The 470302-nt window shown below is 41.9% G+C and overlaps 6 protein-coding genes and 1 long non-coding RNA gene across 23 annotated transcripts; 3 read left to right on the top strand and 4 right to left on the bottom strand.

The window, feature by feature from the left end:
- Positions 1-12152: 12152 nt before the first annotated feature.
- On the bottom strand, positions 12153-32357 carry LOC311520043 (toll-like receptor 6). 4 transcript variants are annotated; one of them, XM_084627260.1, is made up of 2 exons: positions 31211-32357; positions 12153-14688 (listed from the first exon to the last, which is right to left on the bottom strand). In XM_084627260.1, exon 2 carries the CDS (start codon positions 14619-14621, stop codon positions 12645-12647), a length of 1977 nt encoding a protein of 658 aa, XP_084483386.1. In that variant the 5' UTR covers positions 14622-14688; positions 31211-32357; the 3' UTR covers positions 12153-12644. The 4 variants fall into 4 exon arrangements, 3 of the variants coding, with proteins under 3 accessions (XP_084483386.1, XP_084483385.1, XP_084483387.1); XM_084627259.1 differs by lacking the exon at positions 31211-32357 and adding an exon at positions 18428-18474; XM_084627261.1 differs by lacking the exon at positions 31211-32357 and adding an exon at positions 15057-15075.
- On the top strand, positions 30601-106264 carry FAM114A1 (family with sequence similarity 114 member A1). Of its 3 annotated transcripts, none has more exons than XM_084627264.1 (15): positions 30601-30833; positions 32415-32587; positions 36892-37241; positions 41976-42060; positions 67327-67449; positions 67618-67724; positions 70041-70175; positions 72691-72843; positions 76861-76984; positions 86786-86868; positions 88382-88543; positions 95115-95254; positions 96554-96626; positions 99936-99989; positions 103414-106264. In XM_084627264.1, the coding sequence occupies exons 2-15, from the start codon at positions 32533-32535 to the stop codon at positions 103513-103515; spliced, it is 1746 nt and encodes a 581-aa protein (XP_084483390.1). In that variant the 5' UTR covers positions 30601-30833; positions 32415-32532; the 3' UTR covers positions 103516-106264. The 3 variants fall into 3 exon arrangements, with proteins under 3 accessions (XP_084483390.1, XP_084483389.1, XP_084483391.1); XM_084627263.1 differs by having other exon boundaries at positions 30602-30833; positions 86783-86868; XM_084627265.1 differs by lacking the exons at positions 30601-30833; positions 32415-32587 and having other exon boundaries at positions 37105-37241; positions 41976-42056; positions 86783-86868.
- A 14688-nt stretch (positions 106265-120952) lies between these two features.
- On the bottom strand, positions 120953-157543 carry TMEM156 (transmembrane protein 156). 2 transcript variants are annotated; one of them, XM_084627257.1, is made up of 7 exons: positions 157035-157543; positions 139116-139388; positions 136289-136552; positions 134234-134344; positions 130907-131005; positions 123032-123123; positions 120953-121035 (listed from the first exon to the last, which is right to left on the bottom strand). In XM_084627257.1, the coding sequence occupies exons 2-6, from the start codon at positions 139363-139365 to the stop codon at positions 123035-123037; spliced, it is 813 nt and encodes a 270-aa protein (XP_084483383.1). In that variant the 5' UTR covers positions 139366-139388; positions 157035-157543; the 3' UTR covers positions 120953-121035; positions 123032-123034. The 2 variants fall into 2 exon arrangements, with proteins under 2 accessions (XP_084483383.1, XP_084483384.1); XM_084627258.1 differs by having other exon boundaries at positions 157313-157543.
- Positions 157544-172148: 14605 nt separating this feature from the next.
- Positions 172149-266410, top strand: KLHL5 (kelch like family member 5). 7 transcript variants are annotated; one of them, XM_084626961.1, is made up of 12 exons: positions 172149-172336; positions 183052-183135; positions 226524-226706; positions 231771-231907; positions 232432-232628; positions 240150-240362; positions 250262-250448; positions 251472-251696; positions 252183-252345; positions 260092-260304; positions 263446-263617; positions 264823-266406. In XM_084626961.1, the coding sequence occupies exons 3-12, from the start codon at positions 226564-226566 to the stop codon at positions 264877-264879; spliced, it is 1707 nt and encodes a 568-aa protein (XP_084483087.1). In that variant the 5' UTR covers positions 172149-172336; positions 183052-183135; positions 226524-226563; the 3' UTR covers positions 264880-266406. The 7 variants fall into 7 exon arrangements, with proteins under 7 accessions (XP_084483087.1, XP_084483089.1, XP_084483088.1 ...); XM_084626963.1 differs by lacking the exon at positions 172149-172336 and adding an exon at positions 172774-172792; XM_084626962.1 differs by lacking the exon at positions 172149-172336 and adding an exon at positions 172875-172893.
- An 11109-nt stretch (positions 266411-277519) lies between these two features.
- On the bottom strand, positions 277520-281818 carry LOC311519545. 2 transcript variants are annotated; one of them, XR_014711300.1, is made up of 4 exons: positions 281704-281818; positions 278875-278985; positions 278568-278753; positions 277520-278279 (listed from the first exon to the last, which is right to left on the bottom strand). It is a non-coding gene; the product is annotated as an uncharacterized lncRNA (long non-coding RNA). The 2 variants fall into 2 exon arrangements; XR_014711301.1 differs by lacking the exon at positions 278875-278985 and having other exon boundaries at positions 281704-281802.
- Positions 281819-281840: 22 nt separating this feature from the next.
- WDR19 (WD repeat domain 19) lies at positions 281841-390295 on the top strand. Of its 2 annotated transcripts, XM_084626147.1 has the most exons (37): positions 281841-281950; positions 288978-289069; positions 291278-291343; positions 300543-300668; positions 302399-302514; positions 303293-303408; positions 308586-308666; positions 311401-311513; positions 319388-319561; positions 325893-325963; positions 328248-328420; positions 328511-328625; positions 329465-329571; positions 330057-330179; positions 337071-337220; positions 337942-338089; positions 349591-349795; positions 350402-350561; positions 355593-355703; positions 356097-356206; positions 358236-358293; positions 359290-359430; positions 359519-359601; positions 361592-361675; positions 366490-366636; positions 369512-369636; positions 370641-370753; positions 371927-371995; positions 372569-372646; positions 378807-378903; positions 380651-380775; positions 382696-382777; positions 384410-384560; positions 386000-386123; positions 387129-387205; positions 388479-388603; positions 389488-390295. In XM_084626147.1, the coding sequence occupies exons 1-36, from the start codon at positions 281945-281947 to the stop codon at positions 388591-388593; spliced, it is 4032 nt and encodes a 1343-aa protein (XP_084482273.1). In that variant the 5' UTR covers positions 281841-281944; the 3' UTR covers positions 388594-388603; positions 389488-390295. The 2 variants fall into 2 exon arrangements, with proteins under 2 accessions (XP_084482273.1, XP_084482274.1); XM_084626148.1 differs by lacking the exon at positions 300543-300668.
- A 646-nt stretch (positions 390296-390941) lies between these two features.
- RFC1 (replication factor C subunit 1) lies at positions 390942-463989 on the bottom strand. 3 transcript variants are annotated; one of them, XM_084626149.1, is made up of 25 exons: positions 463858-463989; positions 454333-454461; positions 452169-452244; positions 449830-449949; positions 416890-417122; positions 414033-414107; positions 411076-411153; positions 408868-408955; positions 408469-408746; positions 407015-407122; positions 406105-406284; positions 404252-404356; positions 402384-402780; positions 401262-401371; positions 399587-399701; positions 398965-399053; positions 398467-398604; positions 397903-397998; positions 397636-397734; positions 396822-396976; positions 396578-396695; positions 394156-394301; positions 393081-393294; positions 392445-392636; positions 390942-391530 (listed from the first exon to the last, which is right to left on the bottom strand). In XM_084626149.1, the coding sequence occupies exons 1-25, from the start codon at positions 463873-463875 to the stop codon at positions 391444-391446; spliced, it is 3444 nt and encodes a 1147-aa protein (XP_084482275.1). In that variant the 5' UTR covers positions 463876-463989; the 3' UTR covers positions 390942-391443. The 3 variants fall into 3 exon arrangements, with proteins under 3 accessions (XP_084482275.1, XP_084482276.1, XP_084482277.1); XM_084626150.1 differs by having other exon boundaries at positions 463873-463989; XM_084626151.1 differs by lacking the exon at positions 463858-463989 and adding an exon at positions 459671-459801.
- Positions 463990-470302: the final 6313 nt, after the last annotated feature.

Below are 470302 nucleotides of genomic sequence, written 5' to 3'. Positions count from 1 at the left end.
AGTATAGCTTCTGAAGGAGTCTTTCTGCCAGAGAACAGCATGGTGGAGCTGAGGAGCAACACAAGTGCTGTGAATTTTGTGGGGCTAGAGGCAGAGCTCCCCCACAGATCAATGGAGTCCATGGTTTTGAAAGCCCACACCTGTTTCCCTTGAAAACCGCCAACCTGTTTTTCTCTCTGAGGGCAGCCTGCAAAGTACAGGCTACTTCACTGAGGCCTTGTCTGTACTACAGCGTTTTGTCAACGCAACTTATGCCGACACACAGCCGCCACCACTTTAATTAAACCACTGTTGCACATCCACGCTATGCTCTTTGTGTTGGCAGAGCACAGCCACAATAGCAGCTCTTTCAGTGACAGAGAGAGCAGCGTGGGTAGCTATCCCACTGTGCAACTGGCTACAGGGTGCTTTGGGAAGGGTTTGCAATGCCTCATGGGGCAGGTACAGCATCACATGATGCAGGTTTCTCAATCCCATCGTTCCATGGGCATCCTACTAGAGCGCCAGCTGCTTTTCAACTGAAGTGGAGGAGAGAGAAGTGTGTGTTGGGGGAGAGTGAGTATGTCAGGCATGGCATCTTTTTAAGTTCACACAGAAGCTGGATGCAACCAGTCCTGAGGAAGGGGGAGGGGGGGTGCCCCCCCCCACACACACACATCAGCCCCTGCCTCCCTCCCTGGCTTTGCACAGCGGAGCATGAGTCTCTTATGCAGTCTCTTATGCAGCCCACAATGATAAATACATTGAGAACCACTGCTTTATGTAGACTTACTGTATAATCTGCAGATCTGGATTGTCAATAATTGCTGTGCACAGCAGTCAGCACAGAAGCATATGGACCAGTGGTGGGCAACCTGCAGCCCATGCGCCACACGCGGCCCTTCAGGGTAATCTGCTGACGGGCTGCCAGACAGTTTGTTTACATTTGCATGGCCGCCCACGGCTCCCAGTGGCTGCGGTTCACCGTTCCCGTCCAATAGAAGCTGCGGGAAGTGGCAGCCAGCATGTCCCTGTGGCCTACGCTGCTTCCCACAGCTCCCATTATCTGGGAACGGCGAACTGTGGCCACTGGGAGCTGTGGGCGGCTATGCAAATGTAAACAAATTGTCTGGCAGCCCGCCAGTGGATTACCCTGACGGCCCGTGTGTAGCCCGCGGGCCGCAGGTTGCCCACCACTGATATAGACCCTGTAGAAGCTTTCTGCTCAACTATAAAGCATCAGCATTACAGAAACTGAGGAAACAAAGTAATTCTTAAGTGATCACTCTCCTTACAGTGTATATGCTAACACCCATTGTTTCATGTTCTCTGTGTATATAAATCGCCCCACTGTATTTTCCACTGAATGCATCCGATGAAGTGAGCTGTAGCTCACGGAAGCTTATGCTCAAATAAATTTGTTAGTCTCTAAGGTGCCACAAGTACTCCTTTTCTTTTTGCAAATACAGACTAACACTGCTGCTACTCTGAAAAAAGTCATTCAGATTTCAGTGCTACACTATTTACCAAAGCCCTTTAATTCTGAAGAATGCAATTGTGCTACACAGAAGGATTATATAAGGCCACAAGGAGGGTGGAATAAGCATTTGGCCATTAAATCCAGAGATTTAAGTAATTTTAAGAAGTGGGTGTGGATTTTACTGTAGCCTCAGGTGGCTGTGACCTATATGTTGCTCAGTTATGCATGTCATGTGTCCATTTACTGTGCTTTACAGAAAGAAATACATAGTTACCACAGCAAGAGGCTGCTTCAGAGCGTCTTTCTTAGAGACAAAGGACTAGGAAATGTTTCCTGCTTGTGGCCTGATTAACCCTGTTTGTTATGTTCCAGCTGATGCACACTCAACACAGGATGTTCTGGGCAAGGTAGGGAAATGGTGGCTTTAAGCCCTCTTTGCGCTGATCCTGGAGATGGTCTGAGGTTGGTCTTTCTTACGCCCGGCTACCTGTGGCCCCAAATGGACAATCCAGCAACATTGCAACCTGATCCCATAGAGTGGAGGCAAGGGGAGTGGTGTCAGATTTGCTGTGTTGTGCCAATCTCACTTTGGGATGCCCCTACACTGGGGGTATCAGGAGGTAGCTGATTAAACTTGGTTTCTAGCAGTTTTGTGTCACTGGAGCAGTGTGAAGAAGCCAGAGCGAGTACCAGAAACTCATACAAAGGCTTTCATGCACGGCACTCTGAAACCAGAAACAGACTGTTTCTTGTTCTGAATCAATATTAACAGAGGCAATTAATGATTGACGTCATACACAAGTTACCTACTTTTTAAAATCCTTTATAAAATACTTTCAACTATCTCCTGGTTGGGAAAACTAAAAAACGTGAATTTAAAACCAGTAACTAGACCTGATTTTAACAAACACTGTGGGGCCTGAATCTTGCCCTGAAAGCAAGGCCCACTGAGAGTTTAAGTCAGTAAAAATCTAAGTTATTGTAACAAATCTGTGGCAAGCTAGGAGTTAGCCATCATCACTCTGCTGTAGAACAGGGCCATTTGATGTAGCAGAAGGGAGAGAACTCAGATGCACAGGTACCTATTGTTTGAGCTAAAGAAGAATCTCCTTTAGCTGTTATAAGTATTGGGCTTAAGATACACAGCTGAGCCATGATCTGCCCACACAACCAGTGGTTCTCAACCTACGGCCTGCGGGCCACTTGCAGCCCAATCAGCACCCAGATGTGGCCCATGTCACATCCTCAGGGTCATACAGGTAGTATATATATTGTGTGGATGTGGCCCACATAACACATAGAGAGCTGCACATATGGCCCATAATGGTAAATAGGTTGAGAACCGCTGCTAGACAGTTCATTTCAGTATCAGCTTCAAGCTACAGACTAGATGCTCACATTTCTGAGTTAATTATTTTTCGGGCACACTCGTATTTCATTTAGTGGGGATGACAAAAGTGAGTCTTCTAGGAAACATTTTGGCATTCACTGAGCTAATAAAACAGATTGGGTTTTTTTTATGCCAAGCTTAACAATCATGCCAAGTTGCTAGTCATCTAAGCTAAAAGCTGAGGAAAAAAATGAAAAAATTTTCTAGTCAAGCCCGACAGTGTAAACTGTGACATCCCCCAAGCAGGTCTGAGGCACCTTGTTGCAGTTGAAACAAGAGATAGGACAAAAACAGAGCACACTAATAAAAAGAAAAGGAGTACTTGTGGCACCTTAGAGACTAACAAATTTATTTGAGCATAAGCTTTCGTGAGCTACAGCTCACTTCATCGGATGCAATGAATCGGATCCGATGAAGTGAGCTGTAGCTCACGAAAGCTTATGCTCAAATAAATTGGTTAGTCTCTAAGGTGCCACAAGTACTCCTTTTCTTTTTGCGAATACAGACTAACACGGCTGCTACTCTGAAACAGAGCACACTAGTGTCACTTCATATGAAAAATATTGACATTTTATCTTCTTGGCCATACAGATGTGGATGAAGAAGCAGAATTCCAAGTGTTAATGCTTCAGGTCTCAACAATGCTGCAGGTAGCTAGCTGGTAGTGCCAGACAGATAAAATGTGGGAATGTAGCTGGCACTCAGGCTCTGGGCCTGTTTAGAAAATTGCACATGTTTTACAGAGTATTTACGATGGTGAGGCACATGCCAGCTGTTATGTACTTCTCAGGACTGTTAAAGCAATTGATTTAATTGCCAAACTCCTGTCTGACAATTTGTAGAAATGGGTCACTGCATTTGCCCTGTGAATTAGTGTCCAGAATGTCCTGCAAAGGCAGCTTTCCAGGACGCTGGGCAGATGCAGCTGAGAATATTGGTTGGCACTCACTTCATTGTTCTTGGGCTCTTCTTACAAATTACAGAATATTCGGTAAGGCAATCAGCTCACTCTGACAAAGACCCAGTATGAGCTACCAGGCAGTGGAGAAAAAGAGGAAAAAGAAAGCAAATATAAGTGGGAAAAAAGGAGAGTAATGAAAGGTGGAGATGGAAGAGCATGGATGAAGAGAAGGAAGTCTGCATTACCCTGAGAAAGTTACTCCTCGCCAATAAAGGATGTGAGCAACATTTACAACTGAACCTATGCTGAACATTGTTAAACTGCAAGTGTAGACAAAGACACAACCTTCATTTAGATACTCAGGCAATCTTGGAACTATGAAGGCACTCCATGAAACAGACTGTCAGGAAAGGCTGTGGAATAGCCATCTGATGAAGTGGGTTTTTTACCCACGAAAGCTAATGCCCAAATAAATCTGTTAGACTTTAAGGTGCCACCGGACTCCTCATTATTAGAGATGTCCAGGACTAGACTACACAACAGTCAGTGATGATTTGGGAAGACAGAGCCGCATTGGTGTCAGGTAAGTTCATTGCAGATCAGGGATTTTCTTAGTCTATTCAGACGTTCCCCTTTTCGAGCTGAATGGTTAGTCAAACTGTGAGGCCCTCTTCCAGTTGGAAGTAGAAATTGATGGAGTCTGGTGTTTTCATATATTCAGTGTAAATAATCAAGACTGCATCACAGTCCTGCTCCTCCAAACATAGGAGGAACCAAGAACAAAAAGGAGCAGATTCTTAACTTACAGCGCCAACCCTCTTTAGCCAACACCAGACCCAAAAGCTGCCTTGCTAGTTTTTTCCAGGGTCACACTGTGCTCACAATCTACTGCTCAGCTTTCGTGCTTTTTGCCTCTGCCTCTCCACCCTACCCTCTTTGTCTGTTCTGAGTTTCAGTGTGTTCTCCCTTCATACACATACACACACAAAATACTCAGCAGACTCCCTGAAGTAACTGGGAGAGGAGACAGGCCCAGCAAATCAAAATCATGAGCACTTACTTTATTTTCAAAAGTTGTCAAAAGTAATATGGTATTGGGTAACTATACAGAAGAAACAAATGCACTAAAATAAGTCCCTACAAACAACAATTAAAATATGAAATAAATGAGAATAAAAGCATCTGTTTCGCATCAGTTCCTAATGGTTCCCATGGAACCACCTGTTAGGGGATACATGTACTATTTAGTGCTTATACAATGCTGTGCATTGGCAGATCTCACAGCGCTTAGCAAAAATGAGTAGATATGTGCATTTTACAAAATGGGAAACTGAGGCACCAAGAGGTAATTGACTTTCCAAAAGGCAAGCCCCGAATCACTGGTAGATATAGCACTCAAATCTTTGCATCTTGAGTCCCAGGCTCTAAGCAGCATGTTATGTTGTTTGCTGTAAATGAACCTGCACTTGGGAGATGTTCCTGAATGTGTTGAACTGGATAAGCAATTCATTACCTTTCTGTTGTGACATTTTATTCAGAGGAAGAGTGTGCTTTATCTATTCAAACGCAAGCTATCCTTTAAGAGATACACAGGAAATACTCCACAACGATTAAACAACTGGCCACTGGATGTCGCCCTTACTCCATATGAATACAGATGAACACAGAAAATGACAAACTTATTAAGAAACAAGTGAATTAATTACAATTAAAAATGTCATCAGACATTTAAAAAATTAATCATCTAGTACATCTAGCTTTCCCCCAGAGAGTCTGATCATGCAGTCTTTGCACACCCAGATCTCCTACTGTTTTCAAGATTGTACTCCCAATCTTTGTTAAATATTTATTATTTGTTTATAAAATACACTTACCCTGTTCTCTGGTGTTGAAATTCACCCCCATGGAGAGGGCCAGAACAAAGGTGAGGCACCACTAAATTATCATGTACCACTTAAGATCTACGACCAGTGGTGTGCTGCCTATGTATGCATTGCATGCCCCATGACCAGCTGTGACAGCAGGGTAATTCCGTCCGGACTCCAGATGCACATGGAGGATACCATCTTGTAGAACAAAATAGTATCTGCCACACAGTGTGACCTCGCACACACAGTATGAGCAAGGTCACAGCATGGAGGATGCCATTTTGCATGCAAGTATAGAATTGTATGCCTGACTCAAAATGTCACAGTGCTCCAATGCCTATGACTTAGTGGGAGCTGGTTGGTGCTCAACACTTGAAAAAAATCAGGCCTCTAAAAACTTAAGGAGAGAATTTCAATGGTATGAAGGGCATTTAGACACCCAACTTCTATTGAAAAGTCAATGAGAGCTGGGTGCCTAAATCCCCCTTTGTGCCTTTGAAAGTCTCTCCCTAGGAGCTAATTTTAGGCAGCCATTTTTTAAAGCTTGTGGCCAGGGCACATTTCCTCACTTAACCTATAAGGAAAAGAAAATTCTTGTGGCATTTAGCCAAAGCCAAGAGGAACCAACATTTTGTGTATCCCCTGGCCAGAAGCACACTGTCCTGTTCAATTTCAGAAAGACAAACTACATTTACAAGTTACAAGAAACATTTCCAAAAACAAATTAAAAAAAAGTTTGCTCCTTGAGGGGGACTCTGCTCTGTATTGTAAATCCCAGTAGAGCAGGATATGATATGTAAACAATGAAATTAGCACTTTGCCTTTGAGTTGGACTTTTGTGGGAGGAAAGGAAAAGTATAGGAGAATGTTGCTGGTTAGTAATCATATTTGGAGAACATCAGGAATCAAATTATCTCTTTCCCAGCTACCTGCAAATTAGAAAGAAATAAAAAATCGTGTTTCCCAACAAACTAAGTTTGAGAGCTTCAACAAACCAGAATACCAGAAATTAGCTAACAGGAAGAAATGTCTTGTTGGTTTCACTGCTTTGCATAAGTAAGGAAATCTAAGTTAAGATGTTTTACTTCTTCTTTTTCACATCTTGTAAATAGGACAAAATAAGTGCTGGTAAATGTCACCTCAATATTTTCAATAAAACTAATGATAATCATTTGTTTAATTTTTTTCCACTTTGTTTTAGGTCTTTGGGAACAGGCAAATGTGTTTTAAGGTACAGAAGAATACGTATTTTTGACAGTTTGATAGTTTTCTTTGCTGTATAATTTAGTACTTGTAAAAGTCCTATGTAGGTAGAGGCAGATGGCTGGCCTATGTTATTAATAACTATTAATATATCTGTTTGCTGTGTTACTGTAGCTGCGTGGATCTGAGGATATGAGACACACAAGGTAGATGAGGTAATATCTTTTATTGGATGTCATCTTCGGTTTGTGGAAGGGACGAGCTTTCAAGCGTACATAGAGCTCTTCCAGTCCTGCCTTGTGTTTCATTAATATATCTGACAGTTATACAGCACCTTTCATGACACTGCAGCATGTAAAGTGATCATTATAGATGTCAGTCCATCCAGTGCTGAAATGCAGCCACCTCTGGAGTTTAGCCGGGCAGCTGTTTAACAGCATATAGCAATATTACACAGCACTTTAGGACAGTAAGTTAAGCATTCTGTATCCAAATTGACATTGTAGGGATGGGGGAGAAATTAGGTAGGTAACTATCCCAGCTGGAACTTGTCAGTCACACCAGAGGTAACATTGCTATTCTTGTGAAAAATTCCATCCAATCTTTAATAACTAGGAGTGATCAGAACATTAGTTTTATACATCTTCTCTAGTCACCTCCAGGGGCTACATTACATTCAGTAATGACTCAGAGAGGACTGTGCCACATATTGAAACACCAATATACTCACCATCAGCACTAAACTCCCTTCTGCCTATGAAAATCTCCCCCGAGTCCTAAGTGGCTTGAATTTCAAGTATTGAGCACTCAGCCCAATGAAGTATGCACTCATCTGGCCCCAGTGAAGTCTTAGGGTTGAATTGGTGTGTGATGCTTAAATAGTGCATCAGCTTGGTGCTGAACAGGAGTGAATTCTACCACAAGCCATTTCATGAACAGGTCCAAGACAAACATACAATATCCTCTTTCAGGCAAGACTTGATAAAATCTGTGACCAGCATTTTCAAACCTGGGTGCCTAAAACTAGGCATCTAAATTCATACTTATGCTCCTAATTAAATGGCCTCATTTACAAAGATGCTGTGTGCCACTGAAGTCAGTGAGTAGTGGGTTCTCAGAACCTCTGAAATCAGGCCACCTTGAATTGTCCATCCAAACCGGATGAAAGATAGGAGGCCATGGATTGGTTTAATTAGGCTACAGCTTTATTCACTTATAATATCTGGAAGTAACTAACAACAAATTGTACAACACAGGGAGGAGGGGGTTGGCCTCCCCACTGATCCCGACATAGGATCCCCATACACTCTTCCTCAGCTCCCTTAAAGGGGACCAGGGAAAGGAGGGGGATCAGCTCCCCACTAACAAGATGTAGGAGCCCCAAACCCTCCTACTCAGTTCCCATAAGGGATGCCTTCCTTCAAATTCTTCCGTACCAAGTACTGTACTGGACATCGGCCACATGGAGGCACCAGCAAAATGCTTGGTTGCCTCTCCCACTCTCACCAGCTACTCAGATATCCATAGATTCCATCCTCTTTTTTTTTTTTAAACTGAGGTGAACAATATTTGCATCTAGTGTCTGTTCCCTGGCTTTCAAAGAGTGTACAAGGTGCATCGGCTGGTCCCATAGCATGTCTCTTCTTCCATGCCGGCTCAGGGTTGCCTCACTCCCCAGGCCCAGATGTGAACTGCCCAATTACTTGGAGGCCCACCTATGCACCCAGGATGCAATACTATGCCTGCAAGTCCATACTACCACGTGCTTGGCCTATTTGCATGATGATCCTCAAAGTAAGAGAAGAGAATTAGCTCTGATTCTCTACCTTGGGTCTCATGTATGTCCTGTATGCACTTGTATGCTATTGCCCAATTGCCTGAATTGCTGTAGCCCCCAGATCTAGCTCGGCTGCAGTCATAGCAGTCCCTACCTGGAAAGCCTGGGAACCAGATTTCTGACTGATAACATGAACTTTGTAACTGTAACATATTGTATGTTGTATGGGGCTTTCCATCACCCTAAATAAAGAGGGTCTCCTCTCCAATGGGCACCATTACTGTATAAGTCCTTAGTGCCCTTACAGTGTAAATCCTTGCCTCACCTCCCTCCTGCCATCGGCAGCACATGATACTGGCAAATATAAGGCCCGAAGGGCAAATGGAGATGGTAGCTGCTGCAAGCCTCCAGGTTACCAGAGACACCATGTATTGAAGCATCTGGTCTGGAATCAGCAATACCAACGCCAGGCTTTCCCTCCTCTTCATATTGCACAAAATTGTTAAAATTCCTGTCATAGGCCCTAAAGTTTCATGGTGATACCTGCGGTGTGGGCGCCTATGGGTTTACCCCGCATCTTCTACCATATTGTTGCTTTCCCTTAAAGCTATAGCAGTTGTGGGCTGCATAGGCCCCAAAGCACAGCTTGTAGCCATGTTTAAAATTGGAGATGTTCCAAAAACACCCACCCTCATTAAAAGTCCAGCAAATGTTATTCAGAGCATCAAGTCTCTAGTGGACATGCTGAGTAGTAAACAGGCCATTATCAGTGTGAACACCTGGCTCCTGTGGTGTCATGCATCCCAACCACCGCATATTAATCAGGATGTCCCATCAAATCCTAGTCTGAGTTGCAGCTCTTAGTCTAAATCACTCATCATAGTTAAATCAAACCATGCCTCCAAATATATTATGTGCCCTCCTGATTATATCCAGGCTTCTTCCCAGCAATTGGTTTGAAATGACACCTGTGTGGATTAAAAAAGCTGCTTCCCAATTTTTCCAGGTTCTAGCCACCCTTGGATGCTTGGCTTGTCCTTGCTTTGCTTGTCCTGTCCTGTGTTACTGTCTGTCATAGCTTCCCAGTGGAGCAGTGCTAAGATGTCTATGTATTCACCTCTCAATATTGTATCTTCAGTGTTCCAGAACTCCCACTTGGTCTGACACGTCTGCATAATCATATTCTCAGCTAACCTCTATGAAACCCTTAAAGTCCTGACACACACACACCCCCCCCCCCCGGATCCCGGAAGAGCGATCCTATGTCATGAATCAACATTCCCAGTCTGAGCCGGGATCTGAATTTTTCTCTCCAACCCCCTGAATTAATGACTCTGTCACCCAGCCCAGCTTCTCCCTCTCCAACAAGGAGGTTTATTTTCTTAACAATCAGGAAAGCTTCACTGATAAGTAAGTAACTCATTACTTAGCCTCAGGCTTCAGGGCAATCCATGCCAGGCATCTCTGGCACCTCTACTCCTGGAAACTTCCCAGTTTCAGTCTGCTCCACTCCTTTCCTGAAGCAACAGCTCTAGGGTTGCTTCCATGAGCCCGAGCCCCTTGCTCCAGGGTCCCCGCCACAGGAGCTAGCTGCACTCCAGTATGGCTTTCTATCCTCAGGGCATAGCCTGTCTCCATTCCTCCCCTCCAAGTGCCCATTAGCAGCCCTTTTTAGGCCCAGGTGTAGCCCAGCCCTTTGGATTGGACTTGCCTGCTCTGGTCCAGGGGAGCTGCACTTGGTCTCTCCATGGGAACAGCTACCCTATGGCAGACTCCAATCCCAAAGTCTGTGGTCTGTGCCATCTGTTTTTCTCCCATATCTCAAACCTGAACGCATGTGGGGTGACTGGGACCACTTCTGCCAAACTCCCCTCTGAGCAAACCTCCAAACTCTGGCACAATTGTAAGATAGCATGCAACAAAAGTGAAAAGCTGTTGACCTCTAATGGAGCCACACTAACATCAGCAACCCCAGACCCTCCCCTCAATATTGTACCCCTTCCCTTCCAAGCCCTGTGGCTAAATCCATTGTGGGTTTCCCACACATGCAAAGAGAATAGGCTATTAGAGTTAAAATATACTGTCTGGAGCTGAAAGGAGAACTACCAAAAATGAGAAGTTTCTGCATCGAAATAGTAAACAGATTGGCTAATTCAGTATCAGTTCTGCTTATCCAAAAAATCCCGCTAACTAGAACACATGGGAATTCCCCTTTTTAATGCATATTTTGCTTTGTTATTGATGTTCTGTAAATAAAAAAGACTTTAATACAATGTATGTAATACATTTTCTAAATATGTGCAAAACTATGTGTAGTCTCTCTCTCTCTCAGCTAAAAATAATGAAGAGTAATGTAGATTGTTCATTAGTTGCTGAAGGAGATAATTGGCTATAATAAAATAAAATGTGTTTTATAAATGAACAGGCCATTTATGGTGTTTCCAAGTAAGGGCAATCTGGTCAATAAAGTGGTAAATTGAAAGAGTAAAGGACTCTTTTGTTCCTGTTATATCTTTGTCAATTCCTAATAGAAAACATGTTACTTTATCAAAATATATAGTAACTTCTTTTCATCAAAAATAAGATACAAAAAAGTGAGCTGTTATGGACTGATATGATCCTTGTAGATTGTAGCAATTTTGAGCATTACCATGTAAAACATTTTTCTTCATAACTTCAGGTATTAACTAATACACAGTAACTAATTAATAGAGATTTCTGAGAAATTTTGTACCTCCTTTGTAAGCAGATCTAGGCCAACCAGAATGCTTAAGTGCAGCAAAGCAAGAAGTATTAAAAGAGGAATATAGGGCTAAATCCTGTAGGCCTTACATAGGAAAGCTTCTTAATGGATGGAGGAAAGGCTCTGATTGACAAAAATGGGCTTTGAATCAGTCCCTTTAGTATGTGCTTAGCATTTAGCACATGAAGAGTTCCATTAAATGCAACTAGTCTGTGAATACATCATGCTGTTCATCTTAGAAAGGAGATAACTAAGGGGGGATATGATAGAGACTATAAAATCATGAATGGTGTGGAGAAACTGAATAGGGAAGTGTTATTTACCCCTTCACATGACACAAAAACCCGGGGTCATCCAATGAAAATAATAATAAAACAAACACAAGGACATACTTTTTCACACAACTCCCAGTCAACCTGTGGAACTTGTTGCCTGGAGAGGTTGTGAAGGCCAAAAGTATAAATGGGTTAAAAAAAGAATTACATAAGTTCATGGAGGATGGGTCCATTAATGGCTATTGACCAAGATGGTCAGGGATGAAACCCCAAACTTTGAGTGTTCCCAAACTGCCAGAAGCGGACACAGAATGGATCACTCAATAATTGCTCTATTCTGTTCATTCCTTCTGAAGCATCTGGTACTGGCCACTGTCAGAAGACAGGATACTGGGCAAGATGGACCATTGGTCTGACTCAGTATGGCCATTATGTTATGTTCTTACTACTTAGTACAGCTAAGATTTCCTCATAACTAAAAATCCAGTGATAGTCCTAAGAAAGAACTTTCTTTTATATTTTATTTAATACAAGCAAGAAATTCTGTAAGACCATAACTCCAGAACATGCCAGGCACAAAATTATTTGTAGACATATTTCAGCCTTAAAAAGCATGATGCTACAAAACTTCATTACATCCAACCCACTCATCATTTCCATTATTTTCAATTATGACTAGTATTAACGGGAACACAGCTCCAGAAAAAAATTCACCCTGAACATCTGAACAAGAAATAATTAGAACAGTAGAATTATTATGAATATTTTCTTCTCCTGCCCTTTCATAATAGGCAAACTATATAAGAACACTTTTTACACAATGATTTCACTAATAGAAGTGGAAATAATAATTTCTACATGTATTACATGTATTTGTGGGTACACAATCAAATACTATGAGCAAGATAGTGATTTGGTTAACACAGTGTCATTCCACAGTAAATCAGTTGAGTTTCTTACACATCTAGTTGCATTATAAGCAAAATTAACACAGATAAAATCCAAGAATTGGTAAATTATCTTGCGATCTACATCACAATCATTTCAGTGGACACTGGCAGGTTACTGTTAATAGTTGCCTTAAGGTTAGCCCAGAAAAGGCCATGCTTGCTTTTCTCCTTTGGCCACTCCAGGTATGTTCTCTTTGCCATGAGAGCTTTCAGCTTGTGATATCTGGCAGGAATGAGATACTGCGGGATTGGTTCCAGTAAAATGAGGATTAAGCTATTGGAACTTTCACTAAATAATTTGTGATGGGCAAAGTAAAGCTCATAGTGGCACCATTCACTCTGGACAAAATTGGGAGACAAAACAAAGATTGATTTGTGGCTTTTCTCAATGCAGTTGATAATGTTCTCAATGATGCTTTTGCCAGGAATGAAGTTCCTCTCATGCAGACAGATCTGTACAGACCCATCTTCCTTCTCCAGGTTTGGGATCAGATGATTCTTCACCCAGAGGGAATCCCGTTCGCTGTATGAAATAAAAGCATGAAACTGTAAAATGCTTTGCAGATCTTCAGGGTGACTGTTCCAAACCCGACGTTTTGTTTGTGTCCACTGCCACATCATCTTCAAATACCACATTATATCAAAATAAATACACAGAAAGGATGTCACAACCACTACCACCACTGTGACAACTAGAGCTATAACAAGCAAGAGAGTTGTATTGCAAGATAGTTCAGACAACTGAAAGTCCTTTAGCTGGGTTCCCTTTAAGCCATCCGGATATTCACACACATAAGACTCTGGCCAGCCAACCAACCTTCCGCCTGATTTTTTTTCCAAATTAACAAAGTCTCGTAGTTCACAAGAACATTGGAATGGATTGTGCCCTCCTCTGAGCGCTCTGATATTTTGACAGCTGTGGAAAAAGTCAGATGATGGGGTGAGAACTGAATTCTCTTCTATATTCAGTAATTCCAGACCCCTAAAATGACTACACCCAGGCAGCTCAGTTAACCTGTTAAATGCAATGTTTAGCTCTTTCAAAGCTTTCAGTTCAGTAATGTCTTTGGGGACAGTTCTGATTTGGTTATTTTGTAGATCGAGTATTTGGACACTGATTGGCAAACATCCAAAAACTGAGTCTGTCAATTTGTTTGAGGACAAATTCAGTTTAGCTAGCATTCCAACCCAGTGGCAGTGGTTCTCATTTTCATTCTCATCGTAATACAACAAGTTCCTACTTATGTCCAAGTGTTTCAGTGATTTCATTTTACTCGTCATGGAGCTCACCTTGGAAAGTTTTTTTAATTGATTCCTCTGTAGAATAAGTGTTTCCAGGAGATCTAATTTATTACAGCCTTGAAAAACCATATCTGTCAAATCATTGTTTGAAAAGCTTAAAAAGCGAAATTGACTTCGTTCGGAAGGGCAAAGCATATGTATTATCTTCGAATCAGATATCGTCAAGGCTGTAATGTTCATCTCTGAAAATATGCGGTATAGGTCATCCTGTGAAAAATAGAATACTTCAATAGAAACATTCGTTATTATCAGTGCTTTCATGAAAGTACCAGTGTAGTTGAAGGATTGCTTTTTAATATCTGACAACAGTTTCATCTCGAAGATATTGAAATATTCAATGGATGTATGCCACACGATCTGAAGAATTCTAATAAAGTTTTTCCAGGACGTTGTAATATTGTTCAGAGTAAGATTTTGTAATCCTGAGGTTTTGTTGAATTTTGACAATAATTGTATTAAATCACTGATTCCATTCTCTGGGATATTTGACAGTACTAAACTGTCCGAAGTATTGTGTACCACATCCCAACTGGAATGGTTTATTCTGTTATCTGCTGATGCAAACTGAAGCCTCTTTGTGCGTGAGAGCGGCAGGCTCTTGGTTTCATAATCAGAATGGTCTTCTAGTGAGCTGCTGGAATAGTTTGCAATAAATTCATTTTCATCAGATGGCTTGATATTGTTCCAGAGAGTTATTATAAAGACACAACTACAAAGGAGAAAGTTTGTAAGGGGTCTTCTGTTTTCTGCCATGTTGTTTTGTTATTCTTTATAGATGCTCGTTGCCCTTCTTCAGCATTTCTCCATACTGGTTCTAATCCTATAAAAGAATTCACATTAAATCACTATTAGTAATGACTAAGTGAGTGTCCAATATAAGTGTTAGGGTCTAATTCTGGAAGGTGCTGAGTGTCCTTCTCTCCAACTGATTTTAACAGCAATGGAGTGCACTCTGCCATTCAGTAGAGGGAACGCACATTGATGTTCATTCATGTCTGTTTAAGGGGGAAAACACACAATTACTACTTTTTAAACTCTTCTTTTTTAAAAAATTAATATCATTATTGTAAAATGTGTCCGACTGATAGTTTAGGAGACTGAAATCTACTGTTTATGCATGAGCAGGGACAATGCAAGTTTCCCCAGACCGTACAAAATGCACCTCACTGTTGAACTAAAGGGACTAACCCTAGGAATAAGAGTTTCCGTGGTCATCCAGTCCTTGGGTTCTTTCCTGAGGCTGCCAACAAGGAAATCAATTAATCTCAGTAGATAGAAGTTTTGTCACATAAACCTCTGTCCAGTAGGAACTGGATTGAGACCAACAACTAATTCATTTCACATAACCTGTCAAAGAGCTATCAGAAAGCAATACCTGTCTGTCACTGCCACCCTAGGCTGGAGGAAAAAGGCTAGCTGGAGGGGAAAGGTCTCAGAGGAGAATAGGCTCTATCCCATTCCCAGTCTCACAAACCCTCCTTGAAATTATAGTTTATTACAGGGGTTCTCAACCTTTTTCTTTCTGATCCCCACATGCTATAAAAACTCCATGGCCCACCTGTGCCACAATAATTATGCCAGCATTAGGGGGCAGCAAGCAGGGCAATTGCCCGGGGCCCCATGCCACAGTGGGCCCAGAGAAGATAAGTTGCTCAGGGTTCGGCTTCAGCCCCGGGTAGTGGGGCTTGGCGCCCCAGGCCCCAGCAAGTCTAATGCCAGCCCTGCTTGGCAGACCCCTGAAGCCTGCTCGAGGACCCCCAGAGGGCCCCGGACTCCGGGTTGAGAACCACTGCTTTATTAGACGTAACATACTGACATTCCTTGCCAAACCTTTACTTATGTTAACAATTTTTAGCAGGTCACTAAGTAACAGAGGATCAACTCATTGACTTACAACACCTTTTTAAAAAAGTATGTTGAACCAGAATGAGAAACAAATTAGAAATCTTGGGGCTAAGAGGTGCAGCATTTTTACCTCCAGAGACCTAGGTTCAGGGTTTGGCTTAGGTGTCAAGTTAAATTTAGTTTGCTTTTATCATGGTAGTCCCCAGTGGATACCTGGGCCTGGGCAGAGAATGGCAGTATAAATGCAATCCTCAGCATGGCATGAGACACTTAGCTATCTGTTCCCATATTAGGACTTACTCCAGCTACTAGGCATGAGTAACTTGGCTACTCTGTACTACAGCTCAACAGGACTGGGCAAAGCAGCATTCACTGCCCCAACCTTCTTACCTTGTGCTTGTATGGACAACACTCTTTCTGTGTTGTGCAGGATCAAACCTTAAGTGAAATGCCGCCCCATTCATGTAAGAGATGCTGCAGCTCAGCTGAATAAGGCCCTGAAATATACATTACCATCTTTCTTTCCCTGCCCTTATTGCCCACAACATAATTTCAGCCATGTTTTATAGGTAAGTACCAGCTGAAAGGAGGCTATACATTTTCCAGCTGCTTTATTAAAATAAATCCTCCTTTATTCCTGAATGTTGATCATTAGAGTCAAATTATTTACATATACATTCGTACATTCTTTGTCCACTTTCTCATGCCCAGAGTTTCTTTTCGAGTCAGAATGCTCTGTAGTACAATGAAATTGATAAGAGTTAAAACACGTCTGTGATCTTTAGGGTCTATAATTAATTGAGAACTAACATTTGACAGAGCCGTGGTCAAGGCAATTTTCATTCTGAATGATCCCAAAGCACTTAAACTTGATAAGCAGAGCATCAATAAAATGCAATCACCTCCTACCTGGTAGGTGCAGCCAGATAGGCAACCCATATGTGTGGTAGTGGTGAGGAATTTAAGCCAAGTTCACATGGGCAAATCCCTACTGTGTTTAAAGTTCCATAGGATCCTTATTATACACGGAGAACAGACAAAATCTTGATTTTTAAGGTCTCATCCAAAAGACCACTCACCACCCACGCAAAGTAAATTGAATAAAACCAATGTTAACTACAGATTGTTGTGGTTGAAGTCTTCTACAATGGAATTGCAGTCAGTGCCCTCCCAGACAGTCACGCTCGCCATATATATATATATATTACAGGTGTAAATTCAGCAAGGAACTTGCCAAGTGTGGTGGCAAAGAAAAGCCCTCCGCCTTCCCTCCACCAGAGACATGAGACAGGTTTTGGTAGAGTTCTTCCAGAAAGAGCCTGTGAGGCCAATAAAGCTTACCAGTTCTTGGCTTTGTTTAGTATTTTGGTTAGGGAAAGTGTGGTGTTCAAAATCAGAATATATTCAATTTTATTTGTGTTCTTAGGCAAAATTTCCAACTATTATTTAATCCAAAATTGTTGCACTTAGTATGAAATAAATGTTCATTTGACAAAGGGTCAAAATCTGAGCTACTAAGATCAAAACATAGATGTTGGGAGCTCACTTCTTGTCACGTGTTCATTTCTCACTCTGAGCTTAGGCAGCACCTGATCAGCCCCTCCCAGGATCAGACTCTAAAACAGGTATAAACCTGGCACAGCGGGTGAGTGGATCAGAGAAATATGATTGACAGGCTAAGAGAACTGCACAGCGAGGAAAACTGGTGACTGACACAGCTGACAGCAGGCAGGCAGCTAGCTAAACCCAGCGGAATGCAGGCAGAGAGAAACTAAAAGCAAACTTTGCTACTGTTTTCTGAAAGAGACAAGCTTTCAAGCTCCAAACCACAGAGCTCAAAAGCTTGTCTCTTTCACCAACAGAAGTTGGTCCCATAAAAGATATTACCTCATCCACCTTATCTTGCTCAACAACAACAAGGAGTCCAGTGGCACCTTAAAGACTAACAGATTTATTTGGGCATAAGCGTTCGTGGGTAAAAACCTCACTTCTTCAGATGCATGGAGAAGAAGTGGGTTTTTTACCCATGAAAGCTTATGCCCAAATAAATCTGTTAGTCTTTAAGGTGCCACCGGACTCCTCATTGTTTTTGTGGATACAGACTAACACAGCTACCCCTCTGATACTTGTCTTGCTCATATCCTGGGACCAACACGGGCACAACGCTGCAAACTGTTGTTTTCTCCACACTTGAACTCCAGGCACTCCTGAAATCATGGATTCTTGTCATAATTGAAATACATTTTAAATATTTAAGATTAGAACTCTCTATTAACACACAAAATATATGGAATATATTGAAAAGTCATTTAAGCATGGCCATATATTTTGTAAGATACCATTATAAGACACAAACCTGATGTAAAAATATATAATTGATACAGGTAAAATATATTGTTGCTTTGTCTCCAATCCTGAAAACACACACATGCACAAAAATGGATTTAGTTGAATCGGTGCAAAGCTCTCAGGTAGACACAGTGATACCAGTATAAAGGTGTTTATATTGCTATAATTTCTTTCACTGAATTTACTGAACTCAAATGAGGTTATGCTAGTCACTCACCCACAGACTAGAAAGCAAATAATAAACTTTAGTTCATAAACGATTTACAAAACACGTCTCATTTTCTGAATAAGATGCAGAGTACACAACACTTTAAGTTAATCAGAGGTCTATTTAAAACAAACATAAATTAATAGTCCTTTCTTACCAGGAAGTCTTGCTGCGCAAATAAGCAGAAAAATTATACAGGAAAAGACAAAAAGCAAACTTCCTGTAAAACAGCTCATTTGGATAACAACATTTAACAACACTCAAACCTTCCAAAAGTTGTTTGTGCCATCTACTGACTTCTCATGAAATTACACATTTTTTCCACAAATTTATATTTTTCCAGACATTATTGATATAACTTTTTGCTCATTTAATTATGTTATTGAACTGCATGGTTTCATGCTTTGCAATAGCCTAAATAGGATAAATTCCTTAATCCTCATTTCAGCTGATCCATCAATTGCTTTCCCTTTCTACTGAATTTGTTTTAAAATAAATTAAATATTTCTTCTGTTGAGCAAGTTTTACATTGACACCCAAATATCTTCTCCTGCAACTAAATAATAATCTAAGTCAAAAAGCATGATTCTAATTCTGGTTTTGAGCAGTTTGTCATTTTAGTTGAAATAGTTTAGTTGTAAGTTCCTGCCACTGAATGCATCCGATGAAGTGAGCTGTAGCTCACGAAAGCTCATGCTCAAATAAATTTGTTAGTCTCTAAGGTGCCACAAGTACTCCTTTTCTTTTTGCGAATACAGACTAACACGGTTGCTACTCTGAAACCTGTCATAAAATGGTTTCTAAAAGTATTTTTTGTAACTATGTCCCATTTAAATTGCATATTGGTCTGAAAGGGAGAATGATAGATCTCTTTTACTTTAAAGGCAACAGTGCTAGCTACATTGAAGTTAAGACAAAAATAGGCCTATTATTATATTGTCACCCCTCTGTCAAGTGGTAGCAGATGCTGAGGCCCCGCAAGTCAGCTTCTTATTGGAGGAATAATCAATGACATGGAGTCTGTGTAGATTCTAAGTATAACTAGTTTATTTACATGATACACAACAGTCCGTGAACAGAGGTGGTCACAAACAGCACACAAGAAAACCCATCTTTCTGAAACCTAAGCACAAGCTCACAAGCCCAGTTCCAGCGAAGCAACTCTACGCAAGAAATTGACTCTGTTGGAGAGATTAAGGCAAAGAACAAACTCTCATGCTGTTTTTCACAGCTCCCACGGAGAACCTATATGGCAAAACTAATTGTAACTCTGACAACCAGGATTTGTCAGCAAGCAGGATTGAACCTGGGATCTCTGGAGCTAAATGCATGATCCTTTGTCGTGTGAGGTAAAAGCCACCTGCCTTTTAATTAAGGCTGTAGCAGACTCATTAATTGTTAAGTGGTCTAGGTGCCACTGCAGGGGGACAGATCACCATTCCCATCAGGCATGGATTACATAATAACACAGCTTTTCTTCAAAGATTATACACTTCTTGCATGCTAAAACCAACAACAAAAACCTGTAAGACTATGACTTGTAAGACAGTGTCACTTGATGATTTGTGATATCTTAATTTTACAAAGTCCATAACACCATCAAAAACAGTCCCTGAGCACTTTACTTTCCTTGAGATCTAATTCAGAGACTAGATCTACCACCCTAACTCATATAGACTAGCACTTACTTAGTAAGTCATCCCACTGAAATCACTGAGATTTTTCCACATCCTTCTAGTTTAGGGTGCCACAAGACAATGACCTGACATAATGATGCAACATTGATATAGCCCAGGAAGTCAAAGAAACAACCTTAAAAGTGGCTGGTTTTGTCTTAAACATCATTAGTCATGTCATGTTTTATTTCTGAAATTTAAGTCAAGCCTGGTTTGATAAATGAAAGGAGAGAGCTACCTTTTATGGACACCCAGCCAGCCAGTTAGCTATAAAGTCCCTCTTGGTGGCTGCTTGCTTTACCTGTAAAGGGTGAAAAAGTCCCTCAGGTAAAGAAAATGGAGTGGACCCCTGACCAAAAGAACCAATAGGAAGGCTAGAACTTTTTAAAATGGGAAAAAGCTTTCCCTTTGTCTCTCTGTTGTTCTCTATGGGCTGAAGAGACGGGGCAGCTGGAAAGCTGTGTAACGTTTGGACCAGGTATGAAAATTCATCATCCATACCTAGAAGGATTCATTGGGACAGGGAATGTTTAGACAGACACGATTAGGTTTATTTCTTTTATTTTCTGTAAGGCTTGTGGACTCCTCTGTGCTAACCCCAGATGCTTTTGTTTGCTTGTAACCTTTAAGCTGAACCCCCAAAAAACTATTTTGGGTGCTTAATTTTTGGAATTGCTCTTTTAAAATCTAGCAAAAGCCCAAGTTCCCGATGTATGGTGTCAAGGTTCCTTCCCCACTCTGAACGCTAGGGTACAGGACCTACATGAAAAACCTCCTAAGCTTCTCTTTACCAGCTTAGGTCAAAACTTCCCCAAGGTACAAAATATTCCACCCTTTGTCCTTGGATTGGCCACTACCACCACCAAACAAATACTGGTTACTGGGGAAGAGCTGTTTGGACACCTCTTTCCCCCCAAAATACTTCCCAAAACCTTGCACCCCACTTTCTGGACAAGGTTTGGTAAAAAGCCTCACCAATTTGCCTAGGTGACTACAGACCCAGACCCTTGGATCTAAGAACAATGAAAAATCCTCCCAACACTTGCACCCCCCCTTTCCTGGGAAATGTTGGATAAAAAGCCTCACCAATTTGCATAGGTGACCACAGACCCAAACCCTTGGATCTGAGAACAATGAAAAAGCATTCAGTTTTCTTACAAGAAGACTTTTAATAGAAATAGAAGTAAATAGAAATAAAGAAATCCACCCTGTAAAATCAGGATGGTAGATACCTTACAGGGTAATTAAATGGAAAAAGGCTAATGTAGTGCCAATCTTTAAAAAAGGGAAGAAGGAGGATCCTGGGAACTACAGGCCAGTCAGCCTCACCTCAGTCCCTGGAAAAATCATGGAGCAGGTCCTCAAAGAATCAATCCTGAAGCACTTGCATGAGAGGAAAGTGATCAGGAACAGCCAGCATGGATTCACCAAGGGAAGGTCATGCCTGACTAATCTAATCGCCTTTTATGATGAGATTACTGGTTCTGTGGATGAAGGGAAAGCAGTGGATGTATTGTTTCTTGACTTTAGCAAAGCTTTTGACACGGTCTCCCACAGTATTCTTGTCAGCAAGTTAAGGAAGTATGGGCTGGATGAATGCACTATAAGGTGGGTAGAAAGCTGGCTAGATTGTCGGGCTCAACGGGTAGTGATCAATGGCTCCATGTCTAGTTGGCAGCCGGTATCAAGCGGAGTGCCCCAAGGGTTGGTCCTGGGGCCGGTTTTGTTCAATATCTTCATAAATGATCTGGAGGATGGTGTGGATTGCACTCTCAGCAAATTTGCGGATGATACTAAACTGGGAGGAGTGGTAGATACGCTGGAGGGGAGGGATAGGATACAGAAGGACCTAGACAAATTGGAGGATTGGGCCAAAAGAAATCTGATGAGGTTCAATAAGGATAAGTGCAGGGTCCTGTACTTAGGAGGGAAGAACCCAATGCACAGCTACAGACTAGGGACCGAATGGCTAGGCAGCAGTTCTGCGGAAAAAGACCTAGGGGTGACAGTGGATGAGAAGCTGGATATGAGTCAGCAGTGTGCCCTTGTTGCCAAGAAGGCCAATGGCATTTTGGGATGTATAAGTAGGGGCATAGCGAGCAGATCGAGGGACGTGATCGTTCCCCTCTATTCGACATTGGTGAGGCCTCATCTGGAGTACTGTGTCCAGTTTTGGGCTCCACACTACAAGAAGGATGTGGATAAATTGGAGAGAGTCCAGCGAAGGGCAACAAAAATGATTAGGGGTCTAGAACACATGACTTATGAGGAGAGGCTGAGGGAGCTGGGATTGTTTAGCCTGCAGAAAAGAAGAATGAGGAGGGATTTGATAGCTGCTTTCAACTACCTGAAAGGGGGTTCCAAAGAGGATGGCTCTAGACTGTTCTCAATGGTAGCAGATGACAGAACGAGGAGTAATGGTCTCAAGTTGCAGTGGGGGAGGTTTAGATTGGATATTAGGAAAAACTTTTTCACTAAGAGGGTGGTGAAACACTGGAATGCGTTACCTAGGGAGGTGGTAGAATCTCCTTCCTTAGAGATTTTTAAGGTCAGGCTTGACAAAGCCCTGGCTGGGATGATTTAACTGGGAATTGGTCCTGCTTCGAGCAGGGGGTTGGACTAGATGACCTTCAGGGGTCCCTTCCAACCCTGATATTCTATGATTCAAAACATAGAAAACCCCTCTAGGCAAAACCTTAAGTTACAAAAAAGATACACAGACAGAAATAGTTATTCTATTCAGCACAATTCTTTTCTCAGCCATTTAAAGAAATCATAAGCTAACACATACCTAGCTAGATTACTTACTAAAAGTTCTAAGACTCCATTCCTGGTCTATCCCCGGCAGAAACAGCATATAGACAGACCCACAGACCCTTTGTTTCTCTCCCTCCTCCCAGCTTTTGAAAGTATCTTGTCTCCTCATTGGTCATTTTGGTCAGGTGCCAGCGAGGTTACCTTTAGCTTCTTAACCCTTTACAGGTGAGAGGAGCTTTCCCCTGGCCAGGAGGGATTTCAAAGGGGTTTACCCTTCCCTTTATATTTATGACATATGGTATTTTTTTGTTTTTAATAAAATTTACCTTTTTTAAGAACCTAATTGGTTTTGTGTCTTAAAAGGTCTGTGCATATGTTTTTCAATTAGCTGGTGGCAACAGCTGGGTTTCCTTTTTGTTTGTTTTCTTTCTCGGCTTCCCCAAGGGAGGGGTGGCAAAGCCGAGGGGCCTCAGGGAAAACTTCCCAAGTGAGTTTTTCCAGGATTTGCAAGAGGCAGTTTTTCACTTGGGTGGTGGAAGCATTTACCAAGCCAAGGTCAGAGAAAAGCTGTAACCTTCAGGATTTAATACAAGCCCAAAGTGGCAAGTATTAATTTTTTTAAATCCTTGCGGGCCCCCCACCTTCTGCTCTCGAAGTGTCAGAGTAGGGAATCTGCCTTGACACCTGGTGTCAGGAAAAGGAGGAGAAAGATAATACAGGCGAAAACACAACATAATATGGACAAGCACTATGGTAACTCCCTGTCCTCCTCTGTTGTGCCAATGTACTTCAAAAAGCTCAGCAGTCAAAATATACAAAAATGAAAGAAGCAAAAATGTTCACATGCTTCCAAAAAAAATTCACAGTGTTGTGTATTGTCTGCGCAACTCTCAGCCTTGGTCTACACTAGGAGTTAAGGTTGAATTTAGCAGCATTAAATCAATTTAACCCTGCACCCGTCCACATGACGAAGCCCTTTTTTTCGACTTAAAGGGGTCTTAAAATCGATTTCCTTACTCCACACCTGACAAGGAGATTAGCACTGAAATTGGCCTTGCCGGGTAGAATTTGAGGTACTGTGGACACAATTAGACGGTATTGGCCTCCGGGAGCTATCCCAGAGTGCTCCATTGTGACCGCTCTGTACAGCACTCTCAACTCAGATGCACTGGCCAGGTAGACAGGAAAAGGCCTGCAAACTTTTGAATTTCAATTTCCTGTTTGATCAGTGTGGCGAGCTGCAGGTGACCATGCAGAGCTCATCAGCAGAGGTGACCATGATGGAGTCCCAGAATCACAAAAGAGCTCCAGCATGGATCAAACGGGAGGTACGGGATCTGATCGCTGTATGGGGAGAGGAATCCATGCTATCAGAACTCCGTTCCAGTTTTCAAAATGCCAAAACATTTGTCAAAATCTCCCAGGGCATGAAGGACAGAAGTCATAACAGGGACCCGAAGCAGTGCTGCGTGAAACTTAAGGAGCTGTGGCAAGCCTACCAGAAAACCAAAGAGGCAAACGGCCGCTCCGGATCAGAGCCCCAAACATGCTGCTTCTATGATGAGCTGCATGCCATTTTAGGGGGTTCAGCCACCACTACCCCAGCCGTGTTGTTTCTCTCCTTCAATGGAGATGGAGGCAACACGGAAGAAGGTTTTGGGGACTAGAAAGATGATGATGATGAGGTTGTAGATAGCTCACAACAAGCAAGCAGAGAAACCAGTTTTCCCGACAGCTGGGAACTGTTTCTCACCCTGGACCTGGAGCCAGTACCCCCCCCCCCCCGAACCCACCCAGGGCTGCCTCCCGGACCCGCCAGGTGGAGAAGGGACCTCTGGTGAGTGTACCTTTTAAAATACTATACATGGTTTAAAAGCAAGCGTGTTTAATGATTAATTTGCCCTGGCATTCATGGCTCTCCTGGATGTACGCCCAAAACCTTTGCAAAAGGTTTCTGGGGAGGGCAGCCTTATTCTGTCCACCATGGTTGGACACTTTACCACTCCAGGCTAGTAGCACGTACTCGGGAATCGTTGTAGAACAACGCATTGCAGTGTATGTTTGCTGGCGTTCAAACAACATCCGTTCTTCATCTCTCTGTGTTATCCTCAGGAGAGTGATATCATTCATGGTCACCTGGTTGAAATAGGGTGCTTTTCTTAAGGGGACATTCAGAGGTGCCCATTCCTGCTGGGCTGTTTGCCTGTAGCTGAACAGAAATGTTCCCCGCTGTTAGCCACTGGGAGGGATGAGGGGCTAGGCACGCAGTGGGGGGAGGTAAAATGTGACCTTGGAACGAAAGCACATGTGCTATGTATGTAATGTTAACAGCAAGGTTTACCATGAAAGACTGCACCCATTGTTCTATAAAATGTGTCTTTTTAAATACCACTGTCCCTTTTTTTTTCTCCACCAGCTGCATGTGTTTCAAGGATCACAGGATCTTCTCCTTCCCAGAGGCTAGCAAAGATTAGAAGGTGAAAAAAACGCACTCACGATGAAATGTTCTCTGAGCTCATGCTGTCCTCCCACGTTGATAGAGCACAAACGAATGCGTGGAGGCAGACAATGCCAGAGTGCAGGAAAGCACAAAATGACCGGAAGGAGAGGTGGCAGGCTAAAGAGAGTAAGTGGCGGGCTGAAGAGAGGGCTGAAGCTGAAAAGTGGCGGCAGCGTGATGAGAGGAGACAGGATTCAATGCTGAGGCTGCTGGAGGATCAAACTAATTTGCTCCAGCATATGGAGTTGCAAGCTTCCACAGGGCTATTGCCACTTGCTTCTCAACTGTGAGGGCTGCTCTCATCTTGGTATTCTTGTGCCTCAGGGCAGGGGAAAGCAAGTCACAATGTTCCATGAAAGTGCCCTTACATATGTGAAAGTTTCACAGCCACTGGGAATCGTCCCAGACCTGCAACACTATGTGGTCCCACCAGTCTGTGCTTGTTTCTCGAGCCCAGAATCGGCGTTCCACCACATGGACCTGCCCCATTAGCACCATGATGCCCACATTGCCAGGGCCCGTGCTTTGAGAGAAGTCTGTGTCCATGTCCTCATCACTCTCGTCATCGCGGTGACGTCGCCTACTCGCCCGGTTTCGCTTTGCCAGGTTATGTTGCTGCATATACTGCTGGATAATGCGTGTGGTGTTTAATGTGCTCCTAATTGCCTAAGTGATCTGAGCGGGCTCCATGCTTGCCGTGGTATGGCGTCTGCACAGAAAAAAGGCGCGGAACGATTGTCTGCCATTGCTCTGATGGAGGGAGGGGCGACTGACGACATGGCTTACAGGGAATTAAAATCAACAAAGGGGGTGGCTTTGTGAGAAACAGAATGGCTCCCTCAAGGATAGAACTCAAAACCTCAAGGATAGAACTCAAAACTGGGTTTAGCAGGCCATTGATTTCACAAAGGGAGGGAGGGAGGAGAAAATGAATACAAAATAAATCTGGTCTATTTCTTGTTTTGAGCCACTTCATCTATCTTTATCCATCTTGCTGGCAGCAGACTGTGCAGTACGACCGCTAGCCATCCTCATCTCCTGGGTGCTCGGCAGAAGACGGTGCAGTATGACTGCTGGCCATCGTCTTCTGCTGGCTGCAGATTAAAAGACACTGCCAGTAAGACTGAATCACCATGAAACGAAACTTAAAAGGGAAATGACCTGGCTGAGTCACTCCCATGTTTGCCCAGGTTCCCCTGACCTCATTGAGGTCAGTTAAAAGAGCACCCTGGACTACGTCGACGATGGCTACCAGTCATACTGCACTGTCTGCTGCCAAAAGGCAATAAACTGCTGCTGTGTAGCAATGCAGTACCGCGTCTGCCAGCACCCAGGAGATATACGGTGACGGTTAGCTGAGCAGGCTCCATGCTTGCCGCGGTATGGCGTCTGCACAGGTAACCGAAGAAAAAAGGCGCAAAATGATTGTCTGCCCTTGCTTTCACAGAGGGAGGGAGGGAAGGGGGGCCTGACGATATGTACCCAGAACCACCCGCGACAATGTGTTAGCTCCATCAGGCACTGGGATTTCTACCCAGAATTCAAATGGGCCGCGGAGACTGCGGGAACTGTGGGATAGCCACCCACAGTGCAATGCTCCGGAAGTCGATGCTTGCCTCGGTACTGTGGACACACTCTGCCGACTACATGCACTTAGAGCATTTGTGTGGGGACACACACGGTCGACTGTATAAGAACGCTTTCTACAGAACTGATTTCTATAAATTCGACCTAATTTCATAGTGTAGACAAGGCCTAAATGGCCTAGGAACCAGTTATATCCAAACCACATCAACATCTATCCTCTGTCATGGCAATTATGGCCATCTGTAAAGACTGTGCTCTCTGATAAACTTCAGGAGGCAGGCAACATCCAAAAGTCTTGTTATAAAATGTCTATTGCCCTAGTGAACATGGTGCATAATACACTTTATTTAATCTGAAGGGGACGGTCATATATCAGAGCAGTTATGGTGAAGTAGCCCTGTGATTATAAGGCCAAACTGGCTGGCCATTGACACTGTTTGAATTCAGTACTCATACCTATATATTATCTGATTAACATATTGTAAATAAAAGTATAAATTAGAAAAGTGAAACAAGCACATTCTCATGAGTGCTAATGCACTGTTAACCATTATACTTCACCATGCTCATTCATAGGTGCAACCATTTGCTGGAGCATGAGTAGGGAGGGTATGTCCTCCCAAACCAGAACTACCTTGTTATGTCCCACTGAGGGCAGGAGCAGCACTAATGCACCTCTTGCACCCAGTACCTTCTCAACATTTTTTTTTAAATTTTGCAGCACTGAATTCATTCATTTCTTAAAGAGCAAGTTCCATTCCTAGAAACCATAAAGTGCACATTAAAGAGACATCAGGTCAAATCTGGCCCCAAATTTAGATTTAGAACAAACTTTTATTAAACTGAGACCAAAAGAAATGTTTCCATGACTTTCTGTTTACAGTTAATTTTCTGTGTGAACTATTTTTGAAAGAACTAAATATTCCTATGCATTGTTTGCAACCCAGACATTTCAGCATTGCACTAATTCATAAGAAACAATAAGTGGAATTAACTACTGTATTTTTATCAACTAACGTGAGAAATGCAAAAACAAAATTTAAAACCATAACTACGGAAAAATAAATTCAGTTAAAGAAATCTCTATGCTTAAGAAAATAAATTGTTACACTTAACAGCAGGACATATATCATTGGCTTATTCATTTCCAATACACATTCATCCTAGCTAAAAACTTTATATGTTTGTTTGTACATTTCTGATCCACGCACAGGCTTCTACAGAGTTTGTAAAACTAGCACTCTAAGACTAGCTTCCTTGTCAGTCCGAAACTCCACCATCCATCAAGAGTAAAATAGATCTCCAGTTACTGAGCTTCACTTATCCTCTTCAGCTCAAGTCAAAAGAGTGTTTTTTTTTAAATTCCACCAAATCCACTACAAAGCAGAGGACAAGCCTCCGTATTTTTCAAGATTTAATTGTCAATATATACTATATGTCAAAAATCAATAAAAACATATAAAATATGTTGGTAATAATCATTGGTCTGCACTGATTTTTCTATCCTTATTAAAATGCCCTGGAAATATATTTACTCAATATTTATTCTGGTCTCACCTACCTTAAAATGGGAACTTCAGAGTATTTTCCTTAATAAATTTATTGAAAAGTTGTTTGGTTTTAATGGTGCTTCTATGAGCACCACAACGTATTTGGGGGTACTGAGATACTTTTCTGTTCGTAAAATTCCTTAATGAATCGTAACGTATTTCCTTATGCTCCTATAGCAACACTACACAAGAGTAACTATTTTTCCTTTTCTCCAGCAGAGGAAGAACAACAAAAGTGGCAAAAAGCTCTGATGAATCTACACACTAACTTTCCATAGAATGAAACTGAAGAGTCCTGCCCTACAATAAAATGAGGAAGAAAGTGGAGAAATAAGGAGACAAGAACCACAAGTTGTTTGGCAAGAGGCTGCAATCAACTTTCTCTTAGTCAAAAGATGATTCAGAACTTGTTTCACAACATTATTGGTACCCAAAGTGAACAGTAACTTCCTGGAAATTAGTATGAACAATTCTGAATTTTTTTTAACATCCTGGTTCACTCAATGCAGAGATTGAAAAAAAAAAACCTAGGGCTCCCGGCCTTGCAAATACTCATGTATTATACTGCAAATACTCCTGCAAGTACTCAACATACTTAACTTTATGCACATAGGTAGTCACATTTATTTCACTGAAGGATCAGAAAAAGCAGAAACAAAAAGCAAGAAATTGCAATCTACCAATTTTCTTTGCTACTGAAAGATGATGCATTTAGCTAATATTGTGTAATTTGTCCAGTGGTGTACAGCTGATACTGTATGAGGGTGTCATCACTGCCTCAGAAAAATATGAGAATTAATCACTAAACACAAGGGTCTGACAGAAGCTGTTTCCCAGCTCCTACTCTGTCATAACTCCATTGTGTCGCCAGCTCTACAAGGCTTCCACACATTTCTCCTCCTCAATTTGATTTCAATATTCTACAAGGAATTTAATAATTAACTGGGGCTTAGAGGTGCTACCACAAACAAAAATATAGATAAGAATAATTGAAAATATTGGCAAGTATACATTCGGCCCTGTTGGAGAGGGGCATCGATACACATTACATTTTTGGTGCCATACCATGACCTACACAGTCCTGTCATGTAACATCTGGTGCCAGCATAAATATTAAAACATAATGACAGGTATGAAAAACAGCTTGTTAAGGCTATTTATTTATTTTTACATTTTGGTACATTTCTCAAAGTAGAAGAAATATGCACTGTGATAAATCCATTTGTTTTAACAAGGAGAACTGTGTTAGCCTGAGTTCCACTCAGTTCAAGCCTTTGCTTTTTCCTCTGAGTTACAACAAGCCTATAACACTAGTTAAAATCAATAGAAACTGAATGCACATATCTGAGGGGAAATCTTTGGGCCTTAAATTTTATATTGTTATGTAACAAAACCCTGACATAAATTATCGTTACCTATACCTGCATTTCTGCTCATAATTCTCACCACTCTCCCTTGGACCACTTCTGCCAATGAATCCCAGCTAACCCTCTCCCCCTTCACCTTTCTCTCCATTTCATCTTCTCGCCTGCTGCTACACTGCCCTTATGTGCAGAGTTTAGGTTGTGACTCCTTCCTTTTAGATAAAAAGGCTCACTACAGCTATCCTTCCTCCTCAGAGGCTAATCGCTTTGAAATGACTACCTCAAAGGGGACAGTCCTCTCCTCATGAAAGGAATGAGTTCTGGTTTTTTAGGTGCCTAAAGTTATAGAAATAAACCTTACAAAAAAGAGAGCTGGTCAATCGTGAAAGTGATCAAATGAGATCACAGTAATTCCAATGCTTTGGGAATAGCAGGGCAATAGTTCCTCCAACGTTCCTCTATTTAAGTCGCAACAGGGCTTGTCTACACCACCCGCCAGAAGGGCAAGCAGCGATCGATCCAGGCTGAGATTTTCAAAGCTGCCTCCAGGATTTGGGTGCCCAATTCCCATTACAAGGAGCCTCTTGGAAAATCTCAGCATCCATCGCTTAATAATCTCCCTCAGTCTATGGGTCAGCATTAGAGGCGCAGAAGAAAGACCGGGGGAGGGGAGGGGAATCCCTGAGGCAACTGCACAAAAGGTATCAAGGCCAAACAAACAGAGGGTCGTGGCGGGTTGCTTCTTTTAAGGGCAGTTCGAATACAAAGGACTGATTTCAGCTCGGAGAAGCTTAAAGCCCGGGGGGGAGGGAGCACCCCGAGGGGCGCCCCGGGCTCCACCCGTCCCCACTCCGGCAGCTGCGAGCCACGCCGTCCTCTCCAGCCCGCCGGGCTGCGCTGGCCCGAGCCAAGCTTGGAAAGCTCGAGCGAGCCTTTTGCGCTAGGCAGCCGCGCCAGCGCGACGGCGAGGCGAGGCGAGGCAAGAGCCCTCCCCCCGCCGGCCAGCGGCTGCCCGGCTTCCTCCTCTTCCTCCTCCTCCGCCCTGTCCCGGTGCCTGCCGACGTGGCGCGGCGGGGACGCGGAAGGAGCGGGGGGCGCGTCGGCTCAGGCACAGCTCAGCTGCGAAGCGGTAAGGAACTAAGCGATTTCCCCTTCTTCCCCCGCTTCTGAGGCTGTCTTCCAGAGAGATTTCAAAGAAACTTTCCCTGCCCCGGGGGAAACTCGGTCCCACCGGCCTTCAGCGGCCCGGAGTTCTTGCCGCTCCTGCTTCGTGCCCTGAGAGCCGGGCGCGGGGTTAATAACAGCAGTCCTTCCAGCGGGCTGCTTTCCCGGCTTCGTGGCACTTCGCACTGAAATGGGAGCTGCCCCCGAATATCTTTCCACCACTTCTCCCCTGCAGCCGGTATTTCCCTGGGGTTCTCCAGAACCCCATCAGCGTCAAGCGTACAATTAATTAAGGACCCTAACCAAAGGGGAAACAGCTGCCGCTTAAAAACATGCCCTGACCTGACCATTTGCAGAATACCCGGCGTCAGTGCGCAGAGATTTATTTTGAAAGGCCGCTCTGCAGTTGTGCTTTCAGCTTTGCTTTTGAGGAAATCTGAACTATGCGCGTAAAACTGGAAACCAGCAGGGGGCAAGCTAATCCCAAAAGTGAACTTCTAAACTACTTGCTGCTGGCACTGCAGTGGTCTTTTCAAAGTCTGGTGTGGCCTTCAGGGTGACAGCAGCTGCAAGACAACAGGAGACCTAGCATTTGGAATGCACTCAAGTGCGGAACTATCTTTGTTTTCTTACAGCTTCGTGTCGCTTTTCCTAACTTTACACCGGATTTCAAACTGGTATAAGTGGATGCAGCTCCACTAACATCAACAGAAATGTCTGTTTGCAGCATGTGTAAACGTGGTCCTGAGTCTTCCTTGAAACCTACAGAAGAATATAGTTCCATGTACTTGGTTTAGATACAGAGGAGCTAACTGATTCAATTGCTTTTTAATGTGAATGTAGGCTACTTTTTTGTAAGATCATATGCATGACCACCTGAATTACACATTATGCTGGGTTGAAACAGGGATTTTCATTGCTCTTTTTGTTTCCTTTCTTTCTGCAAACTATTTTTAGCCCCTGTCTGGTAGAATGCTGTATACCTACCTAGCTCATTGGGGAAGGGGTTTAACTGACCAGCTGCACTTAGGATGAACTTGAGTGAGTTTCTAAATATAGGATCCAATCCTGTAAAGTCTTATGTATGCATGTATCAGTCAAATTTACAAGTGTATATAAATCTTTGCTAGATTAGGCTCATAATGAAGCTATTAGTGCTAAATTGTGCAATCAGGATATACATGCACATAATTCCACTGAATTCAATGGAAGTTGTGTGCAAATATCTCTGGATAGAATCTGTCCTTTTAACTAGAAACAAACTATTTCTCTTCATGTAATGCCACCAGAATCATCAGCCAGTGAGCACCATTAAAACCTAGACAGAATGTATCTGTACTTCAGTATTTGTGGTATTTGCCATACTCATAATGGCAAACATTGCTAACACTGTGATAAATCTGCAACAGTGTGAGTTGTAAATGTGTTTTCCAAAGATAAGTAAATTACAATATAAACAAATAATTAAAATGTCACCAAGTGCTTGTTATTTAACTGTGACTTTTATTGTTCATGTACTGTCAATGGTATCCATGGAACTGTACAGACACAGAGGAAGACTCAGTCCCTGCCTCAAGGATGCAACACTGAAAATTGGATAAACAATACAGTTCAAACTCCTAAATTTACTGAACAGGATTTGAATTCTCACCTCCAGTATTGCTATGGCTGCAGCTTTGAATACAAACTTTAAAGACCACACCATTTTCAAGAAACAAGGTGGGTGATGTATTATCTTTTATTGCACCAAGTTCTGCTGGTGAAAGTGCCAAGCTTTGAGCTACACAGAGCTCTTCTTCAGGTCTGGAAAAGGTTCTCAGAGTGTCACAGCTGAATATAAGGTGGAACAGATTGTGTAGCGTAAATAATTAATGCACATTCTAAGTGTATGTCTATATTGCAATTAAAAACTAATGGCTGGTCTGTGCCAGCTGACTTGGGCTCATGGGGCTTTGGCTCATGGGGCTGTTTAATTGCAGAATAGACATTAAGGTTCAGAGACCTTGCGATGGGGGAATGTCCCCCCAAATGTATACATCACAATTAAACAGCCCCTTAGCCTGAGTCCTGCAAGCCTGAATCAGCTGACACAGGCCAGCCAGGGGTGTTTAATTGCAGTATAGACATACCCTAAGCGACCATTCAAGGTGAAGACTAAAAGCTCCTGGGAACAGGGATTGTGTCTTCCATGTGCAGTGGCAGGCATACTGGTGGTGCTCAACCAATAGATAACTGTGATCCCTGTACAGTACACCCTTTAGACTCTGCCATTGCCACTCTTTCCTCAGCTGCAGTAATTGCTGAACAGTCACTCCTTTCCCCTTGTGGATTTTCATTATACAATCTACACAGCATTCATAGGACTTCTCTACATGGGATGGTTTGGTTTTTTTAAATTTCCATCCTAACTCTTGTGTAGTTCCTTTTCAGACCAGGAGTAGATGTCATGGCCATTAAAATGCTGCTAGTCACTCTGCCCCAGCACTCTCTATTGCTCCACCTGTGGAAGGAATAATGTGAAATTTTAAGAAGAGGTCTAATGTGTACACGGCCGTAATCTTTTCTGGATGAGTCAGAGAGACCAGATTCAGGAATTGATAACTTTCTCTGTTTACAAAGAACCATGGTCAGAAATGTTAATTGTCACCCATGTTACTCTCTTTTAAGTAAGAAGTGTGAGTTAAAAGCTGCATTACACAGCAAGTAAAGTGCTACTGAAAACAACTATACCAGTTGTTTTTTTCAGCACGAGCACAATTGGAGGAGGAAAGTAATTCAGTGAGGGGAAGTGGGAAAAATAAATACTATTTAAATGTATAACAAAAAATGACAATCCTGCCCTCAAACAAGCATACTGCACCCTCAATAAAAAACAACAAACCTGGGCTCTGCCCAACCATCTGGAGATGTGAATTACAGAACAGAGAGCTACTAAAACCACTTGGAATTCTAGGAGCAAACAAGGAGCCCCAAAACACCATTCAAATAGCAATGATCTTGAACAAATCATGGAGAAGTCATCTCAGTAATGAATGCCTGCTGAAACCATGCCCTGACCTTCCCTCCAGTTCTCTCCCAACCCAATGCACTAACATCACCGCTGTTTCATTCAGATTAAGCTTCTGACAGGACCCTCTGATCCAATTCTTAATTTGGTGGCCAGGCTCTGGAAACTATGTTATCTGGGACTGATGAAAATGAAACCCAGAGCCTGTATGTCCGCTGCATGCCAATGGCACTGCAGCCCAAATCCTCTCTCCCCCCAATGGCCTTACATTCACCTCTTTGGGACAAATGAAAATAAATCTCTGTGGTAGCTCTGACATGAGATCCTTCAGGACAAATGAACAATTCCCCCCAAAACACTCTCTGGGGCCTTTTGGAGAGAGAAGAATGGAACCACTTGTATGATGTCCTCTGTACTTCTCAGGATGTGATCTTTCAAGCTGCTTAGAGCTTAGGATCAGACTCCAATCTATCTACATTTTTTTTTTTGCATACATGCAATTTCATTAATTTACAATCATCACATGATTTTAACTTCAAATGTTGCTATTTCCTATTAGACTATAAAGGACTGAAAATGAGCTAACATTAACAAGAATTAACTGAAAAGTGAAGGAAAAAGTTTTAATTTCAGATATATAGGGAATAACTCTCCTCTCTCTTTTTCTACCAGTTTAACTCTTCAGTTAAGCTACTCCTGATTTACATGAGTGTAAGCAAGATCAGAATCCAGCCAGTTCTGTTTAAATCATATCAATCAGATTCTTTGTATAGTCTTAATCATTACAAATATATCTATATAGAACTCAAGTAGCCAAAACCCAAAGTGTGAATTACCAACAGTTAAAACGAATTACATTCCTAAATTATATAACCAACTTCATATACCAGAAAAAGCTTGAATGGGGGGCTCGCTTATTTATTGCATGTAAAATTTTCTATCAGTTTAATTACTGGTATTAGAAATGTCAAATGAAAAAACAATCATTAAAAACATGAGAGAGCACCATATTTGTCTGGGACAGAAGTACATTTGGGTCTAAAATGAGGAATGTACCTACTAAAACTGTACACTTGATAGGTATGTATTCATATATTCATATTCATAACTCACTGTTGTAAATCTGAAGTAACTCCATGGGAGTTAAAGATCCTACATTTGTGTAAAACTGGTATGAGAGAAGAATCAAGCCCAGTATATCTGAAAAGCAGTTCTCCTTCATTAGTCTTCCAAGACTTACATTCAGGTAAATTCTCTGCAGCAACTGATGGTATTACAAACTGCTACATTTCAATAGTGTTCAGTTATGTAGTAAAGAAGAACAGCTCCCTTCACTACCAAAATTACTGGGTGAAGTTTTCTGGACTGAGTTATACATACAGTCAGACTGGATGATCTGAATATTCCCATCTGTCCTTAAAATCTATTAATTATTTTCCAGTGCTCTCTCCCCTGTTGTGCTTTATATGGTTGTGTTCTCAGCAGCCTTGCATGTAAAACAGACTTCTGAACTGTCACGTCATGTCACCTGTGGCTGTAGGTAATTAATAAAGAGCTGAGTTTTAATAAATGCATCTATACTCTCTCTCATATATCCTGCTCTAAGTTCTGAATAGTTTCTCAGTTTTTCTTTAAACGCTTTCCCCTCAATTTTTCTGTGTGCATCAGATGCTTACGCTCATTATGCCTGATTCTGAGAGGCTCAATGAGATGGGATCAGGAGGTGTGGCAGAGAAGGTGCAGTCCAGGAAGAATATCACGCAAAGATGGCTTTATACCATCTTTTTGTCTCTTGGACTCCAGGCTACTTTGGGAACCAGAGCAGTCCCCAGTATAAGTTACAGAGCAGCCCCAGTGTCTGCTTTTACCCAGCATTACCCAGGTTAGCCAACCAGACCTGTCTGGGAAGTCTCTGGCCCAGGTCTGCCCACAGTATGCTCCTGTGGGGGGCTTTAGGGCTCAACTGATGACTTTTCAGAGAAATTCCCCCCAGGGCCCACTGCATGGTCCCTTCACACCATACAGTGTAAAGGGGCCACAAGAGCTGGAATCAGCCCATTGACTTCAGTAGAGTTACTCCTAGTTTTCATCAGTACAAGTGAAATCAGAATCAAACCCACTGTAAGTGGGATTTGCTAGAGCTGGAAGAGTCACAAAATACACTTTTAAGAATGGACTGCGTGCACCCCCACAGCTATTGAACAGCACAATTTTATACATCAGAATGCATGTTTTACAATAGTTTTCATACAAATAGTACTTGAAAATGCTTTACAGAGTTAAATAATGCAGTTCTGATTCAAAGTTTAAAAAATGGCTGTAGAAAAGAAAAATTCAGTTTTCACATGAGATTAGAGTATGAATGGCATGTAGGACAGATACTAGAAACATTGTTCCAGATGTCAAGGGTTACAGAGAGGCTGCTCTTCTTGCACTTGCATTGGTGAGATAATGGGCGGGACCTAGCGGAAGCCAATGCTAAACAAGCAAAGAGAATTTCAGTAACTCAGCCAGAGGCTATGGACCTACTACAGGAGTGTGGGTGAGGTTTTTTGGCTGGCAATGTGCAAGAGGTCAGACTAGATGATCATGATGGTCCATCTAGCCTTAGAGTCTATTAGTCTATAATGTGAAGAAAAGAAAAAGTCTGGGGCAAATCTATGTAGGGTTTTAAATCTGCAAGATTTCTTTAGATGAAGCAATCAGTGTTACTTACATGGATTCTAGGTCCTCTCCTTGGTCGCCACCTGAGTCTCTCATTGACATCAGTGGGAGTTCCTACAAGATCAAGGGCTATAACTAGCCTTCCCAAATGGACCCTGATGATTTCTGTAGATGAAACACTGCAAATTTACAACGCAAACTTCTGTAGTCTTCTGTATCATTATTAGCATGCTGTGGATGGCGAGGAAGGCTATATATTTCAGTGCCTTGTGTCATTTAAGAGTTTATGGGATTTGAAATTACTTTGATTAGCTAATATAAATATACTAATTTCTTTGCTTTTTTTAAGCAGAAATAAAAATGTCTGATGGCGCAAGTGATGCAATACCCGTTGAAGGAAAACCTGAAGTAATGGCAATGCTTAGCAGTGATGTGTTGTCTAATGATGCAGCAGAACACAGTGAAACAGCTGGGATCTTGCATGGGTCTTTCCAAGATGAACAGAGACAAGTTTCTCATAATACTAGTAATGAACAAGAAGGGGACATGGTTATCAATGAAAATCCTTTGACTGCAGAAGTAATTGCAAATCAGCCTTCCAGTGGAGAGGTGACTGAAAACATACCTACTGACTGCAGTGAGTCTGTGAGTCTTGATCCTGAACCTGGATCAGAAGTGACACCGAATGAACAAAGCAGTCCAGTAAGTAATCATAGAATAGAATCATAGAATATCAGAGTTGGAAGGGACCTCTGGAGGTCATCTAGTCCAACTCCCTGCCCAGAGCAGGACCAATTCCCAACTAAATCATCCCAGCCAGGGCTTTGTCAAGCCCGACCTTAAAAACTTCTAAGGAAGGGGATTCCACCACCTCCCTAGGTAACGCATTCCAGTGTTTCACCACCCTCCTAGTGAAAAAGTTTTTCCTAATATCCAACCTAAATCGCCCCCACTGCAACTTGAGACCATTACTCCTTGTTCTGTCATCTGCTATCACTGAGAATAGGCTAGATCCATCCTCTTTGGATCCACCTTTCAGGTAGTTAAAAGCAGCTATCAAATCCCCCCCTCATTCTTCTCTTCTGGAGACTAAACAATCCCAGTTCCCTCAGCCTCTCCTCATGTGTTCCAGACCCCTAATCATTTTTGTTGCCCTTCGCTGGACTCTCTCCAATTTCTCCACATCCTTCTTGTAGTGTGGGGCCCAAAACTGGACACAGTACTCCAGATGAGGCCTCACCAATGTCGAATAGAGGGGAACGATCACGTCCCTCACTCTGCTGGCAATGCCCCTACTTATATACCCCAAAATGCCATTGGCCTTCTTGGCAACAAGGGCACACTGCTGACTCATATCCAGCTTCTCGTCCACTGTCACCCCTAGGTCCTTCTCTGCAGAACTGCTCCCTAGTCTGTAGCGGTGCATTGGATTCTTCCGTCCTAAGTGCAGGACTCTGCACTTGTCCTTGTTGAACCTCATCAGATTTCTTTTGGCCCAATCCTCCAATTTGTCTAGGTCCCTCTGTATCCTATCCCTACCCTCCAGCATATCTACCACTCCTCCCAGTTTAGTGTCATCCGCAAACTTGCTTAGGGTGCAATCCACACCATCCTCCAGATCATTAAAGAAGATATTGAACAAAACCGGCCCCAGGACCGACCCTTGGGGCACTCCGCTAGATACTGGCTGCCAACTAGACATGGAGTCATTGATCCCTACCGGTTGAGCCTGACAATCTAGCCAACTTTCTACCCACCTTGTAGTGCATCCATCCAGCCCATACTTCTTTAACTTACTGACAAGAATACTGTGGGAGACCGTGTCAAAAGCTTTGCTAAATTCAAGGAATAACACGTCCACTGCCTTCCCCTCATCCACAGAGCCAGTTATCTCATCATAGAAGGCAATTAGATTAGTCAGGCATGACTTTCCCTTGGTGAATCCATGCTGACTGTTCCTGATCACTTTCCTCTCATCTAAGTGCTTCAGAATTGATTCCTTGAGGACATGCTCCATGATTTTTCCAGGGACTGAGGTGAGGCTGACTGGCCTGTAGTTCCCAGGATCCTCCTTCTTCCCTTTTTTAAAGATTGGCACTACATTAGCCTTTTTCCAGTCTTCCGGAACTTCCCCTGATCACCATAAGTTTTCAAAGAAAATGGCCAATGGCTCTGCAATCACATCCGCCAATTCCTTTAGCACTCTCGGATGCAACACATCCGGCCCCATGGACTTGTGCACGTCCAGCTTTTCTAAATAGTCCCGAACCACTTCTTTCTTCACAGAAGGCTGACCACCTCCTCCCCATGCTGTGCTGCCCAGTGCAGTAGTCTGGGAGCTGACCTTGTTCGTGAAGACAGAGGCAAAAAAAGCATTGAGTACATTAGCTTTTTCCACATCCTCCGTCACTAGGTTGCCTCCCTCATTCAGTAAGGGGCCCACACTTTCCTTGGCTTTCTTCTTGTTGCCAACATACCTGAAGAAACCCTTCTTGTTACTCTTAACATCTCTTGCTAGCTGCAACTCCAGGTGTGATTTGGCTTTCCTGATTTCACTCTTGCATGCCTGAGCAATATTTTTATACTCTTCCCTGGTCATTTGTCCAATCTTCTACTTCTTGTAAGCTTCTTTTTTGTGTTTAAGATCAGCAGAGATTTCACTGATAAGCCAAGCTGGTCGCCTGCCATATTTACTATTCTTTCTACACATCGGGATGGTTTGTCCCTGTAACCACAATAAGGATTCTTTAAAATACAGCCAGATCTCCTGAACTCCTTTCCCCCTCCTGTTTATTCTTCCACGGGATCCTGCCCATCAGTTCCCGGAGGGAGTCAAAGTCTGCTTCTCTGAAGTCCAGGGTCCGTATTCTGTTGCTTTCCTTTCTTCCTTGTGTCAGGATCCTGAACTCGACTATCTCATGGTCGCTGCCTCCCAGGTTCCCATCCACTTTTGCTTCCCCTACTGATTCTTCCCGGTTTGTGAGCAGCAGGTCAAGAAGAGCTCTGCCCCTAGTTAGTTCCTCCAGCACTTGCACCAGGAAATTGTCCCCTACAGTTTCCAAAAACTTCCTGGATTGTCTGTGCACCGCTGTATTGCTCTCCCAGCAGATATCAGGATGATTGAAGTTGCCCATGAGAACCAGGGCGTGCGATCTAGTAACTTATGCGAGTTGCCGGAAGAAAGCCTCGTCCACCTCATCCCCCTGGTCTGGTGGTCTATAGCAGACTCCCACCACGACATCACCCTTGTTGCTCACACTTCTAAACTTAATCCAGAGACTCTCAGGTTTTTCTGTAGTTTCATACTTGAGCTCTGAGCAGTCATACTGCTCCCTTACATACAGTGCAACTCCCCCACCTTTTCTGAACAGTTTATACCCATCCATGACAGTACTCCAGTCTTTCTTCCAAAACATCTTTCCTTGATGGTAATTAGCTTTCTGTATGACAGAATCATGAACATGTTTCCCCACTTTGTGCGAAGGACAGGATTCTGTAAAAATAATATATTCATTGCATTAGCATTTTGCTATGAAATAATCATGGTCAGTTTTCTACAAAAACCTAGGAAATAAAAAAAAAAAAAAGCTGTGTTTAAAATAATACTATTTAGGTTGCAGTGAAGCACTCCAAAGTTAGGAAGAGTCAGATTTGCCCATGTAACATAAATTTGACCCCCTTTTGCCTATGCACTATGATAGTCTTTAATTTCCCCCATACCCCGGTTCATTCAGTGCGCAGGATGGACCAAAAAGTGGGCAGAATTGGGTCACACATACAATCATAAATTGGTGCTTCCTTATTTCTGAGTTCTTGACTTTACAACCTATACAGTGTCCTAGGGATGTGTTTGTTTTCAAATTTACATTGTGATAGCACCTGGAGGCCTCAATCGGATTTGGGTCACATTGTAGAACTGTACAAACATAATAATGACAATCCCTGCCCCAAAGAGATGACAGTCTAAGGCCAAGCATTTAGGTATGTGCTTAATCCCTTTTGAGTTCAGTGAGACTTAAGCACAGTTTTAAATGCTTTGCTGAATAGGGCCCTTTAAAGATAAGACCTGACAGATGGACAAACACAGGAGCTCAAAAGCAAGAGGATGTTTTCCTAAACTAGCTGTATTTGTTGTTCTTAGCTAATTGGTAGTCATAGCCACAATTCACCATCTGTCTAACCATTATCAGATGGCATTTCTATTATATGTTCCATAGAGCTCATTTACAAAATCTTGAATTATTTCAGTTATTATTACTATTGTTTTATTTATATTATTACTCGCTACTTTGAAAATTATAGTTAATTAGCCATAATAAAACAGGTGAGACATCCCTGAAATTAAAGTGTACCTGGCTGTTGCGGGTTCCTTTCTACTTCAACTGAGTGCACAGAACTGCTTACGTTAGTAGCAATATTGCTATTGCTTGTGGATACAGTGTTTGTTACACCTGTAAAAGCAAAAGTTGTTTGTTTTTTCATGTCAGCAGAATAGAATCCATGTCCAGTCAGGACACACTCAGCAGGTTCTTCATGTTCTATTGTAAACTAAGAGGATGTCTGCTAAAATTACAAACAAGGAATTGTAGGTTAAGGACTGGAGGAAAGAGATTATTTACTCTGTCCCTTTGAAGATGCATGAAGAGGTTCAAGCACAAAAGCCATGTACGTTTTCTAATGCACCTGTTTTCCTGGCCGAAGGTCTAATACATATTGAAGCTAGGTTACAAAGAAGTAGTATAGAGGTTCTAACAAGGCTATTGGTTTCTTAGCCTTATTAAAAATGTGAATTACTGAAAATAGTCTAATACTATAATCTTAGCTGTTACAACTGATTTTCTTGAGAAAGGGAATGTAGGACTGTGCACCAGAACTATTCTCTTCTCCACACCTGCCACAGAAGCTTAAGCTTTCACCAGAAACCTCAATTTAAAGTGCCATTCAATGGGCAGTACATAAAATACTGCAGCACTGCAACATCACCATTGCAGAGAAGCCAGTATCTTCTCTTGGGTTTATCTTCCCACAGATTCCCTGATGGCATTACTGTTGAATCACAAACCTAATTATATTAAGAAAAGGAGTACTTGTGGCACCTTAGAGACTAACCAATTTATTTGAGCATAAGCTTTCGTGAGCTACAGCTCTCCGCATCGGATGCATCCACTGAATGCATCCGATGAAGTGAGCTGTAACTCACAAAAGCTTATGCTCAAATAAATTTGTTAGTCTCTAAGGTGCCACAAGTACTCCTTTTCTTTTTGCGAATACAGACTAACACGGCTACTACTCTGAAACCGATAATTATATTATTATATTTTCTGCCTGGTGTCATCATTTATTATATGCTGGATTCTGTTTTCTAGTGTTGATGGTTTTTCCTCCTGTCTTTGGGTAACAAATTTCTGACAGTGGACTGAATATTTTCTACTGTAGGATTTGGACTCTCCAAAAGGAAGTGGATGGGGAGCTTGGGGATCGTGGGGCAAATCTCTGCTGTCAACAGCATCTGCCACAGTTGGTAAGTGTTCAACCATTGAAGGTTGTGGCATCATTAGAAAGTACTTTTAAATCAGCGTTTTAAGGCAGGTTGGCATGGTTAAGTGCTCTTAAAGGCAACAATTAATGTCAAAGTGGTTGCTTACATTTTGTAAGATTTATAGGCAATCTTATCCTGATTTGAATGACAAAATTACTGGGCTATCATGACTTTTGTAATGTGGAAGAAAAACTGATTTTCTTCTTGTAAATCATTTTGGCTTTCCAAGGTACCCGATTGCGTTTCAGCGCGTAAGGAGATCCTGAATCTTTTTTTTTTTTTTTTTTTTTTAATTGTAAGCCTCTTTTAACTTCTAATGTATCTTCTAACTTCAAATCCAACCTAAGTCACCAGTGACCAAAATATGTTACATTATCAATTTCTTATGTGGCATAAGTTTGTGGTTTCAGGTAGCCATATTACAAAGACAGTCTAATTTTCATCCTTACTGGAAGTCTCAAAAGAGAGGCTAAGAACAGAGTGGGTTTGAAGACTGAATTAACTCTTCAAGATGGTATCCGAGTTGAAGCAAATTGAGAGGACCGTGTTGGAGAAGCTTTTACTGCTGTTGCCCATTCATATTCTTCATTTTCTTTGGGCTGTCTGGCCAGCATCTTTCACAACAGTGAAGGGTTAAAAGGTCACCTTTTACCCATGCTGACCATAGAGTCATAGTTGAGAAATCACGGTATTTTCATTGATTATGTTCACACAAATCACCATTTAAATCCTGGATTCTTCGGAGTGGGCTCTACTAACATCCAAATGTACTATCTTTCTTTGAATTAATGTTTGATAAAATGAATAAAATATAAGCTATGTAAAGTAATAGGCATTACACATAGAGAATTTTCTATGTAATAGTAAACTCATGGCACAAGCAGGGACTTTGTGTATGTTATGATTTAGATTATAACTAATAGGCATCTCAAGGAATTTAAGAAATGCATGCAGTGAGTTTAGTCATGTTAGATTAAAACAAAAATGTATATGCTTTGAACAGAGAGGAAACACAATATTCCTATGTTTATACTTTATACACACATAATAGCATTGCTGTTACAAATAACACATGAGCAAAGTCTTTCATATAAGTACTGTTGACCTATGATTGTAATCCTCTAATACCGTGATTCTCAAACTTTTGTACTGGTGACCCCTTTCACATAGCAAGCCTCTGAGTGCAACCTCCCTTATAAATTAAAAACACTTTTTTATACATTTAACACCATTATAAATGCTGGAGGCAAAGCGCGGTTTGGAATGGAGGCTGATAGCTCGCAACCCGCTACATAATAATCTCACAACCCCCTGAGGGCTCCCAACCCCCAGTTTGAGAACCCCTGCCCTAATAGGTAGTTTCTTGCATGGGGAAACAAATATGTAATAATCTTCAATCTAATAGAGAAAGGTATAAAATGATACCATTGCTGGAAGTTGCAGCTAGACAAATTCAGACATTTTTGACAGTAAGAGTAATTAAGCATTGGAACAATTTTTCAAGAGTCATTGTGGATTCTCCATCACTGACTGTTTCTAAGTAAAGATTGGATGTTTTTCTAAAAGATCTGCTCTAGGAATTATTTTGGGGAAGTTCTGTGTTAAACAGGAGGTCAGATTAGATGTTCCCAATGATCCCTTCTGTCTTGGAATCTATGAATCTCTTAATATAACCAAGGAATATGCAAGAGACCTGTGGGTACTGAAATACAAAACATGCTTTCAAGCAAGTAAGATGTGCCATGCAATAGTCTTATTTCAGTTACCCAATTTGCTTACTATTATTATATCAGTATTGTCACACAGTGTTCAGAAAGTTTCTGTATTTGATGACATAATGGCTAGCATGCATCTGTATCACTGTCTTTTTACTAAATGAAATACAGTAACTCCTCACTTAACATCCTCACAGTTAACGTTGTTTCGCTATTAGGTTGCTGACCTATTAGAGAACATACTCCTTTAAAGTCCTGCTATGTTCCCTTACAACGTTGTTTGGCTCCCCTTGCTCCGCTCACACAGTGCTCCTGCCGGGGAGCAGGGTTGCGGTGGGGGGGCTTGACCTGCTCCGCCTGCCCAGAATTCCAGCTGGGGAGTGGGCAAGCCCCCACACTGCTCCCTGGCAGGAGCCCTGGGCAAGTGGGTGGAATGGGACAAGCCCCCACACCCACTCCCCGGCAGGAGCCCTGGGCGGGCGGAACAGGGCAAGCTTCCACGCCCCGATCCCGCTATGTCCCTGCCTCAACCAAGCTTCACAATCCTCATTGGTGAGTACAGTATTAAATTGTTTGTTTAAAATTATTTATAAGTTATACTGTATAGGTATATAATGTCTTTTGTCTGGCGAAAAAAATTTCCCTGGAACCTAACCCCTCCTATTTACATTAATTCTTATGGGGAAATTGGATTAGCTTAACATCCTTTCACTTAAAGTTGCATTCTTCAAGAACATAACTAACACGTTAAGAGAGGAGTTACTGTATTTACTCCACTATGTGATCAGGTTATTGTCTAATGCAGAGGTGGGCAAACTACAGCCCACGGGCCACATCTGGCCAGCGGGACTGTCCTGCCTGGTCCCTGAGCTCCCAGCCCTCTTCCCTCCCCCGCTGTCCCCTGCAGCCACACCACTGCGCGGGTTGCGCTCTGGCCTACTGCTCCTGTCGGGCACGCAGCAGCATGGCTGGCTCCAGCATGGTAAGGGAGCAGGGGAGTTGGATAAGGGGCAGGGGATCCCGAGGGGCAGTCAGGGGACAGGGAGCAGGGGGTGTGGATAGGGGTCGTGGCAGTCAGGGGACAGGGAGCAGGGAGGGGGTTGGATGGGGGTGAGGTCCCAGGGGGCAGTTAGGGGCGGGGGTCCTGTGAGGGGGCAGTCGGGGTTAAGGAGCAGGGGGAGTTGGATGGGTCGGAGGTACTGAGGGGGGCGGGAAGTGGGAGGGGGTGGATGGGGGCAGAGGCCAGGCTGTTTGGGGAGGCATAGTCTTCCCTACCCGGCCCTCCATACAGTTGCGCATCCCCGATGTGGCCCTTGGACCAAAAAGTTCACTCACCCCGGTCTAATGTTTCTTTTACACTGGATATAAATCTTATCACTACTGCATCTCAGTTCAATTCCCTTGTGTGTATGCATTATGATACAGTCTTTAATTACAAGATCACATACTATTTTTGCACAGGACCCCTGCCTCATTCAGTGCACAGGATGGACCTACTCTAGGGATGAATCAGGGTTGTTAGTGAAGGAGGCTGCTGTCTGTAGGACCCCTCCTTCCTTTGTTTCTGAAGTTGAATGTGTGTAGTGAATGAGGCAGGGGATTGCAAGAAGAGAAAGGATAGTCTCATGCTTAAGGCAATTGAATGCTGCCCTGGAGAATCGGATTCTAATCCTACTTCTTCTGCCCCAGAGTTCCTGTGTAATGTTAAACCTAACAATTCACGTGTGGTCACTAATTGTATTTCCTAATTTTCTGGGTGCTTGATTTGAGACCCTGGGGCCTGATTTGCAAAAGTGCTGAGCACTCACCACTGCAGCTGAAGAACTGGAAACTGTGCTTTGAATATATAAAGTGCAATACAATGCTCCATATTCTGAATAATCAAGTGTTAGGCATCTCAGATTGGATACCCGAAACTAGTAGATACTTTTGACTTTAATCTCTCTGTGCAACAGTTCTCCATCTATAAAGTGGGGTTAATGCCACACCCTAATCTTACAGGATATTGTGAAAATAAATTAATTAATAATATTAATAAAGCACTCAGTTACTATAGTGAAGAGAACTAAAGAAAAGCCCATTAGGAAATTAATATGTCTTCAGAGCAGTGTATGAATAGTGTATAGTAACTAAGACATGGGGCCACACTTTGAAGAATGAGGAGAAAACAAAATATTGAATAACTGATCATTAAGAGAGCACCATCCATCCCATGCACTGAATGAAGCAGGGATCCCATGGAAAAAATAGCATGTAATAAAGACAGTATCATCATCCAATTTCCTAGGGTGCTGAAATAAGGTTACACAGGCAACCTGTATTCTGGTATTTCCTAATGTAAGTGTGCTTGACTTTGCAACTTTAATAATGTTCTTTTAACATAGGTTTTGTGTCTGTGTGTGATAAATATATCTAATTAAAAATGTCTCCCTCTTTGTATATGAAAGGCAGCTGGGACTGAATGACCTCTAGCCTTTCTTATTGTGTACTGCTGTCTCTGAATTGTATGCTGAAATTATCTAAGTAGGGCCAAATCCAATCCTTTGTTATATATTGGAAATAACTGAGGTTGCAGGCATGTAACTGAGAGCAGAATTTAACTTGCAAAACAGAATTCTGGCCTCAGTTGCACATGTACATTTCTCATTAAGGTAATTAAGAGAGACACCTTTATCTGATGGTAAAATGTGGCCCTTCAGGACTAAAAAAGAGACATGATGTATGGTATGAAGAGACATTAAAAAGAATGGCATTGTTTAGAGAGAAGATGGGTATGCGGGATATGGTAAAGTATATAAAATAATTAATGGTATAGAGAATATCATACTGTTAGGTTATTAGATTAGGTGGTTAGTCTATATGTCCCTTGCAGTCCCTTCTAATCCTATGATTTTATACTTACCCATATAGTTACATTTTCTCATAGTAGAAGAACAAGGGGACAGTCAATAAAATTGAAAGTAAGCACATTTAAAACTAGTAAAAGGAAATATTTTTTAAACACATAATTGACCTGTCTAACTCACTGCCACAAGATATCATTGGGTCCAAGAGCTTCGTACTGAAGGGTTTAGAAAAGGATTAGACATTTTTATGGATGAATACTCACAGTTACCTTAGATAAAATTGAAACATTGTTATATGAGATATAAGCCCCCATGCTTCCAGGCATAAGCCAGACTCTGCCTACTTGGGGTTAGAAAGAAATTCCCCCTACAGACAGGCTATTTCTTAATTGTCCATTATAGGAATTTTTGTTCCCAACTCTAAAGTATTTATTGTTGTCCACTGTCAGACAGGGTATTTATTGGACTAGATGGACCACAGGTCTGAGCAGTATTATAATTCCTGTATAGAGAGGAAATGGAGCAAAGCTTTTTCTACTGTCGGTAAGGAATCCTTGCAATGTAGCTTCCTTTTATTGAATATTTATTATTCTCCTTAAAAATATTCTATTGAGTAGCTGAGTAATTCATCCCATACTTCCTCTTTCATCTGTTCTAATATAACAGAAAACAGACATCACATGATTCAATCCACTTGAATGTTGCTCATTCCCTTAATGTAGCAAGTACTACAAACAAAGCCACTTTTCTCATACTAAAACTAGCAGCAACACCTTAGATTTGGACTTTATTTCTTAGTAATCTCATTTCTGTAACAGGCTTGCTTGTTCCCAGTCAAGCATGACAAATGTTTACTGTCCTATGCTTTTTGTTATAAATTGTTCTTTGCAAAAGTAGCTGAAATGGTTGCACAGTTGTGATTGACCAGTTAAAATTTTAAAGAGCTAACAGCTCTCTTCAAGGCTGACTGAAATGGATGTTCATCCCTGGCGGTTTCATTATCCTTCAAGCCCTGATTTAGCGCTTCCAAACGGATTAGCATTTTTACAGTATGGCAGTAATTTGCTTAGCGTTGGTGGTGGTGGTGTCTAGCAGCAGTTTCAGTGTGGATTCAATCTTCTTTCTCTACTTAATTATTTCTACATATTGTGACGGGGCAAGGCCAGATGGCTATAGAAAAGTAGTGGGAGATAGATATATTAGCTCCAGGCTAAACAAGTCCCTGGTACCAGGTTAAGTGAAATGGAAGCTGCTCCAGGTCAATTAAGACACCTGGGGCCAATTAAGAACTTTCCAGAAGGCAGGGAGAATGCTAGGTTGATTGGGACACCTGAAGCCAATCAGGGGCTGGCTGAAACTGGTTAAAAGCCTCCCAGTCAGTCAGGTGGGTGTGCATGTCAGGAGCTGTGGGAGGAAGTTGCGCTGTTGGAGAGACTGAGTAGTACACACCATATCAGGTACAAGGAAGGAGGCCCTGAGGTAAGGGTGAAGTGGAGCTTGAGGAAGTGAGGGCTGCTGTGGGGGAAGTAGCCCAGGGAATTGTACATGTCATGTTTCTAAAAGGTCAGCTACCATAGCTGATACTATTAGGGTCCCTGGGCTGGAGCCCGGAGTAGAAGGTGGGCCCGGGCTTTCCCCCCACCAGCTTTGCCCCCTGATTAATCACTGAGACTGGGAGACAACAGAGACTGTGCAAGGAAGGATAACTTCTCCTCACCTCCCTTGCTGGCTTATGAGGAAAATGGCTCAGTAGATTGTGACCCTTGTTTCTAGAGAGAGAAGAGTTATGTGGAGGGTCACAGTGAGCCTCTGAGGCTAGCAAAATTCTCCAGGAAACGCGGGACCCACGGAGGCAAGGACAGAATTTTGTCACAACTGGTGTCAGGAGTGGGACTTCATTCACAGCATGGCAGAAGAAAGAGGTTTAAAAAAAAAAGTGCACTGGGGTTTTGGATTTTTTTTTTTTGGTTTTTGTTTGTTTGCTTTGTACCACAATGGAGGAAGTGGTAAGAGCTCTGGTACAAGCCACATGAGCCCAGCAGGAGGCCACCCGGGTTCAGGCAATGGCACAACAGGAGACTATGCAGCTACAGCAGGAAACCAATCAATTATTGATGAGCCAGGCGACCCAAGATCATGCCCTCTTGAGAGAGAGGTGATGGACAAGCTGAAGATCCTCATCACCCAGGCCCAGGGGTCCGGTGGGACACGAACCCTGAGGGCCACTGGTTGTCTGCCAAAGATGACATCAGGAGATGACGTAGAGGCATATCTCCTCTCATTCGAAAGGACTGCTCAGCGTGAGGCATGGCCCCAGGAGCAGTGGGCCAGCATTCTCACCCCTTTTTTGTGTGGAGAGGCCCAGAAGGCCTACTTTGACTTGCCTGCCACGGATGCCACTGACTATACCCGTCTGAAGGCAGAGATCCCAGCACGATCAGGGGTAACGGCAGCGGTAAGGGCCCAGAGGTTCCATGAGCGGAAATACCAGGAGAACAAACCCCCGAGGTCCCAGCTATTCGACCTCATACACAAGTGGTTACAGCTCGAGGTGTGCAGGCCGGAGGAGATTTTGGAGTCACTGGTCATCGACCATTACATGCGGGGACTGCCACCAGATCTCCGCAAATGGGTAGGCCAGAACGATCCGTCCACGTACGACGAGATGATCACACTGGTAGAAAGACGGCTGACAGCCAGGGAACTGACCTGACTACCCAAGGAAGGTCCCTTTCGAAGCAAGCACCCGACCCCGACCCTGGAAGGTTGGGCAGCCAAACCCCTGGGGAGTCCTAGGTGGAAGAAGGGGGGGGGGCGAAAACCAGCGGGGACCCCAGAAGGAAGGGATTGGCCTGAGTGTGGGGAACCCCAGGACTAAACCCCCTAGCCCTCAGGATAGGGGAGTGATTAAAAGCAATTATAGATAGCACCACAGTGTCCCAGCACCGAGGAGCCTATGCATTGTAACTTGGGGGATTGGGAGGTCCCATGCTCCCTTATCCACCTCACGGGGATCGCATTAGCCCCACATAATTACACCAGGCCAGTGAGGATAAATGTAGCAGAGACTACAGTGCTTGTGGGCTCTGGGAGTGCTATCACCCTCATATCAGGTAAGCTGGTAAAAAAAATAATCAGCTGCTACAAGCCAAACGCGTAGCAGTGACATGTGTGCATGGGGCCGTGAGCCATTACCCCACCATCCCAGTGGAGATAGAGGTTCAGGGAAACCCCACTGAGGTGACCGTGGGCATAGTTCCTAAACTTCCATATCCTGTAGTCATTGGGAGGGACTATCCAGGGTTTGAAAATTTACTCCCCCCGGAGAGGCTGGAGGGAGGTGGGGACCCTGAGGACAGCAACTCATCACCGTGGGAATGTCAACCCCCAGTGTTCACTGAGATTTCTCAGGATCTGTTCTCAGCCCCCTGAAAGACCCAGAAGACAAAAAAAAGAGAGGAAGGCTGCGAAGGCCTTGGGAACCCGGATCCTGACCCAGGGGCAGATCTCCCTAGTAGGCAGATGGACGTGAGCAGCCAACAAAGAGAAACTTCCACCACAGAAAGTGAGCCAGAAGCTGCCCCCAGCCATGATGGCGGCGAGCCATTGGAAGAAGCAGAAGCCGGCCCCTGGGAGCTTGGGCAGGTTAGTCCAGGGAGAGAGACTTTTGGGTGGGACCAGGTGGAGGACCCCCGATATGATAATGCCAGGAAAGAGTGGCCGAGATCGATGGGATACCCGTGGATGGGAAGGTCCGGGGTCCCGGACCTTACTTTATAGTGAAGAAAGATCTCCTGTACCGCGTAGTGCAAATGCAAGAGCAAGAGATACAATAACTTCTGGTGCCACGAAAACATCAAAAAGCCATATTGAGTCTCGCCCACAGTCACCTGTTTGGAGGACAGCTAGGGGTAGAGAAAACCCAGGCACGGATCCTGCGGAGGTTCTTCTGGCCAGGAGTACATGAAGATGTCCGGCGATACTGCACCTCTTGTCCAGAGTGTCAGTTACATAGCCCTGGCCCACACTTGCAGGCTCCTTTGATACCTCTTCCAATAATAGAGGTTCCTTTCGAACGGATAGACATGGATCTGGTAGGGTCCCTAGAAAAGACAGCTCGGGGCCACCAACATGTGCTTGTTGTACTGGACTATGCAACCCGGTACCCGGAAGCTGTTCCCCTGAGCAACACAGCTTCCAAGACAATAGCTAAGGAGCTAGTACAGATCTTTGCCTGGGTTGGGCTACCCAAGGAGATACTGACTGATCAAGGGACACCTTTCATGTCCAAGTTGAACAAAGATCTTTCATCATTGCTCTATGTACAAGCCCTACAGACCTCTGTATACCACCTGCAAACAGATGGCCTTGTGGAAAGGTTCAATAGGACCCTCAAGGCCATGATCAGGAAAGTGGTGAGCTGGGATGGGAAAGATTGGGATACCCTATTGCCTTACCTCATGCTCACCATCCGGGAGGTTCCGCAAGCGTCCACGGGTTTCTCTTCATTTGAACTACTATATGAGCGCCACCCTCGGGGCATATTGGATATAGCCCAAGAAGCCTGGGAAGAAGAGCCAAATCCCAGAAGGAACATAGTTGAGCATGTACTGCAGATGAGAGATCGGATAGCCCGAGTTACGCCCATTGTACGGGAGCACTTGGAGAGAGCTCAGGAGACCCAACAAACCCATTATAACCACCAAGCGAAGCTTCAACGGTTCCAACCAGGGGATCGGGTGATGGTACTGGTGCCCACAGCAGAAAGTAAACTGTTGGCCCAGTGGCAGGGACCCTACGAAATAATCGAAGCCGTGGGAGAGGTGAGCTATAAGGTGCGGCAGCCAGGCCGCCGGAAATCGGAGCAAATTTACCACATCAATCTTCTTAAACCTTGGCACGATCGAGAGGCATGCTTAGTCATGCAGAAGACCCTTCCCCAGGAGGATAACTTACACAAGCAAATGAGGATATCATCCGACTTGACGCCGATCCAAAAGATCGAGGCAGCTGACATGATTAATCGCAACAGAGATGTGTTCCCTACAAAACCAGGGCGGACGACTGAGACCTATCACCATATCCGCACGATCCCCGGAGCCAAGGTAACACTGAGACCCTACCGAATCCCAGCAGCCAAAAGAGAAGAAATCAAGACTGAAGTAAAGAAAATGTTAGAATTAGGGGTTATTGAAGAATCTTACAGTCAGTGGTCCAGTCCAATTGTTCTAGTGCCTAAACCTGATGGTACCAAGAGATTCTGTAATGACTTTCACCGACTGAATGAAATATCCCAGTTTGATGCATTGACGAACTGGTTGACCGACTGGGTAGTGCCCGATTCTTGACTACACTGGATCTGACACTTCGCCACTAGGGCAAGTCCCCTAACAGACCTGGTGCAGGCCCGAGGTCCAGACATGGTAAAGTGGACCAACGCAGCAGAGGGGGCATTTACAGACCTTCGGATGGCCCTCTGTAATGACCCCGTACTCATAGCCCCGGACTTTGACAGGGAATTTATTTTACAAACAGACCCTTCCAAGGTGGGGTTGGGAGCAGTTCTGTTGCAAATGGTGGGAGAAGAGGAACACCCGATCCTCTACCTAAGCAGAAAGCTTCTCCCAAGAGAACAGAAATACGCAATAGTCGAGAGAGAATGCCTTGCTGTCCCATGGGCTATGGAGACACTGCGTTATTACCTCTTAGGCCGGCGATTTACTCTTGTGACGGACCATGCACCCCTCCAGTGGATGCAGCGGAATAAGGAAAAGAATCCAAGGGTCACCAGGTGGTTCTCATCCCTCCAACCATTCCAGTTCTGCATACGGCACAGGGCTGGATGCCACCATGGCAACGCTGATGGTCTGTCACGAGCATACTGCCTGGCGTCCCAAGTTGCCCAACTTTATGGTGTTGAGCATAGGGGGGGATATGTGATGGGGTAAGGCCAGATGGCTATAAAAAAGTAGTGGGAGATAGATATATTAGCTCCAGGCTAAACAAATCCCTGGTACCAGGTTAAGTGAAACGGAAGCTGCTCCAGGTCAATTAAGACACCTGGGGCCAATTAAGAACTTTCCTGAAGGCAGGGAGAATGCTAGATTGATTGGGACACCTGAAGCCAATCGGGGCTGGCTGAAACTAGTTAAAAGCCTCCCAGTTAGTCAGGTGGGTGTGCATATCAGGAGCTGTGGGAGGAAGTTGCGCTGTTGGAGAGGCTGAGTAGTACACACCATATCAGGCACAAGGAAGGAGGCCCTGAGGTAAGGGTGAAGTGGAGCTTGAGGAAGTGAGGGCTGCTGTGGGGGAAGTAGCCCAGGGAATTGTACATGTCATGTTTCTAAAAGGTCAGCTACCATAGCTGATTCTATTGGGGTCCATGGCCTGGAGCCCGGAGTAGAGGGTGGGCCTGGGCTCCCCCGCCCCACCTTGCCCCCGATTAATCACTGAGATTGGGAGACAACAGAGACTGTGCAAGGAAGGATAACTTCTCCTCACCTCCCTTGCTGGCTTATGATGAAAATGGCTCAGTAGACTGTGACCCTTGTCTCTAGAGAAAGAAGGTTTACGTGGAGGGTCACAGTGAGCCTCTGAGGCTAGCGAAATCCTCCAGGAAACGCGGGACCCACGGAGGCTAGGACAGAGCTTTGTCACAATATACAAACAATATATATATATATATTTTTTTTAAGAAAATGTCCATCTCCAAAGTAAGCTTGACATTTAACTGGTCTTGTTGGGCTTCCCCTCTTCTCAGCACCCCCACTAGCATTGTTGTCGGTGAAGGAACACTGTGACACAGTGCTAAACAAAAAGCTTTCGTAATGCCTTTTGATTGGTAACACATACAACCTGAATCATGGTCAGTATTTGACACTAGATGTCATACTAATTAAATGTTTGAGGCTATGGGAGAAAGAATGAAGTAGGTTGCCATTTAATGAGGTAAGAAGATTTTTGTTTAAAAGCGTGCTGGGTATTGAGAGTAGCTCTGTTGAAGTCACTGGAGTTGAACTGGTGTAAATGAGAAGAGAATCAGTCCCACTATGGTGTGAACAGCATAACTGCATTGTGTCACAAAAAGAACCATTTTCTTTGCCCTTTTCCCCTCCCTCTCTAAAATGGTCATGTTTTTAATGAATCCACAATAGTGTACCCAGATGTTTTATTGCTTTATATTAGTGCATTACATAAGTTACATATTTGCTTCACTTATGATGTTGGACTGGTTGCATATCCTACCAAAGCCTATTCCCTAATTTATGGCATATGTGCACAACACACCACATAAGTTGTAAAAATCAGATGCCCACGTTTAAACTTACATATCCGTTAATATGCCATAATACAGTGAAAAAATATTTGGGTTTCTATTCTGCCACTGTTTAATTTGAATTATCAATTAATTGATATTAGAGAGCTGCATAAGGTGTCTCTTTACACATTGCTCATATTCAGTATTCTGCTATCTTGATTATTTTGTGCATATCTGTATTCCTCTTCCAGTTCTTTATCCTGCAGTTCTTTATCCCCTTATCTTCCAGTTCTTTATCCAGTACACTGAAATATCAACCACCATAAACCTTTTCTTTGTGCTTCCTGATGTCTTTCTGTCATTTGGTATGACAAAATGAAATGTAGCTTGCTGATGTCACGGTATGCATGAGTGGTTTGTAGGTATGTGTAGTAATCAGTGTTACATAGCTTAAATTTCGTTATGTGTGGAACAGAAGTGGAAATGCCTGAGAAGATGTGAAACTGAGATGCTGTGAAAAGCTGTTCCTTTCCCTAAATACATTATTCCCTTTGTGCAGAAAAAGAAATAACATCAACTGCGAAGGCTGGATGTTATGCTCATACCTTGTGTGGTCATAAAAAAGACAACTTAATCTCTTCAGAAAATATCTCTTTCATTACGTACATTAGAGCTGATTGGGTATGAGATGTTTAAGACTGAAATAACATGGATGTTAAAAACTGCTTTGGAAATAACACACAGATGATTAAGCTGCTGTAAAAAGAACACATTTTTTACAGTTCTTACATTATAAAGACATTTAATAAAGTTCATGCTTTGCAACCTGGTAGTGCTGAACAGATTTCAGGGGCCTGCAGCCATCTTCCCTTTCTTTGTTGCTACATGGAGCATGAAATATTTTTTTCTTATAACATGGAGTCGTGACATGGAAAAGGTTGAGAATCACTGATACAGTTTACAGCCCTTCATGTCAGTTAAGAACATAAGAACGGCCTTACTGAGTCAGACCAATGGTCCATTTAGCCCAATATCCTGTCTGTTAGGGGGCTTATTCCTTCACCCACTTACTTCCCTGGTCTTTCTCGCATGAACAGAGAGCAACAATACCCGAAGTCCAAAGGTGCAAACAATTCGATGTTTATTGGGGTGAACTTCCAGCAAGCATGATTCCAGTTTCCTTCCTTAGTGTCCCCCTTCCCAGCTTTGACACCACAGAGCCTTACACCTGTGTCCCTGTTCCCATTCCTGCCCTTAGCCAAACTTGATTCCAATTTCCCCACCCCCATTCCCTGTTCCCATTTCCCCCCACACACTCCCACTCACTTCCTGATTGACTGCAGACTATATAGTAAAACTTGAGTTCTGCTTAGCTATACCTTAACCAATCATTTTCCTGAAATTTAACTAACCAATCCTAACATATTGTAACATGATTATGTAACCAATTATATCCCACCACCTTAATTAGTTTACACCCAGCAAAATTAATTATACAGCAGACAGAAACAATCACAGAACCAGACAGAGATTATACAGACAAACAATAGCAAAGTGGGAACTATAATGACAAAACAATACAGAAGTGAGGATTTCACATCCCAGCTATTGATAAGTGAGTTCTTGCCAGACAGGATGCTATCAAACTAAGTTTCCTTTTACATTTTCTAGGCACTTCCCTTTCTCTGGAGGTGATAGGCACTATCAGGACAGAATTGTATTCCTAACAGCCCAATAGCACCTTATTTCAATGTGACTAGTTTTGAATGTGAGGAGGTGACCGGTTGCTTCCCAGCTTATGGCTGCCTCTGGTGCTTAGCCAAAGGCCTTAGCCTAAGCACAGGGCCTCAGACTGTCACAGTAAGAGAAGGCCCTTACACCGGCAGACAGTGATTCTGATTCTTTCTTTTATATCTCTATAACTAGCCAAGTGATAACAATACATCTAAATTCTTAGAGTATAGGCCTTTACAGAGAGGCCTGAATATCTGAAAGCTTATGCTCTAATAAATTGGTTAGTCTCTAAGGTGCCACAAGTCCTCCTTTTCTTTTTGCGAATACAGACTAACACGGCTGCTACTCTGAAACCTATCTTAACACTGTCTTCCAACAGTGGCCAATACCAGGTGCTTCAGAGGGAATGAACAGAACAAATAATCATCAAGTGATCTATCCCCTGTCACCCATTCTGAACTTCTGGCAAACAGAGGCTAGCAGCACTTCAGAGCATGGTTTTGCATCCCTGCCCATCCTGGCTAAAAGCCAGTGATGGACCTATCCTCCATGAACTTGTCTAGTTCTTTTTTGAACCCTGTTATAGGCTTGGCCTTCATAACATCCTCTAGCAAAGAGTTCCACAGGTTAACTGTGCATTTTATAAAGAAATACTTCCTTTTGTTTGTTTTAAATCTGCTGTCTATTAATTTCATTTGGTGACCTGTAGTTCTTGTGTTATGAGAAGGAGGAAACAACACTTCCTTATTTACTTTCTCCACACCATTCATGATTTTATAGAGCTCTTTCATGTCCCCTCTTAGGCCCCATCTACACTGGCAAGTTTCTGCGCAGTAAAGCAGCTTTCTGCACTGTAACTCCTGAGGTGTACACACTGCCAAGCTGCTTAGTGCGCAGTTTCTGTGCAGTTGTAGCTCTGTAAAAAAACGACCCCCACGAGAGGCGTAGAGCTTTCTGCGCCGGGGCTACAGCGCTGCGATGCCAGTGTAGACACAGTGGTGATTACAGCGCTGCGATTGGCCTCCGGGAGGTGTCCCACAATGCTTGTTCTCGCCTCTCTGGTCATCGGTTTGAACTCTACTGCCCTGCCCTCAGGTGACCAACCGTCATCCCCACCTCATACACTCCTTTGCAAATTTGAAAGTCCCCTTCCTGTTTGCTCGGTGATGCGTACAGTGGTCTCAGCGCACCTTTCCAGGTGGCCATGCCTGCTCCACGCAGTAGGTGATCCCCCTCTTGAAGCAATGCCGAGCTGCTAGACCTCATCAGCATTTGGGGAAAGGAAGCTGTGCAGTCCCAGCTGCGCTCCAGCGATAGGAATTATGATACCTAAGGACAGATTTCACAATGCATGATAAAAAGGGACCAAGACCGGGACACCTTGTAGTGTAGGGTAAAAGTGAAGGAGCTGCGGAACGCCTACCACAAGGCGCAGGAGGCAGACCACTGCTCCGGTGCTGCGCCCACGAGCTGCTGGTTCTATGAAGAGCTGGACACAATACTCGGTGGCGAACCCACCTCCACTGCGAAGGCCCCTGTGGATACTTCTTTGGCTCATGTGCCAGTCGAGAGTGGACCAAGCCAGGAAGAGGAAATCTTGGATGAAGATGGGGAGGGGGACCCAGAGGCAGAGGATAGCTCGGAGACCAGAGATGCATGCAGACAGGAGCTCTTTTCTACCCTGGAGGAACCTAGCCAGTCATAGCAATCGGATCTTGCTGAAGCACATACAGGAGAGGAGGCCCTTGGTAAGTGGATCTGATTTTGGGAATTGCTGAAGTGATTTGTTGGGAGCAGGAGGGTTGCAGAAATCAGGCTTGTCTCCTACCGCATGCCTAATCTGAGTGGTGGAACAGGCTGTTGATAGACTCCCTCACTTCACGGGAATCTCCCTCACCGATCTCCAGGATACTCATGGAGATACTGGGCAATCTGCTGCCGCAGGTTCCTCGGCAGAGGTGCTTTGTTTCTTGCCCCATTAACGGTAACTCACAATTTTGGGGGGTCTTGTGGCTCACGTGTGTTTGCCTGGGGTCAGCCAGTTAGTGACAGGTATGTGAGGACTGTCTGTATTTTAAAGCACTGAATCAGTGTTGTCTGTGTTGCAAACAATACAGCTTCTGTAAAATGTTGCATTTAAACTTCACAGAGATGACCTTGGGAGGCCGGCCTCCCTTATTGGCAGGAGAGTGGCTGTGCAAAATTAGAAAGCGGCCACAAAGAACTAAGGTGAACTTTCTCTGTGAGGTTATGATGCACTCCGCCGCTGAGAAACAGGAATTGAAGGAGTGGCGGGACAGCGAGAAGAGGGACTGAAAGGAGAATGCGGCACACCAGAAAGAAGCCATCGAGTGGCTCTTAAATGTTATAGAGCGCCAAGTGGACACGCACCAGGCGATTCTAGTATACTAATAAAAAGTCACAAAACTCTTTCCCATGCCCCTCCCGCACACCGTCAACACACTGTAATCAACCTCCTGGCTCCACTCTCTACCCGCAGCGTTCCACTCCTCCCTCCTCACAGTCCAGCAGTGTGGGCTCCCACTATCCACTGCACTCAGCACCCATTCCTCTGGGTTTGGCCCTGCTGAAGTACAGCACCCACTGCATTGTACTCCAAGGAGAAAGTTGGGTATGATCCCTGGACATACACAAATCTGTAGCCATCTTGGGACCCCTCCTCCTCTTGATACCTTCCCTTCCCCCATCCCCCTCCCTGCTGATGAATTTTTTCGTTTGACTCTCTCCTCGGGTTGTTGTCTTTTAATAAAGAATTGTTTGTTTGAAAGCAATCTTTATTCTATTAAGTGAAAGCAAAAAGAGCACTGCAAAGCAACATACAATTATATTAAGGCCCCCTCTTGCAGCATGTGCACCAATCACCTCCTAGCATTACAAGCACTGCAGTCCCAAGCATAGTAACAAATATTAGGGGTTTTCAGCCTCAAATTGTTGCCTCAAGGCATCCCTGATCCTTATGTTCCCACACTGTACCCTTCTGATAGCCCTGGTCTCTGGCTGTTCAAACACAGCCTCCAGGTGCTGAGCCTCTGTGGTCCAGCCCTGAGTGAAGCTTTCGCCCTTCCCTTCACAAATATTATGGAGCATAGAGCACGCAGCTATAAACATAGGAATATTGTCATCAGCCATGTCCAGCTGAACATACAGGCATTGCCAGCGGGCTTTTAAACGGACAAATGCACACTCCACAGTCATTCTGCACTTGCTCAGCCTGTTGTTGAACCGCTTCTTGCTGCTGTCAAGTTGCCGCGTGTACGGTTTCATAAGCCACAGCATTAAGCGGTAGGCAGGGTCTCCAAGGATCACAATGGGCATTTCGACTTTTCCCTATGGTGATCTTCTGGTCTGGGAAGAAAGTCCCCTGCTTGCAGCTTCTTGAACAGGCCAGTGTTCCGAAACATGCATGCGTCATACACCTTTCTGGACCAGCCTGCGTTAATGTCCGTGAAACGTCTACGGTGATCCACAAATGCATGGAGAACCATTGAGAAATATCCCTTGCAATTAATGCAATTGGTGTTTAGGTGGTCTAGTGCCAGAATTGGAATGTACGTGCCATCTGTTGCCCCTCCATAGTTAGGGAAGCCCATTTGTGTAAAGCCATCCACAATATCACGCACGTTGCCCAGAGTCACGGTCTTTCGGAGCAGGATGCGATTAATGGCCCTGCACACTTCCATCAACACGAGTCCAACGGTTGACTTTCCCACTCCAAACTGGTTAGCGAGCGATCGGTAGCAGTCTGGAGTAGCCAGCTTCCACAGTGCAATCACCACGTGCTTCTCCAACGACAGGGCAGCTTTCATTCTCGTGTCCTTGCACCGCAGGGCTGGGGCAAGCTCATCACACAGTCCCATGAATGTTGCTTTCCTCATGCAATAGTTCTGCAGCCACTGCTCGTCATCCCAGATGTGCATCATGATGTGATCTCACCACTCAGTGCTTGTTTCCTGAGCCCAAAAGCAGCGTTCCACTGTGGTCAGCACCTCTGTGAAAGCCACAAGCAATCTTATGTCATAGCTACTACGTGTGGTGAGATCAACCTCACACTCCTCTTGACTTTGTAGTTTAAGGAATAACTCCCCTGCCACTCGTGACGTGTTGGTCAGAGTGAGCAGCATACTGGTCAGCAGTTCGGGATCCATTCCTACAGCTTGAAAGAAGTGGAGCATGCAGTACACAAACTGTTGAAAGGCGGCGCCAAATGCGAACAGAAGCACAGGGATTGCTGGAATGCGAAACAATGCATCACTGGGCATTGGGACTGGACCCAGGATGCCCCGCAACCCCTTCCACCTTCCCACAAGTCTTAGCGGCAAAAGAGAAAAAGGTGCTCTGTGGGATAGCTGCCCAGAGTGCACCACTCCAAATAGCGCTGCAAGTGCCACAAGTGTGAACACCCTATTGTGCAGGCAACTGTCAAAGTGACCACACAACAGTGGTTTTCCTTCTGCGCTCTCTGAGTGGCATTGTAACTGCCAGTGCTGTAACTTTGCCAGTGTAGACGTGCCCTAAGACTTCTCTTTTCCAAGCTGAAAAGTTCCAGTCTTATCAATCTGTCCTCATATGGAAGCTGTTCCAGACCTCAGTAATTTTTGTGGCCCTTTTCTTTACCTTTTCCAATGTCAGTGTGTCTTTTTTGAGATGGGACAACCAGATCTGCATGCAGTATTCAAGATGTGGGCCTACCATAGAGGCAATATAATATTTTCTGTTTTATTATCTGTCCCTTTCCTAATGATTCTCAGCATTCTGTTAGCTTTTTTGACTGCCGCTGCACATTGAGTGGGTGTTTTCAGAGAACTATCCCCAATGACTCCAAGACCTCTATCTTGAGTGGTAACAGCTAATTTAGACCCTATCATTTTATATGTATAGTTAGGATTATGTTTTCCAATGTGCATTACTTTGCATTTATCAACACTGAATTTCCTCTGCCATTTTGTTGCTGTGTTATAAAAACATATACATATAAATACCTTTTGGAATTTGAACATACATGGGGCCTGAATCTGATCTCACTTACTGTTTTAAATGGACTTACATAATGGTGATTTACATAATGGTGTAACTGTGATCAGAATCTAGCCCAGGTGTGTGTCCTTGGAGAACACAGAGGGCAGTTTTGACCTGCACCCTAAAATCCATGGGGAACTAGTAGCGTTGAGGGTGAGCATGCTGTGATGCCATGTATTTCTAGATATGAACCGGGGCAGCACTGTTCTGCATGTGCTGTCTTATTCTGTGATTGAGGTTGTTATGAGCACATCAGGCCATGCTCAACTCTCCCTCTGCTGGCTCCCAGCCAGTTTCAGATGCCAGTTTTAGGCCTTGGGCCTAATCTTTGACATATTAAATCATAAAGATCAGAATTCAACATATGAATCTCTGCGACAGTTGCACTCCTCTGCAAAGCTTAATTTGTAATGAAAGAGATGCTGGGGCTCAAGCAATTTTTTTATATTCATAATTGACACAGCAAGCCCAGAGGTGCCTGGGTTCTGAACTGCCAAGCCCAGAAGTGTCGGGGCTCAGCCCTGGCAAGCCCTGGCACAAATTAAGCACTACTCCTCTGGGACCATGAAGATCATAAAGCCCATGATGAAGAGTCAGAGTTGGGGACAAAGTGTTCCTGATTTAGGGGATCTGACTTTGGTACAAATTTCCAGAGGTGATCAGTCAAATGCGGAGCTGACTGTCTTTAGGATTTGTTGCAAAACCTTCCTCTTTGAAAAAGCCTTTCCACCGTAGCAAGAATGACAGTGACAACATTCTACACAAACACCTTCTCCCACTAATCAAAACTCTCTAACCTTGTAACAAACAAGTCAACCAACAAAAAAACAAAACAAGAAAAAGTACCCCAAGCAGAGTTTTTCTCCAAAATGACAGGGGTACTGAAAGATTCTCCTCTCACCCAAGAGAAGCTCCTTTGTCTTTGAGACAGTTAGGTGAAGGAAGTGGAGACAAAGCCACAAATTTAATTAGGAAAGAGATGGAGAGAGGGTGGACAGAAAAGAGTCACTAATTTTGTGAGAAGATACTGTATTTGTAATATCTGTGTAAATATGACACTACTTTGTAAAACAAAATCAGTAAGTCTTCATCTCTAAAACACAGAACCACTGAGAACCCTCCCATTTCCATGTTGTTAAAGTAACAAATAATTTTTCATTTTAATGTCTGTCACTCTCACATTCTAAAACAATTTGTATTTCCACAATGTTTGTGCATTTCCTCATTCATGTACATCCTCAACAATGATGACATGCCCCAGCTGCACTACTCTGAGCTAATCAGCTTCTTGTGTTATAATCAAAGGTGCTTAGCTCAGAGCTTAGTTCAGCAAAACCGCATCCAGTTTCCCTGAATTATTGGCTCACAGTTCTGTGGTGCATGAAAGCTAGATGTATAGTTCTGCAAATGCTGAATTCTCATATGTAAATATCAATACAGCAACAAAGATATGCATGCTCGTTCTCTTGAAGGTGTGAGCATAGCTGAAAAGCTACAAGCATATTTTTCAGGTCAGCATTTCAGAATGTAAGAATAACAAAACGTCATTTTTATGTAAGGAAACTGGAAAATAAACCTAAATAAAACCCGGCACACCTTTCCTATGTGCAGTTAAGATTTTTAAAAATTATGTATTGATTTGTCTGCAATATTTTGTCACAATCTCAAAAAAAGATTAATTCAATTTTATGACTCAGTAGAAAAAAAATAATTGAAATTTCTTTTGGATTTCCCTTTTGTAAAAATATAAATAATAGAAATGCTAACAAATGCAACATATAGATTATCTAGCTATATTAGTTTACAAGCACAAATTAACAATTACATAGACAAGTCCCAGAAAGTTGGTCAATAAAAATAATGAATCATGAATTTACTAATGCTAATAATATTTTCATTGAACCAATTAAAATGCACAGCAGGCTAGGGAAAGATAAAGTAGAACTCCACTCTGCAATAACTCTGTTCACTCACAGTTTTATTGCAGGTAGCCTAACTAACCATGCAGTTTGACATACAACTACAGTTTGTGAGATAGGAAAAAAGAGGCAAAGATTACTTCAACCATCTTGTTGTAACAAATGAAAATTCTAAGCTGTGAAGTCTCATTGTTTCGATGTAAAATGCAAGAGTCCCATGTAGACTAAACTATAAAATAGTAAATCATTTATTTCACATAGTCAGCACAATCTGCTGGTCTGTTCTGTAAGAGATTCTGTTCTATGGAAAAAGAACAGGAGTACTTGTGGCACCTTAGAGACTAACAAATTTATTTGAGCATAAGCTTTCATGAGCTACGATGAAGCGAGCTGTAGCTCATGAAAGCTCATGCTCAAATAAATTTGTTAGTCTCTAAGGTGCCACAAGTACTCCTGTTCTTTTTGCGGATACAGACTAACACGGCTGCTACGCTGAAACCTGTACTTTGGAACTTTGTGTTTTCCCCCAGATACTCTGCTGTTCTTGCATGTGATCTCTCAAATGTGCTGCTTCAGAATGTGGAGTTATTTTATGTAATTTTATGGTCCCCAGGCGATACTTATTGAATTCATAGAGCATCTCATGAGTAATCCGTCTGGTGATCACAGAATCATGCAGCAAAACTTCCCTCCTCTCCACCTTCAATCAAAATGGTTTGTTGCATCTCTCTCTAATTGGATACCCCAGATGCATATAAATACTGTACTGTACTCTAGCTAATGATGAACTGTTCTGCAGCAATCAAAATAACTCCGGGAAGACTCATTTTTTAATTTATAAAATGCATGCCGTTCCCAATCTTAGGGAGTATGGACAATATTTAATAAACACCTACAATTGTGTTTGTTTTAGATTTCTAGAAATGTCTTTGATTTGTTTTCTATATTGATTTTTCACATCACAACTTATTAACTCATGATAACTTAGCTGATGGCAGAGAAGCATAAGTGTGCAGAAGTATCATTAATACCTCCTTATACATACTTAGGCTCCAAATCTGCAGGGTATATGCAAAAGGATTTTCAGAAGCTCTCAGCATTGTCCTAACCCTGGTCCCGTTGACTCCAGTAGGAGCAGAGTTTGGCAAACACTGCATGCTTTTGAAAGAACAACCTTTACCTAAGCCTGCCTTGAGGTTGTAAATAGTCCCATTGACTTCAATGGAACCGCCTACCAAATACCTTCCTAAATGGTAGTGTAATGCTTGTTTTTCTGCCATCTAATCCAACCAGAGCTTCTCCTATCCAAAGGTCAAATGTCCAGGTAACATGCACATTGAAAGCTGGTTAGTATTGTTGGGGACACTGGGGCATGGCCACTAGGTAACTCGAGGGGATAAAAGACCACGAGTGTCAATGAAGCCCCCTCGCACTAGGCCCAAGTGTCCTTGGCCCCCCTCCCGCCTGGAGGCACTCGCAGCAGCTATGCATACTAGGCTCAAGTGTCCCTAGACCCCCCGCCTGGAGGCACTCACAGCAGTTATGCTGAGGATTTGCAACAATATGTTGCAGAGTCAGACTGCCTGAAACTAAACAAGGCCAAACAGGGCAAATATAAAAAAAACAATGCTAAATAAAGCAGCTTTATGTATAGTTTAACAAATAATACAAAAAACAAGGAAACTAGCTGGTAACTGGATTGGCTGGCTATATGGATACTTAGGGCAGCTTGCTATTAAATAAAAAGAAAAGGAGTACTTGTGGCACCTTAGAGACTAACCAATTTATTTGAGCATAAGCTTTCGTGAGCTACAGCTCACTTCATCGGATGCATACTGTGGAAACTGCAGAAGACATTATATACACAGAGACCATGAAACAATACCTCCTCCCACCCCACTCTCCTGCTGGTAATAGCTTATCTAAAGTGATCACTCTCCTTACAATGTGTATGATAATCAAGTTGGGCCATTTCCAGCACAAATCCAGATTTTCTCACCCTCCACCCCCCCACACACAAACTCACTCTCCTGCTGGTAATAGCCCATCCAAAGTGACCACTCTCCTTACAATGTGTATGAAAATCAAGGTGGGCCATTTCCAGCACAAATCCAGGTTTTCTCACCCCCCCGCTTTTTTTTTTCCCAAAAACCACACACACAAACTCACTCTCCTGCTGGTAATAGCTTATCCAAAGTGACCACTCTCCTTACAATGTGTATGAAAATCAAGGTGGGCCATTTCCAGCACAAATCCAGGTTTTCTCACCCCCCACCCCCATACACACACAAACTCACTCTCCTGCTGGTAATAGTTCATCCAAAGTGACCACTCTCCCTACAATGTGCATGATGTCTTCTGCAGTTTCCACAGTATGCATCCGATGAAGTGAGCTCTAGCTCACGAAAGCTTATGCTCAAATAAATTGGTTAGTTTCTAAGGTGCCACAAGTACTCCTTTTCTTTTTGCGAATACAGACTAACATGGCTGTTACTCTGAAACTTGCTATTAAATAAGTATGCTAAAAAGAAAATGTATAAAAGCCTGTGTAACTTCCTGCTCTGTGTGCAGGATTTGAGATTCTATTCTCCCTGTACCTTTTTGCAGCTGCAAATAAACATTTCTGCTTCTCCACCCCGTTGTGATTATTGGGTGACGCACACCAGGTAACGAACCCCGCTGTTGTTTTGCCTCTCAGCACTGGGTGCCGGCAACAGCATTATGGGGGAAGATGATTTGAAGGTTAAAATTAGAGCCACAAGATAACCCAGGAGAGTGGGATGATTGATTGTTTAGATAGCAAAGGTTCATAAGGGAAAGCCCTGCTGCATCTGTGTTCAGAGCCTTGTCCTGTAAGGTCCTGAGCATCCTCAACTCTCCTTTGTATCACCTCTCAGGGCTTTTAGGAAAAGTGTTCCTAAAATGCCAATCCAAGTAACACACTTGACAACAAATCCGATAGCCCCAAAAATGTTGGGGAAAAAAGATGAATTGCATTCTTTGAGGGTGTCAGAAGGCAGGTGGGCAAGGGAGACCCAGTGGATACAGTGTACTTGGACTTTCAGAAAGCCTTTGACAAGGTCCCACACCAAAAGCTCTTAAACAAAGTAAGCAATCAAGGGTTAAGAGGAAAGTATATGGTTAAAAGATTGGAAACAAAGGGTAGGAATAAATGGATAGTTTTCACAGTGGAGAGATGTAAATAGCAGGGTCCCCCCAGGATCTATACTGGCACCTGTGCCATTCAACATATTCATTAATGATCTGGAAAAGGGGGTAAACAGTGAGGTGGGAAAGTTTACAGACGATACTAAATTGCTCAAGATAGTTAAGTCCAAAATTGACTGCAAAGAGTTACAGAGGAATCTCCCAAAAGTAGGTGACTGGGCAACAAAATGGCAGATAAACTTCAATGTTGATAAGTGCAAAGTAATGCCCACTGGAAAAAATAATCCCAATGATACATACAAAACGATGGGGTATAAATTAAGTGTTTTCCCTCAAAAAGGAGATCTTTGAGTCACTGTGGATAGTTTGATGAAAACATCTGCTCAGAGTGCAGCAGCAGTCAAAAAAGCCAACAATGTTAGGAACCATAAAGAACAGGATAGATAATAAGACAGAAAATATCGTAATGCCACTGTGTAAATCTTTGATATGGTCACACCTTGAATACTGCATGCAGTTTTGGTCACCTCATCTCAGAAAGATAATTAGAATTGGAAAAGGTACAGAAAGGGCCAACAAAAATGATTGGGGTATGGTACAGCTTCCATACGAGGAGAGATTAAAAAGACGGGGACTTTTCAATGCAGAAAAGAGATGACTAAGGGGGGATATGATAGAGGTCTATAAAATCATGACTGGTGTGGAGAAAGTGAATAATGAAGTGTTATTTACCCCTTCACATAACTCAAGGGGGTCAACAAATGAAATTAATAGGCAGCAAGTTTAAAACAAGCACAAGGAAGTACTTATTCACACAACGAACAGTCAGTCTGTGGAACTCATTGCCAGGGGATATAGTAAAGGCCAAGACTATTAATAGAGTTCAAAAAAGAACTGGATAAGTTCCTGGCGGATGGGTCTGTCAATGGGTATTAGCCAAGATGGTTAGGGATACAACCCCATACACCAGGTGTCCCTAAACCTCTGATAGCCAGAAATTGGGACTGGATGACAGCGGATATATCACTCAATAACTGTCCTGTTCTGTTCATTCCACTTGCCACTGTCGGAAGACAGGATACTGGGCTAGGTGGACCATTGGTCTGACCCAGTATGGCCATCCATTCTTATGAAGCATCTGAATTCCACTTAAGCTCCAGCCCTGAGAGGCACAGAGCACCCTCAATTCCCATATCAATTTATCAGAGCTGAAGGCACTCCGTACTTTGAAAGATTAGGCACTACATTTACCTCTCTCTCTCTCACAGTAACAAGATTTACAATGATTTATATCCTGTATCATTTGTATTGTATTTCAGTTTCATCATTTCTGCTCAATTAACAAACAGGACACGAGTTTGAAATGTGTTAATATAACTAGTGAGTAAATGAAGGTCTAGCTGGCTTTTCTGACCTAGAAAATAAGTTAAGCAGATGTAGTAGGCTTCATATTTTGTGATTTTCACCTATTTTTTAATTAATGTATTTACTAAGCATTAAATATTATGCCTTGTTAGTAGTAATAAGAGTGTTTCCAAATCACAGACACATGCATAATTGCATCTAAACAGGTCATGGATTAACTGCAGTAAAGGAAAAAGCAGGGGCCACTCTAAGAATTCATAATGCGAGTTCAACATCTTCAGAAGGAGCACAACCTGCCACAATTGAGAGCGAAACACCAGGGATCATCAGTAAGTAGCTTATTAGTCCAAGTTGAATGGAACTTTCTGACAAATTGTCAAATGTATACAATTTAGGAAATACAAAGATTTTGGTGACAGAATCCAGTTCATTGTGATTTGTTGAAGATAACACAGTGTTGAAGATGCATTGTGCCTGGCTCTTTTTCATTTTATTAGATTCCAACGATGTCCCAGACCAGAGCTCTGTTGGGGCTTCACCCTCTTCTCCTTCATCTGGATCTCGTGGGATGCTGTCAACAATCACTAATGCTGTACAGAACACAGTGAGTAACTCAAATGTGTCTTGTCTTCTCAAGTTCTCCTTCATGCCCTCTAATTGCAAGTCATATTTGAAGACGAGGGTTTGGGAGTTGTGTGACTGAAAAACAGTGTTTGAACCACAGATCTACAATGACACTTTTATGCAAAAATAATTAGCTCAATATAAAATTTCAGGTATGTCAAAGAAAGTAACCAATTTAGGCTACACCTACACTGCGAGCTAGGGGTGTGATTCCCAGCTTGCCTGCACATACTCATGCTAGCTCGATGAGAGCTAGTGCACCTATAAACAATAGCGTAGCTGTAGTAGCATGGGCAGTAACAGCAGAGGCTCAGCTTAGCAATGCTGAGACATACCCATGAAGTTCAGGTGAGTTTGTATTCAGCCTGGTTTTGAACCATGCCACTGCATCTTACTGCCCATGTTACTATGGCTCCACTACTGTTTATACTCGCGCTGGCTCTCATTGAGCTAGCACGAGTATGTGTATGAGAGCTGGGAATCACATAGCTAGCTCAAAGTGTAGACATGGCCTTTGAGTGAACATTTGGGACTAGACTTAGTTTTAAAAAAATTCTGGCAGCTGCACTGTGTATGTCTATGCAAAGCCTTGGGAGTCATGTGGAGGTGTGGTGCTCTCATGTGATTTTTATTAAAATCAAGTCCTTCGTGATTAACTTTGAGAGGAGGGTTTCTGATATTTTCCTGGCAGATAAAACAAAACAATCCTACATTTGCTTGGTTCAAGACTTTTACTAAATGATTCCTTTTCTTCTCTACCCTGGCCTCTCCCTCTTTGCCTAGTCTCACATCTCAAACTGTCTCTTTGACACTGCTCTCTGGATATCTTGGTGCCATCTCAAACTCAACATGGCAAAATTTGAGCTATCTATTCATCTTTCCTCCCTTATCCATTATTACTATTGTCCTCTCCATATTCCTTGTCATCCAGGCTCAAAACCTAAGCATTGCGTTTCACTCTCTTCTTCCCCCTCCTCCCCTGTATCCCCGCTTTTGCCTAATCCTGTTGCTTCTTCCATTTTACCATCTCCAGTGTCCGTCCACATCTTGCCTTGTTCCTTTCAGTGTGTATACAATGTTACCACTACAGTCATTTTCCTTTGAACTCTTTTGCATGGTGCTCTAACATGGGGTTGCAGAAAATTGCAGGCAGCATCTAGGAAGCATAGGTGGCAGGGTTTCCCTTGTGAAAAACTGGTGAGGGTGATGTTCCATTACAATGACTGTCCAGCTCATTCGAAGCATAGCTTTGCTCTAATGTCAAGGATTCTGGGAACATGGGAAGACTGCCATTGACCACTCCTTGAGGGCTGCAATGAGAGTCACAGAGTCAGTGAGGTTGTAGCTACCCACGATTTGCTGGTGGTGGGTTTGGGTGAGACTGCCTGAGCTCTGTGGGGAGGCCAGTCTGGATGTGGGAGAATTAGGAGGGTGAGCTGGAAAGTGAGAGCTGTCCACGTGGGTGGTGAAGGCCATCATATCAAGATAACAAATGGTATCAAGAAGAAAAAGAGGAGTTCAGGTTCCTCATAGTAATGTAGTGACTCCTGCCTATTGTTGAAGAAAGTTTCCTTCAGTCTTCTAATCGGAGAACAAAGGCAGTCTTGACTGCTGAGATCTCTGTAAAGTTTTCCATGTTCAGCTCCTCATTTGAGAAGCTGCCAAACATAGAGTCTAGGCTAAAGACAGAACAGTTAGCTAGTGTAGGTTCTTCTTCCATGTAGCTGAACCAATGAGAGAGGTGAATAAAGCTGATGAGAGGACAGAGGATCAATGGTTTCATTTGAGAGAATCTCCCATGTAGCAGATCTTTGCAGCTGTCAAATGAAAAAAAAAAAATCAGTTCCATGAGTGAGGTGAGCTCCTCTCATAAGGGTCCTTAACTTCAAAGGAACCTTTTGTACCTCAGATTTGCACTTACCCACTGCATGCCGTTTACAGGAAAAGATGAGTCATCCATGTATACAAAGCAAATATGGCTTAATTATCTGATTAGTATTATTTAATTTATTAAGAGAATTGCTATTGGACATATTTCTTATTGACTTCAAGCTATGAAATGTCATTCAAAATAAGTTAATTATAAAGCCTTTGTATAGTACTTTTTCTCCAGGAACATGGATTCAAAGCAAAGTGAGATGATTGATGAAGTCATAAATCCTATTATTAGTACGGGTGGAGAAACTTTAGGAAATTAAAAATTCAAAGTCCACATCAGCAGTATCAATGTTTTTTACAATTTCTTATTAACTTAAAGTGTAAAGAAAATAACCACACTGCATTGTTTTATGTACAGGGAAAAAGTGTTTTGACTGGTGGTCTAGATGCTTTGGAATTTATCGGCAAGAAAACCATGAATGTCCTGGCAGAAAGTGATCCTGGATTTAAGAGAACCAAAATACTGATGGAAAGAACAGTTTCCTTATCTCAGGTTAGACTGCTTCAAATCTGTTTTGTTAGTGCAGTTGCAGATTACTGAGCCAGAATTTCATTCACATCAGTGGTAGGGTTAATTTAGGATAGTTAAATCTATGCAAATAAAAATTATGCATTGTATCAGCTCCGCTTTGTTCTCTGCAGGACTGCAAAGTAACGTATTTTGTAAAATCAGCACTTGCATATAAGCAAGGATGTGCAATTACCGATTTTCATAAGATACTGTGTCAGGTGATAAACACTGTACTCTGGATAAGTGATCAAATGTTTTCATGATAGTTATAAATCTTGCATTCACACCAATACATACATAGTTGTAGTGGTTTCCTGGGGAATGAGTAATAGTGAAATGTAACATTCATTTTATTGGAAAAAAAATTAAAGCAGTAAAAAATTATTACTTTTATTCTTTTAAATTAATGCTGTCATCTAGGGAAACAGGATACTCAACAGCAATGCACCATGCCCTCACTATATGAGTCAAAGACACATGATTTGTGTCTTCAAAGATTCAGAGACCTTGTAACAGTATAATCTGAATATAATCATTGCAAGTACCAGTTACTTTAGCTCTCCAGGTACAGATGTTCAGTAACTGCTTACTACTTTTGCTAGCTGCAATAGAATTTCATCAATAAACAGTGTTTGTTTGTGTGTGTGTGTATTAATAAACACAGATAGACCTAGGTAGCATAAAATCTCTAGTGTATGTAGTAAGGTTAAGGGAAATCCTATAGCAGTAGACATTAAAAGGAAGCCTTTATATTACCACAGTATTTTCCTTTTTGTAGAATGTAATATTGCAGTGAGATATTTTTATCTCAGTAAAATGTTTCATTTTTAACATCTACCACTTTAAGCAGAAACAGAATGATACTGTTAGATCAGATCAAAAGCAAACTAATTCGTACTAAGCAAATCACATAATTATACACTTTACCTATATCTACTTGAGCAGTGCTCCAAATGGTCATTACTGTTAAACAAGAAATATGTATAGCCATAAAATACTACAGCCCCAATACTGCAGTTGAAGTTTCTAAGTGGATCTGATTGCAAGATCACAGCTTAGTTTTGGGTAATGTGTTTCTTGTAAAGCATTCCAAGGCACTTCACAATCTAATATTGCAACTCTGGTAATAAAGGGGACTCTCTCAAGTAGTGTAGACTCAATATTTGATCTGACTGAAAATTTATGATCTGAAGAAAGTCATCTAAATTGTAAGAACCAGTTTTTCAAACACTGGACTACAGCTGCGTCTGCAAAAAATAAACATCTACATGAAACCAGCTAATTGCAATGAGCAGGTATATGTTAATACATTCGGTTAAGTGATGGCATGTCCATCCTATTCTGGACTGCACTTAAGGAGATACTTAAAGTTAAGCATGTGCTTAAGTGTGGTCCTGAACTGGGGCCTAAATAGGCAAGGGAGAAAGGAAGTGTTAAATGGAGGTTATAAGAGGTGGGAAAATGTGGCAGAGAAAGGTAAAGTGATTGCCTAGGTTCACACGGAAAGTTGTAGAATAACTGAACCCAGTTCTCCTGAGTCCCAGTCCACTGCTTCCTTTTAATGTAATTTGTGCATGCAAAATTTAGGTATGAAGAATTGTGTATGCAGTATTGAAAATGGGGCTCATTTGAAAATCCGACCCAATATACTTCGTACGTCTAATGAATACTTGAATGCCATGTCATACCAAATTGAAATAGGAAATAGTGCAAACATGGTAGAGCTAGACATTTCATTCTTGTGCAGAGGAACAGGAGAAGGCCAAAGTGCCACATAAGCGTTAAATGTCAAAATAGGCTTAAGTGGTGGATAGGCTTTGGATAGGTTGAAATTTAACTCATAAATACAGTGAAAAATGTGTTCAAGAGGCCATTTCTCCTTACGCAACCTTCTGTATTAAGAGAGTACTCCATAATATCTCCAAATGTATGGAGTACAGTTCTGATCCTCTTTTATTACAAAAGCCTACCTTCATTAAGCAAATGATTTTTGTGGGTCCAAAGGTCATTTACGGCAGGTTTCACTATATATTGAAAATACTTCATGTGGGTAGGAACCCTGGAAACAGCATTCTGCAGAGATTGTGTTCTATGTATACGTACCATAGGACCTTTATCAGATGACTCACTAGATGAAGTAAAGACTTTTTAATTTTTCTTCCCTTGCAAATGATAGCTAAATTTATAAGGTATTACCTGTAGCCGACACTGCATTTGAGGATATGAGCAATGTTATTTGTTGTTGGTTTTTAAAGACAGTTAATAATTACCATAGAGAAAACCACATATAGAACGCTACTTAAATATTTTATTAGAGAGGTTTATCAAAAAAAATGATGAGGGATATCCGAGGCTGACTAAAATTTCAGCTCTGCAGGTGTGATATCGTCCCAAATTTTATTATTATTGCCTAGAAGAGATGAGGCTGAGAGTAATAAAAACTGCCAAATCTGCAGTGCGGTCAGTAAATTACCAGGAATGATGTATATTTTTTCAGCTGTTGCGAGAAGCGAAAGAGAAAGAGAAGCAGAGATTGGCCCATCAAGTTACAGTTGAAAGGACAGTACATTATGGGCTGCTTTTTGATGAGTTTCAAGGTTTGTCCCATCTTGAAGCTCTGGAAATTCTGTCAAATGAAAGTGAAGCCAAGGTACAGTATACAAGCTGCATAAATAACAAACACAATGTTTAGTGAAATACTTTTTGTAAGCATTAATCTCCTCATACAAGTCCCATTAAAGTCAATAAGAGTTTTTTCATTGACTTCAGTGGGCTTTGATTTGGTCCCAAGGGTCAATCCCTTATATCATGAAGTCAATGAGCATTTTCCGAGTGACTTCAGGAGGACCAGGATTTAGCACAAAGAAAGCAAGGAAATCTGCTATTGAAAGTTCTAGTTGTTAAGACATTATGTGTTCTGCATTTTTAAACCTGTTACACGGTGGTAATGCCCTTTCAAGCTTTATCAGAAGACTCAAGTGTAATGTTTTTATTAAAGGTGTTACCATTTATATTCAGGAACCTTGCACCAACTACACCAAGAGATTAATAAAATATAATGCATTCTAGATTATTTATTTAACTTCTAAATATTCTTTATTGCATTGTGTTATTATCCTGTTGTTGACCAACCCAAGATATAAATAGAAATGTAAGCAGTCTCTGTGGCTAGGTTTACACAGCAATGTAACCTAGGGTAACTGGGACTTGAGTCAGCTGACCCACATCAGGGAAACCTGGGCTTGAGCATCTACATTGCATTTTAACCCTAGGTTAAGAATTTTCTGACCCGTGCTCAAACCTAGGACTCTAATATCCACACTGCAGTGCACTGACCCAAGTCAAAAGTAACCATATTCCAGAGTGCCTAATGCCCCCCACCAATGTCAACATTCTAGCCCTAGGAACACGGTGTACTATGGGAAAACTCTACTGCCCACTCTGTTTCCTAAGAGTGGTGGTGCTGTTGATGGGACTTGTGCCCATAGTTGGCCCTCCTCAAGGAGTACATGAGTGCATAAACTGCAAAGGGTATCACTCCATTGTTATGCAGGCACTAGTGGACCCCAGAGGCAGATTTATGAATGTCAGTGTGGGCTATAAGGGAGAAGTTAATGATGCCAGAGTTTTTTGCTACTCTGGAGTCTAGATTCATGGACAGGCTGGGACACTGTTCCTACCAAATGACATTGATATAAATGGTGTTACTGTCCCCACTGTTGTTATGGGGGAACCCGCGTACACTCTTTTGCCTTGGCTTATGAAACCATACCCTGATTTCAGAGGCCCAGGCAAAAAAAAGTTTAATTACACTCTAAGCAGGTGTAGAATGATTGTTGAATGTGCTTTTGGCAGATTAATATCCTGTTGGAGGTGTTTACAAACCCATTAGATGCCGGTGTAATTACTGCTGTCTGTGTTACTGTGGCTTGCTGTGCTCTTCACAACCTTTGTGAAGCCAGAGGTAGGCCATTTCCCTCTAAAAGGACCTATGACAGCAAGGGAACACTGGATTGGTATGCTCAGCCGGAAAGTGAAGCTAGCGTGGCGGGAGCTGATTGCACCCAAGCAGCAGAAGTAAGGGGTACTTTGTGTGCTCACATTACAGATTTGCATGGCCCAATGGGAGAGGGAGAATAGTACCTGTAGGAATGTGCTTTGAGGGGAGGGGAAAACTGGCTCATTTTTGGTGAGGGGGCAGTGTTTGGGAGGGGGTGGTCTTGATTGCCATGCAATGTAAGTCAAAAGGACATGATAAAAAATAAATTTGTTGTGGTTGATAGTGTGCTTGTGCAAACTGCAGATCACTCACCCTGCAGAAGGAACACTCCAAAGGGGTCATACACTGTACCTGAGTCACCACCCTGTCTAAAGTCTTCTAACCCTGACCCAGCTGAAGACTGGTGCAGAAGCAGCCTCCAACGTTCAGCAGCTGGCACTTTCTTACTCTCACTTTTTACTAACAAGTCTCGAGAAGCAGCCAACGCTGTGATCCACTGGTCTGCCCAATAATCAAGTTCTTCAGCTCTTGGCAATCCCCCCAGGGGATCAAGAACTAGCTGCTTCCTTCCCTGCTCCATTCCGACCAGGAATGTGTGGCCCCTGCCTGCATGACCCAGCTGGGGGATCGCTGCTGTCCTCCCGAAGATCCCATCTCTTAAAACACACACACACACCTGAGCATGGCTGCTGCAGGCTACAGACTGGTGAAGTGCATCCCAGGCTTGGGGTGCACTGTCCTCCAACACCCCCCAGGCCCTTATTCCTGTCCCTGCTGCATTCCAGGAGGCTGCAGGGAAGTTTGGGGACCAGCTCCCACTCACCACCCTGACAGTGCACACAGACAGGGCGTCCCTGCACACACAGCCCGAGGAAGGGCAGTGGGAGCCCAGGAGCAAGGGTCAGAAAACAGAGCGCCACCCTGCAGAGAGAGGGAGTGGGAGAGCTCCTGGCTCACCACGGCCAGGGGGGTAATGATCCCCAACAGCCAGGAGCCACATCCCACCTGGCAAATTTGCTCCCTGCTCTGGGCAAGCTCCACACGACAGCAAGGAGGCGCAGGAGCCAGAGCCACCAGTACTCCAGGAGGTTGCAGGCACTTCCGGACCACTGTCCTGGCTGCTTGCAGTACTGCTACTCTGCTGTCAGGAACTGTAGGATACGTCTGGAAGATTCTCAGGATCCCAAGTCAAACCAGGACCATGTGCACACAGGATAGCAATAGGGCTCCGACCCTAGGTCCAGGCTTAACTCTGGCTCAAACTCTACTACCCTATGGGGTCCTGGGATCTGAGCCCTAGGTTAGCACAATTGCAGTGTGGATGCAAGAGGGGGTTGACTTGAGTCCAGACTCAGACACGGGCTTATTGCTGTGTAGACAAACCCTGTAAGATTACTTTAAGACACATCCTTAGGTTAATAAGGTCTCTGTGACAGCTAGCTTTCAACTGTCAGTTTATTGGCTCTGCTGTTCATGCATTCAGGAAAGCTTTGTTGCGCACTCAGTGGTGTCATTTATACATTGTGACATTTTTCCAAATACATTTCTCAGGGTATCTTCCTCCACCTTTTTCTTTTTAAGTCCATCTCTCTCTGCCCTCCCAAAAAATTGAAGTGTAAGGAATAGTTTTTCTTAAACAGAATGGTCCTGCTTTTTTAAAAGGGTCTCACTTCAGCCTCCTGTTTTTCTTGCACAAATAACTGCAGGCCCGTTTCCATAGCACTTTTGACACCTAATGTCCCTGTATTGTAGCATTGCACCTATTTCTAGGTGTACAATTGTAAATACAAAATCACAGTCAGATCCTATAAAAACAAAGAAGTAAAAACACCTTCACATTCATCATAGCCAAAACTTAGCTTGAGTCCATTTAAATTCAAGTTAACCAGAGCTCAGACTTCTTTATAATGAAATGAGGTTCATCTCTTGTAAGCAAGAGTGTTCAGTGCTTGGGTATCAACTGCAGATCAAGCAGCCTACATGGGGAGGAAAACTGACAGCAGTTTGGGGACTCTGCAAGGGTATTCCTAGTTGAAGAAGAAAACAGACTGGTGAGTGTCCATCAAAGACAGCCTATGCGAATTTGGTGGGACTAAGGCGGCTTGTGAAGAGAGCAGACTACTAACAGTCATTCCCTAGGTTCATAGCCTTTATTTTCAAAACTCTCAGTGGGCTAGAACCAGACTTTCTCCAGCACAATGATCTGCCATGACCACTGCATTCTTCAGAACAGTTGGACTGTCAGTAATGTGGATAAACTCTGTGGGAGTAGGGAACAGGGCCACTACTCTGGAATTCCCTGCCACAGCTGTTCAGGCTGACAGGGAGTCTTCCCCTCTGCTCTTCCTACCCACTCTCTTCACCAGAGCCTTCCCAGAATAATTATAAGATGTTAAAATAAATTGGTTTTAATCCAAAAAATGTGCTCAAATATCTTGTAAGGCTTGTGTAATATTTGTAAGAAATTCGGATACCAAGTGGATGAACACATAATTAATCCCTAGATAAGGTAGGTTGATAGATTAGATAAAGGACCTGATCTTTTAATGGGAGTTCTTGTCTACTGCTCAACACACCTTGGGGTCAGGAACAAAATTTGTAATTTCAGAGGGGTGAAAGAGAGGGGTGATTTGGGTTAGTAGTGATCACTGTCATTTCCTTCTTCAGATTCAGTCATTTTTAACATCACTTAATGGAGAGGAATTAGAAACTGTGAAAAATGACTTAATTGCTATTAAAGAGATCTTCATTCCAAAGGACTCAAATAATGAAGAGGATCAAGAAAAAAAAGGTAATTAAAAAAATACTGGCATATCCCAGGTGAGACCTGTTAAATCTGTGTTTAATTAAAAAAAACTTTAATCCAAACTAGCAGGCTTTAATTAATTGAGAGTTGACAGCAGACAGAAAATTTGGAGTGCATTTCTCTATAATACCCTAACATTCTTCAAAAGAAGTAAATACAATGGAGACTAGGGAAGCTTGGATTGTTAGATGTTCATTTCAGACTCAATTGATTCACATTCTGGTTTATAGACTCTACTTATAAAATTGTGCATGCACCACAGGCTAAAAGTTTAGGGGAGTTCAGCAATGATTTTGTACCATAATGGCTGTATCCAGTACACAGTGGGTGAGATCCTTACCCCTGCTCCAGCAACTTTACACCAGATAAAAGGGCTTGTGTGACATAAAAGGGTCCTAAAAGCCCCAGTTCCTGCTGAGAGAGAATTCCCCTCACACAGGTACTGTTGAAGAAAGCCATAGGGCTGCCTCCAAGGCTTCTCTTTGCAAGTCCTGACTTAGGAGGTGTGCTGCGGGGCAGCCAGGGCATGTTACAGGCCGGGCTGCAGTATACAGCACTGAGGGGATTCCAGACCATGCTGTGGTTGAGAGGGCAGCCTAGGGAGGTTTCCATAGAGAGACCCTTAGGGCTGCCTATGTTATGCCAGGGGCCTCTGCAGCCTCTGAAACAGGACAGAATCAGAAGGTTGAATAGGTAGCTTAAAGCCACCGTAGTCCCCTCTCCTCCTGGGTTGTGCACTCTGAATTGATCTCTTGAAATCAATGGAAATGGACTCTATCCTCAGTAACTTAGAAGACCATGTTTTACATATAAGGGTCTTCTCCGAATCTCAGGGATGCAGGCCTATACGACCTTACATTTTGCAAAATATTGAGAAATGTGTGACCAAGAATCTGAAATTAAGAATCACTGAAATAAAACCTTATTTAAAAGAAGTGTCTAGAGATATTTCATTGTTGACACCACCTGGGGCAGCAGCAACTTCTATTCTGTTCTACTCTACATATTTCCCTCATCACCGTAGTCTCCTAGCACCTTCCAATAGTTTATTAAGCAAAAAGGGACTAACATCTGTCTCATGTGGTTTGTTCTTTCATCCTCTCCTCAAGGGAAAGCTGTGTGTGCAGTAAAGTGTTTTAGTTTGGTATGGTTGTTTTTTTAATGTAAACACTGCTTTGAGTTTGTACTAGAGAGAGCACATCAAAGAAACATGGCTTGCATTTGGAGTGGAAAGTGGTGAGGTCTGTGATGGTCCTTAATGCCTGAAGAATTCATTCCACAGCCTCTCAACGGCCCCCAAGAACGCTCTGTCTCCAGCACACATGAGCTTTACACTTAAGGTGGAAAGTTCCCTTGTGCCTGAGGAGGGGAGTTGTCAACCAATGTCTTCATTCTCAAGCTCTGAGCAATCTTTTAGATATGCTAAGCCTAAGCCATAGAGCTCCTTGAAGATAAAGACTGAAGCAAAAAACATTGCAGATTTTGCTTTGCAAAAGCAAATCAGTAGGAAGACCAAAATACATCCTCCCTTGTGACAGAGGAAATAATAACCACAGACAAGTTCAATGCAGCTTGGAGCGAGAGAATGGTCTTCAGAAAGTGCAACAGTTATTTTAGGCTGCAGTAGGATCAACTACTGTTCAAGGTGACTCATTTCCTTTAACCACAATAAGTGCACATTGGGCAACATTCACCACGGTGCAGAAAGCCAGGCAATTCCTATGCACCAAAGGCAGTATAATAGTGTGTTGTGTATCCCTTTGTGATCAGCCCTTTAGTGGTGGACAGGATTTGCCCTCTCCTTCTGCACAGAGGCATATGTCACCCACACTGCATAAGCAGCAATCCGACAAGGGAACTTTCATATCTTGTACACATCACATGATGTCTGTCCACAGATATTTACAAACAATTAAGGGGACCATGTCAACTTGCTTTTTTTTTTAATACGAGAGGATGAAGGAGACTATAAAAATATTAAATATTTAAATGTTTAATATCTGGCCGTACACAGAATTACTAAAGGAGATAGAAAGAGAAATCTGGCCTTTGAGAAATGGAGAGGAGACCCAGTTTCTTTTCAGATATTTGTAACATGCTTACAGGCAGCTGTGTTGAATCTCTTGAGGACAAAGTTGCCAGCTATTTGGTTTATATATCCCAGTGTTTTGCTGCTCAGCTAGCAAACTTTCATGTAGATGAACTAGATTTTTTGCTACAACTCAGTCTCCTGAGGGCTGAAATACTTTAGTCTAACCCTAGTTGTGCTCAATATGAGGGTAACTAAATGAAGTTAATGGCCTGTGATATACTGGACATAAGACTAATGATCCCTTCCGGCCTTAAACTCTGTGAAACGATGAACAAGATAAACCCTTATGGGAAAGTCCTATATAATTTAAGAGGGATGAAATCAATACGGTTCTGTAGAAATTACTCTAAAATCTAATAGAAATTCACAGAGCATCTAATCCTTTCTATGGGCCTGCTCCAGAGCCCACTGAGCTGAGAAGGAGTCTTTCCACAGACTTCAGTGAGCTTTGGAGCAGGCCTTAAAGACTTTTTTTTTTAACTATTGTGACAAAGCTCTGTCCTTGCCTCCATGGGTCCCGCGTTTCCTGGTGGATTTCGCTAGCCTCAGAGGCTCACTGTGACCTCCACGTAACCCTTCTCTCTCTAGAGACAAGGGTCAGTCTACTGAGCCATTTTCCTCATAAGCCAGCAAGGGAGGTGAGGAGAAGTTATCCTTCCTTGCACAATCTCTGTTGTCTCCCAGTCTCAGTGATTAATCAGGGGGCAGAGCGGGGGAGCCCAGGCCCACCCTCTACTCCGGGCTCCAGCCCAGGAACCCTAATAGTATCAGCTATGGTAGCTGACTTTTTAGAAACATGACATGTACAATTCCCTGGGCTACTTCCCCCACAGCAGCCCTCACTTCCTCAAGCTCCACTTCACCCTTACCTCAGGGCCTCCTTCCTTGTACCTGATATGGTGTGTACTACTCAGCCTCTCCAACAGCGCAACTTCCTCCCACAACTCCTGACATGCACACCCACCTGACTGACTGGGAGACTTTTAACTAGTTTCAGCCAGCCCCTGATTGGCTTCAGGTGTCCCAATCAACCTAGCGCTCTCCCTGCCTTCTGGAAAGTCTTAATTGGCCCCAGGTGTCTTAATTGACCTGGAGCAGCTGCCATTTCACTTATCCTGGTACCAGGGATTTGTTTAGCCTGGAGCTAATATAGCCATCTGGCCTTGCCCCGTCACACTATCCTATAGAATTATATACAGTAGTAAGGATATAATTTTGTATTACATTTTATAGGATGGTTTGAAAACTATGGAAAAATGATAATTTTCTATAGGACCTTTCCATGAGGGCTGGGCTGGCATCTCTGTGGTGAGGACACCCTCATGAGACACTTGAGTTTCAGTGCTTGCTGCTGCCTTTCCCTTGTGATTGGCCATGCACGGAGCATTGCAAAGACACTGTGCACATCTCCTTACATTGCCCTGCAATGTCCTCACTAGACAACATCTTTGAGGGTGCCTAAGAGAATCCTACTTATCTTTTCTCAGCCAGACTGAAATGTGGGATCTTCAGGAAGGGTGTAAAAACTAGGATAATGGGAGAAGGGGTTTCCTGTGACCCTTGGGAGGCCTGTGTGACAGGAACACCAAGCCATTCCCTGAATTTAACACATGCATTCCTAAGTGTCTTTATTGAGTGCAGCCAATGCATAAAGGCCCCATAAAACTTAAAGAATTCAGTTAATAGGCCCATAAAGGGCAATAATCTGTCATTTTAAAATAAATATGATATCCAGCATCTTTAAATTTAATTCTATTAATGATGTAAATGTTTGTTCCCCTGACAGAGCACAGTTTTATTAACTGTTGCAGGTTTCTAATTCAGACAGCCTTCGTTTGCCAACGGCTATATAATTTAAGCCACATTTCTATTCTCCACTTACTGTGGTTCATGTTTCTGATCCTATTTACAAAACCAAATGTAGCTTCCCAGGTTGCACTGAGGTGTGTCCTTCCCAGAGCAGATTCTTGGTCTTTTTTCTTTTTTAATTTGATTTATTTACCTAAAATGATTTGTTTAGGGCCCTTCGGCATATTGCCATGATATAGTCCTTATCTACATTGGGGAAAATGCGGTGTGCTTAGTACTATTTAACATGTTTTTCAAGCACACACAGAGCACCTCGTGTGAACAAGGACAGTGCTGTTTAATTATGAGTTAGCTGGTCATGGTGAAACCCACTGCAAATAAGAGGTGTGTTCTTAACTTGACTTAGATAACTCAGGTTAAAATCCCAGCAAAGACAAGGTAGTTGTAGTTTTATCGTTAGTAAGCAAGTAGAGTTAAACCACAATTCCCCTATTGTCTTTAATTCAACTCACTAACTTGTGTTAAAACAACAACTGCCTTGTCATCAGTGGGATTTTAATTAGAACCTTTTTTCCCCCCAGTGAAGACATGGTCCTAGACAAGATGTTCTTGACCATGTTAAGTTCTGTCTAGGTGCTCAGCAGTACCTAAAAACATGTTAAGTGACATCATGTTGGCTAACTGTCTTGCTAAAGACACCGTGTTTTCCCATTGTAGACAAGGTAATTTTGTAGACAACAGTATTTTATAGCGCTACGGTATCATTTGGCTGTGCTCTACGTATACAAAAGATAAGAGATTTAGCTGGAAGAAAAATACTTCCTTACCTTCAAATAAACTGTTTGGAGGGTTTGTTTCTTTGCTGTAACCTTGAGGATCCATCCTGGACCATTTCTCACCTTCTGCTGCTGCTCCAAGGATGTTACTAGAGCTTTTCAGCTGCAGTTATCTCTGTGGAGACGGCACAAGAGAAAGATATAGGAAGATCTCTGGAGGGCACTTTTGGGAAAGCTCGTTTGCATAAATCTCATTCTTGGCAACTTTGGGATTGGGTGTGTAGCCCGTTTCCATGCCATCTTTAGGATCAGTCAGACGGGTACAATCAGCATCCACAGGCGTAAGGGGAAAGGGCAGTTCTTGCTTCCAAAGGGCCAAATGTGTTTTTCAAGTAGTTTTCTGTTTCCTTTCAAACTGTGTTAATATTCGTGCCCAACGAAAGATGAGGATACCTGAAAAAGTGACTGTACTTAATTCTTAAGGCTACGTTAATATCAGTGACTTCACATGTCACCACCTGACATTAAGGGACAAGGTAACTGAACTGGGTATCAAATTTTATATTCCACAAGTTATCAGAAGTTCTGGTACTTGTACAATGTGTCAGTGAACAGCTTCTATAGTTTCAGTAGGCTGCAAATAATGACACAGTTCAACATAGACTTTTAAAAATAAATGAAGCGAACATTGAAATAATAACCCTGAATACAAGAAAACTTGCTCATCACTGTCAAAAGATCAGCCATATTGGGTCAGACCAACGATCCTTCCAGCCCAGCATCCTGTTTTCTGGTCATGCTCTCTGAAGCATCTGGCACTGGCCATTGTCAGAACAGGGCAATTTCAAGTGATTCATCTCCTGTCTTTCAGTCCCAGCTTCTGGCAGTTGGAGGTGTAGGGACGCCTGGAGCATAGGGTTGCATCCCTGACCATCTTGGTTAGTAGCGACTGATGGACCTATTCTCCATGAACTTGTCAAATTCTTTTTTGAACCCAGTTACACTTCTGGCCTTCACAACATCCTATGGCAACGAGTCCCACAGATTGACTGTGTGCTGTGAAGAAGTACTTTCCTGTGTTTGTTTTAAACCTGCTGCGTGTTAATTTCTTCAGGTGACCCCTAGTTCTTGTGTTTTGTGAAAGGGTAAATAAGACTTCCCTATTCACTTTCTCCACATCATTCATGGTTGTATTGACCTCTGTCATATCCTCTCTTTATTCATCTCTTTTCTAAGCTGAACATTCCCAGTCTTTGTAATCTCTTCTCTTATGGAAATGGTTCCATACCGTTAATCATTTTTGTTGCCCATATCTTTTCCATTTCTAATTTCATCTTTTATGAGATGGGGCAACCAGAACTGCACACCGTATTCAAGGTGTGGGCATACCATGGATTAATATAGGGCATTATGATATTTCTGTTTCATTGTTTATTCTTTTCCCAGTGGTTCTTAACATTGCTAGCTTTTCTGACTGCCGCTGCACATTGAGTGGATGGTGTCAGAGAATTATCCATGATGATTCCAAGATTTCTTTCTTGAGTGGTAACAGGTAATTTAGACCCCATCATTTTGTATGTCCATTACTTTTCATTTATCAACATTGAATTTTATCTGCCTTTTTGTTGCCCAGTCACCCAGTTTTGTAAAATCCCTTTGTAATTCTTTGCAGTCAGCTTTGGACTTAACTTTGAGTAATTTTGCATTGTCTACAAATTTTCCCACCTCCCTGTTCACCCCTTTTCCAGATCATTAATGAACATGTTGAGCAGCACTGGTCCCAGTTCAGATCTTTAGGGGGGATCCTGCCATTTACCTCTCTCCATTATGAAAACTGTCCATTTATTTCTATGCATTGTTTTCTAGCTTTTAATAAATTACTGATCCATAAGAGGATCTTCCCCTTCTTATTCCATGACTGCTTAGTGTGCTTAAGAGCCTTTGGTGAGGGACCTGGTCAAAGACTTTGTGAAAATCCAAGTCACTGTATTGTTTGGCTCACCCTTGTCCACATGTTTGTTGACACTCTCAAAGAATTGTAATAGATTGGTGAGACGTGATTTCCCTTTACAAAAGCTGTGTTGACTCCTCCACAAGATATTGTTTTTATGTGTCTGATAATTCTGTTCTTTACTATAGTTTCAACCAATTTGATAGATACTGAAGTGAGGTTTACCGGCCTGTAAAAGCCAAGGTCACCATTGGAGTCTTTTATAAAATCAGCATTATGTTAGCTATCCTCCAGTCATCTGGTACAGAGACTTATTTAAGCGATAGGTTACATACCATAGTAAGTAATTCTGAAATTTCATATTTGAATCTCTTCAAAAATTCTTAGGTGAATACCACCTTGTTCTGGTGATTTATTACTGTTAAATTTATCAGTTTATTCCAAAACCTCCTCAACCTGGACAGTTCCTCAGATTTGTCACCTAAAAAGAATGGCTCAGATGTGGGGATCTCCTCCACATCCTCTGCCATGAAGATCGATGCAAAGAATTTAGTTAGCATCTCCATGACAGCCTTGTCTTCCTTGAGTGCTCTTTTAGCAACTCACTCGCTTGGTGGCACAACTGATTGTTTGGCAGGATTCCTGCTTCTGATGTACTTAAAAACAATGTTGCTGTTTTTTTTTTCTCTCCTTAGCTAATGGCGCCTCAAAGTCTGTCTTGTCCTGCCTAATTATACTTTTACACTTGACTTACCAGAGTTTGTGCTCCTTTCTATTTTCCTCACTAAGATTTGACTTCCAATTTTTTAAGGATGCTTTTTCACCTCTAACAGCCTCTTTTACTCTGCTGTTTACCATTGGGGAATTTTTGTGGCTCTTCCTTTTTTTTTTTTGCATATACATTTTGTTTGAGCCTAAACTAGTTTCATTGTTGACCTGGTGGGATCACCTCTAAGTGAGACAGGATAGTTCAGTGTCTAGGCCAGGTCAGTTAAAGAGTTGGTGTTATCAATTATTCATATTTACTTATATGGCACTGAGTTGTGTGTGGTTCTTTACACGTAAGGAGATGGGTTCCTGCCTCAAACAGATTATAATGTCAGGTTCTGCCAGCTTTACTCATGCTGAGTAGTACCTTATTTTGTAAATCATCCTATCAAAATCAGTTAAACTAATTGCAGAGTATGGTACGGTACTTTTGAAATGGAGTGGGGTTGGAATCACCCTGTGCAGAGGGTTAGCATAGCAATGTCTTAGTCCCATTAAACCCTATTTTGAGGAGGTAAGGATGGAAAATGTATCCCTAGCTAATAAATGAATAGATAAAAATGGAGACAAAACAAATCTTGATGTGCTTATCCGTAGCATGATCAGGGCTAGAAAGCTGTTTAGTCATATTTCCCCAGAAGGGTGCTAATGTGGATTCCGACACATGGTAGATCCAACCAACCAAACTAAGATACTTTTAGGAGATTACATAGATAAAATGGTAGAATTGCTTGGCAGAAATTGTCATCATGGAAAGCATTATCTGTGAAGCCAAAGATAAACTAAAAGATAGTAAAATATATGCATCTTGGGAAGCCCCACAGAAAGAACACAATAGGCCCTGGGGAAACAATGATTGTAGTTTGAGCTGTCACAGGCAAACAAAAGGAATCTATATGACCAAGATGGAGTTCAAGCACAGAGAATCTGTGGTTTACTCACAAACATTCTACAGTGAGAGAAAGTCCTGCCCCTTAGACCAGTGGTTCTCAAACTTTTTTTCATGGACCACTTGAAATTGCCGAGGGTCTCAGCGGACCACTTAATAATCTTTCCAAATGTTGTTTGTACCGTTAGCTAACTATTGTAAAGCACTTTGGATAAAAGAGCTATGTTAAAAAAAAACTTAAAAATAATTAACTTTTTTTTGTTCTACAAATAAAAGCACACAACTCAAATTTTAATATCAGTTACCTTTCTAATGCAATGGATGTGTCCTCTCTCTTCCACCGTGGCAGCCCCCAAGCTGGGGCTGGTAAGGAGGGGTCTCTTTCTCTCTCCCCCACTGCAGCAGTCCTTGAGGTGGGACTGAGAAGGAGGGGGGTCTGTCCCTCTCTCCCCCGCCACAGAAGCCACAGAGCTCAACCTGGGAAGGAGGGCCATCTCTCCCCGGCAGCCGCAGCCCTGGAGCTGGAGAAAGTCACCTCTTTCTCTGGCCACCGCAGTCCTGCACATTCCAAATTCCCCCCACCTCCTCTTCTCACTCCACTGCCCCCTCCCACCTACCCTTATTTCCCCCCAAGGCCACCACCTCACCTTACATGTGTATCTTCTCCAGGGTCCAGGCAACCTAATTAGTGGAGCCACACCTGCGCAGCTCCACTGATTAGGTGGGTGGCCCTTCATTCTTTTGTGTGCGGCCGCCCAGGCGCACACCTTAGAGGGAACTATCCGTGGACCACCTGAATGGAGCTCACGGACCACAGTTTGAGAACCTCTGCCATAGACTAAATGAAAGTTTTGCTTAACCAGAGTTAAGGAAATTACCCTTTTTAGCTGTAGTCCCCACAGTGTGAAAGGAATTATTTTGGGGAAGTTTTGTGGTCTGTGTTATACAGGAGGTCAGACTAGATGATCACAGTGATCACGTCTGTCCTTGGAACCTATGAATAAGCAGGAAACACCCTTTACCTTATGTTTTCTGGTTATGCTGCTCTGTTGTGTATATATATTCTCATTTGAGAAAAGGGGCTTATTTATTGGGGGTTGTATGTGTTCTTCCCTGGTGATTCTGCTGACCCACTGCAATTCTGGGGAGGTAAGCCACGACCTGTGACTTATACAGAATCATAGAAATGAAGGGCTGGAAGGGACTTCAAGAGGTCATCTAGTCCATCCTTCTATGCTGAGGCAGAACCAAATATACCTAGACCATCCCTTACAGGTGATTGTCTAACCTGTTCTTAAAAATATACATCTAGTTCTTGCCTCTGTTGTCTCCCTGTTTTCTTTTGATGGAACAAAGAGTGGAGACATGCACATTTTGTTAGACTAACCAATGCTGGTTCTCTAGTGCTAGAAATATGTTGGGATATGATCTTTGATTTGATTTTTGGATGCTACAACAAAAACAACACTCTCAGAAATAATCTTATTTCCTTTTGCAGCAGACATGGAAGAAGAGTTTGTTAGCATGCTTACTGAGCTACTGTTTGAATTGCACATTGCTGCCACTCCTGACAAACTTAATAAGGTTGGTGCAAGTTACAGAACCTGCCTCCACTCCGTAGTATAAAGAAGAGCTAGTGGGCACTGCTCTGAAATTTGATGTAGAGCAGTATCTAGGGTGGCAGATCAGAGCGCAAATGGTGGATGGCACAGAGATGTTAAATAGAGAGAGCTGTGGTAGAAGAGATTAGGTGGGTCAGACCAGAACCAGGGGGCCAGACTAGCTAGCTACTCTCTCACTGACAAGCCAGAATGATGGGCCGCACAAAGAAATCTCAAAGTGGGGAAAGCTTTAGTAGATAGAATAGGGATCTTTACATGAGGGTTTGGTTTGGTCTACACAGACCGCAGCAGGTCTACAGACTCAGGGTAGCGGGGCTCGTGTTAGCACTGTCAAAATAGCTGTGTAGAGAGCGCATTGAAGTTGCAGCTTGGGCTCTGAAGCCCAACCCCCTCCAAAGGCTTCAGTGCCTGAACTCCAGCCTGGGATGCAACTTCATCCCCAGCACTGGCTACCCCACTGTTTTGAGAGCACTAGCACAAGTACCACTAGCCTCAGCCCATCAACCCAGGCTGGAAGGCTCGCTCCCATGGCCTGGGTAGATGTATCGTTAGGTACATCTACACCACAGTTAAAAACCCATGGTTGGCCCATGACAGTTGGCGTAGGCTTGGGCTAAGGGGCTGTTTAATTGCAATGTAGACATTCAGGCTCAGGCTGCACCCCGAGCTCTGAGAGCGTCCCACCTCACAGGATCCTAGAACCTGGGCTTCAGCCAAAACCTAAACATCTACATTGCAGTTAAACAGCACCTTAGCCTGAGTCAGCTGGTATGGGCCAGCCCTGAGTTTTTAAACTGTGGTGTAGGTGTATCCTTACTGGCCAGCGACACAGTTCAGCATCAGAATTAAATTTATCATTGGTCATGCTCATTTTTCTGGGGGAGTACTCCAAACATTCTAAGCTTGAAACAAAATGTTATCACTTCTAATTAGAATTGGCATTTTTAAAAAAAGTGATAAATGCCACATTAATTGTCTGGAAAGACATCATTGATGCTGTTTCTGCTTTGATCCACTTATCGGCTTGGTACTAAGCAGTTCAAAATTCAGTTGCTTTCTTTCTAATTTCCTTTCTGAACTTGGACTTGTTTTAGCTTATTCAAAGAATTTGCTTATTTTTTCTTTCTTTATAAAAATTCTGCTTCACTTTTCCACTCAGATCTTAGTTTTCTTCTTCTTTTATTTCTTAGATACATCCTGCATAAAACTGAGGTTTTGGTAACCTTAGTCTTAATGATAGCTCTATATGCAGATTAAGGGCAGTATAATATAGTTCAGTATATGGCCATAGGTGAGCAATGCTTCAGTGGACAAAAAGATTTTCTCCTATGTACATGCCTGATGAAAATAAGAATTTTGAGTGGAACAGTAAAACTAGGTAAAGAAAAATGTATTGTTAACTTGTGTTTCAGCAACATTATTTGATCTTCCACACTTGAGTAATAGGAGTTTTTTTTATGGGGTTTGTTTGGCAGGCTAGGAAAAAAGCTCATGACTGGCTGGAAGAAACCAACTTCTCCACATCACTAGACTTGGAAGAGAAGCCAGAGGAAAACAAACAGGAGGAACAAAAGACTGAACAAGGAGGAGGAGATGGTGGTGATAAAACAGAAGAAAAGAAAAATAAAACTGTGGAGGTAAAATAGTCCTAGAAGGAGAAATTTCATAAACAAAATCATAATCTCTTTGGCTGGATTCTCTAAACAACCAGCATTGGTGCTTCATCCTTATGTGTGGTACTGTTGTTTTTAATATCTCCAGGGGGAGAAGTTATTTAGTTTTATAAAGGAACTTAAAAGAGATGGTAATCAATAGCTATGAGCCCAATTCTGCAAACCTTACTTATATATGTATTTTTCACTATTAGATGATTCTTATGAGTAAATAATCAACAGGATCAGGCCCTCTGCCAATAGTAACTTTTTAAGCTTTAAAAAAATTAAAAGCCTCAAATATACCTTTTACACAAAAGATTAAATTCAGGGAGATGGGAAAATCCTATGGTGTTTTGTCTGTAGCAATGTACCATATTTAAAGTAATGTCTCGGAATTTGGTAGTGGCTCTTACTTCAGGTGTCAATAAATGAAAAAAAATATGATCAACTTATATTTAAAATTATGGATAAACAGATGTGTGAAGTAGCAATATTATTAACTAGTCAAACCAAAAGGTTATGATTTTTTTTATGAAAGGTCTTTCTTAATGCTAAATATACCCAGTGGTACTATTGCCTTCTGTGGATATAGAAGAGTACACAGAAGTCACCTACTACAGGAGAGGCCCAACAAAGAAAATAACAGAACGCCACTAGCTGTCACCTTCAGCCCCCAACTAAAACCTCTCCAAGATCTGCAACCTGTCGTGAAAAATAATCTCTCGCTCCCACAGATCTTGGGAGACAGACCAGTCCTCGCTTAGAGACAGCCCCCCAACCTGAAGCAAATACTCTCCAGCAACCACACAACAAAAACACTAACCCAGGAACCTATCCTTGCAATAAAGCCTGATGCCAACTCTGTCCACATATTTATTCAAGTGACACCATCATAGGACCTAATCACATTAGCCACTCCACTCGTGCACCTGCACATCAACCAATGTGATATATGCCATCATGTGCTAGCAAAGCCCCTCTGCCATGTACATTGGCCAAACCGCACAGTCTCTATGCAAAAGACTAAATGGACACAAATCTGACATCAGAAATCATAACATTCAAAAACCAGTAGGAGAACACTTCAACCTCTCTGGCTACTCAGTAAAAGACTTAAGGGTGGCAATTCTGCAAAAGAAAAGCTTCAAAAACAGACTCCAATGAGAAACTGCTGAGCTTGAATTAATGTGCAAAGTAGATACCATTAACTTGGGTTTGAATAGAGACTGGGAGTGGCTGGGTCATTACACATATTGAATCTATTTCCACATGTTAAGTATCCTCACACCTTCTGGTGTGATGTCAAGGAACTATGACGTGATCGGAATAACAGAGACTTGGTGGGATAACTCATATGACTGGAGTACTGTCATGGATGGTTATAAACTGTTCAGGAAGGACAGGCAGGGCAGAAAAGGTGGGGGAGTAGCACTGTATGTAAGGGAGCAGTATGACTGCTCAGAGCTCCGGTACGAAACTGCAGAAAAACCTGAGTGTCTCTGGATTAAGTTTAGAAGTGTGTGCAACAAGAGTGATGTAGTGGTGGGAGTCTGCTATAGACCACCGGACCAGGGGGATGAGGTGGATGAGGCTTTCTTCCGGCAGCTCACGGAAGCTACTAGATCGCATGCCCTGATTCTCATGGGTGACTTTAATTTTCCTGATATCTGCTGGGAGAGCAATACAGCGGTGCATAGACAATCCAGGAAGTTTTTGGAAAGCGTAGGGGACAATTTCCTGGCGCAAGTGCTAGAGGAGCCAACTAGGGGGGGTGCTTTTCTTGACCTGCTGCTCACAAACCGGGTAGAATTAGTGGGGGAAGCAAAAGTGGATGGGAATCTGGGAGGCAGTGACCATGAGTTGGTTGAGTTCAGGATCCTGACGCAGGGAACAAAGGTAAGCAGCAGGATACGGACCCTGGACTTCAGGAAAGCAGACTTCGACTCCCTCAGGGAACGGATGGCCAGGATCCCCTGGGGGACTAACTTGAAGGGGAAAGGAGTCCAGGAGAGCTGGCTGTATTTCAAGGAATCCCTGTTGAGGTTACAGGGACAAACCATCCCGATGAGTCGTAAGAATAGTAAATATGGCAGGCGACCAGCTTGGCTTAATGGTGAAATCCTAGCGGATCTTAAACATAAAAAAGAAGCTTACAAGAAGTGGAAGGTTGGACATATGACCAGGGAAGAGTATAAAAATATTGCTCGGGCATGTAGGAATGTTATCAGGAGGGCCAAATCGCACCTGGAGCTGCAGCTAGCCAGAGATGTCAAGAGTAACAAGAAGGGTTTCTTCAAGTATGTTGGCAACAAGAAGAAAGCCAAGGAATGTGTGGGCCCCTTACTGAATGAGGGAGGCAACCTAGTGACAGAGGATGTGGAAAAAGCTAATGTACTCAATGCTTTTTTTGCCTCTGTTTTCACTAACAAGGTCAGCTCCCAGACTGCTGCGCTGGGCATCACAAAATGCGGAAGAGATGGCCAGCCCTCTGTGGAGATAGAGGTGGTTAGGGACTATTTAGAAAAGCTGGACGTGCACAAGTCCATGGGGCCGGACGAGTTGCATCCGAGAGTGCTGAAGGAATTGGCGGCTGTGATTGCAGAGCCATTGGCCATTATCTTTGAAAACTCGTGGCGAACCGGGGAAGTCCCGGATGACTGGAAAAAGGCTAATGTAGTGCCAATCTTTAAAAAAGGGAAGAAGGAAGATCCTGGGAACTACAGGCCAGTCAGCCTCACCTCAGTCCCTGAAAAAATCATGGAGCAGGTCCTCAAAGAATCAATCCTGAAGCACTTGCATGAGAGGAAAGTGATCAGGAACAGCCAGCATGGATTCACCAAGGGAAGGTCATGCCTGACTAATCTAATCGCCTTTTATGATGAGATTACTGGTTCTGTGGATGAAGGGAAAGCAGTGGATGTATTGTTTCTTGACTTTAGCAAAGCTTTTGACACGGTCTCCCATAGTATTCTTGTCAGCAAGTTAAGGAAGTATGGGCTGGATAAATGCACTATAAGGTGGGTAGAAAGCTGGCTAAATTGTCGGGCTCAACGGGTAGTGATCAATGGCTCCATGTCTAGTTGGCAGCCGGTATCAAGTGGAGTGCCCCAAGGGTCGGTCCTGGGGCCGGTTTTATTCAATATTTCATAAATGATCTGGAGGATGGTGTGGATTGCACTCTCAGCAAATTTGCGGATGATACTAAACTGGGAGGAGTGGTAGATACGCTGCAGGGGAGGGATAGGATACAGAAGGACCTAGACCAATTGGAAGATTGGGCCAAAAGGAATCTGATGAGGTTCAATAAGGATAAGTGCAGGGTCCTGCACTTAGGACGGAAGAACCCAATGCACAGCTACAGACTAGGGACCGAATGGCTAGGCAGCAGTTCTGCAGAAAAGGACCTAGGGGTGACAGTGGACGAGAAGCTGGATATGAGTCAGCAGTGTGCCCTTGTTGCCAAGAAGGCCAATGGCATTTTGGGATGTATAAGTAGGGGCATAGCGAGCAGATCGAGGGACGTGATCGTCCCCCTCTATTCGACATTGGTGAGGCCTCATCTGGAGTACTGTGTCCAGTTTTGGGCCCCACACTTCAAGAAGGATGTGGATAAATTGGAGAGAGTCCAGCGAAGGGCAACAAAAATGATTAGGGGACTGGAACACATGAGTTATGAGGAGAGGCTGAGGGAGCTGGGATTGTTTAGCCTGCAGAAGAGAAGAATGAGGGGGGATTTGATAGCTGCTTTCAACTACCTGAAAGGGGGTTCCAAAGAGGATGGCTCTAGACTGTTCTCAATGGTAGCAGATGACAGAACGAGGAGTAATGGTCTCAAGTTGCAGTGGGGGAGGTTTAGATTGGATATTAGGAAAAACTTTTTCACTAAGAGGGTGGTGAAACACTGGAATGCGTTACCTAGGGAGGTGGTAGAATCTCCTTCCTTAGAGGTTTTTAAGGTCAGGCTTGACAAAGCCCTGGCTGGGATGATTTAACTGGGAATTGGTCCTGCTTTGAGCAGGGGGTTGGACTAGATGACCTTCTGGGGTCCCTTCCAACCCTGATATTCTATGATTCTATGATTCTATGATTCTTGTCACCTGTCTAAATGGGCCATCTTGATTATCACTACGAAAGTTTTTTTTCTCCTGCTGATAATAGCTCATCTTAATTAATTGGCCTCTTAGAGTTGTATGGCAAATTCCACCTTCTCTGTATGTATATATATATATCTTCTTACTATATGTTCCATTCAATGCATCCGATGAAGTGGGCTGTAGCCCACGAAAGGTTATGCTCTAATAAATTTGTTAGTCTCTAAGGTGCCACAAGTATTCCTGGTTTTTTTGTAGATACAGACTAACATGGCTGCTACTCTGAAACCTGTTAACTGTGGTTGAATTTCTTAATTTAAGTTATGACAGTGTTAAATTGTGTTGTTTTTAATGATCTCCAATAAAAAAAATCCATTATGTGCCCTTTAAAAAAAATCAAACACTTTAAAATGTAGGAAACTGAGTTGTACTATGTATATTATAGATTATGTTATTTCAGATTTTCAGATACAGGTGAGTCGCATCATACGTGCATTTAACTTACGTAAATTCAACTATACGCGCTCGGCAAAAAAAAAGAAAAATAACAAGATACCAGTAAGTAGTGCGGGCAGTTCCGCCCACCATTCCACTCAATGAGCATATGCCCCGGAGTGAGCATGAGATGGGAGACGTGAATCTGCTGATCCCTCAGTCGGTCTCAGTTCCCGCGTGCCTCTCACAGTGTGAGCATCTCGCCACGCTGAGTGTGATTCTAGTGTTTAAAGGTACTGTACGTATTTTTCGTACAACATGGCCCCTAAACGCAAGCCAACTATTTCATCTGGTGCTCAACTGAAGAAACAGCAATCTGTTCCAACGCTGAAGGAAAAACTGGCTGTGCTGGACTTATTGAGAGGCGGTATGTCAGTCTCCGACGTGGTGCATAAGTATGGCCGCAACAAATCTAGCATCCGTGCCATCAAGATTCGAGACAGAGAAATTCGTCAAGCCATGGCAGCAAGTGTTCCAATAACTGCTAAGGTGACGAGCCAGGTGCATGATAAGACTTTAGTGAAAACTGAAAAGGCATTAAACTTATGGCTGGAAGACATGAACCGTAAACTTGTGCCTACCAATGGCAACACATTGCAAGAAAAGGCTCTTAGCCTCTACGCGCTGTTCAAACCTCCTACCGAAGAGGGACAGCCTTCTGGTGAAAAGGAATTCAAAGCCAGCCAAGGTTGGCTTAACAGTTTTAGGAACCACTTCAACCTCAAAAACGTGCAGACTACTGGTGACGCTGCATCTGCCAATGAAGAGGCAGCAAAAGCCTACCCCGAACAATTAAAGGAAATCACAGAAGAAAAGGGCTATCTTCCGGAATCAGTTTTTAATGCTGGCGAGACTGGGCTCTTCTGGGAAAAAATGCCTAACCGCACTTACACTTCGAAATCAGAAAGATAAGCCCAATTTCCTGAAGTGTTCCAAGCAGCGAAACACTTGAATGATTTAATTTCTGTTTACGATCCCTCTATGGAATGAAGCCTCAAAATCACACATAGTATTATGGATGATTTGAGACCGTATCAAGAAACATTTGAGCAGCTCAAGAGACAACAGCGACAGTTGCCGATTACTATGTTTTTGAAGGAAAAACAACCAGCAGCAGATGAGCCTACGCAATCAACTTCTTGAGCTGAACCAGAGCCAACCACTTCATCTACGACTCGCTCTCCGTCACCCAAGCTCTCTGTCACCTCCGTCTCCTGGATCGACATCAAGCCCTGACGACCCCCCGTAATTACCTCCCTGTAATTAAAATACAGTAGTCTAAAATTATATTTTGCATATGTACTCTTTATTATATACTGTACACATGGTACATTTATACGTATTACTGTACAGGGTTGTATACACAAAACCATGTACAGTATACTGTACTTTATGGGAAATTTTCAAGGGTAATTTTGACTATACGCGATTTTAGCCTTACGCGCTGACTTTAGAAACTAACCCCCGCGTAAGATGCGACTCCACTGTACTGCCAAACCACTGAGAGTTGAGATTAGAAAGAGTTTTATGTATAGTCACTTTGTTGCTAGCAAAATGAATTTTTTATCCAGAGTATAATTCATTTTCACTATGGAATTGTGCTTTGGGAGTGGCATGATCCTCTCAACTCCCTGTGAAATCAGTGTAAATTCCATGAGCGTTAAGGGCTCAATTTTAGCATCTATCAGGACCAGAACCAAAAACTCCACCATAGAAATTCCTGAGGCTGGATACTGCTCCCATTGAAATGAATGGCAGTTTTGCTTTTTCACTTCTCAGAGATAAGCAAGCATGAGGTCCTTACATTGCCATCTGTAGAGATCCCCTTTCCCTCAGGGATAAGTAACAGCTGATATTCCTTGCCTTTGCATGCACTGATATCACCCAGTTTGTACTCTGCCCTAGTTTACAAAGCCTCTTTTTTAGTCTATAGAAATTATATTACTGTTTTTTTTGTTTTATTTAAGGAAGTCTACATGCTATCTATTGAAAGCCTTGCTGAGGTAACAGCTCGTTGTATCGAACAGCTTCATAAAATAGCAGAGTTAATTCTTCATGGGCAAGAAGTGGAAAAGACAGCCCAGGACCAAGCAAAAGTTATGACAAAGTGAATATAATTCTTTTTGTTTCTTATTTTTGTCACCAGTATGAGCTTGCTTAACATTTGCAGTTTTATTGAGTCCAGAGCTTTTGCAGACACATAACACACCATCGATCAACAAACAGGACTGACTTTAGAGTTCCTGCCACTCTGTTTTCAAAAGCAATCAAATCACAGACTGCCTGTGATTTGCTGACATGTACATCAGATACATTTTTACAAAAAACACAAGGGATGCACAAGCTGATGCCTTTTTGTTGCTATATTAGTGATGAAATGTGCGCACACATTTTAGGTGCACTTTTCACCAGCACTACCACAGATAGTATACCAACTTGCACAGAATTTGCTTCTGCACCCCACAATAGGGTCTCATCATTTGTACTCTGCCCAAAGGGCACAAAAATCTATTTCTAAGCAATTATGCCATATTCATCACCAACTCATTGCCAACCCACAGGTGTGGGCACCTAACTTCAGGAATCCCAGGTTCAAAACTGGGACCTAAGGATCCAATCCAAAGCCCACTGAAGACAGTACAAAAACTCCCACTGTCTTCAGTGGTCTTTGGATTAACCCCTAAACACATGACCCCAACAAGGTGATGAACATTCTGGTCCCGATCTAGCAAAGTACTTATGCACAGACTTAATTTTAAGCATCTGACTAATCCCATTAAAGTCAGTGGGGGCATTTTTGTTTAAAATTCAGTACTTACTTAAATTGTCTGCTGGATTAGAGCCAGAATGTTCTGCTCCTTGCAGAATTGAGCCCCAACTGCGTTACAGTTATGCAACAAGTCAGTGACAGAGCTGGGACTAGATCCAGATCTCCTCACTCACAACCTTGTGCTTTAACCACTAGACAATGCTTCTTCTATTAATACAATCCACTGCTTTGGAGAGAAAAAAAACTTCATTACATTCATTCTAGCTGGGGGCAGGAGTACTTATTTCCGGTGGCATTTTTAGTCATTAGTTTTGTATAACCTTAAGTAAAGCAATAATTAGACTAAAAGTCTAGTGTTTTTACCAAAAACAAAAACAAAATAAAACCCTGCCATATCAAAAGAGACCAGTGTTTGATCTACTCTGGTATCCTGTCTCCAGCTGTAGCCAGTGCTGGATTTTTCAAATCCAAAGCATAAAGCCTCCATCATGATTCTTCTTACCGGTTGAGCAAATCCCAGGACACTTTAAGATAAAATTTAATTGATTAGAAACAAGATTGTCAGCAGAACTTCGACTTCTGAGATGAAGCAGGAGTATATTTTTAATGTTTGTCTCTTTTCTTTTTTATAACCAGTTTAACAAGTGCCATGTGCAATGAAGTGTTGTCTTTATCTAAGAAGTTTTCTGATTCTTTAACTGCCACCGGGGTAAGATATGAGAGCATTTCCTTTTTATTGTTTGTTTTATTTTTATAAACATAATATCTTTAAGAGAGATTCTCATCCCCTGAGAAAACTGGCTTTATGTGCAAGACTAGAAATAGGGTGGGCTGGAGTCCTCTGCAACCCCAGCCAGATCCAGAACACAGAGCACCCTTTCAGCCGATCCACCACTGTTGCTAGATCCTGTGATATGCCCTGCCTCCGTAGGCTGGTTTTGTAGCAACTGGATCCACAGAGTTCCTGGACCTGCTAGATATCCCTCTGCCATTCCCCCAGCCCACTCCCCTTGAGTGGCCCACACACAACCAAGAACTGCAGCAGACCCTTACCCAGCTCCTTCTTTTATATGCATCTGTATTTTAAAAAAAATTAAAAACACCCACATACAACATTGGGAGCCTTATCATGGGCAGTATGTTAACAGAGGGGTTTCACATCATAAATTATCCCCATAGCGACTGATAAATCCCCTGGTATTTGTAGTGAGGAGATTGAAAGACTAGAGAATCTATTAATTTGTCTTTCTGTTTAAACAAAATCACACTCTTGCTATAGCAAGTTAACCTACTTAGAAAACATACTTCTATTTACTGCTCTGGCTGGAAACATTTATACTTTGTTCCTGAAAGATGTACAGAGGGTATTGGTAGTGTAACATAGCTTGTGTGACCGGAAATGGGGGAGGAGTGAAGACCTTTGTGGGAGTCAGGGGAGCAGAAGTGATAAACTCCACCACAAAATATTTGTGAACTTACTTGACAACCAAGTGATCTGTCACAGTCCAAAGGGAAAAAAGTTGCTCTTTAGAAATAGTTTTGTGAAGCCATCTTTGGCAGGGATTATTCAGGGAGCATGAATTCTTATCAAAGACACGAAAGTTTCCCCAGGCCTGTTGGAATTTTAAGAAGAGGCTCCTGCCTGCTACTTCAGGGCATCACTGGATATTTTTTTCTAAGTTATTTAAAAACTAACATAATTTATTGGATTGCTTTTATTTTGAATAATTTACATTGCTTCCAGTTATTTCAGATGAATCTGCCTGTTTCTGCATTTTCTAAGCATGTTTTAGCATACAAATGTATGCACACAGAAAAAATTAGCCATGAAATATTAACCAGACCCAACTCAGGATATTGAGAGCTAAGGATTGCACAGCAACTTTATTTCTGCCCCTTGGTGCATAGGCATTGAAGGGGGGTTTTACGTTACAGGAAAACAGAATTCAGGGCCAAATTATCACTGGCATTTGTGCAGGGTATGAGAAGTTGGGCACAAGGAGCTCTCCCACCCCCAGTATGCTCCACGCAGGGGACAGCCTCAGGCCCTGTGCTTGGTGCAGCAGAACTGCTGCCCCATCCATATGTGCCTTCAGGAGCAAACGTTGTGCCAGCAGGGAAAGAAATGATGTTGGCTCACCACCAGCACTAGGGAGAGCAGGAAGCCTCATCCAACAGGACTGTACAGGCTGTATGGATGGGAGCTCAGCAAAAAATGGTGTCACAGGGAGTCCAGTTCCTCCTTGAGCTGCTCACAGGGACAGTACATCTTTACACTGCTCCCGTCTCAGGATGTACTGAATGCAAATTACATGCATCTAACATGATAATTATAATGTGCACGGAGTTGAGCACCAACCCAATTTTCCACATATTTGGCTAACTCACATACCTAGCTGGATTGATTCTGGACAAAAGGTAACTGTCTGGGAATGCCACAGGCCTTTGCAGTAGTGGTTTAGAATGGAAGAGCTCTATCATCAGAATAGCAGCAGTGCTATATAATTCAGGCATATAGTCATTATAGTGTAATTGTGGCCTTGTTCCTAAAAGTCAGCAATTATTCAGAACTAGGAAGTATCCTTTATTTATTGCTCTAGATTTCTTTCTTCCTGCTTGCACTTACCATTGATTGTTACAATCAATAGTGTTTAATTGACACTACTTTCTCTGTGTTTAAGCGGTTTATTGATAATCAACTAAACAAGGGGATATGGAATAGCTTTTCTAGTTTCGGACAATAAAACTACTGTTCTGTTATTTCTCTGTCTACCCTCCTTCCCTTCCTCTTCCCCCACTTTCTTTTGTTCTTCCATTTCCCTCCAAACTCCCTCCACTTCTCTCCTTCCTGTTTTTTAAAGATACTATTTACAGTATATATTCATTCATAAGCTGAATATTTTTGGTAAAAAAGTGACGCATCAACGAGCAAGGGTAGGCTTATAAACAGGTCTACACCAAAATTTGATGATTTTAAACTCTATGAAATCATTGAATTGACTATCTAATACATTGTTGTTTTGTTTACCTGGAGCGTCTGCAGGCATGGAGTCCCTCAGTTCCCTGTGGTCATGGTTCACCGTTCTCAGCCAATGGCGCGCCACTTTCCATAGCTCCCATTGGCTGGGAATGCCAAACTGCGGCCACTGGGAGCTGCGGGGCTCTGTGCCTGTGAACGCTCCAGGTAAACAAAACGTCCCGACTCACCAGCAGCTTACCCTGATGGGCCGGGAGCCAAAGTTTGCCAGCCCCTGAAATATAGGGTCAGCTTATGAAAGGGTCATACAGTTTTTACTATTTTTACCTATCCATCTTGGGGGGTCAGCTTATAAACGAATGGGCTAATGAACGAGTATATATGGTACCTCTTCATAAACACACTTCAGTGCTTAAACTGCTTACAAGGTGTGACAATATTTGTCCTGTTTCTTTAACTCTGTTACAGAAACCAAGCAGAACGGGGGCCTGCGAAAGTTCTAAGCAGAAGCTCTACAGTGAATTGAAAAAATACTGTGTTTTATTTGTTCTAATAAAGTTCCCTATTCAGTGTTAGATGAAAGCAATTCTTTCTGCACGTGTCTGCCATCATTATGTGACGAGGCAAAGTGCAGAGAGAGAAGAGGATCTGACCACATCTACCATTTAAAAAAATGCTCTCCACTGACCAGTCCTAAATTCTTACAGATGGCCTCAAATTCTGTGGCATTTGACATAGCCAAAGAATCAGATAAAACAATGAGCCCATCTTGTACACTGTGATACCAGTACAAGGCAAATAGAGAAGTATAGGCAGATGAGTGTTAAATGATATCAAAAGTAGTATGCCATAGTATTAAAATTATCTTGAATATGTGTATTTCCTTGAAAACCTTATTTTCATCAAATAGAATCAAGCTGAGCCAAGGCCTTTACAAAATTCATACAGCCAAAACTGATCCATTACTGAGCAAATATATTACTGTTAAATATCTATGTTTAGCCCTGGCATTACATCTTGTCAATATTTGTCTTTCTACAGAGCAACAAAAAGGCAGAGCTCCTTAACCCAATGGTCAATAGTGTGCTATTAGAGGTAAGCTTTCAGTTTCTTCACAGTAGGAAAAACTTTGATAAACTCATTTTGAAGTGAAGCACACACATTTATGTCCCTATAAAGAACCATAAAAATGTAATGGTAATGGCATTGTAATTCTGTGCCATCTCATAAACAACTCCATTTTGTGTTCAGCAGTCATCCACAAATGCTGGACTAGAGCAGTAATACTAAATTTTGTCAGGATTCCTAAGAACACTGACAGAAGTGAAATGCTTTTTTTACTGTGTGTTGTAATGTATTGACTAAGCTGGATGAACAATTAACAATGTGCAATTTATTCAGTAAGTTTAGCCTTTTTTCCTGCTCAGATATTGCCTGTGAACAGACTATGGTTATTAATCTATTAATTATTTGTGATTGTTCACATAAAACATTTGTCAAACAAATAATTTCAGCTCATGGTTAGCTTGAACCAGTTTACTGTGATTATGCCTTTCAGGATTCAGTATTCACAGTTTGAGCTGCAAGGATACTCAAGTATAGTAGTTTTGCTCTTTCTTCATTGGTTGACCTAATCGTCAAACACTACAATGATCTAAAACAAGTTTTATTTTGTGATTAAATTAATCTTGCCCATGATTCCACACACGTACAACCATACTAAACTGCACTTGTACAAATGTTCACAAGTGCATAAAAATAAGAGCAATCTTGTTCAAACCAAAAGTCTGTTGAAGTCAAAATGTTTGGGAATATTTTTTCTCATTCTTCACCCAGTTCTAGTTTTGACCAAGAAAGGCTCAGTAAGTTTTAGAAAGTCCCTGCATTTTACTCAGTTTTACACTCAGGCTGAGACAGAAGGAGTTCAAGAGACCATAATATCAACAGACACTGATTGGCTCATATAGGATTAAAGTTTAATATATCTGTGGCACTCACTCTTTTGCTTTGCCAACTAGCCACATATTCTCTTTAAACATAAAAATCTATACAGTACAGAATGCATATTGTTACTATGTAGCTTTAACCTAACACTGGGGACCCATTTACAAAAAAGAGCTATTATCTGAATATTCAATAGCAAATAGACTATTTTGTATTAAATGAGCAATATATTTTAAAACACTGTTGTAAAGATTCCTAGCTTTAGAGTAAAGATTATTTTTATATTTCCTCTTACTGTAGTGTAAAGATTAAAGTTGCTGGTACCTAAGTTGGCTCATTTTACTGTACTATAACTCTTGGATAAATTCCTAACAAAGCTTGAGCCATAACATTTGGATCTGAAGTTGAGGCTCACTCCATACCACAAAGTTTGGGGTATCCAGGTCTTGTATACCCATACGAAGATTTGCCATTAGTCAGTCCAGAATTACAGCATACTAAAGAAACGTGAGCAGCTGATCTACATTGTATTAGAAATTCAGAAAATAATATACTTGTGTATTTATTCTGCAATATATGAATAATTTTAAACTCACTGATTTCAGCAGTGCTACATCCCCATGCAGTAGGTCTGAAATTAGCTCTGTGGGTGGAACGATTTTCATAGATATTAAGGTCAGAAGGGACCATTATGATCATCTAGTCCGACCTCCTGCACAACGCAGGCCACAGAATCTCACCCACCCACTCCTACGAGAAACCTGTCACCTATGTCTGAGCTATTGAAGTCCTCAAATCGTGGTTTAAAGACTTCAAGGAGCAGAGACTCCTCCAGCAAGTGACCCGTGCCCCATGCTACAGAGGAAGGCGAAAAACCTCCAGGGCCTCTTCCATCTGCCCTGGAGGAAAATTCCTTCCCGACCCCAAATATGGCGATCAGCTAAACCCTGAGCATATGGCAAGATTCACTCGTTTTTGATGCTTTTTGTTGAGGAAGTTGATTCTGCTCCTGACCACACAGAGGTGTATTCCACCTACATTACACACACAACTCTCTCTAGAAGTGATGCACAGTCAAACAGAGGGGATGGCATACCTCTGTATATAATTATGCTTGCTTGCTATAAACTATTTACAAACAAGAAAAGAGTTATTATCTAAATATGTACTTGAACTTTCAGAAAGCCTTGGATAAGGTTGTTCAGCTCTTAAACTCACTAAGCAGTCATGGGATAAGAGGGAAGGTCCTTTCATGGATTAGTAGTTGATTAAAAGCTAGGAAACAAAGCATAGGAATAAATGGTCTGTTTTCAAAATGGAGACAGGTAAATAGCAGGTTCCCCCAAGGATGTGTACTGAGACCTCAGTGGTTCAGCATATTCATTAATGATCTGGAAAGGGGAATGAACAGTGTGGTGGCAAAATTTGCAGACAATAACTATCTTAATTTTATAAGTCCAAAGATGACCGCAGAGAGTTACAAAGGGATCGCACAAAACTGGGTGACTTGCAGATGACAAGATGGCAGATGAAATTCAGTGTTGATAAGTACAAAGTAATACACATTGAAAAACAATCCCAACTGTATGTACAAAATGATGGGGTCTAAATGAGCTGTTACCACTCAAAGATTTTGGAATCATTATGGTTAGTTCTCGGAAAACATCCATTCAATGTGTAACAGCAGTCAGAAAAGCTAACAGAATGTTAGGAACCATTAGGAAAAGGATATATGATAGAACAGTAAATATCATAATGCTACTATATAAATCCATGGTATGCCCACACCTTGAATACTGCATGCAATTCTGGTCACCCCATCTCAAAAGAGATACAAGAATTCGAAAAGGTACAGAGAATGGTGACAAAAATGATTCGGAGTATGGAACATCTTCCATAGAAGGAGAGATTAAAAGGACTGAGACTGTTCATCTGAGAAAAGAGACAAGTAAGGGGGGACTGAAAGAGGTCTATAAAATCATGAATGTTATGCAGAAAACATAAAGTATTATTTAGCCCCTTTGCATATCACAAGAACTAGGGGTCACTCAATGAAATTAATAGGCATCAGGTTTAATACAAACGGAAGGAAGTACTTCTTCACACAATGCACAGTCAAACTGTGAAACTCATTACCAGAGGATGTTGTGAAAGCCAAAAGCATAACCAGCGTTCAAAAAGGAATTTGATAAATTCACAGAAGATAAATCCATCAATGGCTACTAGCCAAGATGGTCAAGGGTGCAACCCCATGCTCTGGGTGTCCCTAAACCTCCAGCTGCCAGAAGTTGGGACTGGAGGACAGGGGATAGATCACTTGTAATTGCCCTCTTCTGTTCATTCACTCTGAAGCATCTGGCATTCGCCCCTGTCGGAGACAGGATAATGGGCTAGATGGACCAATGGTCTGACTCTGTATGGCTGTTCTTGTTGTGATTTCCAGTGTAGTTGGATAGAGCTTTTAAAATCTCACATGAATTTGTATCCTGATGTAGCACCAACCAGACTGAGTATGAATAGAGTCACTGAGGTACATGAAAAATATGTTACTGAATCACATCTTTTCTCTCATTAGGGCTGCAACAGCACTACTTATATTCAGGATGCTTTCCAGCTATTGCTTCCGGTTCTTCAGATTTCACATATCCAGACCAATTGTTTGAAAGCACAAGAGTGACAGTTTCCCAGCAGTTGTCATCACTGTGTGTAAAAGAAACCACAAACCTAATCTCTTTAATGTATACAGTTTGAAGAGATGGCACAAAAGATGTCTGGCCACTGAGGGGCCTTTTGAGGACACTAAAAGCCGTTTTGCACATGCAGTACTGAAAAACGTTTGAGAAAAATCAAATAGAAGTTCTTTAACTAGATGTAGTTACTAGAATAGGTAATTTCTTTTCAAGTTAGTATATATTCTTCACATTAATTTAAACTGATGAAGTGTTTATTAAAGTTAGTATCGACTTCAATATGAAGGAGGTAATTAATGTTGACACTTTCAATTCTAAACAGTGATGTCTGAAGGAAATTTGAAAACAATGTTTTTTAAACATTTTGGACCTGATGCACCATTTCATTTTAATTCTCAGTTTAAAATGTTTACTTTTGAAAGTTAGTTTCTGTATTTAACCTTCATTAACTCTCAAGTTAACTTAAGCAAATGAACTCTGTTTTGAGCATTCCAGTATTATTTCTTCAGTGACAGTCTGATAGTAATCCTTAGCACTCATACCATGCTTTGGTGTTCAAAGAGCTGTACAACATTAAGCAAACTTAAGCTAATGAAAATTATGAAAAATATGCATATCAGACAATATAGTGAAGTGAAATTGTCTGAGCCAGTTAGAGCGTAGGCAAAACTGTACACGTGCTAACCCATAATTGTATACTTACTGTATTTATGCCAGTCCCTTCACTCTGGCCGAAAGACATTAAAGACCAGAGTAGAGGGATTTGTAGAGTAATCATATAGTTATTTCACAACTACACAGTAAATCAGAAAATACCTTCACTTTAGTTGACAGAACTCCCAATCTGTGTGCCCATAACAAACAAATTGCCTCATCTTCTCAGCCTTCTCCCCAATCTATCATTTCACCTAAATCTGGACTTTAAATACAGGTTTTTTTTAATAAAATGGATTACTGCTAGGGAGGGATTGGAACTAAGTTTTCCTATAAGGGTCAAAGAGGAGGAGAAGGAGTTATGAGAAGGTTGAGTTGGGTGGAGTGACAAGGTGGGGAGGTCACAAGTTGAAGCATGTTGTGGGAATATGGAAGAGGAATTCTGTGCACAGAGCCAACCTGAGAGGGTGGAAAGCACATTTCAGTATAACAGTAATTTAAGGGTTCTTGTGTTAAACTTGGTGATATCCATATTTGGGCTTAATAAATTTGCAGTCTTCAGCCTCAGGGTTTATTTTGCCCAGGTTAAAATTATCTCATGACAATACAAACCTTCAATTATTTAAGTAGCCGGTTCTCCTGAATTGTCCGTGTTTATTACATTTTTCTAATGTAATTAGAATTTAACTAATATAACTGTAATTCATATTGATATAGTGATGAGCTCTATTTAAATATTGTAAAATTGTAGCTAATATCTGAATGTATTTAATCGTTGAAGCAATGTGTTCACACATCATAAACATAATCCGAATAGAATACTAGGAAATGTTATAATTGTATTTGTTAGAAATGAGAAGTCATCTATCTGCGTAGGCATGGTAACTGTAGGGAGCCTAAATAAGAGATGACAGAAAGCAGGTCTGTGTCTCTGCCTTACATAATGAGGTCCATGTTCTGCTGTTATCTGTGTAGTGACTGTGTTTAATATTTCATCATTTAGATGGGAGATACTCATTATGTAGTTCTGTGGTTTGTTATGCACAATTTCTGTTCTGCCTGTGCAGCTGAACTTGGTAAGCTAAACCTGACATTCATTGTTACTTACACCATCTTGAAATAATAGCCCAATATGAAACAGAGGAGCACTTGGGAAAGTGTAGAAAAGCTACTGTAAACTGGTAGGCAAATTTACTGGCTGGGAAGGTAGAATAAAGCTCTCAACAGTAGCCCTCTTTACTCAAGGCTTGTTTTATTTCCAAATACTAGTCCCAAAACAAAAGCAAATAAATTCGAAATATTAGGTATTAACTGCCCAAATTTTTCCCAGCCTCAACCAGTTGGGAAGGGAGAGGACACATCCTTCCCCTTTGATAGCCCCACGTAGCTACTACAGAGAGACCCACACTAAGACTTCCTAGAACCTAGGTTTCTCCTTTTTGTTCCCCTGCCCTAGAGAGAAGAAGCTTTGTACTTCATTTCCATATACCAGGTCACATGTTTTCTTCTAGTCATGTGCCCTGCACCTGCAGCTCCCAGTTTTAAAGGGCACAAGTCCACAAGGGGTGCACTGGGATATGCGCATGCCTCCAAGGCCTAGTGCCTTGCTACAGGTACCTCGTTATTTAAAGTAATATTTTTGTTTAATCACAATGTTGTCAAACCAGTATACAGTGCATGATTAAAACCCTGTTTTCATTTTAAAGAGAGAGTATCACAAAAGGCAAAGTGCCTTTATTTATCAGTTATTACGTTTTAGATGTTATTGACTTTAAATTAGTTTAACCATTAATTATAGTTGAGAAAAGCCTTTCAGTCCAAACCAGACATATCAGAATTGTGCATTCGGTATGGGTAAGTGTGTTATTGCTGTCAAATGAATCGTTACTAAGGAATAGTTATGGCAGTTTCATATTACCCCTATGCAGAGGTTAATCTTTTTGAATTTAAAATTGGGCAAGTGTCTCAGGTTTTCTCTGGGGTCCAGAGCAAGATACATATAGTTGAACCTGACAAGGAAACACTGAAGGGGACAGCAAAAATCGGTTGTCTAATAATAATAAAAATGTTCTTTTAACTAAAGGTTGAACAGAATTGTATGGGAAACCCTAGGGGATACTGTAAGGAGCTGTTGAGGGAAATTATTTGAGACAGGGGATTTCTTATTTAAGGTGGTTTTTAGAACAGATTTCACTGTATTACTTAAATTATGCATGTAGTGTATCAGTGCTTTGACCTTAAGTGAAAATAATTTTTTTTAAAAAGAAAACTATATATGAAATTCCTTGTAAAATCTGCACAAGGAAAATCTCAAACTACTAAACCCTAAATACTTAATTTAAAAAAATCGTGTTTATGAAAGTCACTTATACTCATGGACAAACCAATTTTTCATATTGTGGAACATGATATTTGGTTGTTGAGTAATGATTCACTTTTACTATCCAGAGATGAAGGCTTCAGAATAAGCTAGGCTTTTACGTGCACTAGATTGAAATAGTGTTTGGGCTGGAATGTCTGCACATTTGCAAACCTGCAAATAATCCCAGCTATTTCAGGTGACTGCTTCTAGCTCATATTTTAGTTGGGTTTCAAACTATTTGACAGGGCATTTTTTATATGTCTGTATCAAAAGTATTTGCATTTTTTTTCCAAAATGGAAAAAAGAAAGGTATAATTTATTTGTTGCTGCTATTTGCTGTTCAATTATAAATGGCTTTTCTCAGTGATTGACTCCTGCATCCACTGCCTAATACAGTTGAACAAAGGAACTGCCACTTCCACTTTTTTGAAGTCCCTTAGATTAGCCACTGATTATCTTTTTCTAAATTGTAAAACGTACCTCTTTCTTTTTTACTTGTAATAGATGATTGCAGCCAGCAGCATTTCAGATGTTTTATTAATGATGCCAGTGTCATCAGCAGGTCAGGCTTCATAACCGCTTTAATGAGTCTGAAAGGTAGACGAGTCCTGTTTTGACACATTAGAGAACTTTTACCTTTGTCTGACTCACAGAAGCACTTTTTATCACATGAACAGTCACCCACTAGTAGTAGTATTTATGAGCCATTCTATTTTTAATTCAAAATGACAGCCCTGTCTCTTCCGTTGGTCTCAAAGGAATGGAAAGACTGGGTAAGGACTTTTCTGAGATCTTTTTAAAGCCATCTCAGAGCAAGGCTTAAAGTGACGCTGTCAACTAATTTGACCTACTTGGAAATGGTTGCGATCTGACTGGAAAGCCCTCTGGACTTTAAACAAGTATATTTCTTTTACCTAAAAATCAAATTCTGCTACTGAGAATATGATGACTAAAATAACCACTCTTATCATAGGCCCTATGTATTTGCATTATTTTGATACCTGACTCAGCATATCAACAATTTTGCTGTAACTGTCATGGTTGTTGATGATTGTGCATAAATGTGGAATTAAAATGCAAATAGTCATTATTTCAGCTGTATTCACAAGCCAGGCAGGGAGAAAAAAGGACATGATCTGTGGCAAAGGGGAGATTTATTTATTTTTTTAAGGTCTGATGACAGTACCAGAAGAGACTTTTTTTTTTAAGTGCTGAACATTGTTCAAAATAATGAAGAGATGATATTGAATTAGTTCCAGCAGGATCTGAGTCACAGTCTTTCTGAAGTAAAACAAAAATTAAGCATGAAGAAGATGAGGCAAAGATCAGAACATTCAAAGAAATAAAACACAAAGGAATGAGGGCAGTTACTTTGAAAGAACTGATCAAACTCGATCTGCAGTGCTCACTTCCCCCTATTGTATTTACCTCCAGCCCTTCACTCTGAAGTGCAGACCTGCTAAAAAATCAGCAATAGAGGAGTTTCCCCACTTTGATTGTGTCCCATTACCATCACTGGAGAAGATTCACTAATGGAGCTGAGGTCTATTCATTCCAGTTTTTAATTGTTTCCCCCCAGCCCAGAACTTAATGAGACTATTCCCTATGTAACATCATAGTAAAGTGCATAAACTGTAGAAAACAAAACAAACCCCCTAATAACGGCTAACTGTAACTCTATGAATGAAAGCTGCTGCTGCTGAAAAGGGGAAGCATGAGGACACTACGCCCAAGTAAATGACAGGTCGTTCTCTTGTGCATGACAGAGTGGAGGCACATTTGGCTCATAGGTTTCAGAGTAGCAGCCGTGTTAGTCTGTATTCACAAAAGGAAAAGGAGTACTTGTGGCACCTTAGAGACTAACCAATTTATTTGAGCATAAGCTTTCATGAGCTACAGCTCACTTCATCAGATGAAATTAAGTTCTCAATAGATTCCAAAGCCAGAAGGGACCACTGAGATCATCTAGCCTGACCTGTATAACACAGGCCATAGAACTTTCCCAAAATAATTCTTAAAGCAGATCTCCTGGAAAAACCATCCAATCTTGATTTTAACATTGCCTGTGATCGAGAATCCACCACAACCCTTGGTAAGTTGTTCAAGTGGTTAATTACCCTCACTGTTAAAAATTTACATCTTATTTCCAAGCTGAATGTGTCTAGTTTTGACTTCCCGCCATTGAAGTGTTCTGTACCTTTCTCTGCTAGACAGAAAAGCCCATTATCCCATATTTGTTTCCCATGTAGGTACTTAAGAGACTAAAGTTACCCCTTCACTGCCTCTTTGTTAAGGTAAATAGATTGAGCTCCCTGAGTCTGTCACTAGAAAACTGGTTTTCTAATCCTTTAATCAGTCTCATGGCTCTTCTCTGAACGCTGTCCAATTTATCAGCATCCTTCTTGAATTGTTGACACCAGAACTGGACACAGTATTCCAGCATCAGCCACACCAATGCCAAATACAGAGGTAATATGACCTCTCTACTGTTACTTGAGAATCCCCTGTTTATGACTGCAAGAACCTTTCAGTCACAGAGTCACACTGGAAGCTCATGTTCAGCTGATTATCCACCATGACCCCAAAATCTTTTTCAGAGTCTCTGCTTCCCAAGATACAGTCCCCCACCATGTAAGTGTTGTCTGCATTCTTTGTTCCTACATGTACACCTTTACACTTAGCCATATTAAAACACATATTGTTTGCTTGTGCCCAGTTTACCAAGTGATCCAGATGGCTCTGTATCAATTGCCTGTCCTCTTTGTTATTTAGCACTCCTCCAATTTGTTTGTCATCTGCAAACTTTTATCAGTGATGATTTTATGTTTTCTGCCAGGTCATTGATAAAATTGTTAAATGGCATCAGCCCAAAAACCCGTCCCTTTGGAACCCCACTAGAAACAAATCTGCTCAGTGATAATATATTTGTAAACGGAATTATGAGACCTATCGGTTAGCCAGATTTTTATCCATTTATTATGTGCCCATAACGTGGTGCATTCACCTCTCATGAGCACCTCGTATCAGCTGGGTATGATCCCATCCTCTCTCTGGTGTCCCCTGTAGTTTGTTACCCTCATCAGGCGGGTCTTCAGTGCTCTCCAGTTAAGTCACACATCATCTAAATGGATGACCCCCTTCCAGGATAACAAAGGTCCAAAAAAGGACTATCGCTGTGCCCTTGTTGGTATCTGCAGCCCTGTCTCTGGGCTCAGTTCTCAGCCCCTTCTGTACTAGCTTTAAGTCCATCTCTGCCCTGTTATAAAGCAGTGCCACCAGGGTTTTCTCCCTGGAGACTCTTTGTCCTCAGTGGTTCTCTGGTGTCCCAGCAATCCAGCCAGCTCACTCCTTAAATTCAGTCCTCTTCCCTCTGACTGTTCCCTGTTTGAGCAGGGTCTCACCCAAGCAACCTTGCCTGAAGAGACTCTGTCCTGTCTCTGTTTGAGCAACGTCTCTCCCATACGTCCTTGCCTTTAGAGTTCCTCTCTCCTATCCCTACTGGTCCCACCCATGAATTGACCTGTGTGACGAAGTGGGACTGTTCTTAATGTTTCCTCTGAATACTGTAGGGGTGCCTCAGTTTCCCCTATGCATTTCTTAAGTTTCTAGGTGGTGGGATAAGGGGGTGTAATTGTTGCAGAGCAAAGGGCCAGTGTACATAAATGGCCGACACTCTGTCTCCTGGCAACTGATGGCCTGGGCCCTTCCCCCCTGCAAGATGAGAGCTAAAGGGTTGGAGAACAAAGGAATCAGGTGACCTCCTGGCCCGGGAAAGGGACAAAGCCTAGAGGAGGAGGGGGTGGAGGATGAGTCAGTTTGGGCTGGCTTGGGACGTGGCGTGAAGTGCAGACGTGGTTGTCTGGCTCACTGCCCCCCAAAATGGACCCGGTTGAGAGGTCCTGTTCTCTGTACCTAAAGCTCTGTTTTAGACCATGTTCCTGTCATCTAATAAACCTCTGTTTTACTGGCTGGCTGAGAGTCACGTCTGACTGCGAAGTTGGGGTACAGGACCCTCTGGCTTCCCCAGGACCCTGCCTGGGTGGACTTGCTGTGGGAAGCGCACCGAGGGGCAGAGGATGTGAATGCTCAGAGGTCAGACCCAGGAAGGTGGAAGCTGTGACCTTTTTGCCTTAAAGACAATCTGCTCACAGAGAGGAGACTTCACCAGAGTCCTGACTGGCTTCATAAGGAGCAGTTCCAGAGCATCGCCCGGGGACTCCATGACAACCTGCTCAGGCCCTGCAATTCCTTTTAACTAAGCCTGCTGCACTCTGACTGGCTGCTTCCCTGCTGTTTTCCTGGGGTAGGGTGTGATAGGACCTCCAGCAGGGGTCCACAAAGGCCATAACCCCATCATAGTGCCATGTTAATTTTATATCATTCTAGTCTTTTTAATCAAAATGTGAGGTACAAAGTCAAACAACTTACAGAAGCCTTAGTCTTTTACATCAACACTGTTACATTTATCAACCAAACTTGTAATCATTAAAAAAAAATCATATTAATTTGATTGGATCTATTTTGCATAAACAGATGTTGATTGGCATTAATATTACCCTCCTTTATGTAGGATTCATACGGGGTTCATGCACTTGGCAACATTCAGGGCACACCCGGAGTGTTGTGTAGGAGCCGTGCACACACGGCTCCTCTCAAGGGCATGAACCTTGGAATCTCGCCCAGATGACATGAACCGTGGGAAGCCTCCCAGGACTGGGCTCAAGGCTCGAGAGCAAGGAATGCGGTAGATAGATATTGGTAAATAAGAATATTATACAAAGCCAGTGTATTCCTTTTATCTGTTGGAGTATGTAATGCGCGGGGGGAGAGAGAGAAATAAAAGAGAGGGTGGAAAAGCTGACAGGCGGACCAGCCCGTTGGCAGACCAGCCTGCTTGCTTGCTTAAAGCCTTGCTGTCTTGTATTTGGACCGCAACACTTTAATTCTTTATTAATTGAGTCCCGTATCAGCCACTCCATTATCTTGCCAGGGATTGATGTCAGACTGACAGGCCTATAATTACCAGGGTCATCCCATTTACCCCTTTTAAATATTGGCACACCATAAGCTTTCTTCCAGTCTTCTGGACCTTCCTCAGTGTTCCAAGATTTATTGAAAATCAGCATTAATGGTCCAGTAAGCTCCTCAGCCAGATTTTTGAAAACTCTTGCTTGCAAGCTTTCTAGGCCTTACGGTTTAAAAATGTCTGTCTACCTTTAGTAGCTGCTGTTTAACATCCTCCTGAAATACTAGTGGAATAGAAACAGTGTTATCATCTTATGATGAAACTACATCATTGTTTTTTTTTCCCAAATACAGAACAGAAATATTTATTGGACACTTCTGCCTTTTCTGCATTATTGATAATTCTATCATTCCCGTCTAGTAATGGATCAATACTTTAGTTAAGAAGTTTTTTGTTCCTAATATACTTTAAAAACTCCTTATTGTCCTTAACTCTGCTGGCCATAGATTTCTCCTTGTATCCCTTTGCATCTCTTATCAGTTTCCTACAGTTCTTCTTCGAGTGCTTGCTCATGTCCATTCAACTTAGGTGTGTGTGCCCGCCAGTGCCAGAAGTTTTTCCCTCAGCAGTATCTGTAGTGGACCAGCTCCAGTGCCCCCTGGAATAGCACACACTTGCTGCGGTATATAGGGCACCACCAGTTCCCCACACCCTCAGTTCCTTCTTGCCACCAGTGATGGTGCTGGAACTGTTGCTGCTTCAGCTAGTGTTGTTGCTGCTCGTTCATATGAACTAGTTATATCTTGTATTATAGTGTATATAATTTTCTGTAGTGTTTATAAATCCCTTAGCTATAGTTAGAGACTTGGTTCATCCCAAACGTGACTTTGCCTTGGGACGGGGCATACCCCAGTCCCCAGGCTTTAAGCCCTGTTATCGCTGCAAGAGGCCCATGCCCGTTAGTGATCCACGCAGCAGTTGTCTGCATTGCTTGGGCGAAGGACATGTTAGTGAAAAGTGCAAAATTTGCAAGTCCTTCAAGCCAAGGACTAAAAAAGAGTGCAATATTCATTTAAGAGCGCTCCTTATGGAGTCGGCCCTCACCCCGGCACCAGATTAATGCTCCAACTTGGCACCGAGTACCTGTACTCAGAGCCCCACCAGGAGCATCCAATGGCCAGCATCGGTCCCCATCCGTGGCTCCAACCAAGAAGCCCAAGAAGGTGGTGCGAGGCCAGTCTCCAACCTCCCGTAAAGGAAAGGATCACACTGGGTTTGAGCAAGGTCTCATGCCGGGCAACTCTTCACCCACGTCGGGATCTTGGACCCAAGCTCCCTTGGAGCGATGTAGCCCAACCCACTCCCCGCCAGCTACCCCGGATAACAGCAGAAGCCTCCATCAGCTCCTGGTGCCAGCCACGCCAGAGGCTCTGCAGGCAGCACAAGAGATCATGTCCTTCCCGGTGCCGCCCACACCAGCTCCTGCAGTTCTGTGGTCACAGGGTAAACCCACGTTCGGACTGCTTTGGTCCCCATCTCAGCAGCACCGTTCCCCGTCGCAGGGAATGTCCCACCAGCACTCGCCCTCCCGTAGCATCTGACTGTGAAAGGAAGATAAGGCACAGCCCCATTCAGTCCCCGGACCTTGGGCACAGGCAGAGAGGCTCGAGGCGCAGCTCACCGGCCACTGGTCGCAGACCTTTGGAGGCACACCCCCCCCAGCAGGAGTACCAGTCCCAGCACCTGGTATTTCCGAGATCTCAGTACCATTCCAGGGACCTGTCAAGGGATCAACGTCACCATTCCTCGGACCGTCGCCGATCCCCTATGTCAGCATACCGCATGCAGGCGCTTCCCCGCACTGGGCTCATTCTGACTCCCGATCATGCTCCTCATCCTGATACCATTCGTCAAGCACAAGACGTAGATCACCGGCTCCAAGCTGTCACAGATTCGTCGAGCACCACTGGTCCCTAAAACCCCACTCCAGATCGGACTCAAGGCGGAGTGACCAGCACCGGTTGGGACAGAGCCACCATTCTGCTCTGTCCTAGTCACCTGGGAGCGACCGTTCAGGATCCAGCCCTGGTTTGGAGTGAGGTTCCCTGACAGCAGGACAAGCTCCAATACCAGCGGTACCAGCTACATTGTCAGCACTGAAACCAGCCTCAGGCCCAGTGGCTGGCGCCGTGGTACCCATGGAACCCGTGGAGGTTCACCCAGCCCTCACAGGCTGCCCGCTCAGTGTCCGGAGCCTCAGAGAGACCAGCTGCCTCTCTCTCCCGCCCTCCTATGGTGCACAAAGCCTTGGGCGCAAGGACCCCACAGGTCCAAGAGGGAGCAGGGGAACAAGCCACCGGACCACCTATGTTTGTGGAGGACACTACGGCACCGGCATTTTCCTCATCATCATCAAACGAGGCTATAATGGGGCCCCCTCCCCCGGTTCCTCCAGATGATGCTAAAGCACACCAAGAACTACTGAAGTGTGTCACTGCCAACCTGGGTCTTCAGGCAGAGGAGCTAAAGGAGCCTTCAGACTCTCTCCTCAATGTCCTCTGCTCCACAGCACTGTCCAGGGTGGCTCTGCCGCTTCATGAAGGAGTCTCAAAGATTACCAATGCCCTGTGGCCAACTCCCTCCTCCCTGCCATCCATCTCCAAGAGGGCTGAGTGCAAGTACTTTGTGCCATCCAAAGGCCACAAGTACCTGTACACCCATCCTGCTCCCAACTCCCTAGTGGTAGAAGCGGTTAACCACAGGGAGTGACAAGGTTAACCCCGGAGCTACCCCTAGGAACAAAGACTCCAAGAGACTAGACTTGTTTGGGCATAAGGTTTATACATCCTCTAGTCTCCAGTTGACAATGGCCAACCATCAAGCCCTCCTGGGACGCTATGATTTTAACATGGCAAGCCATAGCCAAGTTTGAGGGGTCTCTTCCTGAGGCCTCTAGGAAAGAGTTCTGAGCTATTATGGAGAGAGGAGAGCACGACTGCAGCCAGGGTGACACTCCAAGCGGCGTCAGATGCAGTGGACACTGCCGCCCGAACCATGGCCTCAGCTGTCGCCATGTGCCGGGCTTCCTGGCTGCTTCTCTCTGGCTTCTCCATGGAGGCTCAGTAGTCAATGCAAGACGTCCCTTCTGTTTGCAGAACAGATGGACAATAATCTCCATGGCCTAAAGAACTCCTGCACAACCCTTAGAACACTGGGCCTGTATGTTCCCGGCCCTGCCCGCAAGTGGTTTGAGCCGCAGCAGCCTAAGGGCCAGGGGAGCCACCCTTGCCAGGAGCCTCCCCGTAAGAAATCCAGAGGCTACAAGAGGCATCCTAGCCAACAACCTTCGCAGGCCCTTCAGTCAAGCTCAACCAGCAATAAGCAGGCAGGCAAGTGCTCATTTTGAGGGTATGCCCAAGGGCGACCTTCCGGACTGTTCCCAGGATCCTCCCTCCCCTATTTTTGCCAACCACCTTTCTCCTTTCCTCCCTGCAAGGGTATCTATAACATCGGACCAATGGGTCCTCAGTATGGTGGCATGGGGTTACACCCTTCAGTTACTTTCTACCCCTCCTTCCCACCCATTCTCTCCATCTCTCTTCAGGGACCCTTCTCACAAGAGTCTCCTCACACAGGAGGTAGAGGGGTTACTGCATCTAGGTATGGTGAAGATCATTCCTCCAGAGTACAGAAACAAGGGGTTCTATTCTCACTACTTTTTAATCCCAAAGGCCAATGGCAGTCTGCGACCTATCCTGGACCTCTGAGACCTGAACCGCTTCCTAGCGAAGCTGAAGTTCTTCATGGTGCCCCTGGCCTCCATCATGCCCTTCCTGGATCCGGGAAACTTGTACACCACCCTCAATCAGAAAGATGTGTACTTTCACATCGCCATCGTTGAGGGACACAGACGCTTCTTCTGCTTTATGGTAGGTCCCAACCACTATCAGTTTGCGGTCCTCCTGTTTGGCCTAGTGACCCCACCACAGGTATTTACCAAGTGCATGTTGGTGGTGGCTGTATTTACTAAGTGCATGTCAGATGTCAAGGGCAGCTCCAGGTCCCAAGGCATGTCGCGATGCTGTTAGCCACCTATCATTGCCTCAGCCTGTTGGTAAACAACAAAAAAATCCATGTTAGTTCTGGTACAGAGGATAGAGTTCATCGGAGTGGTGTTCAACTCTATCTATCACTGGAGAGATTCTGGGCACTGAAAGACCTCATTGCGGAAGTCTCCACATTTCCCTCACCACGGCCAGGGTTTGCCTGCACCTACTAGGTCACATGGCAGTGCCAGGCTTTGGATGCGACCCCTGCAGCCATGGCTGGCAACTGTCTACTTCCCGTCCAGGGACCATCTGGAAAAGGTCGTTACCATCCCTGCAACTGTACTTACCTCGCTGCGATGGTGGACCAACCCCGAGAAAGTCCTGAAGGAGTCCCCTTCGACAGCAGTCCTCACTCGTTCGAGTTGGTTTCTGACACCTCGGACCTCAGCTAGGGGGCACACCTCGGCACCCTCCAGACCCAAGGTATGTGGTCCCCAGAGGAAATGACGCTACACATAAATGTCAAAGAGCTCAGGGCGGTGCGCAAAGCGTGCGCGGTCTTCCGACCTTACCTGTTGGGCAAAGTGATCAGAGTCCTGACAGGCAACACAGCCTCGATGTTCTGCATCAACAGACAAGTTGGAGTGCGATCCTCCGCCCTCTGCCAAGAGGCAATCTGTCCTTGGGACTTTTGCATTGACCATGGAATCCACCTAGAAGCATGTCACCTTCCGGGTGCCAAGAACACACTAGCAGATCACCTAAGCAGGGACTTCTCTCACCACGAGTGGGTGTTCCACCCGGAGGTAGCTGGCATGATTTTCCAGAGGTGGGAAACTCCCCAAGTGGATTTGTTCGCCACCAGGCAGAACAGGAAGTGCCACAGGTTTTGCTCCAGACGGGGTCTGGACAAGGGCTCCCTCTCCAACGCCTTCCTCCTGCCATAAGCAGAAAGTCTGATATATGCATTCCCTTCAATTCCGCTCATCAGCAAAGTCCTAGCGAAAATCAAAAGAGACAAGGCTCAGGTTATCATGATCGCCCCGGCGTGGCCTTGCCAGCACCGGTTTGGGATGCTATTAAGCCTGTTGACGATCCTTCTGTGGCCCCTGCCAAACCGACCAGATCTGCTGTCACAGGTTCACTGTCAACTAGTGCACCCCAACCTCGCATCCCTCCACCTCACGGCATGGATGTTGTGTGGCTGAACCCTGAGGAATGGGCCTGTTCGGAAGAGGTCCAGAAGGTCCTTCTCAACAGTAGAAAGCCCTCGACTAGACAGACTTACCTGGCAAAGTGAATGAGGTTCTCCCACTGAGCGGCCAAACGGGGCATCTCCCCTTCGCATTCTTCAGGGCAGTCAATCTTAGACTACCTGCTTCAGTTGAGGAACCAGGGCCTGACGCACTCCTCTATCAGAGTACATCTGGCTGCTATTTCTGCCTTTCATCCACCCATCTAGGGGCAGATGGTGTTCTCCCATGTCATGACAGTCAGGTTCCTCAGAGGTCTCGAGAGACTTTTTCCTCAAGTTCAGTCCCTTGTCCCTCAGTGGGATCTCAACTTGGTACTGTCTAGGCTCACAGGCCCGCCCTTTGAGCCTTTGGCCTCATGCTCTCTGTCTCACCTATCGTGGAAGGTAGCTTTCCTGGTGGCAGTGACATCGGTGAGGCAAGTCTCCGATCTGTGAGCCCTGACCTCAGAACCGCCATACATGGCCTTCTATAAGGACAAGGTCCAGCTCCGGCCCCACCCAGCTTCCTTCCCAAGGTGGTGTCTACTTTCCACATGAGCCAGTACATCTTCCTTCCGGTCTTCTGCCCTAAGCCCCATGAGACTAGTGAAGAGAGGTGCTTTCACGCTTTGGACGCAAGAAGGACCCTGACTTTCTACCTAGATTGGACAAAGCCATTCCATAGGTTGACTCAGCTTTTCATCTCTACAGTTGATAGGATGAAGGGCCTCCTGGTGTCCACGCAGAGGATTTCTAACTGTCCGAATGCAGAGGATTTCCTCTTCCATTCGGACCTGCTATGAGTTGGTGGGAGTCCCTCTGCCACCAATCGTCAGAGCCCACTTGACCAGAGCGCAGGCATCTTCGGCAGCCTTCCTGGCACACTTCCCGATACAGGACATCTGTCGAGCCGCGACATGGTCCTCGGTGCACATGTTCACAGCCCACCATGCCATCACTTAGCAGGCCAGGGGTGATGCTGGGTTCGGCAGAGCAGTGTTTCAATCTACATATCTGTGAACTTCTACCCACCTTCCAGGGGTACTGCTTGGGAGTCACCTAAGTTGAATGGACACATAACTGGTGTTCTTTGAGATGTGTTGCTCATGTCCATTCCACAACCTGCCCTCCTTCCCCACTATTGGAATTTCCGGCAAGAAGGAACTGTGGGTGGAGGAAATGGGTGGTGCCCTATTTACTGCAGCATATGTGCACCACTCCAGGGGGTGCGGGAGCCGGTCCCCTACAGATACTGCTGAGGGAAAAACTTACGGCACCAGTGCATGTGGTGAGCACACACACCTAAGTTGAATGGACATGAACAACACATCTTGAAGAACACCGGTTACGGAAAGGTAACTGTCTTTTCCTAGCTTCTGATTTGTTGTCATTACTATCGGCTTTCCCTTTATTCCATTTGTTTTATAGATAGACTTCTAAACCAGGTCATTTTTTTTAAAATTGATACAGCCTTCTTCCTCGATTGTGGCTTTTGGGGCATTTGGTAAAGTATTCTTTATCATTCACATTTTTCTAATTAAATTCTTTCTCCCAGCAGAGTTGGCTCATAATTGTTTTCAGCTTTTTGAAGTTAGCCCTTTTAAAGCAGAGAGAGAGAGAGTGTGAGTGTGTGTGTGACCATCACTAGTCTGGCATTTATTCTCTTTGCACATCATAAATGTGATAAAGTCACGATCATTTGTACCTAAGCTACCATTAATTTTTAGTTCTGTGATCAGTTCTTCTTTATCTGTCAAGATTAGGTCAACGAAAGGAATCTAACTATGGGGCTAAACTCAAGCACCCAAGAGTGGGGCACTGTGTAATTCAACAAGAATTTTTAAACATTTGTGGAGACATCTCAATCCCATTTTTGAGCATGTAACTTCACAACCCTACTCATGGTGCTTCTGATCACTTTGGACACTGTTCATCAACAGCTCAGATGCAAAGGGTTGCATAGGAAGCATTAGCACTCAGGAATTGGTTGATTACATTGAATAGAGCTGGGCAAAAAATTTTGAACACTTTTTTTCACCAAACCATTCAGGTTGACTGAAACATTCTGTCAAGTATCAGAGGGGTAGCCGTGTTAGTCTGGATCTGTAAAAGCGGCAAAGAGTCCTGTCGCACCTTAGACTAACAGACGTATTGGAGCATAAGCTTTCGTGGGTCCGACAAAGTGGGCATTCACCCACAAAGCTTATGCTCCAATACGTCTGTTAGTCTATAGGGTGCCACAGGACTCTTTGCCGCTGAAACATACTGAGAATTCATGTTGAACTAACTGAATTGTATTGGTCAAAACCAAAAAAGTTTGGAAAAAATTTAAATGTTTTGATTTTCAGTTGGAAATGACTATTCCTTTCAAAATTTACTTCTGTCTAATTTTTGTTTTAATTTTAAAAGGGTAAAAAAAGTCAAACAAAATAAAACATTTCATTTCAGTTTGAATGAAATGTTTCATTCACCTGAAACATTTTTCCCAACTTTTTCAGTTTGCTGAAATATTTTAAAAATTCCATTTCAAGTCAACCCAAAACATTTTTTTTATTTTTTCAGTTCATCTGGTGAACTGAAAAAATAAAATTGATGAGGAGGAAATCAAATAGCTACATAAGTTATAGTTTAGCCCAATGACATCTAAGGAGTGAGAAAGAGGAATTGTATCGGTTGGTATAATGGGGTCTGAGCAGAAGTAATGGAATTAAATTAAGGGAAAAATAGGCTTATGTGAAGAAAAAATTCCTGACAGTGAGATCTCTTTCGATTATTGAGTAATCTCTTATAGAAAGCAGTGAAAGTGCCACCCCTTGAAGCATTTAAACCTTCAGTAGAAAAGCACTAACAATCTGTCATTGATTTAAAATAACCTAAACATCACCCTTCCATCCGTAAGTTTCAATAAAGAAAACCAAACTAAATAGAGGCAAAAGTTTATTTTATATACTATATTTAAGAGGCCATTTCTGGAAGGTTTGAAGTTATTATTACAACTAACCATATCAGCCCCAAAGACACAACAAAATCAAGGTTTTTCCTGGATTTTTTTGTAATATGATGACACAAGCAGTAGAAATAAATATTTCAAGTTTATCCAACTAGATATAAAAGTTTCAAATAGGCTCAGCCATTCAAAAACTAATGTTCACAATTGTTCCTATTAAATCTGAACTGCTCGGTACAGTATAATGACTAGAGAAGCAATTTCAGAAAGCTTCTGGAGGGAAGAGCCATATAAATGTAAGAGATGGAGGTTATTCAGTATTAACATGATGCTAAATTACTGCATATCATATTTGCAATGGGCAGTTTACAATCTGTTCATCCTGATGGATTTAGCACAAGGGAGTTAGAAGCCCTGGCTCTGCAATTTCAGTCTCTTGCTGGTAATTTATGGCTAAATTGTACCCACAAATAATGTGTAAGCACAGAATGAGTTTGGGACCCTGATAAGCCCAAACAGCTCCACTACACTCAAAGGATCAGTAATAAATGGAAAATAAGGAAAAGTTGCAGGAGATAATGAGTCTGAATTCTAATGACCTAAGCTGGTGCAAAAATAGGATTGCAATTATCAAGTAGTACAAAATCCATTTGGTGCTGCTAATGAGTTGTTTAAAAAAATTGGTTTCATAGTTTGAAGCCAAATCTGCACTATTTATCCACATTTTCCCCTTAACCCATTAAGATCCTGCAGTCTTTGTACATACAAAACTCTCATTGACTTCACTGCAAAAGTTCCATTGTTTTCACATTGAACTTCAAGATTTAGCCCATGATATGTGACCCTTCTTGCTTCTTTAGCAGCAGCCAGCAACTACACCTTTAAGGATCATTGTCACCTATGACATTCACATTTCACAAACTAACATCCATGGTCCATCAAAATTTTCCATTTAAAACAGTCTCATTTTTTCACAGAGAATACAAATTGATTTCTTCTCAGCTGGAAAGAAAAATTATAGCAAGGATAATCTCTCAACTTTGTAAGTATAAATCCTGAATGATCCCAAAATAGATATGAAATCTATAGTCTTCCACTGAGGTTGATGCTACAGCACCATATCAGTTTATCCATTGTTCATATTTTAATAGAGTGGTTTTGACTAATACAAAATCATGTTAACTGAGGTTCCTGGCATTCTCAGGAATAAAAGGTGACTAAGGAAGGATGTTTTGGAAATGAAGATGACTTCTTTCATGGTGTATCGATTATGTTTCGTACTGGAATGCCTGAAACTGAAGAAGAAACTATTATCAGATAAAAGGAATGTGGGAGAAAAAAGAGAGCCATTTCTCATTTACTTTAAGTTTAGTGGATCCTCTCATAAAGTATTTAATAAATGTAGTTTTCTTATAACTTTCACTGTACTGAATTTTCCTTTTTATCACCAAGGGAAAAAAAGTCTAATGAAAAAACAGTCAAAATGAAGGATAAGATTATGCTCCAATACGTCTGTTAGTCGATAAGGTGCCACAGGACTCTTTGCCACTTTTACAGATGCAGACTAACACGGCTACCCCTCAAAATGAAGGACAGGAGCAAAATCAATAGCCAGGGAATTCTGAAGCCCTGATAACCCAGGAGACCTAATGTAAAGGGGATACAGTGGCCTTTACCCACCAAATAAAGGCCTGTGATACCCAGGCCTGTCCCTAACTGCTCTTTCCTGGCTCTCGAGATTCTGCACATTAAAATTTCCCCCACCCAAATAATGAAAAAAGATTTCTGTGTGTCTGCTCAGTTGTGGTTTTATGACTCAAGTGAACCCCAGAATCCTTTATGTTGACTGTCAAGATAGCTCTTCAATGCATCACTGCAGCTGGTGCGGAGGATGCTGGGGGCATTTTTGAGAAATAATAGGTGCCTACTGGAGGTGAGTGAGCACAACTGGGGACACCCTTTTGAAAGAGGAAATGATAGAAAAATGGGACCAAATCAACTAGTGAGAGGAAAGGAGCAGCAAACAAGTGAGAGATTGAAGCAAGATTTAAATCCCATTCTCGTCTAGGATGCCAGCATACCAAGGCACAGGCTTGTCAATAATTAAATGAGGGCAGCCATTTCCTCATTCGCAAATGAATGAAAGTCTAATATTCAATGAGTGAGATGTCACAGACAGACTTTGGGAAGCTGGGCTGTGGAAAATGATCCAGACCTGATAGCTCGTCCTTATCTCTAACGGGGCAAAGGAGAACCCCGTACCTGAGCAATACCAAACTCTGACAGTGTCCATATACATCCAAAACCAAATAGGCAAGCGGAACTCAAAGTACTATCTCAGGCAAAACTACATTGACCCTAATACTCCTAACACACCTGAACTACTGAAGTCAAACTGTATTTTAGCAAATACGATTTTTTTGGAAAATTTACGATTAAACCAAAAGTATATCCTTTCTGTAAGCCTGCAGACTTAATGTACGTAAATAATGAAGGATTTTCTTAAGCTTTTAACTTAAGTAATTTTTCATATACAATGACAATTCTGTGGAAGTATCTGTAGGCCCCTGTCTTCTATGTAGTTTTGTTTTGTGTGTTTCAAATATGATCTATTTCATTTTCAGACATTAAAACACCTTTCAGTATGTATGTCTTTTCAGACTTGTCTGTCTCCATGTCTGTTGAGATTAGAACTGACACCTATATCCAGATGCTTCTGAATTTTGAGGAAGTTTGAAAGTGAATCTGAACTCCACAGTTGGGCCCACCTCTGATTGAAACCCACATCTTCAGTCATATCTGCTGACTGCTGTAATGTGGTCAGAGTGGACTGATGGTGGAATTCTTTGCTGTTTGCATTTGGTCAGCAAATTATTTATTATTTCAAACGCATGGTTCTTTTCAGGACTCGTTAGCAAATTGTTTCCCCCGCTGCTTTCTCTGGTTCCCATAGCCTCACTCCTTGTCAGAAACAACTGTCAGCTTGCTTCTGAAATCCAGGACACACTACTCCACGTGCCAAGGTTTCTGCTAAAGTCTTCAGGGGCACACAATCTTTTAACAGACTAAAATATTAGTTTATTGATCAGTCTTGGTGCTAAAAGAAAAATTGATTTTGTTTTCCTGCCATCTAGCTCTTGTGAAACATATTTTCAAGTTCACCACCTTCTGCATCTTGGCCAGAAATACGATGTAATTTATTTAGAGTACATATTGCATGTGGTTAATCTGTTGATTTTAACAATAGATGGGAAAGCCGAATCATCTGAGAGGTTTAAGGTATTTGTTTACCTCCTACGCCTGCTGAAAATGCTCATGTTCAGGTATTGCAGGCAATATCTCTGCTGTTTGTGGGATAGCTGTGGGTCTTCGTTGGTTGGGCTCTGTGAAAAGAGAAAATAGTTTTAGTCCACATTAATAAGTAGCAAAAACATCTGAGGAATGTTACACTTCAGGCACCTAACTCCCATTTGATTTCAATGAAAGTTAGGCACCTAATCTGTTCAAGTACATTTTTAAAAAATCCCACTATCAGGAGTCTAAGTCCCATTGAAAGTCAGAGGGATTTAGGTGCCTAAGTCACTTAGAAACTTTTGAAAATTTTACTCAGTGAAAATACAGAAACATCTTTTGTAAGAGCAAATTCAGGGCTAAATCAAAATCATATAAAGCTGTAGATTTGCTAGCAGGAAGCAGAAAACTCAATCTGTGGACTTTCCAGAGCATCATCCATATGGAAGGGCTGAACAACCACCCCACAGAGGTTCAAAGGCTATTGTGGCTACAGGGGGAGCATGGAGTGCTCCCAGGAATCACACAGTTACCAACATACATCTGCAAGTGGTGGAGGCAGCGTAGGGGTACGAGGACACCCCAACAGGCTGGCATTGGAGCTGCCCTATAGACAAGACACCTTAGTGGGGCCCACGTAAGGAGTCTGAGTCATTAGGAAATGAAGGAATTGGAGCTTGCTAGAAGCTCTTCATAAGCTACCATTCAAGAAATCAGCATTATCTGATATGATACATTTTATGCAGATCTGAAATGGGATGATGTTGTAGATAGTATCTTAACTCCAGATCCATCTGCTCCCTGCACAGCCACAACCCCTCCAAACTTGCAAAGGAACTTCTATATGTTCCAAGGAGGAGGACAAATTATACTGCTTAGATTAAGACACACCCTGTCCAAACATGCATCTAATTTATGCCTCCCCTTTTTGTAAATATAATTCGAAAGTACAATTCAGCTCTCAACATTTAAGTAATTAAATTTGAAAAACAAGGTTAAAATAGAATTGTGAATGTATCCATTCTCCCGTCAGAATCTAAGTGTAACTCCCACTGTTATGCCTGCATATCAAATGGAGAAATGACCCAGACATATATTGGACCAGTGTTCTGGTCCTGTTGTCTGTGGCTATGACTGTGGACCTGGGCAGCTGAAATCATAGAATAGAATATCAGGGTTGGAAGGGACCCCAGAAGGTCATCTAGTCCAACCCCCTGCTCAAAGCAGGACCAATTCCCAGTTAAATCATCCCAGCCAGGGCTTTGTCAAGCCTGACCTTAAAAACCTCTAAGGAAGGAGATTCTACCACCTCCCTAGGTAACGCATTCCAGTGTTTCACCACCCTCTTAGTGAAAAAGTTTTTCCTAATATCCAATCTAAACCTCCCCCACTGCAACTTGAGACCATTACTCCTCGTTCTGTCATCTGCTACCATTGAGAACAGTCTAGAGCCATCCTCTTTGGAACCCCCTTTCAGGTAGTTGAAAGCAGCTATCAAATCCCCCCTCATTCTTCTCTTCTGCAGGCTAAACAATCCCAGCTCCCTCAGCCTCTCCTCATAACTCATGTGTTCCAGTCCCCTAATCATTTTTGTTGCCCTTCGCTGGACTCTCTCCAATTTATCCACATCCTTCTTGAAGTGTGGGGCCCAAAACTGGACACAGTACTCCAGATGAGGCCTCACCAATGTCGAATAGAGGGGAACGATCACGTCCCTCGATCTGCTCGCTATGTCCCTACTTATACATCCCAAAATGCCATTGGCCTTCTTGGCAACAAGGGCACGCTGCTGACTCATATCCAGCTTCTCGTCCACTGTCACCCCTAGGTCCTTTTCCACAGAACTGCTGCCTAGCCATTCGGTCCCTAGTCTGTAGCTGTGCATTGGGTTCTTCTGTCCTAAGTGCAGGACCCTGCACTTATCCATATTGAACCTCATCAGATTTCTTTTGGCCCAATCCTCCAATTTGTCTAGGTCCTTCTGTATCCTATCCCTCCCCTCCAGCGTATCTACCACTCCTTCCAGTTTAGTATCATCCGCAAATTTGCTGAGAGTGCAATCCACACCATCCTCCAGATCATTTATGAAGATATTGAACAAAACCGGCCCCAGGACCGACCCTTGGGGCACTCCACTTGATACCGGCTGCCAACTAGACATGGAGCCATTGATCACTACCCGTTGAGCCCGACAATCTAGCCAGCTTTCTACCCACCTTATAGTGCATTCATCCAGCCCATACTTCCTTAACTTAAATCACATACAGACTATGAGATAGTTGCTCTGAAACTGCCTTGGACCCATATATTTTTTTATCCTCCCTTGTAAAACACAGTAAAAAACCCAAATTAGTCACTAGATTTCATACTTTTCTGCCTAAATTTCATGCCTTTTGAAGCTGGGAGGTCTGTTTTAAATATCGTGGCAAGATTTGCTTTTTTCTCTGCATTACTCACCTAAGCTATAGAAGAAGAGACAACAGCTCACCTATGTCAAATATTAACTGAGGAGGAACAGAATCAAATATGTGATGCTCTACTTGGCCAAGATTAAAACAAGAAAATTCCTTCTTAACTAGTCTTCACATCTATTTAACATTGCTGAAGATGCATCCTGCCTGCCTTCTTCAACAAGAAGGAATGCTGCAGAATAGGTAGGAGAGGTGGGCCTGGGCTTAGAGTTCCCTGGAATGCCAACACTGTTCTATAAATTGAGCCTAATTCTGCTCTTATTTACACCACATTGACTTAAATGAGGTGACACAGGTATAGCTGAGGGAAGATTTGAACTATTTTCTCTTATGTCAGAGACAAGGGACTATCCTTTTAACAGGACAATAAGGGAAACAATGCAGTAATTTGAATGATTTGAGGTAATGTGTCTTGTTCACTTATTTACACACACTGTAGCCACTGAGCCCCTTTACTCTCTTTCATGAGCTACCCACATCTTCGAAGTCTACATGTTGTAAGAGCGCAACCACAGCCAGCTGCTACTTCTATTCCCACACAGATGGGCAGGGATGGACAGACACAGTGGGGACCGGGCAGGATCTGCTCCTCAACACATTGGCCAGTGCCTCAAAGCCAGCACAGAAGGGGAAGCACCAAGTTTTGATTCTCAGAGCCTTGGTTCCTGACCAGATTGTGCAGGGCAGTGACATCCTTCCCCTTATTCAGGCTAGATGGTAAAATTATAATCCAGCCCTTCATTATTAGAGGTCACTGTCAATATAAACCCCAGATACCAAACAAACCATTTCATTTACCATGTTACTAATGTCAGAGGTTGTTAAAATGGAAAGAGTTTTAAATATTCCAGTTTCCTTTCCATCATTTATATTGCTTGCTTGCTTTTGCAGTGTCCTCCTGCCTGAACAAAGAAAGTCAATTAAATCACTTTTACTTTTATCTTATATCAGGGGTGGCCAACCCGTGGCTCCGGAGCCACATGCGGCTCTTCAGAGGTTAATATGCGGCTCCTTGTCCAGGCACCGACTCCGGGGCTGGAGCTAAAGGCGCCAACTTTCCAGTGTGCCGGGGGGTGCTCACTGCTCAAACCCTGGCTCTGCCACAGGCCCTGCCCCCACTCCACCCCTTCCCACCCCCTCCCCTGAGCCTGCCATGCCCTGACTCCTCCCCCTCACTCCCAGAGCCTCCTGCACACCACAAACCAGCTGATCAGGAGGTGCCAGGAGGCACTGATCAACAGGGCTGCCGGTGGGTGGGAGGCACTGGGAGCGGGCAGGGGGGACCTGATGGGGGAGCTGCTGACGTATTACTGTGGCTCTTTGGCAATGTACATTGGTAAATTCTGTCTCCTTCTCAGGCTCAGGTTGGCCACCCCTGTCTTGTATAATCATTTTCAGTTTCAATTTCTTAATGTGGTACTGCTTGGCTTGCAAACACATCAGGTTAATGTTTATTTGTTTAAAATAACTGCTACCACTGGAATTTAAAAAACAAAATCACAGGGAAAATTTCTATTGGCCTTAGGTTTGCAGAATTTGGGATTTTGAATTAATAGTATCTCTATTGTTTCAATGTACAGTTCTATCTTTTATATTTTTAAGGGCTAGGATTTCATTGATTTGCCTGGTTACTGTGTGTACTTTCCTATTCCTGGGCTACATTCATTTTCATAAAAGAATTACATAGGTAGCCCTAAAACTTCAGCTGAGTGATATAGATGTGATGGTAAAATGAACCTAACAAAATAACGTATTGGAAAAATATACCTTGCAATTCACAAGTTATTGAATTTTCAGTTATATATTTGTTTCTACGTAATGATCTTTGTTATATTCAGTGACATTATGGAGATTTATTCATAGTCTGTCTTCAGCTCCTATGACGTGAATGCTAATTTAATAATGTTGAAAGGCAGAAGCATCATAACATCGTTTTAAAAAAAAAAACCCAAAATGTCCTAAGTTCATTAAAGTTAACTTTGCATTGTCATGAGCACGACAACTTAGTTGGAGAATGTATTCTAATATGTAATGAGTCAAAGTATGGCTCTCTGAAACAATGGAGGTAGTAGATATTTATAATCCATCTTGCAACGGCTGATCTTAAAACTAGTGCTTAGGAGAAACAGCATTTCTTTCCATGTGGTCTTGATTCTGCTTGCTGTATGGGTGTAAACCAGGAGTAATTTCACTCAAGTCAGTGGCGTTATGATGGTTTAAAACCAGCGAATGGCTCCATAATCAGCCCTATGGTGTTAGTAAAAGCAGTTCATAAGCAAGAAACTTTTCAGTCAAATGGGTAGCCTGGAGTGGAAGGAACATAACATTAAGACCAATTACATGTTCTTTCTTCAACATCATAAATTTACACTGGGATTTCAAAAGACACTCCATGGTCAAAAAACCCTTAGACATACAGTGCTAAACAATGCTATTGTGAACATAGTGACAAAACAAGAATGTTATTAGTGAGAGCTACTAAAGACAAAAGATTTCAGAGACAGATTCCTTTCCTGAGGGATGAAAATAATGAGCTCATAAATACATCTTCAGAAGTTAGCCAGCTCTCTAAAAGTTGGAAATATAAATTGTATTCCCAAGAGTGCTTAGGCAGACAGGAAGCTATCCGCTCGTTTCTAGGTAAGACTGAAATGCCACAAGTTACTGGATTATAGAGAGAAATTATTGAGACTCTTGAAACTGCTGAAGAAATTGGCAAGACAAGGATATTGCTAATATGTTGAATGATCAGCGAGGTGCCCAAGTCTAGACAGTTTAAAAACTATTTTCCCATTTGTTGACTTTGTAATTTTTTTTTGCCATTTACAGTTATTTCAGAGGACTCCTGGTTTGTGTTAATCAATAAAAAGATAAGGAAATCAAATTACATGGAATTTATTAAACAGTACGGCTCTTCTAGTAATATCAATAATACTCTGAGCCCAGGACAATTCTTTCCTTTCTTCCAGCAAAGATATTTTGACCAAGTTGAATAATCTCCTCAGTTTAGTATGTTGGTTACCAACTCAACCCTGCAGTGCGTTGAGCCATGCACCAGAGTCTCCCTGGGTTGCTAATAATGTACACTAAGAAGGTCAAATACTGATTCCTGCCCAAAGCCATATCAATGGGTTCTGCGCAGAGGGAAGGAATGGAATCCTCCCCCTTCACCAGGCTTTGGAAAACCAGCACAGCCATTTCAAGTTGCTACTATCGTTTTGAATCTATCCTTTAATGTGGGCTTTAGTCAAGAGGAGCTTGCAGAGTCATGGAGTCTCAGGCCACAATACCTTATCTGCCAAGGCCCTGATGTGGGATGGAATATGTGACAAGGGACCGAAAATGAGGAACACAACAAAATTATTGATGCAGGAAATTTAAAAGTCTTGGCAGCATACGTAAGTCCTTAGCATACGTAAGTCTTTCTATAACCTCAGTTTCACAGTTCTTTTTTTCTGATATAAATAATTTTCAACAATAAAAGTGAGTGAATGCCAACTTTGTGTTGGAAGGAGGTAACTTTGGAACTAAACTGTATGCCTTCATGTGACTTGAGGGACATTTTACAGGTATGCCCCGAACTCCAGTACAATGGCACAAAAGAAGAGTAAAGTCACCCTGTGTGGCCTTTCCATGCCTCGGATATGCCTCACAGTAAGTCACACCAATGTAAGGCCTTCTATGGTGCTTCAGAAGGCTGCAGGATTTGACCCAGAGTTATTTCCACATGACATGGGGATTCATTTGTTCGCTAGCCCATTTAATTTGTTCTGAGCTGAGAATAGAGTGCTTGTCAGTCAAGGGATGACACAAGTTCTGCTTTTATACAGATGACTTCCTCTCTTTGTAGAGAATCCACACTAGGCCTGCCATACAGTTGCTTTTTAATTTCTTGTAGCAAGGTTATATATCTGGCCTGCCCATTCACATTGATTTCTTTCTGCCGGATTTCATTACAAACACTAGAGGCTTGTGACTCTAGCTTTCAGTGCTAACATCACAGTCATAATACAGGTTTCAGAGTAACAGCCGTGTTAGTCTGTATTCGCAAAAAGAAAAGGAGTACTTGTGGCACCTTAGAGACTAACCAATTTATTTGAGCATAAGCTTTCGTGAGCTCTAAGGTGCCAGTCATAATACACAAACTCCTTAAACTGCTGTGACAGCACTATTGGTAACAAAGTGGTTATAGTGCCCCTTTCCCCACCCCTTTTGCCTCTTTGCAGGCCTGGGCATGTGAGGGCATTCTCCCAAACTGATTATGTCTTCTCATCTTCTCAATCTGCTTTCATGCAAGAACAAATTCCTGCATTGCTGTCCCTGAAATAGCTCCTGTACATTAGGTGAGTCAGGGCTGTGTTATTCCCTTCCCCCAAACCAACTCCCTGCATAGGAGGGAACGGTTACCCAACCTTAAGTCATCTCCTGCTTTTGACCAAACAGGCTTGCAATTCAATGCTAACAAATGCAAGGCAATACTGATAGCTATTATAATTATTTGTATTATCATAGCATCTAGGAACCCAGTCCTAGACCAGGATCCTATTGTGTTAGGCGCTGTACAAACACTGAACAATAATACAGGTATAGGAAATAAACAGCAAAAATACAAATTGGAGGCTGCTAATTAGAAAGCAGCAAATCCATGAAAGATCTGTGGGCAGAAGTAAGATACTCAGATACTCAGAAGTAAGGCCCAGATCCTCAAAGATATTTAGGTACCTAACTCTCATTGAAATCTGAGGATCTGGGCCTAAATAAGAGGACTCAGTGCAACACAGTTGTTAAACAAAGTTATGGTCTTTTTAGATTTATACATAGAATGATAACATGTAAAACAAATGTGTATTTCAGTTACCCATGGTTTCAGATACAAAATCTAGAAAAAATAAATGATGGGGCAACATACTAGGATTAGAATATATGAGGAACCTGAGCTAGCTAAATATTTATCATCTAAGAAAGAGGTGATTTAGGAGGGATATTATTAGAGTCTGTTAAACTGTACAAGTTAAACAAAATACATAAAGGGAGTTATTCACAGTCTCAGGAGATGTCAGAACAAGGAAAAAAGGTTTAAAACAAAGGAAAGAAGTGTTTAGACTACATATTAGGAAAACATGCTTAACTATGGCTATGTTCCTCCTGCTTTCTTTGAAGCCAACAGCAAAAATCCCATTGACTTCAATGAGCATAGCTGAGTAATGGAGAAGATTAACAATAGAGGTGTTCACAGTACCATCGTTGCTGAGGTCCTAGAGCAGGCCAGAAGAGACATTGTGAAAGATGTAGTGAGAATGCTACAAAATATAGGGATTAAGACAGGATGTCTTAGAAGGTCTTTCTTGGCCCCCTCTCTGTTTCAGAATTTGTTAGGTTTTTATTTTGCTTATATATTACTCACCTGAAAGGAGCTGAGTAATATTTGTAGGTGTAGATTCTTTTGACCATTTGCTGTCTCTTTGTTGGATAACAGAAGTTGCCGTTGCTCTATATTTGCTATCTGATTAAAACAAAAATAGTTTATCTTCAGCTGTATCGTTACATATATATTACTCGTCATCGGGGAGCTCATAGCAACCCCTATATTTAGGTTGCCTAACACTTTCCATTATAAAAGAGCCTTGTGACTTCTTTTAAGTTGCTTTAGCACCTCCATTGTTTACAGTAAGACTGGGAAATTGGGCCAAGAGAAAATCTTGGTGCCAGATTTTTCATTGTCCAATGAAATTCCATTCAAGTTAGGATTTTGAAAATGATTTTTTCCTTTCAGACACTTATGTACCTCAGGATAACTTTGGCAGCCTGCCAAAATATTAACTGAATGTTAACTGAAGGCCCAAATCACTGCTGAAGTAGAAGCATCACATACTGGTCACTGCAAGTTCTGGGGGCAGTCAGTCAGTCTGGGAGCAGAAGAGGAGGAGTCAGGCTGAGCTTCCTCCTAACATTCCCTCCTCATGGACCCAGCAACCTGTCCCCTTCTGTGAGAGCACCACATGGCGAAGGAACCACACACACCCTCCCGGGGGAAATGGAAAGAGAACTGGACAGAACTAGCCTTGACCACCTTTTGGATCCAACCCCTGATCTTAGCAATCATTCTCCCCTATATCTCATATCTCACCTTGAAGATAAATTCTGTTATATTTGTGACACTTAAATATTATGGTGAGGAACAACCAGGGTGCCTGGGACACTGCCTGGTGCAGCACAGTGGCAGACTGGGAGTGCACCTGGCTGCGGCAGCAGCAGGCTGCCCCCCACCCAGGCTCAGCTTCTGGGAACAGTGGCCAAATGTGTCGGAGGGCCCACCCTTTGCCCCCCGCTCCTGTCCCCAGAAGTCAAGCCTGGGCAGGGAACAGCTGCCGCTGCCACCCCTCCATGCCCAGGCTCAGCTTCTGAGGACAGGAGCCGACTGAGCATGCGGGGGGGGGGGGCGCCTCCGACCCTCTCAGATGCTGTCCAGCAAGCCAAGCCCAGGAGGGAGGCAACCAGGCACTCTCCCAGGCAACTGCTGTGCTGCACCAGCCAGCATCTGGGAGTGACTCTGGGGTCTGGCTGCGAGCAGCTGAACATGCCGGGGAGAGCCGGCGCAGCGGGAGTACAAAGCCCCTCCACCCCCAGATAACATGGGGTGGGAAGGTCACGTGTCTTGCGGGGGCACCAGTCATCTAGTACGTAATTAAAGACTGCATCACACTGCATATGCACAAAGGGGTGTAATTCAGATTGGAGAGGCAAACTTAATTCTGGCATTTTCTAACCTTTGTGTGGTTGACTTTGCAACCTTAACATTCTTTTAATGTGGGCTTTTATGAAATATAACATTCTACATTTAACTAATTAAAATAATTATCAATTAATGGAAATTATAATTCTGGAATCAAATCATTAATTGGAAGCTTAGAAGCTTGAAAATTTAAATAATATTTTTCCTCACTGATTATGTTCTTGAAAATTCTGAGAAACTCAATTAAAGATGGACTGAGTTGTTTAAAAATAAATACAAAAAATTGTTTAATTACCTTAGAAATGTATGCATTACAATCACAGGTTATGATCCAAAGGCTATAAAATCTTACTCTTAAATCCTTAAAATGCACAGGTAATCTTAAAATTTCTATTAAAATATTTTTAATATTAAACGACAAGATATAATAGTTTTAGTTTACCTGCTAGGACACGAGTTCAGGGCTATGTGTTGTTGGTTTTTGTTTTGTTTTGTTTGGGGGGGGTTGTTTTGTTTTGTTTTTTGTATTTTAAAAAAAGAAGGGAAAAAAACTCTGACTCAGGTTCCGGCAAGAAATAAAAAGATAAAATAATTTTCTAATGATATAGTTTAAAATATATTATTTTTTTTATTTGTAATCTATGTATTTTGCTTCAGATTTATGATCTTAGACAACTCTAGTGCTTATTCATTTAAATAATCTTTCAGTTCACCTTTAAATAGAAAAATTTTCCATGCATTTAGTTTTCTTCCTCTTGACCAATAATGATTAAAGCCAGAATCCTATAGTGTACCTTTATAACAGAAATGGCTCATTGTGCCCAGAGTTAGGATGACTAAAGGCACATATGTGATATCATTTTAGCCATATGAGTAATGAAAACTTCTGGCGTTGCTCAGTTCTGGAGCCCTGGGAGAGAACAAAGCTAAAACAACTGAGTGCTAGTGCTCGGAGGCACCCTGGCTGCTTTGGGCAGATGCCTGAGTGAGCACTGTGTGGTGGGAGCTAGCTTACTAACACTCCTTATATGCTGGTGAAAGGAGCAGTACGTTCGCCCTTCCGCACCTACTGGTCTCAGAGTTCTGGTAGTCACAAAGAAATCAGAGACCTGCTTGTACTAAAGGCCAGCTGGCCACACTCTTTCAGTACAGAAGAGTGTTGTTGGGTGCAGGCATTATGTCAGTTGCCCAGAAGTCTAGTTCTCAATGGAGTGCTGGGTTACTAGGCTGGAGGTAGTTCCCTGTGTAGCCTCTACCCTAACTGATCTCACCTGGAGCAGCCAGAATTTAGCCCATAGTGTTGAAGATACTGTTTAGAAAATTATTTTGGTCTTTGAACTCAAGACAAACTCTTCTATAGCACAGTAAATGCTTTTTAAAATACTCAAAATGCATACAAGGTGCTGAATTAACAGCACTGAAACCAAGTGCCATCTGGTCCAAATTCAGCTTCAGTGCAAGTGCAACACAGTTGACCTCTGGGTCACTGAACCAGGACTGAATTTGGATTATCAGTCTTCAGAACAGGCAGCTGCTGTGAATGCTTCATCACATCTACCTAATTTGTCTCAATCCTAACCTGCAGGGATCATCGTTAGGAGCAAGAGGATATTTCAGTTTCTGTGCCTATTCAGTCTTTGGCTCTTCTGTTGAGACACTCAACAAGGGCATTAATTGTGGTTTCCTATCTCCAAGAACTGGACTGAAACCATCAGCTCATTTTACATAGACCACCAGGCATTTCTCAGTTGTTAACATATTTCAGTCACTGCCAGCCTTTGCTGGATTTGAACCTATGATCCAGTTGGGAAAGATTACATTATCAATCTGCTAAATTTTCCAATCCCCCATCTGCAATTATTGTATCGTATATTGCAACTAAAACATAATTCTTTAAACTGCTTTAATAAATAAGGGTGTGGCCTATTGCAAAGCTGAATGTACTTTTTAAAAATTATAGGAATTTAAATTTACATAGCTTCACCCTTCATTACTTACTGATGTGTTTTTTATTTTCTTGGAATACTTTGTAGGCAACAATAATGACGGCAAGCACAAAAACAAATGGAATCAGAACAAGCCAAATGATCTTCGGCATACACATTGGATCTGTTTTAAAATAAAATGGAGAAGAGATAAAATAAAGCAATTTTCTGTCATCCATCATTTTATCTAGATAGCTATACCATGCCCATCACCAGGGTATCTCAGTGGCTTACAAATATAAAAGAAAAGACAAAACACCTTTGCCTCTCTCTTCCCTCCCCTTCTGTTCAGAAGCAGTAGGATTGTTTGGAATTAAGTTTCATCTTCATCTGGATGTACCACAGTGCATGTCTGAGATAGTTAAGTAAAATATGTGAATTAACAACTCATTGAAGTTGTGTAAATTATATGTGACCCTGCTAATGAGAAGATACTGCAAAAGTCAACATCTACATATAAGGAGGTGTTATATAAACAAAAAAGTGGTATATGTTTTGATGGGAAATAGAAGGAACATGCCCAGCGTACAACATACACCTGTTCTTGTGTCCACAACCAGATAGTTCGACTGCATATGCGTGAGAAGGAGGAACATGGTGCTTAAGGAAGTCTTCTTGCTTCTGCAAAAAGGGAGAGGAGTGCCACTTCCAAGACCACCTCCTGGGGAATCCCATCTATTAGCGTTCTATTGAGAGAAAGCATCTTGGAGACAGGGAAAGCATCGGCAGGAGGCTGTTCTCTGTGGAAATATCTGCTGCAGAAACCCACCGGAGTTCCATGTGGAAATCTGTTCAGTAGCTAATATAGTTTAGAGCTGTATTAACTCCTTCTGGGTCTCCTACTCAGCTACAGCTGAGAAACCACAGAGGAACCCAGTAAGTAACAAGATGGTTCCATTTGGTAGCTCCCAATTCTCATGGATAAGCTGCTCCTGAGAGGCAGCCTTATGCAGTTACCTATGCCTTCCCCTTCCACAGGCCAGATTTTATGGCTCTTCCCCACCTGGCTACCCTATATTTATTGATTTTTATTTCCTTGATGCTCTAAACACCTCCCAAACTTTAGAATTTGTCTTCCTAAGGGGAAAAAATGTTCTCAAGTTGAGTTAATTAACTTGAGGTAAAGTTCTACTTACGACCTAACAGATTGTAGCTTTAACACAAGTTAGTAGATCGAGTGAAAGACTATGAGGCAGCCTAGACTTCAACTCAACCTGCTTAATTGTGTGAAAACTGCAGACTGCCTTATCTTCACTAGGATTTTACCTCAACTTAGTTAATTTGAGTTAGTTAATTTAAGTGAAGAACACACCTCCTTTTCCCTAGTGAAGACACAGCCAACTTAAAAATCTAGAATTTTCAATACATTAATAAATAATAAACAATACTTGAGTTCACCAATTTCCCAATGGCAAATGTTCTCTGGCATTGAGTGTGACAGATAATCAGACAGAAAAGACTCTTAAAAGGCCTATGCAGCACAAGAAGAAATTTAAAGAGTTGACAGGCTATCCTCTAGGAAAAGATTGTCTTTGCAAGGAGACTGTCTTCACTAACTGGACTAAAACTTCTCCCTGAAGCATACTGGACTTAGAATATAAGCGAAACATTGCATCATGACACTGACATTGCAGCCTGACCTTTTTCCCATTGAAGTCAACAGGAATTTTGCCATTAACTTCAAAGGGAGCAGAACTGTGCCAAAAACTTTGGCAGAATAAACTAATAAAAATAAGAAAAATCAATTCTTGTTAAACACAAATTCAATCAATCTCTGAACTATAAGCCAAAAAAATGTTAATCAAAGGCACAGATGTTAGTGTTCTTGGTTTGTTTCCAAAAATATACAGCAAATCTACCTTAAGGTACTATCTAAAGACCATTCTGACCATGGCCTTTCAAGAAATCAAAATTGCACTCAATTTGGGGGTGGATACTTTCAAAGAGTTGCATATGGTTGCCTATTGGAAATGCTTAAGGTTGCCTATTGGAAGTTTTCCTTCCTTAGTGTAAGATTCATATTAGTTCCATGTTTGATTTGCCCTCTGATTCCCTTTTCATAACTTACTTTTCACATAAGTCTGTAGTTGCAGTGAAATATTTATACAGCCATTTTGGTCTTCCATCATTGCTGCTATACATGAGTGATTTATATTTTCTTCTGTAGTGTTTCCTCTTCTGGTTGTAGAATTTCTAATGTGGATTTCCAGTATATAGTAAGTGTTGTATTCCTCGCTTTCTTCATTCGCATAACCCACAGTGAAATTGAAATGTTTATGGAAAGAAATAAAATTTTTTGCTTTCATTTCTAATGATCCTGTCACTTCTGGAACTACAAATAAATAAAAAACATTAAGATCTGCTATGTAGCACATTGTACTTACAAAATAAAAGTACCATAACTCACTACTAAACCCCATTCCTATAAATAGATGGCAAGACTCATCATTACTGAATACTTAATAAAATGGACAATAATATATGTAATAAGCCTTCAGAATGAATCTAAGCTCTATTGATTTTGCTATACAAAATGTGTTTTCCTTGTAACTGTTAGTGACTTCATTTACCAGCTGCAAAAGTTTTTTTGGAATCTGTCATTGTCAGAGATAAGACAAACCAACGCTAAATTAAAAAAAAAGAACATGTGAAAATTATAGATGTTTGAGCTGGGCATGACCTATTAGGTCATCTAACCCATCTCTTTGCCATTTCAGAATATTTTCCAGAGCTTTGCCCAGTCCAATTTTAAGTGATTCAAGCTATGGGGCTTCCATCATGTCTATGTCAACAACATAGAACAAGTTGTCCCCTCAGTAACATCCACATAACTCTGTCAAAATCAATACGGTTGCACAAGCGAATATAAGAGCAGAATTTGTCCCATGTACTTCTTATTTGGTTATTCTCCAAATCTGTACAGGGAACTAATTTGTAAAAGCTAGAGGTTTCATTTTTATGAATGCAGTTTGAAAATAACAACAGCAACAACATCATAGACTTGGGCACTTGCTCATTCAGGATCCTGTTCTTGCTTTTGCAGGTGTCAAAGAGTCACAAAGTCTGGTCTATACTCCAGCCTGTAACTAATCTCCTGGGAGTGACCCCTTTAGTGGGCCAGGCCCCCAGGACCCACACAGTTCCACAGGGGAAGGCCCATGACTCCAAGACTGAGCCATCAGCACCAGAATCCCTGTCTCTCCATAGCTCCCTGTAATGAATCCAGCCAAGCCAGGGTCCTACAGGAGGCTTGTACAGTACCCTTTCAGGGTGCAGTGCTTTCAGTGAGTGTTTGCAGTGACACAGGCAGCCTTTTCAAAACAAGGTACCCATTTATTAGTCACCTGGTACACAAAATCTGAAAGTCCTTAGATCAGCACAGAAAGGCAGAAATTAAGCCATAGTCCAATCTTGGTCATAGGAGTGCCATGATGAGCCAGTGAAGCTGTGATGGACTCCATTTCTGGATCCCTCTCTTGTCCCCTCTAGTTTCTCCCAGTCTGGGCTCCTGAGTCCCTCCAAAAAGCCCCCTTCATCCAGTCACCTGCATCTTGTTCTCCAGCTCATTTCCCAAGTTCTGCCTGCTGGGGTTTCCTGCTGTTAGATGTTGACTGGGACATCTCTCTGTCTTGCTGGACCCTCAATTGATCTGGGTCAGTTTGAGCCTGTTCTTTAATGACTATATTCATTCCCTCCAGACAGCAAGGTGACACACACACACACACCTACTGCACTGTTCCAGGAGCAGTGTTATCACTTTTGCATCCACTGGATAGCAATGCAACATACTGAGGGAAACTGAGCCATGCCAAGGATTCATAAAAATATTACAGAACATTCCAACTTTGTCACAGTAGGCAGAGCCCATGCTGAGATGGCAAAATCCAGAATGTCTCCAGAAGCACTGAAGGAGTGAATGCCAGAGAGAGGATGAGACCCTCTCTGAAAAGGTGTAGATTCTGACTTCCCTGCTCTGCCCTGCATGGCTGGAAAGAGGCTAGGACCTTTTCAGTCTTGTCCTACTTGAATCATCCAATGCCACTCTGGAACTACGCACCCTCAATATTGCAAACATGGACACTGATTCTTTTAGCTGTCTGGTACCCATGCACTTGCATAGAACTAACCACAATCTACACTTGTTAATCATTATTTGTTTTATTATTTATTTATTACCTGTCTTCAAAGCCATTCTTCAGATATTTTCTCTCAATATTCCCTTCCACCACAGGAAAACTATAATCTATAGTTAATCTTTTGATTAATTATATTCCATAGTAGAGCTCCACATTGAAATCAATAAGGAGTTCTGCATGAAAACTGATGACAGGATGCCCTTTCGGGGCAAATTAAGGATTTAAGTAGAATGCACAAAGATGGGAAGGATGGACAGGTGCAAACTTTTAGAAACAAATCATGGTATAAGTTAAGGACATGTGGCTGTATTCTGGCTCGCTGCTGGAATAGGTAGAGGGAGGAAAAGTGGATCTCTATACTCTTTCTCATAACTTCACATTTCTGTACCAAGGGCCTGACACAGAGCCCATGGAAGTCAATGGAAAGACTCCTTTTGACTTCAATAGACTTTTGATGAGGCCACAACATAGAAGAAGGCAGCATTTAGCTCTAAATATAAATTCTGCACTCACGACACTGCCTATGTATCTGAGGGCAGAATTTGTCATTAATTATGCACTTTGTAGCAATGCAAAAATAAGCTGCCAAGGCCAAGAAGCTATATTCACAGAGTTTTCCAGGAGTTTATGATTAAGGAATCAGTATAAAGCTTATTACATTTTCATGATGGTTTAACTGACAAAAAATGAATAAATCATATGCAAGTAATTAACTACCTCTAAACTAAGCACTTCTTTTCCCTTGTTCGCTTTCTTTACCTTCTGATCTTGATTCCTGGTGAACAACATTCATATCATTCTTGGATTCACAGGCTGAGTTTAAAATACATGGTTGCAGTTCACTCCTGGAGACTTGGCAAATACTTGGAGTATTTTGAAAATCAGAGTAATGTATAAAGACCTTCAAAAAAATAGTCTGTTTTTTACTTCCTTGTTGCAGGAAGCTTTCAGAAGAATTGTTAAAAGCACAGAGTGGAAAGGTGATGTTATTAAATGAACAAGCATCCATGCATGATATAATTACAGTGCTTGCTGTAAAACAAAAAGAAAGATAGTTATATATTGTAAGAATGGTCATATTGGAAGCACATAGTAAAATATGTACATCTAAGCATAAAGATAGATATCCTTTCACCATATTACTGTGAAACATCTCCCACATTCTGGCAGCATATTGAACATATTGTATAATGGGAGAGCATGAAAGAAGAAAGCCTCTCACATTGTACAGGCTGGATTTTATTGCTCAATAATACTAAATCTCTTCTAATGGTAACCTGCACTCATAACTGTATCTGGACACATTCCTCTTCCAAAGCTCTTAGGATCTGATCCTGTTTGAAAAAAGATGAAGCCCTTAACACTTTCAGAGGAGAAGTTTGCTCAGAAACCTACATGGTTACAATAAAATAAATGGGGGCGGGATGGAGACAGCAGAAGGAGATGCCAGAACTGTGGAGTAAGAACAGGTCTGGGTCTCTTCAATTACTTCAGAGGGGCAGCCTGCAATAAGTTACATAAGTAATAAGCCTGGTTACAATAAGTCATTGTGATTATATTGAAGAACAGCTGTAGTCAAATTTAAACCTGTCTCCAAAGATAATGCTATCATAAAGCAGGATTATATAAGGTATACCTGAAACCTCCACACTACAGCTTTTGTGTACTCTAACACAAAAATCATCCACCAATTTTATCTCCTATTTCACTTCCTTCTTTTTGGTATTCTTTGGTTTTAGCTAATGTGCCTTGATTCAACTTGGACAAGTGATACAAGGATACTCTATTATTTATTATTAAGGAGGAGGATGAATCTCTTATTTTTTCCTACTCACAGTAAGTAACCATTAAGGCTTTTTTGTACAGCACTCTTTTATATTTGAACTTGTACTTGTCTTAAAATATTTTTTAAAATCTGAAAATAATTAAAGAGCAAAAAATGCTGGTACTTAACACCAACTTGTAAAACAAGCAAATAACACTCTGTTTCTGCTCATGATGTAGGAACCCACACTACAGTAACTCACCTTCCAATTTAGATATATACTTTCATCTTCATGAAATAGGGTTTTAAGTACCTAACTCCCACTAGCACTAATGGGAGTTATATGGTCATAAATTCTCATGTATAGAGATGAAAATACATCCCTTAACATGCCCAACATTCATTGTAGCCTGACAGTTGCAATAGGCCATCTGTGCTAGCATCCAGGGGGACTAGCCTCAGAATCAATTTAGTGAAAAATTTCAGACAGGATAAAGAAACGACATCCTACAGTAAATGCAAAGTCAATTACCTTCTCTTCTTTAGTGACAGTAGATTGGCGAGTAATAAATATTCCATAAAAACAAAAACTGCAGTGATTTCTAAAATACCATATTATGCACATAAAATATAAGACAATGATTTGTTTTAATACTATAAAGAACATTTAAAAATATAAAATTTAGGGCCTGATCCTTCCCTTAGGCAAGTTGAAGGTTTTCTTCTAAATGTCCATGATCTCTCCTCATTTGCACAGTTACTGAAGAATCCCATGCACCGCTACAGACTAGGGACCGAATGGCTCAGCAGCAGTTCTGCAGAAAAGGACTTAGGGGTTACAGTGGACGAGAAGCTGGATATGAGTCAGCAGTGTGCCCTTGTTGCCAAGAAGGCTAATGGCATTTTGGGATGTGTAAGTAGGGGTATTGCCATCAGATCGAGAGACGTGATCGTTCCCCTCTATTCGACATTGATGAGGCCTCATCTGGAGTACTGTGTCCAGTTTTGGGCCCCATACTACAAGAAGGATGTGGAAAAATTGGAAAGAGTCCAGCGGAGGGCAACAAAAATGATTAGGGGACTGGAACACATGACTTATGAGGAGAGGCTGAGGGAACTGGGATTGTTTAGTCTGTGGAAGAGAAGAATGAGGGAGGATTTGATAGCTGCTTTCAGCTACCTGAAAAGAGGTTCCAAAGAGGATGGATCTAGACTGTTCTCAGTGGTAGCAGATGACAGAACAAGGAGTAATGGTGTCAAGTTGCAGTGGGGGAGGTTTAGATTGGATATTAGGAAAAACTTTTTCACTAGGAGGGTGGTGAAACACTGGAATGCGTTACCTAGGGAGGTGGTGGAATCTCTTTCCTTAGAAGTTTTTAAGGTCAGGCTTGACAAAGCCCTGGCTGGGATGATTTAGTTGGGGATTGGTCCTGCTTTAAGCAGGGGGTTGGACTAGATGACCTCCTGAGGTCCCTTCCAACCCTGATATTCTATGATTCTATGATTCTGTGACCCTTGGAGACAAATTCTTATTATCTGCCCAAGTAAACTCCTAATAAATATTCTTTGTGCAGAATGTGTAGGGGGAGGAAATTAAATTTTCCTTCCCATCCTGGAGCTAGGATGCTGAGCACCTGTGCAGCCTCCTCAAACCTACTACTCCAGTTTTCAATCTATAAATGGCTACTTTCTGCTATACATCTTTTACATAGGTATTCCGTCCATGTAGTTTGTGGAGCTAGTGAGTGTGCTATATCAGAGTGAGATATGTCTGTATCACATTATGAAGTCCATTTTGTGCTATGTGCTGAACATATTACTAATCTTACCTGAAGGCAGCCTCTTATGTATTCCAGGCAGCTGCTCTACTGGGGGAAGAGGCTTGACACCTCACTGAAACCCTATCACTGAGAAGCCATCAAGACTAGAGCCATCATGTATGTTTCTCAACTACCAGCCCATCCCCCTGGAACAATTGACTTCCCTCAAAAGTGTCCGGGGTGGGCATAATTGGAGGGAAGTTGGTGGTCCCTAGTGGAGTACATGGCAGGGAGACAGAGGCCTACATAAGAGCAGGAGCTGCTGTGTGCCAGGGAGGGGGAGAAACCATCACCACATAAAAAGGACTGGCAGGCAAGTGAGAGCAGGAGAGACTCTCCCTAACTTAAATCACTGACAACCTTTTGATTCCCGAGAAGAGGTGAAGTCAAACCAAGAAAGGGTGTGTCTCAGGACTCTTGTTTTGTTCTCTAAGATCTGTAGCCCTCTTCTGCTTTGCGAGTAAAGTTTCTGTGGTTAAGAAGTTCCTTTGCTAAGACTGTGTTTAGAGTTGTTCAGGAATTTTCCATCAAAATGATTTTCTTCAGAAAAACTTTGATTTTGCTGAAAATTTTCAATTTTCCATCAAGAAACTCGAAAATAAATATATCATTTTGGGTTGGGTTTCATTTTGAATAAGTTCAACAAAACATTAAACTATTTTTATATTATGTAGCATTATCTTATTGGAGCTGTTGTTCTGGTCCCTATTCTCTACTATGGACTGGGCCCCCTAGAGGACCATCTCTCCCATAAGGCAACATGCTGATTTCACTCTGACTGAGTGGTGTGGTCACATGACTCTGGGTGCATTGTGGGAGATGTTTGGGACCTTGATGTCCCTATTCTCCCTTTGGGCCAGACTCCCTGCTGTGCTACACCTCTCATAATGCAATGTGCCACCATAAGAAAACACAGGTTAATGTTGAAATGAAGCATTTAGGATAATTTCAACAAATCAAAATGAAACATTTCAATTGTGGGAGTGTTGAAATATTTTGTTTTGATTTAAAATGTCAGAATGAAATGTTTATTCATTTGTTCATTTAAATTTTTTAGATTTTCCATTCCATGAAAAGTTTTTAAATTTCAACTTTTCATCCTCTTTAGGACAAAAACAAATGACTAGACTCTACCAAAATCCATTCAGCTTGGAAGCACATAGGACCCAGCAACGGGGTCCACTTGCAACAGACTGGTAACCATACAGTGGGGTATTGGGCAAGGTTGTAACATGTGCCCCCACCTGTCTCTGATGCCCCCCCCCACTCTCATGCACTGCCAGTCCACAACCTAACTGACCCCCTGCTTTGCAGCAGAACTGCACCAGTATTGCTGCTTTATTTATAGATCTTGCATTTCCACAAAAGGGTGGTGACAGGATATGCCTTTTAATTCATAATGCTTTCTTGAGATAGTGAAATATACTGTAGTTAAGGAAACAAGGCTCCACTGTATCAGACACACAACTACATTAAGGTGGAGTCAAGGTTGATAACACATACCAGTAAGTTAGGATAAATGTATTATGTGGATGTTGTGATTATCATCAAAACAAGCAATACAGATCCAGGAAATTCAGAGTTAATGTTAAACTAAAAGAAATCCAAATGTGTAAGATATGGAAACACACAATGAAGGCACTCAAACAGCCTTTATTCTGCCATGTAGTGATGTCATACAATAGCTTACAATTATGAATGATGGCTATTAGTCTTTGTGGTCATATTAGTCCTTGTTCCAGATTAGATTAAACTGATTTTAAAGACACAGACTTTTTTTTTCTTGTTTCCCCCCTTCTTCCTCAAGGGTATCACTATACAGCAAAGTTAAGGTTGTTTGAGTGCTTTAACTGAGTATTTCTGTACCTTAACACTTAATTTGAAATTACCAGAAGTTCAGCTGAACCCCAGCAAACATCTGCATGATTCAGGTTTGTAACAAAACTCAAAACAAGAGCCGTCTACTAAAGAAGATTTTTAACTAACAATGCCCATGCAGCTCTTAGGATACGCACAGGGCCAAATTCTAAGATGGTGTATTCCAGGCTCGTAATTCCAGTGTTTTTACACCCTCTTACATAAGTTCAAAATTTGTTACATAGTTTAGAAAGCATCCAGATAACATGGGGCAGCTAGTTTTAAAATTCCTAGATAGAGTGTTGCGGTGCATTCTGCTTCTCAGATACTTTGCTCTAAGTCCTCTGAAACCCTTAGTGCAGAACTTAAGGCAGACCCACGCTTTCGAATTTTACCGCACTGTAGTTAAAATTCAGCAGGTACAAAAAGTTTGAGGTTGCATCAGTTATACCATGCAGTGTTATCTAAACAGGAACTATATATGAAAAAATCAACTAGAAATAACATGGTACTGACAGTAATGTCAACATGTACTCTTGTGATAACATTTATGTCATCACTGTATATTCGTGCAATCTGTTAAACAATTTGATTACTATTTAGCACTTTCGCCACTTTTACATGGAGGTAAAACATTAGGTATGGCAATCTGCAAACGTTGTTTACACCTTCTACAATATCTGAAAACTTAAAGCATCCCACTGATCTTGTCATTTTTATTCCTGGGGAAATTCTGTGCCACTGTGTATGCGTAGAATTCATGTGTCCCGCAGATTTCTTTGCTTCCCTGCAGAAAAGTGACTTTCTGATGGGGCAAACAAAGCGAAGCCGCAAAACCGGTCATGCGCCACTACCCAGCAGTGCAGGAGCGTTGTTTCAGGCATCTGGAGCAGCCAGCAGAGAGGTAAATCACGGGTGGGAGGGGGGCTGGGGACTCCCCAGCTGGTGGCTCCTACCCTGTGCCAGGCTCAGCTGCTAGTCCCAACAGGGCTGGAAAGGATGGGACTTCCTCTTTCCCTTCAAGGAGCGGCCAGGGCTGGGTCAGACCCACCCCCAGAAACCTCCCTGGCTGCTGGAAGCTCCACACTCCCCCTCCTCCCTGCTCCCTCATTCCTCAGCTGTGGGGAGGAGGAGTCACTGTATGGGGAGCTGCTCCCCCATCTGCCCAACCCCCATGCATCTGGACCCACCTCATATCCAGATTGCCCCACCAAGCCTCTCCTCCTGCACCCAGAACCGCCCCACCACTGAGCCCTCTGAACCCAAACCCACACCCCTACCAAGCCTCACTCTCTGCATCTAGAGCACCCCTGAACCCAGAAACCCCTGCTGAGCCCCACCTCCCTGCATTTGTACTCCATCCCTGCATCCAGATTGCCCCTGCATACTTGAGCCTCCACCTACCCTACCCCTACCTGGACCTGGACCACCCAGACTAGCTCCCCACCCCACTAGACCTAGACCCCCACCAAGCCAGTACCCAGACCCCTACCCCCTGCTGAGCCCTCCATACCCAGAGCCCCTTCTGCTGAGCCCTAACCACCTTCACCTGGACCCCTTCTGCAGAGTCCCATTGCCTCTGCACCCAGAACCCTACCCCACAATAAGTCCATTCATCCAGATCCCGCCCTGTATGCAGACCACCACAACAAGCTGCCAACACCCAGACTGCCCCACACAGAGCCCTTATCACCCCACACCTGGATATCCCCACACTAAGCCCTTCCATACTTGGATCCTGCTGTGCTGAGCCTGCCTGTGTGCTTGGCATGGAGGGACAAGTCTGGGCCTTTTTCTGTGTCAGGGCTGGGTGCAGCCTCACCACTGAGTCCATGTCCCGGGGTGGGGGCTGCAGTGTGATCTCCCACCTCTGTGCAGTCAGTGGCCTGTGCTCCCCACTGCCATGCTGGAGCCTCCACATTTATTTATTGACCAATAAAATTGGCAGAATTTTGGAGAATTTTAAAATATTATGTGCAGAATTTTTAATTTTTTGGCACAGAATTCCCTCAGGAGCATCATTTTGTAAGCTATAGATTGTTATCCTTATGCCTGAGTTAGAATCAATTTAATTCTTGCTTGGTAAATAAAAATATAAATTCAAATTAAATTAACTTTCCTAACTTGTATACACTTTAAGCTTTCAGAGTTTTTACTGAATATCACTTTTCATTAAAAATTAACATAAAGCCTTTCAGGAAAATGAACCATCTTTATCAGATGGACACTTTTCTTGTTATGTTTTTCTCCTCAAGGTCCTACTTTGGAATACAGAAGAAAAAACCCCATAATTTAATGTTAGCCTATCTATGGATTTTTAAATGAAGATATAACAATGAATAAGTAAAAAGAAAAGGAGTACTTGTGGCACCTTAGAGAGTAACCAATTTATTTGAGCATAAGCTTTCGTGAGCTACAGCTCACTTCATCGGATGCATACTGTGGAAAATACAGAAGATGTTTGTTTTTATACACACAAATCATGAAAAAATGGGTGTTTATCACTACAAAAGGTTTTCTCTCCACCCACCCCACTCTTCTGCTGGAACCCTGACCTGGGATATTCTATCTACTACCCAAGATCCATAAACCTGGAAATCCTGGGCACCCCATTATCTCAGGCATTGGCACCCTGACAGCAGGATTGTCTGGCTATGTAGACTCCCTCCTCAGGCCCTATGCTACCAGCACTCCCAGCTACCTTCGAGACACCACTGACTTCCTGAGAAAACTACAATCCATTGGTGATCTTCCTGATAACACCATCCTGGCCACTATGGATGTAAAAGCCCTCTACAGCAACATCCACACAAAGATGGACTACAAGCCGTCAAGAACACTATCCCCGATAATGTCACGGCTAACCTGGTGGCTGAACTTTGTGACTTTGTCCTTACCCATAACTATTTTACATTTGGGGACAATGTATACATTCAAATCAGCGGCACTGCTATGGGTACCCGCATGACCCAACAGTATGCCAACATTTTTATGGCTGACTTAGAACAACACTTCCTCAGCTCTCATCCCCTAACGCCCCTACTCTACTTGAGCTATCTTGATGACATCTTCATCATCTGGACCCATGGAAAAGAAGCTCTTGAGGAATTCCACCATGATTTCAACAATTTCCATCCCACCATCAACCTCAGCCTGGTCCAGTCCACACAAGAGATCCACTTCCTGGACACTACAGTGCTAATAAACGATGGTCACATAAACACCATCCTATACCGGAAAGCTATGGACCGCTATTCCTACCTGCATGCCTCCAGCTTTCACCCTGACCACACCACACGATCCATTGTCTACAGCCAAGCTCTGCGATACAACCGCATTTGGTCCAACCCCTCAGACAGAGACAAACACCTACAAGATCTCTATCAAGCATTCTTACAACTACAATACCCACCTGCGGAAGTGAAGAAACAGATTGATAGAGCCAGAAGAGTTCCCAGAAGTCACCTACTACAGGACAGGCCTAACAAAGAAAATAACAGAACGCCACTAGCCGTCACCTTCAGCCCCCATCTAAAACCCCTCTAACGCATATCAAGGATCTACAACCTATCCTGAAGGATGACCCAACACTCTCACAAATCTTGGGAGACAGGCCAGTCCTTGCCTACAGACAGCCCGCCAACCTGAAGCGAATACTCACCAGCAACCACATACCACACAACAGAACCACTAACCCAGGAACCTATCCTTTCAACAAAGCCTGTTGCCAACTGTGCCCACATATCTATTCAGGGGACACCATCACAGGGCCTAATAACATCAGCCACACTATCAGAGGCTCGTTCACCTGCACATCTACCAATGTGATATATGCCATCATGTGCCAACAATGCCCCTCTGCCATGTACATTGGTCAAACTGGACAGTCTCTACGTAAAAGAATAAATGGACACAAATCCGATGTCAAGAATTATAACATTCATAAACCAGTCGGAGAACATTTCAATCTCTCTGGTCACGCGATTACAGACATTAAAGTTGTGATATTACAACAGAAAATCTTCAAATCCAGACTCCAGCGAGAGACTGCTGAATTGGAATTCATTTGCAAATTGGATACAATTAACTTAGGCTTGAATAGAGACTGGGAGTGGCTAAGTCATTATGCAAGGTAAGCTATTTCCCCTTGTTTTCCTAACCCCCCCCCCAGACGTTCTTGTTAAACCCTGCATTTGTGCTCGAAATGGCCCACCTTGATTATCATACACATTGTAAGGAGAGTCATCACTTTAGATAAGCTACTACCAACAGGAGAGTGGTTTGTTTGGTTTTTTTGGGGGGAGGGTGTTGGGGGAGGGTGTTGGGGGGGGAGAAAACCTGGATTTGTGCTGGAAATGGCCCACCTTGATTATCATACACATTGTAAGTAGAGTGATCACTTTACATAAGCTATTACCAGCAGGAGAGTGGGGTGGGGGGAGAGAAAACCTTTTGTAGTGGTAAACACCCATTTTTTCATGATTTGTGTGTATAAAAACAAACATCTTCCGTATTTTCCACAGTATGCATCTGATGAAGTGAGCTGTAGCTCACAAAAGCTTATGCTCAAATAAATTGGTTAGCCTCTGAGGTGCCACAAGTATTCCTTTTCTTTTTGCGAATACAGACTAACACGGCTGTTACTCTGAAACCAATGAATAAGTCTTATTCATACATTTTCTCCCAACTCTCAGTATTGACCTCTATGACCAAATTATATTTGGAATTCATATTAAGAGATTGATTTCACTCCATTCTACCCACTCTGCACTTCTTTGTTTCAGTTCACCATACATACATAATACTTTCATATCTTCAACAGGATTAACTATTTTTCATGTTCTTTGAATGAAAGTATAATACAATAATGTTACAAACATTTTTGTGCCTTTGGGTGCAAGAAGTTCAAAATAGTTATAATTCTAACAAGCAATTACCTTCTGTAGAAAAACCCTGCCAAAAGCAAGAAGTACAACATCAATTAAATGAAAACACCTACAACATTTTTGATTCTGGTATATGTAACTGTTTGACAAATATTCTTCATAATTAATATGTACAGTTAACTATAATTAACAAAAAGCTAATTAAAGTGACACATTTCATATACATTTTGTTAAGTTTACTATCAGTAAGAAAATTGTATCACAATCAGCTCCTCTGGGAAAGTACATGTGAATTCTTTAATTGCAATCTGACCTTAAAATAAAGAAGAGCCCTCATTCTTTAAAGCGGATCACTCACCTTCATGGGTTTTGAAAAATTCAGGCAAACTTACAAAGAACATGATAATTATTGCTATTAATAATTTCAGGAGATCTGCTTTTCTCATAGTCAAGCACATGTCACTGAGGAGCTCTCATCTAGCATACTGGTGGGAAGTTCCTTCCTGTTTTCGTGTTGGTCTTATGCAAAATACTTCTTATTCATTTCCTTTTTCTAGCAAGACTTGCCCCTTTTTTTTTAATGTTTTGTTAAATGAGTTTCAGAGAGCCAGTTTCTCTGGTTACTTACACTAGCATAAATGAGGAGTAAGGCCACTGAATACAATGAAAGTATACTAAATATTAAATGGTATCAGTGAGAGGAAAATCATGCCTAGAAACCAGGGCCGTCAAACTATTTAAAAAATTAATTGCGATTAATTGCAGTTTTAAATTGCACAGTTAAACAGCAATAGAATACCATTTATTTAAATATTTTTAGATGTTTTCTATATTTTCAAATATACTGATTTCAGTTATAACACAGAATACCAAGTGTAGAGTACACACTTTACATTATCATTTTTATTACAAACAGTGGAACTGTAAAAAAGATAAAATAAAGAGTATTTTTCAATTCACCTCATACAAATTCTGTAGTGCAATCTCTTTATCGTGAAAGTGCAGCTTACAAATGTAGAATTATTATTATTTGTTTACATAACTGCACTCAAAAAGAAAACAGTTGTGACAGGGTCAGGCCAGATGGCTACAGGAGAGTGATAGAAGGCAGATATATTAGCCCCAGGTTAAGTAGGTCCCTTTTCCCTGGGTAAGGTAACAGGGAAGGTTTTTTTTTTTTTTTTTTTTTTTGAAACAGAAAGGAAATTTATTTGTAACAGTTACAGAGAATACAAAAGGATAAAAAAAAGAACTTAGCAACAAAACAACGCAATCAAAAGGTATAACACAACAGCTTTCAGGAGGGAGAGGTGTTCAGGTTAGCCCAGGCCCAGAGCGGGGGGGCTTCCTCGACACTCGTGGTCTTCCACCCTCCTGAGTTACCTGGTGGCCTAGAGCGGGGGGGCTTCCTCGACACTCGTGGTCTTCCACCCTCTCGAGTTACCTAGTGCCGCGCCCAGGGTCACCGACCCTCCCTCTCCTGAGAGTGCCCGACAAGACGGGCACGGCTGCGGGGTGGGTGGTTGGGAGGGAGGGGGGTACACCCATATATTATAGGACCCCTCCTAGAAGACAGTAATGATGGTATTCACAGCAGCTAACGGCTGTGACTGGCGGCTCTCGCTCTTTCCCTCAATCAGAGGGTCAGACGGAGGGAACCGGACGGGGTCACCGAGCAGAGAACCCCGGACAGCGCCCACCGCTCCTCGAAGGTGTCAAGGGAGTCGGTGGACGCTGCCCAGAGGAACTCCGCCCGGATACGTGAATGTACTGAGAGTCGGAAAACGGCCTCACAATCGCAGGACGCCTCATGAGCCAACCTCCGCTCTCTGGTCTTATAAATGGCTGTTTTAGCCAAGGCTAGGAGGAGGCTAACCAGGAGATCCCGCGACTTGGTGGGGCCACGGATGGGGAGTGTATAGATAAAGAGGTGGGGGGAAAAATGAAGCCAAAAGCGCAAAAGAATATTTGTGAGGAGCCGAAAAAGAGGCTGCAATCTGGCACACTCTAAATAGACGTGCGCCAGGGTTTCCCTCACATTGCAAAAAGGGCAAGTCTCCGGAAGGGAGGTAAAACGTGTCAAAAACACGCCCGTGCTCACAGCCCCGTGAAGGAGCCGCCAACTGATGTCCCCGACGGGCCTCGGGACCAAGGTGGAGTACAGGCTGGCCCACCGAGGTTGCTCACCCTCCAAAGGTGGTAAGAGATCTCGCCACTTTGTATCGGGGCGGGACACCAGGGTGCGGGCATGAAGGGTATGGAGCGTGAGTGTATATAAATATTTCCGTGATGCAACTTGAAAACCGACCGGTTGCAGTTCATGCAGCCGGCTCGCAGTGAAAGGATGAGGGGTGTGTTGGGATCGGCAGGGTAGGGGCCCGATGGAAAGGTCTGGCGGGCCTGGGGTAAGGGATGGGCGGGGTGCGCCCTCGCACAAGGCTCGGCTAACATAAGCCCGAGCGGCGGGGGTCAGAGCGGCCTCCACCTCCTGAAGCACGCGCCGGGGGGTGCGAAGGCTGGAGAGCCCCATGCGTCGAGCGAGCGTCAGGGGATCCAGCCAGTCCCCCCGGTCGTAGTCCAGGAGGTCCCCGACCCTCGTAACTCCCGCCAGGACCAACCTCTGGCGCACCGTGCGGGACTCCGCCGCCTGCACACAAAGTTGGGGGTTGTGTAGCAGGGGCTCCGTGAGGAGATCTGCCCCACGATGGCCGCCACGGACCTGGTCGTTGAAAACAGTTTCCAGGCCCGGAGGAGGTCCTGGTAGAAATCCGGCAGCCCGGAGAGGTCTCGCGGAAAACCTCTCGAACAAAGATAAAAGAGCTGTCGGTCATATCGGAGCCCATGGAAGCGGCGTAAAAAGGCATGCGCCAATATGCTCCAAGTCGAACTACCTGCACTATAAAGGAGCCTCTGCAGGGCCTGGAGGCGGAAAACGCGGACCTGAGTGTACAGACACTTCAGGTCCTGCCCTCCTTCCTTCAGGGGCAAGTGGAGAACTCCAACAGGGGCCCAGTGCAATCCTGACCAAAAGAACTCCAGAATCAATCTCCGGAGGTGGGACAGGAAACCCGGGGCCGGGACTAGGGTGTTGAGCCGGTACCAGAGCGTGGACAGGACTAGTTGGTTAAGCACCAGTGCTCTCCCCCGAAGGGAGAGACATCGGAGTAGCCTCGTCCATTTCCTGATCCGCTCAATCACGCCGCCTTCCAAATTTTGCCAGTTCTCCGGCGGAGAAGGGTGCGTGGCAGAAAGGTAAACGCCGAGATAGAGCAGAGGGCCGGCACTCCACCGGATGGTCTGAAGCGCGGGTGGGAGGGAGCTTACCTGCCGCCAGCCCCCCACCGCCAAGCCAGAGCTCTTGACCCAGTTGACGCGGGCGGAGGAGGCTGCCGAAAAGATGGCTTGGCATGCCTCCACTCGCGTCAAGTCGCCCGGGTCCTGGACCACGAAGAGGACGTCATCGGCGTACGCCGACAGGACCAGCCGCAGCTCCGGCTCCCGCAGCACCAACCCCGTCAACCTCCTGCGGAGGAGACAGAGGAAAGGCTCGATCGCCAGAGCGTACAGCTGGCCTGAAAGGGGACACCCCTGCCGCACCCCGCGCCCGAAGCTGACCGGTTCGGTCAGGGTCCAGTTGAGCCTAACCAGACACTCCGCGGAGGCGTACAGCACCCGGAGAAAACTCACAAACTGAGGTCCGAATCCAAACGCTCGCAGGGTGCTCAGGAGGTACCCATGATCTACCCTATCGAACGCCTTCTCTTGATCGAGAGACAGGAGGGCGAACGACAGACCGTCTCTCCGCCCGAGTTCCAAAAGGTCTCGGACTAAAAAGAGGTTGTCAAAAATGCTGCGACCCGGGACAGTATAGGTCTGGTCTGGGTGAATCACGTCCGCCATCACGGACCCTAGCCGCAGCGAGATTGCTTTCGCTACGATTTTATAATCCGTGCTAAGGAGTGAGAGGGGACGCCAGTTTCGTAAGTCGCGGAGGTCCCCCTTCTTCGGCAGCAAGGCGAGCACCGCTCGTCTGCACGAGAGAGGGAGGACCCCGCCCTGCAAGGACTCAGCCCAGACAGTGACTAGGTCTGGGCCAAGGATGTCCCAGAACGCGCGGTAAAACTCCACGGTCAGCCCGTCCATGCCCAGAGATTTATTGGTGGGCATGCGACGGAGGGCTTCCGAGAACTCGGCCAGGGTGAGAGGCAGCTCTAGCCGGTCTCGGTCGCCCACGCTGACCGTGGGGAGTTCCTCCCAGAGCACCCCGCAAGCGCCAGGATCGGTCGGATCCGGGGAGAAAAGGTTTGCGTAGAAGTCACGGGCCCTCCCACACATCTCCTCCGGATCCGTGAGGGGGGTGCCGTCTTCCGCTAGAAGGCAGGTGACGTGTTTTTTGGCCCCCCTCGTTTTCTCCAGGGCGTAGAAGAAGCGGGAGCCGCGATCCATCTCCTGAAGGAGGCGGATGCGGGACCGGACAAAGGCACCTCGGGCCCGGTGGTCCTCGAGGGCTCGAAGTTCCTCCCGCTTCTCCCGGCACGCTCCGCAGAGGGACGGGTCCCCGGGGCTGGCGGCCAGGCGCCTCTCCAGCTCTAAGACCTCCCGTTCCAACTGCTCTATCGCCGCATTTCGCCGTCGGCTGGTGCCCCGAGTGTAGTCGCGGCAGAAGAGCTTGGCGCGCACCTTCCCTAAATCCCACCATCGCCGCACCAAGGGAAAGGCACGCCACTGCTCCCGCCAGGCCAGCCAAAACTCCCGGAAGGACATCACAAAGCTCTCGTCCTCCAACAGGCTGTTATTAAAGTGCCAGTAAGCCGGCCCCGGTCCCTCTGCACGGAGGGAGACCGTGACGGCAACCAAATGATGGTCGGAAAAAGGGGCCGGCCGAATGGTGGAGGAGTGGGCCTGTGAGAGATGGAGACGGGATAGATAAATACGGTCTAACCGAGAGCGGTGCGACCGACGGGCCTCCACCCGAACGAAGGTAAACGTGGAAGTATCATCTGGGTGATGGTCACGCCAGACGTCCACTAGGGAGTGATAGTCGACTATGTCTCGAAGAATGGTCGCGGCGGCCGGGCTCGGCTCGGCCCCCGAGCGGTCCCGTTCCTCGAGGGTGGTGTTAAAGTCCCCTCCCAGGATCAGGCACTCGTGTGAATCCAGGGTGTCGAGAAATTCGGACACCTGCTGGTAAAATTGCGGCCGCTGTGAGCTCACCTGCGGGGCATAAATATTAACAAAATTGACCACGAGCCCCTCCAAACGAACTCGGAGGTGCAACAAGTGGCCCGGCACGGCCTCAGTGACTCCTAGCACCTCGGGCCGTAGGGTGGGGGAGAACAGGGTCGCCACTCCAGCTCGCCAAGCCGTGCAGTGGCTGAAGTATACCCCGTCCCCCCATTCCAGCCGCCACCTATCCTCGGCGGTTGGGTCCGTGTGGGTCTCCTGCAGGAAAACCACAGAGTACCTCCCCTCCCGAAGGTAGGAGAGCACCTGGGACCTGCGGAGAGCCATCCTACAGCCCCTGGTGTTCAGGGTTACAATGATGAGAGGTGTCATGCGGAGGGCTGGGGGGGTGGGGAGTTCTCAGGGGTGGGGGTACTCATGGCCCCCGGCGGGTCGCGTAGCAACCCGTGTCCCATCCCGTGAGTAAGTAACTCTTTCCGGAAGCTGCGGGCCCGCTCGTAGGCCGCGGCACCGCCCTTCCCTTGCCCTCTACCCTCCCTCATAAGGGCTCTCGCGGCCCGAAGGAGTCGATCAAAGTCCCCCCATTGCTGGAGAGCCAGCTGTGCCCTATCGCGGGCACCACGGCATCGTTTCAAGAACTCCCGTAATGCATGCTGCAGCTCATGGGGGGGTAGGGTTACAACTCCCAGAGCAGTCCCTGGTGGGGCTTTTGATACAGCTTCGTGGTCCGCTAAGGCGGGTAGGCAGGGTGCGGACCGCCGACGGGGTGTCTGACAGGCTGGGGTTATTAACTCCATCTCGTGCCTTGGGGCGGACGGGGATGGCAGGGGGAAAGGTGCAACTCCTGGGGAGTCGCAACTAGAAAACATAAAGACTGCTCCCTGGGGGGAATCTGCAAAAGGCGGAAAAGAAATAACCCCAGGGGCGGCGGTAGCCTTGCAGGAGGAGGGAGACTGAACCGGAATAGGGGTGGGGGCAGGGGCAGAGGTAAGGCCCTGGGCTTCAGGAGGCGAACAGCAAAAAGAAGGTGCCTCCCGAGCAGGGTCGGGGGTGAAGGGGCAAGGGAGGGGGCTCCGAGGAATGCTAGGTACTGGCTCCGGGGTGGTCGTGGCAGCCATGGCCTCAGGCGGTAAACCACTTTCCGTGGGGTGCTCACCCGGAAAGGCAGTCAGGGGGAAAGGACATGGGGAGAGGGGGCCTGGGGTGAAATTGCCCAAATCGAGGCCGGCCGGCAGTAAATCATCCCCTCCCTGGGTGACCGGGGTCAAATCCAGGGCTTCAATCTCTGCGTACACAGAGGAGAGGCCAACTCCCACCACCCCAGGGGCCTCTCCGCTAGGGCCCGCCTCGGCGGTCACGTCGGGGTTCGTTGGGAGTTCAGGTGGTATCTGGTTAGAAGGGGCTTCCCCCGGGGCTTCGGAGGGGAGGGTCCCCCGCGGAGGGGGGATTCCACCCTCCAATGCTGGTCTATCTTCACCTCCCGACACCAGCGAATGGATCGCACTCGTGGCCGAGGCGGGAGGCTCAAGGCCGGTACCTCCCTTCCTGGTCTTCCGGGGGGCTTCCGCGTCAGATGAATGCAGCGGAGCTCGAGCCCTCCGCTTGCCTCGCTTCCCCTGGACTACAGTCCAGCCCTCCATGGCGTCGTCCGGGGGTTGAGTAGCAGGGGACGGAGCGGGGCGCGGAGGCAAAGGTTCAGGGGTTTGGGGGGGTAGCGGTAAGGCAGCATGAGGGGCGGGGGGTTCTCCTTGGGGCGAGCCCTCTCTTGCACCCGGTAAAAGCTTTGCCACACCCCCCTCCATAGGCTCTGCCGAGGCGGTTACGGCAAGAGTGGGACTCCCGTGGTCGCCCGGGCGTTGTTGGAGGGGTGCCTCTTGGGCCCGGACGGGGGCAGCGGTGGATCGGGTGGGAGGGGGGGTGGTGTCGGGTGCCAGGTGGCCAGGGGTGTCGGCAACAACAGGGCCGACATCCCGCCGGGTCTCGGGGGTCTCAGGTGCCCCTCTCCCCCGGGCCAAAGGGCAGTCCCTGCGGACATGCCCTGCCGAGCGGCAGAGGTAGCACCGGGCCTCTCCGGTGGAATAAAAGACCCTATAGCGGGCTCCCTGGTAGGGAACTAGGAAGGACCCCTCGAGCGCCTCTCCGTCACGCACCCCCGCCGGCAGTAAAATCTGCACTTGCCGGCGGAACGATAGGACGTGACGGAGGGCGGGGTCCTTGCAGCCTAACGGGAGAGGGCTAATAACAGAAACAAGCTTCCCCAGGGCAGAGAGAGCAGGTAACAGGGCAACATTAGGTAAAAAGGGAGGAACGGAGGTGAGGACGAAGCGAACGCCCAAATCTTCTAGCGGTTCTAGGGGGAGAAAACACCCCCCCCACCACTAGGCCCTTCTCCACCGCCTCCTGGGCGGCAGTCTCCGAGGCCAGAAAGAGAACGACCTTCCCATACATCTTGGAGGCCGCCACAATGGCCATGGGTCCTACCACTTTCGCCAACGCCTGCACGTATGCCTCCACGTGGGGCGAGGCGGGCACTAGGAGGCAACGGACACCGTGCTTCCTGGTCAGGGCGGGAAGAGGGTCCCGATTGCTAGTAATGGCAGCGGAGGCAGTGGGAGGGCGAGATGAGGAGGCGGCAGGTGAGGGGGGGCCTGTCGCCACCCGGGCATACGTCCTGGGGGCCGGGGGAGGGATGGTCGCAGAGCTGGTGGAGGGAACAGCTGGGAGGGGTGCCGCGATCGATGACGAGGCCACTGTGGTGGGGGCGGCCTCTGCCACGGAGGGTCCAGCGGCATTAGCGGGGCCCTTCCCTTTTGGCCCGCTTCGATTTTTCTTTCCAACTGGGGGGGGGTTCCTAGAATCTAGTGGGGCAGGAACCAGAGCAGCAGTAGTAATCGCCCCGGTGCCTCCCACTGCCGATGCCCCAGCGGGGGCGGTGGCAGGGGTTCTAACAATGGAGGCGGTGGGGAAATCTTGAGGGGTGGGCAGGAGGGTAGATGGGGAAGGGGCAACCAATTTCGGTGGAGGGGCCTTGCGTCCCTCCTTCTCTGCCATTGTAAGCAGGGAGAGACAGGGAGACACTGGGAGGGGGGGGGGCAAAAATCGGGGTCCGGTAGTAGGGGTAGGCTATGGGGTAAACAATCCGGGGGGGGGGGGGAGGACAACCCACCACAAGTGTCCAAAGAGTCTCGCTTGGTTGGTTGTTATGCCTGGTCCAAAAGGCAAAGTCCAAAGCAAACAGCTGGATCCGAAGGCAGATGGCAGATTGCCAGCAGGGACGAAGCAGCGGGGGCCGTGATAGTTGTAATAGTGGTGGGGGGGGTTGGGGGCACCGATGGATCTGGGGGTAGCTCCCTGCTACACCCCTGTGCCGCCGCAGGTGCAGCTGAAATGCAGTCAACTCCCCCCCCCGAGGGTAGAAATTCAAAAGAAATCCCTCAGTCTTACGGCCTCTCTCCACGATGATTCATAGCTGCCCGGGAGTTCTCCGGCCTCTGGCGTCTGCTACAGCTGTTGGCTCTGTCCCAAGGCTCTCGGAAAAAGTCCAGGCAAAAAACAAAACAGCTGGGTCTGGGGGGGTCCACTCCCCTCTCCGGACAGCAGGTTGGCAGTCCTCCCCCCCTCCTCCGGGGGTTTCAAGTAAGCAAGGAGCAAAGTCCAAAAGCAGGCATCGGGGGGGGGGGGGTGCTGGCGACCGGCCAGCACACTAACGCAGCTCAAAAAAACGGGAAAAAACAAAACCAAAAGAACAAAGCGTCCGGCCCAAACGCGGGGGGGGAAACTAAGCAAAAGGAAAAGTGTGAAAAATCCGGGCCGGGGGGCTTTAGGAAAGAAAGGAAAGCAAATAGCTCAGGAGCGAGTGAAGAACGATTCCGGCTCCTTAACAGGGAAGGGTCCAGAACAATCAGGAACTTTCTGGAAACAATTAAGGCAGACAAGCTGATTAGAACACCTGCAGCCAATCAAGAAGCTGCTAAAATCAATTAAGGCAGGCTAATCAGGGCACCTGAGTTTAAAAAGGAGCTCACTTCAGTTTGTGGTGTGCGTGCAAGGAGCTGGGAGCGAGAGGTGCAAGAAGCTGAGAGTGAGAAGGCGTATGACTGGAAGACTGAAAAGTACAAGCATTATCAGACATCAGGAGGAAGGTCCTGTGGTGAGAATAAAGAAGGTGTTAGGAGGAGGCCATGGGGAAGTAGCCCAGGGAGTTGTAGCTGTCATGCAGCTGTTACAGGAGCCACTCTAGACAGCTGCAATCCACAGGGCCCTGGGCTGGAACCTGGAGTAGAGGGTGGGCCCGGGTTCCCTCCATCCCCTCAACTCCCTACTTGATACCGGAGGAGTTGAACTGAACTGTTGGTTCCACCAGAGGGGAAGGTCTCTGGCCTGTTCCCTGATCCACTAGGAGGATCAGCAGAGACTGGGAGGATTGTTCTTCTTCCTTTCCCCATGCTGACCAGTGATGAGGCTAACTGAATGAATGGCAGATTTGAGCCACGAAAGTGGCCAAACTGAGGGCTGCCGTGAACCTCTGAGGTCAGAAAATCTGCCAATAAGCGCAGGACCTACCAAGGCAGAGGAGGAACTTGGAGGCCCCTTCATGCTTTAATGACCATCCCAGAGGACATGCTTCTATGCCAGGGGTGGGCAAACTTCTTGACCTGAGGGCCACATCTGGGTGGGGAAATTGCATGCAGGGCCATAAATGTAGGGCTGGGGCAGGGGGTTGATGTGTGGGAGGAAGTGCGAGGTGTGGGAGGGGGTGCGGTGTGCAGGAAGGGGCTCAGGGCAAGGGGTTGGGGCGGAGGAAGGGTGTGAGATGTATGAGGGGGCTCAGGGAAGAGGGTTGGGGTACAGGAGGGGGTGCAGGAGTGGGCTCAGGGCAGGGGGTTGGGGTGCAGGGTGGGTGCAGAGTGCGGCAGGGGGCTCTGGGCAGGGGATTGGGGCATGGCAGGGGGCTCAGGGCAGGGGTTGGGGTTAAGGAGGGGTGCAGGGTGCAGCAGGGGTTGGGGTGCAGGCAGGGTGTGGCAAGGGGCTCAGGGCAGGGGTGTGGGGTGCAGGAGGGGCTCGGGGTGAAGGTTCTGGCCTAGCGCCACTTACCTGGAGCGGCTCCAGGGTGGCAGTGGCAGTGGGGACACCTGGCCCCTCTCAGATTTTGGAGGACACGTCAGATTCTTAAACCTTGGGTTAAGTGCTGTAGCTGTCTTTAGAAATCTCCTATTGGTACCTTCTTTGGACTTTGTCAAATCTGCAATGAAAGCGTTCTTAAATCAGACAACATATGCTCTGTTGTCATCCAAGACTGCCCTAACACGAAATGTATGGCAGAATGTGGGTAAAACCATGGAGCACAAGCCATACAATTCTCCCCCAAGGAGTTCAGTCACAAATTTAATCAATGCATTATTTTTTTAACAAGTGTCATCAGCACGGAAGCACGTCCTCTTGAATGGTGGCGGAAGCATGAAGGATGGTGGCGGAAGCACCCCAAATGTTTAGCATATCTGGTATGTAAATACCTTGCAAATCCATCTACAAAACTGCCATGTGAACACCTGTTCTTATTTTAGGTGACATTGTAAATAAAAAGTGGGCAGCATTATCTCCCGTAAATGTAAACAAACTTGTCTGTCTTAGTGATTGGCTGAACAAGAAGTAGGATTGAGTGGACTTGTAGGCTCTAAAGCAGTGGTCATCAACTTGTCAATTGCGATTGACTGGTCAATCCTGGGGACTCTCCCAGTCGGTGTAGCAGGGCTGCCGCTAATCTCTTGTGGTGTAGCGGGGCTGCTGGCAGCCCCACACCTCTCCCGGAAGCAGCCAGCACGCCCCCACAATCCCGTGGGGCAACGGGAAGGCTGGGATCTCCGCATGCGGCTCCTGCCTGCAAGCACCACCTTCGCAGCTCCCACTGGCCAGGAACTGTGGCCAATGAGACCTTTGGGGGCAGTGCCTGCTGAGAGGGGCAGCGTGCAGAGCCACACGCAGAGCACGCAGAGCCCCACCTCCACTCCCAGGGGCCGCAGAGGTGCATTGGCCCCTTCCAGGCGTGGGACTGGGGCAGCCAGGGAGCCTGGCTTAGCCTCTCTGTGTTGCTGCCCGGGAGCCGCCCGAGGTAAATGTCACAGGGCAGGAGGCCACACCCTAATCCCCAGCCCTGAGCCCCTTCCCAGAGCCAGCACCCCAATCCCTTGCCCCAGCCCCAAACCCGCCCCAGAGCCTACACTCCATACTCCCTTCTGCACTCAGCCCTCTGCCCCAGCCCTGACCCCCCCTTCCAGAGCCAGCATTCTGCACCCCAACACTCTGTCCCAGGCTCAGCACAGAGCCTCCTCCCACACTGCGAACCCCTTACCCCCAGCTCAGAGCTCACACCCCCTCCCGAACCCCAACCCCCTACCCCAGCCTGGTGAAAGTGAGTGAGGGTGGGGCAGAGCGAGCGATGGAGGTGGCGGGTCGGAGTTGGGATGGAGTGAGCAGGGCAGATCCTGTGTTTCCCTTAAATTCAAAGTGATATTGGGCGTAAAAAGGTTGGAGATCATTGCTTTAAAGTATTACATTGTTTTGTTTTTGAGTGCAGTTATGTAACAACAACAAAAATCTACCTTTGTACGTTGCATTTTAATAATAAAGAGATTGCACTATAGTACTTGTATGAGGTGAATTGAAAAATACTATTTCTTTTGTTTATAATTTTTATAGTGCTAATATTTGTAATAAAAATAATAATATAAAGTGAGCACTATATATTTTGTATTCTGAGTTGTAATTGAAATCAATATATTTGAAAATGTCAAAAAATACAAAAATATTTATAATAAATTTCAATTGGTATTCTATTAATGTTTAACAATGTGATTAAAACTGTGATTAATCAAGATTAATTTTTTAATAGAGTTAATTTGTTTTGAGTTAATCGCTTGAGTTAACTGACAGCCCTACTAGAAACCTTTTCATTATTCAGGATAGTTTTCCATTAAGAACATCCAACTCTAATGGTCACTTCATATACCATCTAAACAAGTAATCTATTTGAATACTAGCTGTGAAGGGATCTTGTTCTCATTTGCCCAAAAAGATAAAAAGAAAATGAATCATACTCTTAGTGCAGAAGTTTTACTATGTTGTGTATTTACATACAGATTGTTGGGGAATGGGGGTGGGGAGAGAACTTTATATGAAACAAAATGTTGTTAGGATACTATGTTTTACAACTAACAAGTGATATAGTAAACCTAATTAAGGTATTAGCTGAGTGCAATATTAGCAATACTTTATCCTTAAAAGCTCAGAAGTATGTTAACAACAGATGCAGTGTTTTACATGTGCACTATCTTACTCTTGTGTGGCAAGAGAAATAGGACAAACTACCATTCTGTCTATACACTATAGTGATCATTTTACAGCCTAGACTTTCTGTTCCAGTTTAGATAAAGACCTTTCATTATGACAACCACAACGAGATTCCATAATTTCTTTTTAGAGTACAGATGAGACTGAGAAAAAAATTAAATGGATAGCCTATATAAAAGTACTCTGAAAATGCATATGTAAAAATGAACATTTTCACTTAAACATACAGTATATACTGTATGTAGAGCTTAATTAACTCAAAAAGCTCTCTTTTGATACAGATCTTCTCCCACAGCCAATTAAATATTGAACCCTGTCAAAATGAAGCAATTCCATTGAAGCTAGAATCAGAAAGAGATCTGAAATTTCCTTCTCGCTATCTAGTTTTCTCAGAAATTTAGCAAGGGAGGACGAAGTGAAGTGATATTCTTAGTATGGTAAGATTCTGTTAAGAGTGGTTTGTCAAACAGAACTTTTTTTGAGTAAAATGTGTTTATTGAGTTTATGCAGTAAGGTTACAAACCAAAGTACTGTGCTGTTGTTTATTAACAATGTTAACAAGGTAACAAGGACATAAACAGAATAGGCTTGATGTTTGTCACAGGTCCCAGTGAGCACTTCCTGTCAGTCACTCACTATACTGCTGTGAATGAACACAGCTGCTGGATAGAGGGGTTTTAAGCATCTGGAACCTGAACACAGCCCCAGTCTTTGGGGTGACCCCTAGGCACACTCTCAGGGCAGAGACTCTCTGTCCAGTATCTCCTCCTGAGAGCCAGAACCAGCTGTACAGAAGCCTAGCCCTTGGACTCAACACTGATCCTTCAGATTCCCATGTAGTTTAAACACTCCTTCTCAGAACTCCATGGAAAGGTATGAACTTTTTGGTTTACCATTTAACTCTCTCCAGTGGTAACATGGTAGCTGTGGTTTATAACACATAGAGACACTTTACTCAGAAGTCTAACACCATTTCTCTTTTACTTAGTCACATAAAGAACAAGAAAGTACAGATCATTTAGAAAATGATAACATACTAAATTCAATGGCCCCACTAGCTCCCCTTTCCCTTGTGAGTCCTTGGGTGACCATCTGTGCTCAGGAACGTAGGTAGGGTCCTCTGCCTCACTGGATTGCTTTCCCCTCATCTTCAGCTAGAGAAAAATGCCCAAGGACCCATAGATCAACTCCTCACCTTTTATAACCTTCCACTCTCCTCTGTCAGGTGACTAGAGACCCTTACCGGGTGACTTTATTGCCAATTGAGCTCTCCCCCTGTTAAACCGGTTTTCCTGGTTGGCAGCCAATCTGTTGTCTAGAGCAATTACATTACAATGGCCAAACACTTATATTAAACAAACCTCTGTTGCTATCTGGTGCCAGCACCCCTCTGTAATTCTAGTTAAAGATTAATGTTAAAAGACAGTAGAAGAGCTCTGTGTAAGTTCCAAAGCTTGACTCTCTCACCAACAGAAGTTTGTTCAATAAAAGATACTACCTCACCCACTTTGTCTCTCTAAAGAGAGTAGGAAAGTAAAGACCAGGCTTACAATCAAAATGGAGTTTTCAGTATAACACAGACATATACAGATTTCATAATCTCAAAGAGAATTCATAAATTATACAGACAGATTGCCCAAATCACAATGTTATACAGTAAATCATATTCAGGGTAAATGATGAGATGATGCATATTCATGTCAAGGATATTTACAATAGTTATCCAAAACATAACCATTTAATTACATCCCCCCAAAACAATAGATTCTAATTAATATAATTACCAGTATATCCCCTTAATTAGGGAATGGGAAGTATCTTATAGTAATGGAGTGCTGCCTGGGCAGCATGCAATTTGAGTCTGCCAAACAAATATTCATTGAAAGGATTGCATTTCATCTCATCAGACAGTAAACTGTACTTTACATGTTTGTCCTGCATTAGGAAGACAGCATGAGAAATACAGAAGCCCCATGTAAAATATTTTTTTTTCCATTTTGGTCCAGTGGTTTAAATTGCCAAACTGAACTTTTAATATACTGGTCAGAATCCCATTGAGAAGTATAGAGCCTACTTCTTGCTGAGGTCCCACAGGTGCTATTTGTCTGAAAGGGGAGTGAATCTAGGGCAGGGCCATGCTCTGGCCCTCATCAAGTCAATAAAGAGCATCATGTTGCATCTTCTCTCAGGGTGGTAGAAGAAGCATATCCTGGGAGATCCCAGTAGTCATTCTGATTGATTCAAGCTCTCCAATTCCTCCATCTTTCTGGACTCTTGCCCATCATATATTATGCAACTAAATTGTCTGGCATAATCAGTTTCTATTAATTATCAGAGAAATAATACAGAGACAGCCATATACTAGGACCCCAATTCAGCAAACTATTTAAGCACATGCTTAAGTCTGTCTCTATTCAGGAAATGCACTTAAACATACTTGAGCATAAGTGCTTTGCTTAATAAAGATGGACTTAAGTACATGCTTAAGTGCTTTGCTGAACTGGGCCCAAGTCATTCTATAACAACCATAATTGTAGAATTCATCTTGAATGGAAATCTGTAGTAAAGATCATCTCTGACATTATAATTACAGGAATCCAAATTACATTACAAAATATTAGGGAAAACTGTGATTCAAAGGAGTAAGTTTGAGGCAGAAATAATACATTATTTTTTTTTAAAGTTGCTTTTGTGTATGTTACTAAATTTACAGGTAAACATATATGCCATTTAAAATAAGTGTAAAAAACTGAGGTACCAACTCATTGACAGATACATGTGCAAACTTAAGAAATTAAAAGTAAACACATTATAAAGTTAACTGTAAGTCCATCTATATTCAGGGCATAGAGAATGTTCTTATTTTTCTGAAAAGCACCTGGCATACTTTGGCACTATACAAATAATGACCAACAAAATTAATAATAAATTCTGTGGTTTTCCTACAAAAGTAATAACATTCCTACATTCTAAAGTATTTCAGTTTTTCCATAGTTTACCTACCACTATAGGATAGGCATTAATTGAGAACTTTTCCATTTGATACTGGATCAGTACTGTGATTTAAAAAAAAAAGGAATATGAAACAGTGTACCACAGATATGGAACACTGTATCAGGAATATGAAATCAACTGAACTAAGAATCTCAAAGGATTTAAGAATGATAACTTGTTACAGTGTCTTCAGCAACTAGTGAGTATCTATATTTCTTCCATATAGCTTAAATTGTTTTAGATAGTGAACCATATTTAACAAAAATTGACTCTTCTGGACTATGAATTTCTATCATATCAATGATATTTGTATCCCACTAGCAAATTAACCCCCCCCCCCATGTGTGAGAACCCCTGCTAGACCCCTGAAAATCTTCTCCCACTATTACCTACTTTAGTTTTCCTAGCCTCGAAGCCCCAAGTAACATGAACATCCTTTTTGCAGAGGAGGACTGGAGAGAACTCTCGTAGGAGTAGTAGGTGGTCTTACAGGCAAGTAACACCACAGAGGCAGAAATGCTGAAGATATGAACATAGGCTATGCCATACTGGCTCATCTAATCCAGTATCCTGTCTTCAACAATGGCCAGCACCAGATGCTTACGAGAAAGGTGCATAAGAGACCCATATTATGCAAATGTAGGATAGCCTATTTTAGAGGGCTTATACTGCTGCACTTCACAGTAATATCTGAGTACATTAGGCCCACATATAATCTGCCCCCAACATCGGGACTCACCTTAATTTCTAATACTTAAACATTGGTTTAGGCCATGATAAGTGTGAGGTTTAATATCCATATAGAGATAAGAAGCTCCTGATCTGCCATTTCTGTCTTTATTTTTTTGTACTTTTTATCATGTATCATCTTATTTGTCTTCTTTCTAATGCAAACAATCCCAACCTTTTCAATTTTTCTTTGTATCAAAGTTTTTCCATGCTTCTAATTATTCATGTTGACTGATGATGATACTTTTTGATACCTTGGAAAATATAGGTGTCATTGACTTGGATTTACAGTAAATTCCAACAAAACAAAGTGGTTTTATCTTGGAAAAGGGACAATATATAAAGTCTTGATGTGCAGCAGGGATGAAATCACAGAAAAAGTAGACTCTTATGTGAACCTAGGAAGCTTGAGTAGTGCCTACTGTTGAAGGGAGATGTGTGCTTTAGCCACAAGTGCTGCATAGAAATTGATGAACTTATGGACTGATAACAACATTGTTGGGTACCAAAATGAAAATTTATCAAATCAGTTGTGACACTTTATGGAGTTACTGAGCTGTCCGTGGTGAATCACTACCACCTACTCACAGTGGGAGTGGGCCTTTGTGAAGCTGGCAACCAGATGCCAGTTCAAGCCCCTAGGCCTCAACTGAACACATAGCTGGAAACCAGTCTGGATCACCTGTATGTTAGCGTTAAAATAGATGTTAAGTTTATATGAATGTGTTTAGACTTTATGATATGCTCGTAGGATGCTGCATGTAGTAAACTCACTTATAAAAGCTGTACTCTGCACTATAAAGTTACGTTGAGTGTGTGCATTGTAAACCTCTGTAATTATGTAACTCACCGAACAGGAAAGAAGCATTAACTAATGTAAAATGCTGGCTTCTACAGAAGGTGTTAGGTCCTGCCCAAGAAGGCCCATATCAACCAAATGAGCCATTGTGAAACATCAAAGAACAAAGACTTTGTTGATTGCTCCTCCCCAACACCCACGAAGAAGAGACATGCAGGTGGACTTGTCCCACCAGCTTGAACTCTGGGGGAAGTGGATAAAAAATCCCTGTCAAGAAGGAATTGTATCACTAGGCTGCTTGGACTTAGAGAGGGCAAGATTTCTAGGCATAAGCAAGGGATCCCCAGTGCTTGGCCTAGGTTAACCCTAGAGGACTTAGAGCTTGCATATCACAGCAACTTCTATCACCTTTTGGAACCTAAGACTGTAACTCATTTGTGTGTGTGTGTGTTCCTTACTTTAACCTTGTAATTCACTTTCATTTCTTTTTCTTAGTTAGTAAATCTGTAGTTAATTATAGGATTAGCTACAAATGTTATCTCTGGTGTAAGATCTAAAGTGCAGCTGACCTGGGGTGAGTGACCAGTCCTTTGGGACTGGCTATAACTTGAATATTGTTGTGATTTTTGGTGTAAGGGACCATCTATGACAAAGGCAAGCTTACCTGGGTGGCAAAATAGATTGGAGTATTCAAGGGGACTGTCTGTGACTCCATCTTAAAACTGTTATAGTCTTGAGGAGTTCACACGTGATGCTCGGTTGGTGAAATCTAAATATAGAACTCACAACCAGTTTGGGGTTTGTGTCCTGGTTTGTAACAGTCTTCCCTGAGGTTGGTATTCACACACTTGAGCCACTCCAAACAGCTTGACAGCCTTGTCTGTCCCCACCAGGCTCAGCAACACAAGTGCTCTACTCCAGGCTCCACAAGCCCTGCTGTTTCCCAATGCAAGCTAGTAATTTACATACCCCACTTTGTTGTAGTCAAGTGCCCAGTGTCTTATCTTCTGGCACTTGCTATGGACACCTATCAGCTGCCTCTGTAGAAGCAATGCACCCCCAGTTCACTGGTTTCACCTCCATTCAACACACTCCTTAGCACAAAGCACATAGACCTAGTAAAACCACAGTAAAACCAAATTGAAGTTTATTTAACAAAGCTTGAGATAGAGATTCAATAAAATCAAGTACAAGGATTTGGAAACATAAGGTTACAAGTACAAGAAAATCGTAAAATGCAACCTATACCCTATACTTATTAACAAATTACTTTCCAATCTAATAAGGGATTTCTCACCCAATGGTCAGTCCTAACAGAAGTTGCCCATTCCAAAAAGCGGGGATCCACATGTCATGAGACATTCCCGCCTGCAAAATCTCTCCTCTGTAATGGATAACATCTTGTGCCCTTTCTTTTTCCATTATACAGTTACAGACTATTGTCTCTTACCCGAAGGGTCCCTTATTCAGAGACTTTTCTTGGGGTTCTTTTGTCTTTTTAAATGCTCAAGCCTGCATCTGGTCCAGACAGGAAACACAGGCCTGTCTCCATGGGTGCTGATTGTTCTTAATATTGATTGAGTTAGCTCTGAGACTCCCCTGCCCTAGGTGACAAGTTTCACTTCTAACAGTTTTGGAACATAATATCCTATTTGTTACATAACTCTAAAATTGTTTCCTCTACAAACATTTCACAATAACCATGACAATCAGCTAGTTCTTAGCTTTTAGCAGAGACCACACACAACACCTTTCATTGAACTAATATACTTGACTAGGCATGACTGGCTCGCACCAGTGTACGAATAGTATTACGCTCTATTGGCGGGCAGCAATCGATCCAGCGGGGATCTACTCCGGTACTCTACCAGAATGAGGAGTGCAAGCGGAGTCAACGAGAGAGCGTCAGCTGTCGACTTACCGCAGTGAAGACACTACGGTAAGTAGATCTAAGAACATCAACTTCAGCTACACTATTCACGTAGCTGAAGTTCCGTATCTTAGATAGACCCTGTGCGGTAGTGTAGACAAGCCCTGTGGTCTGGAAGCAGATGCATTAAATGAAATAGACATCAGAAGGCTAGAGGCAATAGAAGTGAGGGTTCTTTGAAAGATGGTAATCTGGTAGGTATAAAGTTGGATGATTTTAAGACAAACTAAGTTAGGAGGAAAGTAGGATGGGAAATCAGAGTACAGGGCAGTCTACAATAAAAATGATGATGGTACAGTGTCATGGGGTTCCTATTCGCTATTGGGGTACCCTTTGTGGCTGCATCTGGGAAATAGCTCCACCCAGTTTGATACCCTTTTTTGTCTCTTGTTCACGCTGTAGCCTCTCTTGTGTTCCAGGAGTTACAGTGTTTTCCCTTCATAACTTGGGGTGCTCCCTTTTCATGGTTTGGTGCTCCAACGAGGTCACTATGTGGCTTCCCCATTCCAGGATATCAAAAGTCTCTCTGACTGGTGGTCAGGTATCATTCCTGGCAGTCCTCCAGTTCAAGGCTATGCCATTTCTACAGTGGTGGGTAGAGGAACCTGGGCCTCCCCGCTAACCTGGGTTCCACTCAGGGACCCGACAATCAGCAAGCAAGGTCTGCTCCATCCCAAACCCTGCTGCTCTTTCCCTGGTCTACTTCCTACTTCACCTCTATCAGGTTTCCTTACCCACCATTCTTCCTTCGGGGCATAGGCGTCAACTCCGTGGGTGCTACGGGGCTGGAGCACCCTCGGGGAAAAATTGGTGCGTGCTCTGCATCCACTGGCAGCTCCCCGACTCATCCCCCTGCCCCAGCTCACCTCTGCCTCCTCCCCAGAGCGTGCCACCACGTCCTGCTTCTCCCCCCTCCCTCCCAGTGCTTGCACTGTGAAACAGCTGTTTTGCACAGCAAGCGCTGGGAGGGATGGGGGAGAAGGAGGAATGCGGTGCGCTCGGGGAAGAGGCAGGGCCGGGGTGGGGATTTGGGGAGAGGTCCAATGGGGCAGGGAGGGGGCAGAGTCCGGGCGGGGCCAAAGGTGTGGGGGGGCACGAGCACCCACCGACGCTAAGGAAAGTTGGCGCCTGTGCTTCGGGGCCAGGATCCCAGAACTTCTACTCTCTAAGTGCAGAGAGTGTCTGCAGGCTTCCCCTCTGGTGCCTCCTCCTTCTTCTTCAGTTCTGTAGCATAGTAGATTCACTTCCTGAGTCTAAAACTGCCATGCACTATGGTTCGTATTTTGTCCATGACTTAGAGTCTTGCACCTTTCCCATATTCTTAAAGAATTCAGTCCCTTTCTTTTTCTTCTTCTTCAGTTTTGTGATATAACAGACTTGTTTCCTGAGTCTCTGACTGCCATGCACTGTACTTTATATCTTTTTCATTACTGAGTCTTTCACCTTTCCTGATATTCTTAAAGAATTGCAGAAGAATGTTTTTTGATAGCAGCAGCAGCCTCCTTCTGCCCTCACTTCTTGGCTTTATACCAGCTCTGCTGGCTCCTGCCCAGCTGGGCTTCTTCCTCAGTCAGTGCTTGCTTATCATGCCTAATTCTCCCTCAGATGTGGCCTGTCAGGTTACTGGGCCCTTTCTGTGCTACTGTGGGTGGAACATCCCATCAATGAGTACACGGCAGAAGACAAACAGATGATAGGATGCCAGAGAAATCACTGTAAACACAACCAAGATTAGTCTGACCTAGAGGCTGACCACTGACTAGAAGGCAGGATGTTTGTACTCATGGATGTGACCAAACCAGGAAAGAATGGAACAAACCAGGAATGAATGGTGATGCTGTACTGCACCCTGTGTCTGCAAAGATACTTTGAGATAAAAGAGAGAGAATCATTTATGTCACTCTTCTCTGAACCCCATCTAAATCCCCAAATGGATTCACTATTCACCAGTAAAAAGAACAGGAGTACTTGTGGCACCTTAGAGAGTAAGAAATTTCCACAAGTACTCCTGTTCTTTTTGCAGATACAGACTAACACGGCTGCTACTCGGAAACCTGTCATTCACCAATAGCTACTGTTTCCCTATCTTCTCTCTCCAGCAGTGAACAGAGTTCATGGTATCTGCCACCAAGCAGAGCAGCATTTAAATACTGTTATATAATTTTACACCTCTGGGAATTGGTGCCAGGCCATTGCACCTGTACCTGGAGGGACAGCTAGATGACAGGTAGACCCTGATCCTGCAAATGGTTAAGCATGTGCATAAGTGTTTGCAGGATCAGGACTGTATCCTTCTGATCCCATTCCCTGGGAAGCATCTAGCTAATGAAGAATTGTACCTAAACTCCACTGTTTCACAGCTAATTAAAGGATCTAAACTGAATGGGGAAGGTTGACTAGAGCTCCTAAATTTTTGACCTAAACCTTTTTCTGTGAAAAATGCAGATTCAGGAAGACCTTAACATTTCATGAATTTGTACCAATTTTGCTGACTTGTTAATTTAAAAACACTTCCTTTAATTTTAAAAAATTAAAAAATGTTTAAAAATGCTCAAAATTTAAGTTAAACATTTCATTTTGGAGATTTTTTCAACTTTTTGATTAACTGAAACTAAATATAAATATATTTTTAATTACCATTGAACCAAAAAGTCTAATATTTGTCCAGGTGTAATGGTGACCAACCCATTTTGTAGTTCATTAAGGACTTGATCTTGAAAAGCAATGAGAATTCTGGTCCCAATCCAATTAAGCATTTAAGCTTATGATTTGAAGTCACATACTTAAAGTAAATTATTAATAACAAAAACTACATTTAGTTACAGCTAAGCTTATATCAGGACTTATCCCACCACACAAAACCTTAAAAGCATGCAAACAAGAAGGGGAAAATCTCTAGCCTTCCTTGCCACCTTCCTAGTGCCCCAATGCTACCAGTAACACTCCATAAAGGCTTTCACATCTATATCCAACACATACCTAAAAAGAATCCACACTCCAACAACATAAAACTTGTGCTGTGAGGCAAAACTTTAAAGGTGAACTCATATATTCTTATATCAATAGATAGCACATCTGACTGTCACAGAGTCCATTCATTTGGGAAGTTATTCTGCATTCGTGGGCCTGAGGACATTGATAAGGTTTTGCATGACTCAGCAGCAGGTGCTTTGTATCCTTCAGTGTATGCTGCAAAGCCCAGCTTTTCTCCTTTGCCTGTGAGGAGATAGATATTGGGCATGATGGTGTGTGACTCTAGTGAGGATTGTGCAGGGAGGTTGATTTTTGTTCTACTTATATTATTACTGGCTTATTTGATTTAATTTGGGGTAAATGATGGGTCTCTTTATACATTCATGTTTATATTCATAAAGACAGGTTTCAGAGTAACAGCCGTGTTAGTCTGTATTCGCAAAAAGAAAAGGAGTACTTGTGGCACCTTAGAGACTAACCAATTTATTTGAGCATGAGCTTTCGTGAGCTACAGCTCACTTCATCGGATGCTGTAGCTCACGAAAGCTTATGCTCAAATAAATTGGTTAGGCGCTAAGGTGCCACAAGTACTCCTGTTCTTTTTGTATTCATAAAGATTGCTTGCCAAGTGCAGCTGGAGAATTGGTGGGACCCTCTTGTAGGCTACCCCTACACTGTGAGCTAGGAGTATGACGAGTCACATACTTGCACTACCTCAATGAGTGTTACAAACATGCTCGAACCCCGTGGATACCTACTCAGCACAGCTAAGTCATGCCCTGCTGCTACTGCAGTAATGCTACAATTTTTACTAGTGCTAGCTCTCATGTCGCTAGCTGAGCATGCCTGCCCGGCTGGGAATCACACCCTCTACTCGCAGTGCAGACATGGCCTTCCGGTAGTTTATCACAGACCTGAACAAATAACTACCCTGAAAGAGCGGCAGCGCCCCACATCCCATCTGCCAGCCCCAGCGAATCCTCAGCTCTGGGGAGGAGAGCATGGCTCTGTCCGTGGTGCCCTGCATCCGATGAAGTGAGATGTACCTCAGGACAGCTTATGCTCAAATACATTTGTTAGTTGCTAAGGTGCCACAAGTCCTCCTGTTCTTTTTGCAAATACAGACTAACAGGGCTGCTACTCTGAAACCGATCCCACCGAATCCCTCCCTAACCCTGGCGGGAAAAAGGCCTAACGCGGCGCTCTCTCCTGAGGCGACGTGAGTCAACCCCGCCCGCTCCCTTGTGTGGGGGCGACACCGCCCCTAAATTTGCATATCTCCACCCCAGCGGCTGGCGACTCTAATTCCTTCCCCCTCAGGCGTGCGGAAGTGAACTGTCAGCCGGCGCGCGGGCGGCGGTCGGAGGAGCTGGTCTTCCCCTCCCTCCAGTGAGGAGGCGGAGTCGGCGGTTGGTCGGAGGGCGTGGCTGAGGGCCCCTCCCCTCGTTGTGGTCCCCTTCATCCGCTTGGGTGAAGCCGCCCTGAGGGGGGGTGGGCGGGAGGTGGAGAACCGGATCCCTGGGGGAATAGTTTGGGGCTCGGAGCCGGGAAGTCCTGCAGCAGAGGCGGCCGGGAGGGGGCTGTCCGGTGACTGCATTCTCCTTTGCCCTGGCATAGCGGGCACTACGAGACAGGGAGGGAAGGGGCCGGGCCCTCCCAGTGACACCCCCGACCCCCCCCTCCCCAGCCCTGAGAGGTGAGAAGGGGAGACGGGTTGATGGGTGGTGTGGCTCGGCAGCCAGGGGGCAGAGGCTGCAGGGAGGGGGCGCTTTGAGGGGGGGCAGCGATCCTGCCGCTCTGCTGGACTTAGGCGCTGTACAGAGGAGCCGGCGGCCCCTGTCCCAGGGAGCTCCTGGGGGCGGAGAGAGAACTGAGCTGAACTAAACTTGCGTCAGTGTCGCGTGGGGTTGAGACAAGTGCAAAAGGTGACCCAACTTTATGTGTGTGGGCAGCTGGTGGGGGAGTCCGACGAGAACAGCGGCGTGTCTCACTCCTGACAGGCAGTACCAGCCTGCTGCCTCACTGGTAGTCGAGACAGAAATCTGGTATGGGGAGCCTAATCTAGCGCACACCACTGAAGTCATTAATAGTGAATGATGATTGATGGGAGTTGAAGCCCATGCTGAAAGATTAAAGAAAACAGTGGTTTGAGGTAGGGGTTTTTGTCACATACCGCTCTCGAGCATTGCACACGTAATCCAGGGGACAAAAAATCAGATTAAGGAATGATTGCCTGTGTCCGTACTAATCCGGGTAGGTTATTTAATATTTAAATAAAATACTTAATAAAAATACAGAGAACATATGGATTAATATGAATTAATATGCAAACTAGATACCATTAACCTGGGTTTGAATAGAGACTGGGAGTGGCTGGGTCATTACACATATTGAATCTATTTTCCCATGTTAAGTAGTCTCACACCTTCTTGTCAACTGTCTAAATGTGCCATCTTGATTATCACTATAAAAGTTTTTTTTTCTCCTCCTGATAATCGCGCATCTTAATTAGCCTCTTACAGTTTGTATGGCAACTTCCACCTTCTCAGTATGCGTATGTGTGTGTGTGTATGTATGTGTGTGTGTGTGTGTGTGTGTATATATATATATATATATATATATACACACACATCTTCTTACTATATATACACACACATCTTCTTACTATATGTTCCATGCTACGCATCCGATGAAGTGGGCTGTAGCCCACAAAAGCTTATGCTCTAATAAATTTGTTAGTCTCTTAGGTGCCACAAGTACTCCTGTTCTTTTTGTGGATACAGACTAACATGGCTGTTACTCTGAAAAGAGAACATAATAGTTTTTCAAATATTATCCCTTTTTTCTAGCTCTTTTTTTTTAAATACACCCCCTGCAATATCCTAACAAACTGCATTAAGGGTAAAATTGGAATCTCTTGAAATATATGTAGAACAGAATAAGGCAACAACTGAGTTTCCAAAAAATGGAAAGAGATACCATTCTTTAATTATTACTTTTAAAAATAAAAGTTAGTATATGTCCTCATTCAAGACCTGCTCTGAATTTAAATTTTCTGCTTGCTTTAGATGTAGGCCCAGATCCTGCCAAACACTCATAAAAATAAGCTTGTGTCACTAATCCCATTGAAGTCGGTCTACTTGGTATTTAAGGGCTTGTCTACATGTGAAAGTTTTAACAAGTTATACTGTTATAACTCCCCCAGTGGACATGCTTATTATGGGATAAGAGTGGCTTTTTTTGGTTTAGTTAAAACCTCTTCCAAAATGACATAAATTAAACAACAAAAAAATCATCCTTATTCCAGAATAAGAGTGGCCACATAGGAATTATAGTGGTATCACTATATCAGTTTAAATTTCATCTTACTATATAATTGTATAATAACTTTCCTGTGTAGACATGTTCTAAGTGTTTGCAAGGATCAGGATTTAATTGTTCAAGAAAACAAAAGCTCTGTTATGGTGGGTAATTGCTTAATCTTGCTGGAAACAATACCTCCAGTTCCTTTTCTTGAAGATTCTTTCCATGAGTGTTCTTATTTTGGGTATGAGAAATAAGATCAGGAAAAATAGGTCTTCATACTATAATGTTCAATCTCACCTCTGATGACTTCTGGTATTCTCAGAATTTAAAGTCAACAAAAGTTGCCATTATGGTTCCATTATTCGCCTTTTCCTTTCCTACTCTGGGGAAATTCTATTGTTTTTTTTCCAGTGTCTACAGAAATTTGTGCCTTAAAATAAGTTTTTGTACAAAAGCAACCAAAACTGTCAGTATTTGGGCTTCTGATATGTTTAAAATCTTTATTGTACTGTTTTGTGGACTTCCCACATGTTCCACCACAAAATTGGATTATTACTAGCATTTGTATGAGAATTATATTCTCTTTGTCTTTAGCCTGTGTTGCCAGAGTATTTTCTTGAAGTTCATTGAAGTTGATTTCTGTTTCAGTATCTCTGTTCTCGTTGTTCAATATTTGTAATGTTGGCAGAGTGGTGGTGGTGGTTTAAAGTCCCCAAGGATGAATCTTGAAATGTGTAATTGAAAGGGATTTAATGGGGCACACATTGAACAAATTATGATGTCTTTATTTTATTTTTTACTTACTTTTTGTAATGACAGCAAGAGACATGAGCCATTTTTATTGACATGATGTTCGGTACCACCGCACTCTTTTAAAGAGAAACTTTAAAGAGAAACTGTATTGAGCCTGCTTTTTTATAGTAACACTGCTAGAAAATATGTGGATTACAATTCTTAATTTTTGTTCATTGGGCAGAGTGTTTGAACTAGGGTGAGGATGAGACATAACAGTAGCACAGGTGAGGGGAACATATTCATAGAAAATTCTTATCATTGCTAGATAAATGTAGTTTTGAAAGAGAAAGTGTAGCTCCAATCTTGCAAACACTTACAGTTGCTTAACTTTAGGCATTTAAGTAGTTAAATTGTAGTTCCGTTATTGATTATCTGCTATCCTATCATATAAGGGAGTGAATGTTTGCAGGATCAGATCCTGTGGCATGATGATATTGGAGTGGGAGTTCTGCTACTGACTCAGTGGGAACAGAATTGGGTTCTAAATAAAAACTATGCTTCAAGTTGATGACACTTTTATACCAGAAAATTATTTTTAAGAACTGTATCTTCAATTGTGGATTGCCAAAAAAACTTTAACCTAGTATTTAGGAGCACAAATTTTAAAATAGATTTTAGAACACCATCTGAAGTGACAAATAGGAACAATAACATTGTTTCAGTTTGGACATAATTCCAAATATATATATGTATATATGTGTGATTGGCTGTAAAACTATGGACACTTGTTTTTTCTAGGGAACTGCAGTGTCTACATCTTTAGAAAAGTCAGTTAATTTATCATTCTGTGTAATATCTTGTAAAACACATTTTAGTAATTCCATTATTCTAGTTCAGAAACTGTCCCATAAATAATATATATAACCGCAGTTCTGCATTTCAACTCTTGAATAGGATTTGGTTTCTTTGTCGTGCACATATAGGCCCTAATCCTGGAAGTGATTCTGCTTTGTGTACTCCCGTAGACTTCACTGGGTCTCTGCACAGATGAAGTGATCTATTGGCATGGAGTAGCACGTAGTAACATGGAGTAACGTAAGATCTGGGCTGTCATTTGTGTGATTATTGGTCTGAGAATAGACATCCACTTAACCATCATTGTCTCACAAACACTGACAGGCGAGATTGGAATATACCCTAAGAATATTCTATTTTAAAATAGCAAGGCACATTACCATCCATTGCAAAGAAGCTGTTAATTTCAAAGTAACTTTGAAGATTCATAATTAATATAGATGAGTGGTTTTCCTTCTCTTACCTCCTGTCACCCAAAATTACTGTGCTTTTCTTCTAACACCACATCCTACAATCCTTTCGATCAGTTTCTCTGCTTTTCACAGAGTTCCTTGTGTGGGTAGATGCTACTTCTCTTCCTCACTATAGGCAATTTGGACAGGGGAACAACAGACTCTTCTACCTCCTTGTAGTTGCTGCAAGAAATGCTTCTCTTTTTCTCTAAATCCCATCTGTTCCATGTGGTATATCAAACAAAATGCTGACCTTTGAGACCTGACTATGCTAACAGTGAATGGGAGGCAGTCTTTAAACTATATAAACCTTCTGTCAGTCCACCTTGAGGTCATACGATGGCGCTAAAATTAGTCGTGTAGACATTCCACCTCGTGCTCTTCGCAGCCCACTCCCAGCCCGAGTCAAAATGTCTGCATGGCTGTTTTTAGCTCCGTAGCAAAAGCAATACAAGCCCGAGTCTGTAGACCCAGGCTCTGAGATTTTCTGCTCTGATTTATTTTGTTTCTATGTTTTCGCAGTGTAGACATATCCTTGGTGGCCTGCTACTTAGTGGCATCCTCAGCCTAAATTAGGTGCCCAGGCTCCCTGTACAATGCATGGGGAGAATTGGCTGCCTAAGAAAGGGATCCTCCAAAGCCAGCAGCTCATTGGAGAGACCCCTAAGCTAGTTGGGAGTGAAACACTAAGGAGAGGAGCTTAGATGCCTAAATAGCTGACCTAGTGCACCTAGCTGATGGCCCCAAGAAGGTACCTCTGTCCTCTTGGAATCCTCATCCACAAACTTTCTCTTATAGTTAAATGGCTGACCTGTCTTAGATGCCTTGATAGGCCATGTCCTATCAGATGAAACTGTTTTTTTTCTCTCTTGCTCTTTCCTGCTCACAGTCAACACATCTCTCGCTCTCACCCTCTTTCCCTGTGTCCCCACCTGTCTTTTATACAGGTGCTGTGCTGCTCCCCTTTCATCTATTGTTGCTCTGTATCTGGCCCTCCTGCTGTGAGGTGTGTCAGGTCTTAAGTGTGCTCAGAGCATGCCTGCAGGATTGGGCCCCCACTAGCGAGACTGGTGTTCCCCCTAGCTAGCTTGAGAATTCTGCTCTGGGGCTTCAGCTTGAGATAGGGCTTAAAGCTGCTTGTTAGCTGTGGGGTAGCATCAAAGCATTGGTAGCTTTGCAAATGCTACCCTGCGAAAACTTGGGTGCCTAGCAGGGTAGGCAGCTGCTGAGTGATGATTTTCAAAATGTCATTGGTGCCTCAAGAGGTGGACGTGGTTTTCTAAAGAGGTAGATAGGCACCTAAATACCTTTGAGGATCTGGGCCCACATCTAAATACTGATAATTACAGTTTAGGTTGGTTTTTAAAATTCTGCTTGGTGTTTTATGGAAGTGGATAATGATGCGTGGATTACAGCAGGATCTTAACTACTTACTGAACCTCTGGTTAATCTTATGATTTACCTTGTGCGTTTACTTTTAAACTTAGGGAAAGCCTATGTTTTTTGGGGAGCAGCATTTTTGAGGAGCAGTATTTCCAGTTGTCAGCATATCATAATCAAATATATTTTAATCTTTTTTTCTTTGACATATAATTTACACATTGCTACAATTAACTTTCTTGTACATAAGATGGGAATGTAGTCTTGCTTACATATGTATGTTGTTGCAGTTTGATTCCTAAGCTTGCTTAAAGAAAACTAAAATAGGTTGTTTTGTTATGTTGAAGAGTTATATTTTTGTAACAAGTTAAAATCTTATGGCCTGCTTCATTAGAAAATTCATAGAATCAACTCAAATTAAGCTTCTTTGTCACACAGAGAACACTTTCAGGTAAGCTAGAGCCCAGGGCTTCAATGAATAGTCAATGAAATGTGACATTTACTAGCATATATAATTTAATTTTGCCCCTTTTGATTTAATTCGGAAAATTATATGCAAAGACTTGCAAGTTTGACTAGAAGATATATTATTAGACCATTGGATACCATGGTGATGGGTACAGTATGGGGACCAGAACAAATTAGAATCATATGTGCTTCATCGATCTCAAAGGATAAAGTTTAGTTAAATTTTTCATTTTATGAACATTAATATATTAAAGATACTGATTATCAAGCTAAAAAGCCGTCACAGTAGAACATCTGCAGAAACTGCAGACTCATGATGTTTCCATGAACACTTGTTCTCCCTTTGGCATATGAAGAAAATAATTCATCTCGGGGGGGCTTTAAAATGCATTTGTTAAGAATTAAATAATTTTTTTCTTCTCTTGCAATTTACTGGATAGTTTATCATCATTTAGTTCTGCATTCCCGCATGAGGTTTAAAAAACAACGTACAAACTGAAAGTCTATAGTTTTACTAGGGTCACATCAATTTTCTTTTTTAATATTGACGCTGAAGGGTAATAGACACATTTTTTCAGAGTTAGACACACATGAATAAGAATTGCACTGCCTAGGTTCAAAAGTTACAGATAATGTCAAGTAAAGACAATGGAACTACTCAAACACGTGAGTAACTTTACTCAATTGAACCTTGGCAAAACTAGTCCATAAGTCATTGTACAATGGGAAACTAGAGGTGAATACATGCAAAGTGCTGTCAAATGCACAAAGAAAATAAACTGTAAAAAATAGATTTATTTTGCTAGCTACTTTCACTTGTATTAATCTTGGGTGTTACTCAATAACTATAATAAGCACAAAATTTTCAAATAGGATTTTTAAATAATCACCGTTCTTTCAGTCAAGCACATCATTGCCAGAGGTAAGATACCAGACTAAATGAACCAGTGAGTTGTTCTTGGAATACAGAAGCTGCAAGGAGAGGAGAACCAGAACTTTTATTCATGGATAAAATTGTGGGATTGTTAGGTGTGCAGAACTGTCCTGTAATACGTGGACTGCAGTATTAAGCATCCTGCAGCCTGTCTTCCAAAATCTTCAATTTCACAGATCTGATGTTACATCTGTGAACTAAATTTAAACTAATTGCTGGTAATTGCCTTTCCCTGCCCCCCAAATCGTTGTCAGAGCTGGCAGGGAAAAGGCAATCACAATGAGAGTCACTCCATGAAGCTTTCATTGGAGTGGGAGGCAAGAGCCACACTATGAAGGATAAGGTACTGGAGTGGGAGGGAATGCTATCCTGAAAAAACAAACCCCAAAACAGACCTTTGAGAGGACAGGAGTGGCAACAGCAAGGGAAAGGACAGCGGACAGTCCTTGTCTACAGTGCACAGATCTGTCATCCTGGGGTGTGTGTAATATATTGTAGAATGGAAAACAAGCCCACTTTTAATTATGGAGCTATAATTCCATAGCCAGATTTGAGCTTCGCTCTCATGGTTTGATGTAACTCAGAGCTCCTTCATGGAATTATAGCTCTATCATTCAGTTACTTATTTCTTAACTGGTTTCAGAGTAGCAGCCGTGTTAGTCTGTATTCGCAAAAAGAAAAGGAGGACTTGTGGCACCTTAGAGACTAACCGATTTATTAGAGCATAAGCTTTCGTGAGCTAAGTGAGCTGTAGCTCACGAAAGCTTATGCTCTAATAAATCGGTTAGTCTCTAAGGTGCCACAAGTCCTCCTTTTCTTTTATTTCTTAACTGGTTTTGGAAAGTGTTCATATTGTATACAGATAATAGTTTAAGGGTAATCTCTTTAAAAGTGCTCGTCAGTGGTCTAACTCTGCTTCCTTTGACTTCAATAGGAGCTTTACTATTGACTCCAATGGTAGCAGAGTTAAATCAACACTGAGCATTTTAAAAAATCCCACCATAATTTAACATTAGATATATAGCAATTTGATAATAATATTTTATTATTAAACTAGGCAGCCCATATCAAACCCTGTGCATACACTCTTTTGGGCATGTCTGACTCATTTTCACTTTTGGGAGGAAGGATAGTCTTGTGGTGAAAACACCGAACTTGGACTCAGTAGACCTGAATTCAGGTCCTGGCTCAGTTACAGATTTCCTGTATGACTTTGGGCACGTCACTCAAGCTACCCCGTGCTTCAGATTTCCATCTGTAAAATTAGGATAATACATACCTACCTCACTACGATGTTGAAGATAAAATCTGTTAATCATTGTGAAGCACTCAGCTGCTATGGTGATGAGGGCTATATAAACACCTAAAATTCTGTGCAGGTAAATCCTAATTTGTGGTGTTGAATCGGGCAGTGTATGCACACAAGTCAGGCATGTGCAAAAATGTGTGTATTTTGTGTATGAGTTTGAAAATGAGTTCAAATGAGATTAAAACTTAATTATTAATGTACTTTTCCTCACACATGCAGCTCATTTAAAAGTAGGCACCAGTTCTGGGCGCTATATTTCGGCAAAGATGTGAACAAATTAGAGAAAGTCCAGAGGAGAGCAACAAAAATGATTCAAGATCTAGAAAACATGAAGCATGAGGAAAGATTGAAAAAAATGGGTTTGTTTAGTCTGGAGAAGAGATGATTAAGAGGGGAACATAATAGTTTTCAGGTACCTAAAAGTTTGTTGCAAGGAGGAGGATAAAAAATTGTTCTTAACTTCTGAGTATAGGACAGGAAGCAATGGACTTAAACTGCAGCAAGGGAGGTTTAGGTTGGACAGTAGGAAAAACTTCCTAACTGTCAGGGTGATTAAGCACTGGAATAAATTGCCTAGGGAAGTTGTAGAATCTCTGTCACTGCAGATTTTTAAGAACAGATTAGACAAATGCCTCTGAGGAATGGTCTTAGTTATTCCTTAGTCTTGCGTTGAGTGCAGGGGACTGAGTAGATGACCTATTGAGGCCCCTTCCAGTCCTACATTTCTATGATTCTGTGATTACAGGTATTGTGTATCCTACTGAATTGTCTTCATAGCAGGCCTCAGAAGAGTAAGAAAAATAGCTTCTCCAAATAAAGTAGTCTCTTATTTTCCACTCTTGGATCTTTTGCTTCAAGCACACAACTAGGCAAGAACTCTTTGATTTCAAAGATATGAGTCACTGGAGAACCTGAAGAGGGTGCTAGACTGTTCTATTGTATTCAGAGTTCAGTGCCTTACTTACTTTAATCTGATAAGGAAATTCTGGGGAACCATCAGGGCTTCTGACTGTTTTATCTTGAACCAATGTTTGTCAACATGGGAGCACCTCATTTATTTATCCATTTTTCTGTAAATTCCTTAGGGTATGTCTACATAGCAATTAAATGCCTGCAGCTAGCCTAGGTCAGATGACGGGTTTGCAGGCCTCAGGATATGGTGCTATCAAATTTCTGTGTAGATGTTTGGGCTCGGACTGGAGCCTGAGCTCTGGGTCCCCACAAGAGGGGAATGTCTTTTATTCCAGTGACCATGACTTTGAGGTCAGCATAGATAAGGAAAGCCATATTCAGCCCTATGTCAGTTTGTCATGGTTTTAAACCCTAGTGGGCTATTTAATCATATTTAAACACAATCAAATGTGTTTAATGTGTATGTGCACTGAGACTCAAAAAGGTCTTCACTGTACCTTTAGTACATCTATATCAAGGTGATTCTGAGCTTTCTCTAGTCCCCTTTCAGGTGTGTCTTATCTCTTGAGGAGTAACCGTGCTATGGATGTTGACCCAAATTGGATTCAGGCCCTGTTACTCCCCTCATTGTAATTTCCTCCTCCTGCTTTTTGCTCTGTATACCATCAATGCAATTTGTTACTACATATGTTGTTTTCTCCCCAGTGATTTAAAGGTATGCCTAGACTGTGGTCTTTTGATGGTCTTTACTCGTGCGTGGTTAGGGAAAGGGCAAAGATCAGGTTCACAATTGTTGCTTAGTGTTCTTGGGTCCTGCAGAACCACCTAAAACAATTTTGAATCCTCCAGTGTGTCTGACAGTTAGTTAGCCCAGAACTGAAGCATCATGCTCCTAGGCCAGGGGTTCTCAGGACAAATTATTTGGTGGCCTCAGAGTGTGGCCACCAACTTTTGCTGGTGGCCACTCTCACACTTTCCCCGAAAATCCTTAATTAGCTTTAGGAAAAACAAATAAATATGCACATACACACATCCAAATCATTGTAATTTATTTATTGCTAGTTAGTATGTCTGTGGTGAAAAGTGATATTAAGAAACACACAAGTACTACTTTTCACAGCAGATTTAAGCAGCCCTGCAAGCCTGGGGACAAATTAAGCCCTGGATGGGAGATCGGGGGAGGCAGTTAGGCCAGGGGCAATGGGGGTGGGTGGGGGAGGCTGGAGCCTGAAGCCCCATGTCCAGAGGATGGGGCCTGCTGCCATGCAGCTGGAGCCCAGTGGCATGAGCCTCACCGCACCTGGGAACGTGGGGAACTCACTGGCTGCCTGCTGTGCCCCAGGTGTCTCCAGAAGTGGGCAGGGCCCAGTCCCTGCTGGTGGCCCCAGCAACCAACACTAAGGCCGTGCATCCAGGAGCACCAGGGAGAGGGAGGGGCCACTGCTTTGCCCCCTCCCACCCAATCACAGGTCAGGAGGCTGTGGCCTCAAGAAAAGCTCTTGGTGGCCACATGCGGCCACAGTGGCAGCATTTGAGAAATGCTGTCATAGGCCATTTCAAGGCAAGTACCCAAGTACGTGACTTAATACATTATTTTAGCAGAGCCCTGCTTAAAGCCATGTATCATTTTCTAAGGTAGCCAAAGAACTTGTACCATAGGAGACCAGTGATAGCAATGGCTGAAGGCTTCGGTTGATGCTTCTTTGAACAGCATCAGCATGGGCATATGAGCCAGTGGATTCTAAAAGACAACAGGGGAGAACACTGGTGGTCCTGACGACCTTTTCTCTCTCTCTTTTAAGAGAAAGATTCCTTTGATAATGTAAATGCTAAAATTCTGACCTTGGCTCTTTTAAAACACTTTTCCAACACCAGCTGTCATGGGATGAAAACTAAGTACATTTCTCATTGAACTAAATTTATTCTATTTTGAGTATTTTGAGACTTGCCCACGGTACCTGTTAGTTTCACATGCTAGTTGTGGGTACAGTCCTATGTCCAGTTTTTTCAACCATTCACTTTTTTATTAATTATTTTAATGTGCGTTTTTCCTCCTTTAGGTTCTCTCATCTACCTGGAACATTTTGAAGGAGGAGAACAAATGGAACTACAGGGCTCTATGAACATCTAGAGAAACAGTATAGGTAATTATTATACATCTTTTTATTATAACATCAAACTGTGCTCAAATAACGTTGTGAAGGATTCCCCCGGGATGCAGCCTGGGACTGTGGGACCACTGTGCCCCTTTAACTCTCTCCAGCCTTGCTAGTGACCAGCAGCAACCCCCTCCAGGTGCTCTTATCACTCAGCACAACCGCATGTGGAGCCCCACACCCAGCTAGATTGCATGAATCCAGAGCCACTCATGAATCACATAGAGAAAGGCACCAGCCCAATCCCCCCCAGCTCCCAGCACTGCACCCCAGGAATACACTGTCTTGCACTGCTCAAGATGAGCAGTGCAAATTTATTAATTGGTTCACCACCTCATCAGTGGAAAGTGGATATACACCAGCCTTTGCAAACATGAGCACATTTGCTACACACTTCATACAAACTCACAGGTAAAGATAAACAGTAAAACAAATGTATTGACTATAAAAGGTGGATTTTAAGTGATATTAAGTGATAGGCAAAAAGTCAGAGTTAGTTACCAAAAGAAAAGAAAATATAAGCACGCAATCTAAACTCTCAACCCTATTAGACTGGGAAACATCTAGATTAAGCAATTTTTCTCACCCCCCGCCCTCTGGGGATATTGCAGTTCATAGTACACAGATTTCACCCTTGAAATCTGGGTCAGTCCGCTCAGTTGGAGTCTTCAGAGTGTCCTTGTTGCTTGCAGTGTAGGTGGGCGAAGGAGAACAACCCAGCACGTGGCCACGGTGTCTGTTTTATACCTTCAGTCCATGTGCTTGGAAAACACAAGTCCAAGCATGTCTGGGTGGGCATTGCTGAGTCTCCAGGCAAGGTTGAGCAAATTCCCCTGGTGTGGCCTCATGCAGGTGAGTCACGGCGTTGTAGCTTCCTTGCTGGACAATGATGGTTGATGGGTTGATTGACACCCTGCGTGGGTGTTGGTTACATACCTTGCTGTTGCCTCTGGGGAGCTAATATCTGGCTGATTCCCCAACTTACAGCATGTTTTAGTGACAACCATAAAACACAGTTCTCATAATTGCATATGCATTAATGGTATACATATATGGATAGAGAAATGACTTTTAACAGATCATAACCTTTCCCCTGATGCCTTACAAGGCATGCTTTATATGTAAGATCCCATTTTTTTATATATATATATATATAATATAATATAAATGAGGAATATGGGGGTTATAGGGTGCCCCCCCAAGGTACAGAATGTTACAAATGTTATGGAGTTGACTAGCTCACAAAAGAATAGTAGTTTCAAAGTTAGACTGAAATTCCATCCCTTCCTTTTTTGTTGTGCCACACATTGTCAGATCCCCTCAGTAAGTGAGGAACACTTGAACAGTTTGAACTGAATTTACTTTTATGGATTTCAGAGCCTTAATGTTATTTGGAACATAGTCTTGTATGGCTTTATCTCCTTTGCTCTCTCCTTCAAAACATGGTTCATATAAAAATACCTGTACTGCTATAAAGTGTTTTTATTCTTTTTAAAATACAGAAAAAGCTATTTTAATTTGTAAACAAGCATTAAATGAGAAGCTGTTTAATCAGGGGTGGGAAAAACAGAACAAAATATTTTAATACTGAATCAGTAAATGCAATTGTTGCACTGAGAGGAATGGTTATGTTGAAGAGGAACTAACAGCTCAGTTGAATCTCATTACTGAAGTAATACTGACAGGTTTTAGCTTACGAGTCTCTTCTTTTTTGTTTTGGATGAAAGCTAAAGTAACTTTCAAAAAGCATAGCTTTGACATCTGCACAAAGCAAGGTGGTAAAAGAATACTGAAAACATTAATATAAGCAGGAATCTAGTCTTGTTTGAAGTCACTGTAAAGTGAATTGTTGCAATAAAAACTGAGGGGTTATCTCCAATTAAATTAAGATTTCTTATTTGTATTAAAAATGGAAATTGATCAGCTGCTACTTGCTTGAACAATAGAACCATTTTCAATGTTGGTTCTTTGATAAAGAAATATTGAGGGGAAAATCAGTTTTCCAATATTGTCTAAAACTCATTCATGTTGTGATATTACTACAGAAACAGGTCCTTCTCTGTGTTTGTTTTAACTTCTGTCATGTTATCAATAGCAGTGCACATTTTATACAGTAAATGTAAATTGTTCCACTGTCTTTATTACTACTTATATAATTCTAGGAAAACATAATTTTGACTTTTTGGGGGCGGCGGGTGGTGGTGGAGCATATTACACTCAAACAATTTCAACATAGAAATTTGAGTGGTATGCCTTCTGAGCCACAGAATCATTCAAAGCAGTAAAACTATTGAGGCACATGTGTATTGATACATCTGAATATTTCAGATTATAATTGTCAGTCCCTCTCTTTGTCAGCTGGAATGGTCATAGAACCAACTCTTTCCTTGTTCATCCTCCTTCTCCTTTACCTCTTTTGTTTCTTGTGTCTCTCACACACCCCATAAGGTATGTCTGCACAGCAGCTGGGAGTGAGCTGCACAGCAGTTGGGAGTGAGCCTCTCAGCCCAGGAAGACAGACCTGTGCTAGCGTGCTAAAAATATGTTGGGGCTCAGGCTGCAGCTTGGGCTCTGAACTCGCCTGAGCCACAATGTTCACACTGCTCTTTTTAGCGAGAGTCTGTCTACCTAGGCTGGGAAGCTCACTCCCAGGTGCAGTGTAGACACCAATACCGGCAATGTAAAGAACTACTCTTCAAAGAGAGAGCATTACAAACATATGGATATGTTTGATCCCTCAATAATAAGGCAAGATTGAAACAAGGAAAGAGAGGTGTTAAGAAACAAGCTTTTAAATATTTTAGAATCTAGTGCCAAAGGCTACAGTGGACTGCCTAATAAAAAGAGGCCGACTGAAGCTTGCAGATTAACTTTGGATGAATCTAGCCATGGCTATATAATGTAACTCATTGTGTCATTGAAGATTTTGAATTTTTTTTTGCATATCTATTTAATGGTGTATGAAGTTGATGAAAAGGTTGAACACTCTGAGTTTCTGATACACTCCTCAGGATAAGGAATCTGATAAGATACAAGTTGAAGAGGAAATTCTGTGTTCATTGAGTCATTTACTCAGCGAATAGCTGATTATCACAAGGTGATGAATCAACTGCAGTGTCTTTTATGTGGCAAATGCAGCTTATCTGCATTTATTTTTCGAGATGGTAAAAGGCTAGAAATGCAGATGACCACCCAGAAAGGTCTAGATTTGACCAAGCTTACTTTGCGTATGTTTTGTGTCCATTGAAGAATTCATTGGCATCTGCAGTCACGCTTCACAAGAATTCTTAGAATCAGAGAAATGTAGGGCTGGAAGGGACCTTGAGAGGTCATCAGGTCCAGCCCCCTGCGCTGAGACAGGACCAAGTGAACCTAGATCATCCCTGACAAGTGTTTTCCAATCTGTTTTTAAAACCTCCAGTGATGTGGATGTGGATGTGGTGTGACACTGAGCCAGAAAGGGGTAAGCAACTTGACCCAATGACCCAAATTCTACCTTTTAAAGACAAATTAGGGCCATTCCTTATAAATAACTAACAAAGCCATGTTAGATAGACTAGAGCTTTGAAATGTAGACTTGTACTGTTAGAGAATTAGAAGAAAATAGTGATTGTATTTGTCTGTGTTTACCCATATCTTGTTAGAGGTGGTTAATGTAACCAGACGGTTCCTGTCTGTTACTATATTCTGTTGATTCAGAGATCAAAAGGGAATATTAACATTTAGATTAAACTTGGGTTTAATAACATCATTGACTGTATTTCTCTTTGAAGTTTAGTAAACTGTCTAGGAACTGATTAAAGGATATTATCTTATGCAGATGAATGCAGCTAAGTACCTGTGTATACATAGAAAATAGGTTTTACTTCAAAGCCACTATTCTTCACCCAAAGAATACCTGCTATCAAGAGGCTATCAATAGACTTCCACAGATCTATAAAAGAATGCTAGGGTCGCAGTCCTGTATCTTAGATCTGCTTAAGCTTGGTTAGGAGAAGCTTGAGTCTCAAAACTGAGGTCTCCAGCTCCAGTTTGGATTACCCTGCTGATTAGTCTGCAGAAGAGAAGAATGAGGGGGGATTTGATAGCTGCTTTCAACTACCTGAAAGGAGGTTCCAAAGAGGATGGCTCTAGACTGTTCTCAATGGTAGCAGATGACAGAACGAGGAGTAATGGTCTCAAGTTGCAGTGGGGGAGGTTTAGATTGGATATTAGGATTAGGATATTAGATTGGATATTAGGAAAAACTTTTTCACTTTGAGGGTGGTGAAACACTGGAATGCGTTACCTAGGGAGGTGGTAGAATCTCCTTCCTTAGAGGTTTTTAAGGTCAGGCTTGACAAAGCCCTGGCTGGGATGATTTAACTGGGAATTGGTCCTGCTTCGAGCAGGGGGTTGGACTAGATGACCTTCTGGGGTCCCTTCCAACCCTGATATTCTATGATTCTATGATTCTCATAGAAGAATTAGAACAAAGTCTATATATGGACTGCATATTTGGACTATAGCCTGATGAACTGATTCTGGAAAGAACTTTTGCTACTCAGTAGCTCACTATTGCTTGTATGAAGCTGACCTAAGACTTTATTCATATCTTTATGTATAATGATCTTTTAACCACAATACTTTCTCTTTTTTCTTTTTAAATAAATCTTAGTTTAGTTAATAAGAATTGGCTGAAAGCATATATTTGGGTAATATCTGAAATACTGAGTGACCTGGTGGGTAATGTGTCCAATCCCCTGGGGTTGGTAGAACTTTCTGATGAACAAGACTTTCAGTAATCCTCCTCATATTTGACTTAGCTTTCTGGGTGGGAGCACAAGGCTGGATTGCTTTAAGGGAACTGTTTTTGGCTTTGGGGTAACCAGTTTATTGCAGAAGCTGTTTTATTTCTGGATTGGTGAATCTAATTACTAGAATAACCACCAGTTTTGGGGATCATCTGCATCATTCTTTTCAGTTTGCCCTGATTGAGCAATCTCAGTGTGGTCCTCCCCAGGCAACAACAATCACAGGAGGGGATTCCACAACCTCCCTTGGAAGCCTATTCCAGAGCTTAATAGTTAGAAAGTTTTTCCTAAAATCTAACCCGAATCTCCCTTGTTGCAAATTAAGCAAATTACTTCTTGTCCTGCCTTCAGTGGACATGGAGAAAAATTGTTCACCGTCTTCTTTGTAACAGCCTTTAACAAACGTGAAGACTATTACTAGGTCTTTTCTCAAGACTAAATATGTCCAGTTTCTTTAACCTTCGCTCACACATCAGGTTTTCTTAACCTTTTATCATTTTTATTGTTCTCCTCTGGACTCTTTCCACTTTGTCCACATATTTCCTAAACTGTGGCGCCCAGAATTGAACATAGTACTCCAGATGAGGCTTCACTAGTGCTGAGTACAGTGAGACCATTATCTCTCGGGTCTTACATATGACACTCCTGTTAATACACCCCAGAATGATATTGGCCTTTTTTCCAACTTCATCACATTGTTGACTCATTCAGTTTGTGATCGACTATAACCCCCAAATTCTTTTAAGCAGGATTTTGTAGTTGTGCATTTGATTTTTTTCTTCATAAATGTAGTACTTTGCAATTGTCTTTACTGAACTTCTTCTTATTGATTTCAGATCAATTCTTTAATTTGTCAAGGTCATTTTGAATTTCAGTCCTGTCCTCCAGAGTGCTTGCAATCCCTCCCAGTTTGGTGTCATCTGCAAATTTTATAAGCTTACTGCACTTCATTATCCAAGTCATTAATGAAAATATTGAATAGTATCAGACTTGGGACTGACCCTTGCGGGACCCCACTAAATATGCTCTCCCAGTTTGACAACAAAGCACTTATAACTACTCTTTGAGTGCCGTCTTGCAACCAGTTGTGCACCCACCATACAGTAATTTAATCTAGACTGTTTTTTCCTGGTTTGCTTATGAGATTGTCATGTGAGACTGTATCAAAAGCCTTATTAAAATCAAGATACATCACATCTAATGGTTCCCCCCATCCATTGGGCCAATAACTCTGTCAAAGAAGGAAATTAGGTTGGTTTGGCATGATTTGTTTTTGACAAACCTATGCTGACTCTTCCTTATAACCCTAATATCCTCTGGATGCTTACAAATTTATTGTTTAATAATTTGTTCTAGTACCTTTCCAGATATCAAAGTTAGGCTGACTGGTCTATCATTCCCTGGATCCTCTTTGTTCCCCTTTTTAAAGATAGGCATTATGTTTGCCCTTCTCCGGTCCTCTGTGATTTTACCCATCCTCTCTGAATTCTCAAAAATAATTGCTACTGGTTCCGAGATTTCTTCAGCTGATTCCTTAAGTACCCTAGGATGCATTTCATCAGGGTGTGCTGACTTGAATACATCTCACTAATCTAAATATTCATTAAGCTGTTATTTCCCTATGTTGGCTTGCATTCCTTCCCTGTTGTGGTTAATATTGTGTTAAATGACTGGTCACGACTGACCTTTTTTGTGAAGTCTGAAGCAAAATAGGCATTACAACCTCAGTCTTCTTGTCATCAGTTATTAGCTCTCGTTCTCTGCTAAGTAGAGGACATACATTTCCCTTGGTCTTTCTGTTGGTCCTAATGTATTTAAAGAGCCTCCTCTTATTGTCCTTTGCTAGGTGTAGCTCATTTTGTGCTTCAGCCTTTCTGATTTTGTTGCTACATGCTTGTTCTATTCTTTTGTACCCCTTCTTAGCAATTCATCCAATTTTCCACTTTTTGTAGTGTGGAAGTATAACGTTGTATAAGTATAGCGTTGTATAAGGGGACATGCTGGATACATTGTATATGAGAGGGCATGCCAAAACATGTTACAAAGAATCTGAGGGAGCACTGGTAGGGACAGTTAGCTTTTGAATGAGAAGCAATTAAGATAGAGCCAGCACGTCTAAGAAGCAGGCATCAGAATGGAAGGTGTGAAGGGCAATTAGTTAAGTTAACTGGAAGCTGTTAAAGGAGATTAAGGGTGGCAGGTAATTGAAGATACGTGACTGGTCTCAGGGATCTCGAAGGGTGGTGACTAAAATCTTTTTTCTTCTTTTGTCTGTAACTTCTCTGTAACTTGTCCTCCAAAAACTGTATAAATTAAGAGACACAAGCCCCACTCGGGGGGCTCACTTCTAAATGTATTAGCAGAGCAGCTTTGCTAATAAAACAGAGTGGTCTGATAAATTGTGAGTCTGAGTCAAACTTTGACAGTAGGTTTTTTAAAATTTTCATATCATTAAAGAGCTCCTGAAGGAGCCTGTAGTGGTCCCTCTCTCTCAAGTGGGGAGGGTTGCCTCCACCTCGCTGTGTCAGGCAACGGCACTCTAGCTTGGGTCCCACTGGCAGGGCTGAGCAGTAAGACGTCTATAGTTCTATAGCCACTAGCAGAGGCAAACAAGCAGTAACAGTTTGATGCTCTAGCCCTCTTGGGTGGGGCCAAGCAGTGAGCAGTCTGTTAGCCCTGAGCCTCCTGGCTGGGGCTGGCAGTAATTAACAGTCTGTGGCTCTGCCCGTTTGGGCGGGATAGAACAGGGAGCATGCTTTAGCCTAAATCAGTGAGCACACACACAGTCTAGGACCCTGGCCCTTTTGGCAGGGCAGAGCAGGGCGAAGGCTTTAGTCTAAGCCTCCTGGCTAAGGCAGCCAGAACACACACACACACACACAGTCTAGGGCTCTTGCCCTTTGGGTAGAGTTGCCAACTTTCTAATTGCACAAAACCAAGCACTCTGGCCCCGCCCCTTCCCCAAGGCCCCGCCTGCTGCCCCACCCCTTCCCTGAGGCCCCGCCCCTTCTTACTACATTCCCCCTCCCTCAGTGGCTCACTCTCCCCCACCCTCAGTCACTTTCACTGGGCTGGGACAGGGAGTTGGTGTGTGGGAGTGGGTGAGGGCTCTAACTGGGGGTGCGGGCTCAGGGATGGGGCCAGAAATGAGGGGTTCAGGGTGCAGGAGGGTGCTCTGGGCTGGGCAGGGAGTTGGGGTGAGGGAGGTCTCCATCTGGGGGTGTAAGCTCTGGGGTGGGGCCTGGGATGAGGGGCTTGGGGTGAAGGAGGGGGCTCCAGGCTGCAGGGGAGGGATTGAGAAAGTGGGAGGGGGCTCTTTGGCTGGGACTGGGGTTTGGGGTGTGGGGGGGTGAGGGCTTGGGATGGGCGTGCGGGCTCTGGGCTGGGGGTGGAGATGAGGGGTTTGGGGTGCCAGAGGGGTCTCTGGGTTTGGGACATGAGCTTACCTTTGGCAGCTCCCAGTCAGCAGCGCAGTGGGGCTAAGGCAGGCTGCCTGCCTGTCCTGGCATCATGCTGCTCCCTGGAAGTGGCCAGCAGGTCTGACCCCTAGGCAGGGGGAGAGGAGGCTCCGTGCACTGCCCCCCCCCCCGCAGGCACTGCCCCCCAGCTCCCATTGGCTGTGCAGAGCTAGTGCTTGGGGCGGGGGCAGCGCACAGAGCCCCGTGGCTCCTTTGCCTAGGAGCTGGAACTGCTGGCCGCTTCTGGGGCGGAGCATGGTGCCAAGATAGGTAGGGACTAGCCTGCCTTAGCCCTGCAGCACCACCGACTGGACTTTTAACAGCCCGGTCGGTGGTGCTGACCGGAGTTGTAAGGGTCCCTTTTCGACTGTGTGTTCTGGTCAAAAACCAGACACCTGGTCACCCTACCTTTGGGCAGGGCAGAGCAGGGAGCTGGCTTTAGTCTAAGCCTCCCGGCTGAGGCAGCCAGCACACACACTAGGCTCACCATCTCCTGACTGGGGAGAGGTGGGAGCCACAAGCCAAGCACAGGCCTTCTGGCCTAGGGGTGCAATGGCCAGGGGTGGGGTTGATGGCACGGAAGGTAAGGGGACCTGGTTCCACCCAATTCCACTAGTTCCCAGCCCACGGCCCTAACAATGGCGGAGTGTTCTGCCGGGTCAGCAGGGATTCTAGTTGCAACACACTGACCCCTGTTCTTGCAACAAAACTGGACTAAAGTCTGTTTCCTCAGGCTACTTCCTACCACAGTTTGGAGAGGGGGCTCCGTGGTCCAAGGGTCCTCTGTCTCCTCAGGGTATACTGCTGACGGCAGTCCTGGCAACTCTTCTCCGGGGTCGGTCTCTTCCGGAGGCAGGGTGCTATGCAGTGTGGGCTCATTTGCAGCGGTTGGTAGCAGGCTGGAGAGGTCTGTCTCCTTCTGTGGTTCCCACTCAACTGAGCTGCAGGGCCTTCTCTTTATACTTCCTGTCCTGCTCTGGTATTTCTGGCAAGTAGGTGGAGCGGATCTGGCTCTGCCCACCGGGGGAGGGTAGTGGTTCCTTGCTCTGAAGTCTGGAGGGAGGCCACTCCACCTCACTACAGAGCCGTAATGCCCTCTTACTATTCTTCCTATATTTCCTTAGCATCGGAATAATTTGCAATTATGCCTTTTAATATTGTTTCCCTGAGAAACTACTTTTTCAAGTTTAGTCCTCTTGCAATATTTTTCTCAAATAGTATCCTCCCAATATCTGCAACTCTTATTCATGTTGGCATTATTTAGTGGGCAATGCAGTATTCCTAAATGCTACATTTTTGTTCTTTACTTCTATTGGACATCAAGGTCTGGTCTACACTAAAAAAATAGGTCAGTTTAATGTCAGTCAGGGGTGTGAAAAATCCAGAACCCTGAGTGGCGTTGTTAAGTCGACCTAAGTCCCCCTGTAGCCAGTGCTAGGTTGATGGAAAAATTCTTCTGTCAACCTAGCTGCTGCCTCTCTGGGAGGTGGATTATTTATGGCGAATGGAAAATCCCTCCTGTTTGGTGTAGGTAGTGTCTACACTGAGTGCTATGGCAGGGCCATTGCATGGTGCAGCAGTCCCACTGTAGTGTATTAAGTGTTTTAAGGGATGATAAGATGGGATAGCCTAATTTTGGCAATTAATTGATCTTCAATTATTAGCAATAGATGTGCCCAGTGGCCTGTGATGGTATGTTAGATGGGGTGGGATCTGAGTTACTACAGAGAATTCTTTCCTGGGTGGCTGGCTGGTGAGTCTTGCCCACATGCTCAGGCTTTAGCTGATCGCTATATTTGGGGTCAGAAAGGAATTTTCCTCCAGGGCAGACTGGCAGAGGCCCTGGGGGTTTTTCGTCTTCCTCTGCAGCATGGGGCCCAGGTCACTTGCTGGAGGATTCTCTGCACCTTGAAGTCTTTAAACTACAATTTGAGGACTTCAGTAGCTCAGACATAGGTTAGAGATTTGTTACAGGAGTGGGTGGGTGAGATTCTGTGGCCTGCGTTGTGCAGAAGTTTCAGACTAGACTATCATAATGGTCCCTTCTGACCTTAAAGTCTATGATTCTATGATTAAGTGTAGATAAGTCCTAAAAAGCCAATATTGTTTACTCACATAGCCAAGAAGATTGCACTGATCATCCCTAAATTAAATAAAAATAAATAGAGTCCAGGGAATTTGCCTTTTCAGTTAGATGCTAGCTTAGTCATCATGTGTGTGATCCCATTTGGGCTTCTTTATGCTTGTAAACAGCCCTCTGGTTGATTGCTAGGGCATCTTTTGTGGTATCCGCAAGTTTGTTGCCTAGTAAGTGCCTGTGTGGTAACACGCTTACTGCAGAGGCTGCTTTCATTTAATGGCAGATCCAAGGTATTTGGTAGAATATATGAAAACTTCCTCTTGCACAATCAGCTAAAACAGAATTTATAATAGAAGAGCAGCCCAACTTGGAAATATTGTATAGAAAGTGGAATATGTTACCTCTTCCCAGATTTTGAAGTCTTTACATGTAGTTACTACAGCTCGTAGTATTCTTATTCCATGTGGATATTTTCTCCTCAAGAACTCTTTGAGGCTCACTGCTCCTGTCAAACAGGATATATGTTGGAGAATTTCACCTGTCAGCTTATGACAGCATCACCTGAAAAATCATCAGCTCATCACAGTAGTACCAGAAAAAGGTAACATTGACTAAACTAAGAGTGACTGTGAATCAGCTTTAGTAGCACTAGGAAATTGCCATTGGAGTGGGTGGGGGGAAAGCTCTAGGGGAAAAGAAATCCATACAGAGGCTTACCAAAACTGAAAACTTCAAGTTGTAAAGTTCAAATTTTTGGTTTTCTGAGCAGCTTTTCAAACACTTGCATTTTCTCCTATTATTTTTAAATAATGCAGCATAAAATATTTTTTAATTAACTGTACTCCTGGTTGTTCATAAGTAAGAAAAGCGTGGCCTACTTAGCAACTCCTCATAAACAAAGCAAGCTTTAAACTGGAGGGAACCATTTTTCCTTCAGAAAGTTGGGTTTGGGTGTGGCAAAAATACTAACAATCATAGAACAAAACAGATGATGGGAATAGTCCTGCTCTGGCCTCTAAATGATGCCAAAACTTGCACAAGGAAACCTAAATTAATAGATTTACAAATGTATGTTTTATAGGTTCACTGCCAAGATTTATTGGCCAAAAAAATTGATTCTCTTTGTTCTATCTGTTCTACATAGGGTTTTCCATGTGTGTGTGGTTTATTATAATCCTCCTGTGGTTATGCACTTCCTTCATGCTCATGGTCTAGTATTGACAGTCACATTCCCATGTGTAAATAATTCTGCACTTGGAGCCTTGCTAAATATTGAAATCCAATATGAAGTTCTTCTTGCTGCCTGCTTTATGCATAACCTGTTTCACTTTTGATCATGCATTCTTCTTCTCTGAGTATAGATGGAAGAGAGTCCTTTCAGAGAAAGCGGGGAGAGAGCAATGAAGGGTAGGAGGAGAAAACAGAAGGATTTTGAATATTGCTTTCCATGACTTCCCTCCACTCCCTACTCCCTTCCCACCACTATCAAAAAACTAAAGGTTTTTTGTCTCTTGGCAGCCCACTAGACTCCTGTGCAATGGACAACTAATCTTTAAGTAAGAAGAGAGCTTGTCAAGGCTGAATCCCCACTCTGGCACTTTGAGTGCAGAAGGTGTTGGCCCGCTAGGATTTTAAAAATTAATGCTTGCCATTCCAGGCTTGTATTACACTCCCAAGGTTACATCTTTTCTCTGACTCTGGCTTAGTAAACGCTGCCACCACCCAAATGCAAAAAAGACCCTTGAACCCAGGAAGGAGCACTTGGGAGTTCTTCCCTGTGGGGTACCTTCCGGGGTAGAGCTGAGAAAGAAAACAAAGGAAATGATCTGTTGCCACCAGCTAATTAAACAACATATGTACAAACCTCTTAAGACACCAAAAATACAATTCTGTTCTTAAAAAAGGTAAATTTTATTAAAAACAAAAAGAAAGGAAATACATTTGGAACTTAGGCTTTTGCTAGATTTTAAAGGAGCAAAACCTAAGCACCCAAAATAGCTTTCTTGGGGGTACAGCTTGAAGGTTACAAGCAAACAAAAGTATCTGGGGTTAGCACAGAGGAGATCCACCAGTCAAAATAAAGAAATAAACCTGATCATGTCTATCTAAACATTCCCTGTCCCAATGATTCCTTCTAGGTATGGAATATAATTTTTCATACTGGGTTCAAACCTTACACCGCATTCCTGCTTATAGCATTGCTCCTCCGTGTTCCTGCAGCCCAGAGAAAACAAGGGAGAGACAAAGGGAAAGCATTTTTCCCATTTTAGAAAGTTCTAGCCTTTCCTTTGGTTCTTTTGGTCAGGTGCCCACTCCCTTTTCTTTACCTGGGGATTTTTTAACCCTTTACAGGTAAAGCAAGCAGCCACCAAGAGGGACTTTATAGCTAACTGGCTGGCTGGGTGCCCATAAAAGGGAGCTCCCCCCACTTGATTTATCACAGAGCTACCTTAAAATTAAAGCCTTTTTGAGATTGTCCTTGAAAGTTTTCCCTTTCCCTAATGTTCCATCCATCCCCATCTCTCCTTTCTCCCCACCCCGGCCTCTCCACAATACTACAGCACAATGCAAGTATAGCAGACCTGATGTGATTCAGTATGAAGTTGCAGGAGTTTGTCCCATTTGGCAGAGTGACAACACTTTAAACAAATTTATAGGACATGTTAGATATACACAGGTGTAACATTTAAAATGTGAACAATACTGAAATAAGAAATACTTCAAAATTCATAATGCTATGAATCTTGATTGTACTTTATGTATGTAGAAACTTAGTGGCATTGCCATTAAATTCTCAATATTTGCTGGCATTTTGATCAGCTTTTACAGGGAGAGAGGATATAGATGTATGGGATCATCAATAATACAGTAATCAGAAAGCAGATGAGAAAAGCATTATGTATGAGTTCTTGCAGTAGCAAGCAATCTCAAGATATGAGATGTATTCAGACTTCACTATCATTTGAAAGGTTGAAATAGCATATGCATTAATCAGTCTAGTTTTAAGTTTAAACTGTTAATTGTTCTTATTGGTAGTGGACAATAGCCCACATTATAAAAACCTGCACACCATTCTTATATTTGTTAGTAGCAGACAGATTGTGTAGTATAAGCAAAGTCTCTCGCTCCTCTTGTTCTTGAATGTTCTTGAATGTTAGGTTTTCTTCTTATCAAGACTAAAATTAACTATTACCTATAAAACAGTTTAGGAACATATTTATTCATTGTATCTGGCTTATATTATTTAATACTGTAGGTGTACATAACTGCATAGATGCAATAAGACATGATCCAAGTCCACGGAAGCTTAAAATCTAAACTGTACAGAACACAAAGATATCAGCAAGGTTGAGTGACAAAGCAAGAGTGTGCACATGCGTGTGCAGTGGTGGAGGGAAGTGGGAGGGAACTCACAAGAAAGCATTTTGTTGTTCATGGTCAAAGTTAGCATAGCCATTATTGGAGTCATCGTTTTATGCTAACTTTCATATAATTAAGCTACCTAGTATTATAGCTTTGTGTTGAATAATGCCTTCTACATTGTTTACATCTAATTTGATCTAAATAAATTTTGACTCAACTTAAAAACTAAAATATGTCTAAAAACAGCAAAAAAAAATCATAGGTGTTGAATGTCATTGTAGTAACAAACCTATGCAATCTCTGGTTATAATTACAATATGAAATCAGAAGTATTTTGTATATTAAATCTTTCTTCTTATTTCTATTAGCCTAAACCTGATAAGGCTCAGCAAGCTTTTCACTAAGAAGACGCATGGAATTTTAAGCCTTGAAGTATTCTTCTAGGAAAAAAAAAAAGAAAGAGAATCTATTAAGATTCCCAAGCAGATACAGTATAATAAAGCTTTGGTAATTATCATTTGATCTTCCCACACTGTCATAAATCCACAATTTAAATTTAGTTAATCAGTGGTTTATTTCCTTCAACTAGCTAATTTAAATTTCAGTTGCATTTTTGCATAAGTAGTTGACTGAATTTTGGCCAGAGAACTATAGTTGAAAATACAGTAAATGCATTTCAGTGAAAATCCAACTAGTTCTTCACTTCATAAGTATTCTCAATATATTATATACCTTTTAATAAAATTAGATGAAGCATTTTAAAGAGCGACCCTAGGATCTGTATGTGTGTGAAACAGGGTAGTGAATGGTGAGGGGAAGATAAATTAGTAAATAGTTATAAACCATTTTAAAATACTACACAAAAAGTTAGATTTAAGAAGGTTAAGATAGTAGTTAATCTTGTATTGGACTGTCAGACTTACCATCTGTGACAAAAGAGAAAATTGGATGTTAGACCTTTGTCCTATCGTTTCATCCTGATTCAGCTCTCACTTTCTTCTGGAGGCCGAGCCAGTCCGCTTTGAGGTTTATCTTGCTCTGCGTGTATGTTATCTTGGTAGACAGGCCTTGCTTCTCCAGGAATGCAAGAATTTTGGTGCTTGTGGTTTAGGTTTTTGTTCTTAGTTCCTATCTGGAAGTTCATGTATGCCACCATTATTCAGTTGTGACTCTGCACGTGTAATGGGAAAATGCTTTTGGGAGTCTTGTGAAACAGGGCCTCAATGGCATTGCTGTGTACTTTGAAAGAACTATCAGAAAATTAAATTGGTGCCAATTCTTCAGGAAAAGGAATTGTAGCATTTAGGGGTACTATATTTCTCACTAGATAATGCCAAAATGAATAAGAGCTGTGGATACTGGGAGGATACTTCTTGAGAAAAATACTGGAAGAGGGCTAAACTTGATTTTTAGACATTGGAACTGGAGAATTATTAGTTCAGATAATTCCCAAATGGATAGGACCTAGAGATAAAACCAAGGAAGTTTTTGGCTTGGTTTTTGTTACTTATGAATTGCTGCTGGTGCAGTTACTGAAAAATGTGGAGAGAAGTTTCTTTTTAAGTACACTTTTGATAGGACAACATCCAAGTAATGTCCTCTTTTCCTGTTGGGAAAATCACTTCGATCTGAACAACCCAAGAGGATAATTTATGTCAAAAGACGTGATGTGAGTTGCCAATATTTCTGTTTAATTAGAGGACGTGAGAACAAAGTTGGCCAGGTCTGATGGGAAAGAGAAGGCTAGATTCTTGAAATATGTGCAGTGTAGAAAGATCAAATGAGTCAATTTCTTGACTGAGTCATGTAGTGTCTTCTGATCTTTGTTTTGTGTCACACATATAGCTTGAAGGAGGATAGAATCCACTTTATAGGAATTACAAAAAACCTGAATTACGGGATAATTATCTAAGGTTCTATTGGAATTATGACCTCTGTGTCTGACTATGCTTATTATTTTATTTCACGGGCATAAAGGCTAAGAAGGAAAATGGGAAATCTCTCAATTATATTTTCTTTTTGTATAGTATTGAGAATGGTTTGTCTGAGGTGGAATTGGTCTACAGAGAGAGGAAAATGTTTAGTTTTCTCAAAGATTAATTCTTAAGGCATAAAATTTCCTAAAACAACAGATTTGACCATTTGAGTTTTTGGAAAAATATCTTCTGGTTCAAGGAGGACAAAATGGCTGGAAGGATTAGATTAGATTGAGGGATCATGTCCTTTTGATATCCAGATTTTTGTGTCACGCAGGAGAGCTGGTGAGAAAAAGCAGTATATCTCAATCCTTAAGCACTTTCTCTGAGGGATTGTCCAAGGAATTTGTCACATTTTTTTCCCGAAAATACGTTTGATCCGATATTGCTGTAAGAAAGTGGTGTGTGCCAGGAATTAATTTCTTCCTAAATGTTTGTCACTTTGAGATGTCTGCCAGTGGTAGACAACTTGGCCATAGAATCAAAGCTTCCTTAAAAATTTTTTGATAGTATTGTAAGTGAAAATTAATATTTTTTCAGAGACACTTGGACCAGGTGATTTATATGCTAACACTTAACATATTTTAGACTTCTAGTGTCTGAGAGTAAAAAATAGGGATCACTTTAGTGAACAGAGGAGAGTTTCTATCATCTGAAATAGTTTAGTCCAAGTAAAAATAACAAATAATGGTATTTGGTTTTCCAAAAGCTATTTTGGAAATGCAGCAATAAAAAGGGGTTGCAAACACTTTGGAGCACAGGATTAGAATTCAAAATGACCTTGATAAATTGGAGAATTGGTCTGAAATCAAAAAGATAAAATTCAGTAAAGACAAGCACAAGGTACTGCACTTAGGGAGGAAAAATCAAATGAACAAATACAAAATGAAGAATAACTGACTAAGCATACTAGTAATACTGCCTGGAAGGAACTGGGGGTTATAGTGATCATAAATGGAATGAGTCAACAATGTTAGGCAGTTGAGAAAAAGGCAAATATTTTGAGTGTACTAATAGGAGTATCATATGCAACTCAGGAGGTAATTGTTCTGATCTATTTGGCACTGATGTGGCCTTGGATGGAATACTGTGTTCAGTTTTGGGTGCCACACTTTAAAAAAGATATAGACAAATTGGAGAGTCCACAGGAGAGCAGCAAAAATAAGAGGTTTAGAAAACACGACATATGAGGAAAGGTTGAAAGAAATTGGGCGTATTTAGTTTGGAGAAAACTGAAGGAGTTCATAAGTCTTGAGAGGGGTAAAAAGTTGTCATAAAGAGGATAATGATCAAGTTCTCCATGTCCACTGAGGATAAGGAAAGAAGTAATTGGCTTAGTTTGCAGCAGGGGAGCTTTATGTTGGATATGAGGGAAAAACTTTCTGACTATAAGGAAAATTAAGCACTGGCACAGGTTACCTGAGAGGTTGTGGAATCCTAGTCACTAGAAGGTTTTTAAGAACAGGTTAGACAAACAGGGTTCATCATATGACATAATCTTTCATTAGAGATTAATCTTTGATTCCTGGAGACTCCAGGACAATCCTGGAGGGTTGGCCACTGTAGATCATGCAGATATACTTAATTCTGCCTCTGTGATGGCGGATGGACTAGAAATAGATGACCCCTTGAGGACCCTTCCAGCCCTACATTTCTATGATTAAAATAGAGGAGTGAATATTCAAAGCACAATGTGGGGATTTATCTGCATCAGTCCTATTGATAAGTGGAGTCGTGTCTCACACAACTTCAAAATGTATACTAAAGAGACATTTTTTTATAGGAGCACTAATTGTGATTTGCAACACCCAGAGGCTTGGTACTTGGCTTGATTCTAGATTTGAGGTACTTCTAAATAACCAGATAAAAAGATATTCTGTCCTCTGCTTCAATTAGTTATGATTTTAAACAAGATTGTTTCAGTGCAAGGTCTTTGCACCTCCTAGATTTGTGCAGATTTGGTCATGTGAGTGTCAAATCAATTGGAGTTGTGCAGCACTTTTAAAATGTATGGGTCTGTTTTCATGAGAAACATTTTCTCAATCTGCTTATGTAGTTTGTGTGAGCACTGAATATTATTGAAAGAGGAAGATGAATTATATTGAGTTGGTCTGTATTTTTTCTCTTCTGGTACAGCATGCATTGAGCAAACCTTGAGTATACAGTCAGAGTGCTGCTCTGATTTAATCGCTTTGATCTGATGACTTTGGGAAGCCCAGTGTAACATGAAAAGTGTCCATTGTTAGTATTTGTAACACATCAAATATGTAAACAAACAAGGTGTTATAAAACAGTTTTACAAAATTCATGATAATGTTTGATAATCTATAGTTATATGCACATACAGTAAGAATTGCACATCTCTTAACTGCTAATGTGCAGACTTAGTCATAACCAAATAGAATCCTTCACTAAATGTTTGATCTGATTCACAATATGTTGGTACCTAATCATAATACACACGTTTAAATACTTCTGAAGCAAATATGGCTTAACTATATAGATGTATCTTAAATTATTGGAAATGTGTATTTTGAGATGCATGATTTTAATATATCAATCTCAGAAAAAGATGGAGTTTCTGTTTGCTTTACTGCAGGTTTTCCTGTAGAAATTCCTGTATGGGAATTTCTTGATCTTTGAGTGCAGTAAATTCTATAGGGAGGAATCATAACTGACTGGCTGAAGTTTTAATTGAGAAATTGGGAAATTACTATTATTGATCCATAGTGCCATATTAAAATTATGACCTATTTTAAAGTTGGCAAAGTAGTATATTGTAGTTGGAAAAAGAATGAGTGATACATGTAGATACAGTATCACCTTTTTATCTGTGTAATGTCATAAAATGCTTGCAAACTTTTCAGAACTAAGGAATTTTAATCACTATTTTCAGATACATGTATAAAAAAGAATTTTTAACTGTGGTGTGGGTAGGGAACATTATCTGGTAACTATATCAGTCTTCAGAGGAGCAACACCACAACTAGATAACCCAGAACTAACACATTGTTCTCTTGTTTTTCTTGTAGTTACTCTGTAGACAATTGTTTACAGTACTATTCTGAAACACAACCAAAAATAAATATGTGACCAAAACAATTATATCCTCAACCATACATTTTAAGGCTCTAATATACAGGTGATGTCCATAAATACCAGGCTGTGTAGGATAGTGTGGTTAAAATGACTAACAGTGCACAGATAGGATTAGAATGCCTTGTTGGGGGAGTACATTATCCCTTTATAATACTTATGTGATAAAAATACATGAACATGGGTTGGCATTCGTTAGGGTTAGCCTACCTTCAGCACAGACACCATTCTACTCTGTGGAAGATGAATGTAGGGAAGGGAGCAGACTGAAGCAGGTGTGGGTCTGTGACATGGATAGAGGTGGGAAGGCAGCAGGAGAGCTAGTTGGCCTACAAAGATCAAAATTTCATCTGTCCTCAGCCGTGTCTACCTACTTCGGGCAGGTGCTAATTTTAAGTCTTGAGCGTTCAATCCACATGCTTAATGGGAGTTTGACAGGCATCAGAAAGCTAGGTAATATTATTTGGGGTAGGATATATAATCTCGTATGTTTACTTTTATAAAAATTTAATTGTGTGTAGAAGACTGGATAACATGTAATGATTTTTGGATTTTCATGTATATCTTTATATAACTGTAAATTCTTTATTGTGACTTTTGTGGGGAGAGGAGGGAGACTTTCTCCATCAATCAGGAGTTAATGCACAATAAAAGTCAAGTTGTTCCTAAAATTCCATAATTCTGTATCCTAGAAATTAGTGAAATGTTAACTCCATAAAACGGATATAAGTGCTTCATTACTATTCTTACCGTGGGCCAAAAAAGCAAACTCTGGAGAATCACAAAACTGTGGTTTCACCCTGATCAGAGTAAACCTTGTCATGGAACAAGTCTCAGCAAGGACACCACAGAAAGTAGACAAGTTTGAAAAGAAACAGGAAAGCACAATCAGTTATTTCAAAATAAATAGCATAAATTTATCCCTACCATTTGGTAGTGTTATGCTGGTAGATGGTGTTGGCTGATTTCAATCACAAGCCAGATTAAAGCTGATGGGTGTGCAAACTAACTTTCATTCAGGTTAAATTGAAGGAGCAATTAAGTACCCTTCTGTGTAGTGATAGGTAGAAACAGAACTGCTACCCAAGGCACTGGGTCATATGGCAAGGACTGAGAAAGAGGCAGATTACATCATATCTGACTACTGCTGGTTGCACCTTTTGCTACTTGCAAAACACTAGGGCTAGAGGATTGATTGGTTGTATCTCTGTGTGTGATGAGCAAAAAGCCAGTAGAAAGTGATAGAAACATTTGTGAGCATGCCCAAAAGGGGCAACAGATTTGAATCTAATTGACATTATATAGGTGTAGTGTCCCAATTGATTAGATTTATATTGTTGAAAACAGTTATGTACATGCAATATCTACAATAAAAAAAGGTTTAAAAAAAACAGTGATGCATAGATAATGGAGCAACTACTGTTTTGTACTGCTTTATAAGTTTTCTTCTTCATCATCATCATCACAAATCTCAAGGAGAGAGAAGCTTAGTCTATGCTAGAAAATTAGGTTGGAATAACGTTGCTCAAGGGTGTGAAAAATCCACACCCCTAAGTGACATTGTTAAGCTGACCTAAGTCCCTGTGTAGACAGCGCTAGGTTGATGAAAAAAATCTTCCATCGACCTAGCTACAGCCTCTTGGGGAGATGGGTTACCTATGCAAACGGGAGAATCTCTCCCATCCTCATAGGTACTGTTTCCACTGAGACACTGTAGTGGTACGGCTGCAGTGGCTCAGCTGTGCTGCTATAGCATTTTAAATGTAGAGAAGCCCATAGCCTCCTTGCAGATTGAGTGCCACCTGGATCAGTCTCTGGCAAGGTCCTTAAGGTGGTCTGGGTGGATATTCAGTTTATGTCCATCATTTGTGATCTTATTGTGCTACCAGAGCTTTTTGTAACTGTGATCACTGGCTATGTAATGGTGTCGTCCCTGTATTTCCCCCCCTCCCCCCGCTCTATGGAGATAGGGTAAGTAGATGGCAGGAGCACAGGGGGAAGGGGACACCCTGATATTAGCCCTTCCCCCCCCCCCCCGCACAGCAAGCAGGAGGCTCCCTGAAGCAGCTTCAAGGCAGAGGGCAGCTGCCGCACAGGGAACTTAGGGGAGCAGGTAGGGGGGCTGCCGGTCCGCCCTGGTTCCAAGCCCCACCAGCTAGCTGCAAAGGGCTGCTCTTTCTGCAAGCAGTGGACAAGGCAGGTGGCTGCCAAACAACGTTATAAGGGAGCATTGTGCAACTTTAAATGAGCATGTTCCCTAATTGTTTCATTTTTACCTTGCTGATCAATGTTAACCCAGAGGACTTTAAGTGAGGAGTTACTGTATCTGCACACCTTGCTCCCACTCATGCTGGCCATGCACCCTATAAGCAAGAGTTTAGAATGTTTTTAAGCAGCAGTGTCCACTGGGGCTGCGCAGACATCCTGTATGCCCTTGCATTCCCCTTTCAGAGGGCATAAAGGGCACAGCAACCCCAATTGCCATTCAGTTACTTCTTATTGCCCATGGCAGAGAGTCGGCAAAACCCAGTGTCCTCTTAGCTACTGTCCTATCTAGAGTGTACTCCTAGTTATTTTTGTCTGTTGATATTTTGTTCAGCCCAGTGGTGATGGGTGGGTGGGAAATTAGGATTACTGAGTCCTGATATCAGGGCTAATTAATTTATCACACTTGTGTTCGAACCCAAATCATAAGGTTTTAAAACCTGTCCATTTGATGATGCAGCAATGCCTTTAAATGTTAGGCATGTTAAGTGTCTGTTTGGGGGAAATCCATATTCCTGCAAAATGTATGGTTTCTAAATCCTTTTCAAAATGCATTCAAAAACCCAGAGAGGCATGGTTGAAACTATTTTTAATGGAGATGTTCATGAGAGGCACGTCAGACTCTGAAGTTCTTTTGAGAGAAGAAATTCCTGCTCCTTCTGCAGGTGAGCCATCTATAGGAGATTGCACTCCGGGGTCTGTTGAAATGAAGAGAGTTCATTTGTCCTCTAAGCCATCAAAGACTGTCTCAAATTCCACTGGAGCAGTCCATGAAAGAAAGGACCACAGTTCTAAGTCTGACTCTCAGTGCCATTCTTTGTCTCTGATACCAAGTAATAAGAAGCCTGAGAGTTGTCACTCCAGAGACCAGGCCTTATTTTCATCATATTCATATTGGCAACAGGAAATGGTATTAATGATGTTCTGTATAGTGCTGACATCAGCCTTCTATATTCTTGACCATGCAATTTTCCTAGTTTCATTACAGTACCATTCTAAACGGGTTCTGTTCTTTAAGAGGTTTGGGCAGTTGTTCAGCTGCTTGAGGGATCTCTTGTGGGATGGGGTTCCACAAAACTTATCCTTTTGGCTCAACACTGTGAGGCTTTTAGAGAAGATAGTGACATGATTTGGGTCGTTGTCTTACTGGAATGCAGATGACACATACATATAGGTCTAATGAAAGCAAGATAAGTTTGTTCAATAGCCTTAGGCTTTCCCAGTGCCAAGCTGGAACCGAGGCTTGTGCGACAGTGAACAAGCTGTGGCCTGACTTACATCTAAAACTTAGGTCAACCTAGCTACATCTCTCAGGGGTCTGAAAAATCTACACCCCTGAGTTAAGCCAACCCAAGCCCTGGTATAGGCACCCCTAGGTTGTCGGAAGAATTCTTCCATTAACCTAGTTACTGCCTCTCGAGGGAGTTGATTTACTACAGCAGCAGAAAAAAACCCATCTATTGCTGAAGCAAATGTCTGTGCTACAGCAGTGTAGCTGCAGTGCTGCTGCTGTAGCGCAGACATAGCCTCAGTCTCAGCAAGTCAGATGTTGGGGGAAAGAATTTAAAGGGAGTGCAGGAGTGGTTGCTTCCACCCTTAGTATAAGGGTGTTTTTTCCATCTTTTTTCAAGAGTTTTGCAATTTGGCGGTGTTCTTGGACATTTATCTACTCCGAGAATTTGTCAGTAGGTAGCACTTGCTGAGTTGTTTTTTTGGTTTGTTTTTTGTTTTTTTGAAAACTGTGCCTGTCTAGAAATGTGTGAAACATTTCAGAGGCAGACCTCACCACAGAAATATCCCTGCTTTTTTGATTTCTAGATTGGTATATTGCAGCACAACCTATGTTTGGCTAAAGCTGAAGATCACTTGAAAGCTAGAGATGATGGAGAATATGCCTGCTTACCTCTTAAGGGGTATTGGCTGCAGGGAACATCCCCTGTATTCAGGGGTGAAAGTAACACAAAAGATGGAAAGGGAGGGGCCTCGGGTGAAAGGGGTGGCTGGCCCGTGCTGCCTGGCCCGTGCTGCCCAGGGCTCCGTTGGCAATTTAAAAGGAGCCCTGGGCCTTAACGTCAGCTGCTGGTAGGCTGATACTGGGGGCCACTTCTTGTCGGTACACTGTACCGGCCCGTACCAGCCTACTTTCACCCCGACTATATTCCTGTTTATTTCTAGGTGCAGGTCAAGATGCTTGTACTTGGATACCACTGTGATATATAGATGAACTTAAATCCATATAGCCTTATATGCCTTAGACCCCGGCTGCCATTGCTTTTCTCTCCAGAAGCCGCGAAAGTTAGCTGAAATGCTAGATTTAAACATATGGGACTAGTAGCCTGGCTTTCTCTCATTAGAGATCCCTTAAATCTAAAATATGCTTTCTCCTTCCCTTTCCCCATTACTGGTTTGTCAGAGATGTAGTCTATCCTTTCTTTTCTTAAGCTTTTACTCATGAGGTTGGTTTGGATAACCCGTGGCATGTTTGATTTTAAGAAAGTACCCTTTCCTTTCTTGCATCTTCAGAGGCAGAAATGTTATGTCTCTGTTAAAATTTGTAGACATGTCCTGACATATGTTATAGGATTTATTTTTCTTATATGAATAAGATGGAGAGTAGAGCAAGGTCCAATTGCTGCTCTACGAAGGTCCCTTCATGGTGCCATAAATCTGAATGCTGTCTCTGCTCTAAACAAAGCTCCTTCTCTTTTTGAAGTCCCTCTCAGGCTGTTGCCATTATCCTCTGGGTGTAGCAAAAAGGAAGCAGAGAAAGGAGGACAGAGAGGGCTTTTTTTCTTTTACCGTAATCACTTGCCTTCAGACACAAGTAGGTTTTTTGTCTGTATATAACTACTTTCTTTGGATTTATATTTTAATCTGATTTTATATTTGTAAATGTCTACAAAAATAGTTTTGCAAGCCTGATAACGTTCCAGAGTGTGTATTTGATCAGTTACAAACATCTGAAGTATGCTGAGGCACTAATCTATGCCTCAGCATAGATGCCTAGTGTTCGTTTGCAAATACTGGCAGTTGAAAATATTTCTATCTTTTATCAATTTTTTTTAAAAGTTTAATTATGTTCTAAAGTTTGAATTACAATATCATACAGTAAAGAGCGATCTTTGGAATTAGGAGAAACTAATCATAGCAGTTAAAATAAGGACTAAAATAGGGACTTTAATTATATTTTGATATTTTCATTTAGTTGACAAGTAAATATTAAAATCTTCTAATGATCAGCTGAGTCTTTTGTCTCTCAAGCCTTGACTTGAAGGACAAAGGAGCTGGTCAGGATAAACAGATAATTGTATAATCCATTTGACAGAATAATCAGATTGAAAATATAGTATTTGATGTTGCATTGGTGTTGGATGATGATAATATAATTGTGTAAAGCCAAAGGGTAGCAGTAGCAGCAACAGGAAAAACACCTGAATAGAAGAGTGCTGGTTTTCAGATCTTGAAAATGCTTCAGTAGATTTTATATATTTCTGTTCATTTGGAGGTTTAATTTTAGGTACTAATTTCCTAATAGAAAATTAATCTAAGATAATAAATACCAAATAATAGAGACTTAGTTAGACTTACCTTTTTAATGGGTGTGTATATATATTTATTTAGCTGTATTAAGTCCGCTCTAGCACTGTGGGTACTTCGCATCCTTATGAAAATGCATAATCCATTTGAATTTTGTATACTATCTACAAAAGTCTAGCACAAATAAAATCTCTCCTACCTCTGCTCATATTCTAGCTATATTTCTTTAGATTGACTATTTGAGGTTAAATAGCATCCTGCTGACATTATGATCTCCTTAGCATAAATTTTGTGTCTACGTTGTAACTAATTATGTTGGATTATCACTCTTCAACACTTGGACAAGTGAAGCAGGCCATATATATTGTCTTAAGAATGTGAGTGACCTGAACTCCTTTTTAAATTTTTTTTTTAAAGGGCCAATATCTTTTCTTCTCCTTCATTCTGATAAATTATTCTTGAGACCTTTTTGTGGGAAGTAATTTATTAAAACTGTCTTGCTGAATTCTTTCAGTTATCAGTCTTGTCCTCTAGTGCAAGTTTAACTATAGTACTATTAGCGCCAATTTGAATTGTTCTGAATGCAGAATTTGGTAAATTAAGCTCCCAGTCATGCACATACTTAAATGTTTGCAGAACCTTGCTCACTTGAATAGTCCTGTTGAAGTTTATAGGACTAATCTTGTGACTAAAATTACGCATGCGCTTAAGTGTTTACAGGCTCAGAGCCTCATGCTTTCAAGAAAATCAGTATTCTATTATCAGTTGATTTGGTGCCTGTCAAATTCTAGGGAAGGGGTTCTCAGGACAAATTTTTTGGTGGCCTTAGAGTGTGGCCACCAACTCTTGCTGGTGACCGCTCTCAGACTTTTTTCCTAAAATCCTTGATGAGCTTTAGGAAAACCAAATAAATATGCACATATACACATTCAAATCATTGTAATTTATTTATTGCTAGCTAGTAAGTTTGTTGTGAAAAGTGATACTTGTATGTTTTGTTAATATCACTTTTCACAGCAGATTTACTCAGCCCTGGCAAGCCTGGGGACAAATTAAGCCCTGGATGGAGGGTTGGGGGAGGCAGTGGGGGCCAGAGGAGATGGGGGTTGGAGGGCTGGAGCCTGAAGCCCTGCGGCCGGAGCCTGAAGCCCCATGGCTGGAGGACGGGGTCCAGGGATGGACCCTGAAGCCATTGGCCGGAGCCTGGGGCCTGCCACTGCGCAGCCAGAGCCCAGGGCTGGAGCCTGAAGCCCCACAACCAGAGCCTGCTGCCCTGCCACCCCAGAGCTGAATCCCAAAGCCTGAGCCCCACCACGCCTGGGAAGGTGGGGAACTCACTGGCTGCCTGCTCCTCCAGCGTTGTGCCCCAGGTGTCTCCAGAGGGGGGCAGGGCCCAACCCCTGCTGCTGACCCCAGCATCCAGGAACAACAGAGAGGGGGAAGGGGGTTCTACTTTGCCCTCCGCCCCACCCCCCATCGCAGCGCAGGAGGTTGTGGCCTCCAGAAAAGCCCCTGGTGGCCGTATGTGGCCACGGTGGCTGCATTTGAGAAACTCTGTTCCAGGGTATCTCCACAGTAAATATTTAAAACTCCCACTAATTTCCACAGTATTATGTTAACAAAGAGAGGACAATGTGCCCTTAGGTAAATTCTATGCTTTTTTATGATTTGCTATAAAGTAGAAAATTATACCTTTTTGACTTTACTATGAAAAGACTTGTTTAGGCATAGATTCTTTGGTCTGCAAGTTAAAGGCCACAATCTTTCAAAGACTTATACACATGCTTAACTAAGCACTGCGAGTAGTCTCATTAAGTTAAGTACATGTGTATAGGCTTTGTGGGATCAGGCCCTCCAAGGGTATGTCTACACTACAGAGATTATACCAGCATAGCTACTCTGGCATAATCCCGTGGCATAAGTGCAGCTACACACACGGAAGGGTTTTTCCATTGGCGTATGAACACCAGATTCCTGAACAAAATTTTCTACATTAACAGAAGCAGTCTTCTGTTGACGTAACTGCATCTCCACTGGGATTAGGTCAAGGGTGGGCAAACTACAGCCTGCAGGCCAGATCCGGCCCCTCAGGGCTTTGGATCCGGCCCGTGGGATTGCCCCCCGTGGTGCTGCAGACCCCACGTCACTCTCAGAAGTGGCCGGCACCACGTTCCTGGGTCCCTGGGGAGGGCAGAGGGCTGTGTGTGTTGCCCTTTCCTCCAGGCACCGCCCCCTGCAGCTCCCATTGGCCGGAAACAGGGAACTGCGGCCAGTGGGAGCTTTGGGGGAGGTACCTGGAGGCGTGGCAAGGGCAGCATGTGGAACCCTGTGTGCCCCCGCCCCAGGGCCTTGCAGGGATGTGGTGCCGGCCGCCTCCCAGAGCGAAGCGGCGCAGCATGGGGCCAGGGCAGACACGCAGAGAGCCTGTCTGGCCCCGGTCCGTGCCACTGCCACCCCAGAGCAGCTTTAGGTAAGCGGCACCGGGCCGGAGCCTGAACCCCTTCTGCACCCCAACTCCCTGCCCTACACCCCCTGCTGCACCTCACATCTCTGTGTACCCCAACTCCCTTCCCTGAGCCCCCCATACACCCCGCACTCCTCCTCTGTCTCAATCCCTTGCCCTGAGCCTGCACACTGCACCCCCTCCCACACCCCACACTCCCTCCCGCACCCCAATCCCCGGCCCTGCATACAATTTGCCCACCCAGATGTGGCCCTCGGCCCAAAAAGTTTTCCCACCCTGGATTAGGTCATCATAGCTGTGTTGGTTGGGGGGTGCATGTTTTGTCATAGCTATGCCGACATAACTTTTTAAGCAAGTGTTAACCAAGCCTGCAAAGTTACTATACAAATGGCATTATGGCATCGTGTGTGTGTGTGTGTGTGTGTCTCTCTCTCTCATATCAAATATGCTCAGTTTCAAAGTTTAAAAAAAAGCTTTTCCCCGTAACTTCGAGTACTACAAATTCAACTAGGCTCTGAGAATTAAGGTAGATTCTTTTCTTTTTGTGTTTTCTCCGTAATAAAGTTTCTGCAAACTAAATGTAGGCCATTAGTTGCTTCTGTGCAATCCTGTTAATTTACATTGAAGATCCTGGTGAAGTTTATCTAATCCAAATGCATACATAACATCCTATTACAAAAAACGGTGGATTATGATTTAATATAATTTAGGCACAAACTGTTAAAACATATGCTTTATTATCATTTTGGGGGAAATTGTGTGGAAAATCTAAATTTGTATAATATCAATTTGAGGGAAGTCAAGAAAATTGAAAAAAGCTTTTGTGCTTTTGTTATTTCATAATACAACACAGTTTATTCTCTTATCTTTCTAAGTGACTAAGTCCACAACCTTGTGCCAGAAAAAGCAGTAAATTGGCAGGAATTCCCGGTAAGTCAGTAGAAAGGGCTAAAAAGCATTAGAGTTGGCAAGTCTGCCATTATCTTTACTTGATTTGCACAGGAGCGATTCGAATGTAAAGAAATTACTTTGTTGATATGAACAAAAGATAGAATCCAGGTCAGTCTCTTAGTTGTGTCGGCTTTGCCATGCTAACAGCAGCTGTAAACTTATTGCTGACATGTAAGTAGGTATGACTTTGGTAAGGCAACTTCCATCTTTTCATATGCTGTGTATTTATACCTCCCTACTGTATGTTCCACTCCATGCATATGATGAATTGGGTTTTAGCCCCCAAAAGCTTATGCCCAGATAAATTTGTTAGTCTCTAAGGTGCCACAAGGACTCCTCATTGTTTTTGCTGATACAGACTAACAAGGCTGACACTCTGAAAAGAGAAATAGTTGCTCTCCCTCCTGGGAGTCATGGGGAGGATACTCAGCCAGCATAGGTAGCCAGAGGGAGAGAAGAGGAGAGAGAGGACTTCATTCATTCCTACCTCCTAAAAGTCTGCTCCAGGTGAGGGAGAGAGGGCACCAGTTGTTCAGCCCTCCCTTTCAGTCTGGGGGGAAGAAAGATACTTTGTGGGAGTGGAGGAAGAGACGCATAGAGTTCCTTGCGGGGTTTGGGAGAACAGGGGACTCTGCTGTGGGGGAAAGGAATGGGGGCAAATAGAGCCCATTGTTTGGTGGGGTGAATGGGGGACTCTGCTGTCGGGGGGAGAGGGGGAAAGCTAGAGGAATAGAGCCCCTGGCATGATGTAGAGAATGGGGGAGGGGCGCACACAACTCCTGGCAGGGTAATTGGGGAATCCTGGTATGGAGGACATGGGGGTGCATAGAACACGTCATGGTGGTGGTGAGATAGGTGGACCCTGGCATGGGGGAAGGTTGGAGAGAGTACATGAAGCCCCTGCCAATGGGGAATGGGGAGAATAGAGAGAATTTGGGGGAAGAAGGAATGCAGGTGGACCCAGAGCCCCTGGCATGGGGGAGAGAATGGGGGACCCTGATGTGGAAGGAGGGAGGGAGCAAAGAACCTGTGCCAGGGGAAATTTGGGAGAAATTGAGAAATTCCCTGAAATAGAGGGTCGTGGGAGCATGACACACAGGGAGCTTGTGTGGGGGAATGGAGGGATGCATGGAGCCCCTGGTATTTGCAATAAGCTCAGCCTACAGAAGCAATAAATTGTGCACCCCCTTTATATATTGGTATTCACTGACACTGAAAACTGATATCAGGTATACATGTCCAATAGAGAAAGGGGAATGGGTTTGATCTATGTTTTGTAAAACCTCATGTGACTTCTGTGTATGATGTAAAATAATCATTATCAAAAAAATTCCATGATACTACTCTGATCAAATGAAGTCAGCCACCCAACAAAAGCAGCAACAATAATCTCATCATATTCACCCACTCAACCCTTTTGCTTCCCAACTGCCTAAAAAATAGTTATCTGGGCATGCTTCAAAGCCCAACAAATCTGGGGTCTGATGATACAAATTGAGCAAACTGAAGTACTTCCATTGATTGCGACTATGATAGCAAGTGAAAGTGTCATTCCCTCAAGTTGCCAGTCCCTAAATGATTTTGAGCATTATGGGTTAAAACCAGTGCTTTTATCAGTTCAGATTCCAGAGGATTGTTGACCAACTTAGTCCACGTGGACTGGAAGTCACACTCTGCCTTTTAAAAACCCTGAATATTTTTAAACGCGTTTTCCTGATTGCGCACCTTGGCGAGCTCACCTAGTAGCTCTCCTCTGTTGTGTGCAGCTGCCCAATTGACTATGCAAGCTCCATGCACTAGATGCACTCCTGCCTGGAGTAGACAGGAGGTATTGGATCTCCTGGGCCTGTAGGAAAGAGACTATGTAGGCACAACGATAGACCAGCTGTAGAAATGTGGACATTAAGAAAAGATTGCACATAGAATATATAATATACAAATAGTAAATGAAACCATGAATTCATACTTCTGTGGCTCTTTTGGGTAATGTTGATCGCTAATTTGGCTCCTTGAACCACTGAGGTCCGAGTATCACTGGTCTATTGAGTTCCACCAGCCAAGCACGGATAAGCCTGATGAAGGGGCAAGAACCTCAGGTAAGTATATGCATATATTTTTCCTTACAGTGCTTAAATGTAAAGATGGTGCCCAGCTCAGTCCCAAGTTAGCAGGGCAAAAGTATCAGCTTTTCACTGTTTTACTCATAGGAGAAGAGAGAGCAGTGTGACACTATATGGAATATGTGGAACACTGTGATATTATTAATATCAGTGTTATAAAATTGCAATGAATTGTGCCGAAGATTCCATGTAAGATGTCAGGGAAATGTTATAATTTGCCCAGTATGATGATCTTGTTTATATGTTTGTATCACATTTGTATTGTGATTTATAGATTTGTAGGGAATATCTGTATTTCAAACTTGTGCTGTGAATCTGGATGATACCCCAAACAGATTGGCACCAGCACTGCCTAGCCTGTTCGATGGCCCATCAAGGGTCATCAACTGTACAATGAATCCACTGAAAGGAACTAGGGGATACACCTTATGAGTCAGCAAGCCATGTGGTATGCTTCTGGACAGAACTCTAAGGCTTTCCATGCTATGTGCTGTACAATTTGTGTTTGGGACACAGGAAGTACAAGTCACATGACAAAAGAATATAAAAGGCATCTAGCTGCATCATCTCCATTTTGTTTTCAGTCCTGCTTCTTACCTCTGGAGTAACTTTTTTACAAACTGAAGCTCTGAATAAAGGACTGAATACTCATCCAAGCTGTGGGTATGTTCCAGAGGAACGTTCATGTCAGCAAACTCACCAATACTGCTAAGAACCTGATATATGGACTTTGAAGTCTCTGTATGTATTTGATGGCTTTACCATTTAACAACTCTCTTCTTGTTCTTTCTTTTTTTCTTTACAATAAACCTTTAGTTTTAGGTGCTAAAGAATTGGCTGCAGTGTGGTATTTTGGATAAGATCCAAACTAATATTGATCTGGTAACATGGCTGACATTTTGGAGTCAGAAGAACATTTTGTTTGTGACCAGAGTTTTAAATAACTTCTTGCTTACTGGAGCTATGTGCTAATTAGGAGCCAGAGAACTGGAATGCAATAAAGGGGCTGTGTGAGTTCTTGATAACCAGTGTGGGGGATCAGAAGTGCAGTTTGTGACTGGTTGGTGAGTTTAACTTCAGTGTTACTCCCAAAACTGGTGATTATCTGCTCTCCCTTTTGCAGTCTGCACTGCTCTTGGCATTTTCAGTGAGGACTGCCCCAGGCAGTACAAGCAGTACAGCGAAAGGCAGAACTATCTGGTTTTCATTCTTCTGTAGGACTAGGCAGGGGGGCCATGTGGAGCAGTTTGTTTATGTACATAGAGCTATCCCTTGTATTCTCCTGAGAGATCTTGATGAAACTTTCACAGAGATATTCAGTGATCCTCTCCTGAAGGTTTCTAGGGATGATAGCCTTATTTTTTCCTTCTTGGTAGGAAACTTTCCCACACAATTCCGCACTGATTTCAGCAAGCACCATTGGAGTAAACAGGCTAGTGGCACGCGGCCAGGGTGTCTTCAGGGCACCAGCAACAGCTGTGCTCTCTGCCTTTGTTACCTTCAGGAGTATCAGCTACAGTCACCACTGCCTGTTGAAAATAGTGCCAGTGTTCAGTGCCATTGCCTTATACTCGTATCTATGGTTATGGGAGCCAAAATTTTATCATTTAATGCAACCAGCAATTTCCCTCCTTCTTCCTCCCTGCTCTGGCAGGCTATGCTCACGATGGCTGGAGCTGGAGGGTGGTGCTATGTAGAGGTGTTCTGAAGCTCAAGTGACGATAAGGATGTCTTATTAAAAATGATTATGGGAATAAGGGAAGGGAGTTTTGAAACTTACCTCTTCCTTTCTGTTGTAACTGTAAATACAGTGTTTACATCTGTCTTTCATCTGCAACTGCTGTCATTTGAACCTTGAGGTACCCCTCCACACCTGTGGAACATCTAACCCTGATGAGGAGAAAGAAGAGGACTAGGGAGGATATGTTCAGCAAGATCCTGCAAGCAGTGCTGCATCAGACTATGAACAGAGGGCCTGGAGGGTGAATATTGCAGACAGTATGTAGAAGGAAAGAGCAGACAGGAGAAACTCCCAGCAGGAAAAGGAGTGGGAGATGCACCAGGACATAATAGGGCTTCTCGGATAGAAAGTGCAAGTGCTGCAGATGCTTGTTGACCTACAGGTCCAGAGTCATGGCTTGCCCACCGGTTGCAGTCACTGGAGAACTCCAGTTTAGCAGCTCTCTACATCCCCCCAACATTCCATGTGGCATCGCAGGTCACATCCCTACCCCTACCACTCCACTCCAAGGAACAGTAACTCCAACCAAAGTTCACATATGCCAACTGCAGATCTCACAGATCAATTTATGTGTAGCTGAAATGGGCAGGGATGTTTTCTACCTTTCTAATTTTCAAGTTGTGTTCTGTTAATTTATTTTGGTAGTTTGTATTGTGTTTTTTTTTAACTGCATGTTTTTTGCACCATTTTTGGCATGCAGAAAATTTGTATTTTTTAAATTCATTTTTATTACTTCACAATTTATGCTGCTAGTCAAAGCACCCACTACTTGTAACTCCCACCAGTTACTGCTCGTTTCTTGGGCCTGGACATGGTGCTCCACCGTCTGCTGTGTGAAAATTATGAGATGGATGGCATTATGGGATGGAGAAAGTTGCATGATGGGAACTTGACTCCTTGTTCACAGGCACCTTTTTGTTACTCATTTCTATCTCACAACACGTTGTGAAAATTTCTCAAAAGGCAGTGACCTGGCCAGTGGCGAGTGCCACACTGGAATACCTACCTGTGATGCACTGCAACCTACATAAACATAATCACTGCTGAGTACAAATAGTACCAATGCAAGCAGCCAAGTATGCATGTGGATGAGCAATATGCAAACTGCAGCAGCTGTATGCTGATGTAACTTACATCAACTGAAGTTTGTAGTGTAGCACAGCCTCACTGTCTTTAATCATGGTTCTGATAAAATCCTTGCTGCACATTCTAATTGCTTCTCCCAAGCCACCAGGACCATCTCCTTTTTTTTCTGGATTGAGAGTCTGCTAGCTAGTTTTCAACCAACCTCCAGTCTTACATAGTAGTACTCCTGGGGGAATTCTGCACCACTGCACATGCGCAGAATTCATGTCTCCCACAGATTTCTTCGCTTCCCTGCAGAAAAATCACTTTCTGATGGGGAAGCAAAGGAAAGCTGCAAAACCAGTCATGCACTGCTCCCCAGCAGTGCAGGTGCATTGTTTCAGGCATCCGGAGCAGCCAGGGAGAGGTAAATCAGTGGGGGGCGGGGGGCTGGGGACGCCCCAGCCAGTGGCTTCTACCCTGTGCCAGGCTTAGCTGCTGTTCCTGGCAGGGCTGGGGAGGATGGGACTTCCTCTTCCCCTGCAAGGAGCGGCCAGGGCTGGGTCAGACCCAGCCCCAGAAACCTCTCTAGGTGTAGGAAGCTCTGCATGCCCCCTCCTTCCTGCTCCCATTGCTCCTCAGCCATGGGAAGGGGGAGGGGTCACTGTATGGGGAGCTGCTCCCCCACCTGCCCAACTCCCGTGCATCTGGACCCACCTCATATCCAGATTGCCCCACTAAGCCTCACCACCTGCACCCAGACCCCCCACTGACTCCCCTAAACCTGAACCTACACCCCAGCCAAGCCCCACCTCCCTGCATCTGGAGACCCCTTGTACCCAAACACCCCAGCCAAGCCCCACCTCCCTGCATCCAGACCCCACTTACACCCAGACCGCACCCCCACACTTGAACCCCCATCCCAGCAAGCCCTACCGCACTTGGACTACCCTGACTAGCTCCCTGCATCTAGACCATCTCCCCACCAAGCAGCACTCGGACCTTCACCCCATCAAGCCAGCACCCAGAAACACCCCCCCGCTGAACCCTCCATACCCAGACCTCCCCTTGTTGAGCCCCACCCACTTTCACCTGGACCTCCCCTGCAGAGTCCCATTGCCTCTCCATCCAGAACCCCTACTACAATGAGCCCCTGTTCATCCAGATCCCCCCTGTACCCAGCCCACCCCTCCCAGCTGCCCACGGCCAGATTGCCCCACACAGAACCCTTATCTCCCCACACTAAGCCCCTCCACACTTGGATCCTGCTGGGCTGAGCCTGCCTGCCTACATCTAGTGTGCTTGGCACGGAGGGGCAGAGTCCCAGGGTGTTTCTGGGGCAGGTCTGGCCCTTGCGTTGTGTCAGGGTCGGGTGCAGCCTCACCACCGAGTCCATGTCCCTGGGCGAGGGCTGCAGGGTGATCTTCCACCTCTGTGCAGTCAGTGGCCTGTGCTCCCCACTGTCATGCTGGTGCCTCCACATTTATTTATTAACCATAACATTTGCAGAATTTTGCAGAATTTTAAAATATTGTTTGCAGGATTTTTATTTTTTTGGTGCGGAATTCCTTCAGGAGTAAATATCGGAACTCCTGTAGCAAACTGTGATTTAAAATATCCCTGTTGTTTGACCCTCTATTTTCCAAAAACAAATAGAGAATTCTGACATGGGATTTTAAAAGTTAAATTACTGCTTATAAAATACATGTCTGGATAGCACTAGAGACTGAACTCCTTTCTGCAGAGAGAGTGGAAAAATAAAACTGCATCTGACCAGTGCACTTTAAATTTTACCTGTAGGGTCCAGTTCTAGAGGTCAGAAGATAGTGTGATCTTGATGCCCCTTGAGTCTGTGGTGCCTCTGGCTCCTTGATGATGATCAATTAGTTGCAGCTGAGATTATGGTTTTCATGATGTGTAAATAGACTGAGACCATTAGTGCATTTCTCCTAGGCTACTAAGCAACCATCAGTAATAACTTTCAGTCACTACAGACCCAGATTTGATTCAAACCAGCATGTCAAGATGAAAGGCTCTGTAACCCTTTACCAGTCCCCGAGCCATCTAGTCTGTTTGAAAAACAATTTGATGCATGTCTTGGAATCCTTTCCAGTTCAGATTTTCCTGAAATAGAATCAGTATACTGGAATATTTTAGCCTGTTTTATTAGTGATTTCTAACAGTGCAAGGAAGTGTTTCATTTGCTTTTTAGAATCACAGATTTTTTTTCCTATTTGTATTAGCAAGAGTTAACACAGTAGAGCAGTAGAGATTCTGAAATGCAGCATAGGAATTACGTTCTGTCATTTGTGGTTTAAGAAAAGGGGTGGTATTCAGCATTTGAAAGAGCTTTAATGAATGCTGTTAGTGTTTGTTAAAGCTAATGGTCAGAGGATGTGGAGGAAAGCAATAGAAAGTGCACTGGCTGCTTCAGTGTGACCTGATTACCATTTTTCTTGATTGTGGTGACTGTTTCGCCTTGTATTTTCATCCCAGTATTTTTCATCATCTCTTGCCATTTGTTTATATTCAGATGACATATGATTTTAAAAAAGCGCTTTTATGTATGTGAATGCAGTCCCTCCCAAAATTTGCTTGCCATATGCAGGAAGAGCATGTGTTTCTCTAGTCTTGGTTGGATGCACAAATCTTCTTTTATGTGCATTGCTTCTTGCCCTGTTGCCTAGACGATCACTTGCTTTCATTGAGGATGTCTGGCTCTCGTAAAGAGTTTGACGTGAAGCAGATTTTAAAAATCAGATGGAGATGGTTTGGTCACCAGTCATCAATCCCTAATTCTGGAATGGACAGCCACCGGGAAGACTTCTGGAACAGAGGAGAAAATGCAACAACTGGTGGGACAAAGTTTTTAGATCCAGGTAACCTACCACTACCTTTGGCATCAATTGGTTACAGAAGGTCTAGCCAACAGGATTTCCAGAATTCACCTCGCTGGCCAATGGCATCCACATCTGAAGTCCCTACATTTGAGTTCACAACAGAAAACTGTGGAGATGCACGTTGTTTTGATAGATCAGAAGCAGATGATGGAGCGAGTGAAGAAGAAAATGAATCGGACAGCAGTTCATGCAGGTTAATTGTTGTTTTCCTATTGGGGGAAATTAGTTGTCATTTGATGTCTTGAATGTCATTTGATGTTTCATACCTACAAATGTCAGCTATGATTTATCCTAGATTAAAATGCTTCAGAATTTTCTGATAGTTGCATTGTATCAAAAGTATAAAAATACTAATAACTGGCAGAGCATATAGTTGAATATATTTTCTATGACCAACTTAATATTTAACTTTAATATAGCTAATGTATAGCAAAATTAATCTTTACAGCTGCTGAAAATAATACGCACACAACAGCTTTTCAGGGCTGTTTTTAAAATTACTTTAGAGTAACATTTGTTCTGTGCTTAGCTGTGTTAAGAATTAGTTTTACACTAAATTAGAAAGAAATAATGTAGAGGTAAAAGATTTCAGAGCTATAGAAATCTTAAGTATTTTTGAGAATAAAAGATTCAACTGGAAGAAAATTATTTTAGCTATGAATCTGTTATATTCTCATGTGCATTTTTGCAGTGTTCTTCAATTGTCAATCTGGGCATATAAATCTGTATTTTAATTTCCATATTCATATGTTGATTATGAAGCCGAACGTGAGTACAACCTAAAGAAAAAAAAATATTTACTTCATCCTTTGAAACTGATATATTGCCAACCAGCTTGTTCAGCAAACTAAAACATGAAAAGTGCCTTAAACTGATTATGGCTGTGCTAATCAAATATCTTAAATTGTAAACCTAATTATGTCCATAAAATTATGGTAATAGTTTTGTTTCTGTCTTGCATCTTGTTTCTGGTGCTAAAATAAATAATGTATTATATCACTATTATTTTTATCAAAAGGTGTATGTTAATTGGTGGAAAATAAGTAATATGTTATTTAATTAATCTTTTTTTCTTGGTTATTACCAAAATGTCAGTTTATTTCCATTACATCCTTTATTACTTTGCTCAACTGTACTACACAAAGTAACATGTCTTGCTGTGCTTTTTTTTGTTGTTGTAAATATTAGAAATGCTACAATAGCTAACTTGCCATCTCTCATTAATTTTCATGTTGTTTACTTTCTAGCTTTTAAAATTATTTTGCAGTGACTTGATATTCTAAAGAAGATCATTAATCTTTATTTAAAGGGAGCAGAGTTTTTATTAATAAGCCTATTAGAGATAGATCAATCTAGCTAATATAGTTTGTGTGTTGCATTCCCTTTGGAGAGTGTACCCATATATAGAAAATTTTGTTGGTGCAGGGGCAAACTGATGAGTAAACACTGCACAATTTATGGTTTATATCCTTAACAAAACAAAAATTCTCTCCGTTTAGGAGTCAACATAGCATTTGCTTTTGTTGCTGAATTGGAAACATTTATCAGAATTATAAGGGAATGAAACACTGCATGCTGAGGCTTTATAAAAAGCTATTTAATCTTGCTGTAATAAGTATATTTAGCCATCAACAAAATAAGTTTCAGAGAAAGTACCTAAGAATCTCCTATATGAGGTGATTTTCAGCATGTGTTTTTGTAAACAATTATATGAACAGGTTTCAGAGTAACAGCCGTGTTAGTCTGTCTTTGCAAAAAGAAAAGGAGTACTTGTGGCACCTTAGTGACTAACCAATTTATTTGAGCATGAGCTTTCGTGAGCTAGAGCTCACTTCATCGGATGCATAAAAGTGGACTTCTATGCATCCGATGAAGTGAGCTGTAGCTCACGAAAGCTTATGCTCAAATAAATTGGTTAGTCTCTAAGGTGCCACAAGTACTCCTTTTCATTTTAACTCAGTTTTTTTCATTGAATTCTTCTGTAAAAGAGAGAGAACTTGGCTGGACAGGCACGCATGTGCACACACATACCACCCACCCCCCTCTGTCATAAAGGAGAATGGGGTTCCAAGCCCACTGATCTGCAGAGATCTGTAGGAGAGAAATATCATGTGTGTGTGGAAAGTTCTTGCGTCTGCACTCCTCTCTAGCTGAGTGCCATGTTGTAGGCCCTGGAAGCACACCATGATAGAAGAAATAGTCTTATATTCTGCATGTCTCCTCCCACCATGCCATATGGGAATATGTGGGCCAAAGCAGAAGGAAGAAAGGGATTTACATTGTTTCTGGTGTTATGAAAGTTTAAAATCTTAACATGTATGTTGGGGCCTATACATGAGATCCTTTTTGCTATTGATCATCTCTTACACCTCTTGTAGTGCTGCTGAGTATTAACTCTTAAATACTGTAGGGTGTATCTTAGGGTTGCCAACTTTGTAATATTTAAAAATGGGACACTCCCCTGCCCTGCCTTTTCCTTCCCAAGGCCATGCCTCCCGTTTGTTCCTCTTTCCTCCTCCACTCCCCATTGCTCGCTGCTTTTCCCCCCTCTTCCCCCCCTTACTCTCCCCCTCTGCTCAGTTTGGGAGAGACTCGCCTGCAGAGCTGGGTCACAGAGCAGCAGCTACCCTAGGCAGGTAGGAGGTGGCCCCGGCTGAGTAGGGGGTGGTACGGGTGATGACCTGGTGCCTCCCTGCCCGCATGAACCAGACTTTTGGTGTCTGGTTAGTAGATCTGACCGGACACTGTCAGGTCCCCTATTAGACCGGACTTTCCGGTCAAAAACCAGACACCTCTAGTGTAGCCTAAGCATAGAGAGTTCATTTCACCTCGATATCTCTGGAAGATTGTTAGGGATAGCTTATTCAATGATTAAATAAATACAAATTAAAACATAAACAATACCATGGAACTAACCAGATCTGTGCCAGACATCACTGATCAGTTTGCTAGTATATTGTATCCTTCCCCGCACCCCTCACTCTATTGTCTTTTTAGATTGTAAATTCTTTGGAACAGGGAGCATGTCCTATGTGTTTGTACAGCGCTTTGTGCAAAGCAGATCCACCCTGAAATAATGGTTGTTTGTAGATTTCTCAGTTGTGGATTTGTTTGAACTAGGATGATTCTAAGACACTTAATACTAACTGAGGGACTTATAGAAGGAGTAAGTACTGGTTGTATTTCTCTGTCCTATGAAATAAACCAAAATCAGAATAGACACACTGATAATATGAAAACAAATTTTCCCTTGTAAAACCGAAATTGTCAGCATACATATAAATAAGACAGTTCTCAGTAATTAAGGCAGTTATAGAAAGTGTTAATGTCCTATTCCTCTCCAGAGAGGCCTCACATACATACAGGGGCTAAAAAAAAATCTTTTTTTCTGGATTTTTTTCCCACCTGAGTCAGAAAATTCATTTTAGCATTGTTCTATTGTGAAAGGTGTAGGTTGCTTTTTTAAAAGACCTTTTTACTCAACAGGGGTCTGTTCCTCGTGTATCTTGTGTCTTACTCTGACAGATTTTGAGTTTTGTTTTGTACTGCTTTTCACAATTGTCTGGTGCATCTCTGAGATCTAGATGTCAGTGTCATCTCAGTCTTTACAGAACTAAAGAACTTTTTTTAGTTCCTTCTAATCCCTTTCTATCAGCATTAAATCCTGGTCTCTAAATCTCAAACTCAATGTCATCTTTTATTCTTTTCCCCTGTTATCATGCCCCCTCTTCCCAAATATCCATTTTCCCACTAAAGGGTATTTGCTGCTTCTCCTGGGACCACTAAAATTTATTCTTTTCTTGGCATTCCCCTATTTAAAACTCTTGCCCATGCCTTTATCATTTGTCAGCTTGGGTACTGTAAAATTATGCTTTTTAGCCTTCCTGTTTCTCTTCTCTCCAAAACAGTACAATTAATGTCCTCTCCTTTTGCTCTGTCCATACCACCTCCCTTCAATATTTGAATCCTTTCGCTGGCTTCTTATTTCTTATCTTATCAGACTGAAAGTGGTTAGCCATGATCAAAGCAAGTCTCATCTGAAAAATGTTTAGCACACATGTATACTATTAGGAGCATTTTTGTATGTAGATGCTAGATCCGTGATCTGCCATTAGCACAATACCTTTCTATAGTGTAGACAAGGCCTTAGTCCTCAAGTTCAAGGGTGTATATACTCTCTCTTCCCTTACTGTCTCCTACAACCACCTCTATTCTCATTTCCTCCTAATTTCCCCTTCTCTTCCCCCCCCCCCCCGAGTCTCTTACTCCCTATGTTTCTCCTAGTCCTCGCTAACAATTCCAATATGGCTTCATGCCTGCATTCATGCTGAGCTCTAAAGTTGAAAAAATCTCCTACTTCCTGTTTGCCAAATGCCTTCTCCTTCATATCCGAAGAATCCTTCCGACCTCATTCTCCTTTTCAACAAACTTTCCACACACTCTGTTACTTGAATTGATGTCTTGTTGATTTTTGATTGTGAACTGTTCTGGGAAGGAACATCTTATTCCATGTTTGTGAAGTATCATATAAATATTTGTCAGTTTACATATACTAATAACTCAGAAAAAGCTGATACCTTAAAGTTCCAGTGGTGAGTTACATTCCTTGCCTCCGTCTACTGACCAAAATACATGAACAATGTATTTGACCTATTATGCACTAAAGATTTTTGCAAAAAAGTTTCCATTGGTAGCACCATTGCGAACCCTAGTCTAGAAAAGACTTCAGCAGCTTCCTGTATTTTTACCGCTGCTTGGTTTCACAGCAAAAATGGTATAGTGTGTGTGGAGTTTTTTGTGTTATAGAGGATAATTGTATTCCATTAGCTATTCCAACTGTAAAATCCTAGTAGAGACTAGGCACTGCAGGTAGTCTTTACTGCGAGGTAGCTAGGCAAGATCAGCCTTTATAATCCTGCCTGTGGTTGACCTCACCTAGTTTACCTCACAGTAAAACTACAGAAACTTGTCTCCACGAGAATTTTACAGCAGGATAACTAATGCATATTTGTTATGCCATGGTAAAAATGCAACTTTTTCTTGGCAGTGAAACAAAGCCTTAGTTTAAACCAACTAGACTAATGGTAGTATGGGTAGGCAACTTTTAAAAAATGGTATTTATTGAATAATTGTTTTTCAAGCCAAAGGTACTAGTCCTCAAGAGGAACAATGTCCATGCTAAGTTTAAAATCTCAGATGTTGGTCCTATATACTAATTCCAAAAAGGATGTTTAGAACTTTTTATAATGGGAAAAGGATAAAATATGGATTTTTTTTCCACTCTACCACAATGAAGTTTGCTCAGATTTAAAAATTTTATTTTATTGGCAAAGCCAAAGCATTGAGAAGCTCAGTCTAAGGCATGGTCTGCACTAAGAAGCTGCTTCACTCAAAGGTAGGAAAAATTCACATCCCTGAGTGGCATAGTAACGACGACCTAGTCTCCAGTGTAGACAGTGCTAGGTTGATGGAAGAATTCTTCCATCAATCTACCTACTTCCTCTTGGGGAAGTGGAATTACCTGTGCTGATGGGAGAACCCCTCCTATCAGTGTAGGTAGTGTCTGCACTGAAGTGCTGCTGCAGTTACACCGATGTAGTGAATCAAATGTAGACAAGCCATAAAAGGTGAATATTTTTGAAAATGGAATGTTTGAAAACAGCTGCTTGTAAAGAATGATGGATTTGTAACCTTAATTATGGTAGGCAGGGCTAGTATTCACTAGAATTCTTATGTAGTAATTAATATTTTTGGTTTGCTTTGTTACTATCTGAGATTATAAAATTCCACAGTTTACATGTTCCCTGACACTGTGCTCCCACCTCCTCCAGAATTTAGAAAAAATTGACATTTCTTTCTTCTGCTTTCAGAGATAGCTTTCACATTATAAACTGCTGCTCTGTGTCCTAGTTGAGCTGCAGCAGTGCAGCTTGAACAGCAAAAGGATAGGTGTGTATTCCACCCTCCCACTTTTTAATAGGCTGTTAATATTGAAGCCTAATTATGATTACTTCAGTGCCACCATGATTAATTGTTTCGGTACTGAACAGTGAACCACTTTCCCAGGCAAAAACACCTAATCAAAAATCTTGCTTGGAGAAACAAAATCCCTTAAACTGGTGGCGCTCAGACTGTGTTCAGTGGTCTTCAGTGTTAAATGTTTTAAGACCCAAGTAATGAGCTGACTTCCAAAGAACTACTCATGATGAAAATAAAGCAAGTGCTTAAATTCTATGCTGGATTGAAGTCCTAGGCCTTGACTATGCTACCGCTGAAGTTGACATAAGTTACGTCACTCGGGGTGTAAAAATACCACCCCTCTGAGTGAAGTAATTTACATCGATTTAAGCTTGAAAGAGTAAAAAGGGAAAGTGTTATTAACTGAAGTGTATTTTCACCAACTCACATTCCAAGATATTTGACAATAAAAATATTTCCACTGCATGCGTGTCATAACTATGTGTATGTAAATATTTATTTTCCTAAATTTATCCTCAAAGGAGTTGTATAGAAAGGACACTTTAAGACATTTATCTCTCAAAAGTACTGATATGGCCTCCATTACAACAGTATCCAAGAGCCTTACAACAACCTGTGAGGAAATTAAAATGTTATACCCATTTTACAGATGATCAAAGAGGCTAATGGTATGTGTATACTGCAGCTGGGAGCATGCTTCCCCGCCTAGGTAGACAGATGCACACTAGCTTGCTTGAGCTAGTATGTTAAAAATAATAGCGTGGAGATTGCAGCATGGGTAGCGGCAAAGGCTAGCTGCCCAAGTACAAGTCTACCCAACCCATTGGATCCAAACTTGTGTGGCTAGGCTATGCTGCAACATTCACACTGCTATTTTTAGTGTGCTAGCTTGAGCAGAGTTAATGCATGTCTGTCTCCCTGTGCTGAGACGTGGTCCCAGCTGCAATGTAGACATGTTGCCATAGCTATGCCAGCTATGCTATCCTGTAGTGTGGATGTAGTCTACATGGATGAAAGGGATTTTTCTGTCTATACAGGAACACGACTTCCCCAAATGATGCTAGCTAGATTGATAAAAACATTCTTCCATCAGTGTAACCTCCGGTGTAGATGTAGCTAAATCAGCATAGCTGCATTGGTCAGGGGTGCGGATTTTAAATATAGACCAGGCCTCATTGTCTTGCCTAAACCTACACAGGGAGTCTGTGGTAAAGCAAGTAATGGAACTCTGGTCTTCTGAGCTCCAGGCTAAATCCCTAATCACTAGATCAGGGGTTCTCAAACTGGAAAAACGTGGTTTTAATTTATAAGAGGGGCCGCGCTCAGAGGCTTGCTGTGTGAAAAGGGGCACCAATGCAAAAGATTGAGAACTACTGCACTAGATCATCTTTCCACTCTTCAATGGACTTTGGACCACACCCACAGAAAGAAGGGAAGATGTGAATAAAAGTAATTGCAAGAGACAAAGTGTTAACCTGAGTAGTATATATCACTTCTAAAATGCAGGCGTGACTTTCATTGTTTCAGCTGTGAACAAAATTGCTGTATTAAAATATTAGCCATACTAAGATTTTGTTATGTTCTTCAGGACTTCCAACAGCAGTCAGACTCTATCATCTTGCCAAACTATGGAGCCTTGTACATCAGATGAATTTTTTCAGGCACTCAACCATGCTGAACAAACCTTTAAAAAGATGGAAAACTACCTGAGACACAAACAGCTATGTGATGTGGTATTAGTTGCTGGTGATCGCAGAATTCCAGCTCATAGGTAAATATATAAAAGATTCTTGATTCTAAAATAAATTACATTGTCTTACTTACATTTGTGCATCTGTGGTGTGAGGGTTAACTATTTTGCTTTAAAATAAGATTCAAGAAAGAGGAGGTTTTGACCAAATAGACTTGGGAAACTAAAAATTTACTTCTGTCTCTTCCATGTGATACATGATCAAAAGTAATTCTAATGGGTACAATGTTAATTCCCACCTGTGACACTCAAAGATTTGACAAACAAAAACAATTAAATCCCTACCCAGAATCAATTTTGAAAATATTTCAAGGACTGTAGTATTTTTTACTGTTCATGAAGAAAAAAATTAAATTTAACATGTATTGGATGTTCCCTTGTGTCTTCAGAATTAATTCAGTGTTATAGTTTGCACAATTGTAAGTCCAGCCTATCCCATACAGTTTGCCACTCTGATGAAACTGCTGTACCGTCAGTTCTTGTTGGCTAGCCTTAACATATAGCAGCTTTTCTGAAGATATTTAAATATATATTTATGTTCTGGAGAATAGACTGGAAAGCAATAAACTGATATTTCACTTAGGACCTCAAAAGTCTGAACATGTAGGCAGGTAGTGTCAGTTTCCTAGATATTAAGATTCCAATGTCTTGGCATTTGTAGTTTTGCTAAATAATTGAAATAAATTGGATGGTATTTAAGTAGTATGTGTTTTTCATCTGGAAGAGTACTAATATGCCAGTAATCAAAAAGGTTAAGTGGGATGACCTGGATAATGATAAGCAAGTTAGCCTGACTTCAGTCTGAGACAAAATAATGGAAAAGCTGATATATGGGATTTAATTGACAGAGAATTAAAGGATAGGGATATATCTGTGCCAGCCAACATGGTTTTATGGAACATAGGTTTTAACTTGATTCATTCTTTGAGATTACAGGTTTGCTTGATAAACATAACAGCACAGATGTAATATACTTAGACTTTTGTAAGGCATTTGACTTAGTACTGCATAACATTCTGATTCAAAAATTAGTACTACTGTATTCAATATCAATAAAGAACTGGCCAACTGACAAATCTCAAAAAGTAGTGGTCAGTGAGGAATCATCAATTATGGGTATTTCTAGTGGGGTCCTGCAGGAATTGGTGATTGGCCTGATGCTGTTCAACAATTTAATCAGTGATCTGGAAATAAATATAAAATTATGCTGATTAAAATACAAATGAGGACAGGGCAGTGATACAGAGCAATCTGGGTTGTCTGATAAGCTGAGCTCATTCAAACAAAATTTCAAATGCAAAGTTATACATATAGAAACGAGAATTGCAGGCCACACCTGCAGAACGGGGGACTGTAGCCTGGAAAGCAGTGACTCAGAAAAGGCTTTAGGGATCATAGTGGTCAAACAACTAAACATTAGCTTCCAGTGCGATGGTGTGGCAAAAAGGGCTAATGTGATCCTGGGACATATAAATGGGGAACTTGTGAGTAAGAGCCGGACAGTGATTTTTACCTCCATTTGGATTTGGCAAGACTGAAATAATTCATCAAGTTCTGGAGTCCATGTATTAAAAAAGAAGTTGAAAAATTGGAAGGGATGCAGAAAGAACCACAAAAATTATTTGAGGCTGGGGAAAATGCCTTACAGAGAGACTTAAAATACTGGTTACTGAAGGGTTCTTTAATCTAGTGGAGAAAGGCATAGCAAGAACCAGTGGCCAGAAGCTGAAGCCAGACAAATTTAAATGACAAATTAGGCACAATTTTTTAAAAGTTAGGACAGTTAACCAAAGGAACAAAAGGAGATGTTGGATTGTCTATCTTCTTCTTCTGCCGGTAGAAAGAATATTTTCGTCTTTTGGACTAATTCATTCCAAATTGAGAAATCGTTTGGGACCTGAAAAAGCAGGAAAGCTTGTTTTTCCTTTCCAGATTATGAACAAACAGGAAAATGAAGGTGAAGATGACCAAGTTAGCTGCAGAAACCAATATTTTCAGTTTCTCATGTTGATCTGGCTGACCTAGTCGATTTAATTTTGTTTGTTCTTTAAATATTTCATTTAACTGTTTTAGTTAAAAACAATTTTAACAAAAAACAAACCTGATTTTAAAAAACTTGAATGTTTAAATAAATTCAAAAATTCATATGCTTGTTCTTTTAAAAAATTATATGTTTGCTGTTGAAGAAAAAAATCCAGAACACTTAACGTTGTTGTTTTAGTTAAATAAAACAATTTAAATGTCCGTCTGGTGATGTTCTCCTCCTAACAAAGCATGGCAAGAAAAGCCTCCAAATATTAATTATTAACCTGTTGAATTGGAGGTAGTTCACCTCCCAGTGACTTCATAAATGTCTGCTTCAATTACTTTTGGTAAATGAAATAACCAAACAATCATTCATTTTCTGATATAGCTATAAAACTAATCTGAAAAGTTTTCAAAATAAATCACTTAAATGTATAGCGTGTACCTTCTAAAAATGAAACCTACATCTATCTCTGAGTTGTGAAGAATATGTATTAAGGTTGTGACCAACAAGAATGCACTTTTATGTAGAAATCCATGATTAAATCAAGTCTTCCTGACTATTGATTTAAATCATGATTTTAATCAAATCAAATCCACCCTGATCACTTTTTTTAAAGTTCTGCGCGTGTGCACACTCAGAAGGAACAGACAAGAATAAGCCAACAGTTCTTCTTAAAATACAACAAAATCCAAGTAAACTACTTAATCATCGATACAGAAATTAAAAGCTACTTCCAATGCAGTACTTACCAAAAGAAGTTTCAAAAGCCTATCAGTTACTCTGAAATTGTTCTTAAATAGAAGTCCAAAAATTCCTGGTATCATCTGAACTGTGATGATGGTGATGTGTCTGAAAACCAGAGCACAGATAGCTTCTAGAAAGGAGGGGGAAAGCTGATATTTTATATCCAAGTTCCTCCGTACTGGAATTCCTTGGGGGGGGAGTGGGAGTCATTGCTGCAAAGCTGACCACCGAGCACCTTTTTTACAGCAGTTTCTGACCACCTTCTCCCCCCGCCCTCCCCACAATAAAGCAGAGCTATCCTTCCAGGGTAAGCCCAGACAAACTCTACTCCACCTTAGTTGTGGTGCAGTCATTTTGAGTGTAGAGCAAGCCTAAGGCCGTGTTTACACAAAAGTTGTACCGATTTAATTCTATATTTAGTTTAAGAGGTATAACTACCCCTAGAGTGGCTTAAATGTGCTTATACCAGTATAGCTTATTCCTGTACAGAAGGGGAATAAACTGTACAGTTATAAGGCATCTTTTCAGTAGTATAATTGTGTCTACCCTAGGACTTATAGAGAGATAACCGCATTGCAAAAATCACACCCCTTACTGAAATAGTTATACCAGTGATCTGTGTGTAGACTAGGTCTTAGCCTAGACCACTGTTGCAGCCACCACTTTTTCCCCCGTTACAGCCCTAAATATTATTACAATATTGTCAATGTTAAATATTTTTAAAGTGAGATATTTACTTTACATGTCTGGTTCTGAATTTTAATGGCAGAATATAATGAATTACAAGTTATTTTAAAATTTGTTTTCTTAATTCATTCAAATCTAGTTCATTCAAAGAACCTTTCACTTTCTAAACTTCCCCAAATGAAATATGACTACATGGTCCCAGGACAATCTAAGGCTTCTGACTGAACAGGAGCATATCAAAAAATCAATCTGACAAATCTCCCTCAATGACCAGATGAATTTATCTCATACCACACTCATGCTGTACAGAACCCTATTCTGAGAGGCAGTATTAGAAGCTGAGGTTTTATTTAAATGAAAAGCTAAAACACCTAGAACTGCCACATGGATAGCCATCCTGACAATTTATTCTAATTATCCTCTGGGACTGAATAACCTAGTTTATCAAGAGTGGGCCATAAAAGGAATTTTTTATTTCAGAGATTACAGAATACTCTTATGTCCTTTGAAATGCTTAAAATGCTTTTAAGCCATTTTCCTCATGGTCAAATTGTGTTTAATTCAAGTTCTACACATTCTCACCCATCTCCATTGCCTCCAAAAGGCTAGCAAAAAGTATTTACCTGATGCAGCCCTGGACAAAGATGATGCAATGGATAACAGATGGAAGATATGCAGACACAATTTAATGAAAAGTAATGGCTGCAACACAGTCATCAATTTATGACTTTGCAATTAATAAACTAAGGCATAATTTTATGTAGTTCATCTGTAAAATGCATGCAGTTAATCCAAATATCTGTTAAGAAATACTACCAAGCATTCCCCTTGCTTTTCCACTCTAATCACATCTTCAGCTACCTTAATTCTTGAAAATGTATTACTGTTATAATATGTATTCAGTGTTTTGCTCTGTCTCTGATGCAAATAACTGTTCATTGAACATTAACCTAGACATCCACTCATCCCAAACAGTTGACAAAAGTAATGCATCCGATGAAGTGAGCTGTAGCTCACGAAAGTTTATGATCACATAAATTTGTTAATCTCTAAGGTGCCACAAGTACTCCTGTTCCTTTTACACAAAAGAGATAACTCTACTATTGCCGTATTCCTGTGACTGACTTACTATACTCACATGTGGAATTTTATGATTTGTATGATCTCCAGTTCTATTGGTTAGGTAGGTTCTGTCATTGATGATTGTATCAATTAGCCTATGAGGAACATAAATAAAATATTTTAAAGTATTTTTAAAATTATTAAGAAATAATTCTTTTACCATTTAAAATTAGTAATTGATTGTTTTTTCCAGGTATTTTTCATACAGTATCGAATGCTATATATTTGCTTCTTTATATGTTATTTTTATATGGCAATTACAAAAAGTCACTGAGCACTAAAAGGGTAAATCATTTACATAAGCAGAAAATGTACTTTCAGTAACAGTACTTCATTATTCATGGGAAGGAACTGGGGCATGAAGTAGTTTGTCAAGTTTAAAATGCTTTCCTCAGTACAATGCACCTTCAAAGGGCAAAATAATGAAGCATTTATTAACAAACGTCAGCTTCACTAAGGTCTTTTTTTCTCCTCTTTCTCCCCTTTCTCCAATATGTTCTCAGATTAGTTCTCTCCTCTGTTTCGGACTATTTTGCAGCCATGTTTACTAATGATGTAAGAGAAGCAAGACAGGAAGAAATCAAGATGGAAGGTGTAGAGCCAAATGCACTGTGGGCTTTGGTTCAATATGCATATACAGGTAATAAGAATGAAGAAAAGGGTAGTAATGTTTCTCTGATGTTTTGTCTCTAAGTGAACATCATATTCCATTATTAGATTTCAGATATTTGATAGAAATGGTGCACCGTACAATTCAACTGCTTATTTATTAAAACTACTATTACTGCGATTACCTACGGCAACTCAGTGGGATGTAGTCTCTCTAGTTAGTTGGCAAATGTCAAAATATTTCAGATGAATTCTGATCGGTGAAAGGAGAATATTTTTCATAATTCTTTTGAACTATATTATGCAAGTTACTAATTTTGAATTTTTGGATTGTTTTGTAGGAATGTTATTGTCTTAATCCGATGTTTTGAAAATAATTCTATGTTTATGATTTTTTTCGGGTTTGATGAAAAATAAAAGCAGAGGAACCAGAATTACCATTTCAGCCACATTTTCTCTCTCTCTCTCTCTCACTTAGTCTGTCAAAATCTCTTGTTGGAATTACAGTCAATATTCTTTCATAAATAATGAGCACCCTTCTTTTAATATTGCTAGGTCGCCTTGAATTAAAAGAAGATAATATTGAGTGCCTGTTATCTACAGCTTGCCTTCTCCAGCTCTCTCAGGTTGTGGAAGCGTGCTGTAAGTTCTTAATGAAACAGCTTCACCCATCCAACTGCCTTGGAATCCGCTCTTTTGCTGATGCACAGGGTTGCACTGACTTGCACAAAGTGGCTCACAATTTCACCATGGTATGTCCTTATTTGTAGCATCATCTATTCATTGATTTTTCTGTAGCAAGGAAAATATAGAGCATCTGTCTTCATGAGGTAAATGTTGCTATCCCACCTCACCCCCTAAGAGCCATTGTTATTATCAGAGCTATTTATATACTGTGACATTAAGTACTGCTTTCTATCTTGGTAGTGTTCCATTTAGTCAGAAAAAAGGTAATGGGTAAAATCTTCAAAAATGCCTGTGACTATTTAGAGAAACAGCATGGGTAAGATAATATCTTTTATTGGCCCAACTTCTGTTGGTGAGCGAGACAAGCTTTCGAGCTTACACAGAGCCTTTGTTCTGGTCTGGGAAATGTACTCAGCCACCTTTTGTATAGCGACATAGGAACAAGGAACATATGTTCTTAGGTAGAATCATGAGTAGCCAAATGCAAAAGTATAGCTAGCAATTAAGTGAGGGTTTGGGGATTTATTTGGAGCACGTCTGATTCTCTGACATTCTTAAATTTCATTCCCTCACCAACATCTTTTGTTAATTTTTCTTCTTCTCTCTCAACGGTATCCTTTTATGGTACCCTCCTCCGATAGTAGAGTTAAGAGCCTCAGAGGCATATCTGTCTGCCAGCAGTTAGAACTGCTGCTGTTTGCTCATGGGAGTTCCTAGAGTTATGTGAGGTGCTTCTCTCCTCCTCCCATGACATGGCCTCTGCTGGTCTAGGCTCTTGGGAACTGAACTCAGGCATCTGGATACCACATCAGTGAACTTAGTATTAAAGTTTTTGATCCCCTGTGTGGTATCCCCAAGTCATCTGAAAGGTGTAATTTGTGTTTCTTAATTGGAATTGTGGTAATTGAATCAGAAATCCACTGATTTTCCTTTTACCTTCTGAATTTTTGCTGAATGGAACCCATTGTTTGGTTGTTTTACTTTTTATTATTTTTCCTCTGACTTAAAGTTTACTATTGTTTGCAGTGTTGTTATAGCCATGTTGGTCGCAGGATAGTAGAGACAAACTTTTGAGGTACACACAGAAACTGGGCTCTGTGTAGCTCAGAAGCTTGTCTCTTTCACCAACAGAAATGTTGGTCCAATAAAAGCTATTACCTCACCCACCTTGTCACTCCAAGTTTACTATGAGAAATTAGAATCAAATATCCCGGCATTCTTGTCATGTGTGATTCAGTTCCCTCTCAGATGGGTGGATCATTGATGCATTTAGTAATGCATACATACTAATGTTTATTAAAACATGTGAATGAATAGTGTGCAAATTACAGTATATAATAAAAAGAAAAGGAGTACTTGTGACACCTTAGAGACTAACAAATTTATTTGAGCATAAGCATGCATGCATGCGATGAAGTGAGCTGTAGCTCACGAAAGCTTATGCTCGGATAAATTTGTTAGTCTCTAAGGTGCCACAAGTACTCCTTTTCTTTTTGCAGACACAGACTAACACGACTGCTACTCTGAAGTCTGTCAGTATATAATAGGAAGAGGTTTCATTATTGATCAAGTATGGATTGAAGACAGAGCATCAATAAAACAATCAGATGAGACAGGAAGAACAGAGTAAAACGGATATGTATGATGATGAGAAATAGTATGCTTAATTGTGAGAGACTGAGAAATCATTGTACATAATGTTTGGAAAAAAATCACACAGAAATAGACTCCTTATTTCCTCCTTGCCCAAACAGTTTTTTCCTAAATAAATAATTGTCCTAGTTGTGGTACTGTCTAGTCATGTTCTTCTAACATTTACAAGTGTAATGCTAGAATAAGAAGGTTAACAAAATATTATTTGATGCATTTTAAAATATTAACCTTCAGAAGGTGTATCTCCATCTGGTCTTACTATTTTGACAGCAACTGTTGATTGTTGTCTCACTTCTCAAAGGTTAGTTTATTACTGACTCCACATCTTTCCTATAGTAAGAAGTTGTTCAATTCACAGGAAAATAGTTATGTACCTTTAGGCCATGGTTTACTTCAGTGGCACAATTACTGATTCTAAAGCTTTGGCATGAATCAAATTTAAATTAGCTGGATTTTAAAAAGCCATTTTCAAAACTAATTAGTTGTGCTAGATGGATTCTTCCCAAGGCCTTTTTAATGTTGTTTAGTTCCAATGGAGACATGAAATTGAATTTTAGTAATAATGAGTAATACTGAAGCAGTTCCTTTGGTTTGAAACTAATGTTGCTATGGAAACTGAATAGAAATGTATAGTTCAATTGAATCTTCAATTAAAATAAATCCCAAAGTAATTTTAATTTGTTTAAAAGCAATTTGAAAGAATAAAAATGTTCAACACTAATAAATACTAGTCACTTGATGCTCATTCCATTAAAAATATTAAAGCATAAGGGTTAAACATACCGATAGTTCTGTAAATTCTGTTTGTTAAAATCCATAATTATTCATATGCCACAAATGATCATGGGTTACACTGAAATGACTCTGACTGGAGAAATTTCTGTTGGTTTTGCCACATTGTTTTGGCTTTCTTAAAGGCACTTGAAATTTGAGGAAAATGAACAGTATAAAATATTTATATTTTAATTTCAGTATATTCATTTTCTTTCTTTTGCCGCTGCTTTTCTTTTCTAGTCTGATGGAAAGAGCAGTTCACCATGCAAACAATTTCACTGCAGTTAAAACAGATACTCAGTTTTAATGCTGTCATATTGAAAAGCTTTGTGTGCAACAATGAGTATTTTGATAAGCACCTAATTTAAACCATTGCTGTACTTAGAGACCAGCAGTTCACATGAAATGGGCTTTTTCTCAAAATAAAAGATCCATCAGTGAATAATCTCAGTGGGCCTAGCTCCGCTAATAGACTTTCTCTATCTGAACAACGTTCATTAGTGTCACTTGAAAGCATTGGCATGGTTTCAGTCAGTGCAGCAGTGTATTTGAAGTATAAATGTAAGTAGGATTTATTTGAATGCTGGACCACTTCAGATTGAAAGTATGTATGTTGCTGTTTTGCTAAAAGAACATGAGTGTTTCATTACTTTATTATTAACTATGTTGTCACTCAATTGATAGACTATTTACTCATTGTGACAAAGAATTAGAAAACTCTTCAGGGTTATTGTCAAACTAGATCAGTTTTTTTGGACTTCAAAATTTGACCGTGCCTGAAAAATCCTCAGGACATAGTAACAGTCTAAAGTGACTAGTGGTGGACATAATAGCATATAAACAGGCATTGTGTGCCTGATTCTGATAATGTAGGCATGTAAAATGCAATTACCAGGATCATGTGTGCAAATGCACCTAATTAACCTTTTACACATACAGTTATCTTATTATGTAAGTATAATTTATAAAAAGTAATGGGCCACAAATTTACAAATGTTGCTAGACTAGCCAAAAGATTAATTTAAGTATCTCTGTATCAGGGCATAAAGTACAGAGTTTTTGCACATTTGATCTTTTCCAAAGCAGCATCTAACATAGTGTTTTACTTCCAACATCTTCCTGTTATATCAGGTCTGGGGCCATCCTACATTTCCATCAAGGGTGACTACTGTGTTTTCTTTAGTTTATCCAGGAGATCAGAATAACATAATCTCCATTAACTTGATATCTCAAGTAACATCAAGATGCTATGTCATCTTGTCCCAAGATGAGCAGAGTATAATTCCTCTATTTTGAGGACAGGGAGGGAACTAAAATATAATTGATGCAAATTGGTAAGAGTTGATGAATGTTATTAATTATTTGTTTCAGAGTAACAGCTGTGTTAGTCTGTATTTGCAAAAAGAAAAGGAGTACTTGTGGCACCTTAGAGACTAACCAATTTATTTGAGCATAAGCTTTCGTGAGCTACAGCTCACTTCATCGGATGCATACTGTGGAAAATACAGAAGGTTTTTATACACACAAACCATGAAAAAATGGGTGATTATCACTACAAAAGGTTTTCTCTCCCCCCACCCCACTCTCCTACTGGTAATAGCTTATGTAAAGTGATCACTCTCCTTACAATGTGTATGATAATCAAGGTGGGCCATAATAGTTATGGGTAAGGACAAAGTCACAAAGTTCAGCTACCAGGTTAGCCGTGACATTATTGGGGATAGTGTTCTTGACGGCTTGTAGTCCATCTTTCTGTGGAATGTTGGTGTAGAGGACTTCTACATCCATAGTGGCCAGGAGGAGAGTGGGTTTGTGTGTGTTTGGGGGTGGGGGTGGAGAAAACCTGGATTTGTGCTGGAAATGGCCCACCTTGATTATCATACACATTGTAAGGAGAGTGATCACTTTACATAAGCTATTACCAGCAGGAGAGTGGGGTGGGGGGAGAGAAAACCTTTTGTAGTGATAATCACCCATTTTTTCATGGTTTGTGTGTATAAAAACGTCTTCTGTACTTTCCACAGTATGCATCCGATGAAGTGAGCTGTAGCTCACGAAAGCTTATGCTCAAATAAATTGGTTAGTCTCTAAGGTGCCACATTAATTATTTGAAGATCAACATTATTTTTTAACTTAAGAAAATCTTTCATTGTGTGGTGAATGCTTTGTAGTAACAATACTTAGTACTTATATAGTATCTTCATCTGTAGATCCTGAAGTGCTTTATAAAAGAGGGTCAGTGTAATTGTACCACAATTTTCCATCTGTAAAGTGGTGATAGAAAAGTTAAGGCAAGGGTCTTGTAGCTACTGAATGGCAAAGCTGGGAAGAGAATCCAGAACTCCAGACTTTCAGTCTTGTGACCTGTCCAGTGACCTATGTGGCCTCTAATTATCCTCAGTCCATCAAGGAAAAAAATCAATTTTTATTCTCTTCTAGCTCATTTGAGAACAGCTGATTGTGTGCAGTTGACAGTTATTCAGTGAAATATTTAGCTTTTTTTCCCTTTCAAAAAATGCAAACCAAAGGGAAATGCTGTTTTCAGACAAGAGGAAAATGGCTTGTACTTCTTTCAGGGCTTGAAAAATTCACTTGCCTATGGTGAATTGGAAACTTTCCCAGGCAGGTGCCATCAACTTCTGCAGCATCCAAGCTTTAATTTTGTTAATTTTTGTTTTAAGTTGCTACCCTTTGAAGTTACAAGGAAAACCTTCTGAACATGAAGTGATTATAAACCAGTGTTGTCCAAGTGTGCAAGAAGACAGCTCTAGAATTTCTGCTGCAGCTACTGCTCAGAGCTTTTTCAAGCTTTAAAGCAGAGTGAAAAGAGAACAGTCATGTCAGTTTTTATTGTTGGTCTTCAGAAGCACATGGAAAGTGCAAAAACATTACAAGAATTGGTTCAAGTTCAGCTTTCTGCTATTTGATAATTCATGAGTAGCAGCAGAGATCAATACTATTTATGAGTAGAAAAACTCAGAAACAGAGGCTTGGAGAGGGATGGAGAAGCAGACTCAGTGCATAAGTAGCAACCAGAAAGGTGTGCCGTAGCTGTGCCGCTGTAGTGTAGACATACCCTTAGTGTAAGATAAGAGACAACAGATGGATACAGACAAACAGGGGAGTACAAGGAAACAATGAGACAATATTGGTCAACGTGATAGGAAGTTGTCTCTACTCAGCATTAAGTTTTTTTTGGCATCATGGCAGAGTGGAGGGTTTTGAACATGGATAATGAGGCAGCTTTATGACATTTATGGGGAGCACCTCCCAAATGTGAGAGGCAACAAGGGAGAAAACATGAAGACGCTTGTTTAAAAATGTAACTAGATGTTTGTAGACTGTCATGTGCCTTGTCCTCTTTTTTTATATCTTTTAGTCACACTAATACATACTCGACTTGTTAAATCTTTCCTTATAAGTCAATCCCTCCAACCTTTGTAGGTTTTCTTCCTCTTCTCTCCCTTAATTTGTCAATATCTTCCTGGTAATGAGATGCACAGAATTGAATGCAATACTCAATGTATTGCCAGAGCCATTTGAAAAAAAAAGAATGTTATCTCCCTCCTCTGTGATGATATGGCCAGTGCTTATGCAATCCAAAACTGTAATGGACATTGTTATTGCCATTTTGTATTGCAAATTCATATCTGATTTGCAATGCCATTTTCATCAGTATTTCTCTCTACGGCTCCCAGATTTTTGTCTGTTATTAAGTCTGTGTTTTTGAGTTATTGAATTATTTTTCCTCTGAGATATTAACTTGCATTTTTCCAAGTTGAAGGTCTTTCCAATTTAGTATTTTCTTTGAATTTCACTAACATGCAGCTTACTTCTTTTAGATAATTAATGAAGATATTAAATAGGGCTGGTCTTAACACTTATCCCTGCACAGTCCCCTTATAGAACACACCCACCCCTATGGATATTTTGGCTTTTATTTTTACCCTTAAAAAAACAAAAAGTATTTCGGCCAGTTTTCAGTCTACATGTGTTTCGATATCCAAACCAATTTCAATTAATTTTGAGAGTAAGATTATTGTAGAGATTAATTCAAATGTTTTTCTAATATTCAGCTACATTATGTCTGCTAATTTTGGACTTGATCATGAAGTTACTACAATCTCCGAGCAAAAGGAAACATATAAATGTGCTGTTCCAGGAGCAGACCATATTGAGTACATCTACATTTCAATAAAAAACCTGCTGCACCAAGTCTGAGCCCATGTCAGCTGGCTTGGGCTGTGCGACTATAAAATTGCAGTGTAGACATTTGAGCTTGCCCTAGCTCCAGCCTGAGCCCTAGCCCAAACATCTTCACTGCAATTTTAAAGCCCCACAGCCAAAGCCCCACAAGTTCAAGTTAGCTGACCTGGGCAAGCCACGGCTGTGCCATGGTCTTCCATTGAAGTGTCGATGTACTTATTTTGACTCAGAGATTCTTTCCACCTTATGTCTTCTTTTTGTTCCCCTGCAAAGGAGCATGGAGTATCTGTGATCTTGCCCTTTTCAGTACTATTAGAAAAAGCATTCAAGTTTGGCAAAATATATTTGTTATAAGCTTCTTATTGCTCTTCTAGTTTTTTGGGTGTGGGGGTTGCCACTTGCACTTGAGTTTAATAAAGCTTCTACAAAATCTTCTAAAAATCCTGGTATTTTTAAATAATGTGCACTTATGGTCGGAAACATTTTATATTGTTTCTTCCTACCCTGAAATGAGGACAGGCTACTAGAAATGATAGGTTTCAATTCTCCACATCTTCCCTTCTATCAAAAAAGTAATTGTTGATTAAAAAAATAAATTTGTAGCCTGGTGCAGTACTGTGAATCCTTTACATCTTCATTCCACTATCTATATACCTTATTCAGCTCTGTTTGACTTACAAAACAATAAAAACAATTTAAAATAACCTACTGAAAGTTCGTTAGAACTGTTTTCCTGTTCCTTTAGTCATTGGAAATTTTATTTGTCACAAACCAATCTAACTATAATGAAGACCATTACAAACATGCCCAGTACTGGAATATGCTGTACTCTCTACTCAGCAAAATCTGCATTTCAATACATTGTGTTTCTACAGCTTTCAGTAGTGGATAACAATAGTGACCTATCCAAAGGTCTTCAGTGTTCATATTGAAAATACTTTTTTCTTTTTCAGGAGAATTTCATGGAGGTAATTAGAAATCAGGAGTTTTTATTATTGCCAGCTGCTGAAATTGCAAAGCTTTTGGCAAGTGACGATATGAATATTCCTAATGAAGAAACTATACTGAATGCACTGCTTACTTGGGTTCGACATGATTTGGAACAGAGAAGGAAAGAACTTAGTAAGCTGTTGGCTTACATTAGGCTGCCTCTGCTTGCTCCACAGGTAAATTATTACAAATATAAAACCATTTGCTCTTTCTTCCCATGGATAATATCGGTATTCTTTAGGGGACATACTTAATACTGTCTATGTGGAAGTTCCTCCAACTAGTAGTGATTTTGGTTTCTTAAAAATAGAGGTAAATAAATGAGGAATGTACAGAATATCTGTGCATGATACGGTCAGTGTCTTTTCTGCAGTTGAATTGCAGTGTGCCACAATGTGAATCGGATATCAGTCAGGATTCCATAGTGAGGGAATTGTTAAAGGCAAAAGGCTTTAAATAATAATACCTAGGTTTCTTATGTGGTAACTTGTGGGGCTTTTTGTCAGTAGATCTTAAAGCACTTTACAAGGGAGTATCATTAAATAATGATCAGTCAGTATCATTAAATATATTTTTACTTTAGTTTCAAATGCCTAATGAACTAGACAGCCAGCCTTTTACGTGCTTTTTTGCTAAACAGCATTACCTTCTGCACCCTTTTTACATGCAGTTGGGGAAGATCTATGGTCAGTTTTGTATTTGAATGGATGAGAGTGCCACCTGCACTAGGCTCATTAAAATAACTGCTCTTATTGATTTCATTAATAATATTTAGCACTTTATATAATGTCAAAGGGCTTTACAGACTGAACACTTGCAACATCCCTGTAAAGTAGAGTAAGAATTATCTCCATTTTATAGATGGGAAAACTAAGGCTTTTATGAGCCTTTGACATATACAGTACAAGTAAAATTCACTAATCTACAGCTAGGAACTATGACCTTCTTCAATCTCTTAATGATTATCTTTAAAGCACTCGATCTTTGACCCCGTTGTATTCACCCTGTGTCCTCTTTATGATCATTAGCTGGATTGGCTAGAAGGTATTTGCTGTTGATACTTACATTTGAGTACTCCATAACCAGTGGCAGAACTTGCTCAGCTGTGAGTCCCTGAACTTGTAATTCACTTTCTTTAGGAACATATTAAGGTCAGAGTCCATTGACCTTCAGGAAATAATTCAAGGCTTACTTATTTGTTCAGCATATGTTTAACTGTTTTTATATTGTTCTTGTCTTTTAATCCACTGTAATTGAAACATCTAGAGTCCTTGGAAATAGAACCTACAGAAATTAGTAAATAAATATAAAATCAAGAGAAATTACTAATTGGATAGTAAATGTTAAGGGAAAAACACCAAAACAATACTTGATTGCAACCACTATTGTGTCTCTCACTTTTCTTCCATCTTTTGCAGATGTATGCTGGCATTTATGATTCTACATTTCTATCACCTTTTTCATTTATTCCATTTTTTCAGATTCTTCAAAAAATAAAATTGATGTATTTTTAAAATGAATGTTAATCACACACAAATCAGGAAATTGAGTTAAGTTGCAACAACAGCCTTAACCCTGACCCATGAGGGTGTGTTATAGTATGGTGTTTTGTTACATGATCACACAGCAATGGGCAATGTGACATAGCAAACACAGTAAAATATAATGAAACTGTTTCCAATTTTATGGTAGAAGGTTCAAAGCTGTTTGGAAGAAAGGAGACAGAAAATTGGAGGGCTCACTAAAAGCCATAATGTTATAAGTAGAGATGTGAGGACTTAAACTCACAAACTTAAAAAAATTATAGGGCATCTGAAGTAGGGGATTGCTCGATGGAGCTATGCCATCAATGATGAAGGCTTGTCCGAAATATCGCCTTGGGCATTATGCAAGGTGGACAGATCCAACGTGAACCCTGAAAATGATGGCTAACACAGGCAGCAAAGATGCAGGACAGCAGCTGCACCTAGGTACCCGAGGCAAAGGAAGTCGCTGGGAAAGTCTCAATGGCTCAGGTCACACAGCGTGAAGCCAGTACTGGTAGACTAGGAATAGGGTTGCGTTACTGCACCTCTGACTCATCCCGGTGGGATGAGATGTTTCTCAGGATAATCGTTGGCTCTTGTTTTTTTGACCACGAATAACCTAGTACTCAGCATCAGGGTTAAGCCCCTGCCTTACTTTCAGCTGTAGATGCCTTCTCGGTGCCATCTCCCCTTGGTGCAAATATGACGGGTTTGTGACAAAGTCCCCCTGGGGACGTGCATCCACTGATGTTGGCAGGCACATCTGGAATACATTGACAATGCATCCAATTGTATCTGGGATCTCCAAGAGTCCACCAAAATTGCAACTTGGAATGTTGCAACTCTTCACAGGCATGGTCATCAGGTCGCTGTCTCACGCGAAATGGACCATCTTGGTATATCAATGCCAGGACTAACAGAAACAAGGCTGATAGATCACAGACATCATGGGTTGGAAGATTCTTTCCTTCTGTATTCTGGCAGCCCCAACCATTTATATGGTGTAGCAGTACTACTGCAACACGAAGCCAAGTCCTCCCTGACAACCTGGATGTCTGTCTCTCATCGTTTACTAACTGCACCTCTTAAACATCGACACTGTTACTTCACTGTCATAGTAGTAGAGGAATGTGTTGACTCAGTTAAAGATCATTTCTACGATCAATTGGAACATCTAGTATGCACAGTCCTTCCACATGATGATCTTGTGATCTTGAGTCACCTAAATGCAGTGACTGGCTGCCTGCGAACTGGGTTTGAACAGTTCATTGGTCTTTGTGGTTCAGGCACACCCAATGATAACTCTTGCCGCTTGCCTACATTCTGAGCCTCCCAGAATCTTTCCATTCTTGGGTAATGGTTCAAGTGGCAACACATACACCAGATGTCATGGATCTCTCATGGTGGCGTCACTCAAAAGGAGTTGGACCACGTTATTAGATGTGATAGACGTATCTTCACCTCCTGTAGAGTTTATTGTGGTGTGGAATGCACGGTGAACACAGATCATCATCTAATGGTCATCTGTATGATGTTGATGCTCCAGCGAGCAGGTAAGCCCTCTGTGATGATGATGAAGTTTGACATCGACGCACTCATTGTGCCAGGTTTAGCCAACAAGTTTTGTATTGATGTCAGCAACAGATTCTCGGCTCTAGCTAATCTGCCAGACGACATGGAGGTTGCCTGGTCCCTGTTCACTTCTACTGAGCAGACTATTGGCTATAGACATCCAGCAGGCCGACCATGGCTATCGAAGGAGGCCTTCCAGATAATTAAATTGAAGGCTACAGCGTGCCAGTGTGGTGATAAACACACTCATAATCAGCTGAAGCAAAAATTTTATACCCTGACACTCCATGATTGCAAGGCATATTATAACTAAGTGGTGGATGATGTCGAATTTGGCTTAGTCAGGAGCAACTTGAAGCCAGCATTCCATGCCATTTGCAACCTCAGCGGTCAAGAGGTAGTCACTACAAATGGTATCCTGAATGACAGCCACGGCCATCCATGTAAATCGAATGATGACATTCTCTCACGCTGGGTGGAACATTATCACAGTGTCCTGAACCATCTTCCAGCTGCCACTTGTTCAGAGCTGGATGATCTGGCAGTCACTGTGGTTTTGGATCCAGACATTTGTACTGATGCACCAACATTGAATGAAGTGAAGTGTGCCATCTCTAAACTGAAAAATGGACATGCAGCTGGTGCTGATGGCATCTCCTCAGAGCTGCTAAAATGTGCTATTGATCCTGTAGCAGAATCACTTCTGGCCATCTTCTGTCTGGTGTGGAGAACTGGAACCCTGCCAACCTCCTGGAAGGATGGTATTGTGATTTCACTCTATAAGGGCAAGGGACCGTGCAGTGAATGTAAGAGCTACAGGCTGATCAACTTGCTTTCCGTTCCAGGGAAGGTGTTAGTGCATGTTTGGCTGGAATGCCTGCTCCTTTGCCACATCGGAAGCGTCGTCCCCAACAGTCAGGCTTTGAGGAACAGGCCCACATTAGATGCCATTTTAGCCCTTCGCTTGTTGTCAGAGATACATTGTGAGTTCAGGAAGCCCCTGCACATAGCGTGTGTTGATGTTAAGGCTGCATTTGATTCAGTAGACTGTGTCTCGTTATGGAAGGCCTTAAAGGGCGTAGGTGTCTCTACTACTCTGCTGGACTTGATTAGAGAGCTGCATAATGGACCCATTGCCCGTGTTTGTCTGGGGAACTGGATGTCAGCTCCCCAGACAAAATCAGTATCTGGTGTTAGGCAGGGCTGAGTTCTGGCCCCTGCACTCTTTTGTTGGTCAGTGGATTTCATAATGTAGCATTCCATCAGATCCATAGGCATTAAGATCGGAGATCTCTCGCTCACAGACTTTGACTACACTGATGATGATGATCTTTTAGTACGGAGCCTCCACAGGTTCGTGAGGCTCTCGAGCATATGGAGGAGGAGTCAGCTAAGATTTGTCTTTGACTATGAAGCATGGAGACCAAACTGCAAAATCTAGGACCAGGTCTACCTGCGAGTCCAATCTCTTTGAACAACGAAACTGTTGAATCAGTTTCTGGGTTTTATACTTGCTAGCTTCTCCAGCTCTCACACGGAGGTTCTCCATCGGATTGGCATCACAGCATCTGCCATGGGCCATTTACAATGGATATGTATGACATATATCAACATCTTAGTATGACAACCAAGTTCAGGATTTATTCTAGCTGTATCCTTCCCATACTGTTGTACAACTGTGAAACATGGACACTATGCTGCGCAGACTGGACAAAGCTGGAGACTTCCCACACAAAATGTCAACTTCGTATACTGGGTATAAAGTGGCATGACTTCATCTGTAATGCAGATGTTTGTGGTTGTTTGGGTCTACAGGCTACTGGGGCTATTGTCTGCAGGAGGTGCCTTATGCTTTTCAGACATGTTGCAAGGATACCACAGGTCGTTCCAGTGTATGCCGTTCTCCGGGTGGCTTTTAACATCTGGGATAAAATTCTACCAATTGAGGAGTGGAGACCCCCTAGTACATGGGGTTATCAAGTCTGTTCTGATGGTGGACTCTCAAGCCATCAAGCCTTTGCGGTTGCACAGGAATGGACCAAATGGCTATCGCCGACTATCTGGCTAAGCATTGAAGATGAAGAATGTTCTAGGGCTGTAGAGCTAATGGCAGTAAAACTTGTAGTGGAACCTCTGTTTCATCAGTTTTATTTATAAAGATTTCTTTGAAGCTACCATTGTACATTCTGGCATCCCTGTTTATTGACAGAAGCAGCGTCCTAGACATCTGGAAAATCTTGTTGCTGTTGCAAAGGCTTGTGACATGGTGGTTTATTTTTATTTGTATTATGTATTTACCAGGTTCTGATCTTATCTGATCTTTGATCATATTCTGAAAAAGTTGATTAATCACATTCCTAACTGTGAGAGATTCAGCTTTCTTTTCTTCAGAAGCTCCTAGTACCTCAGAATTTTCTGTTTAAATTACTGCAAAAAAATTTGTTCCAAGTATGCAAACATTATACCTTTTACTGCATCTGATTTTCAGCTGTGCTTATGTTAAAGCACCATTTGTAACTGCTCAATTATAAATGTCTCTGAAATTTGATGCAAGGATCTACATAAATAACCAAACCCCTCAGAAAACTGTAATTTATAATTAGGGCTTTTGTTTTTTGGGGTTTATTAATTGCATTTTTCAGGGTTTATTTTTAGCAATTTTTGGTTTTTATGTAGATGTCAAAAATCAGGGTTTTTCAGGGCTTTCTCTTAGTATATACTGTAATGAGTAAGGTATATTATATTGTATAATATAATATATATGCTGTAATAAGTAATCTCTTTGTGATGTTCTCTAGAGCACTTTAACATAGTACTCTTTCAAACAGCACTACTTTAAAGCGCACTAGAGAACCTTTGGTGCACTCCAATAGGGTCTGCATGGACCAATTAATGAATAACTCATAAGTGTGCTTTCGAAGTCATGCTCCCATAATCCATATTACTGCTCCATTTAGACAAGCCCTTAGATACAAGTAACTATTTCCTGTGTTTTGCAGGTTTTTATTGGATACACACAGATTTCTTTTTCTTTAATTTTTGTGGTTTTATCAGTGTTGGTCGGTTAAAACCTAAAATCAGAATGCATTATAATTAAATTAGAATTATTATAATGCATTCTATTAAATTGTTAGCATTTGTAAAATATGTGAGTCAAGACAAAGGTTTCAGTGGGGAATATTTAATTTACAATGAATTGCAATACAGTGGACTTGGTCACAGAACAGAGTTTGGGTTTTTTTAGTCAAAAACAGCCTTAGACAGCTTATATTTTTAGTTATCATGGAATTATTTTCATAGGTCCAAGCCTTAGAATCATAGAATATTAGGGTTGGAAGAGACCTCAGTAGGTCATCTCGTCCAATCCCCTGCTCAAAGCAGGACCAACACCAACTAAATCATTCCAGCCAGGGCTTTGTCAAGCCAGGCCTTAAAAACCTCTAAGGATGGAGATTCCACCACCTCCGTAGGTAACCCATTCCAGTGCTTCACCACCTGCTAGTGAAATAGTGTTTCCTAATATCCAACCTAGACCTCCCCCACTGCAACTTGAGACCATTGCTTCTTGTTCTATCATCTGCCACCACTGAGAACAGCCTAGCTCCATCCTCTTTGAAACTCCCCTTCAGGTAGTTAAAAGCTGCTATCAAATTCCCCCTCATTCTTCTCTTCTGCAGACTAAATAACCCCAGTTCCTTCAGCCTCTCCTTGTAAGTCATGTACCCCAGCCCCCTAATAATTTTTGTTGCCCTCCGCTGGACTCTCTCCAATTTGTCCACCTCCTTTCTGTAGTGGAGGGACCAAAACTGGACGCAATACTCCAGGTGTGGCCTCACCAGTGCTGAATAGAGGGGAATAATCACTTCCCTTGATCTGCTGGCAATGCTCCTCCTAATACAGCCCAATATGCCATTGGCCTTCTTGGCAACAAGGGCACACTGCTGACTCATATCCAGCTTCTCATCCACTGTATTCCCCAGGTCCTTCTCTGCAGAACTGCTGCTTAGCCAGTCAGTCCCCAGCCTGTAGCGGTGCATGGGATTCTTCCTTCCTAAATGCAGGACTCTGCACATGTCCTTGTTGAACCTCATCAGATTTCTTTTGGCCCAATCCTCGAATTTGTCTAGGTCACTCTGGACCCTATCCCTACCCTGCAGTTCATCCCATCATCCAGATCATTAATAAAGATGTTGAACAAAACCAGCCCCTGGACCAACGCCTGGGGCACTCCATTTGAGTGGACTAGCTGCCAACTAGACATCAAGCCATTGATCACTACCCATTGAGCCCGACAGTCTAGCCAGCTTTCTATCCACTGTATAGTCCATTCATCCAATCCATACTACTTTAACTTGCTGGCAAGAATACTGAGGGAGACGGTATCAAAAGCTTTGCTAAAGTCAAGATATATCACATCCACCTCTTTTCCCCATATCCACAGAGCCAGTTATCTCATCATAGAAGGCAATCAGGTTGGTCAGGCATGACTTGCCCTTGGTGAATCCATGCTGACTGTTCCTGATCACCTTACACTTCTCCAAGTGCTTCAAAATGGATTCCTTGAGGACCTGCTCCATGATTTTGCTGGGGACTATAGTTCCCTGGGTTCTCTTTCTTCCCTTTTTTTAAATATGGGTGCTATATTTGCCTTTTTCCAATAGTCTGGGACCTCCCTGGATTGCCACGAATTTTCAAAGATAATGGCCAATGGCTCTGCAATCACATAAGCTAACTCCCTCAGCACCCTTGGATGTATTAGATCTGGACCCATAGACTTGCGCATGTCCAGCTTTTCTAAATAGTCCTTAACCTGTTCTTTCACCACTGAGGCCTGCTCACCTCGTCCCCATATTGTGTTGCCCAGTGCAGCAGTCTGGGAGCTGACTTTGGCTGTGAAGACTGAGGCAAAAAAAGCATTGAGTACTTCAGGTTTTTCCATATCATCTGTCACTATGTTGCCTTCCCCATTCAGTAAGGGTCCCACACTTTCCCTGACCACCTTCTTGTTGCTAACATACCTGTAGAAACCCTTCACATCCCTTGCTAGCTGCAACTCCAGTTGTGACTTAGCCTTCCTGATTACACCCCTGCATGCTATAGCAATATTTTTATACTCCTCCCTAGTTATCTGTCCAAATTTCCACTTCTTGTAAGCTTCCTTTTTGAGTTTAAGCTCACTGAAAATTTCACTGTTAAGCCAAGCTGGTCGCCAGCCATATTTGCTATTCTTTCTGCACATCGGGATGGTTTGTTCCTGCGCCCTCAATAAGGCTTCTTTAAAATACAGCCAGCTCTCCTGGACTCCTTGTCCCCACATATTAGCCTCCCAGGGGATCCTGCCTATTAGTTCCCTAAGGAAGTCAAAGTCTTCTTTTCTAAAGTCCAGGGTCCATATTTTGCCAATCTCCTTTCTTCCTTTTGTCAAGATCCTGAACTCAACTAAATCATGGTCACTGCTGCCTAGGTTGCCATCCACTTCTACTTCCCCTACCAATTCTTCCCCGTTTGTAAGCAGCAGGTCAAGAGGATCACAGCTCCTAGTTTCAGAGTAACAGCTGTGTTAGTCTGTATTCGCAAAAAGAAAAGGAGTACTTGTGGCACCGTAGAGACTAACCAATTTATTTGAGCATGAGCTTTCGTGAGCTACAGCTCACATCATCGGATGCATGCATTCCACGGTATGCATCCGATGAAGTGAGCTGTAGCTCACGAAAGCTCATGCTCAAATAAATTGGTTAGCTCCTAGTTGGTTCCTCCAGCACTTGTACCAGGAAGTAGTTCCCAACACTCTCCAAAAACTTCCTGGGTTGTCTGTGCATTGCTGTATTGCTCTCCCAACAGATGTCAGGGTGATTGAAGTCCCCCATTAGAACCAGGGCCTGTGATCTGGAAACTTCAGTTAGTTGTCTGAAGAAAGCCTCATCTACCTCATCCTTCTGATCTGGTGGTCTACAGCACACGCCCACCACAACGTCACCCTTGTTGCTCTCGCCTCTAAACTTAACCCAAAGACTCTCAACAGGCTTTTCTCCAGTTTCATACTGGAGCTCTGAGCAATCATACCGCTCTCTTACATACAATGCAACTCCTCCACCTTTCCTTCCTTCCTTCCTGAACAGTTTATACCCATCCATGACAGTGCTCCAGTCATGTGAACTGCCCTACCAAGTTTCTGTTGTTCAAATCACATCATAGTTCCTTGATTGTGCCAGGACTTCCAATTCTTCCTGCTTGTTTCCCAGGCTTCTTGCGTTCATGTATATGTACCTAAGATAACTAGCTCATTGCCCTACTTTCTCAGTCTGAATCAGGAGGCTTCCCGTCTTGTACCCTCCTCCTTGTCGTTTCTTCCAGTATCCCAGTTCCCCACTTACCTCTGGGCTTAGGTCACCGTCCCCCGGTGAACCTGGTTTAATAAGCACTTTAATAATATATAAAGATAATAATCACGAGTTAACTGTGATTAATCAACAGCCCTAGTATACATGTTGTATAGACCTCTGCCTCCTTCCCACTTTGCCATTTCAGCCTCTAAAGTACTGTATTGAGGTACAGAGAGGAAAAGTGAATTTTCCAAGATCACAGAATAGGTCGTTTGCAGAGTCGGGAATAGAATCTACTTTGAAGTGTCCAACTTTTGCTGCAATGACTTTGACACCCCCAGATTAGATATTTTGCTGTAATTATTGTGATTCTTGATACATATGGCCAGGGTTAAATCGAGTGGCAAATAGAATAAGTTGAACCTCATTCCTTCCCTTTTTCTATCTTTCTAAGTATATTTCAAAATATGAGTGTTCTGTAGATTGATTCATCTAATTTTACACTTATACTATTTGTGTGATCATTCTGATGAGTGTGTGTTGTAAACCAGACAGCAATATTTTTCAGACAAAATGTTCCATTATGATCTTTATTCTTTTAAACTTATTGCCGTTTGCTTAGCACTTTAACATGTTTAATTTTATTTTTGCCAGTTTCTGGCAGACATGGAAAATAATGCCCTCTTTAAGGATGACATTGAATGTCAAAAACTCATTATGGAAGCAATGAAATACCATCTGTTGCCAGAGAGACGACCCATGTTACAAAGTCCTCGCACAAAGCCTAGAAAGTCTACTGTAGGAGTGTTGTTTGCAGTTGGAGGAATGGATGCAACAAAAGGTATTGGTTTACAAATATTAATTGATGACAATGTGTATTGAAAATCAGTTGAGTAGATTTTTGTAAAGATATATTTATTAGATATGTATGTAGGATACAAATTAAAACATTCAAAGGCTATACATCATAAAGTACAAAATTCACAAATATTTACTGATGTTTTTTACTTCAGTAATAGACATATATAGCAATAAAAATAGTACATGTGTGCAGGAAGCTGAGTTATGGTTGTTGTTAACCTATAATGGGATCGCCTCAGTTCTGTTCATTTAAATGTTCAGTCAAATGAATGAAAAGCACCTCTGTTCACGTGAATGTTAAAAACGTAAGGAAATGATACATAAAAATGTTAATATTAATACAGATTTGAATACAAACAAAAATAAGTGAAAGCTGCTACAGAATATTTAACTCATACCCTTATTGACTATTAAAGCATTCTATGAAGGTGTCTCAGAATGGTATTTTTATGAGCTTTCATACTGTGTGGTGATAACTAGAAACATTTTAGTGAGTTATGAATACCACGGGAATTAGAACACATTTTCATTCATTCTTAGTTTGTGTATTAATTTTAATGTTATATTAATACAGATGAGGTTAGTTGTATATCTATAGACTGTGAATGCATATATGTATGTGAACCTGACATTTTTTCACAGAACTTCAGATTTTGTTATGCTATGAGGTTAATCTTAATACTGAAACATAGTTCCGTCAGGTTCACTTTATGTCACTTCCTGAAATTTTAATGGTCCTTCTAGGCTTAATCCAGCAAGGATGTTGAGCATTCTGGCTCTTGCCCTTCAAAGCATTTAATTTTTATGCATGCAGTTAATCCCAGATTAATTCAAGAATACTACTGGCATGTTTAACGTTAAGCATATGCTTAAGTGAATTTCAGGATCAAATCCAGAAGGCTCAGCACCTTGGAGGATCGACCCTTCTGCTAGTAATTTAAATAGAACACTTACTACAAATAACTGTTCTCTTTGACTATAACTTGTGTATATTACTATTAAGGAGCTACGAGCATTGAAAAATATGAACTCCGTACCAACATGTGGACTCCTGTAGCAAATATGAATGGGAGAAGGTTACAGTTTGGTGTTGCAGTATTAGATGATAAGTTGTATGTTGTTGGTGGTAGAGATGGACTGAAAACATTGAATACTGTGGAGTGCTACAACCCCAAAACAAAAACTTGGAGTGTAATGCCACCTATGTCCACACATCGGCATGGCCTTGGTATGTATAACTTCATAATTTTTCAAAAAAAAAAGGAGTACTTGTGGCACCTTAGAGACTAACCAATTTATTTGAGCTCACGAAAGCTTATGCTCAAATAAATTGGTTAGTCTCTAAGGTGCCACAAGTATTCCTTTTCTTTTTGCGAATACAGACTAACACGGCTGTTACTCTGAAACCGTTCATAATTTTTAAAATTCTAAACCTGTGATTGGTTAAGAGCAGTTAAAATCTCTCTTTAAAGCTCATTTGTTTTGATCTTGATACTAGTCTAAATCTGAACTCTAAAATCAGCTAAAATTAAAGTGACAAATTATTTTGATTGATTTGTACCTATTGAACCTATTTAATATTAGCAGCCAAAAGAGAATGTGATTTGTATTTATTTTAAAGGTGCATCTTTTTTGGTGGACATTTTGGTAGGGGTAATGGGAAAGTGATGCCCTTTGTTTTTCCAGGAAGCAGTTGTTTTTCTCTGTTTTTTAGGGGTAGCTGTACTGGAAGGTCCTATGTATGCTGTAGGAGGGCATGACGGTTGGAGCTACCTGAATACAGTAGAAAGATGGGATCCACAGGCTCGTCAATGGAACTTTGTAGCCAGTATGTCAACTCCAAGGAGCACTGTTGGTGTAGCAGTATTAAATGGAAAGTAAGCAAAGGCATTTTCTTGAGAAATAATTTGGTCCAATTTTTGTTTACATTAATTTTTTTAATGTAGCTTTAGAAATATTTTTAAGTGAATTTATTGCTCATGAAATATGTTAGTTGATAGTACTGGCAACTGAAGTCCTCTTCTTACAGGAAAAAGTACAGCATTGACTATGCAAGCTTTCCCACCACACCCCAATGTGCTTCAGTGCTATGAAGGGGGAGCCATCTCTAAGGCAAGCAAGCAATTCTGTCTCCTTATTAATGAAGTCCTTGGGACCTTTGCTGAGGGCACCAGTTGGAGTTCTAGTTTCTGTTAGTGTTGAACCTATGTATTGATGAAAATTAACTTTTTTTAACTCTGCAAGTGGCAAAATAATCAAATTTGCCAAAACCAAACCTTAATACATATAGGTAATAGTTTCTTCTTCTTTGGCTTCTGTAGTTTAGAACTACATTTTCAAAACCATGACTTAATTAAAGCAAAATACTTCAAGTCACAGCATTATTTTTTGAAAAACAAGTCATGTTCAAGTTCTAATGTTTTTAGAAGAATGAAAGCACAGAGTTTACTAAACCAACAAAGACTTGCACAAGTCCATATTTTTAGAAGTAGAAAAAGGCTTCTAAAATATATTGTGTTTTTATTTCTGCCACTTGTCCATGTCTGTAGTAAAGAATCCACATAACATCTATAGCTGTGCAGCACAGTTTTAGCCTATGCTATATACTATGTAGATATCAGTGTAGAATAATCTATTTTAAAGACTATTAACTCCACTAGCACTAAAGAGAAATGTACCTATAAGACATGGGCTGAAAATCTCCCTAACTTTTTGCAGGTGAAATTGGTAATGGAAGGTGATTTACTGAAGGTTATAATGAAAACTCTGCAAAAACATACACATTTTTCACAGGTAGAAACAGAATTTAAGAAAGTGGTTAGTTTGTCCAATCATAAAGTCACTGGGAAGTCAACCTTGGCTCCCACCCAGAACATCAAGTTCACTGGGGCCCTGTTAGATTCCAGTACGTCAAAAACGTTTCTGCCGAACAACTGTTTTCAGACAATTTGCGACCTTTGCCTCAGTCTGCAGTCTCAGCCTTGCACGACAGTTTGGACAGTCTGAGGCTCTTGGGCCACATGTGTGTAACAGACATGTGGCCCAGTTTGTGAAATTGCAGCTTCACCTCCTTCAAATCTGGTTCAGGACAGTTTACCGTCCCACTCTTCACACCCTAGGCAGACTGGTTCGTCTTCCTCCACTGGTTCTGAACTCTTTGCAGTGGTGGATGCGTCCAGAGAATGTTTGCTAAGGCATTCCCTTTGTCCAGCCTTTGCCATCCAGGTTGGTTGGGTTGGTGGGCGCACCTGGGGTCACTGAAAGTTCAGAGACTATATTCGGAGCAGGAGGCCTCACTCCATATCAATATGCTAGAGCTTCAGACCATCTAGAATGCATGTCATGCTTTTCGGGATCATATTAGAAACTCAGTGGTTCACATATTGACAATACCACCACAATGTACTATGTGAACAAAGACGGGGGAGCACACCTCTGGTTGCTCTACTTAGAGGTGATCAGTCTGGGGCAGTTCTGCATTGAGGAGAACATTATTCGAAAAGCCATTCACTTGCCCGGGATTCAGAATCATCTTGTGGACTCTCTCAATAGATATTTTTCTCTGAGTCATGAGTGGTCCCTGAAGACCAGTGTCCTCCAGGTCATCTTCACAGTTTTGGGCATCTCAGCGATTGACCTGTTTGCTAAAAGGGACAGTGCAAAATGTCATCTGTTCTGCTTTCAAGGGAGCTTCAGTCCAGGCTCCCTGTTGGATGTGCTCCACCTCAGCTGTCAGTTGGCTGTCTTGTTCGCCTTTCCCTTGATCTCGATCATCGCTCACATCATAAAGCTCAAGGCAGATTGAGCCAAGATCATTCTCATTGCACCAATGTGGCTGAGACAGTGCTGGATCTCCAACCTTCTCGTATTGTCAGTTCAGCCCCCCCCCCACCATACTGCTTCGTCCCCATCCCGTCTTACTCACTCAGAGCCAAGGCTGCACCTTGAATCCTGTGCTCAGCTCCCTGCATCTCATGGTGTGGCTGTTGCATGGCTGAATAAGGAGGAAAAGCAGTGTTTGGTGGCTGGCCAACAAGTCCTCCTTAAGAGTAGAAAACCTTCCACCAGGATGGCCTGTTCAGTGAAATGGAAGTGATTTTCAGTGTAGGCATTAGCCTGTGGAATCCAAACACCGCTGGTCTCTATCCAGGACATTTTGGAGTACTTGCACTTTCCATCATTGGGGCTTGCATTTAGTTCATTCAAAGTGCAGATGGCAGCCATATTGGCATGTCTTCCCCTGATTCAGGGAAGATAAGTCTTCTTCAATGCTGTGTAACCAAAACTATTTCATATTTAGTCTTGATGCAGGATGTTATCCATTTGGAGATTGTCTGCAAAGAGACCACTTGACCCTTCTTGAGATCCACATACGACACAAACAAGGTGAAGCACAAAATGATTTAGTGCTGTCCAGATAAAAGGCTAGACATTGCCTGACATCTAAAATATGGAAACACTGCTCCTCCAGAGATGAATGCAGCTTGGGAAAGAACACAGCTAAATATGTTGCCTACTTCAAACGAAAGTGAGAAACCACTGCAGACAAACATTTTGGATGCAGTCATAAAGTCATTTAGTTTTTGCAGAATTGTGTATAAGGAAGCTCTGCCATCAGAGCCTTCAACTCTCACACTCCTTGCAGATGTTATCACTATGAGGAATGCAGTTTTCTGGCACAACAGTGGAAAGGGCCAAGATGCCAGGGGCTTGAATGGAGGTCCCATTAAGGCCACTAAGACTGAGTTAGGGTCCCACAGAGGAATCAGCTCTTGGACAGGAGGATGGAGATGAAGGAGCCTTCTAAGAATCTTGTTACCATGGCTACTGCTTATGAGTCACTTGGCTGCATCTACTTGAAGAAGAAGAAACAACAATTACTTATTATAACTGTGCTGTAACTGTGGTTCTTTGAGCTGTGGTGCAGACATGCATCATGACCCACCTTCTGTCCCCTCTGTATCGGAATATTGTTTTCAGGGGGAGGGTCAGGGTAGCGTTGTCTCATGTAGCCAGGGAAGGGGCTATGGCCATGAAGTGCGAATGCCACCCCTCTGTGGGTACTGCTAGGCAAATTTCTCGAGCTCCAGTGCGCTGGATGCACAAATACCTAAATGGAATACATGTCTGCATCACATCTTGAAGAACCACAGTTATAGTAAGCATTTCTTCCACCACTTCATGTGGAGGACTTTTCGACAGTTTGATAATTATCACTATCCGGAAGCTTTTCTTGATATACAACTTAATTTTTTTTCTATATTAATTTTATCCAGTTACTCCTAGTTACAATCTGTGTGCTGCACTTAAAAAATGGTGCTTCCCTCCTTGGTGTTCACATCCTTCAAATAGTTGTAGATTGTTATCATAATACTCCTTAATCGTCTCTTGAGCCGTGTCTGTACTGGGGATATTTGTACCCAGGTAATTATACTGGTGCTGCATCAATACGTGTAATCCCCAGTATAGAGAGGCCCTTAACCAAGCTGCACATTTACTCTTTAAATTTTCCTTACAAATCAATCCCCACAGTATTTTTATTTATTTTATTTATTTATTTATATATATCTGAACTCTCTCCAATTTGTCTGTCTTTCTAGTAATGAGATTCCCGTACCTGAATGTGATATTTCAGATGCATACCTGTATAAAGAGAGAGTAGCTCCTTGCTCCAAATCCTAATGTGATGCTTCTGCATTAGCAGCCCAAAATTCCATTGACCTTTTTTCTTTGCAGTATCATATTGCAGATAAGTTTACATCTGATTCAGCAAGGTAATTAAACACATGCCTAACATAAGCATATCAATAATTCCGTTGATGTCAATAGAGGTACTCACGTGTTCAAAAGTTAAACACATGCTTAAGTAAATTGCTGAATCAGGGCCTAGGTACCTATTCCTATCTCAGTATTTTACCACTTACTGTAGCTATGATCCTTTAGGCAACTTTTTAGTCTCTGTGACTCTTCATATTTGTGGCAGTTTGATTTCATTCTGAGGGTAAAAATTAATTGGATATTATGTCAAATGGTTTACTAAAACCCCCAAAATATTACATATACCTCAAGTTTCTCTGTCAAGATTTATTCTTCATTAATCCACATTACTGACTGTTTAAAGTTTGTTATCCTACAGATGTTTTGTAATTTATTTAAATAAAGACACAGGTTAAAATTCCAGTATTTGGAATGTTTATTTTACACTATTTCTCAGAACATTTTCATTATGTTCTCCAGTTACTTGCTCATCAAGTTCTTTGAACAATCATCTCCATTTTTCATTGGGACATGACTTGCATAGTAGGCTACTATTTTATAGTGTATTCATTCTTAAGAGGAAATTAAAACAATGAGACTAGTGAGGACTATTTGATCTACAATGCTTTGAAAAGTGATATTAATTTGAAACATGAAAGTATATTGGTTCCTACTGAAAAACTGTTATTTGTCAAATGTTACTTCACGATGGTATCTGAGATATGTTATTTCCATGTTTAGTATAGGAAAAGATGTGCATGGTAATTTTTTGCAAATGCTGACAATATAATAGTTACTATTTATAGTACCTGCTGATTTGATTGTTCAAACTGTATCATTCTCTGCACCAAATGAAACCATTTTGAATAATGGCACTTCAGGATGCCTTTTGAATTGAGCAATATCACAGATTAAATTTACTAGCTTTTTTTACTGATGTGTTGACTTCTTCATTAGAATACTTCCTGGAGTGTTGGAGTTGTATCCTTCAACATAAGAGCATTGGGTATGTAGCATACCCACAATTCTGTTTGTGAATTGCTCATGGATATTATGAAAGTTGCCAATATCTGATCATCATTATTATTTTCTGAGTTTTTCTTCGTGTTCACCTGTCATGTAGTGCATCTAATACTGGATTTCTCCTTCCATTCTTAAAGTAGTGCCTTAATTGTTCATCAGTTTGAAAAGCTGTTACTAGAGTGAGCCAAAAACTTTTGTGTATTAGAAAAGGACAAACTACACCATCTAGTGGATGTGAGGACATTATCAAGAGCTAAAATTTGGAGGCAGAAGTTTTTTTTTAAACTGGTAAAACAAGGCTTTGATATGGCCCTGTCATTTTGAATTTCACTATACCATGTTTTAAACAGGCATATTAAACCTAAATACAAAGCACTTTCTTTCTTCAGTATGCCCATTCTACAAGGGGGAATAGCTAGCTTGGGATTTAGGCAAAAGTTTAAATACTGTACAATTTTTGGTATGTAGTTTCCTGGAGATAATGCTGGATGTTCGGATTTTATTATGAGATGCCCTTTTCTAGTTTAATTTTTTTGGAGCAGTACTGATTCTGGCTCTTCACCAAAATTATGTTATGCAGGTTCACCCTCTGCAAATCTATACTGATACTGAATAATATACCCAGTTGTGTTTATATTAAAATAGAGGGGACATGGAAGTTGGGGTTACTCACTGTGGAGGAGTTACATTTTCTTTCCCTTTTCAAGTGCAGCTCCATCAGCTTTATTCTTTGTCCTTCCTTCCCTCTTAAACCAGGGTAGCAACTTCATTTTCTTTTTCTTTCTTTCTCTTATAATCAGACTGAAATGCAGAGAGCTTCAGAGAGCATGCCACTGCTAAGGGAAGGGCTAGACAATTTTATCTCAGCCCGGAGTGGATGCTACCCTGCTATACTGGGGGAGCTGCACTAAAGACAGGAAATGGGGGCTTCCTCCATGGTGAATAATGTAATTTTTAAATTGTATTTGGGAGCTTTGTTTTGGAGCAATAGCCTATTGTGATAGCATGCTACCAGTGCTGAGGAAAACTAAAATGTATTAAATAGTTGCTAAATGATCTAACTGGTCCCTTTAGTGTTGCAGTATATATGATTGAACTACTGCTGATTTCATGAAGAAGATGTATTTAATTTTTTTTAAATCCATGACATTTATTGCATATGGGTAAAATTTTTCAAAAGCACATAAGTTACTTAGACTCTTAAGTTATGTCTACACTATGAAATTAGGTTGAATTTATAGAAGTCGGTTTTTTAGAAATCGGTTTTATATATTCGAGTGTGTGTGTCCCCACAGAAAATGCTCTAAGTGCATTAACTTGGCGGAGTGCTTCCACAGTACCGAGGCAAGCGTCGACTTCCGGAGTGTTGCACTGTGGGTAGCTATCCCACAGTTCCCGCAGTCTCCGGAAATGAGATTCAAAAGTTCGCGGTTCTCTTCCTGTCTACCTCGCCAGTGCATCTGAGTTAAGAGTGCTGTCCAGAGCGGTCACAATAGAGCACTCTGGGATAGCTCCTGGAGGCCAATACCGTCGAATTGTGTCCACAGTACCCCAAATTCGACCCGGCAAGGCCGATTTAAGTGCTAATCCACTTGTCAGGGGTGGAGTAAGGAAATCGATTTTAAGAGCCCTTTAAGTCGAAAAAAAGGGCTTCATCGTGTGGACGGGTGCAGGTTTACATCGATTTAACGCTGCTAAATTCGACCTAAAGTCCTAGTGTAGACCAGGGCTTAAACACTTTTGAAACCAAGACTTAAATTACTATTGAAAATGGGGCTTGGGCTCTTAAGTCATTTAGGTATAGAACTGGGTGAAATGTTTGGACTAATAGTTTATTCATTGAAAAACACAGTTTCAGTAGACTATTCAGTGAACTATTTGTGAATGTGACATGAATTCATTCAGTAGTTTTGGCCCAAAAAATATTTTTTGGGACTTCAACATGAAACGGTTATTGTTTTGATTCACCAAAATGTATCGCAATTTTTGCATTCAGTTCAGGTCAAACTAAAAAATTTTTGATTCCCTGACCCTACCCCCAGAACTGCCAGCAAACAAAAAAATCAGCTATTCACCCAACTTTGTTTAGGGTAAAAAATTCAAGAGCACCTATGTCAATAGGATGGATCATAAGTGCTTCGTTAAGGACATCACATGTGTTGACAGTATTTTAAATGCTTGACTATCGTTATTAGATGTTTATAATGACTGAAAGAAAAAGATTAAAACAAAACCTTAACTTCCATCTGAGTTCTAGTTGTAGAACCTTCCACTGAAATTTCAAGACATTCCTCTGAACTTTTGTTCTTAACAAATTTGAGAGAGTCCTCAGCCACAATCATCTGTCACATGAAGCTTACATCCTTTGCATTTGAAAAGTTTGAAAAAAACATTGTTATGCAATTCTTACTGAAATCATTATTCTGCTATTTGGAACAAAGGTAAACTTTTTTTTAGGTTAGGACTAGTTGAAATTGTTTTTTTCTATAAAGGTTTGAAAAAATAAATGTTGTTATGATCCTAAGATATTTTTATAACATGCAGGACAAAAGGCAAAATACAATCATGAAGATTAAACAGTGAAAAGTGGGTCAGATAAATTGAATATTATTAAAAATATCTAATAATCATTATTTCAAAGATTTTTATTTGAAAAAAAGCTATCTTCCCAATGCCCAGATCATTATCTAATTCTCTGTTATGTTTTTCTTCGCCCCTTCAAATTCATTCTAGCTACTTTTATTTTCCTCAATAACCATGTATAAAAATGTATCCTATCAATGAGGAAATACTATTACTGTAATATTTATTTTATGAGTTCAGTTGGTTTCTTTTCTTTACAGGCTTTATGCAGTTGGTGGTCGGGATGGAAGTTCTTGTCTCAAATCTGTGGAATGTTTTGATCCTCATACTAATAAATGGACTCTCTGTGCTCAAATGTCAAAGAGAAGAGGAGGTGTGGGAGTAACTACTTGGAATGGGTTCCTGTATGCTATTGGTGGGCATGATGCTCCAGCATCAAACTTGACATCCAGACTGTCAGACTGTGTGGAAAGGTAATACCTAGATGAGGATAGTGCTGGTGAAAGAGTGTGGCATGATTTTTCACAAAGAGCTGCAATGAGAACCTGTTAAAATGGTCATATAATTTTAATTCTAGTAAATATGTAAACACATACCATGTAATCAAAACACTATTTATAATATGGTTCATATCCAACAGAGTAAAAATACCATCTTATTGCACTTTATCCAGAAAAATTATTTTGTTTTCTAACAATCTCATTGAAGGATTCAGAATTCATTTTAAGAAAAACTTTTAATCAAGATGCTTACAAACACTAGTGTTTCACACAAACTGGCCTTTCACAAGAGATAGAACTTTCTCCATTTATAAGGTAACTTTTAAATGACTTACTATTCAATTTCTGTCCAATCCTTTAATGTCACCTCTTTCATGGTTCCCCTTGACCTTATGGAAAAATCAGGTATGTCCACCATTCACGAGTAATGCAATCATCCCAAAGATGAAATGGACTGATAGAAAATGGTTATTGGAACAAGTCTGGGATGACTGCATTACTCACAAAAGGCAAAACTAGATGTGAATTATACAGGTCTCATCAAACAAGTAACAATTATAGCAAAACTTTATACTGCACAGTCACATATTTTCTCTACACTGGTGTCCAGGTTTCCAGATCTCTGAAATATCCTGTTATGAGCATACTGAACCAGCTGAACTTTTTCCTGATACAACACACTCCCTTTTTATTAGGGAGGCAGATTTTCAAAATCACCTAAGAAACACAAGCCTCAGTGAAAATCAGTGGAACTTGTGCTAAATCCTGTAGGATTTTTTTTTTAATCTCCACCCTGAACTGTGTTTAGCACTAGCATTTCAGAAAAGAAAGGAATTTCAGGATGAGAGCTATCTTCTTCCCCTGGACTTGATCCCTTCAAACTGTCCTGCTCCCAAGAGGCTACCAGTCTCTCCTTTCCTGTGACTTCCCACAGCCTTTTCTGTGACTCTTGAGCCCACTTCTTTATTCACAAATTTCTTGTGTTTGAGGTTCCAGTTCAGAAACCTTTCCAGTTAAGCCCCAGAAATGTTGCTTTCAAGTTTTTAGTGCACTAAAGCTGTGCACCCAAAAATTAAATGTGGAAGTTGAAGTACCAAGCCTTGCAGAAAGGCTTGCAGATATGCAGCCCCATTGCACCACAAATTAGATTCTAGAAGTGGATGGGGAGTTCTAATGCTTGAAGAAAGGTCATGGGAAAGATGTGCATCAATTTTTGCCCAAATGTCACCTGATGAGGTTGACATTTCAGTTCTGAAACAGGATTATGAATAACATGATATTCATAAATAGCATCTAGAAAAATTTATGAAATACGTTAAAATGGATTACTAAATGATTTTTGTTACGCCAAATTTTAATTTGCAAGTTGGAATAGAATTGCTACAGTACATGTGTTTTGTTTATTTCTGATTTGCTCTCTCCTTCTAAATCAGTGGGATGGAGGTGTTGAAATGTCTACAAAACCAGCATAAAATAAATTTACTGCAAATATAGTAATCTAAAAATTAACTTCATAAAATTCACTGTGAAATTTGTGAATGCTTGTTTGCTACAGTACACTGATACTGTGGTAGGTTTTCAAGAGCATCACATTGTTATAAATCAATTATACAAATCAAATTGACAAACACTATGTAAAGTTCATAATTCACTGTCTTTCAGTACATAATGCACTTTGTCTGCTGCATAAGTTTCAGGCAACACTTCCACACTATGACTCTACATGAATAAGATGTGTGCTTCCAACAGACACCTACTGCACGAAAGAAAAAGGTGCCAGAAAGACACTCAAAAGTCATTATATCTTTGCATCTCATGCAAAGAAATTAACACCAATGTTTCATCCCCCCAAACTCACTTTCAGGGGTGTTGGATACCTTCTTAGCGAGGGATATATTTTCTTTTGATAATCCTGTGCCTTAAAGGCATTTTATTGATGTGATTCCCTCTAGAAATTTGTTTTCTTGGCATTGTCTTTTCTTGTAACTATGCTGGCTAATCTGAAAAGGAGACATTTGTAGATTGAGTCAAAAACAAGTTTTTAAAAGATGAGTTTGGACTCTCCAATTTTAATTCCTGACCTGTCTGTTAGACTGTTGATGTACTCTAGGCTCAAATTTAACTGAGGTGTTTTCAGTGTACCACTTGTCTATTATTGTTTTTGTGATCCTAATGACACCAGTTTATGCAAGAAAAGTTCTGGTAAATTGCTGTAGAAGAGTTTTTCCATGTACACAGAGTCAACGTTTTTTCTATATAGTTTTTGCAAAAAGCAATGATTAATTTATTTGTCCAATGAATCTCCTTAGCAACACTGCATTATTCTGTATGTAATTTGGGATTTAACATTTGTCTGTCTGTAAGATGAAGAGAGCACTAAACTCTTACAGAGTCTGGCAACAGAACTTGATTCTGGAGCAGAGCATGTTTGGTCATAAAAGAGGAAAAAATTGTTTTAAAAAAATTATCTATTATGTAAAAGCGAAAAAAGATAAACATAGTCCAGAGATTTCTTGGGCCCCGGTCACACAAGCTACTCCAAGTTACGTGGTCCAGCTTGCAGGATTGTGGAAAGGTGAACTGGTAAAGTTATCTCTTTAACATATCATTCATATATACTGCTAAATTAAGTTACGTACAGTATTGTTAGCAGTGCTACGTATCTTTTTCTGTTTCTGTATGTGACAAAGTGAGGCTTTTTTTATTAATAACTTGAATTTTTGTTCATGCTTTCAGAAATAATCAACTTTACATGTAATTTCCCATCTAGTAAATAAATTCATTTAACCTTGTCACTACACCTCTGGATGTGCTACAACTTAAAATATTTCAACTGAAATTATGGGACCTGTACAGTATGTTTGGCCATGCAGGAGGTGTGCATCTACTGAATGTACCTGATACTGACTGCACAGCCTCAGTGAAATGATTAACCAAATGCTGCTTTTAAGGGAAAGGTTTAAACAAGTAAGAAATCCTTTTAATTTCACACCCGAAGAGAGAATACTCCTTTACTGATTCCACTAGATAGTCTAGTACCTTGAGAGTCAATTTCAGTATTTTGAATGGAATTTTACGCAACAATATTAGACTTTTACAAAAATTATCTTTCAGATATGATCCAAAAACAGATGTGTGGACTGCAGTGGCCTCCATGAGCATTAGCAGAGATGCAGTGGGAGTGTGTCTTCTTGGTGACAAGTTGTATGCTGTTGGAGGATATGATGGGCAAACCTATCTTAATACAGTGGAGTCTTATGATCCCCAGACCAATGAGTGGACACAGGTACAGTTTCTAATTAAATTATATGGTATTATTTATTTTAGTGATGCCAAAAGTGTGCTTGGTGCCTCCCAGTGAAGAAAAAAGATAAAGTACATGCCCCAAGGAGCTTACCCGCAATGAGGAGATTACAAAACAGTAGATATAGCAGAAGGACCGAGACAAAGACAAAGATTTTCAAAAATAGAAGCTTAAAGTTAGGTGCCTAAATCAAAGATCTGATTCTCAAAAGTGCTGAGCACCCATCAGCTCCCATTTGCCTATATTTGAAAATCTTGGCCAGTGTCAAGACGATTGTGATTATTCAGCATGGATAGTGCAGTATGATGAAACAAAGATTTTTTTTAAAAAATAGATGAAAATAAGTACAAGAACTTGTCCTCTAGTTTTCTTTTTAAAACAAAATAAGATTTTTTAAAAAAAAATTTGTAGGGCCCCATTTAGTTCTCTCACTGCCTATTATCAGGTCCCTCTTATCAAGGCTGATCTGATTTGCCTGATTTGCTCATCTTGGCATCTATTTTATCTAGATACTATACTCATACCATGATCATCATCATGGTATATGAGCATCTAGTGAATAGACTACAAGGCTGCCCTACTTTCTCCTTCATGCACAAACCTCCAAGTGCTGCTTTTTTTCAGGTGATCAGGAGCTGTGTTAAAGCTGCATTAAAAGACTTGTACAACACAAGCCATTTGCAGTGTGCAAAAACATTTCTTGGTTCTACCAAATCTATGAGCAATGCTGCATACTGTTCAATGTCATCCACAGGATTAGGATTGTTGCATAGCAATGAAATGAAGGCCCAGTACCAAGTACTGTTATACCTAGAAGTACAGTGTTAGATGATGATCCCATTTTAAAATATAATATAATAATACTTGATTTTTTAAATATTCAAATAAATATTATTTTAATATGAAGAATACTGTTTATGAGGTTTGCCATTGACTTTAGAGAGCAGAATTTGGTCCTGCAGAAGAAAATATTGCTGTTTCTCTGAGCATTTTTATGCCAATCTTCAACCCATTTTGTTAATTTTTAAAGTCAGATTACAATACAAAGCACCTAAAAATATGACATTACAACCTTAATTACTGTGGTACATTATCAGTTCTGAAAATCTGTCTTTTTTTAATAAAGTTGATTATATTTATTTTAGAAACATACCACATGTCAGTCATTTTTTGTTTTTTTGTTATAGGTTGCACCATTGTGCCTAGGAAGAGCTGGAGCATGTGTTGTGACTGTAAAACTCTAATTATTTTGTATATGAAGATACTAGTCTCCTCCATAGACTCACTACTTTTTTCTCAAGTGAATTAATACATTACCAGTAAACAGAGGTACTGTGTATTTTCCTCAGAACTAAGTGTTTGGTCTTAAGATAATATACAGCTAAACAATTTTGAATGGACCAATCCTAAGCACTTTTTAAAAAAATTACTTTATGTTACCATATACATACAAGAATTGTATTTGTAAGCTATTGTACTGCGGCCAGTTGATTGCCAACAGATACTTTCTTCTTAGAAAATGCTGAGACTGAGTGAGTCTATTATAAAATAATTGAATGTTACAGATTAGGGACCCTGATCCTGCAAACATGGCGTGAGAGTGACTTTATTCACAGAAGTAGTCCCACTGATTTCAGTGGGCATAAGATGTTGGAGGATCAGGCCCTAGATATTTAATTTGCCTATACTGAAGGTGTTTTGCTGCAGCTATGTAGGATATTATTTTTCAGTGCAGACAGACAAACCAATTGTAAATGGCAGGCATATTTCTTGCCTTGGAGATGAAGGTATATATTTGGTGACTATATTGCACTTTTTTCACCATAACTGAGGTTTAGCAACCTTTTTATTTAACCAAAGCCTTATTTTAAATATTTTCTTTTTATTATGCTAAGAGAAATCTGCTACTTAATACTCTCTGCAGGAGTTATGCAGCATCTGGATATTTAAAGGTTTTAGGTAACATGCAGTATATTTCTTTACTTAATTCCATCTCATATTATTTATACTTGATTGAAACTACTCTTTGTGAGTTTTTCCTTTTAAAATAAATTAAGTGAGAGAGAGATCTGCAGTGTGATTAAAAGTGACCCAGCAGAAGTTAATATGAGTGCTTTGGAAACTCCTAAGCATTCCATTACATGAAGGTTAAAAAAGATCTATGATAATTGTTTTAAACTGCATTTAAATTGGGGATTTGCACTAATTTGAAGAGTACAGTTTTATAAGGTGAAATGAAACACTTGTGCTGTTTTTCCTATAACGTTACTTCAACAAATAAAGGTGTCGAGCCTACAAGATGTTAAGTGCCCTCAGTTGAGGATATTCAACATTTTGCATAAGAGTAATAGTACCTCACATGATCAGACCCAATTAGTTACATTATTTAATATTATAGTGAACTTCCTTTGAGATACTTTATAATTTGCCTTTTTGATTCGATTGTTGTAGTTCATTACACAGAACTGTGCAAACATTCCAAATGTTCTCTGAAAGTTTTGTGAGGGATTTTTTTGTTTGTTTGTTTGTTTGTTTTGAGGGGGGGGCATTTGCTTTTCTGTGCCTTGTTTCTTATGTTTTCAAACAGTATAATACATGATTGTTTCTTTGTAATGGAAAATTTGAAGATGTGGGCTCATTGAGAGTTTGTGAAAGTAAGTTCAAAGTGTCTGATACCCAAAGTCTTTGTACATTTGTAATGTTTAAATACAAATGTAAATGTTAATGCTCAATTAACTATTTATTGTTTTAAAAGAAATTGCTGAGCAGTAAAACTTTGATGAAATCTGTAATGTTTGATTCATTAATTTATCTTTCAGTGTACGCTGGTGATCATTGTTTAGTATAAATTGAATAGTGTTAAAATCTTTTAAAGTACAATTTCTATTTGGTGGTTTAGTGCCTCATTTTTGTACAATCTGTAATACAAACATTTTATGCTTGGATTAGCACATTTAAAACTGACTGACTTATTTCAGCTGCTTTACATATTTTTTTTAAAAACTCATAATGTTGACTTCTGTTTTTACAAAAACATCTCCTCTATCTCTATCAAACATTTATAGTTGTTCTTCATTGTAATATCTCATCACCACAAACGAAACTCTTAGGCATTCCAAGAGGACCATACTCTTCATACCTCCATCTTTTGCACACCACCTTTTAAAAAAAAAAAAAAAAAAAAAAAAAAGGAGTACTTGTGGCACCTTAGAGACTAACCAATTTATTAGAGCATAAGCTTTCGTGAGCTACAGCTCACTTCCTCAGATGCATATCGTGGAAACTGCAGCAGGCTTTATATATACACAGAGAATATGAAACAATACCTATTCCCACCCCACTGTCCTGCTGGTAATAGCTTATCTAAAGTGATTTCCAGCACAAATCCAGGTTTTCTCACCCTCCACCCCCCCACACAAATTCACTCTCCTGCTGGTGATAGCCCATCCAAAGTGACAACTCTTTACACAATGTGCATGACAATCAAGCTGGGCTATTTCCTGCATAAATCCAGGTTCTCACATCCCCCCCACCCCCATACACACACAAACTCACTCTCCTGCTGGTAATAGCTCATCCAAACTGACCACTCTTCAAGTTAAAATCCAAGTTAAACCAGAACATCTGGGGGGGGGGGGGGGTAGGAAAAAACAAGAGGAAACAGGCTACCTTGCATAATGACTTAGCCACTCCAAGTCTCTATTTAAGCCTAAATTAATAGTATCCAATTTGCAAATGAATTCCAATTCAGCAGTTTCTCGCTGGAGTCTGGATTTGAAGTTTTTTTGTTTTAAGATAGCGACCTTCATGTCTGTGATCGCGTGACCAGAGAGATTGAAGTGTTCTCCGACTGGTTTATGAATGTTACAATTCTTGACATCTGATTTGTGTCCATTTATTCTTTTACGTAGAGACTGTCCAGTTTGACCAATGTACATGGCAGAGGGGCATTGCTGGCACATGATGGCATATATCACATTGGTGGATGTGCAGGTGAACGAGCCTCTGATAGTGTGGCTGATGTTATTAGGCCCTGTGATGGTGTCCCCTGAATAGATATGTGGGCACAGTTGGCAACGGGCTTTGTTGCAAGGATAAGTTCCTGGGTTAGTGGTTCTGTTGTGTGGTATGTGGTTGTTGGTGAGTATTTGCTTCAGGTTGCGGGGCTGTCTGTAGGCAAGGACTGGCCTGTCTCCCAAGATTTGTGAGAGTGTTGGGTCATCCTTTAGGATAGGTTGTAGATCCTTAATAATGCGTTGGAGGGGTTTTAGTTGGGGGCTGAAGGTGACGGCTAGTGGCGTTCTGTTATTTTCTTTGTTAGGCCTGTCCTGTAGTAGGTAACTTCTGGGAACTCTTCTGGCTCTATCAATCTGTTTCTTTACTTCTGCAGGTGGGTATTGTAGTTGTAAGAAAGCTTGACAGAGATCTTGTAGGTGTTTGTCTCTGTCTGAGGGGTTGGAGCAAATGCGGTTGTATCGTAGAGCTTGGCTGTAGACGATGGATCGTGTGGTGTGGTCAGGGTGAAAGCTGGAGGCATGCAGGTAGGAATAGCGGTCAGTAGGTTTCCGGTATAGGGTGGTGTTTATGTGACCATTGTTTATTAGCACTGTAGTGTCCAGGAAGTGGATCTCTTGTGTGGACTGGACCAGGCTGAGGTTGGTGGTGGGATGGAAATTGTTGAAATCATGGTGGAATTCCTCAAGGGCTTCTTTTCCATGGGTCCAGATGATGAAGATGTCATCAATATAGCGCAAGTAGAGTAGGGGCTTTAGGGGACGAGAGCTGAGGAAGCGTTGTTCTAAATCAGCCATAAAAATGTTGGCATACTGTGGGGCCATGCGGGTACCCATAGCAGTGCTGCTGATCTGAAGGTATACATTGTCCCCAAATGTGAAGTAGTTATGGGTAAGGACAAAGTCACAAAGTTCAGCCACCAGGTTAGCCGTGACATTATCGGGGATAGTGTTCTTGACGGCTTGTAGTCCATCTTTGTGTGGAATGTTGGTGTAGAGGGCTTCTACATCCATAGTGGCCAGGATGGTGTTATCAGGAAGATCACCGATGGATTGTAGTTTCCTCAGGAAGTCAGTGGTGTCTCGAAGGTAGCTGGGAGTGCTGGTAGCGTAGGGCCTGAGGAGGGAGTCTACATAGCCAGACAATCCTGCTGTCAGGGTGCCAATGCCTGAGATGATGGGGCGCCCAGGATTTCCAGGTTTATGGATCTTGGGTAGTAGATAGAATATCCCAGGTCGGGGTTCCAGGGGTGTGTCTGTGCGGATTTGATCTTGTGCTTTTTCAGGAAGTTTCTTGAGCAAATGCTGTAGTTGCTTTTGGTAACTCTCAGTGGGATCAGAGGGTAATGGCTTGTAGAAACTCGTGTTGGAGAGCTGCCGAGCAGCCTCTTGTTCATATTCCGACCTATTCATGACGACAACAGCACCTCCTTTGTCAGCCTTTTTGATTATGATGTCAGAGTTGTTTCTGAGGCTGTGGATGGCATTGCGTTCCGCATGGCTGAGGTTATGGGGCAAGTGATGCTGCTTTTCCACAATTTCAGCCCGTGCACGTCGGCGGAAGCACTCTATGTAGAAGTCCAGTCTGCTGTTTCGACCTTCAGGAGGAGTCCACCTAGAATCCCTCTTTCTGTAGTGTTGGTAGGGAGACCTCTGTGGATTAGTATGCTGTTCAGAGGTATTTTGGAAATATTCCTTGAGTCGGAGACGTCGAAAATAGGATTCTAGGTCACCACAGAACTGTATCATGTTCGTGGGGGTGGAGGGGCAGAAGGAGAGGCCCCGAGATAGAACAGCTGCTTCTGCTGGGCTGAGAGTATAGTTGGATAGGTTAACAATATTGCTAGGTGGGTTGAGGGAACCATTGCTGTGGCCCCTTGTAGCATGTAGTAGTTTAGAAAGTTTAGTGTCCTTTTTCTTTTGTAGAGAAGCAAAGTGTGCGTTGTAAATGGCTTGTAGTGTAAAAGGACACTAAACTTTCTAAACTACTACATGCTACAAGGGGCCACAGCAATGGTTCCCTCAACCCACCTAGCAATATTGTTAACCTATCCAACTATACTCTCAGCCCAGCAGAAGCAGCTGTTCTATCTCGGGGCCTCTCCTTCTGCCCCTCCACCCCCACGAACATGATACAGTTCTGTGGTGACCTAGAATCCTATTTTCGACGTCTCCGACTCAAGGAATATTTCCAAAATACCTCTGAACAGCATACTAATCCACAGAGGTCTCCCTACCAACACTACAGAAAGAGGGATTCTAGGTGGACTCCTCCTGAAGGTCGAAACAGCAGACTGGACTTCTACATAGAGTGCTTCCGCCGACGTGCACGGGCTGAAATTGTGGAAAAGCAGCATCACTTGCCCCATAACCTCAGCCATGCGGAACGCAATGCCATCCACAGCCTCAGAAACAACTCTGACATCATAATCAAAAAGGCTGACAAAGGAGGTGCTGTTGTCGTCATGAATAGGTCGGAATATGAACAAGAGGCTGCTCGGCAGCTCTCCAACACGAGTTTCTACAAGCCATTACCCTCTGATCCCACTGAGAGTTACCAAAAGCAACTACAGCATTTGCTCAAGAAACTTCCTGAAAAAGCACAAGATCAAATCCGCACAGACACACCCCTGGAACCCCGACCTGGGATATTCTATCTACTACCCAAGATCCATAAACCTGGAAATCCTGGGCGCCCCATCATCTCAGGCATTGGCACCCTGACAGCAGGATTGTCTGGCTATGTAGACTCCCTCCTCAGGCCCTACGCTACCAGCACTCCCAGCTACCTTCGAGACACCACTGACTTCCTGAGGAAACTACAATCCATCGGTGATCTTCCTGATAACACCATCCTGGCCACTATGGATGTAGAAGCCCTCTACACCAACATTCCACACAAAGATGGACTACAAGCCGTCAAGAACACTATCCCCGATAATGTCACGGCTAACCTGGTGGCTGAACTTTGTGACTTTGTCCTTACCCATAACTACTTCACATTTGGGGACAATGTATACCTTCAGATCAGCGGCACTGCTATGGGTACCCGCATGGCCCCACAGTATGCCAACATTTTTATGGCTGATTTAGAACAACGCTTCCTCAGCTCTCGTCCCCTAAAGCCCCTACTCTACTTGCGCTATATTGATGACATCTTCATCATCTGGACCCATGGAAAAGAAGCCCTTGAGGAATTCCACCATGATTTCAACAATTTCCATCCCACCACCAACCTCAGCCTGGTCCAGTCCACACAAGAGATCCACTTCCTGGACACTACAGTGCTAATAAACAATGGTCACATAAACACCACCCTATACCGGAAACCTACTGACCGCTATTCCTACCTGCATGCCTCCAGCTTTCACCCTGACCACACCACACGATCCATCGTCTACAGCCAAGCTCTACGATACAACCGCATTTGCTCCAACCCCTCAGACAGAGACAAACACCTACAAGATCTCTGTCAAGCTTTCTTACAACTACAATACCCACCTGCAGAAGTAAAGAAACAGATTGATAGAGCCAGAAGAGTTCCCAGAAGTTACCTACTACAGGACAGGCCTAACAAAGAAAATAACAGAACGCCACTAGCCGTCACCTTCAGCCCCCAACTAAAACCCCTCCAACGCATTATTAAGGATCTACAACCTATCCTAAAGGATGACCCAACACTCTCACAAATCTTGGGAGACAGGCCAGTCCTTGCCTACAGACAGCCCCGCAACCTGAAGCAAATACTCACCAACAACCACATACCACACAACAGAACCACTAACCCAGGAACTTATCCTTGCAACAAAGCCCGTTGCCAACTGTGCCCACATATCTATTCAGGGGACACCATCACAGGGCCTAATAACATCAGCCACACTATCAGAGGCTCGTTCACCTGCACATCCACCAATGTGATATATGCCATCATGTGCCAGCAATGCCCCTCTGCCATGTACATTGGTCAAACTGGACAGTCTCTACGTAAAAGAATAAATGGACACAAATCAGATGTCAAGAATTGTAACATTCATAAACCAGTCGGAGAACACTTCAATCTCTCTGGTCACGCGATCACAGACATGAAGGTCGCTATCTTAAAACAAAAAAACTTCAAATCCAGACTCCAGCGAGAAACTGCTGAATTGGAATTCATTTGCAAATTGGATACTATTAATTTAGGCTTAAATAGAGACTTGGAGTGGCTAAGTCATTATGCAAGGTAGCCTGTTTCCTCTTGTTTTTTCCTACCCCCCCCCCCCAGATGTTCTGGTTTAACTTGGATTTTAACTTGAAGAGTGGTCAGTTTGGATGAGCTATTACCAGCAGGAGAGTGAGTTTGTGTGTGTATGGGGGTGGGGGGGATGTGAGAACCTGGATTTATGCAGGAAATAGCCCAGCTTGATTGTCATGCACATTGTGTAAAGAGTTGTCACTTTGGATGGGCTATCACCAGCAGGAGAGTGAATTTGTGTGGGGGGGTGGAGGGTGAGAAAACCTGGATTTGTGCTGGAAATCACTTTAGATAAGCTATTACCAGCAGGACAGTGGGGTGGGAATAGGTATTGTTTCATATTCTCTGTGTATATATAAAGCCTGCTGCAGTTTCCACGATATGCATCTGAGGAAGTGAGCTGTAGCTCACGAAAGCTTATGCTCTAATAAATTGGTTAGTCTCTAAGGTGCCACAAGTCCTCCTTTTCTTTTTGCGAATACAGACTAACACGGCTGCTACTCTGACACCTTTTTAAATGGGACTATCCTGTTAGCCACTTGAGTTTCTTTCATCAGAGATTTTGAAATGACAAACTGAGGGACTACATTCCTCTTTTTCACAATACAGATATAGCATAGGCAGCAACCATGCAAGTATCTTCACTACCTTGTCAATGCCTATGTGAACCACCTCGAGGGATGACAGGATAGTCTACTTTCCATGTCCATTCGATCTTTGGTGTCTTTGAGACACTAGACAAAGAGGCTAACTACAGCCAGTTGACATATGTGCTTGCGTTAGCCTATATCAATTAACAGACTAAAATTAAATTAAGGAAACCACTAACCACCTATACTCTTCCCTTATTCTGTATGGGCAAATTACTCCGTAATTGACTGCTCTGAAGTTTCTTGCACCTTTCCCTGAATCATCAGGTACCAGCTGTCATCAAGGATCAGGGAGACTGGGCCTGACAGATCAGTAGGTCAGTTCCTATGTTCTTATTTAACACTATATCTATGGAACTCATCAGCTGAGGGTAAGGGCCCAGGCATGGGCATGTGCTTCCTGGAGATGAATGCATGGCTTCAGAGATGGTGTTGACAGGAGGGCTTTCGTTTCCTCAACCATAGAATGGTGTTCCAGGAAGGAGGACTGCTGGGAAGAGATGATGTCCACCTAACCAAGAAGGGGAGAGCATCTTTGTGTACCAACTCACCAACCTAGTGAGCAGAGCTTTAAACTAGGTTCAAAGGGAGCAGGTGACAAAAGTCCACAGGTAGGTATAAAAAAAATGACCTTAACCGAAAGCTATAGGGGATGGGGGATGGAAAAGTACAACAGGGTCATAGGAGCAACAAATAAGAGATAACAATGTAGTAATCTGCTCAACATCTTAGATGTGTATTCACAAATGCAAGGAGTATGGGGAATAAGCAGGAAGAACTGGAAGTATTAGTCCATAAACTAAATTGTGACTCAGCAGGCATCAAAGAGACTTGGTGGGATAAAACTCATGACTGGAAAATTGGTAGGGGGTATAGCTTGTTCAGGAAGGACAGGCAGAGGAAAAAGAGAGGCGGTATTGTATTATAAATCAAGAATATATACACTTGGTCTGAGGTCCAAAAGACCAGCTGAAAGTCGAGATATGTTGAAAGTTGAAGATAAAAGGGGAAAAACAAGGGGTCTACTGTAGACCACCATATCAGGAAGAAGAGGTGATAAGATATTTCAAGAACAAATAGATACCCAAAACACAAGACCTGATAGTCATGAGGGACTTTACTACTCAGACAATGGATACAATGTCCAATAAGTTATTGGAATGTATTGGGGACCACTACCTGTTTCAGAAAGTAGGAAGTGTAACCAGGGGGACACACATTTTAGACTTGATTCTAATTAACAGGGAGGAATTGGTTGCAAATCTGAAGTTGGAAGGCAATTTGAAAGTGATCATGAAATGATAGGCTTCATGATTCTAAGAAAAGGAAGGAGTGAGAAAATCGGAATAAGGTCAGTGGATGTCAAAAAAGCAGACTTTAACAAACTCAGAACTGGTAAGTAAGGTCCTGTGGATGTAAGGGAGAAAATAGTTCAGTAGAGCTGGCAGTTTCTCAAGGAGACATATTGAAGGCACAACAGCAAACTATAGTGATTGTGGAGGATATAGGAAGACTAGTAAGAGATCAGTATGGCTGCATCAGGAGCTCTTTAAGGAAGAAATCCTACAAACAGTGCAAACATGGACAAATTGCTAAGGATGAATACAAAAGAATAAGGGGACAAAATCAGAAAGCTATGGCACAAAATGAGTTACATCTAGCAAGGGATATTAAAGGCAATAAGAGGTTCTATAAATACATAAGGAGCAGGAGAAAGACAAAGGAAAATATAGAGGATCTATTTAAAGTGATGGAGAGGTAATATTGGATGAGATCAAGAAGGCTGAGGTGTTTAATGCCTATTTGGCTTATCTTCACTAAAAAAAATTGTGATCAGACACTTAACATACTATTAACAACAACGGGGAAGAAACACAAGCCAAAATAGGGAAAGAACATGTTTAATATTTACATAAGTTAGATGTGTTCAAGTTGGCAGGGCCTGATGAAATGTGCCATAGGGTACTTAAGGAAGTAACTGAAACAATCTCTGAAGTGTTAAGAAGTATCTTTGATTACTCAGGGAGAATAGGTGAGGGGTCAGAGGACTAGAGAAGGGCAAACATAGTATCTATCTTTAAAAAAAGAGAACAAAGAGGACCTGGGGAATTATAGATCTGTCAGCCTAACTTTGATATCTGAAAAGTTACTGGAACAAACTGTTAATCGGTTTGTAAGCACCTGGGGGATAATAGGGTTAAAAGTAATAGTCTACACGGATTTCTTATGAACACATCGAGACAAACCATTTCCTCCTTTGACTACTGGCCTGGTGGATGGGGAGAAGCTGTAGACATGATGTATCTTGATTTTAATACAGATTTTGATACAGTCTTACATCACATTCTCATAATGCAACTAGGGAAATGTGGACTAAATGAAATGACTATAAAATGGTTGAAAGACCATACTCAGAATAGTTTTCAATGGTTTGCTATCAAACTCAGGGGAGGGAAAGGAGAGAGGGGATGTATGAAGTTGGGGTCCTGTAGGGGCCTGTCTTATGTCTAGTACTAGTCAATATTTTCATTAATGACTTGGATAATGGAGTAGAGAGTATGCTTACAAAATGTGTGGATGATGCCAAGATGGATGTTGTTGCAAGTACTTTGGAGGACAGGATTAGAATTCAAAACAGCCTTCACAAATTGGAGATTGGTCTGAAGTCAACAAGATGAAATTCAATAAAGACAAGTATACATCTACAAAATGTGGGATAATTAGCTAGGCAGTTGTACTGCTGGAAAGGATCTGGGGGTTCTAATGGATCACAAACTTGATATGAGCCAACAATGTGATGCAGTTGTTAAAAAGGCTAGTATGCTAGGGTATATTAGCAGAAGTATCCTATGTAAGACATGGAGGGTAACTGTCACGCTCTAATCCGCACTGGTGAGGCCTCAGCTGGAGTCCTAGCTGGGTTCTGGGTGCCACACTCTAAGAAAGATATGGACAAATTAGAGATAGTCCAAATAAAAGCAACAAAAAATGATAGATCATGTTTTCTAAACCCTTTATGAGGAAAGGTTAAAAAAAATTGAAATGTTTAGTCTTAAGAAGACTGAGGGGGCACCTGAAAAGTGTTCAGATATATTCAGGGCTGTTATAAAGAGGATGGTTATCAGTTGTTCTCCATATACACTCAGGTTATGCCTACATTATGAGCTAGGGTGTGATTCCCAGTTTGTGTACATACACTCCCACTGACTTCAGTAGGGCCAAGACTTCACTCTTAAGGATTGTGTACATGGTGGAGTAATATGTGCACTATGGCAGTGGTTTCCAAACTTTTTTTCTGGGGACCCAATTGAAGAAAATTGTTGATGCCAGTGACCCAACGGAGCTGGGGATGAGGGGTTTGGGAGGGGCTTAGGGCTGGGGCAGAGGGGGTGAGGGCTGCAGGGTGGGGCCAGGAATGAGGGGTTCAGGGTATGGGAGGGGGTCTGAGCTGGGGGTGCAGGTATGAGGGGTTTGGGGTACAGGAGGGGCTCGGGGTTTGGGGGGGCCTCCGGCCTGGGGCACAGGGTTGGGGTGCAGGAGGGGGTCAGGGCTCTGGGCTGGGGGTGATGGGTTTGGGGTGCAGGAAGGGGTTCTGGGTTTGTGGGGGCTCAGGGCTGGGGCAGGTGATTGGGGCATGGGGTTAGGGCATGTTTACCACCAGCAGCTCCCGATCAGCGGCACAGCCGGGGTGCAGAGGCAGACTTCCTGTCTGTCCTGGCACCGCGGACTGCACTGCGCCCCGGAAGTGGCCAGCAGCAGGTCCAGCTCCTAGGCAGAGATGTGCAAGCAGCTCCATGTGGCTCTCACCCGCAGGCACTGCCCCCCTTTCCTTCCCCCCCCCCCCAGCTTGGTGTGGAACCAGTGCTTGGGGCAGGGGCAGTGCGCAGAACCCCGTGACCCCTCTGCCTAGAAGCCGGACCCACTGCTGGCCCCTTCCAGGGTGCAGCGGAGTGTCGGAAAAAGTAGGCACTAGCCTGTCTTAGCTGGGCAGCACCACTGATGTCCCAATTTTAATGTCCCAGTTGGCGGTGCAGACCAGAGCCACTAAGGTCTCTGGGTGCTGAGCAAGGTGACCCAGTGCCTTACACGCTGTGACCCAGTACTGGGTTGTGACCCAAACTTTGGGTATGATTTCTGAAGCGCACTACGGAACATTAGGAGCATGCCAGCAGGAACTACATAGTCCAATTAAAATGCAACACACTAGTGTGTTTTAGAAATCACAACCCCACACAGTCTACATTACCCTGCCGTGTAGATAAGCCTCAGTGTGATATTATGAAACGTATCATGTTGAAGCCCCCATAACTTTAAAATAGTTGTGTGATTGTCTTCAATTTACCAACAACAAAAAAAATACCCTGAAAGAAATCACAAAAATACTTTTTCCTTTTTAAAGAGAGGGAATATAAGACTTATAATGGAACTCTTATCTCTGTAGTCCAGGATAATTTAGGTTTGGTAACCTGTAGTTAAATATCTGATGTGTAAAATTCTTAAATTAAATGGAGTTCCACAGAAAGTTGAAATGGTTCTCCAAGTATTGATAAGGTCTGTTTTCTCCTTTTATTTTATCTTACCTTCACTCTAATTACTTTTATTTTTTATTCTTAGAAGCAAAGTCAGAGGCTGGAAAGAATCATTGATCCACCTAATTTGTCTTCCTTTATGCTTACATATTTTAATTGTCTTTATCTCCCCTTTATTCATTATAAAAAACATAATGTTGGAACAGTCTATAATGGGTATGAAGAATTTCCTGATCCTGAAGTTTAGAAGCTTTCATTGTTAGTGTTCTTTTGAATGAAATTAGCACCCAACAATCAACTTGACTCAGTTCACTCACAAGTAACATTACAGACTTGTAATGCCAGTTCTTTCACAGAATATTGTAAGCCTAACTGAAAATTATAACCCTTACATTTGACTGTATATTCCTTTTTATTACATAAAAATAACATTTACTGAAATTGAACATCTGCTTGAGTGAAGGAACAACTAGCAGGCAACAACAAAAAGATGCCATACAGTTTCATTTTTTACATTATAAAAAAAGCCTAATTCTGTGCACTTTTAAGCAAGCCTACTTTTATCAAATAAGTCCTCCAGCAGAGAGAATTATTCTTTCCTGCTATGTAAGTAAACACTGTTCAACCCAGTATCTTTTTTGTTGAACTATAGCATATCTTTTACAGGGATATCCAGTCATGATAATGAATTTAGCACTTCCTTTTGTAAGCTGTTCCATTTATTAAGAAGTTTTTATATTTTAATTTAAACTTCACACCACTGGTTCTTGGGTCACATACACAAGTAATACTACCTCCTTACTCCTGCTCAGCATTCTCCCATTTATACATCCAAGAATGATGGTTTGTTTTGTCCCAGTATCACAATGGGACATCACATTCTATTACTTACCTATCCTGGCCCCAAAATCCTTTTCAGAGTTGCTGCTTTTCAGGGTACAGTCCCTGATCTTGGAACTGACCAACTTCTTTGTTCCTAAATGAATGATTGTGGGGATGTAGTTCTGCTTTGACGATAGGTAAGGGTTGTATGCCTTCAGATGCTGTGATTAGCCAAGGCAGTAATCTACCCTCCTGAAAGGTAAAATAGCTGATGTTCTGGAGAGTCTATCAAGGCCACTGATGATGGGCCAGTAGGGTTGTGTTTTTTCTTTGTGTGTGGGCAATCAGTCTCCTCCCAGTATCCTTTAGACAACACCCAGCATGATGTTCCTTCAACTGCAAGACAATTACACATCTTTCAGCTTGCATTATTGTGTGAAAGCTATAGTGCACTTAAGATAACTAATAATAAAAACCAAAGCCTCTATGCCCATCCATTAGTCTAGTGCTAGCATTGTGCACTACCCTCCTGAAAAGTTAGATTGGAATTAAAGTTTGGCCCTTTATTTACTAAGCATGCTCTGAAAACAGTATGCTCAACATTTATCTGCCTAATACAGGTGCAGCATTAAAATGCTTAGAGGAGAATCATGTCTAGTATTTTACAGATAAAAGAATGATTACCAAGGCACAATATCTTGAGGATTAGTGTAACTAATGTGGGTCAACATCTGTGTGAGTTATGAATGCTCAGAAGAACTCCGTCATCTCCAGCTATTGCTTTTCTCCATTCTGTGTCCTTGCTTCTTTCTAGAGCTGCTGAATTTCAGGTCCAGTGTAGATAGCTTTTCGACAGCAATGATTTCAAACCTGTTAGGACCAGATTCACAAGTCAGATTTAGCCCCTGTACTGCTCAGGCAATACAAATGGGCAGAATTTTAGCAGCAAGTGGCCCATAGGAAATTCCCTTTGTATAGGGGAAGTACTCACTGGTGTGAAGCTGGAGCTGGCCAGTTGCCTTCCCCATTAATGCTCCAGCACAGGTGCATAGAGGGGAGCATTGTCTATCTCTGCTATGCCTATCCTTTATTGATGTGAGCTCTGGATCCAAAAAAAAAAAAAGGGAGATGTGGAGGAGGGTACTCATGGGGGAATTCTGCACTACTGTGCATGCACAGAAGTTATGTCCCCTGCAGATTTCTTTGTTGCCCTGCAGAAAAATGACTTTTGACGGAAGCAAAGGGAAGCCACAAAAGCAGTCATGCGACCCTCCCCAGCACTATATTTTGCACGCCCAAGGCAGCTAGCAGAATGGTAAATCACTGTGGGGTGGGAGTGGGGACGACGCAGCTGGTGGCTCCTACCCTGTGCTGGGCTCAGCTGCTAGTCCTGGAGGACTGGACTTCCTCTTCACCTGCACAGCATCCAGGACTGGGTCAGATCCACCCCCAGATTTCTCCTCCAGCTGTAGGAAGCTCTGCGAACTCTTCTCTCTCCCCCACCCCAGTACTTTCAGTGCCCATCACTCCTCAGGGGGAGGGATCACTATACAGGGAGCTGCTCCCTCTTCCGTCCAACTCCTGTGCATCCAGACCCCCTCAAACCCAGACCCTTCCACTAAGCCTCACTCCCCCACACCCAGAACCCCCGGACACTCTACTCCCCCTGCACCTGGACCATCCCGATGAGCCACACACACATGGATCCCCCCTCTACTGAGCCCCAACCAGCTGCACTTGGATCCCAACCCCACTAAACCCCACTCCCCCAGCCTCTGGAGCCCCCCACACTCAGACCCCCCCTGCTGAGAACCAGCTACCTTCACTGGAGCACACTGCAGATTCCCAGTACTGTTGCACCCAGAACCCCAAAACAAACCCCTGTGCATCCAGATCCCTGCTGCACCCAGATCCCCCACTGGGTGGCCTGCACCCAGATTGCCCCACACAGAACCCTCTCAGCCCACACCTGGATCCCCTGACACTAGTCCCTCCACATGTGGATCCTTCTGGGCTGAGCCTGCCTGCCCACACCTGGTACAGAAGGGCAGGGCTCGGGGGTGTTTCTGGGGCAGGCCCAGGCCTTGTGCTGTATCAGGGCTGGGTGCAGCCTCACCGCTAAGTCCAGATGGTGATCACCCATCTCTGTGCAGCCAATGGCCTGTGCTCCCCAATGCCATGCTGGACCCTCCACACTTATTTGACCAATAGAATCTGAAGATTTTTAAATTATGCACAGAACTTTTAATTTTTTTGGGACAGAATGCCCTCAGGAGTAAGAAGGGAAAAGGATCAGGGCTGCACAGAGGTTTTAAGGGGTCTAGGCCAAAATCTGAAACTAAGACACCCCCCACCCAACAATTTAACACCAAAGGAAAACTGGGGTAGGTGGAGTGAGAGTGAGCTTGACCTGTAGTTTGACTTCTATATTTGGGTAGGCAGCTCCACTCAGGCCAGTAGGGCTACATGGGGAACAAATTCTGCACCTGCCTGATGTTTGCAGTTGGGGGGACATCTCCCTCCCCCGCAAACTACACCCATGCTGGGAGTGGACCTGGCTCCCCACTTGGGCTGTTGTGACTGGGCAAACAGAAAGTGGTGAGAGGATGCAGCACCACTCAGGTTTGGGGGGGGCCTCTCTTGCCCTCCCTGGCCCAGCAGGTGCCAAAGGTGGGTAAGTCACACTCACTAGGAGCAAAAACAGAGAGCCCTAGAACCAAATCATTTTTTCATTCTCTGCTCTTGCTTCAACCTGAAGAAATTGTATAAGGCTATGTCTACACTAGGGACCTTACAGCGGCACAGCCGTATCCTACTCTTGTGCTGCTGTAAGGTCTCCCATGTAGCCACTCTTTGCCTGCAGGAGAGCATGGAGGTCTAACGGGTGGCTGGGCTGCTGTTGTCAACACAAAACATGCTTGGCTTTCAAGCAAACATACCAAACCTGTGAAAAAAACACAGAAATTGAGTTTGTTTGCTTTTTTTTGGTTTAATTGGCTTGTGAATTGCTTGTTGGCTAGTTTTTGGCTTGTAGCTTGTTTGGCATGTAGCTTGTTGCTTTTTTTTTCTTTTTTGGGATCAGCTCCCAGCAAGGGGGAGCAAGCAGGGGTGAGACTCAGGGGTGCACAGCAGGCCCACCACAGTCCCAGACTGTACAGCAGGGGAGGGCAGGGAATCTAGTCACATAGATTATTGGGGTTCTTATGGATTGGCTTGTTTTGAAACGGGATTATCTTGATTTTTGGTTTATCGTGAAAGTAGGGTGTTTATTTACTACATGAGAGTTGGCAACTGTGCTTTCAAGCAAGCGCAGTCACACCCAGGAGGCAGCAGACAGCAAGAGCAGCAGCCCTAGACCTTGTGCTGCCTGTAACCCTTGTCTCCCATCGGCCACCCCCGTTGCGATCTGTCTGGTTTACACTGTAAGCGCCTCAGGGCCGTGACTTGCCCACGGCATTTGTAACGTGACCCGCACACCTAGGCCTGCAGGAACAAACGCTGGGGGAATGGTGGTGGGGAGCCCAGAGGGGCAGAGCATCCGCCCCACGCTGCTGAGGCCACTGGATTGCGGGGTGGCCCCGTTACCCGCGATGCCCCTGCGGCTCCAGGAACGCGTGACTGAGGCGGGGATCAGCTCCCACACCCAGGTCGGGGGGGCCCCCAAGCCCGACTCGGCCGCTCCCCCCGACAGCCAGAGAGAAGCCCCCGGAACGCGGCCCGGACAAGCCGCCGGTGCACGAGGGCACGGCCAGGGGCTCCGTCCTGAGTCCGGCCCCTCCCTCGGCTCTCCGCCTCCCCCGCCCGCCAGCGGCGCGCTCACTGTGCGGGTGAGGCTGGCTCCGGAGGCCGCCGGCAGCTACCGCGCTCAGATCGGATTCGGGCTGAGCCCCGCCTCCTCACGATGATTGGTCGCGGCGCCAGAGGCTCTTCCCTTGACCCCCGCCCCCAGATCTCCTGGGTGACTGGGACGCTGTTAGCGGTGGGGGCCGCGCTCCCCCTTGCCCTCGGAGCGGCAGCGCATGCGCACATGAAATAGTGACTCGGGAGCCCCGGGCGAGAAGATGAAGGTAAAGTTCAAAAATGCCGTTATTGGGACGGGCATGGGGCTCACCGGGGACTGCCCCCCCCCGGCTGCCTGAGCTCCTCCGGCGTGGGGGCCGTCGGCAGTTGTGGAGGCTGAGGGGCCTTGTGATTCGGCAGCCCGGCCCGGGGCCTGCAGCGCTTCGGCGCCCTACCCTGGCGGGGGCTGCCGCGCGTGGGGCGGGGTGACCCGGGGCGGCGGCCTCGGGGACACGCTGACGTGCCCTGCCCTGGAGGGCAGCGGCGACCCGAGGGGCGGGGGCTGCTTTAGAGCAGTGGGGGAGGGAGAGAAGCTGGGCGGGGTGAGTGGCAAGGGGGCGGATGGGGGCTCGCTGCTGCAGGGGGCCGCAGGGAATGGCGGCCCGCTCTGCTGTGTGGGATGTTGGGGGAACGGCCTGGGCGCGCAAGAGCGGCGTTTCGGAGCCGGCCCCGTGCCTCTCCCACAGGAAGGGGCGCTGCAGAGGAAGCTGCCAGAAACCCTGAAGTGGGCAGTGGGGGAATAACCAGCCCGGGGGGAGGGGGAATCTTCTTCCTGAACCCCAACTGTACAGGTCTAGCCCAGGGGTGGGCAAACTTTTTGACCCAAGGGCCACTGCAGAAGTCAGGGAAAGTCACAGAATTCTTGAGTTCTGTGACCTTCCTGACAACCAGTAAGTAAGGCTGCGTGTCTATCTTAGAACAGGTCTGGTCTATCTTATCTAGATACCTTAGGGCATGGCTACACTTGCAGATGTAGAGCGCTGTGAGTTAAACCCGCCTTCAGAGAGCACAGTAGGGAAAGCACTGCAGTCTGGCCACACTGACAGGAACAAGCGCACTGGCGTGGCTACATTTGCGGCACTTGCCGCGGCATTGGGAGTGGTGCATTACGGGCAGCTATCCCACAGAGCACCTCTTCCCATTCTGGCGCTGTGGCTTGTGGGAAGGGGGCGGGGGCATTCTGGCTCCTGTCCCAACGCCCCGTGATGCATCAGGTCGCATTCCAGCATTCCCTGTGCTTCTGTCCACATTTGGCGCCATCTTTCAGCGGTTTTTGTGCTGCGCGCTCTGTCTTCCCTTTCGGTCTGCGGGAATGGAGCCTGAACTGCTGAGGAGTATGCTGACGAGTCTTGCCAGCACGTCACGTTTGGCAGTCGAATTATTCCTTATGATCCAAAGTGACAGTGAGGGCTCCAATGATGATATCAGCTCTAGTAACGCATATGACACACATTTGCTTGCGGCGTTCACGGACATGCTCACCACCGTGGAATGCTGCTTTTGGGCTCGGGAAACAAGCACGGATTGGTGGGCTCACATTGTCATGGAAGCCTGGGATGATGGGCAATGGCTGCAGAACTTTCAGATGAGAAAAGCCACTTTGATGGGACTGTGTGAGGAGCTCACCCACACCCTGCAGCGCAAGGACACGAGATTGAGAGCTGTCCTGACGGTGGAGAAGCAGGTGGCTATTGCAGTCTGGAAGCTGGCAACTCCAGACAGCTACCGATCGGTCGCTAACCAGTTTTGAGTGGAGAAGTCGACTGTTGGAATCGTGTTGATACAAGTTTGCAGGGCCATTAATCTCATCCTGCTCAGAAGAACCATGACTCTGGGTAACGTGCATGAAGTTGTGGATGGCTTTGCACAAATGGGTTTCCCTAACTGCGATAGATGGCACATACATTCCAATTCTGGCACCAGCCCACCTAGCCTCCAAGTATGTTAATCGGAAGGGGTATTTTTCTATGGTTCTCCAGGCGCTTCTGGATCACGTGGGTGTTTCATTGACGTTAACGCAGACTGGCCCGGAAAGGTGCATAATGCACGCATCTTTCTGAACACTGGCCTGTTCAGGAAGCTGCAAGCTGGGACTTTTTTCCCAGACCAGAAGATCACCATAGGGAAAGTCGATATGACAATTGTGATCCTTGGAGACCCTGCTTACCCTTTAAAGCCATGGCTCATGAAACCCTACACAGGGAGCCTTGACAGCAGCAAGGAGCGGTTCAACAACAGGCTGAGCCAGTGCAGAATGACTGTGGAGTGTGCTTTTGGCTGTTTAAAGGGCCGCTGGCGCTCTCAGTATGGGAAGCTGGACCTGGCCAATAACAGCATTCCTGCGGTTATATCCATGTGCTTGTACCCTCCATAACATTTGTGAAGGGAAGGGTGAATGATTCACTCAGGCATGGAACTTAGAGGTTCAACACTTGGAGGCTGAATTTGAACAGCCAGAGAGCAGGGTTATTAGAGGTGCCCAGTGTGGGGCTGCAAGGATTAGGGATGCCTTGAGGGAGCAATTTGAGGCTGAAAGCCACCAATAATGTCTGGTGCCCTGCGCAGGAGTGAAGTGCAGTGGTTCCAATGTTAGTAGGAATCTTTGTTTGCTACACTGACTTGCAGTGACTGTTTCTTTCCTGGGCTAAGGTATCTTTTACTTTATGCAATTATAAAGAATGTTTTCAAAGCCAAAAAATCCATTTATTGGAAAGAAACACAACTGCTCGGGAAACAGAAAGGGCAAGGGGGTGAGGTGAGGTGGGGAATGGTACAATCACAGATTTGTGTATGTCCTGTTACCATACTCAGCCTTCCTGTCTGGAGTGATGTGCAATGAGTGCTGCACTTCAGGATGGCTATACTGCATGGTGATGGGGGTTGAGTGCAGTGGGTAAGGGTTCTAGTTTTCAGGGCTGGGTGGTAAAGCTACAGGTATTGGAGGCAGCTGGTAGTGGTAAGAACCCGGATGCTGGGGAAAGTGGGGAAATGCTGGAGGTAACATGGGGGCACAAGGGAAAGAGTTTTGGGACAAGGACTGCAGGGGGGGGTCGGGCACGGTAGTGCTCCACCTGCATGGCTACGAGTGCCTGGATCGAGTCCACTTAGTGCTCAATTATGCTTATCAGCCAATCCGTGCTTTGCTGCCGGAGCACCGCGCTTTTGTATCAGCGCTCCTCATTCTGCTGGCGGATCCTCCTTTCAGTGTCCCGCCACTCCTGCACTTTTCAATTTTCATTACTTGAATGCTGCATTACTTCATGCAACATGTCTTCCTTGCTTCTACGTGGCCTCTTTCTGATTCTTTGGAGATAACACGGGTGGCTGAGATCTCAAGGTTGCATCTGTAAAGGCAAAATGCAACACTTAACAGAGGCAGCATTGTTCACACCAGACAGAGCAGTGATTCTCCAGTCCTTAAGGGCAAGCACAATCTACACAATAGCATCATTTTCCCACCCCAAAGCAAGCACACACAACCCACAGGAGCCCCAAAATGGTGAGTCAGCACAGGGTCAAGCGTGACTGATTGTTTCATGGCTGTACTGTCCTCTGCGTTTCTGTGCCTTGGGGAGCGCCAACAGCGGCAGGGGGGCCCCTATGCTGAACACTGTCCCCACATTTTCTACAGGAGTTCATCCTGAAAAATATCTTGCTGCTGAGGGTGACCTAGGAAGCAAGGGAGGGTCTCCTACTGCAATGCGGCTTCTGCCCTGGCCCATATATAGCTTGTCTGTGTGCAGCAATAGTCCTCCTGCCCCTCACGGCACAGTGACGTGGAGAAGTTAGTCTTACTGGGACAAGGAATACAGTGGCTCTCCTGAGAAACCTGCGCAAGCACATTGCCCAAGTTCTGGATGAGACCTTTGAAGAGATCACTGAGGCCGATTACCACGATGTGAGAGAGCACATCAATGCCCTATTCCGCATCTAGGCACGCATGCAGCCCATACCCTCCTCACCCCAAGAGCCCGCAGTGAATAACTTTCTTCCCAAAATAAAAACCGCTTACCGAGAACCGCCTCTGATGTTTGTCCTTCCCCAAGCACCAGCCACCACAACTGGCTACCTTCCTCCTGGCTTGAGAACAGCTCCTGGCTGTATGCATCTGGGGATTCCGGTGTGTCTTCCTCTGCCTCAGCACCCTCACTCCTGCTTTGCTTCCATGTGGTAGTGTCCATGGTGGTACTCGGAGTGGAGATGGGGTCAGCCCCAAGTATCGCGTCCAGCTCTTCGTAGAAACAGCAGGTCACGGAGCAGCACCGGAGTGGCTGTTTGCCTCGCGGGCTTTGCAGTAGGTATTCCGCAGCTCTTTCACTTTAATCCTGCACTGCAGTGCGTCCGGTCATGGCCCCTTTCCATCATGTTCCTTGATATCTGCCCGAAGGAATCGTAATTCCTATGGCTGGAACCAGGCTGGGACTGGACAGCTTCCTTCTCCCAAACACTGATGAGGTCCAGCACCTCGCCATTGCTCAATACTGGGGATCGCCCGGGACGTGGAGGCATGGTCACCTGGAAAGATTCACTGAGAGCACTCCACGGCAGGCTGAGCAAACCGAAAGGGGATTTTCAAAATTCCTAGAGAATTTAAAGGGCAGGTCTAACGGTTGGTCACCTGAGGGCAGGGCAGTAGAGTTCAAAGTGGTGACTGGAGTGGCTAGTACAGGCATTGTGGGACGCTTCTGGGGGCCGATCAGAGAGCACTAACAGACCAGGGCGTCCACACTGGTGCCGCGGTGCTCAAGCAGGGGCGCACAAAATGTTATTCCACTCGCTGAGGTGGAGTACCAGGAGCGGACCAGCTGCGGAGTCAGCTCTACGTGCCTTGCCAGTGTAGATGGGTATTGAGCTAGTGCGTCTGGGGCTCCCTTAATGCACTGTAACTCGCACGTGTAGCCAAGCCCTTAGATACTTGGTCTACGATACTAGAGTATCTGAGCACCTCACAAGCTGTACTGTATTTTCTCAACAGCCCTGTGAAGTAGGTTATACTGTTTTCTTCATTTTACAGATGGAAAATTGAGGCACAGAGAGGCTAAGTGACTTGCCCAAGGTCACAGAGGAAGTCTGTGGTGGAGCAGGAAATTGAATCCAGGTTTCCAAGTCTTAGGCTAGTGCCTTAACCACTGGACCATACGTCCTCTGATCAAACCTGTTCCATTTTTTTAAAGAATGAACTTCAAATGGGAAACTTCCACAGGCCACACATAGTGTTGCCAGCCTCAAGTGTTCAAAGCTCATGAGATCTTCTAAAATGAATAATTTCTTTGCTTTTCGATTTCTAAATCTGTAGGGTGCACTTACTTCATAGTTTCAAGTTTCATAGCTTTTTCTTTCTTTCTTTCTTCCAAACATGAGGGCTACAAACCAGGGTGGATTGATGTAAATCAAGGTGATTTAAGCAGAAAGCCTCCATTTAAATCATAGATTTTAAACAACTTTCCCATTTGTACTTCAGTTATTTTCTAAAGAAAGGTACATTTTCATTGGTTGATATAACCATTAAAAAATGTTGATTTACAACTAAATAGAGCCTTTAAAGTAAGTTTGGTACATCTGTTTACTACTTAGGGGGGTATACTATAACTATACTATAAATTGTATAGCTTAATATTTTCAGATTCTTAATTGTACATTTTCAATATGTTAGAAAATGAAAGATATATTGTTTATTTACTAGATAATTAACTTTTTGCTCTTGATTTTTGTCAAGCTGCATTAGGATGGTAACAAACAAACATACCAAACAGCATATACAACATTTAAATTAAATGTTTTTGATACATAAACTTTTCATCAACACATATTTCATATTTACAACTAAAAGTGATTTATTAAATAGAGGGATTAACTGTATTCAGTGATTTAAACTGATTATTTCAGGTCAGCCTGCGAAAATTTTCAAATATGCCTAAGTGAAAGTGACTCACCTAAGTCTCTTGAAAATGAGACAGTCTCCTAAATTACTTATGCTGTCCTATTGTGCCATATTTGTGAAGCGTGATCTCAAAAGTTAGATATTTCCCCCCAATTCTGTCTTTATATCAGTGATATTCAAACCTCAGTGGTTCAAGAGCCAACATTACCGTAAAGAGCCGCAGTGCTATGAATTCATTGTTTTATTTAATATATATTATTCTCTCCGAAAAATGATTGACCAAGTATTATTTTATCAACTTCACTTGGTTACTAACATGGTAGAAACATCCTGATTGTTTAATAACTTAGATTAATAATTAAATCACACAGTGTTTTGATATCGTGCTGCAAAGAGCTGCAGGAGACACATTAAAAAGCCACTGCTTTTCCGTAGTCTTTAAAGTAAAGAAGTCTTTAACTCAGGGTTTTTGACAGAGGCTCATTGATTCAGTAGTTATTTTTATTTAAATATTTTAAGAGATTACAATTATTTTAGCCTTTAATATATTTTTGTATCAAATTAAGATTTCATTATAAATAGGTTTTATTTATAAAAAGAAAAACTTACAATTTTTCTAATTTAAATAAAATTAAAAATCCAGTTTAAAAAAAATTTCCAATTTAAATAAGAAAAGTCAATTTTTAAATTTTTTTTTGTGGAGAAAATCTTAGATTTTTATCCACCGTACTAGAAACTTACTTTTTTTTCCAATGAAAGCTGAGCTTCTTATGCAGTCTCTTAAGTCTAGCACCTGTGACTTTAAGAAAATTAGCAAATATTGTGAGACTTATGATAGAATCACAAGAGTTGGCAACACTATCAATATTGCTAAAGAATAAAGTTGTGTGGATTTATAAATAATCTTCAGATTTTAAAACATGCAAGGGGTGAAAAGAAAAGCTAATTTTATTTTACAGTTCAGTTACTTTGGTTAGTTTCGTACTTTTACTTTTCTTACCTAAGTAGCAACAATCAAAAGTACTCTCTTTGCAAAAGTCTGAATTCTCTAATTTAAATTTTTTTAAAAATTGCTAATACAAATTAAAGTATATTTGTACTATTTTCTTCTTAGGTTTTTAAGGTTGAACTTAAAAGGTTGAACACCAGCTCTGAAGTGTCTGTCATGAAAGTTCACTTTTCCATGTATAATGAAAGGCCTGCCACAGACTTCTGTCCCCTTTATACATTGTCTATCCTGTAACCTATCTTTCTTTATTTGTATATATTAGTTATAGAATGTTAGTTATATTTACTAATATGTACTAGGCAGGTTTAATGTTCTCCAGTGCTTACCGTTTTTAAGTTAGTAATTCCCCTCTTTCTTCCCTCAGCGAGTATTTACTCTATTAGAAAAGGCTTTGCTTGGTTCCCCTGTGCAGTTCACCTGGCAGAAAACTTCAGGAAACTTCCTTGCTGTGACAGGGTAAGATAAGAAGTATTTACATATTATTAATATGTATGTAGAGGTGTAATTGAGTAATATTCACCCTTTTGTTAATGTTGTATATTCACTGTCACAGTATATGTCACAGTTCCTGAGGTAACTTGCATCTCTGACCCCTTTTTGGCCTTCTTGAGGGCACCCCACTTACGTCTCAGGCTTCTCAGCCGTTACCATTCTCGGGGTAGAGTCCTGTGACTCCCCACCTCTAGACCGGGCAGTTAGGCTGCAATTCTTCCTGTAATTCACTGTGATTACTACAGTAGATCTGACTTCAGTTCAGCACCTATGGTCCAGTTTCCTCAAGGGCAATGACAGGATTAACTAGTGACCAACCAGGCAATGATAGGGTTAACCATTGACCAACAGCGCTTTTATAAAAAGAAAAGGAGTACTTGTGGCACTTTTATAGTTTTCATTTCTTTGTTTGTCAAGTTTTTTGAAGTGGGTCAAACTAGTATAGGTAGACTTGGCAGAATTCAATTTTTTTTTTTTGTAATTTAGGCAACTAATATATATTTTTATTTTTAAGATTTTTGTTTGATTTTTAACTATTTTAATTTTTACAATTGCTGGAAATTGAGGGGGAGGGGAGGGTTGGGTTAACATTAGGGTAGCACTAACTGTGGGGCTCCAAGGGGTTCCCAGGACTGGCAACATGGCTGCAGTGCACCCTACACAGCTGAGGGACCCAAGACACCTAGGTAAAAGATGCCAGATATGCTGTCATCCTCAGTTGGTGGAGTAGAGACCTCTGGCAAAGACTCCAAGGAGAAGGATGAGCCCCTGGACACAGAAGGAGGCCACCCTGCTGCTGAACAAGTCCATCCCAGGGACTAACTGCTCCTCTGTTTCGGGTGGGTGGGTGGGTGGGTGAGTGCAGCTCCTCTGTGTGGCCCCAGAGGGTTCCCTGCCTGTGACACTTGATCCCTGCAGGTGCAAGGTGCGGGGAAGGTTGTGGTCCTGGCAGGGCAGAGCAGAGACTCTACTCCAGAGCTATGAGGAAGAGGACAAGCCCCTAGCCTGAGGGGAGGCCACCCTACTGCCGAATGGCTCTTGCCTAGGGACAGAGCCCCCACAGTACATCATCCTTGCAGTAATGGCTCGGAGTCTCTGCTCTGCCTCTCCAGGACCTCAGTCTTCTCCACACCTTGCACCAGTAGGAATCAAGTATGTCAAGCCCTGTGGTAGCATAGTGAGCCCTCTGCCACCACAATATCATGGCCTCACTCTTGTGACAGAAGGGCTGCCCAGGGCTTCCTGTGCTGCTGCAGGGCCAGTGACATTGGATCCCTGTAGATGCAAGATGTGGGGAAGGTTGCAGTCCTGGTAGGGCATGTAGAGCAGAGCAGAGACCCTTTGCCTAAGACTGCGAGATGAGCCCTTGGCCACAGGGGAGGCCACCCCACTGCCGAATGGCTTCTGCCTGGGGATGGCTGCCACACTCCCAGCTGGTGAGTGAGAAAGCTATGACAGTGGGGTTGCCTGCCCTGCCTGAGGACTGGTGACACCTGATCCCTGCAGACACAAGGTGCGTGGGGGATTTTTTTTTTTTTTTTTTTGGTCAAATTTCCGTGTGTCAGCTGAAATTGATGTTTACTGTCCTCTATCAGATTAAATTGAATCCTGTCAAGGCGGTGTATATGCAGTTTCCTCCAGACTTGCTACCTGCCTAGGAATTTGCATTAATTACCACCCAGTGATTTAGTTCTTGTAGGAAACCCTGTAACTCTCCTGTGGAGCCAGAATGCAATCCCTTAGCCCATAAACATACATATAAGACTTATAAAGCTGATACAATAACTTTTTATTATTCCAAGTGTCCACAATATCTTTTCTTGGATTACCTTCTGCTGGTGAGAGAGGCAAGCTGTATATTTCCCATATCTAAAAAAGAGCTCTGTATAAGCTTGAAAGCTTACCTCTCTCACCAGCAGAAGTTGGTCCAATAAAAGATACTACCTCTCCGATCTTGTCTCGCTAATATCCTGGGACCCACATGGCTACAACAACCCTGCATATGTCCATAATATCTGTCACATTAAGTACCTATCCACTGGAAATATCAATAGATAAAACTCCTGAGCCATATCAATGGGGCATGAAAGATCAATGGAAAAAGTTTTTATGAAATCTCTAAGGATATTTGCAAATGTACAAAAATACTGAATTCATCTTCTGTGTTTTTAGAACTGATCACACTGTAAAAATCTTTGATCGTCATGGTCAGAAGAGAAATGAAATTAATTTACTAAGGTAAGAACTAACAAGGGTTTGGAACATGTTCTTAAACAAAAAAAAAAACACACACTTTTAATGGCACATACATACATATAAGTAATGTATGGAAGATGCATTTCTGAGGCAAAACTGAATTCATAATACAATAGCCATGAAAGATCAGGAAAAAATTATATATATCCTTATACGTAAAACATTCTTTAACTATACTTTTCATCAAAAGAAGGGTAGAGATAATTTTAGGTCCCCACATAAATAGCTCATCGCTAAAATATATAAATGTGTAATAAGTGACAGGCTAAAAAGATTTAAAATACAAAAAAAAATTATTTCAGGTCCAAACTTCATCTCAAAAACTGTATAAAAGTTCTTTCTTCACCTCAGTTCTATCTCTCACCATCTACTCATGTCAACAACCCCAAACTGTTACCTTATTTATTTTCTATTCCATTCTAGTCTGGTTCCATTTTAATTAAGGTGGTCTCCTGCCCTCTGTATAGCTTCTCCTTCCTCCAAATGTTCCCGAGTACCTACAAAACTTTATCTCTTCTTAGCACTGTCTTTTCATCCATGCATTGAGACCTTGACGTTCCCTCTGCCTAGCTGGACCTGTGTATGGAACTCAAAGCACTTCAGAAAAAGCTACCACTGATGCCCTGGACTTATGCCTTCTACCTAGTATTCTAAATTTAGCTTCCAGGACCTCTCCACTACATCTCTCTACATCGTTGGTACCGATACATACCACGACCACAGGCTCTTCCCCAGCGCTCGCCTGCAGTTTGGTTGGATATCTCATGATGTCTGCAACCTTTACACCTGGTAGTGAGGTCACCAAGCTGTTCTCATGGTCACCAACTATCTACATTTCTCATGATCAGTCTTCTGTCACCACAATCAGTCTTTGGGTATGTCTGCATTGCAAAATAAATTCTGTGGCAGCAGTCTAAGCCTGGGTCAGCTGACTCAGATTTGTGCTACAGGGCTAAAAACAGCAGTGTACGCATTCCTGCTCAGCCTGAAGCCCAGGCTCTGAGACCCTCTTCTCCCTTCCCTGGTTTCAGAGCCCAGGCCCAGGCCAAGTGGGAACATCTACACTGCAATTTTTAGCACCAGAGTGCAAGCCCAATTTGACCTGGGCTCTGAGACTTGTTGCTGTATTTTTTGTTGTTTGCGTTTTTTTGGCTGCAGTGTAGGGGTACGTTTGCTCTCCCCACTGTAATTCAGTCCCCTGAAATGACCTCCTCAGTACATGAAGAGCTGTCAGTCTCCACTATCTCAGTCGGAAGGAGACTCCCATCTAAGGGGGTAAGTGCCTCCATTCCACCTTGGTGCCCCTTCCACCATGAGTCTGGCTTCCTCAACTGGATGATTGGGGAAGTCAGTTCTGAGGTGAGCCTACTCCAGTGTCCCTATATGCAGAGTCTATAAACAATTCCATCTGTGTCTGCTCTTCCAGTTCAGCAGCTCTGTGCTCAGGATGCTGGCCATCAGAGCCCATGTACATGAGCTGCTTGTATTGGGTGTGTATGTATACCAGGTCAGTGTCATTATCCCCATTTAACAGGTGGAGAAACTGAGGTACAGAGAGAGAAGGTGACTTGTCCAAGGTCTCACAACAGGCCAGTGACAGAGCTGGCAATAGAATCCAGATCTCCTGAGTCCCAGTCAAGTGCTGTGTCCCCTTGGTTACACTGCCTCTAGTGGCTTCCCTTCCCATTTATTCCTCCTGCTCACCAGAATGCTGCATGCTGCTGTGGTTGGAGATTGAGACATCCATTGAAGTTTCTTGCAGGAGTCCACATTTACTATCATGCTAAATTCAGGCAAGTGGGAGAAAAGAAGATAAAAGGTTGAACTGGTGGGTTACTGATTTAGCCTGCAGCTTGGTATGCATAAAGTGCTTCCTATTAGGAGCTACTAAGTGAGCAGGATGGGAAAACTGCTAGCTTTTCAAGAAGCTACCCCCTGTTTTACTGGAAGCTATAAATGTACTTGCCTAGAATGCAGAGCAAAAGCACAATTCACATTGGATCTTAGGCTTCAAAACAAATTATTTTTATAAAATAAATTTTATTTTGACTTCTCAGGCAGTCAGACTTCTTGGTTTTTTCACTCAAAGCACTTGCAATAGCTTTAAATACTATTTTTGCATAGCGTACATTTTTAACCAAAGAACAAATGGTTGAGAGATAAGGTTTATGGCAGAAGAGTGTAAAAGACAATTTTTCAGACAATTAAAAACCAAAGCATGTTGAAGCATTCATGACAGCAAAAGCTATGTTCCGTGGGTTTTTGCAAAGATTAGACACTGCATTTTTTTTATATGCATTAGTTTTTACATATTTAATTGACACATGTCCCTCTGGCAGCCAAACAGTAAGTTATTTCCCATACTAGCAGATGGAGTCTAGAACGAGTAACCAGATGCCTGCTATTCATTATGAGTTGCTTGCCTTTTGATTAGACATGTGCAAATGGTTAATATAATACCCAGACTCCATCCAAAGTCAGGGTTGGTTCAGGTTCTGTTGTGTTCACACAAATCTACCTTGATACACATGCCAGGGCTGCTAACATTTATACAAACACTTGTGTGCCAGAATCCATCCTTTTGTTGTCTTTAGGGATGCAGCTGGTCTCCTGGAACTGAGTGGCTCACTCTGCCCTCCCTGGGACGGTAAGAGGCACTGAGGGTGTGTCTATATTGCAGCTAGATGCTGCAGTTAGGCCTGTGCCAGCTGACGTAAGCTCTCAGAGCTTGGGCTGTGGGGCTGTTTTATTGCAGTGTAGACATTTGGGCTTGGGCTGCAGCTTGAGCTCTGGGACCCTCCCACCTCACAGGGTCCTACAGGCCAAACTCCAGCCTGAGCACGAATGTCTACACCACAATTAAACAGCCCCTTAGCCTGAGTCGGCTGGCACAGGCCAGCTGTCAAGATTCCTTCCCCACTCTGAACTCTGCATGAAAATCTCCGAAGCTTACTTTTACCAGCTTATGTTAAAACTTCCCCAAGGTACAAACTATTTTACCTTTTGCCCTTGTACTTTATCGCTGCCACCACCAAAAGTCTAACAGGTATATAACTGGGAAAGAGCCCGTTGGGAAACATCTTTCCACCCCCTTTCCTGGGGAGGGTTTGATAAAAATCCTCACCAATTTGCATAGGTGAACACAGACCCAAACCCTTGGATCTTAAGAACAATGAAAAACAATCAGATTCTTAAAAGAAGAATTTTAAGAGAAGAAAAAATAAAAGAATCACCTCTGTCAAATCAGGATGGTAAATACCTTACAGGGTAATTAAATTCAAAACATAGAGAATCCCTTAAGTTACAAAAAGACACAAAAACAGGAATATCCATTCCATTCAGCACAGCTTATTTTCTCAGCCATTTAAAGAAAACAGAATCTAATGCATATCTAGCTAGATTACTTACCAAGTTCTAAGCCCTGGTCTACACTCGGACTTTAGGTAGAATTTAGCAGCATTAAATCGATGTAAACCTCTACCCGTCCACACGATGAAGCCCTTTATTTTGACTTAAAGGGCTCTTAAAATCGATTTCCTTACTCCACCCCTGACAAGTGTATTAGTGCTTAAATCGGCCTTGCCGGCTCGAATTTGGGGTACTGTGGACACAATTCGACGGTATTGGCCTCCGGGAGCTATCCCAGAGTGCTCCATTGTGACCGCTCTGGACAGCACTCTCAACTCAGATGCACTGGCCAGGTAGACAGGAAAAGAACCGCGAACTTTTGAATCTCATTTCCTGTTTGGCCAGCGTGGCAAGCTGCAGGTGACCATGCAGAGCTCATCAGCAGAGGTGACCATGATGGAGTCCCAGAATCGCAAAAGAGCTCCAGCATGGACCGAACGGGAGGTACAGGATCTGATCGCTGTTTGGGGAGAGGAATCCGTGCTATCAGAACTCCGTTCCAGTTTTCGAAATGCCAAAACCTTTGTCAGAATCTCCCAGGGCATGAAGGACAGAGGCCATAACAGGGACCCGAAGCAGTGCCGCGTGAAACTGAAGGAGCTGAGGCAAGCCTACCAGAAAACCAGAGAGGCGAACGGCCACTCCGGGTCAGAGCCCCAAACATGCCGTTTCTATGATGAGCTGCATGCCATTTTAGGGGGTTCAGCCACCACTACCCCAGCCGTGTTGTTTGACTCCTTCAATGGAGATGGAGGCAATACGGAAGCAGGTTTTGGGGATGAAGAAGATGATGATAGCTCACAGCAAGCAAGTGGAGAAACCGGTTTTCCCGACAGCCAGGAACTGTTTCTCACCTGGACCTGGAGCCAGTACCCCCCGAACCCACCCAAGGCTGCCTCCTGGACCCAGCAGGCGGAGAAGGGGCCTCCGGTGAGTGTACCTTTTAAAATACTATACATGGTTTAAAAGCAAGCATGTGAAAGGATTACTTTGCCCTGGCATTCGCGGTTCTCCTGGATGTACTCCCAAAGCCTTTGGAAAAGGTTTCTGGGGAGGGCAGCCTTATTGCGTCCTTCATGGTAGGACACTTTACCACTCCAGGCCAGTAACACATACTCGGGAATCATTGTAGAACAAAGCATTGCAGTGTATGTTTGCTGGCATTCAAACAACATCCGTTCTTTATCTCTCTGTGTTATCCTCAGGAGAGTGAGATATCATTCATGGTCACCTGGTTGAAATAGAGTGCTTTTCTTCAGGGGACACTCAGAGGAGCCCATTCCTGCTGGGCTGTTTGCCTGTGGCTAAACAGAAATGTTCCCCGCTGTTAGCCACAGGGAGGGGGGAAGGTTGAGGTGGTAGCCACGTGGTGGGGGGAGGCAAAATGTGACCTTGTAACGAAAGCACATGTGCTATGTATGTAATGTTAACAGCAAGGTTTACCCTGAAAGAGTGTAGCCACTGTTTTATAAAATGTCTTTTTAAATACCGCTGTCCCTTTTTTTTTCTCCACCAGCTGCATGTGTTTCAATGATCACAGGATCTTCTCCTTCCCAGAGGCTAGTGAAGAAAGAAAAAAAAAAACGCACTCGCGATGAAATGTTCTCCGAGCTCATGCTGTCCTCCCACACTGACAGAGAACAGACGAATGCGTGGAGGCAAATAATGTCAGAGTGCAGGAAAGCACAAAATGACCGGGAGAGAGGTGGCGGGCTGAAGAGAGTAAGTGGTGGGCTGAAGACAGGGCTGAAGCTCAAATGTGGCGGCAGCGTGATGAGAGGAGGCAGGATTCAATGCTGAGGCTGCTGGAGGACCAAACTAGTATGCTCCAGTGTATGGTTGAGCTGCAGCAAAGGCAGCTGGAGCACAGACTGCCACTACAGCCCCTGTGTAACCAACCGCCCTCCTCCCCAAGTTCCATAGCCTCCACACCCAGACGCCCAAGAACTCGGTGGGGGGGCCTCCGGCCAACAGAGGATTGCCCAAAAAAAAGAAGGCTGTCATTCAATAAATTTTAAACTTGTAAACTTTTAAAGTGCTGTGTGGCATTTTCCTTCCCTCCTCCACCACCCCTCCTGGGCTACCTTGGTAGTCATCCCCCTATTTGTGTGATGAATGAATAAAGAATGCATGAATGTGAAGCAACAATGACTTTATTGCCTCTGCAAGCGGTGATTGAAGGGAGGAGGGGCGGGTGGTTAGCTTACAGGGAAGTAGAGTGAACCAAGGGGCGGGGGGTTTCATCAAGGAGAAACAAACAGAACTTTCACACCGTAGTCTGGCCAGTCATGAAACTGGTTTTCAAAGCTTCTCTGATGTGTACCGTGCCCTCCTGTGCTCTTCTAACCGGCCTGGTGTCTGGCTGCACATAACCAGCAGCCAGGCGATTTGCCTCAACCTCCCACCCCGCCATAAACGTCTCCCCCTTACTCTTACAGATATTGTGGAGCACACAGCAAGCAGTAATAACAGTGGCAATATTGGTTTCGCTGAGGTCTAAGCGAGTCAGTAAACTGCGCCAGCGCGCCTTTAAACGTCCAAATGCACATTCTACCACCATTCTGCACTTGCTCAGCCTGTAGTTGAACAGCTCCTGACTACTGTCCAGGCTGCCTGTGTACGGCTTCATGAGCCATGGCATTAAGGGGTAGGCTGGGTCCCCAAGGATACATATAGGCATTTCAACATCCCCAACAGTTATTTTCTGGTCTGGGAATAAAGTCCCTTCCTGAAGCTTTTGAAACAGACCAGAGTTCCTGAAGATGCGAGCGTCATGTACCTTTCCTGGCCATCCCACGTTGATGTTGGTGAAATGTCCCTTGTGATCCACCAGAGCTTGCAGCACTATTGAAAAGTACCCCTTGCGGTTTATGTACTCAGCGGCTTGGTGCTCTGGTGCCAAAATAGGGATATGGGTTCCGTCTATGGCCCCACCACAGTTAGGGAATCCCATTGCAGCAAAGCCATCCGCTATGACCTGCACATTTCCCAGGGTCACTACCCTTGATATCAGCAGATCTTTGATTGCATGGGCTACTTGCATCACAGCAGCCCCCACAGTAGATTTGCCCACTCCAAATTGATTCCCAACTGACCGGTAGTTGTCTGGCATTGCAAGCTTCCACAGAGCTATCGCCACTCGCTTCTCAACTGTGAGGGCTGCTCTCATCTTGGTATTCATGCGCCTCAGGGCAGGGGAAAGCAAGTCACAAAGTTCCATGAAAGTGCCCTTACGCATGCGAAAGTTTCGCAGCCACTGGGAATCGTCCCAGACCTGCAACACTATGCGGTCCCACCAGTCTGTGCTTGTTTCCCGAGCCCAGAATCGGCGTTCCACAGCATGAACCTGCCCCATTAGCACCATGATGCATGCATTGGCAGGGCCCATGCTTTCAGAGAAATCTGTGTCCATGTCCTGATCACTCACGTGACCGCGCTGACGTCGCCTCCTCGCCCGGTATCGCTCTGCCAGGTTCTGGTGGCGCATATACTGCTGGATAATGCGTGTGGTGTTTAATGTGCCCCTAATTGCCAAAGTGAGCTGAGCGGCCTCCATGCTTGCCTTGGTATGGCGTCCGCACTGAAAAAAGGCGCGGAGCGATTGTCTGCCGTTGCTCTGACGGAGGGAGGGGCGACTGACGACACGGCTTACAGGGTTGGCTTCAGGGAGCTAAAATCAACAAAGGGGGTGCCTGTACATCAAGGAGTATTTCAGGCAGGACATCACGGAGGGTTCCAATAAGAAATGGTGCACCTAAGTTACCGTTCTTATTGGAACAAGGAGGTTAGCCTGGCCTCTGATTGATACATGGCTAGATTTACCTCGCTGCACCTTCTCTGTGAGTGACTGCAGTGTGACCTAGAGGAATGAGTCCCCTAGACAGGGGAGGAGGCAAATGAGTACAAAACAAATCTGGTCTGTTTCTTGTTTTGACCCACTCCATCTATCTTTTACATCTTTGGCTGGCAGCAGACGGTGCAGAAGGACTGCATGCCATCCACATCTCATGGCTGCTCGGCAGAAGATGGTACAGTACGACTGCTAGCCATTCTCAACTCTTGCCTGCCCGGAAGAAGATGGTACAATACGACTGCTAGCCATCCTCATCTCTTGCCTGCCCGGCAGAAGATGGTACAGTGCGACTGCTAGCAATCCATATCGCCTGCCTGCTCACCATAAGACGGTTCAATAGGACTGACTGCAGGACTAAAGAGAATGACCTGGTCAAGTCACTCCAAATTTAGTCCCTGCGCCCATGTCTGCCCAGACGCTCCCAGCCGACGTGGCCAGGAGCACTCGGACACGACGAGGACGGCTACCAGTCGTATTGCACCGTCTGCTGCCAAAAGGCAATGGGTTGCTGCTACTGTGTAGCAATGCCGTACCGTGTCTGCCAGCACCCAGGAGACATAGGGTGATGGTTACCTGAGTGGGCTCCATGCTTGCCGTGGTATGGCGTCTGCACAGGTAACTCAGGAAAAAAGGCGCGAAACAATTGTCTGCCCTTGCTTTCACGGAGGGAGGGAGGGAACGGGGGCCTGACGATATGTACCCAGAACCACCCGCGACAATGTTTTAGCCCCATCAGGCATTGGGATCTCAACCCAGAATTCCAATGGGCAGCGGAGACTGCGGGAACTGTGGGATAGCCACCCACAGTGCAATGCTCCAGAAGTCGACTCTAGCCTCAGTACTGTGGAAGCACTCCGCCGAGTTAATGCACTTAATGCACTTAGAGCATTTTCTGTGGGGACACACACACACTCGAATATATAAAACCGATTTCTAAAAAACCAACTTCTATAAATTCGACCTTATTCCGTAGTGTAGACATACCCTAAGACTCCATTCCTTTTCTGTTCCCAGCAAAAAGCATCACACAGACTGAGAGATCCTTTTTTTCTCCCCCCTCCTCCAGCTTTTGAAAGTATCTTGTCTCCTCATTTGTCATTTTGGTCAGGTGCCAACGAGGGTATCCTAGCTTCTTAATCCTTTACAGGTGAAAGGGATTTTCCTCTGGCCAGGAGGGATTTTAAAGATGTTTACCCTTCCCTTTATATTTATGACACCAGCCAAGGGTTTTTAATCGCAGAATTACTCCAAGAGGCCTCTTTCTTCTGTACAGTCTTTGAGGATTTTTTCATTATGATCCATTGTCTCTTCCAGTTCTAATAAGAGCCTTTGGTGCCCAACCCTTCTCTGCACTAGTGCAGCAGGAAAATATACCCAGTGCATAAGCAGAGGTGTTTATAATCCTTAATATATATGTCCCTTCCTTAGTCCTATGCTAGAGATTGTGGGGTATGTCGGTCTCTGTGCTCATTGTGAGAACAGCAACTAGAACATTTTCCTGCTTCCATGTGGACTTCTGTCCCAAACTTAATATGCTTCTGAGAACTAGGAGGGAGCTGGCCTCCAAAAAACCATAAGGTTGAGTGACAGCTTGGTGTCCCTTAAAGATCCAGAGTATGTTGGAAGTGGCCCTCTAGCCCTGGGGCCCAGCAAGGGGTCAGGGCTCTGGAGCCCCCTTTGGAGGCACAAGTGGTAGGAAGGAGTCATAGCCTTGGGTGAGATTAGAGCTGGGGTGCAACTTCTATCTGGAGATTCAGATTTACATAACATGACTGTCTCATCCTGTCTCAGGTTTGTTCGGAGGGGAGGAGCTGGGTCAGGGGCTTCATTTTGACTGTATAATTTTGTCTGGCTTGGACCCTCATAAACTTTTAAAATCCCTAGTAAAGTTTACTTTCTTCTTTCTCTCTGTTTCTTAAGCAACTGTGTTGCTATGGACTGGGATAAAGATGGGGACACCTTAGCCATAATTGCTGACAAATCTAGTACCGTTTATCTGTGGGATGCCAACACAAACAAAACAAGCCAGGTGGACAGTGGCATGAGGTAAGTAAAACTCTTCTTGTAAAATGCATGTCAAGAATCAGACTAGTACAGTATGCCCTTCTTGGTGCAACATCCTATACTCATTTGGAAGCTGAAACTAATGCAGAATGCAACAGCCTGCTTCTTAAGTGAGGTGTGTTGCCACAAGGACGTTACACTGGTGTTTTGTAGCCTTAATTGGCTATCTGCAGTTTCAAGGTAGAGCATTTCTGTAGGTTTTGGTCTATAATGGCCTTGACCAGTCTACTTGAGAAATTACCTCTCCCCATGACATGTGCTACTACCAAAATTGGGATCAATAGAAACACTTGATCTGGAATCCATTCAGTTAAAAGAGAGGCTGCTACTGGGAAGGTGCTTTCCCTAAGGGTTCCTCAACTTTGGAACTTGTTTCCCACACCAGGGTTCTAAAAAGGATGAATCTCTTGACCTTCAGGTGTATTGCAAAGATCTTTCAATACAGCTTTTGTGGATCAGGTGTTGCTGAAGGGCAATATCTAACCTTGTTGCTGTAAAGATTAGTTGGTCATTGTTGGTATATGATGGAGTTTGCAGCTGGATATTTTTTTACGGTATGATTTGTGTTTTTAAAGGAATGTCAAGAGTGCCTAAATCCTGAGAGAGTCTCCATCTATTATTAGTTACATAGCAGTAGCACCCACAATGTGCTCGGTACTTTTGAAGCACATACAATAATAAAGTCCCTGCCCCAAAGTCATTCATCAGCAACAGAAAAAATATTTCCCTCTTCACATGACTTATCAGAAACTTGATCCTGATTAACAGTCACAGACTCTGAATGCGTCTTATTTTGCTCGCTTTTACTTTATGTCCATCCAATCTACCTAGCTGGGATATGAGCAGCCCCTGTTACAGAAATATCTATTCCTTTAGTACTTTTGCTTCTATTACCATTTATTATGCTCTTCATGTTTATTACTTTTTAAACTAATAATAAAACAGACAAAATGTCCTTCAAGGGCATTTGCATACATCAATTCTAAAATCCAATTACATGAGGGAGACTGTATCCGTAAGGAAGCCACACCTAATTGCATACAACAATATAAATGCAACAGAAATATCAGGACTTGGGCTTGGCTGACAGATTAGGCTGCAGGGAGATTGAAATAATATTATCTTTTTACTAAATTAAGATATTAGCTTTTTGTATTAACTCTTTAAAAAATCACACAAAACACAGCCTTCCTCTGTCTGAAACTCAAAGCAAAAAAGCTTGTGCTAAGTTTCTTACTACGTTCCATAGTCTGTCAATCAAAGAACCATGATCTACCATGTGAATACAGTCATGATCAGTCCCAACTAAACCGTTAAAATACAAAAAAAATTCAGAAAAGCACCATCTTTGAAAGCATTTCTTAGAAATTTGTTGTCAACTTGATTATCTCTGATATATTTGAAAGTATATCAAGGATGCTTAGAGCTTATGCACAGATGCCCACTTTTAGCATTTGTATATGTCTAAATATTTAAACAAACCAGCTCCCCCACCCTGGTTCATCGCTATTTTGTGAATGCTTAAGCAAGTCTGAAAGTGGCAAACTCACCCTAAACAAATGAATTAAAAAGTTTAGCTCAGGTTTACACAACACTGTGCAAATACAAAACAAAAAATTGTAGTTAACAATGTGATTGTTTTTTAAATTTAAAAGAGAATCTCACTGATATGCCATATAAGATGATTTTATTGTTTTTTTTTAATATTTCAGAGACCCAATGTCTTTCTTGCTTTGGTCCAAAGTTGGAGCCTTGCTTGCTGTTGGAACAACTAAGGGAAACTTGCTTATTTATAACCGACAGACTTCTCGCAAGATTCCTGTCCTTGGTATGTACTATACTGAATTCATTGGGTTTGTATGTTTCTAACTGAGAGCAAAATTTTACTCATAGTGTTAAGATTCCTTTGTGTTGAGTGTAAAAATATAATAATCTATAACTGTAACTCCAAAATGTATCCTTGTTCAAATGGCTACTTCTGTTTTATTATTCTTACTAGAATGGTTTCTTATAGAATACTTTGTAAAACACCTCTGTGATGACCTAGTGGCAAAGTTCTGTGCTGTCATGTGGGAAACTTGGGTAAAAAAGTCTCCCTTGCTCCACAGGCCAGAAAATTGGCTGTGGAATTTTTTGTGTTGATACACTATCTTGCCCATGGTATATTTGAGGAGAAACATCAATAAACTTCAGAGTCCCATTTGGGCAGGAAAATGGAGGCTGCGGTAAACGGCTTGGGAGGTTTGATACAAATCAAGTGGGAAGATGAGAAGTTCCTTAAGGTTCCATAAAGATACAAAGGCTTCCCTCTCGGGGATTTTTTTTTTTAACAAGAAACAAACTTTGATAACAAATATTTTCCACGGGCTATCATGCCTTCTTGAATATTCACCATGTCAGTTTTTTGTTTCACACCCTAATTATTTTCTAAAAATGTACATACTTGAATTACATTAATCTTCCCTTTAATTTTTTAATGATTTTTAAAATGTGTATTGTAGGGCTCAAACCTGCATAGGCTGGGTTATGAATTAGAGGCCACATTTCCATCTCTAATTTTGCATGGATTTTTATACATATAAATTTGATATATATCTGTTTTTCAGGTAAACACACCAAGCGGATCACTTGTGGTTGCTGGAGTACTGAAAACCTGCTGGCACTAGGTAGTGAAGACAAAATGATAACTATTAGCAATCAGGAAGGAGATACTATAAGACAGGTAATAATAACAGCATCTTTATCTAACTGTTATACTTAGTTAATGATCCTGGGGCAAGATTCTGTGCTGATCTCTGAGAGTCAGAAAACTGGACTCTCAGCCCAGTTGGAGTGGATGCTAAAGTGGCTGTAAGTCATCTTTGTACTCTCCCAATCCTGGACTACTCCCAGGGCTGGAGCATGATGTCAGCATACTTTGGGGCCTGTCTAAGTTATAGCAGCCTCTTTGGGTTGCCCTATGGGCTGCAGACTCTGCAGTGCTGCATGTTATGGGCCTGTCCCTGAAATGCTGCTCACCACCACTGCCCTGGTTTATCCCCTATGCCAGGGCTTGCAAGGGGTCCTTGGAAAACAGTCTTATGGCTGTCTTCCACAGTGTCTGTACCAGGGGAATTCTTCCTTGGCCAGATACAGGGCTTTTAGGGCACCTTCAGGATGCTCCAGCCCTTTTACTCTTTGTAAAGTGCCTGGAGTAGGGATGAGGATCTTGCCCCTGAAGTGTAAGGTAGACCATTACACCTTTTGAGATGCTGATTCCTTTCTTCCCTCTGATCAGAGAGTTCTAAATGTTTTCTTATGTAAATTAGAATCCTTGTGGGCAAAGGCAGTTTTTGGATATGCACATCGTTTTATAGAATTCACTTAATTTCAAATAGTAGAAACAGTGGTTCACTGAATACTTTTTTTAAGAGCAGACTGAAATCTTATTTCTTCAAATGATTGCAGACATTTCTCCCAGGTGTGCACACACCCAGTGTAGTTAATCTGGAGAACTTTGCTTAGCACTCCCTTTTGGGGTGGCACTCCCTCCCTTTGGCCTTTCATAGCCCTTCCCATAGCTATTTAAGTGCAACGCTGCCTTGACCTCCCTCAGTTCCTTCTCACTGCCTGCAGCTTGAGTTGAAGAATTCTGTGTGATATCAAATATCATGTTTTCTATCACAGTGCTTTCCTATGATCTTGTGTATGTAGTTAATTATAGTAGTGCCCTTAGGATTTAGTTAATTAGTAGTAGTTAGTTAAGTAGGATTTAGCCTGGTGTGATGCCTTCACCAGGTTTTAAACACCGCCTGTCATGTGGGGTGGCTGTCTCTAATAGTGACCCCACACTCCATGTTTATTGTGCGTTGGGGAAGGGCACATTAAAGAAAAATGCTCCATCTGTAAGTTGCTCAAAAAGAGAACCTAGGTGGCTAGAGACTTGCACCTGAAACAACACCTTATGCCTGCTTCAGTGCTGGGAACCTCTGCAGATTGAATAGAGCTGGGCCATCTACCCCTCACTGGTACTGAGTCAAGATCAGTGGGACACCATACTGTCAACTCCAGTACCATCTGTGGGCATCCACTGAGTCTGGTATCAACAACATCAGTGTCGGCATCAACTGTTTTCATGCCCCGATGTGCCAGGTAGCACTGGACTTGCTAGGCTTTTCTAGTTCCTGATTCTCTCTCAATACAGGAGTATTCAGCTGCAATGGCTTCTTCTGTGCCCTTGCAGAATTGTCACCATTACTGGCACCATTTTCCACCATTCCTGAAAGTCTTTGATTCCTCTTGGGGATTACCATCTGTACAGGGATCCACATTGGTCCTTCAGTAAGGACAGAAGCTCTTGGCCCAGTACATACTGGCCACCAATGCTGTTTACTTATCCTAAATGGCTTCCTTGGGATCCTTAGGATGTTCCTCAATCTGCAAGGTCCTGACCTTGGCTCAGTCCAGGGCAAGGTCGCCAATCCCCTCGGTAGTGTCCCTTCTTGAGCTGCCTACACTGCAGACACAGACCAAGGTTGCTCCCTCTGAGCTGATTCAGCCTGAACCATTGTAACGGGTACATGTGTTGCTGCAGGAGATCCCCATTGGTTCTGCTCTCTTCCTCCTCACCTGATGATTCCACAGTGCTGGATTTCTCCTCTTTTGTGCCTGAGAATTTTAAATCCTTTGAAGATCTCCTGAGGCAAATGGCTTCAGGCTGAGTTTGCGCAAATACATCAAATTGGTGGGCATTCTCCAGTCCTCAGCTCCAGGAAGGGTAGCTCTCTCAATAAATGAAGCACTTTTGGAACTCACAAAGACTTTGTGTCATACCCCAGCTTCCTTACCAACTACAACAAAGCATACTGACAAAAGGTATTACGTACCCCTGTGGGTTTTTTGAGTGCTTCTTTTCACATCAAGCCCCAAATTCTATTGTTGTGATAGTGGCAAATGAGAGACTATGTTGGGAGAGAGATAAATCCATGCCTAAAGACTTTGGGCTTGTCTACACTGAAACGCTATCATGGCACTCTGCAGCTGCCCCGCTGTAGTGCTTCGCGCTGGGAGTGTGGGGGACCAGAGTGTTACCAGGCTGCTGAGAGGCAGGTGCCCAAGGGGGAGCACCTTGGGGAGCATCACACGGCAGCCAGGCTCCATGGGCAGCGGCCGGCTCCAGGATGTGTTGTCGGCCAGTGCCAGGCGCCTTCAGGGCAGAGGTGTATCAGGGGCACATCAGAGCTGTGCTGCCCACCCTGCCTGGGGAGTGCCCAGCTGTGCAGAGGTGGCTGGCTCGGGGAGCAGGGCAGGGAGGGCTGCCCGGTCGCCAACCAGCACCATGGCTCCCATAGCCTGGAGAGCCAGGGGCCTGGGCAGGCCAGGCAGCTCCCACCAGCTTCTGATCTGCAGGCTCCTGGCAGGAGGTGACAGTTTTCAAACTGTGGGGCACATTAGGAGGCAGAAATTTCGGGGGGCATGCGAATATGATTGCTCGCCCTAGGTGTTAAATTTTGCTCTCAAGCAGGTCTCTTTAATAGACACCTTCTATCTGAATTGGTGATTGGTGTTGAGGTATGTCTCCCCCCCACAATCCCACTCATTCCACATGTTGTTGTCAAACTGAAGTTGGATCAAGCCAAACTGATTCTCATTGCACCAGTGTGGCCAAGACCACATTGGTTCTCTGACCTTCTCAATCTACCTATTTGACCTTCCAGTTCTTTTCTCCTCTATCCTGACCTACTGATTCGACACCACAGTCAAATTTGGCATCCGGTGCTGAGCAGTCTGCACCTCGTGGTGTGGATGCTGCATGGTTAGATGAGGAGGAAGCACTTCAGCAACTTCTGCTTAGTAGTAAGCCCCATCCTCTAGGGCTGCCTATTTGGCCAAATGGAAAAGTTTTTTGGTTTGGTCACTAGCCCGGGGAATTCAGCCAAGGCAAGCCTATATTCAGGACGTTTTTGCATTACCTGTTACATTCTCTGGTGTCTCTCTCAGCTTCTTGAGGGTCCATTTAGCGGCAATCTTGGTGTTCCATCCTCTGATCCAAGGGAAGTCAATTTTCTCAAACTTCATGGTAGTGAGATTTCTAAGAGGAGATGTCAATTTCTTTCCACCTGTGAAAGAGGAGGTTTCTTTGTCGGACCTTAGTACTGTATTGGCTGCACTCATAGGATCTCCATTTGAGCCCATAGCAACCTGTTCTCTGTCGCTTCTTTGCCAAAAGATGGCCTTTCTTTTGCCGCAAGGAGAGCGAGTGAACTGCAGGTCCTGATGGCAGAGCCTCTATATACGCAATTTTTCAAAGACAAACTGACTCTGCAGCTGCATCCAAGATTTTTGTCTTAAGGTGGTTTACTGTTTTACCTTCATCAAACAATATACTTACCTGTATTCTTTCTGAGATGGACTCAAATACAGATGAACAGCACCTTTATACATTGGATGTGAGACCTAGCTTAGCATTTTATCTGTAAGGGATTAAAGAATTTTATCACCTCAGCTTTTTGTCTTCTGTGGGAATCAGATGAAGGAGATCAGTTGGTTTCCATATGGATGATTTCCAGAAGGATTACTTCCTGCATTACAGCAGCATATGAGGTAGCTCAGATGCACCTCCACAGACACTGGTAACTCATTCAACAAGGTCCCAAGCATCTTCTGTTGTTCTCAGTAATGGTTCTGTATGTTTTCAGTGCTGCTGTCTAGTCTTCTGTGCGTATTTTTATAAGACACTATGCTATTTTGACTGCATCTCAGTCTGATGCCACTTTGGAAAGGCAGTCGTCCAGTTGCTGTTTAACTACAGCCCAACCCCAAGCCCTACCTCCTTCAGTTACTGCTTGTGAATCACATGAGTGGAATATACATCTGCAGTCATTCGAAGATGAAAAACAGTTACCTATCTGTACTGTATCTGTTGTGCTTTGAGATGTTAGTGCAGACACGTATTCCACAACCCACTTTCTGTCCCCTCTGCATTGGAGTCTCAAATCTTGATACTCAGTGTAAAGGAACTAAGGAGGGGTCGGGGTGGTGGTGCCTTTAAATAGCTATGGGAGTGGCTAAGAGGGGCCCTATGGGCACTGCTAAGCAAAGTTCTCCAGCTTCAGTGCAATGGCTGTGTGCACACCTGAGTGGAATACATGTCTGCACCTGTGTCTCAAAGACCAGCGGATACAGTACAGATAAGTAGCTGTTTTTTCTTTAGCTGGACCCTAGTCTGGGGAGAGTTCAAATGAATCTATGTTTGGCTGTATTTTATATATAGTAAATGGCTTTGGAATTCATATGGGAACAACACTATATAAATACAACAGGAATCTCTTTTTGGGTGGGTAGACGGCTACTTGTTTCATCTCATCCACTTTTGTCTCTAAATGCTCTGTTGTTGGCCCTGTCTTCTTTTCTCACTATGTTCTTTTGCTGCATGACCTCATTTGGTCATGCCACTTCAGTTACTACCCTGTCTACAAAACAACATGAAGATCTACCTGTTCATCTCTATTTACACTTGCATCTCTAGCTGCCTTTTAGACATCTAAACCTGGATGTTCGCTGGCAATTCAAGCTCAGCATGATCAAAACAGAGCCTGCCTTTCTTTCTTTCTTTCTTTCTTTCTTTCTTTCTTTCTTTCTTTCTTTCTTTCTTTCTTTCTTTCTTTCTTTCTTTCTTTCTTTCTTTCTTTCTTTCTTTCTTTCTTTCTTTCTTTCTTTCTTTCTTATTAATGAAGAGAGAATGTTGGAGTTGTGAATAAAGGAGAATAGTGGAATTGTTTTAATATTTATGTATTTATATTGCACTAACACCCCAAATATTCTAGATAGGAAAAGTGTCCTCTTACCTTATCTGTACACTGCTTGGCACACTGTACTACATTAATAAATAATATCTGAATCTGGACTTCCTTCTTGCAGACTTCAGTGAGATCGGATCCCAGTGATATGCAGTTCTCAGTGATGAAGACTGATGAAAGAATATCAGCTAGGGAAAGCACAGTAAGCAGACCAATGCACAACACCATTCAGCGCATTTCAGTTGTTCTGAGTGTAAACAGAAAGCCTTACCTGTGTCTGCCACTTTAGCATACAGTATTACGTAAAAGGTTCAGACGGTGTTATCTGAAAAGGAAGAATTAATTTCATTAAAATAAACAAACTATACGACAAACTAAAGTTGCTGTGGTATCTTTAGAAGAAGAGCTTAAAGTAATAGTAATTCTTAAACATTTCAGACATTTAACTCCTACGATGATTAGTGGTACTCACATTTAAGAACCAAATGCTTTAAGTGGTTATGACCAGAGATGGGCTGAGGCCAAATCTTTGGATACACACACACACTCAGACTTTGGGGAAACTCAAATTTCTTGTTATCAGCTATTACAGGTTTTTTGGGTTTGCACTGGGGCTTGTTTTTTCCCCAAATATGTTGAGAGACAGGATTTTGTGGGGAGTAGGGATTTATTGGTATTTTAATACTCCTAAAATAGGCATTAGCATGAATAGTGCTTCACTTTTAGACTGGGGGCAAACAGAGAATGATCTAAATTAAGATAGAAAATAGCCTTTTTGTTTAATATTCTGGTCATTCCAAGCAAACACAAAGTATGAGACATAAAACAAGTTCTCCCTTGTTTTCCTGTTATAGGTATTCTAGTAATAAGCCTCTGCTTTATGATGATCTCCTCCCCTCCCTATTTTACCCTGCATTGAGCTAGCTGCTTCATAGAATCATAGAATATCAGGGTTGGAAGGGACCCCAGAAGGTCATCTAGTCCAACCCCCTGCTCAAAGCAGGACCAATTCCCAGTTAAATAATCCCAGCCAGGGCTTTGTCAAGCCTGACCTTAAAAACCTCTAAGGAAGGAGATTCTACCACCTCCCTAGGTAACGCATTCCAGTGTTTCACCACCCTCGTAGTGAAAAAGTTTTTCCTAATATCCAATCTAAACCTCCCCCACTGCAACTTGAGACCATTACTCCTCGTTCTGTCATCTGCTACCATTGAGAACAGTCTAGAGCCATCCTCTTTGGAACCCCCTTTCAGGTAGTTGAAAGCAGCTATCAAATCCCCCCTCATTCTTCTCTTCTGCAGGCTAAACAATCCCAGCTCCCTCAGCCTCTCCTCATAACTCATGTGTTCCAGTCCCCTAATCATTTTTGTTGCCCTTCGCTGGACTCTCTCCAATTTATCCACATCCTTCTTGAAGTGTGGGGCCCAAAACTGGACACAGTACTCCAGATGAGGCCTCACCAATGTCGAATAGAGGGGAACGATCACGTCCCTCGATCTGCTCGCTATGCCCCTACTTATACATCCCAAAATGCCATTGGCCTTCTTGGCAACAAGGGCACACTGCTGACTCATATCCAGCTTCTCGTCCACTGTTACCCCTAGCTCCTTTTCCGCAGAACTGCTGCCTAGCCATTCGGTCCCTAGTCTGTAGCTGTGCATTGGGTTCTTCCGTCCTAAGTGCAGGACCCTGCACTTATCCTTATTGAACCTCATCAGATTCCTTTTGGCCCAATCTTCCAATTGGTCTAGGTCCTTCTGTATCCTATCCCTCCCCTCCAGCGTATCTACCACTCCTCCCAGTTTAGTATCATCCGCAAATTTGCTGAGAGTGCAATCCACACCATCCTCCAGATCATTTATGAAGATATTGAATAAAACCGGCCCCAGGACCGACCCTTGGGGCACTCCACTTGATACCGGCTGCCAACTAGACATGGAGCCATTGATCACTACCCGTTGAGCCCGACAATCTAGCCAGCTTTCTACCCACCTTATAGTGCATTCATCCAGCCCATACTTCCTTAACTTGCTGACAAGAATACTATGGGAGACCGTGTCAAAAGCTTTGCTAAAGTCAAGAAACAATACATCCACTGCTTTCCCTTCATCCACAGAACCAGTAATCTCATCATAAAAGGCGATTAGATTAGTCAGGCATGACCTTCCCTTGGTGAATCCATGCTGGCTGTTCCTGATCACTTTCCTCTCATGCAAGTGCTTCAGGATTGATTCTTTGAGGACCTGCTCCATGATTTTTCCAGGGACTGAGGTGAGGCTGACTGGCCTGTAGTTCCCAGGATCTTCCTTCTTCCCTTTTTTAAAGATTGGCACTACATTAGCCTTTTTCCAGTCATCCGGGACTTCCCCGGTTCGCCACGAGTTTTCAAAGATAATGGCCAGTGGCTCTGCTTCTTTGTCTGATAGTAATGCTACTTACTTGGTCACCAGAGAATGCAAAAAGAGAGCATTGAAAACAGCCTTTCTTCCCCTAGCGACAAAATCTATCATCTCTGGGGATTTCCTCAAATAAGAAGCATTTATCTAGCTAGATATTAAATTGTATGTCTTCATAATTTTAAGGAAATCATTTTAAAATTACTTGAATAACTTTTAAGGAAATTTCATTACATTATTAAATATTTTTTATGTTTAGAAATGTTATCTGTTTAGAAGCTTCATTTATATAATTGCACTGTCAGTGATTAACATTAGACACTAGAGTTACAATACGGTTTCCTTGCACTCTATGGATGACAATTCTCTGCATCCCAAAAAACACAATATCCTTTGATTTTGTGTTATAACTTGACCAATGGAACTAGACCTTGAACTGAATTCTGAAGGATAAAAGCTTTTCTTTTAGTAAAAACAGTAGTGTTTTTATTTTAAAATGGTGTTCTCACTGGGTATGTTTTTCACTTTCTCAATTGGCAGGTAAGCGTGGTGGTTGGCAAGAAAACATTGTTTCTTTTTAATTTGAATGATCCTGATAACCCAATTGATCTAGAATTCCAGCAGCGCTATGGCAACATTGTAACCTATAGATGGTGAGTAAGCACTAACTTCTTAATATCGCAAGAAAAAGCTGAGGTTTTTATCTTTCTAATGTTGTTTATTTTAATTTCTGATATTTATCCCACTATCACATCAGGATTTTTTTGGCTATGCAGTAGTCCTTTTAATACAATATTCCTTTTAGACTAAAGCAGTGGTTCCCAAACTGTGGGGTGCGCCCCTCTAGGTGAATATGGAGGAATGTTCAGGGAGTGCATGGTGGGGCTCAAGTCAGTTCCCACAGGGAGCGGGGAGGGAGCACCACCCAACCCCGCTTTATCCCCAGCCAAGCTCTGGCTCCAGCTGCAGCTCCACCCCAATCCCAGTTCCAGCCGCAGGTCTGCTCTGGCCCCAGCCCCCGCTCCTCTATGTCCCCTACTCCACCCCCAGCCCAGCCACCGCTCCTCTATGTCCCCTACTCCACCCCCAGCCCAGCCACCGCTCCTCTATGTCCCCTACTCCACCCCCAGCCCAGCCACCGCTCCTCTATGTCCCCTACTCCACCCCCAGCCCAGCCCCCGCTCCTCTATGTCCCCTACTCCACCCCCAGCCCAGCCACCGCTCCTCTATGTCCCCTACTCCACCCCCAGCCCAGCCCCCGCTCCTCTATGTCCCCTACTCCACCCCCAGCCCAGCCCCCGCTCCTCTATGTCCCCTACTCCACCCCCAGCCCAGCCACCGCTCCTCTATGTCCCCTACTCCACCCCCAGCCCAGCCACCGCTCCTCTATGTCCCCTACTCCACCCCCAGCCCAGCCACCGCTCCTCTATGTCCCCTACTCCACCCCCAGCCCAGCCACCGCTCCTCTATGTCCCCTACTCCACCCCCAGCCCAGCCACCGCTCCTCTATGTCCCCTACTCCACCCCCAGCCCAGCCCCCGCTCCTCTATGTCCCCTACTCCACCCCCAGCCCAGCCACCGCTCCTCTATGTCCCCTACTCCACCCCCAGCCCAGCCACCGCTCCTCTATGTCCCCTACTCCACCCCCAGCCCAGCCACCGCTCCTCTATGTCCCCTACTCCACCCCCAGCCCAGCCACCGCTCCTCTATGTCCCCTACTCCACCCCCAGCCCAGCCCCCGCTCCTCTATGTCCCCTACTCCACCCCCAGCCCAGCCACCGCTCCTCTATGTCCCCTACTCCACCCCCAGCCCAGCCACCGCTCCTCTATGTCCCCTACTCCACCCCCAGCCCAGCCACCGCTCCTCTATGTCCCCTACTCCACCCCCAGCCCAGCCACCGCTCCTCTATGTCCCCTACTCCACCCCCAGCCCAGCCACCGCTCCTCTATGTCCCCTACTCCACCCCCAGCCCAGCCCCCGCTCCTCTATGTCCCCTACTCCACCCCCAGCCCAGCCACCGCTCCTCTATGTCCCCTACTCCACCCCCAGCCCAGCCACCGCTCCTCTATGTCCCCTACTCCACCCCCAGCCCAGCCACCGCTCCTCTATGTCCCCTACTCCACCCCCAGCCCAGCCACCGCTCCTCTATGTCCCCTACTCCACCCCCAGCCCAGCCCCCGCTCCTCTATGTCCCCTACTCCACCCCCAGCCCAGCCACCGCTCCTCTATGTCCCCTACTCCACCCCCAGCCCAGCCACCGCTCCTCTATGTCCCCTACTCCACCCCCAGCCCAGCCACCGCTCCTCTATGTCCCCTACTCCACCCCCAGCCCAGCCACCGCTCCTCTATGTCCCCTACTCCACCCCCAGCCCAGCCCCCGCTCCTCTATGTCCCCTACTCCACCCCCAGCCCAGCCCCCGCTCCTCTATGTCCCCTACTCCACCCCCAGCCCAGCCACCGCTCCTCTATGTCCCCTACTCCACCCCCAGCCCAGCCACCGCTCCTCTATGTCCCCTACTCCACCCCCAGCCCAGCCACCGCTCCTCTATGTCCCCTACTCCACCCCCAGCCCAGCCACCGCTCCTCTATGTCCCCTACTCCACCCCCAGCCCAGCCACCGCTCCTCTATGTCCCCTACTCCACCCCCAGCCCAGCCCCCGCTCCTCTATGTCCCCTACTCCACCCCCAGCCCAGCCACCGCTCCTCTATGTCCCCTACTCCACCCCCAGCCCAGCCACCGCTCCTCTATGTCCCCTACTCCACCCCCAGCCCAGCCACCGCTCCTCTATGTCCCCTACTCCACCCCCAGCCCAGCCACCGCTCCTCTATGTCCCCTACTCCACCCCCAGCCCAGCCACCGCTCCTCTATGTCCCCTACTCCACCCCCAGCCCAGCCCCCGCTCCTCTATGTCCCCTACTCCACCCCCAGCCCAGCCCCCGCTCCTCTATGTCCCCTACTCCACCCCCAGCCCAGCCACTGCTCCTCTATGTCCCCTACTCCACCCCCAGCCCAGCCACCGCTCCTCTATGTCCCCTACTCCACCCCCAGCCCAGCCACCGCTCCTCTATGTCCCCTACTCCACCCCCAGCCCAGCCACCGCTCCTCTATGTCCCCTACTCCACCCCCAGCCCAGCCACCGCTCCTCTATGTCCCCTACTCCACCCCCAGCCCAGCCACCGCTCCTCTATGTCCCCTACTCCACCCCCAGCCCAGCCACCGCTCCTCTATGTCCCCTACTCCACCCCCAGCCCAGCCACCGCTCCTCTATGTCCCCTACTCCACCCCCAGCCCAGCCACCGCTCCTCTATGTCCCCTACTCCACCCCCAGCCCAGCTCTGCCCTCATTCCCTCTCCACCCCCAGCCCGGCTCTGCCCTCATTCCCTCTCCACCCCCAGCCCAGCTCTGCCCTCATTCCCTCTCCACCCCCAGCCCGGCTCTGCCCTCATTCCCTCTCCACCCCCAGCCCGGCTCTGCCCTCATTCCCCCTCCACCCCCAGCCCGGCTCTGCCCTCATTCCCTCTCCACCCCCAGCCCGGCTCTGCCCTCATTCCCTCTCCACCCCCAGCCCGGCTCTGCCCTCATTCCCTCTCCACCCCCAGCCCGGCTCCCCCTCTAGCCTCAGCTCCTCCCTCATCCCCAGTTCTGCCCCCGACTCCACCTTCATCCCACGAGCCAACTGCAGTAATGGAGGGGGGGCACGGACAGGTTCCATTACTGATAAGGGGGGGCACGACAGGAAAAGTTTGGTCACCACTAGACTGAAGGAATCTGCAATTTACACTCCCCTTTACTGAAAATTCTGTTATTTAAAAAGCAGTGATGTCAAAATGAAACAGCAGAGATGTAGTTCCATACCTAGTAATGATATGGTTGCTGAAATTAGTGAGTGGTTTCTGTTTGGAGGAGAAGTTGGTGACACAGAGTCAGGGTACATTCTTGGTATAATCTGTTTTATTTACAAAAATATACACACCCGTGGCTGGCTTTGAGCTGACTTGAGCTCACAGGACTCGGACTGTAAAATTAGACATTCAGGCTCAGGCTGGAGCCCAGGGTCTGTGACTTCCCCCACAACTCAGCCCCAAGTCAGCTGATGCAGGCCAGCTGCAGGTGTTTGATTGCTGTTTAGACATACCAATAAAACCCCTTCAACAACTCTCTGGGTGAGTAACCAGCTTGTATGCAGCCTTTCAGTAAAGAGTTTCTCTTATCTTAATGACCATTTACGGTTTTCCATTTTTGATGAATTGGGGCTCTGTCTGTACAATTTATGAATTCTAGTTGATGTGAAGTTATATTATGAAAAATTGCTGTATGTATGTAAAAATGCCTGGATGTGTGTGGATCCACCATTGCTGACAGATATCAGGTACACACCAGACAGAGACAATGGGGTGATGGCTCAGGACTCAACGACCCTGTTCAGATGCAAACACCTGGGAATGATGAGTGATCTCAAGCTTTGGAAATCCAGTTTATTTTACCCCTCTGAAGGAGGGGGAAAGGTAGGAGCAGCAATAGAAACTTACCAGGAGTAGAACAAAGGCATCCAGGTGACCAGGAGGAGTTTAAATAAGGGAACATACAGTGACAGTGAGCTAGATAGGAAGAAGCAGCATGAGGCAGGAGAGAGCAAGATCACCTAGCAAGTAGCAGCCTCATAGGGCAGGAGGGTCCTGCTCACTTTTTAGAGCCCAGAAGTCCCCAAGCACTCTGGACAGCCCAAAGAATGCCCTGGAGTGGTGAGAAAACTGAGGCAGGGACATAGAATCATGGAAATGTGGGGCTGGAAGGGACCTCAGGAGGTCATCTTGTCCAGCCTCCTCTGCTGAGGCAGGACAAAGTAAACCTATACCATCCCTGACAAATGTTAATCTGTTCTTAAAAGCTTTGAATGATGGAGATTCACAGCCTCCCTTGGAAGCCTATAATCCTAATAGTTAGATAAAGTTTTTCCTAATATCTAACCTAAATCACCCTTGCTGCAGATTAAGCCCATTACTTCTTGTCCTACCTTCACTAGACATGGAGAACAATTGATCACCATCCTTTTATAACAGCCCTTGAGATAATTGAAGATTGTTATCAGATCTCCCCCTCAGTTTTGTTTTCTCAAGACTAAATATACCCAGTCTTTTTTAAAATCTTTCCTCATAGTCAGGTTTTCTAAACCTTTTATCATTTTTGTTCCTGTTCTCTGGACTATCTCCAGTTTGTCCACATCTTTTATTTAAGTTTATCACCTAAAACTGTACACAGTACTCCAGCTGAGACCTCACCAGAGTAGAGTGGGACAGTTTACCTCCAGTGTCTTACATACAACACTCCTGTTAATACACCCTGAATGATATTAGCCTTTTTTTGAAATTTTATCCCATTAAGAACATAACAATCATACTGGATCAGACCACTGGTCCATTTAGCCCCGTATCCTTTCTTCTGACAGTGGCCAATGCCAGATGCTTCAGAGGGAGTAAATAGAACAGGGCAATTTCAAGTGATCCAGTTCCAGCTTCCTGCAGTTGGAGGTTAAGGACACCCAGATCATGGAGTTGCGTCCCTGACCATCTTGGCTAATAGCCATTGTTGGACCTATCCTCCATGAACTTATCAAATTCTTTTTTCAACCAAGTTATACCTTCAAACATTCCATGCCAATAAGTTCCACAGGTTGACTATGCATTGTGTGAATCATAGAATCATAGAATATCAGGGTTGGAAGGGACCCCAGAAGGTCATCTAGTCCAACCCCCTGCTCGAAGCAGGACCAATTCCCAGTTAAATCATCCCAGCCAGGGCTTTGTCAAGCCTGACCTTAAAAACCTCTAAGGAAGGAGATTCTACCACCTCCCTAGGTAACGCATTCCAGTGTTTCACCACCCTCTTAGTGAAAAAGTTTTTCCTAATATCCAATCTAAACCTCCCCCACTGCAACTTGAAGAAGTGTTTTATTTTAAAATTGCTGCCTATTAATTTCATAGTGACCCCTAGTTCTTGTGTTATGTGAAGGGTTAAATTACATTTCCTTATTCATGATTTTATAGATCTCTATCATACTCCTCCTTTTTAATCTCTTTTTTAAGATGAAGAGTGTCATTCTTTCTAATCTCTTCTCATATGAAAAGCTGTTCCATACCCCTAATCATTTTTGGTGCCCTTCTCTGTTCCTTTTCCAATTCTGATATATCTTTCTTGAGATGTAGCGACCAGAACTGTGTGCAATATTCAAGGTGTGGGTGTACCAGCAATTTATGTAGTGGTATCTTGATATTTTCTGTTTTATTATCTATCCCTCTCCTAATAGTTCCTGACATTCTGTTAGCGTTTTTGACTGCTGCCGCATTATTGAGCGGCTGTTTTCAAGGAACTATCCACATTGACTCCAGGATCTCTTTCTTGAGTGGTAATAGCTAATGTAGATCCCATCATTTTGTATGTTTGGGTTATTTTTTCCACTGTGCATCAACATTAAATCTTCATCTGCCATTTTGTTGCCCAGTCACCCAGGTTAGTGAGATCCTTTTGTATCTCTTCACAATCAGCTTTGGACTTAACCATTTTGAATAATTTTGTATCATCTGCAAACTTTGCCACCTCACTGTTTACCCCCTTTTCCAGATCATTAATGAAAAAGTTGAACAGCACAGGTCCCTGTACCGACCCTTAGGGGACCCCTTCTTTTACATCTCTCTGTTGAGAAAACTGACCATTTATTCCTATTCTGCGTTTCCTATTTTTCAGCCAACTACTGATCCACAAGAGGACCGTCCTTCTTATTCCATGACACTTCGTTTGCTTAGAGCTTTTGATTTGGGACCTTGTCAAAAGCTTGTTGAAAGTCCAAGTACTCTATATCAAGGGTTCTCAAACTGGGGGTCGGGACCCCTCAGGGGTCACAAGATTCTTACATGGGGGTTTGCAAGCTGTCGGCCTCCACCCCAAACCCTGCTTTGCCTCCAGCATTTATAATGGTGTTAAATATATAAAGAGTGTTTTTAATTTATAAGGAGGGGTCAGACTCAGAGGCTTTCTATGTGAAAGGGGTCACTAGTACAAAAGTTTGAGAACCACTGCTCTATATCAACTGGATCACCCTTGTCCACGTGCTTGTTAACACCCTCAAAAAATTTTAGTAGATTGGTGAGACATGATTTCCCTTTACAAAAGCCATGTTGACACTTCATCAACATATTGTGTTTATCAGAGGAGTGAAGTTCTGGAATAGCCTTCCAAGGGAAGCAGTGGGGGCAAAAGACCTATCTGGCTTCAAGATTAAACTCCATAAGTTTATGTTGGAGATGGTATGATGGGATAACATGATTTTGGCAATTAATTGATCTTTAACTATTCATGGTAAATAGGCCCAGTGGCCTGTGATGGGATGTTAGATGTGGTGGGATCTGAATTACTACAGAGAATTCTTTCCTGGGTATCTGGCTGGTGAATCTTGCCCACATGCTCAGGGTTCAGCTGATCACCATATTTGGGGTCGGGAAGGAATTTTCCTCCAGGGCAGATTGGAAGAAGCCCTGGGGGTTTTTCGCCTTCCTCTGTAGCATGGGGCACGGGTCACTTGCTGGAGGATTCTCTGCACCTTGAAGTCTTTAAACCGTGATTTGAGGACTTCAATAGCTCAGACATAGGTGAGAGGTTTATTGCAGGAGTGGGTGGGTGAGATTTGGTGGCCTGCATTGTGCAGGAGGTCAGACTAGATGATCATAATGGTCCCTTCTGACCTTAATATCTATGACTCTATCTATGAATCTATGTGTTTGTTGATTCATATTCAATTTGTGATCCACTATAACCCCCAGATCCTTTCAGCACTACTACTGCCTGGCCAATTATCCCGTTTTGTAGTTGTCCATTTGATTTTCCTTCCTAAGTGCAGTACTTTGCACTTATCTTTGTACTGAATTTCATCTTGTTGATTTCAGACCAATTCTCCAATTTGTGAAGTTCATTTTCAATTCTAATCCTGTCCTCTTAAGTGCTAGCAACCCCTCCCTGGTTGGTGTCATCTGCAGATTTTGTAAGCATATTCTCCACTCCATTATCCAAGTCATTAATGAAAATATTGACTTGTACCAGACCCAGCAGGGCTGGCCTTAGGGTTGGGTGGACTGGGCAACAGCCCAGGGATGCCGTTTTAAGGGGGTGTCTCCGGAGCTGGGTGCCTTTCCTTCCCCCACAGTTCTGCTCTGCTGCTGTCTGCATCCACTGCTGCTCCTGCCCTACTCCCCTTCCCTGCTTTGGAGCTGCCCCTAGCCAAGCTGCTCCCAGGAGCCTTCTGTCTGCTGTTTTCCAACAGTGAGGACCTCAATGAGGCGAGGAGACCTAGACACAGGTCCCACCAACAAATATTTTTATATCTGCTGTAGGAAGACTCAGTGCATTTCTCTTTCTTTCTTCAGCAATCTGACTTTCATCCTGTTCAGGAGTTTTTTCTCATATTGTGTTACTGTCTATGCAGCCAGGCTGCCCAGCCATCTCTCTCTCTCTCTAAATGTTGATTTTGCTATAGGTATGGTGATGGCTACATCATGATTGGCTTCTCACGTGGGTGCTTTGTTGTTATTTCTACACACATTCGTGAGATTGGTCAAGAGATTTTTCAAGCTCGCAATCATAAGGATAACCTAACCAGCATTGCAATATCACAATCACTAAACAAAGCTGCATCATGTGGAGACAACTGGTAAGTTATCGTATTTGTTTATAAAATGTCTGAAATAGCAAGTGTCTTAAAGCAAACACTATTATTTATTTTCTTCATTGTTCTGACTTTTGATATCTTGTTTCTTTTTGCTTTTTTTTTTAATCTTTCTTTTTCTGGTTGGCTAATGTGATACTTGAATACAAAAGTTTTAGTGACATACTTTCATTACTGTGTGCTACAGATTAGATACAGAATTCCTGTTAGTAGTACTAGGAATTGTTCATCTAATCCACTTCATGTGCTATTGAGAAAATTTAACCCATTTATAGGATACTAAGGGTTGATCTGCACACCATTTTTGTAACAGTATAATGGTATATCTGTTTAGAAACCAACATAGCTAAAAGTGTGGATGCAATTATCCAGTATAAAGGTGTTTATAACAGTATACCTGAATTTACGGGAATAAGCTATATTGCTGTAGGACTGTTATATCAACTGTATAACTGGGCCCACACAAAGGGGGAGGTTGCACTATTTTTACTGTGTCTATTTTAAAACAAATATAGTGGTACAAACACTGTGTGTAGACAGTCCCTCCATTTGCTTGATGTCTAAACTTGACTCCTTTAGAACAAGGTAAAATGCATGCATCCTGCTCTGAAGCTAAGCAAACTTTGGCTTGGGCAAACCAGTACCTGGAACAGTTTCCAAAGGCTGGGTCCCTCCACTGAGAGACCATGCCACCATCCTTGAAGAGTTTTATCTCAGAAATAGACAAGAAGATAATCTCAATTTCTATGATGAGTATAATGTGAGAGTTGGATTTTCACACTGTGAACAACCAGACAGATTAATTGTTTGCATGTCTTTTATTATATATTTGTATAGCACCTAGCACAACGGAGTCCTGATTATTCATATTTATTATTTGTACTACAGTAGCACCTAAAGACCCTGACCCAGAGTTCTGGGTTGCATTATGTTTGGCATTGGACGGACGGACCCCAAAATGGTGGCCCCTTCTGGATGGAGTTTAGATTCTAACTAAGCTAATGATGGTTGGGGCCTCAGCAATGGCTACTGTAAAGCAAATAATAAACTAGTCCTGCCATCCAGGTGGCACAAGGATATCAGTCTTTGGCAGAGAGCGCTTCCTTGATCAATGTATTGAAACCAGAGTGGTAATGCATGCCATTTACATTATGCAAGAACTGAAGGGCACAGTAGTTGGAATCCAAAGAGACAGCACTATTGCATCAACCACCCGAGGGTATAAAGAGCTGAATACTAAGCTCTTAAGTCTTTCAACTTTAGATCACTAGTTTAAATCCATCCCACTTTCATATTCAGTTGTTTCCACATGGTGATTATTCAGTAGCTTAATGAAAATGAGTCCAGTCTCTAGTAGGTGAGGGTCTGACTCACCAAAACCACCACCACATTTGTTACTAATTGGAACCCTTACTGGCAATCTCAGCAGAAAGGCCAGGGTTTGAATGGATATGGAGACTGAATGTGATCCCCCTCATTCTTCTTTGAGTGCCTGTCTATATATATAAAAAGAAAAGGAGTACTTGTGGCACCTTAGAGACTAACCAATTTATTTGAGCATGAGCTTTCGTGAGCTACAGCTCACTTCATCGGATGCATACCGTGGAAACTGCAGCAGACATTATATACACACAGAGAATATGAAACAATACCTCCTCCCACCCCACTGTCCTGCTGGTAATAGCTTATCTAAAGTGATCATCAGGTTGGGCCATTTCCAGCACAAATCCAGGTTTTCTCACCCTCCACCCCCCCACACAAATTCACTCTCCTGCTGGTGATAGCCCATCCAAAGTGACAACTCTTTACACAATGTGCATGATAATCAAGTTGGGCCATTTCCTGCACAAATCCAGGTTCTCTCACCCCCTCACCCCCCTCCCAAAAACCACACACACAAACTCACTATCCTGTTGGTAATAGCTCATCCAAAGTGACCACTCTCCCTACAATGTGCATGATAATCAAGGTGGGCCATTTCCAGCACAAATCCAGGTTTTCTCACACACACCCCCACCCCCATACACACACAAACTCACTCTCCTGCTGGTAATAGCTCATCCAAACTGACCACTCTCCAAGTTTAAATCCAAGTTAAACCAGAACATCTGAGGGGGGGGTAGGAAAAAACAAGGGGAAATAGGCTACCTTGCATAATGACTTAGCCACTCCCAGTCTCTATTTAAGCCTAAATTAATAGTATCCAATTTGCAAATGAATTCCAATTCAGCAGTTTCTCGCTGGAGTCTGGAAGTGAGTTTGTGTGTGTGGGGGCGGAGGGTGAGAAAACCTGGATTTGTGCTGGAAATGGCCCAACTTGATGATCACTTTAGATAAGCTATTACCAGCAGGACAGTGGGGTGGGAGGAGGTATTGTTTCATGGTCTCTGTGTGTATATAATGTCTTCTGCAGTTTCCACAGTATGCATCCGATGAAATGAGCTGTAGCTCACGAAAGCTCATGCTCAAATAAATTGGTTAGTCTCTAAGGTGCCACAGGTACACCTTTTCTTTATACATCCCAGGCACTCAAGATTGGAGTGTTTTTGGCCAGCAGTGTCCATTGGGGCTGCACAGATGCTGTAAATGTCATTATGCTCACATACTAAAGGCATTACGGGTTTTGCAGGCCTCAGTGCCACTCAGTTCATCATTGCCCATATCTGTGAGATATAGCTCCCTAGTGTCTTACCACAATTTTCAACAACTTTTTGTGGATTGTTGTCTATATTAGTGTTAGTTAGGATAGTTTGCCTGTTGGCAAGGTTTGGTGGTTTACTTCCTTGTTTTCTTTTCATTTTCTCTTTTATCAGGAGCTTCTTCCTAATACTAAGGCTTAGGTCTTATCTGAAGTTGCCTGGCTTTATGTATTGCTCCTCTCTGTATTGTGAGGTGCCATTATAAGTTAATGATGGATATCCCAGATGCGTTTTTTGGATGGAGAGGGTCATATCCCTGATAAATGCAAGTCCTTTTTCTAAAAGGACTTGAAGGCAAGAGAGGCACTCCTTAAGCTGTTCGTATTTGACTGCTCTATGCAGCCTGCATCTGATCCAGGGTGAGGAGAGCCCCCTTTTCCCCAGGCAGGTTTGATTTCAGTCCAGCCCATATGAGTTCCAATTACACTAGTTTGTGGGCCCCAACTTCTAAGACTGTCCCAACTATGGAAGTGGGTAGGACTGGAAAGGTCTGAACCTTGGAGAAAAAGGAGCATTACTCCTTTGGGAAGAGCAGGGGCAGATCCCTGCCGGGAATTCCTAGTAAAAAGAGCTCCAAGTTCCCTTTCCAGTCCCAATCTAAAGAGACTCCTTTGTCTGAGTGGAGTACCTCTGGAACTCTGAGGGAGTAAGTTACCAAAACTCTGGCACGTCTCAGGAATCAAAACTAGCTGCCTCTGAGACCAGAGCATCAGGGGCTACTTCAAAACCAAGTGCTCTGCCATCAACTGTTGCAGCACCAACCCTTTTTGATACCGGTCTCTTTGGTACTGTTTCCTTCGACAATGAGTACTTCAGCACTGGACACATCAGCATAATCCACCTTGGTGCTATCCATCGCCACACTGAGATTACGGCACCACCTTTCTCCATAGTGAAGAAGCATGCTGTATCAAAGGATATTCATGTCCTCATGAGCCAGAATCTCCATTGCTCTACACAGAGCTAAATTTCCTCACCAGAATGACTGGTGGTCATTCAGTGCAGACTGGGTGGTCTGCTCAGTGCAGGTTAACATTGTAACCTAGCACACTAGCTTCAGCAGCCTCCCCCTTAGACGTAGAGTGCTCTTGCTTCTCATCAAATTCCCAGCACATCAGGGAGGGATCCCCTACATATTCACCAAGGACCCCCTCATTTGATCCTTATGCCTCTGAAAGAGAGTCAAGTGCTTCATTCATGGCTATATCATATAGGGGATATGTGAATAGACATATGCCCTGGTCCCCTTCTCCTGGCCCCCAGGACCTTTTCTATGTAACATTCCATTATGGCCCTGTTAGAACTCCTGACGTCTTCATCATATGAGGCACCACCCTTCTGCACCACCATCCAGAGGAAAACCTCCTTTCCTGCACCTCCCCAGGGACGTAGGATTTCTCAGTTTGCAGTCCATGATGTTTGTAGGACCTTTTTTGGAAAGGTCCAGATCTTTCAGAGTTTCTACAAGATAGTATTTGCTGATAGAATGAAGGGTCAAGTGATATAAGCTTGGAGTATCCAAATGGATGTTGGGCTATATCAGGGTCTGTAATGAGCTAGCTAGTTTATATCCTCCTGCTGAGATTAGGGCTCTTTCTACAGGGCCCAGGCAGCCTCTGCAGCTTCTTTGCAAACTATACCCATTCCAGACATCTTCAGGGCAGCTACTTGGGGTTCAGTTCATACTTATACAGTTCATACTTCCATTCCCTTGTGGAAGCATTGAAATCTGATGCTTCTTTTGGCAGAACAGTGCTGAAATCTTTAAGTATACTCCAAGCACCCACTTCCTTACATTAGGTTACTGCTTGTGAGCCACCAAAAGTGGAATATATGTAGACAAGCACTCGAAGAAAGAAAAGTTACTTACAGTAAATGGCGTTCTTTGACATATGTTGTCCATATATATTCTACAACCCTCCTTCCTTCCCTGCTACTGTGGAATCCTATAACACCTAGGTGGTGGCAAAGGAACTAAGTGGCAGTTGGGCACACACTGCCCATTATGCCCTCAGTCCTGGAGCATGTGGACACTTCAGGAACATGTGTGGCCCCAGAAGATAGAGCTGGCAAAAAGATCCAATCTCAACCACATGGGATACATGCTCACCAAGAGTAGAATATATATATGGACAGTACATCTTGAAGGATTCCAGTTACTGTAAAGTAATTTACTTAGGGATAATCCCTCCAGAATAGGGTTGTGGCAAGTGATGCAGCAGGGTAGGAAAGTTCCACAGTGCAGTAGCAGCACAAAGACTTCATGCTCCTGTGTTCTGAATCTAGCAACTTTTAACTGATGTTAGTGTTTGTGGTCCAGGGACCAGTTGCTTAGGTCCATGATTCAGTGTTAGCCCATCGGGTGCTTCTATGTGTGTGCATGAGTGTATCTTGACAGAGCCACATGAGAAAGGGTAGTGTTATTTTTCCCATCCTTAAAGTCCTGAATGGAAAACTCCTCTTCCGCTTCTCAATATTTTTGTCCCATGAGAGGATGGATCATTCTCCCAGTGTCCAGGAAGAGCGCTCTATGATCATAATCATGCATCCATATAAGTAACATGATGTCTGTGCAACCAGCCTCAGTATTCAGTGCAGAAACTAAAATGCATACAAGAAGTCAGACACATTTGATTTTGGGAAATGATTTCAGTTTAATATTTCTCTAAATTAATTTTTACTTGGCTTCCTATATATACTAAAGTATATAATGTCTAGGTCAGAGGTGGGCAAACTATGGCCTGCGGGCCACAGGGACCATCCTGCCCGGCCTCTGAGCTTCCGGCCGGGGAGGCTAGCCTCCAGCCCCTCCCCTGCTGTTCCCCCTCCCCCGCAGCCTCAGTGTGCTGCACTGCCAGCGCTCTGGCCCGCTGCTCCTGCCAGGCCATGGGGCAGCGTGGCTGGCTCCAGCATAGTAAGGGGGTGGGGAGCAGAGGGTGCCGGGGGGCACACAGGGGGCAGTTGGATGGGGCAGAGGTTCTGGGTGGAGGCGGTCGGGGAACGGGGGGGCTGCATAGGTGTGGGAGTCCCGGGAGGCCTGTCAGGGGGTGGGGGTGTGGATATGGGGTTGGGGCAGTCAGGGGACAGGGAGCAGGTGGGGTCGGATGGGTCAGGAATTCTGGGTGGGGGCAGTCAGGGGACAGGGAGTGGTTGGATTGGGCGGACGTTTGGGGGGGCGGTGGGGATGGGGAACAGGGGGGGTTGGATAAGGGTGGGGTCCGGGGGGGCGGTCAGGGGACAAGGAGCTGGGGGGTTGGATTGGTTTGGGGATTCTGAGGGGGGCAGTCAGGGTGCAGGAAGTGAGTGAGGGGGCGGATAGGGGGCGGGGGCCAGGCTGTTTGGGGAGGCACAGCCTTCCCTACCCGGCTCACCATATAGTTTTGCAATCCTGATGTGGCCCTCGGGCCAGAAAGTTTGCCCACCCCTGGTCTAGGTTGACAGTGTCTGTTTTTCAAAAACTACATATTTGGGGAACCTAAAGCACTTGGCATTCTCCCTTTAATATTTTTTTTTCTCCATAATGAACTTCTCTCTCTTCATTAACTACTTTCAGTTCATGATGGTTAGGATGGTAGTTCTAGTAAAGGTAGTGACTGTTTGTTTATATTTTGTTTTAGCATTAAGATTCATGACCTGTCAGAACTGAAAGAAATGTATGCTATAATAAACCTGGATGATGAAAATAAAGGTATGATAAAGTTTCCAAAGCTGATAGATATTTTGGCAAATCATGTAAAACAGAATTTTGTTTACATTAACATGTTTACAGGGGGGAATGTACAGAGAAGAATATTTATTGAAAAGCTGTCTAAATATAGACTATTGTTAACTCCCTCCTTTCCAATGTGTATGTATTATGAGATGGTCTGTTTGCCAAACTGGGTATTTAACGTAGCTTTTGGGGGCGGAGGTTTGGTGTTTTTTTTTTAACAAAACACATAGATCTTGTTTTCCAAAACAGTTGATTGTCCAGTATTTTTGAATCTGTAACATAGTATATTCAAATTACTAAAATAATAATGTGTTTATTTTTTCCCGTTTTGCTTTTCTGAGAGGCATGTTCTTGTGCTAAGAGTATGTATATCTCTGGAGCAGGAGTCCCTCCCACTGTTACCTCCTATTTCAATATTGGATTCATTTATTGTGAATTTTGATAAAATTCACTCTGAAACTAAGACCAAATTAGCGGGTTATGGTCTGTGATGATAAACTATTTCTGTTCCATTCTACATAGGTTTTTATACTTAAGTACAAAGGGTGTGAAAAAATTAGGGCTGTCAAGCAATTAAGAAATTAATCGCAATTAAAAAAATTAATTGTGCGATTAATCACACTGTTAAACAATAATAGAGTCCCATTTATTTAAATATTTTTGGATGTTTTCTACATTTTCAAATATATTGATTTCAATTACAACACAATACAAAGGGTACAGTACTCATATTATTTTTGATTACAAATATTTGCACTGTAAAAAAACAAAAGAGATAGTATATTTCAATTCACCTCATACAAATACTGTAGTGCAATCTCTTTTATCATGAAAGTTGAACTTACAAATGTAGAATTATGTACAAAAAAAAAACTGCATTCAAAAATAAAACAATGTAAAACTTTAGAACCTACAGGTCCACTCAGTCCTACTTCAGCCAATCGCTCAGACAAACAAGTTTGGTTATAATTTGCAGGAGATAATGCTGCTCATGTCTTGTTTACAGTGTCACCTGAAAGTGAGAACAGGCATTCGCATGGCATTGTTGTAGCCGGCATTGCAAGATATTTACGTTCCAGATGCGTCCATGCTGATGACTGGTTCTGCTCGATAATGATCCAAAGCAGAGCAGACTGACACATGTTCATTTTCATCATCTGAGTCAGATGCCACCAGCAGAAGGTTGATTTTCTTTTTTGGTGGTTTGGGTTCTGTAGTTTCTGCATCAGCGTGTTGGTCCTTTAAGACATCTGAAAGCATTCTACACACCCTGTCCCTCTCAGATTTTGGAAGGCACTTCAGATTCTTAATCCTTGGGTCGAGTGCTGTATCTGTCCTTACAAATCTCACATTGGTACCTTCGTTGCGTTTTGTCAAATCTGCTGTGAAAGTGTTCTTAAAATGAACATGTGCTGGGTCATCATCCAAGGCTGCTACAACATGAAATACGTGGCAGAATGTGGGTAAAACAGAACAGCAGACATACAATTCTCCCCCAAGGAGTTCAGTCACAAATTTAATTAAACACATTTTTTTAACGAGTGTCATGAGCCTGGAAGCATGTCCTCTGGAATGGTGGCCAAAGCATGAAGGGGCATATCTGGCATGTAAATACCTTGCAATGCTGGCTACAAAAGTGCCATGGAAATACCTGTTCTCACGTTGTGGTGACGTTGTAAATAAGAAGAGGGAAGCATTATCTCCTGTAAATGTAAACAGACTTGTTTGTCTTAGTGATTGGCTGAACAAGAAGTAGAATTGAGTGGACCTGTAGGCTCTGAAGTTTTACATTGTTTTGTTTTTGTGTGCAGTTATGTAACAACAACAAAAAAATCTACATTTGTAAGTTGCACTTTCATGACACTACTTTATATGAGGTGAATTGAAAAATACTATTTATTTTGCTTGTTTTTTACAGTGCAAATATTTGTAATCAAGAATAATATACACTTTGATTTCAGTTACAAGACAGAATACAATATATATGAAAATGTAGAAAAACATCCAAAATATTTAATAAATTTCAATTGGTATTCTATTGTTTAACAGTGTGATTAAAACTGCGATTAATTGCGATTAATTTTTTTGAGTTAATTGCATGAGTTAACTGCGATTAATCAACAGCCCTAGAAAAAATATTCTTAAGTAATGAAACTTCGACATGGTCACATTTTTTAAAAACAATAGAATTGTTTGTGGGTTTCACTGACAACCAAGTAGCTATTTTTGTTGTTGTAGTAAAAGCTTGTCAATATTTTAGGTCTAGATCACCTGGCTTGGACAGATGATGGACAGTTGTTGGCAGTGTCTACACAAAGAGGCTCACTTCACGTCTTCTTGACAAAGCTTCCAATCCTTGGAGATGCTTGCGGCACACGGATTGCGTACCTCACTTCTCTTCTTGAAGTTACTGTGGCCAATCATGTTGAAGGAGTATGCTAGCCTATTAATTTTTCACTTAATTTAGGTGTAACTTTTAAATAAGTAATAACAATGAGAAAATTTGGTATGATTTTCTCATAGGAGCTACCAATCACAGTTTCTGTTGAAGTGGAGCCAAACTTTGTTGCTGTAGGTCTTTATCATTTGGCTGTAGGAATGAATAATCGTGCTTGGTTTTATGTACTTGGAGAGAATAGTAAGTATGACTGTAGTTCTCTTATCTTAAAGTATCATATCAACCATTATCTGCAAAATATATGTCCATTTTATAAAATAGGTGTTTTGTTTAACTCTTCTAATATCCTACTTAGTGCAAGGTGTTGTTATTGTATAATCTCATGGGACACCAAAATTCAGGACTGCACATTGGATTCCCAGAATTTGGATTAGTACAAACAAGACATTGTGGAGGCAATTAGAACAAAAATTCAGGGTTCCCAGGATTGGATGAAGCCTTTTATTCTTTATGTCATCAGGTCAAACGCAGCTCATGCTGCCTGAAAGTCACTTCCAGATGAAGGTTGTTTGGCTTATGTAAAATTAGTTAATGGTCTCAGTTGATATTGGCAGTCCTAACAGAGAGGCCGAGGCTAAACTATTCTCAAATTCCTAGCGGTGTTCCCTCCAGAGTTTAGATGGATTGGTGGGCAGAGTGGAAAAGTTTGTGCTATACCTGTTTTTTTAGGCAACAGACTTAAGTCTCGGTACTTGTCAATCCAACATCTTTTATGAATAAAAAGATTACTCTAAAGGGAAAAAGGTCCAGCATAGATGGACTAACTGTAGGTTAGTGAGGTTTTGTTGGGGAAAGAAGGTCCCTTTTAACCCTTAGTAACATAAGGATGCAACTGCTGTCTCATAGTCTCCCATGTTTCTGTCAAGAGTTCCTCCTACTTCTCCACATTTTACTCCCCTGCCTATAATAATTAGATTATTATGAATTACTCAGGTAGGTAGGAAGAACACAAAATGGACCATGCACAATTTCTTTTTTATTTTTTTTTTTGCCCCTTCCCTTCCCCTTAAATTCTGTAGGTGTAAAAAAGCTTAAAGACATGGAGTATCTGGGGACAGTAACCAGTATATGTCTTAATTCTGACTATGCTGCTGCACTCTTTGAGGGTAAAGTCCAGTTGCATATGGTAAGTATACATAAGATTTTGAACTCTGAAAGGCCAGCTGAACTGAGGTGGCAATAGACTGAGGAAGAAATTGTGAGTCCTAATGATAGCAAAATTGGTCTGAGTGGAAGTTAGGTGCTGAGTGGGTGAGGAGATGTAACTAACTGAGGTAGAGTTTAAAACCTTCCAAAAAAGTATTTTAGTAGCAAACATGAGAACAACAACTGAGTTACAGGTGGCTTGCAGAAGTGTACATTCTGTCTTGAAGTGGCAGTGGATGAGAAGAAAGTTCTAGCTTATGAGGTGTTTAACAAGCTTTCTTTGGAAGCTCTGTATGAGGTCTTAGGGGAGCAGCTAGTGGTTTATAAGTGGTACATATGAAAGGGCAAATCTGAGCTAGTTATAACAACTAAGGTAATGCCTTAGTGTCAGTTTCATACAGACAAAATTCATTAATATCTCACTAGTGGTGGTGATTTTAGTTTTGCTTATTCCTTATACTTTAGATAGAAGGTGAAAGTTTGGATGCTCTGGAAGAACGAGAGACTCGACTTTTCCCAGCGGTGGATGATAAATGTCGAATCTTGTGCCATGCTCTTACTGGTGATTTCCTCATCTATGGTACAGATGTAAGTATATTACTTGTTTCAAATTCTTCTTAGATTCAATAAGTTTCTGGTTTTGATTACTTGGACTATTTCTCTTCATACAATAGGCATAAAGTGTATGGTTCTGCTATGCAATGTACCAAGACTTACTTTGTATGCAAGCTATATTTTAGGCAAACAGAGACAAAATTTTAGCCAGCTTCCTGAATTATTTAGGTCTGTGTGTGATGCAGTTGCACTGGCACATTACAATGGTTCAGTTGGTTTTGGTTGATGCTCAGCTTCGTAACTTAAGGCCAAGTCCTGCTTTCATTGAAGTCATTGTCAAAACTGCTATTGAATTTATTATTACACTGGTGCCCAGGGGTATCTATCAAGGATTAGGTCTCCATTGTGCTAGGAGCCTTACAACTTGCAGGAAGAAGATAACCTAGATTATGAGGAACTATTATGTGACAACTGCATAGGAGTATCATCCACCACATGCTGTCTCCTTTACAAACATAAAGGCACAGTTTCTGCCTCCAACAGCTCACAGTCTAAAAAGATACACAGAGTGGAGGGATTAACAGGTGCCCTCTGGGGCACCTGGCATTGGCCACTGTCAGAAGACAGGATACTGGGCTAAATAGACCTTTGTTATGTTCTTATGTTACCACGGTAATGATTAGCCACATCCTAACCTATAAAATTATTTTTAGTTTGTTTGGCTTTGTTTATAAATTGTCTGTATATCTAGAGTTGCCCCTCAACCTTGCATTATTAATGAGAGAGTTTCTTGTAGACATTGCTTTAGAAGTGTGTCTTCACGATGTGTTACCCCCCAAAATCAGACTCCCTGCAGTGGCTTGCCTATATCAGTAAATCAGGTTCTCAATTTGTCTGGTTTTGGTAGGTGAAAGGAGGTGAGCCACCCTAAAGGAATTGCCAAGATTTTACCAGAGGTTTTTCCCCTCTGACCTTTGGAAAACTCCCCAGAACAGGCTAACTCTGTTGACCTTTGGGAGTACACAGATACAGCTATCCACTCAAAGGATTGACACTCGGGCGTAAGTTTTGAAAACAAAAATATTCTTTATTTAATGTATCAATGTTCTCTGATACAATAAATCTTAAAAGCATATATAAACAAAACAAAACACAAATTCTGTTAGCAAAAGTATACACATCAAAGTATCCAATACTGTACTACCATCCAACTGGAAATATATTTAAGTGGTTACATTCTACATGCAGTGATCAGTCACATGTAGGATGCTGAAAGCAAGTTCTTACTTAAATATTAAAACTGTATACATAGTAACAAACATACATACACAAACATCCAACTTTATTATCTCAGGCATTCAGATTCATATATCCTATTTTCTCCTTATACCATGGTCGTCATGCTTACTTTTCCGCAGTCTTCTTCCCCTCAGATCCATCAAATGGTCCTTCTGTTCTGTCATAGCTACTTCTTAGCTGCTGCTGCTGTCTTTGCTTCTCTGCTACTGACTCTGTAACCCACACACCTCCTGGGTGTGGTGTTTTGTCCCATCTAGTGGCACCAAGGTCTCTTAGAGAGAGAGATAAAATGAGTCTGCTCTACAGCCTTAGCTAACAGCTAGTTCGCTTTTAGCTCATTCAGTAGAGGCTCATGCACTAAGCTCTAGAGGTCCCAGGTTCTATCCCTTCTGTCTACTTTACACCTCTGCATGATTGCTTGGTCTGCCACAACAGCTCCCTAGCCCTGTTCTTCCCTTCTTTAGTGATTTCAGCTCTCTTCCTGCTTCTTCTGACTTCTCCTGCTGACAAACTCTCTTCCTTCTGCTCTCTCATTCCAATGTCTCTGACAATGACCAACACACACACTCAAGCATCTCAGCTTTCTGCCTTATACACGCTTTTTGGCCTATTCTGATTGGTTACTTCCTCAGTCCTTCTTGTTAGCATACCTATCCTCCATTCATCTTTAAGCCTACTCTGATTGGTCTGTTCTTATAACCCAATCACAGCTGCTAAATGCATCTATCAATCAACGCTGGATGTGGTTGAAAACCTGTGCCATGCTCAACTGACCCCTCCCTTCAAGTTTTGTAGTGACCTTTATCTCACCGCAGCCTGCCAGTTTGCTATAGGCCAAATTGGTCCAAGACCACCATTTACTCTGGCTGTGATTACCTGTTACCACCATCTTGTTGTCCCTGGCTGTAACCACTTAAAACTGCCTTTCTTAGTTATTAAACCCTTATAACTATGAACACTTATACATTTATATGCATCTTAACATTAGGATTCACTGTTACCACTCCAATTTTTACTAATTTAAATAAGTTTAATTTTGATTCCTCCCTTGCTTCAGCTAGTGATGGCAGGGCAATGTTCTTAATGCTGTATTCCTTACTGTAGTACGGTAGGCACTCACCGCCATGGCGTCTCCTGCTGTTGTCTGGGAATTAGCTCAGTTCCAGCCTCGGAGTGCCTCCTGCAGGCTGGTGTCTTTCTACCAGTGCCTGCTTCATCCTGCTCTCCACCACTTATCGCACTTCAGCCCCCGCGTTCCTCCCGGACTCCGGTGCCCCGTACCTTGGGGTGCTGCCTCTCAGCAGTGCCCCCACACTCTGGGTCTCCCCTACCTAGGGAATCCCAATCCCCTCATCCCACCTTGCCTCAGTGACCCACTGCCAGTCCTCATCTAGCCCCTTTCCTCAGGGCAAACTGCAGTCTGAAGTGGCCACTCATCAGCAAGGGGGTTTACCTGCTGCCTTTCCAGCCCCAGCTGCCTCCCTGCAGCCCTAGTACCTCCCCTGCCCTTTAGCAAGGCCTCATCCTGGGGACTCACCAGACCAGAGCTCCTCAGCTCTGCCTGCCTTTCCCCAGCCCTGCTCTGCCTCAGGTACCCTGCTTGATCTCCCAGGCAACCTGGTCCTCTCTGCTCCTCAGCTGGAGCAAGAGTGTCCTCTCACTCCCTCAGTCTGCCCTTTTATCAGGGTCAGCTGGACCCTAATTGGGTGTGGCCACCCAACCAGCCTCCCTTGGCTGCTTTTAACCCCTTCTTAACTGGAGTGGAGTGACTGCCCCACTACACTTACACAGAATAGAGCAGCTGAAAAATCTCTTTTATCAGAGGGATTTGAATTAAGAGAGGGTGGTGGTTTTGAGGACAAGCTCATGAAATGCATTTAATATGTTGGGAGTGATGGGAAATGGAGTTTTGAGAAAGTTCTGAGTGGACATACAGTGTGTGAAGGCTGACATCATTGGTGGACGGTAAGAAATGGAAGAAGCACCTTTGAAAAATGAATGAAGTGATAAACAGCCACACATCATTATCTGGGCTGGCATCAGGTATATGAAAACCAAAGGATGTGTTGGCACAACCCACAACTTCCTCACAATTTTTAATGTAAGTTTTTGAACAGAAGTCTAGAAACTAGAATAACCAAGATGATCAGGCAGAGAGATGAGAGAAATTACAAGCAGTAGAAAGAAAAATTGTCTGGCAGTTGTATGAATTGTTTTCTTTAGAAGATTATTCTGGACTCATCAAGAATGAGTAGATTTGGATTTTTATCCACTGGTATTTTTTAATGTATGTGCTATACTCTTGCTGTGTGGCTGTAGCTCATCATCATAATAGCAGATGTTGTGCATCTGGGGTTAAACTTCATTTCAGACTAGCAGCCAGCACAGAGATGATATACTTGTCTTCCAAGAAGAAGTCTTAACCATATAACTAACTAGAACTCATATGGAACGGGTCCCATATGAGGAGAGATTAAAGAGGCTAGGACTTTTCAGCTTGGAAAAGAGGAGACTAAGGGGGGGGATATGATAGAGGTATATAAAATCATGAGTGGTGTAGAGAAAGTAAATAAGGAAAAGTTTATTTACTTGTTCCCATAATATAAGAACTGGGGGCCACCAAATAGAATTAATGGGCAGCAGGTTTAAAACAATTTAAAGGAAGTTCTTCTTCACACAGCGCACAGTCAACCTGTGAAACTCCTTGCCTGAGGAGGCTGTGAAGGCTAGGACTATAACAGGGTTTAAAAGAGAACTGGATAAATTCATGGAGGTTCAGTCCATTAATGGCTATTAGCCAGGATGGGTAAGGAATGGTATCCCTACCCTCTGTTTGTCAGAGGATGGAGATGGATGACAGGAGAGAGATGACTTGATCATTACCTGTTAGAAAGAAAAGGAGTACTTGTGGCACCTTAGAGACTAACCAATTTATTTGAGCATGAGCTTTCGTGAGCTACAACTCACTTCATCGGATGCATACCGTGGAAACTGCAGCAGACATTATATACACACAGGGATCATGAAACAATACCTCCTCCCACCCCACTGTCCTGCTGGTAATAGCTTATCTAAAGTGATCATCAAGTTGGGCCATTTCCAGCACAAATCCAGGTTTTCTCACCCTCCACCCCCCCACACACAAACTCACTCTCCTGCTGGTAATAGCCCATCCAAAGTGACAACTCTCTTCACAATGTGTATGATAATCAAGGTGGGCCATTTCCTGCACAAATCCAGGTTTTCTCACCCCCCTCCAAAAACCACACACACAAACTCACTCTCCTGCTGGTAATAGCTCATCCAAAGTGACCACTCTCCCTACAATGTACATGATAATCAAGGTGGGCCATTTCCAGCACAAATCCAGGTTTTCTCACCCCCCCCCCCACTAACACGGCTGTTACTCTATTACCTGTTAGGTTCGCTCCCTCTGGGACACCTGGTATTGGCCACTGTCGTTAGACAGGATACTGGGCTGGATGGACCGTTGGTCTGACCCAGTAGGGCCATTCTTATGTTCTCATGTAGAATATGCACTCTTTCAGAAACCTCTTTTTTTTCTTTCCTCAAATCTTACCTGCTGGTTCAAAAACCCTGGTGTCAACCACAGTTGGAATTTTTGCAAGACTGTAGACAAGGTTTAAGACAGTAAAACTACAACATGTCTCTCTGAGTCAAGTTGTTTCTGACATTTATATAACTTCCCTTTAAAACATCATGTGCAGTTGTTAGTACATTTTAAAACTGTCAGAAGAGCTTCTGTTCCTTTATTTTATAGTAGTGATATTATTTCCACTGTAAACCATAAAGTAAATAATTTTCTTGTTCAATTTATCAAAGAAAAAGTTTTGAAAATGTACAACCTTTTGGCCAGTTAATGGTTCAGTAGAACATTCTGTTGTGCTGTAAAAGACCTTTGGGTGAGATGTTAGAGCTTCAGTATCCCATGGGCTCAAACCTTCGATATGATGATCACTTTCTGTGGGGTTTTGAATACCTTCCACTGCTACTGATTTCAATGGAAGTTCAGGGTACAAAGTACTTCAAAGGATTGAGCCCTTAATTACTCTACATAAGATGCTATGCGGGATTTCCAAAGGAAAGGTAGCATTTCAGTCTCCAACACCATCATTGGCTTAGTAACATAGTTAAAAAGCTCATTAGTGATTTTTGCAATTAATTATTGGGCTTTTTGGTTATTTCATTTTTTTAAATTATTTTTTCTAAGATGTTACTGATTTAATATAAGATACTGAATTCACAGCTGAACAATGGGGTGTGTAAGAGTTTTACAATTGGCTATTTTGTGTGATTTTTAAAATATCTTCTGTACATATAAGAGGAAAATGGAAAGAATCCCTAAAAGATTTCTCCATATTAAAATATAGCATTAATTAAATAACTAATTCACTTTTTTTCTAAGGTAGGTACACAGATTTTAAGAGCATCACACTTGCTATATGGAGACAGAGACAAATTTGATAGCTCTGGATACTACATGCTAAGCCCTTCTCTCTAGAGCAGCTTTTCTCAAACTGTGGGTTGGGACCCCAGGGTGGGTCAGGACCCTGTTTTAAAAGGGTTGCATGGGCTGGCGTTAGACTTGCTGGGGCTGAAGGCAAAATCTGAGCTCCACCCACGAGGGCTGAAGTCCTCAAGCTTCGGCACCCGCTAGGATGGCAGGGCTTGGGCTTTGGCCCCCCAGCCTGGGGTGCTGGGGCTCGGGCTTCGATCCCCTTTCCTGGGATCGTGTAGTAATTTTTGTTGTCAGAGGGGGGTCATGGTGCAATGAAGTTTGAGAAACCCTGCTCTAGAGAGCCATCCAATTCTCTCTGCTTCCAGAACGGTATAGAATGTAGCAGACCTTCGTCTGCAGACCATGGGCACAGGGAAATCTCTCATTTTTTCTCCAGCACTTTTCTAAACTCATATTCCACTTCTAGATGGTTTTTGATCCATTTGGCTCAGAATTCTAAATATTTGAGAGGGGGATAAATTTCTTTGAGCTGATTTTGCAGCTTTCCCTTGCTACAGCGCTGCGTCGGGGGGGGGGGGGGGGGAATGCTCAGCCAAGGGACTAGAGATAAAGTGTTTTTTCTGCTCCTCTGTTCTACCAGAGTATATTGAAGAGTACTTTTGCCTCTTTGGCAACCAGGAGAACACATTCACACAGGAATCAAGGTTGCCTCAAAAAATGCCCTAGATTCTCCTGTCATCTCCCCCAGAGCAGCTTCCAATGGGGAAAAGAAGGCCAAAGACACTGCAATTGCTCTTCCTTAAATACTCCTTACGCTTAGCACTCCAAGATAGGACAAACCAAAATGGAGTAACATTAGAGTGACTCCATCAAAAAGAATTACCTCAACATTGTTTATATTATACACTGGACCCTTGCTAGAACACGTGTCTATATAGCGCAGATTCGCATATAACGTGGTTGCGGCCATGGATCCCAAATTTAATTACTTTAATTGCAATTCATTTTAACGTAGTCCCGCTATAATGCGGTCCCTGCGTTAACGCTGTACCGCGCATGGATCCCAAATCCCATGTTCTAGCGAGGGTCCAGTGTAGTTACTTGTGTAGTACCAGTATTCTGATTGTTCTATTATTTATTATTAGACAGGTGTTATTCACTATTTCTACATTGAAGACTGGCAATACGTGAATGAATATCGGCATCCTGTCAGTGTGAGAAAAATCTTTCCAGACCCCAATGGAACCAGATTGGTTTTCATTGATGACAAAAGTGATGGCTTTGTGTATTACCCAGTAAGTCAATTCAGGACATTCATTCCACTTTACTTACAAGCAGAGTTCTCTGTAAGTTATTTCTACTCATGGTGTGTTTTATCACAGCATAAAGAAACATGTGCCAATTGGACTGATTTGCCACCCAAAAAAAAAAGTGAGGTGGCAGAGGGAATAGCCTAGTGATAATATAGGGACATAGAATCTCCACACCAGATCAGACCAAGCTTGCCCGTGGAAAAAATTTCTTCTTAACCCCAGGCAGTTGGTTTACGTACTGTTTATAATTACTTTATCTTATCTAATGTTACTGTGTATTTTCTCATTATCCATATTAATGTCTCATTTTTAAGCCTGTTATGCTCTTGGACTCAACATCTGAAGCAGAGAGTTCCATAGACAAATGTGTGTTGTGTAGTAATAAAATTTGTATTAGTTATAAATGTACTTCACTGTGCCCCCTTGTTCTTGTCTTATAAGAAAGGCAAATGAGGAGAACGCAGTTTACCTTCTTAATAACATTCATTATTCATCTTCTCTCTAAACTAAATAATTCTACTATTCCCAGTTTCTACCCATATAAAAGTCTTCTAATGTCCTCAGTAATTTTCATTGCCCAGTTCTGGACCACTTATTCCTTTTACATCTTTTTTGAGATGGGTGACCAGAACTGATCACACTATTCAATGTGTCTCATTTGCTTTCTGCTTAGTAAATAATTTTACATTACTATTTTTTGTAGGTAAATGATGGTGTTCATGAGATCCCAAATTTTCCACCAACCATTAAAGGCATTCTGTGGGAAAATTGGCCAATAGATAAAGGTGTATTTGCTGCTTACGATGATGATAAAATATATACTTATGTCTTCCATAAGGATACCATACAAGGTACTGTAAATACTTTAGTTAATCTTATTAGCTGTCTGACATTTCATGGCAATTAAAGTTAGAACATGTTAGACAATAATATTAAATATTGCCTTTTAATTTGTATTTTCATGTGAATTTGCTGCATGTCAATAATAGTACTGCTACTGGTAAGTATTGGCCACCACAGAGCAGGCAGATACTGTGCAAGTTTCTCCACACAGCTCCCACAAGGCATTTCAGTCCTAACCTGCAGATTTCCTACTACTCTAGTCCATGGCCTTTAGCCTGCAAGTTATGTTGAATATTTGTGAGAAATGTCTGCTGGGAACAGGATCACAAAACTCATTTCAGTTTTAAGCAGAATTTTAATCGAGGTCATCTAGTGTAGTGGTTCTCAACTAAGCGTATGTCTACACTACGAAATTAGGTTAAATTTATAGAAGTTGATTTTTTAGAAAGTGATTTTATACAGTCGATTGTGTGTCCCCACACTAATGCACTAAGCACATTAAGTTGGCAGAGTGCGTCCACAGTACCGAGGCTAGCGTCGACCTTCGGAGCATTGCACTGTGGTTAGCTATCCCACAGTTCCTGCAGTCTCCACCGCCCATTGGAATTCTGGGTTAAGCTCCCAATGCCTGATGGGACAAAAACATTGTCGCAGGTGGTTTTGGGTACATGTCGTCAGTCGCCCTTCCCTCCGTGAAAACAACAGCAGACAATCGTTTCACGCCTTTTTTCCGTGCGGGCACCATACTGCTTTCAGCAGACAGTGCAGTAAGTCTGCAAACCATAGTTGTCACTGAACGACCACTTCCGCTGGCACTCTGCTCTCCTGGTGGTCTCGCAGGGCCGCTTCCGCTGCAACTCTGCTCGGCTTCTCTTGGCTCGCCATACCCCGGCAAGCGTGCAGCCTGCTCAGCTGTTGTGTCCTGGCAGCAGACAGTGCAGTAGGTCTGCAAAACTGGTCATCGAATCACCGCTTCCCCTGCAACTCTGCTCTCCTGTAGACGCCATACCACAGCAAGCATGGAGCCCGCTCAGATAACTGTGGCAGTTATGAGCATTGTAAACAGCATGGTGACGAGAGCAATGAGGACATGGACACAGACTTCTCTCAAAGCATGGGCCCCGGCAGTTTGGCCATCCTGGTGGCAATGGGGCAGGTTCATGCCATGGAACGCCGATTCTGGGCCGTGAAACAAGCACAGACTGGTGGGACCGCATAGTGTTGCAGGTCTGGGATGATTCCCAGTGGCTGTGAAACTTTCGCACGCGTAAGGGCACTTCCATGAAACTTTGTGACTTGCTTTCCCCTGCCCTGAAGCGCAAGCATACCAAAATGAGAGCAGTCATCACAGTTCACAAGCGAGTGGCAATAGCCCTCTGGAAGCTTGCCACACCAGGCAGTTACCGGTCAGTTGGGAATCAATTTGGAGTGGGCAAATCTACTGTGGGAGTTGCTGTGATCCAAGTAGCCAATGCAATCACTGAGCTGATGCTATCCAGGGTAGTGACTCTGGGAAATGTGCAGGTCATAGTGGATGGCTTTGCTGCAGTGGGATTCCCTAACTGTGGTGGGGCGATAGACGGAACACATATCCCTATCTTGGGACCGGACCACCAAGGCAGCCAGTACATAAACTGAAAGGGGTACTTTTCAGTGGTGCTGCAAGCACTGGTAGATCACAAGGAACGTTTCACCAACATCAATGTGGGATGGCCGGGAAAGGTACATGACGCTCACATCTTCAGGAACTCTGGTCTGTATGAACAGCTCCAGCAAGGGACTTACTTTCCAGACCAGAAAATAACCATTGGGGATGTTGAAATGCCTATCATTATCCTTGGGGACCCAGCCTACCCCTTAATGCCATGGCTCATGAAGCCATACACAGGCACCCTGGACAGTAGTCAGGAGCTGTTCAACTACAGGCTGAGCAAGTGCAGAATGGTGGTAGAATGTACAGTCTAAACGCTTAAAAGCGCGTTGGCACAGTTTACTGACTCAGTTAGACCTCAGCGAAACCAATATTCCCATTGTTATTACTGCTTGCTGTGTACTCCACAATATCTGTGAGAGTAAGGGGGAGACATTTATGACAGGGTTGGAAGTTAAGGCAAATCGCCTGGCCGCTGATTACACACAGCCAGACACCAGGATGGTTAGAAGAGCACAGCCAGGCACGCTGCGCATCAGAGAAGCTTTGAAAACCGGTTTCATGGCTGACCAGGCTACAGTGTGATAGTTCTGTTTGTTTCTCCTTGATGAAAACCTGCCCCCTTGGTTCACTCTACTTTTCTGTAAGCCAACTGCCCTCCCCTCCCCACTTCGATCACTGCTTGCAGAGGCAATAAAGTTATTGTTGTTTCAAATTCATGCATTCTTTATTAATTCATCACACAAATAGGGGGATAACTGCCAAGGTAGCCCGAGAGGGGTGGGGGAGGAGGGCAGCACCGGGTGGGGTGGGGGAAGAGGGAAGGACAAGGCCACACTGCACTTCAAAACGTTTTGAATGCCAGCCTTCTGTTGCTTGGGCAGTCCTCTGGGGTGGAGTGGTTGGGAGCCCGGAGGGCCGGCCCCCCGCCCTCCCGCATTCTTGGGTATCTGGGTGAGGAGGCTATGGAACTTGCGGAGGAGGACGGTTGGTTACACAGGGGCTGCAGTGGCAGTCTGTGCCTTTCCTGCACCTCAACCATACAACGGAGCATATCAGTTTAATCCTCCAGTAGCTTCAGCATTGCATCCTGCCTCCTCTCATCATGCTGCCGCCACCTTTCCTCTTGATCCTGCCATCTCTCCTGTTGCTCCCACTTTCTGTCATTGCGTTCATTTTGTGCTTTCCTGGACTCTGCCATTGTCTGCCTCCACACGTTCTGCTGGGCTCTTTCAGTTTGGGTGGACTGCATGAGCTCAGAGAACATTTAATTGCAAGTGTGGTTTTTTTGCCTCCTTATCTGCGCTAGCCTCTGGGACGGAGATGCTAGTGGCAGCGTTTAAACATTTGCAGCTGCAGGAGGAAAAAAAGGGAGAGTAAAATTGAAAAAGACACATTGGCCATTTAAAAGGAGGGGCTGATGTTTTCGGGTTAACATGCAGCACAAACCCAGCTAAACCCCGCCCCCACCAAATTCTCTGGGATGATTGCTTCACGCCTCACCCCACCGCGTGGCTAACAGCGGGGATGATTTCTTTTCAGCCACAGGCAAACAGCGCAGCAGGAACGGCCACCTCTGAATGTTCCCTTAATAAAATTCCCCTATTTCAACCAGGTGACCATGAATGATATCACTCTCCTGAGGATAACACAGAGAGATAAAGAACGGATGTTGCTTGAATGCCAGCAAACACTGGGACCACACGCTGCCACGCTTTCTTATGCAATGATTCCAGACTATGTACTACTGGCCTGCCGTGGTAAAGTGTCCTACCATGGAGGATGCAATAAGGCTGCCCTCCCCAGAAACCTTTTGCAAAGGCTTTGGGAGTACCTCCAACAGCTTCATGGAGATGTCCTTGGAGGATTTCCGCTCCATCCCCAGACACGTTAACAGACTTTTCCAGTAGCTGTACTGGCTGCGAATGCATCCCAAGTCTTCAGGGCAAATTAATCATTAAACGCGCTTGCTTTTAAACCGTGGATTATATTTACAAAGGTACACTCACCAGAGGTGTCTTCTCCGCCTTCAAGGTCCGGGAGTCCGGGTTGGGAGGGTACTGTCTCCAGGGTGATAAACAGTTCCTAGCTGTCGGGGAGAACAGTTTTTCCTCTTGCCTGGTGTGCACTATCTTCAACCTCCCCCTCCTCATCATCTTCCTCATCCTCAAAATCCTCATCCCTGTTGCGTGAAACTTCCTTGCAGGACTCCACGTACAGGTGTGGGGTAGTTGTAGGGGCACCCCCTAGAATTGCATGCAGCTCATCATACAAGCGGCATGTCTGGGGCTCTGACCCCGAGCGGGCGTTTGCATCTTGGGTTTTTTGGTAGGCTTGCCTGAGCTCCTTAAGTTTCACATGGCACTACTGCGGGTCCCTGTGATAGCCTCTGTCCTTCGTGCCCTTGGAGATTTTTTCAAATATTTTGGCATTTCATCTTTTGGAATGGCGTTCTGATAGCACGGATTCATCTCCCCATACAGCGATCAGATCTAGTACCTCCTGTTCTGTCCATGCTGGAGCTCTTTTGTGATTCTGGGACTCCATGATCACCTCTGCTGATGAGATCTGCATGGTCACTTGTGCTGATCAGCTGGCCCAACAGGAAATGAAATTCAAAAGTTCGCGGGGCTTTTCCTGTCTATCTGGCCAGTGCATCCGAGTTGAGAGCGCTGTCCAGAGCGGTCACAATGGAGCACTGTGGGATAGCTCCTGGAGGCCAACTGTTATCATGTCCCTTCTCAGTCTTCCCTTCTACAGACCAAACAACCCAATTTTTTCAATCTTCCCTCATATGTCATGTTTTCTAGACCTTTAATCATTTTTGTTGCTCTTCTGTGGACTTTCACCAATTTGTCCACATCTGTCCTGAAATGTGGTGCCCAGAACTGGACACAGTACTCTAGTTGAGATCTAATCAGTGCTGAGTAGAGCAGAATAATTACTTTTTGTCTGTCTTACCACACTCCTGCTAATACACCCTGGAATGATGTTTACTTTTTTTGCAACAGTGTGATGTTGTTGACTAATATTTAGCTTGTGATCCACTATGACCCCCAGATTACTTTCTGCAATACTTCTTCCTAGGCAGTCATTTCTCATTTTATGTTCGCGCAACTGATTGTTCCTTTCTAAGTGGAGTACTTTGCATTTGTCTTTATTGATTTTCATCTTATTTACTTCAGACCATTTTTCCAGTTTGTCCAGATCATTTTGAATTTTAATCCTATCCTCCAAAGCACTTGCAAACTCTCCCAGCTTGGTATCATCTGCAAATTTTATAAGTGTACTCTCTATGCCATTATCTAAATCATTGATGAAAATACTGAACAGAACCAGACCCAGAACTGATCCCCACAGGACCGCACTCGTTATGCCCTTCCAGCTTGACACTGAACCACTGATTACTGTCTGGGAACGGTTTTCCAAACAGTTATGCACCCACCTTATAGTAACTCCATTGAGGTAGTATTTCCCTAGTTTGTTTAAGAGAAGGTCATGTGAGACCGTATCAAAAGCCTCACTAAAGTGAAGAAATATCACATCTACCACTTCCCCCGTATCCTCAAGGCTTGTTACCCTGTCAAAGACATCTGTTAGGTTGGTTTGACACAATTTGTTCTTGACAAATTCATGCTGATGGTTACTTATCACCTTATTATCTTCTAGGTGTTTCCAAATTGATTGCTCCGTTATTTGCTCCATTGTCTTTCCAGGTACTGAAGTTAAGATGACTGGTCTGTAATTCCCCAGGTTGTCGTTATTTCTCTGTTTATAGATTGGCACTATATTTGCCCTTTTTCCAGTCCTCTGAAATCTCTCCCATCTTTCATGACTTTTCGAAAATAATTGCTAATGGCTCAGATATCTGCTCGATCAGCTCCTTGAGTATTCTAGAATATATTTCATCAGGCCCTGGTGACCTGAAGACATCAAACTTGTCTAACTAATTTTTACCTTTTTCTTTCCCTATTTTAACCTCTGATCCTACTTCATTTACACTGGCATTCACTATGTTAGATGTCCAGTTGCTACTAAATTTCTTTGGTGAAAACTGAAACACAAATGTAATTTAGCACTTCTGCCATTTCCACATTTTCTGTTGTAGTTTTTCCTCCCTCACTGAGTAATGGGCCTACCCTTGATCTTGTTCTTTCTCTTGCTTCTAATATATCTGTATAATGTTTTTTGTTACCGTTTATGTCTCTAGCTAGTTTAATCTCATTTTTTGCCTTGGCCTTTCTAATTTTGTCCCTGTTTATTTGTTTATATTCATGCTTTGTAATTTGACCTAGTTTCCACTTTTTGTAGGCTTTTTTTCAGTTTTAGATCATTGAAGATTTCCTGGTTAAGAGAGGGTTGTCTCTTGCCATACTTCCGGTCTTTCCTACGCAATGGGATAGATTGAGCTTGTGCCCGTAATGTCACTTTAAAAAATAACAACTCTGTTGAACTGTTTTCCCCCTTAGACTTGCTTCCCATGGGCTCTTACCTGCCACTCCCTGAGTTTGCTAAAGTCGTCCTTCTTGAAATCCATTATCTTTATTGTGCTGTTTTCCCTCCTACCATTCCTTAGAATCATGAACTCTACCATTTCATGATCGCTTTCACCTAAGCAGCCTTCCACTTTCAAATTCTCAACCAGTTCCTCCCTATTTGTCAAAATCAAATCTAGAACAACCTCTCCCCTAGTAGTTTTCTCCACCTTCTGAAATAAAAAATTGCCTCCAGTACATTCCAAGAACTTGTTGGATAATCTATGCCCTGCCATATTATTTTTCCCAACAAATGTCTGGGTCATTAAAGTCCCCCAATACCAGCACTTCCTGTGCTTTGGATGATTTTGTTAGTTGTTTAAAAAAAGCCTCATCCACGTCATCTTCTTGATAACATGGTCTGTAGTAGACTCCTACATGACATCGCCCTTGTTTTTTACCCCTTTTGTCCTTATCCAGAGACTTTCAACAAGTCTGTCTCCTATTTCCAGCTCAACCTCAGTCCAAGTGTATACATTTTTAATATATAAGGCAACACGACCTCCCTTTTTTCCCTGCCTGTTCTTTCTGAGCAAGCTGTACCCTTCTGTACCAATATTCCAGTCATGCGTATTATCCCATCAGGTCTCTGTGGTGCTAACTATGTCATAGTTGTGTTTATTAACTAGCATTTCAAGTTCTTCCTGCTTATACCTCATACTACTTACTTTAGTGTACAGACATGCAAGACACTGATTTGATTTCCACCCATGTTTTCTCTCATCTCTTCCTTGTCGCTGCTATAACAGCCCATGCTCCCCCCAGATTTTTATAGAAACATGTTAGCTGCTGGTCAAAGCCTCAGTGACTTTTCATTTCCTATTGGCTTAGAAATCACATATTAAAGGTCCAGAGACTGTTAGCCTGGCAGAGTACAGGATATGGGCTACAGTCTCTAGGACATATGGAGCGTGGGGAGGGGGAAGACTGAGCTTTCAATACTTTCTGGTAAGTACAGTTTTTGTTTTTTCTTTCTTTTGATACTCCTTATGGATGTGCAAATGTACATTCTGTAGTATCTCTATCTACCTTACTGAGTTGGGGTGTTTGTGACTGTGCTAAATGTATTAATAAACTGTGTGGATTTACCTCAGCTCCTAGAGTTTTCACCAAGGTTTTCTCCATTGTAGCAACCCAAATCAGGAGTTATGGGATCCTCGTATTCCCATATCTCAATGACTGGCTCAGCAAAACGGTCCAGACATGAAGCCCAGGTTTTAACATCCATGTTGCTTATCCCCCTTTGTTCTCCCTTGGTCAATATCAATGCCAAAAATCAACCTTAAATCTCATGTAATACCTAGACTTTATAGGGGCCACTATCAACTCAGTCTCTGCATAAACCTACCTACCATGGGACAGGTTCCAGACCCTGAAAGAACTCATAACTCGTGTAGTCAACAGTCCTTCAGTCATAGCCAGGACTTTCCTATCCTTCCTGGGACACATGGCCTCATGCATATAAATCTCCATCTTCACTGCCTCCGGATGTGGCTGCAGTTGGTTTACTCACCCAACCATCATGCTGTGGACCTCGTGCTCACAGGCCTCCCCCCCACACAAACGCGTGGTAATCTCGTCCCTCCACTGGTAGAGGGAACACGTAGGGGTTCCCTTCCCACCCTCGCTCCCCACACAAGACAGTTATCACTAACATATCCCTCCTAGGCTGGGGAGCGCACATGGGTGAATACATGACACAGGAAACATGGACTCTTTGGGTGTCCAGAATGCACACCAACATTCTGGAGCTCTGAGCTGTAAGGATGGCATGTCAGGCCTTTCTCCTGCTCATCCATTCCCATCAGATTCTCATAATGTTGGACAACACTACGACTCTTTGCAACAAACAGGGACACGAGGTTGATGACTCTGTGCTCCGAAGCAGTCACCCTTTGGAACTGGTGCATCACCCACCAGATCATCTTATCTGCAGCCTATCTCCCAGGGGCACACAACATGATTGCAGACTTGCTCAGTACACAGTTCATGATTGACCACGATTGGAAACTTCATGACACCATGGTATAGGACATCTTCAACAAGTGGGGAACTCTGACCAGAGACCTTTTCGCATCCCCAGTGAATAGAAAATGCAGCACATATTGCTCCAGAGGAGGTCCGAGGCACCACTTCAGAGCAATGCTCTCATCCTCTCCTGGTCAGACCAACTCAATTACGTCTTCCCTCCTCTCTAACTCCTACCATGAGTACTACACAAGATCAGACAAGACAGAGCAACAGTCATCCTGATCATCCCCTCCTGGCCCAGACAGTTTTGGTTTCCCAACCTCCTTTGTATGTCTACCTGTCCCCCAATTCCCATCCCTGCTTTCCCCGATCTCCTGACGCAGCACAACAGCGACATCAACCATCCCAATCCACATGCATTTCACCTCAGAGCAGGGTATTGGATGGGCATATTCTCTGGAAGGGGTGTGTTCATAAGAAATGCAAAACATCCTCTCCAGCAGCAGGAAGGAATCCCCTAGGAGTTGTTACCGAGCCAAGCGGAAATGCTTCTCCTCCGGGGCAGAGTACAAGGGACTTTCCCCAGAAGGAGTGGGGATTCCCCACCTCCGGGACTACCTACTGTCCTTGAAGGCATCAGGGCTTGGCCTCCGCTCTCTTAAGGTCCACCTAGCAGCAATTAGCATCTTTCAGCCCCATGTGGAGGAACATTCTATCTTTACTCACCATTGACTGCTAGGTTTTGGAAAGGCCTCATCAGAACCTTCCCACCTGTACAACCCATCACTCCCCAGTGGGACCTCAACCGCCCTTTCAACTGCTGGCATCATGTTCTATGTCCCTCTCCATGAAGATTGCCTTCCTCATTGCTGTCACTTCAGCAAGAAGGGTCAGTGAACTTGGGGCCATGATGGCAAACCCTCCTTTCATGATTTTCTATAAAGATAAAGTCTCCTTACACCTGCATTCCAAATTTTTGCCAATGGTCATTTCCCAGTTTCACGAAAATCAATCCATTCACTTACCTGCTTTCTTCCTGAAACCACACGACTCTGAAGAGAAACTGCAACTCCACTACCTCCATGTCCGTGGGGCCTTGGCCTTCTACCTACAGAGGCCATGACCAATCAGGAAAACCCCCAGATTGATTGTTGCAATAGCTGAAACTGTTAAGAGGCAGGCAATCTCTACACAGCTAATCTCCAAGTGGATTTTGGGGTGCATTACACTATATCAATTATCTGGCCTCCCACTATCCTCAGGGGTGTAGGCCATTCTGTGAGAGCCCAGGTTTCAACCATGGCCTGCCTCCACAATGTACTGCTTTGGGATATATGTAGAGCAGCCACATGGAATTCGGTACACATCTTTACTGCACATTACGTCTTGGTGAATGTCTCAGTAACGGATGCCTCCTCCAGGCATGGCTGTCCTCCACTTATCTCTTTCATCTGCTTCTTCGCATCCTCCTTCAACTTAGGTACCACTTGTTAATCACCCTCAATGGAATACAATAGGGCCCATCTCTCGAAGAAGGAGAGGAGGAGTTTGCTGACCTATAACTGGAGGTTCTTCGAAATGCGTGGCCCATATCTGTATTCCGCTTCCTGCCCTCCTTCCCCTCTGCTGCAGATCTGCTGGATTTGCAGTGGAGAAGGAACTGGAGTTGCAGTCAGCCTGCCCCGCCTTTTATCTCTTCAGATGAAACCATGAGGCAAGTCAGGGTGGATGTGCAGACCGATGGACGCTACTTTCTAATTCTCCACTTCAGACCCATGGTGTGCATATGATCCCTATTTGTATTCCACTGAGGGTTTACACATATCTCAAAGAGCCTCTGCTTACAGGTACCTCCTCTTTTCTGTCTTACTATCTATCCCTTTCCTAATGGTTCCTAACATTCGGTTAGCTTTTTTGACTGCCACTGCGCCATTGAGCGGACATTTTCAGAGAACTATCCACTATGACACCAAGACCTCTTTCTTGACTGGTAACAGCTAATTTAGACCCCATCATTTTGTGTGTAGAATTGAGTGTTTTCCAATGTGCACTACTTCGCACTTATCAACATTGAATTTCATATGCCATTTTCCAGTCACCCGGATTGATGAGATCGCTTTTTAACTCTTCACAATCAGCTTTGGACTTAACTATGTTGAGAAATTTTGTATTGTCTGCAAATTGTGCCACATCACTGTTTACCCACTTTTCCAGATCATTTATGAATATGTTGAACAGCACAGGTCCCCATACAGTTCTTTCAGGTACCCCACTATTTACCCCACTCCACTGTGAAAATAGACCATTCGTACATTTTGTTTTCTGTATCTAACCAGTTACTGATTCATGAGAGGACCTTACCTCTTATCCCATGACCGATTATTTTGCTTAAGAGCCTTTAGGAGCTTAAGAGCTTAAGGTTTGGGACCTAGATAAAGGCTTTCTGAAAGTCCAAGTATACTATATCTACTGGAGCACCCTTATCAGCACGCTTGTTGACACCCTCAAAGAATTCTAATAGATTGGTGAGGCATGGTTTTCCTTTACAAAAGCTATGATGACTCTTCTGCAAAATATTGTGTTAATCTATGTATCTGATAATTCTGTTCTTTACTATAGTTTCAACCAATTTGCCTGGTACTGAAGTTAGGCTTACCAGCCTGTAATTGCTAGGAGCCTTTTTTAAAAATTGGCATTGCGTTAGCTATCCTCCAGTCATCTGTTACAGAGGCTGATTTAAACGGTACGTTACATACCATAGTTAGTAGTTCTGCAATTTCATATTTTTTAGTTCCTTCATAACTTTTGGGTGAATACTGGCTGATCCTAGTGACTTATTACTGTTTAATTTATCAGTTTGTTCCAAAACCTCCTCTATTGACATTTCAGTCTGGGACAGTTCCTCCTCAGGTGTGGGAATCTCCCTCACATCCTCTGCAGTGAAGACTTGTCATTTTGCTTTTTGTCTTTCTTGAGTGCTCCTTTGGCACCTCTGTCATCCACTGATTGTTTGGCAGGCTTCCTGTTTCTGATGTACTTAAAAAAAAAATTGCTCTTACTTTTTGTGTCTTTTGCTAGTTGCTCTTCAAATTCTTTTTTGGTATATACTTTTACACTTGGTACATACAGTAAATGATGAATGCCAAACAGGAGACCTTGAATTAGTCTGATTGGTCCAGGTGTAGTGCTGCTGCTATGCCAAAGGGTAAAAGAACAAAGCTGTTGGGATTTTCAAAATAAGATTCCTTCACTCTTACGTTTTTTAACTGTTCACAACTGCAACTGGTTGCTAAACATGTCATAATGAAGGAGCATTTTAAATAACTTTTTTTTTTCTGATCTCCTAATACAGGGTCCAAGGTTATTTTGGCAGGTGGCACAAAAGTTCCCTTTTCCCACAAACCATTGCTTTTGTATAATGGAGAATTAACCTGTCAGACTCAGAGTGGGAAAACAAACAATATCTATCTTAGTACTCATAGTTTCCTTGGCATTTTGAAAGACACCGGGTTTAATGAGCTGAAACAAATACTTACTCAGACTTTAATGCTGAAAAGGTAGGTCTGCTTTTTAATTATATGGGTTAATCATTTCCTTCTGTGATTGAAGCACACAGTACAGCATACACTGGTGTTCTAAAAATCTCTTGCTAAATATTGATAAAGTTATATTGAACCATCATTCCGTAGAAGTGCTTAGTCTGTCTGGGTAGCCAAGTAACAAATGACACAATGATGCTTTTTCTTACTGTAAAGTAAGAGCTACAGTAATTTATTCAAGACCTATTCTGGGCTGCATGGTAGCTTCTGCCTCAATACTGGCTGAAAATGCATGCCACCCACTCCCTCCATTCTAAAGGAGCAAAAAACAGTACAATGGGAGGGTGTAGTGCAAAGTGAGAAGTAAGCTAGAGAAATAAAGTATTTTTCTGAAGGAGAAAGGTGGGGCAATTTTGTATACGTTGGAGGCTGGTGTTTTCATGTGGCCCTGTTTTTTCCTGTCACAGGGCTCCTAGCAATTTCCCTCAAACCTAGAAATTAGTCAGTCCCCAGTTTCCCTCTGCTTTGAGGTTAACTAGTTTTTGAGGTTTAAAAGAAAATGTTCTAATAAAATACACATTGAATGCAACTGTTCGTTTTAGTTTTGCTTTTCACCGTGCATAGGTTTTCTGAAGCATGGGAGGTATGCAAACTTCTGAATGATCAATCTGGTTGGAATGAGCTGGCCAGAGCTTGCCTACATCACATGGAATTGGAGTTTGCGGTACGTGTTTATCGGACAATTGGAAATGTTGGGATGGTGATGTCACTAGAGCAAATAAAGGTAACATTTTAAAATAATTACCAAACATTTTTGTAAAAATATGAAAGATTAAGATTAAAATGCACTTTTAAGATTGCTGGAATTCTGGTGTTGTGTGTTTATATTGAAGAATTATTTTAGTGGTGTCAGTATTTTAGCGGGAGAGGAAGAGTATGTATTGAGGAGAAACCAGAGCCATCTCTAGGCAGCTTGCATATTCCAGAATGTGTTAGATGCTTACTGGAATCCCTCCTTAATTAGTTGATTTGCATTTAGCACTGTAGTACTACATGTATGTATACTGTGGTATGTAACCTCTCATTTAAATCAGCTTGTGTACCAGATGACTGGAGGATAGCTAATGTGACGCCAATTTTTTTAAAAGGCTCCAGGGGTGATCCTGGCAATTACAGCCTGATAAGCCTAACTCAATTTGTTGGGGAAGAGTCAACATGGTTTTTGTAAAGAGAAATCATGCCTCACCAGTGTACTAGAATTCTTTTGAGGGGGTCAACAAGCATGTGGACAAAGGTGATCCAGGGGATATAGTGTACTTAGATTTTTCAGAAAGCCTTTGACAAGGTCCCTCACCAAAAGCTCTTAAGCAAAGTAAGCTGTCATGAGATAAGAGGGAAGATGCTCTCATGGATCAGTACCTGGTTAAAAGATGGAAAACAAAGGATAGGAATAAATGGTCAGTTTTCATACTGGAGAGAGGTAAATAGTGGTGTCCCCCGCAGGGGTCTGTACTGGGACCCGTACGATTCAACATATTCATAAATGATCTGGAAAAGGGCGTAAAACAATGAGGTGGCAAAATTTGCAGATGATACAAAACTATTCAAGGTAGTTAAGTCCAAAGCAGACTGCAAAGAGTTACAAAAGGATCTCGCAAAACTGGGGACTTGGCAACAAAATGACAGATGAAATTCAATGTTGATAAACACAGAGTAATGCACATTAGAAAACATAATCCCTCCCAACTACACACATAAAATGATGGGGTCTAAATTATCGGTTACCACTCACGAAAGAGATCTTGGTGTCATTGTGGATCGTTTTCTGAAAACATCTGTTCAATGTGCAGCAGAAGTCAAAAAAGATAACAGACTGTTAGGAATCATTAGGAAAGGATTAGATAAGAAGATAGAAAATATCATATTGACTCTATATAAATCTATGGTACACCCACATCTTGAATAGCGTGTGCAGATCTGGTCACCCCATCTCAAAAAAGATATATTGGAATTGGATAAAGTTCAGAAAAGGGCAACAAAAATGATTAGGGGGATGGAACAGCTTCCATATGAGAAAAGATTAATAAGACTGGGACTTTTCTGTTTAGAAAAGAGACGACTAAGGGCGGGGATATGATTGAGGTCTATAAAATCATGACTGGTGTGGAAAAAATAAATAAGGAAGTGTTATCTACTCCTTCTCATAACACAAGAACTAGGGGGTCACCAAATGAAATTAATAGGCAGCAGGCTTAAAACAAACAAAAAGAAGTATTTCTTCACACAACACACAGTCAACCTGTAGAACTCTTTGCCAGAGGATGTTGTGAAGGCCAAGACTATAACAGGGTTCAAAAAAGAACTAGGCAAGTTCATGGACCATAGGTCCATCAATGGTTATTAGTCAGAATGGGCAGAATGGTGTCCCTAACCTTTGTTTGCCAGAAGCTGGGAATGGGCAATAGGGGAAGGATCACGTGATGATTACCTGTTCTGTTCATTCCCTCTGAAGCCCTTGGCATTGGCCACTGTCGGAAGACAGGTTATTGGGATAGATGGATCATTGGTCTGACTCACTGTGGCATTTCTTATGTTTTTGTGTAATTTTTAAAAATGTGTTATTTACTCCTCATAACACAAGATCTATGGGTCACCCTCTGGGTTCTGACAGTTCCTGAGAAAGGAGAACACGGTATTATGTTTCTAGAAATAAACAGAAGACAGGACAACGCCGATTTTGAAACTTTGATATGGTTGAAATGGCACTACTTGCAAAGCACCTGTGAGTTACACATTTTGGAAGTGTTAAAAATTACCAAATTCTTTTGGCCTTTGTCTCTAACATAGACAATTCCCAACACTGTTTAAATACTAAAATTTCTATTACGTTTTTTTTTTTTAAGGTGAGCTACAGGAGCTTTTAAAGATTTTGTGAGCCCACCAAGAAATTTTGCAGTTGCTTCTGCTTTCTCCTCATATTTCACAATCTTAAGGCTATGTTCTGATCTCATTTGGGGTAACTACTGAAATAAGTGGAGTCTCTCTGGATTGACAATGGTGTAACTAAAATCAGAATTTGGCAACTGGATTGTGTATGTGTTGTCATGAAGATTGCTCCTGGTTGTCATATTTGTTGTTAATTTGTCCACCTCACGGTTCAGAGCCCTTATAAAGGCTTTAGTTCAAAACTTTACTTTATAATTTTTCTGTTTGGTTTTCTTAATATAACATATATAACATTAGTGTCATCATTTCATTTTTTGTATATGAAGTCACAAAAAAATATTTCCATATTGTTGGAGATCCCAGGGCATGGCCACTAGTTAAGTCGAGGGGATGGAAGGCCATAAGGGTTGAGGAAGTCTTCCTGCTGAAGGCCTAAGGGCTTCTTCTTAACCCCCTTAATAGAATTCAGGCCTGGCTGGTTTGAGTAAGTTCTTTTGCTTTTAAAACAATGTTGCAGCCGTAGATAATGCCTTATAGTGTAAGGTTTGCTGACGCCAAGTTAAAAATAATAGGAGATAGTTACAAGGCCAGGCCGGATGTGCTGGTTGTTTAAGTTGCTAGGAATGCTTGTTAGAGGTTGCAGGAAATAAACATTGTTGTAACGCACATAAGGAAGGCAGAATATTTGTGCAAAGTTTTTTAATTGGCTGATGTGTAGTGCAGTAGCATCAAGGAATATAAAAGTGTGTGTAATGACCTGCTCTGGTGTGCAGGATTTGAGATTCTGTTCTCCCTGTACCTTGTTTGCAGCTGCAAATAAACTTTTCTACTTCTCCAGCTGGTTGTGATGATTGAGTGAAACACACCGGGTAACAAACCCCTGCTGTTGTTTTGCCTCTTGGCACTGGGTGCCGGCAATAATATGTTCTGTTTACTACTTTTCACTGCTTTGTTGATGTTTTGCTTTTGCACATTCTGTATGTAAATGGTATATAGTAATTTTGATTACTAGATTTCTAAATGTACAAGTAATATTTATAGTGTGTGTAATGTGTGGGAGTTCGTATTACCTTTAGAAACTAAACTTTTGCATTTCTAGTTTTTTTGTGTTCAAGTAGGTAACCTTAATATGTTGCATTAATGTGGGTTTTTTATCCAAAATTAATAAAACAATATATGTATACATAGTAATATATATTTGAAGAAAACAAAGCAGAAAATTGGAGCATTTTTATGTTATTTCATTTTCCTCATTCCTTTCTCTCTGTTCTTCTTTCCATTCAGTTTCTATACTGTTCAAATATATATACTATAGTTACAACAATGTGTCTACTCATACAGTATAGATTTTACAGAGACAATCAAGACATTCAGAATGAAGCATTTTTTTATAGTTTTTATTGAGAAATGTTCATAATTGTTACATTGTAACTAAGATCAATACTTTGCAATAGTGCATCTTAAAAATGCATATTAAAATAGGAAATGTTAGACTGTTCTATTGCAAATTGCTGATATTTACTCCTGGGAGAATTCTGCACCACTGCGCAATGCAGAATTTCCTTTCCCCTACAGAAATGGGCTGCAGTGCTGCTAGACCCAGCAGAGCCCAGCTCACACATAAGACACTGCTGGGGGGAGGGGGCAGGAGCTAGAAGGTTCCTGGCAGCCGCAGTTCCCAGCATGCCCTGAGGCAAGGAGAGGGTGGCACACAAAAAACTCCATGCAAGCCTGGGACTGATCATCAGGCTGTTTCTCCCTCTGCATCCCTGGCTCTGTGGGGGGGAAAGGGGTGGGTATCAGGCCTTGGGGAATCACGGCTGGGCTCTGGGCGGGTGTGGGTATCTGGGCAATGGGGTCCTGTGGCTGGGCTCTGAATGGGAGACGGTGCGGGTATCTGGCCCATGGGGGCCCCGCAGCTGGGCTCTGGGGGAGAGAGGGTTCAGGTGTATTGGCTGTGGGGGCAGGCATGGCTTCACTCTGGCAGGGGAGGGGTTGTGGGTGTCTGGCCCCCTGGCTGGGCTCTGAGTTGGGGCGGGAAGGGGGCAGAGACACAGGATCTGGGTTGTCATAGGTGTTTCTTTAACTCTCTACTCCTGGGGAAAATTTTGTGTGTTTGTATTGTTACAGACATACGTGCTGACAGGTATTTTGAAATAGATTCCCCAAATAACTGAAATTAGTGCAATGATGTAGTGTTATTTTCACACACACAATTTGCAGAATTTTGCAGAATTTTAAAATATTGTGTGCAGAATTTTTAATTTTTGGCACAGAATTTTTAATTTTTTGGTGCAGAATGCCTCCAGGAGGAATATGATATTGGACAGTTTTAATGGTAAGGGCATTCAAACATTTTCTCATTTAAAAACCACTGAAAAACTGTGTCAATTTGAATGCCTCAGCTGTTTTTGTGAAATGCCAAAACCCTAAAAAAAATATTTCTGATTTGTGTATGTATTGTACGGGTATCCACTTCTGCAACTCTTACTTATGTGAGGAGTCCCATTAGCTTTATTGGAACTGTTCAAATGAGGGCTTTAAAATTGGGCCCTTACATTTTGCTGACTGCCGTGTATTGGGGGTAGAATCTGCTCTTTCCTATTTGATGGCAGCCCTTACATGTACGTTGAGGAGTGTCCCATTTCTTGTGTAATGAGAGAGGTTTTAACAAATTATGTCACTGTGCATATCATACAGTAAAAGTGTGTGCCATATTTTTTCTGGGTGAAGAGTGACACATGCACAGACATGACCTGGTAGTTGGATCTGTAGAATCTTTTAAAAATTAGTAATAGATGACAAGAATTTGTAATAGGGTCATCATCTGGACAGTTGTAGCACTCAGTATTTTTATTTTATTTTATAGGGAATAGAAGACCACAACCTTTTAGCCGGACATCTTGCCATGTTTACTAATGACTTTAATCTGGCTCAGGATTTATATCTGGCATCCACCTGTCCTGTTGCTGCACTTGAGGTACCCAGTTAAGTTGCCAAAAACTTTGTCAGATGTTAATTGTTTTTCTTGCCAACCTAATATACACTACTACCTGATTATTTTACATGGTGATAATTCTGCTCAGTTTTGTAGTATTTCTAAACATTTTGAGTCATAATGATATGGGTCTGTCAACTGCTTAAGATAAGTATGTATTACGCCTCTTATTACAGTAACACCTTCTTGTTATCATCTGTCTCAAACTTTCTGTTGAATCCAGTCAAGATTCTAACATTGGTAATTGTATTTTTAATACTAGAAAATAATATAATAATTCAGTATTTGATGCTTACATCAGAAGATTGCCCCCCCCTCCAAAAAAAAAAGCTGACTTCAAATAATTTCTTTTGAAATTATTATTATTATTAACAGATGAGAAGAGATTTGCAGCACTGGGACAGCGCATTACAGCTGGCTAAGCGTTTGGCCCCAGACCAGATCCCGTTCATATCAAAGGAGTATGCTATGCAGCTTGAATTCACGTATGTTTTCCTGTAAAGATGTAGTATTGTAATATTTAACTCGTACTTCTACTAAGTAGAGAAATACTAGTGATGTCCTGAAAGCATTTCCACAAAGATCTTGATTTGTTTGACTCACTTCAGCTCATTACAGTGTTATACAGAATCCCTGAGAGGTCCTGTAGCTGCTGAATCCAGGGAAATTGGGAGTATCCACAGAAAACTACTCTGGAGACATGGTTCACAAAAGTAGCTGCTCATGATTGATTTAAGTGGCCATAAAAGAAAAAATGAAGTCCACGCCAACTGGTAAACTTCCCAACGCAAACAAAATAGACAGTTAACCAGAGGCTTAGTTGCAGACCAGTGTCAGCTTGGAGTAGCTTTCTCCTACCTGCCACTTTTTATCTCCACTGTTGAGAGTGGAAGACAGCCTGGTACTTAAATGCCCATTCCTCTCCTTCCTAGGTCACCCTGTGTCATCCCATTTCCTGCATATTTGTGAAAGAGGAGAGCCAGACTTCCAGGTCAGCAGTCCCTGGTAGAGAGAAGGAATCTACCCTACTCTCCTTGTCTTTTAAACCTAACTATATAGCTGCCCCTACCAGGTTGATATCCTGTTCCCTTTGGCTGCCAAATCAAGGTAGGGGATCATGGCTGCTTCAAGTATGTACCCGTGTGCAGCCACTGAGCAGGCTTAGTCTGGTAAAATAAGTGAGATTTATGGGAAAACAGTGGCTGAGAGAGTGCTTCCCACGGTACCAGGTTTCTACGCTACCAAAGAGATCATATGAAGGAGCTCCTTAGAAGTTAAATTCAGCCTCATCACCAGTGACATTTGAGCTTTAGAAGGCTCACTTCCTAGGACCATAGAAGATTTTGGCACGACAGCCATAAACCCCTGACATAGGCCTTATTTCTAAGCAAATGTGCACTGAAATCACTAAATCAATTTTAATTCACACCTTATGTTGTTTTGGAACAAGTCTGGGAACCCTCTTATTTTGGAATAAAAATGTCTTATTTCTATTTTGTTTAAGTCGGCAAATAAATCATTCAGTCAACATTAGTGGTATCAAAATAGGATACTTCTTTCTTAAATCAGCCTCCGTTGCTTGTTGAGCTCAAGGTGTAAAGGCCTAGAAGTGATCTAGGAAAGAGGCTTCTCCAAGAGACAGGTGTGCATACTCACTCCTTATTCTTCTTGGAACATAGAATCATAGAATATCAGGGTTGGAAGGGACCTCAGGAGGTCATCTAGTCCAACCCCCTGCTCAAAGCAGTACCAATCCCCAACTAAATTATCCCAGCCAGGGCTTTGTCAAGCCTGACCTTAAAAACCTCAAAGGAAGGAGATTCTACCACCTCCCTAGGTAACGCATTCCAGTGCTTCACCACCCTCCTAGTGAAAAAGATTTTCCTAATATCCAAACATGAAGGGACATGACACACATGCTTAATTCCACCCTTCTTGTCTGAGCCACAGAGTCCTGGTGAGCCATAATTAAAAGGTTCAAGGCCCATAGGGTCAAAGTGAAAACTAAATATGTTGTGGCACAAACTACATAACACTTACTAAGTAACTATAACACAATTTAAGCCTAGAAATTAAGGGAGTTTTGGATCAAAATCCCCCAAATCACCCTGTATACTGAGAGAAGATTCCTGCAGGTGGCTACAGAAAGGAGGGAACTGAGGCATTTTTGACCATATGGCACTTTTGTAACCTTAGCTCTGAATGTTGGGAGTCATGAAAAGGTGCTCATGCAGCCCCAACACATGCTGCTTTCCAGAAGGTTCCCAAAGGAAATGCAGCAGCACTAGGGGTGCAAATCACACAAAATGGGAATATGCAGCGGCCACCTCAAAAAAGAATTGCAGCTTACATTAAATGCTCCAAAAATGTGATCACAGAATTAACTGTGTTTTAATAAGAGTTGATTAGGAGATCCATTCCATTTATTTGTCAGCTATGTATGCAGGCTTCATATCTCTGCAACTTGTTCCTATTAATAAACATTTTTACACATATATTATTATTTTCTTTTAGGGGTGATTATGTGAATGCTTTGGCACACTATGAGAAGGGAATCACAAGGGACAATAAGGTAACACTCTTCAATGATGGTGGCATACAAGTAATTATAATATATATTGTACACTGAATTCTTCTGTGACAGTTTATTTAAATACAGGATTTTGTATTCTTCTGTAAACGATATGTTTCAGAATAGCAGCCGTGTTAGTCTGTAATTGCAAAAAGAAAAGGAGTACTTGTGGCACCTTAGCGATTCTTTTTGTAAATGATTTGACTCTCTTCCTTTTCAAAGAACAATATTGATATATTGGTCTTTCCTGTAATTTTATACACAGAGAAAAATGGCTTACTTTATGTAAAACAGTACTGCATTAAGATTATAGTACTGGGAAATTATTTTTACCATTTGAACAATTTCACAATAATTATGTAAATATTAAAGGAGACAGTGCCAAAATAATAATATATTTTTATATGATACTTATATAGATTTCTGCTCCTTTAGTGTAGTCAATCGTTCAGTAAAGAAGAATAAAATGAATAGTCAGATTTTTCAAAACAAGCGAAATAGCAATGCTTTCATGTATATTTTAAAACCAAATGTGTGAATTTGGGGCTAGTACTTTGAGATAAGTCCAATTAGAAGCAAGTAATTTCCCCATCTGTCTTTTTCTGTACATATGTTTTGGTGTGTTGTTCTGTTTCTTTGTCTCTTTTTGAAACTTACCTTTGTCCTGTATACCTGGCCTAGTCAGTTATTTCAAAAAATAGAATGTAGTGTGAAACACTAGATGAAACTTCACAAGAAAGTCACCTAAATATAGCCAGCAACGAAAACATAGGCTTTTCCACAATTAATGGCACCATTATTTAATCATAAATACTGACTGTTGCCTTTTAAGGCTCTGGTTTAAATTTTCTAGACAAGAACAGCTTTACCTGAGGTCAGGTCGTTTCTGGTTGATGCATTTCACTGTTGTTGAAATAATTGCAATGGCTTCCGTAAAACCAATACTTTTTGTACTGAAAATATAGTTATCACTTTACTTTTGATCGCCAATACCAGGAACATGATGAAGCTTGCCTAGCTGGAGTGGCTCAGATGTCCATTCGAATGGGAGACATTCGTCGGGGGGTTAACCAAGCCATTAAACATCCTAGCAGGCTGCTAAAGAGAGACTGTGGAGCCATTCTGGAGAGTATGAAGGTATCCCTAGTAATAGAGAGAGTATTAATAACATGATGAATTCCCAGTTACAAATAAATAAACATTTGTATAATTTTCATTATTGTAGCAATTTTCAGAAGCCGCCCAACTATATGAAAAGGGGCAATATCATGACAAGGCAGCGTCAGTATATATCCGCTGTAAAAACTGGTAAGTGCAGCTTTAGTGCAGTTTTACGTTCCTTGAAAAACAGGTTATATTGTAGTGCCCTTTGAAAAGGAATAGGAGTCCCTGATCATCTTGATTAATCAGACACATAATTCACATGACAGTCAGTCTACTGACTTTTTCTTGGGGACTAGGTCAAGTATGATTTACACTCTGAATCTTCAGAAACACGGGTTGATGTAAATCAAAACTTTGTTAAAAAAAACCCAACCCAAACAACAGCTACGCTAATCAGCAAACTTCTCTTTACTTGGTTATGTTTAGCTTGACTCTGTAACTGGGCTTTCAGAATCTTTGTGTACTACACACTTTGAATCCTTTTACTTGCCTAATTATATTTATTTCATGAAAGCTTCTTGATTTACAAAAGATGATACACCTGGGAGTGCAACACAGCCTTTTAGTTCTAGGCTGCTGGTTCAAATTCAACACAGGTCTGTATCAGCAAAAACAACGAGGAGTCCTTGTGGTATCTTAGAGACTAACAAATTTATTTGGGCATAAGCTCTTTTGTGGGCTATAACCCGTTTCATCAGATGCATAGAGTGAAAAATTCAGAAGGCAGGTATAAATATACAGAAACATGAAAAGATGGGAGTTGCCTTACCAAGTGGGGGGTCGGTGCGAACGAGGCCAATTCAGTCAGGGTGGATGTGCCCCATTCCCAACAGTTGACAAGAAGGGGTGAGTGTCAACAGAGGGAAAATTATTTTTTCTAGTGACTCAGCCACTCCCAGTCTTCATTCAGACCTAATTTGATAGTGTCAAGTTTGCAAATTAATTCCAGTTCTGAATAAAAACCTGAATAAAGACTGGGAGTGGCTGAGTTCCTGCAAAAAATACTTTTCCCTCTGTTGATACTCACCCCTTCTTGTCAACTGTTGGGAATGGGCCACATCCACCCTAACTGAATTGGCCTCGTTAGCACAGACCCAACACATGGTAAGGCAACTCCCATCTTTTCATGTGATGTATTTTTATACCTGCCTATTAAATTTTTCACTCCATGCATCTGATGAAGTGGGTTATAGCCCACGAAAGCTTATGCCCAAATAAATTCGTTAGTCTCTAAGGTGCCACAAGGACTCCTTTTTGTTTTAGCATCATATGGCTGTTCAATGTCATTTTCAAAATGAACTTGGCCCTTGTCCAGTTCCTAGGGAGCAGGTGTTTACATAATAGAATTGCCACCATAATTGGACTCCTCTTAGCAATCTCTGCAGAGCGAACAATAATTGAATTGGTAGAAAGACAGATGTACCCTCTCCTCAAGAGCTAGTTCCTCCAGGTCAGAATTGAGACACATTGGGGTAGTGCAGGGAAAGCTTGCATTGCTGTCATCAGTTTTATGCCTTTTCTGTGAATAAATGAGAGTACGGCAGAGTCCAGCGTGGTCTGTCTGGCACTTTTCACAAATAGAAACTACGGACCAGATCAGCTGAAGTATTTAGGCACGTAACTTCCACTGATTTCTAAATAGCTAAATACCTCTGAATAATGGGGCGTATGATCACATCCAAAATTAAAACAAGGAAGAAATGATATTCTAATTCTGTAAGGCCCCTTTACATTGTCACAACAGCATAAAATGGCCTGAAAATGCACAGTAACCAATTAATAGTTTTTAGACGTGTAGCAAGTGCATATTTTTGAAAACTTTGAAGCTCTTTCAAAGCTTCTCTTGTATATAACGGAAGAGAGCATATTTGTAATGCAAAATATCATGATTAATTTCCTTGTTCGTGTAAATAAAAATGAGATCACTTTTACATACTAATTTTTTTTTGTCTTAATTATTACTAAAGAATAAGATCATGTTGTTGCTGGTATTCATACTACATGCATTTTGTAAGTTCCTTTTTCTTTTCTCTCGAGTATTTCTATAAATATGCATATACTTTATTTGGTGAAGACAAATTAAAAAGAAAGATCACATTTATTATTTGATTACTTTATTCTCTTTGTTTTCTAGGGCAAAGGTTGGTGAGCTTCTCCCTTGTGTATCGTCTCCAAAGATACACCTGCAGTATGCCAAGGCAAAAGAAGCAGATGGCAGGTGTGTTTAATTTCCAGAATCAAATAGTCAAGGGTTTAAAGCTACAGAATGTTAATATTCACAGTTTTATTCATAAAAAAATTAGGATATGTAGTGAATACGTATTTGTTGAAAAATATAAAAATCAAGTGTTATGCAAACGTCTTGATACTAGACAAAGATTATGCTGCTGATTAGGAAAGAAATAGTTCTGATTGATTATCCTTGGGTTAAACTTTAAAAAGCTATTTTTTAAAAGTAGCATTAAAGCTGTTAAGTACTGTAGCTTTGTTCAGTGGATGTGATGTGCTGAAGTTTATTTTTCTTCTAAAGACTCCTGAGTTTTTATAAAAAGCTATGATTAGTCATCACAGTCTGGGAAACAAACAGTTTTTTCTTTTTAAAATAAATTACAGTAGCACTGTTTGTAATAATTGGGTCTCCAAATTTACCTTCATTGTGAGCGCAACTGTAAGAAGTGAGTGGCACAAAATGTCACAATAACCTATAACAATAAACATTGATGGGAAAAGGTGGAAAAGGGAGATAGGCTTTTTTGTTTGTACTAATTCAGGCTATTGATATAATTCAAGGACTGTGTTAAGATCATGCCTGGTAAACAAGAAAATTGGTGTGTTGAAAATTAGGGCTAACTGATGATCAGAATATTGAGAGGATGGGCTACTCTGCCCATCACTGCCCTTTTGAAGTCCTTAAAAGAGAAAACTTTTTGGGGAAATTCAGGAGGAAGAAGCTGTTTGCCAGAAACTGCTGCAGCAGGCTTTACGATCATAGTTGCCACAGTCTCTTGATTCCCCGTAATCTATTGTAACACTGTGGGGATCTCTTATACTGATCCTGAGAAAGATGCTGACCAGTTTGGGCCAGAGAGGAGGATTCAGATGACATTGCCACCTCCACCAGCTCCAGCTAAATTCTGAATGCTACCTGGGATGTGAGACTCTCCCTGTCTCTCACATGCACGCGCGCACACAGTGTGTCTTCTTTCTTCAAACCCTCCCCTCCCCCCATATTTCTTCTTTCCTGTTCCTCTGCTTTTACCTTCTGCTTAATAAGAATCTGGCTTAGCCAAGCAAGACTTATTTGTAACATTGCTGTTACCCTGTGACCAGAAAGAGGTGACAAAAAGCAATGCCCTAAAGATGCTGGTACAAGTTTGCCAGATCTCGCAGTGGCTATTAAGACAGTCAGCCATTTCCCCTCCCCACGCAGCAGTGTGGTTGCAGATAGGAGTCAACACCAGACACAAAAGCTGCATCTTTTCTATCTTCGCTGTTCTTTTCTCTTCCCTCTTGTGTGTGTCTTCTAGGAAACAGAATTGGACTTGCAACAGCAACCCAAACAGCTCAACTAATATCTTTTCATTTCCCCAAAAGGACAGTTATTACCAACATTATTACCGCATAAGAGACTGTCAAACAACAGTTCCTTCTAAAAACTCTATAGCTAAAGGCAAAGGAAACAAGGAATGTTGTTAAAATGAAAGCCTTACTTAAGACTTTATGTTTTAAATGCTTTAACTGTTTTCCTTTGTTTTCTGTATCTTTAATAAAAGGTTATAAGACTGTTCAATTTTATAGTTGCCATGGTACTAAGCAGGCTAGGGTCTCTATTCCAAACCTGAACCTTGTTTAACACTATTTAATGTTGGATAGAAACAGCGTCCTGATAATACCTTTGACTATTTCAGCCTATTTATTCCCATCTAAATTAATACAATGCACCTCATTTACACAAAGACAGGGACAATCTTTGTAAATTATTGATTAATGTTTAGAGAAGCAAACACAAAAGCAAGGATACTTAAACACAAAATATAGTTTTTGCTATTTGTAATATACAATTAAGTGTACTGCAAAATATTTTGTGACAATAACAGTCTTAGTATTATGAGGACTCACTACAGTGATCTTCTGCTAAATATTTCTTGTGACGTGAGCAGAGGCCACTATTTTTATGCCAGTAATAGAGTGTGTGAATGAGGAAGGTCCTATTGTAACTTGTTTGACTAGAAGAGAATGGGAGTTCTTCTTTGAGTGATTGCTAATGTCCATTCCATGTTAGGTGTGTGCTCGCCACATGCACTGGCGTTGGAAGTTTTTTCCTCAGTGTTATCTGTAGGGGACAAGCTCTGGTGTCGTCTGGAGTGGCGCTCATATCGCAGGTATAAGGGGTGCTGGGGGCCCCCTCCCTCCCTCAATTCCTTCTTACCGCCAGTGACGGTGCTGGAACATCTCCTTGCTTCGGCAAGCACTTACTTACCCAGTGGTTTTTTTCTCTTAGTGTTATAAATAGTTAGATAAGTAGTTCTTTTGTTCTTTAATAACTAGTGTGTTAGTGTTGTAGATAGGTTAGATAGTCCCCTGTGGGACTTAGCCCAGGGACGGGACATGCCCCGTTCCCCAGGTTTCAAGCCTTATGATGGCTGTAGAAAGCCTATGCTGATCAGTGGCCCTCACCAAAGTTGCTTGAAGTGTTTGGGAGAAGCCCACATTAGCGATAAGTGCTGCATTTGTAAGAGCTTCAAGCCCAGAACAAAAAAGGAGTGGGATGTAAGACTGAGAGCGCTCATCATGATTCAGGCTTTGTGACAGTCTTCGAGCCACCAAAATTGGACTTGGCACCGAGTACAGCGGCATTAGTGCAAAGTGCACCTCTGGCACTGGCCTTCTGGTGCCGGTCACAGTCCCGGCTAAGAAGCAGAGGAGGCACCCGGGGGAGGGCATTCCCCAACATCCCATGTGGGAAAGGGAAAGTCTGGGGACCCTTTTGGGGCAGAAAGTCTCCGGAGCCCAGCCAGGCACCTGCATCGCCGGCTAGGCCAGCCAGCCCTCCTAAGAATCCACCGGCCCCACGAGTAGTGGCAGAGGCCCCAGCACCTGGAAAGCCTGTCCACGCCAGAGGCCTTCCAAGCTGAAAAAGACATTGTCTTTGCTGGTGCCCCCGACACTGTGCCAAGACATGGTCATCTCCAGGGGGAAGCCAGCACTGGGATCCATGCCATGATCTCTGTCTATGCGGCATCACTCCCTGGCACCGCGGCAGTTGACATCAAAGTGCCAATCCCTGGGGATGCACTTCTGACCTGCCCAAACCGACCAAAGTTCCCAGCCCCATTCACGGGACTCTCAGCACCAGTCCCCTGTGGGATGGCACCGCTTGCCTGATGGCTGACACAGGGCCTCAGCATGCCATCGGTCCCCAGAATGGCGCCGGTCTCCAGAGAGGAGATATTGCTCCCCAGGATAAGGGACTCCATCGGGGCCACGGCAAAGTCGATCCCAGCTGGTACCGAGGTGCAGATCTCCAGACTCGCGGTACCAATCGTCTGGGTCAAAGCAGCGCTCCCATCCATCCCATTCCCAGTCACCAGACTCAGAGCACTGCTCTCAGAGCTCGGAGCACTGCTCCCATCCACGGTGGTACTCCCCATTCATGAACAGGTGGTAAAGCTTCATTTAAAGCATCTCTTTCACATCTATCTTGGAAAGTTGCCTTCTGTGTGGCTATCACTTCAGCGAGGCAGGTATCAGAGATTAAAGCCCTTACATCGGTGTTCTACAAGGACAAGGTTCAGTTGTATGTCCACCCGGCTTTCCTGCCAAAGGTGGTGTCGATTTTCCATATTAACCAGGACATATTTCTCCCCATTTTCTTCCTGAAGCCTCGCGCGTCGAACGAGGAGAGACATATGCACACCCTTGACGTCGGGCAGGCTCTGGTCTTTTCCTTAGAGCGCACTAAGTCCTTCTGTAAATCAACTCAATTCTTCATCGCGGTGGCCAACAGAATGAAAGGCCTCCCCGTGTCTTCTCAAGGGCTTTTGTCTTGGATTACCACCTACATTCGCACTTGTTATGAACTGGCGCAAGTTGTACCTCAGCAGATAGTGACGCCAGAGCTCAGGCATCATTGGCAGCCTTCCTGGCACAAGTCCCTATCCAGAATATCTGCAGGGCCGCAACATTGTCGTTGGTGCATACCTTCACGACCCACTATGCCATCACCCAGCAGGCTAGAGATGAGGCTGCCTTTGACAGAGCTGTGTTGCAATCGACACACAGGGGATACTGCTTGGGAGTCACCTAACATGGAACGGAAATGAGCAATCACTCAAAGAAGAAAAAACAGTTACCAACCTTTCGTAACTGTTGTTCTTCGAGATGTGTTGCTCATGCCCATTCCATGACCCACCCTCCTTCCCCACTGTCGGAGTTCCGGTAAGAAGGAATTGAGGGAGGGAGGGGGCCAGCAGTGCCCCTTACACCAGCACACATGTGCACCACTCCAGAGGGTGCCAGAGTTGGTCCCCTACGGATACCATTGAGGGAAAAACTTCCGGCACCGGTGCATGTAGTGAGAACACACACCTAACATGGGATGGACATAAGCAACACCTCTTGAACAACCATTATGAAAGGTTAGTAACCATTTTTTCTTCTTGTTAAATGTTGAATAGTAGCTATTATTCAAAACCAGTTTGACGTGGCTAACTTGCCAGTTTAGATGACTGTGTAGATACCCTCATAAAGTATGTAGACTGATAATGCTGCTTGTCTTTCAAGGTGAGTCAAAAGATGGTATTGTATGAAGTGTTGTCTGTCTTCCTACTGCCATTATCCATCCCAATAAAAGAAGAGTTCAAAAGGGGTGTACATCTAATAAACAAATTTCCTAAACAAACAACAACTTGGTTTCACAGCATAACTTCTCAGGTGTAAAATGTTATGAGTCGCTTGCATAGAATATTGTAAAGAATTCCTAACAAAGCCAAGAAAGCTTGAATGTAAAATGTGGACATCGTCATTTTGCAGATACAAGGAAGCGGTTGTGGCTTATGAGAATGCCAAACAATGGGACAATGTAATCCGGCTATATTTGGATCATCTTAACAATCCTGAAAAAGCTGTTAGTATTGTCAGGGAAACACAGTCTCTCGATGGAGCCAAGATGGTAGCCAGGTAATACAGTACTGTAGTTACATTAGATAGATTTACAAACCTAACTTTCCTAACATTACTTCTTTATAACCTCTCATGCCATCATCCTTGTTGCCCTCTTCTATATTTTTTGCCAAGTGCTAGAATTATGCTCAGTACACTAGAAGTGATTAAAAAATTAGATGTAAATAGTAAGCCCTCTAGTCCATCCACAGAGAGGTTTCACTTTTACAAAGGGCTATTCGGTTTTTTGGATGTCTTCTCTATTAATTTGTTGATACAGTCCAGTCTTCTGTTTGCTTTTCTTACTGTAGAAGTCTTGAGTGTCTGTCCATTCTTATCAACAGATTTCTTTTGCTTGATTCATGTCTTCTAGCTTGTAACCATGTAAAGCATATTTATTATTTGAGTTATATTAAATTCTCTTATCATTACCTGGTATCTGGGAGGGATATTCTTTTTTATTTTATTTTGTATTGTATATTTTAATTTATGGGGTGGGTGTGATGGGTTGGATCACAGAGAGCCCCTTGGGACTGCCAACTGTTGTGCCAAGACTACTTCTGCCCCTGCCTTCCCTGCCAACTTGAGACTCCAGCACCCTGTCTTGCTGAGCCAGACACGCCAGTCTGCTCCAACACAGACCCTGGGTCTGAACCACGTGCCCCAGAGCTGCAGACGTAACTGAAAGCAACTTAAGAAGTGTTCCTGTCTTTAACACTCAGATGCCCAACTCCCAATAGGGTCCAAACCCCAAATAAATCCGTTTTACCCTGTATAAAGCTTATACAGGGTAAACTCATAAATTGTTCACCCTCTATAACACTGATAGAGAGATATGCACAGCTGTTTGCACCCCGCCCACCAGGTATTAATATATACTCTGGGTTAATTAATAAGTAGTTTTATTAAATACAGAAAGTAGGATTTAAAGTGTTTCCAAGTAGTAACAGGCAGAACAAAGTGAATTACCAAGCAAAACAAAATAAAACCCGCAAATCTATGCTAATACAGTAAGAAGCTGAATACCGATAAAATCTCACCCTCAGAGATGTTCCAGTAAGCCTCTTTTACAGACTAGCCTCCTCTAGTCTGGGTCCAGCAATCACTCACACCCCCTGTAGTTACCGTCCTTTGTTCCAGTTTCTTTCAGGTATCTTTGGGGGTGGAGAGGCGCTGTAGCCAGCTGAAGACAAAATGGAGGGGTCTCCCGGGGCTTTAAATAGACTTTCTCTTGTGGGTGAAGACCCCCTCCTCTCTCTTATGCAAAGTCTAGCTACAAAATGGAGTTTTGGAGTCACCTGGGCAAGTCACATGTCCATGCATGACTGAGTTCCTTACCAACCAAGCCACATTCCTGGGAAAGCCCAGATGTGGATGGGCATCTCCACGTTCATTGTTGGCTTAAGGGCTTCTTGACTGGGCACTTACTGAGAATAGTCTTTTCTCAGGAAGCTGACCAACTGCTTCACTAAACCCTACTTAGAATCAAACAAGTATGCAGCCAATATTCATAACTTCGAATACAAAAATGATACATGCATACAAATAGGATTAATAGATTCCGTAGATCATAACCTTTACAGAGATATGTTACATGGCATATGTAGCATAAAACACATTCTAGTTATGTCATATATACATACATAAGTATATTTCCATAAAGCCTTATGGCGCATAGAAGGGGCATCTCTAGGTTATTATCATAAATCTGAATCTGTGTTTTTTGTATAGTGCAACACTTCATAATCCCTGAGTTGAGCACTGAAAGGTGGGGGCTTTTTTTTTTTAAGCCTCTAGAATACTCATTTTAGCACATCTATAGCTTTATGTAGGGCCAAAGCTTGTGCTAGTCAGTTAAACTTAAAATTTGCAAACCGAGGGTGATATTCACTCGTGGTGTTGAGGACCACTGCAAGTCTATTTGCACCATGTAAGCTCTATTCTGTACAAGGTTAGTCTGCTGGGTAGCCAAATAAGCTGCCTGTTGCATGCCATGGAGCTAGTCACTGTACTAGTCATTGCAGGACATGTGTGGAAGGTGCCTTCAGAGACAAAGGAAGGCCATGGCAACCAACTCCAGTTTGTGTTTTTGCAGATCCAGTGGTCCCAGTATCCTGTAGAACCATTGCATTGGGGTTGTGGCTGCTACTGGAGCCCTGCACACGGACCTTGGTTTGGGAGTGGGAGGGGAAGTGTATTTCATCACTACATCCTCCCTGCATTCTCTGGTTTCTACACAAGGGGAGTGAATTTCACTCTGAGTGCACAAGTTTGCACGTTCTTACTCTTACATACAATCACACAAACAAACAAAAGCAGTAAATATCCATTCAGTTCAAAGTGCCATGTATGGTTCCCTGGGTGCATATCAAGAACATCACACTCTATGCATAAGGAACATAATTGGACAGATGATGTGAAACAATGAGAACTTCAGCTTTATTATTTTTAAAGTATATTTCAAAATCAGTAATCCTCACTGAGAACGAATGTCAAGTTTTAAATGGAAGAAAGAGTATATGAAAATATCATTAGAAAAAGGCATCTGAAAAACACTTTTTGCACTTGAATGTCTCAAAATTGGCCAAACAGAAATTTACCAAAGTTTCATCCAAAAAGTTCACTTCTGGCCTGTCAATAAACATACAAAATTTTATCCCAAATGATTAGAATCATTTAGAAAACTATAAACAAGCAAGCTTCAAATTGAAAAGCCTTAGTTTATCATAAGGTACATGCATATCCTAATAGGAGCACACTAGAAGATTTAGAAGAATGATTTAATGGTCCCTCAGTTGCCACACTCCTTGCACAAGAGATTTTCTTTGGAAAACATTTGGAATGTGTTTATTGTGTTATTTAACAAAAGTATTAATGTGTTTATTCTGATCAGATTCTTTCTGCAGTTGGGTGACTATGGTTCTGCCATCCAGTTTCTGGTCATGTCCAAGTGTAATAATGAAGCTTTCACACTGGCCCAACAGCACAATAAGATGGAGATTTATGCTGACATCATTGGTGAGAATTCTATTTTAATAATTTTATTTGGAATTCTTTAGCAATCTATGGCCCATTTGTGAAGAAAGACATAGAGAAGTCTGTAATGACAATGTGCAGCTGTGTGAAATTAATACCAGGAGGCAATGGAAAACTCACTGAACCAGTTCACAGTTATGCCATTTGACTGTCTAATAAACAACAAGGGTAATTACATTATGGTGTAAAACCTAAATTAAAGAATTTGTCCAGTAAGTCATTAGTAAGGCTGCGAGTTTGTCACGGATTCTGTGACTTCTGCAGCAGCTGATGCGCTTGCAGGCACCGCCCCCGCAGTTCCCATTGGCCACGATTCCCAGCCAAAGGGAGCTGCGAAGCCAGTGCTCTGGGCGGAGGCAGCACGCAGAGCTGCCTGGCCACACCTTCACCTAGCAGCTGAGCAAGGGGGATGTCGTCACTTCTGGGGACCCCCCAGGTAAGCACCACCCACAGCCTGCCTCACCCCATCCTGTTCCCCTGCCCCCTCCCATACCCCAACTCTGCTGCTGCTGGGTGTGGGGAGGCGCAGAGCTAGGTTGGGAGCCTGCCGGCTTTGCCAACATCCCCCTGCCCCAGCACCAGCAGGGGTCCTGGGCTGTGCGCCACCACCCGCACCCCTCCAGCACCAGCGGGGGTCCTGGGCCACGGGCCGCTGCACCTCCCCCTCCCCAAGTTTTAGTCACGGGTATTTTTAGTAAAAGTCATGGACAGGTCAGAGACCGTGAATTGACCTGTCCATGACTTTTTTACTAAAAATATCCATGACTAAAACGTAGCCTTAGTCATTAGTCCTTTCTCAAAGATCAAATGTGGCACATTAAGTAGGTATAAACTGTGCAAAACAGAAGTTATAAATCCAGCTGGCTCCTATTTTGTTTGAAAACCAAAAGCCAAAAATGTGAAATACGTGGTTTGCCTCTTTGACGGGATCTATAAACCTTTGTTTCATGAGAAGAGTTTTGCTCACCTTAGTGTCTGTGTTGCAGGTTCTGAGAATACTACCAATGAAGACTATCAGAGTATTGCACTATACTTTGAAGGAGAAAAAAAACATTTTCAGGCGGGCAAGTTCTTTTTGCTGTGCGGTCAGTATGCCCGGGTTAGTATTCAGATTGTAAAACAGCAACAGTATTTAAATGTGCGTAGCAATGGTTGTGCAAAACACTGGATTCCAAGATTTTTACACTTCCTACAGATCAGAAAAAAAATAGGCTTTTTACCTGCTTCCTCTTATTTCACATTGATGCAATCAAAAGAAAAAATATTATAGTCCTACCTACAACAAAACTTAGAGGAAATTATTTCTTCCATTAAATAGAAAATGAATAAAGGGTGAGTGCTATATATTCCGTTATTCGGCTGTGCACATATTTCTTATTGACAGCAGTAGAAGCTTCATATGGATCATAGACATAATATATCTCTAACTGATACATGAACATAGTTAGTTTAGTTACTGTTTACTTGCTTGTCTGAATGTTAAGTTTTAGAAAAAGCTCATTCATTGATTAAATTCTGTAGCTTATTGAAACACAATTTTTAAACGAAAGAGTATGCAAATTAGCATATTTCTCATAGACTGGTTACAAGTTGAGTGTGTCAGCTGCTGCATATTAAGCAGAATGTTTATGTCCTGAGAGCAAAAAAGCAAGGTTACGAATTTTTGAAAATTACCAACTGCTGGGGTAGGAACATAGTAGGTGACCTGCTTTTCCCAGTGAGCCAGTGCCCCATTAACCCTTGGTTGCGGCACTCTGTAATGCCCCAGTAGAACAGTTCTCCTCTCATTGCTGGCTGTCAGTGCTGAGAAGAAATGTGCCAGGACTAGGCTGTGAATGCTGCTGCAATTCTGATGGGGCCATGGGAATGAGGAGGAACCAAGGAGGTGGGTATAGATGGTGTGCTGGATTGTAACTGTCCAGCAAGCCCTTCAGAAAGACTTCATCAGTATAATTTTTCCTACAGCAGTTTTTGGGACAGCAGCTGATGCCTGTGTACTCCCATGGTCCCGGTGTGATCATCCCTATTGGTCATTTTCACTACTTTTTGACTCCGTTAACTTCAGATTCACATGAAACAACATAAATGCTCTCAACATGTGCTCAGGGATCACATAAGTTTAATGTAATCAAAGGATGTTTCTCCTTCCTTCCCAGATGCTGCAGAACTAGATGAATTAAAATCTAATTTTTCAAAAATAGGGGAAAAAAATTTTAAAGAAAATACCATGTCATTTACCTGTTATGTCCCTGTGTTTCTATTTTTGTTTCAGGCACTAAAACACTTTCTGAAAAGTCCAAGCACAGAAGATAACATGGCTATAGAAATGGCTATTGAAACAGTAAGAAACATGGATAAATCTAAGAAATTGAGTATTCAGCCTGCTTTTCAAGTAATCTGTGTCTCTACTGTAATGATGTCATCCTAGTGTTTAGCAGAGTTTGAATAGCTTATAGATGTAAGGAGGAAGCTGAAAGAGTAAAAGCAAGGGCTAAGGTAAAAAGTTCCTGATGCCATCCCAAATAATTTTCTTAGCACTGGTCCTGAAAGAAGGGAATATAAATAACATATCTATCTGTAATTCCAAATCTAGAACATAAGAATGGCCACACTGAGACAGACCAAAGTTAATATTTGTTAATATTTAATGGATGCTATTTAAAAACTTGTTAAATGGGTAGTAGTTTATGACATCTTTGCCATAGTGTGTTAGATTTTCAGCATGGATTCACCATGTCAAAGAGAAGCTGATCAACCAAATAGATACCTACTTTACTGCATTTTGAGTATATAACACCGGTAAATACATGTTTTAAATATCTCTAAGTTCAAAGGTTTTCTATAGGGAAATCTAATTCTTTTTCCCCGTATTTCAGGTGCATGTTGACATTTTTCCTCTGTCTTTATTTAATAGGTGGGGCAGGCAAAAGATGAAGCACTAACTAATCAGCTGATAGACTACCTTATGGGGGAGAGTGATGGTATGCCCAAGGTACTATATTCCTATCACTCTTTTTTCTCCAGTTTCTGTTCTATAGGATGATTTCTTTTATTTTTTTGCCCTTCAGAAACCTAGTAGATGTACATTGTCCAGAACTATTTTTATATATCCAAAAAAAGTAAAGTGCTCAGCTCCCATTTAAGTTCCTAAATTAAATGATCAGATTTTCAAAAGGCTCACTGTGAAGCATCTTCCATTAATATGTGGAACAATGGGTTCTGTAGTTATTTGGAAATCTGGCTACTTCATTTAGATACCTAAATGGAAGCTGAGCTTTTTTTGAAAATCTGGCCCTTTATTTTTGTACTTCATTATCTAATATCATACCATTTTCAAAGTTGAAAATGATTTATTACAGTCAATTCCAACTGCAAATACGGGGTATGGTTTCCCTAACTATACTTGATCTTAGATAAAAAATTAATTGCACTGTGCTGGGATGTACAATTCCATATGTGATCTGTACACAACTACATAAAGCGTTTACGGTAAAAAGAAAACTAAAGATTAGCAAACCCATATCTTGAGTTTTTAATGGCATACTTTATATATATAGAATACTCAGTTATTTAACACTAAGAATATAAAATATTGTAGATGTTTATTTTTTATTGTGGCTTATGGGAAGTCTTTATGAGGTCATAGAGTTTAAGGTCAGTAGGGATCACCAGACCTTCTGGTCTGACCTCTTGTATATCACAGGCCACCAACACCACCATTACATTCCTGCAGGAGCTTTATGAATTTTTGCTTCTATCTCCCTTCTGGGAGACCCCATTTCATACCCCGCATCCTTTATACAAAGAGGACTAAATAGAGCTTCTTTTGAAGTCTATAGGTCACTTCTCCTACCACAGGTAGAGATGCAGGCACTGGGAACTGGTAGACTACAGTAGTAGGCTGTACTAGTCCGTCTTCCCCTTATATGTGCTATTTTTTTTGTATTAGTTGTCATGTTTGTGTGCTTGGTTAGTTATGTTAACCAATGTTGTTAATCCTGCTTGTTAATGCCATAGGGCTGATGTTAAAAGGAAGACAGAGAATACCAAATATATTTCAGGGTAAAGGGATGAGAGACGAGAAATTACAATGTCTTCAGAGGTGAAATTCTCTTCTCATATCCACACAACCAATCTCTACTTCAGTACCTTGATTTCCATACATGTGCAAACCACCAACTATGTGAGCAAAATCTAGGAGTGTAGATCTGCAGTATGGATCTGAGAAAAGAATTTTGCCCGTATTATTTTTCATGTAGGTTTTAAAATAAACTAGCATTGCTAACAGCCATCAGATGGTGGTAATCTTTGGGTAATTCAGGTTCTCTAAGATCCTCTGTGGCTGAGTACAGAAGGCACTTGCTCCCAAACATACATTGTATCAGAAAGACTCTGCAGGGCTTCCATGGTGTAATCGCCACAGTCCTGTAAATTCAGAATCACAAATTATACTGTGTAGGCATGGAGCTGGGTTTGACAGCTGTAGAGATGACATGTAGTTGCCACTGAATTCTAGTTGTGGTTTGCAACTCTATAGTGAGGTTGTAGAGCTCTGGCCTCTTCTTTGCTGTGCTGTATTCTAGGGCCAGGATTTGGTCCTTTGGGCACTTAACGACATATTTTTTTTTTAATTTAAAAAAAACATCTCTACACTTTGAGCAGCTGCTTTATCTGTCTTTTGTTGGGTGCTGTTTTGATGTAATGTTACCTTTCATCAGACATTTGGATGACACCAAAATTGTAGAGGAAACATACACTCAAGAGGACAGAATCCAATTGCAAAGTGACCTGGAGAGATTAGAACTGTAAGGGCTGTGATGGGAGATCTGGTACACAGATATAAACTGTGAGTGGGACGTGGACTGACTGTCACATCCTGTCTTTATACTATTTTTTCTGTAAACCACAACCAAGCAACCTGGTTGCCTCAGGGAATGCGTGGGATGGGGAATTGGAAGTGACCCACAATATGAAAAAGTTTGAGAACCAGTTCTAAGGGTTTAATTTTTTTATAAAACATAGCACTGTGTGAATACACTTGTAATGTTTAACATTGTTTTGCAACTTGTATGAAGGGCATTCTTTTCCTCATTTAAAAGCTCTTTCTTGTTCTTCTGAATGCTTTACCCCATCTGCCATAGTCTCTCTCAGTGAGTAACATCATTTTACTTTATCAAATCATAGTAACTTATTAAAGAAAAAACAAATAATTTTTAACTTCATTATGGTGTAGAGGCAAATGCCTCACTGAAATTCTCAGGCAATCTGAATCACATTTTTATAGAATAACATCTTTTAGATGGTAGAATCTTTATTTCACTGAAGATAAAATCTAAATTGAAGTAGCCATATGGCAGAAATTTGTTAATCTTCTCTTCACTTATTCCCAAACTGGATAATTCTCACAACAGCCTGGTTGTCTCACTCCACTTCTCTATAAAGAGTTAATAGCACAAGGCTGTAGTGAGGTGTTATATTACTAAGTCTTTACTATGTTTAACAAAATGTTTTTATACCCTTTGTATTCTAATATAATATATTAATAAAGGTATTACATATAATACTAAACTACGCTTGTCAGAATTAAGACACAAGGATTGTGATCCAATATCTTTGATTTATATCCTGGTTGTTTGCTTACTAAAATGCATATCTCCTAGTGTTAATTAACAAGATTCTGCTGTTCTGTGTTTATTTTTTAAATACAAAAATGTTTTAAAAATTGAAAACAAGCAACCCTGAAAACAAAATTCTGTAAAGTTGCCAAATTCCAATAAAAAGGAAGTAATGGTCTATTGAATATTAATAATATGTTTTCCAAAAGTTCTAAGAAGGATATTTTCTATTTAAAACTGTTTTCTCTAATTTTTAAAAAGCATACTATATAAAAATGAAAACATTTAAGACCATATTTAAAATAAACTGGACTCAATTTATTTTTACATCTTCAATTATTTGTAGACACAATTGGAGTCATTTAGATATGTTACCTTAATTGCATCCACAGTGAGGGATATAGGAAACACTATACCAGGTCAGGGCAGTGGTCCGATGATGTTTTGGAGGAAGGTACAAAAAACCATGTCATGGACAATTAAGTAATAACCTGATGATAGGAGAATTTTATTCCTAACGCTAGTCAATTAATGATTGCATTGTCCCATCTAATACAATATATTATCATATCTCATGCAACTGTAGATAGTTTCATTATCTATATAAATAAATATCTAATTTTTTAAAATCTCATTAAGTTATTAGCCTTTGTGGAAGTGAGTTCCTCAGGTTAAATATGTGTTATGTAAAATTATATTTCCCATTGTCAGTTTTCATGTCTCTTTTCAATCTCCATTGATTTTTGTTGTTGTTGTGAGAGAGGGTATGCAAGTCTCTATTTTGTTAACCTCTGTCATGTCCCTCTTATTTGTCTCCTGCCTCAGTTGAAGAGTCATAATCTTTTCAGTCTCTTCCTTATATGGAAGTTTCTCCATGCTTTTAACAATTTTCTCACCTTTCTCTAAACTCCCTCTGTTTCCACAATGTATTTTTTGAGATATGCTGAACACATTATTCTGGGGGTGGGTACACCATTGATTTACATAATACCATTATCATATTTTCTATCCCATTCTATATATATCCTAATGCTTTTTGTTTTTATTACTCCTGCAAATTGGGCAGAGGTTTCTGTTGAACTGTCTATAATGCTACCCAGGTCTTTTTAGATGAGTGGATTTTAGTTAATTTAGAACCCAGCAATGTGTATAAGTAATTCAGACTATTCTTTCCTATTTGCAATACCTTGCATGTCAGCATTGATTTCATCTGCTGTCACTGTGCCAACTTGTCTAGTTTTGTCCTTTGTCAGTTTTCTTCCTTCTTGACTAACCTAAATATTGTTGTGTCATCTGCAAATTCTACCCATTTGTTCACTACCCTTTCCAGTGCAGTAAAAAATATATCCATAACACTGGCCTTCGCAAAGACCTTGTGACACTTTGCGATTAGTCTTTTCCCATTACAAAAATTGATCATTTACTTCTGCTTTGTTTTATGTCCTTCGTTTCTAATTCATGAAAATACTTAGCTTCTCATTCCCTCACTACTTAGTTTCCTTAATAAACTCTTGTGAGGGCTTTTTTTCAAAGGCATTTTGAAAGTCCATGTAAATTGCCAGCTAGTTCTCTCTTATCCTTTATTTGTTGCTGCTACTTAGAGAATTTTAGTAGTTTATTAGAGCATGATTTGCCTTTACCGAGCATGATATGATTTGCTGCTATCATATCACATTCATCTAAGTGTTCTAGAATTTTGGTTTTTTTAATTATTCACCCAATTTTCCTGGTACTGAAGTAAGACTTGCTGGGCTGTAATGTCTAAGATTACCCCTTACCACTTATTTTAAAGATCGATTGATACCTTTGCTACCCTCTAGTCCTCTGGTATAGTAGCTGACTTTAATGATTACATATTTTTCATAGCAGCTCAGCCTCTTATTTCTTAAATTCCTTCTCATCTCTTGGGGTCTGTCTACACTGCAGTTAAAACCCAGGCCAGCCACAGGTGTTTAATTGTAATGTAGACATACCCTTGGATGTATACCGTCTGGCTCTGGTGACTTATTACTCTTTAATGGCTGGGTTTTATCACCCTTACTCAAGCAAAATAGTATCTTAGTCCATGAGAAGTACCGCTGATTTCAAAGGGGTTTCTGGCAGAGTACTATTTTGTGTAAGGGTGGCAGAATCTGGTATTAATTTATTCTCATCTTATTCCAGCACAACCTTTTTGATACCTCAGTATCTGATAGTACATCATATTTATTACCTGAAAAGAGAAGGTCTCTCCAACTTCCTCTGTGGTGAAGACTGATTTAAAAAAATCATCTAAACTTCTCTACACTGCCCTTATCCTCCTTAAATTGCTCCTTTTATTTCATGATAAATCCAGTGGACTCACGCACTCTCCTGCAGGCTTCCTGATTCTGATCAACTTAGACTTCCTTGTTGTTGTTTTGCTGGTGCAGCTAAGGCTAGGATGAAAATTTTAACCATAGTATATTTTAATTAGGGGAAAAAAACAAATTCAGGTGCATATAAAAAAATTAAATCTTGAAAGTGCATACTTGCACATATGTACAAACATACTTAAACTACTTTGATAAAATATTAGTAAATTCAGTGGTAAGCTGTTTGTCTCCCTAATAAATGTACTATTTTAAAAAAAGGAGTAATTTTAATCCATTGTTCTTTATCTTCTACTGAATTAAGGGCTATTGCAATGGGCCATACAGAACAGAATTTCAAGGTCAACATTTTAGCATCAGTACTTTTTCTATAATAGTTTTAATTACAACTCAATTATAATTATTTAAAGGGTTATTGTAAGATACAAATGATACCTTTTTTTTCCTCCCCCCATAATTGCTCCTCCACTACAAATTTACTGTAGAATACCAAAAAGCAGAAATAAAACCCATAGGTAACTTTCAGAAACTTCAATGATTGACTAGATCTGACATTACTGGAACAATGTAGCTGAATCAGTGTCCAATTTCTTCATTATTAGTCACCTCATGATCAGTGTACTTTCTCTTCAACTTTTTTTAAGCAGATTATGTATTTTAGAAGTTTTCATATATCAGCAGATTTACATTAATGTTACATTCCAGCTGAAAGAGGGGTCTCTTTCAACTGTATTTTCATGTACCGTTTATTAAGAATGGAAAAATTTCCCTGATTAGTTTCCTTCCTGAAACTAACCTTTTCCTCAATCCAAGAGCAGTTTGGGACTTATTGAGAAGAAGTTTAGAAACAATCTTAATCAAGGGGTGGAGGTCCAGTAAAAATTTCTCCTTGATGGAGAGAAAGGGAGAGAGATTTCTGCACACCACTTCCACCCAAAAATATTTTAAAAGCTAGCTAGTTTAGCAATGAAAGAAGTAGGAGTACTGAATCACAGTTTTGTTTGCACTGCCACAGGCAAAGAACACGATGCACAGGCAGACAGGGTATGGTCAAGCCACAGAGTTCACAGACAAATCTGAACTGCCTCTTGACATTTGCTTGAGATGGAGAGAGGTCGAGATCTAGAAGGTGATACAGCAGTATATATTCCATCAGCAAAATTACTTTTGTGTTGTTCTGATTAAGGATGCCAAGTATCTGTTCCGCTTGTACATGGCACTAAAGCAATACAGAGAAGCTGCCCGAACTGCCATAATAATTGCCAGGGAGGAGCAGTCTGCAGGTAGGTCACTCAATACTCTTACTTCATTCTGTTTTTACTGATGTGACAACAAGATTTCATTTTCCAATCCAGCAATATTTTAGATACTACTGCTTGTAGGAGTGTGCTTAAAGAAGGGCATATATGAATTTTAGAAAGACCACCTTCTTGTGTGCACTAACGATTTTCTCTTATATCCAGTCTTTATTTGGAAGTGTGAAGTTGGCATTATGAGTTTAAAGCACTCTTATAGGGTGTGTATACACTGTAATTAAAAGCCTGTGGCTGGCCCGTGCCACCTGACTTGGGCTAAGGGGCTGTTTAAATGCAGTGTAGACATTCTGGCTTGGGCTGCAGGCAGACCCTCGCACTTTACAAGATCGTAGTGCCTGGGCTCTAACCTGAGCCAAAATGTTTACACCACAATTAAACAGCCCCTTAGCACAAGCTTGAGTGGGTTTTTAACTGCAGTATAGATGTACCCATAGTGACAGTGGTAAGTGGAGCCCTTTGGAAAGTGAGACTGGAAACTCATGGAGAGAGTCTCTTAGTTTCTTTTATTCCATTCCCAGTAGATTTATTAGTAGAGACTACCCAGAGCTTCACTTTTCCCCATAATGGAGACTATTCCTTAATTGCAGTTGCTGGTAGCCATGGCTTCTAATTTAGGGACTGATCCTCCAGTCCTTAGCTACATCAAACACTGATTTTAATAGGAGTTTCGTCTGTAATGATTGTTTTTAAAAGAACAGACTTCCAAAGGTTCTTTTTTTTGTGCAACTTGTTTTTTCTAAATGGTTGGTTAGATTTTAGATAGAGGGGAGAAAAAAATAAAATGAATGAGGAAGGGGTTGGGGAAGCAAAATAGTGTATCTCCTCCATTGGCTGCTCCCTGCTCCAGTCCAGGCAACGGTCCTAGAATAACTTTCTATTTTCTTTTCATTTAAAATAAGTCAAAGGAAATGTTTTTAAAAGAAAAACGGCAGCCTCAGGGACAAGGAGGACAATCACGTTTTGGGCAAGTTAACAGCTATCTGTCTGCTGCTCTGCAATGGGCTGGAAATTCTCAAACTCTTTGGCACTGAGTGTCAAAGGTCTGCTACGCTACAGCAGTGAAAAACAGTTTTGTGCTCATGGTGTAAGCATGGAACGTAAAGGCTCAAGCTTTTATTATTCATTGCCTAAATTCCTTAAACCTGAACATATCGCAGTTATCCTGAAATAATCAAATGTGGTGCCTCTACTTTTAAGATTTAATTGATCTGAAGTGACATCTTTTTCCACCTGTTTACTTTAGCAGAGTACTATACAGACCTACACTTGAAGGATATTAAATTAAAACTTCAAATAACACACTGTATTCAATATTTAACTAATTATAGAAATAAGATGTGAAATAATCATTGTCCAGAAACAAAGGAAATCCATCCTAGGATGCCCTAAAACTACTCTTTTGTACTTTATTGGAAAAGTAATGGATGTTCCAACTTCCATTTTTAAAATAGGGGACAGCAGCATATCAAATCATGATCTGCATGTGCTTTGAGCTGTTCCACATATGTCCTACTTTTTACATTTCTTCCCACGCCACACTAGTATTGTCTAGGATATTGTAGCAGGCATCTATGTGCTTGTGATTTTTCTAGACAAATTGACTTGCAAATTTTCTGCTCTTAGATTACAGCGAAAAGCTTACAATTGAGTTTAATTATATCCCCTGTGTAAGAGCATTGTTGTGAAAAATTACATTAACTTTTTTCTTTTAAAGGAAACTACCGAAATGCACATGATGTTCTTTTCAGTATGTATTCAGAACTCAAAACACAGAAAATTAAAATTCCTTCTGAGATGGCTACAAATCTTATGATTCTACACAGCTATATTTTAGTAAAGGTAATGCAGATTCAGAATTAATGTTTTAATGAAGCAAATTCTATGCAATACTTATAAATTGCATAGATGGCTGCTATATGTAGATTAATTATGCTGGCATGTTTGTTGTTAGTACATACAGATGGAAGTTGGTAAATGCACTAGTTACAAGAATATTCCATTTCCATTCAGTGAGCTCGCTGCCTGTCAGTCATTTTATACCATTGAATAGCATAGTCCCAAAAGTTCTGTTTACTCAGGATAGCCCTGGGTTTCTGTTACGTGTCTCGGGTCCTTGGGTTTATCCTATGCAACTGGGAGCACATAAAAATCTAGTTGTAGTTTTACAATTACTAGAGATAAGTGGGGCTGCTAAAGCCTGCCTCTCTCTTTCCTTAGATTTCATTGCTCTGCCTGTGGCTTTCCATTTCCTCACCCAGGCAAGGAGATGGCAGGCTCAAAAGCAGTCAGTAGGAGCACTTTCAGCTGGCTTAAGGACAGGTCATAAGAAAATGGAGGCACCAAAGGAGTCATCCTCTGGGAAAGACCTCAGGTTGGGGCAGAGGGGGAAGAGAGAGGCCCTATAAAAATGCCAGAGGATAAAGACCAGACCTGAAGAGCTGTGTAGCTCAAAAGCTTGTCTCTTTCATCAATAGAAATGGGTCCATATATACCTCACCCACTGTGTCTTTCAGAGGATAGAGGGCTTAACGGCATCCCCCAAAACACACAATCTCACCCTCCAATGGCCCAAAGAAAATAAGTGGTGAGGCAGACATATAGGTGTCAAAGCCTCGTAGAGGTCTCCATCCATAAATGTTTGTGGGCCTCCCCTTACTGGTTCTGCATCTATTTTGGCAGTATCAAGTGGAGGTTTTCAGGCAGTCACGTTACAAAGCATCAGATGTATCCCACTACAATATATGGGCAGAGAACTTGAGTTTGTAGACTGTATATAAGAGGAGACTATGTTTATCTTTGATTTTAGTAGAATTGCATCAGTGCACCACCAGCAGAAAGTTTGGCCCAGCATCTTTTAGAATGGTTTGATGCCTTAATAATCTGATCAGACAACCTTTAAATACACAAGTGGTTTGCTGATAACTTGGAGATTTGTCCATTGAAAAGTCTTATGGACAGCTACAGGCTATAAACTGTTGTTAATAAAACCTAAAATTAATGAAAGCTTAGAGAGGTAAAGCCCAAAGGAGAAAAAGTTACTAAAGTTTGAGAAGCTACGCTAGTAAAGATTAGCAGTAAGCTGTGCTGCAATACCAAGTATAGTATAGAGAGAGCCCTGCAAATCTGCAGATATCCATGGACCATTTTTGTGGCTAATGGATCGGATGCACATAGAACCACACAGGGCTCTACTCACCTGAGGCGCCCGGCCCACCGCGTCCGACTCATGTAGCCCAGGGGGCGCAGCACGCTTGGGGCCAGCAGTCAGTGGCTGGGGCTAGGTGGCACCCACTCACCACACCCGTTCCTGCCCAGAAGCTTGGGCCCCTCAGGCAGCACCAGCGTCCCCACCATGCCCCTGCCATGGGGATTGGAGCAGGCGGGACCCCGGCTCCCCACTCCACTGTGATGCAACATGCACTGCTGCACTCGCACTGTGCCATCACTCATGAGTCCCTGGGAGCAGCACGCGATGTGACACCCCTCCGTGCTGTCCCTTACCCCCAGTCCGCACCCTCGCACTGCCTCTTCCCTGCAAGACACACACCCCTCCCCCTGCTAGCCCTTTTGAGACAGCTTGTTGCTGCAGATACAGGTAAAAAGTGGCTAGCAGATCCCGGGCTGATCCTGGCAGATGCACATTTTTGTATCTGCGCAGGGCTCTAAGTATAGCGTAGCCAAAGCTTTTACTAGTTTCAGATCCTCCAAATGCTGTAGCTGTAATCTGTAGTGTAAATATACCCACTTGTTTTATTTCAGACTCATGTTAAACGTGGAGATCACATGAAGGGTGCACGCATGCTTATTCGTGTAGCCAACAACATCAGCAAGTTCCCCTCACGTAAGTGCTGTCCACACACAAAAAAGCGTAAGATAATTAACTATCCAGTACATCAGACAGATACTTTCCTCTTGTGCTACTGTTGTCCATATCTTTGAACAAGTGTAGGTATGTAATAAAAGTTAAACCTGTCCTGCCATGGAAAACTTGCTTTGCTACATGGCATGTAGGTATGAAGGCCTTACAGTGATGAGGGCAACACTGCTAGCTAAGTGTGTGTCCTCAACCATAATAACTGCTAAATGGTTGCATGAACCACCGTCTCAAGATCATATGTAATTGGTGGGTCAACTCTGGGACCTTGCTACAAAACTCATCTGTCTTCTTTCAAATGTACTGCATCTTCAGTACGAGAGAGTACTGCAAGGCCAGGGAGTCTTACCATTATGGGCAATCCTTGCTTGGGACAAAGTACAGTGCAAGTTCAAGATCCTAATGCTTGGCTCGCTGTTATATAGTGGTTACCTCTAAAATTTCATTTTTTGCTTTGGTAATTAGACATTACTGCGATATGCCTTATACTGTTACCTACTTACCAAAGGTAAAATTTCTTTGAGAAACGGCTACATGCAGAATCCTCACATCTGACACCAGTAGTGACAGTACATACGTCTACACCACACGTTCACTTTTCATCTGCTTACACATAGGCTGCTCTGCATGACCAGCACAGGCCAGCTCACTAACTCCTGCACTCTTGAACACATTGTGACAGAAATTATACTCAACTATTCGCTCCCAAGTTCCCAGCCAGTGATGTCTCTACCTAAGTTATCAGTCCAGAGACACTGTGAATGTTCTGCTATGAATAGAGCTAAGGCAAGAGGTGAACCATGACCATATTTGGGAAAGGTGGGGGTAATCTACCGATTCCCATGGTCATATGTTCCGTCTCAGAAATGCACCATAGTGAGAGGAAACCCAATGACTGGGATACATTAACAGGAATGTCCTATGTAAGACACATGAGATAATTGTTCTGCTCCATTCAGCAATAGTGAGACCTCAGATGTATTACTGTGTCCAGTTTTGGGCACCATGTTTTTAGAGATGGGAACTGATTGGAGAGAGTCCTGAGGAGCACAACAAAAACAAGAGGTTTAGAAAACATGGCCTGTGAGGAAAGGTTGAAAGAACTGGGCATGTTTATTCTAGAGAAGACAAGATTGAGTGGAGAAATAGGTAAAAGGTTGTTTATAAAAAGTGTGGGAAAACAACTGGTCATATGTCCACCCACAGTAGGACAAGAAGCAGTCGGCTTACTTGACAGCAAAGGAGATTTAAGTTAGATATTAAGAAATCCTTTATAATTATAAGGATAATTAAGCACTGGAACAGGTTCCCTAAGGAGGTTGTGGAATCCTTGTCTGGAAGTTTAAGAACAAGTTAAACAACGTGATGTAGCTGTACTTAATCCTGGCTCAGCACAAGGGGATGGACTAGGTGACCTTTTGAGATCCCTTCAAACCCTGCATATCTATGTGGAAATACAAGTACCAAAAATCTGTGTAGCTCTGTGCCCTGAGTAAAGAATTGCTTCAAAAGCCTCTCAACCTTTTGCCTGTTTGCTCTTTTGCTAAGGTTTTTAGCATTGCTAGTGGTAGATGAATGTTTGCCATTGTTTCATTGCAGATATTGTCCCAATCCTGACGTCAACAGTGATTGAGTGTCATAGAGCAGGATTAAAAAACTCAGCTTTCAGTTTTGCTGCTATGTTGATGAGACCTGAGTACCGCAATAAAATAGATCTTAAATACAAAAAGAAGATTGAAGCAATGGTCAGGTGAGCCAGGCTAATATGATTTAAGTGCAGACAACAGAACAACTTTATCTGTAGCATTATTTTTCCTCCATAAAATCTACAATGTTTACATATTTTTCCTTAATCCTTACCTTAGGTTGGGAGGTTAATTTCCAACTCCTCTAAAGACTGAGGCCCTTATTTTTCATTGTCTTGCATGTGTTATAGTCATTTACCTCTGTGCAAAGTGGGTGTAAAATGCTACCTAACCAGCTGCAATCCTTTACACTCATTTTGCACAGGTGTGGAAGCCTATAGTGAATTGAACCTATGAAGTCGTAGTAGTTCTCCTATATTTGTATTTTCAATGGGCAGTTGTTCAGCATCACTATTGTGCACTTTGTAGAACGGCACAAAGACAATCATTTAAAAGGGAGACAAGGCCAAGGATAAATACCAAGTTAAAAAGGCAAACTCTCCAATTCCTTCTCCCTCCCCCTTTGTAATCTGTTTAGACCACAAATTCTTAGAGGCAAAGACCTTTTTTCCTAGTATAATAATACTGTATAGATAATAGCGATGGTGTGTTTATCCTACATATCTAAAGCTCCTTGCCTGCTTTTTAGGTGCCACTGTAAAAATCTCCCAGCCAGCATGCCAAACGGCTCTGCTATACTCATAAAACCCTATCGGAGACTTGTGGGAGGAGTTTTGACTGCTCTGATCAATACACCTGATAGCTCCTGTCTGGCAGGATAAAATAATCAGGGTACAAAATCTGATCCTTGCCAAATTTTATAAAGTATTTTAATGAAAATCTCTAATTATTCTCAAAGCTCATTATGCTGAGACATTGGAAAGTGCTATGAAAGAGGATCAAAGCCTTTTATCTATAAAGTTCCATAACAGAGTATATCTAGAAATCACTTAGGAAAACTAATTTTAAGTGTCCCTTCTCACTGCGTTCATATTAGTTCTAATGTAAACATTTTATAGTAGAATCTGGATCAGGATACCTCACCACCATACATACTTGCTGAAAAAGAGCCTATGGATTGCAACTCCATGGAGCAGAAACTATAGTCCAACTATTACAATTCTGAAGCTTAAATTCTAATATTTAACACCTAAATATCATGGTGAGTGGTGCCTAACAGAGTAAGATTAGCTATTACATAATATATATACACCATTTGTTACTGGGATATTTGAGAAATTAAGAATTCAAAACAGTGATCAACATTGCTCAATGGCAAATAAATGTTTCAAATTAAGGGCCCACTTACAATGGTAGGCAGTGTAAGGAAAATATGTGCAGTATCTAAGGGAAAACTGGTGAAGAGGGAAGGTGACAGAAAATATTGTTAACTGGAAACTGTACGTTACTCAAAAAAATTAATGTTTTGCTCTTTACAGAAATAAGGTGTGGTCTTTTGTGAAGGAGTTTTTGTACTTGATTCATATCCATATCTTATTTCTAGACGACCAGACACATCTGAGGCAGAAGAGCCAACTACACCATGCCCATACTGTGAATTCCTGCTCCCAGAGTGTGAACTCCTCTGTCCTGGATGTAAAAACAATCTTCCATATTGCATTGCAACTGTGAGTATTTTTAATTGAATGACAAATTCCCCTCCTCCCAGCACAAATGCACAGTTTGAGAATGCTTCCTTTAGTATTTAGCACTGTGTACCAGGTCTGCCTCTTCCCCCTTCTTGAAATGTTTTTATGAGTAACATTAATCTAAATTTGTAACTGATTCAGACATGTTTGTCCAGTCTCTATCCCCATTGTTTAAATGAGAACACAAAATAACTGACTATTGCTAAAATGTAATGAAACCAATTAATTTTTACAGTCAAATTATAAGGTGTATGGTAAGGGAAAGAAAGGTGTGTGTTTTCAATTGTGCACAATGTCAGAGTTCCAGAGATGTAACATCTACATATTTATGGAACTTCTTTAAATTAAGAGTGTACACAAGAAGGAAGCCATCTCACTCTAAGCAGACTATCACAAACTTTGCCTGCAACTTTGTGATCTCAGGTTGGATAAGGTGGTATGCAAACAGATGGCCTCACAGCTCTGATGCCTTCAGTATGCCTGATTAGCAAGTGAAATCTTGTACCTAGAACAAACTCCAATATAAAAAAAAAAACCTAAATTTTTGCTAAATATCTGGGACTGCTGTTTACTGAGTTTCCATTTTAAGAGTTTATAATGGTCATGGTAATTGTCCCTTGCTGTACTTCTACCAAAAAGAGGGGAAGAAGGGAGAATTACAAATAGCAGAAAAATGTTCTGAATAAGAAGATGCAGAATTTCATAACTTCTTAAAATACACAGCACTATTCATACAGCAACAGATGCAAAAATGAAGTATCCAAATTATTATAATCTTATGTAATGATCACTTAGAAATAAATTACAGTAGCATTAAATCTAGCCACCCTGTAGGGTATTTGATACTATTGCAAGTTAGTGTCACTATTCCTCATGAAACTTTTTAGAGTTAAGATCTTTTGCTGCAGAAAGGAGCAGAGCTGAAGACTCAGTACGCTGATTATTACGCAAACACTTACAATCATTAAAAACTTTCACCTGCAGGGTCGGCATATGGTAAATGATGACTGGACAGCCTGTCCAAATTGTGACTTCCCTGCCCTGCACTCAGAGTTTAAAAAGTAAGTTGGAATCTTTCCTGCTGAATAAGGATTTTTTTTTTTTTAAAAATAGCAAAGACCCTTTTCCTCAGGAAGGAGAAGCATTAAGCCTCTCATTGTGATGGCCCATCATTTATCCTTATCCCACACTTTCAGCATAGCACTACCTTAGCATGAACCCAGGTGGGCGTATCGAATGCATGCTACAAACAGCCGCTGATGCAGTGTTGTAACCCTTGAAAGAAACTAGCAAGGGTGGAAATAGGCTTCTGCAACTTCCCAACACTTTTCCTTCCCATCCCCCAAGAGGCTGTGCAGAAACACACCAATACTGGCCGGAGGAGCCCCAACTATCCATGTGGTCCCCTTGAGATTCAGAGGACCAAAGCAGCTGTTCCCCCGTCCCCCCAACACACTCTCCCCATAATGCCTGGTTCCAGAATAAGAATATACCTTGGCAGAGCTTTGACCACAGCTCTTCTGCCTTAAACAAGGGAATAACTCCTGATTGGCAGTCACAGGGAAGTAAGAGCAGTTCCTCAGCTCAGTTAGTGCTTATTATTGACATTTGAACAAAACTACTTTGTCAGTAGAAAGCCTTCCCTTTCTCTTTATTCTATTAATCAACTCTTTTTAGATTTGCATATTTTACTTTCAAACCTGAGTAGCCATAATACTGCATATTTGATTTCTCAAATGAGACTGGAGCTTTAAATAGAATTACTAACATAGCCCATGTCCACAATACAGTAGTGGGCTAGACAGCCTTCCAAGAGCTTTATGTGCTTTACTAGAGCAGCCTCCAAGAAATCCCTTCTTTCCGAATTGTAAGTAGTTACAACAGAAACTGAATTACAAACACCAGAGTTACAAACTGACCAGTCAACCCCACATCTGATTTCAAAGCACACAAGCTAGCAGCAGCAGACCCAAAAATACAAAGGGAAAAGCAGCATTTTTCTTCTGTATAGTAAAATTTCAAAGCTGTATTAAGACAGTGTTCAATTGTAAACTTTTGAAAGAACAACCATAACGTTTTGTTCAGAGTTACAAACAACCTCCGTTTCAGACATGTTTGTAACTGAGGTTCTACGGTAGTTGACATCTTACAACGGAGTCATTTTCCCCTTCCCACCTTCTAAAATTGATAGGTTTTAAGGCCAGAAAGAATCATTATGATCATCTAGTTTGATCACCTGCATAGCAGACCATTTTCCCCTCTAATTCCAGCATCAAGCCCAACACCATGTGTGTCAGGAATGTAATTTGACCTGAAATATTTCTTTTAAAATAGTATGTTGCAGAGTGAAAATATATGTCCAATGTGTTCAGAAAGAGTTAGCATGGTCCATCTTAAGAAGATAGCTGACTGCACACCATACCTCAACCCAGAAGAAATGGAACAGTGAATTTATTCAAGTAAGTCCTACTGCCACTTCCAGAACAAACCCTAGGAAGATATGCAAGAAATGAGCCAAGATACAGTGACTAGCTTGATGAACTGTAGGGAAAATGGATATTTATGTAATTACAAAACTTAGTATACTAATGTGCTTGTTTATATGAGAACTGCATGGTATTCCCTGCCCTCCAAAGTTTAGTCAGTCAAAGATGAAGAATATGTGCAGCACCAAGCACATGGTAGTGGCTACAGGCTGAAGCAGATTGAGAACCCATCTGTGTGATAAATAAGAATCAAAACTAATGGTTTGTAGTGCCTTCTTGCCATCCTGTTTGACAACTTCAGGTAGCAAGTTTTGGCTTGAAATGCTCAGTCTTCAAAGAATGCAACCAAATTCTCACCACCATCTGCCATTAATTCACTCCTTACCCTATTTTACAGTAAATACTGTACTGGTTAACATTTTGGATCCACTATTTGACATCCTAATTCTATTTTCAGGTACCAGAAAGTTTTGGAGAGACTGTTTAGCTAGAATCTACACATTGGTTTGTAGTTCAAGTGGACAAAGCGTAGTACTGTTCAGCTACCAACTATTCTTACGTGAGAGTAGTGTATTGTACTACAGTCCTGTAGATTTACACTGTGTATTAAGCACTTTTAAAAAGAAACTGCCACCATAAGCAGCACACTAATATTTCACTTTTTAGGTGTAGTACATATCTTCTCCAACTATTGTATTTAAACATCAATCCTGACTATGAAAGAGGTTGTTTTATAATAATAATAGTTACATATTAGAAGATTGACCAGATTAATTTATTGTTAATGCATTGAAAAGTCAGTTTGATACAGTTGCCTCTATTTTGAAGACTGAATAACTGCTCCTCTTCATTTTCAGAATGATTGGGTCCTCCTGGAGTGTTGGGCCATTAAGGAAGTTCCTTATCAGTTTGGTGGATATTTTTTCCAAACAATTTAATACTGGAGCAGTTGTCAGTTCTCCATTTTGTGATACAAAAATTAACAAAATGTTTACAAATGTACTTACTGAAAGCAGAATAAATCCAATTTTACCCTTGCGTTTAACTTTAATTGATAAAGTCTGTTCAGCTTCAGCAGCACAAATGGGAATAGTGCCAACTCTTCGTTTCAGCATTCTCTGCTGCATATGTCAATTTGTCACTTCATTTGAGAGGGTAGAAACAATAGAATTCCCTCTACAGCTCTGAGGTGATCGCTTCCATGTGTGTTCATTTATAGGCAATTCATTACTGGAGGGGTCGATAGCTAGGAGATGTGGATAAGTAATACAAATAGCTGAAGGAAGTAAACACCACAGAAATTTAGCATAATAAAGAGGACATCGCACTAATCTCAGAACCTTGGGGTATACCTATTTAAAGTTTTTCTAACTGTTAGGATATTGTAAAAGTTGCCATTATAATTTAAACACCACTGTCTGTATTGCTTCAATTCCACAAGACTGCTTAGGAAACTTGAGCTAGAAATTCAATGGAGGGGGGAGAAAGCCCAATATGCTTTTACCCAAAGTCTATCAGGCTTTGGGATTTTTTCCTATGCTTTGAACTTTTAGTTCCTAAACAATGCAGTAAGGGCACTATAGAGCAGGGATGGGCAAACTTTTTGGGCTGAGGGCCACATCGGGGAATAGAAATTGTATGGAGGGCCATGAATGCTCACAAAATTGGGGTTGGGGGTGTGGGTGGGGCTGGGGATGAGGAGAGGCTCAGGGGTGCAGGCTCTGAGTTACACTTACCTCAAGCAGCTCCTGGAAGCAGTGGCATGTCCCTTCTCTGGCTCCTATGCATGGAACACCCTCGGAGCAGGGCTATGCCATGACAATCCAATGCCCCGGCTGGAGCACCAGAGCGGGGCAAGCCCCGGACCCTGCTCCCCAGCAGGAGTTCATAGGCCGGCAATCCAGCCTGCAGGCCATAGTTTGCCCACCCCTGTGTAGAGCCTTAAACATCTCCTCCTCCTCGTCATTTTCATAATGAATACATGCAATTTTAATTCCATAGCACAAAAGCATCCAGAAGTGCTAATTCCAATTGAGTATTTTCCACTGCTGGCTTAAACCAGACAATAATAGAGCTTTTCCATGCCTCTCTAATTCAACAAAATGAGGGGGAGAATGGAGGTGGAAGGCAAAACCCAGGGAAGAAATTCTAATACACACTGTAGCCCCAAAAGCTCATGTTGATTGTTATTAAGGCTTGCTGGGGACAAATATGGTCTCCAAGCTATGGAATGTTATTAAGGCTTGCTGGGGACAAATATGGTCTCCAAGCTATGGAAAAGAGGGGGGGAGAACCTGAATAAGCCAAAATATTTGTGAAACTAATTTTATTGCAATTTTATACATTGCTGCATTTTTATAATGTACAAAAGAAATATGCAATTTAAATTTTTTGCAGTATGTACAAGATTTCACCACATAATAGCAGAGATTTAGTAAAAAGGTTCAAAGTCCTGTGAAGAAAACTATTAGTATAAATTGCAGGAAGCTAAACCCCTCTTTCAACATGTTACTGCTGAAACTACAGGTGACCTTCCAGCAGCAGACTAAAGTCTGCATTTTGTTAACATGCTCCAAAGCATTAAAAAAAAAAAAGATTGTAAACATTTACATTACCCCTGCATATTTGGATTGCAAAGCAGCCACACTACCTCTATAAGAGGAGCATTTTCAGCCCACTGGTTCTACCCTTCCAGCTGCAATGGAATCACTGCTTCACATTACTGAAAGTGGGTATCACTGAGCAAGCAAAGCTGTGTCCAAAGCTAGAGTGGTTACCCAATGTAATCAGTCAGTATTGAACAGTTCAGTTTCTCATTTCTTTCCTTTTCCTTTTCCTTTTTTTGTTTCTTCGCCGTTTGCTGCTTTTGACAGCTTGGAAGATGACTTTGCCTTTTTTTGCTGGAAATAAAATGTTAAAGTTTAAAATGCAGGTTTAGTGTGCCGTGCCACATTGTGACAGAAAACAATAATCAGCATGGCAACATTCTCAATAAGGATATCCTAAACAGACAATATCAGTTACTTCCAATTTGTGTCCTAATCTTGAAGCAGTCAGTAACCTAAATAAAACCTCTACAGTGAAACAGGACCAGGGCCATACACTTCATTACATCTGTTGCCAAAGCTCACTGCACATACTAGGGGCTCCTTGCATCCCTCCATTCCTTCCCTAAAAAGTCCCTGTGTGCCACCCTTCCATCTCCTGCACACCAGGGGCTCTGTACCTCCCCCACCATTCTTCTCTGTCTGGGAGTTAAGGCATTCAGGATGGCAACAACATTTTAAACTGTACTGGGACAATGAGCAACACAGAGAAATTGCTGGTGTCAGCAAAACATTTGTTTTATAAACAATTAGAGCAGATTGAAAGTGCTGGCTCTGGCAACCAGATGCAAAGAGCTCTGCAAGTTGCCCTTTTGCTTTTCCGATTTTCACCAAAGTGGTCAAGGTCTGTCCTATTGATGCCGAAAGCATTCCCTGAAATTATGGAATTGATCAGATGAGGTGTTCAATTGCATTACAAACAGAAAAGCACCAAACTGAAAATTGGCTGAGTGAAGTGAGACCCTATAAACTGCTACTTGCCATAGACAACAGTGCTCCAGCCAAAATTTCAAACCTACCATCAGAAAATGCTACCCAGTTTGCAACAAGATGAGATTTAGGAGAGTCAAAGTTAAACACCCAGCAAACCGGCAAGTGTGTATTCTAGCCCCAGTGCAATGAGCCCTGGTAAGATGGTCCAACTTCTCACAGGAGACAGATGGGTTTCCTTGGTGTTACACTTCTCTACTATTAGCTGAAAGTATTACCTTGATCATTGCATCACTTTCAATAGTATCTTGCTCATCCTCATCAGACTGCAATTCGTCAGCATTCAATTCTTCATTCACTTCTGAAGCCAACCCGGGCCCTGGCAGCCGTTTAGATGTTTTTACTGCATGCAGGGTATATGGTGTCAAATGTGCCTCTTTGTTATAGGCACGTGTAAAAGATGCTTTGACCTGTTCAGGAGTGGGAGACACACTATAAGCACTAAATTAAAGACTCTATACATTTTTTGGCTAACCAAGCTATGATCTGGCCAAGGATTCCCCCAGAGAAGAGTATTTGTATGCCTAAGGCTTGCAGAGAAGGAGACAGCTATCAGGGAAAGGAATGTGGGGAGTACACAGGAGGATGCATCTAAGATGCATACTGAGGGCCTAATCTGTATTTCTTTTTTGAGATTCAGTCACTTGGCTACTGAGTATTTGAAAGCATGGTTATAGATCAGCTTTCAAAATTGTAACTCTGGGAACAGAAATGGTAGCCTGCTTCAGCCATCCATCTCCTGTCCCAATGCCACATCACAGTGGATGCTATTCTGTGTTTTATTCATAAGGCCAAAGAATTACCATACATTTATAGAAGGAGGTAAGGAGCAGAACATAACTAGTGAATTTTACCTTGGGGTCCAGTTTAGAAAAGGGACTAGGTTTGCCTCCCCAGCTGGATATTTCCATAATATTTTCAACATCTTCTCTCATCAAGCAATAGGAGTCCATGAATGTTACAGCATCCTGTACACCTTCTGTTCCAAAGCTTGTCAAGGGTCTAACAAGTGCATCCCGCAAGTATGACAAATACTCCATGTTTACGGCTCTCTTGCTGGTGTGGGTTCTTGCCAAATGAAGAGAGATTGCATTAAACAGGATTTCCCTGAGGCTCATTCCTAAAGGTCAGCTCCCAGTGCAAATCAAAATACACCCTCACGAGTAGGCTCTCACCATGTTAAGAATCAGCAGTGTCTAGGAACACCACAATGCAGGCTGCATTTCTGTATGGAGCTACCAGTGCTGAATAATTACAAATGCCCCTGCTGCAAGATATCCAGATTGCGGCTCTGGACAGAGAGTATCATTCACAGTGGACTAGCTAGCAAGGGTCATCCCACAACAAAATTAAGTAGGAAATTAGGTCAAACCACAATTGATTTAAATACAATTATATTGTCAAGCTATTTTAATGGCTGATTATACAAAAATTGCTTTATAGTCTGCCTACTGACCACTTTAGTGCTGACCCAGTGTTAAAATTAAATGTTACTGGAAGCCTGTGACTAACTAAGCTCTTGGAATGCAACCATTGCAAGCCAATGCACATGTATCTGTGTTCTTACCCTCTCTCTAATGGACCTTTTAATATTAATTTTAAAAGGAGGAACCTATAGCAAATAGAGGCTTTTCTGCTTTCCACACATTTTGCTCTGACCCTAGTAAGACCAGTGTTACCTTCTCTCCCAAACCCCATTCAGTCCCGTCCCTAATCCATTTGCTCTCCTTTCTCATTGGTGCCCTCTCTCTCATTAGGAGACATCAGTCTCTCATTTCTCTCCTCACCTGCTTCTCTCCAGAACCTAGTTCCTCCTAACTGCAGCAAGAGATAATAATCTAAAAGGGAGCCAAGTTACATTAACTACCAGTAAGAACAAACTTCCCAAAACAGTGTACACTGGGAAACACAGAAGGAGGTCTGCATTACCTGAGACTCATGTGCAGTGCCAGTTCTTGAACAATCCGGTCATGTTTGCCTGTGGATGAAAATTTCCCCAGCCAGCCCGGAAAGTTAGGAAACTGTGACATGTAACCTCTCATTAGTTCCCCAGGGAGAACACTCGAATAAATGGCCTGAAAGGTGAAGTACACATGAAATTCAGTTCAGAAGTAAATGTTTAACACTGGCACCAGGATTTCCTGAAGCGACACACTGAAAATACAAATATTGCTAAGGCAATAGTGGCGTGTTGTAGAAGTTAAAGATAGAGCAGACGTACAAATATAGGGTATGTCTACACAGCAATGAAAGACCTATGGCTGGCCCAGGTCAGCGGACTTGGGCTCAGACTGGAGCCCAGGTTCTAAGACCCTGCGAGAGGGAAGCATCTCAGAGCCCGGGCTTCAGCCCAAGCCAGAGTCTCTTGACTGCAACTTCTAGCCATGCAGCCCGAGCCCACTGACCTGGGCTCTGAGACTCAGTGCCAGGGGTTTTTTAAACACAGTCCAGACATACCCATAGGGTATCTGGGAGGCTGTGGAATAATCTCCAGTGAGAAGTGGAGGAGGCCATATAATAAATTCTAATGCCAGAAGGGACCATTGTGATAGTCTATATTCTGACCTCCTGCATAATACAGGCCAAAAAACTTCAAACAGGAATTATTTTGGGGAACTAGAGCAGATCTTTTAGAAAAATAACCTTGTTTAAAAAATGCCAGTGATGGAGAATCCCTGGATACAGACAGAGCTAAACTGGGCAAGGCAATAGAAAACGTAGAGAAAAGGTGGAGACAATCCTACAGTGGTAATGGGATGGATTATTAGGTCTTTCTCATTTTTAACTTCTAAAATGCACCATATCCACCAAAAGAAAAATCCCAGATCTTTTCTTATTCTAAACATTATTATGGCCAGCATCCTGTCAATATTAAATCTGAATGATTAGTTTAATCCCTGTAAATTGGCATGTTTCTAGAAGTGAGCGCAAAAAGTTCAGTATCCCTTGCAAAGTATTTTAACCACTTTAACAGCAACAGATATATCTGGTGTGCCAGCCATAAGCACAACTGATTGTGCACCACCCCGCCCCTGTCCCTCAGGTCAAGGGATATGAATCCCTCAGCATAGGTATTACGGATTTCAGGGGCATTTTCAGTCATATAGGTAGAGCTGAAATACAGCTACTGATACATGGCATAGAAAAAGGATCATCCATGGGATATGGTGTCTCAGAATGGGATAAATTAAAAACCTAACAGACCAGGGCTGGAGCTGACGTCTTAGTCCACCTAACTGTCATGGGCTTTGGTACAGAGGCAGGCCGTTCTTGATGTTTCTGGCTCAGCTGCCTTCAGAACTAGGCACCATGCACAGCTTTTAAAACTCCTTTTGGGGTTTCAGTCGGGGCACAGCCTCAGCACCAGATTGAGTCCTTAAAGGCTGCAAAACACTATTAAAATACAGAATACCCCAAAACTCAAAAACCACTATCCTAAAACTGAATTATTTAACAGTTTTGGGTACTACACCAGACTAAACGTGATGACAAACACAGAGGATCCCGTCTGCTCTCTGTGGTGAAGGAACTGAAGTGGCTGGCAGAAGTAAACTCCTTTATATATACAGCCTTGGCCACCAAACGTTTAGCACCTTGACGGGATACTCATGCATCCCCCAAAGGACACAGCTTTCAAGAGGTTTCTGTGAACTTGACACCAGGGGCACGACAGTGTTTCTCAAAGTTTGTGTGACGGGGAGAGGGAGAGAGAAACGCCAGAGGACAGGCCAAGAGGGCATGGACAGATCTCCAAGTTGTTCTCCAGATTGTCAGCTTTAATTTTAAAACAAACAGTCTAGCAATTATGGTTGCAAAGAAAACTTTCAAAATGTGACAGTGTAACCAATGAAGAGGTGTCTGCCTGAGTTTGCAAAGAGCCTGATAAATACCTGTGAGATCTGAATTGTCTCATTCATTTCAATTAATACTAACTCAGATGCCAATGATGTCACTTTAAATGTGAACACTGTTTTTCCCCCGAGAGAGTGTGAGATGGTGGTGGCGGGGGGATTACAAGGACTAGCAAGGGAGACGGGGACACCCACATGATGATAAAGACCTATCTATCTTAATTTTCTACGACATATGACAGGGTTTCAGGGGACATGCAATTTCCTGAAAAGAGGTTCAAGCTTTCAGAAGTTCGGGAAATGCTGTATTAATACAGGAGATGCTTTTCACTCACGTGAATATGGGAAATGGAGTCCAAATGGCAGAATGTAGCATTTGAACTGAAGAACAATATAACTGTACAAACTATAACTTATAAACCAGGATAGCAATTTCAAGGGAGTGGTCTGGTAATTGGGACATCCTTACGTTACGTTTGAGAAATGAAAGAAGGGTTTACCTGCGTAGGCAGAAGGTTCCAGTTTTGCTTACTGCGAATCTGCCTGTCGACTAGATCACCATCACATATACTGTCTGCTGCTCTGCTCAGTAGCATCAAGTGTTTTATCATGTTACCTCTGGAAAAAAGTAGTTGTCCATATTGCTGCAGGAACCTCCACATATTTTTGACTCTTTAATATATCTCACGCACTCCCCTCATACCACCCTTCCAGTTCCACCATTTGTGATTTTGGACAACTCACCGAGCAGCAACAGGTTTCACATGTACATAATTTTCTTGGACAAAAAGAGGTGCTAGAGAGTAATCATGGAAGAATAGGTCGGATTTGTCTATAAGAGACATGCGAGCAGTTTCCTCTCCAGCAGCAAAAACCTTCCTGACAACATCAAAGGGGCCCTAAAACAAAGGCATTTTAAAAAGCTGATCACACAACATGCACTGCATCTTCCACGAATAGTAGATGAGGACAGGAAGTAATTATAGTGACGGCCCATAGCTATCTCCGGACTCTAATATAAAACTCTGCTCTGCTATAGATCTCAAAGTGCTTTACAAACATTAAGACTTGAGCTTCAACATCTCTGCGAGTAGATTGAGGTACTGTTATTACTATCTGTGAGTATGAATGATTGTCAAGGATAGGAAGGAGTGAGCTCCATAATCTTTAACCTTCAGGGAGCTGCCAAGTTAGTCCTTAAAAAAAAAAAATCACTATAAAAAAAGCTATATTGCCTGCCTACTTCATCTAAAATATTTTAACTTCGCACAGATAAATTAGATCTGCACAGTGAGATTGATCCATAACGGGCTTCAAGGAGCATTCCGCTCTCACCAGTTCTGGGAAAAACTCTACTTCATTTTTTTTCTTGGTTTTACTCTTCAGTTATGATGACAAAAAACTTTAGCAAATAAGTGGGTCTGGTGCATACTCAAAACACTAAGTAGCTGACCACCTCTGTATATTTTGACTACTAGTATTTTATTTCTATTGTTGCACTTCTGGTTACTAGGAGCAAATCTATTAGCAGCTGATCCAAGATGTACACTCCTCTTACCAGTTTGATATCCTTTTTGGCTTTGCTGGCATCAGCTTTTGCCTCATCATAGGTCAGTGACTTATTTTTTGTACACCACATACTAAGATTATGTAAAACCTGGGAACAAACAAAACAGACAGCTTAAGTATTGCTAAGGACGCTTGACAGGACAAAGACGTAGGAAGAAAATCTGATCTCTATGCAAAAGCAGCAATCTAGCATTCATGTGCTACAATGCAAGCATGAACTACAGGCTACCGAGATTTGTACAGGTGTATAACTGACCTGCCTAATGTCCTGATTTGCTGCCAGAATTATCTCATTCATAGCTGGAGCGGGTATCTTTAACCCTTCTTTAAATGCAATAGACATCATGGCACCCTGTAATAAGCAAAATATTCGAAAGAGAAAAATATCTTGAGTATTTTTGTACATATAATGTAGTTAAAATAGAATAAAAATGATGGGCTAAATATGCTCATTTACAATGAAGAATGTTACAATTATTTTATTTCAATTTACAAGGTATGATTTTTTTAAACAGTCCTCTTTCAAGTATGCAGGTCTACTACCCATTGTAACCTTTACAACTTGCTTGGCTCTTTTGAGGAATGAGGCCACTTTCTTAGATGCTTAACTATGCATCCACTTTTGAAAAGCCAACAAGATCCCCCTCCTCCCTGCAACTACTGAAGTTATTCCGTGCAACCTAATTTTTGACCTTTAGGTGTTGGTGAAAGTTTCTAATTCTACCAGTGACTTGAAAACTAAAAAAACAGATCCTTGTAGAGAATTGTCTGCATTCAAAGCAATGCTACTCAATGAACAACCTAATGTCACTATTCCTACCTTAATCTGTTCTAGCCGAGGTCTCTGAAAGCGAAGATCAAAACAGTAATGGACCAGGGAACGAATCTTGGGATGGTTCCGATCATTACACATACAGATGATAGGAATCTTTGTGGTTTTAATCAGACCAATTAACTCCTGCAATTTAAACACGTTTACAGTGTAAATGTTAAAAGTCTTCATATACCACACATAGCTTAAAGCAGCTTATGAGTCAATACTTGGGTCAAATCCTCAGCTAGTGTAGATCAGCATAGCTCTATTAACTGTAATACAGTTATATTATAGATCTGGTCCTTCTTTTCTAACTCTCATTTATCACTCTATTGAAATAGAAAATTATTTCTACTGTGTCTCAAACCGTGCAGTTCAAGCAGGTTTTTTTAGTACTTTAAATACTCAGCTCTGTGATGAGATTTTTATTATCTAGATTAACTATTTTGCCCATATAAATGTTATACATTTTACTACTGACAGCAACAACCGTAGGTGTTTCACCTGTATTCCTCCTCTGTCTTCATTCCCTGCCATTCCATCCACTTCATCCATGATCAATACATGTTTCATGCTAACTGAATGGGATGTTCCTAAAAAATTAATAAGGACAAGTGAAGTTGCACTGAAATACTTATTTCCCAAGGTTATAGAGGTGCTGCTCTTTACACAACTCTCTACAGTTAAATCTATATTAAATGTTAATTTAATCTCCTGTTCTGCCAGTCGCACATACAGTACACTCAAAATACATGTTCACACCATAGTGCTGACTGATTCTCTTGTCAGGTCTATAATATCCAGTCCTATCCAGCAAAAGAGCAATTATACAGTTTCTTAGCAGTTTGTGTAACTCCCACAACATAATTAAAAAGGTCAACTTAAAGTAATATTTAGGATTCTTTCCAGGCCCATTGTTCTGACTTGCTTCCATCTTAATACATGAAACTCCCTCTCTAAAATATGGGACTGATCCTACCAGCTACTGAGCATGCTCAGCTCCCAGTGGAGATCATGGAAGGAGGGTACGGTTACTTCACTTCAGTAGGAGTTGAGGTGCTCAGCACTGCACATAATTGGGTCCTATCTAAAAAAAGCAACAAAGGACATCACACACTCCACATACCAGAACAGAAGTCTTTCATGCTGGTGTTATTTAAAGATTCGGCAACCACGTCCTTCAAACTGTTCTTACTGCGAGTGTCACTAGCATTCAGTTCCACATAGCTGTACCCCAGTTCCTAATCCCAATAGAACCATGCAGAACAATTAGAATACATCAGAAAAAAAACCCAAAACTACTCATGAGCAAAGATGGGAAGACCATACATTATCAACTAAAACGATGTACAGCTTTGTATTTCAATTCCCTTTTGTATTTTCCCTCCTTTCCTCTTGCATCCTAAATATTTTTTGGATGAATCACCATAAACAGAGACATGCTATACTGCCCCACAACAGAACAAAATTCACTACTGATTCAGTAATTAATTTCTAAGATTCCGTAAGTATGGAGGTGAGTTTGTCTTTTTCTAATTTTACAAAACCGGGAGGTCACAGATTCAGTCACAAAAGGGGACTGACGTGGAACATCAAGAACTCAGTTTAACAGAATATACAGTATATGTCTCAACTGAAGCAGAAGTCAGAGTTTTAGTTTGGAATTTTCAAAGGGGCCAAGAGTTCTGGGCCCAACTCCTACTGGTTTTCAATAGGATTTGGGTGCCAATCTCCCTTAGGCCCCTTGTGAATGAAGTCTCGGATTTTCAATTAGTATTTCTGAAAGATTTACAGTAAGGAACATTCAGTGTGAAACCCTCCATTATCTCCCAGCACAAAACTAGACCAATTCAGCTAGATTTTCTCGATCTTTTCAGCTTGTGTCCCCTCACTGAAAGCCAAACATTGACCCCATTACATATACTATAAAAAAAAAAGGGGGGGGGGGAAGTAAGTATATAATTATAGGTATAATTATATATATATTCAATTAAAATATTTATAAATATATATGTATTTTATTAACAATAAGTTTCCATAATTATGTTGATGTAATTGAATTTTTAAATGTAATAAGAATTTATAAAAATTTCATTATTTCTTTGCTTTACAATTGTAATAAAGTTCTCAACACCTCGCGACTCCTGACCATCTTTCATGATGTGCCTGGGGGTCAGGACCCACCAGTTGAGAAAGATTGTTATTATTAAGACAAAAATTTTAAGAGTAATTTTCAAATTTCAGCAAAAATTCGACACACAGTTCCAAATCTCCTCAGCTTCTTTTGTCTTCAACAATTCACTTAGAAAGTGTGGCACTGAGGGAAATGAAAAGGTTTAGGAGGAATACAAAAAGATATCCTTAAGCCTAATGTCACACAGGATTTTCAAAAGCATGCAGTGATGGCTTCACTCTGCTCCCACTAACTTCAACTGGTAGATCTCCTATTAGCTTCAACAGGAACAGAGTTAAGCCAATGTGAGAACTTCAAAAAATCCCATCCTCAACTGCTCAACATACTGGAACTTGCATTCCTTTTCATAAATAGACATGGGTGCACAATCACATCACTATCATCTATGTACTTACATCATATTCATTACATGAGTATCCTAGCATGTATATTATCACGTAAGACCCTGACACTACAATCAGTTCTGCATGGGTGGACCACTACACCCATGCAGAGTCACAGTGGGGGCACATCTTAATGTATCCAATTATAGGTGCAAGATCAAAGCCCATATCCAATACTTCCATCTTCTCTTGCATCCCAAAAACATTTGTGAACAAGCACTCACCTCACAAACTAAAGCAGCTGTAGTCGTTTTACCAACTCCTGGTGGACCTGACAGCAAAGCTGCTTTAAAATTAGTACCATCATCTTTGCCTCCCAATTTACTGGGTTTTGCTAGAAAAATAAAAGCAACTTTTATCTAGATAATACAGGGATGGTAGATAGTTACATACTTTAAGAAGATACCTTAAAAATACCAGACCTTAGAACAAGCAAGCCCAATCTTTGGATATCAGAACAATGGACTACAAAATCTATAGAACAGTCAGTAGCAAGAACATTTGGAGAACTCTAATTCAAATAATCTTAGTTTAACAGAATATGCGACTGCACTCTTTGCTTTTAATAGTTTTCAATTATTAATGTACCTGTGGCACTAAAATGTTTTAGCACTTTAAGTTGCTGTGAAACATTAATATTGGATTCATTTAAAAAAACAACTGTGTGTTGCCGTGAAATTATATGCAAACTTACTGTGCCCTTTTCAGTCTCTTACATATCCTCATGAAAGGGCAGGAAAAAATTAGTCCAGAATACACATTAAGTACCAATAGATTGCACTGACCAGCTTGCAGAGTCTTTTCTTTAAAGTTGCAGATTATCCCTAAAGCAACTTGCTAGTCAGTGCTAAGACCTTGGGAACTCGCTTCTTCCCCATGTGGACAGCAGCCACCAGAGCATATTAGCCTTCAGGGCATGCTGCAAGGCCCAACTTTTTTCCCCACTAATGAGGAAATGGGTGTTGGCTAGGGCCGGTCATGGTGGTGGGGGACTCTAAGGACTGTGGGGGAAGGGAATTGATGTCTGTTATATGTATGTTGAGGTTTGGACCTCCCGTATAGTTTGTAAATATCCAAACAAATAAAATACAAAAAACTGTGCAAACAGTATAATGTAAATCTGGTGAACTGAAAATGATTGTTTTACAACTTCAAAGATAAAACAGACTCAACACTTGCTGAAAATATTGCTTCTACTCTGGGACTTACACCTGATTCCAGACTTCTACAGTTGCTTGCACTCTATAAAAGAGTCTACATGAAGCTGAGCAGTGTGAACACCCGAAGTTCTACAAATTGAGAAACCTGGAAACAGCCAGAAAAATAGATATTAATTGCATAGTCACCATGTTTTTCCTCAGAAGTATTCTTGTGCCAGTTTTGGAGCCATCGTAACAACTTATTGGCACAGCTTTGATCCCCTTGCTGTCCAATTACTGTTTTAAGAGATGTGGGCTTATATTTATCAACCCACAGCAACCCCTCTGCTCTGCCTTTGCTTATCTCAGGAACACAACTCTCTTCAGTCTTTGGGGCATGCTTCTTCTCCATAGTTTGCTGCTTGAAGTCCAGACCTTTCTGAGCTTCAGTAGTTTCTTTTTTTATAGCTCTGAAGGTGCCTCCTTTTTCAGGAGTGGAGTTGCTTTTTTTAGGGTCAGTTTCTTTCTTAGCTGGGCTAATTTTTCTTTTTTCAGGCTCCATTTTCTGTGGGGTCTTGACCCATTTTGACTTTGCTTTCTTTGCCTTAAAAGTCAGAAGAGTGAAAGTGTAAAGGGAAAATAAAACCAACAAGAACAGGTCAGTAGCACACACAGCTAGAGAGCCTTTGGAAGGGTTACAGCTTATATAACTAGAGCTAACTGGAATTTTCCCCACCCCTCAGTAGAAAATTTTATGAAAATGATTTTCTCATGGTCATCAGAAATTTTCCAAGGAAAACTTTAAAATATTCAGCAAAAAAAATGAAAACTTCAATTTGGAAATAACACTGCAGTGCCTCCTGGGACTTGTCATCAGGCCAGGGAGTCCACTGCACAGAGTGGGCCATGAGGCACCTGAACTGTAACTCTTACTATACACCATGGTCTCCCTTATTGTTGAGCCATTACGGTGTATCACGGAGTCCCTGGTCATGGCACTTTGTGGGAGATGTAGTTTGACGCTGGGGAATGCAGCCCATGGAAGAGAAAAGGGCAGCAAACTACAACTCCTATGGTGGCATTTCAAAATTGAAATGTTTTGGTTTTTGAACAAAAAGTCAAAATTGCCTGTGGAAAACAGATACTTTCCATGAAAAATGTAGCTGAGTCAAAAGCCCAAATTTCCATCAAAAAAACATTTTGGAGCTCTGTGATACCTCCAAAGAAACACACACAGTTCCAAACTTAGGTATGTATGAGGATGGCAAGCCCATGACTGGATTACAACAGGAACACAAAAAAAAGAGTCTCAGCGTTAGACGGATATAAAATTAAAAATAAAAAACATTACATTTCAGCTGCTAGTCACATGAGAAATAGCAAGAGAGTGTCTACTTTCAGTTTGGAAGCCATGGCAGTACTTCTAGAAAACTGAATACTGTTTGCCTTGTCATTGTAGACTGAGCTTAAACACACCGTAAAATAAATTGTATAGCGTTCATTAACATTAGTTTATTTAGATTACGATTACTTAATGTTTGCACAGAGGAGTGACAATGTAACAGCACTACATAAATGCTAAATTTATCATATGCCATTTGCGCTTAATTACCCTAAATTTGCAATAGGGTCTCAGATTTGAATTATGGCCTTGATGTCGTACAGTATCAATCATCTTCAATTAGACAGCAACAAATGTAAAATTGTGTAGACTTGCTAGAGCTATTACATTTTAAAGGATAAACAATTAGTTAAATTTATTAAATTTATTTGATTTCCCCTGAATATACTCATTCCTCAGACAGGCAGCTCCACTAGAGGGAGTGTGAGAGTGTATTAAATAGGTTAAAAAAAAATCTGATAAAACCAAAGCAAAAGTAAATAAAAGGAAGTCGTCTTTTCCACAAAACTTGCATTTCCTCCCAAAGAGAAGTCAGAGTGATGGAAACATGTCTGACTACATAAAGCCAGTCTGAAACTGCCAAAGGATGGGACGGATGGACGGGCAGACAAACAAAGGCACCATATTAGCTGACAGTGCTTTAAGAAATAAATTAAGTTTATTTTGTACAAACCTCTGCTTCAGCTGCTAATTCATATTTGGACTTTTTGCCTGGCATAGTTCGAATCAGATCAAATAGGCCATCCTCATGAATAATTTTTGTCCCTAATGTTGATGCCTAGACCAGAAAGATTAATCAATCAATTGCATTTAAACTGCTTTACAGAAGTGAATTATGTATGTAATTATTAAGTTTGGAAACACAAGCCATGTCAAAAAGCTGTATAATAAGTGTCTACTCACATTACAGTTACAGTTTTAAAAACAAAATTAATACCAAACATATAGCCTATAATTGACACAAATGAGACTAGGGGGAGAGTAAGGTATGTGTGGTTGTTTCTAGTAGTAATATAAAAACAAAAACATTGTATATTACAGTAAGATATTTAAATGATTTATACTCCAATTATAGAATGGTGACATTTGAAAAAAGTTACCTGAAACTAATTTACATACCTAGAATGTTTTTTTAATTTTAAATTTTCCTAGAAATTAACTTTTCAATATCCATTCCAAGTAGCAATAAGACACTTCAGAGAACAATCTGATGGGGCTGATTAATTTACACCTTCAGATTCATTTCTTGTCTCACCACACACCTTCAGTGCACATTAATCAGAACTATCCTAGACTCATGTCTTATTGCTCATTGAATGTCTTCAGTATTGTAAAGATATTTAATCATGTCTGAAGCCTTCAAAGGTACATACAACACAGTATTAATATTATTTTATGTAAATTAACAGAAGCACCACTGTAATTTAGCACCGCTGTCAACTCTGGGCCTATTCCTGGTCTCACACACAGAAGAGAGTGCACTACATCAGATATACTGTCTGTACATATGTGAGTATGGATGAGCCCTCAAAACTACTGTAAAAAATTGACGGTACTGGTAGAAAAATAAGGAAGTCAGTGTTACCTTTAAGTCATAACTGAGACACTATCTGAAATTACTAGTACAAAGAAAATCTATTAATAAACACCATTTTTTCTTTTAGAAAAATTACTTAGTATTTCATTTTTCCCCCCCTTAAAATATGCATTTTGGGGAGAATTCTCTGGTTTTGGAAGGGAAATGTAAATGATGATAAATTTACATATGGGTACAATGTTTTGGAAGGGAGAAAAGTTACTTAAAGTTAAGCACCAATGTTGACACAAGAACAGCTGGATATAAGCTCGCCATCAACAAGTTTAGGCTTGAAATTAGACAAAGGTTTCTAACCATCAGAGGAGTGAAGTTCTGAAACTGCCTTCCAAGGGAAGTGGTGGGGGCAAAAACCTAACTGGCCTCAAGACTTAACTTGATACATTTATGGAGAGGATGGTATGATTAGACCGCCTACAATGGCATGTAGCTGATCTGCAACTGCTAGCAGCAAATATCCCCAATGGCCAATGATGAGACACTAGATGGGATGGGCTGAGTTACTACAGAGCATTCTTTCCCAGGTGGTGTCTGGTTGTTGGGTATTGCTAAAATGCTCAGGGTCCAACTGATCACCATATCTGAGGTTGAGAAGAAATTTTCCCCCAGGTCAGATTGACAGAGACCCGGGGATTTTCGCCTTCCTCTGGAGCATGGGGCACAGGTCACTTGCAGGTTTAAACAGGTTTTAAATCATTTAAAGTGTAAATGATGAATTATTTGTAACTTGAAGTCTTTAGATCATGATTTGAGGACTTCAGTAACTCAGCTATAAGTTATAGGTTTATTAAAGGAGTAGATGGGCAAGGTTCTGTGGCCTGCAACGTGCAGAAGGTCAGACTAGATGATCATGATGGTCCCTTCTGGCCTTAAAGTCTATGAGTGAATTAACGTGTGTATTTCGTTCTTGGACCATGCATAGTAGCACTTACCTTCTCACATTTAGACTGGCCACAGTCACGTCCCATAATGAGATAGTTTGTCTTCTTGCTCACATTACCAGTCACTTTTCCTCCATAACGCTCAATTAAAGACTTGGCCTCATCTCGTTCAATAGACTCCAGGACTCCTGTAATTACGAACGTCAGGCCCTCCAAGCAGTTTTCAGCTCCCTAAGAATCAAATATTAAGCAGTATCGCTTGATGCACTTACAACAAAATGTCTTCCCGTTACAAAAATTATTTCTTCAATACCTTGGTTTGTCAAGTACTGTTTAGTTAGCCGAGACTGTAAGCAGCCATAAACAATCAAATGGCTAATCAGAGTCAGAACTGCTTGGCACTTTTAGCTAAAACTGAGTGGGGAAATTCTATTGCTATAGGCATCAACATCCTGTGCTTGAAGCACTGCAAACCACTGGCAGTTACTTTCTTCGAACAGCAGGGCAATCGTTTTCCACTATAAACATCAAAAATCAATATATAAATCAAATATTATCCTAAGGGTTTCCAAGCTGTGACATTTAGATTTCTTAGTTTGTGCGGTTTATTTTTACATAAAAAGGTATGGCTTTTATTTTGTAAGGACTTTAATTTTTTTTTTTTTTTTAGGTCTGTTTTTCTTGGCTCAAAACAATTGGCTCGCTCCAAAATCCTGCAGTCCTGGAAATGAGCTCAACAATGAGAGAGAATTGTAGAACCCAACAAGCCATTTTCACAAGCATTTTTCAACACTACAAAACTTGAAGTTTCTAGTGCATATTTTACAGATTAGAAATCTATTGTCAAAATATTTCTTAATTGGGTCTTGCCTTAGGTAATTTATATCTGGAGGACCTTGATATACGTTAATGTTACACACACAAAATGCTGTAATTCTTCTAAAGCCAAACTGGGACTTACTTGCGGTATCTCTTTGGAACCTAGTGCTTTTGGACCCTCTCGATTAAGGAAGCTTCGATATGCCTGGTAGTTGACTCGTTTCTTTTCAGAGTCCTCAGGACTGATAGACTTTGAAAGAAGAAATTTACTATAAGCAAGGAAACAATCAAACTCAGGCTTTACTTTCTTTAAAGTTTCCAAATAGCTTTTTTGTGCGTAAAAGGAGAAGCAAATCCTAGGGCTCATTTTTAAATGCTGACATGTAACTAGCAGCAACACTGGTCTTTACAAAAGGAAAATAACTCTACAGTACGGCAACACACCTCTTTAAATGTGTGAAAAGTAATTCACTGTTTATGTTAGGGCTCCTCCAGACATGGAGTTATTCCCTAATAACTATCCACTTAAAACTCAAACCCTAGCGTAATCCAGAATATTTTTCATGTGTAGACATGCCCTAAATTGATACACACAACCAATATATTTTGCTAAGCTTCAGATGCGTCAGTCTTTTATTCATAAAAAAACTAAAAAGTTAAAAGAGACCTATTAGAGAATCCTGGCCTTTCTCCTCGTAAATTCAATATTGTCTATTTCTCTTCACAAACACAGGGGATGATTTTGGGTACGCATTTAAAACTTTAGAGATAGATAGATTTTCAGCTGCTGGGGGTGGGGAGGTAGGAAATGATCTTCAGAATCATATCTCAAATCAACATTTAACTACTGGTAATTTAAGATTAGCAGATTCTGACATTTCAGTGTCTAGGATTAAAAACAAGAAAGGTGGGAATTGTTGAAAAGCTGACTATGCTGTGCTTAAGTCTGCATTTCTTATATATTTATTAACATGTATTCTAAATGAACTTCCTCCTGTGTCACCTAGTGCATCCTGTCATCGAGAATGCAGTAAGAACAATCTTCAGATCTATACCATGTATAGCACCACGCACATAACAAATAAAGTCTAGGTGTCTAGGAGATAAAGAAATTAACATTGGTTGTTTTCTGTTAATATATTTCCATACCAAAGATTCAAAAAGCCATCAACCTCTGAGATCTCTTTGGTCACCAAGAAAGCCCTCACTCACCACCAACTCCACCTCCTCCCCAATTTCTGCATTATGTAGCTATTCAGACAAGTGTTTTCTTCCCACAGAACTTTTTTAATCGATCTTTCTGTGTTTGTATGCCATTTAAGAAGTGCTTGTTAATTAGATCTGTTAATTCCTAGCCTCATTTTATCAATATTCCTCTAGCTAATTTTTTTCTTGTTTTTGACACACTTATTGGAGACTTAAAACCTCGCTAGAAATTGGACTTCCTGAAATTAGAAGTTCTCCAGGAAACTCAAAGGCAAACATATTGCCCAGCAACAATAGTTAGATGAGGAGGATGGTAAAAAGAAAAAACAAACTCTTCATATCCTTGTGTCAGCACCAAGCCCTAGTGAACTCCTCATGAAAGGTCCCTACCTCAGGCTTTTGGGGAGAAACTTTCTGTTTCTTTGGCGTCCTCTTCTCTTCCTTTCCTGAAATGATTTTTTCTTTGGTCACTGCACTGGGAGTCTCTCTCTCCTTTTTACTGCTCTCTTCTTTTTGTTTCAGAGCCACCAGCTTAGAGCTAGGTTTCAAAGGCAAGGTCTTATTCTCTGAGTGTACAGCTTTACCAACAGAAGTTTCTGGATGTGGACAAGATGGTCTTGTACTTTCAGATTTAGTTTGTTCCTTCGCACTATAATTCCTTGTGTCATCTGTTGAGTTTGATGTTTCCCCCAGAAAAAAAAAAGGGGAGGGGGGAAAATGTGTGTTAACAGGAGAACCTTCATATTATAGATTAGTGAGTGCTAAGGTTTTTCTGTATGCTAGCATTACCTTTTTGAGACGGTTTATGTTTTTCTGTTGCGTTTGAACTGGTCTTGGTTGTCGAAATGGTTAGCTTCTCTTCCAGATCTTTTCGAGCCTAAACAAAACATGAACAAAATAACAGAGTAAGAAATTTACATGCTCTAAACAGTAGTTAACTGAGACTTCTGCAGGTTCAAAACATCTCTCTCCATTTCTGAAAGCCGTGTTTGAGGTCTGAATGGCACTGATTAAAAGGTTAGTCCCGCCACTGGTTAGAACAGGATTTATTACATACACTTTCGGAAAGGATAGCTAAGCAGGGGAGCTTTTTAGGGTCAAATTCTGCCCTCATGCATGCACCCAACTCCCCCTTATGCCAATAGGAGCATATACCTAGAACCTCTGCTGAGAAAATTTGGCCCTAGTTCAGTTCATTTGGGAAGCTTAGAGAAATAGGACTTTGTGCTTTCATTTATTAACTTCAAAGATAATTACTGCTAACTAGCTTAAAGGCAATAATCCCATGTACTGTAAAGCATGGGTAGGTGTTCTCTTTCCGATTCACATCTGGTCTATTTTAAGTTTGAGTGTGTGATTTGTTTCAAAATAAATCAAGAAAGCAGAAAATCATAACAGATTTTACAATCCTATTTTTGTGTACGTTTTAACACTGGTGGGCAATGCCAGACATTCACTTACCAGGTACACTAAAGCAGAGGGCCCACACCTATAGGGGTGAGAGACAATTTCATATTCTATGTCCAATCAATCCTTGGCTTCTCTGTTGAGATTGCCAACACTCATGCTAGTCAGTAACAAATAAGGTGGTGGTTTTGTGATGTGGACCCTCACTTTAGATCAGCAACTCAATTTCACCTCAAGTACTAAATCGCCAAACAGTCTACCAATCTGGGCTGAATTTAAAGTGGGGACCTACATGGTGACAGGAAACTGGTAAGAAGATGCACAGAACCTAAGCCATTCAGTCCTCTGTTGTAAGATTCCATTTCTATATTGATAAGATTTTGCTACATAATTGCCTATAGAACACATTATTCAAAGCAGCAATATAACTTTTCGATTTAATCTGATTTTTTTTCCCCACATGAACCTCTTCGGTCTTCATTATTTTAAATCTTAAATTTTAACCTTGTTCTGCATTTTGAATCTCAATCAACCACAAACTGCAAAACTGCTACTTCACAAAATCAGTTTCAAAACTAAGGCCAGGTCTACGCTAAAAAGTTAGCGTAAGGCAGCTGCGTCACTTGGAGGTGTAAAAAATCCAAGGCCCTGAGCAAAGTAGTTGAGTTGATCTAACACCCTGTAGACAGCACTAGGTCAATGGAAGAATTCCCTCTTTGGAGAGACAAATTTACCATAATGACGAGAGAACCGCTCCTATCACTGTAGCGAGGGTCTGTACTGAAACGCTACAGCAGCACAGATGCAGCTATGCCATTGCAGTGGTTTAAGTGTAGACACAGCCTTAGGCTCTGTCTTGTAAGTTTTGATATCCTCTTAACAGTAAAATTACACCAAAGGGATCCCCCACAACTACAAGTCAGCATTCAAGCAAATATAAAAGAAGACAACTCAATGATGAGTTACACTGGATAGATTTCTAATTCTGAAGAGATCCAGAGGGCAGCAATGAACGGCTAGTTGTCCAATTTTCTTTTCCAGTAAAGCACTATTTATTAAAATCATATTTTGTCAGACAATACAAAGTAAGATCATATTTATTCTTATTTATTCTTTAATCTTGGGATAAGTCTCAGCATTAGCATGCTAGACAGCAATGTGAAAAGCTACAATTATGACATAGGCCAAGAACTCTATCAGTGAAGGGGCTAGTAAGGAGATTTGTTCTGATGCACTCACTAGCCACCAACAGAACACAGTAACAGTTTCAAAGGAAGCAGACAACCCACTCAACTACAAGGATAAAAAGCAACACATCTGGCTGATACTAAGAGAGGACGGTGCTTACTGAGTGAGGGAAGAGCAAGCCAAGAGGAAGGAAAAAGTGGGCATGACCTTTTCAATCCCACAACCTAATGTTTCTTTCAAGAATGCCTCCCCATGGATCTCCATAAAATACATACATGGTCAAAAGATATAGTGGGGTTTTTTTTAAAAAAGAAAAAAATACAATGCAATCCAGAGTCACAAAAACATTTTAGTTTTAAAAATATTTTCATTTTTAAAACAAAGTTTATAAAAATAACCCACCTTTTTCTTCTTTGGTGTTTCATCCAACATGGCCAGAGTTCTGGCAAATTCTTCATCCTCATGCAGTTGTCTCTCTAGCTGTGAAGAAAAGAGAATACCCAGGTTTTTGTCAACAGAATTAAACTAAAAGGATAGGCAGTGGCATTTTATACAACCTCTTGTTCAAGATCAAAAATTCACTGAACACATGGACCGAGACAATATTCAGTTTTAATCAAATACCCTACCAAGAGGGAATACTGCTGTATTGGATTTCTCCAAATGCTACAAAATGACTTATTTTCCCCAACAGTATTCAACTCAGTGAAAGGATATTTGTAATGCAATAACCCACTATACAAAGAAACGAGCTACCTAGCTATAGGGAATAGAATTGTGCAATCCCATTATTAACAAAACTTTCTGTCCCTCTGAATACTTTTATTATGAAACAACCTTGTTAATGCATTACACAACTAAAATTTGAAAGGAAGTCAGGATCACACTACTGACAACCTGTTACAGGGGAGCTACATGCTGGTTTCAGAGATCCTCTTTCAGAATTGGTGTCAGAAACAAAGCCTGTTCTGTGTTAGCACATCTCCACAATGAACGTGGTCATCTTAATGCCAGTTCTCTTATTCCAAGAGAGCAGATTTTTACAAATAAAGACCCTGACCCTTGCCTGGCTCTTGCTCTTCAATGCAATTTAGCAACAATCTGACATATTAGACAGATGCAAGTCCAGCTGAAAAATATAAATAGCAATTTCAACAAAACGGATTTCCTCCAGTAAAAAAAAAGAAAGTCCAGGTCCACACATTTCCTGAGATTCCATTTGCAATTAATATTACCTCGTGCCAAATAAAAACAAAGCCTAGTTAGGAACAAATGAAGGAAAACCTAACACAATAAATGCAACATCTACAACAGTGACAGGCATCCTCGTTACCATATTATCATCTAATATTTTGCCTTAGGGCAAACATTTGTTCTTCCTGACTAAGGTGTTTATTGATAATACCTGTATTCCACATTACAAATCAAATCCTTTTACAACAGCAAGTAAATTGACCTAATCTAAGATCAAACATGCCCTTTCTGCCGGATTCAAACAGATGACTTCATAAGTCCAAGTATACCACAGGGACTATTTTCTATGTAACCATAACACCGGTAGTACGCTAAAGCTGACGAATGGCATCTATCTTCCCTGCTTCCAGCAGAAAGAATAAAAAGAAAAAAGAAAAAAAAGACAAACAATATCATCAATGTAAATGGGGTATTTAAGGCAAAGATGCACGAATTGTATCCACAGAGCATCTCTGTTACATTTCTTGTGTAAGGGAGTGGTAGTGCTAGAGGTATTAGGAATTTAAAGAAAATACGCGTGGTTTTTCCTAAAACAGACTATTTCACATCAAAAGTTAACCCTATTAGAATATTAGTTTCTGGTAAGGTCAAAGAGGATGTATGCTTTTTAAATGCATATAAACATTTATTTCACAGGATGCTTATGCATTACACATTTCCATGTATCTGCATTAAACATAAATCAGCCAATCTTCCCTTCAAAGAAAACAAGAACTCATTTTGACAGGTATGTAGGGTGACCAGACAGCAAATGTGAAAAATCGAGACCGCAGAGGCGGGTAATAGGAGCCTATATAAGAAAAAGACCCAAAAATCGGGGCTGTCCCTATAAAATCGGGTACAGGTATGCATTCCCCCAATATAAACAGATTAATCTGGTGTTTATAAAGTTAAATACAGTACCCATGCGTAAGAACGCTATACCTTTCCAGGAGTGCATGGAGATCAAGAGACCATCAAATGAAATGGTCATGGATGGCAGTGATCTTTTTTGAGATGGAGTATGCATTAGAGACAGACTTAGGGCTTGGCTATACTTTCAGATGTAGAGCGCTGGGAATTGTGTTTACACTGTCAGCTGCAAGTGCAGTGGCATGGCCACATTAACAGCTCTTGCAACACCACAGACAGCAATGCATTGTGGTTGCTATCCCAGTGTGGGCAAGGGGCTGCAGCGTGCTTTTCAAATGGGGGGGGTAGTGTGACAGGGAGTGTGTTGTGTGTATGTGGGGGGAGAGACCGTGTGTTTTGGGGGGCGCAGAGAGAGTGTCAGCATGCTGTCTTGTAAGTTCAGACAGCAGCAAACCCTCTCTCTCTCACACACACACACCCCCACACACACACCCCTACCTGGGCAGCAGCATTCCACAGTAATGGTTTGCTTTGTCCCAGTGCAGATAAACATGCCAGCTGTCAGAAACAGAGCTTTGAAAGGGGATATCCACATGCCTGCAGCCAAATTCAAAACAATGACAAGAGTGGCCACTTGACTGCAGGGGATTATGGGACATTTACGGAGGCCAATCACAGCGCAGTAATGCAAAAAGTCATCCACACCGACACCCAGGCGTTTCAGCCAGGCCGCAGCAAGCTTTATGCTTCTCATGGAGGTGGATTACCAGGAGCGCTCCAGCTGCAGAGTCCAGGCGCTCTAAGTACCTTGCCAGTGTGGACACCTCAGGAGTTAGGGCGCCCGGGGCTGATTTAATGCGCTCTAACTTGCAAGTGTAGCCAAGCCCAGAGACAGAGAGAGATACAAGGGAGTGGGAATGAAGATCAGATTTGAAAGGGAGGAGTTAGTAGAGACAGATAAGGGTGTGGGGAAGGGATGTAGGAAGGCAGAGATTAGGGTAGATATGGCTCCATTCACAATACTAAAATAATGTGCACAAAATAACCTTGCATATATGAACTTTATTGTTGAAATATATTTTTTAAGACTACATAAAATCAGTTTTCCCTTTCCAAGCCACTACAGCAGCAAATTCACGGAATTGCTCAACTCAAAACACAACCCAGCTATTTTGTTGTCAGGCAAAGGCTGTTAAAGAGGACTCATCAATCGTGGGGGCAAAGAGCCAGGGCAATGTGTTTACAAAGTTTACCTCTGAATCTTCCTCTAACTGCAGTTGCTTAGCAATAGCCTCATCTTCTAGCAATGAATCTCTGCTTTGTGAAGGCTGCATTTCAAAAAAAGAAAAACAAAATCAACAGTTCAAATTGTTGCCATTATCTATAAAGGTACCATGAGATACAGTTGTATTAATCATGAAGAGTATATTTCTTCTAGCATAATCTAGTTACATACCAACACGACAAAGGCCAAAAGGACTGGGAATGGGAATGAGCATTTTATTCATACCTCACTAATCTGAATTCATCCCAGGTTAACAGTCACCATTCAGAATACCAAATGAAATTAAGTGACCTCACTTATTTCCAAACTGATATCAGTTCACATTACTTGGCTTTAATAGGCATCCTTGTTTCCAAGTTCAGAAGAGAAGTCATTGATTAGGTTGTATGTGGAATATGAACTATCCCACCCTGCCTTCCCTCTGGCTCAAACATAATGGCAGGGCAATACAGGAAAGCCTGTGCTGCTGCTGCCTAAGCACCCTGTATACGTTCTGTTGATAAACAGAACTGTACACGCCATTTCTCTCAGGCTGGCACCTTTCACAAGCATTACAAATTTTCAATTTTAAGTCAAACCATTTTTTAGAAACTCAAGCTAATAAAAAGCCAAGAACCTTTATCATGAAAGTTGAACTTACAAATATAGAATTATGACCAAAAAGTAACTGCATTGAAAAATAAAATGTAAAACTTTGGAGCCTACAAATCCAATCAGTCCTACTTCAGCCAATCGTTCAGACAAACAAACATGGTGACAATTTGCAGGAGATAATGCTGCCCTTTTCTTGTTTACAAGGTCACCTGAAAGTGAGAACAGGTGTTTGCATGGCACCGTAGTAGCCGGTGTCACAAGATATTTATGTGCCAGATGCGCTAATTCATATGTCCCTTCATCTTCAACCACCATTCCATAGGAAATGCGTCCATGCTGGTGATAGATTCTGCTCAACAGCGATCTAAAGCAGAGTGCACCGACGCATGTTCATTTTCATCATCTGAGTCAGATGCCACCAGCAGAAGATTCATTTTCTTTTTTAGTGGTTCGGGTTCTGTAGTTTCCGCATCTGAGTGTTGTCCTTCTAAGACTTATGAATGCATGCTCCACAACTTGTCCCTCTCAGATTTTGGAAGGCACTTCTGATTCTTAAACCTTAGGTAGAGTGCTGTAGCTATTTTTAGAAATCTCACATCAGTATCTTCTTTGCATTTTGTAAAATCTGCTGTGAAAGGTATTCTTAAAACAAACATCTGCTGGGTCATCATCCTAGACCGCTACAACATGAAATACATGGCAGAATGTGGGTAAAACAGAGCCAAAGACATACAGTTCTCCCCCAAGGAGTTCAATCACAAATTTAATTAACGCATTATTTTTTAACAAGCATCATCAGCATGGAAGCATATCCTCTGGAATGGTGGCTGAAGCATGAAGGGGCATACGAATGTTTAGCATATCTGGCACATAAATACCTTGCAATGCCAGCTACAAAAGTGCCATGCGAACGCCTGTTCTCACTTTCAGGTGACATTGTAAATAAGAAGCAGGCGGCAGCATCTCCTGTAAATGTAAACAAACTTGTTTGTCTTAGCGATTGGCTGAACAAGAAGTAGGACTGAGTGGACTTGTAGGCTCTAAAGTTTTACATTTTGTTTTGTTTTGTTTTTGAGAGCAGTTATGTAACAACAAAAATCTACATTTGTAAGTTGCACTTCCATGATAAAGAGATTGCACTATAGTACTTGTATGAGATGAACTGAAAAGTACTATTTCTTTTATCATTTTTACAGTGCAAATATTTGTAATAAAAATAATATAGTGAGCACTTCATATTCTGTGTTGTAACAGAAATCAATATATTTGAAAATGTAGAAAAACATCCAAAAATATTTAATACATTTCAATTGGTATTCTATTGTTTGAACAGTGTGACTAATCGTGATAAAAAAATTAATTAGGATTTAAAAAATTTAAGTTAATTGTGTGAGTTAACTGTGATTAATTGACAGCCCTACTTATTAGGGTTTTTTTGTTTTGTTTTTTGTTTTTTTTACACATGTAAAATAAACATACAGGCGTTTAAGAAAAAAAACTTGGACTTGGTAAGAACATGTTTTACTTTTTTTAAAACACGACAAATACTAAAAACTAGAGGGAAATGAGACCACTGATAGTTATTTAGTGTTATAACACCATTTGGTAAGATTAGTGGCTCTTCCACAGTTCTTCAGAGTGTTGGACAGGAGCAGAGGCTAGCAAAATGCTGACCTCCATTTTGCTGATGTTATTCTAAAGTGAGTATACTTAGAACTTGAATTTCTTCCATTGTTTAATTAAAGTTTTGTTTTCTTAGTAGTCTAAAATTTGTTTCCTATAATATGATGGAATACTTCAGAAATTTTATCCCTCCTCGTGCACCAAAACTTATGTTTTAATAATCACTAATTTAACAAAATGTTTGCTTATTATTTATTATTAATGAATTGATTTCACAAAAATCTATAAATCAAAAAACCGTGCTAACCAAGTATACTACATATATTAGGATACTATTGGGAAGAACAGTAAAAACAACAACTATTTTCATGTAGAATGATCTTTTCTAAGAGGAAAGTATAATTTGATAATCATGTTTTTTAGAATTTCTGATACATCTAGATGCTTTAGTCAAAATACTACTCACTACAGTGGCTTTTAAAGCAAGACATGTCAAGAACAAATGGTTACGTGGCTGCTCTGCATCGCCATTAAGTAGTTCACTAAACCAGCCATTATGATCTGCTATCATCAAGAAAAAAAAAACAAGGAATATGCTGAATACTCACTTCTTTTCTTTTGCTTGCTACCAATTTCTTTTCTGATCGATGCACGCCACTAGTTCCAAAGTAATCGAGTACTGAGGTTGGCGTCAATTTCATTGGAGATAAAGGTTTACTTTTAGCTTGTGGTTTTGCATCCTCCTTTCTCGCTCCTGTTGTTCCTAGGCAGCTGCTTGCTGATGTTCCATTCTCCTTGGGTTTCTGGGAAGTCTTCTTATTAATGAAGTCACCTTCGTCATCTTAACAGGGAAAAATGTTTAATCACTGAATAAGTTTTTATATAATGTAACTGATGAGAATTATTTTGGGCAAGTTTGTTAGTTCTTCACCTTACATCTTTGCAAATGTTACAAAAATGTCAAATGTTCATTTAAAAAAAGTTCAAAGCAACACTTCCATAATTACATTTAGGGTATTTTTACGTACAAATTATTTACTACTATTTTGTACTCACACAGAACCTGTCATCCAAAGAACTTTATAAAAGTTATGCACCCCCATTTTACAGATGGGAAACTGAAGCACAGAGACTTGGCAACAGAATCAAGGTCTCCTGATTCTCAGACCTCTTCTCTAGAAGAACTACACCATACTTTTAAAACAGCAGGATATTAAGATAAAGGTCTTTTGTTGCATAAGCCTTTATGTACAAAAAATATATATACCCAAAGCATAGCATTATATTGATCTAGTTTCCATTTCAGTACTTGCATAGTCCTCAACACCTGAGTACCCAAGGATCGCTTACTATTGCCCACTTACTGCCCTTCAAATTATCTGATAATATTATTTTAGGACTTTCAGAGGTTGGTACTACTGGCAGGGAAACAAGAGATGGATTGGGGTATTTATTTCCTGGAAATCTGCAAGGCAACTACTTGAATCATAAGACTTTTATTTTTGTACCCATAACAGAGTGACTAGCAACTAGTGCAAGTGTTAGCAGCGGCAGCAGCATTCATTAACCCTTTTTATCAAAAGAGCCCTAAATGCTTTACAAACTATATTACTTCTCCCTCCACTGCAAATGTTGCCATCTCTGACACTGAACAGCAGCCATTTAACAGCAGATAGCAAAAGTGGACAACAGTTCAGCCCACAAAGTAAACCTTTTTCAATTGAAATTGAGAGAAATTTGGCAAGATTATGGAATAGTCCACAGACCACAAAAATGAAGCGAGGATTTGGTCTTCCCTTCTCTTTAAGAGCTCTTTTTATAAAAAATTATTAAAACAGTTTGGTCCTTACAGTTCTGTTAAATCATTTTCAATATCAGTTCACAGGAAACCATTGCTACCAGCTGTTTTCATCAATAGATCAATGTTTCCCAATAGGCAGATATTCGAAGGATCCACACAGTGATTATTAGGATTCCTGAATCTGAGGCGGTCTGGGAACACAATTCATAGAAGAGACATAAGAGACTTACTGTATTGGGTTACCTAACTCTCTTGTCAGTATAGGACCATGCTCACATTATGTCTTCTATTGATGTGCTCATTCTGTGCCTGATCCAAAGCCCACTACAGTCAATGAAAAGACTCCCGAAGGACTTCAATGGGTTTTTAAATAAAGAGGAGACACTGCCACCAGGGTTATACAACTAAAATAAATCAAACAATACAGACATACTATGCCAAGTGACCAGATGAAGATGCAAGTTCAAAAATAGCATGGTTTGATTTTTTTTTTGTTTTATCAAGATTTGTTTCTATGGTGAATTATTGCTAGAAAACTTTCTAAATGGATGGATTTGAAGTGAGTATTTGGTGCCAGAGGAAATGGCAGGGGTATAAAGAACAGCATGCAAAGGCCAAAAAATAAATGAAAAGAAAATATGAATGGAGCAGTTGAGCAGGAGGCTTGAGTAGAGTGAAGGAGTAAAAAGAAAAGTGCAAAGATCTGATAAAAGCGGAATTGTCCAGAACTGAAATCTCCTTTGTGTACATGTAACTGAAGGCTGGTTTTACATTTCTCAAGGATGATGTTTCTACCACTTTCCTTGGGATACTGCACTACAAAGGGAAATTGTCCTAATATTCAGCTTAATACTTAGCCTTAGTTGTCCTTGTCTTAGTTTTATTTAGAGCTGAAACAATGAAAAAAATGTGTTCACAGAAATTTTAGCACAAAAATGTGTCCACTTTTCCAACCAGCTCTAATTGTATCTCCTTATTTCTAGTCATATATTTCTCATCTCTTTAGTAGCTTTCCTAAGGCTACATTATCCCACACCTACTTTCCACTGAAAATTATATGTGCTTGTTAGGTCTTCACAGTTTTCTGTCCTCCTTACCACATACGGGTTGATTTTCTGTATCCACGTATTCTGTCCCTTTTTTCTTCTTTTTTGGTTTAGAGTTTCTTCCTCCCCCCTCCTACCACCCAATAGAGGGTGATAGTAATAGCATTCGTGACATTAGCTGGAAGGTTTCTGCTATTGATCATTATTATTATGTGGTATACAACCCTCAAATGGGCAGGTTGATTATTGTTCAGGGCTATATGCTATGCTTGTGAGGGAAGGAACTAGCTTAGCAGCAGCTACATCAAAAAAATCACTGCAGAATGCCTGAAGACAAGATTTGTCCACCAGTCGAACAGTTGTACATCTGATTTGGCCCACACAGTAACTGACCAGAGAAAGAAATCAAACCTGGGTTTCAGACACAAAGGAACAGAGCCCTGCCTCTAGACCAAGAGCTTTACTTTTTTCAACACAACAATATATTTTCTTTAGGCAACAATACATCTCCTATAGCCATTAAGCTCAATTTAACTAAGTATAACATATCCAGGAGATTTGGCTATTGGATGCTTTAGGCTCCTAATTTGCCCTAGTTTAATACCTTAATAGTACACTGTTTGTTCTACTAACGTAATTTCAGAATTATTTTCACTTCTTACAATTTTTCAATTGAACAAGAAAATGCATTTCCGGGGTAAAACATGCATCTTACTAAAATTAACAGTTAATGGAGATATAACTACATTCATTTGTCTCCGGTAAAAAACACAGATCACCTTCTACTTTTAATTTTCTTAACCCTAAAGCCACCATATAATAGAACTGGGTCCTTACTTTTCTCTACTGATATCACAGTCTGCATACTAGTGAACAAGACAACTTCATTATTGCAACTTTTTTTAAAGCCAAATAAATAAACACAAGATATTGCTTTTTGTGGGGTAGAGCAATGTAAAAGGATAAATACGATGAAGTTTAATTTAAAAGGATGTTGATTTTTTGGAGTCATATTTAGAATATGAGCACTTTAGTATGGTGGTTAACTAAAGCAAGGCACTAATTATGCCCTTGCTAGGAAAGGCAGTATTAGATTTAGTGAGTGTACACTGAGAACAAACAGCAGATTTATAGGTTGCTGAGTGCTTTTGACCTCTGAACATAGTCATCTGAAAATGTAAATGGGGGAGAGACTTACAAAAACGTAAAAGTAACTGGCCAGAGGCAAATAAATCAATCACTCTGTTTCTAATCCAGTTTGCTTCCAAAAGAGAATTTTCAGTGGCATGACGATTTATCAAAAACAGATTCAGAAACAGTAATTTACCTAATTTCTTTTCAAATCACTAAGCCCCAGTACTTTAGAACTTTGAGGATGTGCTGACCACTCCAGGGAAGGCTTGACATATCTTCCTCACAACTAACCCGCACAGATCTGCCTTAATTTCCAGCTGTTCTTCTGAAGGTGAACAGAGCGGTGGTTTTTTTTAATTAAATTGGGTTATGCCTTTTTATTTATGTGTCTTTATGATGTGTAAGGAGGACTTGAATTTTTTTTTTCCCTGCTCGTTGATTTACCGTAGAAATTTCAGGACTGTCCTATTTTACTGTAGAACTATTTAGAGGCATCAGATATACAATGAAAGGTTTAAGGTATGTCTATACGTACAGCGCTGCAGTGGCACAGCTGTACCGATACAGCTGCACCGCTGCCGCGTGTCTGGTGAAGACACTCAACGAGAGATCTCCCGTCAGCATTAAAAAAACCCAAAAACCCACTTCTGCGAGCAGCACAAGCTATGTCAGTGGGAGAAGTTCTCTTGCTGACATAGCGCTGTGCACACAAGCGCTTATGTTGGTGTAACTTGTCGCTCAGGGGAGTGGAATATTCACACCCCGAGCAACATAAATGTTGCCAACATAGATTGTAATGTAGACATAGCCTTTAACGAAGGGGCAGAGAGGTGCTGAAACACCCTTTCTACCAAGGTTTGTTAGCCAATGAAATGAAATAGGTGTTAATGAAGGCAAAACAAAAAGCGTTCAACTAAAAATCCCTTCGTCTCTCAATTGTTCAGCTATTACTCATCTATTATGTCATATTTCATTATATTCTCCATCTGCTACTGTTCCCCTGAATATTCTGAATTCAACATATTCTGAATTTCCAATGTAAAAACAGAGAAAAAAAAATCTATCAGGCCTTCTTTATAAAAATCATTAACACCAAAGAAAGATAGTCTTCTGAATAATACATGGACTGGAAATTAACAGATTCAGACTCATTATTAGTATTATTGATATTGTAGTAGTAACTACAAGCCACAGTCATGGACCAGGCTGACTCCATTGTGCTAGGCACTGTACAAACAAGACAAAAGCATTCCTGTCCCACAGAGGTTACAATCATAAGTAATTCAAATCCTGGCTTGGTCTCAAACTTCCAGCGTGATCTTGGGCAAATTACTTAGTTTCTCTGTACCTCAGTTCCCAATTGGTATAATGAATTATCTCGCACTCCCTTTCTAATTTTCTATTTAGAGTGTAAACTATTTGAGGCAGGGACTTTATTATATATTTTTACATTATTTGGCCCTGATCTCTGCTGGGGTCTCCATGTATTATCATAACGCAAATAAGTAGCAAGTTTAATATGGTAGAATTACTTTAAAACAGACAGGCATACTGCAGCATACAAAACTTCTAAACAGATCAAAATTAACAGCAGCATAAGTTCTTTTGTTATTAAGATTATATTACATGTACATAATTATAGTGTGTTTTGGACATATCTTATAAAAGAAAAGCTACGTTTTAATACTGCCTCTTAATGTTAATCACCACACAGTTATTTATTTGCAACAACAGCACTTAGAAGCCCAGTTATGCACCAGAGTCCTACTGTGCTACGCACTGTACAAAAACAAACCAGAGTCCCCGTCCCGATGAATTTACAATTTAGATAAGGTATTATGGTGCCTCCATGTGGTTTATCCTTATGTCTTATTCTCCAGTCTGTGTGTGGGTTGTTTGTTGGTTTGTATGGGGAGGAGTCATTTTACTGTTTTGCTGCAATTATTTTAGAATCAGATTGACCAGTAGTTGATACATCACTTAATAAGATAGGACTATAGTTGTTAAATAATTTTGTAGATTTTTAGTGTTGTCCTTTTAAACAAATTGTAAGTAAAAGATATATTCAAAACCATTGAGGTTTTAAACAGAATAAACTCCAGGCAAGTGAACAAACCTTCAATAATTTTTGTATTTGCTTATTAAATTTAAAAACTAATTAACCTTAAAAAATATATTTTAAAAAATAATTAAAAAACAGATGCCGTATTTGACTAAGGAAATGTAATTCACATCATTTAAAAAAAAAACTGAAATGGTCCAACAGTAACTCTAGGCTTAACTGGCCTTTATAGTCCTCTAGATTTGTTTTACATTCAGTTTCTCAACATACAATTTGATTCTAAATGCACTACAAACATGCACTTTAAACTAACACTGTTAGAGCTTCTGCCTAAAGTGAAATGTCAAGGCAATGTGATAATAAAAATATAAAAGCTACCAACCCCCAAGCTATTCCAATTTCAATCCTGTGTCACCACTTCATTGGAGAAGTTAAACAGATATGAACAAAGGCCACTCAATGAAGATTGTCTCCTTCTCTATCACATTCTTTCAGGGAGATGGAGGATTCGATCTTGGAACCCTTAAAAGTTCCAAAAGAGCCAAAGGGGATAACAACATACGGACTACTTGTACGAGTAAGCTTTTCCAGGATCAGACCCAAAATCTGGCACAACTACATGTTCTAAATATGACATTTATACATTTCAGAGGATTGGAACAAAACTGTATAGCCTTTAATATACTTTCTGTTCACTTTAAACTGAAACAAATAGATCACCAAATATAATTAATAGTTACTTTATAATTTCTCTTAAATTTTTTGTTGAAAAAAGTTTCAAAATCACTGGTTCTTTTAAAGTATGCTTTATCTCCAGAAATGCCATACTTAATATAATTTTCTTCAAATTAGATATTCACAGTACTGTACAAATGGAAACTTCTGAGTTATTGTGCTATTATATATACTTTCAAAATTAGCAGCCCATTAACTCTCACAATTAAGAGATTATGATCAGCAACTCTTATTTTATTAACTTGTACCAGAGTCATTTTTAGCCTAAGATAAAATTCAAGGCTGCTACGATTTCACAGAATTGATTTGAATGTGAATCCTTCCCACACTGTCAGATGTCACTAAATGAATATTTACAAAAATTAATATTGTGCTATTATATTAAATAGACTCCTGTCATGGAGTAGAAAATAGTATCGATCAAAATTTTAAAATACTTGAAAAACATGCTGCAAATATATACGTTTTTCTATTTCAGATATTGCTAAGTTAGTCTTCATTGTATTAAAAATATAATAGGTAAGTCTGCACATGTATATTACTTCGAGGTATCAGACTTAATAAAATTTATTTTTTTTCCTATTACACAAACTATTCTATTCATGTGATAATCAAACATGTCTAATCTCAAAGAACAAAGAATGGCTATAAGTTATTAATTTAAGAGAGAATTGTTGCTTTACTTTTACTGGCTGATCCAACACATTCTCATTTAAATAAAAACAGGATTCCTGGCAGCTGAAGCTTAATACAACTTCTTTAATTCTGTTCATAACATTATGTTTAAACACAAAACAGGACCACTCACTCCTGTTCTGATACCAGTTTTAGCCCACAGCATATTTTACAACATTTAAGAACAACCGACTGCAGTATGGGCTTTTAAGGAAAACTATAACATAACCTTAACCATAGCAACAAACCGCAACCTGATTATGCAGTGTTTTACAACTTTAATCACAAAATATGAAAAATGTGCTAAGTAGACAGCACTCAAATAGCTAGAATTAGACTTGCCACATGCCTTAGGCACTGGCTCATGGTGTCATTTCGTGTTATTTGGTTTCATATACATTTTGAACTGTTTTATGCAATTATGGGAGACTAATGAAAGATTATATCTTGTTAAATAGTATCAATATCAATATCAGCAAATTTGGAGAAGTCTTGTAATCATCAAATAGTAAGAAATAGTGAAGAAACTCAATTTTTAGAAAACAGAAATCTTCACTAGAAAACCTTTCTTGAAAAAGAAACTACTCGCCTAACAACTAAAGTGTTATTTTAATTAAAGGGAAAAAATTACTTTAAGTGAAACTTAGAGACTTATAAGATGTAAGAACATTAAAAGTGTTTACAACCTGCTTTAAGAATTAGAAGAAATATTAATTAATATTATTCTTAATTCTATTAATATTAAATATTTTAGAAATATTCTACAATAAATATTTTAAATACTCTACAATAAAATTACATTAATCAAGATGAAGACTTTTAAAAACTATGACAATCAGCTTGCTTGCTGCAAGTAGCACAAATTTCATTTTTAGTACGATAGTTCTTAGTGAAGTAGGCTCAGAATAGCCAGCTTAAAAGTTTTTTGAAGACTTAAGTTTCAAAACACTTTTCCAGTGTTTTCATAAGTGATTCTTTCCTTTAAAACTGTCCGATAGAATGAGCAAACTGCACATAGTGTTTTTAAAATTACATTTTACCCACCTTACTTAACCCAAGACAGATTGTATGTCAAGATGAGGTGTACATTGTGAGTATATCAGAGTGCCAGCTCTGCTATAGGTAAGGTTACACAGAAGGAGTTTCTCAAAGGACCACTTTTAAGCGATCTAAAATCTGCATGCATGTTTATTCAGATGCCTTGAAATTTGGCGTCCGTAGCGTTAGTAATCCAAATTGGAGAAAGGGGTTCTCATGATACAGACTTCCCAAAAAACAGCATTTCTTAAGATTGATAGTGTCTAACTTTTTTTTTTGGCCCACACTTTGGAGTCAATCCATGGCTCTCACTAAGCCCCAAGTGTTCTCAATCATTTAACATCTACCCAGCTAGTGCTTGGCACCCACTGCCCCTGTGGGGAAGCAATATTAAAAAAGGGAGGCTTGAACCTATCTGGAGGGCTAACGCTCATGTACCAAATGGATTGCACTGGGCATGTGCAGAAACACAAGCCAAGAGACTTGCAAGACAGTCGGTTTTCACATAACATGAGTGGCTCAAGGGGACATGCTGTGGCCATTAAACCAGAACTATAACCAGGCACTACGTTTGAAAACCACCCTTGGCAGAAATCCAGAAGTGAAATGTAGGCATGTTGCTACAAGAAGCTTCTGTCCAAGGGTTGTTGGGGAGGGTGGGGGCAGAATCTGAGTACAAAATTCAGAATGTGCTCAAAACTATTTTTGAAAATAAAAAAAATTACACATGAAAATGCTTGCTGGGAGGGAAGGAGGAATTAGTGTCGCAGAGGAGTCAGGAGGAAACCAGGAGAGAGTATGGGGCTGCAACAGTTGGGTAATAGGGAGGAGTAGGATAAACAAAGATGGCAGCTCAGGTCAGTCAGAGAGGTTGGGACTAAGGAGAGTGGGGGGAAGGCAGAGGAAACACAGGATTGGGGGAGGGGAGGCCTGTCAGCCCCAAATTCTCCATTCTTATGTGTGCGCACACCAGGATTTGTGGATCCCTATCCCTCTGGGGGTGTTTGAGCTCCTCACCCTGCCTCCCGAGGTGAACCAGGATGCAGGGGAGGGGCTCCTGAAAACAACACATTTAAACCTTGAGAACCAGGAAAAACAAAGTTAAGGTACATGCCACCACCATGTGGAGTGGAGAGATTAGCTGGAGTGGGGCAGGACTCGGTGTGCCAGGGGCACGGCTGGGGAGGGCAGGCTGAAGAGGAGGAATCCTGCTGGAGGGTGTGGTGGGAGTGTGGAGCCAAGCTCAGCATTCAGTTGTGGCTATCTAACCAAAGAAGCATGCATCCCCTAGAAGACTGCTGCCTGTGATGTGTTTACGTAGCAAGAAGCACCTTATTACATGCTAGTTGCTCCTACAGTGCTAACTACGGGTGTAACGATACTGCCTTTGGTGGGACACTTCTGAATTCTGGTCTACACTACAGGGTTAGTTTGAATTCAGCCACGTTACGTAGATTTTAAAATGAATGCATCTACATAACCAACCCTGTTCTGTTGACCTAAAGGGCTCTTAAAATTGACTTCTGTACTCCTCCCTGGAGAGGGAAGTAGTGCTAAAATCGACCTTGCTGGGTCGAATTTGGGGTAGTGCGGACACAAATCTACGATATTGGCCTCCAGGAACTATCCCAGAGTGCTCCAATGTGACCGCTCTGGACAGCGCTTTCAACTCCGATGCGCTAGCCACGTACACAGGAAAAGCCCCGAGAATTTTGAATTTCATTTCCTGTTTGGCCAGCGTGGCGAGCTCAACAGCACAGGTGACAATTTAGTCCCCCCAGAATCGCAAACGAGCTCTAGCATGGACCAAAAGGGAGACACTGGATCTGATTGCTGTATGGGGAGAAGAATCTGTACAGTCCAAACTCCAATCCAAAAGAAGAAATGAAAATATATATGCCAAAAATCGCACAGGGCATGATGGACAGAGGCTCCAACAGGGACACACAGCAGTGCCGCATGAAAGCTAAGGAGCTCAAGCAAGCCTACCAAAAGACAAAGGAGGCAAACAGTCACTCCAGGTCAGAGCCCTATACATGCCACTTCTATGATCAGCTGCATGCCATTCTAGGGGGGGACCCTACCACTACCCCACCACTGTTCATGGATACCTGCAAGGGGGTAGTCTCACGCAACAGGGAGGAGGATTTTGTGGATGAGGAAGAGGAGAGGAGAAGAATGCGCAGCAGGCAAGCGGTGAATCCGTTCTCCCCAGCAGCCAGGGGCTTTTCATCACCCTGGAGCCAATACCCTCCCAAGGCAGGACACCCAACTCTGAAGCTGGAGAAGGCACCTCTGGTGAGTGCACATTTGTAACTACAGTACAGGGTTTAAAAGCAATAGTGTTTAATGTTTGATTTGCCCTGAAGAATTCGGATGCATTTGCGGCCAGTACAGCTACTGGAAAAGTCTGTTAACGTGTCTGGGGATGGAGCGGGAATCCTCCAGTGAAGCTCTCCTGGAGGTACTCTGAAAGCCTCCGCAGAAGATTTCTGAGGAGGGCTGCCTTATTTCATCCTCTATAGTAGGACACTCTACCATGCCAAGCCAGTAGCAAGTACTCTGGAAGTACTGCAGCACAAAGCATGGCAGCGAATGGTCCTGGGTTTTGGTCGCATTCATATATATCTTTCTGTGTTAGCCTCAGGAGAGTGATATCATTCATGGTCACCTGGTTGAAATAGGGGAATTTTTGTAAGGGAACAGTAAAAGGACCCTGTTCATGCTGTGTTGTTTGCACTTGGCTAAAAAGGTATCATCCCGGAGAATAGCCAAGTGGCGGGGTGGGGAGAGGTGTGTGCTGCACATCCACCTGAAAACTGCAGCCCCTCCTTTTAAATGTGAAACCCAACCAGCATTGCTTGCTATGGGAAAGGATGGCGCTGCAGTTTGAAACGATTCCCACATGTTATGAAGGCATAAGACGTCAACCCCGCGTACCAAAAGGCTTACCATGGCTGCCTGGAAACCGAATTCTGTTGCCCAGCTGTTTGTGATGTGTCACCATACCGGCAGGCGCTCAATGTAGAAGGCAAAATGCGACCTTGTACCTAAAGCACATGTGCCGTCTGCTGTGAATTGCTTGATTCACTGTGAAAGAGTCTCTCTTTTGTTCTCAGCAATGACATGTTTCACAGTAGCAGCCGTGTTAGTCTGTATTCGCAAAAAAGAAAAGGAGTACTTGTGGCACCTTAGAGACTAACAAATTTATTTGAGCATAAGCTTTCGTGAGCTACAGCTCACTTCATTGGATTCATTCAGTGGAACCACTGAATGCATCCAATGAAGTGAGCTGTAGCTCACGAAAGCTTATGCTCAAATAAATTTGTTTCTCTAAGGTGCCACAAGTACTCCTTTTCTCAGCAATATATCATTTTAAATTTTACTCTCCCTTTTTATCTCCTCCAAGGTGCAAATGTTTTTATGTTCCCCCATCATCTCCGTCCCTGAGGTTATCGCAGATTAGAAGGCGAAAAAACCGCACTCGCAATGACATGTTTTCTGAGCTCATGCAGTCCCCCTGCACTGATAGGGCACAGCTTAATGCATGGAGGCATTCAGTGGCAGAGGCCAGGAAAGCATTAAGTGAGCACAAAGAGCAGAGGCAGAAGGCAATGTGGAGGCTAATGGGGGAGCAAACTGACATGATGAAGCGTCTGTTCGAGCTGCAGGAAAGCCAACAAGAGCACAGCCCACCACTGCATCTATTGTATAACCGCCTGCCCTCCTCCCCAAGTTCCATATCCTCCTCACCCAGATGCCCAAGAAAGCGGGGGAGGGGAGATTCCCCCCCCCCGCCCCGGGCACCCAGCCACTCCACTCCAGAGGATGGCCCAAGCAACAGAAGGCTGTCATTCAAACAGTTTTATTTGTAGTGTGGCTACAATAAGCCATGTGGCCTTGTCCTTCCCTCCTCCCGCACCCCACCCCACCCAGGCTACCTTGTCAGTTATCTCACTTTTGTTTTAATTAATAAAAAAAGAATGCATGGTTTCAAAACAATAATGACTTTATTTCCTTTGCCAGCTGTGATCAAAGGGGGGAGGGTGGTTGGCTTTCAGGGAATTAAAATCAAAGGGGGCGGGTTTGCAGCAAGGAGGAACACATACAACAGTCACACTGTAGCCTGGCCAGTCAGATTTTGAAAACCAGTTTCATCTCTGATGCGCAGCGCGCCTAGCTGTGCTCTTCGAATCGCCCTGGTGTCTGGCTGCTCAAAATCAACTGCCAGGCAATTTGTCTCAACCTCCCAAACTGACATAAACGTCTTCCCCTTACTCTCACAAATATTATGGAGTACACAGCAAGCAGCAATAATAATGGGAATGTTGGTTGTGCTGAGGTCTAACCTAGTCAGCAAACAGCACCAGCGACCCTTTAAACGTCCAAAGGCACATTCTACCACCATTCTGCACTTGCTCAGCCTATAGTTGAACTGCTCCTTACCACTGTCCAGGCTGCCTGTGTACGGCTTCATGAGCCATGGCAGGAAGGGGTAGGCTGGGTCCCCAAAGATAACTATAGGCATTTCAACATCCCCAACAGTTATTTTCTGGTCTGGGAAGAAAGTCCCTTGCTGCAGCTGTTGAAACAGACCAGAGTTCCTGAAGATGCAAGAGTCATATACCTTTCCCAGCCATCCCACATTTTTGTTGGTGAAATGTCCCTTGTGATCCACCAGTCCTTGCAGCACCATTGAGAAGTACCCCTGGTGGTTTAAGTACTGGTTGGCAAGGTGGTCTGGTGCCAAGATAGGGATATGCGTGCCGTCTATCAGCCCACCACAGTTAGGGAACCCCATTGCAGCAAAGCCATCCATTAGGACCTGCACATTTCCCAGAGTCACTACCCTTGATAACAGAACATCAGTGATTGCATTGGCTACTTGGATCACAGCAGTCCCCACGGTAGTCTTGCCCACTCCAAATTGATTCCCAACTGACCGGTAGCAGTCAGGTGTTGAAAGCTTCCACAGGGCTATCGCCACTCGCTTCTCAGCTGTCAGGGCAGCTCTCATCTTGGTATTCCTGCACTTTAGGGTGGGGGAAAGCAACTCAAAGTTCAAGGAAAGTGGCCTTACGCATGCGAAAATTTCGCAGCCACTGTGAATCATCCCATACCTGCAACACTATGAGGTCCCACCAGTCTGTGCTTGTTTGCCGGGCCCAGAATCAGCGTTCCACTGTATCAACCAGCCCCACTGCCACCATGATGTCCCAATTGCCACAGCCCGTGGTTTCAGGAACGTCTGTGTCCATGTCCTCATCACAATGTGCTGGCGTCTCTTAGCCCGGTTCTGCAATACTCCAGGATAATGCGCGAGGTGTTTACAATGCTCACAACAGCAGTGGTGAGCTGAGCGGGCTCCATGCTTGCAGTGGTATGGCGTCTGCATGCGTAACCCAGGAAAAAAGGCATGAAACAATTGTCTGCCATTGCTTTCACAGAGGGAGGGGGGCAACTGACGACATATATCCAAAACCACCTGCAACAATGTTTTAGCCCCATCAGGCATTGGGAGCTTAACCCAAAATTCCAATGGGCAGTGGAGACTGTGGGATAGCTACGCACAGTGCACCGCTCCATAAGTCGATGCTAGCCACAATATTGAGGATGCACTCCGCCGACTTAATGCGCTTAGTGGGGACATACACAATCGACTGTATAAAATATATTTCTAAAAATCAAATTCTATAAAATCGACCTAATTTTGTAGTGTAGACAGAGTACCAATTCAGGACAAATTGCTTAGAGCAGGGGAGTTACAGCCCAAGGCTGGGGTTCCTTTGAACACCAAGGCAAACCAAACCAGCCAAACAAAGACGACTTTGGTTTTACCCCTACAAGTCATACAAGCAATTTCCTTAGAAACTCCAGTTTCCAGGCACCACCAGTGCCACTCACTATGGGGACGAATGGTTATGAAAACCAATACCCCCGTAAAAGAAAAAAGGTTCTCCCAATCCCAAAGGGCCAAGCCCCAGACCCAGGTCAATATATTAATCAGATCTTACCCACAAATCACACTGTTGCCAATCCTTTAGAATCTAAACTCTAAAGGTTTATTCATAAAAGGAAAAAGATACAGATGAGAACGAGAATTGGTTAAATGGAATCAATTACATACAGTAATGGCAAAGTTCTTGGTTCAGGCTTGTAGAAGTGATGGAATAAACTGCAGCTTCAAATCAAATCTCTGGAGTACATCCACAGCTGGGATGGGTCATTCAGTCCTTTGTTCAGAGCTTCCATTTGTAGCAAAGTCCGTCCAGAGGCAAGAAGCAGGACTGAAGGCAAAGTGGAGATGAGGCAGCTGCCTTTTATAGTCTCTTCCAGGTGGAAGGACGCCTTTTTGTTCTTACTGTGGAAAAGTACAGCAGCAAGATGGAGCTCGGAGTCACATGGGCAAGTCACATGTCCATGCATGTCTCAGTTTGCAGGCCAATGACATTGTTTACATGTTAGTTTGAACATTCCCAGGAAAGCTCAGATGTGGATTGGCATCTCCCAAAGTCCACTGTCAGTTAAGTATTTCTTGAATAGTCCCTTCTCAAGAAGCTGACCAAATGCTTCACTGAGGCTACTTAGAATCAAAACACATTGATATACAAGTACACAGCCAATAGTTATATCTTCAGCTACAAAAATGATACACCCAGACAGATAGCATAATCATAATCAGCAAATCATAACCTTTTTATAGACACCTCACATGACAACCTTTGTACAATATTTGCTGTAAATATATAACAGTGGTTGCAGTTTATGTCAATAATGTCACAACTGGTTTAATGGGATGGGAAGATGAGCTGAAAATGTTGGTGGGAGACAAAATGCAGAACTGGCGGGGATGGAAAAGAGACATCAGTCTTGTCTCGTCTGCTTGAAGTTACTGTAGCTCCCATATAATACAACTGTCAAGATTTTAGGACCTAGACCATGCCTGTGATTTCTCTCACTGGCCCTCTCAGCAATTACATGTTGCAAACATTCCAAAGCATGTCCATTATCCCCCTTCTAGTGTAACAAAGTGTTCAGGAGGGAGGAGCAGCTCTTAGAAACCATGCGTCCAAGTGGAGAGACAACTGGAGTAAGCTATCCCTGACTCTGCCACTGGCCTGTTGTGGGACGTTGGTCAAGTCACTTCACCTCCTTGTGTCTCAGTTTCCCCATCTGTAAAATGGGGGCAGAGATGTAAAGGGCTTTGGGATTTACTGATGAAAAGCACTATATAAGAGCTAAATATTATTACCAAGTTACAGCAGCATATCAGCTACAAACCTACAAACCTCAGGAAACCAGGAAATGAAGAGTTAAGGTATTTCAAACTTCAACTTCTGGAAAACCAGGAAACAGAGTAAAGCCAACATAATCATAACTCTGCCCTCTTAGAGCAATGATCCAATAAATCCATACTTGCACTCTGCCTTTGCAGATATGTTCTCTGAATGTTGTGACCTGACAACTACAACACAGAATCTAACGTTCACTCTTTGCTAAGGCAAAACTTGTGTTTAGGTGAGCTGTACTAGACAAGAGTTACCTGCACTTGTTCTACACTCATACACTGAGCCTAATTCTCCAAAACAACCCCATACTTGCTAAATCTGACAGCTTCTCCCCCCCCCCCCTTTTATTACCCATCCATTCACTCTCATTGCAGGATTCCATCTAACACTATAGTTTCATTTACCGATCATTAAACCCACAGACCACGCATATACTACCTCACTGTTGACAATCCCCATGCTAAAATGACTCCTGTGCACTGCTGCTACTCAACCTACAGAATTTAGCACTGAAATGAGACATATTGAATCCTTCAAACTACATATGCACCTCTTTTCTTTGATCACACAAATGGGGAGCTCAGACCCTCACAGAGGGCCAGCATCCTCCCAGATTGCCTCTTATCACAATCACAGATCGGCCAAGGTGCTCCAACTAATCCCTCCACCATTCAATACAACTACAGCTAGCATAGTGAATGCATCTCGAGTGGCTATTACCAGCTCCAGGGTGGCACAGTGAAGGTTGTGTTAGCGTGTACCTTAACCCTATTTCCTGATTTTCAGAAGCTGATATTTGAAATACCTTAACTCTTTGTTTCTTTCCTCGTTTTCAGAAGTCTGAGTGTCACTGCACTCTATGTTCTGGAAAGGAAAGAGACACCATAGGACAACTTTACCTTTCCATTAAATATGTTTTTCAGTGAATTCAGTCAAAAGTAGCAGCATTTTTTTGCATTCCAATATTACATTTTTGAGAACACAATATTAAAAACAAAAACCCCAATTATGCTACTAAAAGTCTATTATATCCTGACCTCTCAAGGAAGTAATCTAAAAACCTGTGTAAGTGTTCAAAAATATATAAAGTTACCAAAGCAAAGTCTGTGAAAAGAATGGAATACACACACACACACACAGGTTTAAAAAGTTCAATATATTCAAAAAGTGTCAAACCAAATTACGAAAGCACAAGGTCCAAAGCACACTATATTATCAACTAGCATGTGCCATTTCTACCCTCCCCCATCAACTAGGTTAAGAATTACTGACAGCTGTACAAAATTTATAGGGGAAGTGTTTGCTAATGAACCCTCATCTCCCTAATGATGACATCAAAGTACATGACACTGACCAGATAAGTACCATAAACCTCATTTAACAATTCAAAGTAAGTAATTGAAAAAATATAATTTAGTCTCATCACTTCCCAAACAAGGGAAAGAGAGCACAGTAACCAGAAATGGTAGATCACAAAAATTATTTAAAATCCTACATTTCCCTTCTGAAGAAAAGTGTTATACAAAGATGCATTAAGTTAAGAGTCTTGTTTCACAAGCTTAGAATTAAAATGAAAAAACCATAAGATTCATATTATAAGATATGGGAGAATATTCTTTAAAACTCTTATAACTAAGCATGATCTCACATGTGGCCCATAATGTTATGGCTTAACTAAAGTTGCATCGGTAAAGGAGAGAGAAATTAACTCAGCTTTGTACATCAACCAAAGTGAATTAAAAAAAAATTAACAAATAAGTCACTTGGACATAAAGTAACTGTAGCATCCTTTAAAAACTGATTTTGTGGTTGCTATGTGAATAAGTGACAAAGCAGGAAGAAACCTACTACGGCATAAGTCTATGCTATAAAGCTTTGCTGACATGCCTATTTCAGCTAGGAATTTGTAACCAAAAAAAAAAAAGAAAGCCTATGAGCAGACATAGGACAATGCTAACTCCTTCTTTTTCACCTGAAAACAAAGTAGGAGCTATTCCAGATCACAAAGCACAGTTTAATAAATAGGCTACCATATTCTGCACCTCTTGAAATATGAGTAGTTTTAAGATGTAGCCCCTCCAAGTGGGTATGGGCAGCAGTCCAGATAAAGAAATTTCTCCTAAATCACAGGAGCACGATCCCAGGGATTAACTCCCTATTCTTAGTTTGGTCTAACCTATTTGATTCAGTCTGCTGGTTGCTTTAATTTTGCTTCCTTTGATTTTCCTTCCCTAGCATCCTTTTCAGTCACCAAGAGTCACAAACGCCATGTTTGACAAACAAAAGCAGGTGACATTTTTCCATGGGAACAGAAAGCACTTTTCCATTATCATCATTAAGAAAAGGAGTACTTGTGGCACCTTAGAGACTAACAAATCTATTTGAGCATAAGCTTTCGTGAGCTATAGCTTATGCTCAAATAAATTTGTTAGTCTCTAAGGTGCCACAAGTACTCCTTTTCTTTTTGCGAATACAGACTAACACGGCTGCTACTCTGAAAATTAACATTGTAACTAATCTCTTGTTGATTTACACAGCTCTGAACAAAACCCCTAAAATCTAGCATTTTTCTGCTGTTCTGATTTTCCTACAGAAAGATATGAGGCTCAATCAGCAAAGCAATAACTAATCTGCAAATGTTCATGTTTTCACATACTAGCTGAATGACAATTTAAAAATCTACACTGGGTCTCCATCACATTAGTGCTGATTGTGAATTCTATGGGACAGGTACCGTCTTTCAGCTTGTCTTCACTGCCAGAGTTAGACTGGAGTAACTAGTGAGAGTGTCTACACCTGCGAAACACAAGAGCTATGCTGTGTATGTAACATATCTGCTATTTGCAGTGTACTGGGGTTAGCTAACCTATGTTAGGTAACCCAGGTCAAAACAGCATCGAAGACACAGCAATTCTGCTTTTAATTCAGGTTAGTAGCTTCTTTTTTCTTTACTTTTTTTTTTCCCCAAAGGGGGCGGGGGAGATATATACATACCTACTATTAGCCAATATCATCATTCCCAGAATGCCTTGTATTCATACAAACTTTACTCAGTGTAAAGCTTAATATAACCTCTATTAGGGTATCCAGAGATTTAAAAAATTTATCGCGATTAAATTGCACTGTTAAACAATAGAATACCATTTATTTTATTTTTGGAGGTTTACTACATTTTCAAATATATTACTTTCAATTACAACACAATACAAAGTGTACAGTACTCACTTTCTATTTATTTTATTACAAATATTTTCACTGTAAAAAACAAAACAATTTTTTTCAGTTCACCTCATACAAGTACTGTAGTGCAATCTCTTTATCATGAAAGTTGAACTTACAAATGTAGAATTATGTACCAAAAAAACGGCATTCAAAAATAAAACAATGTAAAATTTTAAAGCCTACAAGTCCACTCAGTCCTACTTCTTGGTCAACCAATCACCAGACAAACAAGGTTGGTTACAATTTGCAGGAGATACTGCTGCCTACTTCTTGTTTACCATGTCACCTGAAAGGGAGACCAGGCGTTCGCATGGCACTGTTTTAGCCGGTGTTGCAAGATATTTATGTGCCAGATGGGCTAAAGATTCATATGTCCTTTCATCTTCAACCACCATTCTATAGGAAATGCATCCATGCTGATGATGGGTTCTGCTCAATAGTGATCCAAAGCAGAGTGCACCGATGCATGTTCATTTTCATCATCCAAGTCAGATGCCACCAGCAGAAGATTCATTTTCTTTTAAAGTGGTTCGGGTTCTGTAGTTTCCGCATCTGAGTGTTGTCCTTCTAAGACTTATGAAAGCATGCTCCACAACTCGTCCCTCTCAGATTTTGGAAGGCACTTCAGATTCTTAAATGTTGGGTCGAGTGCTGTAGCTATTTTTAGAAATCTCACATCGATACCTTCTTTGCGTTTTGTCAAATCTGCTGTGAAAGTGTTCTTAAAACAAACATGTGCTGGGTCATCACCAGAGACTGCTATAACATGAAATATATGCAGAATACGGGTAAAACAGAGCAGGAGACATACAATTCTCCCGCAAGGAGTTCAGTCACTAATTTAATTAACACTATTTTAAGGAGAATAAATCAGCCTGGAAGCACATCCTCTGGAATGGTAGTCGAAGCATAGAAGGGGCATACAAATGTTTGGCATATCTGGCACGTAAATACCTTGCAATGCCGCTACAAAAGTGCCATGTGAACACCTGTTCTCGCTTTCAGGTGACACTGTAAATAAGGCGCAGGCAGCAGTATCTCCCGTCAATGTAAACAAACTTCTTTGTCTTAGCCATTGGCAGAATAAGACATAGGACTGAGTGGACTTGTAGGCTCTAAAGTTTTACACTGTTTTGTTTTTGAGTGCAGTTATGTAACCAAAAAAAAAAAAGAACCTGCATTTGTAAGTTACACTTTCACAATAAAGAGATTGCACTTCAGTACTGGTACGAGGTGAACTGAAAAATACTATTTCTTTTGTTTATCATTTTTACAGTGCAAATATTTATAATAAAAAATAATATAAAGTGAGCACTGTGCACTTTGTATTCTGTGTTGTAATAGAAATCAATATTGAAAATCTAGAAAAACATTCAAAATACGTAATAAATTTCAATTAGTATTCTATTGTTATAAGTGCAATTAATCGTGATTAATTTTTTTAGTTAATCGCGTGAGTTAACTGCAATTAACAGCCCTAACCTCTATCTTTTATATCTGTAGAATATGTCAGAAACAAGATATAAGTTCTACTGAGGCTTGCCAAATATGAACAGTGTGCTAGGTATCGCTAATACAATGTGCTAGGGATACTTGGTTGTCTTTGTACTGTGAAAAACAGGTATGAAACTAGATAAGAGAAGGGGATTGAGGTCTGTAATAATACAGTGGCATTTTCAGTCTGTTGTAAACAAAATGAATATAAATATGAGCAGAATTGAGTTCATTCTTTGGAACAGACAAACTGCTGAAAGACTGTTCTCCAGATGGGTAATACATGAACCAGTCTCTTTTTGCTGATTTATCTGTCTTTAATAAACTGAGCAATCTGACATCTCTTTAATGGACAACCTAAACCAAATCACTAATACTAGTAAGTGAACCGATTAGCAGCACAGAGTGATTGGATTAGCAGCTGATGAGCTGTGCTAACTCAACAGGTAGCCTGTAGCTGCATCTCTATTGCATCATTAGTATCACCCACACTCAAACTAGCTGGCTTGAGTTTAAACCACCACTTAACTCAAGCTATGGATTGTGTGTGGACAGGAGTCATGTGATGGATAACACCAAGTGATACCTCAAGCCAACACAGCAGTGAAGACAAGCCTAGCTCTATATTGCCCTGATACAGCAGCACCTAATCCCAGTTAAGTAATACAAATATAGATTCTACTGTGATTACTGCAAAACAATAGTGCAGATGCAAAAATGGTATCCTTGAAATTTGAAGTTTTGCTTTTCCCAACAGAGATGGGAAAGATAAATACTTTTACAGTAGCAAGAGGAAGGAGAATACCATGTTATGTCTTCACATATATACGGTTTACAAGTAGGAAAAAAAGAAAGGTTAAAAAGAGCAGGGAAGAGAGAACAAGCTACTGAATAATATTGAATAGCACATTTCTATGTACAGCAGCCAAATCATTATTTTGGATCAATGAATTACAATACCAGTTTTTTCAATCCTCAATTGTATGTATGTGAGAAAGAAATGATAGGTTACGTAAAGTTAGACCTCAGCAAGTAAATTCAGCTTGCAAGGCTAACCTAGCAACCTACTAATTAAAGTAAAAACTAGGCAGAAGTCAAAAGCAGAGAGATCGAACAAAAGTAGCACTGCCTTTGTGGGGAGACTTGATCTCATTCCTCAATTAAACTATCTTTGTTCTTGCTGTATGGAGAGCCAAGGGCAAAATTTGTTCTCTTCTCTCTAGAAAGCTTGTAATACAGCAATATCAGGAAACAAAATGTAGTCATACCAAAAGTGTGACAGCAACTCAGAGTAAAAAGGCCAACAGGTATTATCCATCAAAGAGCAGAGGAATTACCCCAGACAAGTTAAGATTTCTTTCCCAGTCTGTACTGCAAATATTCATTTATATAGCAGGATACAAAAAAATAACAGTCAAAGAAAATAATGTTCAAGGTCCTGATTAAAAAAAAAATGTATTTACACAAGTTAAAAAGGGAAAATTATTCTAAAACTTTAAAAAGAGCAATGATAAGTTATAACTCCACGTGTTACCGTTAAGAGAGCATCCCAGGGCTTCCATAAATACTTATTTCTGACATTACCTTTCAGACTACAATTAAAACAGGAAAAAAAAAAATCTCTGCCAGGCAAATGACTAACATTTCAGAACTGAGATAATAATCCAATAGCCAACACAACAGATGGGACTGAGAAACTTTTGCTGTTATAACGCCTCATTTTCAAACACATTGCTTTCATCCACAAAGAAGTTTTTCAGAAGCTTTTCATGACTGTTCTGTGTAGAAAAAGCAGCGTGTGTATGCGCGCACGCGGACGCAAGGTCCCAATTCCTTCAGCCATTTTTGAGTAGACCAAGGCTAAAAAAATCCACTTTATTTGTGTTTAAAAAAAAAAAAAAAAAACTAACCAAAAGATCTGAAGTCTGAAAGCTAAAACCATTAAAATAGTTTTAAACATGAACAGTCTTTGCTTGGTTTTGAAAGAAAAACAAAATTAAAAAAAAATCTGTCAAACTGTAGCTTTGTTAAATCAAAAACATCTTCCCTTCAAGCAAATTCATATCTACAAGGATTAAAATTTTACAGTAATGAGCACAGAAATAAAACTGATTGGACAGAGGCACCTTTTAGATAGACACACTGTAGCTACAAGTGCTTCTCTTGAAGTGCAGTTTTTAAGCACTGTTTAAGATGAAAACACTGAACTTTACAAAGCTTTTGCCACTTAATCGAGACCAACACCATCTCCCCTAAAATCGTATATTTCAATTATATGATCATTAGGATCAAACATTAAATTCACATTTCCTGAACTCAGTCCTTGTGCCACTGAATGCTACTGGATTCTGACACCAGAGCCAAGGAATTCTGAACTAAGATGGTGCACCCAATCTACTTTTAGTACACTCGACTGCTAATTTCACAGAGGTATCAATTCCTTTTAACACACAGGTGGGCAAACTTTTTGGCCCGAGGACCACATCTGGGTGAGGAAATTGCATGCAGGGCCATGAATGTAGGGCTGAGACAGGGGGTTGGGTGCGGGAGAGGGTGCAGTGTGCAGGAAGGGGCTCAGGGCAAGGGGTTGGGGCAGAGGAGGGGTGCAGGAGGTGGCTCAGGGCAGGGTGCAGAGAGGAGTGAGGGACGTGGCTCAGGGCAGGGGATTGGGGTGCAAGAGGAGTGCAAGGTGCAGCAGGGGGCTCAGGGAAAGGGGTTGGGGTGCAGGCAGGGTGCAGCAAGGGGCTCAGGGCAGGGTATTGGGGGTGGGGTGCAGGAAGGGTTTGGGGTGCGGGCTCGGGGTGAGGGCTCCAGCCCGGTGCCACTTACCTGGAGCCTGCCCTGGCCCCCCCACTGTTCCCAGAAGCAGCCAGCACCACGTCCCTGTGGCCCCTAGGGGTTGGGGAGCAGAGGGCTCCACGCACTGCCCTCACCTGTGGGTACCACCCCCGAAGCTCCCATTGGCCACAGTTCCCCATTCCCGGCCAATGGGAGCTGTGGGGGGAGGTACCCACAGGCGAGGGCAGCGTGCGGAGCCCTCTGCTGTGGGCCCCCCCGGGGCCAAAGGACATGGTGCCGACGGCTTCCGGGAGCAGCGTGGGGCCTGCAGCACCACAGGGGTGGCAATCCCACAAGCCAGATCCAGCCCATAGGCCGTAGTTTGCCCAGCCTTGTTTTAACACCATGCAGATACCTTTATTAGATAGGCATTTTAAGTGCACGTGAATTAATTATCAGTTAAGAGAGCGCATTTCACTGGCCCTGTACTCCCAGGATACTTACCTGTCCCCACAAGAAGTGTGAACTCATGCTCTCTATTTTATCTTTAAAATGTGCACAGGAAATTGACTTGCAAAAACTGCTCATAAAAGAGTAAACTGGCAGTTAAAATTTGGGAAAAAGATTCTTATGGCAAGATTAACTGTGCCACACTGTACACATGTAAAATTTTCTAGTCCTGCATTTCTTGTTATGTTTATATCTCAATATATTATTGTTTATGCTTTTACATGCATCACAGAACAAACATGTGCAACATAGAGCCAAATTACCTAATATAAGAAACGTGCATTTTCTGTAATTTTAACTGTACAACCTTAATTCGTTTTTAGCATTTAATTATAAAAATTAATAGTTTTAAATAACTCAAGGTCTCAAATATCTATACACAAGGTTTCGGATCAGGCCCATGAAGCTACTCCAAATGGTCAATTTTTGAGACCCTGCTCCGTCAACTATTTCACTTGCAAACTGAATTTCTCATGTTGCTTTCTCCAACTATGATGCTTTGATTAGCTTCATGTGCCATCAGCCTCCACCTCAAACCTCGCTTTGCCTCCAGCATTTATAATGGTGTTAAATATATTTTAAAAAGTGTTTAATTTATATGGGAGGAGGTCACACTCAGAGGCTTGCTGTGTGAAAGGGGTCAAACAAAAGTTTGAGAACCACTGACAGTACTTTATTCTTTCTAAGCACATCATCCAAATTACTGTTGTTTATACAGATCCTATGCCACTGTGAAAAGCAAAACGCTAGTTCTATACAAATTGCAATTCTAACATGGAGACGTAAGCAAAAACATGAATGAATTAGTACATTCCAAACTAATAAAACATTAGTTCACCATGGTGTAAAATACACATCAACTGGTAGCCCATCTAAGGGCACAATTTGTTGGAGGTTTGTGACACACTGTACCTCAGGGGAACACCCTGCACCCCCACGTTCACCCTTATAATATGATTGTGTGGTATCCAATGCAAAGTTTGTCAGGTCAGGTGTCTTCAGAAGGCTCATGATGCACTGAGCATTGTTGTTATAGTAATGTTATAGGTTGTAATTTCATGTGTATAGTTATGAGGCTGAAAATGTGTCCTCATGGCTTAAAACAATCCCAGGCAAAACTCTCCAGGAGCAGAGGGGCAGTTCACACCTCATCAGGGCACATATGGGACAAACCCAGCCCAGCCTCACAGGAACGAAAGGACACTAGCCTAGGCAGCAACAAAAGCTCTGCTGGACTCTCGAGTGAGTCACCCCCACTTCCCTTGGTCAGTTTGGGACTACAAGGAGGAAATGCTCACCCAACTCTGAAGGGGGAGGGGGGGAGGAGGAAAGGCGCAAAGCCAAGAAGGAAGAACAAACATGATAAAAGAGAGACGTTTACCCTCTCTCTCTTCCACCTCCATCTACAGACACCACTACCAAGCAACTGAAACACTGATCAAAGGGGAGTGCCTGGCTGAAGGGCAACCAGCCAGCCTGTGGTAGAAGTATCTAAGTTTGTAAGCGCACTGAAAGCGTTACAATCAGCTTAGAATGCATTTGGCTTTTATTTCATTTGACCAAATCGGACTTCTTGTGCTTTGACTTATAATCACTTAAAATCTTTTGTAGTTAAATTTATTTGTTTATTCTACCTGAAGCAGTGTGTTCGGTTGGAAGCATGTCAGAGACTCCACTTGGGATAACAATTTATTTGTTAAATTGATGAACTCATATAAACTTGCAGCATCCAGCAGGCATAACTAGACACTGCAAGACGGCGGTTCCTAGGGTTGTGTCTGGGACTGGAGATATTGGCTAGTGTCATTCGGTTGCACAATCCAAGCAGCCGCTGGCCAAAAGTGCTCACTCACGTAGCTGGGAGCAGCTTACATGCTACAGGTTGTGCGTGAACAGCCTGGGAGTGGGGGGTTCTTACAGCAGAGCAGGGTAAGGCTGGCTCCAAGAGTCGAGGATTGGAGTGACCTAGCAGACCACCAGTCCAGATAACACCAGGGGGAACATCACACGGTTACACTAGGCTCTCCTCCTTTCTCAAAACTCTCACTCGGGATGAATTTCTCTTACCTATTGCTATCATATCAGAAACAGCTCTCTTCATTTCTAACCTCCCTCTCTGCTAATGCCCAATGAAAACCCTTTTGCTGGACAGCAGGACTGTCAACAGCAGAAGTCAGCCAGCCAATCACCACCCTACTTGTGCATCTCTAATGTGGCCATCATAACTGACCTGGAGATTACGATTACAGTATTTAAATTTCCACATGCACTAAATACATATCTACCACACTCTGTAAGAGTTATTAGTGAGTGAATGCCAAATTAGAAAAACAAACCTTAGATATCAATACATCAAACTAGATGGGTTTATTACTTTAAAAATCCTTACTATTTAAACTTTAATAAAAGTGAGGAGACTTCACAGAAGGAATAAAAAAACTATATAGATAGTAAATTTCTTCAGGTTTTCATGGTAGGACCTAGGAAATACACCCTGGCAGTGCATCATAGCGCTTATGTTAATTTTTTCTAAATACCCTTGTTCCTGTAATTCGCAAGAGAGCTCTATTAGACTCATAGACCAAATATCAACTACATTAACTGTTAAAGTTCATCAGGTGCTTTAAAGACTAAAAATTAATAGCAGTATTTAATATCTATCAAAAGGTAGGCAAAGAAAAACCCTAGTGCTGAGTCTCAGAGCCCAGGTCAATTGACTTGGGCTTGCAGGGCTCCAGTTACAAGTGTAAAAATAGTCTAGAGTTCACACTCGGGCTGGAGCCTGTGCTCTGAAACACTGCAAGAGAGGGGAGTCTTTGAGCCCATGCTCCCACCCAAGCAAGCATGTCTAGACTCATTTTTTAGCGCAGCAGACTGAGCCCTGAGAACCTGAGTCAACTGAACCAGGCTCTAAGACTCAGTGCCACAGGTTTTTCTTTGCAGTGTAGACACACCCTAAGGTACATATATGACCACCATTACCATCATATGTCTCACAAATGTTAATGTATTTATCTTCACAACGCCCCTCTTAGATAGGAAAATGTTGTTATTACCCCCATTTGACAGAGAAATGAAGCAGAAAGACTAAGTGACTTGCCCAAGGTCACACAGGAAGTCTGTGGAAGAGTGGGAACCCAGGTTTACTGAGTTCGAGGCCACCATCCTAACCACTGGACCCTCCTTACTCTCCACTGAATTTCAAAGTTCAAATTCTGTAGGGATCTTATTTTTGTCTCTCTCTCTCTCACACACACACACTCTCTCTCTCAAGAGGTACTTTTCAACTGCGGACAATCCTACCCACCCACCAGCATGGTTACTTAGTTCTTTAGATTTAATTGGAATTGTATATTAATGCTGTAAAGCACCAGCGTAAAAAGTGTGACCTTTTTAAGTACCACTAACACAAAAGCAGCTTTTACTAAATTATGTTTTGCCATACTCACAAGCATTGTTGCAATCACTACACATCCACAAGGATATCGTCTACATAGTTATCTATGTTAGTAGTCAGGTATACATTAAGATCCACATACACAAAAACAAACAAAACAAAAAAAATCCACACCACACACACAGTTCTTGCTAACTAGCAATCCCTGACGAAACCAGACCAGGTTCAATGCAGCATAATAATAGGTCATCTTCTACAAACAAAGCTCAAGGTCCCATACTTCATTAAACAGTAAAAAGTAAATGTTATTTAACAGGTACAAGAAGTATTTGTATTTCTCCCAACTTACTGGACTGTTTTACCAGAGATAATGGTTAGCAATGGAGGCATTTATAAATAGCTCTTCCTTTTCCTGTTACTTGTAAGACTAATGGTGTTCTGTCCTTGATAATCAATAATCTAAATGAACGGAGCTTGATTTTACCAAGTACACAGCAATGATGAAAAATATTTGTTATGGGATTAGAACAGGTAAACCTAATGGTCTGTACAGCACGAAAGCAACAGTAAGATAAATAGAAAAAAGTTAACCATTTCATTAATCCAATCATTTACTCTCTTCTACAAAACAATGTAACTTTTAAGTCATAGCATTTGTCATATAAATCAAATCCCAAAAAACAGAGTTAAACAGCAGAAACAGAAAGAAATTTAGAGGGATAGGCAAAGGACGAAAGACAAACTTCAGAGGAGATGGGGGGGAGAGGAGGAAGGGTGAAGAGAAAGAGAGAGAAAAACAACAGAACTATGCTTAGGCTATTTCAGACAAATAATTGCTACAAATAAGGCTGTCACACCAGCAGTGGTAAGGCTGCATGAACAAACAGAAACAAGACTGATATTACACAGAAGGAGTGAAGAGACAACTTATGACATAGGAGCAAGTCCATGAAAGTTTTAAAAACAAGGGAAATACTTTTGAACTGAATGGATTTGGGTCTGTACTTTTAGGAAAATATATTTAAATGTGAACAACAATATCTTGATTACACCAACAAAAGTAACGCTAGTTTTGTCTGACAGTTATTGTCTTAATGTGTAGGCGAATTAAAATATGCTCAACTGGCTATAAAACATTATTCAGTTCCAATGAAATGGAAAAATGAATCACACACATACTAGCAAAAAAAAAAAAATATGAAATGAAATGTTAACCCTTGTATAAAGAAATTGCTTTAGTCATAGCCTAAGTCAACCTTACTCTGTGTGTACCTAGAACTCACTAGATAAGGGTAACCTTGAGCTGCAGTTTTCAGGGATTTCACTATTAACCTTGACCAATGTTCCTATTGTGTCAGATGCAGAAAAGCTTGATCACACCACCTCGTTACATAACAAATCTAAAAATGAACCATTTCCACCTGCTCTCCAAAGAATCTGATTAGGCATCTGTTCTTGAGTCAAAGCCATCAAATATCTTTATAAATGTGGAAAAAATATCTAAAATCATTCTGGTAAAGTTTGCAGATGACAAAAATTGTTAAAGGGTAAGTAAAGGTTAAGTGAGGTCAGTTATGTGCATAGTTTCATATATGGATAGCTTAGTAAACTGGGCTCATTTGAACAATGAGTTTTAATACAGCTAAATGACAGGTCATGAATTTAGGAAGAAAGAATGCAGGTTACACTTACTGAATATGGGACTACATTCTTGAAACTGACTCTAAAAAGGATTTGGAGATAATCAACTGAACAGGAGCTCCTAGCCCCCATTCCTCCCTCCCATTCTCCACCTACCAGATTTGGAAGGGGGAGCTCAGGACCTCTGCCTTGCAGCAGGGTAGGGGCTTCTGCCCAGCAAATTGGGGGGTCGGGGGCGAGGAGCCATCCTCAGAGCTTCTGCACCATGGGGTGCACCTGCCGGAGCTTGAGGCTTCAGCAGGAGTGGGGAAGCCCCAAGCCCCAGCAGGCGTGCCCTGGCTCTCGAACTTCTGAAGACTGTTGTATGTGGCTCGGAGGGTAAGTTCAGCCACCCCTGGTACATGGTATTGAGACCATTAGTGAAATACTGTACTCATTCAGTTCTGTGTCCACACTTAAAAAAAAATTGGAAAGGACTCAAAAGAGCTGCAAGAATGAGTTGAGGTCTGAAAAATGTGCCTTACAATAAGAAACTCTATTTCGTTTACTTAGAAGGGGATTTGATCATGATATCTAAGCAACTGCATGGGGAGAAGTTTCTGATGGTAGTAAGCTCTTAAAAATACAAAGCAAAAACATAACAAGATCCAGTGCTTGGAAGCTGAAGTTAGATACATTCAACCTGGAGAGAAGGCATAATTTTTTAACAGTGAGGGTAGTTAACCATTTCCACAACTTAATAAGAGACACTGTGAATTTGAGGTCCTAAAAGATAACCTAACCAGAAGTTATGAACCTAATACAAGAATTACAGGATGAAATTCTATGATTTTTGCTGTACTGGCAGTCAGAGTACAATGACTATAACTGGTCATTTTCTGGCCTCAAAAATCTGTGAACATGTAGTTTTCCTAAACAATAACTGCACTAAAAAATTATGCAGCAAAAAGCCTTGTTTAAAAAAAAAAAAAAAAGGTCTGGTAAAGAGATAAGCTTGGTAAAATAATATGTGGTTCAAGTTGGGTACTTTTAGGCTTTACAGTAGGGAACATTAATTAACCACCATACACAGTTTCAAGCGCAAAAAAACTGAGGTACACCAGCAAGTAAACAAATCGAAATTTTAATATACTTCCACTTTAGGTAGTTTCCACTTTAGGTAGTTCAGTGTACTGAATTTGAACGTTGACATATTATTTACAAAAGGGGTTTTTCATATTTCAAAAAATTAATCCTACCTGCTTCTGCTGGAATCAAATGAAATAAATACGCTCCTTAAATTTTAGAGTACTTGCAATTACACTATTGTCAAGTGCTTCTGCTATCGACTACTTTGTATTGTGCCATTTTTTTCATAACAGTTCTTGTTTTAACTTTAAAAAAGTTGAAAATAATTTTATTTTAAAAATGGGGGAAGTGGAGGGGAAAAGAGTATAAACATTGTAACCTTGGCTAGAAATGTGCATTTTGGTTTTTGGGTTTGTTTGTTTGAAGAAGTATATTGTCCAAAAACATCATTTTGCTTATTATCAGAAAAAAAAAAACATCATAATTAAATTACCAGAAATATAAAACAAAATACAGGTAGTGCTATATATGCTATGAACATGCATGTGTTTTATTAAACATATTATAGATTGTTATCTAGAAAATATATTAATCTAATAGGTATTTTACTTTGTGTAACACTGACAGTTTAAGCTTTCAATAGGACATTAATTTAGCAGGTATTAATTTTAAAAAATTATTTTGTTTTAGACAATACACACAAACCCCAGTCTTTCAACAATAATCCAGCTGTCTGGAACTTTTAGAAGCTCCATGGCAATATAATTAACATTCTTACTTGGATAGCAGAAATGATTTCAATACAGTGTAATCATATCAGTTGAGCCAAATTTCTAGTTGTTTTTAAGAGTATTCAGGCTGCATCTTGTTGAAAAGGTACTGCCATTCGAGAGGGATGGGTAAACTGTCACTCTTGTACTTGCTTTCTAACTTGATTGTGTTCTTGTGTGTATATCAAGATCTTCTCTACAGCATGCTTTGCAAACACTGGGAAGAGACTTTCCCAGTTTTAATTGCCCACATCCATGCATTAAAAGGTTTGATGTATACCTAGCACTACCTTAACCAGCTTACGGGGCTGATCCAACTCCCACTGAAATCAACAGAAAGATTTTCACTCACTGATGTTAAAGGAAGTTAAATTAGATGTCTGACCTCTGGAAATAAGCCGAGAGGTTTGAGGGCAGGTTGTATAGAAAGTGACTGTACTTAAGATGTGAGAAAAGCCAGTGCAGTTATAAGATACGGATGTCAAAAGAACATGGTTGACTCATTTGTCTCTAATGTGACAACTTCTCAAGCTTTGCCACCTGTAAACAGCCTTAACTGTGTAATATAAATATTATGAGACTGTACATACAGTAGAACCTCAGAGTTACAAGCACCTCAGAAATGGAGGTTGTTCATAACTGAACAAAATATTATAATTGTTCTTTCAAAAGATTACAGCTTAACATTGACTTAACACAGCTTTGACACTTTGCTATTCAGAAGAAAAATGCTGCTTTCCTTTTCTTTCTTTTTTTTAGTAGTTTACATTTAACAGTACTATACCGTATTTGCCTTTTTTGGGGGGGAGGGGTCTCTACTTTTGCCTGATTGTGTACTTCCAGTTCCAAATGAGGTATGGGTTGTCTGGTAGGTGCGTAATTCTGGTGTTCGTAACTCTAAGGTTCTACTGTATAATCATCATGCATATTTATGAATTAATTCTAACAGCCTTGTACTTTAACCCCTATGAGAAAGATATGAAGGAGCACACAAAAGCTTTGTTTATATAGATATATTCCATTTCTAATTACTGACGATGGCTAAAAGATTACCTGTGCTACATTTTCAGTAGAGACAGACTACAACTGATGTCATTTAACTACATTACTTAATAAATCACATGCAAGCAGATTGACAGTTAGGAGCTACAGTTTTAAGACTTTTAAGAAGCAGCAATTATTATACTACACTTATAAAGGAATCTGCTACAAGTTTCATATTCTCAACTGCCAAGTATTTTTTTAATCATTGCTAGAAGGGAGATAGTTTATCTTATTGTTCTACTTCATAAATAATCTTGCAGCATTCACATTCCTGGGTCTCATCTCTCTACGAATAGGGCAGAACTCTTCTAGTTCTTAAGGTTGTTTGACCCATAAAGAAAGTGGTAGCAAACAGGAACAGGAGTCACTATCCCTAACAGTGGTTAAATACCACCCAAGATTAGCCACTGCCATTAGAACCTTGCAGTTAGATCCTGGTTTTACCAGGAGGTAAATGCTCCACAAAGAAAAATAAGCTAATCACAAAACAAAACTGAAAACTTAATGCCTCAAAAAGTAGAACAAAAAGCCCACAGAAGTTTAAAGACAAGTCACAATCTCAAAGTTCCCCTCCAAACTCTGAAAGGAAAGGATGAGTTAGTAGGAATTCTGCAAGATGTGTTCTATGTAGAAACAGAAGGTAAAGTAAGCAGATCCGCCTCCTCTAAAGGTACCATCTGGGCACAATTCTTACTCCTGGAAAACAAATAGCTCAGGGATATCCCAAAAGTGCAATCAGAACAATGGCAACATCGAAAACAAATAATGCCAAACCAACAACAAACAAGACACTCTCTCATACGTCATCTACAAACAGATATATATTCTGAACAACAAACATGCAGCCTTAACTCTAACCATAAATATAATTCACCAAAGTGCACACACATGCAGATTCAAATTCTGTAATTGCCAGATAAAAGTTACTAGCAAATTTAGAACAGAATAACCTTAGAAAATTTAGAACAAACAACAAAGATCACCCATGTGCATAACTCTTCATAAAGACTACAGAATTGACTGTAAAGTCTGAAGTCAGTGGTTAAGTTCAGGGAAGGCAACTGACTCCTACTCACCACGTCTGCTCTTCAGGACCAAAAAATTTAACAACTTAGGAAGCTGAGATACAGGACTGAGTTTGCATGAATGGTATTTTTAAAGTACTACTATAGAAGAATTGTACTGTTATCAGCTTTCCTAACATCAATCTTCCTAATACTCTGATAGCAGATGGATTAATACTTTGACAATATATGTGTTTTTTTTTAAGAGTTTGAAAGTCAGACTCAAGGAGGTAAAGACTGAAAACAAAGCAGTTTTGCCACTAACGTTAATGAAGCAAGCAGTTGCAGGAGAGAAAAGACTGGCTAGTCAGATACCAAATGAAAAGCTCTCTGAAAACTTAGCTCTGTCATTTTAGAAAGAGTGCTCATGAAGAGCTTAAGTGTTTGGAAGTTATCCTTGACCCCCAAGGATTATAAACACATCACTTGAGGAAACTGAAAAGAGTGCATTTGCCAATTCCTGAGATGACATCCCTGACTAAACCAATGGAAACAAGGAGAGATGGTATATGCCTGACCAGAACCCAAGCAAGACTGACCACCATTTCCAACACCAAAGGGAGAAGAGGACTCTAACAGCCCCAATGACCACTCATCATCCCATAACTTTTAGCCTGTTGCTAGGCTAGCAAAGTCTTCAATGGCACATTTCTAAAGCTTACCGGTCTCTTTTTAAAAAAAAAAAAAAAAAAAGCATTTCTCCTTGAATGTTATGTTTAAATATTTAGTAAAAGCAACCCTCCCATAACAGCTGAATATATCATGTGTTTCACACATTACCTGTCTCTGAAACATAAACAACAGGATCCTGCTTAAGAACTTTATCAGGTTTTGAAGAGGATGGTTTTCTCTCTGGTGGCTTCTTAGATTTCTTTACTGATTGCATCTCCTCTTCTGAATCTGTATTTGACCACAGGGAGAAGTATTATTTTCCTCCACATACATACAGTCTTTAAATAATAGTCCAACACATCAGTTATAAAAACATCCATCTGTGGGAGAAAAGTACTCTGCTGAAGCCCAGAATACAGAGAAAAATGAAGCTGTACCTCTCTAATTTAAGAGATCTGTGTCATGGCCGTCATCCTTCGACTAGGACAAGGACTAAATGGGACTTCCTCAAGAAGCCATCAATCACCCAGAAGAACTTTTGTTCAACAACAAGAAGAATTCCCTATTACCCACCCCAGGAACCAAGCATGTTGCTTCTGCAGTGGGATGAGCTGAAGCCTGAAAATTAAACTCCAGTCTGTGACCCAGGGACTTTTTTGTACCAACTGGCAGAATGCAGACAGGGTGCACGGTATTTTACAGGGATCTGCTGGATCAAATAACTCTGCTGAGAGCCAGTAATCCATTGATCATCATAATCATTGCAAAATGTATGAAGATAACATTTAAGGAGTTGTGTGTCTATACTGAAGATTATGTTCTTAAGGCAGATAACCAGGACGTAACAAGTCTCTGAAAGGTTCCTTTCAGGTAAGGGGTAACAGACACTTGTCTCCTCATCTGGTCATTGTGGATTGTGAGCATCACAATGTATGCCTATTTGCATACTGAGCCAGATGCTTATTAAGCGATTGCAAAAGGACTGAAAAAGCAAAGGGAACCCAGCATATTTGCTATATGGTTACTGTTCACAGCATGACGTGCGTGGTTCAAGGGAACACACTAGCAGAACAAGTATTTAGTTTTTTAAACACACACAAAACTGGCACCCCTACATTTCTCTAAGAATGAAATGGTCAACAATCTCAGTGACTGAAAAGCCTGCTCGTCTTTTAAAGCATTTGGAGCAGTACTTCATTTTTCTTCCCCGTAATGGAATAGGAGATTAACGCTCCAGGCACACTGCTAACACTCAGCAAATTAATAATATATTACAGGTGGCAGCTGGGTTTCATATACTATGTGTAGCACCGAACATTAATTTAGAAATATTTCCTTTAAGGCTCCCCAAGGCTATAAGGACTAGCTTAATATACAATCTCTTCAGTTTGATGTATTTTCAATATTCAATGACAACATTCTGGCAGGCTTATTTATTTATGTGTTCTGCAGGTTTAGCTCATCCCATTGTTTTTCTTTTAAAATTAGAGCAACCTTGTACTATTGAACCAGTGCACACACACACACACAAAAATCAATAGTCTGCAATGGAAGACACAAGCTGTAGGAAAGCCTGTAATCTTTTCTTCAATTTCATGATAACTCCAGGAGGCTTCAGCATCCAGATGGGGAAGAAGTGACAGTAACAAAGGGGGAAACCAGAAAGCTTCCAATTTTTTTAAACTTAATTTAAAAAAGAAAAAACTGATAGATAAAACTTTTTTAAAAACTTTATTTTAAATTGTATCTTCTGGAGGATATTCATTAGAGTGGGCTGAACAGTCCTTTCAATTAAATTTTACATTTTTTTCATATTCTGAAATTTAAAATATGTAAAAGCAGCTAGAAGCATGGGACAAATGCTTATCAAGGTCTGTGTGTCAAGGCAGATACAAATGAAGATGCAAATTAACTTTGCATGCCCATTCAATATAAAATTAGTAAGGCAGGCCCCAATCCTGCAAGTTTTTCTACATCAGCAGACTCCTGCCTGTCACAGAGCAGACAGATCAGATCTCAGAATTGGAGGCCTTAAAATTGAAAATAAAAATTCTGTCAAGACCTTTAAAACAGAAATCATTCTTTATAGCAGCCATTTAAAAAGATACTGAGTAAGCTAGTTCTAATCTAAACTCCAAATCTGGGTTATTCGAATTATTGACTGAGGTCTAGTGAAAATTATTTTGTATACATACATAGGGTTAGCATTTTTAGCTGATGTTGCTACAGATGCAATGCTGCATTTTGTGATATTGAGGAGTGTCAATAGAAGACGTAACTGTTCATAGTGATAACAGCCAAGCAATTAATGACTTTAAGCAGTGAGAATCAAGAGCATCTTGTGTTTAACATGCTTTTATTTCTTCTTGAGCACAATCCTTCAAGAGGTTCTTTTTTTTTAAAAATGTGTTGCATTGAGGGGTAAGAATTGCCTGCTAACCCTCAATTTTAACTGGCAGTACCGCAAAAGAAACAAAGCAGCATTCTAAAGCAGTAACAAATTTTACCTGAATCATAGATTATCCTTTTTTTCTTGTTTGTCTGCTTTCGTTTGGAATCATCTTCATTAGATGAATTCTTCACCTAGTAGTAAAAGTCCATTATTTCCACTATCAAGTTCTTTCTTGCTTTCTTTCTACACCTACTACAACTTCTAGTTAATTAACTGTATTAGATTAATTTCTAGCAGAAACCCGGTAATGTCCAAGCATAAAAATAAATCTAAGAACTTAAACTATAAGCTTTCAGTTAAGTGGCTATAAAATAGGAATACAACAAAGAGAAGCAAAGTTCATTATATTCCACAAAGATACCAATTTGAAAAAAAGTCAAAAAATACACAGGCTGCAACTGGAACAAATAAAAGCTTAAACAATTAAAATAATCAGACACCATCTTCAAACATCGCTGAAATTTTAAACAGCTTTGTGGAATTTGGACAACTAATCTAATCAAAAATAAAACTGTCAGGTACCTCCAGAAATAAAGAATGTACTAGTCAATACATTATTTGTTTGCTCCCCCTCTTTTAACATAACTGCCATAACAGATAAACCAGTGATCCCATCTAGTCCAGTGTCCTGTCTGATAGTGGCCAATACCACACACTTAAATGGAAGTTGTAAGAAATGCCATAACAGACAACTGTACAATCATCTGTCCATATGGGAGCTTTCTTCCTGACCCAGTCAAATTGGTGGTTGTCTTCTGACCTGAAGCATTAAGGGTTATAACACTTCTAAAAATAAATAAATTAATTAATCTTATCTAACATAACTTTGTATGTTCTTATTATCCACAGGAAATGTTCAACTCTATTCTGAAATCTACTAAGCATTTTACCTTAATTATTCCTTCAGTTCCACAACTCAATTATGGGTTGTATAAAATAGAATTTCCTTATCAATTTTAAAATTGTTGCCTTTCAATTACATTGAACAGCTCCTTGTTCTTGTGTTACAAGCCAGGGTAAAGAGATATACCAAATTCACCTTCTCTATACCATTTATTATTTTGTACCTTATCTTCCCTCTCATCTGTCACCTCTTTCAGCTAAAACAGTGACAATCTTTTCAACCTCTCCTAATTCAGAAATCTTTCCATGGCTCTAATAATTTTTGTCACCTGTCTCTGAACCACCCCACTTTGTTATATCCTTTTGAGATAGCATAACCAGAACTCAACTCTTCCTACTCATTAATTACCCTAATTTTAAAGATATCTCATTACATATTTTCACCCTGAGCCTACAGTGAGCTCCACATGAGTAGTGCCCTGAATTATAGTGGTAATCTTTTCCCCCCAGGCATTAGACAATGGCAGTAATTTAAGTGTAAAGGCAAGAATAGTTCGGAAGGTGAAGTACGGCAGCTTATCTTAAAAATACATCCTATGGACAGCAATTTAAGTTATGTTAAAGGTGCCTGGGCATGTAAATGTGTGCTCTTTTTAGCACATTTATAAATCTAAATAAATGAGGGTTTGCCTTGGCAGAGCTCCTTACATAATTAGGACCTTAGCTAGATTTGCTTTAAATATTTCATAGGATTGTTTCCATGACAGTATCACAATCTCCCACCTCCCCCGCCCCGCCCCACCCCCAAGCATATGGAAAACTAACAATTTCTTTCTCATAAAAGAAAAAAAAGTTACAAGAAAATTGGGGTGCAGAAACAGAAGCAACTTCTGCTATGCTAACTCCAGTCTCAGCACTATTTTCTTTGCTGGAATTGAGAACTGTGTTTGCTTGGTTTTGCTAGACAAACTTGGTTTAGGAAACATATTTCTTTTTTTCGACTTCTCATTGCCACGTGAGACATAGGACCTAGGTTGAACGTTCTTCAGGAAGTAGGAATACTGACCACAGTGGAGGACTATGTTACTACAGAATACATTCCATAGTGCCATATTAAATATGCAGGTGAGATTTTTGCTTCTGGTACAATATTAGTTGGAAATGTCTCCCTGACTCTGCATAGGCCAATTAGATTTTATTTTGATTTTGACTATAGAGAAATGACAAACATTTTATGAATAACTGATGAGAAACCACTGAAAACATTTAAACCAAGAACACAAGTCAGTTGTAAGGGGAGAGCCACAGACGTGCACTCCCATACCAGAGCAACCTCCAAGCCCAGAACAGCCTGCAGCTGAGGAAAGCAAACTGACCTTGATATCCTTTGTTTTCTTCTTCCCATCTGAAGACTCTTCCCCATTTTTGGTTTTCTCTGTCTTTTTCACTCTCTCACATTCATGTTTCTTGCCAGTAGATACAACCCCAAAGAATTTTCTGATATCCTAATAAAGGGGGAGAGGGGATTTAAAAAGGCAACACACAATACTTTGACCTTTCACTCAACAAAAGAGCAAGATAATTTTAAAAAAAGCAAATTACTCTCTCAACAACTCTTCATCCATTCACTGATCTAGAAGTTTTGCTTAAAACCTGTAGAGCTGAATGTACTCATATCTAGTCAATACAGGTCTTACAGATGCAGAGCAATCTTTGCTCAGTTGAGGCACACATGGCAGCAGCTTTCCTTTCCACTACAGATCATGCCAAGAGCTCACTTTTCCCTTAATGGAATATCTCTGCCAGCCATCCTATTGCAAAGCACAATACAGAATCACATTATTGATGGGATAAAGAACAACAAACAGTTGCAATTAGCTCCAAAGAGATTCAGTAAACTCTGACAAGTATAGCCCAAATGTCAAAGAGTCTTTTATAGATCAAATGAATAACTTAACTGTGGGGCAGAGCCTAACACAGATGAAATTCCGCAGCAAAGCCCACAGGTAGCTGCAGAATATTGAATCCCAGCACCCTCCATCTTTTCAGAATCTGGGTCAATTCACCCGGGCTCTGGCATCAGCAAAGTGTTTGGTATAGCTCTCCAGCTAGTAGGTGTCTGACCATTTTTTCCAAATTCAAGCAATGTTAATCAACCTAAAGATCTCAAAAGGGTAACATATTTATGACATCTCCTACCACGAATATAAGAACAAAAGGACCTTTCTACCTGCAAAAATAAAAGGTTTGAACTTTATGAGGCTCTTGTATGAGCATATAGCATAACCACAAACACAGACCCAACATCTATTAAAACATCCCTTAATATTTCAGACTATTTACTTAAAAAGGGAATCCTCTAGCTTGTTATACCTGTTTACAGTCATTGTCTCCAGGGATAGCAGCCATTTTAATGGCAACCATTATAGGAGCAGCATATAATCATTTGGTCTGAATTTATAGCAGGCGGAGGGTGTGGCTTGTGACTATATTCTACCCAGGTAACACTACTTTCTGATTTACCCCCTAGAGATTTCAGCTAAGTAGTTTCCCAGGAATACTAAGACCAGCAGAATTTTCTCAGAAACTGTGAGTAATACTAGTTCTTTGAATTTGTTTTAATATTATTTCTGAATATTCACACAAGTTTGTAGAGCCACTGAGAAAGAGCCTTTGTCAATTCCTTATTCTAGATAAGATTGATTGAAAGTATACCACTCTGGCTCCTTTCAGAGTTGGAGTTAGAAGGCCAAATAGAACATGTGATTTGTTAACAAGAATTAGCATTTTTTTCCCCCTGATAATACCTGTGACTTATTTATTATCAGGTTTTGAGCTGCCTTCTTGTTTTAGAAGGTTCACTTTAAGGAAAACTTGGACTTGCTATATTTCATTTACAACTAAGGCACTGACCCTGTAAGCAGATGTTTTTGGATTTAAGTTAATGGCATCCTATTTACACAAGTGTCTCCCCATGTGCATCTCCTTAAAGGCTTGAGACCTAAATAACTAGTAGTATTATATTAGTGTTACTCTATTTTACAGGTATTCTGTCACAGTAATTTACAAGTTATAAATTTCTGACTATAAATGGATAGTTCTAAAATTTAAAGGGACATTGTCAACCTCAAACAATGACTGAAGTAGCTTCAAGTGCTACATATGCCTCTGAATCGTCATTACCAATTTTTATAGTCTTCACAATGATACTTTTCTCTTACCTGTTGATGTGTGAAAACTCCACCCAGGCAGAGAAAACTGATTACAATCCTGCCTGGCCCCTTTGGGTTCAACCCTTATACATTCATTACTACTACAAAGTAAACTAATTAGAAGGAAATTTTCACTTTTCAGTAACAGTCCCCATAGGTAAAAAGAAAAGGAGTACTTGTGGCACCTTAGCGACTAACCAATTTATTTGAGCATGAGCTTTCGTGAGCTACATGAAGTGAGCTGTAGCTCACGAAAGCTCATGCTCAAATAAATTGGTTCGTCTCTAAGGTGCCACAAGTACTCCTTTTCTTTTTGCGAATACAGACTAACACGGCTGTTACTCTGAAACCAGTCCTCATAGGTGTGATAGAAGTGATTTTTAAGTTAGTTATATCCCTTTGAGTATTCCACCCATGACTTAAATTTAAACCAATGACCTGTTAACATACCTGAGACCTTAGCTCCTTCTGTGCTGCTGACACATTTGTCATAATAAATATGAATTGATCTACATATTCTGCATACATCAAGTTATAAACCTAAACTCATGATACATGTGTATGTAGACAGGTAAGTGACTTCTATAGCCAAGTCTTTAAGCTTTCGTATCCCTTGCAAATAAGTAACTGTTAATGCTGTAATCACAGATTTCTGCTGTAACTTTTCTAAAATGGATAATAAAGAGGAATATGCATGGACTACTTGTTTGAGCTATGCAAATATTCAATATGTACACACAGTAGAAATCACTTTGCACTAAAAATGTTGTTGGGATGGACTAGGTGACCAAATAAGGTTTTGTCTATCGTTTCTTTAACTAAATATACAGGTGAATTAAACTTCCTGGGGACTTTTTAAACCAATTTCTCATTAAAGGGACATATAAATTTGTTTAAGATCAGTGTAGAATGTGAAGGTTTTGTGAAAATCTAAAAATTTCACAGCTGTTTATACTTCAGTTAAAAGTTTAGTTGGGATTTAAACACATTCTTGTCCAGCATTTTCAACCCAAACATAATTACAGCCAGTGTGCATGAAAACCAGACAATGACTCTGACTAATCTGTATTTATTGGCCACACTTAAGTGCAAAAAGTAATCACAATTGATAAAAAAGGTAGACTTCACCTTCAGTTTTAATAACAAAGTCTGTATGTAATTTCCAAAATTATTTAACCTTACTTGTTTTAATCTCCAGGAAATATACTAGCATCAGGATGCTAGTTATAAAGACAGGTTTCAGAGTAGCAGCCGTGTTAGTCTGTATTCGCAAAAGGAAAAGGAGTACTTGTGGCACCTTAGAGACTAACACATTTATTTAGTTAGTTTATTTAGTTATAAAGAGATTCTCTTCCAAGTTGCTGTATTGATTTTTGGTTTCAATCTTCTACCTTGACTTGAGCAAATGGTAGTGTTTCAACCAAAAAAAGCATTTCCATAGATCTGAGAGCAAATCTAAGAGTTGGTCTTAAACTGACATTTGTGGTTCCATGTAAATTTTACAGGTATTCAACAAACACTCACTTCCTAAAGTCTGTCTAGGGCCAGAATGTCAACGATGCTACTATCTCCCATTCTTTGAAACAAAAACATAATTAAGAAATTGTTTGAAAGTAACATGTTTCCCCCAGGGAAACATTAATTCCCTTTTTAAATTAAGTTCCCTGGTTCATTCAAAGCTGTAAAAACCCAACCCATGAAATAACTTTCATATTCTGGTTCACCAAGCAAACTGCTTGTCTTTATAGAAAACTCCCACCACCACTGAACTCCTTTATTTTATTTTAAATACTATGTGCTGTTTTAAACAAACAATATTATGGTATGTTTAGTTTGAGTTAGGACATATTTTGTCTCAAAACAAGCTACTGACTCTCCTATAAACTTCCTTGAAGTTTTTTAATATTTGTTGTAAAGTCTACCACTTTCCTTTTATCATGTAAACTGCATCAATATGCAGCTTAAATACAAGACATCTGTGACAGATTGGGAATTTTTTGTAATATCTTTAAAGCCTATGTGTGCCTCAGTTTCCTCTGTACTTCACATTGCACCCACCAGGGCAAAAGGGTTAACACTGTTCCTGGAACGGTGTACGAGACAGATGTACCTGTCACCTTGCTGTCTGGGTGGAATGAATGGTTGTCAATGAACTGGTTGAAAGGGACTAGATCAACAGAGGGTCCATAGAGACAATGCAAGGCCAACTGACTGAAAAATCAAAGCTCAAAAGTGGGAAGCTTCAGCAGGTGGGGTTGTGAACTCAGCCATGGCTCTTCCTGGAGAACAAAGGACTGAGAGGTCACCAGCAAGGGATAAAGGGTGGGCTTCTGGGAGAAGCTGGCTTCTCCCTCTCCTGGAGCTGTTAAAGGGAGAGAGAGAGACATGAACCATGCTGGAGTTGGACAGCTTGGATGGCACTTGCACTCCCTTAGCCAGGATGGACTATAATTTGAACTTTCTCCTCCCTGGGTACATATACACAGGAATAAAAGCCCCATGGTCACCCCAAGTCATCTGAGTTGGGCTTGCAGGGCTAAAAATTGTTATGTCAATGTTCAGGCTTGGGCTCAAGCTCAAATGTCTACATAGCAATTTTTAGCCCCGAATCAACTGATCTGGTTCAGCCATGGTCTTTTTTATCCTCATGTAGACCTAACCCAAGGACTTTGATTCTATATGACTAATAAATTGTTACCTTGTTTTGAAAAGGCTGCCTGATGTTTCTGCAGTGAGAGCACTGCGTGCTTAAGTACAGTACAAGCCTCCCACAGGGCTTAGCAGGATTTGCTGCCAAGAGCCACAGAGAGACGTCTCTGCTGATGCCCAAAGGCCCAGTCTCAGGCCACAGGCCAGCCCCTCTGGAACTGTGTGGGTCCTTGGGGCCTAGCACACTGAAGAGGTCACTCCCAAGGAACTGGTTACAGGCTGCGGCACACCAGACCTTGTGGATCTGTGACAATATCTACCAAAAACAACAGTATCTTGGACCGATAAGTAATGTGGTGACGCTAGTAGAGGAGTGCCCAAAGCAAAGTCTACAAAACACCTAAACTGCAATCCATTGGTGCTTTCTTTAGTATATAAGTATGGCTCAGTGAGACTAATGATTTTTAACAGACAAGAGACAGTGGATTATTTGTCTTTAATGGCTCGGTAAGCGTTCTTGTTTCCATTGCTGGTGAACTCAAACAAGCATCTTCTATTTATCCATCAAGCACTGTTCATGCAAATACTATGGCTTGTCTGTTGATAATAACCTTGTGACCAAAAGGCAGTTATCTGTAGGCTTTTAACTTCAAAATTTGTCTCCCTGTGTTAACACCATGTTCCATTCTCTTGCTGTAAATCATCCTTTGATCCCCATATGAAGGCAGAAGTATCTTTCTTAAATTGCCTAAAATTAGTTTCTCAGCAAACTGCCAAAGCTTCAAGAAAATAACATATAAGCCTTCTGAACACACTTTCTGAATAAAGGCTTAGATTTGAGTGCTTAATTTACCTTAACGACTAAACTAAAAGACTGTACATATTCTTCAAGTCTCCTCTGTTTACAATCTTCAGCATTGCTATATTATCCTTCAAATTCTTCTTCAGACATCCCATTTTTTCCAGAGGAAAAAGATAATCTTGTTAGAAGCTATTGGACTGTAAGAGGTGGAAAATCCAAAACTGTTAAGACTGAAAAGGACATCACTATGTACAGATAAAACTATTATTTTATTATATGAAACTAAAAATAGGAGGAGCAAAATGGAACTTACTTCATGCCATATATACCTGGGAATAGCAAAAAAAAAAAAAAAAAACCCTATAGGCCTGGTATACAAAAGACTTATTGCTAGGATAGCTATGTCTGGAGCATAAAGAGGTGTGATCCCGGACTATCATAGCTGTTTCAGCAGAAGTCCCTACTGTAGACCGTATTTATAACAGTAAATATGCAGTTTTGTTGGTATAGTTTGTTTTGCTTCTGAGCACTGGTTTTACTACACCAATACCAAGCACAGCTTGCAGATATAATTGCACCCACACTCTGAGTGCTTTGCTGGTATAGTATACCAGTATTCTTATACAAACAGAATGTTGCTCGGGTAGACATAGCCTAGGTAAAATCAGAACAAAACAACTGTCTGACTGGTCCATATCTTGAGTTCAAACCACTGAACTACTTATTAGTTCTAATTTAATCCTAAAATGGACCACTTCCTTCCCTTTTCGTTAGGATACCAACCTAAAAAGGAAATGTTCTGATTGATCATACTTTTCTAAATGTCATACTGTATATTTTAGTATTGGTATATGAGCAAACCTGGCATTATATGCATGCTAACTTCTTGAAATGCTGTATGAAACTAACATTTTTGAAGAGCCTCTTGCCCTCTGATGGATATATATCATCATCAGCACCAACACTACTAAAGTGTTGGATTTTTCCTGTGCTTATAAGTGGAGGCTACTGCCATCCAACAGGCAACAGTCAGGTGTGATTCCTCACTTGCCTAGAAGCAGCTTGCCAATCTCTTTTCCCAAAAAAATCATAGGGAATAAGCCCCAGTTACAGCCACCAATATAGCTGTCGTGGAGCAAACCCGAAGGACAGGCAAGCAAAGCTAACAAACAGTGACTTGCACTGAGGTAGGTTTCAAGCCATGGCTAAACTCCAGTTTAAAGCAGTTTGCCTATTTTGTAGGAGCGGCTTTCAACAGTGATTGAACACAAATGACAAACTCCCATTGTAGACAAGGCCTTAGTAATTGGATTCCCTTCCCTTATTTTAAATACTGTTTTCTCTCACGGAAGAATTCCATGAAGTTTTCTTCTTGCCTTGCTCTCAATAGTTTGTTCCCTTCAGAATCTGAAACAGGATAAGCTCTGCCTCTCATGGGACAACTGTCTCATGCATGTTACTTTTCTTCAGTGCAATCAGTAGTAAATTAAACCGAAGAAGTATATAACATTTGTCTGGAGTAAACTAAAAAACATGAGGCACAAAGGGAATTTTCCCAGAGGAACTATGAAAGAAGGATTCCTGATATCCTATATCCAGTTCAAATTCCTATAGCACGGTGTTAAAATAAAAGGACAGAAAATGCTGCTGTTTTGTGTTTGTGCCCTCTGACTGCAAACATTAAGTAACTAAAGCTGGAAATAGCCAGTTTAAAATGTACCTTTTGGACCTCTTCATATCTAATTCTAGTCCTGCACAAGTCTGGTAATAGTCTACACTTGCAAATTTCATTATGAAGAGAGCACAGCTCAGTTTGAAACCTTAAGTAGTTTCACTACAGTTCAAGTATTAGTTATTTAACACTGTGTGATGCAGTTATGAAAAAAATTAATTATGAAGCCCCCCTTGCAATTTCACTTGGAATGACCCACTCCAGTTTGGCTGCATAATACCTCTTTCTTCCTGAAAATTATTTCAAAAGTATTCCAAGCTCAAGGCATCTGAATACTGTATAAATATATACTAACAAGTTTTCAGAGTGTACCAAAGTCCTATCCCCACATAATGCTTTATAACTTAGATTATGGTAGTACCATTTTGGGTACCTTCTAAACACTATCCTCTGCCCTGAATAGCACACTACCTTAAAAAAAAATTCACACACACACCCCAAACACCAGAGAATTTTTTTGCCACAGTAGAGGTGCTATTGCTAATGAATTAATGGAAAATTCTCAGCCTTATTGTACAAAGTACCCTCAGTGTCCTCCACTGAAGTTTTGCATCTCAAGACTGTAGGGTAAGACAGTGAAGATCCCTCCAGCCCTGCTAATCTCAAGGGCTGAGACGGGAGGCTAACAAACTGATTGTGGTCACTTAGTTTGAAATTTGAACCAAATCAGTTTTGATTTGCAACTTTGGCTATTTGAGTACAAGAATATGAGTGGACATGAGCTCTACTGCCTAGTTTTACCACAGAAGTTTCATCAATTTAATTTTTCAGTTTAGAAAAACAATTTTAGTTACACAGGGATTTTTCCCAGTTTAGACTCTGATTGGTTTAAAAGTGGTTATATCTGCTCATTTGCACCCATATAGTTTCAGGCACATGCAAACATATATATAAAGCCTTCTATATCAATCAATTTAATTATCTGCACACAAAGAGCTTGGCTCGAGGGACATCCAGGAAAAATAATCCTAAAAAATGCATGAACACCTTCATTCACAATTAAAGTGGCCTTAAATTGGTTTAGCATAATTCATTTCCAAAAGTGGAAAAACTATACCACACTGGGTATATCTACATGGGAATAAAAAACCCACAGCTAGCCTATGTCAGCTCATTCAGGCTCATAGGACTCACGCTCCAGGGCTAAAAATTGCTGTTTAGATGTTCAGATATCCATCCTTGCAGTCTCCCAGAGCTTGGGCTCCAGCCCAAGCCCAAATGTCTACATAGCAGTCTTTCAGCCCCAGAGCCTGAGCCAGCTGACAGTCCCACTAGGTTTTTTTATCCTTATATAGACATATCCATTAAGTCCACTTTAATTCTGAACAACAGCATCCAGAGATTTAATACAGGTTAACTAATCTACTTCAAATACACCCCTTTAATTCGTATTAATTTTCCTGGATCTCCCTATGCAGGCAAGACAGCTCAAAAATTGCTCCAGACTAAACTGTTTTAGAAGCCTACCTTCAGTTAAATCAGTGCAAATTACATAAAGCAGGCCTAAGAAAGATGATATGATCAAGAGATAAACACTTTATTATGAATAATCTCACTTTAGCACCATATATGGGTAATGGATGGGGAGAGGGGCTAAATAGATGCATAAACTAGACCCCAAATAAAGCTGTTTTAATTCACACATTTAGTTACTTAAGTAAAAATCTGTACATGGACACCCTTAATTTGGATTAAGTATCCTATTTACCTTGATTTTTACTGACACATTAAAATAGGGCACTCAGTCCAAAATAAGTGTCCATATATAGACATACTGAAACTACTAAAATTGTGATTTAAAACAATCATTTATTTTGGTTCCAGCTGGTGTGTCGACAGGAGAGCCTAGCATGCTATCCGTGTCCTAAGTAGGGCTCACAGGATCACATGTGGAATACAAACTTAATCCACTTTAGTATCTCTAATATGTGGAGCTTGGCCAGTGGGAGTTTGAAAGAATGACTTCCCCCAGCCCCTAAAACACCCACAAAAAGGCCAGAAGGCCCTTCCAAAGGGGAAGTCAGTAACCCCCACAACTGACTTTAGCAGCACAGGGGAACGTTTTCCCCCTCTCCAGCAGCAGCGCTCCCTCACGTTTCCTAGAGGAATAAGCACGGTCTCTGCCCCGACCACGGCTTTGAGCAGCAAGAGCCAGGACACTCGCTGCAACGCCGCTCACTGCTGCGGCCCGGCCGGGCGGCACAGCCGGCGGGGAGCCTGGGGAAGTTTACCGACGCGCGGGGGGGTGAGGTGGGGGGGGTAAAGGGAGGCGGTTCTGGGGGAACAGAGCGGCAGCAGACTTCGGGGGGGGGCAAGAGGGCGGGACGCAGCTTCATTTCAGAGCGCGGTGAGGGAGCCCGCCTCACCGCACAGCGCTAGGTCCCACGCCTGACCGCGCTGGGCTCCCCCGGGCCGGCCGAGCGGGAGAGCTACCGGCACCCACGCCCCGGGGAGAAGGGGGCGCCGGGGCCAGCTACCCGGCTCCCGAGAGGGGGGAGATACCCACCCCCGCCGCGCTCACCATGTTGCCGGGGGCGGTTTATCTCGTTAGCAGGTAATAACGGGGGGCCTTCCGCTCCATCCCCCCTTCGCGCCAACGCCAAACGTGCGGCGCGTGGGGGTGACGTCACCGACGCGACGGCTGAGGCGGAGTACAGATTGGAGGGGGAGGAGGTGGGGGTGCTGGAGGGGGAGGGGCGGTGACGAGGTGGGAATGGGGGTAGGATGGAAGGTGTGGGACTGGATCCTGTTAGATATTTAAAGGGATGGGGCAGACACAGGGTGACAGATGCCCAGTCCAGGTGCTTAATTTCCTGCTGGGCACTTTACCTCTCAGCTTGCCTGGGGAGCGTGTTGAAATCTTTTGTTTACAATCACATAGCATTATAGGTAGGGCCCTACCAAATTCCCCCTACATTTAGGTCAATTTCACGGTCATAGGAATTTAAAAATTGTAAATTTCATGATGTCAGCTATGTAAATCTGAAATTTCACAGTGTTGCAATTGTAGGGGTCCTGACCCAAAAAGGAGTTGGGGTGGGGGGAGAATCGCAAAGTTATTGTAAGGAGGGTTGTGGTATTGCCACCCTTACTTCTGCACTGCTGCTAGTGGGGTGCTGCCTTCAGAGGAGGGCACCAGCCCAAAAGCCTCTGCTTTCCAGCCACCCAGCTCTGAAGGCAGCACAGATGTAAGGTTGGCAATACCACTAGCCCCCCTCCCCACAAATAACCTTGTGACCCATCTGAAACTCCCTTTTGAGTCAGGACTCCCAATTTGAGAAATGCTGGTCTCCCCTGTGAAATTTGTATAGTATAGGGTAAAAGCCCACAAAAGAACAGATTTCATGGCTGTGAATTTGATAGGGCTGTAGTTATAATGAAATTATTATTTGAAATGTAGTTTAAAACAATCACCATGTCCAGCACAGTGAAATGCCTCAACCCTGTTCTGAGTTTCCTTCTCTGCATCCCTCCCCACTTACACCTCAGGCCTAGCAGGGTCCTGACTCCTGAGAAGTCATGCTGTGCTGATGAACCAACTCTATGTAGAGGAGCTGCTTTCAGCGGAAGCAGTGGGCTTTTCTTCATCTTCTCCTGCTTTTACCTCAGTCTTTGCAATTTTCATTTGTCTCCAGCTGAACCATCTTTGTCTATGCCCTCTGCCCAGTTCCATCTGTCTATCCTATATGGGCCCACATCACCCAAGTGTTTGAACACCTCATAGACATTCATTAATTAATCCCCTATATGCTAGAGTGAGGTAAAGTATGCATAAACTAAGTTTAGGCCATCAAAAGTGCCATGATGGAAGACCAAGAAAAAGCCAGAGTGCTGCAATCATAGTGAGTCTGTCAATTTTGAACCAATGAATCAATAGCAGTGCTTAAGGGTTTTTCATAATATATTAAGGCCTGGAAGTAGGTCTCTTTTGTTTTGTTTTGTTTTTTGTTGCTTTTTACCTTTAGAAATGTCAGACGTTAAATCTGGTCTGTCTTGGTTTTGCGAGAAGTCTCAGATTTGGATTTTGAGTTCTCAGCCTTCAACTGAAGCCATGCTCCCTCAATTAAAGGCTGAGAGAGCTCAAAATCCATATGTGAGACCTATACCAAAACCAGGACGTCTTTAATAAAGATGCTAATTTTAAGAAACATTTTTTCTCCCAATTTTTTCTCAGATTACTGCATTGAATGAGCATTAGAAACAATAACAAAAATGAGATTATTTAAACAGTCCAAATAAAATTAAGTTCCCATCTCAATCAGGTTTCATTTGCTTGACTTCTCTGATGTCATAAACTTATGGGTTCTCTAGTTTCTAGGTCTTTCAGGAAAAACAGGTTAGAATGAACCTGAATTTATCATATGAAAAACAAGGCTAACTCTCACCTTTTTTTAAAGGGAAAAAACCTCTCAGACCTTCTTTATATCACACAGAAGCAAATAAGTGTTCAAACCCAACTGTTTCTTTTACAGGTGCTGCTTCAGGTGGTATCTTTTGGATGAGTCCTGATCACTTGTGCTTATTACAAATCCACTGTCACTTTTTGCAAGAACAGGAAAATTTACCGTGGTATCTTGGTGAAATTCCAATATGGGTAATTACATTTTTCTTGTCTTAATTCCACATATAATTTAAAGTGGATATGGTATTTTTCTCTTCCTATTCTGTATTGTTGAAAGGTTTTGTACAAATAAAACAGCTGCCAAATTTCTTTCTAAAGGTTGGGTGTGTATTAATAGTGGAGAATCTGTAGACTTGCCTTGTCTGAGCAGAATGCCCCGTACTATCAGTTAACTAAATGTTTTGAGATCCATTTAGAGAGGTGCTATATAAAAGCAAAATCATTATTCCATCTCTTTTTTTCTCTAGGTCAGCAAGCATCATATAATAATGTTTTCCTGAGCATTTGGGGGTTAGTTTATTTTTCCAGGAGATTTCTATGCAGAATTCTATAGTTACTGCTCAGACAGTCCTCAACCTTGGTGCTTTTTAAAACTGTTTAAGCCCATTACAATCTGGCTGAGAGTTTTACTGATAAGACAAATTGTGTATCTGGATAAAGAGATTGAGTTGGTAAAACAAAGTGAAGCAGTTTAGCTGTTGGAATTTTATAATTAAAGAAGTTTGTTTTACTTAGCAACAGGTTTAAGGTGGGGGTCTTTGAACTTATAAAATTTAAAAACTTCGAGATGGAAAATATGGAGGATGCTTCTTGGATATGGATCTGTTTGTCTTACATGACAGAACATATTTTGTCTGTAGTGTTGAGCTGAAGAATTCTGTGTAGTTTGAAAGCTTGTACCTTCCACCAATAGAAGTTGGTCCAATAACAGATATTACTTTACCTACCTTGTCACAGATCATATTTTAACATTAATGATATCATACTACTAGCCTGTTTAATTCCTTAATTCTGTTTTTTTGTTTTGTTTTGACAATGTCTTGTATAGGGATTGTTATTCCTTTATGAATGTACATAATCACGTGAAATGTGCATTTTGAATATTAGCATAGCTTGTGAATTTACATTTCTTTTAAAGAAATACAAAGGAAAACTAGAAAGTATTACTGTATGTACTCAGTGCAAATCAAACTTGCTCTTAGGTAATTTTATACAAATTACCCAGTATGCTATGGTATTGTGATGACTATGCAAAGGAAAATGTATCACATTTAAATGTTTCTAATTGTGTATTTGTAGATACATAATAATCCTCATTAGACACTGATGTTCCTGCTACCAGAATTAAGAGTGGCTGACATTTGATAGAGCCACACAAAGTGTTTAAATAATGTTAAAGAATTATAGTACGTGGTTATCTCTGTTTGTATTTGATAAAGTTGCCTAGAATAACATTAAGCTGATCACTATGTGCAAGTGGACTGGTGACACATTCCTATTTCTTGGAAGTCAGGATTTTAACCCTTTATGAACAACCAGAGCTGCGTAAAGTCTTGGAGTGGTTATGGTTTGATTCTGGTTATAGAGAAAAAGGGGGGTGTATGTGTGAGAGAGAGAGAGAGAGAGAATTTAATATTTTGCTTATGCCAGCAGAATCATGAAAAGATGTTCATTTATATTACAAAATACTTGTAGTTGCTGTAAAATGAGGAATGTGCTTCCCATGTGATCTTGTCATAGACTGGTTTGTGCTTTAAAGAGACATTATACAGTGAAAAGTCATATATTTTTTAAAAGTACCTATGAAACAAATTATACCTTTAGACTATATAAACTGAAAAAGGTTAAAACTCTAATTTACTACTTTGCTTTTTAACATTTGGCAAGTCACTTATGGCCTGTTTTTTCAGGGGTAATAAGCACTTCTGAAAATCAGGCGATCTGTGCTTCAACTTCCACATCTGTAAAATGGAGATGTAGTTATCCACTTCTGTTGCAAAAAATGACAGAGAATCATTAGTATTTCTCTCATATGGGGAAATGAAAACAGAGTAGCCAGTTTCACTTTTATTAATCAATTTCTGGTCCTTTCACTTTCTTATAGTCTAGTATCATGCTGCAACCTTAGGGTTCAAACACAACATGAGAATTGCTTTATTTTTAAAAAGCAACTTTCATTAGATTTTTTTTTTTTAAGAAACACTTTTAGTTTTCTACAAAATCTACATTTTTAAGTCAGGTTTGAGCTGATTGTTAATTTAAATTACATATATATCTTTTTACTCTCTAGAGCGGGAGTGCTTTTAACATCTCCTAAAGAAACTTCTTGTAATCCTGAGGATACAAGAAAGTACAACACAAGTCCTGAAAAATGTTGCAATTAAAATTCCATTTTTTGTAGTGGTAGAAATTTGTTTTAATCCAATCAATTTTCAATAATCAAGAGTCCAATACTTTGTAGGTTGTTTTTGGACGATTCCTCTGGGAGCATTCAACATATTGAGTTAGCTGGAAAGTAGGAAATCCATATCTCTCACATTGTAAAGTACTGGAATTTGCATTTAAAGGCAGAATTAAATTATCTAATATTCTTTGTAAATCCACAATCTATCTTAGACTTTCTGTTGTACCCACCAGCATCCTATGTCATGTTTTCAGTAAGGAGCTGATCCCAACTCAGTAGGAGATTTGGATGTGCAAAGACTGTAAGAACAGGGCCTTGATATATATTACATTGAGAGGACAGTACATAAACTAACTTGTTGCTTTCTGCGTCCTTGATGGTAGGAGATCAAGGCAACTGATCCTAACATAAAGATCATACTGTCTTTAAGAGGACTTTGTAACTTAAATATTTTCCCTGTCTATCTTCATTTGAATATCCAGACAGAATGATTGTATCAGATCCTGGATTATCAGCCATTTGTTTGATTCAATCATCAATTAAGCTTTTTTTCCCCCCCATTCTTCTCCTGATCAACTGTGGTCTGTTGAAATACTGCAGAAGCTTGAAACAACATTGTAACATGTTTCCCTACACAACTATAGCCAATTGTTTCAAATAAGTTATTGCACTACATGTTCATTTGCATACCACTTAAGTATGTTTGTCTTAAGCGTAAAGAAAAACAATTACAACAATTTTTTGGGTTAATTATAAACTTCATATTGCACAGTAGCAAAAAGATGATATTTTTAAGCCAATATTGCTAATATCAATAGATTGGCTAGCTCTACTAGTATCACATTGATCTCTGATATCTGTCAGTTCACACTGCATAAAATTACTGGAATATTTAAAGCTTTAAGCTTTTTCTCTTTTACAGTGACAATTAGATTTGCACATCTCCAAAAGCGGAACGTAATCCAATATTCACACTGCACAGTGCTTACAAGGGAACATGAAGGCAAATAACTATTGTATTTTACATTTTATTTACCAGAATCAATATCCCTCTTAGGAAGAAGAAAACGTAAGCTTCTTAGAAACCAGAAACCAAAATATAACTAGGATGAATGAAGGATCTTACCCTAGCATTGTGAAATTTGCATGCACAGTCTGGTCACCTGCAGGAGCTACAGCTGCTGGAACACGCTCCGAGAGGATGGAATCTTTGGAGATTTTAGCCACTAAACTTTAAGACCTCTCTATTGAGCAAGTGCAGACTGAGATTTTTTTCAAAAACTTACAGCTTGGTCCAATTTGGGTGGATTTTCACAGGAGTAGCAAAAGGCACATTTCTGATATGAAGGCCACTCCCCCTCCCAAGTTGAAATCCCTGCTCCAAAGCATGGGAGCCCTAGAGCTTCTCAAAGAAAAGGTCACCAGAATTTTTTAACATGGGCAAAATAGTGTATTTTTCTTTAGCCTACTCTCAGAAAAGACTGGACTGTTTTGGCTGAGATTTTCCAAAAAGAATCAGCCTAAGGTAGAAGCCCAGCAAATTTCTGCCTTCATGTTTATAGTTTGGCAAAGTTATAAGCAACTGAAAACAGGGTCTTATAGTGGTAAGTGTTGGGCAGTCTTAATAATAGGCAGTGCTACCAATTCTCCCTATAATAATGAAAGAAAAACAGCCCATAGCCTGTCTAAACTGGAAAATGTTAGGGTTGTAAGTATCTGCTACCCCTGTCACACACCTTGTGCAGACACACTAAATTGCTTGCACTGATGCGCAAGCGTTTCCAGCACTGTGGTAGTTGGACTTGACAGAAGAAAGGCTTACCATCCTTATATCCTGCATTGTGTCACTATGCTGTTGCAGCGCAAGTGCTGGGCTTTTTTAGCTGCAGTGTTACAACTGTTCCTTCCTGCATAGTTCCTTAGTGCTTCCTCGGTGTCACTCAGTGCAGTGGCCCAACTTGATTATTATACACATTGTAAGGAGAGTGATCACTTTAGATAAGCTATTACCAGCAGGAGAGTGGGGTGGGAGGAGGTATTGTTTCATGGTCTCTGTGTATATAATGTCTTCTGCAGTTTCCACAGTATGCATCCAATGAAGTGAGCTGTAGCTCACGAAAGCTTATGCTCAGATAAATTGGTTAG

The sequence above is a fragment of the Lepidochelys olivacea genome (assembly GCF_965140295.1).
Source record: "Lepidochelys olivacea isolate rLepOli2 genome assembly, chromosome: 4".
In the NCBI taxonomy this organism is placed as follows: Eukaryota; Metazoa; Chordata; order Testudines; family Cheloniidae; genus Lepidochelys; species Lepidochelys olivacea.
This window is presented reverse-complemented; position numbering and strand designations above follow the sequence as displayed.

What these genes read in the sequence shown, in the direction of transcription:
- FAM114A1 (XM_084627263.1), top strand. Translation starts at nt 32,533, where the DNA reads ATGGCTGCAGCTTTGAATACAAACTTTAAAGACCACACCATTTTCAAG. An exon ending in AGAGGATCAAGAAAAAAAAG is followed by an intron (nt 76,985 to 86,782) that starts GTAATTAAAAAA and finishes TTCCTTTTGCAG; the next exon opens with CAGACATGGAAGAAGAGTTT. An exon ending in AGAAAAATAAAACTGTGGAG is followed by an intron (nt 88,544 to 95,114) that starts GTAAAATAGTCC and finishes GTTTTATTTAAG; the next exon opens with GAAGTCTACATGCTATCTAT.
- KLHL5 (XM_084626959.1), top strand. Translation starts at nt 218,767, where the DNA reads ATGTCTGGCTCTCGTAAAGAGTTTGACGTGAAGCAGATTTTAAAAATC. An exon ending in CGCAGAATTCCAGCTCATAG is followed by an intron (nt 226,707 to 231,770) that starts GTAAATATATAA and finishes ATATGTTCTCAG; the next exon opens with ATTAGTTCTCTCCTCTGTTT. An exon ending in TGGCTCACAATTTCACCATG is followed by an intron (nt 232,629 to 240,149) that starts GTATGTCCTTAT and finishes TTTCTTTTTCAG; the next exon opens with GAGAATTTCATGGAGGTAAT.
- WDR19 (XM_084626147.1), top strand. An exon ending in CAGGTGGACAGTGGCATGAG is followed by an intron (nt 300,669 to 302,398) that starts GTAAGTAAAACT and finishes TTAATATTTCAG; the next exon opens with AGACCCAATGTCTTTCTTGC. An exon ending in CATCAGCAAGTTCCCCTCAC is followed by an intron (nt 382,778 to 384,409) that starts GTAAGTGCTGTC and finishes GTTTCATTGCAG; the next exon opens with ATATTGTCCCAATCCTGACG.
- TMEM156 (XM_084627257.1), bottom strand. Translation starts at nt 139,365, where the DNA reads ATGGATGCTTGTTCATTTAATAACATCACCTTTCCACTCTGTGCTTTT. An exon ending in CCAGGAATCAAGATCAGAAG is followed by an intron (nt 136,553 to 139,115) that starts GTAAAGAAAGCG and finishes ATTTATTTGTAG; the next exon opens with TTCCAGAAGTGACAGGATCA. An exon ending in ACTACAGACTTATGTGAAAA is followed by an intron (nt 134,345 to 136,288) that starts GTAAGTTATGAA and finishes ATTTTAAAACAG; the next exon opens with ATCCAATGTGTATGCCGAAG.
- LOC311520043 (XM_084627260.1), bottom strand. Translation starts at nt 14,621, where the DNA reads ATGGCAGAAAACAGAAGACCCCTTACAAACTTTCTCCTTTGTAGTTGT.
- RFC1 (XM_084626149.1), bottom strand. An exon ending in GCCAGTCTAAATGTGAGAAG is followed by an intron (nt 404,357 to 406,104) that starts GTAAGTGCTACT and finishes TTTCTGGTCTAG; the next exon opens with GCATCAACATTAGGGACAAA. An exon ending in CAAATCAGGACATTAGGCAG is followed by an intron (nt 397,735 to 397,902) that starts GTCAGTTATACA and finishes GTTTGTTCCCAG; the next exon opens with GTTTTACATAATCTTAGTAT.